This window comes from Pezoporus wallicus, unplaced genomic scaffold, assembly GCF_028554395.1.
Source record: "Pezoporus wallicus isolate ANWC-B61680 ecotype Strahan unplaced genomic scaffold, APGP_CSIRO_Pwel_v1 scaffold_2617, whole genome shotgun sequence".
NCBI lineage: Eukaryota > Metazoa > Chordata > Aves > Psittaciformes > Psittacidae > Pezoporus > Pezoporus wallicus.
Window position 1 is genome coordinate 1,327,855 of NW_026637592.1, and position 576,716 is coordinate 1,904,570.

The following is a 576,716-nucleotide window of genomic DNA, read 5'->3' on the forward strand; positions in this document are numbered from 1 at the left end:
AGAGCCGCTGGGCACCGGGCCACTGTCTACGCTCCTCTAGCAGGCGGAGTACATGACGGTAAATGAACTTCTTTATCGGCTACCATCGCGCTGTTCGCCCGCCGGCCCTGCCGATCAGCCCCGGCGCAGGCTTTCTCTATTAGTAAGCAGATGGGGAACGTAGTTTTAATCGGCTTTGCCGAGGGCTGGAAGGAGCCGCGTGGTGCGGTGGGCAGTGGGGTAGGGGGACGATAGGTACATGGCTAGGGGCTCGGCCGTTGTTCCCGGTCGCCCCTCGGGAGCGGAGGGCAGGGGGTGTCCCTGGAATTGCGCGGTGGGGATGGTGCCGGGCAGCTCCCAGGTAGCGGTGTAAAGCTGAGAGGTAAGCGCTGGGGGCTCCTAAAAGATGTGAGACTCAACCAGCTAGCTCGAAACCGTCAGGAAAGCCGTTCAGAGGTTGAAGTTTCATGCTGTGGTTTGCTGCCTTGCACTGTACTTGTTACCTTAGCGCGCAAATGTGAGTGTTGGCCTCATGATGCCATGGATCTGGGATAAGCTGGGCTGGGCTGTGTGAGCATGTGCAGGCTCGAGCTGGCCTAGTCCCAGCGCCTTTGCTTAGAGAGATGTCTTATCCAGCGAAAGTGTGCTGGCTGAAATTTGGAATCGGGATTCAAGCCCTAGTGGGGCATTGCTTTTGTTGGTGGAAAAGGGCACGTTCCTCCCATGGACTGTCTGTCTTCTGTGGTTTGCAGATACCTGCTGTCACCCACGTGTGTTTCGCTGACCAGAAGACATAGATGTCCTTTGTGACTGAGTCCTTGCATGAGCGTTCTGAAGATGAAAACCTACATAAACTCGTAAAGCGTACCACCTGAGAACATTGCTACCGACATGGACATCGTTATTTATTTATGGATGCTTTAATCAGGAGGAGCTTTTTTGTAAACATGAATTGCTGGGCTCTTTCTTTGAGGTGTCGTTTCTTGTTTCATGCTATTGAAATATTAATCTTAACTTATTATGACTCCTTTGTGTTGGTCAGCTCTCAGGGACATTTCCCTAGGCTTGAAAATGTGGGAGCTTTCAAGAACGTGTCAATCATGCCAACAGAAGCCACTTGTGGGCTGCCAGAACGAAGTTCTTTTTGTCATAGCTCAGTAGCTATTGAAAGTATTCTGTCCTGCACCCGGAGGTTTTGTGTTCAGGAATGCCCATACAGGTCATCGCCTTCTTCCTACAAACTGCTTCTTTCAGAAGGCCTTGGTACCTGTATCACAGAGGACAAAAGAGACTTGCATCCAGGGTCCTTCAGCAACGCTTCCAGCTTTATTTTTCATAATCAGAAGGATTGCTTCTCTACTCCCCATTCTCTGAGGCTTGCAGCTTCATTTACGTTAACTGTATGGTTGAAACCTGAGCAAGAAGGTGTAATGTAAGTAGTGTTGAAGGTATTTACTTTCCTGGTGCTCTTAAACCCCAGCTCAACGGTTGTTGTAGTCATGGTTGTTATTAGCAAGATATTTAGAATTTTAAAAGGTACAGTGAGAAATTGTGATGTTTTAAAGCTGTATTTAGTTTGGGGTCTTCGTAAATGTCAAGACAAGTAGGGTCAGTTAAAGTGGCATTGACTCAGATGATAGTCCAGTTGCTCTCAGTGGGGATTATTCATACATAATGTGAATGTCTGTCCTTAAGAATCTAAATTTGCATTTCTAACTCTCATTCCTTCTTCTAAAAGCTGCTAGGAAAAACATGTTGTTAGGGATTTGTGGTGTTGCTGCTTTCGTGATGGAAAAAAGGTTCTAAAACTTTAGGAATCCCTCAACACAAGCTTACTTCTTGAAAACAAACAAGGAAACCTCCCACATCTTCCACAATTAATATATACTTTATTCTGGTTTTTATTTTTTTTTATTTTTTTTAATTTCTAAAATGAAGAGTGATCATATCTTTTCTGGAAGATTTGGTGTATGTTGGTTGAACAAGAGATTCTGTTACTAATTTTAACAAAGGATTCCAGTATTCAAGCTGCTAGTGAAGTTTCACTAGGTGTTTATGAAATAGACGTAGCTAAGCATGCTCCCTCTCTTATGCCTACATATCGTGTTTTCAGCAAATATTGCTTTATAAGCTTCAGTTTGACTGTGCCTTCGTTACTATAATGTAAGACTTGCAAAATCCTGCAAAAGAACTTCTCTTCATCTGCCACAAAATGCAGGGCCTCTTCTTTTTTACTCTGATTGTGCAGATCCTCTTCAAAGTGAAGCACACAAAAAACATAGTATGTTTCGTCAGAGTATGTTCCTTCAAAAACAGAAGGTTTTGAACTTACGCTCATAATTTATTCTTTGAATGAAAGCAATGATATGCTCTGTTGTTGCATTCTTGATACTTATTTTGCATGCTGCCATGGAATAGTATGTCGTCTGGGGGTATGAAATCATCAGAAACAGTAGAAGTGTCTGAATTTATAATGATATATGCAAAATTATAGTCTTTTTAGGCAGGGATAATTAATAAAATCCACCTAGCTGTATGGATTTGGTTATGGTTATGGAAGGGAAATAAATGACATCTGCATAGCAGAAGTGTCTTTAGTTTGAGCTTAAGTTAAATCAGGTCAGCTGAAGGTATGTGTAAAGGTATCTCTGAAGCTTTGACCTAGTGTCTTTTCTAGACAGCATTTTCTATAGAGTGGTTGAATCGTGAATGTCAGGGAGCCCATTCCTGGGCTAGTCTATGCCATGAGTTCATGTCCATACATGTGCAGCGTATCAGTCTTGTTCAGCAGAGCATATGCCTAACTTGAAGCAGAAATATTCTGCTAATTTCCAAGCAAGCTGTTGTAGTGATTTGTTGAAGGAGATATGTGAAACTCTTTTGTCAATGGGATAGACTTTTGCTTGCATGGAGCCTAAAACAATTGTATGTATGTTCTTAGTTTCAAATGATGAAGGGCTGTGCAGAAACCACTACTGATATCTGATTATCCATGGACTAGTGTAAAACATTAGCCTCCAATTGCTACTGTGTTAATAATTACACAATGTACATATTCCTGTTCAGTGGGTTTTATAGATGACTTTAAAATCTAAATGTTTTTATTCAGTTTTTATAATAGACCACTTAATTCTTCCTTGTGAGTTTGCTGCTACTCAACATGTATGAAATGACAATGGTAGAAATGACAGGTAGAACCTGGTCCTGAAAAACTGAACTTGGACAACAGTTATTCCAGTGGTCAAGATGATATGCCACTGTCCACACTCTGTTCACAGAAAGAAGCATGTTAATTTTTGTTTCTTCATGAAAGGAGTACAGAGCTCCAGTGTTGGTGAAATGGTAATTGTGCATGAATAGTCATTGAAGCTTGATTTGGAAGACATCCTACAAAAGAGAAACGGTTTAACAGCAAACTAAGATGTCTTTCCTTTTATTATACTGGTTTAGTGAGTTCTTCAGGTTGGCAAAAGGAGTTTGACTTACCTGATGTCCTACACTTTGCACTTTCTGATGGGGAATTGTCTCTGTTAGATATCATTTGTGAGACCTTTTAAACCCCATTATCACAGCAGAGGGAATTCACAGAGCTTGGACTCATTCTAACAAAGTCTTTGTGCTGCCACCAAAGCACTAGGAAAGTGAACCAGAACCAGCTGTTCACATGACCAGTAGAATATTTGTAAGTTTAACAAGGTATTTTGCTTACTGCAGAGTGCTCTTGAACCAAATACAGCAGATCCATAGTTTTTGGACGTGCTATAATAATGTTTCTTCGTGCTGAATGTTGCATGGTCTGGGTGCTAGAGAGCATTGAGGAAAAAGTGTTGCTCTATAGTATCCCATTGTGCCCTTGTAAAGACTGACATTTCTGTTAGGCATGTGCTCATGTAAGAGAACAGCGTTTTGTTTTTTTCTTTTTTGCAAGAAGCTACTGTGCTGACTGAAGTGAGAGATACTGATGTGAGGATCCAAAGTCTGAAGGCCCTTTAAAGACCATGACATTCCGGGGAAGCAAAGATACGTGGATAATTAAAGGCACCAAGAATTTTCTTCATCAATTTCATAGACTGAGGTTTCTTATGTGAACCTGGGAATTAATGCACTTTCATACAAAGAGAGAGTAAAGTCAGGTCATGTTGCAGTCCTAATGTTCTTCTAAGATGTATAGTATAGATATTTGTAGGTATGCTTTCAAGTCGCCGCATACTGGAAATACTGAAGAAAAACAAAGAGAATGGCGAGAAACCACTGACATTTGTACTCCAGTGTTTAAATTTACTTTCCCTTTAGGCAGTAAGTGTGATAAAAAAGCAGAGCTCTTGTCCCTGAATTTTATTCTTTCCTCATGCTTCCTTTTTTCACTGCACGCACTTATCAGTTAATATAAATGCATTCAGTAAGCCTGTGTGTGGCCTGTAAGTAAGCCTTAGCACAATATAGGAAATGGTATATGATGATAACCCTTTACAATGAAATAGGAGAAGAATATGAGTAGAAGTTTAGCACATATGAGTAATCATTACGGGTAGTTTATACCAATTTAGTGTGAACTGGGCTAACTGGGAGTTAGATGACCAGAAATGAGCTGGGGCCTTTTGCAGGCAGAAGGGTCAGGGGAATGGCCTGACTGTGAAGTGGGCAGTAGATGTAATTTTGTTAATGTCATCTAAAGGACTAAAGTCATGTCCTATTACTTTAGTCAGATGTACTACATTAGGAATTAGACTGAAACGGGGATTTTCCTTAAGATAGTGTAGGTCTGCTTTTGAACCCACAGAGATGTTCTCATTTGCAAGTGGTCCAGTTATTGTATTGGGATTACCAGTGCAGCCATGTTAGATTCTCTAGACTGTTTTTCTCTCTGAAAGTTGACCAAGCAGATTTGCACTGTATGTTTCTCCTTCCTCCAAACCCACCATTATGTAGTCAGGGATTGGTTCTGTGGGGCTGCAGGTTCCCAGAAGCTGGACTTCACAAAGAACTGTGGTTTCTCTCTAAAATCAGGGCTGGAATGGAATATTGTGCTCAGTCACAAGTAACTCTTATGTCCATTTCACCTATGTTAGCCCTAGTTTGGGTTTTTTCTTTTTCTTTTCCTCCCCGCACCTTCCCTTCTCTGTTTTCTGCCTCTTGTTTTGTTTTTTTTTTTTTTCTTTTAGTAGCAAGTCACAGTTCACATTTGTTCTTTCCAGTTTTCAAAGTGATGTACATCAAGGTCACTTCCCTTAAAGTCATGACACCTTTGGGGATAAAAACAATGTGAGGATGCTTGTTTTAGATAACCAAAATAAACAAAAACCTGGATTATCCAATTATTGTTTATCCAGGAACTGGGTAAATCCAGTTCCTAAATATTTTGCTACTTAGCTGAGCCTTCTCTCACATTTATTATCTAACAAAACTACCATGTTTACAACCAAACAAAATGTTGAAAAGGCCAGTCGACAATATATGAAGAAACATGGTTTTAGTAAGGCTTGGAAAACAGAGGTCTGCAAGTTGTTTTGTTGTCAACATATCAGAAGACTGAAATGGTAACAGTTAAGATGAATGAATTTTTCTCTTGCATTTAAGGGTGAATTAGGGAATAATGGCAGTATCAAAGAACAGCCTTTTTGATAATTTTATAAATACATAGTAAGTGAAGATGCTCATCAGTAGATAAGTGTTTTGTTCTTTTGGATTATATCTAAGTAAATCTTGGTCTCATGCAAATTTTATATGCTGCTCTCTTGTGACAGTGCACTAATTTAGTCTGGTGTAACTGTTAAGATATTTGACTTTTCATGGGTCAGTAATTGAGGACTGGGTTTCTCAAGCAGCTGAATTGGGAATGCAGAACTTAATCATTTTTGTTGTACTGATGATGACCTTAATAAAATAGATCACTGTTTCACAAGCATATATAGCCTATGCTTTCTCAGGAGCCTTGACATCATGCTGATTGGATTGGCAAAAATATTTAATCAGCTAGATATGCAGTGTTGGGTTGCTATGAATGGTATTCTTTGTACCTTACATGTTAGCAATGTATTTGGTATTGATGTGAAATCTTTGTGTGTGTGTGTGTGTGTGAGAGAGAGAGAGAGAGAGAGAAAAAAAAACAAACTAACAAGCCTCTTGCTCTGGTTTTCTTAGGTTAGAGAAAGACTTTGTCAAAGCGAGAGTGTAGGGGAAGCTGCTGCCTTACCTGGGCAGATTTGGTGGAAAGATGGAGCACTTATTTCCAGAACATGTAAAAAACAAATGAAGTGTCTCCACAGAATGTACTGCATTGCACAGCTTTGTATGAAAAGCACAGCAGAGACCTGTGCAGTGCTGGCCAGCCACTGTGGTTTCCATCATTGAACCCTAAAGAAAGGAGCCGAAGTGGACCCCTCTTTCACCCCCAGGTGAACTGGGGTTGCATACACTAAATATAAAACCAAATAAAAATAAATCTCAGATTAAGACAGAGAAAATATCTTTGTTAAAGTTATTTTACACTTGGTACATACTGTGACTTTCACTGTCATTGAGCATCTTCTCAAGAGCTGTATTTTTAATGCTTATTTTAATACGTTCTGGTTAACATCACTTTACAGGATAGCACCTTGGCAAGAATGTGTATATGTGTGTTCCTCTGACCTTATGTTATTTTTCTTGGTTATTTCCAAAGGTGTGTAATAGAAAAGGCTATTGATGGGCAGACTGTGTTCAAACTCACAATCTCTGAGAAAGAGGCCATGTTTTATTATCGCACAGTAAATGGTTTGCAGCCACCAATAAAAGTAATGACACTGGGGAGAATTCTTGTGAAGAAATGGATTCATCTTAGTGTACAGGTGAGTAAAATAAAAACCATTTAATATTTGTTGAAATACAACATTTGTGTGAGTGCTATAACTGTATAAATATAAAAAGGTAAATTGGGGGATGTAAATGAGAACTCTTGAGTCTTGGAGATAAGTATCTTGGTTTGGGAACTCATTTTGAGGCCATTGATAATTTAGCACTGAAAATAAATGCTGTACACAGTCTTCTGAACAAACAAGACTGAAAATTCTCACTCTTTAGAACACAAGCATTTGAGGTGAAGAAAAGCTACCTATTTCTAACATTATCAGTATTTGGTCTCTGAGATTATTTCCTTAAAAAAAGGATATCATCCTTATCTGTACATTTTAATGTACTTGTCTTACAGAGGAGTGCATGTAAGTAAAAGTGTATGATTGTGCAGGATCAAGCAAGTGAGGAAGTTAGAGCTATTTTCTCTTACTTTAAACGTCTGATTCAGAATTGTTAAAACACAGTGCTTGTGTTCTAAAAGTCTTCTGTTGACATAACTTTTTAATAAGTGTACAAATATCCACTGAGGATAAATCAAAATTGAGTTTGTTAAAATTTAAACTGTATGTACAAAAAATCAGTAAACAAACACAGAAGAAATTAAAATTCAGTTATTTGCATGTCTTGTAATTCCCAAGAGGCACTCTAGTAAATTCTATTTGTAAGCCAAGTTCAACTAATAATTATAAACCATAATTATCAGGTATTGAAATGTTTATCTTCCTCCTTCCTTCATTTCCTTTATCCATTCTATTAAATTTCATTTGGTTTACAGCACAATCAAGCATAGTTTTGCTGCTTTCTTGAAACTTGCTAAAAGGTATTGACTGTGATTTGGCTTTTTAGTGCTGATCTTGTCACTTGTAAGAAGTATTGAAGCTGACATCTTGATTTTTTTTCAGTTTTCTTTTTTTTTCCAGGATAACAGCATGGTAGTGCAAATAAGAATTTGGCTGTTGGATTACAAGAGTGACCTTAAGTTAGAACTAATGAACTTTACACTTCAAACACTCCAAGGGTGCTATATTGCTGCTGTTGTTGTCAGCTGCATTTTGTACTAGCCTCAGAAACTGCTAAAGCCTGGGATAGCTAAGTGAAGAGTGAAAGGGCTGGATTTAAATACGCACCAGTATCTTGAATTGTATTACAAAGAAACATCAAGCACTCTGTAGAATTTGTTTCTGTGGTGAAATTTGTTCAGTGTATAGCTGGAGTGAAGAAGTGTAGCTTCTAGACCCTTGCAGGGACTGCAGGCTTAATACCTTTCCTAGGTTTCTTAGCTTAGCGTAGAACATTACTTTCTGTGGTTTGTGGTATTTGTAGGATTCAACTTTTAACTATCATTAAGGATTACAGTGGCTACAGCATGATCCATTTAGCACTAGGGCTGGCTATGAGACTTTAGGCAAAGGGTTTAGGGGCTTGTTGGTGTTGGGGTTTTGTGTGGTGTCGGTTTTTGTTATTTTTCTCTCCTTTATTTTGAGCAGCAGTCCAAAAGCATTTTTTTTTCAATGAATGGAGAGAAAAATGGAAAATGAGAAACACCATGCAGAAGTAATATTCATATGGTACTGTTTGTGTCTTCGGATATTAATAATATTTGATGATCATAGATATTTATATCTCATGATGATACATATATTTGAATACAGGTGTTTCCTTAAGCTGATGAAAATCAGCTTCATCTTCTGAAGATAAAGAGCTATGTAGTTTTCTAGGCATGGGCGTGCAGAGGAGAGACCCTTCCCTAGGCTGTACATGGGCTACCTGGAGTAGAGACAACAGAGGGGGGCTGAATGCAGTAATGACCTACTACTGCTTCGAGCTTTTCCAAATAAGTCAGACCACATAGACTTCCATGCTGTTCTGTTCAGGAAAAACTGCTTCTGATAACTGTAAAGGATTAGCAATCTCAGTTCTGTGTCACTGTTGTAGGCATAACCTTTATTTCCTAGCAAAGACAAGCCATAGGACTGAGCTCTGTGGGCACTAAGTTAGGAAAGTTTGCAGTCACCCTACAGCCATACTGGTTTGAAGTAGATAAGGTGTTATCAGTGTAGTTGCTGTATAACCTCCTTCTACAAAACCAGAAAGGGAATTATTGTTGAATGTGAGATGTCATGTCAATATAAATTTGACCAGATGTTCTCCACAGCATATTGGAAAGTGCTTTTCAAAGCCATGCACAATATTGCATGTTTGGTCAACAGGGAGGACGAAAAGCTTTTGGCATGGTGCCTTGTTTTACGCAGTGACTGCAGACCAAATTGCCGATATGTCTAATTTGGAGTGAGTCTGATTCAGGACAGAAGGGCTTTTTTTCTGAATGCTGGCACTTACTAACACAGGTAGCAAACAGGGGTGTCTAATGGGTCCTGCCCCTGAGGAAAAGGCATTACTTGTTGGTTGGCTCACAGAGAATTTATGCATCGTGTTTGTAATTGTGGTTGCGTGATGGATGGGGAGAGCTGGCTGGCGCATCCAGTGGCTGCAACCAAAGAATCGGGAGCTGAGACACGTGAATTTGTGCACTGAGCTGGGGGCAGGCATAACATCCAGGGGAAGACTGGGGGATTTGGGTTTGATAAATGTTCATGGCACATGAGTGAATTTTTGAGTTTGTTTTTCAGCAGGTTGGTTGTAGTTTGTGAAGAGTGTGTGAGTGAGGGATGTAGCTGACCATGAGTGAGCTCTAGCAAGGAGCTAGGGTCCAAATGTATCTCTGAACACAGTTATGCCTAATATGAGACTGATGAGGACCAAAGGTCTCTAAAGCCAAACAGTCAGTAAGAGCTGGGAGCCTCAAATGAGAGTTCCTGTGGTTAGTAAGTGAAACTGAAATATCTGTGCAAAATGCAAGGCAACAGGCACCATGACAAAGGAGTGTGAAAGATTTGTTGCAGATGTGAAACTAAATTTAGAGAGAGCAGAAATATGGTCGGGTGGCAGATATGTTTGGAATTTGGGTGTAAGGGCATATTCAGGAATGACAGAAGTGAATGCTAAATGGTGGAATAGCACCAAATAGCAATTAAATGATAAGAGAGAGGGAAAGGATGGCACAAATTGAAAATAATTTCTTTGAAATAAAATCTAGGGGAAGAGAAGGCTAGTAAATTGAATCTACTGTGGTAATCTAGGAATTTAAATCCTTGGGTTTGGATTTAGATGTGTAATTTGTTAGAGAACTACTACTAAGAACAGTGTCATTGGAGAGACTTATTCTCCAGTTCATAGCTGGGAAATTAAAGTTCTACTAACAGGGCCCAAACATTCCTGTATGTTCTGCATGAAAAATTTTTTCATCAAGTAGTTACTATAGCAGAAATTCTGGAAATCAGTTTTGTCAAGTGATGAGGGCATTATTAGAGAAGTGGGTGTCAGTGTTGAGTATTTATAACTAAAGCCAGATTGGGGGGGGGGGGAGGTTTAGAAAGAACAAACAAATGGGCCTATTTTTATTAAAAAAGGTGAACTGCAGAGCCCAGAGATTGAATGGGAAAAAGATCTGAGGTTGTTAAAAATAACAGAATTAAGAGGAATCTGTGCCCTTAAAGGAAAAGATTGGAGATGTGTTGCCCAGGCTTATTCACTCAGAATAAGTGCCTTTGCAGTTAGAGATGGCAGAGTCTGCAGGCGCTGGGGAATAGGGAGACAAATTCACGGAGAATGCTATATACGAACAGAAATAAAGCTGGAAAGATGCCAAGCTGAATTAGCCATAGTAATGACTGTCAAATAGTAAAAACTTCTTACTTTTTTTTTTGTGTAAGAAGGCAAGACTTGGGTACAGTGAAGTTGTGCTTGAGATTAAGGATGATTTGAGTAAGGTCCCCGAAATACACACTTTGTTTTCAATAGTGATAACAGCCACAGAGCAAAACCAAGCCAGGTAACAGAAATGTATGTAAATAGAAGTGCACATAAAGGGGTAGAAACATGAATGTGCAAGCTTATTGTGTACATGCTGATGCAACTAGATAGTCTTTGTCCAAAAAATTCTGAAAGAACTGGTACATAAAATCCTTTGACAATGAGATATTTTATGCAAATCTCCCAGGTCAGGGGCAGACCTATGATGCTTACATTGAATGTCATGGATTGATGCTGGCCATCAGCCAGGCAGCCGGGTCCCCCTTGCCCAGAGAGAGAATAGCAATAGCAAAAGTGAGAATACAAATTCAGAATGCAACATCATACAGGGTGTTGTGAAGAAATTTAACTCCATCCCAGCCAGAGCCTGTACAAAGAGAAAGGAAAAATGATCTTGGCAATGCAGGCCTATTTTTCTTGACACAGTGGCATATGAGGATTTGAAAAAGATCTTTGAAGGAATAAAGATGTGGTGCTAAGTGAAAAGGGGGATAAAATGCAGTGTGGATTTACTAGGGATGGCTCATCACTGTCTAACCTCTTAGCTTTTTTTTAATTAAAGAACTGATTTTCAGACAAAGTAAGTGTATCAGATTTCTTCTACCTGGAGTCCAGTTTAGCATTGATGTGACAATCCATGGAAGTTGTAGAGTCAAAGGTTATGCTCTTGGGGAGGGTTGGCAAGAGATACTGCTCAAAGGAACTGACATAATCCTGAGAAGGGGGCAGGCAAAAAAGCAATTGAATTCCTTGGGAATTAGTCTTTGGACCAGCCTTGTGTTATATTTTCATTAATGATCTTGGCAGAAATATTAAGGGTGTAGTAGCTGGTAGCATAATGTGGAGAGATATCAGGATGAGGAACAGAAAGATGTCATACAGGAAGAATGGCATGACCGAAAGGACTAGGGTAACCGGCATGAAATGAAATTTGGTATTACAAAATGCAAGGTAATGAACTTGAAATCCCTCCCAAAATGTCTTGCTAAGTAGTTAATCATTAGAAAACTGCTGAAGTAGTAGTCCCAGCTGGTGATGATGAGTTACTAGCATGATGTGGCTACAACAAAGGCATGTGTTGGGGAAATGTATCAGAAGAGGTGTTCCCAATAGTGAGAGAAAAGCATCATGGATGCTGCTCCAGACTCAGGTGAAGTTTCATGCAAAATGTCAGGTAAAACTTCCATCATTCACTTTTAAGTAATGTGATACAAAGTCTATAAAGACAATGAAAGGCTTTATGGAGGCCTTATGGAAGATGATTTGGGGAACCTTCTGTTAGGAATTGACTGTAGTGATGAGTGGGAAGTCACAGTTTTCTTCTCTAAATCTGTTGGAGGTAAACAGCAGGCAGACAATAGGCCTGTTTAAGTTGGAAAATGAGTCTGTTCTATTGCAGCAGTGTTTCTGAAAAAGCATTCTGATCAGAATAGTGGGCATAAGAAAATGGTGGGGTTTTTTTGGTGGTTTTAAATATTAATTCAGTAACTTTCATAAAAAAGATAACGTGCATCCCAAAAGAAGATGAGAATTCATATCAGTTATGTTGATGAGCTGTGGTTTTTTCTTTTCCTTCCCTTTTCCTGCAGTGTTACTGTAACCACTGCTGCCAGCAGGATGTTGGATGTAAGTCACTAATAGTCTTGGAATGTACTTGGAAAAAAATACTTGAGCCTAGATGGCATCAGTCTAAGAGTAGCTTCATACTTTTTAATAGTTTATGCAGCCTTCTTAATATGCAGATAGCTGTTGGCTAGCCATTTGTTCTTTATACCAAATAAACATTTGAGAAACATCATCGTCGAAAAGTTCTGCTAAGGTACATTAAAGTGGATTTGAAACAAAAGTGAATTTTAACCATTTTTTTTTGTTCTCTTTGATCAGTATGACTCATTTTTTTTCTCCAGGTCTTGTCTGGCTTTATTTTCCACTGCTTATGATTTGCAACTGAACTTATATTTTCATTTTCAAATGGTTTGTGTTTTGTTTTTGGGGTTTCCTTAAGGCCATAAATTGTGGATACTGCTTCCTTGAAATTACTGCCACTATTCTAGTTGATTTTAGTTGGTGAGGATCAAGTCCTTCAGATTTCTGAAAGTTTTAGGGTCCTTCTGTGTGTCTGATCTTGATTTATGGCTATTTATCACTGCATATTCTTAGCTATATATTAGCAAAAACTCTGATTGAAGGTTCAGAATGGAGTAAAGGCTATATAGCCTTAAAAGAATCTGATATGCACTGAACCTCAGGAAAACTGTCAAAAACTGGTGGTTTTGAGAGCATAGCAATGCATGATTAAGGCCAATTGTGCCTGCATAAGGATATAATATCAGATTTGCACCACTTAGTAACAGCGGCATCATTATGTGTTTCCTTTTTCAGAATCACTGTTAAGGGTCTCTCACTTTCCCTTTGATACTTCAGAATTTCTTTAACCAGTTAAGAAGAGTGGAATTTAAACCTGAATTTTCAGATACAGCCAAGGCTGCTGAAACAGGAGGTTCTTTGGGAACATGTCAGATTGATGTTTTTGTTTCATATTTAGTGTCTCTAATTATAAAAGTAATTTTTTGTACTGGCCTTTATTTTGCCTGATCATATCTATGTAACTCTGCCATGTTTTGGCAGACTATAGCACATTAAAAGCTTTAGAAAGTATGTTTAAAATCTAGATGCAGAGAGGTAACCATGACTGAATTACTCTCCTGGGAGGAAAATGCTCTTAGAGTGCCTATTGAAATCAGCATTATCATTTCAATACATGTCAAATATGAGTAATTTCCTAGTTCAGGCAAAATTTCTTTATAAATCTTTAAATCTTCCAGTTCTTTCAAGAAAAGGTTAAAGTACTTATGATTTAATGAGACCGCTTTACATCATAACTGTTTGACTATCAAGAGAAAACTTGTCCTTTCCAATTTGTAAAATCGTTTTATTTTGTGCACAAGTTTTTGAATAGTTTTAGGTTTGTATTAAAAGCAAAGAACCTGAGACTTAAAACCAGAGAAGAAAACATTTATTCTACACACTCTGTGTATGTATTATTAAATATGAGATGTTTTAAACTGTCTATACCCTGAGTTTAGTAAGAACATGAGAAAGCAAGGAAGCATTTTAATTTAAATCACTGTTTGAAGTAATCACTTAGTAGTTTTGTCAGTCTCGGGAAGGGAGGGGAGAGCTTGCATTAATTCTAAATGTTTAGAGCTTCTTGTCTACTAATTACAATAGTGTGTTGAAAATATTTAGGAGGATGCAGCCTGTCCATATGGTTGGTGCTCATGCGCCTAACAGACAGCAGAAATAAAACACATGTTACAGTCTGTAATGTATCTGAATGTCTGTTTAGAGAACTGTTTGGAGAAACAGTGGGCATAGCTCTTTTGGCAACTGCTTCATCATTTAATCTGCTGTGGTTGCAAGCCTTTGAGATACTGCTGCTGAACTTTGAGTAGTTTGATACTAGTAACTTGCCTCTTCTTCTGGCTCATAGGTATTAGGATGTCAACTGTGTTGATTTAAAAGCTCTTTGTTGTTATGACTTCAGCTTCCTGGGAAAATGGGATATGTCCTAGATGCCTTTATCTTCTCTTCAATTATACTATCTCTTAAATTACTTCCTTTTTTTTTTTTCCCCCGAATATGAGTTCAGGCAAGTTCTTGCATATTTGGAGATTTAGCTGCCTGGGAACACAAGACAAGGAACTTCATTTGGGCCAAGATTTTAATTTCAGAGAATGCCAAAAATACAGAATGCCAGAAATACAGAATGCCATCTTCACTAAACTTCAGGAAATTGTGAATGTTTTTTTCAATTGCAAACACAAATCCCACTGAAGATTGCCCAGACTCTATAATATATATGGTAAGAATGGAATTGTTTGTATGACCAGTGTTGGGAGGAGGTAGTATGGAATGGTTTGCAGAAGCTGTGCTTGATTTGTCTGGAGAGTTTCAGGTGAGATTTGAAATCTATCAAGTTTCAATTTGTTTTGCAAGCAGTTTGCTTCCTTACACAAAAATAGGTGGTAGCAAATTAAATTGTATTTTTAATAATTGAAGCACAATGTTAAAAATTATTTGCTTTCTTTCTTTCTCCTAGTCTCAAATGTTTGAATATCCTGCAGTTCTAAAGGTTGTATTTTTGGCATTTGGTGCATTTTTCGTGGTGTTTTTTTTAATTAAATTTTTATTTTTTAAATAAAAATGAGTAGAGATGAACAATTGTATGTGCTACTCTAGAATTGTGTGTGTGTGTGTTTAGTTAGGAAATAACTTTGAGACTTCCTAAGCATGCTGTAACTTTTTTATTGACAATAGCCATGAATCAAACTTCTAGTGACAATTGTAATATGCAATACATCGTATATTTGATGTATTTTATTATTTTTTATAATTTATTTATAAATCTATTTATATATAATTTATTATTTAGATATATATCTATTCAGATAGTTGTCTCTGTTCTGAATTGGCCTGGTTTTCCACATGCTGTTTCTTCAGTTGGGTGCAGAATTATGCAGCATTGCTTGTTTGACCCTTGCTGGTACTGGTAGCATTTCAAAAAATGGCACTGGCTTTGACCTTCTGCTTCCTGAATTACAGCCAAAATATTTTTCTCTTGAGCCTCTGCTCTCTCCTTTCCAGTGGTATTTAGGGGTACCCTTGCTATTGACTGTGACTGTAGGTGACCTTGTATGCGAGGTTCATTGTTGTTGCACCTGTAGGCAAATCAGCATGTGATATTCAGTGGTAGCATAGATCAGACTATCAATATTGGTCTGAATCCGACATTTCAGAGCAGCAAGCTTCTATTTCTTTCCACTGAATTTCTTACCCTGAAGATTTATCCTCTGTACTCCCTTGTCTTTCTAGCTTGTTGACCATGTCCCATGGGACTTTTGTGGTTCTTGGAGTCAGGAGTGGTCAAAAGAAAAAGTCTTTCATCTCTCTAAGCTTCTTTAGGTGGCCTGCTTGAGTCTTGATAGTAGATAATTCTGTTTTTCATGTTGTTACTTACTTGTGCCTTATGCACATACCTCTTGTCTGTATAAAGCAGCTTGTTGAATCCTTAATGCTTGTCTCCTTTCATGTTACTATAGCAGTCATCAGATCTTGGATCTGATCTGTTCTGTGACTTGGGGAAAAGAGAGTCATCATGCAGCAAGCAAGAAAGCAGTTGTTCTCCATGTATTTTAAGATCTGATGACTAGGTTCCTCTTCTATTTTGTTGTTTGGAACTTGTAGCACAAAGATCACTTGTGAAAACCTTTACATGTAAAAAGAACAGAGATTGATTAAAATAGAGCACATCTGTTTTGTTAATTACTTCATTTTTTAACAGAACCTGTATTTGCAATTTTGAGCTCTCGGGTTCTGCCAGTCCCCTGCCCAGATGTTTGCTCTATCCTGAGGCATCAGACTGATAGAGCTCCACTGACACAAGCAATAAAAAATATTTTTCATTGATACAGTGCTGCTTAGGATAGAAAGTGGCAGAGCTGTAGTTAATCAGTTTAATATTATTTGATATTACTGAAATACTGGTGAGGTGCTCACCAACAAAAGCTCAAATCAAAATAGCCCATCAGTAATTGGAATGCATGTTCTGTAACATGAAGGATCACTAAATCTCTGATTCAACTGTTTATTTTGGAAACCATGTTAACTTTTAAAAGTACTAATTCTTTAGGAATACAGACCATTTCAAAACCTCCCTCTTTTTGCATTGATCTTTCTTTGTTGGCCTGGTTTATCAGATAATTGACAGTGTGGGTTACAGCACTCAGTTTTTAACACTGTGCTAAAAACTACCCCTGCCCCTCTGTCCAAAAAATTAACATTCCTATTTTGGATCTTTCTGCTTGCTGTTACTTGCATCTTTGCATCAAAGCAGCTTCATTCATGAAATAACTATTAGTTTTTCTCAAGCTTGTAAACTTACCTTGTGCATTGGCCTGCATTCCACTTGCTTTCTGATTTCACTGTCAAATTCATATTAATATGTGGCTTGTTCCTGAGCAGAGTTAACTGCTTCAGGAGCACTCCAGGGTTCCTTCCCCCCTACTCTTTTTTTATTTTTTTAGATTTATGTTGTCCTTTAGGGAAGTCAAGCTGAACTAGTGGATCTATGGACAAATAGACTCGGATTGAAGGGAAACCATTTCCTGCTGAGAAGGGATTAATGTTGTAGGAGATTGTGGAAAAGAAAGGTAAAGGAGGTCAAAGGGAAAAGCTAAGTATCTTATATACAAATGCTAGGAGCATATGTAATAAGACTGCTGAATTGGAGTGACATGTTTTCAAGGATAAGAAAAATATTATTGGAATAAAAGGGACAAGAAGGAAAATGAAGGGGGATTTAAAATGCCAAGATACACAGTTTTAGAGAAGGGAGAGCTGATATAAAGCTGGAAGAGATGTAACAATATTGCTGAGGGATGATACTCAATCTGGAGTAGGAAACACTCCTGCTCTCCTGCCCCCTATTTTTTCTTTTCTTTCTTTTTTTTTTTACCTAAGTTAAGTTTAGTGGTTTGCATACAAGGTGAGGACAATTTAGCGTGGTTGTGATTCTTGGGTGTTGCACTAGACTTGCAGGTGGTCAGAAAAAAAGCTCAAGCAATAAAAATCTTTAAGACATAAAATAAGGTTCCCTGAGAAAACCAGAACTTTGAATTTTGAGGAATTGAGGAGGAGACAGTAGGAAGAGTGTTAGAGATCAGTGAGGATATTGACTGTGTTAAAACTACAAATGAAAGCATGTTTCCACTGTCGCTGTAAAGTTGTTGCTTTTATACTGTTATTGAAACAGTATATGAATATTGTCACTGTTATCGTGGAAAGATTGCAAATATATATCTGTATATGGAAATAAGTTAAAAATCAAATGATCATAAAATGATGAAATTTGAAATGGTTGTGGAGTAAGGGTATGTGCTAGATGGAAGAAGCAGTAAAGTTATTGATTTTAGTAAAGTTAACTTTGAAGGAAAGCAAAATTCTCCTGGGATTTTTGCCTGCAATCCTGTGATGAATGGAAATCCACTCCACACAAGTAGAGAGTACATAGTGTATAAAACACGTAGAGATGCTGCAATTAAAATTCATCCCAGTTAAGTCAAGAAAAGGAAAGGCTGATATGGGCCTGAGGCAAAAAAAGGAAAGGCAAAGAGACATCTTGCCCCTCCTGACCTTATGCTTTTTCATTCCCCTTCACTGTTCTTTGCCATTTCTTCTACTGTCCCTTTATCCTCTCCAGCCCTTGTGTTTTAAGACAGTTCTGTCTCTGTGGTCCCCTGATGAGGTTTCTTCCTCAGGTCTGTCTTTTGTACACTGGCTTTTTCAGAGCATGGCCATAGCTGTTCAGAGTGCTCATAACGTGTGTGTGTGTCTCTCCCCTTTCCCCCTGCCCCCAACCACTTACACTGTGCTTCCCATAAACACAATTGCAAGCTGAATATAGTCGACATATTTCCTCTTTGCCAGCTTCCTTTATCTGTTTGTGGCTCTGGGATGATGGTGAGGGACAGAGTGAGGCAGCAGGAGCTGAAGAGGGCAGGCAAGTGGGTATATAACAACTCATGTAGACAATGGGGCTAAATGAAAGTATTTTGAAAAAGACACTGTGCTGTACTGGAGCATTTACCGTTGAAATGGCAGGAGTTCTCAGAAGAAAGGGTCAAACAAGCACGTAAGTGGTTGTAGGTTCTGTTCCTTTCTTTTGTGAAAGTTAGAACACAAATCGGCTCTTATTTTGGTACCCAATATGCAAGACACATGTCCAGCATCCCACATACGCGCAATTGAGACATCTTGTTTCAAGGCATAAAGATCAGCTGTAAGGATGAACGTATAGGTAACATATTTGAGGTCTTGGCCTCGGCAGGTGTGAAGTGCCATTGCTGAAGCTGAAGGCAGTTTATAGTGGCTGAAGATCTGGCCCTTAACTAAGGCAAACAGTTTAAACACATTTTGATCTGGCATTTTATTTCTAAAAGGAGAACAGAGATGATAATGGTATAAGTGGATTTCAGAGAGAGATTTAATGGGACAGTGATGAAAGATCGAGTGGTCTTTTTCTGTCAGTCAATCTCTGTTCTCTTTGTTTCTTATTTTTTTTTTAAGTCACAGTGATTTGTTAACTGCAGAAACTGGCAGTAGGCAGAGAGGATGACCGTGTGGTCTTATGCCATCCAGCTGATGACCAGTTTCTGCAGATGGTATGAGGGATCACGAAGTTAAGTTCCATGTGTATTGTGATGATAGTTGCATCTATATTTAAAGCTTTCTGTCAGTGAAGCACTCATGGTGTTGTCAGATGTCTATTGGACTGTATGAGCTGCAACTTCTTGCAATTGAATGTCAATAAGACCAAAGCTATTCTGGTTGATTCATAGCACCAGCTTAAGCATATTCACTTGCACAGATTACATTTGACAGATAGTTACCTTCAGCTGAACTCTGTGGTTAGAAGCTTTGGTATACTCTTGACAGTGAGCTTAGGGCTGATGCCTTATGTTTATTTCATATCCTGTTTTTGCCTTCCTAATACTGCATGTGTATGTCTACATTTAAATAAATTCAAAGCTGAAGTACTAGTCAGTCCACTTGTTATCTTTGGACAGAATGTTGTGAGGAGTCAATTTCAGTATTTAAAGAATGGTGGGGTTTTTTTTTCCTATTTAGGCAGTTTTAATTTCAAAAGCTGTCTAATTGAGGATTTTCTTTTATTAGGAACTCTTGGAAAAGCATCTGTCAAAGTCTAGCAAGTGTAAAAGAAAAAAGTAGAGGATAAAACCAACGATGAAAAAGTATTATTCCTTTTGGAATGTTTTCCTGCTAGTCTACTAGTTTGCTGGCCTGCAGGAATATATTCAACACAGATATTCTTACCCTGTTATATTAGAGAAAGTTAAAATTCTCTGGATTCTGCAACAAGATTGTGCATGGTGTCATCAAATGTGTGTGTGTATCCCCTGTAAATCTTGTAAAGAAAGGCATTTTTCAAGGCCTTTTGTAATGGTCCTACAATAGTCTGGGGTTGCAATACAGTTTAATTTGTTGATGAGGTTAGCTGATCCTGCTTATGGTGAATTTACATATATTGAAACTTTATTTGGAGCATACTGAAGAAGAATTAAACTTTCAAATTATTTCACGCCATTTCCTTGTGCAGGCTCCTAGTCAGCTTAAAGCAGCATCCTTATTTTGAAGAGAAACTCAGTAATTTAGCAACAAATAGCTTGTGCATATACTGTTTCCACTCAGAACTTCAGTTCCTGGTTTTAAAGGCCAAAGGTGATTTTCCTATAGAGTTTAAAGAGATGATAAAAGAGGGATTTTTGAGTTTTTACTTCTTTCAGGGAAGAGTAGGAGTGCAGCATCCTTGAATTTTGATATAAATGAGCGAAAAATAAAATACTTGATAAATGAAAACATTTTTGGTTGGGCATTTTAGCTAGACTGGCATGCTCTGGTAAGAGGGCAGATTGATTTTATTGTTGGCTATGGTTAGATAATGAATCTCAGCCTAGAACCATGTTGTCACAACTTCCTTCTAAAAATGACAGAATGCTTGGAAATAAAGGAATCTTCCCTAACTATGAATACTAACTTCAACACTTTCTTTCTTAAAATCATCTTAATGAAATCCCTTACCATACTGTTACTTAAATCAGTGGTTGCAATGAATGGCCCCAGGCCCTCTCTGTTTTATTGCTGTAAAATGAGGCCTGAGAACCAAAGGTACATGAAAAGCATCACACTGAAACCTGAAGAGATGCAAGGGTTGCAGTTTGCCTCTATCTTCTTGTGCTCTTTTCCTTCAAGCCTGCAGCCAAGTTGCTTCAAAGGCTTGGGATACAGAGGGGTGAGTAACTGTTTGCTAAGAGGTGCACATTTCTTATAGATGAAATAATTTTTTGTAAATGTAGTATAGGATTTGAATATGGAATTTAGACATGTGAATAACATCATTTAAAAATAGCAGGTAAAATAAATTTTATTGTGTGAGCATCTCCTGCGTTTGTTATAAGATAATGGGCAAACAATCTGACGTGGAAGATTTTAAATACCTGTAATGGCTCTATAAGGTAGTACTCCTTTTCTCCTATACTTGGTAAGAAAGAGAAATGCATTTGAAACCAAGACAGGGTTCTGGCTGAAGCGGCACCAAGCTCACTGGCAAACCCATCAGGCAGTTCTTTTACTGGTATAGAAGCTGCCATTTGTCTGTCATGTGTTAACGCAGATAAATTATCTGAGCTGGCTTATCCTCGTGGATATTATTTTTCAATTTCCACTCCCCTCATTCCCCCTGTCCCTATTAACATTGTTATTAACATCTTTTTGGTCTGTTTGAGAACAAGATCCCAGACAAATTCTTCCTGACATATTCTTGTTCTCAGATGTTTGCTACATAAATTCATTATCTCTTGCCAAGCTTTAGATCTGCCAAGTTTCCTCTGTGTTGTCTCAATTTTCCCTCCAAATAAAAGCCATTAAAATGCAAAGAGCAAAAGACTACAAATGAGCTCTATTTATCTTAGGGGTGTAAGCTTTGTCTCTGGGGGAAAATAATAAAGAGTGAGCACAGGAGATTTTGATGTATGTAAGACACCTGCCCAAGCGTCCCTTAGCAATACTGCCATCACTGTCAAAATGTACTTATACTACAGAAATGTATGCTAGTGCTTATTCCTGAATTATCCATTCAGCTAAGGTTGTAAATTTAGGTTAGGCTACATGTGGTATGGTGTAAGGAGAGATAAGTAATATAAGACTGTATGAGCAGGCTGTGTATTGGTGCTGCGTAATGTGTGGAGTATGAGGTGGTTGAGTATGGAGTGGAGTCTTGATGAATCTACAGAGGTTAAGTGTGGAAGCTACTGCACCTGTATAGCAGGTGGCTGACAGAGAGATTACCTGAAGGCTTTGGAGAGGTAAGGAGATTGGGATAAACCATTTTTGTTCCTTCTTTGTATTAGTGTTTGAGAAAAGTAGTCCTTGGAGGCATGGAATCTGCTCCCACCTGTATTCAATGCAATTTTGTGTGGTTCTCCTAAAGCTGAATGTAGTAGACTAAAGAGGAAGAATAAAAATTAGTAGAATAATGCAAAATAAGATGAATAAAGTAGAACTGGGGAGATTAATAAAGGAGCCTTTGAGATGGATTTTCAGGATGGGTAAATTGCGCAGTTTATTCGGTGAGGGAAGGTGCTGAATTGCGGCAGAAAGTTGTCTGCCATTTCTGCTGCATCAATTTAGGGCTACATACACACACAGCTTTTTAAAAACATGTAAAATGCAGCACTGTGGAGTTGGGGTGCTAGCTTTGCTTAAATCACATCTGAAAGTAAACTTTATCCAATTTTTTTCCTGCAAAAATTCCATTCATCAGCTTTCTGTTGCTTAAGTCCATTTCACTGACCTTTCCTCTTCACTGAAATTCACTTACAAAATATTAAAGATCTGTGGAAGCCTTTGTAACTGCAGCTTCAGCAAGGTTTGCAATTATGCAAGGAAATACTGAAATGCATACCTATGTGCATCTCATCTCTTTGATATGCAAGACCCCTTTACTGGATCTTTTATTAACTGTTCCGCTTCTGTTTCACACCTGCTTTCACAGTGTAGAGATATGAACCTGCATTTACCCCCGTGGTCGAATATGCCGTATATCTTTATATGAGTACCCAAAAAGAGTTTATTTAGACAGGTTGAAGGTGAACAGGATTTTTATGCTCAAGTTTCTGATTAGACCATTAAAGCAGAATCACTAATTCCCCTCCTTCCATCTATTGTCTCCCCTCATCTGTTGTCATCAGTGACCACTGTTGATTTGTTGACTCTATTAAAGTATTCAAGGAAGCCACAGGCCTGTCATTTTGGTCATAACCTTAATCTGTCTTCTCACCTTGGGAGAAAATGTGTTAATACACTCTCTGTTTTTATAGAATGAACTCATTGAAAAATTTCCTGGTACAATACATTTAGAAGAAGAAAACCCACTCTTGGTTATTTTAACAGATAGGAAGCAAAGTTTTGGTAGCAACTTTTCTAAGAACCATAGCAAATTCAGTGATAGTAAACAATTGTAATGATACCCTGTGTAGTAATTTTTGAGCTGGGTGAGTCACCACTTCTCCTGGCTTCTTGTAATTTCTGATTCCTCATTTTTTCTAAATGATTAAGTAAATAATTTATACAAACTCCTGCTTTCATGTACACCTCTGTGTAACTTTGTGGATTCTGGAGTTACTTTAGCTTTTACAGTGACTAAGGAGAGGGGTCACTTCTGTCAGTTTGCTGAGCTGGAAAATAAATGGAACATTTTTTCCCCCCCCTTTTTTTGTGTCTTACAAGTGAATGGTATAGCTACCTAATTGCTCTTCATAAAGCACTTAAATTCTTCATATTGTGTATCACATTACTTCTTATCACAAGTATCTTATCAGTTTATCAGAAATAAGTTTCTTGCTCTGTAAATAGAGATATTTTTTTTTTTAAAGGGTAGACTAATACAGACTTGTCTAAGTTTTCTTGCAGTTTCTTTTTTGTTCACTTATTTGGATGAGAATTTGCTTGTTTTCCCATATTTGAGAAGCAGGCTTTACGTTTCTGTTTGTATTCAGTTTTTAAATTTAGCTTTCATTTACAGCTATCTAAAGATGAATTTTTAACTGAAAAATTAGGTGTCTGATACAAACCATAGATCCCTAAACTGCTTCATCTTAATGAAAACAGTGGTTCCATTGCATGTGTATTCCAATTCCTAGTATTTATTTGAATAGGAAGTTTTGGTCCTTGTCCTTCTTTTATATGTCAGTCATTCCTGCCCCTGCCATCTGAGGCTTTCTTTGATGGTATAAATAGCCTTAAGATCTGAAGTTACAGTTGAACTGTTTGCCATAACGAAGTTGGCTGGATAACTAACTAGGCCAACATTGGTATCATTTGGCCTGAATGACTGGAAAAAAAGTTCTTTATTTCATTTTTGGTGCCAGCGTTCTCTCTGTTGTGAAACTCCTCATTTATGGCCTGCAAATCTGGGGAGAAATCCCTCTGCTTTCTTCCTGTCTTGCCAGCTGCTGTGATCTAGTTATTAGAACAAGAGGTGATGAGAGGAAACTTTAAGATTCAACTGTTATGGTTACTAGAAGCTATAATGAATAAGAGTTAAAAAGAATGTATAGTTAACCAGTAGAAGAGATTAATGTTGTCTTGAAATAACTCCCTTTAATTTATCAGTAATATTTTAATAATTCTTCCCTGTGCCATTAAATATTGTGATAGGAAAGACAACCTAAAGGAAAAGATTGTGCTAAAAACCAGGTATATCTTTGAAACATATAGTAATTATAAATTCTAAAAAATTTGGGGAAGAGACTACTGCTTCTGTTGGTTGTGTCCATTAGTGCAGTGGAGTTTTGATCTCTTGTTAGTCATCTTAAGCTCTGCTGTGCTATATTTAGCTATCATTTATTATTTTTTTAATGGAACATAAAGGGTTCTTTTGCATGTCTATTTTATTTATTAGAAATCATTCTGCACAGGGTATCTGGGTAATATTAATATTAGAGCTTATTTTTGATGGAAAAATCTTGATGTAAAAAGATCATGGTCTCCATTTATTTTGGCTGAGAATTCAATTCTACATGGAGGAGACTGAAGTTGTCTCAGTTGTCTATATATATATATATATGTAACAGGACATTTTGATGACAGGATGATTAAGAAGCGTGAAGAAAAAGTGTATGTTGCTTAAATATGAAAGATATCACACATAATATATGTGTCTGCTATTAGCTGAAAGGCAAAACTTTGTAGATTGGGGTCTCAGAATTCCCCCAAATTGACTTTGGCTTGGAAAATGCCATTGTAGCTCAAAAAAGGGAGTCAGTATACCTGTGTCTTTTACTTGATACCCAAAATGTGTCCTGCCTCTGTAGTAATGAAGAAAAATATTACTCTATTTTTTTGAAAAGCATATTGATAGTTTTTTAAATTAAAATACTGAATATTTTTATTATATCTCTTATACAGCTTATTTATACCCGTTTTAACTATTTATGCATTTAGTATACAACTGTATGTTATAACTATAGATAACAGTGCAGTTCAAATTTTAAAAAAAGAAAACCCCATGGTATTCTTAAATCAATCTATACAGTGGGTGCCTTTGGGGAAGTACACGTTTGCATTCAAAGAGCAGCTATACAAAATCATACAGAAGAAATCTATGGAAAGGTATTAAATATGTAGAAACCATGGATAGCTGATGCAGTCTGTGAACTGAAAGTGGTTTGAGTTCAAAGAGTATTTGGGAGCAGTATCATACATGCTTACCATGCTCCTATATGCTCCCCTGCTTCTGCTTTTTTGCCATAGTTAGTCCCTTAGTCTTAGCAAGTACAACTGTTCTGAAGTGTGGTATTTGGTTATACTGCTTTTTTGCCACACAGATTACTGTGATATAGTGGAAAATTCTGCTAGCAGTTAATACATTAATAACATGAAAATACTGACTTTTGTTTACACGACAGCTCTTCCTGATCCAAACCAAGTGACAAACCTGTGTTAGGTTTTATTGTTACGTTTTCATAAGGAGGGTCTGAGTAGCACAGATGTTTAGGTGAGAAAAGAAACAGTTGTGATGCCTTTTCTGTCCCTATTTCATTTTATAAGCAGGAGCTTGTGTTCAGTGTGTCCTCCATTCTGCACTACAGTGACCCATAGGGCAGGGAATTTTTCCTAGGTAGAAAGTGATTTGATTTGCTATTGCTGGCTCTGATGGGCCATTTGGTTGTGACAGAGGACTATAAGGACTTAATTAGGGATGCGCTGAAAGAACTAGTCTATCAGCCCATTGGCCCAGCACTTCTCATCTTTGTAACTCTTCTGGATCATAACAAGAATGCTATTAAAGGAAAGATGATGGGTATCTTTCACCATCTCAGTTCAGCATCAAATGGATTTTCCATTGCTTGGAATTGGTATCAGGCTCTGCATTGGCAAAGGCTAATGTAGTTGCAGAGTGAATTTATCTTGCTAACTAATCCTTGCCACCTCCCTGTGAGGTGATTTGCTAAGTATCTGCCAGATGGGTAAGTAGGGAGGGAGGGATGGTTTCAGAGCTGGGATTAGAGTGCTGATGTCCCAGGCTTCTGGTCTTGTGTTCTGCACAACTATGAGGCCAGCCTTTTAAGCCCATCTTCTGTTACTGTCATGGGGCAAATTCCTATTGAATGTTATTGATAAAGACAACAGGGGAATAATCCTGTTGTCTTAGTCAGGAGTGGAATTCATCTTTTATTTCTGTAGTATTGTATGCAATTTAATGTTAATGGTCAGGAGACCTTAAATAACCACATCAAACAGCCGATTCAGCGCCAGCCTTCCTTTTTATTTAGCTTAGTCTAAACTGACACCAAACTTTGAGACATTCCTCTTTTTCCACTGTGGAGAACCACTGGGATTTTTTTTTCCTACCACACATGGTTTCCCTCCTACATTTTCCTCCCATGTCAGATATTCATACCCCCTTTAATAACCAGCAGGGGGATCGTTACATTGAGCTACTGCCAAATGCATAATGACTGCTGCCTTTGCCTTACACAGTCACTGCACTACTGATATCCAATTCAGCATTGTAAAGTGCTTAGGGCTACCTTGGGGATGTGCTATATTAAACCCAACTATTCTAAATCCTATTTAATACAAAGAGATTGGTGGTGGTGGGGAGATTTAAAATTGTCGTTAGTCACCTATTTTCAACCAGTAAAAATACCTGGTCACTTAGAGCCCAATTCTGTCACTCTTCAGTCAGAAATAGTCCCACTGATATTTGGTGGGGGGTGGTGGTGGTGCATGAAGGCAAGTGCTGTGCTTCCCACTGGGGAAATCAGGTCCCTATACAAGCTGCAGCTGAGATAGTAAGCTTGCAAGGAGCTGATGGGGGTGAATGTTCCCGTTTCTGAATTCCACTTACAGATATTTTACAACTGAAAACAGGAGAGTGGGAGCATGCTTCATATCTGACTGAAAATAAAGGTACTCCTAAACTTGTAAAAGACAACGTTTTTATTTGAATGATATGACAGAGCTGCCACAGGAGTGTTACCTGCTATAAAGAAAGCTTAAGAATTATTACCTTTATTAGACCAGTGACACTGAGCTTTAGCCATACATTTCTAACTTCTGTCCCTCTACAGAGACAATTTTCTTTTCTTAAATAAACTGTCATGCTAGTGTTAATATATTGTTGGCTCCCTCATACTCCGAGAATACTGCTGATATAAAACATGTATATGTTAGATTGGTAATAGTATCTTTAGTGTAGCTGACTAGAACAAATGTGTTTCCCTCATGGCTGTGCTAATGTGATAAAGGAAAATTGGCTGTTCATCAGCTTTTGGCTGGGTAAAGACAGTAGAGATGGAACCACATTCTTTTTTATGCATTAATACCACTGAGAACTTTTCACTAGTTATATTTCATGTGCGGGCATGTTGTGCAAAGATGTTGTAAAACATGAGATAATGCTACAAATAACGAAGTGGGAAAGCCTGTATCTTTTATGATGATAACAGTCAAACACCAAATGACAGTAACAGGCTGTAAAAAATGAGATGCAGAGAAAAAATGCAATGTAACCACCATATACATGTGTACTTAGGCTCTTGCAAATAGGGCATCAGATGTTTAGAGGGCTTTGAATTAAAATTAAATAAAAAACTTTTGTATTTAGGTCACTGATGTGTCAAGACAAAAGATAATTTAAAATGAAGAGATGTATTTTGAGCGGTGAAACTCATATGCGATAATTTTGTGAACAAATCTCAAGGCTTAGTAATTATGATAATAGCCTTCAAATTTCCATCAGTGGAAGGGCAATAAATATTCCTGTCTAAATTTGGGAAATATTGACTGAATCTGGAAACAGCAATAAAGCTCAGCATCCATTTGTGTGTTTGAGAGTGCAGTTTAAGGAGAAAAATCCATCCATAGAATTTTGTGTGAAGCCTAAATAAAAAACAATCCAAACCAACCCCTCCATCTCATTTCATATTTCCTTTCTTAAAATACTGATAGACTCCTGTTGCCGAAGGCACTGATGCTGATCATCTGAGCTCAGATTTATAGATAATTGTGTCTGTTTATCTTGGTCTGAAATTTGAAGGACTTTATTGGTGGAATAGCACTGTGAGTGCATATATTGTGCTTTTCAACTGGTGTTTTTTCAGGTTCTGGTTCTCCTCTTTGCAACAAATTATTTGGGCTTGTAAACCTTCTGTTTGTCCTCACATAGATATTGTTCTTATGGAAGCAATTATTCTAGGTTTATTTTGTTTTGATTAGCATAGATATCAAGACAAGCTAAAGTGCTCTAGTTTTATTTGGTCCTCTGTAGACACAATTCACCAGACATCCATATCTACAAAATGAAAATAACACTCTAAATTTGCAACAACAAAACGATGTTTCAAAACCTGAAAGCTACCAAGCTCTGATGTGAAATAAGCCTTATGCAAATGAACTGTTGCTAAAAATCAAGGAATTTCAGTTTTGCAAATAAATCACTTTCTGAAATAAGTGAGATTAAGGTTATTCTGTAAAACAGTTCAACAGAGTTCAAAAGTTTGGGGTAAGCTGAACTTAGTTTCTGTACTGAACTTCATTAATGTGAAGCTGGCTATAGCCACCAGAAGCCTCCAATTTTTTTGTGTGCCTGTATTCTTTTAAATGAGGGTATTTATTTTCATAAAAGGGAAGGCAGAAAGGCATTCCCATATTATTAAGCTTTTTCTAAGTGTATGTAACCTAAACATGAGGATTTTTAATAAAAAAATTAAAAAAAAGCACTATGTAAAAGCTCAGCATCTTGTAAGTTTGTGGAGCCAGGAGAATGCCATGACGTATTTTTATGAACATTAGCTCAAATTTAAAAGGAATTGGCAGGGAAGGGAGCACTTGCAGAAAAGGGCACCCTGGGGTACTGGCTGAGTGCATATTCGTAGTCAAGGGTTTCCTTGATGTAAGGGAATTACTGACTGGGTGTAAAGCAGATGTAGCCAGTTCCTATGCTGTTCCCTTCAGCCCTTGTAGAAAGAAACATGCTGGATTTAGGGAGGCATTTTGGAGGGGTGTTAGAGGCCTGGCTGAAACGTGATTCATTTGGTTGTCCTGTATATGGTATGTGAGACCCTCGAGGCCTGTTTGAAGTGATGTGTATGAGAAAAGCTCTGACAGCTGTAACATGTGCCTATGGCCTGAAGCTGCAACCAGCCTTGTACCTTGTGAAGCACAGCCACCCTTCTTCTTTCTTCCCCTGCCCCTCCAGATTACTGTACTAGTTTTTTCTTTCATCTAATCACTGCAGAAATTTTATAATCCATGCATTTCAGTGATGATCTTACTAACTGGATTGCTAATGGATGGACAGAATAGAGGCAACTACTTCTGGTAGGCACCAAAAGTAAAGATACACAGCAAGCAGGTTCATGTGTTGAACAGTTAAACAGTGACAGACATAGCATGTAATCAAAGTGATTGCTTAATTGAAGCATGTGTTTGCCCCTTTGCGTTGATTCTACAGGTGTATCACAACAGAATAAGTTTCTTCTTGAATGGCTGGGAAGATGACAATACACCATTTGATTCAAGGATTCTTGTAGGAACAGTAGCAGATACTGGTGCTGATGGTACACTGCAAATTGGACAAAGCTTCACAGGTAAATCTTGTAGCATTTTAGTGGAATGCACTGAAATATTCAATGAGGTGTGCACAATGTGGTTAGGAAATGTGTGAATCATTTCAAATTAAGTATATGCTGAGAAGTAGTATCTTCCTGCAGGAGTAAATTCCTAGCATACAATTAGCTTTCTTAAAAGATTGTCTCGTAAGATAGATGTTTGGTAGATAATCCTGTAGGATCATAATTTATGTGTTACTGAATAGGTAGATTTTCTTCAAAATGTGGGTAGGTAGGGGGACACATTCCATTAAATGACAAAGCATAGTTTTTCTGAGTAAATATATGAAAATATTTCAGAATGGGATTGTGCATGGCCACTATACTGCACTCCTCTCCTGAGCAGAGCTGAAGTTTCTGGCTGTTCATGTTGTTCAGTTCTATCCAATGCTCACATAAACTAGTAGCAGAATGAGGATCCCTCAGCCTCTGGTGATGCCTGATAACGTTACTCTTAATCTACATTTAGAATTTTATATGTACTGCAGCATGACAGGATCATTGTAGAACAGCTGGGGGATATTTTGTTGTTTTACACAAATTCTTGGTTCTGCAGATGTAAGAATACTGACTCTTGCTCTTCAGGAATGTTTTGATTTGAAGCTAACTCCTAACTATATGTCACTTAAACAACTTTCTTGAGCTCTTGGGCAAGAGAGTCATTCTGCGCCCCATTTCTTAAGGCCTGTATTTGGAAGTGTTCTTTGTGATTTTGATTCTGAGTGCTGGATAGCTAGTAAATGTATAAATGGAATATCTTTAAATGCTTTTTATCTTTATTGTATAAATTGATAGGTACAGTAGTACCTACTGTATCTCTTCTCTAATTAGAGGTGGCACATGGACTGGCTCATTACTTCTGTCTAATGAGCCAATCCTTGTGCCACCTCTCTAATCAAAAAAGAGATAGGTACAAAATATTCTTATAAAGTTATTATAAATCATTCTTTTTATAAAAAAATTAAGTCACTGCCCTCTATGGTTTTGTCCGAGTCCAAGATGGTTTCATTCAGGTGGGGTAATTGTGCAAGAGAGATTTCTGAATTCTGAATTAAAGGTGCTCTCATGCAGTGCAAAGCTGCCTTCTGCTCAGTAGATTACTTATTTATAGTATATTTTCTTAGGTTTAGAGCAATTTGTTGGAAGAATGCAAGATTTTCGATTTTACCCAGTGGCACTTACAAACAGGTAAAGAACTTTCATTTCTGGAAAAAAAACAAACCAAGAGTGTGGGGAGAGGGAAGAATAAATTACAGTATGCTTATTTCCCAAAGTGTAGTGCTTTTCAGATGTCTCCTTTAGATGATAGCTTATGATGATGTAGTTTACTGAACCTCATTTCAAAGATGCCTTTTAATCTGAAAAATCTTGAGTTAAAATAAATTCAACAATTTAATGTATTTTGCTTTTGAAGTTTTGCTTAAATATAACTTATATACGTAGTACATATGTACTGGAACTCCACACTCAGTAATCTGTGCACTTCTCTGTGTTATTGTTGTCCTTGTTACAGTCTTAGTGTTTGTGCAGAGAGTAGACCCAGTTGCTAAATTTCAATGCTTATGAAATTCTGAAATTCTGAAAGTCTAAGTGTTACTTCAGCATATTTCTGACATAATAGTGTGTGCTGGGTGAGACTTGCCAAGCTTTACCAAAGCCCCATGTAAACTGTAGGGTGAAGAAGGGAGCGCAGCCAGTTCAGTTTAGACCACTCAAACACCAGTAATCCAAATGAAGAGAACAGGCACTTCAAATAGCATGCTGGCTTTGTGTCTGTGAGCCTGGCTACTGTGCTTCAGCAGTTCCTTTGCTCTGTTTTCAGCTTCCTCATGGTATCAGTCATCTGTGTCAGGTATTCCTGGTGCTTCCCTCATCCCATGCACTCACCCCTACCCCGAAGTGCTGTTGTCTTAACTGTTTATTGCTTTCTATGTTAGATTGTCACCGTAAGCCGCCAATGACTTGGCCAGCTCAGCTGCACATAGCCCTGGGCAATTGCTTTGACTTGCTCTGTTCCTGAGGCCAAATTGTGGTTGCCACTGCAATTTCTGTTGCCCTCCAGCCTCCCATCCTAGCGCATTACAAAGAAATGTTACCTTTGTTATCCAGCTCATGCTGGATTAATCTACTCAATTCAAGCTGGCCAGAAGTAGTCAGGTCCTATTTGTCTGTGTGGTGCTTCTGGGTAGGCTACGTGCAATGACACTCGTGACTGCAGACCTTGAGGCTACTTAATGATATTCTTTCGATAAGATGCAGAACAGTTTCCTGAGAGTTCAGCTGTCTGCAGGACATTAGGATGAACTGAGCTCCTGTGAATTTGAAGTATTAATAAGAATCTGAATTCCAAGACATAAGAAAATCATGTTGGTTGTATCCTTTCAGAGCAGCGCTTGTCAAATCCTTTGAACTATAATTTAGTTCACTGAAATGAACAAAGCTTAGCAATTGAAAAATAAGGTATTTTACAAAGTGTTGTGATCTACTGATGTATTTGTAGGTGTAGTTTTGTGTCCACAAATAACTTGGTCCAAAATGTTTATCTGGGATAAACTTGTGAACTAAAGTAGTGCCTGCATATCGAAGTCTATGGCTATCTAAAAAGTCCTGTAACTTTGGGTTTTGTGGAATTTGCAATGGAGGCTAGCTAGTGATTCAGTTGATAAGTATACAAAAATTATGTTCTTACTGATAAAGTAGGAAAATGAGAAAAGAGCTTTTTAATCTAAAAATTCAGTATCTTCTAGGTGCACAAAATCCTTTTACACCATAAAAGTTTAGGTTGTCCACGTTGTTCATATATCTATCTGCTTGCCTGCGTACATAATAGCTATATATCTATTACAGTTGCTGATATCAGAAAGAAGTGAAGTGAGTCAGTAGCTTTGACATGCTCCTACAGACTGAGGACAGCTAAAAAAAGTGGCCATTTGTATTAAAGTTAGTTAAAAGTGGAAATACCTGTCTGGTTTTCTGAGGTGCAATGTGATATTGCTCAAGATGATCTTTTTTTTTTTTTGGTGCAGATGTTCAACTCATCTGTGGTTAATGGCAATATGCCAGTGGTATGGTATGCTTAAGAACAGTGTCCAGATCACTGCATCCTACCTAGCTTTAGACATCCCAACAAAGAGCTTATTTCCCTTGGCTCCATGAGATGAAACCATGCATTTAGGGTTCCTAAGCTGAATTTTGTTTAATCTGAGCCTAGAGGCACAAAGTGGCACTTGTCCTTTTTCATCATGTATGTAATTATTTTTTTTTTTTTAATGTGCTCTGACAGAGACATTTTGGAAGTATTCTCTGGAAAATTTCCTCACCTGCATACCCAATCTGAGTGCCGCTGTCCTGGAAGTCATCCTCGGGTACACCCATTGATACAGAGGTACTGCATCCCTAATGGTGCAGATGATACCACTAATGACAGAGTGCTGAGGTTGGATTCAGAAGCTCATCCTCTGTATTACATCAATGATGATGACATTGGGACCACCTGGATTTCATCTGTGTTTGCTAATACTGCAGATCTGGATCATGGTGTTTCAATCACAATAGATTTACAAAATGGACAGTATCAGGTAATGAGAAGATTACGTTTGGTGTTTATTAAATCAGAATGAGGAAAAGACTTTTGTAGGCATTTCATTACAAATTTAAGGAAATTAAAACATTGTGCTTTAAGATGTTATTCTTAGAGGCCCAGGAAGAAAGCCTCCTTTATCAGCATGAAACAATGCAAAAGGCAACATAATGAATTGTATTTTTTGTCATTCTCTTTTGATGTGCCTGGGCTGTTGTAAAAAAAACAGTAATCTAGAATACATATAAAAGACTCTGATCTTTGGTTTTAATCAGGAATATGTGGACTGAAATATAGATTCTACTGTCTGTGAAGTGGTAAAGCAGACTATAGTGCCACATTGGAAAAAAAAAAAAGAAAAAAGGTTATATTCTCATTGTTTTACACCTCAGCCATTAACATCAGTTTATAAGTTTGTTTTCTTCTAGGTATTCTATATTATACTGCAGTTCTTTAGCCCACACCCAGAAGCAATAAGAATTGAAAGGAAAAAGAGAGATGATCTAAACTGGGAAGTCTGGCAGTATTTTGCTAAAAATTGCAGTATTTTTGGAGTGGATAACAATGGATCTCTGGAAAAACCAGACTCTGTCAACTGTCTCCAGCTTTCTAGGTATGAGTGGGTATTATCTGCGTAATACAGATGCTCTGAATGGGTAACATCCTGGCACAGTTCATTTCTATGTCCCAATGAGATAGAATCTTTTAATTTGGTATATTATTATGGGCTGCTGAGTATATAATAGATCCCAAAATATCACCAAAAGGTCATCTGTCATTTTAATCAGATTTCAGCTATTGAGGAATGTGACACAATTGATTCCTCTGTTATTTTTGAGCTAGATTTTTGAAATTTTGCATGTTTGTGTTTTGGGGAGGCTTTTGTCAGCAGAATGATAGAACATTGAGATAAAGAGTGGAGGAAGGTGCTGGTAGACTGTTTTAAACTAGTGAATGCGAAAATACACCTGATCTCTGAGAGTGCAACTTGTTCTGAAACTTAGAAGAGAGGCCAGATTTAAGTACAAAATCCTATCAGCTTTACCACTAACCATGCAAACTGTATAACAAATGGGTTGAAATTGTTTCTTGGCGCTTTCTAATATTTCTAAGCAAGAACCAAAATAAAATCAGGGAAAGGGGGTTGAGGGTGAGAACAATCATTGACTTTTAGGAACATGTTGCAAGCCTTTTTACTAGACAGCATGTGCAAATTTAAAAATATAACATATACAATGACCGCACCACCCAAGTCTTGGAAGGCACACACAGGGACTGTGAGAATGAAGACCTTGGGCCCACTGTAGGAGAGGATCTGGTTCAAAACCATCTTAAAAATCTGAACGTGCACAAGTCCATGGGTCCTGATGAAATCCATCCGCGGGTCCTGAAGGAGCTGGTGAATGAATTTGCTAAGCCATTGTCCATCATATTTGAGAAATCATGGCAGTCAGGTGAAGTTCCCGATGACTGGAAAACGGGAAATATAACCCCCATTTTCAAGAAGGGGAAAAGGGATGACCCAGGGAACTACAGACCAGTCAGTCTCACCTCTGTGCCTGGCAAAATCTTGGAGCAGATTCTCCTGGAAGGCATGCTAAGGCACATGAAAAACAACAAGGTGCTTGGTGACAGCCAGTATGGCTTCACTAAGGGGAAGTCCTGCCTGAGCAATTTGGTGGCCTTCAGTGATGGGACTACAGAACATGGACATGGACTACAGAACATCGACATGGACAGTGGGATTGAGTGGATATAAGGAAGAAGTTCTTTACTGTAAGGGTGGTGAGGCACTGGAATGGGTTGCCCAGGAAAGTTGTGAATGCTCCATCCCTGGCAGTGTTCAGGGCCAGGCTGGACAGGGCCTTGGGTGACATGGTTTAGTGTGAGGTGTCCCTGCCCGTGGCAGGGGGGTTGGAACTGGATGATCTTAAGGTCCTTTCCAACCCTAACTATTCTATAATTCTATGAAATATGTATAAATATATATATTAAATGTAGTGTATAAGAGAAGTTAAAATATCTTTTTACACACACACACATGCAAGTATGTACATGTGTATATTTGAATCTATACTACAACATAAATTCAAATGCACTATCTCTTATCTGAATTCAGATGCCAGTCAATATTAGGCTTGTTTAGTACTTGGCTGGAAATCAGTGAGGAAATAGAGTATCAGGTGCTGTAGGCATTTTGCTTTTATTGTTGTTTCACTTTTGCTGCCTTCCTAAGACTTTTCAAGTGTCAGCATCTTTGTTCTCTGGGTGTTCAGTATTCTGAGGAGAGAAACAGGATATCATCTGAGTTACACCAATTTTCAGCAAAGGACTTTGAGCTTTATTGCTGATCCTTGGAGCAGAGGGTAGAGGAGAATGAGAAATCTTTAAGTAAGCCAAACATCTGTGGATAGATAATCCAAAGGAAGTTGTTGTGGTTTAAACCCAGATGGTAACTAAGTACCAGCAGCCACTTGCTCACCCTGGGTGCCATCAGCCTTATGGTCCTTCTTGTGCTTCCGTATCAAGATGATGTAATTTGCCTGCCATTTATACCTGTCTTTAACATTTCCACTGCACCTCTACATGTCATGGAAGGAAAATACTTCATTTAACTTTCTGGATGGGAAGAGAGGACAGTATTGCCCAGAAAAATATACAGGTACATTCCACTGAGATTATTGTGAAGCACTAACCTGGATAGGGGCACAGTACCTTCAAAGGTTCTTCATGAAGACAGAGGATTATGACTCAACAGACCCGGTCTATCTATGAATCTCATCTTTCAAAGTTCAGAGACTTTTTGAATGTTGTATGTCAGGTGATACCATGGGATATTATTTTTAATGATCTCAATAGATATGCAAATAAGCAGGCATTCTCCTCTCTTGTAGAAGCAAGTTCTACTTGTAGCTAAACTCTATAAATAGTATTAACATGAGATAAATATAGTAATAATAGAATAGTAAATATACCAACATGAGATGATTCGTACCAAATTGTGCAAATGAGCAGTTCATATATACGTGTTTACTTAGCCTTTGCTTGAATTCTTAGGACTGTCTTTCCCTGTCTTGGGCTTAAATATACAATTTCACTCCCAATCCTACCACTTTCAATTGAATTCTCTTGCACTTGACTTCACTGGAAGCTAGTGTGTGTTCCCAAGTGCTCACTCATCAAATAAGAGGGTGCAGTCTAGTGACTCTGGAATTCAAAATATAATTGTTTATGTTTTTTTTTTTATGTGGTTAGCGGGTATGTAATTAACAACATGGGCATATTAGTTATGTTAGTTATCTGAATGATTCCTCATGTAGTTCAAGCATAGTTCATGTTTCTCAAAGACACTGTGTTAAACTTATCAAAAACATAGTGCAGATGACATTCTATCAGTCAAAATTTATTAATATTTTGAAGTCACCCTTTAGAGGTTTTTCCTCTCAATTGGAAACTCAGGGTACAGAGAAAAGCATGGAACTTTGGGGAAAACTAGATGTATAGAAGACTTTTTTTTTTTTTTTTTGCCGTGCTTGAATTCTGGTGACTGGGAATCCACTGACATGAGAATTTTCCCTGGAAACAACAACAAAAAAAAAGTACAGTTAAGTGGAGACCCTCTTTGAGAGAAAGTATATTAGGAGATAAAGTTTGTAAGATGTGTGATATTTTGATTTTCATTTGTCTTTTTCTCTATTTAAACAGCTTTACACCATATTCCCGTGGCAATCTCACTTTTAGTGTTCTTACCCCGGAACCAAATCGCCGGCCTGGTTACAATGATTTTTACAATACTCCATCTCTCCAAGAGTTTGTGAAAGCTACACAAGTGAGAATTCATCTCCATGGCCAGTATCATACTAATGAGTCTTGGGTAGATTTCAGGCATAGGTACTACGGAATTAATGAGATTACAGTCAGCGGAAGGTAGGTGTTATGGAACTCTTCCCCCACCCATCGCTGCCTCTAACTATTACAGCTATGCAAAGTATATAATGACCTGCCTAAAATTTAATGAAGTTGTTCTGCTTTTACATGTATGAATGAGAAGGGAATTTGGTCTGAAGCAGTGCATAAGTTTGAAATTGTTGATGTACTGCTTCTTAAAAAAACATTTGCTCAGATGTTATTTTAAAATTAATTATACTTATTACACAAATCTGTCAAAAGCAGTGCTTTCCTTGGAGTTACCAGTGCCTCTAAGCAAAAGCTTCTGATAGAAACCATGGCCTGTGCTTTTCTTCAGTAGCTCTTCCAAGTTTCCTGATAGATTTCCAGACCTGGCAATTTGTACAGCCTTAATGCAGAGCTCATTCTTTGTTTTAGCTGTAGTTTTCCTCTTAAAACGGGGCAGCTGTCAGTAAAAGTGTTACATTATCTGTGACTGACAACTTTATTGTATGTGATAAGTGTTCTGTCTTGTGAAAGGACTAATTATGCCCTGTAAATACTATGCAAATTGGGCAATGAAATAGTTTCCAAGAAGCATATGGTGCAGATTTTTGCAAATAAGCATTATTCCTGAAATTATTTTGGTAGTCCTCATTTTAAGAGAATACACCCTATTAAGGGAACCCATTAGGTCATGTTTACCTTAAAAATTTTCTATACTACTACTATGTTTTGATTATTGATTTACATGTGTATGATAATGCTTTTACTAAAATAGCTACAATTTCAGTGACTATGTAACAGCAAAATGATTTCAGCTGTAGTTTGCTAAGCTATGCCGTGCCTTCAGAAGAGCAGCTCTTCAGGTAGAGTGGTATGATTACTGACCGTTAACTAATGCTTTATAAAGATTTTATTTTAGTAACAAATGGACATTTAAACTGAGATCAAAATGGGTTAAAGTAGAAAATTATGCTTGATATGGCTAAGATTTCTTGAAGAAAAAAACAACTATAGCCACACTGTAACACTTAATATTGATGAAGAATTGCCATTTAACAAATTTAGATATTGTTATATACTGAAATATAGTTTACATATTATATGAGGTAACTATCTCTACTACATGCTGGGTTTTATTTTCTTGAAAAATAACTGTTGATACTTAAAAGTATGTTGAGTAATCTTTTGTAGGCTACTGCATTTAGGAACATTCTCTTTCTGTTTGATAGAATCATAGAATAGTTAGGTTGGAAAGGACCTTAACATCGTCTATTTCCAGGCCCCCTGCCATGGGCAAGAACACCTCATACTAGACTGTGTCACCCAAAACTCCATCCAACCTGGCCTTGAACACTGCCAGGGATGGAGTTTATTTGTTCTTAATAAAGAACCAGACTATGCAATACACAAAATTATCTTTGTGAGCGTGTTATATATTGTTGGACAAATGTATTTCCATAATATAATTTTTTCTTCATTACCTATTTGTCTTTCAGGTGTAACTGCCATGGCCATGCTGATAATTGCGACTCAGCTGTGGAACCATACAGATGCCTGTGCATCAAGGAAAGCTATACAGAAGGAAATAATGTTAGTCTCTCCTTTGTCTATTTACATCACCTATTAACTGCCTCAGAATTGGGGTTTTAGTCCTGGGGAAGAGTGTGTGTGAACGTGTGTTAGTGTTGTCCTATCTTTTATAGGGAGACTTTCTGTAATGGGATTTGTATTAAGTAAGGAAACAGAAATGTTGTCCCCTCCACCAAGTGCCATTCTACCACACACCATTAGGAGTGCTGAGTGAGTTAAGGAATTTGATTTCTTGTTAGAGGATTAGGCCATTTTCAAGCATTAGATGCAAACTTAAATTTAGACTGTCAGCATCTCATAAAAGTTATGGCTCTACCAGCTGTAGCAAGTAGCAGTTTACAGAGTGCTATTTTTACTCTACTTTTAGTCTGGTCCTAAGAACTCCAGACCCATTTAGTAGATGGAGCACTGTAGGCACAGTCCTGGAGTTCAGCTTGCAATTTAGAAAGGAAACAGTTCAAGTGGTCCAATACAGCTCTGTGATGTGAACCAAAGCAAAGTAAATGCAGAAAATTTGGAGTTTTGTTCAAAACTACATGCCTAATCCAAGGTAAAACACTTAACAGATACCTGGAACATCTGTAGATACCTGGGACATCTGTAGATTGCAGTCTCCGAGTTCAGCTAAGAATGAGATCTTTTAATGCAGTTATTTTACTAACTATGTCTAAGATAAGAAGAGTTAAAATATTTTGAACTTGATTTTGAATGTCTCTTGCATAGTTGAGAAAATACTGAGACGTGCCCATACATACGTATGCATATGTATAGACATGCCATACACATGTAAACTGCATACAGTTTAGTGAAAGCAAAATCACAATTTACGAGTTAAGGAAAAGAAGTCGAAGTTAAGAAAGAGTGAGCTACGTCAAAGGAGTGAGTCCTACAATCCCACTGAATGCTAGATTTCCATCATGAATACATATTGTATCCCCTGCTACATTTATGCCTTTTGGAAACAGGCTTTCTAAAAATTAAGCAGGGGCTATGGAACAGCCACAGCAGTAGCAAAAAAAAAATCTCACATAAAAAGCCCTGAAGAAGTATGTGCTAGAACAGAACAAGAAATGTTAATCTGAGAGCATTTGATTTTGTGCTTGTGATCATGTGAAGGATCTTTGTAGAATTTCATAGGGCATCTAAGTATTTTAAGCACACGTGTAGGATCCACAGACTAAATGGGATTTGAACAAAAATTGGAAGTTTTTAGATTGGTCAGATTAGAAAAAAGATTCAAACTGACAATGTCCCTTTAATTAGAACACATGTTGTGAAATGTTACTTTGTAGGGATTAATTATAAATATTTAATAAGATCTGGAAGTTCACCAAGCACTCTTGCAAGACTTCTGCTACCTTGTGAAAACAAACCAAATACATTTTATGATTTTAACAATGCATCTGCCTTATCAGATAATTTGTGTCCCTGTTAATGGGTTGTCCCAGTGAGTGTCACATTTTTGATTTGGCATGTATGCATTGTAACTATAACTGAAATGCTTGAATTGACTATATTTATTCAGAGCACAATAAGGATGTTGTTTAATTATTTTGCTCATTCTTTAATGATGATGTCAGTATCTGCTAAATAGGAAAGAAAATAGAAGTAGTAACAAAATAGAAGTAATATTTGCAAATATATCACTAACTACTTTGAATTTTATCAAAGATTTATATTGCCTCACCATTGTCACAGGGAAGAACTTCTTCCTTATATCTAACCTGAACTTTGCCTGTTTCAGTTTGAACCCATCACCCCTTGTTCTATCACTACAGTCCCTGATAAAGAGAACGCGTCTCTGTCATTTGCAATGATAGAACTCTGTCTTACAGACTTATACATGTGTTTCTTAGGCTTCCACCCCAGTGAATTAGGCAGCTGCTATTATTATTATTACTATTACTAGTAATTCAATTAACAATGAAGTAAGTTTCCAAATATAAACTCTTGTTGTTTGTTTTGGTTTTGAGATGAAATTGCACTGTCTGCAGTCTTTTTTTTTTTACTTCTGTCCTTTTCCAGTCAGTAAGTCACCACAACTGAGGAGGTTTTATTGTTTTGAGTTATTTTGTGTGGATTCTTTAAACAGAGGTCCCTTGACAAGCTCTTACATATGGCAGAGTAAGTCCTTGTCACATTTACACATAATGCAACTAAAATTACTATCTTGAATTTATCTGACATATACACCTGGATAGCTGTTGCTCAGCAAAGCAATACCAGAAACTGAAAACTTACATAATCCATTACAAATTGAAATCTTAGTTTAGTTATTGGCATCACCATGTTACGAAATTTGACATACCAAATGATATTTCTCTATATTATTTTTTTCTGAGTTCTATTTTGATGAAGAAATATGTTGTAATGAAATGTGATACGATAGGAAGAAGGGAATGCTTAAGAATGACTTGCTGAGGGGCCACATTAAGAATCCTCAGAGCTTTTTCTTTCATGAAAAGAAGCGCTTAGCTTCTTCATTTAAAATTGTTCTGTAAATGCGTGTGTCCTGCTTTGGGATTACAGCCTCAGAGCCTCCTTTAAATTGGTCATGCAGAACTTAATAGAGAGAGGCAAAATATACAGGAAGAATTGTAGAAATAATAATAGAAAATTGAATTTAACATAAAGCAACTCTGATAAATGCTTCAGGGGGTATGAATGGAAGTGAGAGGGTGACTCGATACAGTAAGGACTTCTTGTCTTCAGAATTTTCCATGCAAATAATTGATGGTCTTAAACATATGCTGTCTGAAGACTGGATAGGGCATTGTTGATTTACCAAGAATTAGGCTTTTTATGTTGTTTACAGAAGAATCTATCTAAACCTTAGTTAAAGGTCAATCTGTATCATCGTGTTAGATGTTGGAATTAATGATACGTAGTACCTGAGGAGCTGTAAATATTGACTATAGTAAGTGGTCACTCAACTAACAGAAACTTCTAGCTTGCAGAAGCAAGCTAGCGAAAAATGCACTTTTTGGTAAGCTCTGTGCCATAATTTGTATATGCAGAGGACATGCCTGGGAGGAAGATGGTTACATCAGAATAAAAAGAAAGGAAATCAAGCAGGCAGATGGTTGACTTGTGTGTTAGGAAACAGCAAGCCAAGAGGCACATAGTGCAATTGTCTCATCTGTCTGATAATTTTAGCTAACTTTGACATGTCTGTGGAAGTTATGGGTTTGTCTATGAATCCATCCCTGGAAAACTGGTGTAATTTCACAGTTCAAAGAAGGTGTTGCAGTCTCAGATATGTTGTGATTTGCTGCACAGGTAATGACATGCTGAAGGAATGTGAAGTGGTCATTCTGCCTTTTGACCTGAAGTTTCTAAGTTTTACTGAAGAGTAGGCAGATGGCAACTAGCATTATGGTTGTATTGTTACCTCTTGGACATCAAGAAGGCTGTTCCTGTCTGAAAATTATTTTCAGGGGCTTATCCTCTGTGCAGGATATTTATTTCTTTTCATGTGAAAAAAACAGAGATATCTGGTCTGGTGCTTCAGAGTTGTTGGAAGTACCTGTCACACATCGTATCACTACATATATTTATTGCATTTCTATGATTTTTCATGTATTCCGTATAAATGGCCAAGTGATTAGCCAGTTTGTGGCAATATTCTGCTTCTTTTACCCCACTAAATCTATTATTAAAAAATTAGAAAAATTCCCATGTAGCAGCTTCCTCAGAGAAGTGAAATTAACACTATAGTAACTAGTAACTGTCTACAGCACTCCCTTCTCATAGAATCATAGAATAGTTAGGGTTGGAAAGAACCTTGAGATCATCTAGTTCCAGCACCCCTGCCATGGGCAGGGATGCCTCACATTAGACCTTGTCACCCAAGGCTCTGTCTAACCTGGCCTTGAGCACTGCCAGGGTTGGAGCATTTGCCACTTCTTTTGGCAACCTGTGCCAGTGCCTCACCACCCACACAGTAAAGAACTTCCTTGTTGTATCTAACCTGAACTTGCTGTGTTTCAGTTTAAACCCATAACCCCTTGTCTTATCGCTGCAGCCCCTGATGAAGAGTCCCTCTCCAGCATCCTTGTAGGCCCCCTTCAATTAAATATCCTTAGCAAGTTAGAGTGTTGGTAAAATAGAACACATACTGAACTCATCAGCTGCAATACTGTCGAGGTTTAAACCCAGTCAGGTAACTCGTTCACTCACTCCCCCCCTTCTTTCCCTCCCCCTACTCCCGGAGGGACGGAGAGGAGAATCAAAAGAATGCAACTCCCACAGGTTGAGATAAGAACAGTTTAGTAACTAAGGTATAACACAAATCACTACTGCTACCACCAATGATAATAATGATAAAGGAAATAACAAGGGAAGAGAATACAACACCTCACCACCAGCTGACCGATAACTCGCCCCCCCAGCCCCGACCAATACCTCCTCCAACCCTGCAGTCTCCCAGCCCTTCCGGCTAACTCCCAGTTACATCCTGGCCATGACGTGCTGTGGTATGGAATACCTCTTTGGTCAGTTTGGGTCAGGTGTCCTGTCTCTGCTTCCTCCTGGCTTCCCCTCCTCCCTGGCAGAGCATGAGGCTCACAAAGTCCTTGGCCAAACCAAAACATCGCTATCAGTTCTGTTCCCAGGCCGAAAGTCAAAACACTGCACTGCACCAGCTACCAAGAAGGAGAAACATGACTGTTACTGCTGAACCCAGGACAAATACATACCTTCACCCCCTCTTTTATTTTACAGAAGTCCTACAAGGTTGGAGTCTACATGTGGATTAGATGAAGTGGATGCTTGATTTGAAAATAGCTTTGAATTTTAATCCTGGAGAATTTAACTGTGAATTAATTTAGTGAGCAGCCTGATTGTCAGAATTAGTGTGGTTGCATAGGGTTTAATTTTGTAGGACTTGCTATGGCTTCAAGTAATTTCACCTAAAAAAAGCATAAATAAAAGAGGAACTGAATGAAAGTATATTTCATACCACCTGACAACATCTTTGCCAGTGTTTGAGATCTCAGTTGCATTCCATTGCCAGTTGAATCTGGCATTCAGATGGCAGATCTTATTCTCTTTGCCAGTCAGGTTCTTTGTCAGTTACTTTACTGTTGCAAAGCAGCAGAGGTATGTTTTCTTAGCATACTACTTGACATATGGTATTTGTAAACCACCTGCAGTGTCTGTGCTTGGCTTCTAAAATCATGCTTCATCCTTTTAAGGTACATAGGGTATTATGATGGAACCCCATAAGACACTCTTCATTTCTATTCTGTTTTTCTTAATCAGTTGGAGTCACTTAGAATGTTCTAGGGTTGGGTTTTTTTTTGTTTGTTTGTTTGTTTGTTTTTTCATAATGAGACCTGGCTTTCGAGTTTAAAAACTTTTTGGTCTTTGGGGAGTTCACAATAAACAGATATGGTTCAAATCTCTGCTAACAGGTAGTCTTGATAGATAGTCAAATGCTGTAGGGAGGGTACTGAGGAAAAGCCATGGGAATATTAAGGTGACTGCCTTCAGAGCAGGGCTAAGCTACGCTGGAATAGCTACTGCCTAGAAGCCACATTTATTTGGCTAATGAAGCTAAATGGGGTGAATGCATACTGTCCATTTGGATACAGACTGGGATCTTGTAGGAAGGGAAAAATAATATGTGATTAACTGTCCTATTATAGTCAACACACAGGGCAGCATAAACAAACATGGTTGGGTGATGCACGTATGGGAGCCTTGCGAAGGCAAGGCAGCATTCCAGAATGCCTAAGAAAGTGGCATTCTGATCTTGATACCACTTCAGCAGATTGTAAAATCTGTGTACTGTTAGTAACATAAGCAGTACATTATACATATGCTTCTGTAAGTATTATAGATGTGTATATGCACTAGTTATTGCAGATGAACTTTGACAGGTGGGAGATTGAACTCCTACACAGGTTAGGAAAAGAAGGAATAAATTCTATATAAGAGAACAACATAGGAAAAAAGGATGAAACCCAGAGGCAAGCAGTGGGATATTTTAAAAGTGTTGAACTAGAAGGTTCTAGTTATTACAAGTCTTAAAGTATTGTTAGTGTTGCCTTCTGAAGTATTTCTTCAAGTATTTGTTGACTGTTTCTTCAGAGGCACTGTCCTCAGCATTCTTGGGCACTAATAGGGAACTTGGCACATACAGGCTTAGGCTGAAGTCACTGGTGAACTTTCCTTAAGTGTGCTGGATACAGGAATTTTGAGGAGGTAAGCTTTTAAAAATAATTATAGTAAAAAAAATAATAAATATCTTGAGTTAATTATTGGAAGTAAGGCTTTAGCTGTAATTTCAGACTAAGGAATTGGTCCTAGATGAGCTAGGTATTTTGACCATCCTGCTCCATGTAAGGTTTCTCAGGAAACTGGTATCACAGAAGGTGAGTGGTTCAGATACTGTGTATCAAGAGGACATGTTTGGTATTGTCCATAGGGAAAATCATATCTTTAACATCTTTTCTGAAGGGCCTAGATGTAACTGAGAATAAGGACATCTACATGTTTGTGAGTTTTACAGTTGTGGAGGAAGGCTTGTTTGTCAAGAATTAATGTTCTTTATCAATCTGTTGCTAGCCCTCAGATTTGTCAAAGGCTTTTGGGAAATCTACCTGTTTTACATATGGTAGCCAAGAATTGAAGCTGAATCTCTTAATACCTTTGAAAATCTCAACAATTTGCTTTGGACAAAAGCAAAGTTTACATTCGATCAATGAAGAACTCAAGATTGCCATCTGTACGTCATCCTGCTACCAAAAGTGCAAGTTAAACGCACCAGGTCTTGAAGTTAAATGCAATTCTTAGCTTAATAAAGGTGTGACAAACTCAGCAGGATGAGGTGGATGGAGGTCCAGCACGTTTTGACTGCATACAATTGGAAATTCAGGGCTGGCAGGTTGGTAGCTATTTCTCTACTGTTTGCTTTTCAAGGAGGACATAATTCCCTAGATATGCTGCAAAGAGGGAGCTGCATGAGTGGGATAGTTTGGCTGGGAGCTAGGGTTTCTTTCTTGCACTTCCCAAGTTGCACAATACCTGAATGAACCCCATTGTCTCATGTTGCTGGTGCTGTGTAATGCTGATTTTCATCAAGGTACAGGCAAAGGGAATGACTAGAGAGAGGAAGGATGGTTGTGAATGAAGGAAGGACATGAATAAGCTCTTAAGCTTTTTTTCTGAATTCAGTTTCACATACTACCCACAGTTGATGCTTTTCTGGTGTCAGCTGGGAGTGAAGAGCTTAGAAACTTCTGTATAGTTTCATAATTGTCAGCATATAGGTGATGTAGGCACACTGGGCCTAAATAATTGTAATAGTGCTTGGAATAATAGCCATGAAGAAAGATAAGCACACTTCTGGAACTTAAGAAGAAAGAAATTGCCCAAATACTTTACAGAAGCAACTTATTTTAAGCATTTGAATTCCTTCTGGAAGATGGAAGTGACAACTGGAATATATTTTGTTTCTGAGATCCAGCAAGGCACCACTATTTTGGTAATCGAGTTTCAGTAATGCCACTTAAAAACAATCTAAACAAACATGTCTCCAGTGCCAACATGTACTTTTTGAGCCAATTCCATAAAAACTAAATAATAAAAAGAGAATGTAACTGTCAAAAATGCTATCCATTCATGAAGAAATCCAGTTTGTTTTTAGTTCCTGATGAACAAATACACACACTAAATTTCCTTCTTGAAGTTTTATAGAGTGTATTATGAAGCGAAAATTATTCCAACTTCACATTCTTTATGAAGCTCTCCTTAGCAGGTAATATTGTGAGTTCATCCAAGTAAAAGATGAGGTCCTGCCGTGCTCCTCCACTACTTAAAAATATTTTTACTGGTTTGGATTTAAGCTAATGAAGTACTTGAATGTCATTAATCTTTGTATCTAATAAAATGAAGAAAACAAGATAATTTTGTTTAGGTGTCTCTTTAACCACTGGACCTTGTATGCTATTATTCATCGGTGTAATTTAAAATATAACTTGACAGACCTGAATATGTATAGAGGTTTGTGGGCTTTGGTTAAAACTTCCTTCTTGAAAATTTTATGAGATAAAATGCACATTTAGCAGTGCTGATGTTTTAGATGCTCTGTGCAGCATCGCATATTTGGCCGTAGGAAGTCTTCTGTTTCACTCACAAGGTCAAATGGTAATTGCACAAACTACAGTTGCTACAATAGTACAAACTACAATAACAAACATTGTTTAAAATGCATCCAAATGGATGCATTAGTCAAATATGTCTTCTGTGCCTCAAACACAGTAGGTGCCATTTTGCATCTTCGGAGGTTTAACTATATCTGAATCTCAGCATGTTTGCTTGTGTCAAATACCTAAATACTTAAAATTTAATTCTTCTGCCTACTGTCCTTGATTTTAATCTGTTGTTAAATTAACTTTAACTAAAAATAGATTGTTCTGTTATTTCTCTATACACTTTCTCACTTGTCTAAACCTCAGTATCTGTAATATTTAAATGGGGGAAAACAGAACAAAACGTGATTAGAGAGAGAGTATAATAGTGTGCTTGGAAGGTAAAGAAATAGGTTGTTTTGTTTTGTTCTTTTCCAGTGTGACCGCTGTTTGCCGTTATACAACGACAAACCTTTTCGTCCAGGTGACCAAGTTCATGCCTATAATTGCAGACCTTGTCAATGCTACAGCCATGCACTAAGCTGCCACTATGACTTAGCAATGGACCCTTTTCCTCAGGAACACTACAGAGGCAGTGGTGGAGTGTGTGATAACTGTCAACATAACACTGCTGGTGAGTCACACAAGAGAGAATGGCCGGTTTATTTTAAGTCACTTTTTGGCTAAGTCTTGTGTCAGCTGAAATTAATAATGCTCAGTGGCTCATATTGCAATAAATTCTCCTATATGTGTATTTTTAAACTATCCAGATTGTGCAGTAATTACAGTGATGTCAGTTCTTAAGCAAGAGGAAAATACAGCTAGAAACTGATCCAATCTTGTGTAAGATCTTTTATTCAAAAGGCATTCTAATAAAGAATTAGAATGTAAGGTTTCAAAGCTGTTCCTATTACATGTGCTGGGGTGTTTCAATACAGAATGGCATCTTTCTATTTCATAACATCCTAAAAATGTTCTTGAATTTTACTGTAATGTCAGTTGCTTCCTCATTGAATAAAGTTTTCTATTCCACGTAAGTAGCATATTTGAATAGTTTTTAACAGTTCTATTTTGGTTTTCTTGGCTTTGTCTAGTAAAGAAAAAAAAAAGAAAAGTTTCAGGTTCAGTGATAATTTTTCCAAAAAATGTATAGGCATTTGCATGGCATAGCTTTTATATAAGTGTGGTATTATACAACAGATGGAAGTTTAATGGAGTAAAACGTAGTTTGTAACAGGTTCATTGTTTCATATGCTCTGGATCACTAAATTGGCAGGTAGAGATGAAAGGTGCATTAAAATGGACGTCCAGAAAATTATAGAATTCTCTCAAAGGAATAGTCTTTAATTTTGAATTATACAGCTAATTTTAATGAATTGGAAGTCATAATACAAGACCTTTCTTTCATGCAGGAAGGAACTGTGAGCTGTGCAAGGATTTCCATTACAGACAAGCAGGTGCAGATCTTTCAGCCACTGATGTTTGCAAACCCTGTGACTGTTATGCAACAGGCACCAAAAATAAGAGCCTTCAGTGTGATAGTGTAAGTAATCTCAATACAGAAAAGTGACAATGCATTTTAATCAGTTGGGTAGGCAGCAGTAAGTTTTTACGGTGTACTTAGATGGTAACTACTTTAACAAAAATGCTTAAGTTCAGCCTTTCCAAAATTATAATTGACTTACATCAGAGTCTGAAAGCTGAGAAAATAGAGAGCCATTTTAAATATATTGTTGAAGAGTTCTTCACCAGTGTCAGCAACAGACAGAAAAGATGCTGTATGAATTTTCAGAAATAAATAGTAATTTTTGGGTACCAACAGGTACCTGTGCATGTCTTGATACTGTCGTAAAATTAATAACTGATTTTCAGTATTCAGGCAATAAGCTGAGCCTGAAATTGAGCTAAAATTAAGTTAGCTTTCTCTCTCATAAGACAAGGACTGATCTCTTTTTTAATGCATAAAGTCCATTGAAAAAGAAAAAGAAACCCACAAAGTGGTGTTGAAAAGGCCTTCAGCTAGGCTTTTTAAACCTGTAGACCTTATTGACATACAAAATGTATAGTCTGATAATAAATTTCTCTGTAACTTTCAAAACATGCATGTTGAGAAAAAGCAGGAAAAGTGACTGAAGCCTTAAACATATATTAAAGGTATCCTGCTGTTCATGTTCTATTCACGCGTGTCTTGTCCATTGCCAAAATCCACTTTTGCTCAGAATAGGGAAGAATATGCATCTTTAAAAATACTTTAAAGGTGGAACTTGTTCTACAGGGAATTGAGATAGAACGTCTTCCGCTTGTTGCTGCATTTGTCATCTCTTCTTTTTTTCCAGACTTTTTTCATAAAACAGTCTTTAGCATTTTTTATATGATGTCTCTCATTACTGATTTTATTTAACAGTAAGGACCCTGTTGTATTTTCATCCTTGGTTCTACAGTGGTAAAAGCACATGCTCAGTTTGACTGAGTTCACCTTCACGGGATTCATGCATTGGTGCATATGCTGAATGATATACAGATTTAGCACAATGTGGGATTTAAGTTAATCCCCTATAGTACAAATCTAAATTGATTTAGAATTTTTTGTCTTCTGAATATGATACTTTTTGCCAGCATCACAGAAATAGGGAAAAAAAGCCTAACCCAACCCCAAACTTCAAAACCACAAGTAACATGTTATGACTATTTTTTCAAGACATAGGAAAAAATACAAGCAAATGCTGATTTTGTGTCCATGCTGTGTGGTGAAATGTTGACCTAAACCAGCTTTAGCTGTTGGGGAATATAATGAGGGGAATAGTAGTTTACAGAAATCACTGCTTCATGGTGAAATACACAAGAACATTGATGAATCTTGACTATGAAAGTATGGAATAGGAAAAAATTGGGGAGACTCTATTGCTCAATAAAGCATCAGTTGACGGCTTCAGTAGAAGCAGAGCAGGACGAAATGATTAAGAGGCATTAAAGAATAGATTAATAAGGCTGGGGACTAAACACTGAAAGGAATTACATGGAATAGAAAGGTATCATTGAAGGAACTGCTTCCAAATTTGACCTGTGGAAGAGAAAATCATAAGGAATAAGGACCCTACTCATGAAAATTGTCATATCGCAATGATAATTTTGAAGGAAATATAGCAAATATGTCATAGAATACACTTCTACTGCATAGCTTAACATTTTCTGCAGTTCATCAACATTTTTCTTTTCAGAGTGCCAGCTGTGTTACTAAGTTCCAAGAGGTATAGAGTTCCAAGATGCATTCATTGTACCACAACTCAATCTATTAAATCACATAGAATATTTTCTCATCAAATGAAATATTATTAATGTAGATAGTTTACGGGATAGGTAGAGGAGCTTACTGTAACATGCTTACTCCCATCTCAGTTCTTCGGACTGGTCATGAAAACTTTCTGCCTGTTCTGTTCACCTGTTTCACTCTACTGTTGATGAGAAATGCATCTAGGTCTGTAGGATTTCTCCCTTGCATAGGTTCTCGGTTCTCATACATCTGTAGATTATGCTCACTTACAGATCAGTGTGTAACTTCATTTGTATTTTAAAGTGAAAGCCAACATAGTGGCCTTCTATGATGGGGCTACAGGGGTAGAGCAGTTGATGTCACCTACCTGGACTTGTGCAAAGCGTTCGACACTGTCCCACACAACATCCTTGTCTCTAAATTGGAGACATCAATTTGATAGATGGACCACTCGGTGCATGAAGAACTGGCTGGATGGCCACACGCAAAGAGTTGTGGTCAGTGGCTCACTGTCCAGCTGGAGACCAGTAATGAGTGGTGTCCCTCAGGGACTGGTGTTGGGACTGGTCTTGTTCAACATCTTTGTCGCTGACATGGACAGTGGGATTGAGTGCACCCTCAACAAGTTTGCCAATGACACCAAGCTGTGTGGTTCGGTTGATACCCTGGAGGGAAGGAATGACATCCAGAGGGACCCTGACAGGCTTGTGAGGTGGGCTGATGCCAGCCTTATGAAGTTTAACCATGACAAGTGCAAGGTCCTACAGCTGGGTTGGAGCAATCCCAGGCACAGCTACAGGTTGGGCAGAGAAGAGATTCAGAGCAGCCCTGCGAAGAAGGACTTCGGGGTGTTGGTTGATGAGAAAATGAACATGAGCTGGCCGCAGTGTGCCCTTGCAGCCCAGAAAGCCAAACATATCCTGGGCTGCATCAAAAGGAGCGTGACCAGCAGGTCGAAGGAAGTGATCCTGCCCCTCTACTCTGCTCTCATGAGACCTCACTTGGAGTATTGTGTGCAGTTCTGGTGTCCTCAACATAAAAAGGCCATGGAACTGTTGGAACAAGTCCAGAGAAGGGCCATGAGGATGATCAGGGGACTGGAGCACCTCCCATATGAAGACAGGCTGAGAAAGTTAGGGTTGTTCAGCCTGGAGAAGAGAAGGCTGCGTGGGGACCTCATAACTGGAAGGCTGCTATCTGAAGGGGGCCTATAGGGATGCTGGGGAGGGACTCTTCATTAGGGACGGTAGTGATAGGACAATGGGTAAGGGGTTAAAACTTAAAGAGGGGAAGTTTAGGTTGGATATAAGGAAGAAGTTCTTTACTGTAAGGGTGGTGAGGCACTGGAATGGGTTGCCCAGGGAAGTTGTGAATGCTCCATCACTGGCTGTATTCAGGGCCAGGCTGGACAGAGCCTTGGGTGACATGGTTTAGTGTGAGGTGTCCCTTCCTCATGGCAGGGGGGTTGGAACTGGATGATCTTAAGGTCCTTTCCAACCCTAACTATTCTATGATTCTATGATTCTATATTAAACCCCTTCAAACTTACAACTTTGTAGCATGTAGTGATAACTGGGTTTAAAGAGTGGTGTAGCAGTGCATCCACGAGGAGTTAATTAGACCTTTTTTCAAAGACAGAAATTTTTCCCTTGAGACTGGTGGGTACAAGAGTAAGATTTGCAGCAGCCACTGTCCACTTCTATGCTGGTTATTACCATCTAATCAGTGTATAAAAAGGACACGTTGGTTACATTCTCTTTGAGAACATTTGTCATAAAAATATTTCTATCAGAATGATCAGATGAATTATTTGAGGTGCCTGAGCTTTATGAGAGTGAAAGAAGCATTGTCTGCCTTCTTCCCTTCTCCCTAACCATTCACACATGAGAAAATTCTTGCCAGAATACTGCTGATGTGATCATTCTTGCTTGTATAGAGAGATGGAGATTTATTTCTTCTGGCCCTTACTGCACAATCCTTGACTCATTTTCCTGTGCTGCTTTTTACCCAGACTGCTCTACAAATATTTATATATTCAGTAAGGTACAGCAGTTTGTAGTCCTTCCATGATTCTATTATAATATGCCATATATACTGCTGTGAAAGTAAAAAAAAAAACAATACTCTTTTCCCAGGACTTGTTCCAGGCAAAGCTAGAAGTATTGCTATTGCTTTTGCATAGTCTTCGGAAGTGCCATTCAGGTGTCAGTGAGTTTAGGCATCTTTCTTTACTCAGCTTTTGCTGATTTAAAAAATTTATTCTTACCATGAAAATAAATCATTGAATAGCTAGGGCTGGAAAGAACCTTAAGCTCATCCAGTTCCAACCCCCTGCCATGGGCAGGGACATTTCCCACTAGGGCAGGTTGCTCCAAGCTCCATCCAACCTGGCCTTGAACACTTCCAGGGATGGAGAATTTGCCACTTCCTTGGGCAACCTCTGCCAGTGTCTTGCCACTCTCACAGTAAAGAATTTCTTCCTTATACTCCTTATATATATTCCTTATATTCCTATATATATATTATGTATATTCCTTATATTCCTTATATATCCAGCAAAGAAGCTGTATTTTACTGCAGAGAATATTTTCCAGAGTTGCAAAGACTGAATTGCCTTTTGTCAAGGTGGTAGCTGTATTGTCTAGTGTTGCAAGAAAACTCATTCAAAGGCATGAAGATGAACAAAATGTTAGTTACTCTTTTCTCTGTGGAGTCAAATGAAAACAGATTCCAGTGCTACCAAGTAAGCTTTTGAACAGGTTTCAGATTAGATCTTTCTGTACATCCCTAAATATTGCTCTTTTGAATTTCTTAATGTTCCCGTCAATTTTGAATGTTTGGTTTATTTTTTTATAGACAGTGAAAAAGCTAGCCAATACCTATTGTATATGAAACCAAAGTAGAATATTTCTGATAATTTTACTTCTGAGTTGATAAATTCTTTGATCTAAAATTGGAGTGAGCATTACCCTGTTCTCATTTTTCCACCTACACAGTTTTCAACCTGTGTATTGTGGTTGAAGGCAAATAAATAACTAGAATGTGTATTACAAGGGAAAGAACATAGGAAAAGCAGTTAATTATGGGCATTTCAGTCAACAGTTGCATTCTTCAAATAAAATAAGGAATATAAAAGATGCAAATGTATCAATGAAGAGCTCATGTGAATAGTGGACTCCATAAAATCAAATTATAAAACACTGTGTATTCTGAATCCTGGAATTCCCTTTGTGTAAGGGCTTTAATCTTATTGCTAAAATGAAGGAAAATGGGCTTTTTTACATTAAATAATTTTATGGCTTTATTCCTGAAGGATTTTGGACCATGGAAATGCTAGTTTTCTGTGATAGTTTGTCAGTTATTTTGGGGATTTGGTCCAATCCCACTTTTTGGAGTGCCATGGACAGAGGGTAAACACCTCATTTCACATTTTGTGTGGAAGTAGCAGAAAGTTACTGACTTCTGAAAGTCATCATATGCAATGACACGAAGAGATAGCAGGGGAGTGAAAAGGAATTTCATTATTGCTGCTTATTCAATTTTCAGTTCCCAAAGCTGATAGAGCAAGAATACTCTCAGGTATTTGGTGGTCAGACCATTAACCTATGTATGTGAGCCAGCACACCATACAGTTCTCATTTCCTAAACTGAACGAAGGAAAAGTCCTCAGCCCCCTTGCTCCCTCCTCCTACTTGCTGAGATTGCAGTCAGCTGGATTCTGGAGTCCTTGCCAGATTTGCATCCAGGAAGGTAGTGAGAAGTATATAATTAGCATTTATATCAAAAAGGCAGAGCATTGAGATTGGTACCAATCACTTTCAAAGCCAGCAATGACAGCATGAACAGAAAGAATTTCATGTAGGACCTAAACAGACCGGTAGGTCTTAACATGTAAATTTTAGGGCATCACCAGCTAGTCAAGGAAAGGTGCTTCTGTCCTTAGTTGAAATTAGTAATGACTGTCAGCTGCAAAAGTTTTTGTCATGTGTTTTGGGCTTCAAAACCAGAAGTTAACTTTGGTAAAAGAAACTTAGGAAGTGTCAGTATTAGGTGTTTTTTTTAGTAACATCAAGCCACATCTTAGTTTTAGTCACCAGAATTGGAGAGACTTTCTGATTGGTTCTGGCAATATGTTTCTTCTATCACAGACACCAGAGCACAGCTATTGGAAATTATAGGGATGTTCCAGGAGAAAAAGATGCTTTTAAGTTTCTGAAAAGCTTAGGTCAAATAGTTTTTTTTTTTTTCTTTTTCCCAGGAAATTCCATTTTACACTTTAGAAATACATATGGTCAGCAAGATTTTAAGTAGTCAGAAGGTATGTTTCTGAGACCATGATATTTATGTGTTGAATATCTACTAGATAGGCTCTATGGCTATATAGTTTACTGTCTCTTAAACAATAATTAGAACAATTCTTTGGAATATGTTGCCCTTTTTCCGGTACTTAAATCTCTTCTTAAATCCTTATATCAGTTTAGTAACTGGACATAGGGAGGGTTCCTGAGCAAGCTCCCTTTTTAATTTGAGATTTTAAATGTGGTGAGTTTGAGTATCCCTCAATTAAAAAGTGGTATCTTTATAGTCTAAAGCAGTGTGAACTGCTTGGGACATCCAACACTCAGAAATGTCAAGTACTCTGCTTCCAGATTAAGTCCAGTGATGCTGTAGCTGTGATTTGTGCAGGAGGAAATTGCTTGCATACTTTTTATAACTGTTTGCATTCAAGGATATGGGACTAAAGTGTATTTCATACGTGAATTATAGATCACACAAGGGATATAGTCCAGTTTAGCATCCGTGATTTTCTGTATCAAATAACAGTTGTAATTATGATGTCCCAAGATACACCACCACTTGGTAGTAATGCTTGGACAGACTCATTTTTGTGGTGAACAATCTAGACAAATATTTTCCATAAGTGATTTAGTACCAAGGCAGTTATGTTAATAGGCTGTTACTGGCTGCTTACTTTTTGGGTCAGAACTAGGCCTCTTGGGCATAAACGGTGAGAGTACAGGTAGCTTTCTGCTCTTCTATAACCAGCATAATTAAAGGCTTATTTCCTTAAATGACAGATAGCACTTGGATAGGGGGGAGGAGGGGAAATTTCAGTAATATCTCCTGTGCAAACTGGTGAAATGCTAGTTAAAAAGCTTTAAATATTAATTGCTACCAGTGCCCTCAATGTTACCATTGTTTCTAGAATAAGCTATATTTATAGAAATAATAATAGCAATAATGACAGCTACTTTGCTTCATAATTCACTTAGGTTTTTCTGTAGTTGTAGAAAAAGTTTGTTCTACTATTTTGATGTAGATTTCCACATTGTAACTTGTGGTACACCTATTTCTGCAGTGTTACAAACATTTAACAGCTTCTTTGTAATAGTAGCCATTGTCAAGCATTTCACAGTGCTTCTGGATTATTTTGGTGCTTCTCTGTGGGTACAGAGAACTTAAAGATATTATTTTTCTTTATTTCCCATTTTTAAGCCAAACTTTCCCCAAATCAAGCCCAATCATTAGTTTCTTTCCTAAATTCATGCAGTAACCTATTTTTGTATGAACTTGAGATCACACATGTAACTAATTTTGCTTTTCTCTTTTTGCTAAAATCCCGGTATCATACTGTTTGTGTGTAATCTGCAGAGGGCCACTGTCACTTCCAGGTTATTTTCCATGTTATTGTTTCTTGACAAGTTTTCTTTATTTCACATTTGATGTCTCCTTGCTATGTGTTGTATTTCCAGCTTCTGCATTTACTTCAGCTTTACTGATTGTAGACTATTCGCACTAATGATGTTGAAAATCCTCCAACTGAGGGTGATCCCAGCACACCCTGGCCCCAGGCAGGGTGTGGTCTCATGGCATTGACACATGGCCAAGTGCTCATAACAAGACCCACTGACAACCCCAAACAAAATAAAGTGATAAATCAGGTCCTCAGGTCCGGGGTCCATACAGGGGGTCCAGTCTGGAGCCAGCAGGCGATGAGGCTGAAGACATGGCTGCAGCCTGAGTCGAAGACATCCTTCCAGGGGGACAGGCACAACTGCACCATAGCCCAGCTTAGGTGCGGATGCCCAGACTAGCTCCTGGATGCCCAGATCTGTAGCTCCTGGGCTATATGCAGAAAGGGTGAGTGGAGGCCCCAAGTGGGGCTGCTCAGGGCCATTAAGGCTGGTTGCTGCCCCTCAGGGTGCTGGCTGAGCCTCCAGAGCTGAGGTGATCTATGAGGTTTGTAAGCATGTTCTCTCTTCTATCTTCAGTGTGCTGAAGCATCCAGGACAATCAATTACAGAACTCTACAAAACCTTCCCAGTTTTACAAGTACTTTTATTTTTTCCATCCTCCATCTACTATTTTTATCTGGAGCGTATTTCTCAACTGTTTCTCTAAAATACTGCACAGCTACTTGAAGTGTATGCAATAATATGGTGTGCATTAGAGTGGCATATTTTCCTTAGCTAATATTCATGTGTTTTGCAATGCCATGCTTACTGTAGAAGTCAGGGTTAAAAACTGAGTTATACTGAATTTGTTGTTCTGTATTTTGAATATTTTTCTGTATTTAATAGATATCTTTCGTCTTCAGACACTGTATTGATAGAAAATGGCTGAAGAAACAGAATGGAAAGGTTTCAAGTCACTTACAGCTAAAACAAAACCAAAATAGTCATTTGTGAATCTAGAGGCTCCTTTTTATCTTGTCTATAGAATGCTATAGAATGTCTTTTTTGTGCCTGACTGTTTTTCCTTGTAGAAAGTCTTGTGACTTTGAAATCGGTAGTATGGAAGAATGTGTCCTGGTTTAAAACCAGTCAGGCAGCTCCTTCACTCACTCCCCCCCTTCTTGCCCTCCCCCTACTCCCAGAGGGACAGAGAGAAAAGAATGCAACTCCCACAGGTTGAGATAAGAACAGTTTAGTAACTAAGGTGTAACAAATCACTACTGCTACCACCAATGATAATAATGAAAGGAAATAACAAGGGAAGAAAATACAACACCTCACCACCAGCCAACCGCTAACTCGTCCCCACAGCCTGACCAAGCATCGACAGATACCTCTTCCAACACCACAGTCCCTAGCCCTTCCAGGTAACTCTCAGTTACATCCTGGGCATGACGTGCTGTGGTATGGAATACCTCTTTGGTTAGTTTGGGTCAGGTGTCCTGTCTCTGCTTCCTCCTGGCTTCCCCTCCTCCCTGGCAGAGCATGAGGCTCACAAAGTCCTTGGTCAGACTAAAACATCGGTGTTATCAGCTCTGTTCCCAGGCCGAAAATCAAACCACAGCACTGCAACAGCTACCAAGAAGGACAAAAATGACTGCTACTGCTGAACCCAGGACAGTGTCCACCCCTTATTCCATACCATTCGTGTCATGCTCAGATCCCACATTTTCAATATACCATCGCTCTTACATATATATATATATGACATATATATATATATCCACCTACACACACAGACAAAGAGGTCATTTCTTAGTGCATGGACTAATCCCTGTAAACCTGCTGAGTCCATTTGGTCCATGATGTTGGGCTCCATCTCTTGTAACAGTCTTTTAGAGCAGGAGAGGCTGTGTGTAGTGTTAACACTCATGAATAACCTGGGCATCCATTGTTATGTCCACCCCTTGAGCATGAGTCCATCTCTATGTTGCATCTCTGCTCTGTTGGCCTTAAGTGGCATGGGTCCACCAGGCTCAAAATAATTCACTGTCCCCTTCAGCAGTTTCTGCAGCTTGTTGCTGGGGACTCCACACAGCTGCCTTCCATCTCTGACGCTTCCAAAGCACTGGAGGGGCCCAGTGGACTAGATACTTGCCCATACTGTCCCACACACCCTGCCACTCATGACTGTCCAGACTTGGGGAAAACCTCTTGGTCCTCCTATATTGTCGTCTAACCTCAGACAAGACCCAAACCCGACTCTGCTTAACTTCTGAGATCAGACAAAATGGTGGTGGGTAGAACACAGTCTGTGTGTGTGCCAACATGCTGATCCCCATCACAATCAGCAGGCAGGTCCCAAGGATACCCAAAGGCCATTCAAAACCTTCAGAACTCTCAAACGATGCTGCTGTACTTGTCACTGGGGCTGGTGTAGCTGCTGTGCTTGCCGGCTCTCCCACCACCAGCTTCTCTTTTCCTGAGTCCAGCTCTTCCTCCTCTGCCTTGCTGGGAAATGCTGCGTGGTCTCCTGCGTCCTCCTGGGGCTCGGCGGGCGGCTGCCGGGGAATGCTCTCGGCCCTCGTGGGGTTGGGCTCGGCCGCGGGGCTCGGCTGCGGAGCTCGGCTCCTCCGCGGGGCTCGGCTCGTCCGCCGCCTTCTCCCGCTTCTCGGCGGCCGCCTCCTTCCTCTCCTCGACCGCCCCGACCTCCTCCACCGGCAGCCGCTCCCTGCCGGCCTCCGGCCCCGCTCCCGCCGCCGGTTGCTCTCCGGGGCCCCTCTCCCGGGCCGGTTCGGCTGCCGCCGGCTCCCGGGGCCGCTCCACCTCGGCTCCCCGCAGCCTCACGAAGATGGAGAGTAGGGCGAGGGCCAGGATGGTGAAGAGCAGCCGGACGGCCAGGTACAAGTCCACGGCCACGTCCGTCCCGCCCTGCTGCTGGAGCCCGCCCGTATTACAAGCCATTGCCATAAAGCACAGTGAGACAAGAACCTTAGCCCAGGCCCCACACTTGATAAACACTAACACAGCAAATACCGGCTCTAAGTAATGTACTGCATTCTGAAACTGTGAGATCAAGAGGAACAACTCTGAGAACCAGTAAATCAGCGTTGTGAGGAGTGACTATTAATCCGGTCAGATCTGTCGTTATCTCAACCCTTCGTGCCCTGTGCCCTACGTTAGGCATCAAAAAAGAGCTGTTGTGGTTTAAAACCAGTCAGGCACCTCATTCACTCACTTCCCCCCCATTCTTGACCTCCCCCTACTCCCAGAGGGACAGAGAGGAGAATCAAAAAGAATGCAACTCCCACGGCTTGAGATAAGAACAGTTTAGTAACTAAGGTATAACACAGATCACTACTGCTACCACCAATGATAATAATGATAAAGGAAATAACAAGGGAAGAGAATACAACACCTCACCACCAGCCAACCGATAACTTGCCCCCCCCCAAGCCTGACCAAGCACTGACCGATACCTCATCCAACCCTGCAGTCCCATGCCCAGTTACATCCTGGGCATGACATGCTGTGGTATGGAATACTTCTTTGGTCAGTTTGGGTCAGGTGTCCTGCCTCTGCTTCCTCCTGGCTTCCCCTACTCCCTGGCAGAGCATGAGGCTCACAAAGTCCTTGGTCAGACTAAAACATCATTGTTATCAGCTCTGTTCCCAGGCCGAAAGTCAAAACACAGCACTGCACCAGCTACCAAGGACAAAAGTGGCTGCTACTGCTGAACCCAGGACAGGATGTCAGTGGATTATTTACAGTTCCTCTAGTCTAGTGCATAGAAACTTCTTTTCAGATCTATTAAGAAAGAATATGATAAGCCTCCCCCTCTAACAAAAACTTTTAATTTCCTATACTTTCCTCAAACTACCATGAAAGACTTTCCCTCTTCTTAGACTCAGGAAATCACTTGCCGCTTGTATTGGTTACAGATGGAAAACTGTTTTTTCCATGATGGCAAGGTAGGAAGAAATTTATACAGGAAGATCTCCAACTGGTTTCATTGGCTGGTTTCTGGAGAAAAAAAAATGCATGCTTCAGTAAAGAGCATCAAGAGAAAATTTGGGGACATGTATTTTCTGCAACTGAATTGGATGGAAATTACTGTTTATAATAGCTTGACAGTTGAAATTCTGCTGAAGATGATGTTGCTCTTTGTTTCTCTTAGCACTCAGTAATCTGCATAGTTCACTTGTTGCATAAAAAAGTGGCTATTAAGCTGCTCATGTTTGGACTTGGGTTTCCATCTGTTTAGGATCAGAATAGCTATACTGACTGAAATGAGACTTTCATCTAGCACAGTATCATAGAATTACAGACTGGTTTGTTTTGGAAGGCACCTTAAGGCTCATCCAGTTCCAACCCCCTGCCATGGGCAGGGACACCTTCCACTAGAGAAGGTTGCTCCAAGCCCTGTCCAAGTTGGCCCTGAACACTACCAGGGATGGGGCGGCCACAGCTCTGATAGCCTCTCTGATAGTTACCAGTAGCTGGTGTTAAGAACCTTTATTCTTCTGTGCTACTACACTTCTCTAGATTGTTTTGGGACTACCTGAGCCAAACACAGGGATTTCATTTGAGTTGTCATGTTTGGTGTCCACGTACAGAATTAATCTAACTTATTAGTTAATGCATTTCAAAAAGATAGTGTATTTTTCTATATATGTTCAAGGCGTACAGAAAAAGTGCTTTTTCATTCTTTTAAATTAGCTTTCTGATAACTTCTTGGGTGTGTTCTCCTTCTTATGAGAAACAATGAGTATTCGTTGTATAAGCCATTCATGACTTTATAGACTTGCATTCCCTACATTTCAGTCATCTCTTTATAAACTGAAGTCTTTGCACACCCCCCACCCCCCCACCCCCCAGTCTTTGTCATGTGTATCTTTGCTTATTCCACTCACTCTGTGACCTATTTTATTTTAGAGAGGGTAACCAGATATACAAAGTGTGCAAAATGTTGAGATACACAATGTATTTTTATGACAGAATGACATTTTCTGTGTAATTTTCAGTTCCTTTCCTATTAATTCCAGTATTCCTGTTGCTTTTTTAACTGCTATAGAGATTTCAGATGATTTTTAGAGGGAATGGAGAAACCTTTACAGCTCCTTTCTTGAGCTAATTTTGGACTCAGCACCATCTGTCTAGAGTCAGCATTAGTTTTCCCCAGGTGTTAAGTTTGTACTTCTTGTTGTAGAAATCAAATTGATTTTTGATGATCCATTTGCTTCAATATATGTGATATTTCCAGATGTTACTGACTTAAAGAAACGAAGTTGAATCATGAAGCATGGTTTTTCTTTTCAAATAAAGTACCAATCTTTTCCAGTGTATTAAACTAATTTCTATTAATTTGCTCTATACAGAAAAAGGCTACCACTAGCCTGTAGATCTCAGAAGCTTCCTTACAGCCTTTTAAGGAGATTGATGAATCTTCTGTCATTTAATTCTTCTTTTACTGAGGTTGATCTAAGCAATTAATAACTCAGTAATTTTACATTCCAGTTCATATGGAACTCTTGACTCAGGAACAGACACTTTTTAACAGATGAGTTTTTGCTAAAATCTTTTCTTTTTGATATTTTGGTTTGAAACCAGTCTTGAAAAGCATTCCTAACACAGAATGGTAACATCTGTTGCATGGTGAACAGCTGTGAAATACTTCCTTTGTAATTCCTGTTGTGTTTCTGTCTGTCCTGAATTCTACACAGAATCATAGAAGCATTAGTTAGCCATCTCCTCCAGCTCAAAACAAGATTGTTGTCAGAGCTAGATTCACTCAGTCATGATTTTGTTTGGATGAGCCTTGATACCTCTGGGGATGGAGATTCCCCATAACCTCTGGCAACCTGTTATTAGTGAAAAGTTCTGATTTCCAATCTATATCTGCTTAGCACACCACTTAGTTATTGCCCTCACTGATTTTCTGGTAGTCTTCCTTTATTTCTAATTTATTTCTTAAGCATGTTGCTCATTAAAAGCTGATTTTTATATTGTGTTATTCTGGTTTTAAGATTTTGTGGTGGTTATCCTCTCTTAACTTCCCGAATTTGACCAGATTTCCAGTTTTTGTAATGCTTTTCTTCATGTGGTAGCTTTGGGGTAGCTTTAAAGTCTTTTGGGGTATAAGGTATTTGTTGAGTGCTAATGAGGTATCTGATACTTGGTCTTGAGTAACCTGAGTATGCGATGATCGCTAACACAAAATGTTTCTTTTGCAGTTAGGTATTAAACAGGGTATTTTTCTTCATTTAGGATTAAACTCAAGAGCGGCTTTTCACATGTGAGTTCTTCAAGGAATGGCTGTGATGCATGATTGGGTCTCTTATAGCAAATTAAATATTAGGGTCAAATCCAGACTAAAAGGGAACAACTTGAAAATCCTTGTTGCTGTGTTTTCTGCTACCATGGTCCCTTAACTCTTACCTTTTTTGTGCTTTCTGTTGTCTTGCTTTTTAAGTGGTGTATTCCTGCTTTTTTTAATATCTCCCTCTTCCTTAAAAATGTGGCTTATATATCAGTAATAGATCTTTGTTAGAATATTGAAGAGGTTTTGGTGGACTACAGTGCCTTTTATGAGGAAGGGGTGGGAATACATGCTTCTCTGACTTCAGAGTTCTCTGCACTGAGTTTACTGTAAGATGTTGAAATGCTCTATTTTATCTTGTGTTAATAAAGCTTCATTGCAGATGGGAAGGTGTGATGCTAACATTCAAGTGTACCTTTCAAGTAGCTTTGTCTCTAATGCTACAGGACTCCCCTGTTGTTTTAGGTTTGCTGTACTCATAGGTTTAAGATGAGAAAGACAACTGTTAAGAGACATTTTTGTTCTGGTAGCTAGTTAAAAGCAAAGTGTATTGAGCTACAGCTTTTGATGTTATGGATGAATTAGTTTTGAATCACCGTACTCTTTCATATTTGTAAATATTTGCACTGAAAGAAATATACTGACCTAAAGAAAAGTAATAATTTGTTTGCTGCCATCTCTGTGTTCCCCAGAACACCTAAGTTAGAAAAGTTAGGTTTCATACCTTGATTATGAATCCTAAACCTTTTGCCAATTCACATCTGCTGCATCTTGTGTTGTTTTGACTGTGTTCTCAGCTATGTTATATATTGGCTTATGTCTTCCATTTGTTTCCCTGTCTCTGTACCATTGCCATTTCCCTCTTTCACTGTGGTCAGTTTTCCCACCATATTTGCAAGTGACCAGTATAAAGATTGGTTGGTTTGTTTATATTTCTCTCCCCCCCACACCCCTGGCTTTCAGAGGTTTGAAATTGAAATAGCTTTTAGGGAGTCCTTTAATCTTGCACAGAATATGGGACAAACACTCCCAGATTATGGCCCTAGCATAAGAAAGGATGCCTCAGCCCCTTCCAAATAGCAATGCTACCCATTTAGGGAATAGGACAACACCTTTATATCCCATCACTCAAGTGGAACACTTGGATCCCAGCTGAACTGAGAAAAGAGGGAGAGAGTTTCAGATACTGAGCTGTTGGGTCACATCCTGCTGTAAAGGAAGAGAAAATTTGTTTTGGATGAGATCAGAAAGGAAATCTTTCACCTTTGCTTCATTCTGACTTAACTAACGTTTGCACTGAAATAAATATATATATGGTCCAAATAAAGAAAATTCAAAGCTTAACTGTTGAAAATGATGGTGTCTTGCAGTAACAGTGATGGAAAAAGTACTGTTTGTTTTCATAGAAATCACAATTTATACAATGCAATTTTGTAATTATTGTTTGCACTTTCTCTGTCCGGATGATAAATATGGCCACATTGTTGACTCAGTTCTTTTTTTCCTTCTGTTTTGAATGAACACGACTTTAAAGCTGTATTAAAAAAAAGTTATAGTCTCCTTAATATCTCTTTTTTTCTCTCTCAACACAAATGTAAAAAAGGTATGTGTTACACAGGCTTATTTTTTTTCTGTACCATTTAAAGTTTTCTCCTCCCCAACTCAGACTCCCATTCTTGTTGCTAATGAATGTATCATCTGAAAATAGGTATGTTCACCATTCTATAATATTTTGTATCTTTCTAGATTGGAGGCCAGTGTAATTGTAAGAGACATGTGACTGGCAGACAATGCAATCAGTGCCAGGAAGGATTCTACAATCTACAACAGGCAAACCCTGATGGCTGCAGTCCCTGTAACTGTAATACCTCTGGGACAGTCAATGGAGATATTACCTGTCACCAAAATTCAGGCCAGTGCAAGTGCAAAGCAAATGTTATTGGTATGTGCAGTGCAAGAGCTTGGAGCCATTTTTCTTGTTTTCTCTGCAAATAAACCACTTGATTTCTAAATGAAAAGTACAGTAAACTTCTTTGCTGAAGGCAGATTATAAAAATGAATGAAATTAACTGTTGAAAAATTATTAATTTAATAATTCTATCAAACTACAGCTTGAAGCTTAGTTTAATCAACCCTTTAGAAGTTTCTTTATGGCACAGCTACATTAGCTTACATAGCTCCATACTAATAAGTCACAGAAATAATGTAATTTGCTTACTGCATAGATGTTTCTTTTAGGAAATTAACACTTTTTTTCCAAATGATTCATACTTAATGAGTTCTAAGCAAATCGTTTCCATGCTCATTTTCTTAATAGACCAAAATAAATGGATTTTTTTTTTTTCCCCCTCAAAATATTCTGTGCTACAGGGTCCTTTGTGATAAATCTATCAATTTTTTTTTCTATTATATTTCTTTGAACTGTTCCTATGAAATGCAAACTAAGTCAACATAATTCCACAAATCATGTACATAGCCTGGGTTAGTTATCAAGGGCCACATAATTTTAATTTTGTAATTCAATGCCAATCTGATTATAATAAAATGCTACCTTCTCTGTTATTTATCATTTTTTTTTTTCACAAGACGGGCTTTTTTGTTTGTTACTCCCACAGGTATTTTTCAGAAATTAGATTTGATTATAGCAATTTATTACTTCCAGCATATTTGAGGGGAGCCACAGCCACATAAGGACAAAATTTATCAAGTGCCCAAAATACACAGTATATATAATACACTTTGAAATGTTGATGTATGGGAATATTATGCAAGGAGAATTTCCTGATAAAGTGAGCCTTGCATGGTAACTGTGCATGTCTCAGACTATACATGCCTCAAAAAAATAGATCTTATTTTGCTTTGTTATTAACACAGTTAGTAATCTATTTTTTCTTGGGCCAAGCAGGCTTGTGGGTTGTATTAACAGTGTTTAAGTACATCTTAATTTATAACTCACTGACTTGTATTGACTTATTTGTAATATTGTTTCTTCCTTCTTCTGATTTCTAAAAGCAAATGCAAAATAACTCTAAACAGACATAAGCCTGAATAGTTTCTGTCCTCTTTCGCATGGAATGCCAAGTGCCTATTCTTTTCATACATTAAAAGTGTGCTAAGAGTAAAAAATAACCTCCATGTGTCTTAAACACACTCTCTACATTCAATAAAAATTCAGAGCATTCTTATTTGGATATTCTTTGTCCCCATTTCATGTTTGTGTCTGTGAAAACCTTTCTCGACTCAGGGGAAGTTTGATTTACAAGAAATTAACAATCTGGTTCTCATCTATTTGATTGTCTACATGTAATTTTAAATATTTTCTACCTTTGAAAACAATAAGAATTATTTTTATTTCCACTGAAATAGTAATAAAAAGTATAAATCTATGCTTTCTGCAAATTTGTCGCTGTGGTGGAGGCTGTAGTTATGCAAGTGTTTGTTCGCAGGATAAAGACCTAATTCATTCCAGGGTACATTCTCTCTAGTTTTCTAAACCACTCGTAAACAAGCTTCTGTATATTGGAATGTGTGCCGCAAACTTCAATAAAAACCTTTCCTCTTTGGATTTCTAAATTGGTTTTTAGAGCAATCTGTCTATTGCCATTTTATCTATTTAAACACACACAATAACAGGAAAATGCAACTATGGAGTGCAGTGTTATGAAACTTGAACTGTTAAGAGTTAACACAACTGTTAAATCTTACTAATGATTCTATCACCAGTAAAATACATTAGCACCAATAATTTTGTTAAAGTAGGTCATTCATCTAGAATAAAAAGGTAGAAGAATGTGAATTAAATGCCAAGCGTGCTAACTCCCCTGTACTTGTTAACATTGAATGTGATGCCCTGTAGGCCTTCCTCCGTATCGTTAGGAATAGATTACCTGTCAGGAATATGTATGGCATATTCAAATAAGCACTGCGCATATTTTTAAAACTGATATGATATGAATCCATGTAGACCAATTTTAATAGTTCAAAATGAGTCATAATTCTTGTTAACAATACAGTTATTTTTAAAATTTGCAGCAATAGTGGTCCTTTTTTATTTTCCTTATTGAAATTAAATGATATGCCTTAGGTGAGTCATTCATCACTGTTAAGGAACTTGTCTTCTGTTGGAGTTTTTTGAGTTTTTATCCATATATATAATGCATTTCCTACCATTTTTAGTTTTATTTTTCGACATACAAGTTGCCAGATGTATTCTTGTATGGTTTTGTATTTTTTCAAATAGTAGCAATGCTTTGGTAGAACATTGTATTTGTATTTTTCTGTATGCAACAATTAAGTGATGGCTTCATAGTGAAGGATTTTCCCATTACAAGGGAAAATACATAGCTGTGAATTTGCATGCTTCTTGTAACAATCTGGTTTGCTTTCTTGTAATGTACGCTTTATAAACTAAAACACAAATACCATCACTTGGGGCAGGGATTAGGCAAGTGATAACTTTGAAAGCAAAGCTAATAAAACTACAGGATGAAGCATGATGAAAACAGTTTAGATTTTAATGTGCTGCGGGAGTTAGCTAAATCATATGTTTAGATAAAAATATTTAATTTTAGATTATGGAAAACATTTTCTGCTTTCAGGATGGGCTAACAATGAACACTAACATAAGTGTAACCAATATTAAAACTGGACTTCAGTGTTAAGTAAATCGTTCATTGTAATTAGTCTAACTTGTGTTGTCCTGGAGTGTATTTAATGTTTTTAATGTAGCATATAAATCTATTATCTGTGCAGATTGAGAGCCTGGTGTAATTCCCTGTGCATTGCATTGCTATGGTATAGGGTGAACACATAAGCATTGATCGTGCAACAGGCGCTGTTCTGGGAGACAAAGAGATTAGTTATGGTTTGTCTTAGAAGTGTTACAAATAATTTCTTGCAGGAGTATCTTAAATTGTATTGAGAAGGTGGCAGAAAAGCATCTCTTCTGAACCAAATTAGAAAAGTAAACAGATTTTGGGGCTGCCACTGTTACACAATTGATTTGTACAGCCCTGTCATTCCTGTTAATTATGCTGGGGAAGAGTATGAAGACTTTTCTTTATCTTATTTTTCCCAAATGAAAGCATACTTATCCCTTTTTAAAAATGGAAATTAATAGCTTTTCAGGTTTTTTTCGTATTAATGCTTTTTCTTTTTCCAGGTCTCAGGTGTGATAGTTGTAACTTTGGATTTAAAGCTCTCAGATATTCTAATGAAGATGGATGTGAGCTTTGTTGGTGCAACAGCCACGGCTCAGTGAACCAATTCTGCAACCCTGTCTCTGGGCAGTGCAATTGTAAAGAACGAGTGAAAGGACTTCACTGTGACACCTGCATGGACAACTTCTATGGGCTTGATGTAACTGGTTGTAAGGCTTGTGAATGTAATGTTGCAGGGTCATTTTCTGGAGCCGTGTGTGATGCAAAGACAGGACAATGTGCATGTAAACCAAATATTGGAGGAAGGCAGTGCAATGAATGCCTTGATGGCTACTACAAAGTACAAGAAAATGATTCCTTTATTTGTCTGCCGTGTAACTGTGATAAGACAGGTACAGTAATTGGCTCTCTGCTTTGTGACAAATCAACAGGACAGTGTCCTTGCAAAGCTGGTGTAACTGGCCTTCAGTGCAGTCAGTGCATGCTTCATATGTACAACCTGAGCATGAGCAACCTCCTTGGCTGCCAGCGTTGTGACTGTGATGCTCTGGGCACATTGGCAGGAACAGTTTGTGACCACATTTCTGGACAGTGTGCCTGTTTGCCTCAGCATCAAGGGAGAAGATGTAATGAGTGTAAACCAGGTAAGGAAATTAGAAGACAATCTACTTGATGTAATAAGTTTTACTGTCTTGGATATCATGATAGTCCCTAGATTTTTTAATATGTGTTTTGACAGCTTCATGTTTGACATGTCTCTGACTTATGTTATTAATTATTTTTCCATTTATTTCTAACTGAGCGAGAAGGAATTACTAATGTTCTGATAGCCATCAGGTATTTATTCTGTTCCCAGGGGTTGTATAATCTGTGTTATTACTGCAGTTTCAACATACCCAAAATAAGGTTAGGTTAGTTCTTCTAGATACAGAGAAAATACAAATAGTCATGGCCTGTTCACTGAAGAAGTGGTAAACTGGTGTAGGCTGATGCAGCTCTCCGCATAACAAAAGCCCTGCATTTGGAAGGCAGAATGCAAGTCCTTCAGGAAGGGCACTTCGTGCAGAAAGCTGAGCATGGCAGGAGGCACAGAGATGGTTGCTTAATCTTGGATGAGGTGGCAGACATGTTACAAGCATTCACTTGCCTTTTTCTGTTGAGGATGTGCTGGCTTTCGCAAGGACTACTTAAGAGTTTGGCCCTACAAGTAGATGATTCTGCAGTTGCCAAGTATCAGTTAATTGTTTTGTACCATATTACTATAAACAGATTAAATGTTCATTATAGCATTGGGAAGCTCTGTAGTTACATTTTAATGTTTTTGTTTTGAAAAGTTGGCAGGTAAAGTGAAACTATAGGTAATATTAAATTATTAGTAATATTAGTAATAATATTCAACTGATAGATTTAGTTCAGTTAAATACATACGCAATTTATTAAAGTAGCAGGTCACATTAAAAGGTACATTACAGCTCCATTGGTTTTAATATGCCATTCAATAATTTGAACAGAGGTTAAAAAAGCTGCTTAACCTCCATTAAGTATTTTTAAAAATCCTTTCATTTATTTTAGGTACACATACTAATAAATAAGGCAGTATTCTGTTTTTCTTAGTTCCTCCTCCAGTGCTATTTGACCTGCTAACCCTCTACAGCAGCCACTTAATCAGAGATCGGCAGAGGAGTGATGTCAAGGCTTCCCGAGTCACTGACCGCCCTTGTCCTTGAGAAAGAAAGGCCAGGGTTTATGCAGAGCTAAATGCTTTAAAAAGGTTTAATTGATAGTGCAAACAGACTGGTTTGTCGTGAAGCTTACATGGCACTCAAAGGAATACTTCCAGAATAGTTCCTGTTAAAAAAAAGAAAAAAATAAAATAATATTTCTAAGTAGTAAGTATAAGCATGTATGTGCTGAAAACTGATCTGTCTTTTGCAGGTGAAAATATAATTCCTTAGCTTTGTAAAAGCATTGTGTTGTTCTTAGTGTAACACAGCAAATTCTCACTGACATCTTAGTGTTGATTCCAATGTGAGCTCATTTAGGCACATAATATATATAACTTTTATATAAATGTTTTTTGTTAGTATATTCCAGAGGAGAGTTTTCTATAAAACAGGATAAGTATAATATAACCTGCTAGTAATACTGGCATGAAGTTGTAGAAGCATGGAAGAGTTTCATTTTTTTCAAGTACTCTAAACATATCATAGAATCATAGTGTCATAGAATCATAATATCATAAAATGGTTAGGGTTGGAAAGGATCTTAAGATCATCTAGTTGTCCTGCCTTGGGACAAAGTTAAGTAAACATACTCTAAATATGTAGCAAACACAACCTAACTAAAAGTACACACATTAATTACACGTGAATTAATTATCTAAAACTGGCAGCCCTAAAAACATACCAAGGACCTCAGTAATGTGCTATTGTGGCTTATCTTCTGTGTGATTTGCTAAAATATGAGGTTTCCAAAAGTTACCAAAATCTTACGGCAGGAGGATTTGCCAATGGAGAAAAAGTCAAACTGGATGTAACTGGGAAGTTATTTTATCATGAGATTTTATTAAACCAAACCAAGAAAACAAGACAAAGCACAAGAGCGCTCTCCAGAGCACTCAGCAATGTGTTTCACCTCTTGATGTGTTTCACGTTTGTGTCCATTGACTTGTTATCTTCCTCTTTGTTCTTATACAAGTAACGGTTTTGGTAATTTTCCTTATATTTAATTTGGTTTTTACACTAACTGTGTATGCAAAGAGAGGAACACTTTATTCTAACGTTAAACCAAATGAAAAGTCAGTTTTACCTTGTACATAAACTTGCTTTTGAGATGTCCTAGGTTGCAGTGGTAGAAACTGGATCTTTCCAGCCCCTATATAGTTGTGGACAGTTTGTCCCTGCCTCACTCCAAATGGGATTTGTGTCATACAAATATTATTTGACACAGGTCTGGGATCCTATTATGAGAGCAGTAAAGCTGTAAACACAGCCCCCCCCCCCCCCCCCCCCAAAAAAAAAAAAAAAAAAAGAAAAAAAAAGGCATTTATTTGGTAGACTCTTTACTCAGTGACCAGTGCTTTTCATGGAGTGGTACACGGTATGGAAGAGCTGTAAACCAGCCTGTAAGATGTGTGCCTGGGTACCAACACTGCATTTTTGTGTAGGAACTATCTATCTGTCTTTCTTCTTGGCCAGAAAAATGTGAGGTATCAGTGCAGGTAGCTGTGCATTTCGAAGGCATGGTATGGTTAAGAAATGGTCATTATTGCCATAGCTGGTAAGCATGTCAAAATGCAAAGGAGTTGTTAGTGTGTTCTTTTTCCATGAGCTATACAGTGGGATAACTAGTGCAATAAGAAGAGGAAGCTGAATGCTTTGCTATGACTTTCATTCTTCCTTTTGAAGAGCATGTTTGATTGACAAATGTGATCAGTTACGGTTGATTTGGGAAAAAAAATGTGAAGAAAGAATAAGCATAATGCTAGTTATATACGTAGATCTTGAAGAGATTTGCAGTGGCTGTCTTAAAATTGGAAATTGACTCTATTATACAACAGTGGATCATTCATAAAGCAGCTTTTATGAGCCCTTCTAACCTTGCTGTAAATTAAGCTTACATTAAGTTCTTTCTTACTCTTTCCTGCCAAATTCTAGGTGGTGGAAGTAAATAATAATAATGGTTATGACAAACAGTATGTATTTTTAGTCCTGTGTCTCTTCTCTTTTTTGCTTCTGTTTAATCGTGTTAATTTACTTATTAATTAGTTGGGGGAATGACTTTCTCTGATTTTGCTATATGTCACTTTAACTTCCACTCTTACTTGCTTCTTATAGAGAAAAAAAACCCTTATAATTTGTGATATTATCCAGAAACTTAAACTTTTAGAGCATTTCTAAAAGATTATTACCAAAACCTATCATACCAAATCCTTCACTGCTCTACGGTGATTTAGGTAGCATATTAGGAAAGCCAGGATGTTTAACATTAAGGTATAGATTCTTTATAATTATGAATTTCACTGCTATGACAAAAATATGTATATATGCTATAGTGATCTATCCTGCTCAGCTAAAATTAATTTATTTTCTAGAGATGTGCTTATTTCCAACTGTAGTATTTTCTTAGACATTAATTTTATTCAGAATTTCAACTGGACCTGGATCTGTTTTAGGCTAAGTGCTTATCATTTACTGCAACTATAAACTGGGTCCTGAAGAAGTGCTTTGACCTTCTGCAGGAGTCCAGGCTTAAACTTGTTTCCTATCTTCCTGTTACGTTGAGTGGAGTCATTAATTGTGCTCAAGAGTGACATTGCTGGGAAATGGTCTCTTCTAGTTATGCACAGGATGGGCACTGTAGTGCTCAGACAACTGCAGTATGAGATAATACATGCTGCCTCACTAATAACTTCAAGCTATTCAGTCTCTGTGGTGGCTCAGTCCGGGGCCCCCCTGGAATAAAGTGCCAACAGCATGTTTTTTTATGATGCGAATGTATGTTAGCTGGAGACTGATATCACTTCCCTGTCCACTTGAGATTTATCTCACTGAGGACCAGAGGCTAAACTTGAACAAAGATTTGAGCAGTAAAATTCTAATGCTTTCAGTTTGTTTAGTTCCTTTGTTATTTGAATATGAGCTCACAGTGCAACACTGCTGCAGAGACAGAGAATACCACCCTAGGGGTGTATATATAAAGCTATCTCTTGTAAGACAAAATAAATAATAAGGCCTTGGGTGATATGTTGCAATACAATTTCGGGCTCTTTATTGTAAAGCAGGACATCAGGAAGTTATTGGACAGCAAAAGTATTCAAGTAACTGACTAAGGAGATACTGATTGAACTTTATCTGGAGAGAGAAGGAAAGTGTGTGAGGAGTCTGTGTTGCAAATACTGCATATTTGAGTAATGTGGAGAGTCTTCTATTGAAGTTGTGCAATAATAATTAGTAGTAGCCAGCTGATGGAAAATCCTATCAATCTTAGGATTGGTGGTCAAAGATACCTACTTGCTAGTGCCAGTTAATGCTGTGTCACCACCACCATTTGCAGATCTGTCATATGTTGCCACATTTTCAATGAACTGTAGCACTCAAAAGCAAAAAAAAAAAAAAAAGCAGAGCAATTTGTGTGAAAAAACTCAGTTTAATATCTATTAATAATTGCATAAAACCAGAAAATAATTTTGGAAAATGTTGTTTCTTAGTGGTGGTCTTACTCAAATTGTCTTCTAATCAGACATAGAAATAATTAAGAATGGAGTAAGTAAAATAGAAAAATAGATTATGGTGGTACAGTGTCATTAAAAGCATGTGTGTAAAACCTCTGTTGTTTGGAATTTCAGGTGAGGCTGTGAATAATGGGTAAGTTCTTCAACGACCAGATTAGAGATGTATAAGCTCTATCTAACAGTATTTATCAGTAATGTGTTGGAGACTTGCATAGATAAAGATTGCTTGTGAGGGCAACAGGATGAAAGATAGTGTGGCGGACGCATACCAAATATACTGTGGAGAAGGTGAACACTCCAGTTTATAATTGGAAACGATACAGGAGCAGAATAGGGTTCAGAATGAAAGCTTTTTAATAGTAGAGAAGTAACTTTTTTCATCAATTCATTAGTATCTGAAAAATTGGTTGTGTAGGTTGTAAGTTCTGTGTTGAGGAGGAGGAAAATATAAATTTTACGTAGACCTGGGAATGCTTACCTAATGTATTTTTCCTAAAGAATCATTATGTTTCAGGGATTAAGCCAGCCACTGGTTCAGAAAGATTAAGAGATTGTATTTTAAGAAAATATGGGCATTTAGTGTGTTTTGCTGCTGGCCATTTTCAGAGATGAGATCCCAGACTCGAAGGGACAAATGTCTGTTCTCATATGTTATTTTTTATGTTTCTACTGCTTGTGGTGCATTCCTTATTACTTCTTACATCCTTGGCTCTTTACTTTCCCCACAGACACGTTAATGTATTCCCCCTATTTTGCATTTGCTCTGTTTAAAATAAAGTCTGAAGAGAGAGAATAAAAAAATCACAGCTGGCAACTGAAACATGAATAATAGCTTTACAAAGTGCCAATGAGAAGAGTTGGAAGCTCAGCTGTGCAGGAGGACTGTATTGCTTTATTTGAGTTGATGTGTGTGTTACGTAAGGTTTGATTCTGTTATTTCATCCCCTACTATGCACATATTCATAATAATCTTAGTGCATTCACTTTTTGTATAATTTCTCACAACCCCCTTTCTTTCCAGGTTTTTATTTTTCTTCATCCAGTGTCACTGGCTGTCTGCCATGCCTGTGCCACACAGCTGGTTCAGTGAATCAGGTCTGTGATAAACTAACTGGCCAGTGCATTTGCCAAGATGCTTCTGTAACAGGACAGACATGTGAGCGTTGCAAAGAACTGTATTTTGGATTTGACTCTGTCACAGGGAGGTGAGTGTTTCTTTGTTAAAGAGGTGCATATAGCATCCTCAGTACCTTTTTCTCATAGCTCATTGGAAAGTTTATTGACAATAAGAAGGTGTGCTCCAGTTACATTAATCCTTCTCTGAATTCATCTGTGCACTCTGATTTACATGTGATACTTTACACAACCTGTACTCCCAGGAGCTGAAGGAAATGGAAGTTTTGCCACAGCTTGAAGCAGAAATAACATGAAAGCTGTATAATGCTAATGCTATCTAATGTCATAATTATTTGGTAACTCTCTACATTTCACCTCTATCTTCAATAAGATGTGATGGTTTCTGAGGTGTTACTCATTGACTATTAAAACACAGGTAATGTGCCATTCTTATAACCAGTGAATGCTTTTAAAGATCTCAGATATTTTAATGGGGAAAAAGAGGTAGAAATAAAAAATACAGATATCCCTGTCTTTCCAGATTTTGTTTAGCAGCAGCAGTAGAAATACAGCACCTGTCCTCTTAAAAATCTGTTTTTCTGAAGCAGTGTTTTCTTTTTCAGCATTTAGTTATCTGCCACAGGGTAAATTGTTTATCTAATGTAGCCTGGGGGAGGGGGAGTCTGGGTACGCTGAAATTTTATGGATATATTCCCTGGAATGTAAGGGGAAAACATATCTGTAGGTAGTGCATTTTTATTCCAACTGTTGCTCAATCTTTCTTTTCCAGGATCATCATCTTGCTTATCCACACAATCTCAATTTCCTTTTAAATATTGTCCTGAAAGATTGAGCAGCTGTAATGTTAATTGTATTTTAATGCAGTCTGAGTGTTAAATTATATTTAGTATTTTTGCCTTTAAAAACCATAACCAAACAAAACCACAGGCAGAAGCAACATCTATACAATGTGTACAACATTCTCCTTCCCTGAGCTCCTTTTGCCCCAGCTAGTGTGGGGCAGACATGCTTTTAGGCAGGTATTGTAAGTGTTGTCTTGCATATATTTGACATTATTTTGCAGGTTTTTCACTTTAACTTTTATGTTACTAGCACTTATTTGGAGATTTTTGGAATTAATTTTTTACTGTTGTGGGTCACAGAGGCATCTGCTAATGGCTATAAAGTAATCTGTGGGAATAAGGACTTCCTATTTTCACTTCCTGTCACTTCTAATGGTGAGGAATAAAATGTGTGTAATACTAAAGCTCCCTTTTAAATATATTTTCCTTATTGTTAATGATCACTTTTTTCTTAGGTACTTGAAAGAGAAGTTTTTTTAGGAGATAATGGAGAGGTTTGTGTCTATGTTAAGCAATAGCTTTCCTCAACTAGATATTTGCCTTCAATTACCTGCATTTTGAGCTGTCTTCTGAAACTCAAACTGTGGATATAACTAGAATTACCTAGATCCAGATCTGGTTGTAAAGATAGAAAGTTTTTACAGTTGTGGAACTTGAATCAGAGTTGGCTTTAATGCTTTAATACTACTTAATCCTCATGACAGGATTGAAGACTTGCTCTGGTAGTAAATTAACATAATTAACTTGTGTTGCATATGCTTGGCTTCCTTTTGGTTATCATCTACTTGCAGTGTACCTCATTCCTTGGGCAGAAACGTTTGCCCACTGAAAATGATAATCAAAGTCTATTTGTTAATCTATTTTAATCCATTTATTTAACTGTTAATATCTTCTTAAAAGAGTAATATGCTTTTTCTTTCTCCATAAAGTTGCAAAGTCATTTAAACCATCCTTGCTCTAAGTGTCTTCTACAGATGTGGTTACAGAAAGAAAAGGATATGAGCTATCTGTAGTGGCAAAGGCGTTATCTGCCTTAGCACAATAGCAGAAAAGAAGCAAAAGTTGTGATACACAGACCATGGGGCTTTAAAATTCTCCCACCCTAAGGAATGTAAATGTGAGGTGATTTATTTTGTGGTATTTTTGAGATAACACAGGAACTCCACGTTTTAATGCATTTCAGCTTATGAAGCAGGAAAATTTCTTCAGCAATTAAAGAATTAGTTCTTGCAGAAGTGTGAACAGATCTGTAATGGTTGTAGGCATTGGTACACATTTGAAGTGCTTTACCTCTGTATTGTTTACTATAATGAACTGGTCGATGAACATCACAAATTGTTTATCTATATATATATATCTTGACAGATTACTGTTTATGAAATCCATTTAGCAAGTGAGGTTTTCCCATAAGGATGAAAAATGAAGATTTTAAACAGATTGCTGGAGAGGCTCTAACTGCACCTAGAGAGTCAATGTAATAAAGGTTTCTCTATATTAATATTACAAAACCCATTTATCCTCACAAAATCAATATTGCAATTCATCTTGAAGAGACATTTCTCTTTCCATGTTTTAAAAGTCTGTTTTCCTTGATTATATATAATTCTGTTTTAATAGAACTCAAATCTATTTGATAGAACTCAAGCCTATTTGACTCGGACAATCTTGAAGAAGTCCCATTTAGTAATAATTCTGAAAATATTTCTTACATGATTCAAAGTTTAAAAGAATTAGTTATTTCTTTTTTTAAGATCCTTAATTGGCTAAATCCTTAATCCAGACTGCAAAGTATGAACTGTGCATAGCAACAGATCTGGTTCTGGTGTTCTGCAGTTTAAGAAAATGATGCATGTGATTACACAACCATAATGTGTAATCCTGCTGAGCTGAATATGGTGACATGCATGCTGCTATGTACAGGATCTGGAGCCCAGTTCAGTGTAGGTGGACGTAAGGACCCTACACTTACCGTAGAATTTCTGCAGCAAGCAGAAAGCAGCAGCCCCACCCTGCCAGGCACTGAAAACTATTACTGTGGCTGTACGTGTGTGTGAGTTTGATTGTCTCATGAGTGAATGATAATGAAAACTGGAATACTCAGGGGACCCTTATTCCGAAGAGGTGAGGTAATATACAGAAGCAGTAAGAGCAGGTTGTCTTTTACTATGTATCTATTGAGACGCTTTTGTTAACTACCCCCCCCATGCATTAAATTATCATCACACAATGAAATTATGAAATAATAAAGTGCTCTCTCACTGAGCAAATAATCCTGTCTTTGTTTTTTCTGTAACTAAACTGTTTCTTTTTTTCAGTCATAACGTTTATATAGTCTAAATAAAATCTCTCTTTGAAGGGGGATTTGAATGCCCTATCTACAGATGAAAAGACTTACTACAGTTTGAAAAAATTGCCCTTTTCTCCTGACTGTAAAAGAGAGCAAACTACAATATAGTGTTTTCCAAGACAGAATGTATTTTATTTATTCCCAAAAGGATATTAGTCCATAAAACAAATTTGCAGCTTATTTTGGAGCTTTAGCTTTTACCAGCCTTTTTAAGGGTGTTGAATGATTCCCCAGGAGATCACACCGCACGAGGTGCTGTGGAGTAAAGGAACTCTAATACAGAGAGCTCTGTGATGGGCAGAAAATGTATGTGAAAATTTTCTTAAACCTGTTTAAAAATCTGTCACATTTAGTGTCTATTTCAGTGATTATTGACCTGAATTTTAGTGTCCTAATGTGAAAACAGTTTCAACCCTCCTTTGCCTTAAAAAGCCATTAACCATAACTGAACTCACTTTTATCTCTGCCTTCATATAGAGAAGAGTTAGATTAAGGTGATAGTGATGACTGTGAAAACAGCAATGTGACTTGTGTAAAGGCATCACCGCTTAGTTCCTTAGATCTGATGAAACTGGACAAGGAAAGATTAGACAAGTAAAAATAACAAGTTTTTTTAAGTCTTAGGGTTAGGAGAGCAAAGGGAACATGGCATGACTCTCTCCCTCTTGTGCTTCTTCAAGGTCTTTTTGCTGTTTCATCATCTTGTGTCCTAGCATCTGGAGTAAGTTAAGATTCTCTCAAGGCTGACGCTGCTTATGCCTGAGAATTGGACTTTTCCAACTCAGGGCAAGGAAAATGAAGTGTAGATATCCCCGTATGTTTTAGCTGCACCATACAGTCTCAGGTTTTCCCCAGTCCATGTTATTTCAAAACTATCCTTAATGTGCAGCAATTGAAATATAATGCAATTAGGATCTAAAGCGCAAAGTTTTATTTGCCATTGTTGACTTTCTGTTATGGCAAATAACAGCAGTCTGTTTTGCAGTAGGTAGCATAACAATGTTTGCAGTAAGGAAAAAATTGCGTAACTTCTGAGATGCTCTGAGCCTTTGAATAGTTGCATAATCTGATATTAGTATCCCTGCTATAAATGAATGTCAGTGGGGAAAATAGTATATCAAATGAAAACCAAGGTGATCACGAGAGAAGTTAATTGTGTGTTAAATTTTATTCTGTCATTGAGATGTCAATGTTTATTTTTTTAGAATGCAGGCAGCATTTTGGTAAGATTTACTTTTTTTCACCAGACTAACCGGTTTTCTCCTGTGTCTCAAGCTCCTGAACTGTTGATGATTCTTTAATTATGTTACCCAAGGATCCTTTAAACCAAACCCTACTGTGCTTAACTGCAGTGTTAATGTGTTTTGATCATTTTCTTGCTTTGTTTTTGTTTGTAGATGTCAGCACTGTAATTGTCATCCTGCAGGAGCCATTAGTGGAACTTGTCATCTTGTTACTGGACAGTGTTTTTGTAAACAATTTGTAACTGGCTTGAAATGTGACAACTGTGTTCCGGATGCTAGTAATTTGGATGTCCACAACTTATTTGGCTGCAGTAAGAGTAAGTGGATGTTAGGTCTTAAAGGCATGTCTTTCAGATTAGTGTTTTGTTTTTGTTGATTTACTGAGTTTTAAATTAGGTCAGCCTAATGTTATCTGTTCTCTGAAGTTTGGGTGATTTTCACTGTGAGTACCTCAGGAGTGTTTTCTAGAGAGAGATGCACAGAATGCTTCCTGTCATACACACAGCTTATGCTTGCAGTCCTACCTGGTGAGAAATAATGGCCCATAGTTCCCTTGCACTTCCCACTATGTTCTTTGGAGTGACCAATGCAGAGTTCACCTTTTAGTCACACAAATGCAATACTATTTGTACAACTTCCAGCTTAGCCCACTTTCCTGCCATTAACAGGAAGCAGGAGATCTGCTTTCAGGTGGTCTGAAGAACAGAAGGTCTGTTCAAGACCTGCTCCTTGTGATTAATTCAGAATCTGCTCAGTGCAATGTAGCCTTTCCCCGCTGGAGGCTGCTTTTTCAGTTGCTTTGGGAAAATATGCAGTGTGGTTTAAGAGAGTGTCATAAATCTGCATGTGTGAGGTGGGCCTAATGCTATGCTGAGGGTCATATCAAGAATTGTAAAGAAACACATTGCAATGGAATATCTGCATTTCTGTCCTTGCAGTGAGTCTGGATCTGAAGAGAGAGCGCAGTTTCAGCCTTTGTGTCATAATTAGTCAGAATTAAATGTTCAGATTTACTCAGCAGTGCAAAGCTGGCAGGGATTTTAAAGGAGAGGAAAAATATATATAGTAAGAAAATTGAATTATCAAGTTGTCTTCAGGTCGATGTTCAGAAACAGGCTTTGAGGACATCATACCATGCAATGTAAATGAGGTGTTCTTCAGATGCTAAGTAGTTATTTCTGTCAGCAGGCCTAATTAGTAATGGCCACACCGATCCTACTGTGAGACTTAGGTAGCCATGTATAATGCAACAACAGGGTTAGACATTCCCAAGTAATCTCTGAAGTATGTTTCTAGATCCTCCTTCAACAGATTATTTTTTATGCGTATTCTGTGTAGGTATTTGTGTGACATTCATCATTGTGATGTGCACTCTATTGACTTGCAAGCATGTACATACACACACAAAGAGTTTACAAGGACAGACAGCTTCAGTCTGGAATAGAATCCCTTTGATTTCAATTTGTATTTCACTGAAAATCAGTTTAAATTCCAAATAATATGCATTGTGGAATGCACAGTGCCAGAAATGCGATAGAAGGAAGAGACTGATTTGTTTCCAAAGATACTTATTTTTTTTAAGTGGTCAGATACAGTTTGGTTTTGTTTTTCCCCATACTCTTCTGTAGAAAGTATAGTATCTATTCATTGTGCAGATAGTCGATTGGCTTGTTGTTTCTTTAAAAAATGTAGGATGTTTCAATTGAATATATAATAATACATGGCGTTTTTATGATGCTTTCATCTTGAAAGTGCTTTGCAAACATAAACCAACCTACTTATTTATGTTGGGATATACATTGGATAAAGGTCAATGGCAATTCAACTATAAAATTGATTAATAATAATATGACACAGATAAATAATACCATAGATAGTAGTTGAAAAAAATACATCAGGCATTATTTGAAATGACAAGCAGAGTCCTCTTCTGGACATAAGTGATATCGCAATTGCAGTCCTTTGGTTGTTCATACCAAAATATTTTAACTTGTTGCACAGATATACAGCTTTTCCTGGCTTGGTAGTTATAGCTGTTTTCATTGCAGAATAGTATTTTGTTGACTCAGACCATTACTCATTATAAGTCTTTGCAGAGGGAAGCAAACATAAGTTGCTGTCACCGTTCAACTGACATTCTTTTAGGAAAAGATCTGGTTTTGGTTTTTTTTTGTTTTTTTTCTGCCTAACAATATCTTGGATGTTCCATTAAAAAAACATGAAATAAAATACTTTGCTTACACATCCACAGTGCAGACCAGCAGACACATAGGAGTAATATGCAGTAGTATGAGACTGAGAATGAAGAAGGAAGGTTATGCTGATAAATTTCTGTGATTGCTCAGGTCTTGTGAGCATGTATTGCATGGAGAGAAACTTTCCAAAATGTAAAAGGGATTTAGGAGCATTTATCTCTTCTGGATTCTTTACTCTTGTATATGCTTTACTCCTGTAGGTACTTAAGCGTACATTCACTTCCTAACTCAGCTGAACAAAACCCCTCTAGACTGGCAGCAAAGCAACCTCTGCTTTCTAGTGGGAGATGGTGACTGTTCTGTTGAATGCAATGAATTCTAGAAATATATTCTGCTGTGTCTTGGCTGAGAGACTGCAGTAGAAGCAGGGCTTTTCATTATCTTACTCTAAATAAAAAACTTCAACTCACTTTTTAGGTTTGTATTAAGACCCTGTATGTTTAAAAAGCCACTGATGTTGGCCTAAGTCTCCACATCCATCACTTGTGTGGCTTGAGGTGCTCATGTTGTTTTCTGTCTGCAACTTCACTCTTTGCTTCTTGTCTGCTATTAGCTGGGCCAAACAGATTTTGATAATTAACTTTTGGCAAATAGTGTGTATTAAGCAAATATCCATGTTATGAGGATGATGATAGTTTATAAACAGGAGAGAAGATGAATGAAACCCACATGTTTCTAATGTTGATATTTTTGTGTATGTGAGGAAGAAAACATAAGGAAGAAATGCTCATGTATGCAGGAATGTAAGAATGCTTGCATATGTATGAATGTAAGGAAGAAAAGCTTATTGGGTGGTTCTGGATCCAGCTCCTGGTAGCTTACTTTACATGCTGATTTCTGTGCTGCCCTATTCTCATTCTCAGACCAAAATGTTTTCCTCTAAATCCACACTATAGAATCATAAATTCATTTAGGTTGGAAAAGATCTTTAAGATCATTGAGTCCACCCATAAAACAGTCCACCCATAAAACGTGCATGTCCTTGTATATGTGTATATTTATGCATGTAAAGTTTAATTACTGAATGATAGCCATTATCTTAGACTGGACCATGATCATACAGTTGGAATATGAAAGAGACACAGGAAAGGCTTTGCTCTTTCTGAAAATGTGAGACTTTTGGCTTGTGAGACAGAGGTTTGTTTTTCTTTTCACTGATACCAGAGCAATTAAGTAGCACATTTTCCAAAGTTAATGGAGGTGATAGCAGAGTAGTATTTTGGTAAATAAGAACCTGAAGCTGGTTTCTTAAAATGTTAGCTACCTTGCTGTCATTGATTTAAATTTCACTGGAAACAAATGGGAGTGAATTGTCTAAATAACTTCAAAAATTTGCCTCATTTTTTTTTGTCATTTGATTAAGCAGGCTTAGTGTAGCACTTCAGTAAAATCTGTAGTTAGTTGGACTTTCCATTTCTATTTTATTAGATGAAGTTATTCCTGGCCTGTGAGAAAATGGAATGAATCCTCTAAAACAATAAATTACATGTTTATATTTGAAATATAGACTTCAATAATGTGACCAGATAGACATGTTCCCATTCTATAGAGGTCTTGAAATATATTAAAAAGAAAAAAAGTTTTTGGAAAACTGTGTTGTACTTGCTTTGGGGGGAGAAGGATTAAGTTTATCTGTCATTTGTTGAAATGTGTAAATTTGATGTTGTTGTGGTTCAAATCCAGCTGTTATCTAAGTGTAGAATGCAGCTGCTTGCTCACTCTCCCCTCCCTGAGTAGGACTAGGAGGCGAATCAAGGTAAAACCCCATGGGTTGAGTTAAAAAAGTTTAACTGAAATAAAATAAAATATAACAGTAACAATATAAAAATAATAATAATAGGAAATAGAAAAAGGAATGACCACACACTCTACCCCTCCAAAAAAAACCCAAAACAACCCTGAAGAAAACCAAACCAGCATACCTGGTAATTTATTATACAGTGGGGCCTCGTCAATATGTTACCTCCTCCTCTGGTGACGTTCTGAAGTCTTTGCCTTGTGGCCAGTCCATGATCACTTCCAAGATTCCTGGATGACTGGGATTTCCTGTTTGAGCCTGTTGTGTGATTAATGCATCACACTTACTCCACGTAGCATCAGTTACATGTGTAGAGGAGATTCTCCCTTTGAACCTCCAGCCCAGCATGGGCAACAGGGATGCCAGGAGGAGCTGTGCTTCAGTGCCAATCACTTCTGAAGCAGCTCAGACCTCTTCATAGGCTGCCAGTATCTCTTTCTGTGATTTGTGATTACCTTCATTTTTACGTCCTTCTTTTTCTGGTGTGGTGTTTTCTTTTTTTTTTTTTTTTTTAGCTCCATTCCAACAACCTCCTCCCACAGGAGAAGTTCTCAATTCCTCTGTCATCAGTCTTTTGTGGAGTCCCCCTGACTCACCAAATTCTAACAGGCTTACCTACCATCTGTATAGGGATGAGGCTGAAATTTATACAACTGAAGACTACTACCCTTACAGTAAGTATTTATAGTAACACATCAAAGAATTTGTGGATTTGTGTGCACATAGCTATGTATATGTGCATTTTTTCCTAAAGATTTCTCATTTGTTATTATTATTCTATGTTTTTGAATGCATAGTTTTTTTTTTCCCTTAGTGAGTTCCTGTTCTGTGTTATTAATTTTCCTTGAAAGAAATTAATACCCCAGTCTAAAATATGGCAAACTGAGTGATCCAAAATGGCTTACATTTTTTTACTTTTTTAATCTGAAACACTTTAGAATTGACTCACCAGAAGCATTCTCTCCAAATTTCTCCAGAATCTAATAGAAGCATAAAGTCCCAGATAAAGAATTAGAGTGAATGGAAGAGACCATAATGTGCTTAAACTCTTTTTTTTTTTCATCCTCACAGTTTTAAACTGTTAACAGATTAGGAAAGTGCCTCTAAGTTTTAGCACCTTCTGTTAAGTGGAGCTCCTGATTTGCCTCCAGCAGCACCACATCTGTCATGCTGAGGCTTGCAAAGGGATCCTCAGAAGGCAGTCCTCAAGGATTCAACACTGTCCTAGCTGGAAAGGCATTTTGTGCTACTATTGATCCTCTTATCAAAGTGTTTTGTTTTGGTTTTGTTGTTTTTTTGGTTTGGGTTTTTTTTTCTTTTCCCTTTTTTAAGGCTATAGATGTGCTTTAATGGTACTAAGGTTTGATTTCTGTTGTAGCAGCTTCTTTAGCTTGTTGCATTTTCATCTCAATGCAGCATTAGTATTTTTCGGAAGTTGAGTCTTTCTAATTATCGGCATTTACCCTGGAGGGAAATCAAAAAGACCTTTTATTCAGTGGGAACACAGATCCTTGGAATGCACCTTGTATTTTTACAATTTGGTGCATCCTGCTGTGTTACAGTTGATTACTCTGTGCCTTATGCTGTGAATTTGGACACTGCTGTGTATACCGTGAAGAAAGGTATGCGACCCGTGTAAGCACGGAATTAAGTGAGGGGAGAGAAATAAACGTTCAAAGAAATTTGGAGGGGTGATAGAAAACATTCCAATTCCACAATTTGGTTTCAAAGCTTAACTTTAATAAAAATAAGAATTAACGTTGTAGAGCGTAAAAATGTCTGATTGTGTTTAGCTGGCCAACAAGCCATTAATATGTTTCTGTTTAACAAAACTTTGTACAAACATAGATTTTGTTTCAAAAGACATTTCTGATACTTCCTGGCAATCCCCCTACTTAATGATGTGAAGTCATCTGCTGGCATTTGAATATCGAGAATATGTTGCTTATCCTGTAAGAACTTTCAATAAGGTTTCTTAACTTGGTATAGTGTGGAATTTGGAAGGCTTATAATTCACTACTGACTGAACCTTCTCATGTTCATGGTGCTGGTTACTTTTCTGGCAGATGATACCAGCATTCTGGGTGATCTGCCTCTTCTCATGTCTGTATTTGAAAAGTAACATGCTTGCAGTCAACATTAGACCTGGGGCCTTTGAGTCTGGGTTGGCCTTAATCCATAGAGTCCTGGCCCATTACAGAGGCTCTTTCTGGGGGATGGGTTGGTTGTAGAGCATGTAGAGGTGGTATTGGTGCAGTTGTCTCTCCAGTAGGTGTGAATTCTGGAGTTGGTAGCTGGGTAGGCAGGCAGTTATAGAGCTGGTTCTAGGGAACCTCATGGTTCTAGATCAAGGCTGCTGGTTCTGAGGCAGGGAGGTCCTAGAATCTAGTTCAGGGAGTGCTCCTGTTTCATCATGTCACAAGGAATTCTGATACTTGCAGGTGCTGATAGCAGCCTCACTGGGTTTTTTTCTTTCTTATTTTCTTCTCTTTTCCTTTAAGTTGAAGGCATATAGGATGGGAATCTGATCATCCCATAAAGTGTAGCTCTCCCAGGTTTCTGTAGCACTGACTCACGCTGCCTCTGTGGCCATTCTTTTCTCTGGCCATAAAAGAGGGAACTGGACACGTGTCAGGCTCTTACTTGCCTTTATAGCAACTGCTGGTCACGCTCCTGCTCCCAGGGTTCTGGCCAGCCTGTCCAAGACTTAATACTCGTCGCATTGGCTTTGGTACCCACGTGTGTGCCCAGAAGCACTTCAGCCGGGGCAGCTGTGTCAATGCAGCTATAGCTACAAAGCTATCTAGAGTAATGGAAAGTAGGGGGTGAAGAAGGTAAAGTAAACCTTGGATATACATTTTTAATAATTATTTCATATTTTGTCCAAGATCAGATGCTTTAAAATGAACTATTAAGCACCATTTTAGAAGTGAAAGCACAGAAAGATGAAATATTTGGTCTTACAGTACAAAATGAATAAAAAACAAAGATACAAAACCTGTCAGAATGATTTTGTTCGATTTTTTCTAAATCAGACCCTCTAAGCTGGTGGTGATTTACATTTGAAAGAATTATTTCAAGAGAGGAATAAGAGGATGATTGTATTAATCTTGCTCATGATTGAAGCATGAACTAGGAGAAATTCAGTGGAAAAATAATTTCTTTAGTGATGCCAATATGCTGTGGAAGATAATAAATGGAAAAAGGGTGGGGAGCTTCCCTGTTTAAAAAAAAAAAAAGAAGAATTGAGAAGTTACTATGTTCATAATGATCTCAAGAAGATCATAGAACTAGATGATCTTAAGGTCTTTCCAACCCTAACCATTCTGTGATTTTATGCAAGGAGACATAGCTTACTTCTTGGTTTAGGGCTGCATATTAGGTATGCATATAGGTATGCATATTAGGATTATTTTTAATGTGTTACTCATACAATTTTCTTCTCTCCTGTTTGCTTTAGGTGTTCAGACCTTCACTGATACCATGTTGTCTCCATACACCTTCTATTCTTATTACATCCACGTCAACAATGTTCATGGTTTTACAAGAAGTGTCTCAGTGACATACAGAACAAAATCTGGGATACCTGTGGGAAGCTTGCATTTAAATCCCTTCTTTCCTGTTAATGACCACTCTGTTTTACTTCACTGGACAAGCCTCTCCAATTCCTCTGGGCCCATAGAGAAATACATTTTGACATGTACTGGATTTGTTGATCTCCAACCTTGCGGTCAGTATGAAGGCTTAGAAACTTCAGCAATTATTGGGAATCTCATTCCATTTACAAAGTATGTCTTTTCTGTGCAAGCTTGTACTAGTGGAGGCTGCTTAAAGAGCCAGCCAGTAACAGTAATTACTGCACAAGCTCCTCCAGAAGGGCTGCACCCCCCACTGATAGAAACCATCAGCTCTACAGAACTGGCTGTGGAATGGTCACCACCTGAGAAACCAAATGGTAAGATGTTGTATTTACTTCCGTAAGTCAAAGATTTTTGCAAAGAAAAATGAGCATTTTCTCAAATCTGATTAGGATCTCCTTATCCATGCGACATCAACTGAGAATGAAGTGAGGCATTGTCTTTATTTGCCTGTCTGCCACTAAATATATCCTCAGAGTCTGTTTTGTTTGTTTGGCATCCAGAGCTCCAACTGACTGTGTTTGGTCCAGGATTTAGCTCTTTGTCATGTTTAACCCCAGCTGGCAACTAAACACCACCCAGCTGCTCACTCATACCCCACCCCAGTGGGGTGGGGGAGAGATTCAGAAGGGTAAAAGTGAGAAAACCTCTGGGTTGAAATAAAGACAGTTTAACCAGTAAAGCAAAAGCTGCACATGCAAGCAAAGCAAAACAAAGAATTCATTCACCATTTCCCATAGTTAGGCAGATACTGGGCCACGTCCAGGAAATCAGGGCTCCATCGCATGTAGCGGTTACTTAGGAAGACAAACACCGTCATCACTCCAAAAGCCCCCTCTTCCTCCTTTCCCCAGCTTTATATGCTAAGCATGACACCATATGGTGTGGGATATCCCTTGGGTCAGTTGGGGTCAGCTATCCCAGCTCTGTCCCCTCGTAACTCCTTGTACAACCCAGCTTACTTGCTGATAGGGTGGTGTGAGAAGCAGAAAGGGCCTTGACCCTCTGTAAGTGCTGCTCAGCAGTAACTAAAACATCCTTGTGATCCGTTTCTAGCACAAATCCAAACAAACCACAACCCTGTACTAGCTACAATGAAGAAAATTATCTTTACCCCAGCCAAAACCAGCACAACCTTAGTGGCATCTGCTGCAGCAAAAATCACATTTATAATAAAACCTTTACAGAAAAATTAATTTTTTCCTAATTTGCCAGATTGCCTAGTTCAGACAGATGTGGTGATATTATCTGAGAAAGAATAAATAAGCAGATAACAGTTATGCAAAAAACCGCCTCTAAGAATTAGCAGAGAAGTCTGGTTTTAAAACCATCCGTCATGTGTGGTAACTAATTCTATTACCAGTATAACTTTGTTAAGAGATTAGGCGATTGCCAAGATTTGCTGGTCTAACTTGTGTAATAATATTTTAGGGTTTTGAAAATAAGAACACAGCTGTTGTAGGATACCTTTGTGATGCCACAGATTTGACTGGTAAACACTTTATCTTTCAGTATATGTGCAGTTGAGTTTTGGGAACTTCCGCTTACATGCAGAGGTATTTGTGCATGCGAAAACAAACATTTTGGTCTGCTCACAGAATGGGCATCTGTTTGTGGGGAGTTCAGCTTTCTCTTGAACATCTCATTTGCCAGCTATTACCAGATCAGGCAGGAAGAATGCCTGCATGAGAGTGCCTTTATGTATTTAGGGGGGCAGTTCCTACCATGCAGGTCACGATATTTGCTGTAGCACATATTCTTTATAGTTTACCCCACAGACATGTGCATGTAGTTGCCATCACAGGCAGATTTAAGCAATATTATCATAGTTCTCTTGATGTCTGGTCTGGTTGGAGTTCCTGGCCTTCCCAAACAACCTCTCCAGTTCTGTACATGAATAGTCCCAAATATATATGTTATATGGTAATTACCTTTCTCCTGGCTATGTTTCTTGTCATTTCCATTGGGGAAATCTCCAGTCAGCTTTCTTGTGGTCTACTCCTACAGCTAAACTGTTTCCATGGTCCATCCTAGATCATGTATCACTTCAGACCACAATACAAATTGTTTTATTTCCAAAGTGGTGAGACCTTCCTGTGTATGTAATAAGTTTATGTTGATGGAAAACTGACACAGACACATCTTCTATCCAGTAGTATGTTCTGTTAAATTGTTACTCAAAAATTCCTTATCCACATTGTCTATCAAAAAATCAGTAATTATCCCTTTCAAAATCAAAGGCCTGCAGCAATTTGCAGTAACATTTGATCTGAAGTTTAAGTCCTGAGGGTGAGGGTCATAGAACTCATCCTGTAATCCAGCCAGTTGTTTTCAAATCACAAAATTGCATGGAAGGGAAAAGCAATAGTTTAATGAAAGAAATGCCAGAGTTATTTGGATCAAAATAGCAGAAATAAGGAAAGCTTCTAATGCTATATTTTCTCCCATGTTGATTGATAGATTCTTATCTACTGGTGTTGGTATTTTAGTAGAAATTGTTTAAGTATGTAAACTTTTTCTCTCTAGGCATAATTATAAGATACGAACTTTACATGAGAAAAAGGTTAAAGCCGGCTGGGAACTTTCTCCCTCTTGAAATTCGTATTTTTCAAAGCAGTGGATGGTTCAGTCCTCAACCAGTTATGGAGTCTCCTAATGAAAACGCTCTGGCTCCACCACAGACCACTACCACAGTCACTGATCTGGAGCCATTCACAGAGTATGAATTTTCTGTGCTAGCAGTAAACATGGCAGGTAGCATATCTTCAGACTGGATATCAGGACAAACAGGAGAGGCTGGTAAGTTTCGGCTTAATTTGATTGGTACAAATAAAAGGAAAAACTAAACTAACTAGAATGCATTCTTTTTTTTTCTTTTCAATAAAACGTGTCTGATGATGATTCAAATAAGGTCAAATTTTCAGTTTTAAACTAAAGATAGGTCAGATTATCTCAGAACTTAGTATGTTAAGCAAAAAAAAAAAAGTTTCTGTTTTTTACCATAAGATCATATTGTTGAAGAAAATAATCCCTGTTAATTAAATGAAAACTACAAGATTGCAAAATCTACCAAGCAGTGTTTGAATTCTTGACTGTTTTCCCACTTGCTATTTATATGTTCTTTAAAGAGAAAATATAAAAAAAGACTGGTTTGGTCACAATTTGTAGGTTGTCAATTTTGTCACAAATGTAGAAACAATTGGCTTGAATAAGGAAAGTTGTCCAAGAGGGTACATATATTCAGAAAGGGGGTTCTAATGAATTTTCCTCAACTGAGGCTTTGATTATAAAGCAGTTTTTTGGAATAACTTGAGCACGTTACCTTTTCAGGAGTATACTGCTTGAAACTTTTAATATACTACTATGGAGTCAAGTGTCACAATAAGGACTGTTTTTCCCCTGGAGTTTAGCCAGTTCTCAGTGGCTCTTATTATAACCTTTTCATTGAGATTTTCAAAAGGGCTTGGCACTTGATGTATTTGAAAGATCAGTTTTTGATGTCAATGTTTTCATAAGAAATCTAAGGCTGGTTTTAGGCTGTTAGAGCCTGAGTTTTGCAGTTAAACACCCCTGCTACTATCACTGATGCTTTTGCTTGCTGTTAGCTTGAAAATCATGCCCTCAGTCACTTGCTCCTGCAAAACAGCAAGCTAAACTAATTCCCATTTCAAAATGAGTCTTTGTGCTTCCCTGTGCTTAAATACTATATGTTGTAAAAGTGTTAAATTGTATTTGGGAAGAGGTCCATTAGTGCAGTTGTTTGTACATAGCAGAAGTGCTATGAGTTGGTATCCTATTATTGCAGAGTAATCAGGTGGGGATTTAACTACAGTGCAAACAATCCTTTTACAGATTTACTGTGGAAGACAGGGGAACTGTTTTGTAAGAAGTGAGAGACATGTTAATTTCAAGCTGGCCTAGCAAACAAAATTGCTTTTAAGATGCTGAAGTATTGAACGCTTTTTGCTTTTATCAGTTTTTTCCCAGGTTGCATAAAGTTTTTCTTCAAGACCTTTACATTCATTTGTTCTTTCTTACCTGCTGCAGGGGTTAGGACTTTAGTGTTGATTAGTATTTCTTTGAAGACATAAGCAGAGTTTTATTCTGCATTGATTGCTAGAGTAGAAAACAGGAGAATGATAGGTGAGGTACTTTTTATATGCTATCAAAAGATGAAAATTTCAGTTAGACTTGAACAGAAAGCTAAAGAAAAAAATAAGACTTTCAGGAATGGTGTTTTATAATTACAATGAGAAAGCTTTCATTATGCACATTGGTCACTTCTTTTATCAGTTTTACTATATTACCTTTATTTCAGCCCCAGTGTTCATGCCATCTCCATCAGTGTTCCCTCTTTCACCATATTCCCTCAATGTGTCATGGGAAAAACCTGAAGATAATTTAGCAAGAGGAGAAGTGATGGGATACAGCATCAACTTGATGACTGAACAAAGATTCTTGCCACCGTTTTCTCAGGTATTCTTGTTAGTTACATTAAGATTTTCCTAACTAGTAATAGTAAATTGATAAAGCCTGATGTCCTTCTTGATGTTGTGATGAATTGTTTCCCTGATTTGCTGTGTATCCTCTGATCTAATTTTTTCGCCTATCAGTTTATCCAGAGTGTTCTCTAATTTTATACATTCATTTTGGGTGTTAAATTGTATTCCTGAGTTGGCTTGTTTGCAATAGTGAGTGAGATTCAAAATTATGAGGATGAGATCAAGCAACATTTAAACTGCCTTGATCTTTTCATGTTCACATTCTGTATTACTGCTATGTTTGCTGATATGCTTAAAGCCATGTTGTATTGTAGGAATCTACATTTTCATTAAGAAGGTGCCTGCCTGGCTTCCTGGATAATGGACAAGTCTTTGAAGTGGGGAAACCAACTTTATAAAGTCTAAATATGTAACTAAAATACAATTGTAGTTTTCTGGTGACTGGGTTTGGCAAACAAATACCATGGTAATAGTAGCAAGCTCAAAGCTTAGGAATTAGCCAAGAAACATGATAGGTATTCAGAATGTGGGAGTGGATCTGGTACTGTATTTCTTGTTTCAGAGATGAATTTGTCTTTCAGTAGTACCACAGATGGGTCTCAGTTTATTTGTCTGTCAAGTGGGGATACTATTGCTCCTGGGGCTTTTGTAACAACAAATAAATGTAAATTGCTTCTGGTCACAGGCTTGCAAGATTTTTTCATTTAAATAAACAACTGATAAAGAAGGTATCTAAAATACAACAGTTTATTCAGTTCCACTCTCTGATAGCTTCAAATGTCTGTAAGTATCAGTTATTCTCCTCCCTTCTAATGCCTGCTAATCGTGTCACTCATTCAATGGTGGTCAGATTTCACCGCTTAATAGTGTCGTTTTTGTCATCTGGATTGTAGCTGTGCTGTTTGTAGTGATAGCTGTACCACCATGCAGTTTTATGAGGTAATAACTTTGTTTCCTCATTTATCCACTCAGGAACTATCTTATTACCTCATTAAACAGTGTGGTGGGAAGTATTATCACCTAAATCCTAGCTTGTTCAGATTCTCCCAAATAATCATCTCCCTCAACTGGTCTTTGCAGGCTTTTTCACATCCAAATGAAGCAATCTGCAAATTCAAAGTTTCTTACTAGTTAACATGTCATCAAATAATAGGGATAAAAATATTATTAACCAGCTGTTGTCTTCCAATCTGTTTGCTTTGTAGGTGTTGCATGTAGCTGAGGCTCATGAGCTATCCTATGTAGTGATGGGATTAAAACCTTACAGGACATACAACTTTACTGTTACTCTCTGCAATCAAGTTGGTTGTGTAGCCAGTGAGCCAGGCATGGGGCAAACCTTAGCAGCTGGTAAGGAAACAATCTGCACCAAAGTGCAAAACTGACACACAGTTTACTAAGTAATATCATTAAGATGATCTTAGTTTGATGTGCAGTGACAGGGGTAGGTGTTGTATTAATACAAAGTGACTTGCATAATTATTATTTATTTATTTATCTTGACAGGTTAAAACCAAAATGTTTTAAATGAAAATTGAAGGTATGCTATTATAGCAATAGAATTTGTGTACAGCTCTCTCAATTGCAGGTTATGTATATGTGTGTTTTTGTCACTTGCTGAGAGCTGATGACTTAACATTGTGGTTTCCTTTGTATAGGCTTTAAAACACATCAATTATTTTCACGATATTAGCATTTTTAGTTAAGCAATTAATGGCCTTGTCATATGGATGTTGTGATGATGATCTTTGAAATTACCTTTTTTAATGTAGTTTGGTCTCCTGTAGGAAAAAATCTGAAAGTTTCTTCAGTGCAGAATGTTTTCCTAGGCTCCCAGGGCTGTATTTGAGTTGTCTGAATTCCATCAAAGCTACTCTGTGTAATCAATGAAAAGCTGTAGGAGCTTCCAGATAGGGAATGAGGAGTTGCCCAAAACAAGTAAATAGGAAGCTTTACATACATGAACTGAAGTGGAATTTAAGCTTTTGAAGTAATACCTCTAGTCTGTCCTCTCTTCTTCATCTATTTAATTGCCTATCCATTTGTCATAGGTGATTTGTTCCTTGATTCCATCATACTGTCTTTGTGTTTCAGTGAGCAAAGATTGTTCTATCAGTCTTCTCTCTTGCTGAACTGCTGATTTCAAAACTTATTTTGTTTCCTTATGCTGCTGTTACTTGAAGTTTCACTCTACACAGCCTCCTACTTGTATGAGCATGACTTTATCGATACCACGCAGCTGTGCAGGGAAGAGCATTCCAGTCTGTGCTGATAACCATGGAAACAAATATGGCCTAAATGCACATGTTATTACTACAAATGATCCAACTTTGCATTTATACATGTATTAAAAGACTCAGAAACAATAGCTTGGTTATGCATGACAGCTTGTTTATGACCATCTCCTCCCTGGTTGTGTTAATACTTAGAGACCTATCACATTAGAGAAGACAAGAGAATGCAAAATAGAATAACAACCCAATTTATTACTTGTGTCACAGTGTAGCATTTTTCTGCTTACTGTTGTAAAGCCTTGAAAGCAAAGGATCAGTCCTGTAGTGGGTTCCTTTTATGTTTTTAAAGCATGTTAATGCAATGTCTTGAATTCTGACAAACCAAAGGGTAAACCACATAAATTTTGCATGTGACTTTATATTCCACCATTCACATTTTCCATTTCTGAAGAAAAGTGTTTAATAATTTACATCTTTCCATGTGTGTGTGTGCGTGTTCCATTTTGTAAAGTTCTGTAAAACTGTGTTTCCAGACACAATTTAAAAGAAACACTACTTAGGTGGTGACTTTTAGATCAAAGGGAGTTCAAACTTGGAGCAATGTTAGGAGAAACAGGTCTGTGTCATTTGAAAAAATAGATTATTAAGTCTTAGTCCATTAATAACCTTTTTTTTGTCATTAAATGGCACAAAATGAAATTAAATTTGCCTTTCTAGGACTGTTGAGTTCTGTTTCATGAAGGAATGTCTCCCTGCCACAGAGAGAGCCTCCCTGGCTGGATGCCAGTCCTCTTGCATGCCCTGGCAAAAGGAACGTTTTGGTGGAAGTCTTGACTGAAATGTGCTCCTTGCATCATAACGCAGTCCAGGAGCTTTGAATTGTGTTCCACGTTGAGCTAAAGGTTATACTAAATTTAGACTAGTATCTCTCCTCTCATCCCGAGGAGAATAATGGAAAACCATCTCCACACTTTCCATGTGTGGAGTATACTGATTTATCACATGGAGCATTTGAAATGATTGGGTACCTCAATGACTTTACATTTGCCATGTCTTGATGACTTTAAATTTGCAATTGGAATTGCAAATGCGTTTTAAAATTTGCCACTAAAACTCAAAGTAATTTTTAAGTTTTGTTGATAACCATTAGGCTCATCTGAAGACTAGCTAGAAAAAAAAGATACTTTTTAAAATAAATCCTTTTTTTTGGCAACGTGTTTTTTTTATACAGCGTAAGACAGCAAATAAAAACAAAGGCAGAAACAAGGGCATGAAATCGTTACAAACAAAAATGCTGAGGAAGAAAGTAAGAGGTTTTGAGAAAGGATTTAAAAGACAGAGAAGAGACTTCTGGAGTCAGCAGCAGAATGTAGGGATAAGACCTAAGGAAGCAGAACCATCAGAAATAGTCTGCTGATCTTTCAATGAAAAGTGTTTTGGACTATAACTTAAAATTGTTTAAAATAATCCAGAAGCAAACATAAAGAACTCCTATCTAACCTGGTCCAGTATAGGCATCCATACCAGGGATGTGCCATCTCACCAATATATACACTCACAATAGTTTTAAATGGTAATAAAAGAAGACAATAAAACCAGTAAGGAGAGAAGCAAACAAAATAAAATTATTAAGAATTGTTTTATAAAAAAGCTCAGTGAAAGCTGTCACAAATGCATATGAAACCAGGAAAAAAACAGGTTTGATCAATAATTTGAACAGGTATGCCTGATGTGTGACCAGTTCCAGGAATGGTAAAGAATGTTGGAAATCAGTGTCACATGGTAATGCAGTGTTGGGATGAAAGATCAAAGCAAGCATGTCAAGGTAATGGAAGAAGAGAATTAACCCATCTCTGTTACTCAAAGGGACTGGACAGAAAGAGATCCTCAATTTGGTATGTTCAGATACAAATACACAAATAGCTGGCTTTTTAAAGACTCAATTGTTTCATAATTTTTTCATCAGTGTTTTAAATGTTAAATTAAGAGGATGTGCTTTCCACAATTCTTGTGGTATTTTAAATACTCTTTTTGCACTGCAATATTGTGCACATACAATTGAAAACCTTGGCTGGCTGATGAGGAAAAGGTTAGATTTTAATACTTGGAAATCCAATTTGAGTTTGATTTTTTTTTGTGTGTCTTTGCTATCCCATGATCATCAAATGGAACTGCATGTATGTAACTGAAAGCAATTCTGGACAGTAAATATCTTTTTCACCTCAACACCTAGAGAACATTTTACTTTATTCCATTCTCCAGGTTCTGCTGAGTTCAAATTCCTGTATATTTTTGAGAATGGCATTCAGCCTGTCCTTCTAATAAGGTCCTAGGCTATTGGTTTTATTTTCCAAAGTGCTTTTTGCTCTGTGGTTTTATCTCATGTAGGATTCTGAGCTGGTACCTTGGATCTACAGAGCTATACCTGATGGTACCAGTGAAAGACCGAGCTTCTTAAAAGTGATATTTTTGTGACAATGTGTTTGTATTAAATTATGAATTACTTGCATTGTTTTTTGCAGCGCCTCTCAAGACAAAACATACATGTTTTCCAAATTTTTCAGTCAGGCAGAGAAATGTGTTCCCAGCAATTTCTGACATTGCAGCAGGATGGAATTAGCCACATGTGCGCTTAGATTAGTATAGTTACCTATACTACCTCTCTCAAATCAGATAGTCTAATGGTGCCTTAAAAAATCTATACAGCTCTGTTTCATTACTTACTGTGCGACTGAGCTGATTTCTTATAATTAAGTTCATTTTTGCCCATCTAATTTTTTTTTAAACTTAATTTAAAAACATTTTTTAAGACACATGAAAGTATGGCTTTGTGATTGCTGCCATGTACCCCAGCATGTTGTATTCCTGATCCTTTGGTTTTGATGGCAATTACAGAGTTCAGAAGCTAATTTGTAGAAGATACTCTTCCATCACCAGCTGCATCTGGCTTCTTGGCAGACTTCTCAAGCAGTTGTATTGGTGACTTTGGAGTTGCTTCTGGGTTTGCTGGGGTAATGATGTTGATGGGCTTTCTGGGCTGTCTTATACTCCTTGATATCATTTTCTTTTTCATTTCCCTTTTAATCTGAGTAATTTGTCCATTTTTTCCATTCACAAGTAAGGTCCAGTGCAAGCCTTTTCCAAAAGCCTCAATCCATTTGTCATGGCAATACAGAATTTGTTTGTCTGTCATAGAGCGCTTTTCTACAAAATGCTATGCCTCAATTTTAAAATCTCAGATACCCATTAAACAGGTAGGAAGTAATGTATATTTTCCTTTGTTACAGAAGAGGAATAAGAGGGCCATTTGCTGCTGGCCTGGAAACACAGATTGTTTTCCACGCATGTACATAAATCTCTTCATTGTGAATAAGACCCAAAGTGATTAAACAAGCACTCTTAATATGTTAATTTATAATTTTAATTACAACAATCTTGTATATATATAGTCATTAGTGAATACTAATATAAATATTTTTCTACCTTTTTATTCATAATGCATAAACCAATCATCCAGTTACTTCTCGGCAGTTGCCTGTTTCCGTTTCGTAATACAATCTTTGTTCTTAGTTATGAATGCATTTTGTTCATTCCTGTCTTGAATAATCCCTCATTAAGCTAGTCACTTTCTGCTCCATGCTAAAAGGAAAAATTATCATGCAAATGTGGCATGCCATATTATAAAGCACATTACCAAACACTTTTGTTGCTGTCCTTCAATTAGTTTCCCTTCTTTGAATTTAATTTCATTTGTTGTTAAACTACTGACTTGATGTATGGACTCATGAATTTGAGGCTGCTGCCAAGAATGTAGCAGGGAAAAAAAATCAAAGCTTCTTCAGAGAGCTGAGGCAAAGCTGAAATGAATTTGCTTCACCTTTGACAAGAACACTTGAGCAGCATTGGAATCCTCTGATGATTCAGCTTGGCTAATTATCCAATTATTTATTTCAAGAATAAAGACGCTGTTTTACAATTAGGAAAATGTAAAGTAATTTGAGAAATTTCATAATGACAGATGACTTAAGTAACTTGTGAGATAAATAGTATCTGCTTAAACTTGTCTTGCCAAGTGTTCAAGCTGTATTTAAACTGCTCTTTGAGTTTCAGGAAATTAATAGAGACTCGAAAGTTATTTGTTTCTTCTACCCCTACCAATCACATATTCTACTTCAGAAAATAGCTGTTTGTTCTTTTCTCTCTGTGTCAAATTTGCAAGGTTTTTAAGCTATGTTTAAGTTGCATTCCTCTTGATTAAAAGCTTTTGGTTCAAAGCAATACTTTTTAATTGCCTAATAATATAAGTCAGTTCTTCAGAAAGAATCGTGCATTTAGGAGTTCATTTGCAATATAACTGAAAAATTCATTGCATGGCAGTAAAACAATTTACTGTTAATTACAAGGAGAAGAATTTGCTGTACCATGCTCACAGATTGCCATGAATCATGCAGCACTCCTAGAGATTTATAACAGATGTGTAAGTGGGATGAATTAGCAGGGTTTAATAACAGAGACACAAATCATGCAGACTTCAAGGAGCTTTAATTGATATACTAGAATGTGACGGGCATGAATCACTCAGCCATTCAACAGCACTGTAACATATGGTCAGCTCAATATGCTGCATCTTAAATCGGGTGGTGAGTCGTTGGTTGTCCCATATGGTGGAAGCAATATATTTTTCATGATTTTTTAAAAATGCGTGTATTACATCTATTCCTAAAGAAATGTGATTGTAACACAGCCATGTTACTAAATTTTCTTTTGATATCCAGTATGGGTGGGTTTATTTCTTTCTTGGGGAAGAGTCTGAAATGGATTTCTTCTAGAAAGCCAAAATATTGTCAGAAAATTTTATTTCTTGACTCACTTACTGTTGAAATGACTGGTACTACTGTGAAATGCAGAGAAAGAAAAGATCATACCAGAAATGCTATGGCAACCTCATGGTCCTTTGGACTAGTAACTTGTAGGAAAAAAGAAAGGGATGGTACCAGTAGTGAGGCAAGATATTTACCTGCAAGGTAAACTCCAAGATGTAAAAAAGTTAAGTTTTGTTCTGGAATTTGCCACATTCTTCCGTTTTAATTTGTACGTATGCATTTTGAATTTGACTGAACAATAATGAACTGTATACTTTTTGTTACTGTTAGCTTCCTGAACTATTCAGAATGGCTAATTGAAGGCTTCTACGGAAGGCTGGACAAATACCTACCTACAGTATGCTGAGCAGTAGTTATTCAGATGTATGTAAGCCTGTTAAATTTAGCCACAGTGTAAACATGTTATTCCTGGGACAAGAATCTGGCAGAGTATGGGAAAGCTTTAGCAGTTGTATTAGTAAACCTGACAGACTTGAGAAAGGAGTATTGTATCCTTAGAACTGCACCTGCCAGAATTTAATGTCAACAATTAAAATTTATTTTGATCCTTACCTAGTGTTTATTACTGTTTGTATACACAACAGACCTTACTAATACAGAGATGCACTATTAGATGGAATTACCATCTGTTCAGAGTAAAATGCTGGCATCTGCCTTTGAGCCTAAAACTAAAATGATATTATTTCAAACAAAACAAAATTAACTGCTCTTTACTTACCAACTTCATTTTTGTGTACATGTGTGTGCATAAGCACATGGGAAAGGCTTATTTGTAATGACCTGTGTAGCAACATCTATATTTAGATATATGACTTCAGCATAAGTTGTATGGACCATCTGTCTTTATTGGTCTTTTTTGTGCCCTCTGCTACACAATGGTATGCAGCAATCATGGGCTTTTAAATACTGTTTTAGCTTTATAATATATTAAATACGTATTATATAGCAAGACATTAAAGCTACATAATTAAAATACACAAAATGTGACTTTGAATTCACTAAAATATAGTATGCTCATTGTTTTGACAGATGTGTCTTAACAGAACATGACTAAAAAAAATTAAAAAGATAAAATTAGTCGATTCATCATTCAGAAAGTAGCTACAGGTACCACAGTGACACCTTTAGGAAAATATATACCGTATTTTTTAGTCTTGAATATTTTTAATTTCAGCATTTAGTACCCTGCTGGGCTGGTACCACAGATTTATTTTCAATCCTGTCTGTTCCTGTGCAGAGTTTGGTTTTCAGTTTTGTTTTGTTTTCTGTCTTACCTGCGCAACCTATTATGTACAGTCTTCTGTTGTCTTGATGATCAAGAATTCTCAAGCATCAACGAGACTGTAGTTTAAATACTACTGTTACAGCAAGGATGTTACTTTCTGAAAGGGTAGGCTTCTGTTCCATATATCACAAAATAATAAATTGTGTCATGCCAGTGTTTAATGCGTATACACAGTGCATTAACAGTAACTGTAGTACATTTATTTGTGCTAGAGGAGACTTGAAAATGATTAAAAAATCAATATGTCCCTGTCATGGAAGCAAGTGTTACGATGCATTTAAGTAGTTAATTGCATAAGCCCCATAAAAGCTTCAGATTTGGATATCAGAGATGCAATAATTATGGTCCAAGTAACTGCCATTTATTAATACTAAACTTTAAAGGAAGATATAGTTATTGTCATGACTGTTAGTTACCTGTATGCCTTTCAGAACTAATAAATTTTAACATTTCTGTTTTACCAGCAGTAAGCTAAACTGGAGGGCTCAACCTCTTCTGTTTGCATTTAAAATGCCAGGTGTGCTTGTTCGCTCAAAGGTGAAGTTTTGATTGTTAAGCCATGTTTTCTAGTGCAATAATACTACAATTCATTAGTGCTATGCCCTACATGTGGAGGAAAGCTTGTGACCTCATGTGACATTGCTTCAATTTTGACACAGTAAATTTCTACCATACCGTGAGATACTGATTAGATTGTGAAGTCATAAATGATGCGTAAGCAGGAATTTAGAGTGCGTTTGTGCCATTGGCAGTTTCCCAGTCCTCCCACTCCCTGCTTTCTACAAGAAGAATATTTTACGAAGTTAGGAAGGGGCAAGAAAAGTGAAGAGAGGAGAAAAAAAAAAAAAAAGCAGTAACATGCTACAGACAAATAGTAAAAAATAAAACCATGCTAATAATATTGGAGATGCAAAAATGTTTAAAAGCGCATTATTAATTCATTCAAAATGAACCCATTTCTCCTTTTCTAAGGAATTCGAGCTACATACAATGCTGTGCTGTGGAGTAATATGTCAGATTTTGAAGGCCTGTATTTTAATAGAGGTTTTATTATTGTAGAAAGGCATTTATTGCTCTTTGCTGTGTCATTATGGGAACAAGTAATTTCTACAAGTTGTCAATGTGTTTCACTTCCTGGGTACAAAGTTTCTGTTAAATCCTTTTTTATCAGGGAAAGAAGGGGAAATTAAAAAAAAAAGCAGGATAAGATGAATATAGATTCTATAGGTACTAGAATCTTCTTGTACTTCATCAGGCAATGTCTTCTCTTGTTTCACTGATTGTCCATTTTTTTCCCACCTGTATGGCCATCATGCCATTACCCAAACAAGTCATGCTGCTCTTCTGTGGTTTACTGCATGGTATTTTAAATAAACTTTTATTCAAAACTCAGCTATAGATTGACAAAGGTCATCAGAATGTTTAAAAGAATGTCAAAGTGTTGGTTTTAATGGTGGGAGTTTCATTGTAATAACATAAAACTATCAACGCCAATACCTTCGTAGAAGCAACTTTGTATGGAGTCTTACTGTGCACCAGTGTTGGTGGAAAAAAGTTAGAGGTGACTGTTTTCTTGATCTGAATAATTATCTGAACATATGCTAATGCCTTGTGTGCACACCATGAGGAAAGCAACCTGGTGGGCATCCAGTATTGTGGACAGTTAGCTGTTCTGCTTCTGTTGATGAGGATGAGTTTAGTGATGGAAAACTTGCGCTGTCATGTACCGTACTGCTGAGATATAATAAGAGTTAATTAACTGTTAAGATTTGCCTTTGGTCTTTCATTCAGATCCACTGCTGAAAGTCGTACACATACATGCATACAGTGAAAATGACATGAGAGGCTAAGCAAGGAAGGAATATACTTTTGATGAAGTTGGTGACTCAGATTCTTAAGGGTTACGGAAAAAAAGGAATATTTTAGATATAGTACTAGAGACCTTTATCCAAAGCCTGAAGAAACAAATAAGGTATTTCTTGTGGAATTACAAGTAAATTCTTATTAAGAATGTTAGGGTGTTTGTTTTGTTTTCCCCCTGATTAAGCTTCAATGGATATCTGCCTTTATTCTTCAGATGATCAGCAACTGAAGCAGGATGGTTTGCAAAAAATATGTGACTAAATAATTTTCCAAGTATTCTGGACAATGATATTTAGATAATTGTGTTTTTCTTTTTTTTCTTTTTGTGCATAGCTCCAAGAAAACTAAGTGCCCCTCGTGTTGAAGGAATAAATAGCACAATGGTGAAGATAAACTGGAATGAACCTGAAGAACTTAATGGACCTTCTCCTGTCTACCAGGTGGAAAGGATGGATGCATCTTTAGCTACATGGAGTGCAGAAGTAATGAAAGGGATTCGTTTCCCAGGAAATGGATATTACAGATTTGCCAGTTCCACTCTCCCTGCTAATACTTATTTTACAGGTAAATGAGTTTAAATGACTTAAAAAATATAGCAGTTGTACTCTGCATTTGTTTTACCATTCATCTTCTGTATAATTTTCATGGTAAAATCAGTAGTTTATAATTTATGAGCATGTGATTGTTGGTGATGTATGAGCTATTTTGATTCTCAAAAAGCCTGTGGAAAATGTTATTGGACATGTGGGATTTGTATTCCCTTGCCTTTGGACAGAGATGTACATGATGGTGAATGTTGCTGCATACTTGACTCTTAAATATGAGGTGGATTTTATTAATTCTTTTGGGATAACAACTTTTTGATTAATTTGCTGTGAATACTAAGGCATGTTTTCTTTGGTATCTTTTTGAGGATTCCTGAGGTTGTATACACCCAAAAAGCACTCTCTTCCATGTTCAGAACATTTTCATTGTGGTTCTGTTTGTTTTGTCAAGGAAAGGAAAAAGCCTGCCAATCTGACAGAAGTCTTTTGTTTCTGGGCCTTTGCATACTCTCTCCTCTCTCTTTTGATTAGTTAGTTAATTTTGAAGTAGGAGTTTTTCAGATCAAAGCAGAGTGATTATCCTGTTTTGTGATTCTCATCATTTGCCGAGGTCTTCATTTCTGGGATAAAACAAAGATATACACAGTATATTTTTTGGGAAAATGGACTTGGTTGCATGTTTGCGATGAAGACTTCTGTAAGTGAAATGTTGTATTGGTGTGCGTGAACTATGAGTGTTTAAAAGAAGAAATTGCGGATCAGAAGGTTGAAAGAAAAACAAAATCAAGGGGAAATCCTAAGCAAGTCTAGGCAACAGAGAGGGCAAGCATTAGATGGCATACTCATGGTGTGAAGGCCATGCCACAATGTAGTACAGCTTAACCTGGTTCTAAGCTTTGCTTGTTAAGACAGATAAGGGCTGCAAAAACCACACAGCATTGTAGACATGCAGAAGAACACTGAAGATTTGAAATGCACTCAGCTCACATCTCTTGTTTTCAGAGTCGCCACAGATAATTCTGGCCAGAATATGTGATCACACATATCTTGATATTTGTAAATATGTGTGCAAATTCAGGTTTTGTTTAAAAAACAAACAAAGAAATCACCTTCTTCCCAAAGATCATTCAGTGAATCTGATTTAAAAAAAAACAAAGTAGATCACTTCCATTTTTTTTCTTCCTAGGTGCTTACTTAAATTATTGTCAAATAGTAACAAGTGATAATGTGTTAGCTAAATATTGGCACTGGTTGACTTTAAAAAACCTGTCTCTGTGTAGGAATCTATAGGAGCAGCTACTGGGCTCCTTTCCTCATCCAAAGTGCTTGATGATTTTCCTGACATCAGAGTTTGCACCCTATGCATGCAGCTGTGTACATTTTTGACACAAAAGTATGCCATCTTGTATATGTCAGTGTCGTGGTTTAAACCCAGTCAGGCAATTCGTTCGATCACTTCCCCCACTTTCTTGCCCTCCCCCTGCTCCCGGAGGGACAGAGAGGAGAATCGAAAAGAATGCAACTCCCACAGGTTGGGATAAGAACAGTTTAGTAACTAAGGTATAACACAAATCACTACTGCTACCACCAATGATAATAATGATAAAGGAAATAACAAGGGAAGAGAATACAACACCTCAGCACCAGCCGACCGATAACTCGCCCCCCTCAGCCTGACCAAGCACCGACCCATACCTCCTCCAACCTTGCAGTCTCCCAGCCCTTCTGGCTAACTCCCAGTTACATCCTGGGCATGACGTGCTGTGGTATGGAATACCTCTTTGGTCAGTTTGGGTCAGGTGTCCTGTCTCTGCTTCCTCCTGGCTTCCCCCCCCTGGCAGAGCATGAGGCTCACAAAGTCCTTGGCCAAACCAAAACATCATTGTTATCAGCTCTGTTCCCAGGCTGAAAGTCAAAACACAGCACTGCATCAGCTACCAAGAAGGGGAAAAATGACTGCTACTGCTGAACCCAGGACAGTCAGTCAGCAGACAGATACTTCTTAGTGTGCCTGGGATCTCCCACTGCTAATACAGAAAAAGATAGATCAGTTTATTCACTGCTAATAAATGCAGTTGTCCTCACTACCTTTCTGGCTGGTCTTACACTCTGAGGTGCAGGTAATAGGGGCAGATGTATTATCTGGAAAATATTCCAAATTCATATTTTTCTATTAAAATAAAAAGTAAGTTAGGCAATAAATACTGGCTACACTAAGCAACATCCTTCTGTCTGTAACAAAACCTCTAGCTGCACAGGAATATGTGCTCTAAGTACACAGTAGATGAGAGGAAGTCAGGTAATGAACAGGATTGTTTCTGCCAGAACAGTCCACATGCAACTTCTCAGCTTTTCAAACTGTGAAGTGTTTTAGGCATCTGTAATGTCATTTCCCAAAAAAGTCAGACTTGATTTTTTGTACTTATTTACATCTCTTGAAGTTTTTAGATACAACAGCATTCATTATATCTATCAAAATACCACCAGGCAAAGGAACTGTTAGTGTTCTTGTTTTAGTTAAGGAACTCATCCATTTCCCATTACTCTCTGAAGGCTGGGATATGCAGGTGTTTATCTTCATATCTTCCTCATGAGACAGAAAAGTGCTATCATTCTGATTTAGTAGGAAGCAGAAGTTCTGATTCTAGTTAACAAAGATTTTATACTTAAAAGACCCTCTAGAAATGCCTAGAAGATTTTACATTTATTTATTTCTTGTGGGTTTGCTTTATCAGTTCAGCTTGTGTGGTGTGGCTGTTGGTCTGGAATCAGAATGCTGCAGTAACACTGTTCTGTTTGTCCTTTTGGTTCTCTAGTGATCAAGAGAAGTACTGTCTATTTTATAGAGGGTATAGACAGGCAGTCTTGCAGTTCAAAGAACTGTAAATAGCCAAGTGTCTGAATAGCTTTAAAATTCAATTTATAATTATTATTTCTTTAATGACTGAGTCTAATGGCTAGGTCCAGAAAAGCCTAAGGAAGAAGGTAATGGGTGTGATGTCATATAATCTGGCTTTCACCACTACTAAATGGGTGAGAACAGCTTGCTGTGCAGGAAAGTTAGGGTTTTCATGTACTTTCTAGCAGAGGTTTACCAAGGCTTACAAATGAGATCCTTCAAGATCACTGAATAAAATCCATGGAAAATGGCATGCTGAACTGGTGATGTGTGTGTGAGAATATTAACAAGCCGACGTATATATTTATGAAAATAGAGTTTTTCCTCAATTCCTTTTTGCTCCTTGGTCGAGGGTTAGGACTTGATGTGCCTGAATGGTTGAAACAAAAATTGATGTATGAATTCTGACCTGTGTAAACGAGCTCTGCTTAGGCTGAAGTTTGGTTCTAATTTGAGGCACTACCTTATATTCAGGATTCATAACTTGTAAATACCTCCTAAGGGTTAGGCAGCTTTAGCTTTTTGTTTTATAGAGTAGGGGATCACATTTGTCTCTGAAAACATAACTCCATGAGAATGCCGGTGTTTTCACCGGCTATATTTGTGGATACTATGCCTTCAGATAGAAACAGTGCCACTGTTTATCCTTTGTAGAAAATCTTGCCAAAAAAGCTGTGGAATAGTTTTACTTGCTTCCTAGAGTAAGTATACTGGATCAATCTCCTGAGGACAGATAAAGGGAAGTTTCATTTTTAAGTTTTACTAGCAAATACATGCTCAGTTCTTTCAAAAGGGAGCTTCTGGGCACAAAGAGCAACTAGTTGAAAACTGAACCCTGAATGTCTCTGGGATATGATGACATCTAAGCTAGGAGGTTCAGGTCAGCAATTCAGTTGTCTAACGTGATCATGAGTTACACAAATTGCTTTTTGAAACTTTCTTCTGATTGATCCATTGCCAGACAGAAAGTCTGTGGCAGAGCTGATGGTATAGGGCCTATTATAAAGAATGCAGTCTTTATAACTGCAATCAGTTGGACCCATGAATGAAGAAGAAAGCTCCTTAATGCAACTCTATGAAGATCTAGTTGGGCTCCATGAACACAGGCTCAGTGTATCTGTAGGGGTATGTAAAAACTGCTCACTTTGCAGAAAGTGAGCTATAATGTTTCAATGGCTACAAAAGAAAGAAACTGCAGAGTAACAAAATATTTGTGTGGAAGGTTATGTGCCTTTTGACCTCTCAAAATAAAACTACTTTTCAAATATAACATTGAACAAAAATTGACAATTCTGTGGCATTGTAGTAGGTTTTGTAAATGTTAGTTCTGTAAAGTGGAGCAAAACAAATCCTCCACGCATGCTTTATGTATTGTTTAAAATGCAGTTTGAGCTTGATGTCCCATCTGAGAAGGGAGGCCTTTACTTAGTGATAAAATAATAATTTTTTTCAGGTGGATGAAAGATTCTTTGTGACATTTTCAAGTTGGTTGAATTAGCTATTACTATTTTGACATGACTCTTCTTGGATGCTACTTGTTTGAAAGAAAATTATTCACGTAATATTGATCAAAATGCAGCGCACTCTGGAGCAACTTGTGTGTTTGGCCTTGCTTTGAATCCAAGTTTTCTGAAATAAGATACTACACTGAAATATAAGTGAGTCTTGCCTGGAATATGTAATCTTTGCCAGCCTCTACATTATGTGAATTCAGCTATATAATAATTAGGCAATAACTGTATGAGGTAAGATGATCATATATTCAGCTTTACAAGTGTTTTTACAATGACATTTTAGAGTCATCTTAAAAATGTGTACTTTAAAAAAAAAACAACTATCTGTGCTAGTGTTTTTACTGCCAATTTCTGACTCAGATACACACATATTTCTCAGAGTGGAGAATCTTTCCCGTAATGCTGTTTCTTAATGAGTTTGCCGTGGAACACTGCACAGGCGTCGTCTACATCTGTTTTGAGCAGAAGTGCTGTGGTCATTCTGTGTTGGATCTTCCCATAGATCTTCATCATAGTGAACTCTCTTTGCAGTAATGTAAGACAAATTCTACTCCGTATGAGCAAACATTTAGTTGATAGAAGGCACAAATATTTTCATTAGCCTATGGAACCAAATTAGCAGGCCTTTCCCAGGCATCCCAACAAAAATTTATGGAATGCATTACTATCAGATACCAAGAAAATGAGCATGACTGGAGGTCTAAAAATAAAGTAAGAGGAAATGTGAAAAAAATGGCATAGCTTGGAAAACTAAGGACTAACAGAAGACATGATAATGGTGTTAAATTATATAAAACTGTGTAGTTTGAAAGAAGAGAATGAACTTTTCTCCATGTCTACTGTGAGGAAAAGCAGCAATACACTCATAACAGGCTTAACATATAGCAAGATAGATTGTCTTCTCACAAGATTCAAGCTAGTTAAGCAAAGGAATACAGTGTTCTGAGAAAAAAAAAAGTCTGGCACTGGAGATTTTAAAGACTAGTTGGATGAGCATTTGTCGGGAATAACCTAGGTAAAATTGATTCTACTTTGGAATAAGTGGATTGATTTTGTGATCTCCAAGAATGTTTTCCAAACATATGTCCTATATGAGCTCAGATTAACCCAGTGAAACTAAGGAAAACCGATCATTTCAACAAATAACTTTTAGAAGGAGTGAGCTACCTTTTTTTTTGTTGGGAACTTCATGTAGAGTTCTGATTGACAGTTTTTCTACAGAGGGAAGGTTGCATGAGTTGAGCAAGTTCTGCTTCTGTTTTATTTTTTCTCTTCTACGTATTTTCCAGAATTTCTTTTTATGACTGTGCGTAAGGTTTGAGATGGTTAGAAATGAGGTTTCATCATTCACATCAGAATAATATTTTAGTTTGGAAGAGAAGTCACCTAGTCCCACTTTCTGCTCATACCGAGTCCAGCTGATCTGTTTAGGCCTTTGTCTACTTGAGTTTTATCTTCATATGTAGTCAAGTGTATTTCCAGTTGCTGCTCCAGTTTCCAGTCTGACCAGCCTTTTAGTAATCTTTTTCTCCTTATAGCTATACAAAAGTTTCTGTATTTGAACTTGTGTCAATTGCCTCTTAATGTGTCTGTAGTTTCTCTAATCTATATGCACAACTTTACAGCAAATGCTATTAAATTTGTTTGCTTCAGCCTTACCCTAAAATGATGAAGAGAACTGGAACAGGAAAGAAATCTGACCTTTTGCTTAGTTAGGCTTTATGTATTCTTTTTCTCCCTGCTGGCAATTTTTTTCTATTACATGGCTTTTTAAGAATCATTCTTTATTTTCTTACACTTGAGAAGTAACCTAAGAAGGTAAACAAGATTTTCTGAGGACAAAACTGTTACAAAAGAAATTCTTTGATTCTGATTCTTTGATTCTGCCAAGCTTTCTAATACTGACAGAGAAAGGAAAAGAGTGCATTTGTTTAGCTGACTTGGAGAACACACTTTATCTCATGGAACTTTGGTTAGCGCCACTAATTTTCATTAAATCATATCCTAAAGAGCTCTTGGACAGCTCTTTTTTTATTGTGTCCTTTCTGTCTAGATTGTTGCCACAGGGCTTCTTAGGAATTCTTTTAATTTTTATGCTGACTTCTTACATTTTCTCCTCTTGTCATCACAAAAGAACAATTTGAACCCATGTCTTCATCTTCTGTGAAAGAAAGATAAAAATCTTCTATGCCACTGTCAAGTGGCTGGCTTCAACATGAAGGAATCATCCTTTTTTTTTCTGCCTGAGATCTGTTTGCACAGACATTTTAGGTAGAATTTTGTCCTACTACTTAAAATGAATTCACAGTTTCATCTTGAAAAGCACATTCCTTTCTTCTTTCCTTCTGAATCCCAAGAAGCCTAAAGATAGGAAGCAACAGAGAGCTGTATATAGTGAGAAAGGAGTGATCCAGCACAACAAAGTCAACTGTGCTGCTTTATGAACAAAACAACTTAAAACATTTTTGAACATGCACAACAGGGACTTAGGCAGCAAATAAGCCGAGCTGATACTGACCTTGTCACTGTTACAGGGGTATTACTTTCACTAAGATGAGCTGATTCTATTAGGCATTGAAATACTTCCTATCAATATCAGGTATCTACTTTTCTGATTTTTTTTTTAATTGTAGAAAAGATTCTTTGTAGCCATATATGGGGGGGGGGGGGGGGGCGGAATACAACTCCCCCCCTTCTTTATTATTTTTCATAATTGCCTCTTGCACTTTAATAGGCCAGCTGTGCAGCACAAGCTTTGGCATGCAATTGTAATTTTTTTTGCATCTCCTTGGCTTTAGTGCCAAAGTCCAGTTTTGCCAGTGTTGTGTGACATTCTGTGCTGCATGGTTAAAAATAATATTTTTCTGCTTGTGCATGGAAATGTTCAGAGCATGTAGTAGTCCCAGCTGTGGAAGTTGTAAAAGCAGTAGCTTTCCTGTTTTTATATCAAGCTGCCAATGGAAGATTTCAGTTCACATCTTCTTTAGAAATGGGACATGGATTATTTTATACAATCCATGCCATTTTTTAACTGGAGCACCTCTCCTATGGAGACAGGCTGAGTGAGCTGGGTTTATTCAGCCTGGAGAAGTCTTAAGGGAGACCTTAGAGCAGCTTCCAGTGCCTCAAGGGGCCTACAGGAAATCTGGAGAGGAACTTTTTACAAAGACCTGTAAGTACAAGACAAGGCAGAATGGTTTAATCTGACAGAGGGGAGAGTTACGTTAGACATTAGGAAGAAATTCTTTGCTGTGAAGGTGATGAGACATCGTCACAGGTTGCCCAGAGAAGCTGTGGCTGTCCCATCCCTGGAAGACATTAAATTTGACTCGTACAGAGCCTTTACATTATTCCTGCTTTTAAAGATACAAATTCTTTCCTGTATGTAACTACTGAATTATGTATTGACTAAAAGTGTGTGAAGTGTCATGCATTGATTATGATTGCATTGTGAACTTGATCAGGAATTTTTCATAATAATAATATAAGGAAGCTTTTCACCTTCTAACTGATTTTCAGGGAGATGAAATTAAGACCTTTTTGAAGTATGACTGTCCTTATCAATTACTGGCAGGATAGAAAAATTAAAGGATTAAAAATTTAAGTGTTTAACACACGAATCTTAATGATTCAGTATTTAAGGTCTAAAATCAATCAGATCATAGACTGAATAATTCCATTATGACAAAAATATCATTCAGGTTTAGACTGTGGTAATTTGGAAAAAAAAAAAAGGCTGTACTAGTACATACGGGAAAAATTAAGATTGCAAAATTATGCACATGGAATTTAGGAAATAGAGTTGAAATAAGCAGCATGAATTTAATTCAACATTGTTATTTTTTTTTTCTATGTGTGTATTATGATGGCATGCAATCAATAGATTAAAAACGAGCTTATCCATAGGTTCTGTGTATGGTACGGGCGAGTTACTGCCTTTTAAAAATTGTTACTGTTCTGTATATGGCTTGGCATCTCTTTTGTGTATGTAACTAATTCTTAGGTAAATACAAGTTGATTTGTTTTTCCTGTGCTATTTTCATTGGAGTGTCTGAATACTTTGTTGGTATTCAGTTTTACAACACTTACTTACTGATTTCTTTTTATGAATAGGGACTTTGGGTAAAGAAAAAGGGATTGAATACTAATTTTGTGTGCTCAGTTTTACATAGGTAGGACCTGAGATTTCAGAGTAGTTCCTATGTTTAGAGCTTCCACCAACCTCTGTTCAATTAGGAGCACTTAACACTTCCATAGATCTCTGTGGGGTGTTTAAAAGCGAGCACTCAAGTAAGTGAAGAGTGCATAACACTTGAATAACTGAAAAGTTTGACTTATTGTATTTGCCTCACACTGCATAAGAACTTTGTGGCAGAGGCAGGGACATATTTCTCCAGAGTGACATTGAACTGCTCTAGCTATGAAATTGCCCATTCACTTTTCATACTCCCCTTCCTCTTTTGTTAAAAGCCCGCAGAACTCTACATCAAGTAAGACAGGCTTCTGTGCAGAAAATCCTGATTTGCTACATGAATTCTGTTTTAGTTGCTGAACATCATAAAATCCTTCAGGCACATATGGGAAATGTGTGTTTGTATAATTGCAGACTATATCATTATTCATCCTCTATTTGTATATGCACTGGGTTTTTTTTGAAGACAACTTTGGTTTTGCATTTCCTAAACTTTGGAAGTTTACTTTTATACATGTAATTCAGTCTCAGTAGTTAGTCTGAAGAGTAATTAAAAAAAAAGCCAATGTCATAGGAGAATCCCAGGCACATCCATCATGTGGAACATTGCTGACTAATACAGATGTCAATGGGTAAAAATCTTCAATATTCATGAAATCTCTTTCTGATCTGAACTATTAGAGACACTGCTGTACAAGATGATCATCTGTATGTGAAGGATAGAGTGTATGCTTTTTCACTGTGTTCTGTGTTTACTAGCAATATATGTTTTTCAACAGGATCTGTAAGGAGAGTTTTTACTGTAGTGGTTATAGGTTCTCCTGTTTTTCTGTTTAAGGCATCCCTTTGTTTTTCCACTTCATTCACTTTTTCAAGATTTTCCTGTTTTGATGCTATCTGCAATTTGTTTCTTGCTCCTCCCCCGCCTCTTGTTTTTTCTCCTGGTTTGACAATTATAATGTCCTTCAACATTCTTCTTCTGTGCTCTTTGACGTATTGTCATCTTTTTCTTCATATTGCCAGGCACCAAGTGGTAGAAAGCTAAGAAGCCAAGAGAAAGATTTTTCATCTTCCATTCTAGTGTCTAGCACGCCATGAGAATTTGGTGACTGGGACCAGTTTAATGAAAGAGCCTCCTTAGCCACTACATTTCTAAGATGCAAAAACTCTATGCAAAATATAATTTTTCATTGAGAATTTCACTGCCATTTTCTAGCTAACCATCAAAAAGCTGTTTTGTGACATTGATTAATTTAGACTCCCATCTTTTTTACGTCAGGATAACCACACTCTTAACACATTCCTATCTCTCGTCTATATGAAGACAGAACCAAAACACTTAAAATCTTTTGTTATTTTAGATTATAACTGATGGAAATTAATTCTTCAAAGTAATAAAATATTTGGCATGAAGCAAACAGAAAGGATTTTCTTTAGTTAAGAGAGAATATTTTAGAAAACTTTAATGCAACAGTGGTGCCAAAGGCCTGGGAGGTAAATCTAGCAGTAAGTGCTGGTGCCATTCAGATTTGCAGACCTTGGGGAGGAGGTGCCATCTGCATCTGCATGTCAGTGATTTATTTAATAAATGCATTTTCTTAAAGTACATTGAACTTGCAGCATTGTAATTTGACTAAATCTTTTTTAGTTATTTTGTGTATGTACCAAATTGTTTTTCAAGTTCCTTCTCCAGAATGAGATGGGATTACACTTTTTCCAGAGTCCCTGTCTTTTCCTCAGTCTGTTCATACCTCTTATGAAATCCGTTGGGCTTGATAGATTATCCCTAACCTTAAATAGCAGTGCAGTATAGCGACTGAGAGTCAGAAAGCCGCTGTTGGCATAATTTAGAATGAAAATGCAAACCTGCCCAGTTATGTGGTTCTGGTATAAGGACCATTTAATATGGTGACAGAAATGTCATATTCTAAGTTACTGGAGGATTCATTGATACTGATAGTGAATTGTTTCATGACTTTATTTTTTCTTTAATTTAAAGAAATTCCAGATAATTATATGCTACACTGTAGAAAAATCTCAAAAAGTAACTGTACTCTCTGTATACCTGAAACGAGATTTGATCAAAAATGGTTAGATCTGTGCTTGCTTACTTAAGATCTGTAATACCTTAAGATTAATTGGGAGCATAAGTGGAGAAGCTGACAACCTGGAACCTTGGCTTCTTAAAATTGCTGACCCAGTTGCTGCTAAGCCCTATGCTGACATGTTAATATATCGCTTTAAACTGGTAATCACCACCATTTTGTTGTAAGCTAGAGTTGGTCCATTGGGTGAAGGAAGCTGTAAGTTTAATTTAAATAATTATTGACCTATTATGACCTTTTCATTTCACTTGTACTGCTCCTCTCAAGGTAAGCAATTATGTTTTTATAGTGGTGGATGATAATCAATGCACAGGAGCTACCTTTATTGATTTAAGTGAGGCCTTTGATCTGGTAATCACCAACTATTGCTATCTAGGCTGGCTTTAACTAGATTGGATATTACTACAGTTATTTGGTTTTTAAATATGCAGAATTTAGAATTGTATTAAGACATTACAGGCAAAGTAAAAAATCTTACGGAAATCCATAAGATTCCACTTCATATCTTCTTTAGAAATTGGAAACATTTTGTGCAATCTATGCTGTTTTTTAACTGGAACACCTCTTCGATGGAGACAGGATGAGAGAGCTGGGCTTGTTCAGCCTGAAGGAGAGAAGGCTTCAGGGAGACCTTATAACAATCTTCCAATTCCTAAAGGGGGACAACGAGAAACCTGGAGAGGGACATTTTGCAGGCACATGTGATGACAGGGCAAGGGGGAATAGCTTTAACCTGCCAGAGGGGAGATTGAGATGAGCTCTTAGGTAGAAGTTCTTCCCTGTGAGGGTGATGAGGCTCTGGCACAGGGTGCCCAGAGAAGCTGTGGCTGCCCCATCCCTGGTAGTGTTCAAGGCCAGGCTGGACAAGGCATGGAGAAACCTGGTCTGGTGGAAGGTGTCCCTGCCCATGACAGGGAGTTGGGACTGGATGGGCCTTAAGATCCCTTCCAACACAAAGCAGTATTGACTAATTTTAGGTTGACAACCTTATTCTTTTTAATTGTTATTTTATATCAAGAAGACATTCCTTTTTGGGTCAGTTTTACTTAGTGGGGAAAGCCTGGTTTTTCTTTATTTTTCTAATTTGCTACCTATATTAGAGACTTCTTGGGGGAAGGTTTAATTCCTTGGTCTTTTCTTAAGTCTGTTTTATTCAGAATTGCAAACTTCTGCTCTTCCATTTGAAGGTGGAAACTGAAATTTTTGTTCTTAATTCTTTTTTTTTATCCAATGTGCACTTTTTGCACATGGATTTTTTGCCCTTTTTTTTTTAAACCAATATTCGTATCAATGTATTAGGTAAGAATAGCAATTGAAATATTGGACCTCTGTCACAGGTTGTAGGTGGTACTTGAGTATCTTCCAAAGTACAGTCATACTCAACTAGTTTGTTCTCTCTTTTTTTCTCCCTCCTCATGTCCCTACTTCTTCTGTACTTCTTCCCTAACTTTCTTCTCTGGACATGTTTTTCTCGTTTATTTTGGAAAGCCAAACTAGATATGGGTTTAAACTATCTTGTAGAAAATTTGTGATCATTTTGATCTGTCCCTCTAATGAGTTCCAGGGCCTCTATCCTTCTTCAAAAAGGCAGTTCAGTCTTGCTCTGGTGAGCCTTGAACCTAACAGCAGTTGTTCAGTGAGGTCACCAACATAATGAGAAGAGCAAGCTTGAGAGATCTTGAACCACTTCCATGGATGGCCATGAAGATCAGTATTGGGACCTTACATTTGGGACCTAATATTTGATGGCAAATGGGACAATGCACTTGGGGCAGAGTGTAAATAAAACTACTGCATTGAGGACATTCTGGATTTTTATTTATTTTGTTATGTAAGCTAAAATACTGCATCTTGTTCTTGCTTACGTTCATGAAGGTGTGAGTTGTTCTGACCAGGTGTTATGCAGTGGCATAATCTCCTTCCTAGTCATGGGTGGAAGAAGGCAGGTGGTTGTGTGCTGCTGTCTCTGCCTGCCTGTGTTGAAATGACTGGAACTTGATGTTTTGAACTGTGTTCATGAAGTAATTGGTGCTAGAGTAGGACAGATAATTGAGCACAGTAACGTTCTTTGCAGTCTCCACATTTTGTGATTTCATTACCTGCAAGACCCATAAAACTGTTTGAAATCATTTGCTCTTTGTTTGCCTATTGGAAAGGCATTTTATTATTTCATTTCATTTATGCTCTGTTTTGGGTTCACGACCCATTCTTTCTTTGTAATTTAATAACTCTTCTGTCAGCATTCTATATTTTTACCTTGTTTCATATTGCTTGTAGGTTTAACTGTGCAAGCAGGCAGTGCTATAGTTAGCTTAGTCCCAGCCTTGTTGTTCAGTCATGCACACTTGTTTTTCAGTCTGTTGGTCAAAGGCTAAACAAAATGGTAAGTAAGGGCTGGGACTCACCAGCAGGCTTGAAAGCTTTTCTGTAAGTCTTACTATGATCCCATTTTAGGACTGCAGGTGTTCAGAGTGGCAGATATATAAGCGTGTGTATGAATCTTTCTGTCTCTAAATGCCTGTAGTAGGAGCTGTATTTCCAATACAGTGTTTTATTTTACAATAATGTAGGTACTAAAGTAAATAGAATCTATGTCTCCCAACATGGCTAAAAAATAAACATAAAAATGACTTGACACTGGGAAAGGTAATCCTATACTTAGTAAAATTATGGGAATTTTGTTCTCCTCTTTGAAAAAAAAGAAAAATATTAGATTCCTTGGAACTGTAATAAGGCTTAAAGTCATAAAAGACATTTACTTGCCTTTTGTGCTGCAATTAAGGGTTTTTCTTTTCCTCTCTGGGGAACTTGCCAGACAGAGGTCTCTTTCCCCATCAGGAGAATTCTCCGCAGCATCCCTCTATGTTATTCCACATTCTTTGGGAGTACTCTGCCAAAGCCAAAAAAAAAAAAGGAAAAGCTTTAAATGTTTTCCTTATAGCAATAACTTCTGGTGTTTTGCTGTAAATCTTGTCTCAGAGCCTTTCTGTATTAATCCTTTTTGTATTAAATAGCTATGTGGGCAAAATATTAATTCATTTTACCCAGTTATGCTATAAATATGAATTATGCTAAAACTATGAAGCAACATACTCTCCTGAACAACCCTAACCCCTTGACCTTGACCTTCCTTGACCCCTATGGTATATCCCATGGTGTTTTTCAGATTACAGGATGGGGTTGAGATAAAAGCTCTGTCATCTGCTTTTAGTATATCACTGGGTATATGATAGGTATTTAATATTGATGATAAGAAAAACAGGCTGCCATGTTTCAGATTAAGCCTATTGAACCAGGTCATATCCTGGATATATGTGCTCTTAGGACTATAATCACTGATCTGAATTTCTGACTGCCCACAAAAGTTCACCCAGCTCTCATGGGTTACCAGTTTATTAACTGTTCACTAGTACACATTGTAGATGGCATGTGCAAGAGTCTTTGTCACTGTGCCCCAAGGCTAAGGCACTCTGCCTGAAGATATTAGATCAGTCAGTTTTATCTGTGTTTAGAAAACTGTCATTTCTATTTTCTCAAGTCTTCCAGGTAGCCAGAGTGAGTTCTTTAAGACGTTTTCCTTTTTTTTTAACAAGGGACTCATGGGATATTAATTATCTAAAGTTATTTTAGACATTTACATTACATTGCAAATATTTTTAAACTGATCATATACAGTGTGCAAGGAAAAGAGAAAGCATAAGCAGAAGAAAAATCTCTTGGTCCGTCAGGTAAATTTTCAGTACAATGTATGAGCATTTAGCCGCACAAGTCCTATTAATGTTAATGGTCCCAAGCTTTCTTTTATTCATTGCAGCACTGATTGCACTTGGTCAGCTCTTTATCAGTTTGAAATATTGACAGTAGGAGGAGGCGTTCCCTTAGCCAGGCCTGACTATTACAGTGCTCTTTTAACTTGGTCATCCTGCAAATGTTCCTATAAATGGATTTGTTTCAGCAGATCCAAAATATATCAACCAGATCATCTTACCCTGGTGCTAGCCACTTTGCATTGGCTCCAGTTTGCAAAAGCATTGATTTTAAACATTGATCTTTACTAATGAAGCACTCTATGGTTTTGCACTATCCTATTTATTAAAGTAACTTGTTTCCTGTGCTGCTGCTGAAGTCTTACCTTTACCTTAATGAGAAGTCATTACTTGTTTGCTGTTATTGTTATGATTTAGATTAAAAACACAAAGCTATTCCCTGAAAATATGTTGGCAGCAATAACTCAAGTTTCCAGAATTCCTGATGTACAGCTTTACTTTTCCTTTAGTGGTTTGAATGTCTACTTCAAAATTCTTTCAGTGCTTTCTGCAAATGATATTGTGCTTACTATAGTGATTGCAGAAGGGTTTTTTCTTTCTTGGTCCTATTCTTAGAGTACTTTGTTTGGTTTATTTGTTGCAAATTGCCAGAAAAACAGGGTTTTTGGGGGGATTATTTGTTCTGCTCTCTGAATATTTTTTTTTGTGAGCATTCACAACTTCCTTGGGCAACCTGTTCCAGTGCCTCACCACCCTCACAGTAAAGAGCTTCCTTATATCCAGCCTAAATCTCCACTATTTATGTTTTCAACCCATTACCCTTTGTCCTATCACTGTAGTCCCTGATGAAGAGTACCTCTCCGGCATTCTTGGAGGCCCCCTTCAGATAATTGAAGGCTGCTAAATTCATCCCAACCATGAAAGTTTTGGCACTATTCAGAGTAAGTTCCTTTACAAACAATTTGCAGATTTAATTCTTGTGTTTTGGAGGGTTTGTTCAGAGTAAGTGTATTGTAAAAACACTGCCTGTGTACTCTAGCTGCAAAATTTAGGTGTTTCTCTCACTTCTTTTCCTTCTTGAGGATGCTTTAATCTTTCTTCCTTTTTTTTTTCTTTTTCTTTTTTTTCTGAGATTGTTTGAATTCACTCGTCAAAATATGCCTATTTGAGCTACTTCTAAAACCATGTTGGATTGTTAATTTTTCCTTAAAAAAAAAAGATATTCCTGTGTAAACTTGGTCATGCTACTGAGTTGCATGTGCTAAGGGGAAAAAAGGAGCTGAATAGGAATCCTGGAGAAATCAAAGACTGCATGATTGGTTTTATGCCAGACCTTCTGCCTTTCACGTAGGCAGGAAAGGGCCAGGTAAATGTCAGAGATGGAAATCAGGGCATCGCAGTACTGCAGAACTGCCAAGTGACCACCAACTGCAGCCAGCCTGATAAATGACCAATGGCCAAGGCTGCTGTAAGACAGAAATGCCTGGTTCTTCTGGCTTTGTAAGCCACCGACTGAAATCTTCCTACACCTAAGACCCTCAAGACTCCTACTGCATGTCATGGGAGGAAATATGTTACTAGTTCACAAGCAGTCCCTCACAAGAGGTCTTATTCTGGGACAGGGCTGAGCTGGATATAAAGGTTTCAGGGGGAGTCAGCATTGATAGTCCCATGCTTCCTTTCTACAACAGCTTGGAATCTGGATTAATGCAGTCCCTGTGCCCAAAAGCTCTGCTCTCAGCTGCTTGATGCAGCAGCTTTGTTCCTGCTGACATAGCTGAGAGCCTCATGCTGTTCAGAGCCATTGGCCTTCCTCTAAGGCTATGGCATTTTACACTAGACATGCCTTGCTACTGCAATTACACAGTTCACCCTGCTAGTAACAAATCAAAGTTTAGATTGACTATTTCTGTACAGGCTTTTTTCTTTTTATTTTTTGTTTAGTATTTCTAAGTGCATGTATAAATAAGATTTTTGTGTTTTTAAGGATGAGTTGAATGATTTTTTTTTTTTTCCACTTACATTGCCCTAGCATTGCAACCAAAACTTTATAATCAGGGTGAGTTAAATAAGCTGGCTGCCACCTGAGTCCTTGGGTAACACAGAGGACAGGTAAAAAAGGTGACTTGGAGACACTCTTACAGCACATGGGCAAGGACTGTTGCTTTTTCGTGTTGTTTTTTTGAATATGGGAGTCTTTATGAATCATGATAATGGTAGAGATACAAATATGGAAATAAAAGAATATAAAGTTTTCATCTTCTTAGTGATGTTGTATGGCAAATCACCCACTTTTTGATTGAATCTATTACAATATTGTAATCAATCATATTTTCTGTGTGGCAGGAAGTCTCGTACTTTGAGAGAAAGGGAGAGAATGAAATGAAATGAAATGAATGAAAAGAGAATTAAACTATTATCAGTGAATTTTGTAGAAGAGGAGGAGAAATCCCTGCCCATGGCGGGGGGAGGAGGGGCTTGGGTTGGAACTGGATGATCTTAAGGTCCTTTCCAACCCAAACCATTATATAATTCTATGAAATTTTCTGGCTACCACCATTCAGAATTAGCCAGTTGTGTATTCTGTAATCACTCATATTTTAGGCAATAATGTAAAAAATCAACACAATGGCAGGCTACAGCCAAGTGATATTTAATTCAGGAATCCCATAAGAAATTAGAATCCTGAAAAGATGACACAGGATCACTCAATAAATGCCTGGAAATATCACAATATATAGAGGTTAAATGACATCCTGCTATCTGAAAGTAATTAAAGAAAGTATTTTTAAGTATTGGCCTTATCTCTTTTTGTTTAGGTTAATAAAATTAGTTGAATGTTAAATCTTTCCTTTCTCTTTTGTATTAGGAACAAAAAGTTGACAATATCTGCCCTAACGAGTTTGCAGCCGAAGTGTAAGACAGGATCGACTACACATGCACAGACAGCAGTGAAGGGACATTTTATGCAAGTTATTTTTTGTAATCCTTGTGTTTTGGCGGTTTAATTAATTCCTTGTTAGTGTTGCAGTTTAACTTACACTGGGTAAAAGGAGTGAAGGTAATATTTAGTAAACATTATGTGTTATACCCAATTATTTCCTGTCATTATATTTTTCTATATTCCTCACTTTGTTTGCCTCAAGTTGAATCTTTGTTTAAGTTGCCCTTCTTTTAAGCCCGCAGACTGAGTTACATGACTATTCGTACCGTTGAATGTCTTTATACTTATTTCTGAATCACCTTTTCTTCTGGTTGCCACCAAAGGATGTAGTTCAGAATTATACTTAGTTTCCCCCAAGTATTTTTTAGAGTCATGAGAAAATCATGAACTCCTTATCATTCATGGAAAAGCACTAAAACACCAACAGATACTACTGCTTGTGCTGCTTTGTGTATCTGTAAACCTACTACTGGACTCACAGTGAAAATCTCAGCTCAGATCCTCAGCTGAGGAGCAGCTAAGCACATCTGGGTACAAGGAAGATGTTACCTCTGTGTGCCACTACTACCGGCATTGTTACGTACCATCCCAGTCACCCAGGTAGGTGGCTGCACACAGGGCTTAATATCTGGCTCTGTCACCTGTGAGGTGTATTGATCACATTAGCTGTATTACTTGATGTGCTACAGGAGTTTTTCCAAGTGCTACAGGAGTTTTTCCAAGTCCACCACATACCAGTGAACTGCTTTCTTAAAAAACAGAGAAAAGGAATGGTTTGAGTTGTATTTATCACTCTGGAAGTATTTCATGGTGTGTGATTATCCAGCTGATAAATGAATGTGATTTCATTACCATGCTAGTTTTGCTTTATGCTTCTGTGTGTGCTCAACTCCTACAGTGAATGCAGGGGTTTGATTCTTACGAATAAACCAGGCTACAAATCAATGGATTTGTGAATGGATTAAAAGCAGCCTTGAGGAGAAGGATTTGGGGGTGTTGGTTAGCAGGAAGCTCAGCACAACCCAGCAGATGCGCTTGCAGCCCATAAAGCCAACATATCCTGGGCTGTATCAAAAGAACCTAAATCTCCCCTCTTTCAGTTTAAAACCATTCTCCCTTGTCCTGTCACTATATGCCCTTGTAAAAGGCCCCTTTGTGGCTTTTTGTAGTCCCTTTAGGCACTGGGAGCTGCTCTAAGGTCTCACCTTAAGAAGCTTCTCTTCAGGCTGAACCAGCCCAGCTCTCTCAACCTGTCTTCAGAGCAGAGCTGCTTCAGCCCTCGCAGCATCTCCAGGGCCTCCTCTGGACTTGCTCAAACAGCTCCACGTCCCTCTTGCTCCAGAGCTGGATGCAGGGGTGCAGGGGGGTTCACTAGAGCAGAGGGGGAGAATCACCTCCCTCTACCTGCTGGTCACAGTGCTGGGCATGCAGCTGAGGATGTGGTTGGCTTTCTGGGTTACAATGACCATTACATCAAAATCCTTTCGAGAACTTTGTTCCTGCAAAGAAAACCAGTTTTAGGCTTCCCTGGAAAAAGTCATTATGTCAAAAACCAGTCAGGAGAATACTGCCAGAAATATTACTAGATGAAAGTGTTGTCTATTCCTCTCAGTTAATTCTTAATTTGCCAGTTTTGTTGCAGTTTATTGGTCTACCTTAAAACCCTGCATTTGTTTGGATCTGCTGTTGGATTTTTTTTTTTTTTTTTTTTTTGCAGTTCTACCATAACTAGCATTTGTTGCTGAGTTTGTAACTTGAAACTATGCTTTTTGCTGAGTGTTTGGTCTGTGATGTTGTATTTCTGTCTAAAGGTTTTTTTTTTTCCCTCCTTGTTAGATTTCCATTTTTGTCCTGTAGTATTCCTCAATACACTTATTAGCTTATTTTAGTTATTCTTCTGTTCCATATGTACATTGTCTAATCAATAACCTTCACTCGCTTCAGAATTTCCGCCTTATTGTGCTTCCAGCTTCTGTGATGCAGTGTGATAGAATTCTTCCTTGGCTAGTGCGCTGTTGTTTAAATTTGCTGTGTTTCAGATCATTACACTGACTTTAATTTTGATGTATTTGCATTTCACTCAGTTTTAGTCATAGTCCTTTTCCTTGATAAGTTAAATTACTCTTTTTGCAGTGTTACATTTGTACTACTGCTGGAAATACTAACTAAGGCTTATAATTGAAGTGCTATTTACAACTACTGACCTCCAGCTTGTTTCTGATTTCACTGTGATGTTGACCTTTTATAGATTGCACCCTTGTAAATCTTTGAAGTGATTCTTCTTGTCATCATATTTCTAGTAATTATGATTTGCATTGCATTAACACATAGAAGCCTCTCCCACCTTTTTTTTTTTTTTTTTTTGCATAAGATGACCTTTTTTTATGCACTAATTCACATATGGGTAACAGAATACAGTTCTTTTGCTAAAGGATTTATCCTGGAATGAAGATGAATGCTCACATCTATTCATACTTTAAATGCTATAGTTTGAATTAATGAAATTACTGAGAGAGGATTCCTGATCCTAGAAACTATTATCTTCCTTTTCTAACAAAGTCAGTCTGTTGAACTTCTTTCTAGCCTATGCAAATATAAATAAATAAAGATTACAGATATTATTTGAGGGATGCTGTATCTGAGTAAAATTCTCTCAAATTTTGTTCAAGTTGGGCACTAGCATCAAATAAAGGATAACTTGAGAGTATTGGGCTGGTGTTTCCTCTTTGTTCATATTTCACTTCAATATAAAGAGCAATACAGAAACAAACCTGGAGATGATGCTTACTCTAAGCAGAACTTAACTCCCAGAGTTTCAAGTTTACACTTATTTCTGCTCTGTAAAAAATAACACTGATTGGATGGATGCTTGTTATATGTTTACCCTATGTACACAAGTGGAAGAGAGTGAATTCTGTTCCTAGACTTGCTTAATAAATTAATTTGAGCCAGTGTATTACTTTCTTTAATGATTGTATTCCTTTAGTCTGTGTAGACAACTGGATGTTGACTCTAATGGCAGAGGAATGCTAGCAGATAATGGTATCATCTGAATCTCAGTGTTAGGTTTCACCCCTATATGCGTTTTTCTGAGGTCTTCATTTATTTGCTTAGATAACTCTAGGTAGGCAGACTGCCCAGGTCCTTTTGGGTCTTGCTGAGCTCTCAGATACTTCTTATGTCAGTGTTTTGTGGATTGTCCTAATTATGTTTCTCTTCTCACTAAGAGAAAGTAAAGTGCCTGTGAAAAGGTACATTGTTGCTTTGAATTTCTTCCCTTTTACTTTCCTTGAATGCTGTCTCGTTGTTTGTGTGTTGGAAAGCTGCTCTGCTCATCATCTGCCTTTCCTAGACAACCTCAAATGATTGTATTCTGTCTTCTTCCTTGCGCACTAAGTGCAGCAATCCAGTCTTTTTCACTTTTTCTTCATAGTCAAGTATTCTCATGCCATGATTAATCTTGCTTTTAGCAGTTTTTTTAATTTTTGTTTTATTACTTCGTATAAAATCTTTAATGTCTAACATGGTTTATTTATTTTGTTCTGTGGTGTAAGAACTAATTGGACAGGTTTGGAATGGCCCAGTTAATTCTAAACTGCAACTATTGATGGGCAAAGTAATACTAATACAGGCCGCTTTTAAGAAAAGTCTTGTGACATTTTGCATAATATGCAGTATTTGAGAAGGATAAATCAATACCCTTTTTTGGATGTATTAGTGTTTCTAAAATGTCAGTAAATACCTAGCGTCCAGGCAATTTTTATGAATGCATGTGGGCATTTTGCTGATTTTTATATATATTTTAAGTCTATGGAGAACAAAACAGTCATGAATTTTTCAGACATTACAGAACCTTACACAAGATTCTGTCCACCGTTCTTCAGGAAGGAATATGGAGGCAGGGGGTTTAAATGATGGCTCTTGGGAGACATACCTCCATCACTGGCTGAGTACTGACTGCTGATTTTGAATCTAGTGATTTAATCACTAGGTATTACACTATTTCTGAAAAAAAGCATCACTCTAAGTAAAGGGATCAAGTGCTACTAATACATCAAATCTTATCAAATGACTTTAAACTTAGCTTTCTTTTCACCAAGGTTTGCTGTAAATCTTTCTTACAAGGGAGTAGAAGGACTTGTGCCCTTGCTAAAAGGAGAAAATTGATTTACAGTATTCATATGGTTACCAGCAGTTTCCTATGAGTATGCAATAATGAATTGGAATATTCTATAGCTTTTACCCCTGTGTAACACTTTGGGAGACCTTAAACACTGGAATGTGTTACAGAAGTCCATTTGTTAGAAACTTATAAATGTGTGTCTTCTGATTAGAATAACAGCATAACAAATCTTGTAGTGTGTGCAATATTCTTATTCTTCAAATACTCTAATTGATTGTTCATTGGGCTCAGTCAGCCAAAAGTGGAGAGAAACTTTGTACAGACATCATTAGTTTTTCTCCATTTAAAGATTAATCATGAAGAGCTCTGGCTCTTTAATTCCGTAATTTGTATATTTAATGGGCTGCTGCAGAATCTATGACAGTAATTAGCATAGCCTGAAAACTCATTAATACGCAACAACATGATTAATGCAGCATTAATGCAAACATGACTGAAGTTATTTGGGTTATGTAGTAAGAAGATTAAAGCTAAAATGTCCTGTTTGTTTTAACAGTAGTGGGTATAATGGGGTAGCAAGCAAAATAAGAAAAAACAGGTATCAAATTTGTTGCTTAATGTAAAAGAACTACTCAGTTCCTACCAAGAGGATTTGGGCTTTTGCCCAATAGTTGGTTTCCACCAGAGGTGTTATATATTTCCCTTTCATTGTGTCGTTCTGAATAAAGTTAAACCTTTTCAAAATAAGGGGGTTTTGTACAGTATTATTTAAAAAACAAGAGTTTCAGCTTCTGCTGGCTTTACTATCATCACAAGAGAAAAGGGGCCGCTGACCTGCAATTGGATACTCAAGTTATAGTTTGGTATAAGTTTGGGATTTTTTTCTTTGTGTGTTTGCATGTATAAATATACATGTGTATGTGCATATGTATAAGGCCAGTCCCACACGACATCCTTGTCTCTAAATTGGAGGGACACCAATTTGATGGATGGACCACTTGGTGGAAAAAGAGCTGGCTGGATGGCCACATGCAAAGAGTTGTGGTCAGTGGCTCAATGTCCAGCTGGAGGCCAGTAATGAGTGGTGTTCCTCAGGGATTGGTGTTGGGACTGGTCTTGTTCAACATCTTTGTCAGTGACATGGACAGTGGGATTGAGTGTGCCCTCAGCAAGTTTGCTGATGACACCAACCTGTGTGGTTCGGTTGATACGCTGGAGGGAAGGAATGCCATCCAGAGGGACCTTGACACACTTGTGAGGTGGGCTGATGCCAACCTCATGAAGTTTAACCATGCCAAGTGCAAGGTCCTACAGCTGGGTTGGAGCAATCCCAGGCACATCTACAGGTTGGGCAGAGAAGAGATTCAGAGCAGCCCTGTGGAGAAGGACTTGGGGGTGTTGGTTGATGAGAAAATGAACATGAGCCGGCTGCAGTGTGCCCTTGCAGCCCAGAAAGCCAACCGTATCCTGGGCTGCATCAAAAGGAGCGTGACCAGCAGGTTGAAGGAAGTGATCCTGCCCCTTTACTCTGCTCTCGTGAGACCTCACTTCGAGTATTGTGTCCTCAACATAAAAAGGCCATGGAACTGTTGGAACAAGTCCCGAAGAGGGCCACAAGGATGATCAGGGGACTGGAGCACCTCCCGTATGAAGATAAGCTGAGAAAGTTGGGACTGTTCAGCCTGGAGAAGAGAAGGCTGCATGGAGACCTCATAGCAGCCTTCCAGTATCTGAACGGGGCCTATAGGGATGCTGGGGAGGGACTCTTCATTAGGGACTGTAGTGATAGGACAAGGGGTAACAGGTTAAAACTTAAACAGGGGAAGTTTAGATTGGATATAAGGAGGAAATTCTTTCCTGTTAGGGTGCTGAGGCACTGGAATGGGTTGCCCAGGGAGGTTGTGAATGCTCCATCCCTGGCACTGTTCAAGGTTGAACAAGACCTTGGGTGATATGGTTTATTGTGAGGTGTCCCTGCCTCATGGCAGGGGGGTTGGAACTTGATGATCTTAAGGTCCTTTCCAACCCTAACTATTCTATGATTCTATGATTCTATGATATGTATGTCCTTATACATATGTACAAGTATATATTTTATATTTCTACTAAAAAACTAAAGCAACTTAAAAATGGACAGCATTTACTTCATCAATGGAATTGCTAACCCTGTAACATCGGTGATGATGAACTTCGAAAGTATTTTCAAACACATTAAGGTATAGTCAAAGATGGAGCCTGTTCCTGTACCAAAGGCAACAAAAGATGTTGGACAGATTTGAGAAGCATGCTTTCCAGCTTCTTCTCTCAATAGAATCCAGAAAGCTATAGAACACCACAAAGTATGAAGAACTTGTATTCAGCAGAGGATATTCTTAAGTATGTCCAGGCAAGTGTCCTCCGAGTTCCTTCTTTTCTTCTAATTCTGCTGTCTGTTACATGAAACTGCTTCAAATACTGATCCATTTTTGTGAAGTCTCCCTTCTTTTTTTTTTTTTTAAAGGTGCATTTCCTATTAAATAAATTTTAAAATGTGTTTTAGCTACTGTAATGACATGTAGCATACAGAATCACTCTCACAGAGAGAACAACTAAATATTAATTCAATGAAAGTAGATAGTACTGAGACTTTTAGTCCCCATCTGAAAAAGAAAAAAAAAGATTTATAATTTCTGTGGGGAAATGTACTTTGATTAGACAAAAGTATTTGTACATAGTCTTAATATTAAGTAAGTGCTTAAGAGTTGTCATCCTGAAGGTGCTGCTGAGAGCCCAATACTCTTGTCAAAGTTCTGTAGACAGTTTCTATTCATTTTAGTATGCATTAAGTGAAAATAAAGGCTTTAGTAAGGGTAAAGACATGGCTTTCTTTGCCAACAAGTTTCTGTTAATTTGATTGGAATGTACAATTATATAGTTATTTACACCATTTCATATAATGATGTAAGTAGAAAGCAGATGCAAATCATGTTTGTTCGATTCTGGGAGAAATTGCACAGAAAATGAATGTGCTTCACAGATTATGCAAAATTCATTTCTAATAATGCTTTGTGATTTTCTAGATATTAGGCAGGTTTTTCCAGTTGCAATGTACACTGTTTTCTGTTTAGGATTTTCTGATTCCACAAAGAAATTGTCCCCAGTGTGCTAGGGTATCTAGTTATTATTCTTTCTTATTAATCTTATGCATATGGGTTGGGATTTTATGTATTGATGCAAATAAAAATAGTATTATTATTCCTGAGTGCATGAAGGTTGGAAATATATTTATGTAGCTGTTCTTGATGCTTTTTGGACGGATTTGTTCATGTGGTTATACCTAGGTTTTGGTGAAGGGGCATGGGACTTCTGAGGCTTGTGGCAACTGCTATGTATTTAATGAGTCTAATAACTTTTATTTGCTGGCTATTTTGAATTGGACTCTTAATATCCAGTTGTAAAGAATGGTACTTTACAGATATTTTAGCTGAGTGTATGGGTCAAAGAGATCAGTTTTAAGTAGGTCACTGCTGAAATCTCTCAGATTTTATTGCAAAAGATGTCTTTGATTACCTTGCCTCTCTGAATCTCTCTTGCCTTCTCTCCTCAGCTCCTCTTCCCCAAAAATTCAAAAAGTTGAAAAACATTGTTTGAGTGCTGTAAATGGTTTTGTATTTTGCAATGCCCATTAAAAATTTAAATTGAAATTCAGTTTAATTGGAAAGCAAAACCTCTTTTCTGTGAGTGAGTAGTTTGAATCAAACAAAATCTAAAGTTTTTATTCTGCAGGAAGAAATGTTTAGCATTAATCAGAAGTGAATTTTATTGCTTTAGTAATTATAAATTATTAGTATATGTTATGCTAATCTGGGAGCTGCTCTAATTTATTAATATTTTCCCCCAACTACCAACTGCCTTTTCTAAACTCAGAATAATCCTGTATGCTCTCTGAACTTTCTTTAGGCAAAAACTACAGCCAGCCTCTCAAGAGCACATTTTATGCCTGTTAAGTACTTCTGTGCAGATCTTGTAAGCCCCATTGAATTGTGATAGTAGAACCTGGACCCAGATGTGAATCTGAGTCTGAATCTGAAATGTTGCTGAAGTTCTCAGACTTGCTAAATGTACATGACAGAGGCAAAGAGGTGCTCCATTTACTTTTCTGTACTAGGTAAAAAACTGGATTCTAACTCATCTGACATTATAGTAATAGAATATCTTTTCACTTTTAATATCAGCATTCTACTAAAAGGAACTCTTAAAACTGTGTGCCCTTGCAGGGTAACAGGCTGATACTGCTCAGTTGAATGCCTTTAGAATGCCTGCATTGGTCACTCACATCCCTATTTCTCTACTAAACTGTCTGTGCCATCTTTGAAAGTAGGAGAAAAATCTAATCACCATCTACTACTGCATAAGTTGAAACTGTGGATCCTGACAGGTCAGTCTTCCTTAACGCACTTTGGGATACTTTAAAACATTAATACTCATAGTAGTATTAATACTAATAGTAGTAATTTATTTTACTTATCCTTTTATTACTCTCTATTCTTTTTTCTTTTATGTTCAGTGTACGGACTGCTTGTATTATGTTTTGTACAATGCCATTACAATTAAAAAAATTCAATTACAGAAATTGAAGTAATTTTATTATTTATAATTAAATTAATTGTGACACCTGTTCAACTACAGCTATAATTTGAAATGGAATTAAAGATTTTATTTCTATGGCGTACATGAATGTTTAATTTCCAGTAGAATTTCTTGTTGGTTTTTACTCCAGGAATTATAGCCAGCTCCTTACACACCAATCATTTTTGTCGCATAAACAGTCTTGTTAGGTGAATTCTTTAGTTGCAGTTCATGATCAGCTGATTAAAAGTACATTCCTTCTATATGCCCCACAGATGGTCATGCTGCCCATCCAAGATTTGGTAGCCTCAGTATTGCGGCTGAGATGCAGTTTCTGTGTATGAAAAATTGCAGAAGTAATTGTAATATCACTATTTCATTTATGTTTCTATTTATCTGTCATATTTAACATTGAAGTTAAGGCTTTAGACATCCATACTGAAATAATAGACAGCAGTCTTTGAGAAAATTTCTTGCAAAATACCCTCCTTTCTTGAATGGGATTTCTAGCTATGTTTGTTCCGACTATGAGGTCCAACTTGGGACTTGAGAAATCTTTTCAGATTATTTTTTTCTTATTTAGTATGTTCCTGTGAAAAATACTAATTTCACAAGTTTTATCTTCCAATGAAAACATTATCTATGGGAATATGTTTGCTTAATATTTGGTTTCTCCATTGCATTCACTTCTAGAAATACAAGAAAACATTAATACTGAAAGTACTTATCTATGAACTTCTTTATCTCATGAGAAACTCCAGAGATACCTGAACTTAAAGGGGCAGAGTTTTTTTCTGAGTTAGGTAATACATGACATATGAATTCAGAAGAATTTACTGTATGGGCTATGACTGAAAACAATGGCTGCTTTTGGCAGCTCTACAGGCAGGAATTCAGGTTTGTAAGCCTTTTCAATATCCATAGAAGGAAGTAAGTTCCTGCATAACATTTAAAATGTTTGCAGTTACTTCAGTATTACTGTTATGAGCCATTTAATTTATATTTTGTAAAGCAACATTATAAAATATTGCTGCTTTTGCAGAAACTCAGTTATGGGGGGTTGGAACTACATGATCTAAAGGTCTTTTCAAGCCCTATCTATTCTATCAGTCTATGTTTGTGTTTGTCTTTCTGAAGTAGGTGTGAGGTGGGATCCTCTGGTTCTCAGAAATGTCTTTTGGCAGCTTGATAAAAACACTGGCAGCTTGTTAAACTAACTGTGCTCTCCATGGCTGGGTTTAGAGGCTACCAGTCTCAACCTCTACAGAAGATGTTGCAGGTAGAGATACCTCAGAGCTCTAAGTACAGCAATAGTGGTTATTTCTGAGCCAGGCAAAGCTATGCTTTTCCTGAAGTATGAACACTGTTGAACTTTCACTTGCTGGGTGTTACCTGTGTACACGTGCTTTTTGCAGGTATTTTAATAGCATGACTGATTTTCACTGCCCAGAGAATATATTTCATATCTGTGAGTGTATCATGTGATCTGCATGAAAACATTTATGTAACAAATGGGGTCAAAGGATATTTCTTATGGGCATAGGTAATGAAAAAGTGTGATCTAATAGGAATGGGCATCAGAATTATGATTTCTTATTTTTTTAGAATATAGATTCTGTCTGCAAGAAAAGGTTTTGTCACTTACTATGTTCTGCCTTACAGGGTAGTGCAAATACATGTGAAAAAACTGAATACTTTGAAGTTGGGCAAACCTCAATAAATTACTCTGTTCTGTAAACATCATTTTACACAGAAACATGATGAAGTGTCTTGTATAGGTAGATGTTGCTATTGCTGCCTTTTCATTTCCCTTTCCAAGTATGCTTTTTCCCTACATATGGTTTTGTAACTTTCTTGTTTCTGTAAGGTGATATTTCAGAAGACAGCTTAAGAGAAAGGTGATATAGTCATAAAAAAAAAGGTGGTTATCTGAAACTTGTTTATTCATCATTATGCTACTTGAAATGGGATAGTTTCTTTATGAATTGTTTCATTAATTTGTTCTCAGTTACTGAGGAAGTTTATACACTGGACAACAGTATTGCAGTAGTTAAAAGCTGTTTAGCTTGTTTTGATATATCTGTGGTATCTTTTTGGGGAAAAAAAATAATTTAATGAACATAGTAGTTTTTCCTTGTGTGTCATTTGAATGACATTTCATATGCTGAGACAATATTTTATCAGAAGTCAAAAGGGGGACTATTAATAATGATCTGGAAAGTTCTTAATTAAGCTTAGTTCATCCATTATTCCTTGGGGAATTTCCAATTTTTGTTAAAACCTCTTGTTTTCCAGGCATTCTTTGTGCACTTAGATACGTGAATTTGTAAAAGAATGTGTATATAAATGTTTCTATCTTTTGGAACCAAACCCCCACTATTCTTCTGAGAAATCCTTTCATACAGGACCCTCATTCCTACTTTACCAGTAGAAATATTAAGTGGCAGGTGAAAATCCACACGTAAAATATCAAATATTAGAACAGTATGCTGAATTCTATTTTTCTTAAGAAGGAAGTTACTAAACAGTGTAAGTCTCAACTACATATATTTTTCTACAGGATGGTAAGGGCTCTGAAATCACAGGTATTTTTCTCAAGGGCTGATTAAATCTGGCGTAGTACAATTTCTCCTGTAATGATTAGCAAGGGTTTTAGGTGAGGAAAAGTCTGACGGTTTTGCTTTGCCATGTTACTGCTATTTGTAAACCAACATTTTGTTTGTAATTTTTATTAGAATGCATGAGAACCACTTTTGGCATGAATCATCTATTTGCTTTTTCTTGCCAGGTATTAAAGTGAAATTTAGAACCCAGGAACCTGATGGTTTGATTTTTTTCTCCGCATCACCCGGGAATCAGGAAGAATATATTGCCCTTCAGCTGAGGAGTGGGCGTCCTTACTTTCTTTTTGATCCACAGGTACAACAAAGACAGAATCCTATAAAATTAGCTTATATTTTTTTCCAGTACTTCTTTACATTGTTATCCTTTCTGGTTTTTTTTCTTGGTTTTTATTTGATACAAGTTAATTTGCCTTTCAGAGCCCTTGGGTCACTGGAGATTTTTGGGAGCGAAACACTGAAACACTAAAGCCTTGCTCATTTTTTGCCACAGTTCATGACTTCATTTTTTCCTTTCCTTTCTATGGGTTCAGGTTTTCTGTCAGTACCACCAAACACCACCTAACAGCCTGAAGTACCAAGATTGCAAAGGTGGATAAATCTAAGTTTTGAATTAGCAAATAGGGGTTATATATATTTAATTATTTTTAAGCCTCCCATCTTGAGACTTTGTCATTTCCTGCCAAAATCAGTATGTTGACATTAATGTGATACATATTGCCTCTCCCTTCTAGTAATAATGACCATAGAAAAGACATAAATAAAGAGGGAAATATTATCAAATAATTAAAAGTAAAAAATAAGGCCACATGCCCTGCATTTCTGTTTGAGTATTTTCTGTTTGCTCTGCACCCCAAGCTCAGATCTCCACATGGAATAGAAAAGCATTACAGGCTCACTTATATTTCATAAATATGCAAGAAACTAAGTGATTAAGTAGTTATTTGATTTCCTAATGATACTGTCAGAATGCGGTATCATATATCTCCATATATGTGCATCCTTTCTGTAAGGTTGCTTCTGCCTCAGTGTTGTTGAAAGGCCTGGTTGCTCTATCAGCTATACCTTCTGTCACACCTCAATTATGTGATTGGCATTGTGTCCACTGCTGTGGAGGGGGTTGAACAGAAATGCTTAATGGTATAAGCTGGTGGGGATTTACTGATTTGATGATCCACTGTTAACCTGTGCTTCATGAGCTCTGCCATGGTCCAGGCACTGAGGTTCCACGACCATGTGGAGGTGTTGTGCAGCAGTGAAGACCACCTTCAGCTCTGGAGAATCTGTAAAGGAGGCATGGTGCTGCACAGAGGCTACTGGGTATTTGATCCCTATGCTAGAAAACGTTAAATGTGCTTCTGATCCCAAGATATAACTTTCTATTATTTCCACTGGATTTACACATAGGCTTTATCTTTTCCTTGCTGCAAGCTGAATCAATATGTACTTCAAATTTTTGGGACTATGCTTAACAAAGTCATTAATGTTGCCCTCATCTGCATTTTAATAGGTCTCTCTTCTCTTTTACACTTATACCTTCACTTAGCTACAAAGGAATTTTTACTTCCTTTGCAAGGTCTTAGTGTAATAGTTTGATTTATTTTTATTTAGTTGTTTGTTTTAATGGAAATAGATATCTTTTAACTAGGATTTTAGTGCTTCAAATAGTATTCCTAGCCCTCCTGCAGATTTGCTCCTTCAGAAGTACCTGTATGTCAGCTAGATTGGACTCATTCCCCAGGAGATGTTGCATTTGTTTGGATTTAGGGGGTGGGGAGGAGGTTGGACAGATGGGAGAGTGGCTGCTTTGGGGGTTTTACTTTTTGTTTCTTCATTCTGCCCTTTTTGTTTCCGTTTTTTTACCTTTTAACTGTAAAAAGTGTACATCTTGTCCATATTCAGTTCCTAGATCACCTCAGTTCAGCTAATATTGCAATAATTGCTATCTTGAATTTTAAGAAATTGTTTATGAATATATCTTTGTTTATCTTTGTTTCACTTGAATCAGACAACTCTGTCCCATGCTGATTTTTAGGATCATCGCTTCCATGTTGTTCCCTCTTATGAAGTCTAAAATCACCTATATTAGTGTTTCAGTGACTGTTCATAGAAATTAAAATGACATTCAAGACATCCAGGTATAGTGTAGGTCTTAACATTTACTTACTATCTATCTTGAAAGCTAATGCTTTCTAATTCCTCATTAATAATGTGGAAGAGATTCCTGTGCATTCTCAGATACAGAAGTAATGTACTGTGGCCCACATCAATGTATTTCTTGTAGTATCCTTTTCAAAAATTTTTACCTGTGAAAAATTCAGTTACCAAAATTTTTCAGTTCTCCATATCCTTAATATTCTGTGCTACCTTACTACCTGTACCTTTGTTTCTATGTTTGTTTGCTTCTTTTGCCATTATTTGCAATTTGCTGTAATATTATGTATCATGTACTGTAACAGCATTTCTTAATCTTTAGTTTGGGCATCAGTTTGCATTCATGTGCAAATGCTTTAATTACTACTGACATCATGTGGTTTCTTAACCAAGTTAGATTCATTGCTTTCTCTAATCATGTTTATGGCGTATATAATAAGCATTTATGGCCCTGCCTTTGTGCTTTCTCTTAAAAATTGCAAACATTCCTTCTGATGACAGTTGTGTCTCTGCTGCTTTTTATCTATACCAGTGCGGTGTACTCCCTTCCAGCTGTGTCCTGTCACAGGTTAATTAGTTTTACCCTTAGTCCCTTTTAAGATTCTGGTATGTATCTTTGCTCATCATCAGCAGCAAATTTTCTCTTTGTTGTATCTGCTCTGGAGATAGTCCTGCCAAGTCTTCTTAGTGAGGAGTCTTCAGCTGCCTAACTTCTTCCTTCTTGAAGTGTTAGTTTCACATCCTTTCCTTCCTGTCCATTCATACTTCTCTCAACTTTACATGCACCACCATTCATCTATCTATCTGTTGACTGACCATCTCTTTTGTCACTCATTTGTGTCGTCAAGCTGCTCTTTTTTCCTTCCTAATTGTTTTACTGTCATTCTTTACTGGTTGCTACTCATGGTCCACGAATCATGAGTTTTTTTGCTAACAGATGTCTTCCTCAGTCTTGTCTGTAGAATTAAAGTGTTCCGCAGACCTTCCTCCAAACTCATTGTGCCTGCAAACCTTCAGCTATCTGTGGCTTTTCTTCACATCATAATGCCTTTACATCCATCCCTAAATTACGCAGTCAACTCTAGCTAAATCTATAGTTCTTTTGGTGTCTACAGGTCATTTGTTCTTTTTTTCCAGGAAAGCACTCAATGTTTTATACAAAGTGAAATCACTAACACTGAAAATTTAAGGCCAATCTGGAGCACCTATTTGCTTAGTAATTATAACAATCCTATTAAAACTTATTGGGATTCTTCTCACAAAATGAAGGGAATTGAATCCAGCTTTTCTATTGTTGAAGATGATCCATTTTCTAATATAGCAAATTTTTGCTATAAAGAAAATTCCATTTTCTTTATAGCAAAAAGGAGGAACATCGAATATTTTTCTTAATGCCTTTGGTTTGGGCAGAGGTTAAAATAGCAGGCACAGTCTGAGGGTCAGCTGTAACACCTCCCCCCTTCCCCCCGCCCCCGAAAAAAAAGAAGGAGATGGAGAATACATAGCTATGAATCCCAGATATACCTTGCTGCTTGGCATTGGCAAAACTTCAGTACTTGTTCACCTCCTCAGTGGTAGGAGTTTGAGCATTGAAAGAACTTGACTGGGAGTAGTGTAGTTACTGCCACCTAGACAGCGTCTTTGTGATGCTTCTGTGTATTTTCATGAATGCAGATTTAATCATGAAGAGACACAGATTCATATTTGCTTCATTATTGCTAAGAACTACTAAAAGTTAAGACTTACTGTATGCCTTGGCAAACTTACTCAGATTTGGTTCCCTATGTGTAATTTTCAAAATGCATAACAAGCCATTTCACAACAGGATATTTGAATGTGATCACAGAGCAACTGGGTTAAAATGGATAAAATGTCATACAGAGGCCTCCAATGCAGTGCATACTGAACCCTAAACACCACTTTTTTCTGTCAAGTTTTTTGCCCCCTGAAATAAAGCCTGGGTTAGCCCATATGGTTGTGTGGTCCCAGATTGAATTGGTTACAAATAAATGTGGTTTCTGATGTAAAAAAAAACCCACCCTGTTAATGGTCTAGATTGCTCTTAAACATAATATGAAGAACCACTTATTCAGGCACCTGATCTTTAGAATGCAGCATCGTTTGTAACAATTTTATCGCTAACTAAGTGCACTTTGATGAGACAGCATTTAATAAAATGCTCATTAATTTCATCATTGGCAAGGGTATGCTAAGAAGTAAGCCAGTTTCTTATGTCACGCCCAATTAGCATCCCACGCTAGTAATCCCATTAGTATTGTTGAATTCACTAATGGAAAAACTAATGGGCATGCTACCAGGGCACATTAATTGGGCATGACACCAGTTCTGGTTTTAATTATTAAACTACGATAATGAAATGTGTGTTTGTAAAATATTAAAATGTTGAAATAGGAGAGAAGACAATAAAAAATAGTATATGAAAAAGTGCACATTGGTATGTAAGGATATATAGCTTTGTATTGTTACCATGGGACAGAGGACTGCTGTACAAACTGCCTCAGTACCAAGATGTTGGAAATGTGCTGTAAATATTCATGGGGAATTATTTTTCTGTAATCATGTATGTATGTACACATCATATATACTTTTATATATATGATATGCAGTGACAGTCCCCAAGTCAAAATATACTCTAAAATATATGCGGTGTTCATAAATCTATATTCTGACAAGCATTTTCTAATAGATGCACATCACTAAAGCCAGGATACTAAATTTTAACAGGAAGTTTTTAGTATTAATCAGAGTAGGTACATTTGCTTATCAACAGGTTTCCTTCATGTGCCTGAATCCTTGGGCCAGAAAGAGCTAGAACAACTGGGGGAAAAAAAATCCTGAACTGTGTGATTTGCTACTGCAAAATAACATCTTAGACACCCAAATATAAGAAAACTCAGATTTTTCTTTTATATGTTTTTTGGAAATAGAGTGTTTTTTTGTTGTTTGATTTCTTTTTTTTTTTTAAGCCATAAAGTACCTGCAGAGGTTGTGATTCTTTAATATTGTGTAGTGCCTATGAAAAGAAATGTTTTTCCATTCTGTGGTTGCCTGCTACATAGGACAGTTCTGTTTTGTGAATTTGACAGTGATTCAGAATGTGATTCAGAATTTGAGTTTCCTGGCCATTCAAGTATGGTATAAAGTCCTGAGACAATATTACAGGAATTGTTGGGAAGTTAGAAGATTATTTGGATATAAATCTCAGGAAAATTCTTGAAGTACATTAGTTTTATTTTTATTCCATCATTATATGATTTTACATGGTATCGTGGTAGTTTACCATCTTGAGATTTGGTTTGGCAGAGGCATATGTTCTATTACTCTTACTCAGCTATTCAGAAAAGATTTATCTCTATTTTATTATGGATGTCTCTAAATTCACTGCTCATATCTTTTTTTTATTGTTGATGTATTAAAAAGAGTTAAAAATTGTAGGTGAATTTAAAAACATTTTTACAAGCATCCCTTGTACAGTGAAAATATCCTCAATAATTCACTTCTTCTTTTTTTTTAATCTGGATCTCTTGACATGACCTTTTCCTTCATAAAGGTATTATACTCTCTAACCTAAATATTGAAGTTCTTTTGAGACCAGGTTAACAGGGACAGAACTTACATCTTTATACTGTCCTATATTCACCTCTTTTTGGGGTCCCTTGCTGTTGACAGGAGCTGCAGACAACAATCCTGATACGCAGTTGCTTTCTGTGGATCCTACATTGAATTGTGGCAATCAAACTTCACAACCATAGCAATTCATGAAGTAGTTAAACAGGGACTTAATTTAAAAATTAAATAAAAAAAGAACTGTGTGACATGACCTTCAATAATTTGTGTCTCATCATTTTCTTTGTCAGGGAAGCCACACAGGTTTTCTATTTTTAATAGAAAGTGGATCCTTGATCTCTCATCTATTATTTGAGAAGGTTAATTTAGTGGGGAAATCAGTCCTAAACTTCATTCAGTGTTCCAAAACAAGTTAAAGAGAGGACTTCTATCCTTATTTTTGGATCTTCTATGCCACAGAATGTTGTAAAGTGTAATGAAAAATCTTCACAATATTCTTAATCAGATTCTTCTCTTAATAAAAAGGGGTCTGCGGTAGCAGTCACTCCAACTAATGATGGTGGAAAAGAGTACAATGATAACAGTTGGCACCAAATAATTGCTACAAGAATTCAAGCACTGGGAAACATCACAGTGGATGGGCAGTACACAGGTAATCGATGCAGTTTCATTTTGCTTTGTAGTTTTGGTATTACTTAGGATATTGCTCACTTGCTTACTTTTCCACTACCCGTGTTCCTACATACAGCAAAAAATTCATTCACTATTTCTTAACAAAATTACTATTGTTTTGTGTGTGCACCTGAGGTATCTATCTGATGTGAATCTTTGATAATTTAATAGTAAGTAGGAGGATTTTGCCTTTTTGTGCTTTTAGATCTGTGATTTTGTTAACATGCTTTTGTAAAACAGGGCTATAAATATTCCTGGATATGTATGGGAAAGTATTAGAATATTAGTCTCTTATCAAATATCAGTATTGTGATACTGAGTTGAAAATCATTTGAAAGCACTCAAGAATAATGACCTGTTTTTTTCAGGTTTTTCCTTAGCAACTAGTGGCAGCACCATGATTGGAGAGAACACAGGAGTTTTTGTTGGAGGACTTCCACAGGGTTATACTATTGTGAGAAAAGATGTAGGTGAGTATGGTTGTGGTATAACAAATCCTACACAGTGGCACTGACTTAGCTGCTTTTCCAGCGCTGTAGGCTGTATCAACATTGTGTCAGAAACATGAGGACGGTAATTAATTTGCATAATTATTTACATAATTGTTTTAATCAAAAATATGTCTGTACAGTTTCTTGAATTTTATCTTTTGGGATATCTTTATAGCTGATTTCATTATCAATAAAGAAGTACATGAGGTCCATGTCCATTTTAATGAATTTTATATACAGAACTGGTGTGCGTGTGAAACTTATGGGTATGTTTTACATTCTAGGTTCCCAAATTCTTTTTAGAAATACATGTACAAATCGGTTTTATTAGCTTAAGCACAGGGTTATACATCCCACCATCCCATCTAGATGCCGGGATGGATTTTTTGGTTTGAGTTTGAATCCTTCAGGGATTATTGCATTGAAATCAGTGGTGTATGAATACATTTGTATTCTACAGCTGTATTCATGAGCTGGATTATAGCTGGCTTTGAGAAGAATCAATAAACATATGTTCTCATATATAAACTTGGTGTATGTGCCAAGTGTATATTCTACCAGCAGATAGCACAGAGGTGACTGCATACAAAACCAGTATACAATCAGCTGTTCTTACTTGATTCATATGCAGGTCTTCATTTTTGTTTTTTGGATTTGAGTTTCTTTTTACATAATTAACTAAAAGCCAAATTGTTTATTAAGTTTGTGTTCCCGTCACTGATAAAGACATGAAATCTAGCTGATGACTTGATGTGAGGTACACAGAGAGTTCAACTCTCTCTTTCCTTCTTTATGTGACCTTACTAAAACCAAAAATACATGTATGTCTTCTTCTAAAACTTTGGTTCATAAAGTAATCCAGGATGCCTCCCTCAAAAAACAGCTACATAATCAAAATGAGATTGACTAAAAATACCATTTAAGAGAAGGCCATCTATAAAAGCTGCTTCATATTTTTGTCCTCATTAAAGAAAAAGTTAGCAGCCATAAATCACTGTTATTTTTATCCAAACAAGGAAAGAAAAACTTCCTGAGGAAGCTTCTAAACTTCTTGAGGAAGCTTCTGCTTTAGCTTTTGTACTTTAGCTTTAGCACTGTTTCTTTCTATACAGAAGATGCATGCCTTTCTTCAGAATTATGGTTTTGTTTAAAGAGGGTAAATCTGCAAACTTGATTTGGAATTTTCATGGAGTAGATTTACGCAGTTGATTTGTAAAGTATCTGTATGCAAAGTCTCACAAAGTTTAATCTTTTCCAGCTACATAGGAGTAGCTGCTGTCTTTAGTGACTAGACCCATCCAGAAGTCTGGAGTTAGCTTGGAGACCAGCTTTATGAAGTCATTGATGGCTCTTTATCAATGCACACATGGGCATATATGATAGGGTGAGGATGTATAAAGCATACAATTTAATCCCTGTGTTTAGTTGCAGGCTTAAACCGATTATTTTCCTTTTTTGCAGGGATGAAAATGATAGTCCAGAAAGGATTTGTGGGGTGTCTCAGTGACATATACTTGAAAAAAGTGCACACTCCCTATGAAAACTGGGAATCTTTGAACTGGGAGGATGCTGAAGAGCAGAACAATGTTTGTCATATTTGGGAAGGATGCCCCGTCGTTCTCTTAGAAGGAGCACATTTTCTCGGCAAAGGTAGTTTGCTGTACTGCTGCACTAACCAAGTATGGTTTTGAGGTATAAAAGATGATCATATCAAAAGTGTTGCAGTGATCTGCTTTTCAAAACAGTTTTAGTTATATAGGATTATTTTTGAATGCTTTAAAATTTGGCTTCTGGGTTTAGCAAAGGCTACCACAAGAAAGAGGAATTGAAATCACAAATAGGTGCTGTAATGAAGATTTGATATGCATGTAAAAGGTAAATTTTCACTTTTGAAGAGGGCCTAAAAAAATGCCAGGTAGCAAAATGTGGGACATTGCACCAGTTGTTTGTTGCAATATGTTATGGATAACTGTCCTTTACAAAACTGGGTGATAAAGTTGTAAACTTTAATCTTGAAACCTGAATTCTTTATGTCAAAGTAGAAAATAGCACCTAGACTTTTGCTTTTGGTTTCTTGAACCTATTTATTTTATGTATTTGATTAACGTAGGCATGTGTTCACTTTCTTTCAAGGGTTCCTGGAACTGCATTCAGGTGTTTTCAGTGGTGGACTGGAATTTGAGATCTCATTCAAATTTAGAACAGATCAACTGAATGGATTGCTTCTGTTTGTTTACAATAAAGATGGCCCAGATTATCTTGCAGTAAGTTCAGAAATACAAATATACTATATTCAGGTATGACTTGTGAGTGTTGACCATTGAGATGAACAGGAATAGTTTAGGTTAGATAAAAGGAAAAAGTTCTTTACTGTGAGGGTGATGTGAGGTGCTGAAATGGGTTGCCCGAGGAAGTTGTGAATGCTCCGTCCCTGGCAATGTTCAAGGCCAGGTTGAATGGAGTCTTCAGAGACATGGTTTAATGCGAGTTGTCCCTGCCCATGACAGGGGGGTTGAAACTAGTTTCCAACTCTAACTATTCTATGATTCTATGTCCAGCATGTAAAGAAATTTCAAACAATAAGTTATTTTTGTGTTTTACTTGTTTTGGAATGCTGTGCACAGCAAAGTGTAAAGGGAGCAAAAAGACTCCAACAAATGCTCAGAATAAATTACCTGTGTTATTTATAACTAAGAAAGATACCAGTATATGAAGAGCAGAATTATTCTCTTTATTTATTCTCAATTATTCTCTTGCTGCATTATAAGGGATTAGAAAAAAAAACAAACAAAAATATGTATTAAAAGGTTTCACTTCATTCCTGGGAAAGTATAGAATTACCCAATTTCCCAGTTTTCATACTAGAACAAAATCAATTAAATTGTGGATCAAAAAGTTAATGACAGAAATTGTCTGGTATCCAGAAATTGTTTGGTATCCTAATAAATCTTTCTCTTTAAGTATATGTATTTTTTATAATTGATAGGTTTTCTTTATTTTGATTTGAAACATATAGAGAGAAATTAGTGGTCCAACTTAATCCCACTTCATCCCTATCACTAGAGAGAAAGCTGTAGAGGTATTAGGCAAAGTTGTAAGATAATGCCAATGAACATTTTTTTTTGTTTCTGTTGAATAAGACTGGTTTATGCTCAGAAGTACTCGTGCTTTCATCTTTTCCATGATTTTGTTTAAGTTTGAATGTGTTTGTTGCAGTTTTTCAAATGTTTCTGTTAGTTAAATGGCTCTGGATTTTCATCTTTTTCTTCTCCCAAGAGAAGAAAATGAATATAATTAAACTGTGGTCACCATTGCATAGTGCAACTTGGAACTACCTAGTGGGTATTACAGAGGATTACGTTGAAAGTAATATCTCTTTTCAGTTGGTCCAAGAAGCAATCATTTGCATTCAGATTTCTGAGGGTATTACTCTTTTTGCCCCACTCTGCCCTTTCTGGTTGTTTATTGAATTTCATTTATTTAGTTATTATTATGCAGCTGTTTTGCTAATGGCAGTCATGTTTTATTGCATGGCATTATATCTAATGTGCCTTTTCTTTTAAACTTCTGATCTAAAATGTATAAATATATTTTTCTCCTCTTCAAGTCAACTATAACTTATTCTATCTTTACTTTTTTTGTACTGACTTCTCCAACAGTTTCTTTTTTCTTGGGTTTTGTGTTCTGCTAGACCTGATTGCCCCATTTTTTGAAGCAGCCTTAGTTAAAAATTATAATGAGTTCCAATAGCAAGTCTTGCGAATTACATGTTATCACTTTAGTTTTGCCATCAAGTAATGACCAAGGTCATAAAATAATAGCAAAAGATGCTATGCCTACACTACTGTCCCATCCTACAAAGACTTCTGTGAGTGTAATTCACAGTACAGGGGCAGTATTTATGTGAACCATATTCACAGGGACAAACATGGGGTTTGGGTTCTTCTGGAGATTCTTGCCGTGTGTAATCCTTTTTTCCTTTTTCTTGCTCGATGAAAGACTAACAGAAATAGAAGAAAATAGCTTCTTGATTATGAAGGATAAAGGGGACTCACTAAATCAAAAGAGGAGTCAAAACTATGAAGTAGTTAGACAAAACACTTTCCATCTCTACTCATGCTTCCAGATTTTTGGCAGTTTTATATTTAGGTTATTCTTTTAGCACTGAAAACTGTGATTAGATAATTTTCTTAGCATTTGTTCGAAGTCAAGTAAAACTTTCTTTAATCTCACTTTACTCCTGACCTCAACATCTCCAAAGCCTTAAGATGAGGAATTCTAGAGACAATGAGTATATGCATGTTTTTCCAACCCTTGCAGCTTTGTGCTCTGCAAATACATAATGATGACTGAAGGTTTTACCATACACTTGAGCTCACAAAAAAAGGTTAATAGAAAGTGAAAATGAGGTGTGTAGCATGTTGCGCATGAGCTACAATGTCTTTGTTAGGAGCCTTTGTCAGGAGACATTAGAAGCTATACCACCTATCCTGAGTGCCAGTGTAACGTGGTATTCCCTGATCCTGCCCTTTGCATAGGTCGCAGCTCTCTTATTAGCTTTATAGTTTTGGAATGACTGTAGCTAGGCAAATGGCTGGTCTGCTACCAAAGAGCAAAAGACTCTTATCTTGCCTTCTGTGCAAGACAAAAATTAGTCCTAAAAAGCTGATGTGTGTAAAGTTCACTTCTTCTGTGACTTCCATGCCCTGACAATAACTCAAGCCAGAGAATTCAAACTGATTCTTTTTGCATCCAGGAACAATAATTATAAGCAAGCTGTGACCAGATAAGCTAGTTGGAATCACTAGCTCTCACTCTGACATGTGTTTCCTCATGACCTTATGTCATTGAAAGAGGGTAATGTGACTGCTGATAGAGTTTACATTACTGATTTTGATGCTGACCACTTCAACAGCAATGAAAGCCTAAGCACTGCTAATCTCATGTGACAGTGGCAGCAGGTCCCAAGACATGGTAACTTCTGCAAAGCTACACAGTAAGAAAAGAGTCCTGCAGGAACCTTTTCAAAGGAATTACACTTTAGAATAGCTGTAGGAAGCAGCTTGACTAGTGCCCAAGGTCAAAGTGTTGCCTGTGGTGGAAATAAGGAGGGGTGTGAAATAAGTGTTTTGGGAACTCAAAGTGGAAATCTTTTTATTAGCAAAGGTGTGGCATACTCATGTGAGACTTGTGAAGGTGATATTCCTGTTAGTCACCAGTGATTTCTTTCTGGTGTCAGGAAGAAATTCCCATTTCCTGTCCATTATCGTAACTGATTCGAAGGAGGCTATTGGGGGGTTTGTGTTCAGGCCACTGACCTGTGGCTAGCACGTCTGAACTTGGCTAGTACCAGTACACAACATCTTGCCTTTGTCATTTCAAGGGTGCATTGCTGACCAGTCTTCAATTTGTAATCTGTCTTGACTCTCAGTCCTTTTTCTTCAAAGCTGCTTTCTATGTCTAGAATACCAGTGGCAGCCCCTTTGTTATCGACATCAAACATGCTGAGAATGCACCCTATCCTAATGCCCAGGTAATTAATAAAATCTTTAATCAGAATCAATCTCTATGTCAATCTCAGAATGATGCCACAAGCTTCCAGTGGGCCTCTAGAAGCTGTTCTTGCCCCTCATGTCTTCCAGATTCAGGCTAAGCTTTGGCTTTCCTAATTCCAACCTTACATGCTTAGGTATATGAAAATATGAATTGAGTGCATAGATATCAGTATTAATAAAATTTTGCAGCAGTGTTTAATATTTGTACCCCAAATTCTGAAAAGCAAATATGCTTTTAAGCATTAAACTGAGAGCCTGCGCAGGTTTAGAGCTGCGATAGACCTCTCTTGTTCTGTTGAGAGATGGTTAACTCAGAAGGGAAATATAACCCCCATTTTCAAGAAGGGGAAAATGGATGAGCCGGGGAATTACAGACCAGTCAGTTTTACCCCTGTGCCTGGCAAAATCTTGGAGCAGATTCTCCTGAAAGGCATGCTAAGGCACATGAAAATCAAGGTGCTTGGTGACAGCCAGCATGGCTTCACTAAGGGGAAATCCTGCCTGACCAATTTGGTGGCCTTCTATGATGGGGCTACAGAACTGATGGGCAAGGGCAGAGCAGTTGATGTCATCTACCTGGACTTGTGCAAAGCGTTCAGCACTGTCCCACACAACATCCTTGTCTCTAAATTGGAGAGACATCAATTTGATGGATGGACCACTCGGTGGATAAAGAACTGGCTGGATGGCCGACACAAAAAGTTGTGGTCAATGGCTCAATGTCCAGCTGGAGACCAGTAATGAGTGGTGTCCCTCAGGGATCGGTGCTGGGACTGGTCTTGTTTAACGTCTTTGTCTCTGACATGGACAGTGGGATTGAGTGCGCCCTCAGCAAGTTTGCTGATGACACCAAGCTGTGTGGTTTGGTTGATACGCTGGAGGGAAAGAATGACATCCAGAGGGACCTTGACACACTTGTGAAGTGGGCTGATGCCAGCCTTATGAGGTTTAACCATGCCAAGTGCAAGGTCCTACAGCTGGGTTGGAGCAATCCCAGGCACATCTACAGGTTGGGCAGAGAAGAGATTCAGAGCAGCCCTGCGGAGAAGGACTTGGGGGTGCTGGTCGATGAGAAAATGAGCCGGCTGCAGTGTGCGCTTGCAGCCCAGAAAGCCAACCGTATCCTGGGCTGCATCTAAAGGAGTGTGACCAGCAGGTCGAAGGAGGTGATCCTGCCCCTCTACTCTGCTCTTGTGAGACCTCACCTGGAGTATTGTGTGCAGTTCTGGTGTCCTCAACATAAAAAGGCCATGGAACTGTTGGAACAAGTCCAGAGGAGGGCTAGGAGGATGATGAGGGTCTTGGAGCACCTCCCATATGAAGATAGGCTGAGAAAGTTGGGGCTGTTCAGCCTGGAGAAGAGAAGGTTGTGTGGAGACCTCATAGCAGCCTTCCAGCATCTGAAGGGGGACTATAGGGATGTTGGGGAGGGACTCTTCATTAGGGACTGTAGTGATAGGACAAGGGGTAATGGGTTAAAACTTAAGCAGGGGAAGTTTAAATTGGATATAAGGAGGAAATTCTTTCCTGTGAGGGTGCTGAGGCACTGGAATGGGCTGCCCAGGGAGGTTGTGAATGCTCCATTCCTGGCAGTGTTCAAGACCAGGTTGAACAAGGCCTTGGGTGATATGGTTTAGTATGAGGTGTCCCTGCCTCATGGCAGGGGGGTTGGAACTTGATGATCTTAAGGTCCTTTCCAACCCTAACTATTCTATGATTCTGTGTCTGGCAGAATAAGATAATCTTCACACATTTTTTATTTAAAATAATAATATATTTTCCAAGATTAAAAATGTTATCCAAGGCAAACAATTTATCTGTTGTTTTTCTGAAGTATGCTCAATACCAGGAAGAATCCTAGATCTATGCAGGATTTTGTTTTTTTCTTTTTAACTTCACCATGCAGAGCAGTTAAAACATTGGTCCACTATCTTTAGCTGCACTTGGCCATTCTAAATGTCAGTCCATGTCAACACAAAAAGCACGAGCATCATTCACTGCCTGCTTTAAGACTATGCCAAGATGAGTAAATTGCAAGAAGGATGTGCTGAGTAGTGACCCTCTGTTAAACACCCTGCCCTCTCTCCAGCTTCCAGGTCTGGCAGACTTGCTGGCATATTACTGTAGTCACGCTGCTGAAATGCTTCCTTCACACCAGCACAGTGTGCTTCGTATTAATTCTCATCAGGGAAGAAAAACAGTCCAATGGACTGCTTTGTCAAGCTATACTCATCAGCACTGATGCCATATCGGTCCCTTCACTTGTATTATATAGTCCTTGGCTATGAAGAGCTCTGAACTCATGGAAATAGGAAATGTTGTGGTCCAAAAGAAACAAATAAACAAAATCCCTCTGTCTTGTGAGCTATCAGCCAGTGCGCCCTCTGAAGTAGGACCTGTATTGCCACTGGCACCTCAAGTACTGAGGTCATTCTTTAGATGGGGTCTCTGTTAAAGAAATATTGCAATATTAATATTAATAGTAACCTAACTATGTCAGTTTGTCAATACTGGTGATAAGCATTTATATTAAATCTGTAATTTTATAATAAGATTTTGGCATGGGAACAGTAATGCTTTTTTCTGTGAATGTATCTGTATTTTTCAAAACCCAGTTCATCACTTAAGTATACAGTCCTCTATACATGCCAATTTACAGTCTCAGCCTACTTGTATTCCATTCAGTCAGGATAAAGAGTCTTGCAGTAAAGCTTTGGAGACTTCTGCAGTGAAAAATTTAAGTAAAATGTATTTCTATTAGAGAATTAGAACATTAATCTCAAAGAGCGCACACAAAAGCAATTATTTTCTTACCAGATTTAGAAGAAGAAGGATGTATGGATGTAAGAATCAGTGTATTCTGGAAACTTTTGAAATTGAGTTTACCAGCCAATTAAAAAGACCTTAATCAGGTCTGACATTTCATCTCCTTATTATCTTGTTGCATTCTTCTAAAAAATAAATTGACAGATAAAATACTGTTTTCTCATTCTCTAAAAAGCAAAGCAATCCTGGTTGATTGTCTTTTCTTTTTACTTAGTGCCATACTTGAGAAAGAACATATATTCCTACTTTCTGAATTAATCGATACACGATATTAAGCATCTTTTGTGTAAACAATTTTATGGTGATTTATGCTATCCAGAGCTTAAAAAATTGTTGTTCATTGATTTTGTTTATTGACTGCCTTTCTTTCTTTTTAAATAGCTCTATCTGTTGTTGCTGTGTATGTGATGTCTCCTTAAAAATCTTTTTTCTGTTTTAAAATGCACAGATCGAACTGAAAAGTGGAATGTTAAACATCTTTTTAAAAACTGGCATTGTCTTTACACAAGTGGATCTCTGGTTAGGACTGTCTTACTGTGATGGGAAATGGAACAAAGTCACTGTGAGCAAGGAGGGCTCTGTAGTTTCAGCAAGTGTGAATGAACTGAGAGAGCAGATGCTTGAACCCCATGTTCAGGAGCTGAATGTAAACTCACCTGTCTATGTAGGAGGAATCCCACCTGAGATTCAGAATTTTTATAAGGAACTGGCATTAGAACAAGGTAAGATTCTAAGAAGAATGTGTGTTTCTCAAAGCCTGCTGTCACGCGCAAGGTAGACATTCTGCAGGTTACAGTGTAAATTCATGAATGTGTGACATGGATATTTCCTCCCACCCACTGCTGCTTTATCTACCAATTATTTCTACCCATCTAGCTTCACTTAGTCCTGATTCTTTTGTAATGCTATAAAAGATCTTCCAACCCAGTGATCTCTGAAGCAATCTAACTCAGGAGAGGAACTGATGAGTAGCAAATGGTAATCTGAGATGCCCAACCAGAAAGAAGGTCTCAAGTCTTCATCGGAGAAAACTAGTCCAGATAAACTTGTTTCATTTGATCAACTTGTGCCACTCATAGATCTGAAATAGAAAACCAATGGAAAACAGTAAACAGCTTAAATCACTCTAATGAGGCTGGATGCAGTGACATGGAACAATACATGATAGCTTATTAGTGCTTTTTAGGTAATACTGATTCTGGTCTAAAAAAAAATTAAATCAAGTGAGTATAAACCCTGGAATTTGGATTTTGGCTACGTTGGTGTTTTCCTTGTTATCAGGAGGACAGGAAACAGTCATGTTTTTAGCCATCACTGTGATCCTTCTGTTCTGCAACAGGTCAGATTTCTAGGGAAAAGAGAGAAGTATTAATTACAGCCTGACACTAATGGCCTCCAAAAAGGATACTGTATTAAACGTTGTAAAAAAACGTCTGTTACACTATCTGTTTAAAGTTTGGGTTTGTTTTTTCATTACTTATGAAACTATTCATCAGTTATGGCATTTTTTTCAGATATTTTGGGCAAATAAGTAGCAGTCAGAGAGAGATTAGTGGGGAATCTAGTAAGTGGCTTTGAATGCATGAACTCATATTGAATGCATGCATTCAAGTAAGCTCTGCAGGGCTGCATTGAAACCATGTGTTTTCCCAGCTATTCCATAGAATAGTTTGAATCAAATCCTGCACTGGCCTTCACAGACAGCTCAAAAAAAAGGTGTTTTAAGTATTTCTTCAGCTGCAGGTATCACATATATCATAATTTGCCTCCAGGTTCTGTGTGCATAATATTTATGGCCCAAAAGAGCTAGCCAGTCACACCCTGTCAGTGTTGCCCTGTAGCAGATGGTGTAGCCTCGTGAATGGATACGTTCACAACTCCTGCAGCAAAGAGATCTGTGAACAAAGAATCTAGGGCAAAATAACATCTAAAGTGAATGCCTGAAGTGCATATTTAGGCACATCAATAAACATTACTTTTTTTTCACCAAGCCTCCTAAGCACGCAACAAATAAGATGGTGGATGCAAATTTATAGCAGAGCATCTGAAGATAAAAACATTCCTGTTTGTTCCTAAATACAGATTTAGATGAGCAAGATCAGGCATTACATCTTTGGAACATACTTTTATTTAGGACTACAATGATGTAATTGTATGCTAACAGAATATAGAGACCTTTCCAGCTTAATAAATAATTATAAAAGGTTTTCTCAATGGTTGCTTGGTAGTTAATTTTGAATAAAGGAATATTGTTTTGCTCACAGCAAATAAGGGATAAATATCCTTCTCCTACCACCCCATCACTTGGCTGGCATCAGTCAGAAATCTTCAAATAGTGATAAACGCAGCTAAAAAGATAGATAGTAAAATTAATGTATTAAAATAGATTGTACACCACGCATCTCATAGTAGATTAGACAACTGCTCATTTTGTCAAATGATTAAGTTGCCTGTACATATTGGGATTAGTTCTGCTACAGACTGCCTAAGAAGCTGAGCAGATTGCTGTCGAGTAGGAGTTGAGTTTAAATTAGGATATATTCATTTTAAGGCGCAGTTTGTGTAAATCCCTAGTGTTATGGAGAGAGAGGATGATTGAAAATGGGTGTCCACCTTCAATGCCCTTTTTACATGAACTGTGTATGGATATTGTCAGATCAGGAGAAGTAAAAATACTACTCTGATCTGCCATCTTGTAGTAGTAAAGGTAGTAAAAAATACAGAAGATTAATATGGTGCTTTCACAAAGGAAGAAATGAGCACTGATCTGTGAGAGGCTGATTTGTAATTTGCAAAGTTAATTCTTCCATGAGTTGAAATCTTCAATTTGGTTACTGTTCACTTTTTTTTATGCTGAACACCAAGCACTGTACTCAGATTTGCGAACTATTTTGTATCAATTTATTAATTCTTTTGTAAATTAAGTCATAGAGCTATATAGACATTTTAACAACTGCACGCTGTTTTTTATGGTGGTGTTTTTACTACAAATAACTAATTTAACATGTGTTTAATCCCACATGTCCTTGGTCATCGTGCTTGTAGTAAACATGGGTAAAAGCCCTTCCCAAATCTTCACTCGTGAGGCCAAGCCATCAATGTTGATGGGAATGCTACACTCACAGAGAAGAATATATACTGTATTTATATATAGAAAGAAATATAAAATGAAGTTACTTTTTCTTGAAAATGAATAGTTTGAGGTTATGTTTCAGGAGTATATTTTTAAACAGCATACCAGTTATATCCCCATGCGGAAGATCTTCTGCGATGTCCTGAAGTTAATGACGTATTCAATCTAGATATTCTTCTCAGTTTGTGGAAGCATGTACATTAGCAAAATATTAGCAAGCAGCAGAAAGCTGATTTTCAAATTCAGAATCACTTTTAAGGTAATAATTTTGAAAAGGGAAGTGACAGAAAGGAGAAAACTATTTTCTTGTGGGGTGGCAATGATAGTAATGGAAGTATAGTTCTGTAAGGTAGGAACACAACACTAGAATACCAGGGATTTTTACCAGCTTAGTATTGTGAAAGTGGGGACAGAATTTCATCTTGGAAGTCAACATATTCACATTACAGTCTTTAATGTTGAAAATACAGAATTTAAAGGAACAAAAGTGATTCCTAATTAATGATGGAAGCTCTTTATGTGTTACTAATCTCTTACTGTTTGCTAGGTTTCGGTGGTTGCATGAAGGATGTTAAATTTACACGAGGTGCTGTCGTTAACTTGGCATCTGTGTCCAGCAGTGCTGTCAGAGTCAATCTGGATGGATGCCTATCAACTGACAGTGCTGTTAACTGCAGGGGAAATGACTCCATCCTAGTATACCAAGGGAAAGAGCAGAGTATTTATGAGAGTGGTCTAAAGCCATTTACAGGTAACACATTGGTTCCTTGAATAAAATACATCATTTTTATTTCATTCTGTATTAATATATTACCATGTCCAATGTTTTTTTGTCTTTTTCTTTTTCCTTTTTTTCTTTATTCTCCTCTATACTTCTCTATATTTTTTTGAAGAATACCTTTATAGGGTGGTTGCCTCAAATGAAGGAGGAACATTACCTAGTGCATGGACCCGTGTTCGTACAAGGGAATCAGGTAAATATAATTTTAAGGCTTACTTATTCCCATTTTTCATTAGTTATCTAGTATCATGTTAGAGAAAATTCCACCACAACAATTTTGGGTAAGTTGCATAGTGTTTCTGAAGGAGCAAAACTGCTTAATGCTTTAATAGGCACCAGATTACTATCTTCAGCTATAAAATGTTCAGGCAAGTATTTTCCACACAGAATTCAAGGTCTTTTCCAAGTATATGTTAGATTATATAATTATGTGAGAGCAAAGAATATGAAAGGATTGAACTACATTAACTGAGAACAGCCATGCACATATGTCTGTCTGTTCACATGTGCACATACAACCTTATGGTACACGAGTCTGCAGGAGTAAGTAAATCTGTGTTTTCCTATGTATAATTAGCGATACAAAATCAAATGTAGAGAAGAGAGATACTGCAGTAGCAGGCACAAGCTGTGGAAGATAAGAGGCCATATAGTTGCTAGGGAGAAGAGGATCTTGTGAAAGCTTTTCATTACATTACCTGCACATAGGTGTGCTGCTCAGTGCTTATGAATGAGGATTCTTTTAACGCAATCTGTTCCATAGATTGTGTGTGAAAATGTGGCAACATGTACTACAAAAGCAGCATGTGACTTCTGGACAAAGTTTCAGAATAAGAACATGATACCTGCTGAGCCTTAAATATATTTTATGAAGAAAATTTCAAAGACCTTTCCTCTTCTGTTCAGTGTTTTTGTAAACCTTGTTGAGCCAACAAGTTTTAGCAGATTTACAGTTCTGCATATTTTATTTAACCAACTTTCCCTTTCCTGTAAAGTGAAGCCTAATTTCATTCCATCAATGCAGAGAATTCTTATGATGCAGGATATTCAATGGATGATCTTGAAAAATGGTACAATACCTGCATAAATATTGGACTTGCAAATGCATTCTTATGCAACTTACTGCCATTATTTTGTGTAGCATCCAGAAGAGAGAAAAAAGTCATGCGTATTTTCATATCAACTATTTGACAACTGTAAGGTTTACCATAAATCTATGTTTGCAAGCTGACCACAGCACTGAGCAGTCCATGTTCCCTGAGGTTGGAGAATAATTACGCTATTTAATTATTTTTGAGTTGGTTTTGTTATGTCCCTTATGAGAAGACCATCTGCTATACAGTACCTTACTTTGCTCTGTGATGCACTTTGGAACTAATAAAATCAATATACTACTGAAGCATTCCTGGAGTGTCACATCCTTACTTTACACAAAAATAGCAATTTACAGGTATTTTTGTACTTTCCATTCTGTTACCCTTATAAGAAACAAGACTGTATTCATATTTAATGAAGCTAAACAATAAAAGTACTAAAAAAAAGAGGTTATTGAGAAAAGCAAATGATCAGCAGCAGGGCTAGGGAGACCACATGCATTTACAGCAAACCCATCACCTGTAGGGTTCCTTGGGCCTTTCCTCTGCACCCCTTGTGCATCATCTGTGATGAAGTTGTTACTGGCCAGGCCTTTACTTGGTTTAGTAATATCTAATAAATAGTTAAAGGTTATTGGAAGTTAGATGACTTTTTTGCTTGTTTGGGGCTTTTTTTATTGGCAACTGTATGCACATATGGCAGGGGGTTGGAACTAGATGATCTTAAGGTCCTTTCCAACCCTAACTGTTCTATGATTCTATGAGCTTGGCTTTCCAGTTCTTTTAAGTATCTTCATTTTTCTTCTTTTCTCTTTTTCTTTTTAATAAATACAAATTCCTGCTTTACTCTGACACAATTGGGAGTATGAAAAGAAATGGAAAATCTTACATTTTTTTAAGTACTTTTGTAAATGAGAATGCACATCTGTATAAATGATTCTTAGTTGTGGCATTCTGTGGCTTAGATAGCCAACAAGTAACTCAAACCTTTCTCTCTTGCAGTAGTCTTGCTTCATTCAGTTGTATGATTATAATGCCTGAACTTGTTAGCTACATACAGTTCACCTCCTCTCTTTGTGAGTGATGCTTAAATTTGTTTGATACATTAAATGTTTTTGGAAAATTGCAACAAGAGAAGTAGGAACGTTATGTAGATGGAGTTTTGATGGTTTTGAAATATAGCTTAAACTCAAGATGTGCAGTCATATTAAATCAATGCTGAAAAGTTACAACTCTAATAAATTGTATTTATGCTAATGGTTGAGTCTGATTTACTGCAGCCATTAAAAGTGAAGAATAGGGGCAATAGTCTCCTTAGAACTGCCTTTTTTCTGTATTTTCTATTTTATCCTTCTGCAGTTCCACAAAATGTGCCAAGTCCCTCAAGAGTTCACAGTATAAATGGTTACAGCATTGAGGTCACCTGGGACAAACCGGCTGGGGTCATAGGTGTAATTGAGAAGTACATTTTGAAAGCATACGAAGAAGATGGTCCCAGTGTACCCATCACTAGTGCTGAGCTTGCTGACACTAGTATGCTCACAGGTAAATGTTAACTGCCATATTTTAGACACATCTAGTAATACAGGATGCTTATATCTCCTTTTGTTGAGCTGTAAATTATTACTTCTATGGTTTTGTGTATGCACAGTATAGGTAACATATGGAAGAGTACTGTTTGTCTCAGCATCCACATACATAGCAGTGCACTGTCTTTAAAGAATAATAAAGGTTAAGATACAACAGAAATAGTAAAAAGCAATTTTACTGGAGGTATGCCTTCCTAACCTATTGGGGGAAATGCTTTCCTGTTTATTTTGATTTTTTTTCTTCCTTCTTGTTACGTAAATTCACACACATAAATTCACAAATTACCAGTTCACCTGAATTAACTCTAAACGTGGGTCCCAAACTATTTGCCCTGATGCGTGAAAGCACTTGCCTGATTGTGATCATGTTAACCTAACTGATTTCAGTTGGATCTAGCATGCATTTATGCTTTGGTTAATACCACTGGGAGGTGGGTTATTACAGAATGGGTTTATGGTCACTGTTGAGCTGTGGGTTGTAAGCTATAGGAACCGTTGAACACAAGATGTTTCCTGGGGTCTAGTTTTCCTTACTCCTAGCTGGCAGATGTTTTTAGGAAGAAATGCTGGACTCTTTGATATGTAGAGAGCATTTTGTGACCTCGCTTCCTGTCAGCGTAAGGTGGATCTGGCTTTCTGCTCTCTATTAACAGACTGCATTTGCTGGCTGCTACAAGTTTGCCTGGGAAGGAAACACATTACAGACAACAGTCTGTATTATGTTATATGATGACTGAGTGGGCAATAGTACAAAATTTTTCTTTCTTTGGAACAGACTGTGACCAGTAGATTTGTTTATATGCTATCTTAAATTAATTGTGTCATTCTTGACAATTTAAAAATTGCTAACAACATAATGCTCAAAGATGATGCTTTGGTTTGGCTGGACAATGGAACAATCTTAGAAAGTGTCTTAACCCTCAGGCAAGATATTATTGCTGCTTTCCTGAAGCCCAAGTAATATGTGCTCAGTTTTTGTTATGTAAGTTTATATGTTTTGTGTTGGTTTTCTGTCATAATATATGTATAAACTTTCACGAGCAAAATGCATGTGCTCTGTTTTCTTCATTTAGAAATCTGTAGACTGTAATGTGCCTACAATAAGAAAAGTGCACAGACTTTCTATTCTTACTGTGATTTCTTTGATGAACTTGTTGATTTGAATACTCTTTGTCTATTCTGTAAAGCAATACAAATTGTCTTAGTAGAAATTAAAGACCAAGCATATAGATTAGGTAGCTTTTTAACAGATGATGGTCAGAACCAACCTTTTGTTTAACTTTGGTGGTATTGTGCCAAGATAGTGTGTGAGGGTTATGAAAAGGTCTATACTAGGCTCAACAGGTAAGAGGTTATCTGCATGGAGCTTTCAGGATGCAGAAGAATGTCAGATTCCCTGACAGGTAGCTGTTGAATACTGCAAAATAAAATTACCCTAAGAACTTAAGAATGGCTGTATTTAACCACTGACCTCTCCGGCAATGTCAGATTGTAGACACTTGGAAAGAAAATGTAAGAAATATGCTAAGCATAGACTGAGTCTTCTTGTTAATACAAATTCAACTGGGAGTTTGTGAAACTTCTGAGCTGAAAGTTGCATCTGGACCATCATGCTTAATGGTCTGTGGTAGAATTGTCTTTCTTTTATTTTTAATAAATTTATGCTTTTGGCTTCTGCAACTTGCTGTGTCAGTAAGTTTTACAATTCAGTTTTGTGTGTGTGGAAGCAGTGCTTCCTTTTGTTATTTATAACTGCTGCCCAACAGTTTGGTTATGTATTTTCCAGTTTTGGCATTGTAAGAAATATGTAATTTATGTCCTCATATTGAGATTAGAGCTGGGACAAGTGAGAAATCAAATCACTGCTTTTGAAATTATTTTGCCTTCATCCCACTGATTTCAGTGAAGCCTACACACATGGGGTAGCCTCTGGACATAGAGAAATGGTTGCCCACAGATGTGAGGCTGCCAGGTAAAGGTGTGTCTTTTGCTGCTGAATTATCTTTCCTTGTAAATCAAAAGCCAATATAAAGACAAAACCCCACCAAAAGATCTGTCTTTGCTTTGGGTTTGTTGAGAAAGTAAATTTTTCTTATTTTTCTCCCTAATTTGAAGGGAATTTCTTTAGAAATTCTTTTGTTTAATTCCATGAGAAGATACTGCAGTAACCCCAACAGCCAGGCTTGCTAATGCAACAGCAGAGGGGAAAGCACCATCGGCTGTCCTGTTTTTGTCAAATTCAGAAGAGCCTGTTGTGCCTTTGTCAGGAAGAAAACCTGAACTAAATATTAAAGGTAAAGTGGGTCTGTAAATAAGCATAATCTCACAGCCTCAAATGCCTATTTCTGACTCCTCAGAAACAAAAGTCCTTCAAAATATGACCCTTGTAGTCTTCAGAATGTCTTCTTTCACTTTCATCCAGAAAAGAATATTCAACAAATGTAAATCCTTAAAAATCCTTAAAATCATACTGGTGAGCCAGGAGTCTATTTCATGGGGTTCAGGATCTGTATTCTGGGATGAGAGTACAAAGAATATAAATCTTTGGGATCCAAGGAATACTGTGTTAGCCTGTCTTGCCTTCAGAGAAACATGTAATAACATTGATAGACTTTGAATATACCAGTTACATTCAGCAGAGCAATAAAAGAAGTACAGGGTCATCACATCAAATAATTTTTTTCCTAAAGGCTGGGCTGCTTTACTCTGCATTCCACTGCATTCCACATGCCATCAGAATTTGGAATAGAAATAAGAATCAGTATTTAAACAAATGAAAGGAACGTTAGAACACACTGTTTCAGTGCAGTTTGTGAGCAGCTTTTGCTTCTGCTTTCCTTTAGAATCCAGAATATCAGAAACTCACTGGGATTGGTAGGGTTAGAAGGGACCTCTTGAGATCATCTAGTCCATCTCCTTAGCTCAAGCAAGATCAGGTGGAGCAGGTTTCCCAGGACCATGTCCAGTTGAGTTTTGAGTATCTCCACAGACAGAGATATTCCTCTGTGGGATGGCTCATTTTATTGTGTTTATTGTGTTCTGGTGGAATTTCATGTATTTCAGTTTCTGCCTACTGAGTCTTGTTTTATCAGTAGAAGCTACTGAGAAGAGTCTATCTGCATCTTCTTTGTTCCCACCCATCAGGTACTTGTACAGATTGATAGATCACCCTGAGCCTTCTCTTTTCTGAGCTGATCAGTGCCAGCTTTCTCAGCCTCTCCTCATAAAATACATGCTCCAATCCCTTTATCATCTTAATGGTCCTTTTGCATTTTCCACAAAGTTGCAGAGGGTGCACATTTCCCCCATCATCAAGGTCATTAATGAAGACGTTGAACAGTTTTTGCCCTGGTATCAACCCCTGGGGTACATCACAGCTGTCTTGCCTCTAACTGGATTTTGTGCTACTAATCAGTATCCTCTGATGCTTCTCTTGTCAAGCTCATAAGAGAAAAACACTTTATAAATCAGAAAGAATTTCACTGTAGAATTCACGAGATCAACCAGCCTCTAAATTTTACCAATTCCTAATTATGAGCAGTGAAGAACACTTGTGGAACCTGTAAATTATATTTCAATAAGATATTCTGAAAAAGAATCCACATACATTTGGTATTCCTCTTATGGATTTTTCTTTCAGTTTTGTATGGGTTTTGCAGTGTGTCCTGCCTGTGTCATTGCTGCATTAGCCAAGTTGTGGCTGCACAAGCGATGATGAGAAAATTGTTGTCAGCATCTTCCCTTCTGAATGCCCACAGCCGCTGTTCCCTCCTTGCCTTGACACGTGTTTATAATTACTTTTCACCTTTTAGGCTTTTATGTTTGGCAGATGAATATCTCAGGCAAAGTTAATTTAATGTGGTTAATCAAAGCGGCTCGGCTGCGTCTCAGCTTTGAAAGCGCTCTAGTCTAGCTAGGGAGCCTCTCAGAAGTGGAAATGAGGCATCCTGCCAAGTGGCTGCCAGTCCCAGGCTTACCAGTGGGGCCATCGGGCCATGGGTTGCTTGAGCCAGGGAAGCAAGGCCGGGAAGGGTGAGCCTAAAATGAGAACCTGATGTCTGTGGTGGCCCTTGGAAAATGTTGTTTTCTTCAGGGTACTTTGCTCTACATGGGGCCTGTAAGCCATTTCCTGCCATGTGCCCATAGTGACATGGTTTAGTGGTAGACTTGGTAGGCCTGGGGTAAAGGTTGGATTTGATGATCATAAAGGTCTTTTCCAATCTAGTTGATTCTATGATTCTATGAAACTACTAATGAATTACTTGGATATTACTTTCATACACCTGAAACTACTTGAAAGCTCTTGGTTTGTGCAAATATTTTATGCTCAAAACACTCCTATGCTGCAGTTAAAAAGATTTTTATAAATTTGTAGAAAATAACTGCAAACCAACTAATGTAAATATATGTAGGGCCAGAGCACTAGGAGGGCTCCCAAATCCTTACTCAATTTGAGACAAATTTCTACTGTTCTAAATCTTTTCTTGTAGGTACAAAGAGTCACAGCATACTAAACAGGTCTGGCATAGAATCATAGAATGTTTGGGTTGAAAAAGACCTTAAGATCATCTAGTTCCAACCCCTGACATGGGAAGCGACACATTTACTCACAACTAAAATCTGACAAAATGTTTAGAGTAATAAAAGCTGAAACTTTGTATTGAAAATACGGTTTTCAAGAGTTGCTTCATCAGCTTGAACCACTCTTAAATACAAGAATGGTTGTCATTTTCGGGTAAGTTATTTCTCTATGTCATCATTTAGTAGAAATAACCTTTGGTCAGAAGCACAGATAAATGACAGAAAACACCTAAGTATTTCCCATAGCCAGAGAGTATATGTTTTACAGTGCCATGCCACTTTTTGAGAGACGTGGAGGCTGTATGCAGCCTTACCACGTGAAAGCATGTCAAGTACTGAGACCCATGTAATGATTAGGGTTGCTATGCTTGTTGACCTGTTTTCTCCCTTTGTATGTCTTGAGGAGATTTGGTCTCTTCATCTCTCTCATCCATTGGTATGCACATCTCTCTTGGTGGGAGGAGCTGAAGGAATATGCCAAAAGCTGCACCTCAGCTGTTATTGCAACATAGGGCAGCCAATAGATCCGTCTATGCCCATTAGGTTTCTGTGAGTTGTCAGGTGGTGCTTGAGTTCCTAATAACCCTAAATCAGAATGGCAAGATGTAGGATCTTATTTCCTTTCAGTTAGTTGGCTTTAGCAGACTAGCAGAGTATTTTACAATATATGCATTCTAAACCAAATTATATTAATATTCTGCAGTATTAAGTTTCTAACTTGATTGAGGTTAGGCCTAAATGAATGTTTACAGTCCAATGCTATTGTATAAATTTATTACTATGAAATGTAAATTATCTGACTAGATAAACCTGAACATTTTATCAAAATTACATCAACTCTTAGCTGCATACCAAAACTTTTATTAATACAAGGAAATCAACTTCTTAATGTTTATGAGGGGTTATTAATTTTTTTAATAGATTAAAATTAATCTCAAAAGAATTGCAAAAAAGTCTTTCTTTCTTTCTCCCTCTGCAAAATCCTAAAATGAATCATCCTGTGGAACAATGGCAAAGTTATCTGAAAGGATCAAGAGTAACATAGTGTTAGATATTGCAGAACCTATACTCTCTATGGTTAATTAACTCCTGCTGCAAAACTGGACTGTTGGGCTAAGCTTTCCTTCAAATTACAGCAGCCAGAGAGATGCCCCATGCTAAGGGGAGTGTGATGTTCCTTTGAAACACTGTAACCCAAACTCTGCCTTCAAGGCCAGTGGTGCTTGCCTTAGATGGTTTGGTGTCAAACTTTCCCTTGCAGAAAAAAAGGCTCTTTCATGCCACAGAAATCCCGTAACTAAAGGAAGTATTTTGTTTCTTTTCTCTTATAGCCAAAGGGTTGGAACAGGTGCCTTCCCATTCAATAATTCTTTAAAATTTTGCAACTCATTCTAAATTTAAGATAGAAAATGCTTTAAAAATGCAGATGTATGCGACAGATTGAGGTACTCAGGCTTTCAGTCCAGAAATGCATATGCAGAAGATGTACTTAAACAGTCTTTGCTACAATCTGTCAAAAACACAAAGTCAGTTGAGGACTTCCTTTTCTGGTCAGTGGACTGTGATTAAGTGTATTGTGGCAATGATGCATCTCGACACACAAGTGACTTTGTTGGACAGATGCTGTATGACCTCTGGCATTCAAGTTAGTTAAATAGTCTTTAGATTTGGGGAGGGGAGATTTGGTGAATTATTTTAAAGAGCTTAAACAAGAATTAAGGCAAATCATTTCAATTGCAGTATGTGTATTTCAAAATAGGTCCTGATGAAGTGAAGTGTTAGGAAACAATGAAAAACTCTGGCAAGGAAAAGTCCCTTTGGCAAGACATACACTCAGCTTGTGAAACAAATGGTATTTGTGAGGGTAAGCTGTGTGGTTGACTTTGGGAATCTTAAAATTCAGTAGCAGAGCTGTTTTCAGGCTGTATATAAAGCACTGCCTGGATTTGATGAATATTGGCTTTCAGAATTGTCTACTTCCACTCTCTTGGGTGTGTGCATTTTTCTGTGGAAGTGAGGAAAAGAACTTTAGTACTTGTGTTACCTCTGTAAGTTTAAATAGCTTTTTTTTGTGTGAGTTGTGTCTGTGGATGAGTAGGCTTAATTTTTGTTTTTATGGAATAGTTCCTTCAGTAAATGTATTCTAAAAAGCTCACCTCAATTTATATTTATTTAATCAATTCATTATGCAGAGTGAAAGCTCTGTAAGTTACCATAAGCAAGTGTGTCTTTTTGTCTCTGACGACTCGGTGGTGTTTTGAAGGAACTTTCTGACAACTCAGGATGACAGATTGGAACAGTGAAGCAGCTGCTTTCATGAAAGTCTTTTAACTGGATGAGGAAATTGCTAAAATACTGTAATTGCATTTGAATCTAATTTTCATTTCTTGTGAACAGAATATTTAGCCCTCATACCTTAGCGGTAAAGCTTGTTTCTTCCTTGGTGAGAAGTGCTACTTTTCTATTAAAAATCTGCCAGAATACTGTAGAATCTGGCTGAGCTATCTAAATATAGGAGACCTGCCTTCTAGATGTACTGAACAAAAGAAACATCTGTTTTATGGAGAAGGGCAAGGAAGAAGCTGGATATTTCATCTTCTCATATACTGTATGCATTAGAATGATGAATGGAATGGATATAAAGACACAACTGACTTGTCCACATATCCATTTTATAGTAAATTCATTGTTGACCCTTTTCTACTGTCCATGTCGATATTTTTATCCTTTATCTACAAGAATGAACCAGCGTTTTCTCCCTGACACAACTCTAAACCTAACTTTAAGTACTGCAAATAATTAAAGATCATTTAAATAAAAGTATAGAAAATTGAATACTAGTTTTGCATATAAAGTGGGCTTAATGTTCTAGGTGTGATTCCAGATCACTGTTTTAGACTGTTAACTTTACATTCATATTTAACAAATGACATTATTCAGTTTCATGGGGTCACTGTGTCAAAATGTCTGTGTTAGAACTTTAATTTATTTCCAAAGGTTCTTGGAGTGGGCAGATAGGAGTGGTGTGTTAGAATGATTTACCATCTCTGATTCCCCATGTGGATTTTAAGGCTTGGAACACAGTCTATGATGTAAATTTTAAGTCTAGATGAATTCAGCTTCTCTGTAGTGTCAGGGTGAATGAATGGGGCTCATATCCCAAATGTGGGAGGCTGACCGTTTTCTTAAATATTGATGATGCCTCTAATTCTATCTCCTGATCAAAGTGACAATTTATCTAGCTCTCTCCTGTTAACTCTAACAGAACACATGGAAGTGTGGTTATGACCAAATTTTCCTTTGCTAGCATCCCACCTTAGAAAGTCTGATGCACTCTTCTCTGGTCAGCAATTATTGGGTATAGACAAGAGATACCAGTCTGAGTGTTATAATTGAGGAGTTAGGTAAAGTTTTTTAAAGCTGTCAACCAACTTAATTGAATCATAGGCTGTTTTTTACTGCAAAATTTATTTTGCTGTGCTGCAAATGAATTCACGTGTATCAGTGGCAATCTTTGCTATGGGACTGCTGACTTTGTACACCAAGACAGTCAGGCACCGAGTGTAAATTTCAGCGACTGGCTAAAAGTGCAGAGGAAATGAGTGGGTAATGAGAGGAGAGCAGCCAGTTCTTTAATTGAATTAAAAGCTGGGTGACACCAATGCAGACACCTGTCCAATTACAGACAGACCAAGGTGTTTACCGTTGCTGTACAAGCGATTTGAAGATGACAGAAATCTTTCCGCCCACAGATTAACATAATGAAGGAGAACAGATTACAGTGGATGCTGGCCAAACAGATAGGTTGGCAGCTGAGGAAAAAGTAGTTTGCTGAAGTATGTAAATAAAATCTGTGCACTTTTCTTATAGCCTACCTATGCAGCACATCTGTTTCTTCATTGCAAGAAAATAGTGCAAGAGTACCTGTGAAGGAAAAAAACATTAATTGGGAAATGGCAAATTATTTTTTTAAGTTGTTGTCTTTGAATAATTTTTTTAAACATAAACCTTGTGTTACAAAAAGGATTTATTTGTTGCTTTGTTGGGGTTTTGTTGTTTCATATTCTTGCTGCCCTCCACAAACCTATAAAGCAGGTGCTTTATATAAAGCCCTTCTACTTTGTCAGAAGTAAACCAAACAGCCTAATCCAAACCTTCCACAGCTATGGGTATCTTTCTGGATATGTGCTACTGCAACTCTCAGTGCCTGAAGCTGTTGGTGACCCCACGGAATATCTTCCATCAGGAAATGCAAGGAGCATTAATTCACTGCTTCATGAGACTGATGCTACAATTTTAAGTGCTAAATGTACAAATAAAACTGAATTGCTTCCTAAAGCACCGTAGAGTGAATAAAGAGATATTGCTTACACTATACCGTGCTCCTCTTGACTGAGAACTTGCAAATGTCACAGGATTTGGTTTCTGCATGTGTTTATTTGCTGAAGGTTATTTCAGTAGTACCTCTTATACTTTTGCGTGTTTAACCCTCTATGATCTGGAAATAAGTGTTTTGTACTAAGTCTTAGGCAATAAAGATGTTTTTTTCGCTGATGAAATTTCTGTGCTGAAGAATTTACTGTAGACTCCGATACCCTTTATGTGGGGAGAAAGACTTTTTTTAATGAAACCCAAGTTTATGTTGAATTCTATGTAGTAACTGAATGGAGAATAGTAGAAGGGACTAAATTCTTCTACCTGTTTGCGTACACTTAATGCTGACAGGGTTTGCAGTCTTACTGTACTATGGGCTGTTTGGTTAAAAATTGTGGTTCTGTGAGGTACCGTTGGTTTTGCTTTGTGAAATTCCAGCGTTGAACAGTTCTGAAATAACATGGTTTGCTATAAATTTTATTTTTATTAATAAACACTCCATTAATTTTACTAAAAGCTGTGGGAGGCAAGGTTAAAACATGGTTTGAAAAAAACTTGACATGATTTGGCATCTTTTAGTTACTACTGCATCTTAATTCCATATTACTTTAATGTTGGACCTGCTTTGAAATGGAAATTGCTGATGTTTCTGAAAATGACAGGTTTTTTTTCCCATGTAGACCCTCTGTATACTTCAGTTCAAAATCTTGTGTAACTTCCTGAAGTAGTAAGTAGTGATTTGTTACATTTGCTACGACAGAGAGCTGCTCGATGTGTGAGAATCTTCACTAACATAAGCAGGCCAAAAAAAACAAAATATTTTTCTTGTAAACCCTTGGGTATTGTGTCTCCTGAATTATGCTGCTGTAGTAATATAGCAAATATATGGTTTATATGATGCCACTGAAGTAATGGAATACAAGTAGTATGTGTTATACAAAAAAGAGACTTCAGTTTAGGAATGAAAAGGGGGCAACACTGGAGAGAAAGCATTAAAAAATATTTTATTCTGGGAGACGGAAAACTTTGTGAGACAGAGACTAGGAAAAGAAAAAATCGTCTATAGTCATTGTTAAATTAAAATATGCACCTCAGTTTTGAAGTGATATCTGTTATAGTGAGCATAACTAAAGATATTAGTTGCATCATTAAGTATTACAAATAGAATAACATGCTATTTACTTTTAACTTATTTTGCAAAATTTAAGTAGTGGCATAATAGGAATGAAAACTTACAATCTTTTATCTCTTCTGTGTGTAATAGAAAACTTTAATTTTTTTACTTCTGTCTTTGTATTTATATAATCAGCCTGTTCACAGTACGTGCATAGCACCTTGCTTTCTTCTGTTGCAGGCATATTGACAGGTTTGCATCCATTCAAAAACTATGCTGTAACCCTAACTGCTTGCACTTTGGGTGGCTGTACTGAGAGCTTGCATGCATTGAACATTTCCACTCCACAAGAAGGTAAAGTAATTTCAAAGGTCTTGACTTCCACATTTCAGTCATGAATAATAAAACAGGAGAAGAGCTAAATGCTGCAAAGCCATTTGCTGGAAAACCCCAACCTAATCTGATGACAAAGTGCATTGCCAGACCATAATTGCTCCTTTTTTTTTTTTTTTTTTTTGGGGGGGGGGTGGGGTGCAAAAATGAATCAAACTCCATACCCTTTAATGACATGCATCTTTAATAGCTGTAATGCAGATTAATGGGCTTTTTAATTGCTGTTACATTGTTCATGCAGGAGCCTTGTCATTAATATGAAGCATCTGAAAGATTAATGAAAGCTTCCGCATTTTACTATGGCTCAGAAGTAAATCTAGAGACAGTCTGACTAAAAAGAATTGATTGTATGGCACAGTATGAAATTGAGAATCAAATGTTTGATTTCCATAGTTTCTTTTAACTGCTAAACACGAGAAATAGGCAACAATTGTTTCAGTGTGATGAAACCTCCAAATGCCGATTGAATTGTTTATTAATCACTCTTCAGTTTTTCCATATTTTTTTTCCTAAACCCTTATAAATGTTGTTCTGCTCAAACTTAAAGGTTGTAAGTGTAAATGAATGTTTTCCATGCTTGCATTAAGAACTACAGCAGGAAGAAAGAGAAAATACATTACAGTTCTGACTTTAGAGACTAGGCTGAGAAGTAACATGCATCAATTACTGGAGCAAATGCACCCAAAATATCTGTGACGTATCTAACTCTATTCTCAATTAAACATGAAGTTCAAATCTCCTAGTTCTGTCATCCTAACGCAGTGTTTAATCTAGTTAAAATCATCAGTTACTCCAAACTTATACCAGTTGAATAATGAAGAATTTGATGTGTATTTATAGGATAGTAGTTGATTTTCCATAATGCAAAGTAGTTTCCAAAATTCCCTCCTTCCCACAGTTCTTCAGTTTATCTTCTCCTGGAAACTAGATAGTAATGCAGTACCAATGAAACATATCAAATCTTAGCATGAAGTCATGTGGAATACAACCATAATGAAGCAGTGTTGAACTGCTGCCAAAGCAGGTAGTCATGCAAGATGTTGTCCTGACGAGAACAGTCCTCAAGACTGCAGTCTAATAACATTGCCAGGACAGCATTTTGATGCGAACATGTTAGCAACTGCCAGCAGCACCAATCAAATGAAAACTAAATTATCACCTCTTGGAAGTTCTAGATAAACTGAGTTTGTCTAATGGCATTATCCATGAAAGGGTGTAGCCTCTGACAGACAAATAGTTAATAATGGATTCCCATGATGTAAACATGAAATACAGTATGGTGTATTATAGTAACTTAAAAAGAAATTGTTTATGTCTTCTTTTCTCAGCTTAGTCAATGCAGTGGGAATTCTTGCAAGTGTTTGAGAAAAACATCCACTGTCTTCAGATGTGCTGTCACATTGGCAAGGTTTAGGCAAGAAGAGATTTTTCTAATTTTTTTTCCCTGCCAAAGATCAAATAAAGCCATGGGGAACATGTGTTTTTTCCCTCAGGAGAATTGAACAAAAAGTCAATGTGTGGAGTTTCTATTTTTGGGTGCTGTTGTTGCATGCTCTTCGTAACAATAAATTGATGATACAGAAGACAAACACCATATCACACCCTCCAGCTATCCCTGTTTCCCTGTTGAAACATTCATTACTTTATATTGTTTTCACATTGCCAGCCACTGGTAGTTATTGTTTTAAATTGCTAGCACAGAGCTTGTAAATTACAAGAAATTCCTCCCAGAATAAGGCCTGAATTCTTCTCCCCTTGTGATATTCAGTGGGATTGCTTGTGCTTCTAGCATATAACTCATTGGAATGGTGAGAGAACTCAGCTTTTAAATTATTACCCATGGCCAATGTTCAGTATATTATATGCATAAAATTGATGCTAAACAAACATTACTAAGTGCGTTGATTATGAAAAGTGTGAAATAGGGGGTAGTGCATAAGAACATGGCACCTGCATTTGTGGTTATAAAGAACGATCACTTTGTATTTAGGAATAAAAGCATGAAGGAAGAGGAAATAATTTGTATTAAAAAATGGACATTACTAAAATTATGTACCCCTTCCCTTGCTCAGTGTTATCAAGCTGGAAAGGTAAAGCTATATGAGTATAATCATTCTCCTAAAAAGGAAAAGACTATATCCTTGTCTTTCACAGAAGCTTTTGTTTGGCTAGGAAACATTACATGTAATAGGAGGGTTCTCAAAATGCTGGCATGTTGCAAACCAAAAATATCTTCTGAAATTTCAGCTTTACCAAAATTATTCTGGCAGTAGCTGCTCACTGAAATTATTTATTATTTGTGGAAATATGATATCATATAATACAATGTTATACTTTTTTTTCCCCAGCCCCTGAAGATGTGCAATCACCCACAGCAATATCCTTTCCCACGTCCCTGCTGATGACTTGGAGTCCACCCAAAACACCAAATGGTATTATTACACAATATACTTTATATATGAACGGAGTACCAATTTACTTAGGAAATGGAACTAAATATGTTGTAAAAGGTGAGTTCTCTGGTGGGTAGAATGTCAGATGGGTTTCTCATAGTTGCTATGAATAATTAGATGACTGACCCCTTCTTATTTCAGAGGAAAAGTAAAATACTTTTAAAACGGGTTGGATGCACTTTGAACCCTGGTGGGTTCTGTTTTTTAAAGAAACCTTCATAGAACGCTCTGTTGGGACCCTCAGAAATTAATGTTGCAATGCTGTAGCTAAATCTTGTGCTGTATTGTCCTCTTTCACAGAACCTGAGTCATCTTTTTAGTGGTTTTACAACTTTCTGATCTTGTACCGTCTAGCTCTCAAAACAAGTAAACTGTAAGGTGTTGAAGACAAGATATTATGTACACGTTTAGCAGTTTTCCTACTGTCTTCCTTAAATGTTCTTAATTAGAGACACTGAATAGCCCATGTTTAATTAATTTGTTAAGAGCATAAGCTAATAATCCATTTTCTTCTTCTAAGTTATGCAGTGTGTCAATAACCAAGTTATACCAGTACTCTTAAACTACTACATAGAAGCTAAATGCCTGTTATTTGGCAATGCAGTAAAGTACAGTAATCTGACTTCCTATTTTAATGTAATTGGTGAAGTTTAATGGAGTGCCTGAGTGTTTTTAATCAAACATTTTTAAAACACCAAAAACCAAAATAAAAAAAAAAAAAATTGAGCTAGAAGTATCATAGCATAAGCACTACTCTGGACCCATCAGAATTGTATATGGTGGTAGGTACAGGTAAAAATAGTGTTTCATATCAGACAGCTGGGGTTGGGGGAAAAGGGGTACTGAGACCCTACTTTCTTTTTAATGTAAGGCCTTAAAATTCAAAGCCATTTCTGCGCCTTGAGTTAGTATAAAACATAGTTAAAAATTCATATAGTTCAAATTTCTTTGCCTTGCACAGGCCATAAGATACTGGTGTGGTGGGTCAGTTTTGACACTGAAAAATGAATCCAGTTAGAGAACCTCCTGAAGGCTGTTGATGATTGCTGTAATAAATAGTGCACACTTTAAGTCAAACTTTTTCATTCTGTATTCAAAGGTAATGGATTTTTCGTAACCATAGTAACCTTAGTGTATTTCTGGATAAATACACAAGGTATATACATTCTGGTTTTGTTTTTGAATATAAACTACCACATTATGTATTACTAATAATATGAAAAATAGGATATAGGTTAGCGTAATGACAGCTCAAACTAGGGTGCATTTTTCTTCTGGAAAAAAATTAATATTTATCAAAAGCATAGGTTCAATTAATTTCTCCCATATTCCCAGTTTTCTGGTATTCTTGTAGAGCCATTTATCTTCTTTTGCAAGATCTCCATTAATCTGTTATTGCTATACCATAACACTGTTCTTAAGAATCTTGAAGTGTAAATAGTTGTGCTTCCAATCTTATTAAAATCATTACTGAAACTTCATCACAGATAGTTTTACTGATGTGTTCACCTGCAACATGGTTAAAAACTGACCAAGCAATATAATCATTTGAGATGTACACCTTATTTTGTTGGTTCTAGATTCATGTCTGATTGTATTCTGACTGATAGCCAAAACTAATTGAGAGGAGTTGCATCAAGTAACTTTTGTAATTCTTCAAAAATACAAAAGAGGATAACTTAAAAAAGGGCAGGACTTGATTCCTTATATTCTACCTCTAAATCTTAAATGATAACAGAGAATCTTCCTTATTCAAAAGAGATGTCTAGTGGATCAGATTGTATTGCCTTATTCAGTACAACAGAAGAGCCACTCTTGCCTACCCTTTGGATCCATTTTATTCAGCTGCCAGTTTCTCACTCTGACTGAAGGGGAAGGTCAATGTGAGCCAGCAGTCTGGGATTTGGGTCAGTAGAAATCTCAGTCATCCTGAATCGGGTTTATTTAAGATCTTGCTTAGATTTCCATTTATCTTTAATTTGTCATGGTTTTGCTTCATTTTGGAGCCCGAGATTTTCTTCTTTGTAGGCTAGAGGTAAAAAAAAAAAAAGGTATAACTGTTTTTTTGGCAAGGGTTGTGGTTTTACAGTAAAATGTTAGAGCTTTTGGCTTTCCAGTGTTATACATGTCTCTCTCCTAGAGAGGCTTTTAATTTCAGCATTTATGCTAGTGATGTCGGTGACTTATTGCCTCAACATAATACGCTATTGACCCTAAACAGAGATACAAAGTTCATTGTCTCTGACATGTTTCCTGTTCATTCACCAAAATGATTTCCTAATTTAATAACTATACAACTGAATTCCTGACCAGAAGTCTATACCAGAGAGTCATAGATCCTCTGTGGTTTTTGAAGCACTGTGTCTATTGAAATGGGGTTCTTTAAACCTTTTATGAAGGCATCAATTCTGTCTAAAAATTAATGCTTCTCTGACTTTCACTTCAGACCATGGAAAGTAGGTTTAAGCCCATACTAATTAATCTGTAACTGGAGGAGGGATATGTTTCCTCAACACCATAATTGCAAATATATTGTTAACTGACTTTCTGATCCTGACAGTTACTGAGTGCTTGAAATACTCATTGATTTTCATGGAAATTCAAGTATTTGTTTCCTCTGGGGGTTGAGCTGTAATTAAAAAAGAGACCCTTTAAAAGCACATATGGCAAATGTACACTTTACCACATTGAAAAGGGGGACCTATTAGGCATCCATCATCCATTAGTGCCTTTAAATATCTTCCCCTTATCGATAAACTCAGTGTCTGTGTTATAAGCAGTGAAGCACTGAAATGAAGCCATCTCCTGTACCACACCACCTTTGTTAACTGTCTCTTATTTTCTGCATCTCACCTTTAAGCATTTGCCTTATGTGGTACTACTTCCTTGTGCAACCTGGATTCTATTTCACATCCTGAATTCCTGTGGAAGCCTAATGTTGCCAAGGAGTAGAGAAAAGCCAAGAGGAAATACCCAGTCCAGGATCACACATGGAATTTAGGCTGTGTGAATCCTAATATGAATATGCCCCCAAATTCATACTTTCAGTTCCTCTATGTGAGAGTGCAGAAGCTCCTGTAACCAATAGCTGCAGCTTAGGAAAGCAGTTGCAGTAAGGTTCTACTCTCCAAACCTGCATTCCTTACTTCTGTAGAGATGACTAGCAGCTGAGAGGAGATGGAGAAGCTTGTACGCTTACCTTCAAAACTCTTAACAGAGACACACTGAGAGGCTTTTCATATTAGGAAAGTTTGAAGTGATTTTTCCTGGGGAGGTAAAAATATGCTTCTCTCCCCCATCCAAACACTAACAGGCAAAACTGAAGCTTATACTTTGAAATGTGGAGATTTCTTTTCAGGTTTTAACTTTAGGCAGTTATTTTTTCTTTTTTTTTTTTTTCTTTTTTTCTTTAAATTAGTCTGAAAAAGTTTCCATCTGCCGTAGATGAAAGAGAAGACAGGGTGGGTTTTATACTGAAAACTACTACACTGCACTGGCCTGATCTTCCATTAGGCAGGAAGGTGGCCTAATAAATGCAAAGAGTACAGTAAAAGCCTAATAAATGCAAAGAGACAGTAATGACTGAATGTGACCCAAGTACTGAGTTTTGTTTTGGTGGAAACCTTACTGTTGTGAAGAAACTTCAGAAAAAATATTCATCTATCCTTAAGTGCTGAGCATTTGATGGGGAGAGAAAAGGTGTTTGTTACTTAATAAGTTTACAAAGAGAAATAACTTCGTAGATATGTTCAGAAAACAAAAACTATGTAAGTATATCTTTGCACTGAGCTTGGCATTGAGGATGTATGTCTGCATTTTCTGCAGCACTAGGTACTTGACAATGTTAACAAATTGGGTTTGTATAATTTCCCTAGCAGAACCTAATGGTTCTCATCATGAATCTTTAAAAGGAAGATATTCTTATTAAGCCTCACCTGTATGAAACTTTTATTTCCATGCCAACCTGAAAGAAGTGTTTCCAGTTTTTCAGGAAAGAGACCCTGTCAACTGTGTTAGAAGGGCAGATACTCAACTGAGTTAAACAAGTGTAGAGTTATCCTAAATTGCTTGCCCGAGAGTTTAAAAAACCTGTGACATACTGCTTTGCACCAAATTTCATGCCCAAGAGTTTAAAAAAACTGTGACGTACTGCTTTGCACCAGGTTTCTGGGCAAAATATTAAGGAGAGCCTTGGAAAAAGTGAGAAAGAGATGTCCTCACTGTTTTGTCTAAAAGCATGAACTAGCTTCGGCTTAGTCAAATTGTTATTTGACCTGAGCATGGGAAGGCTGATCCTCTGAAACCAGGATAAAATGGGAGCCTTGTTTTTCTGGGGGTAAGAGGCAGATGTTTGACATCTGTGCAAACAGAGCTTAGCATATCTGATCTTAAAAAATGGGAGAACTCTAAATTAGTACCTGTATTTTTAATTTATGTTGCTCTAAACCAGCACACACTATGCACAGCTATGAACAATTATTACATTTTAGTGAAAAATCAGCAAAGTTTTTGTCCTTTTTATCCCTCTGACTACTACTGCTTGTTTTAAATGATAGATCATGATAATAAAAGTAAAATTCATCATCATATCTGTATAATACTAATTGCCCAGTGAAATAACTTGAACAAGAAATTATATTACAGGGCAATTGTGATATCATGTATCACTGCAAGAACCTGAATCACTAAGAAGAAAATACTTGTTCTCTAAGGTTTAAGGTGTAGGTTTTATGGTTACATTTCATATAGTTTTTTTTAGGTTTAGCTACATTTAAAAACATCAATTTCCAGCCCTAAGGATTTGCTTTCCTCTGGTTTAGTTCCTGCTCAAAGATGACAGACAGCTTTTGCCTTAAAGGAAAAAAAAACAAAAAAAATCTGTAGACCTCTGGTATGAGTTTATTGCCCAGCTTCCAGGTTGCAGTGAATCACATGTAAATACCAAATGAACCAGTCTGTTCACTAGAGTGTTTTGAAAAGAGCTGTTTGCTATCCAATACAATGTTAGTGCTAGATTTATGTATATTATTGCTCTTAATGTCAGAATTCCTCATCTTTTTGTGAAACAGACTTCTTTAACACCATTATGAGCATTGAAAAGTTAGTATTCACCTCTTAGCAGTTAGAATTGGCTATCCAAAACATCTTGCACGTGACTCAAAGAGATATGCCCTGGTGTCTCTTTGTAATTTTAGAGTCTTGCAATACCATGATGCAATTCCATGCCCACCCCTTATATTTGTCTTAGAGACATATTCAGCTGATAATGCATATGGGAAACGACACGTTTCCCAGGGTGGCACATAAAGAGCACCTGCTGCTCCAGGCTTTATTCTGGCCTGGGTATGCATTTAAGTAAAGATAAATTGGTGCACCTAGCACTAGGGGGCAGAGTACACCTGTCTTAGAGGAGAAGCTGCCTTCCTCTACAAGTTGTAGGTGTATTAGAAAGCACGTTTGATACACCTGAATAGGCAACACTGACATTGCCAGTGACTGGTACTATCGTAATTAATCCCACATATCCAGAATGCACATTCAGCAGGCACAAAACCAAAGGGCAAATGGGCGTCTGAGTCTGGCATTCCTGTATTTCAGCTTCAGACAGAAATATATGGTACACTCATTGACTTAATAATACAGATCTGGGGAATTTAGAAGGGTGGGGTGTTGGGGTAAGGGTAAAAGCATTATGTTTATTTGTAGCAGCTCTGTTGTATCATTTTCTGTTGCAGTGCATTAGAGCAGTGTTAAATAAAATCTGCTTATTTAAAATCCTTTTAAATAGTGTTTAAATATTTCCTGCTGATACAATCTGCTAAAGTAGTTATCCTTGCTGCAGATTTCAGTTAACCTTGTCACAGATATTAAGCCTGAAGCTGCACAGACTTTTAGGGAGCTTGATTATAGAGCAAAACCTAATGGTGTCATTATAAAACCACAGCTGGACAAGCTTCTGGAGTCCTTGTCCTTTGATCAGATTTGGGTAACACAGCAAGCCAGGAGAGAACTCACGCTAACCCTGCTGGAATTGCTGAGCTCTCAGGTTGCTTGAGTACTCCTTTCTAAAAATTAAAATGGAACAGAAATTGTAACATGAGAGTGATTAGTGCTTTCCAATCTTCTCTATGTACCAACGCAAACTGGGACAAATTGCTTCTCCAAAGCTAATAGCTACAGAACAGGGAGAGTCCTTTTTTTCATGCCTCCTTTCCCTTCTGACAGCATAGGAAGTATTTTGGCTCTCAGCTCTGTTTTTAAACAAGAGAAGAAAACAAATTAATCTCCAGGCTTTATCTAAATTCCATGACAAGAATTCAACCCACTAGCAAATGTAAAACTCCCAGATTATTTTGTCCTGTGATCTTCCTTCAAACTTAGTTGTCAGAATCAGATATGTATAGGCCTCTAGTTCTTTATTTGCTCCTTCACAGATTGGTGATCAGACTTAAAGATGCTGAGATCTCTTCAAAGGCAGCATGTACTGTGGAGGACAGATTTAAATCAAGTATTTATTGAGTTCAGTTTGTAAAATTTAAGTGCAGCCTTTCTTCTTTTTTTGTTGGTGTTTTTTCACTGCCATGTGGATTTGCAGGTCTTCTCCAAGCAGCAGATTCTCATTTTACGACTTTCTGAGACTGGTTTGTTGTGATGTTGCCTGTATGGGCCAGTTTGAGCAAGAGAGGTTCAATCTTCTGCATTTTGTCTACTTTCCCCTCGGATTTCTGAAACGTGTCATCTGTTTCTCTGCATTTTGTCTTTTATCAGTTAGAACTCCATATAGGGCCCTACTAAGTGCTATAGTTTCTCTTTGTGAGCAGTTGTAACATGGTGACCACTCTTTGCTATTAGACATTAAGAGGTCTCCTTAGATTTATAAGTGGAATATGTTTTCCTGGCCATGTGCTCATAGCCTGCAATACTTTTTGTGGGATCTTGTTTTCAATTGTATGTCTGGTAATTGTGGTTGCCTGAACCTAGCAAGGCAAAGTGATGGGGTCTGTTCTGATTTAAATTTTGCTGACAGAGGGATTCATGAAATGCTAAGTAAATGATTTATGCTTAGTTTCATGTAATGCTGAATTCATGTATATAAGTGCCTCTTGCACAGACTGACTAAGGCCGTCTTCTGTGGTGCTTGTGCCCTGCTTCTGTTTGAATCTCTAGATATCCATTCATAGGGGTAAACCTCACTTAGCTCTAACTTAACAGGCTTTAAGGGATTGTGGCAGTCTTCTTGATATTGCGGGCTGCATAATGAAGCTTCTCTCTGAGATTTCTGCCCTGGAAAACACACTCATATTTCTCCTTGCTAGTTTAGGACCACTTGGTCTCCTGAGCTGCCAAACACTTGATGTAATATCTAATTTAAGATAGATATGTTCTTCCATGCTGCTGTTATAAATTGCGTTGGTTTATCAGCTGTGATAATTATTCTGAGTAGTACATGGATTCCTGTTTGGCTTGTACTAGACATAGACACTTCTGTCTATACCAAATGTGTCCCAACCTTTCTTTAACGCTAGCGGAATAGTAATAGCTGGTGACAATATACAGGCAGGTAACACCACAGTAATACTTCTTGAGGGCTCCCAAACAGGGATTCCCCTTTTCCTTGATTTTATTAAATATATGGCCAGGGGGGTGTTGAGTCATTAACTGCTACTTAAATACTTCCAGCATTTTACTTATTGAAAAACCAGAAAGCTGTAATGACAAAAACTTATGAAAAGGGGAATTCTTGATGTTTGCATATGTTTCAGGCTTTTTATCTCAATAAATCTGAGCAACTTCCTTACAATTTGCATTTCTAAAAAGCTTCACCAGTTAATGTCTTTTTCTGTTACTTTAAGTCCAGACCTTCCTGAGTATTCTCCATCTTCCAGAAGTCTTGAGTGTGAGCAATACAAGCCTGAGTGTTAAAAGCCACAGAATATTTGGATATAAGTTTGGTTTGTTTTTTTTTTAATTGATGGTTTGTATGATTGGAGGAGAATTCCCAAAATGTGCTTCCCTGTCCTCCTAAGTTAGGTGAAAACAGGGCAAAGCATAAATAATGTCACAAAAAGCATGAAAGGCATTCTAGGATACTTTCTTTCCTGTTGAAACTCTGCCAGAAATCTAACCTAGGTTTCTACACTGGTTGCCTGAATTGTTTACATAAAGTTTAATAGCCTTTTAGTTAGTACTGAATTCCATCATGCTTTCCACTATCCTTCCATGAAATATTGTATTTTTATGGCAATCTATTTCTGATTGAAGCATTTTACATAAATTGTAGTTGGACTTTGAAAGCTTCTAGGGGTTTCCTTTTTTCTCTTTTCTTTCCCATAATTTTTATTGTATAAATAGAGACACATTAAAGTGATGTGTTGCTAAGAAATTAACTAGTGCATGGGAACAGATATTTAAATGGACATAAAACTGAATTGGTAAGAATAATATCAGATTAATGTGCTTTAAGTAAGGCTTAGACTCATGGTCTTTAAATGAATGGAAAGGTAGACAATAAACATTGCTGTTGTTTCTCTGATGGTTTCTTTGGATATGCCGTGGTCCTTTATTATAGAGGCACATTTTAGTCACATTTACAGTAAGCATGTTTTGTTTTCTTTTTCTGTGGGTCTGGGTATGTTTGTGGCTACATGCAAATAAGCATCTGGATTTCTAATGTAAAAGAATAGTGCTGTTAAATCATTTTGGTAAGGAGCAGTGATGCACAAAGCCTGTACATGAAAGAGAATAAGTCATCAGGTGGGAAATAGTGAATTTTTACCCTGATAATATGTATGTTATATGATAATACACTGCCTATTTTATGTATCTGGAAACATATCATTAGCAATTTGTTTTAAAGTTTTTCTAGTTAGTATAAATCTAATTAGTATAAATAAAAATTCAGAGTTGGAATTGGTGCTGAAGAGAGAGTAGTAGCAGCTAAATCAGCTCTGCCAGCAGCTGAATTTCGCATTTGTGTTAGAACAGTGAGTAAATAGCTTTGCATCCCCTCTGTTAGTGGAGGTGACTAGAGAATCTGCCTTACTAAAAGCTTCTGGGTCCTCACTGCTTACCTTTTCAGGATAGTTGACTATGCTGGGTAAGTTCGTACAAACAATGCACAAGTGGTGAGAATGTCCACAGTGTATTCTAGGAGAAATGTAGAAAATTAAGGAAATTATCAGTAGTGGAAAGTAACCCATGTTGGTATAGTGTGTGAATAGCTTCCTCTTATTGAATTTTGTTCTGATTACTGTTAGCTTTCTGATTAAGGAATAATAATTTAATCCAATTCACATGAATGTTCACATGTTCTCATAAGCTGGCACGCTAGCATTTTCATCAGCTCAAGGGTAAGAATCCTCTCCTACATATCAAATAATTGTGGTGGCTTTTTCTATTCTTAAAAGTTAGGGGAAAAGTATTATTTTCCTTTTAACTTATGTGTTTTGAATTTGTGAGCTATGGCTCTTGGGATTTTATAGCATTGTTGCAATGTCACTTAACAGTTTTTAAGGTGTTAGATTGTACTGGGAATTAAAATGCATGCATAATTAAAGTCTTTTTCCTAAGTTTACAGGTAGAGATGAAGTGCGTAGAAAGCTAGTCAAGGAAAACTCAAAGTTTTCCTTGATACACTTAAGAAACATTAAGATCAAATGCATAAATAAATAGATAAATAAATGTTATCGGAAGAAGACAGGTACAAGTTTCAGCTTAACTTAGAAAAGCAGTTGCATGACAGATATTGAGGAAAAGTAAATAATTGGTGGTTAGGACTAGAACATAATTTAAAATATTTGCACACAAGCAAAGAAAAATCCATGGAACTAAATTTGACCTAAGTGTAAACTAAACTCAGTTCAAAACAGTTGAGAGAAATTACAAGATGACTTCTTCCACCAAAGAGCCTGCCCCTGTTGATGCTTCTTTGGAGTTACAGGAATCAATACTGTAGTGCTCCAGCCAAAGAACCAAAAAATACTAAAGCAATTTATACTAAGATCATTCCTTATTCCTACATGTTATCACCTGGTAGCAGAGTGCTTCTTAGGAGTAGAACTGCCGTGGGGGAAAGCCACAGGCTCTGCAAAATCTGTGGCCTTCATGTGCTGTCATACAAATTGTGGTCACAGCAGGTATTAGTTTACAGGCTTCAGCAGAGAAGCTGAGGACATGAATGTACAAGGAGATTAGCCTACTCTTCCAGGAGATACAACTGGAGGAGCAGTACATCATGTTAAGTCTGAAGTGTAAGGAAGTTTCGGTTGCAAGTTCTGTGTTCACTTGACAAATTAGGTAGAGGACTTGAGTTTTCTCTGGCACCTTCTGAAAGCACTGCCATTTAACATCTGCTTCTTCCAGTCATGTCCCTGAGTATAACAAGAAAATGCAGAAAGAGGACACCAATACTGTGACATAAAGCAGATACATTAGTAGACATTGTTGGGAATGTATAATGTCTTTTGCTTTTCTACAGGAAAGAAAAAGTATGATTATAAAATCTAAACAGTCTAGCTGGAAAGGAAGGAAAAAGAATTGTGGAGCAGTGGGACTGAAAAATATACTGTGTTCTACATATGTGAGAGTGGAGGCGGGGGGAGAGGGTTGGCATGAAATACGAAAGCCTCTTAAGGGTTCGCCACTTGTGAATTATGCATCTTGCTCTCACTAGTAGGTGTAAATGCATAATTCTAATCTGTTCTTATGACTTATTTATAACATGAAGTATAATGTAAATACTGTGCCTCCTTTGTAGAAGCTTAACATGCTGGTTAAAGTATGAAGATATTTCAGGGAGCCTACACAGACAACTTTCTTGGCATAGCCCTCTGTTGCCAGTTAAAGAGCATAGACTTCAAACAATAAATTAAAATAGCTATACCCCCTATTAACAGGAGGAATACAGACAGGATGTAAGAAATCAGGATCAACAGATAATAAGAAAAGCATTCATCTTGAAATAAACTACTCTGCATTATTATTATTTATGATAGTTACTGTTATTAATAAAGTACATGTGGAATAGAGAAAAAGCCTGCAACACCCACTGAATTTATGAGTCTGGGGACAAATGCATGCTCTTTCCTTTATATCACTGGCACTGATCGATCTCTATTTTTCCCTTATGATGGTTTATGCCATTATAACTGTTTGGTGGCTCCTTACTACTGAGTTATGGTTGCAAAGCACTTCACGAATGAGAACAAGCCTCTGAACATTACATCCCAATCTGCACATCCTATAGATACGCCATCATACAGGGCAGCTGACTGCACCACCTGTGATCTGTGTACCCACAAACATGATTTATTCCTGTAATCCCAGTTAAATGCATCACATCAGATTGTGGCAGTTATATTAACTGATGACATTACTGATGCTACATGACATAAGTGGGTAGTACAACATGTCAGGTTGAAAAAAATTTGTGCTTTTCAGGGTTTTTTAAGTTTGGGTTTGTTTTTGTTATTTGGTTGGTTTGGTTTTGGGTTTTTTGGTTTTTTTTTGTGGTTTTATTTTTTTGTTTGTTTGTTTTTCTTTTCTTTAGAGTAAGATATATAAATAGCACGTAAACTTTTTTCTTTTTAAAAAGGGAGGGAGGGGGATCCCAAATATTTCCCCCAACCACTTGTTGTCCATATTAATGACTTAATATCTATCTAATTGTTCTGGTAAGGACAGAGGAAACTAGATAGAAGTACAGTCTATTTCACTATGCTGCTAATTCTATGGGCAGCTCAAAACCAGCTCAGCTTTTATAGTCTTACAACAGATTTAACTTGCTATAAATTGTCTTGTTTAGGAACAGTGCTCAGAAGCTGAATACTCCCATTATAGCTGTTCCAGCACCATAGTAATGTTTTAGCAAAACCCTTTATTCTCTGACTATAATTCAGATATACAGAGCTGTTCCTTCCGGTCCTGGAAAAGTGATAGTATCTCTTCTTCAGAAACTCTTAAACCACATGTTGCCTTGCCCTGATAGTGAGAGTTGTTCTCTAATAATCTTGCATTCATGGGTCTATACAGAATGGTGGAACTAGTTACCCATAGTGGCTGTAAAAATACATATATAGCTCAATAAAGCTCATAACCTATAAAACATTAATCTGTAATCTCTACTTGATATCAGTTCAAGCAACCATTGTCATATTTTTCTTTTGGCTCCAAATTAGATTAATTATTCTGAAAATCCCACTTTTTAAATTTACTGGATGTCCTTTTCTCCCTGTATTACTGAAAGGGAGCTCATGGGAACACAAGGTCCTAATTGCTTTCCTATGTAGGACTTAGTATCTTATATACCTGCCTGGTGTGTCATCTTCTTTGTTTCCTTTATACAGGTTGGTTTTTTAGCGTCTCTTCCTAAAAGAGTGTTTGTAAGCCTGTGCTTTCTCACTGCCATTTTCCAGCCAAACTTTATTTCTGTATTTTGTAATATATGCTATTCCAGATGAGACTGCACTATTGATTTATATAAAATGATAGTATTAGTTGCTGTATTACTTACCATATATTCTTATATAACTTAATATCCTACTGGCTTCTCTTACTACAGCTGCATATTTGCATGTGTTCTTCAGCAGCCTGTAAAAGTGGCAGTCAGGCACTTCTGACCTGAACTGATAGCTCAGCAACAGATATAAACTGGATCTGAATTCTGTTTCTCCCACTGCAGCAAGATTGGAATTACTTGGGAATACAGGATGTACTTCTGTTAGAGAGCCAAGGGATTCTTGGTCATACTAATGTGAATTCAGAGCAGTTCCATTTTTATAGCAGCAGGTATCTGTGATTCAAATTTGCAAAGTAGTTGCCTAGTGAAAATATATTTTTCCAGTTGTGAACATAAAGCTGAAGTAATACAGAGGTAAAAATGTTCAAAACACTTCCCCCCCCTTCCCCTTTTCACAGTTTTGGGCTCAACATTGACTGAGAGATGATGATTCTTATGACTTATACTAATAACTCCCCTCTATTTAAGCTGATAGCAATACAGTGGCTGGATTGGAAGCATTCATTAATGGAAATCTTCTTTTAAATCTTAAAAGAGGGCCGTGTCATGCCATATTACATGTAAAGGAATGACAAAGAGTAAAACAAACTAAGATAGTGATATTGGTATGACCATTATTACTGCTCTTCAGGGGCCTGGTAAGAATTTATGTGATATGTCCTCTTTCTGCTTTCTCCCCCTTTGACCTTCAAATTCACTTTATTTGTCCAGCTGTTATAGTTGAAGTAAATAGGGAGACAATGAATGATTTTAATTCTAGCAAACAAAAATGTAACTTGAAAGATCATTAGATTCAGTTGATGCTGAATATTTGCACTGACTGGCTGTATATTGTTTTGACAACAAGAAAAGCCTTTAAAAACATTCTTAGGACACCTGTATATTTTTCTGATGGTGACTAATGATGATGGGACATGGTAGAAAATCAGGGATGTCAGGGGAAGGAAGATTCCAAGGATCTTCATGCATGTACAATGATTCTTCTGTGGTCAGTGACATGGGATGTCTTTACACATGGAATCAAGTAGATTAATTGATGGTAAAGTATTAAGAGAAGTTTAAATGTCCTTCTCTGATGCTTCCCGTCATTTTTTTCTAAACAGTGTGGTGTGTGATACTCCACATGATTTGAGTTTTCTTCATTTGAGCACCTTTAGGACTTCAAGTGAGTGGAGGGCAAGGACACCCTGGAAAAGCATAGAATCATAGGATTGTTAAGGTTGGAAGAGACTTTAAAGCTTATCCAGTTCCAACCCTCTGCCACAGGCAGGGACACCTCACACTAGAGCAGGTTGCTCCAAGCCTCATTCAACCTGGCCTTGAACACTGCCAGGGATGGGGCAGCCACAGCTTCTCTGGGCACCGTGTGCCAGGGCCTTTCCACCCTCACAGGGAAGGATCTCTTCTTAATATATAATCTAAATCTCCCCTCTGTCAGTTTAAAGCTATTCCCCCTTGTCCTGTCACTACAGGCCCTTGTCAAAAACCCCTCTTTCTTGTAGGTACCCTATAGGTATTGGAAGACTTAGAAGGTCTCCGCAGAGCCTTCTCCAGGCTGAACAAGCCCACCTCTCTCAGTCTACATTCATAGCAGAGGTGCTCCAGCCCTCTGCACATCTTCATGTATTCATTCAAGTATTCATTCAAGTATTCATTCAAGTATTCATTTGGGCAGGTCCAGCTCCCTATTATGTAAAGTACTTACAGTAGCTATCTCAGGGACATGCTTTAAAACAAAAGACTGGTATTGTTGTATTCCAACTTTTGCAATAGGAAAGGAATAATATGCATGTTTAATTAAAAAGATATGTACCTTGCTAGGGTAAGATTTAAATTAGTAGTTTTACCACCCCCCCCCCCCCCCCCCCCCCAGCAAAAAATGAAACACAATAATCAGGAATAGATGCTAATTCAGCCTTGTGAATTGTTCAGGATGGAACATAACATTTGAGGGATGAATTTGTGCTCGAAGTAGTACAAGAGTTTGGGCTGATAAAATGTCAGAAAGGTTTTCCGTGCAACAGTTAATGGTTCTAAGAGACACTTGGTTCCAAGAGACACTGTTATAAATGTGAAAACAAATAGACTTCATAATCTTTGCTGTTAAGACATAATTATAGCTAAAAGCATTAAAGTACTTTGGAACTACTACTTTTCCAAAGGTGGAACTGCAGTACTGTATTTCTACCACATGCATGTAATGTCTTCATTAATTATTTGAAATGCTGGCAAACTGAAGTTTTCAAAGAGCCTTTCTGCTGTGGTTTAAGCCCAGCTGGTAACTCAGAACCATGCAGCCGCTCACTCACTTCCTCCCTTCCACTCCCCCCCTCCCCCCCCCCCCACTGAAAAGTGCTTGATTGGAGTAAACATTACTTAGCAACTACTAAAAACATTGGTGTTATCAGTGTTGTTCTCAGACTGAAGTTGGAAACACAGCACTGCACCAGCTGCTAAGAAGGAGAAAAATGACTATCACAGCTGAAACCAGGACACTTTACACCTTTGTTTCAAAGGTTTTTTATTCTTGAATATATCTTTTTTACACAGTCCAACATAGGACTGTCATGTTTTTGCTGCTCCCATATGACACACGGCTATACTCTTTAATTCCTCAGAAGGGGGCCTGGAAGTTACACCTTTCCTGAATTCTTCTGAAGCGTATAAATCTCAAATGAAATGAGGATTTACTGCTTTATGAGTAATTTGGAAAAAATTCAGCAATATTTACTGCTGAGGGAAGAGCTTATAAAACTCATCAGTATTTCTTGGACAGCTAGAAGCAAAGTTGGTTTGTCCAATATGCCATTGTGTCAAAGACTTTGCTGGTTAGGTAACAGAACAACAGCTTATGGTGCTTCCTGGAAATCATTATTTGTGACCCTGAGTTTATTTATCTGTATTTCTTGCCCTTGTTTTTAGTGGCTTCAAAAAAATTCTCTTAATTGTCATTTTGGAACATTCATAATTATCAATTAATATCCAGCAGAATTTGCTGTTTCTTCAATTCATTGGCCAGTTCCACATGTGAAAGGCCGTTCACTGCTTGTTGGTACAATTAGGTATATGAGCACACTGTTTCCCGGGGCTTGTTTGAGTTGCCTGAAGTAGGCAAGTGGTGTCATTTGTGATGCCGTTTTTTCCTGAAATATTGAGTGATGAGTGGGATGGCATGGGATTCACAAGAATTCTATGAAGATGGAGCATTAATATAATGCTTTCCAGAGAAGATTGTACATTAGCACTGGTTCTTCTAGAGTCAATATAATTAAGTGATTGGTGGTTTATAAATACAGAAAGCAGCATGTACTCTACTAAAAGTTATATATGAATTGTTGCTTGCTTTCAGAAAATGTCGGGAGGGAAAGAACCACTAATGGTATCTGATGGAGTAAGCCTGATAATATGATCTTGGCACTTACTTTATGAATTTGATTTTATTTTTTGATAGTGTATAAAGATCAGATAGGGATATTCTTGTATTTGGTGATGCAGATTTATGGTCCCAAAGGGTTTGCCTTCTAATTAAAAATTAAGTTACTCTGAGGTAATTTAACAAACTATGAGAAAGAAGATGAGAGAACAGAATAAGGGTGTGAGTAATGAGCTGAAGTAGTCGTACAGTCTACCTACAATAATAATGTGGTGATTGGAATTCTTTGGAAGTGTTTCATCTTTATACTCTCTCAGCAGGTTTTCTTTGTTGTGCTGCTAACAACCCCTTGCTGCTGTATTATTTTCCTTTGAATATAGCTGTGGGATAGCTATTGTCTCAATTATTTTACTAAGAGAAACTATGTAGGGTTCCTTACACAAGTCACATTTCAGCTGAGTGCTCACCAAGACAGGACATTGCCATTTCTGGTCCTTACAGTCAATGCCTGAAACTAGGGAGAGTGGAAATAGGGTGGAAGAGAAATAGGAAAGAAGGGTATGTGACTCTTGCTGTAAATGTGAATACAAAATGCTGCATGTTACAGATAAATGAAAACATTATAGACATTAATACTGTACTACTTTTTAACTGTGGTGTGCTCTGACATCTTGATAGTAAACTGAAGTTCCTAAATCTCTGATTTTGGGCTTGGGTTTTTTTTTACTCTAGTAACAATGTTTTTCTTCTCTATCTTAGAAACATCTCTCAAATTCCATGCTAAAAGTAGCACTGTAGTGTTGCATATTATCTTTCAATGACTACCCATTAAATTTGATCAAAGCAAAGTGAGTGTTCTTATTGACCATGCAAACAGAGTCATTCTTTATTCTTTCTGTCTCATGCATCGATTGTGTTATAAGACCTTATGCTGGTGGTTATTAGAAACTAGATATACACCAAGCACTGTAGTTAGATTTATCATGATATTTAAGATAGTTGCTTTGGTTAGTGTGGCAAGTTCTACATATACCACATATATAATAAATGTAGCGGTATGCGAATTTCGATGTTAATGATAGACACTATAGTTAGCATTTCTCTTGCTGATATGTGAGTTAGAATTTAGTTTGTTTGTATCGCCCCCAGGGTCAAAGAGATGGAAAGACAGGTTGGGCCCTTCCCCTTCTCCTCCCCTGCCCTTCTTCTTCCTCCCCTCCACCTCTATCTTTGGGGAAAGGAAATAATGGGTTTTAAACAGGTATGTGGTGATTTAGTTTAGCTTTATTTTGTTCTGGTTTTGATTTTTTCTGGCTACCTGCTACCTTAATAGAATGATTTGAGGGAATCTTGTGCCCTTTAGGAAGTCTCTTTTTTTTTGTTTACTCTTTAGTGCTCTTTGCCCTTCTGAATCCAGAAATGAGTACAAGACCAAATCCCAAATTTAGGCTTTTCTCATAATTTTTAAGTTTATATTTGTTTTGATAAGAAGTGATTTAGAAGAGTAGTTATTGTAAAATCGCAATAAAAAGCATTTGAAATTATTTTAAAGTAATGCAAGAGACCCGGAATTATGGAATACACAGGAATATAGCTTGATCAAGCGAATGTGTAAAAAAGCTTTCAGCTTTTGCTGTGAGTTAAAAAGAAAATAACTGTCTGCTTATTGGGTTGATTCTGTAAATCGAGATCAATTAAATTCTTCCAGCAACAGCATGAAATCAATCGTAAAATAACAAATAAACACATAACATAACTCATACCCTATATTGTAAATGATGGTTTGTTTGACATTAATCACTGGGGTGCATTTTCCTGTAACACATTTCTGGATAATGCTTGTGGATCCATTTCTAATGTGTTTGAGAGGGATCTGTTTATCATGTCCACAATTGCTGTATTTGATCTTATGCAAATCATGCAATCAAGCAAATGGAAAGCAAGGCATTGTTGCTAGAGGACCTTGACAAATGGTGTCTTTGTAGTTTTAAGAACCTCCTCCCTTATTGTTCAGATTTATGTTTGTATCTGTAGTTTTTGAATTCACTGATCCATTTTGAAACCCTTTGAACTTTAAATAGGAAAATATCTGCCAAATCAGATTGTGACAAATAACTGCAGTAATTATAATATGATTTCTGTTGTTCAGTTTGTCAGTTTCTGGTTCTAACCTTTTAGAAATACTACTTACACTGTATTCATGGACACATCCAAACCTTGATGAAGTCTATGGATTTTCCTTGACTGCAAAGCTCATGCTTTGAGTGGCATTGCTATGTCTCTAATTACTGTGTTTACTTCTACTGCTCCCACTAACAGTTTTTCTTTTTAGACTTTATCCCAGCTAAATCTTTAGATTCCATTGAAGCATTCTATTCAACATTTATTAATCAAAATACATTAGCAGTATTAAAAATCAAGAAAAGGAATACACATCTTTGATCCTGTTGTTTTTTCCATTCCAGGCACTGTGATGCACATAGTAACTTGCAGTCACTTATTTTTTTCAGGGAGGGAAATGAAACATATTCCATTCTCTTCATCTGTGACAAAGTTCCTCCCTCTTCAAATTTGACTAGATATTTCCAGAAACTCTTACGCATGCAAGTAGTCTCACCAGCTACTGTGTGCATCAACTCTGGGTTTCAGTACAAGCTACCTATTTTAAAAAACAGTTCCTTAAAGGAGAGAAAAATACTGCTCTCCAACCGCTATCACAAATCTGTGTACAAGGAAAACAGTGTTCGCCACAAATAAATGGAAAAAGATAGATCCACTTCTTTTTCTCTTCTCCCTTCCCCTGTGTTTTATTTGCCCTGCTAAGTGAAGCCACACAATGTAGTTTCATTTCAGAGAAGAATGTGTGCTCATTATTTACAAGGATATGAATTAAATAGCTGCATGGATTGCTTTCAGCTGTTCCTTTTATGATTGCTAAAAGTAAAATCCTTCTTATCACTTGCTTGCCCACCCGGAACATGGAATATCTCATACTTGTGTCACAGACTTCCATCTCCATTTGTACTTTCTGTGACTTCTCAGATGGCAGCTGCAAAGAAGAAGGTGTACACTAATGAGGGCAATACCGTCGGTACAGTGTGTGGAGTTTACTTTCTCCTCTTGCTGAGCCAGCTTGAGCACCTGCTCTGGAGTGTGCTTTCCCCCTCTCACCCGCATAAGCACTGCTTAACCCTGGTAGAATCAGACCCATTATGTTGATTAAACATGTCACTGTGTTACAGGCATTCACTTGATGATTTTTTTTATATTTTTTTTAACTCACACTTTGCCATGTGCTCTATAGTGCAACGCCACTGAATGATACTGCCTTTTCAGTAGTACCAGTTCATTCTCTCCTCACACACAGTGGAGTAAATCAGAAGGAATTCCATTCCAGCAGGGGCTGGGGACATTATATGAGGAGAAAACTAACAAGAAAGAACTTGGGTCTATACCATTTCTGCTTTAGTGATGTTTTTGTCATCGATCTCTTAATTTGTGCTCATCAGTATTTTTACACAAAATGATAACGATATTATTTGGCTGTGAGGTCTCCTGCATTTGTTGTGTCTTGAGAAACCCACAACTTTTCTGGCATACTAAAATGTCTATCTATAACGTCTTCATTTTACTTGTATACCTTAATACTGTTGCCAAAAGCTCAATTAGAAATTCCTTCTTAAAGGATTTGCTCATTAAAATTCTGTGATTTGTATTTTAATATAAAAAATAAAAGAAAAAGGTTAGACAATTATGTCTGCATTACTTTCCCACTATAATTTTTCTGACAAACATTCCTTTATTGGTATAGGGAAGAATATATGAGGCTGAAGAGCTTTTAGAATATTTATTCAGCAAAGTTGCTACGTTTTAGTCACCATTTTCTGTTGTAATTGGAATAGCTTCATAAAAAATTACCATTTAATAGTTGTATTGCTATAGCATTAGACAGGTTGTCTTTAGTGAAATAAGTATTACAAATGTTTGTCATTCGTGCAGCTGAAGACAGGCAAAGAAAGAACTGACCGGTATGAGTGGTGGCAACAATGAATTTCCTTTGTGTTCATGCTTATAATGAAATCTGCATGAAGTGAATCCTTGTATGTATTATTGCTTGACGTTCATTTACCATACGTCATGTTTTTAAACAAAATGCAACCTGGCTGTGTTAATGAACCTGTACTTGTTTTTCCATTAATTTGATTTGATTTAATCATCTTAAAGGTGTTCATTTGCCACTGTAGAGAATTGATGTAGTACATAGCACCTGAGAGGCTAACATCTTTCTTTTTCTTTGGGTGGTGTGCATTTAAGTGTAAATGTACTGTGCAATGAGGTCATCTCAACCAACGCCTGTCCCATAGACCTGTTAATAGTTAAAATTTGCAGTTATTTGCTATTAAACAGCAAATATTCACTCATCTGGGATAAACGTGAAACGTCTAAGACATACAGGTCTCTCTTCCTCTTGATTTTGTGAATTCACTACCCTCCAATAGTTATAAAAAAACAAGGTAAAATTAATATACAAAGTAAACTAATATTCCTTATTTCCCCCTAGATTTAGCTGTTTTTACGCCGCACCAGTTTCTGCTCAGTGCATGCACATTCGCTGGCTGTACAAACAGTTCCCAGGTCACCTTGTTTACAGCACAGCTACCACCGTCTCATGTAGATGCCCCAGTCCTGACGGTTTTGGATCCTAGAACAATATATGTACAGTAAGTAATGATTTCTTCTTTCCTGACAACACAATAGTACATCAGTTTATTCAAGAATTCTAGTGAGTTCAATCAGGGGAAGGGTTTGTGACATAAAATTAAATTTATTATGATTAAATGCATAGAAGTGATTAGTTTAGTGGTTCTGTGAACCTTCTGATTATCACTTGCCAACTTAATTTCCATTTTGTCTTTACGCAATCAGTATAACCTACATATGGGCATAGCCTCTGAAAAACTTCAGTGCAGGATATGTTCTGGTGCTATGCCTGTTTTGTAGCCCCTGCTTTGTGTGTTACTGTAGTCATTTACCTATTAAGTACAAATACTATATTAGAGGTATGCCTTTGACTTATTTTCATGGTTACACAACTATGTTTTCAAATTCTTACAAAAACCCCACAAAGTCCCCTAAACAAAGCATTAAATTTTTCACTGTGGTCTGAATCTTTGCTGGTCTTAATCATGTTTTGCTTTTATTTGCAGATGGAAAGAACCAGTAGCAGCAAATGGAATCCTAGATCGCTATATGATTTATATTGCCAAAAATGAGCAGAATTTCACAAAGTGGAATGTAATCTATAACAGCACAGAACTTTTTCTGGATTTTACTATTCATCAGCTTTTCCCGGGTACTGAATACCTCATAAAACTAGCTGTAAGTTTTAAAGATGTGTAGTAGAGGTGTAAAGTAGTGAAAATTACTCTGATGTGGTTAACATCTTGAATACTTAATGGTTCATGCATCCACTTTGCTTTAACATCTTTCTGAAACCAAGGTGGATGAGCCATCCTGAATAACAAGTGTTTTGTTTCAGAACTGACCCTCAAGAAACATGTATATAATTTAAACACAGAGTTTTTTCAAGGATTAACTGAGAATTTACCAGAAGTATATGAAAGACTTAAAAACTTATATTCAGTAGTTTCTTGTATTTGATTAGTCTTTCACATTTTGTACCATGATAATTTGCTATTTCTTCATAAAATCTGTATGTAGAAAGAAACAGCAGAAAGGAAAAGAGTTCAGTATAAAACAGCAGTTTGTTTATTTAAAACAATATAAAAGTCTTTCGTGTTTTCATTACGTATCTTTCTTACTAGTTTTATTTTATGATGAAATAGAAGAATTTCAGCTCAGTAACAAACTTGAAAATATGTGTATAAAAGCACTGGATTGTCCCTTGTTTTAAGCACACTGTTCATTTTATAACAATACCTATATAAGGATATTTGCTTTGATAAATGCCATAGAAAAATATTCTGCTCTTGATTATGAATAAATTTACATTTATGTAGACTGGGTATGCATTCATTTTTTTCTTAGCATGCTCTTGAATGTTCTAAATATTATACCACAAAAAATAAGCTATCTTCAGGTGATGATAAGGAGATGACTTGAACTTGAAAAAGCAAGGATATTCAGTCTAATTAAAGCTTAGATTCATGTTGAAATTAATTCATTTGTGCCTAGATATTTTGGCATAGTAAATTGTATAGCATATAAAATAGCACCGGGTCCAAAACTAGGGCAGTACTACAACAGGCATTTTATGCCTTTTAGCATAAAAATGGGACTATCAAAAGAATTTGTGCTGTCCTTCACTGTGAGACAGCCCTTCCATTCTTCTGCCCAGCTCCTGGGGGGGGGTGGTACAAGTTGAGAGGATCAGGGGAGAATTAACAGCTAGGATCTGGAGAGCAACTGGGAGTGCTTCTTTTGGTGGCTCTGCCTTGGAACATGGTTAAAACAGGTGTTGTGTGGCCTTTGTTTTTACTTCATCTTGTACAGCTTTTCCATAAGTTACTGAATACACTTTGAGGAATCTTTGATGTTTATATTTTTATTTCCTATTTGATTGGTGGTTTTGATTTGTTTTTTAATATTTTCATTGCATCAGTGGTAACCTGAAGGTAAGAAAAGATAATGTCTTCTGGTGATGGAGATAACCAGATTTACCTGGACAAAATGCAATCATCTGTGATAGGCAGGTTACAAGACCTAAATGTCCTTGCAGCTCTAAAAATGGCAAGTCTAAAAGCGCATGGATGCCCGTTATCTCTGAGGTGTGATAGCTTTCTTAAAACATTTGAATCCATTGTATTTAGAACTTGTCAGACTACTTTGACAAGAATGTCATGTTAGGGATTTACAAGTTACAAAGTTTCAGTGTGTACAAATGTCAACATCAAATGTAGCAAAACCATATCACGCACACACACCTGGAAAAAAATTGAATATTTAGTGTTTCACATATAATTTAATAGGAATTACAATAAAACTTTTAAAGTAAAGACAACAATAGAATACCTTCAGCACTGGGAATTAATGCTTGCTTTCTTTGGTTAGAATAAAACAGTTTTATCAGCTTGAACCTTTTTCTTTCTCTTGTTTCACAGGTAATACTAATTTTGTTTTGTATCCATTCAAAAGCTGGCTTTGGTTTACATGAGAAATTTTAAGTTGAGTCATCAAAAGTTGCTGCTTTGAACACAGGAATTGGGATCCTCATTGGCAGAACTGTCAGCACCTCACAGGCTGCTGGCTTTAGCTTTTGTATGACAGGTTAATATAAGTACACTAAGTTAACAAAATGTCTTTGTATGTTCTTACCACTTTTTACAATTTATTCCTGCCATTTAATATGTAGCAGTTGTACTCATAACTAGTGCAACAACTTTTGCAAGCAAATTGACTGCTTCTTTCTAAAAGTCAACTGAGAAGTCTTAAAGTCATGTTTCCATGGATCAGTGCAAAGGAACTTGTTTTTGCTCTGTTCATGCTCTAAGATGCATGAGTGTGAGCCAGGCCAGTTTGAAAGCAAATGAAAAGCTGCAAGGCTGCCTTTAGTAGCCGGGGTGGCACACCCATTTATATGATTTGGGTGTTACTGTGATTCAGCTGTTAAGCTAGTATCTCCTCATGGCTGTGTTTTGTGTCTAAGCCGGCTCTGGTGCTAACAGGAGGATCGCTGTGTGGTGTCTTGTTATATGGTTTGTATCTGTCTTTTGGCTGTCTTGATGCCTAGGTATTTTTGCAAAATTTGCCTCAAATCTGTTTCTTGGTGAAGTTTAGTATGGCATAGTGGGGCTCTATCTAGGTGTGGGATTTCATGGCTTTAAGCATTACTGGATGTGATAGTCTCAGCAATGCCCAGTCTGTTTGGATACACTGATCTAAAAACCCACTGTTTAAAATGTAGATGAGTTTTCTTTCACTGGTTTTTATTAGAAGAATCAGACGCTTCATTCCCCAGCAAGTTTCAGGGGTACACAAATTGAGTTTCACGAAATTCAAGAAATAAATAAATGGGAAGGCTGCTGTTACTGAGACCTTGAATGAAAAAGGGCTCCACTGCTGAGGAAAGCTCAGTGGAACTTGTTTAACAAGGTAATAAGGAGCATGCAAGGAAGAGGTCTTCCAGAGCTGGTGTTTTCAGTTTCTTCATTAAGCCAATAGAAGTGAAATAATTTGAAGAATAGTTTGCATTTTCTGGAAGGATAATGTTCTTACATATTTTCCTAAACAAAATGCTAACAATTATCTGAGCATTGCCTGACTATTTTAAACACTATCATGTTTAAAGTAAATGCCATTTTCAGATGTTTCCAAAACTGAGGTTGCATTCTTTCATCTTTATTAGATAGCCCAGACTGAACACAATCTGTAGTTGTGTTGGGAGTATAATTTCCAGTGACATTAACACAATCTTGGTATATAAAATAGTCTCTCATTTACAAACAGTTGTTACTTTTACCCATGGGTAAATAATTAGCATACACTTTTGGAGCAGGGTAGGAAAGATGTTGACTGGTCTCTGATTTGAAACACACTGGAAAATGGGCAATTCAAGCTAATCCTTCCAAATAAAATATACTAGCTTAAAAGAAACATTTCTGGAGATCTGGGCAATGTTATATTTTCTTTATGTGCAGGGCACACACTTCAGCACATAAGCAACTCCTAAAAAAGAGATGATTCCATAAGTTTTAATTAGAAGTATGTCTGAATCTGGATCTTTGTTGAGTTCAGGTTTTGATTTATTTTATTTCTAAACAAACAATAAGCTAAGGAATCTTTAAATCCAGTACAGAGTTTCTATATTCTTGTTCAGGTTTGTTTTTTTTTTTTTTAACTTCTGTAAGAACTCCTGTCTCTTTTCACTCATCTTAGTGCAAGTAATTGGAAAACCAGTACATGTAGACACCGTAGCTGTGGAGTCTTATGTGTAAAAATGTAAAACTTTAAAAGCTTGTTGTGAGGCGATATGCACATTTATTTTTTGCACATTGTATTTTTTCTTAATCAAGCAAAATATAAAACTAGTGTAATCCATCTTTCTTGTCTGGTAACTGAAATACAAATGATTTGACTTTATGATTCATAAACATGTAGCAATAACTGTTACATACTGATTTATAATAGTGTTTTTTCATTCTTTTAATTGCACTTGCACATAACTGTGTGCTTTCATGAAGGGCAGAACTGTCTGAATGGCATGTTTTTCTCAATGACTATTCATCAAGATGATTTCAGTGCATTGAGAGTTGGTCAGTATATTCTTTATCTGGAACTTGTGTCAATTTGATCAGTTTTGCACTGTAAATGATACCTTTTGTATTCCTTTTTTTTTTTTTTTTTACTGTTATTACAAAAGCAGTGGAAAACTAGTTGTAATTATGACTCACACTTAAATGCAAACTACTGCAAGTCAGACATTAGTATAATGTTTCAGCTACATTCTACCTAAAATCTAAATATCATATGTAGCGCATCTTGTTGCTTAAAAAGAAGTAAACAAATCCATGCTAAGAAAAGAATCTTCACACACTTAATTTAAATGTGTAAAAATTCTAAAACTTCACAGAAAAGCATTTCTAAAATCACTGGCAATACATTAAAATATGTTTATTTGTTTTGATTCATATTTTAAGGCTTGCACTGCAGGTGGATGTTCAATAAGCGAAGCTAGCACAGCTATAACAGATGAGAGTACACCAGAAGGTGTTCCTGCTCCAAAAGCCCAGTCATACTCATCTGACTCCTTTAACATCTCATGGACTAAGCCTGAGTATCCGAATGGTAAGTGAACTCTTCTAGCCTCAAGTTAAAAAGATGATTAGTAAAGGTAAATTAATATTCTAAATGGCAGCTTATATGTGGTGCTTAATTTTTAATGATCATTTTAGCACATAAAATACCTGAGATAGTATCTTGTCTGCAGCTAAGAAATTGTGGGGTTTCAGCCTATCGCATGGTTTTAGTGGCTCAAAAGTGCTCCCTTTTGATAGTTTGTGTGTATTGCATCTCATTGTTTAACGTTTTCCAGGAGAACTGAGCTGAGGAATAGGCATTCTTGGAGAATATCAGTCTAGGATGTTGAATTCACCTTCCAATAAAATATTAATTTCTTTTACATTAATTGATAAGTAATATTAGATTTGTGTTATACGCAGTTCTTTTGAAGGTGTACATTTCCCTGGCTGTGGAAGCTAAATAATATACTTTCTTTAGTTTAGAAATGATTTCCACTGTGAAATATACGTGTGTATAAACCTTTTGGGAAGATTTTACATTTCTAACACTACTGCACAGTATCATGTGGTGTTGGAATTCACCTTGATTTTATTATCCTGTATGTAACAGTTTAAAGCACAACAGAGGATGTTATATAGACAGAAAATCACTGAGAAAATCACTGAATTTAAAGCAACAGATTTTTTTTTATTAGCTTATCATATTCATATATATAAATTATTTCTTACAGTGGTTTTACGTGAGTTTAATTTTTCCCCTGCAAGTTCTTCCCCACCTTCAACTGTTTGGCGCAGCACATCCTACTTGTAAAACTTCACTACAAGGCACTTTAAATAATCCCCCCAAAATTGCTAATTATAAAAGGTACATATATGTAATATTCTGTAAGGTCTTACGTTGCTTTTAGAAAGAAATAAGAGTATGTTGCCTGTTGTTAAATAATGTAGTGGATAATTTGTGATTCTTTATGTAGGAGTCATGTTGGAAGTTTTTGCCTCCTAGCACTTTAAAAACCCTCTAACCCTGTATCTAAAATTCCATATGTGGCAAAAACTTAGAGGAAGACAAAGAGGAAGAAAAAAGGGGAGGGGTAAAGGATGTGGATGCAGGGAGTGAGAAAGGAAGGCAGAAAGATCATATATGTGGTTTAGTGGCTAAAATCTGAATAATTTTACATGTAATAGTTCATGTCATGAACTGATCCTACTACCCCTTCTTTACTGTGGGGAAAAAATCCAAGTAGTTTAGACAGTGGCTTAACTATTCAAATAAATATATATACATACATTTGTTTATACATGCATTTCAACGACACAGAAGATAAAGACCTATAGTTTGATAACTGAATTTCCACAAGCTCCATTAAAACAACTAAAACTTGGGAATACATGCCTACATTTGCACATTGTTTCTTATTGCTAATACAATATTTACTACGTACAGCTTAGCTCTCCTTTGAAATACAACAAATAGGTTATTAGGAAACAGCTGAGGGTGTTAGTACACCCTCAACGAAAAATAACTGGGCTGCAGTTTTGGCTGAATGTAAGGCTAATTTGTATTATTTTGTGGGAAAAAAAAAATATTTCATTTCATAGAAAAACGTGAAACAATACACTTAATTCTTTGTTAAAAGTTGCTTCAGGAATGTTATTTATGTACCAGGTAGAGAAAAAAGACATTTGGAAGATGATACACTGAATGTATTTGTAATATGCACATTTTCTTTTGTCTTATTTTTAAACCAGCAATAAAATGGTTGGTGGTGCATGGCACAGAGTTATGCCACTTCACAGCAGAGCCCTCTATTTCTGTCACATAAATATCACATATGTGGATAGTGTAATATAAGCGATATTGACCATTTAGTTGAGCGTAAGATATGGAGAGGCTTGTGAAATGATTACTAGATGATCTTTAAGTTCCCTTCCGAACCTAACCATTCTATGATTATGTGAAATGACATGCAGCATCAGATACTCTGTTTTGAGCCTCCACTATTCTAGTGGTCTCAATAAAGAATAATATATTCTTTATAACATACGTATTACAGTCTTACCATATAGTCATAGATAAAATTATGTCTTGATCTGAACTGTATCTTCCAAGGCTATATGGAATTTGTGTGGGAAATATTAGGTATAGTAATTAGTTATTCAGTGAACTAATCCAGTACTTGTTCCTGAAAATGCTTGTGCTTCTGAGAGAAGATTTGTGCTTGTAGTCAGTAAAATCTACATAGATAAAAGTACATTGTCCTAAGATTTGACTTCTAGATTGTACCTGAAGAGTAAAATGGTTGTAGTACTTTAGATTCAAAGCCTCTTTTCATCTTTAATGTTTGGAATATCATTGACAGATTATATGGTCTTACCCAGGGAAGGAAGAGGAGGAAGAAAAAGGGAAGAGTGTGGAGTTTTTTTCAGTTTAAGCTTTATTTGGTTTGTTGGTTTTCTTTAAGTGAAACATAATTGTACTATAGTCAATAGAAATCTTGTCTTAAATGAAACCAAGATTTTATCTAGCTACCTAGACTTAATAATTATGAAGAAACTGCATCTTTTCATGGTGACTATGTTGCTCATAAAGTCTTGTGCTTAACACGAAAATGTGCTATACTTTGCAGTACTTCATGGACGGTAAACTTCAGGCATATCTATAGAGACTTTAAAAAGTAGGTAATATTTGGGCAGACTTTGAACTTTTTCTCAGTATGCTTCGGAAACATAGAGTGGTGAAATAGAGAGGCTATGTTATTTATCCCTGGCCGAAAATAATTATCAGCTAACTCAGAAAAATGGCTTCCCATCTCAAAGTCAAAGTCAAACTATGAGCTCTTTTGTTCTGAAATGTACTTAGTTCTTTCTTTTCATTCTGTAATCTTCTCCATCAGAGAAAAAAAAGCTCACAGTGTTGACCAGCTGCTCCTCAGAGTGTGAATGCTGCAAGGTGCTGTGGCTTTAGGAACACTTTAAAATACTTGTCCAGTTAATGAACACTTAGTTACAGTAGGGATCCCATAGAGGCATGTATGGCACCCATGTTAATATCAGATGATCACATTATGATTCGTGCTGTTACCAGAAATATCAAAGGAATTAATAATGATATGTTGATTCCTGTAAAGGGTTATTGCTACTGAGATAGATACTAAAAGTATTTCAGGGGGGTTTGGTTGGTTGGTTAGTTGGTTGGTTGTTTTTTTTCCTGTAAGACACATCTTTAATGCCAGTGTTCACATTTTTACTATGAGATAAATATGTTTGTTAATATATATATGTATATATTATATATCTATGCACACACACACACACACACACACATATATATGTACCATATATAGATACATGATGTTCTGATGCAAATTATATATGTATAATTTGTTTATTTGATGTAGGGCAAATGTCAACCATTAATACCCTTGCTTTACAAGCAACTAGACACAGAACCCCAAGGGACTTTTGCTTTAGGAAGCCTTTCAAACGTGGTAGGATTGATAATGTGAGATTTACCAGGACTTCCTCCCACACACAGATCTCTGGTATCTGCCTTGAGTTTAGCCTCTCGCTTTTCTAGAATTGAGGAATCTGTGAATCACGTCACCATACGCAGCTCTGCATTGTTTTGTCATATATAACTTTTGAAGTATAACTCTTCAATAGCTCTTCAGCTGAAACAGTTGCGTGTACATTTTTATTTTGGGGAAAATCTTTTCTCAGTTTCAAACAGTATCTTCCTCAGTTTAGTTTCAAACAATTCAGTTTAAAGGGAAGGAAAGGTGAATTGTGCTATATTTTTACAATACAAAGACGTTTTCTATAATGGGAAGATCAGAAGGCATCCTCTGAAATGAATTCACTTCTAATGCACCCTATAGCTTAGTATATCTTGGCCTTAAGATTTACATATAGCTTTTAAAAATGGAGAATATTCAGAAGGGAAAAAGATGGAGGAATAGCCCTGGAAAAAAAAAAAAAAAAGATACCCTTTTGCAATCTCAACTTCCAAAATCTAAGCCAATCTATAAAATTTAGTCTTTAGTTTATTCAGTTCTAAACACTGTGTATATACAGTCTGTACAGGATTCATGCTATCCTGTCATGCACCTTTGGAAGAACAGATTTAGGTTTTCTCATAAGTGAGATAAGCAATCATCTGCAATTTTTGAGTTAGTCTTAGCCCATTGCACCAGGACCATTCTCTCGTCTATCTAAAAGTCTTGCTAATATTTGTTTTGATTTTGAAAATGTATTTTCTTTCTTTAGTTTGAATATGTAAGTAATCGTTTACTTCAGGACTTTTTCTACAGCATACTTAGAAGGAAACAGCAATCAATATTTTTTTTATATGTGGTTTTGTTTAGAAAAGTGGGTAAAAATGTTTTGAAACAGGACCCTTCCACCCATCAGTTCCTGATCTATTGTAGTTATAGCACTGGTCTAAGTTGTCCTTCTATGCTTCAATTATAATGTAGATCACAATCCTTTTTTCTAAGTCCAAAGTTGTTAAGATGTTAGATGGTTTTGTTTGTTTCTCTGCTTCTTGTGTAGACAAGCAGAATAGGCTGTGAAACACAATTGTCTCAGTTTTCCTGATTCCAAGGTGATGTTAGCTGCTATTCAGAAACAAATTTGTTAAGGGATGGTCTTTGAAACAGTGCAGTTGTTTTCAAAAGGTGCAATCCACTTGCAGGGTTTTCGACAGTAAAAGATGGGAGGATGTGTTTCTTTAAAGTGTTGTATACACGGTGTTGCTAAACACTTGCTTCACTATAAACTGTTTGTACTGCTACTACTACCACTCTAATGTCTGTAGAGTTACTTTTCTTCTAAGCTCTGTAGCTGTTTAGATATTGAGTGCTATCACATTGTTTTATAGGTATTATTACTAGCTATGGATTGTATATGGATGGTGTTCTGATGCAAAATTCGTCACAGCTAAGTTGTTATGCTCATGGACTTGCTCCTTGGAGTCTGCATTCCTTCAGAGTCCAGGCATGTACTGCAAAAGGTTGTGCTTTGGGTCCATTGGTGAGTACCTTAATTTGCATTCTGGGAGCATAGTAAATGTCAGATGACAGTAAATATCGGAGTAAATGGTTATGATTCACTCTGGTCAGTACTAACCCGTCTGGCAAAATGTGACATTTTAAAAAAAACAACCACCCTGCTTAAGAGCTGCTAAGGATTTGATAGGTCATTGTTGGGCACCATTCCAAAGCAGAACAGGGAAAGAAAGGCAAAATTTGAGACTGAAACACACATTGTTGACATTAAAAAGAGTTAATATGTTTGAAAGGTGCAGATGTGCTTTAGCCAGATTTATAAGGACATATCTAAAGAAAGAGTTACTATTCCAGTAATGGGCAAATTTCTAGCTGCCTGACTGAAAGGATGGAAGTTAATTTGAGAATTGCAGAAGCCAGGAGTGGCAACAGGAGCAAGGAAAATATAGTTATTCATAAATACCTAATGAATGCAAGTATGTGATCAGAATATTGTACTGACATATTTTAACAGTCTTGTACAAAAACCTATTTTGTTCAGGATTTGAGAAAAAAGAAGTATTATATTTGACATGTGAAAAACAAGCCTTCTGAGGCCTTTCTATTTTTTTTTAAGGTTTTTAGACACCTAGCTGAACTGATAAATCCATTATGATTTCATAGTACTGTAGCTGATGAATAGCTGGAATAATACCTACTATGCATGATTTTGTTTTCCAGCATAACTGATCTATATTTTTTTCTTTAATTCAGCTTTATGTGTGTGCTTTTCATTTTTCTAACAAGAAAAGGAAAAAAAAGGGAAAAAGCAGGTTATGGAGGTTTTTTTCATGTTGTTCTGTTTATTTTTTTTGTCATAATTTGTAATATCACTATATTGTGCTCTGGAAAGAACTTCCAGGTTTTATTTTTATGATATAATTTCTTAGTCACCTTTTCAGTATTCTTTCCAAGATTGCTTTCTCTCAAATGCTGGTAACATCATCTATCTGTAGAAGAAGGCTAGACTTTATAGCCATTAAACATTTTATAGTTTGCTTTACTTTGAAAGATATTTACTCTTAAAAGCTTGAATGGCTTTTTTGCCAGTTTTTCTTGTACATTTTATACAACTTCACATGTACCCCCAAACCAAACCTTGTTTTAAGGTATTCAATGTGCAATAACCTAATCTATTTTATTGGTAGCGATGTTTAAGACAAGTAGTTACCAGATTTGCATACAGATGAAATACGTATGTTTTCAGTACTTCTGTCTTATCAAATAGACATCAAAAGGACAGAACAGAACATCAGTAGTTAAGGTTTTAAAAAGTATTTTTAGTAGACTTTTTATATATCTCCACTGAAGTGAAGACTTGTAACTTGACTTTTCAAACGGTTCAAAGTAGGGGTCACTTGTATCTGATACTCATCTGCATCCCATGATTAGTAGGCAAAATGTTTTCCAACGCTAGTGATCCATTTCTAATGACAGGAATTGAAGTACAACATCTTTATTTAGGATCACTTAAGTGTTGCATCTTCATTAGATTTCTTGAAAGATTTTTGTATCAAGTACAAAATAAATCCAATACCTAAAAAAAAAAAAAAAAAAAAAAAGAAAACCCACATGTTTTGTCTTTAAATAGTCAAGGAAACATCTTCCAGCAGTAAACTGATATGCTTCCAGCTATTTTTGTTGCTGATCCTGTGCTTAATGTGCCCTAATTGATGAATGAGTGCTATGTGACTATCCTAAATATGGGATTGCTCCATCTTATGTTTCTGAAGGTAGCTCTGAAGATCTTAAATCAGTTATGAGATCATTAGCAGCTAGTGTGTTTCAGTATTAGATAGTTCGTGTTTAGTTTATTTTTGTCAGTGAACGATTCAAGTGAGATGCAGGTTCGTAACATGTAAATCAAGAAATGCTAATTTTTAATCTCTTTCTAGTAAAGCCAAGATAATGTTTTTGTGTCTGTTGTAATTGGTGGTTTTTTTTGCTTTTAAAAACGGAAATATAAACATGTATTATGAAGAAATAGTGTAACCTCTAATAAATTGTTTCGAGGAATTCAGGAGATCTGAAAATCTGCTGGTTTTGAAATGTGTTAGCTCTTGAAAATAACCTTGTAAATAAATGTAAACGGGCAACACTGAATGTTTGTCACCTCAACCCACTGCTAATAAACCTAAGTTTCAGGTCTTTAGCTTATGTGCACACTAGTACTCGTTTTTTTCAGTTCAGATGGTTGACTGTGTTTTCCCAGTATTATTAGTATTCCTGTTGTGTTATTGTGTTATTTATATGATAGCAGAGTATTTTTTAAGTTATTAATAAACACATCTGACACATCTGACAATATCACAGAATTGTGTATAAAGTAATGCTTAGAAAAAGAAATATGAAACAGGTTTTCTGTGCCTTGTGTTCATATCCAGAATGTGCATTTTAACACAAAGGAGTATTGTTAAAATACACTGCAGAGATGTATCTGTGGAGTATAATGCATTTAATTCTATTAATATTTCTTGTACTAAAAAGAATAGCAGGTCATAAAGGGCTAGACACACAATACAGCTGTTGCAGCTGTTTAGGATGTAGTACATATTGCTATAAGTTCATACTGTTTTAGGAATATTTTAATTCTTTTCAGTACAAAAATTGCTTAGAATTCATTTCTCATGTTTCTGTTGTGGTGAGATCAGAGTACCTGCATTTAGAAGCACAACTAACTTCACAGGAAATTATTTAACTTAGAAAGCACGCTTTAGTGCAGTTCTTCCATAAGAATGTTTTTGACTGAAATATCCGAAGAATCAGTGTAGCACTGATCCAAACTGGTAAGAAGCAGTTGTTTATTTTAAGCATGTACACTACTCTGTTGACTTTACTGCAGCTGCTCAGCTTTCTCAAATATAATAGTATGTGAATATAGAAGCACATGTAGAGATAGTGATGTGCTTCAGCAATATAGCCTGGCACTTGTTAACAATAAGCTTTCAAAAGTGTACATGCTAAAAATTAAAACATTTACGTTTCAAGGACAGAGCAAGTATGTTTGGTTGTTTTGATGGCAGGTGTGGCACATGAAAAATAACATTTATTATCATTCCCATGAGCTTGTATTTGTGAGGCACTTAGAACGGTGTGAAACCATCTTCTACCTTAGAAAATACCAGATAAATCATGTATGAAAAACAAACTTGTTGCCATAAATAAAGGTTTAGCAAATTATTTTGTTCCATAGCAGTATTCACTACAAGTCATGAAATTTCAGTGCTAAATTTCTATAATATTGAATGAGTATTTATATTAAAAAGTTATAATATTTTATTTTCTCTTAAAGGCCTACTTTTTATTGGAAATTGAATCTGTTAAGTCAAATTAAAAGATAATTCAGGGAGCAACAAATACTCTCCAAAGAATATTTTTTTCTCTATCAAATATCTGTAATAATTTGCTACAGCATTTTAATGCATTTTCCTTACAGTTGTCTTTTAAAATATAGAAACTAAAAAAAATCTGTGGTTTTCTATTTCTGCTTCCTCCGCTAGTGCTAAGCTTATTCACCCACATGAGGTGCAATGGTGTTTTTAAGAAACTAATTATTCTTTCCCAGTTTCTTGTTCCCTGTTCCTTACAGGGGTCTCTGTATAAAGTATGTTAGCTGCTGGACAGCTTCAAGCAAATGCAGATGAAATGAAAGTAAAATGCTTCAAAATTAAGACATTTACAGTGTTTTTTCCTGAGAAATAACTTTTCTTTTTATCTCGCATTTCTCATTCCTTCTCTCTTTATAAACCATGGCAATAAACCTTGATCTTATGGTTGAACTTACAGGTAGAAGCTTGGACCATGGAAGCTTCCCCGCAGGGAACAATTGATGTGTTTGCTACTGTTAATGGATCCAAAGAAGTTCAATTAAAATGGCTTTCCCCAAATAATCCTAATGGAAAATTGGCTTACACAGTCCTTGTCACTGGTCTCTTCTATGATGATCAAGGTAATATTTTTTTTCCTTTGTAATAAGTGTAATCATTTCATTGATATTCCATTTAATTTTTTCCTTAATTCCTTCAGCACTATGTATTTCCTGCTTGTTTTGTCGCTCCATTGATTATTTTAGAATTATCAATTTTATTCTTTAAGAACAGCTGCTTTGATTTATGGTGCTTTACATTTGTACAAGCACATAAATTGCCAAATAAAGATAAGCCTCCTGCATTCATTTGCTCTCTAGATATACACATAGAGCCTTATCTCACAACCTTAACTCAGATAAGGAAGCTAGACTCACCAAATTTCAGGTTGTTTGCATATATAAGTGGGAGGCATTCATGAGAGTTGTTCATAATATAGTTGATCATGGGTATATTTGAAATTCATGTAAGCAGTCATAAAGAAGCAAGGCTTACAAACAGCCAGGTACATAAAAAATTATTCAGTGAAATTAGACACTTATTTCTAAAAAGAAGAAAGGATATGTGACTCTATTTCTGTATAAGAGACTCAACATCCAAATCAAAAGTTATCTGTTGAATCTTACTGTATTGTGGGCTGCTGTTTCATTTCCGCTAGTTGTTCTGTGGGTTGGACTTTTTGTTTCTTTCTTGTGTGTTGTAAACCTGAACATAGCAATGTGGTCTTGGTGCAAATGTTGCCGAATCAGAGCAGGTAGAGTTAGACAGGGGTGTTAGCCGTGTGTAAAGGGCTATATAACTCACTAAAGAATGTAAAGAGACATGTTTTCCAAATGTGTTACACAAAGCGTGTATTTTTCAATTGCAAGTAAAATGCTGTCCTCTAGTTATTATAAAGATGTAAAAGACTTGGGCAGTGAGTAAAAATGAATGTTCACAAAAATGCATGTGTTTAATATGTCAGTTTGAGCTATTAAGCATGCTCTAAGCTATAATAAATAATAAAATATTGTACACAAATAATATTCATGAATTATACCTAACAATATTGTCATTAATTTTTAGTGCACTTTAAATAGCATGGTTGACATCAGGCAACTCTACAAATGTTTTCATATAAATATAATACAAAATTTGTTTGAAAATAATGTTTGGCTGACATTTAATCCTTCTATGTACTGTATACAAATTTAATCAGTCTTGTATATGCAGACACATAATTGAATCAATGATGGCTTCATAACTTGCTTCTTTTTTCGGCTCAGAATGACAAAGGTTTGTTGTTGCCAGTATTGGTGCTAAAGAGAACATACACACTGTAATTGCTGTCCTCTACAAGGCAGTATATAAATTAATTTGTTTCTGTGCTGTTTGGAGAAACGCAACCGTTGAAGAATGTAATGTGTGGTAGGCAGTCTGGGCTGACCCCTCACAAAGGCTCTTGTGTTCCCTTTTTTATGCAATGAAGGCTTTGATGTATTCTGCTGTGAAGCACTTGTGTAAGATTAGGAGGAGAAGGAGTGATGATCAATTTGAAAAAGAGGAGCAACATTTTGGCTGGACCCCTGACAGCACAGCCATTTCCGCCAAGGCAGCAGGGTGAATAATGCAAAAGCCATATTCCCCTTGTGTTTAATCTTACATTGTTTTTGCAGAGAAAATTTCTGCTTCCTTTCTAAGTCGTGTCATCCTTGGTTGTCATCCCGTCTCTCAAACCATCAAAACGGTATTAAATGTTGCAAAGCTGTGCAGCTAGAGAACTTTCAAAAGTCAGAACCATTTACAGAGCAGCCCTTGTAGAAAATATATTCTGTTCTCGGCAGAATTTTCCTTCAGTTCTTTCCACTGAGAAGTTTACTGATTTCTCCCAGTGGAATCTACTGGAATTTATCGGTTCATGGTTGGCAGTCACAGATTAAGGTAAATGTCGATTCGTAATGACCCTCTACATGTTAGTATTGCAGTAAAGCTGGGCTTTTATGTCAAAGATATCGGAGAGGGAGCTATTACACATGACAGGGGTGATCAAGGGACTCCAGACCAAGGCAAGCATTATTAAATATTGACTAGTTCTGTGATTTATGTAGAGCTGGAGGAAAAAAGTGACTTTTTAACCATTATATATTCTTCAGCAACGAAAACCATCCATTTATCTCCTGCTGGTAATAAAGAACAGAGTGCCTGCATATTTTAGTAGAGGGAAAACCTGGCCTTATTAATGAGATGGACTCTTTCATGATAACATTTTGGTTTGCTAATTGCCAAAAGCAAAACAGGCAAATTGGAAGCAATTAAAAGAGTTGACTTAAAGTGTCTGCTATGTTAGTTCAAGTCAGGAGAGAGGGGTGGTGGTGAAAGAATTGTTGGGGAATGGAACCCAAAAAATTTCATTATGTTTGTTCACTGTAGCTGAAACTTTGCAATGCTAAATAAGTAAAGAGTGTTTCACCCCAGAAGTAGAACTCTAGCACTTGACATTTATGCTGGCTGTTTTGGGGGTTATGCAGGAAGAAAATTAAGCATTAATTCATCAAACTTATATAAGACATCATCTGTTCAGTATATTTACACAAAGCTTATTGAATTGTCTGATGGCTAATTGGTATTTTCTTGGCATAATGAACAACTGTATTACATCCTTTGCTGCAACGTCTGTTAAAGAGGCAGGGATTAAAATATAAAAATTGGAGGTGGAATTCACCTAAAAGGGCTGTATACAGACATTAAAATAGTTACACCCATCTCTTGAACTGGTGGCCCCCTCAGCAGTAGGTTAAGCTGTCAGTTTGGGAAGCTCAGGAAGCAGATTTTGGATCTTGGATCTGAAATGTCATGTAAGTAAGTTTTGAAGATTGTTGCCAAACAAGAGTTTGCTGCAGTAACCACAATGATGCTTTGCAATTTCTGTGTATACAGCTCTCAATTGAAAAATCTTCATTTACATTCACTATTATTAATAAAACCTCAAGATTGTGGTAGGAATATGAATCTTTAATAGGTGAACATATAATTTCCCTAGCAGTGCAGTCACCTTCTCTTTTGAAGACGTTTAACTCTGTTCTGTTGCAAAGCACTTCAAATATTATTAGATGTCACAATAACGTCGTTATGAAGGAAGGTGAGATAGGGGAGATTTTGCTTGACTGTCTGTCTGGCCCAGTCATTCCAGCTATGACCTGTGTTTATTTGGAAGTAGGGATGCTAAATTGCATGATGCCAAAAACTGCTTTAAAAAAATCCCATCAAAGTATTATGAAAGAAAAATATCACAGATTTTGGCAGTACTTATATAAAAATTTAGTATTTATTTACTTAGTTGGATAACTCTTTCTAACCAAAGTAGAATTAGAGGGAAATGAAGCTAAAGGAACCTGAATAAATGCCTAAGCATGTCAGGGCATATCGCAGAGGTAGCAATAGTTTGACAATATGAGGGTTATTGTGTTTGATCAAAGCATTGCATTCATTTTCTCTCTTTTTCAACTGTAGCTTATCTGCATTGGAGCTGGAAGGTCTACATTCAAACCTAGCATATCTCCTTGGCTTTTTTTTTCCCCTCTTTCCTTTTAAGTGAGAGATGTTACACCTCTGATGGATGGACTCATGAGATAGCACTTTAAAAAGTGTGTGAAATCTTTCTGTATAAGTAGAACCCCTGGACAGGGCAAAGGCTACCACTATGAAAAAGTGGGGATTTTGTACTGCATGTTGTAATTCTATATTTTTACACTGCCGTCCCTAATGTATATTATGAAACTCTGCTTGATGTGTTGTTATCTTATCAGTTTCCTGCTATAGCATATATTATGTTGAGATAGCAGGTTGATGACATGGAAAGTGTTTAAATAACATATAACTTAACACTTTCTCTGTCATGAACTTGTTAGTCACTTCAGGAACACCAGCCAATCTCATGCTTCAATATTCTATAGAGGTCCACAGGCTTGGCTTCTTTTTCACTCTGTTCCAAATCTTTCAAATTTCACATATGTGAAATATATCTCTGTCTGACTCTTCATATTTTATATACACTGTTTTTTTTTACCAAATGCCATTCATTGTATTTGTTTAAGATACCATATAACTGTCCATCCAGCTGTTTTTTAGACAAATGCATACCTCATAGGAATTAAAAATGAATAGTCTTGGAGCTTACCTCCTAGGAATTAAAAATAAATAGTCTTGGAGCTTATTTATTATTTCCTTATTATAGTGATCTGTATTTCATTCTAGACTCTTTTCTAATGAGGCCTGATCATCTTAAATAATTTTCAAAAGAAGTAAAGTTGGTATTTTAGGGTTTCTTGGGGGGTAGGGAATATTTATCATCTTACAGTAAAAACAGCAATACATCAGTAAAGACTACATTGTAATACATAAAAGCAAGAGAGAGTGTTCAAATTGTCCAGAATTCTTCAAATTCCTGACTTTTGAATCCAAGATAAATGTTACATAATGCATGGGAGACTTCAACCTACCAGATGTTTGCTGGAAGTACAACATGGCAGAGAGGAAACAGTCCAGGAAGTTCTTGCAAGGTGTGGAAGATAGCTTCCTAACCCGGGTGGTGAGTGAGCCAACTAGGGGAGATGCCTGGTTAGATGTGCTGTTCACAAATAGAGAAAGACTGGTGGGTGATGTGTTGTGGTGTGATGTGGAGGCTGTCTTGGGCAAAGTGATCATGAAATGGTTGAATTTGCAATCTTTGGAGAAGTCAGGAGAAAGGTCAGCAAAACCTTAGGCTTCCAGAGAGCTGACTTTCGCCTGCTTAGGACACTGATTGATGGACTCCCTTGGGAAACAGGACAAAGGGGCCCAGGAAGGCTGGTCACACTTCAGGAATAAAATCTTCAAGGCACAGGAGCAGACATTCCCTACGTGCCAAAAAACAAATCGGTGGGGAAGAGACCTGCCTGGCTGAACAGGGAGATAGTGCTGGAACTCAGAAAAAAAGAGAATCTATCACCTGTGGAAGAAGGGACTATTGCCTGGTGAGGAGTACAGGGATGTTGTAGAGAGAAAGTTAGAAAGGCGAAGCCACAGCTGGAACTAAATCTGGCCTCTGCCATAAAAGATAATAAAAAATTCTTTTACAAATATATGAGCAATAAAAGGAAGGACAAAGAAGAACCTCCATCCTTTACTGGATGCCAGGGGAAGCCTAGTGACCAAGGATGGGGAAAAGGCTGAGGTACTTAATGCCACCTTTGCCTCAGGCTTTAATAGTCAGACCAGCATCCTCCAAGTGCTCAGTCGCCTGAGCTGGATGACAGAGATAAGGAGCTGATTTAAATGCCTGTAATCCAGGATGAAGTGGTTAGTGACCTCCTGCTCCACTTCGACACACACAAGTCTATGGGGCCAGATGGGTTCCACACAAGAGGGCTGAAGGCACTGACAGAGGAGCTCGCCAAGCCACTCCATCACTTATCAGCAGTCCTTTGAAAGTACTTGTTAAAATACAGGAAGGAGCTTTGTTGAGTCTGTTTCACCATTCTGATCCACATATGCACGTTTTCCAAAAGAGTATTTGTTCCCAGCAAACTGCATATAGGGATCAAATATGATTTTAGAAACTGAGGGCTCTGTCCCGGTTCTGCAGTGCTCAGGCAACATGTTTTTTCCTGCAAAGGCAAGTTGCTCTGCCTCAAGTCATTTAAATCCTGGTTTATCTGTGGAAGAAGCCTTAAAGAGGAATTTGTTTTGCAAATGGTTAAGCCAGGGCGTGAAAAACTTGTATTACCAGACCACAAACAGCTTTTCTCTCTTAAAGCAGAATTGAAGTTCTTATAATTATCTGATATTCTTCCAGTTCTCAGAGGACTTGAGGGGGATAGAAAGGTGACAGAACCAGACCTATTTCCTTCAAGTAGTTTCCTCATTCAGCCCCATTTACCCTCAGGGTGCTTTAGATTATGTACAGGGTCCTTTTTAATTGCATCTGGATATCTGAAATTAAGTTCTTGTACAGGAAGAATCAGGTATTGCCTCTTTTCCAGAGCAGATAGTTGGAGGAAATTCTTATCTTCCTACCTGTGTCAGATGACTGCATTAGCACAAAACCCGAATCCAAATCTGTAGTCCCCTGGATGTTGTGGTGCATTTGAATGCAAGTTTGACATAAAGAGAATCCTTAATTAACTATATGCCCTTAGGGAGTTTCACAACACGAAGTTGCAGGCTTGTACTCAGAACTCTTTGTTGCTCATGAATGTAGAAGGCAGTGTAAGTTATTTTTAGTTTGGTTTGTTTTTTTTTTTACTTGTAGCTTCTGTTGTTGACGTATCATCCCACCCACTGTTCTTACTTTTCAGCAGTGTAGTTCATCTGTTATTTTTTGTAAAGGGAAAACTATTCGTCTGGTAACTGCTTATTTAGAGATGCTGTACCAGAAAGCTTCCTTGCAGCCTACTCATTCTCTTGGCAAACTGCAGAATGCTGTCAGCAGAAGGCAACATTTTCTAGTAAAAACAAAAAAACCCAGCTGCTACATCTATAAACAAGTTGTCTTTTGCATATATACATTAGAATGTTGTTCATCTAAGCTTTTTAGTTTAATATTTACGATCTCTGTAAATAAATAGATGGAAACACAGATCATCTATTAATTTGGCTTCTATTAGAAGGTTCGTCTTACAATTGTGATTGAGCACAGTGCTTTCAGTACACTCTTCAATCAGAATTCAAATATGTTAAGCATCAAGCTAGCGCATACAAGCAATGCCTGCTGGCGGAAGACATGCCACCTGCATATGCCAGCAGAAGTGGGGAGAGGAATACTGAAGCACCTTAAAGTTCCTAGCCCATTTTGTGTTGAAGGGTAGAGAATGGAGAATGAAAATTCTGTGAGATGTTTTTTCAAAGCTGCAGAAGAAGGGGTGTTTTACATTTAGATCTGACAATTTAAAAAGAACAATTTTTGACAATTAAACATGTTTCAGAAATTACTAAAACATTTCTGAGAGACTTGTTGGGCCAATTTTCATAATAAATTCCTTTTAGACATGGTAGTATGTATAATTACCTCAAAATACAAATATCCAAGCATAGATTTGAATTTACAGTTGCTTCAACTGAATATGCAGTACCTGACAATGGGTACAAGTTCAAATGTGCTTTAATATTAGCAAGAAAAATTCTCTTTCAAAAATGGCAGTATAGTCGTTCCATAGATGAAATCAAAGCATATGATTTATTTTCAAGACAAGCTATTTCTTAAGAAGGGCTAATTTTTTCCTATTGTTGAGTAGTTCTTAAGCCTTTTCTCTTATGCAGCTGAACATTCAAGAAGCTGGTACCAAAGAAATATGAACACTTTTTCCATAGGAGGTAAATATCAGGACTGTGTTTTCTTCCTGCCTTTAGTCACTTACCAAAGATGTTTATAATGTGATGTGTTCCTCTGCCAGGGACAGACCATTATCTATTAAGGACAGGAAAAGTCATCCCAGCTTCACTCCAGTAGTTTAGGATTGTGCAGTAGCCTTAAGCATTCTCCAACCTGAAGTCCCTAGCAGTAATCCTTGTTTATTTTTTTTAATACACTAGGCACACAAAATTTGGCATTACTAATAAGAAAAATGATCCTTTCTTCAAGAAGCTGGCCTAAGGAGAGTAGAGAGCCTTGATTTTAAAAGAAGGGTCCAAAAGGGCCATTCAAAAGGATTTCAAATATGAGAAATCATGGACATATTAATGATGTTGGTCATTTACCAGTTACCTTTGTAATATATAAAGAAATATTTAATGCATTTCAGTTTGTTGTACACTACCTAAGGTACATTAGTGCCTTAATATTACTGATACTACTGACCCTGAAGCTGCTGAGGTAGTGTTTTCTAGAGCCTCTCTGGAAATATTTTCTGTTATAATTCTCAACCTCTTATTCTTGGATTATTTTTCTTCTGGCCTTGCACCTGAAAACCCCAATACTGTTGTTACAGAGGATCTTCATGGGAGCCACTGTGACACTGTGAGAACTGCCTCTCACCACAACATCTTTACTTTCCAAAACCTAGTACACAACAAAGTTGATAATACAGATTTAAATGCTTGATATGTATTATCCATTAATACACATACACAGATGTTTAGTGAACAGTGTGCAATGCTTGCACTGTGTTCACATACTCCACACAGCACACATGGCATCATAAATGGGAACAACAGGGAGCTTGAGCAGTTCCCAATGGAAAGTATATAGTGGCAGAGAGACAGCATGGCAAGAGTCATCCCCACTGTGAGCAACAGCATTGGCATATTCATCATGGTCACCTGCACCAGAGAGATCCCCTCCCTGCTCCCAAAGTAAGGTGGTTTTGTGGAAACCCTTAGCTGCTTTTCGAAGTCAAGTTTTTATCTTTTCAGTTTTCATATTTTATCCCATTCCTCACCCATTTAATGTGTCTGTCTCCTTAGTTTTAGCTACCAACCTCAGTAATAAAACTCAATAATCCTTAAAGGTATTTGAAGGGGGGGGGGGGGAGGGGTGGGAAGAGGACGGGTGATCCATTTTTGAACAGTCGTATTTTAGAGAAGGACTTAGAAGCATTTTGGCACTCAGTAATATGCCATTTAAAGTTTTATTTGAATGGCTAGAAAACTCAGTTTTGCATGCACTTTTGGATGATTATTTGAACTATCATGATCTCCTTCAGTACCAGATATGCTTTTCTTGGTTGACAGTCTCTCTCCATTTTCTACGTTGGACGGTTTCTTTGTTGAAGACTAGCATCAGACTGCAGATAGTGTTTTAATTGATCTTCTGCATCTCTGTTCACATAGTTACATTTTTGTTACATATACACTGGTGTGTTTTTATATTGTACTGTGTGATAGTTTTGATGTTACAAAGCAGAATGTAAGGCTGAACCCTATTTCTGTGAGGAATGTATAATCAGTTCTTTAGAGGCTGAAATTCCTAGTGACTGCCAATAGCAGGATAGTCTCTAAGACTATTCCTGCTCCCTTGGAATGGTCTAGGGAATAACAGCAATCTTCTGGAGATGGCACTGGTAAACAGTATTGAGTAAAAAGGAATTTGCCAATCAGTTCTCCTATGAAAACGGTCTTTTAGTTAATGAATGTCTTCCAGAGTTTTTAACCCATCCAAAGGCTGAGGAGGCTGCACTGACAGTCCTTAGGTATCTAAGGTAAATCCTAAAGGCAGAAAACAATTTATGGCCTTGGACACAAAATGATTAGTATCAACAATATAAATACATGACATGCAAATATATGTAATCTGACTATAGAGCTTGCACAGATGAAGAAATTGCATTTGGGTTCTTGTCTGTTGGTTTTGAACAAATATGCTTCTCTAGAGACTAACGTAAACACCACGTGTGTTCTCAGGTAGAGAAAGCACAATGAAAATTGGAATTTGACAGGCTTTAATGAAGGTTTTATTTGAACTGTACTAGGGGAGATCAAATAGATTTTGACTAGGTAACTTTCTAGTGTTGTACCAGAAAGATCAAGATACTATGACTGATCATCCTCTATAAAAGATGATTGTGTGCAGTTGATAAGGGTCGTTTGTGTTACTCTACCAGGTTTTAACCTAAATAGGCTAGAGGGAGCTGCTCTATAAATAAATACAACACTCACCTGTGTGATTCTGTGGTTCTTTCAATCTACAAGTGCATTTATGATGCCTCATGTAAGGTGACTGGAAAACCCAAAATAATGCCTTATGTCAAATAAAAATCCTAGATCAAGTCTAGAGCTTCATTCCTTCCAGAGTATTACAACTAAGTGTAATGGTATTTGACAGTATTGAATTTTTTTATATGACTTCTTTCCGCTAACTCAGCATTTTGAAAAAAAATGAAGTGTTCTCCCTTTGTGATTGAAAGGGTTAAATAGTACCAATTCATTGCCACCCACAAAAGGATTTATTTTGTTCTCATAAATCAGTTTTATTTCACATTTTTATTATTCCCTTGGGTCAGCTGGTCCAATTGAAATCAATACAAGTGCAAGTGACACAATCAATCTAGATATTTGATTATGGATTTGAGACTCCCAGTTCTGCTTTGTATGTTTAGCTAGTCTCTTTCTGATAGTGTCCCTGGAGAATGGAAAATTCTTATTGGCATCCATGAATTATGGGCATAGATTCAGAAACCAGATACTGTGATAATCTCTATTTATGTACTACTGCAGCTAGGGAATGTTCTACTCATGGAAAAACAAACTTGAAGATTTTTAAAGCTAATTGTTTATGCCTTTTTTTCTTAAGTGTGTAAAATCGCTTGTGAAACAAACTTTATAAAATCTTATCTATCATTTGTCTATAAAACTCCTCAAACAAAATGGATGAAATCAATAATTATATGCTCAGTCATCAACTTACCAGCACAAGTACACCTAACATTTCTTCTATTTGATGCTTTCTGATCATTGCCAGACAATGTGATGTTATGTCACTTGGGTATTCATGCTGGCATAAGAGTACTTGCTGACTGGAAGCCTGTGAGAAATCCCCATAAGTTGGTTCTACTCATAGAATGCTTTGCTGAGTTGTGTGGCCTCACTCTGTTTTTCATTTCTTTAGGTCATGGACTGAGTTCTTGTAGTGTGTTGCTGCAACACTTGAAGTGCAGTGTTCAGAGGGGTCCAGGACTTGATGCCCCTTGGTACTGTTGCAGCAAAGTGAGTTAAAATACTGCTTAATATATTTAGAGCAGGGGTTTAACACTACACTGAATACCATGTTTTAACTGGAAGGTCTAAATGAGGCAGATTCAATGAGCAAGGCTCATTGTACATTTTTTATTTTTATGAAAATTCTGTACATCTCAAGACAAAATGTACCAAATTTACAACTGTGAAAAAGCACAGAAGGTTACTTCGCCTGTTTTAAAGTGAGGGAAACTGAGCTGTCAAAGAAACAACTGGAGTAGTACAGTGAGAATGTGCATCTCTGAGCTTTCAGATTTTTGCTGTATGTGGCTATAGTATGTTGCCATCATGTTCTTTAATTATTTTCTGGTTTTCAGTCTTAAAGCTAAAGGCTGATTTAATTACCAGGGAAAGAAGTGAAGTTTTTCAATGATGGTAATGTGAACTGTTCCTTATTGACAGTAATATTAATATTTTGGATTCATAGTTTTTGAGTTTGCTTCAGTGCTTTTAAATTACCCATCTTGCCTCATACAGCAACTCTCTCTAGCCCATGAGAATGAAGGGTTCCTGCGATAAGAGAATCTTTAAGTCTTTGACTCAGTCTGATGGACTGAGAGCAGAGGAGGAAATAGTGCTTCAGGAGACTGAGCTGCAGAATTGTCGTTGTACTCATCTGAAAGAACAAACACCAAAAGCAAAGCCCTGAAACAGAACAAAACCACTACAAAGTACAACCCTCCTGCCCCAAACACTGTTGGAAAGAGTGTTTTTGCCTCAAAGCACAGAAACCACTTCCCAAGATCAGTATAGCAATTGAGATGACAATTGGAGAACAGTTCCTTATTACAGTTCTTAGGAAAAAAGTCACCGGTAATGATAAGGAAAGATTTTCAGCCATGTTTTATTGGGATAATTGAACTAATGGAAGCTCATGTTGTTTCTTTTGAATGCTGCTCTGGAAAGAGTGGGAAAGGGAGAGAGGGAGAGAAGAAAAATCTTAGCTGGGAGGGAAGGAGTAGCTTATGTGGAAGTTAACAAAGCTGAAGAATAGGTAAGAAAAGAAGGCAGAAAGCAGCCCAGGGACAGAAACTGGGGGACAATGAGGGTGGGGTATGGGGAAAAGGAGTGAAAAAGTGAACTCTTGTTTCATTTTTATTTTGCTCTTCTGACATTAACTTCTGTGGCTAATGTTTAACCTCTGTATGCTTACACACGTATAAAGCAGGCATAACAATAATTGTGTTTGTGCTAGTTTACTAAGTAATCTTTGTTTAATTCTTTAGATTCTTATATGTACTTGTCGTTGATGTGAATTTTTGCTACCTTTATTCTTTCTGTAGTATTCTAAAGTAGTAATAGTTCTGTTTCTACCTGTCTGAATATTATGGAGCAACATGCTTTTTAATGTAAAAGATGTTATCAGGGCCTGTATATACATAATGGAAGCACTATAGATTGGTAATATTATTTTAGAGCGTGGCACAGAGCCTTACAGTCACTCAAAAAATACCTTTGGCATGTAGTAGCACATAATATGTAGTGTACTTTTGTGATAGAACTCTTGGCGTTATCTTGAAATAGTGATAGTAAAAGAAAATGATAGCTCATTAAACATTTGTGATGATAAGACTCAAGTGTTTAATGCTTTTTTACCTTTTTTACCTGTTTTTACCTTTTAGGTGTAAATTTCTCCGCATTTCACAAACTACAGTCCTGTAATATTGTTTAAATTCAGACAAATCTGGGGGCAAGACATCAGTCAGCCAATTTTTAGGACACCTCAGATATAAAGAGGTAGAAATCTATTTTACTATGGTGGCTCAGTTTTTGAAGTGCCATAGGAATACCAATAGAGAAGTATAAGGAAGTTCTGTATGACAGCTAGCTTTTCATGATTAGGTAAAGAAAAGCCCACAGTAATATTTTTCACAAGCACAGCCTCCTTGCTGCCTGAAGTCAAAAGTATAGTTCTGTCAGTGGGTTTGTGATACTGACACATTAGACTGCTTATGTTTAAATTTATTACTTAATAGTCACAAATGCGGTGGTAGTAATAGAAGCATTTGGTATTTGCCTACATATATGAAACATACAGTTTTTCTGCTTGATATGTAAAAAAGAAACATCTTTCCTTAAAACCCATCAAGACAGAGTACCTTTGAATGTGTCAAATTCTGGGGAAAAATGCCTAGTTTTTGAATGTGAGATGAATGTGTTTAGCTTGTATGATTTCTTTTCCCCATTGCAGTCTTTGTCATGAAAATAGTTCCATGTTGTACCATTTCCCGCACTCCTGACAACCTTTGTCACATGAATAAGATATCAGAACACTAATGACTAATATACAGGATTCTGTGTCTGCTGATACTATACTGTACTTCTGTGACCTTTTCAATATTATGTATTCTGATTGGCTGTCCATTTCACCTCTTTCCCACAAGTTAATAAGGCTGTAAAAAGGAGAGGACTTGAAATCACCAGCCAGTCAAATTACAGAATATTGAAAAGGTCAGAGCAGTATAGCACACATGAAAAAATTAGGGAATATATGAGGCATTAAAATTCTTGTGACAATGATTATAACAAGAATGGAAAAGGGATACCTGTTTCTGTTATTTCAATCTAGTGAACCCCATAGGATGATGAGCCCAGGACAGCAGTAATTTGCGCACCACCAACCCACAGGAGCTTTATTCACCTGTTTACAGGTGTAGTAACAGGAATGCACAGCTGCTTGGGAGCCCCTTTCAGAGGGTCCACCCGAAACCATAGTGAACCTTCAAACACAAATATTCATCAGCTAGAGTGCTGTGTGAATCTTAGCACTTTTAAACAATGTATATTCGTATATCTTTTTTTGCATGAGCATGTTATATTACTTGACTTTGTTTCAGGTATGCTTGTTTTTTAAGTATGGATATGGGTGTTCTTTAGCTGTAATTTCTTCATTTGGATGTTTTCCTGAAACACTGAGATGCTTTGATCTGGTATAAACTACGAATAAACTGGTGTTTCTCAAATACCAGACCTAGACAAAGAGATCCCTCAGAAACACCGGGGGAAATAAGGATTCTAGGTGCAGAAATACTGAAAGATGCATGGGGCAGCCTTTTACGTCTGCAAAGGCTTTAGTCTTTTTTTGTGAGGTTATAGGAGACAGTGGCTCTGAGCATCTTTCCATCTGAACTTATCTTTTGCTGCTGGAGTATCTCAGTCTTGAAGGACATGGTAAGCCAGTTCTGGGAGTCTGATTTCTGCTTCCTTAGGTTGTTAGGTTAAGTCCTGGTTAGATTGCTCACATTAGCTGTGTCTTGAGGGGATCTTGGTTGTTGGAGTGCTAGTGACTGTTCATGGCAGGAGTTACAAGAAAGAAATGTGCAGGAGCAAGGAGGTATGCTGGTAGAAACTACTTTTCTGAAGCAAAACAATGCCTCTGAGTGTCTGAGGCAGCTGCTGTTTAGATCTGTGGCAGAATTGCTGGTAGTTTGCAGTGGGACCTATGAGTGGGATGGAGAGGAAAACACATATGAAAAATGGAAGAGAGGTTTCGTGGACTTCTCTCACAAATAGGGTCCACACTGAAGCAGTCTAGGCAGGAATGACACAGAGTGATACAACAGGGTTATTGCTGTATCACTTTCTGTCAGGCTGAACCTGTGTGTCTGCATTTTCCAGCCCACTGGAAGCAAAGTTCAGGCAGTGAGAAGTGGCAAAGCTTCATATTGCATCTCATCCCATCAGACCTGCATTTTAAAAAAGTTCCTCTAATACTATACATGCCAGTAGCAGTAAGTTACTTGGCTGGGAACTGGGATAAAATCCCTTTTGTCTGTGTAAAATTCAAGTTAGGAAACTTGTGAGTACTCCTCAGCTTTTTATTAGAAGCAATGAAACATTTTGAACTGATATGTTGTCTATCTCATTGTGAATTTGCAAGTTCATTTTTGACCTGAATAAAATGGTTATGTAATTACATACTTCTCCTAATTATTGAGTAATTATATACTTCTTATAATTGCCAAGTAATCACTCTGCTATAACTAGAATGTAATGTTACAACTAATTGTATAATTACTGTATATTAATGTTGTTATTCAGGCAACTTGGAATAGAGTGTTATCCTTTTAATTCTTTTCCTGTTACTCAAAACTGTATTTTTGAAAAGACGATATAGTTAGCCACTGGAAGAAAGACTAATAGTGAAATAAAAATATCAGCAGAGGAAGTACACACTTTCATTCTGGGCTCAGGTGGATAAGAGTAAATATTAACATGTTAAGACTGTACCGTTGATAGAAAAAGTTTAATTTTCTCAGGAGTTGAGCACATAAATTGCTGTTAGGGACTCTTTTATGCTTGAGGTTTGTATTGATCTCATGTGCCTTGATCTGTCAACACCGGATTTTTAATCTTTCCTTCGCATTATAGGTGAAACATTTAAGAAATACACCTCTTTTCACAGCCAGCCAAGTCCTTAAGGACCTTCAGAATCTATGTCAGTTGACCATTTCTAATGGCTTTCTTGTTGTTAACAAAACAATGGGTGCACATGTTGTTGGGTGTGCTTCACAAATAATGTGTCATGGTCTGCCTGGAGGTGCACAGAAAAACTGTGATAATGGGGAAAATGTGCTTTGCTGGATTGTTTCTACTCACAAATCTCACATAGGGACAGTTTCACAAATGTGCAGAAGGAGGGTTTGATATACAATTTAAGAGCTAAGATCAGGTAATGCAGAGACATGTTTATATTGTTGGCTGGGGACATAAGAGTAATCCTAGACAAAATAACTCTGCTTCTGCAGAATTGGTATGTCTGTATGTGGAATGTGTAAAACATGGTGGTTGTTCTTGCATGATAAGAAGCTTTGCCTCCATTGATGTTTATAAAATGGAGTCTCTCAGGCTAATGTAAAATTCAGTGAAAACCAGAAAAAATCCATCAGTTTTCATGATGTCATTCTACATTCACACTACTGTTGTTGTTCAGGCAATCTGGTAGTATGGCATGGTGTAATCCAAGTAGAATTTGAGCAACGAGAAACTAGACTACAAGGCAGATTTATAAAGCTATCCCCCTCCCCAAAACCTCAGAAAGTAAATTTTCCATCTTCCACAAGAAGAATAAGTGAAAACACCCTTTATGCATCAATATGAGCATCACAATAATGGAATAGCTTGATCCTGTACCATAAGTGAATCACAGTTTTTTTATAGGAATCCTTAAATTAGAAGAAAGTCCAGGTCACTCACCCATGGTAAAATGTAATTTAAGCATGACTGAAATATACTGCATATGCACGTTAGTGCACTTCATAGAAATATGGACTATTTGAAAAACTGTTTCAGATTTAAAAGTATTTCTGTTTTAATAGTTCATTTGAAACTTGCAGAAGAATGAGTAAACCCAATGAATTTCAGCTAAAAAATAATTAAAAGAGAGTTTATAAGGTGGGGTTTTTTTTAAGTCTTATTTAGATTTTGTAGAGGACTCAGATGTGAATATTTAATCTTCTGCCCATGACAATGCCTTAATTAATTTAAGATATTATTAATAGTTATATTCTGTTTAATCTTATCCTCATACCAGTGGTCTCAGACTTGTGTGATTCTGTTGTTGTTTGTAATGCAAAATTTCCATCAGTTTCAATGTGAGAGCTCTCCATGGCATGGTGGATAATAGTAATAATATTAGCCATTAATAGAGCATTTAATATGTTCAAAATATTGGGTAATCTTGCAGCTTTATTCTCAGATGCATGAGTGAAATCTTCATCAAGTCAAAAAAGGTTGTTACTTGACATACATTTTACTATTATTATTTTCCAGTCTTACTGATCAGTATTTTGGAAAGGTTTTTGTTGTGGTGCTTATTTTTGTAGGGTAAAATATTGTCTTATCTTGAGTTTGAGATCTTCAGAGTTGTAAAGGACATGTTGTTTGCTGTGGTGTCCTCTGTTAATGTCAGCTGATAACTGAATACTTCACATCCTTGTTTTATCATTGAGAGGATTGCAGGCCATGCTGGAAAGTATGTGTGTCTTACTGAAGATGACTAATTCTTATGTAAGCAATTAGCTTGTAACTCCTAAGGTAAGCAATTTTCTAGTGAATTCAACAGGTTTTACTAGTCATTCTTAGGCATAAGAGTTAACCTTAATGTTTTGAATTTGTAATTATCACAAACTGTTCTAAATATGAGTAATTTCTGAAATCTGACTTCTGTTTGCAGTATATAGCAGTCAGCTTTGCAATTTTATGGTTGATTAATTTAGTTTCCAAGAAGTTTTACAAGTACCATAAACTGTTGGCAAAAGAAGGAGAAATTGGTGAATAATATGCTTTCTTCCAAATAGGACTTTTTATTTTGGCATTTATGGTATCAATGGCAACTTTTAATTTAACTACAAATAAGACTTAGTTCATAAAGACAATGAATTGTAGCAGTTACAAGGTCTAATATTTTTTCTCCCTGTACCCCTTCTTTTTCCCTAACAGTTGATGCTAATTATTCTATTGTAAATGGTACTCGGATGTTATTCAGCAGCAACAAATCCCATGTATGGGTGCCCATTAAAGGACTGATTCCGTTTTCTAACTACACAGTACAAGTGAATGCTTCCAACCGCCAGGGCAGCTTGATAAGTGATGCTATAACAGTAGTCATGCCTCCAGGAGGTAAGTATGAAAAAGTGCTTTTTCTCTGCATGTAACAATTACCAAATAATCTGCTGAGCAAAACATTTATGTATTATTGCAAGTGAAGAATGGAATTTCAGAAGAATATGCTTTTATTAGTAGTTCTTAGTAACAAAATTGTTCTTTTCACCTTCTAGTTTGTCACATTCTTAGTTTAAGAGCTAGAGAATGAAAACAGGTAGTTGTATTGTTAACATGTAGTGTAGGTCAGAAGCGCACTATATGCTTCATTCCTTTTGCTGTGAATGGTGCTGTATTCTATCATGGATGGCTAATCTAGTCTAAGAATATAGAAAAGGTCACCTGCATTTTGTAATATGTTTTAGAGCAAAAGTTGCAAGTGCTGACAAAGATCTCTTATTGGATAGATTTAGATCATTTATTTAATAATAAAAGCCATTGGTAAAATATCAAGCCAGAATCCACTAAATGGTGTAGCTGTAAGTCAATTACAATGTGCTGATTTACAGTGAATGAGGAGCCAAGCCACTTTGGATGTTATCTTCATTAAAATTTCAAATAAAAAAGGCTTGAGCAGGTACTCCCTAAACACTGTGCACGATTTATTTTCATTTGTAATCTTTTTTATGAAAGCTTAAATTTATAAGTGATGCATATGTGTTCCTTTTGCATTCTCTTTTCATGGACATCCTAGTGAGTTAGTTTTTGTTGAATAAATGCCAGTGGAAACAATGAATTTGAGGCAATTTTGAATTCTAATGTGAGAGCTCAACTTGATCTTGAGAGTTGTAGCTGCAGCTGATCATCAGGAATAGTGTAGATTGATAGAACGTTTGAAAGTAAAATAAAGAAAAAAGGCAAAGGAAAACAAACAAACAAACAAAATCCCATAAACCTTACATCTTAAAAATACACTTGGAACTGTTTGTTTTTAGATAGATGGGTTGACTTTGGGGCCAAACCAATAGAACAGCTTCTGAGAAGTGAACAAATAAAATGCAGTCTGTATGACACATTACTGAGGAATACAGAAAAGGTAAATTCCCAGAAGATTTTATGCTTTTCTAATCTGATTGCCAAATTACACCTAATATTAACAAATATACATTTTCATATAACAATAAAACTGTTTTACTGCTTTCTTAACACAGAGGAGTTAGATGCTGACATTTCTGATCCCAGTGTCATACTTCAGTTTTGCATGCAGAAATAGCAAAATTTGGTAGTGAAAATTTTACCAAAGGAGAAGGTAAGGGATCTTTATAGATGGGCAAGGATGTGTACAAGTTTATGACAGCCGTTAAGATACACTTTCTTTCATCATTAGATTGTTGTTGATTACAACTAGAAAACTTATAGCTTTGAAATTATCTTCTTTATGACCTTGTGGTAGTTTAAAAGCAATACCTCATTGATTAAATAGGTTTTAGTTCACGCTTCCTTTTAGTTAATGATCTGAAAACATATTATCCTGATTTACACATAAAATCATGCTGAAAAGCATGTGGCATTCAGTAGGATATGTGTGTTTAGTAGAATTAAATTAGCAGTGAGAGTTATTAACGAAATCTTCCATACTATTATCCAGTGGACTGTGATCTGTAGTGAAATGAATAATAAGTGAAGCAGTGCATATGAGAGTACTCTCACTATATGTGTGCACACATGTAGACACACACACATGTATATCTAGGCAAATGTATATTTACCATGATGTTTATGATGATGACTTTTTGGATTACATACAATTCCATTGCATGCTAAATTATGAGTGTAGTGGTAACTTTACACTGGGCTGTATTCAGTGCCTTCACTTACAAACACTTTGTAAATCATTAAACAAAATCTAGATGCTAGTAAAACCAGAAGGAATTTTATTTTCTGTGGAGTATGCTTTATGAAGCTTGTTGGAAGACTGTGTAAGAGAGCGAGTGATAGAGGACAAAAGAGTATTGCATTCTGAAATTATTGCAGGTCACAATTATGATCCAATTTTTTTTTCAACATGCATTTCTTTAGTTTCATTTTGTTTTTACTTCAGAGGCATTGCACATGATAGAAAGCACACCGTATCTTTAACGTTACCTGATTGAATACACCTTCATTTCTCATCAAGCTGATTTGCCACACTTAAAGTCAATGCTTTTTAAAAAAAGTCTCAGAAATAAGGAATTTATTTTATCTTAGCTCTTGAGTAAAATTGCAGTGCAGGTTCAAGTGTTCTTGGAAAGATGAAAAAAAAACCCCACAACAAACTGAATCCTAATGTTAATCCATAAATATGAAGCTTTCTTTTCACCCTTACCCTGTAGTGGTCTGGAGTTACTAATGGGGTTAGGATTTCAACTCTTAATAAGACTTGGTGCATTAGTGTTTTGTATGCATGGAATTCAGCATTTAGTTTAATAAGTGGTTGACATTGGTGGTGTCCCTTAATTTGCTTAAATCTAATTGGCTCTTTTATCAGTCAAACCTGTATGGATTGGCAATTGATCAGAAAGGGTCAGCCATGACTGTGCATGTACTTAAATGCTGGAACCACCAGTTAAAGTCACTGTTTCATAATAAGAAGCTGAAACCATGAGAACAAATTATCTTCAGAGTCAGAAGGCAAAAGAAAGCATAGAAGTTTTTCAGGATGTTCAAGTTCAGAACAAAGGCATTATGGAGTATATAAATTTTAAATACTCTGCTTTTTTTGCCTCAAGACTTCAATCTTTTTTTCCAGATGAACTGAAATCTCTGAAACTGTTACATCAAAGAACTGCATAGAAAGCTAAAAGGGATGGAAGAAGCTTAAAAGGGCATAGTTTAAAATGATTAGTGACAGATTTCATACCACATAGAAAGAAGTTAATATTTTTTTAGTTTTATATTTTTTCCAAAAAGAATAAATTTGTTCTATTTATCTTGTCCTAAACTGCTTTGGGAGGAGTTGAAAAAAATAACATACTACCTCATGCTTCACATTAATTTGAGGTTGCCAGCCAGTAAAAAATCTGGAGAATAAATTGTTTTAGAAATAATTGAATTAGGTAAATGAATTGAAATGATACAGGGGATGTAAACCTGCAGAAATCTGGGAAAAAAATCTATATTGAATTCTTGGTTATATATTTTCCTTCTTAGTGAGTGCTATTTCTGGTGTAGTGGCACATAGAAGACCCTGTTAATTTAGGATTTCTTTGTAATAAGAGATGGTAAGCTAGCTGCAGACAAACTGCAGTCACTACAGTTAATAGCTTATACTCCAGTTAAGTCTATTTGTTCACTTCCTTCAACTGCAAGAGCCCTAATATATAAGGGAATAAGAAGTGTGAGTGGAAAGAAAGAAGATAGATTATGTTGGAAAAAGTAGATGTAAAAGAGGTAGCTGAGAGAGACAAGCTGCATATCAGATGGGAAGCAGGAATGTGGAGGCTCAATCACCACCTCTAAAGAACATAAAAGGACTAGATTCCCAAGTAATGACAAGAGATATGAGGCTTGCTGTGGATGGGAAATCTGTATCCCATTGCAGAGTTGTCTTTGTGTAGTTGCTTCTGTTGGGGATTTCAAACCGTTTACCTGGTGCTGACTTAGCTATAGAAAAATCTCCAAGAACTGATATATATTTCCTTTGTAAAGCACAAAAGGGAAGAAACTCTGGAAGAAAATATTTGCCTAAGCAGTGAAGGGTCTCTTTAATCTCTGTCATAATTTATGGAATATGTTTGTTTCTATGCTCTGTCTGTGATTTGCACAACATAGGAATGTCTAGTAAAAATGTCAGATTTTGCCTTGGATTCTTAAGAACCTTCCCTTTGCTGGTCCCTTGTTTCTATATGGGATGCTGCATGGCTCTGACTACAAGCCTGGGCTAGTTTCCAGCAGCAAAAAGTGAGCCTACTTATTTGTGGCTGTCGATGTTTGTACAACATCTACAGAGGATGGAGTCCTGCAACCAGAGGATTTTAGCCACTGTTAGTTTAGGCAGCAACACCTTTGGGACTAGATATTGAACCTGATTGTAGAATCATTGCTCGAATGATGCAAACAATCACATCATACAACTTATATTCACATGTAAAAGTGGTCATGAAAGTTGATCACCGAAGCCAATAGGCCTCCTTAGATGAATGAATATTCAGTAAACAACAAATGGATGCTGTTAGGCCAGAATTATTTAGGAAGAAAAATCAAACCAGAATATGCTTGAGTTTTTCCCTGTGAGACAGGTTTGGTTTTCCATGATGCTCAGTATCACACTAAAAGTCACACTGTAAAACTTGTTTTGAGAGAATTTACTTCAAATTTCAGGTGTTTCTGAGACATTTTTTTAATTTATTCTTGCCTTCTTCCTGTCTGTCTTTTTCCTATAGGCTTAGACTAAAACTCAGCACAATTCTTTATGTTCTATGTCTTCTGTTTCTTTTCCATTTTTCTTTTCCATTCTCTTATGTCACTTCTTGTAAAGTTAGGTTAGTAAAAAAGGGATTTAAAAATGGATAAAAATAAATGAAACTTGGAAGAAAAATAAAAGAAAAGCTTCTCACATCAATCTGTTATATTCGTTGCAAAAAGATATTTAAAACAATTCTGAATTCTCAACAATTTTCGTGATACCTGTATAACTTCAGATTCATATAATCTCTGATTTTGATGAAGAACAGGAAATTTTAAGCAAAATTATGAACAAGTTGTCAGGAGTGAGGTGAGGAGTGTTAACAGAAAGTTCTTCATGAAAAATTGTGACCATATCTTTTCTAGAGGTAGTTTAAGGAGAGACAGCAGGATAGACTAGGGAGAGGAACAGCTTTCCTACATCTCTCGTTAATGACCTAGCTAATTAAAGAGTGTCAGCAGCAAGCTGTGTAAATTGGCCATTTCAGTTCTTTTTGTCCACAAAGATGATATAAGAGGAGGACTGCAAAACTGTGTGTGGAAAACTGGGAGTTGTTCTAATGAAGCAATAATTCTTCTCTAACCTCTGCAATATTGAATTGATTGTCATTTTCATTAGTTCTACTTTCCTCTTCTATTCCCCTCTCCCAGTCTGTTCAGCACATCTTTAAGCTCATACTGAGCCTATTCTTGGTTTTGTGTGGCAAAAGAAGAGAGAAGTAAGTCTCATTCCTGAAAGGTTGTGTCTTCAGACTCCAGCAACAAGAGGCACAGAGGTGTCCACTTTCCTGAATTGCAGCGAGTTGGGGCTCAGCCTAACTCCACAGATCATAAAGGACTGTCTCAAGGTTGCTTTAAATTGGGCCTTAGTATAAGTCCCTACTCATAAAACTGGGGAGTTCCAGAAGACAATGACACTTCAGCTATGATTGCTTCCTTCCCTTTGTCCCTGCACCCTGTCTTTTTGGGGCTAGGCAGATCTCCCAGAGCTAGAGCTATGCTGTTTCCATGCCCGCAACGTACGTCACCTGTATCAGCTCTTAGGTTGCTGTCTGTCTTCTGGAGCTTCATGAAACAGCAAGAAGATCAAAACTGCAATTTTAGTTGCCTTGAAGAACATTGATTTTTTTTTTTTTTCTTGATTGGAGAGTGCCAGATGAGAAAGGAAGAACAGCTTGAAATAGCCAAATAATCATCTATAAGCTGGCAATTAACCTCAATGTGGAGGTCTCACTCCACGTCTTTCCAAAATCTTAGGCTTATCATGAGGTCCAGGCTGTACTTAAAATCTCTTGGAAGAAATCTGTGGTAGAGAATTCATGCTGGAAACTACAGCTTGATTGTACTACTAAAAACCAGAAGACTATATAGTAGTGGGGAATTTAGCAGCAGATAATTATTTAAAATTATGACCTACCAGCATATAAATCTATTTCAGAGCAATTTCAGTTGTACATATAAAAGGACACAATTTAGATGAAGTTTGAAGTTTTTATATAATCTTAACCTTATTCATGGTAGGGATTTTTTTTTTAATTCTTTGTAAATCTGAACCAGTTCAGTACTCCAATTAAATTCAACATTCTTTATGTGACAAATTAGATGGTTCTGTTGAAGGAATTCTACAGTAAAATGACATTGAAATTCCTAGTGAAAACATACAGAAGACATTTGAAAAATCACACCATGATTTTTTTCTTTATAACTGTTTTCCAGATATATGCAAGAATTGGATTACTTTTTATGTTACTTTGCTGTGGTGATTTGCACTGCTTTTCTAAAAAGCTCAATTTATTATATTTATTTTTGACAACTCCTGCCCCTGTAGTTTCCAGAATAAAATGGCATTTTCATTAACTGTCATCAAGGCAACTGTCTGTGGTTTAGTGGCTGTTTTTCAGTTGTTTTTTTTTTTGTTTTGGTCTTTAGTTTTCTGCACTTGAAGCATCTAGACTATGGAAGTCAGCCTTCTTATCATAAAGCATTTTTCCTCCATATAATTAATTATTTGTTCTGGTGGCATTTTATGTTTGATTTTTTCCTAGTAAAATGCTCCTTATTATGCATCATCCCTCATGTTGTCTTTGGGGTAGTTGACTGAGTACCTAAGGAGAAATATACTTCTCTATAAAGACCAAAAGGGAGAGAAAAGGGAAGTTGAGTGAGAATCAGTCATTAGAGTCACAATTTCTCCTCTGGTACCTATATAATGCACAGTTGTCATATGCTACCCTCTTTCTTACAACAAAGCTGACTGTATATGTCTACAGTCCTCAGTGATTCCTGACATTTGACACGCTTTCTTCACTGTGTTTTTCTTTCTGAAAAGAAAGTGTGCAGATGCACACATGCAAATATGTATGCGATTAGTGTATAAATGTTCATGCATGCATGCTGGATTTTTTTGTCTTTTTTTTTTCTGTGGACTTGTATGTAGGTCTTATTCACTCTTCTGACAAAGAAATACTGTGCTCTTCAATTAATTCCAGGTTAGTAAAATAAGAGAGAAAGGGAATTCATGTATTCCATGTTATGGTGGGATACATCCAGTACTGAATTATGTTAATTCTTACTGCTTTTTATACTGACGTACTTACTTTATGATTTTTACAAATCTTTACTAATTCAGCCTTCCAGTAGGCTTCTAAAGTGACTGTGGTTTGTTATTCCTATTTTACATATAGACAGAAAGACAGGCATTGTCTTGGCAAGGGAAAGTAAAAAAGATTTTTATGTTCAGCCTCATGCTGAGAAGTGTAATATACGTGCCAGAAAGTCTGTCAGCCTTCCTTCTTGTCCCTCAGCTTAGACCTGGGGATTGCCTCTTCATGAAGAACGTGACCATAATTAAATGCAATCATTGTATATATAGTAAATACATGAATTTAGGTTGGCTGCTTTTAGATTATCTAAACGGCTCTAACAGAACATGAAGAAAGAAATGAAGTTGAATGAGTAAAGAGATGGCATTCCGTAAAGAAAGAATACTTCTCTATTCTGTTTTAACTTTTACCAAAATTGTGAGTGCTCTTACATCCTAAGAAGCTTGTCTGAGAGGGTTATGCTTAAGAAATTGGTAGTGCTGTCCAAAAAATTCGACAGAAAGCTCCTGATGGTTGTAATCTGAATTAATCAGCTGTAAATTTTCTGTGATGAAGATTTAGCCCTTTCAGTGTTTAAAAATGAACAAAGGAGAGGAGATTTTCCCTTCTTCGTTACCTTTTGTCAAAAGATTGAAGAAAATCTGTATTGTAGAGAATAAATGTTGCCAAAGTATTTCTTTCACCTCAACATAGGGTGAATTGTATGTGCAGACTGGAGTAAATGTTTTGACACATCTCGTGGCATATAAGGCAAAACACAAACAGCCTGGCTTGGGTTTGAATGAAACGTAATGTTGTTACTAAGGCTTTTAATCAATTAGGATGCCCAATTTTGAACAATAAGAGAGTAGCCAAGGCCTTTTCAGTAAAAATACTTGGGAACAGGTTATTTATTCATTGTTGTATATTGACACACTTCCACCATTTGCAGTGAATTTGTGTGTTCTTCACCATTATCAAAGGAAATGAAGCCAAGAGTTAATTCATATAAATGGTTTGTTAAGAGTATCTAGAACATCCTATGTCAATGGGTTGAGTATAAAAGGTTGTGACCCTTTTCCCCTTCTATCAGATAACTCAGTTGTGGATTTCACACAATTATTTCCATGTGTGAATAGGCTTGTCTGAATTGCTTTTTATTCACCTTAAATATTAAAAATTTTGCTTCAGTGGGTAACACCAGATCATATTTCTGTCAATTGAAATGCTATTTTTAGTGGGGGACCAATCCATTAAAAGTTAGGGATTTTTGCCACAGTTAGGTGGAACAGAGGTGTCACCTTTCCTATTCTGTCACAGCTCATCTCAGAGCACTGGCCAAAAGAGAGGGATCTGGATTATTCGTTCTAAAATGACTAACAAACATTCTCATCTCCCACTTGCCAGGCAGTGTGCTAATTTTTCGGTTCATAAGCAAGGGAGGCAGACTACTGCCCATCTTTCCTGTTGAAACTACTACAAGGGAGAGGGGAAAAACAGTCTTACCGGGGGAGAAGACAGAGGAGATGCTATGGTAACCCAGGGCTAAAGGCACTTTTCAGGTTGGGGTGAAGCAATGTATATGTCAGCAGCAATGGGGGCAAGAGGAGCAGGTACTGAGTCCTGGGCATTTGTGGATCAGTGCTGATACTCAGCATGAGCATCAGAACATGATCCTATTGCTACTTTCTAATACAGCTTAAGTTATTGGTACTGCAGCTGTTGAACTAGAATGTAACATGAACTGACAGCCATAGCATTGCGGTTGGCAATTGTGAGAAGTGATAAGAATTCTTGTTTACTCTGTAAATGTGATAGTTCAGATTTGTCAGGCTCGGCCTCATGTGTTACATTAAGAGAACAGCATACAGTGTTTTGTTGTTATTTTCCTAATTACAGTAGTTTTATTTCCAGAACTAAATTTTTGATTCTGCTTTTTGCCATTGTGCAGATTACCTCCCTGAGATTTTTGCATGTTGATCAATGGCAGGATTTGGTAATATAGGAAAAAGCACTTCATACCATTAATGATGACAGATACAATTAAATGAACTCTCTGCCATCTCCTTTGATGTACACAGATTTTCCCCATTAATATTGATGGACTTCAGAGTCACAAGCACGTATTGGGAGGGGAGCAAGCCCTTGAATGTTGTATTTTGCTCTTTGTGGAGCTGCCTATATCACTTTGTCTAAATGTAAGGAAAGCTGCTGACAGTTTTTGTATATTAAATTATAACTGAAAACTAAATCAAGGATCAAAGATGCTCTTTGGGAGACATCACTTTACTGGTAGGAAAAATCATTACCTTTTTTTTAACAGTCTCACGTATTTGTACTGTATGCCTTGGAAATACCATTCCCTACAGTTTCTGAATCTTGATGTTTAATTTAACATAAAGGTCTTTGAGCAGCAGAAGGGGAGGGGGGCTTCTGCTAGTAAAGGCTCGTAGAAGGAAATTGAAATGTACATGTTTTTTCTCATTTATCAAACAAGTGCGAAAATCTAAACTGACATTTTATATCAAATGAATTATGAACTGTGTACTTTGTACCTAAGGGAACAACTACTTAATTAGACTTTTGTTAAAAAGAGAGAGAGAGGGAAAAAATAAGCTTTTAATAAAATATACAGTCATTTTTTGTATTTGTCTGAACCTGACACATGCTGTACTTTACAGAAGAAAACCAGAGTATAGGCTACTTCAAAGGCTGTATTCTTTGAATGCCTTACAGTGAATTGGGAAGCAGGTTAAGATAGCACACAAACCAGAGTTTCTACTTAATAAGTATTGTTGCTTTGATATTTTTTGTTTTCAGCCTTGTTCACTTTCAATGAACAGGAAAATATAATATGTTTTTTAATAGCTTGAAGATTGAAGTGGAGTAGTGAATGACGATTATTATTATTTTTAAACTTCTGTTTGTAAGAATATGGTTGACACTGAAAAATACTTCCAGGGAGCAAAGTTTTAGAAGGCACTTGATTGAACTGTAAGAGGTAAATTTTCAAGGAATTATATACTCAGTATTTTAAAGGCATGACTTCCACTGTCTTTAGATGAACAACACTTCTTGCAAGCAAAGAGGAGACTCCCAGTCTGTAAAGTTAGAGTTTGCAAAATTGGTAAGATTTTGAACCTTCCAAATTTCTGAATTTCAGTGGTAATATGTTTATTTCAGTGCTTTGGCATAGAAGACACTTTGATATTGTTGTAATAAGAGTCTACACATTAGAGAAACTGGGAAATGAGAAGATAAAATTCCATGGTGTCTTTGACAACATATTCCCTAGTACACTCCTATGGCACTTTTGGAGAGATGAACAAAATAGTTAAGAACTAGTTGCTTTTCTCATATCGTATATTTCATAAAGATATATTTAGTAAGATTAGGTAAGTCAGAATATACAAAAGCTTTCAGAAACTCTACAAGTGTCTTGCAGAAAACAGTGGTGTATGAACAATTGTGGGAATATCATACTATGAATGTATCACAAAATCTGAACCACAATGAGACCAGCTATGTTTGTAGCTTTAATATTATTTCCTATCAGTACCATTAGGAGACTAAAACCAAAACTGGAATGAGATGTACTAATGATGGCACATCTCAGCTGAGATACCCAGATGTACTCACAACCAAGGAGGCAGTGCCTTGGTCTTTGCAAGTTTGCAGTAATGATAAAGTCATCTGATCCTTTAATGTGAATCTCCTGTGAAAAATGGTTTATTTATTATTCTAGACAATGGGTATTTCTATTTAGAAGTAAGGTGATAATTTTTCTTTATTTGTATCTTATATTTACTTTTATTATTCAACGATACTGATTTTCTAGGTGTTCTGTTTATACATCATAATATTTAGAATCATAGAATCATAGAATAGTTAGGGTTGGAGAGGACCTTAAGATCATCCAGTTCCAACCCCCCAGCCATGGGCAGGGTCACCTCACACTAAACCATGCCACCCAAGGCTCTGTCCAACCTGGCCGTGAACTCCACCAGCAATGGAGCATTCACAACTTCCCTGGACAACCCATTCCAGTGCCTCACCACCCTTACTGTAAAGAACTTCTTCATAATTTCCAATCTAAACTTCCCCTGTTTAAGTTTTAACCCGTTACCCCTTGTCCTATCACTACAGTCCCTAATGAAGAGTCCCTCCCCAGTATCCCTATAGCCCCCCTTCAGATGCTGGAAGGCTGCTATGAGGTCTCCATGTATCAAAACAACACATAAATGCCACTAGAAATGTGGCAGTGTAAACGCACATTCCTGTTACAGAAAGGGAAGGAAAAGAGGTGGCAGCTTGAGGCGGTTCAGTGGTTTCACAAAGCCACAATAGACAGCTGGTCCCCTCCAAACATGCTGGAGAGTCAGAATTCCTGGTTGTGTTGTCTGTGGAGGAGATGAGAGGGATGGGGACAATAGGTGAATGTGAGAAGAACCATTTCCTTCTTCCTCAACACCTGCTTCTCATTTTCCCTATAAAAAGACATCTTTTTGGTTACTTCCTATGGCATAAAGAAGTTAATTAGCAGCTGTGAATTAAATCCAGCTCTGTGTTTCCTAGATTGCTAGGAGCAGAAACTTTGAGGAAACTTCTTTTCCTTCTCTTTCTGCAAATAAAGGAAAGAATTTGAGGGGAAAAGTGTCTCTTACAGTTTTGTTTGTTTCATGGCCAAAAGGTAGCCCATTGACCTGGATCCTGCAGGTACCTGTAGGACATTCAAAGTTAATAAGACTGCACCATCCACTGTGCATAGTGGCTCCCTAACAACAGCTTATCTGTCATCTTGTCAGGTATGTTTTCTATTTATGGAAATTTTCAAGCTTGGATTGCATCAGAAATGGCAATATTCCACAGGAAAAAAAGAAATGGATTAAAAATAACTGCAAGTAATTTTGTTGCAGATCTACTTTATTTGCAAACCTGCGTTGTTCTCCAGTCTGTAGATTTAGGGGTATATAAAGTGGTTCTGTCAAAATGCACATCAGCTGGCAACTTCAGTTTTCTGCCAGAAGGCTACACTGTTCTGTGACTAAGTACTGTCGCATTTATACTGCAGGAGTGCGCACAATGCATTGAACCAGGAGACTTCTTATTTAACGAGACCATTCACATCTTTCTAACACCTCACTTTCTTTAGCATTCAGTTAGGTTTCTGTAAGTTTATTTCACAACACGTGGAGTTATAACAAGAATCAGTTGCAGAAACCATGTTCTCTTGTTCAGGTGGAATGATGCTTTCTGGTTTGGAATATCCTATGTTATCCTTTTGCTTTTGGTCATAGAATGAAACAATATTAAAAATTAATTTTCACAAGCTTATGTTTCAGACAGAGGCTTAGGCTTCTGGTAACTTCACCACCTCCTTGCCTTTTCCCTTTTCTTTTTCTTTCTTCATCTTACATGATGTTAGAATCCCTTTAATTGAAACATTAGGCTGAAAAGGAGTTCATGAAATCATTTTGTGTATCTTCTTTCCTCAAAGCCATAAGTTGTCTCATTTCTGGAAAAACATTTGGTTTCTCTGATGAAGATTTGAAATCCTTCTTGCAACATTTTAATCCCATTACTGTATGTTCTGTTTTCCAGGACACAGAGATTCTCTCTTTGCAAGACTTCTGTGAAGTTGAAGATTTTTACATCCATCCCTTTGCTCAACTATTATTCTTAAAGCTACATGGTTTAAACTTTCTTCCCTGGTCTTTTCCCAACCATTAGTGATGTAATTTGCTTTATTGATGTGTTTGCTTTTGGGAAGCCCCCATTTCCATAGCTATATAAGAACTGTCTAGTTTCAAACACAAAGTAAAAGGATTAAAAGCCAGCTTCCAGCTCTTTGAAATTTTGCCATCAACATTAAGAAAGAAGGTTCAGTTTAGTCAAGTGTCTCCTTGCCAGCAGTCTATGAGACTCTAACCAGAGATGATTCCACCAATGTGGACGCTAGCATACCGCATGCATGCCTCTGATCATAGCTCTCTGCCTGCAGATATCATATCTAAGGGAAGCTGTAAGATTTTGATGGTAATGTCAAATTAATTCACCTTCCTTCTTTCAAAACAAACAAAGAAGTCCTTAATTAATCTAAAGCTGCTCAAGAAGGAAACTGGAGCTTCTGCATGAAGATAGACAGGATCTTGTTTCCCCTGCTCTTGCTATGTTTGTTCCCCTAAGTTAAAAAAAAAAAAAAAAAGGGAGATCTGATAGTTTCTCTAAGCTATGGCACAGAGATATTTAATTTTCCAGTAGCCAGAGTCACAATTAACCCACAGGAGCTGTTTCTTTAATTGCAGTTTCTGCCTGAGTTTGTAAAACCAATACTTACATTTTTTCCTCATAGTGCTTTTTCTTCAATTAATTTTGTGATATGAGAGTTATTGGCTAGACATTCTTTTAAACAGCCTGATAAATAATTAGTTTTACTGGGTAGTTATAAATTCCATCCACTGTCTTTATTACAGGTATTAAAATCATTAATCATTGAGCTAATTGCTTATTGGCATTCTTTTGTAGCTTTGAGAGTGTAGCAAAGTTCTTGCTGAGCAGCATGGATAAACTTCTAACTAGCATGAGGAAGGAAGGTAGGTTACTCCTTATATAAAGGAAAAGGAGACAAATCTATAAATGTTTTCGTATGGTTGACCTCAGTAAAATAAAACACTTAGGAAAGGGACATCTGTTACGCATAGTTGAGACCCATATCTGGACTGTAGATGTTGAGGTTGTATATGAAGAAAAGTTTATTAAATGGAGAGGGAGGTCTGACTGTTTTTCATTAGAGCAGTATTAATGAGATATAAGTAAGAAAGCTCTGGGATTTTGAAAGGCAGTCGTCTTAAACTTCAGGTCTGTAAAGCCCTGCTAAAGTTGTGCTCTGCAGCTTGGTATACCAAATAGCGCAAGTGGAGGAAAAAAAAGCAGTTAGAGCTTATACTTACAATCCAGCTAAAGGTAAAATTTTGATCCAGATAAAGATGAAAATTTAGAATTTTCAAATTTCTGAATTTAATTTCTGCAAGTGATCTTGTGCCTTAGAAGTACAAGTAAAATTAAAGATTAACGCTGTGAAAAGTGAAAAGATTTGCAGAGCCGCTCCTTTTCAAGTGAAATTAAGATCATAGCAGAGTTTATATGAATAAAACAGGTTAGATAGTGAAGAGAGAACAAAATTATTTCTGTACCCTATTTATGTTATACTTCTTAAAAAAGTCACTAACAGGAACAGGTTTGGATTTACTGGAAAGTTTAGTCTTTAAGGTACTCTTTTGCATCTCTACTTTCTTGTTCTGATAGTGCAGCTTCCTTTCTTCCCAAACCCCATTTGTCAGAGAGGAGCAAGCAAGAAGGCCACCATGGACCTTACCACGTTGTATGTTCCAAAGTGTGTAGATGTATGTTGAACAAGGGGTGCATTGTCTTATTACTATTAGATGGAGATATATCTCTGACAGAAAACATGTAACAATGAAATTAGAAAATAATAAAGAAAAATCCAAGAATAGTCTATACATTGTTTAGGCATTAAGTTAGGTGGAAAACAGCATGGTTGAACATATATATTAAATGAAAAATTATGAACAACTGTGTATATTCATTATACACTGAGTAGGAAAGATAACTGGGAAAATAGAGTTAAAATCCAAACCAGAGTAAACCTCAATGAACCTGTGAAGATAAGGAATAAAAAAAAGCAGTCTTCTGCTTTGCCAGTAGATAAGGGTTTATAACTAGCATGCCCTTCTCAGGATGACGTATGGCCTAGCACCATGGCCTGTCTTACAGTTAAATGAAACAAAAACACATGCCCATGTTGAAAACTATGAAGAGTTCAATGACTGGAATTATTTGGACCAAGCAAGCAACTTGGTAACAGGCATAGCTGGGAAAATCTGAAGAAACAAATGTCAACGTGCAGAACGCATTGCCCTAAAAAAAACTGTAAAGAGATGATCTCAGTATGGGCACCTAAAATAGAAAATGAATCGGGAGTATCTAAACAAAGACTGTAATGAAACAAATGAGGCTTGTGAACTGAACCTGGAAAAGAATGACTGAATGAAACATTCATCTAAAGGCAGTTTGACTGAAACTTTCCTTGCTGTTTTGCCACAAACTGTGGAGAGCCTATTTTCCTCCTCTGTAGTTAAATACCTGCAGTTACTGTTTGCATCCTCGTGTATGAAAAGTATTTTAATAAGATACAAATGTATCATTTGTGCTAAATGTTTTACATATGCAGATGTGTCAAATTGTATAGTCGCATTTACATAGCCCATCTGCAGATATCACAGATGCAGCAGGGCTGGTATATCTGATAGCTGTTAAAAGTGGTGTCACTTCATTTCAAAGCTGGTATGAGTTTACATCTGTTTGATAGATATCAGATTGCACTCTACTGTGCTTTCTTCCGCTTATTACAGATTACAAGTGCAGGTATTTTTATAACTAAATAATACTTTATTGTCCTAATGGTAGTTAACTTTTAATAGTCCTACTCAAAGCATACTACTTTCAGAAAATTTATATTTCAGATGGTGACAGGCTGAGAGAGCTGGGCTTGTTCAGCCTGGAGAACCGAAGGCTCTGGGGAGATCTTAGAGCAGCTTCCAGTACCTAAAGGGTGTCTACAACAAATGTGGAGAGGAACTTGTTACAAGGGCCTGTAGGGACAGGACAAGGGGGAATGGCTTTAACCTGCCAGAGAGGAGACTGAGATGACCTCTTAGGCAGAAGTTCTTCCCTATGAGGGTGGTGAGGTGTTGGCACAGGTTACCCAGAGAAGCTGTGGCTGCCCCATCCCTGGCAGTGTTCAAGGCCAGGTTGGACGGGGCTCGGAGCATCCTGCTCTAGTGCGAGGTGTTCCTGCCTGTGGCACGGGGTTGGAACTGGATGAGCTTCAAAGTCCTTTCCAACTCTAACCATTCTATGATTCTATATATCCCTATGATAAATATAATGAATACTTCTCAACCATAGGCTTCCAACATGAAGTAAACATTTAAGCACAGTTGCTTAACACGATGCTTGCTGTCCTAAAATAAACAAATACTTACAAAGGCAACTACTACTACATATGTGATTTAAGATAAAGAAATTGAGAAGTGAATTTGAAACACTTTTCAAATACTGCTTAGCATATTAGTGGCCAAGCAGGGATCAGATCTTTCTTGACTCGTCTGCATACATGTGAGTATCTGGAACATACTGTATGATTCTCAGTTTGAAGCAGTCTTCAGGTTTTATTATTTTGAGGTGCTGTTTATAAATTCTTTCATTAGAATTAACATCTGATTTAATATTTTATTCTACCTTTGTAGTGTCCTCTTATAAAGTGTGGCTTTCCACCCTGGTAAGTGAGGATTTACTGGGCTAGATGTTGATTCAGTAGGCTGCAAGTGGAGTGGTTGCCCCATGAGGGTCATATTAATGCTTGAGGTGAGCTTTTTGAGCAACATTGCATCTTAAAGACAATATATCAAGCTGATAGATACATGGTTCTTCTGTCGAGAAATTCGCAGTAGAATTATTGCTGGTTGCCAGTTATTACTTTAGTAGTAAGGAGTCTCTCGGGATTATGCATTGGATAAAGAGGGTTAAGCTAAGGGAAATCTTACACTAAAGACCTTGGTGATGAGGAATGTTTGAAATAGTCAAAAGGATGTTTTGTGTGCAATATATAATTACCATTGGGGAGGGGGGTCTCCGTAGTTTTGATAATCAAAGCATTATTAGTTTAATAGAGGGCCTTTCTCGTTATGACTAAGCAGAAACTTGACTACTTATTTGTCATGCCATCCTGTTCCTTTGGAAGCACAGAGCTGAGGACCTTCTCCACAAGCTACAGGAAGTATCTTTCAGATTAAAGAAATCTGCTGTATATTCTAACGTGTTGGTTTGAAAGTAGTGGGCTTAGCTTGTTCTACAGGTCAGTCGACTTTCACAGAAGAGATTTGTCCAAATTCTACTCTTCCCTATGCTGTGCTTTTGTTGGTAGAAGAGATTTGAACATTTAGCTGAGATTACCTACACCATTAAAATAACATCGGCACTGTGAATTGTTATTGACATTTAGACAGCTACATCTTTGTTTTTTGATGAACATTCCTGTATCGCTATAATAACCACCGCTATACATACATAAAGCTTAGTCAGAGCTTTTACTTTGTAGATCTCAGAGAGCTTTACAAAAAAGGATAAGTATTATTATCTCCATTTAACAGATTGAGAAATGAAAGACAAAGGTGATGTGTCCTGACAGAACTGGAAATAAATTTAACACTTTTGCCTCCTCAGTGACTTGCTCACACTGTCTCCTCAGTAACAGTGTGAACTTTGGCTTCCTGGCCAAATTACAGTTCAGCTAATAGGTTAATTTTTAGATGTAGCTTTTTTTCTTGTGGAATATCTGTGTGCACTTAAACAATTGATGCATTTTAAGCTACAGTTTTAAATGATGTAGTACCCTACTTTGAAGGGATATTGAGTCTATTAGTGTCAACTTTTGTAAACACCTTAAAACCCTCTAATAAAAGTTTTTACATTACTTCTGCCATCTTTCTTGTGCTGGCTGAGTTTGCTTACTAGCAAGTTCAGGAATCACTTTATAAAGGGACACCAAAATAGTTCATAGTTATCTGCAAGTATTGTACTTTACATCCATAAGGTTTAAACCCCTATATTGCATAACTCCACAACATTAGTTATATTGCTGCTAAGCACAATTGAGGTAAATATATGTCCACCATTTTACTCTGAGAGTAAAATTTAATTCTCACACAGAGCCATTTGTTGTGCAGATGTTTGGTTTTGGTGGCTCAGCTGGAGGGATGTTGGGGGCTATACAAGTTAAATCAGCTATCTTCCCTCTGAGCTGAGGTGCTCACAAGCTCTTGAAGCTGTTGGCAAGAGATTTGCAGACCATGAATTACCTCAATCTCAAACATCTATATGTTATAGTTTGGAGCTGAAGAACTTTCAAGTTCTACAGTCATAAGTATGTATAATCAAAGTGTCAGAAGCTTGCTCACATATCTCTGTACATATATTTCAGTGTAAATAAACAGTTGTATATGGCTGATGACTTTTTTTGAGCCAATGCCATCCTTACATCTGTTTCAGGAAGAGAATAATTCAGTGTGTCACAAAGTCTGTTTCTTCTTAGTAACCATAGCTTATACTGGTGGCAAATGAAAATCATCAAACTCACTGTAAAATACTGTTCAATCATCTTACAGCTTAATGCCTTGAGGCTTACAACTGCACCTTAAGTTACAGATCTGTGAGACTGTTTTTTCCAATAGAGAGAAGGGGATAAACAACAGCAACAAATCAATTTCTTTTGGAAAGACCAAAGAAAGAAAGAAATGGTATCTACTGGACTGTGAAAAGCAAAATTATTATACAAGAGTTTAAATGACAAAGGCAGTAATTTTCTAGTGTTTTAACTCTGGAAAAGAACTACAGACACGGATTATATATGAAAGTTCCAGGTGTGTTTATATACTGAAAGTTTCTTCAACGGATTGTTTCCTTCATAAAGAAAAAACAAAGCCGTAAACTTATGGGTGCAAATTAGCATAACTCTTTTCACTTCATGCAGTGAAATTTGCAGCAGTTAAAGGTCATTGGTGGCATCATTACTGGCATATTTTGATCTGCAGTTCCTGGTCTTCATAAAAATTAATTTCCTTAACAAAACAGTGGGCTAGAGACTGAGACTTAAGCGAATCTTAGTTTCTACCTAAATACCTTTTTTTCCCTTAAATTTTCTGCTGTTTTCTTTTAAAATTCTTTCTAATTTATAAGGGTGAAAAGGTATCTGAATGATGAGAGTCTGATCAGTTTTACTTTTGCTGGGTAATATTTCTGTTAGTATTTCTTTAGCTTCTCATGGTGGTAGAGCTGTGCACAAGAAGTAGATAATATCTGAACAGGTGGTAAAGAATATTTTGCTTCTGTATTACTTTATTGTTTGGAGGTTTGCTGTTAGCAAAATGATATTCATGTAACTGTACTGGAAAGGAGAAAATGAAGAAATAGCATTGTTCAGTAGTGAAAATGTTAAACTAAATGGACCATGTTAACATTGCTGTTGATCCCGAGGAACAGTTTTTCCAGTATATGGAGCATTTTGTTTCCACCCAGCATATGCTCTCCATGGTTTTCTCTGCTCTAATTCGTCTATGTTTTTCAACAGCTCCAGATGGCATGATGCCTCCAAGGCTTTCATCTGCCACTCCGACCAGTCTTCAGGTTGTCTGGTCTACACCAGTTCGCAACAACGCCCCAGGCGCGCCCAGATACCAACTCCAGATGCAGAGGAGACATTCTGCTGGTGACATTTTAGAGTACGCAGACCATAGCAAGGCCACCATCAACTGCTGAGCAAGAAAAGTCCTGTTATCTTGAATATGGCTCACCTTTAGGGTGGCCGGTTTTGTTATGAGACATATAATGTTTTAGTCTTCCTTTAGGTGCTGAGATGTTTAATGATGTAACTGCTGCTTTTCTTTGCAGTTTGCTTTCCAGCCCTACTGCTTCCTTACAGCACTGGGTCACAGACCTTCAGCCATACACTGAGTATGAGATGAGAGTGGTTGCCTCCAATGGTTATGGCAATGCTTATAGCAACTGGACGTCACTGACTACAGCAGAGGACAGTAAGCAGTCCCATCTTATTTAACTCACTTTAGCAGAAAATATAAATAGCAGTTCAGATGTCATTGCACAAAATTTCTTTTGGTTATCTAGTTTTCACAGTTAAAGAGCAGTAATGTGTTTCCTTCGTGAATATTAACTTGCAATAATAACTCTTACGGGATCAAGTATCTGTTGTCTTAGATTTTCATAAAACATGAATATTTAAATATGTGTTTGTGAAGTACTACCTTGTTTCTTCATGTAATATCCTTCCATTCATATGAGTTCATATATAGTTAGTTTAAGATACACCAGTAAGTACAGCTTTGTAAGTGGTACTCCTGCATATTCAGGGACTTGATTCTGATTTCAGTCACATCACAGAAAATAAGTTGAATTTAATAGCATATGACAGTTGTCTTATCTCTGTGCTGAGAATACCTAAGCTATACCACAGCTGAACAGAACTTTGCATTCCCAGTGATCTTTGTTAATTCAAGTGGTGATCTACTGGTCTGCAATTGATTTTGTCATTGCCAGTCCCATCACTTCCTTCATTAATAGTTCTACGTTCTGCTGATTCACTCCACATAATTTGTTCAACAGTCCCTTGATTTACCAAGCAGGTATCAGCATACAGGTATAGCCACTTAGTTGGCAGGCTAGGATTTTACAGCAGATACAATACATAAGCAGAAATACATGACAAAACTTGAGGTTGTTGTACATTATACAAAATACATGATGATATCTAATAGCATACTTTTTGAAAAAAGAAGTTGTTTAAAAATATATTATTTGCCTTTCTTTAAATCAGTAATGGATGACCACATTGTACCAAATTTTAGAAGAATTAAGTATTTTCTAAAGTGATTTTACCTGTTACATCTTTTTTAACTTGTTTATCTTGTTAAGTGAGTCATTCTGAGCAGGAAAGGGGGAGGGGGTGGGAAGGGGGAGGAGAGGCAGGAATCAAGATAATTTTACTACTGTGTTGCTTTCTCTGCCTTCACACCCAAGTGCTTTGTGGTCTTACTCTATTTTACCCCAATATGAGATTTGCATTTCAGATCACAAATTTAACCTGATGCTCATATGTTGTTGTTGTAGCAAATATTCAGTGCTGGTAACTCAACTTCATTTTAGTCCCTTCTCTAAATGGGTAGCTCTTTATCTTGAGAAAACACCCATAATAAAACGTTTGTTCCCATAATTGTAAAACATTTTCCTTTGAAGCTAAGCAAATAATTCACAACAGAAATTTATCTGATAAATCCATTTATGCACCAAAGGTATAAAGGCTTCTATGAATATGTTACCTATAAGTAGCTCTGAACTTGGTCTTTACATACCAGAGTATAGGTTATCCACCTGTGAAACAGGTTATCTGCCTGTGAAAATCCTTCATTGATACTCAATTCCTTTATTGTACTTGCTAGTTACCAATAGTGGATACAATATTATTAAACTTCTCTGCATTCATGGTCTAAATACAACCAGTCTCCTATGACTATTTAATTGAAATTGCAATGATTATTTAGCTCTGGTCAGATAGTCCAAGGCCAGGTTGGACAGAGCTTTGGGTTTGGGCAATGTGGTCTAGGGTGAGGCATCCCTGCCCATGGCAGGGTGTTGGAACTAGATGATCTTAAGGTCCTTGCCAACCCTAACTATTCTATGATTCTATGATAGTGTTGTTTCTTCTCAGACAGGAGGAGCTCAGGAGTGCATTTAAAAGGCATAATTTGTTAGTATATCAAAAAACTATTTGTTATGCAAAATAGTAGGTGTATAATGTTAAAATTCCCTTTTTGGGTGTTAGCGCAGGAAGCCTACACAGATTGCTCATTCCTATGTAGTCTACATATGTCTACATATATGTAGTCCACATGTATGTAAAAGTTACCTGCTACATAGAACTTGGGTGGTCTTTGTGGACTTTGCTACCCTCTGCAAAACCTAACTGCAGTAATGCCTTAAGTTATTATGGAAGGCAGATGTTGCCAAAGGAAACTCAAAAACAAGAAAAGAAAAATACAATGCCTCTGCCAGTGTTTACACAATTAAGATATTTTGAGATGAACAAACAACTCACCTCTTCAACTGTGATGCTTAGCTTAAAACAAACTTCTGTAGTTCAGCTATAAACTGAACTACAGTTTAGAGTAGTTCATAAACTGTATGAACTACTCCAAGGGGAAAATTATTTTCCTTAAAATGGCCACTTCAATTTGCATTGGTACTGCTAAAGAATACATGCTGATGTGTCCTCAGTATCCAGCAGGCTTTGGAATTTAAAAAACACCCATCCAACTTTCAGGGATGATAAAGGACTCTGGTTTTGGTGTCATTGTGGAGGGTTGCCATCTGTGAAAGGATATTCAACTCAATTGCTTAACACTGAATGATTGTGATTAGGTATAAGCAGTATTTCTGTCAAGGTTTCAGTATGTTTCCTATAAAACTGCCTATACTGACAGCTTGTTGCAGAAGTACACTTAATTCCTGGCCCTTCTAACCAATAGACTTTGACTTTTTAATATACAATTTGACAGTAGAAATTTCCCATATCTCTTCCTTTTTGAAGAATATGTATGTACACATGTTCTTACTGAATTTTGTCCAGTAAATATGTCCTTTTTGTTTCAGCAAAGCATTTATTATATATCTGTAGGAATAAAATATGTGTGTATGTGCACATACACCTGAGAGCAATGGATGTAAATCAACACATCCACTGTTAAAGTCAATAGAGATCTACTAATATAACCTCATGATTTTCCAGTATATCTGCATATTACATTTTAATTATGATAATTATTTAGTAAACTAGGAGGATATTAGGAATTATTAAAGAAAAATCAACATATAGAAAAATGTTATAAAAATCTGTTGCATCTGCCAATAAAATGTCTTAATATGCAGATTAGTAGGTCTGAGATATTTTCTAATGCATGAGAAAATGCTGTAAATAATTTTCAAGTATTTTGATCTGCATAGTATGGCACTAGTAAGTGATTCCATGCATTTTTTAAAGCCTAATCTGTCCTTGCCAGATAACAGTAAGTACATATCCTATGTATATTTTAAAACCTGCTAACTATGCGTTAATCAAAGGTGTTTGTTCCAGTGATCTTGGTCAGTATAGTATCAGACTAGTTAATGCCAAACAAATAGAAACAGATTTATAGAGTCCCACCTATCTCTAAATATGTCTCTCAGTATGTGAAGGGGTTCATATGGACTGCATGTCATTGCATGAACAGTTTAATGACTTCTGAGTTCTGTGATCTGATGTGATAAAAGATTCGTGTGGTCCCCTATGCCCAGAGCTGCACAATTTAGGATTGTCTTCTGTTTACAGTTGTTAGCATATGAAAATGCAACATTTTGATAACATGCACAGTTTCATTGTCCGTGTTCCTGAAAAGAGTGAAGGAATCAAGAATACAAGGCACAGAATTTCTATTCTGCTTAATGAGAGTTTCCCAGCAAGTGAGGTATTTCTCATTAGCTTTAAAGGGCAGTAGTCCACGTACATGTCTCAGTATATAAAATATAGATTCTCCTAAATGCATCCATGAGTGTACAGCTTCTTGCACCCCCAGTCTGTACAATAAATAAACAAATATGTAGTTCTAGTCAGGGAATTAAAAAAGATTAAGGATAATTTTGTGCCTTCATTTTAAGTTGAGTCTGAACTTTTGAAACAGGTGAGCAAAATAGCCTGCTATAAAAGATAATTTCATTTGCCAAAATAAAACTACCTTCTAGTATTAATAATGTAATGAAATGGTTTGAAATATGAACTAAGAATCTTAAGGAAAAAGATGCCCACATTCCCATGTTCAGTAGTTATTTCTATAAATTACATCCATGTAAAAAGCTTTATGATTTTATTTTCATCATTGTCAGACTGTACTGTGGAGCTGTCATACTTTGCAGTCTTCCCTTCAGTGACAATCACATTGACAACATGTTATACTCCACATTGATTTTACAGTTAAGAAGCTGATTGTGATATATAGGGATTTTAAGAATTCAGCTGAGAGGCTGACTTTTGCCTTTTATCATTCCATTAAGATTTTATAACCATCTTTTTCATGTCATTTCATCCATGAATTCTTACTTTAGAAAGTGATAGCTACTGCTGCGAGCATAACTTTTCTCATGTTCACAGCTTTTTATTATATTAGCAAACTATCCCAATTACAGTTAATACTCATGTTTTACATAATTGTGGTGACCCTTTCAACCAAGCAGTATCGTGCTAGTTGACTTCTGTATAGAATTAGATGACTCTGCTTGCCATTGAAAAAAAAAGCAACACCGAATGAGTGCTGGGGACCAGGATTTAATGCTTTCCCATCCAGTGGGGCCAATTAAGCTTCTCTCAATCGTCTTGTTTGAACTCAGAGTCTTAAAAATCTCTCTTTTAAAAGGGCAGCAGGGAATGCGTAGGTAGCTGTGCTAGCTACCAAAATATGCTTTTCTGAGGGGAGGGGGAAGGACTAGGGGGACTGAAAGTTTAAGTTTGACAGCTCCTCCCATACATTACAGATTGTCCTTAAAGAATACTTCTATACTCTGAGTGTGTGTGTGGAGGTGAAGCAGAGGTTCAACTAATTGCCATGAATGTTTCACCTGTAATGCCAGCAACTTATTCAGTAGGAATAAAAAGGCTTGTCCTTCCCTTCACAACAAACTGCTTAATTATTGTGGGGTTTGTTTTGGTTTGATTTGTTTTTCTCCCCCTGCAGAAGCTCATAGTATTATACCTTATTTATGAGGTATAATTAGATAAAATGCAAGTTTGTGGCTCAGTGGTAAATCTTTCCATTTCCCACCTGCATTAAACTAGAATTTGAAGCAGTTTATTTTCAGTCTTCAATTCCATAGCAAATTTTCCTCTTCCCCCTTCACCCCAGCAAAATTTTCAGTTTGCAGAATATACATATGATTCAGGTTTACACCTCTCCATCTTTCAGTGAAGTCTAAATAATGGACTAAATTTTATTCCAGCTTATGACCTAATTGATTTTGCCCAAGAGTACATGCAAATAGAATTGAATTGCTCTTTACAACAGATCATCCTTTATACTTGTAAATGCTGAGATCTAAATTAATCCTAGAGTGCACAAGCATTAGATATGGAGCTCCATCCTTATTATTGCTATGTGAGTAGAACAGGATATGTGATATGGATGGGTTTTATGGAGTTGCTTTGTGATGCATCATATAATGAAAGAAAAAACACTGTTACTTTTTCAGATTTAAAAGCTAAAATGTAAATTTTATTGCTATCCCAATTTTACATCACTGTTTCCACTGGTATCAGTGAAACAGTCCTGATTTACCTCTCTCTGTATGTAAGAGGAGAACCAGGACTTCTGACTGCTTCAGCTGTTATTCTAAAGGAGCCTCTCATGGTGCTGGATTTATTTGTTTTATAGGTTTTCTTGTTTTCCTCTCTCTTTCTCTTTTCACTTAAAAATTATCAGGAATTATTTAACTTCCAGTGAAGTAAATTATTCTTCCTATAGAGATAAGAGTGATAATGTTCCTTGTGGTTTGGACAGCCTACTGCTTCACTAGGAATTAAACAGTGATGTTGTTGACCAGTGTGGAATTCAGCATATGCTGTGTCGTGTCCTGTGTCTTAGAAAACTCACAATCACTAATGAATTTTAAATTTTCAACCCTTAGCTTTTGAAACTTAGTCCCCCCCCCAAAAAAAAAAAAAAATCCCCAAACCTAAAGCTATTTTAAAGTATTACTAAATCCAAGTATATATCTTTTAAAGATTTCAATAAAATGTAATGTTCACAGAAAAATCTCATAAATGTCAAAATTGCTATTGGCAGAGTAGGAGGGAATATAGTAATTTCTTGATCTGCTGTAGCAATTTATAGATTTCAGGATGTGTTTTCTAAGAATGCTAAATGTTCTGGAATTACAGCTGTTACTGATCAGTGATTGAGCCAGATTTGTGTTATTGCACCATGTTCCTGCTTGTACCTAGAGAGCAGTAAAGCCTCAATATAATAAAAAGCACCTGCATTTTAAATGAAATTTCAATTGAAAAACTTAACAGCCCTTCAAATTGCAGAATTTAACGCAGCCCAGTAAAGCTTAAATAACACTTTGCCTCCACAGGCTGAGGGTTTTGCATTCAAGGTGACTTGATTGTGTCGTGTGTTGAAATTATTTACAATTAAGGAATTCCTCTGGAGAGCTGCAGAGTATTTGCTGTTCCACAACTCCTATGCAGGCATATGGTCGGTCTTTTTCAGTATTCATGGAAGCTCCTGAACCTTTATGATAATTGAATCAGTTAGAGTGCTGAGTGGAGCAAGCATAAAACCTGTTAACCTAAAGGTCAGATCTGTGCATTGTTTATTTATCAGTAGGTGAAAGAGCTAAATCGGCAGCTTCTGTCACAGTTTAAGTAAAAAATCACCTAGAATATTAACAGGGAGTAGATAAATTGCAAAAAATGGATTAGAATTATAACCAGAATGAAGTAAAATATTGAATATATAATGAGAAATGCAGCAGGGGCTTACTGAGCTGTAACATATGCAGCTTTATTATGCTTGTGCTGCTAGTTGCAGTTAGTAGCTAGTGCTCTAGAAAAATCTCAGCAAAGGCTAGAACTGCAGATCTACGTTGATACTTTGCCGAACACTTTCTCCACAAGCTAACAGCATCAATAGGACACTTTTGAGACACAGGAGGAAAGAAGATGTGGAGGAGGAGGGAGGAAGGTTGAGTGAGGGGAAGGTATGCTTAAAGAGCAGCTTGACTTTGAGAAGAAAGCCATATTCATCCCTTGAATAGCTGGGCCTACAATTTCTGAAGAAATAGTCTGTTTAGTAGATTTTAGCACCTTTCGATAACTACTGCTTGCTACTGCTGACTTTTACAAATCACAGAGTTTAAATAATTTTCCTTTTCTCTCTTTTTTTTTTTTTTTTTCTATTATAGAACCTGGACCTTTGGATCCACCACTTCTATTGAATGTTACAGCAAGGACAGCGAGCATCACCTGGCAGCATCCTTTAAAGCCAAATGGCATTATCACTCATTATAATATTTACCAAAATGGCAAACTGCATGCTACAGTGCTAGGAACTAGATCCAATTGCACTGTAGAAGGCTTGCATCCTCACGCTGTGTATGTGTTTCAGGTAGAAGGATGCACTTCTAAAGGATGCTCTCTTTCACCCAAGACCCCAGAAATACAGACTCTTCCAACTGCACCTGAGGATATTCCTGCTCCAGAGCTGTATTCAGATACCCCATCTTCTGTGGTCATATCTTGGCAACCACCTGTTTACCCAAATGGTTTGGTGGAAAACGTTACAGTAGAAAGGAGGGTGAAAGGAACAGAACAAATATCAACTGTGGTGACTCTCCCTCTCAGTCAGTCCATGAGTTACATTGACCAGAGTACTGCTCTGAGCCCTTGGCAAAAATTTGAATACAGAGTGCTGATGAGCACCCTTCACGGAGGCACAAACAGCAGTGCCTGGTCGGAAGTTACCACTAAACCATCCAGACCTGCTGGTGTTCAGCCACCTGATGCAGAAGTGTTGGGACCAGATTCAGTTAAGGTGGGAATAATTCTCATTGGCTTATGGCTGTAACATGTTTTCCTTGTAGCAATTGTGTATTTAAGAGAGAGGTCTACTGGCTGAGCCAACAGATTTCTTTGCTGCAGGGGTAGCTGAAAAATTAGTGCTTGTCTTTTGACTCAAAAGCATTAGATTCATTTTTTCCCTTTACACCAGTCTCTGGCACTATACTTCAGTTCATTTTCTTCCTTACGCACCTGACATGTTTTCAATATTTAACTTGAATGCTTGCTTTTAACTCCCTAATCAGATCAGAAAATGACTTACTATCTTCTCCAGGATGTGAAGACTTCATTAAAATGCTAAGAAGTAAAAAAAGGTTTTTTAATGTAATTGAATCTTGTCGATAATTATCAGCTTTACTGAAAATAGCTAATGAAGAAAAAAAATAGCATTGTGGTTCTCCTGGTTTATGAAAGAAGAGTCTTACAGGACTACCTAGGAAGTTTTCAATTATTCACATAGTTCTGTTGGGAATGAGCTCTAGAGGACAGGATAACTACCATTGTTTTGGCTTGCATACAAACTTCATTCAAGGGAAATTAATGTAACCAAACAAGAGGGATTTTTGTAGCTTAGAAGCCTCTTTTGTGTAAATACACACATGCTTCCATGAACTCAGTCTTGTACTACTGCCAAAAGTATTGGTACAGTAGCTTGCTCACCAGAGCACGAAACAAAGGACATTTGCATAAGATTGAAGTTCATCTGTTGGTTGGTTTTTTTTTGGTAAGCATTGTATTTTCAAAAAATGAACAGAGTTGTGTTACCAATGCAGTCTAAATAGTTTGAGGGTATGAATTTAAGCAGTAAAACAATGCTTATTGTTTTGCTTTGTTCACATGGAATTTTAAGCTATGAATAAACCCTACTCACCATTAGACAAAAATAAACCTTAAGCTTTTAAAATGATAAATTATTATAATTATGTATAATATTAATATTATAATTATAAACTCCTTTTAATATCTAAGGAGTTGCATGTTATCACCATATTAATATCAAATGAGTTCAGTATGAAGACAATGGTTGCTGTAAGAATTAATAATGATCGACCACTAGTAATTGTGATGATTTACCAGACTGCTTATTGAAGATTTGGGTGATCCACTTCCAGGACTCTGCCCTCTGTAGATATATCCTAATATCCACTACAATTTATAGTAAAGCATTTTTCATGGATTTACCAGAAGCAGCAATGCTGAGTAAACAGTAGCCCTAGCTCAGTGGCACACATGTCCACATTTTATTGCGTGAGCTTTTACACACTGGCTTCAACTCCGAGCACAAAGAAGTCACTGCAACCTTTAATGCTTCAGTTAATGTGATAAGGGCATAACAATTTTATATCTTACCCATTTTTTTTTTCTCTGAGTGCAGCCAACACCTAGTTCTGATTTTAAAAGCCTGTGAGTTTTCAGAGGTCGTATCATTCTTTACCGCATGTCTTGTCTTGAAATCAGAAGTGTGTGCTTAGTTTCAATTTTATTGTCTTTTGCTCAGCTCCAACATTAAGTAAATCTACCAATACTGAAAGTGAGTTTGATGATTTATTTCTTTTGAAACCTGAAATCAGGCTGTGCAGTCTTCACTCTGCAATAATTTAATTACAATACAACAATTCTTTTTAAATGTTTTCCTTTCCTGCCAAAGAGTTCAAATGCTCCTTTTTCCTCCTTCTTCCCCAGTTTATCATTAGCATTCAAAGTTCTTTAAAGCCCTTTAATGTCTACTGTGTATGACCTTCTGTATGAGCGGTGGTCATATTTTGTGTCACTGCTGCTCTTGTAGTCTCATACTTGGGTTTTTTCCACATGGAGAGACATATTTGTTTGGTGTGTTAAGATTAATTTGTCAAAGATGCTGAAGTCTGGATGTTTTTATTTCCATGACTCAGTTTTGCTATTCATTTTTCTTTATTTTAAATATTTAGGTTAAAATGTTCAATGTAATCGAAGGTGGCAGCATCTAATTGAGAAAAGTGACTTACATATATTCCTTTCCAAATATGCTCTCTTCTGAGTACCTGTCCTCAGCAAAATTCTCTCTGTCAGTGTACAGAGTATTGGTATCCTTTGCTGATATGGATATAAATTCTTCTACTTTATCTAGCTTTTTTTACTTAGAGTTGTTTAATATAAGAGTCATCATAACTGGGAGAGACTTGTGAATACTTGGTACGGTTCCTGTGCAGAGGGTATTCCATGGCAGAGACATTACTTTCCTTCTGATTTATAAGATCCTAACACTTCTTAAAAATCTTAAAATTTCTCTTGATTGTCCAGGACAGCAAGAGATTTTTTTTCCTCTTTTATAATTACTATTATTTTTAATAGTATTATTATTATTAATTATCTCTTCCAAAAATTAAGGTAAAGTTATAGGTGCAGAGAAGAGCTCATTGCACTTCATCACTGAAGATATTACAGATAAGGCTTGCTGCACCCAGCCAGCCATTTTCTCCTCTTCTGTTTGTTCGCTGTGTTTTCATCTTCCTTATTGGTCTTATGTCTGTCAGTGGGATGAGCTCACTAGTGGTAGTATTCTTCTTTTCTTGTCAATCTTATGGCAAGTTCACATCAGAGCGGTAAGACTCTGAGACAACCCAGGGACTGTGCTGTGGTGCTGAGGCTGTTTTGTGGCCACAGTGAATGTACTAGGAGAATAGGTAGCACCTATTTTCAAATTATTTGGTTTTTTTTTCTCTGCTCTTTCAAAGTAGGCTGTAGATCTGAATAGCTGCTCTGAAAACCCCTTGTGTCCCTGCACCCCAGATGTATGCTAGTTGCAAAGGTACAATGACTAAAATGTAAAGTATTGTGCAAGGATTGCCACTTAGTGGTTGAAAGGTTACTTGTCTGGAAATAGGATGAATCTGTTTTGGAATTGCTTTGTGTTGGTGTCTTTAAACCCTGATGAGAGCCCCAGAAAAGCAGAATTTCCCTCCTGAGCAGATCACCTACAAAGGGTTCAGATCAATTTGTGCAATCTTCTTGTGCTGTACATTGCTCTTATTCAGTGTCTATGGTTGTAACTCTTAAACAGAGAATGGAAACCAAGCCATCTCTTTGGGAAGGAGATTTTAATTGCCTCTTGCCCTAGAGAGAGCTGTCCTTCCAGGTTAGAGTGGAAAGTATTGGAAAGGCACTGTGGGAAAGATTAGTGAAGGGCTCCTTTACCAAGCCACGGTTGCAAATCAATAGAGGCTTTCAGCTGTCATTGCAACCAATCCCTAAACCATGAGCACAAATATTTACTTCTACTGAAAACGGAGGGAATTTACAAAAAAAGATAAACGTATTTCCATTCCTTTACTTAGTCATAGAATCAATATAAATGATTTGAGAATGTGAAGAATTCAAAGTGCTCCAGGATAGTACTCACTTGGATATACAGCTTATTTTCATAGACCAGGGCTTATACTCTGCAAGGAGGAAAATATCAGCACAGCAGGTCACTCTTGGCAAAGCCACTTCTGATGTGCATGTGCTTAACATTTAATCAAGATGGACCGATATCTCTCCATAACATTTAGCTTGCTTTCTTTTGTATGACAGGAAGTGTAAAGCTGTCAATAATTTTTAAAGTATCCATTCCTCTGACACCTGCATAATATTTTTTTAATATTTGCTGAATTGATAACGTTCATGGTAACGGAGTATACGGTGCAATAAACTGCTTTTGTGGCTGATTAAGTGCCAAAGTGAAGTGGAGAAATTCAGCAGCTGCAAAAGCCTTTTATTTAGTATATGCCAATGCCATGAACATTATTCCTGTTACACAAGATTTGCTATAACCTAATGTACAGAAGTATAAAAGAAATTGTTTCATTTTCTTGTGAGGGTTGCAATTGCTCTGCTGCTTCAATCCCACACTTCACACTGATATGACATACAGGAATGTAGCTAGGTTGAGTGGCTTGAGAGAGAGGCTGGTTTATACAGTAAATAATTACTTAAAGGAGTTCTTTATGTAGGAAAAGCATTATGTGGCTGGGAGTGCTGAACCAAATTCACTGTACTGTGCAAATTCTCCAACTTTGGCCTTTTAACTTTCAATAGGAAGACTTCCCTTTTGCTGCTGTGGTTTTCACTTGAGGGCTTTGGCCTGGGGATGGCAGCTGTAGTCTTGATTATTGGCTTAACTGAGGACTTGCTGACACATATTTGCTGCTATTGTTCTCCCTTGCTGACCAGTGCCACCAACTGGACCACTGACAAGAAGCTCTAGCCATTTCCTGTCATTCTTTGTGTAACCTTCATCTCCAGATGTAAGTTGCATGAGCTGTAGGTAATCCTGGTGTTTCTGTCAAGGGGAAAGGAAATTTTTGGTGCTCAGATAGGTTAGAAGAGACTGATTTCATCTTGGTTGGATGAACTAAGTACCTCATTGACACATAGTTCTCGTGCCATGCTAATCCTTGATGGTAACGTTAGTTATAGAAATTTACTGCAATTTAATTAGATAAAAAATCATGATGATTTAATTGACTTCTCTCTTAATATATGTTATATATGTTGCTGTCTAGAAATGAAGGGCTGTAGTGATCCTGAAGCACCAAATCATCATTCTTCTGATTAATTTTTTTTTTCATATTGATTTAAATCATGTCATTGATTTTTCCATGGGTTATTTCTTTTCCATAAGTATTTCCTCATGATTTCTCTGACTGAGGGAGGATTGTAGACTTTTTAATTCCATTGTTATTTGTGTTTTTATTGCCCTCAGAGATGATAATTGATTTACAGTTCAGCTGCATTCATTTCTTTGTATAGAAGAACCTGCAGCAGGGAAAGCTAGTATTGCACCTTACAGACTGAACAATGTCATCAGACCTTCAAGAGTTTCAGTCTGCACTCTTTCATTGCAGAAGATTATCATTTACTGGTATAGAACAATAAAATTTTCTTGTAGCGTTTCTCAAATTTGACTACTAAATTGCATGTGTAAGTGAGTGACCACAGATAAATAAGGCTCTATTTTATAGTTTTATTCTGTTCTTCATTAGCCCTGAAGCTGGATAGTGAACTGCTAAATGCCTGTTGTTCTGTAAATAGGCTGGGACTAAAATACATGGGAGAAAGATTTCAGCTGTATGGAATGGATACCACTAACTTATTTAAAGCCATACACCCTCTAGTTACAATTTGAATATCATCCAGGAAAAGGAAGGTGTTTTCTTTATTCATTTGGAATTACAGTTCTCGACACATCTTCTGGGGTTGTTTCTTGTCATACCTGTTAAAGTTTGCTGTCTTGTGAGGTTGCTTCTGATTACAGAACATAGGATGCAATGGTAGTAACTCCATGGTCACTGAAGTCAGTGACTAACAGAGAGGCTATCCTTCAGCGGTTACCTCTGCAGACCACTGTGTGTGAAGACCCCTCCTTCCTTCCAGGTTAACTTCGCTGTTACTGTTTCATTCTCAAAGTGCTTCAGACTGCAGTTGCCCAAGAACATGATTTTGAGAATACAAACAACATACCTAGGCATGGTACGCTAAAGGCAAGCGGAGTAAACTCACACAGGCTTCATGCTGGGGAGAAAAAAGGAGTTTAGATTTTATTCACCACACTTCCAGTTTTATGCAGGTACACCTGGTGCACTGGGGAAATGGTTTAGGAGCGATCAATCCTTGTGTGAAGACTGCCCTGTAATACTGCTAAGGTCAGTGAGACCTTGGTTTATTTGCCACGTAAGTGCTGCTCGAGTGAGTTAGAATACTCCAGCACCCATAGGAACAACTTTAACTTGCACACTAGAGGTTTTCCATGTTTTAGGACTGTGATTTCTTGCACAGCTTGCTCATTTGGTGCAGTTCACATAGTGGGGTGTACTATCAGCATCAGTGGGGGTTTGATATAGCTTGAATGCTTTGTTGTAGGTGTTCAGGGTCATAAATGAATGCTGTGTCTGGTTTTGCACCTCTCAAGCAAAGTGCTGCTAGAAGTTTTTGTAGTAGCAATCCATTATTGCAAACTTGATCATGCCATTGTGTGGTAGTGCTTTCTGAGGCTGGAGGTAATTCATGTGCGAAGTGTATGAGAAATAATTGCAGCAGCCTCTGTCAGGATTTGCTTTTCTGGTGTGACACTGTCTCTTGACTGAATCCTGCTGTAATTTCTGTGAAGACAGATAAGAATTCATGAGGCAATTCGTCTCCCAACTACCTTTGCGGAGGCTAGGGATTGGCAGAGGACTATAGTCCAGTGGCTGGAATGTAGAATTAGGGTACCAGGTTTTGTCTTCTGTTTTGCTTATTTCTGATACATGATTTAGTCTGGGATTTAGTCTTTTCATCTGTAAAACAGAAATAATAATACTTACAATTTGAGACTTACAGTGTGCTTTGAGACCAACAGTGAAAAGCTCACAGTAATGTATTTATTGCATTCTGTTTGTAGGTGTTACAAGCAATAGATAGGAGAAATGACAATAAAATAAAGCCAAACATACTGATTTAAAATCAGACTGGTGAAATCAGGCCTGAACTGGTAGAAAGTTACTCATGTGCCAATTTTTCACAGAAAACTCCAAGGTTATAACTGTTAATAGGGGGAAAATGGCTAATTTTTGTCTCTTTAAATTTTGTGGTGGAGAAAATAAGGTCCTTTGATCTTTAAATGAAAGCTTCCAGAGTCATTACATTGAATCAGTTAATCTCTCCCAGTAGCTACCTTATTCTGTCTTCCTCATGGGCATCCTCTTTCATGGTCTCAGTGCTGAGCTTCAAATCAATGAACAAACTGTTACTGCTTCCAACACAGCCTGGCTAGTGAGCTTTCCTGCTTTCATGCATTGCCAAGCTCTTACCTCAAACCTTGGCACATTAAAATGGAGAAGAGGCCCAGTAGTGCCATGTGTGTGTCAACCAGGCTTTCTCCATCATCTTGTTTTACACTGTATGGGTCAGGCAGTCTCTCACCTCTTGACAAGAGAGGTCTGTCAGATACTGCATGTCCTATCATTCCCAAGTGACATATGTAGTTCAAAGCAGGTCATGTGCACAGCAGTGACTGTGAGTATCTTTGGTCATCCCCTTATTTAGTTTTAAAAAATACTAAGCAAAGAGATAAGTGATCTACATATCTGTTCATGAGACAGGAATTGCACTTGCTGCATAAAACTCAGAAGCTGAGGTTCTGGAGCAGTGTCTGTTCAGCTCATGTTATTTATGTTCTTTTATGTGGAACTGTAACAGTATACAATGAATCTTATGCAAGTTCTATTTGAGTATCTTTGTGGGTTTAGGCATAGAAGTTAGGTGCTTAATCTGTGATGTAAGTGAAAAATAACTCCTCCTATCTTCCAGGAAATAAGACAAGATCTGGGACAAGGAGAACATTTTTTAGACAATTTTCTCTTCTAAAAGTGTCGTGCTAGGCGTTTTCTCAAGCATTTGACATACAGTTCTTTATTAGAAGTCATCTTGCATTAAGCAACAAGAGGGCATTTCTTTTCACTGATAATGACAGATTTGATGATTTTGCTGTAGTGTGTTGGACCTTAAAGTCTTCTGTACTTCTTCCAGCAACTTCAAAGATACATCCCTGAGAATAAAAGCACACAAATCATCCTCTTTCTGTGACATATATGTACAATACACCCAGTGTGTGCTGTATGGTAGCAACAAGAAGCGCTGGGATTGGAAAGCTTACTGGCCCCGATGCTTCCTACTTAGACATGGTTTAATCAAGCACTGTACAAGGAATAATTAAAACATCCCTGAGTTACCAACACTGTTTCCAGCACAAATCCAAAACACAGCCCCATACCAGCTACTATGAAGAAAATTAACTCTACAGCAGCCAAAACCAGCACATACTTGCACTTGAACCATTTTGTGTTCTCTGTGCTAATCATCCATTGTTCTCTACTTCCTAAGCTTATGGCTAGATCACATGAACTACTTCAGAATGAGAGTTTTGCTCAATATCTGTGAGAATGGTGCAAAATTGATTCCTACCTTCTGTGAAATTTTGCTTTGCTTTATCAATAGTATTTTACTTATTTGTTTGATCTTGATTTGAGGTCAGAAGTGACAGAAACCTGAATACAGGATTTGATAATTAGCCAGAGCTAAGCCTTTCCTATTTGTGCTGTCTTTACTCAAGATCAGCCTGTTCCTAACTCTCTGTTTAATAGTATTCCAGATTCTGTTATCAAAATCCTTCAGCTTTCTCCAGTACTTTGCTGCCAGGTTTCTTATAAGTCTGAAGACCTAAGAGGTCCTTCTATACCTCAGATATAACATTTCCTAATCCCCAAGGGTCCTTTAAAAATCATTTTATAAATCAGGCTTCTCTGTTTCCACAGCCACGTGTAATTGTGCATATACCTTTTTAAAGATACTTAACTTTGGAGGCTGAAGAGAATTAAGAAAAAAGCTCAACTTAACTGAAACTGAAGTTATCTTGGTATTACTATTTAACACTCGAGTATTATCTTTGTTAATTTTATTCTGCACATACCTTCATCTGTCTTTTTTCCATTTCTGTGTTATTTGAAATGTTAGATTCAATCCTTAATTATCCCATGCCTGTGAGGAAAAGAGACAATTGTTATAGATGAGTTGGTCAATTACAAGGGGAACAGTCCTAGGGATGAGCAAAGCAAAGCTAGTATACTTCCTACACTGGGACTCCTAGGAAATCCTAGAGAAGGATTGATAGATGCTCTTATACCTTTATGAAATTTTGAGGTTCTTAATGTAGTTACATATCCTCGTGTCAGTCTCAAGTCCCGTCTGTCATGATACTGTGGCAAAAAACCTTAAAACAGAATTCTGAACCTCCTTGTACTTTATGGTACAGTGGTTCAATGTGATTGTTCACTGGAGATGGTAAGAATAAATATGTAGTAAAAGAGAACTAAAAAAACCCAAACTTTAACAAAAACCCACATAACCACAGTCTAATAAAAGTCAAACCTCAGTAAGGACAGCAGTATGTGTGTTTGTGTATGTGTATATAAACATGAATTCCGTATGCAAGTTCCAATTTTTTTATGATAAAGTTTTCTGAGCATAGTTTTATAGTTCTAAAAATGGAAAATTGTGCCTGTTTTGTGTCTGATACCTACCAGTGTAATTTTTTACTGAAAAATAGAAGGGAATTTCATCATATAAGGAGCACAGACAAATCTTATTTCTCATCGTAGCTAATATAGTTACATATGGCTGAAAATTGTGCAAACACAAAGTATGATTTCTTTTTACTCTGCCACTCATACATGGTAATACCCTCTAAGAAAAATTGCAATTAGTTATACTTATCGTAACTAGTGTGCTTTTGCTACTGCATTTGAACATCTCAGAATTGTGAGTGAAGCTAAATACTGGTGAAGCTAAATAGCAGGTTTTTCAATGGCTACAACTGTTACTGCAACCCTCTCTAAAATTAAAGGAGGCTAGATTTCTAACTGATGTACCTTCAAACATAAAATCTCTGTAAGGTCATACACAAAGTCTGTTTTGCTGAAGAAGGAAAAGCACATCTTCAAGTCCCACTCATGTCCCTTTGTATCATGTTGTGTCTATATATCTGCATTCTGGCTGTAAGAAATAAGCTATTTTAATTTTTTTTTTCCCCCCTTTTTTCCCACTATCAGGTCTCATGGAAACCTCCTCTAATACAGAATGGGGAAATCCTTAACTATGAAATTCGCATGCCAGATCCACGAATTGTCATTCCTGGGAACATTTCATCAACGTTAAGTCATTTGGTGACTAATCTTATACCCTATACAAACTATTCAGTCACTGTAATAGCTTGCTCTGGAGGTGATGGCTTTCTAGGAGGCTGCACAGAGAGTTTGCCTACAAATGTGGCTACACCTTCGACAATTCCTCAAGGGGTCAGTCCATTGTCTGTGACTCCTGTCAGCGAATCCTTCATTGCCATTTCTTGGCAACCACCACTAAGGCCAAATGGTCCTCATCTGAGGTATGCTCTTAGTTGCAACTGAGATCATGATTTTCTTACCCTTACCTAAATCTGACTCAGAAAATTTTGAGTGTGCAAACTTTATGATGTGATAGTTAATTTTTGATTTCTTGAAGTTCCTCGTTAGGGTTCAGGAGTCAATGAATAGACTCATGGAAAGTGGGTATGTCTAGAGGCAGATAGTAGTGTGAGCTTTGAATTGTTTTGAATTTACAGAGTTGGGATTATTTAAGTGTGCTGTCTGTACAGGAAGGCTCTGTTTCTTTCAAATCAGTGCTGTAACATTTGCAAGGTCGTAACTGTTTTGGGCTGCAGCATCAGCCACTTTTTGGTGACAAGTTCAGGCAACATTGCACCAACAAAATTACAAGTATGGGATCTCTGTGAACATAAGTATTTACCACATCCAGTATTCAATACTCTATATAGGTTATTCCACATAAAGTGACCATTTGGAAGTGTGATAACATGGAATAATCTTCAAAATTTAACTGTTTAATAAATCACAAATTAGAGAGTGTGTGGGTAAAATGGAAGCTAAAATGCCACAAGTCTGGGGGCAAAGCAGAAAATGGCAAAGGCAAGGGAGTTCTGGGTACAGCAGACTGAATGTCACCACAGGAACCATGGAAAGGCATCTCCTCTGAGACTTGTCTGGAATGCTGTGATGACATCAACAGATTGCTTGAATCTGTTGACTTCTCAGTGTGTGTGTGAGCAAATATCTACATTAAACATATATCTGAACGCATGAAGATTTATAAAGCCAAATGTATTTTTATATATACATGATTCAAAATGTCAAACAAATCTTTCATTCTAGAAGTTTAACATATTGTGAAGCATTGTGCATGGAATTATATCCCTGTGCTCCATATGCTCTGGTTAGTAGCTCTCTTCTAGATGCACTGATGGGTTCAATAATTATCGTATAATGCTGTTTCAGTTGCATATGTTATTACAGCACAGTAGCTTGACTCTTTCTTCAGGCTTAATTAGGGCACACTGCAACTGAATGAAATGAGGATTGCTCTCTAGTAAAATTTGAAGTTTTTGAAAAGCAATCCCTGTTATTCTGGGGTTAACAACATGACCATTTTACCATAGATTATTGAAGTAATTCAGCACAACCTACAGCTACAGACTTCATTTCCTTCATGGTGTGCCATGCTGTCCTCAACAAGAACAACCACTGAAGCAGCTGCTCTGTACAGCATGATGGAGCAAGAAGTCTGCAGCAAACAGAGTAGCAACAGCAGCTGCCAGTGGGGGTGATTTACACATGATCACCATTCAGTGTTTCTCGTGACTTGTCTATGGAATATATTGGACAGAATATGACAGGATCGTTCCTAATAAAACTGCAAAGGTCTGTCTTTGGGCTCTTTTGACACTGATGAACAACTCGTGGGAACTTCTTCTTGGGATAGGTCATTTGAATGATTTGGTAGAGTTGGAGTTTAATTAGTTTTTACTGTTTAATTTTTGAGGTAGTACTCCTAACTTCCACAGTAATTTTGTTTGGCATCACTTAGGTCAATGAAACAATGCCTGTTTGTTCCTGTTGATCATTCCCCAGACTGAAGGGACAGCTTCTTGGTTGATTTCCGGTTTTGAAGCAATGCAAAATTACTGTATGCAGTAACTATTAAATACCCTCTTAATTCAGAGTCTCAAATCTGGAATAGTATTGTCCAACATTTCCTCATCTGATTGGAGATGATCTTAACATAAAAAAGATAAATGTCGACTTAACAGATAAAGCCAGTGGTCAGAAAAATCATTGGAATGGCAAGGCAACACACTCCAAAGCATTCTGCAGAATGCTTGAACACAGAAGGAAACATTTTCACAAATAAGTGCTTAAAATGAGAGTCTTTAAGATCTTCCTTAGAATCCATATACTTTTGGCTGGAATTGAACAGTAGCACTGTTCCAAAATGGAGGGGTGGGGAAGAGATGATCCACAGCAGCACTTCAGAGAATCACATTGTGTATTTAAGTGAATAGACATGCATATGACCTATTTTGCTGGGCATCAGTGGAAACAGTGTTGTAATGGTAGTTTAATTAAAACCACAGCTCACCATTGAAAGCAACTTGAGGCTGGTTCTGTAACTGATAGGAAGAGTACAAACATTTGGTGTCATACAAAGAAAATGCCACCATCAAACTGAAACAAAAAACCTGTTTTAAAAGTCTTGTGAAATATAATTAAGAAGAAGAATCCTAAATATTTTTGAACAAAGCTATATAATATTCTTTCCTTTAGAATATAGTTTTATATGTAATCCCTAGAATGATTAGGACATGCAAAATATATTAGTTTGTGCAAGCATTAAGTGCTTTGTAAATTCCGTAATGGTTTTATATGAAAGATAATGAAAAGTGAGTAGGCAGAATGGGCAGAAGGCATGTTTTCCAAATCAGGCAATCTCATGGTTGACCTGATGAAAGATGGGCTTTAGCTGACCTGCTGTTTGGAACAGAGACAGGAATGCAGCTTCAGATACTAATTAAAACAAGGATGAAACAGTTTGGTGTTTCAAGCTCACATCACGAGTGTCAACCCAAACACAAAGGTGCCTTGCTAAGGTCTACAGATGGATCGAACAGTTAACTCATTCTATGCCTGTTTGCCACCCATAATTTACACTGTGGTTATTTGCAAACATGTTAAACACAAATTCACACTTAAGTTGCTATTGCCAGTAAAATAATAATAACAATGCTATATGTTTTGGCACATTTGCAAGAAAGAGACATTGTCGTTTCAGATTCTGGAGCTGTCTGTGCATATCAGATGGCATCAGTCAAGTCTGCATGAGACTTGACTGTTACTGGGCTGCTTGGGCTTGATCTTCATAGCATCTGTAAATCATTAAATGCACTAATTTTTTTCAAATGGAAATGCTTAATTTTCCATTTGCAAAGTAGTTTAAGTAATTGAATTTTTTAAATCATGAAACATTAAAAAGAATGTTTATCTCAGAAAGTTTACAGCTGTAAAAACAATATGATGTGTGCCTTTAAAAAAATCTGTGTGTTTTTTTTTTTTTTTGTGTAATAACATTAGTTGAGATAATCCCAGTGTTCTGCTTGTCTTTTGTGTTAGATATGAGCTCCTGAGACGTAAAATCCAGCAACCACTTGCATCAAATCCCCCTGAAGATTTAAATCTGTGGCACAATATTTACTCAGGAACTCAGTGCTTTTACGAAGATAAGGGTCTTAGCAGGTGAGATTACAAAAACTATAAAAACAAACGCTGGCATTTTGTATAGTGTATGTTTAATAGTTCAATGTATTTCTCGTGTCTTTATGTAGTGACATATTAATTATGTAATGAAATATTTTTTGTCATCATCTTTGGTATTAATCATTCTCATATGCAGGCATTTATTATTAGTCTGTCATTCTTAACTCATATTGTTTTGCTCTGAAAAAAAAATGAAAATAGAGATCTTGTGAAATTTTAACATTGATATGCTCATGCAGTCAAACCATTTAGATTCATGTGTCCATACGCTCTAGATTTGTGTGTTGGCAAAGTCATATCAGAGGCAGAATGGCTGTTTGAGAAGTCCTAGCTGGAAAACATTTGAAACTTGTTTCAGCATTGTTTTTCTTATCTGGCTTTAAAAGTGCAGATTAAAAATTATTTTAATATCTCCAAAGTCAAGAAGAGTATTCATCACACTCTCAGCAGGTCTAATTTAAGGGCAGCTTTGTGTTAGCTTCATGATAGTTAAATGCAGAGTGTTGAGAGTGGGGAAATGGAGGGTGAGTTCTGTTTCTCAGTACGAAACAGACCCACTGTGTTGTATAGAGCAAGACAGTTGCTCTTGATCAACCTTAGTTTCTTGCATCTCAAAGTCAAGGCTACCACGCATGAAGCAAGCAAATGCACATATTAAGAACCTGTAATAGGAATGTCAACATGGATTCTACACTGTTTGAGAAACATTCATGGATGGTCTCAGGAAGTGTGTGTTCTCTGTGCTTTGGTGTGGTTTATGAGGACTGCGGTCAATCATTACCCTTCAAATATCTACTTGTTATGATAAAAGCTGTGTGAGCATCCCTGCTGAGCAGAATATGAACCAGCAGAATATGGCCTCTAATTGTGACTGTTATATAGACTGAACCAAGCCAAGGGCTACTGCTTCTGGTTTTCCACTACCTACTTGGTGAAAGTCACTGCTCATTTTCATCCATTGCAATAGCTGACATGCAATTGCCCGATCCTGCCCAATTCTTTCAGCCACGTTTAAGTTTTGCATACAGTTTCCTTTAGTTTTAGTTTAGCTCATTTCAGCAGCACTGATGTGTGCAGCAGTTATGTTAGCAGTTTAGAGAGGGCAATAAATTCTGAAAGGGCCTTAGTGACAAGTCATTAGGCACAATGACCTTTTTGGTTGAATGAGCTATGACCAAAAAAGTGTGCCTAACCCTTGGACACACCTGAACACTTCTTTTGTGGAGGGTTCTGCAACCTGCAGTTGTGTTTTTGCAGTCAACAACTTGGGATGCATTTGTGGGTGGAGGGAAGGTACTGCAGAGATACTCAACCTTTGTTTTTCACAGAAAGAAAACCTGTATATCAGTGTCTATTTTTATTTGTATCATACTTTAGGCATGTTTCAGAATTACTGAGATTTTATTATATTCCTGACAGAAGTCTATGTTTGCAATGACTTTTTTTCAGATGGCATCTTCATTTCTAGTAGACTAAAGCCAAACTTATTTTAATCTTTGAAAATATGAATAAAAAATGAATCTTAAAGTCTCATCATTAAATTGCAGAGCTAGATACTGTGCATTTTTGCTACAGTGTCCAGGAAAATACTGTATGTTTGCAAGCAACCAAAAATAATAAGTGGAAAATAAGGTGTTTTTATATATATATATATATATATATATATATCATCACCATTCTACCATGCTTATAGTGACAGTTGGAGCCAATTAGCTTCCATTAGCTGGCTTTATTCTTGGTGAGACTGTTATAGCTTAGCTTTTTTGAAAATCACTCTTGATCATTGCATAATATGGGGTTATACAGTAAAGCAGTTAAAAGAAAAAGTAGAAGTAAATATACACTATGACTTTCCTTTTATGGTGAGATATCTAAATAGTAAGCATTTGCTGCGTGTTCCTTAATGTAGATGTTTATCCCAAAGTACTGCAGCCTCAGTGAATCTTTGATGATTCTGTATTTGCATGGTTTTGTGTGAGGGTTTTTATGATGAAATTATATGTTAGATTGTGAAATCCCACTTAATATACATTAATATGCCTCTTGGTATAAAGAAGAAATTATGGAGTGACAGTCACTTTATTTACTAAATATATATAAAGTATTTAATAAATCTATTAACTATACACAGCTCAGATGAAAATGACTTTATTAAATGAGTTTACATTCTTAAGGCACTTTTTTAATGATGTTTAGTTGTGGGAGAGTCCTGGCTGTGTGGTGAATCCCTTTTGAAAATGAGACTCTGCAAGTTAAAATCAATGGGTTTCCCAAAAGAGGAAAAAAGCCTCATTTGATTAAATTCTGATCCAAATTTTGGCAGGTTGCCACTGCTGTAATTACATATTGAACTGAGCTATAATCTCTCAGCACCTCAGAAGCTACAGCTAGGAAGAAGTGAAATAATGTGTTTTATTTTTGTTACCATGCTAACCACGCTGAATTATTGCAGAAAAATAGAACCCTTTTGTAGAGTCTTCATTGGTGCAGACCATTGCAGCTGAATTTTTCAGACCAGGGCAGGGCAAGAAACAGCAAAAGTTTGGCACAGGGAAAGGTTCACAGCAAATGTTTTCTACATCTCTATCTTTTGTTCCGTTTAATTATTGTTTAAATGTCTCAGGTACACAACATACGAGTACAAGCTCATAGTGCACAACAAGGTAGGATATACATCAAGCGAAGAAGTGATAGCTACTACATTAGCAGGATTACCAGAGAAAGGAAGCATCCTCATTGCACGTGCTGTTAATCATACTGCTGTAGAAGTGGAATGGTCAAAACCAAGTAAGTGTGCTTAGTATTTATTCCAGTAACTAGATGTTAACATGCCATCACTTATGTTACTCTTCCTTGCTCTCATATGAAACACAGTCCTTGTCTTGATTTATAATATACCTAAGTGTCCTTGAAAGGAGAAAGAAGAAATGGGGAAAAAAATCTGCACATTTTGCTATTTCTCAGTCATGTTCATATTTATTATATGCCATTTCTGCAGAATGAGAATAGTGGGAGTGAAGAAATAGTTAGTGCAAACTCATGAGAAATCTCTAAAGCAGTACACACAATCCTATTGTATTTGTGGTGGTTTTCATCTCTTCGTATAAAAATTTATATTCCTTCAGGATGAGAAGATCCCCTTTCTCTCTCATTTTGCTCTGTTCCTTAAAATGAATTTAGTCAATTACGCTAGTTACTTTGCTAATGCAGCAACAGGGAAGCTCTTCATGACTTAAGTGCAAATGATTTTATAAGGACTGGGTGCTGAATTGCAGCAAATATAGTCTCCTTATTTTATAATTGCATGCCTACAGTAAGCATTCTTACAAAAACTGATTGTAATAGATCTGAAGCAGGTCACTGAAGTTTCGTTACCTTAGTAATCTAAACCCCTGAACTTCTAGATGTAGGTAATGCAATCTGGTTTTATTTTCATTCATACCTTAGAAATTTCTTCCATGTGTGTTTGTCAATGCAAAGGTTAAACACTAAGATGAGGCCATTTATTATTTAAGTTCGTCTGGATGATCAGGTAGTGAGGTGGACTGTGAACTGGCTGAGGGAGAGAAGCCAGAGAGTTGTAGTCTATGGGGCTGAGTCTAGTTGGAGGCCTGTAACTAGTGGAGTGCCTCAAGGGTCAGTACTGGGACCGGTATTATTTAATATATTCATCAATGATTTAGATGAGGGAATTGAGTGTACTATCAGCAAGTTTGCTGATGACACTAAGCTGGGAGGAGTGGCTGACACGCCAGAAGGCTGTGCTGCCATCCAGCGAGACCTGGACAGGCTGGAGAGTTGGGCAGGGAATAACTTGATGAAATATAACAAGGGAAAGTGTAGAGTCCTGCATCTGGGCAGGAACAACCCCAGGTTCCAGTATAGGTTGGGGAATGACCTGTTAGAGAGCAGTGTAGGGAAGAGGGACCTGGGGGTCCTAGTGGACGACAGGATGACCATGAGCCAACACTGTGCCCTTGTGGCTAAGAAGGCCAATGGCATCCTGGGGTGTATTAGAAGGGGGGTGGTTAGTAGGTCGAGAGAGGTCCTCCTTCCCCTCTACTCTGCCCTGGTGAGACCGCATCTGGAATATTGTGTCCAGTTCTGGGCCCCTCAGTTCAAGAAGGACAGGGAGCTGCTGGAGAGAGTCCAGTGCAGGGCAACAAAGATGATTAAGGGAGTGGAGCATCTCCCTTATGAGGAAAGACTGAGGGAGCTGGGTCTCTATAGTTTGGAGGAGACTGAGGGGTGACCTTATTAGTGTATATAAATATATAAAGGGGGAGTGTCACGAGGATGGAGCCAGGCTCTACTCAGTGGCAAACAATGACAGGACAAGGGGTAATGGGTACAAACTGGAACACAAGAGGTTCCACTTAAACTTGAGAAGAAACTTCTTCTCAGTGAGGGTGACGGAACACTGGAACAGGCTGCCCAGGGAGGTTGTGGAGTCTCCTTCCCTGGAGACATTCAAAACCCACCTGGACACATTCCTGTGTAACCTTATCTAGGTGTTCCTGCTCTGGCAGGGGGATTGAACTAGATGATCTTTCCAGGTCCCTTCCAATCTCTAGCATACTGTGATACTGTGATACCTTATGTATTGTATTACTTCTCATGTAATGCAATAAGCATTGTAATGCAATAAGCATTGTAATTATTTTATATACCCATGTTTCATTTTTGTTATCAATAGTAATTTTCAAATGGCTTTCTTATTTTCTCTGAGAACTTGGGAGTCCTTAATGTAAGTTGCCTTGCTATCTTTCTTTTTTCTGGAAAACCTACTGAAGTATTTAGGTCTTGTATCTGCACCACTTAAAAATAACATATTCTTGATTAAAAATTTCCATGACAAAACTGTGTATTATTATATCTGAAAAGTCTAAATGCTTTTGGCTTTTATAAATGCTCTTTCCCAGCCAGCTGAATGCTGTTCAGTGGTGCAGTGTGCCATCTAAAGCAATATGTATTAATGCTTAAAGGTTTTGTCTTAATTATTCTTTTAATCTTGATGTCTACTGGAAAAGCAGTTGCATTTGATCAGATCCAAACTGTCTGGCAAAGTACAGATCAGATAACAGACTACATCTGGGTTACTAAAATGAAGAAGCAAGGCTTGACTGGAATCTTTGTTTATCCACCATCTCAGACCAGTGAATGTCCTTCCCTGTGTAGCCAGAAAATTGTAGTATTTGTAGTATTTTCTTTTCTCTGGGGGAGCTAGTGCTGGGCAAAACACATTTTAGGAAGAAACATGAGGAGCTGTTTTTTTCTCCTGTAAATATAATGCTTCTGAGTATATTGCAGCTTTACACATAGATGATACTATCATGCTTGTTCTGAAATAACACATATACTGTGTCCAGTTCTAGGTTCCCCAGGACAAGAGAGACATGGAGCTCCTGGAGCAAGTCCAGTGAAGGGCTACTAGAATGATTAAGGGTCTGGAGCATCTCTCCTGTGAGGAAAGGTTGAGGGAGCTGGGTCTGTTCAGCCTAAAGAAGAGAAGGCTTGGTGCAGGGGGGGGACAGATCAAAGTATATAAGTATCTGAAGAGAGGATGTCAAGAGGATGAGGCCAGACTCTTCTTGGTCATGCCAGGTGATAAGACAAGAGACAATGGATGTAAACTAAACCACAGGAAATTCCACCTGCCCATGAGGAGGAACTTTACTGTGAGCATGACTGAGCATTAGAATAGGTGCCCAGAGAGGTTGTGGAGTCTCCTTCCCTGAAGATATTCAAGAGCCATCAGGATACAATCCTGAGCAATGTGCTGTAGGTGACCCTGCTTGAGCAAGGTTGGACTAGATGACCTCCAGTGGTCTCTTCCAACCTCATCCATTCTGTAACGTGTGGGTTTTGATTTTCACTATGGCCAAAAGGCCATCCGTATGAAGTTGAATGTAGCTATAATTTAAGGCATAGGCACTTGCCCCTTATTCATAGTTAGAGGAAAATCTCATTTGCTTTCTTCCTTCTATCTGGCTGAAGTTATCCTCTCGCAGTGGCAAGCGTCACAGTACTGCTAGCAGTGGGTTTCACCTATTAATTTGTTTACTTCACAGATTCCATTGTCATCAAGGGGATTTCTAAGAAAGGAAGCTTTCTCCAGTATTAGAATGATTTTAATGATTTTGACAAGTTTGAAAGAGCATCACTTCTTATAAGGGTGAAATTGAAGGCACTTGATGGAATCTGTGCCTTTTTTTTTTTTTTAAAGGGGGTCTGCATGAAATTTGTTTTTTACTTCATAGTAAATGTTGCTGATAACAACCTTGCTGACTGAAGATTTCCCAGTTGATTTCCCAATGTTTTTCCTTTCTTAGCACTACAAGATTTGCAAGGAGATGTTGCATATTACACCCTCTTCTTGAATTCTACTGATGATGGAAGATCTCTAAAGATCCAGGCTGATGTAAACTTTACAGTCATAGGTGATTTGCAGCCCAACACGGAGTATGAGATATATTTTGAAGTTTTTAATGGGGCCCACAGCATCAACAGTGACGTTGTGCATGTGACTACCTCAGATGGAGGTTGGTTAGCCATGACTATGGCTTGGTTTAAAATCTGAGAATTAAATTGATTGATTTTTGTTAGGATTGAGGTCAGTCATCCTTCAATTATAAAATTTACAGTGTAAAAGAAGTAAAGGCTAAAATGCTTAAGTGCTGGTTGTCGTCAGATCAATAAATAGTCCCACTGAGACAGAAGCAAAAGCTCTAATAGCAGATACTAACCCAGTTTTTTCTCATCTTCTCCCACATATTCCTATCTGTGTGCACTAAGTTTGGAACTGAGTTCATATCAATAAATGATGGAACTTAGAAACAATTAATGGGGGTTTTAAAAGATTTGCTCTGTGAAGTGATGTGCTTTTGACATGACAGTCATACACAGGGCCTTTCCTGAGTCACCAGAAACTCTAGGTGTAAGTTCAGCCTCTAAGAAAATTCTTTATGAGTCATTTCTATGCCAGTGGGCAAATGTGGGGTGGGGGGAGGTTAAGGATAAAATAAAAAGTAAAAACTTGTGCATCAGAAATGTGTTTAGAATGTTCTTTCTAATCTTTTTTTGCTTTATAAAGTCTCATTATAAACATTATAATATCATTACCTCAGAAGCAAGTGTTCCAGGTCATTAGCAAAGCACTTTAAGTGAGAATTCCATTTCTTTTCTGATGCCAAAGGTCAGCACCTTTTGTTTATAAAATAGAATTGATAGTAATGGCAATTTTTCAACTTGTTCATATGATAAAAAAAGGATTTTGCATGGTTCTTTCTGACATGCTTAGAAAACTATGTAATTTCATTCTAAGGGAGGTGTTGTGGGGGTTTTTTTTTTAAGTGTTAGACTTCATCATTACCTATAGTAATCAACATTCACCGCCATTTACATAATGACAGTATTGCATATTGCTTCATATTGCTTCAGCTATAAGGCTGATAATGTCATGCTCCAGCAGGCATAAAGTATTTTGGTGTTAGGTTATTCTTTAAAAGCAAAATTCTTCTTTTTCCTTTTTGTCTCTTTCCTCTTTTTTTTTTCTTTCCGCTTTTTTTTTAAGAATTGCAATTGGGGCAGACATAAAAAATACTATTTGTATGTTGGAAGTGCAGATGGGTGAATAATTTATCATCATATCTCACTGGTCACATACTGCTGATGATTGACACTATGCTGCTGTATAAAGCATTTTGCCATCAGCTCTCATTGTTTCTAACTGAGAGTATAATAAGTCAATTTACAGAAGACTACAGACTGTGATAACTTCATCAGAGGCAAGCAGATAAGCAGTGAACCCTTTGCTAAACCTAACTACTAATCTGCATTTGGTTAAACAAGTGCTTTTTCAGAGACAGCTGGAGTTTATTCTGTTTCTTCTTTCATTTCTAGAGCCTGAGGGCATGTTCCCTCCAGAGGTTGTCATCATCAACAGTACAGCTGTACATGTCATCTGGACATCACCTTCAAACCCAAATGGTGTGGTCACAGAGTACTCTATCTATGTGAATAATAAGCAGTACAAGACTGGAATGAATGAGCCGGGCTCCCTCCTTTTAGCAGATTTGTCTCCATTCACTGTCTATGATATACAGGTTAGAATGTCTTTTCTGAGTTATGTAATATACTTCAGGTTTACATAAAATATGTGTATTCCCAAGCAGAATACTGTTTCATGAATTTCTTTACATAGATGGGCATATATTTGCACTGATGTTTGTGTGCAGATACATACAAGGCATAGATGTGTTTTCAGTATATTTTAGGTGTGTGTACACAAAGAAAAATACAAATTTCCATTATCTTTTTTAAACCATCAAAACTCCATTTACTTTCCCCTAAATGATCTGTGCTACATGAGCAAAGCTCCAACATATATTACAAAAGAGGCAAAGATTCTACTCCTACTCATTAAAAGAAAATTACAATTGTTTTAAAAACATCAGGCATGCATAATATATCAGCACAGAGAAATAATGATGTTGCGTTTGTCATCCTTTTATCATTTATTTTCTCCTTATCCTTCTAAGGAGTAAGTGCAGCTAATCTCTGAAATCACAGTAGTACTTTTTATGCTGTTAAAAAGTACAGTATTTTTTCCTTTGCTTTTCCCTTTTTCTATCTTTGCCTCTCTATTCATATATCTAACAAAAGGCAAAATACTCTGTGCAGATTAATAGAAAAAAAACTTTCTATCCCTAAATTATATTAATATATTCGAGAAATGTAGTTTGACACTTAATTGTAAATATGCCTATTTAATTCAGGTTTCGTTTGCATTATATATGAGAAAACTTAGTAGTACCACACATACTTCATTCTGAAACTGCGCATCCCATTACCACATAAATACGTATCACAGACAGGCACACCATAACAGATTTCTGTGTTCCAGCCCCTCTGAAACAGCAAACCTCCATCCATGAATACACATATGACTTGCTGAATGCCACTTGGAAACACATTTGTCTTTTCTCAATAACAATGCAAATCCAATGCACTGCCTCACTTATAGACCCTCTATATTAATTTACCATGGCCACCTTCTGTTGCTTGAGATGTTAATTATTCTTCTCTTCTGCTTTCCAAGTCTTTATACTGGGCTTTATGTTTGCATCAGTGTAATAAGTAAAACCAAAATAAACTGGGGTTTGGGTTTATTTTCTTTTGATTCTTTTTCTTGTTCTAGAAGCTATGTTACTTTCAATGCATATGTGCCTCACTGGTAATCTTTCTGCATTATCTTTCATACTTTGTGCTCTATTATTTTGAGTAACTTATCTGTTAACAATACAAACAAGGTTACCACCCTTCACTAGCTATTTCACTTTGCCTCTACTTAGTTTAATCCTGAGAATTGAAGGAATAAAGTTTTAGTTCTCTGGCATTTTTAATAACAAAGTGTATGATTCCTGTTTGCATTTTGCACTTTTAATTTTCCAGAATAGACATGAAGGAATAGAAAATATGAAGGAAAAGTTATATTTATGTCAGAATATATGGTAGGCATAATAAACTTACTCAAGGCCCCAAATCAAAGTAACTTTTTTTATTATTATGTGCCAGATTCTACATATACATGCAGAAAAACAAATTCACTGCAATTCTGTTGGTGCTAATAGACACCAGCAATTGGTGCCAGAGGGCTGCATGTACCCTTGTTTTGAAAATGGTGTGATACAGTGTGATACAGTGCAGTATACTGCAAAGCTGCATTGTTTTTCTGGCTGTATGGAATCTGTCAAATGGAAAAGAATAAAGTTGTGGGTGAAGAGAGAAGTCTAAACTGTAGCAGAGCTAAATAATTTCTGCAGCTGAGTATGTAAAACTCATGTTCTTCTTCATCAGATTGAAGTCTGCACAATGTATGCCTGTGCGAGGACTAATGGGACCCAGATAACAACTGTGGAAGATGAGCCAAAGCAGCTGTCAGCACCCATTATTCACGTAATTGGCTCAAGGTACTATGCTATAGGTGTTTTTCATATATCAGAGGAATTTGTAGCGGGAACAGGGACCAGGATTCCAGGTTGTCTTTTCTCAATTGAGTAAGGTGCATAAAAGAATTATGAATACATTTTGCAAAAAAAACATTCATAGCTGTTATTTTTGGTTTTAGAATTCTTGGCCAAAAGAGTAATGGAAGAAATCTCACCCTTGGTTGATTGTACATACCCATTTGGGTGTCACTATGCTGTGATAATAAATAAAGCATAAATGGCAGTAGTTAAGAGAAGTGCAGGGGAATGAAAATTATCACATTTTGCTGTCAGTTAAGAAGAGGAAGATTAATGCGCAGGGAGCAATGCAATGCTGATAACGGAAACTTAGAATAATTGTGGGTAAAAAAACTCACCTATCACAACAGTAAGTATTAATAAACTATCTTAAAAGTCATGCATATCTATGTCTCCTTGAACCACTGTTTGCAATCTGCCTATTCACTACATCCACAGGCATTGGCAAGCTTCTAAATTGTAGAGGGAGGTTCAGATTTGCAGTCCTTAGAAGCAGCCAAATGGTAACATATACAGTGATTCTTTGGTAGTTAATATCTTCCAAATGCAGACTAAAACTAAGCTCTATAATGCATTTTTCAGAATTACCCCAACAATAAAACAGTTTGCCTCCCCTGTTTATGACGTTGTTCATGTGATTTTATTTCATTTCTGGTAGAGTATGCCCATTAGCAGTGTTTCTTTTCTAGAAAGGATTTTTTTTTTTTTTTTAAATTAAACAACAAAAATCTAGCATCTGAGACTTCAGAAATGGCCAGCAAATGGACTTGCTTCTTCAGTCTCTTAAGGACTTTGGTTTGCTGTTCATCATGACTATATTTAGCTTAAATTCAGCATTTATCTCTGTATAAGGATGAAATTAAGATTGCTATTTTTCTGTCACACATACAGATATAGTCAAAGCTTGTTTGATTGATACGAACTCAGTTCAGGATCTCATCTTTTGCCCTTGGCTTTAACTTCTGTATGCCTTTTTCTGTATTGTCTGTCCTGCAAATACTTATGTGTGTTTCTGCTATTATGTATAGACTAAATATGTCATAACCCATGAATGCAAAAGGATCAAAAGTGCCTTCCTACTTTATAATCTGCTCAGCCAGAAACAGACTCTGTTTCTACACTGCCTTTTCCTACATGTCATATTATCATCAGCTGTTCTTATATCCCAAAAGAATACTAACTACTGATCGATTGCCAGGACATGTCTGGCCGTGGCCTACATGTGCCCTGGGTAGTTCATTTATTTGCCACGGTGGATTTGCTAGAGTGGAATTTAATCAATAGCTAATTCATTAATTCTGGTCCTCGAGTATGTAGGGATTGTGCAGTATAAAAATGACTGGCTGGCTTCAGCTTAGATTGAAATATGGCAAACACTACAGCTGACAGTTTCAGCAGGTGCTGGGTTGAATACGAATTTTGTTTATTTATCCTCCATATAAGAAAAAGCTGGGGCAAAAAAACAGTTTGTGTAGACAAGAGAACATTTTAACACATATCTATCATCAGACAGAGGGGCATTTCTAGAGTATAGACTCGTGGGATACCTAAGATATAATACAGGCTGTGCAGTTTGTCTTTAATTGGAATCATGGTGGGTTTTCCCTCCTCTGAATCAGTTTGGGGGGGCTGTATTACTGATGAGAATGCTATAAGATAATGTCTTTGCAGCATTCACAAATAATTGTTTTAAACTTTGCCTTAAGGTGCTGCATGACAGAAATTATAATTTCATCCACCGATTTAGAAGTCTTTCTAATAGCAGCTCCATCCACACTGTTCAATGAAAGTTATACCACCAGAGCCATTATAAATATCTTACTTTTCCACCCGTTACAGTTAATAACTCAGCTTCAGGCTGAAACTTGGCACAAAAGGTCACAGCCCTGGAATGGTTATCTTGTAATGCCAAACTTCAATGAGAAAACAGTATGGAACCCAATCCTGAAGTCCTAAATCAGGTTCTGGTTTGTTATGTTTCTTGTCTGGGTTTTGAGGTTTTTTTTGTGGGAGGTGGACAGGTTGCATTGGCCATGTTTAGGTAGAAAAAAAAAACCTATTGAAATTAAATATGCTTTGGGGCTTTTTCTTCTTTTTTTTAGTTAGAACACCAGGGTTTGTCTCTATGGAGAAATATATTTTATTCACAGTTTGGAACAGTCTCTGAGTACTTCCTGTATGTGGATGCTAATTTACAGTTTGGGTAGTGGATTCAGTTCTCATGGTATGTTGGAAAATAGTTTGTTCATTCTTCTTTCTCTTTTTCCTTGTAATACAGCATGCCTAGGGTTTTTTCTAACGACAGTATTTAGTAGCAGCTTTGTTCCTTTCAGAAAAGTGAAGCACAATGCAGATGAGCCCTGCAGCAGTTCTGTTCAGTGCTTAATTAATTAAAAGTTTGATGGCTCCAAAAAAAGCCATAAACTAGGGAAAATCCTTCATAGCCTCATGCAGAAGAAGTGGGTTCTTTATGCACTTTGAGGGGAACCAAAAACTCTGGTGAGGGTGTAATAGAAAATGCAAAGAAGCTCAAGCCATGGGAGAAAAGCTAGGTGAGTTCTTTGGTTTGATGCTCAGTATCATGGGGCTTAAGAAGTTTTCTGTATGAGCCGGAGGAATTATTTCAAATTATCATGTTAGTGAGAATGATTTTAGAACAAATGGGTAAAACATATAGCAGTAAATTGTTGGGATGATGATAGTTGCTCAGGAGTTCTAAAGGAGCTCAAATATGAAAATGTCAAACTACTGTGCTGTGTAAAATACCCTTTACATTGGTCTTGGTACTGGAGGAATGGAAGAGGAAACAATGTCGTGTAGGTTTCTCCAAGGGGGTCTGAGGAACTAAAGACATGTAAGTGATTTTTCATACTGGTAAAATGGGCAGAAAGTAAAAAAGCTGTAAGAGTAAGGGTTTCATAGCTATGTGAATGAACATGAAATGCTGGGGAATATTGTTCTGGATCCTAGTCTAGCTGATGCATAACAAACTTACATATGCTTAGTTTCACAAAACTTTCCCTAAAGTGCTCAAGACAATGTTCCCATGGAGGACAACCCAGTCACTTTCCCTGCTTAATAATGGGGAAAACAAAGCATAGAAAGATTTCTCTAAGGCATTTGTAGCAACAGCAGAACTGTAATGCAATTTATCAGACTTTCTGCAGTGTGTCATACCACCTCTCTAATTATGTTAGCACTGCAGTCCATGATACAGCAGATAGTTAACTCTTGTGCAGTAATGCTGAAGCAGTTGCTCAGTATATGGGTTGTCTCCTGATGAGTAAAGTATTTTATCTGCTGGTCTTTAATAGCAGCAGTGTTCCCTCTCTTAAGAGTGTCAGGTGAATGTTGTGATTTTTCTGTGATATTTTTTAATTCCAGCTCATGAAGTAAAGTCAGTGAATCTTAGGTTTGCTGTGTCTCTAAGAATTTAACACTTTCACGTGACGAGACTAACACAACATTCATTCTCAAGACCCAGAAGTGAGGCCTTGTTATATTTTAATCTTTGTAATTAAACCTTGACTACTGTGTTGAGGAAAAAAGTAACAAAGAGTTCTTTTCATGATTCATGGACAGTTGAAGCTGGTGATACTTGAAGCAGGCAAAAGCCAGAGTTTTATTTTCAAGGTCTGGTTTGCCAAAAGGTATCTGATGTGACATCAAAACTCTGAAATATTGATATTTTTCATGGATAAAAAAAATTACCTCTAAATGTTGGAATGAATTATCGTTGCATGCTGGAGCCATAGGATTTCAGTTTACTCTGTTGCAACAGAAGCAAATACACCTTTGTGGTTCCATTTTAAATTTGTCTTTATTTCCTGGAAGTGCGGCAGTGCCTCATGGACTTCATAGTGTAAAGCAGTTTGTTTGTGGTTCAGATGCCTTTTCTGGGGAGCTCTACTTAATTATTTTCACCACATTGACAGCAGTCACTCAGCATTTGAACTGTCAGAAGTTACACACACTTGAAGTGAAGTTCTCTCTGGGCAGGAAAGGATTATACTCCACACGTCAGGTTTTCTACACTCATCTATGCCTAGAATTTTTAAGTCTACATCTGTAGTTCAGGCTGTGGGCACTTCCCAGTATAAACACAGTTTGCCATGTGTGGGAAACATCAGAAGGTGTAGACATAACTGAAGCATTCCTAAGACTGTGAAGGAGCTTGCTTATCTGTGGGTTGCTACTGGAAGATGATGCTGAGTTTTACCCTTTCGGTGGTACTGATCAGTGAACTCCCATGCCATGTAGTTTTCTTGTGCAGCTATAGCATTGCACAATACTAGGCTGTGTCCACCCCAAATGTGTGTCTATAAATTGAATAATAAAAAGGTGATTGCTTGTTAAGAAGAAAAAAAATACATGCTGAGTACTGCAGAAAAGGCAAAATGTTCAAATCATTGCATCAAAACATAAGCCTAATTTGAAATTATCTTAGAGAGAAGTATGACTTGCAAAACTGTAAAAACTAGCAGTACTTTGCAAATATACCCTTGAGGTTCTGAATGAAACTTGCAAAAACCAAATAATTAAGAAATATGACTGGGAATGCTTTCTTTGTCCTGTGATTTATACTGTGTAAAGACCAGGAGAGAGTTACAATGGAATTTTTAAAGGTTGAAGTAGTACCTTTCTTTTCCTTTTCTTTTTATCTTTATATTTTCCTGCTTTTATATTTTAAGTTAGGTCCTATCGCATTATTTAAATGTATACATATGTGTATGTGTGTGTGTGTGAATGTGTGTTCATGAGCATGTGGTGAGTATGCATGAGTATGTGGTGAATACAAAATAGCCATGCACAGAATAGGGAATTAAATCTGTGGTTCAGATGAAGACCTTGGAATGAAAATGGTGACTCTGTAAATTACCTATGAAGTTATTCCCTCATAGGTGACATTAATTCCTGTTCTGCAAAGACTTTTTGTGGTGTGTATTTTTCTATTTGTACCTCAAGGAAGTGAAATAATGGTTCAGTTATTTTTATTCTGTTAAGATGTCAAAGTTTATCTCAGCAGCTGCTGTTTCACTGTAACATTTTCATTTTAAATTAATGCTAATTTATGATGTCACTGGCATTCTGACAGTGGCAGTGTAATTGGGACATGGAGATTAAGAGGTAGTTGAAGTATATATTATGCAATGTTGTTGGTCCTCATGCTGCTCTGCACATAGCATTCGGATTGCCTTCTTTCTAACCAAAGAAAGCTGTAATGAAAGAAATTTGTGTCTTACTCAACATTCCAGAGTGATTATGCAAGAAATGAAGTTTTCATTTGAAATACCAATGTAAACTCTGTACATTCTGAAAAAAAAAGCAAATTTCTGTTTTGAATGTCCTTTTTGCCTTTTTTTGTTATAATTGCAATATTAAGTGAGATTTTGGAGCAAATACCTGCAGATTATTTTAGTACTAAGAGGCATGCTATGATTCTTCTCTTAAGATACTTTCTTCCTTAAACTGATGGTGGTCTGATATCAAACCTGAAATCGACAGCAAAATTTTGGTTTATAGACAGTCTTTTGTGGACTGCTGTAGTCATGGTTTTGCACTCTTAGAAGTCTTGAGCCTTCTCAAGTGGGATAAACACTTGCATTTTTTACTTCTAATTTTATGTCAATGGCAATATCTAAGCACTGAAGAGAAGTAGTGCTTACTGATGCTGTGATGAGTTCTTTTCATTCTGAATTGAAGAATGCATTTCAAAGTAACATACGCATTTTATATAATGTTTTTGAAGGCAGGGAAAAGGCAAGATGAATACAACTCTCCTCTAAATGGTGACTGATCACAAGCTGCACTAGCAGCAGCTCAGAGGGCAGGGAGTGGTCTTTTGCCCTCCAGCTGCTCTTCCTTCACCAGGTTCATGTTTGAATTGCCCTGACAATACTTCATGTACACGTTTGCTATAGCAAAGAGTAAAATGCTAGTTTATTGCACATAAGTTTCCAGAAGTATGAATGAGATGTCCTTTAAATAACAACCTTTAAGGATTTTGATTGCATGTGTGATTTGGTTTCCCAAAACTTTTACACCATTTGGTTATTAAAACAGCTGTGAAATTCACCATCCAAAGGAATATTTTGGGCACTTTGAAATATTACCCTCTGTGTGAAATAATATAAAATGGAACTACTATATGCTAATCCTTTAATATAAATATCCATAGAAACATAAATGCTTTCAATCATTTAACAAATGTTAATTTTCTGCTTATTGTAGATCTCTTCAAATCAACTGGGCATCACCAGAGCAGCCAAATGGCATTATCCTGGGATATGAACTCTTACGTAAAGCATGGCAGAGGTGTACCCCATCAAAGACTCCAAAGAGCAGCAAAAGTAATAGAATGTGCATCTCGTTAGAATGTAAAAAGCATGAAAATATCTGTGGAAAAGTTTGTTATCATCCAGAGCTGAAGGTACATGTATATTCTTAAGTTAGCAATGTAAAGAAACATTATACTTTTAGGAAGAAGCATATAAACCAAGCCTCTAGTTATCAGAGGAAGGGAAGTAGAGGATTCTGCTTCTTTTGCTATTTTAAAGTCAAGGCTCTGATACATATCTTGAAACTTTTTTGAAAGAAATAAAAGTGTTTGAGCTTGGTACAGGGATATCAGTGCAGAAATCTCCAGCAGCATATGTGAGTCCACTGATGACAAGCAATTCTGTTATCTTAAGCCTGTGCGTGAGTGTTTCAGAAGAAAGGAATTGGTTAGCATTTATGAAGATGTTTTGCATTAGCATGTTGGTTTGGACCAATAGTGCAGATCTGAAATGAATTTCCAGATTGTTTTCGTTTATTACATGCTGGTGCAGGGTAGAATTGGTTTTAATACATGTGAACTAAATCACTTGCACAAGAAGCTAAGCCAAAACCCGTGTTTCAAAACCCCTTCAAATATAGAATCATAGAATCATAGAATAGTTAGGGTTGGAAAGGACCTTAAGATCATCTAGTTCCAACCCCCCTGCCATGGGCAGGGACACCTCACACTAAACCATATCACCCAAGGCCTCGTCCAACCTGGTCTTGAACACTGCCAGGGATGGAGCATTCACAGCCTCCCTGGGCAACCCATTCCTCACCACCCTAACAGGAAAGAATTTCCTCCTTATATCCAATCTAAACTTCTCCTGTTTAAGTTTTAACCCATTACCCTATGTCCTATCACTACAGTCCCTAATGAGTCCCAGCATCCCTATAGGCCCCCTTCAGATACTGGAAGGCTGCTATGAGGTCTCCATGCAACCTTCTCTTCTCCAGGCTGAACAGCCCCAACTTTCTCAGCCTGTCTTCATATGGGAGGTACTCCGGTCCCTTGATCATCCTCGTGGCCCTCCTCTGGACTTGTTCCAACAGTTCCACGTCCATTTTATGTTGAGGACACCAGAACTGCACAGAATTCTCCAGGTGAGGTCTCACCAGAGCAGAGTAAAGGGGCAGGATCACCTCCTTGGACCTGCTGGTGATGCTTCTTTTGATGCAGCTCAGGATACGGTTGGCTTTCTGGACTGAGAGCACAGACTGCCAGCTCATGTTCATTTCCTCATTGACCAACACCCCCAAGTCCTTTTCCACAGGGCTGCTCTGAATCTCTTCTCTGCCCAACCTGTAGCTGTGCCTGGGATTGCTCTGACCCAGCTGTAGGACCTTGCACTTGGCATGGTTAAACTTCATAAGGCTGGCATCAGCCCACCTCACAAGCGTGTCGAGGTCCCTCTGGATGGCATTCCTTCCCTCCAGTGTATCAACCGAAAGACACAGCTTGGTGTCATCGATAAACTTGCTGAGGGCGCACTCAATCCCACTGTCCATGTCAGCAGCAAAGATGTTAAACAAGACTGGTGCCAACACCAATCCCTGAAGGACACCACTCATTACTGGTCTCCAGCCGGACATTGAGCCATTGACCACAAGTCTTTGCATGCTGCCATCCAGCCAGTTCTTTATCCACCAAGTGGTCCATCCATCAAATTGATGTCCCTCCAATTTAGAGACAAGGATGTTGTGTGGGACAGTGTTGAACGCTTTGCACAAGTCCAGGTAGGTGACATAAACCTCTCTGCCCCTGTCCATCAGCTCCGTAGCCCCATCATAAAAGGCCACCAAATTGGTCAGGCAGGATTTCCCCTTAGTGAAGCCATGCTGGCTGTCACCAAGCACCTTGTTGATTTTCATGTGCCTTAGCATGCCTTCCAGGAGAATCTGCTCCAAAATTTGCAGGCACAGAGGTGAGACTGACTGGTCTGTAGTTCCCTGGGTCATCCATTTTCCCCTTCTTGAAAATGGGGGTTATATTTCCCTTTTTCCAGTCATTGGGAACTTCACCTGACTGCCATGATTTCTCAAATATGATGGCCAGTGGCTTCGCAACTTCATTTGCCAGCTCCTTGAGGACCCGCAGATGGATTTCATAAGGTCCCATGGACTTGTGCACGTTCAAATTTTTAAGATGGTCTCGAACCAGAGCCTCTCCTACAGTGGGCCTAAGGTCTTCATTCTCACATCCCTGCATCTGCCTTCCAAGACTTGGGTGGTGTGGTCAAAGCCTTTGCCAGTGAAGACTGAGGCAAAGAAGTCATTCAGAACCTCAGCCTTCTCCAAATCCTGTGTAGCTAGCTCTCCCGAGAGCTTCCTGAGGGGGCTCACATTCTCCCTAGTCTGTTTTTTTTTGCTATGTACCTGTAGAATCCCTTCCTGTTATCCTTAACATCCCTAGCCAAGTTTAATTCTAACTGGGCCTTAGCTTTCCTAACCTGGTCCCTAGCTTCCCGGACAACATCCCTGTACTCTTCCCAGGCTGCCTGTCCTTGCTTCCACTTATTATAAGCCTCTTTTTTCCCTCTAAGTTTCCTCAGCAGCTCCTTATCCATCCAAGGAGGTCTCCTGGCTCTCCTGCTGCACTTCCTTCTAGTTGGGATGCAACACTCCTGAGCTTGTAGCAAGTGATTTTTGAGTATGAACCAAGAGTCTTGGGCCCCCTTGCCCTCTAGGGCTATATCCCATGGAACCTTACTTAGCACGTTCCTGAAGAGACCAAAGTCTGCTCTTTTGAAGTCCAGGGCAGTTGGAGCTTGCTGCACTCTCTTCTCACTGTCCTGAGGATCTCAAATTCCACCATCTCGTGATCGCTGCATCCAAGGCTTCCCTGGAGCATCACATTTCCAAAGAGCTCTTCCCTGTTGGTGAGCACGAGGTCAAGCATGGCACCTCTCCTTGTCAGCTCCTCTATTACTTGCAGAAGGAAGTTGTCTTCCACGCAGTCGAGGAACCTCCTGGATTGCTTGTGCTCTAGCTCTAGAAGGAAAACTTTGTGTTCCCAACCAGCCTGTGCACTAGCTGACTTTACAAGGTTGCATCTGAATTTTTTTCCCTTTGCAAAGCTTTGTTCCATGTGTGTAATGCAGATGTGGATCCCAAGGAATTAAGCTGTATCTGATTCAACGTAAATCTCACAAGCCACGCGTAACGGGAGTTTGAGTAGTGGGACTTCGGTGCCAATCTGTCGAATCCACTGATCCAATCCCATTGTGACAAATTGCATAGTGGGTATATATGTATTTAGATCTTAACTCAGCTGGCAAATCTCTATATGTAGTTTTGCATCCCCCTTGGAACAATCAGTTTTGCTCAGCTGTGTGTCATGGGTCACACACTGTAAACTACTAGAAGAGATTATTTGCCAGCTTAAGTATTCAGGTATCTGTGGAGAGCATAATGGTAGTTCATGTGGCTCCTTTGGCCGAAGATGATTGAATTGGACCTCTTAGAGGCCGTAGGAAATTTTCCAGGTGTATGCAGTATTTCAAAACACCAGTAAAAACTATAAAGCTCCTCACTGTGTGAGGAATCAATCCTCAAAGCCTGCATGGCCCACAGCAGTTATTAACATGACTTGGTGTTGGTCCCACCCCCTCCTTGGCTAAATGGTTAATAACCATATTCTCCAGTACAGAAAATCTATTTAGATTCAGCTACAAGTAGGTGGCTGTTACATGACAATGAGAAGCAGCTCTGAATGGAATTCATTGTGATTTGTCAGATATATTTTTAAATTATGTCTATTTTCATGTTATTCTTCATATGAGTTCCTGTTTAGGACTAGGATCAATAGTGTAGTAGGAATCTGTAATGGTTTTTGTTGAAAAATGTGGTAGAAAACTCTTAGTTCGAAAGTAAGCTTTAATGTAATGGAATGGTGTCCTTATTTGTCAAACGCATCATCACATGTTCTGTGACTAAAGTAAACAATATTTATTCACAAGATTCCCTGTCAGACAAGACAGTAATTAAGGGAGCAAGTTATTTGAGGGGTCCAGATTAAAATATAAATCTTCCAGCCAACACAGCTTTAGCTTTGGAGTTCCCTTGAAAGCAATACTATGCCGAACATACATATTTCTGAAACCTTGCAAGTCAAGTATGGGCATTCCTTTGTTCTAAAACATAAATTTACTTATTTTATGGTTTTGGCATGGTAGATTTCTAATAGATCTGTGAATGTTTATAAGTTAAATTTGTATTATATTAATTTTAGAAGTTTTCTTCTCCGTTTTTGTTTTTTCAGCCTTTGTGCATTTATGGTCTCTTGAGCTTGGAGAGTGTCCACTTATTTTTATATCTGTCTGACTTTCTGATTTTTTCTAATTAATTTTGCATTATTTTGTTATAATGGTCTCCCTGTATTCTCACAGTCTGCGGTTAGGAGTGGATGCTATTTGCTAAGTAGTGGCTATATCAAAAATGACCAGACAGTCCACAGGAAAATGAGGCACTCATACATAAAATGACATGGTTCGCTACATGTGTTCACACTAGTCATCCAAAATGCCTGTAAGAGATATCTACAGAGCTCCTGACACATCCATGTTTCTCTTAAACTGGAATCTGTGACAGGTACAGCATAAGGCCTTATGTGGCAGATCTCTGTCACACAGTTATAGAATTCACTGCCAGCCTATGCCAGCATTTATGGTATTAGAACAGGCTTCCCAGGGAAGCTGTGGAATCACTGTCCCTGGAAGTGTTCACACAACATGTAGACAAGGCCCTTAGTGCCATGTTTTAGTGTGGACTTGCCAGTGCTGGGGAGCAGTTGGACTTAATGATCTTGAAGGTAACACAGCTATAGCAGAAAGTGCTGAACAGCCTGTGTGTAACGTTGCACTGGTGTATGTGTGCTGCATTTGGGATCCAGGTTACTATCTCTGCATCACACTGTGCTGGGTAAATAAACTAACTTGATCAGAGCTGTCTTGGGAATCTGTAAAGCAACAAATGACCTTTTCACTACAAAGGATATGTGTGCATGCACATTCATGGGATCATGTGGGCCTGATATTAAGCCTAACGTAGACCAAAAAAAAGATTCCTGCTATCCTAAATAATCTTTGCATCAGATCCCTACCTTTTTTCCTAGTTTTATCTAGCTTTCTGCTTCAGCATTTGAAATTGCTGTTATTTTAACTGAAGCTAGCAGTGCTATGCCTGGTATTCTTACCCTGGTATTTGTAATCAGACATGGAGTTCTGTATCTATAGAACTGTATCCTAATCTGTAACATGAAGCTATAATTCTTGAGTGCAGAAGGAATTTAGAAAGGGTTTTTTTGTGTCCAGTTTTGGAGGAAAGCTGAGAATACACTGTCATGTTTAATTTTGTCAGGTGCCATATCCTGACAGTAACAGACCTGTTCTGCTTGGGTGTTTCCAAGCTGGCAAAAGTGACAGTCTATTCCTAGGTGTTTTTAGTAAGGTGTGAGCCATAACTCTACCCATATTTGATGTCTCAAAACAGACATCAGCTTATAGAGCTCATACCATGAGGGCTACAGAGATGCACATCAATTAACAAGGGAATGTGCCCTAGCTTCACCTACCAGGGACCATTATATCAGTAGCGATGGGGAAAGCATTCCTGTGTTACCCATGTAGCTCTTAAGATGTCCTTCTGCTGTTACTGGCATCCTGAGGTGAAAATAATGAGACAGGTACAGTAAAAGAAGTAATTAAAACAGTGCCATAAAGGCCAATAATTTCTCTGCACAACAGATCATGAGTATGAACATCCACAGTTAAAAGGGTCCTGACTAAAGTGCTAATACAGCTTCAGCTCTTTTTATTTTCAGTAGCAACAAACTGTATAAATCTGCAGTTAATGAGCTAATCAAATATAACTCTGACCTTACTAGGAAGTACAGGCTTAACTCTTTACTCATTGTAATTAACATGTACCATTTGTTAAAAACACCAGCAGGACTCTTCCCTTTAAGGAGAGAAGGAATAAAATAGTGGACTGATAGCTACCCTCAAAAGCACAATTTTCAGGAGTGAAAACTAACATATCTTGACATTCGTGGAAGATATTCCGTCAATATTTCTGAAAATTTACTATTAATGCTAGCAATATTTTGCAAATTCTTCCAAGTTCCTTCAGGCTTAAAAAACCTTTAAAAAGTTCACACTTCATGTACAGTGTGTGTTGTAACACACCTGAAAGGTAGAAAATGAAACTCATTTTAGTAGGGTAATATATAGTGATTTGTAACAGAATAACAATAATTTCTGCTTATGCATTTTAAGATCTAAGGGTGTTACAATTACCAAAGAAGAACAGCAGTTTGAGAAGAGAAATGGGTCAGTAAGTATACTTGGAAAAAGGGTGTTTGCATAGACTCAAAGATAATTTAAATAAAAAAGAATGAGCCTTGCTAATTTAAAATATACCCTCTCACATGAGAGCATGATGGATCAATCATTACTCTGGTGTTTGCTCCACAGGCAGAAATTTTTAATGAACTCCTGTAGCTAATAGGAATTCCTTAGAGTGTTTTGTGAATTGCTATTCCACAAAGTGGCTCTGGCAGCAAGCGTTTGACAAGAAGGATAAACATGGCTGCCTAGCACATCTGTTTAGTTGAGTAAATCAGTCCTAGCTCAACTGGCATGTGTCCACAGGGCCAGGTAATATCCTTTAGTGAAGTCTTCAGCAAGCAGAGGGATTGGTGATGACACACTTTTAATTAAAAGAGAATGGTATAGGTAAGTTTGGTGTATTTTTTAAAATTGTTAAAATATTGTGTAATCGTGCCTGCCAGATTTGATATCTTGTTACTCTGTGCTAGTGTCATGGCTGACTGGTCCAATACCTGGGAATAAGCCTTCCTTTATGCCCAGCCCTTTCCAGTCCCTGTGCTCCTGGGCCAGACTCCCTCTATGGGCTTGGATGGGAGGAGAACTACAGGGCTGAGTTGTGAGTAACTCAGTCTAACAATATTTTTCAGGGCTCCCATGACAGCTAAGGACGAACATCTTGTATCATCTCCATAGACAGTAAAGATCTTCTGGTTAGCAAGCATATGTCAAGCTTTCAACCCTCTGTACAAATGTGAGATCTCCAACCTGCCTAAAATGATGTCACTGTATCTGATTGCTACAAGGCTTCTACTTTCATCTATATAGTAACACCACCCAGTTGGGACTGTCACTTGTAGATCTAAGAGGATGAGATAGTCATAACCTTTTGCCACTGTAACTTTCAATCCATCTGCTTTTCTTCTTTGTCTGTTACATAATTTCAGCATTACTTGAATGCATTTTATTTTATGGATTCATGATGCAGGATCCTTGGGCTGAATATCAATGCAAATAGAAACTAACCATCTTTAGAGGACTGCTAAAAAAGTGTTATTTAACAATTTACAGCTGTCTACAGAGGATGGTGTGGAGCTACATAGTAAATAATACCACCAACTACATCAATTGGTAGTGCCAGATGAGAGTCTGAATGTGTTTTAGAGCTAACTGGAGCCCTTTTTGTAAGTCTTCTACAGTGTCTTGAGAAATACCAAGGAACTTAAATAATTTTTAACAAAGAAAAGTGGCACCTGCTGCCATTGTAAAAAGCCTGGGTGTTCAGCTGGCAATTTTTTGAGGGAATTCAGGAGGGAAAGGAGAGACATCAGTAATAATGCAATCTTACCAATAATGACCCAAACAGAATGATTTAGAGTTAGTACTAAAATGGCATTCCCAGTGTCTGCGTGAAATACACCCAGCAGCTATTTCTACTGAGGATTCATAAGAGAAGCAGCATTTCTTAAACCTGGGAACACCGCATGGAAAGTAAAGTGGTTGCTCAAGCCTTTCAGCCTGGATAATGCCAAAGATGTTTGAGCTTCTTTAGCTGAAAGATGGAAAGATGTGAATTTTGGGTGATGTGCATCACTGAAAAGGAGGAAACAGCACAAGCATGACAAATGCAAGCCATGAAAAGAAGAAAAATTGGGCTAGACAGATCATAGAGGGAAACACAGTCCCAAGGGGCACACAAATTGGGACCAAGAATGTGTGAGGAACATGGATTTGGCCTTAGATACAGGCAGGTACAGCATTTACTGGCTCTGGTGTCATCTCAAGCTCAGGATTCAGCAAAAAGGACAGGACAGAGGCCATTTTTTTACAAATGCCAAGAATTGTTGCTAAATGTGATCTACTCTGAGGACAGTGGCACAAACTACCATATTTTGATATTTTTAAGAATGCCTTTAAATGACTTGGAAATACAGAGAAACTAGGTAACCATCTAAGTTGCTTTGGAGCCAAGTGTAAGTGAAGAAAAACTCAGCCTGAAGTGCGTGCCAGTCATAAAAAGATATCCAAATGGTAGGAAGCAGAGAAGAGATGTAAAGCAGGGTTTTATTTGACATCTTAACTAATGATCTGGAAGAAAGAACAGTAAGTTAATTGAATTCATAGATTGGATTATATTACCAGTGACAAGGTGGACAGCAAAATAATATAATAAGGTCTGCAGAGACTCAAAATTCCTGAACAGAAAATGACTAAATTCAGCTACGTTGATAGTCTAAAACAGATGCTGAATGAGAATGTGTGCTGGAAAAGCAGAAAGCTGTGTGGCGATTCAAAGCGTATAAGGTTATAAAACCTGAAAACATAATGAGAAAACAAGAACACCTTCTGTCCTATCTCACGTTAACTTTGGGTTCTATATTTTTTTAATGTATCTAAATTCTAACTTCAGAACTTAACCTGATATCTCCAAAGGTGATTGCGTAAAGGCCATTCAAAAGTGAATAAAACAAAGCATCATCTTTCTGAAGTCAGAAAAAATCTGTTTCTGATTTAAGAGAAGTATGAATATTTTATCTATAGGCATGTATTTGCGTTAACATTGTAAATGTAATACAAGTTAGCTGTCTCGAGCGTAGTGATAGATATTTTTAAATGTTTTTTGTCGGCTGGTAATTAAAATACCTGGGGAAACAAAAGGTCCTTCAAGAGGAACACTTTCTTTTGTTGCTGCTAGAATAACCTGATTTGGAATGTGGTTCAAGTCAGTGGTGGAAGTGCACTGTGTCACAAGAGGACAAAGGAGCAGCTCTTCTCTAACATATGTGCTGTCCTGACAACTGCCTTCTTTGTCTAGCTGCAGGAGGCATCCTCCTGGCTAGTACAATTTGCCCTGAGTGTAGGTTCTGAGTTTAGAGTTTTTACAATGATTTCCCAGCTGTTCTCTATGATTTGCTGTGTACACAGCATGCCATTCCATCGACACAGGAGTAAGTGTACAAATAATTTTTTGATTATTCAGGCGTATCATTTTCTTGACAGCACCTCAAAAGAAGCCCACAGTTAAAAGGCCTTTTCAAAGTTCATTTCCATGTAATTTTTTATTTTTTTTAAAAAGAGCCCTTATGTAAATACTGATCTCTTGAGATCACATTGTCTGAGGAACTGTGGTCATAAATAAGTGATCATGTGCTATCAGAAGAAAAATCCAGTTAATTTTATGTGAAAGAAAAACCAAGAACTCCTCATATTGGGGAATACTATTTTGAGTTTTAAGGGTTTCAGGTGACATGTTTTACAATAAATAAATAAGTAAATAAGAATTGGGAATAAAAGAAAAGGGTAGGGTGATGGTAAATTATATCTGCATATTGCAATCTACTCCACATTGAGAGACTCAAACAGCCTGCAAGGCAAATGAAGATGATTCATATTAATGGACTATTTTATTAAGGTGCAGTATGATTGAAGGCCACAAAATAGCAGCATTCTGTCAGATACACACTAGTTTATTGAAGTCTGATAATGCTGGAGGGCACAGAATTTTAGCCAAGTTGCATTTATTTGACTGCAGTCATATTAGTGTCCATATTAGGATGTTGTACACATTTTTGTATACGTTGTTTTGCCAGAGACCATTGTTCTGTTTAAGAGATATTGCCTTACAGCTATTTTTTTTTTTTACTACTTCTAGGTATGCTGTAATGGGATTCTGCACGACAATAAACCTGGCTTCCAATGCTGTGAGGACAAGTACATTCCATTTATTCTTAATTCACCAGGGGTTTGCTGTGGTGGTCAGGTACATGCTGTGCAACCAAAACATCTGTGCTGTGGTGGTTATTACACTAAGGTATCAGTAGGTAAGAGACAACTCCTTTCCAGTGCTTGAAAGAAACAAAACAGCAAAGTTGATGTGTCTGTTAAACCAAGGGGAATGAAAACATAGCAATAAATGAGATTTATCAAGATTCCTAGGTGTCTTTGAGACTTGTGTTCAATGGGATAAGCAGAGAAAATTGCACTGACTTTGTCTTCTAAACATCGTATGCTCTATTTATACAAGAAAGACTTAACTGATGAAACCTGGTGATTTGGTAATTTCTCAGAGAACTAATTTATCCCAACTATACTTAATTGCAGTAAGTGATGCATAATGGGGAGGGCAGTTCTGCTTAACAGGAACACCATCATGGAATTTAGTGGTGCAGTTTAGTTCTCTGCTTGGCTTGACTTGACCCCATGTGATTTTCCCTAGCCATTTCTTTTGTGAAACAGTTGTTTGGAATATTATGGATTACATCACTTCTACTTCTTTCTGCATTGTCTACTCTTTGTTTCTAGCAGTGTTACAGATCAAATTATACATCCCACATATATTATCTTGGATGGAAATTTATCCTTTCCATAAGGCTGATCATACATTTATGCTCAGAACTGTTTGGGAAGTTTGCCAAAACTCTTTCTGTCCTATTGTCTAGTGTTCAGTTTTCCAGTTTGTTGAAGGCTTTTTGACATGGAGAGGGGAGGAAAAGGGGGAGGAGAACCCTTTCAGGGGGCAGTGTTCAGAGCATATATCTCTTTGTAGGCAATTGTGAGGTCAGGAACTAAAACGCCTCCATTATTCATGCACTGGCACACATTCCCTCAGCTCAGAAATATTTGAATTTTTGCCAACACATTCAGCACATCCCAAGTTCTGATCCTTGGAAAACTAATTCATATATCACAATTTTAGAATACCTTCCATGATGTCACCAGAAAAATGCTATCACATGGAAGAACCAGAAAAGAGAATTCTGCTGGCCTCATTAATCTCAATGTACTGAAATGGAGAGATTATACTGTGACCTCTGTCCCCATCCAGTGGTCTGTGTTAACTAGCTCAATGTTGTTTACATCAAGAAAGAAAAGCACAGGGAAACAAAATGTCTTATGTCTGAAAATACTTCTTGTTCAGTCAGCAGCCCACAGGCATGAATAACACGGAATGTTTGAACATGATTTTAAACTCTTTCTTTTTCTTGCCACATTCTCTTTTTCCATACTCTAAAGGGCAGGAACATGAACAATGTTGGTCACTTTTTTCTTTTTTATTTTTATAAATATGCTAATAACTGCAAGCTAAATGTTAATGTAGGTCACTTTTTGATAAGGATAACAATTAACTGGTAAGACTGCACGGTAGCTTTCAGAGAGAGAACGTTTTCAAGCCTAGCTTGGAATGGATCCCATTTTGAGAGGTTAATGAGAAGGTTACTGATCCTTTGTGTCTTATATCTAATAGTTCTTTAAAAAAAAAGGTTTAACTTCCAGTAGATGTGAGCTACATTCTGTGTTTTAATACTTTCTCTGTTTAGAAACTAAATTAGATTCTGAAGAATGCAGGAAAATATGCTGAAGTATCTAAATAGATTATATATATTATACTCTAAAAAATTGGTCTCATCTCTTTTTGTTTATTATGGACTTTATTTGATAAAGTTATTTATACAGGAAACTCTCTAAGCATACATATTTCCCAGATGTTGTTTGACCAGCTTGATAGCTGTAGATGTACTGAAGCACACTGGGCTGAAGGCATGAAGATTACAAATTAGGAAGGCAGAAATCTCAGTTTCTGAAACAGTAGCGCACAAAGAAGTGCAAATATCCATTCCAGAATTAAAATGGGAGGAGAGCTTCTTAAAGCACAGCAGAACAAATAATGCTACTACCACCCAGGCACCTCTTTGGCAAGGAACATAGGGGGGAAGTAAGGCAGCGTCCTCCCTCAGCTGTTACACTTGTACCACATGTTTATTCTCAACAAAAGCTGCATTGGGTTTAGGGATGGCTCTCTGTCTGTAATCCCCAGCCTTTCAGATCAAAAAAGACTTCAGATATTACTTTTGATGAGAAAAATTAGTTTTAAACATCAAACACATTTATTAACAATCAGGAATGAAAATACTTTAATCACCTCTGTTACCCATCTTCAACAGCAGAAAAAAAGCCTTACTCCTTCCAACTGACTTTTGAGCCACAGAAAGCATTGCAACACAGAAAGGTAATAGGAAATTGTAGCTTTAAGAACACTGGACCAGCTCAAGTGCAGACACTAGTAAATGAAAATTATTGCCATTTACCATAGTTTTTGTTTTTGTTTTATAGCAAAATCTACTTCCTTCATACCTCACAGTTTATCTCTATCCAGCCTAGCCCACCCCACCTATAGTGTTCGCATTATTGGCATATCCTAAAGCCTTTTCACAGTATCACACAGTATCACAGTATGCTAGAGATTGGAAGGGACCTGGAAAGATCATCTAGTCCAATCCCCCTGCCAGGGCAGGAACACCTAGATAATGTTACACAGGAATGTGTCCAGGCGGGTTTTGAATGTCTCCAGGGAAGGAGACTCCACAACCTCCCTGGGCAGCCTGTTCCAGTGTTCCGTCACCCTCACTGAGAAGTTTCTTCTCAAGTTTATGTGGAACCTCTTGTGTTCCAGTTTGTACCCATTACCCCTTGTCCTGTCATTGTTTGCCACTGAGTAGAGCCTGGCTCCATCCTCGTGACACTCCCCCTTTATATATTTATATACACTAATAAGGTCACCCCTCAGTCTCCTCCAAACTATAGAGACCCAGCTCCCTCAGTCTTTCCTCATAAGGGAGATGCTCCACTCCCTTAATCATCTTAGTTGCCCTGCACTGGACTCTCTCCAGCAGCTCCCTGTCCTTCTTGAACTGAGGGGCCCAGAACTGGACACAATATTCCAGATGCAGTCTCACCAGGGCAGAGTAGAGGGGAAGGAGGACCTCTCTCGACCTACTAACCACCCCCCTTCTAATACACCCCAGGATGCCATTGGCCTTCTTGGCCACAAGGGCACAGTGTTGGCTCATGGTCATCCTGTCGTCCACTGGGACCCCCAGGTCCCTCTCCCCTACACTGCTCTCTAACAGGTCGCTTCCCGACCTATACTGGAACCTGGGGTTGTTCCTGCCCAGATGCAGGACTCTACACTTTCCCTTGTTATATTTCATCAAGTTACTCCCTGCCCAACTCTCCAGCCTGTCCAGGTCTCTCTGGATGGCAGCACAGCCTTCTGGCGTGTCAGCCACTCCTCCCAGCTTAGTGTCATCAGCAAACTTGCTGATAGTACACTCAATTCCCTCATCTAAATCATTGATGAATATATTAAATAATACCGGTCCCAGTACTGACCCTTGAGGCACTCCACTAGTTACAGGCCTCCAACTAGACTCAGCCCCATAGACTACAACACTCTGGCTTCTCTCCTTCAGCCAGTTCGCAGTCCACCTCACTACCTGATCATCCAGACCACACTTCCTCAATTTAGCTGTGAGGATGCTGTGGGAGACTCTGTCAAATGCTTTGCTGAAGTCAAGGTAGACTACATCCACCGCTCTGCCATCATCCATCCACCGTGTTATTTCCTCATAAGATTTCCTCATACTGCTTCAGTAGCAGCCAAGCCCACTGATTGTGATGGTGGTTTCTAATTTTCAAAGTGAGTTTAATCCTTAAGTTCTTTGGGAGAGGTGCCATGCTTGACCTTGTGCTCACAACAGGGAAGGGCTGGTCGGAAATGTGATGTTCCAGGGCAGCCTTGTTTGGAGCAATCATGAGATGGTCGAGTTCGAGATCCTCAGGACAGTGAGAAGAGCGTGCAGCAAGCTCACTGCCCTGGACTTCGAAACAGCAGACTTTGGCCTCTTCAGGAGCCTGCTTAGTAAGGTTCCATGGGTAATAGCCCTAGAGGGCAAGGGGACCCAAGACTCTTGGTTCATACTAAAAGATCACCTGCTACAAGCTCAGGAGTGTTGCATCCCAACTAGAAGGAAGTGCAGCAGGAGGGCCAGGAGACCACCTTGGATGGATAAGGAGCTGCTGAGGAAACTTAGAGGGAAAAAAGAGGCTTATAAGTGGAAATAAGGACAGGCGGCCTGGGAAGAATACAGGGATGTTGTCCGGGAAGCTAGGGACCAGGTTAGGAAAACTAAGGCCCAGTTAGAATTAAACTTGACTAGGGATCTGAAAGATAACAGGAAAGGATTCTATAGGTATGTAGAGAATAAAGGACAGACTAGGGACAACATGAGCCCTCCTGGAAGCTATGAGGAAAACTGGCTACACAGGATTTGGAGAAGGCTGAGGTTCTGAATGACTTCTTTGCCACAGTCTTCACTGGCAAAGGCTCTGACCACACCACCCAAGTCTTGGAAGGCAGATGCAGGGATGTGAGAATGAAGACCTTAGGCCCATTGTAAGAGAGGATCTGGTTCAAGACCATCTTAAGAACCTGAAAGTGCACAAGTCCATGGGTCCTGATGAAATCCATCCGCGGGTCCTGAAGGAGCTGGCGAATGAAGTGACTAAGCCACTGGCCATCATATTTGAGAAATCATGGCAGTCAGGTGAAGTTCCCGATGACTGGAAAAAGGGAAATATAACCCCCATTTTCAAGAAGGGGAAAAGGGATGACCCAGGGAACTACAGACCAGTCAATCTCACCTCTGTGCCTGGCAAATTTTGGAGCAGATTCTCCTGGAAGGCATGCTAAGAGACATGAAAATCAGCAAGGTGCTTGGTGACAGCCAGCATGGCTTCACTAAGGGGAAATCCTGCCTGACCAATTTGGTGGCCTTCTGTGATGGGGCTACGGAGCTGATGGACAGGGGCAGAGAGGTTTATGTCACCTACCTGGACTTGTGCAAAGCGTTCAACACTGTCCCACACAACATCCTTGTCTCTAAATTGGAGGGACATCAATTTGATGGATGGACCACTTGGTGGATAAAGAACTGGCTGGATGGCAGCATGCAAAGACTTGTGGTCAATGGCTCAATGTCCGGCTGGAGACCAGTAATGAGTGGTGTCCTTCAGGGATTGGTGTTGGCACCAGTCTTGTTTAACATATTTGTCTATGTCATGGACAGTGGGATGGAGTGCACCCTCAGCAAGTTTGACACCAAACTGTGGTTGGGTTGATATGGTGGGAGGAAGGAATGCCATCCAGAGGGACCTTGACACACTTGTGAGGTGGGCTGATGCCAGCCTTATGAAGTTTAACCATGCCAAGTGCAAGGTCCTACAGCTGGGTCGGAGCAATCCCAGGCACAGCTGTAGGTTGGGCAGAGAAGAGATTCAGAGCAGCCCTGCAGAGAAGGACTTGGGGGTGTTGGTCAATGAGAAAAAGAACATGAGCCAGCTTCAGTGTGTGCTCTCAGCCCAGAAAGCCAACCGTATCCTGGGCTGCATCAAAAAGAGTGTGGTCAGCAAGGTCCAAGGAGGTGATCCTGCCCCTCTGCTCTGCTCTTCTGAGACCTCACCTGGAGTACTGTGTGCAGTTCTGGTGTCCTCAACATGAAAAGGGCATGGAACTGTTGGAACAAGTCCAGTGGAGGCCCACGAGGATGAGACAGGCTGAGAAAGTTGGGGCTGTTCAGCCTGGAGAAGAGAAGGCTGCGTGGAGACCTCATAGCAGCCTTCCAGTATCTGAAGGGGGCCTATAGGGATGCTGGGGAGGGACTCTTCATTAGGGACTGTAGTGACAGGACAAGGAGTAACGGGATCAAACTTAAACAAGGGAAGTTTAGATTGGATATAAGGAGGGAGTTCTTTACTGAAAGGGTGGTGATGCACTGGAATGGGTTGCCCAGGGAGGTTGTGAATGCTCCATCCCTGGCGGTGTTCAAGGCCAGGTTGGACAGAGCCTTGGTGATATGGTTTAGTGTGAGGTGTCCCTGCCCATGGCAGGGGGGTTGGAACTGGATGATCTTAAGGTCCTTTCTAACCCTAATTATTCTATGATTTTGGAGGAGGCAAGGAAATTTTTTGCTGAGAAGTAGGCTGACTGTTCTACTAACCATAGCAAGAACAAACTCTCTTTATTATGTAGCTGCCTCCAATTAAAGGTTTTCAGTTGTACAATTATCATATGTACAGAAAGTATTTTTGTTGCTCTCTCAGTTTGTCTTTGTCATGCTTGCATTTGGGTATCATACAGTCTTGGCCCTTAATTCATGAATGTGTGTTCTTTAGTTATTATTACACATTATTATAATACTTTCACAGCATTCTGATGTAATGAGTGATTCCCTCAAGTGGAATATTTTGTACATGAAGCTACCAGTGTGTGAAATCAAACTTGTTGCTATCAGAGGAAAGCCTCTCAGGGATTTGAAGAGCAATAAATGCATAAAGTCTTTAATTGTATTCTTAAATTGACAGGCGAAGTATGTTGCCCTAATGAAGAGCAAAACAGAGTTTCAGTTGGAGTTGGTGACTCTTGTTGCCAGGGAATGCCTTACTCCATATCAGGCAATCAAATCTGCTGTGGTGGAACCCTCCATGACAGTTTCAATCAGCAGTGCTGTGGTGGAGAAGTCATAAGCACAGATTTGGTCTGTTGTGGTGATGAAGAAAAAGGTACTGCACACAGACCTGTCACAGGTATGTGATAAGTTTTCAAGAAAGTCAGTCTTCATCTTTCTAAATCTCTTCTGTCATCAACCATTCAGCAGTAACACACTCAGATTTAAGGTGTGTGTGCCAATTTGTTGAAATGATGTTGGATTTTACTCACCTGTTCTGATAGACTGCAAAATGGTGAGCTTTCAATAACCCTTCTTCACCTTCATCCAAAGGCTGCAGGGATGGAGACACCAGAAAAATTTGAAAGGAATACATGATCTTTCATTATACCAGTCAGAAAATAGGAACAGTCTCCTCTCAGTGAGTAGAGCAGAGGTTTGACTTAGCCGCCTTGTGTGCTGCCATGCATTCTAGTTTAGGAATTTTCCATTCACTCTGGAGATGTGGGGTCAGTCACCTAGAAACTGAAGATTGCTATGCTTGGTGGTCTATGTCCCTTCACTTGTGCATCTACATAGGGGTAAACTATTGCAGTTGAAAATTAACAAAACTTAATCCCTAGCACTAGATACGTGCTCATAATGGTGTATCCCATTAATCTCCTGCATACCACTGGAAATTAATCCATCATTCAGAGGTACAATCTGAACCCTACTTCCTCATAAAGCACTCTGTGACTAGCTGGTGACAGAGATTGGAGGTATTATTACAAACCCTATTCAGGTCTTTTCATGTATCTTTTCTTTCCACAGTTATTAGACAAATTATATATCATCAGCCTTAGGCTTTCTCAGCCTGACAAAAAGGCTTCAGAAACAATTGCAGTCTCAAAGGGGAGCCTTATTTCAAAACACAGAAATAATGCAGGTTTAGTACCCAGTTCTGCTTGGTGTACAAAGAAGAGTGATGCAGTGCTTTAGCCATATGCCAGTTTGAACCTCTAGTTATACAACTAAAAATCTTTATATATAGCTAAGAATCCAGATCTGAAGGCTGAACTCCTCATTTCCCCAAAAATGAGCTTTATCTTCAGTTTTCTTTTTTTACATTTACTGGATCCTTCAGCTGATGTGGTATTAGAAGTGTTTTAGTTCTGAATAGAGTGCCAGGAAAGGCTGATGAGAAGATACACTGCAACACATTCTGGGGTCTGTCTACTATCCTTCCCTTCCAGTGGTGACTCATGGATTGAACAGCACTGCTTGCATAATTTTAACTCACCCTTTAACTCACCCTTTCTGTGATCCCTAATTGTGCCTGATCTCACAGGCTCACAACCTCAGCTCTGAACAAGGCCCTCTTGCATAGCCACGCATTGTGTGGCTGCCACGAGAAGGGGCTGGCTCATAAAACATCTCTTTATGTACTTTATTACTTAAACTCTTTTATTTGCCTGCAGGAGCCCTTTAACAAAATCACATTGAATTGACTTTCTCATACCAAATCAAATCTCCCTGGTCCCAGTTCAGTTGTCTTTGTCAATATGTATTTTATAAATGGAGTGAATTAACAGATGCTGTTGGAACAGAACTGCTGGGGTAGCGTTTATGTTTTTACTACTCTCTCTGGGCAGATGAGTTGTGTAGGAGTCTAATACAGGTATCTTGGGATGAAAGTTATGTTCTTCATTTCAGTATATATATATTTAACATTTTTTCTTAAATAAATATATTTAGAAAACCTTTCTATTCCTCTTTTTAAAATGTGTTTAACCTATAGCTCTCTATCATTTACACCATTCTTCATGAGAATGGGTCAAGATGACATTTTTTTGGCTATTATAGAAGAAAACTGCTTTTTTATCACTTACAGGTTTTCTGTGAGGACTTTATGCTTTTAGCCAGCGTACAGCTGAACACAAATACAGGTTTGAAAGGTGAATTAGTGCCATAGTTGAAATGAGATGGTATTCTTTTGCATTAAGCATAGAATAGATTATGGTTCCTTATTATTTGGTATACATCATGCTCAATATGTTTTTCTTAATTTCTTAGAGTAATTCAGCCTTGCTAAATGCATCATGAAAATACACAAGCCAGGCACAAAAATCTACCGGCTCCCTATCCCTATTATTATAATGATTATAATGGAAAAAAATACTCTCACATTAAAACATAATTTACTTATCATTAGCAAATATATAAGTAGAATTTTGCAAGAATATGGTAGCTGGAAATCTGATCTCAATGCCTAGAAAGGGAAGAGGTAGCAGGGTGGCTTTATGCAAAAGCTAAAGAGCTTCTGAAACTCATTTTGGTAGTTGGCAGTGAATGCCATGTTGAAAATATAATGACCATTTAAAGCTTTTTGGGGGAAGTTTTAATTCCTTGAAAAAAGTCATACAGGAAAAACATGAATCACTAAACGTGCAAACCTTGTGCTCACCCTTATTTTGTTGCACAACCAGTTTGAAAGCAACATGCGTCTGCCCAATGTTTTTTTAAGGGCTTGAATCATAGAACTTTTTCTTGTGCCATTATATACCTCTTTTCAGAGTCTGTGCTGCAAAAAGAGATGTCTTGTTCATCTCACATTACTCTTTTAATTGCCAGTTTCTTAGGTTCTTTTTCACCCCTTGTTGGCCTATTTTAGTGGGGTGACCATAGAGACATCTACTGGCAAAGGCTGGCAGTGATACCATTGTATAAGCACATTCCGAGCCCCATGGCTGCGCTGTGATTGTCAGAGTTGTCCATTTCTGTCTATAAAAGATAATGTCAGCTAAAACCACTCTTGGATTTTCTCTAAAGAAAAAATAAAATAAAGCTAGTAAAATGCCACAATACTGACATCCCAGACTTATGCTTTATACTGTTGTGGTTCCTGATCTGTAATAGTTGCAATACCCATGTGTAAGCCAAGGATTTTTGGAGTAGTTTGCAGTGTACACTGGCTCTATATTTTGCTGATCCTCTAGTCTGGCTCCAAAGGCTAAGCCTTTTAATACTCATTTTTTCCTTTTTGAAAGCATTGGTTTTGCAGATTTACTAAATTAGTAATTCATCACTCAGCTCTGTTTGTAAATTTTTTCAGTTGCTGGGGATGAGCATGAAATAATTGTTGACAGAAATCACTGTTAGCAGGAAGTGTCTTTTCCAGCCCATGGATTTTCTTTTTGCTGTAATGCATTATGTGCCTATGAAACATAAACATATAGAACACGACAGACACATTCCAGCTGATTTATAAACAAACCATTTGTATTTTGGTATTTTGCTGAATTCAGCAAGGGTTTGTAGGAATTTCTGGATCCTTAAGCAAATTGAATAAAGTGATTTTTAGAAGGCAAATCAATCCAATATTACATGGTCTTATTTTGGGGTTGTGGTTTTTTTGTTTTTTGAGCATATTTAAAATTGTACATTTGAGGTGTCAAGGTTTAGGAGTCAAGTGCTACATGTGATAAATTAAGCAAAGGTCAGAGGCTATGCAATGCAGTTTCAGAAGATTGTCTACCTCTGCCTTTGCAGCTCATTCATGCTGAAGTGATGCACTATGGGAATTACTACCAAACTCTGCTCTGCAACATCTGCTCTCCCTAAGTGAGTTAGTGCACGTCAGACATCTTTATGTCAGAATATTGCAGTGATGGATGCAGTCTTCAGAAAATGCTGCATAAAAATCTGGTGTGCTGTTCTGGCCATTAAGTGAAATTACTATTTAAATTAATGGCGCTGTCACAGTTTATCTGTGCAAGGAATGAACGCTGATTAGGGTATTAAGTAATTAGCAATTTATCACACTGGAACAAGGTTGATAATAATTAAAGAAGTAATGGTTTACCAAAGAAACTAGAAAGGGAGTCACTTCTTGTTATGTGAGTGAAATCTTGGCTGAAAAAATTAATTCAGTTAAACAAAGATGAGGTTTTCTGGGAAAGAATACAGCTTTGTTTCAGTAGGAAAACAGTTCGTTATCAACATTTTAGTTTGCCTGTCAAAAGTCTCTTGGGGTGGAGTTGCTTATTAGTATTGAATTGAGTCATTTGCTGCATTAATTCGCTACTTAAAATTGGTAGAATCCTAGGACAATTTGGAATAAGGGTATGATGAGGAGGAAGTATTTACCTCTTGGAGAGCTGGTGATTATGGTTTGATTGCTGTGAATAGAACCAGCCCTGAAAAAAGGGAAGGTATGTAAGTAATATCACCATTTTCGGTCATTACAATGAAATGCTGTGAATGCTTTAGCAGGATCGAACTCTTAAGAGTAGCTTTCAGTATGTATGACTTCCTAAGAGAGATTTGCTGCAATAAATGGCAATGAGACAAGTGGCCACTTTTGCATGTGTTTTAAAGGCCTACATACTACAGAAAAACTATGTCAAAGACAAACTACATTATAGATGTAACATTATATTACAGCCCTGGTTCTTCGTGTGATATCTTTCTAGCTGAATTAGAAACAACGCTGATTTTGTTGCCAGTTATAGAGGTGTTTGTAGCATTTGGTTCACAATTAAAATGTACCCCATTCTTTAAATGGTGTGGGGTTCAACACCAGTATTTCACAGGTGCAGAGTGATTCATGTGAATACATCTATTTTTTATATATATAAATGATCAGCTTTTAATTTTATGATAAAATTATTAAAAATGCAAATTATATTTAGATATTAACTTCTCACAGAACAGTTCTCTGTATTTGCTGTGATATTTGGCAAGTCACCCATTCGGTTCTATGTACCTGGTATGAACCCCCACTTTAAAATATAAAGTAAGACATGAAACATTCTGGAATGCTCAGATGCACTACTGGAAGACTGCCCAGGTGAGGGGGGATGAATGAGACCTGACTAGAAAGTACATGGAGAAGCTTTCCCATTTTCCACATTTCTAAAGGAAATTTTCACCAACAGTCTGTCTTCGCCGTGTTGTGCACAGCACCTTGCTATGGTATTTCATAGCACAGGTTCTTCCAGAAGTTCACTAATGGTGTACGTTGATGGTAGGGGATCCCTGTTTATTCTTCTAATTCTTGATTGTTTTCAGTAGGTCTGGAAGTCAGGACACTTGCTTCAGTCACCTCACGTTCGAATTTAATCTCGCTTTAGCTAAATCTGCGTAATTCCAGCTGCTGATGGTTTTATGCCAACCTGTATTTCATCCTGAGCTTTCTCCTTTCTTATCTATTTATTTATTTACTTACATTTCATATTCAGATATATTTTTTTGTTTATTCATTTCAGGGATGTTCTGCTGTGGGCAGGAATACGTGAATAAATCAGATACCATATGCTGCTCAGGTTCCAGTGGTGAGTCCCTAGCGCATGTTAGAAAGAATGAGCAAGTGCCAGTAAAATGCTGTGAAACTGAACTTATTCCAAAGAGCGAAGAATGCTGTAATGGAGTTGGATATAATCCTTTGAAATATGTTTGCTCTGACAAGATTTCAGCTGGAATGGTGATGAAGGTAATTGATAGAAAATCTCTCGGTACCTCTGATTTCACAATGGAAAGAGAAATACACTGTTCATAACTATTTTTCTAAAATAGGAATATAAAAAATCTTGTGTGCATTATTCATTTTCACATTACATCCATATTAATACCGAATGAGTTCACCGTGATTGATGTTATTGCAATGAATTCTAAAGGAATTAATAATGATTAGCTGCCTCTGTGAAGTGTTGCCCAGCACTTCAGATTAGTACAGCAGCTAAAAGCTGGCATGCTAACAAGATTGACATGTATAGCCAGTTTCTGTTCTGTGACCACTGCTCCTGATGATGTTCCTTAAGTGGAAATTAAAATTGAAGTGGCCAGTTCTGAAGTATAAAAATGCTATTATAGTTCAACTTTGGCAGGCAGTATTACTATAAATAAAATAGTATTATATAAATAAAAATAAAACAATTTATATTTTCTTGATGGACTTAATCCTGATCCTATAGAAAACCACTACAATTTTGGCATAAATTTCAGCAGTAGTGGGACAGGTCCCTATATAACTTTTAGCAGCAATGAGGATACTATGTTTTTGATACCTTTTGTGCCTAATGAATTTTATAGTTTATTTTCACTCTTTTTTTCACATCTGAGTAAAACAAGCACTATAAAGGTTAATTCCACATCTTCTGAGAGTGGCCAGTGATTATAGATTTTGGCATGAGACAATCTGGCCAAACTTTCAAAGCTGTAAAACCTTGCAAATACAATAGAAATCTTCAAGAGTCAGCACCCTGCTGTTATACCTACGCTGTAAAAATATTTTTAACTGTTATTACAATTTTTGTTTAAGAAAATGAACATTTCAAAGGATGGAAACCCTGGGTTTGTAGATATTTATTCTTCTTTTATTATTCTTCTATTATTATTTCATGTAGAGACAGGGAAAAAGTGGGTGATAGAGAAAGAAAGAGAGAGAGTTGGATATTTTGAATTGTGCAATATGGAAATCAGGTAGGTCCTGTAAAAGTAAAAAGAAAGCCAGACCTCATCCTGCCACATACAGGTGTTTCTGTATCATTTTCATTCATCTGCTAAGTTAATACAGAAATATTTCTTCCATCCTCTCCTTTTCATGTCAATGTTTTCATGTCATTTCATTTTCAGACTGAATAATTTTCTAGAGAAGATCCAAGTGTTGTGATGAGTCAGCTACAGTTCGCACATGCACTGTATTAGTAGTTCATGGAAGGCAAGAATAGGTTAATGAATTCTGGTAGATAACATGCAAGAGCCATGCCTTAGGTCTAACATATAAACAAAGGCAACACTTTGTATTTCACTTACCTCAGTGGAAAAGAGATTGCAGTGCTAGCTTTCCGATGTTTGTAAATTTACCAGCACTAGAAGGACTGATATTCTGAGGTATAATCTGAAGCTACTTTATATGTGAATCCAGTCCATCTATATCATACATCCTATATTGATATTTATTACAATGTAATTTTTGTGAAAGTGCCAAGTTTGGGAAATTAAATTAGCTGAAGTTCATAATCAGCTATAAACCTAATTTCTAAGGTAAATTAATAAAGCATTACATAGAATCTGTTTGGTTTGCCTTCAAAAGTTTGGGGTCTCATGGACAGAAATATTTGTAGCAAATATTGCAGTACATTTCTTCCTGCAACAACCTATATTTTATGAGAATTATTGCTCTCTATCTTATGGTTTGGCAAAAATACTATTTCATTAATTTTAACGGAAACTAGTGACTGTTCAGTGTGTATTTCTGTTTCTGTGAACTGTTCTTTATGGGTTAAATTTTATATCTGCTTCAACATTTGCAGAGGTCCTCTTACTGCAGCAAAACTGCTGTTTAGGAGGAATGTGGTAGAAGACATGATTTATATAGCCCATGGATAGAGTCCTCTGCCTTGAAAGCTGCCAAGGAATTGCATAGAGCCCTCTTGTGTACTTGGCAAGCTGCATGAGAGGCTGGGAATTAGCTACTGATTTGCCACAGGATATTGGCTTTGCAGGAGCAGAATGTTCAAAATCTTGGATAAAATCCTGTTCTCACTTGATTCTAGACTCTTCTGTGTTCAACAAACCCAGCCACTGAGAATTCCAGTGGTTAAAATTTGTGATGTATTCATCCAAGAACCCTACAAAAAAATGTTTCTTTTAGACAGGATTATAAAAGCACTAATGAGCAAAGAGGGCAGACAGACCAAAGGCTGAAAAAGTTTCCCATACACTAGAAATAACTGTATCTTGTGTAAAGGCAGAGAAATACTAATGGAAGCATTTCTAAGGAAAGAAAGATGCAGTATACACATTAACACTGAATGTGCATTTATTAGGTAAAAGAAGAATGCAAGGGTAATATTCTTTGCCCTTTATCTATGGAGGCAACAGCACATTGTGGCAAGTGTGACTTTGATCCCAGCAAGAATATCTGTGTGTGGATAAAAGATTCACAGAGTGCTACAGAGAAGGAGATAAAGGAAGGTGTGTGTCCAGCTGAAGAGGAGACTGTCTACACAGGAAGCCCAAAGCAGTATTCATTTACAGGTAATGAAAAGTGGCGTATCAGATTGGTGATTTACTAGTCTGTTTAATTCACTCTGAAGAAAAAGATGTCCTGAATGCTATCAGGTATTCTAATTAAATGTGAAGCAATTGTGGTGAAGTAGCATTCTTTAAGAATTGATCTGTGAATCAGGACAGGATCTTCAGGGAAAAATATATGAGTAGTAAGTTTGATGAATACCTAAGGTCTAAACCTGCTTCCACAAAAGTTGATAGAAGCATTGCTAGATCAGAAAATGGCCCTGACTAAAGGAGGAACTTCCATATCTGTCTTTAAACACAGAGGTAGTCCCATAGCCCCAGGTTAAAAAAAAAAAAAGAAGATTATTTTGTATTTGGTAAGACTGAGATGATCCATGTGTTACTTTCTTTTCCCAGACCTGAACCTCGAACCTTTTATCACATATGAGTACAGGGTGGCTGCTTGGAATAGCTATGGAAGAGGTTTCAGTGAAATCAGCAGAGCTCTCACTAATCAAGATGTGCCACAGGGTGTAAGTCCACCAAAATGGGCCAAAGTGGATAACCGGGAAGACATGATACTGCTAAACTGGGAGGAACCACTTCAACCAAATGGTATTGATACATGTTAAAACCAGAGTAGGTTCTGTTTGACTGACAAGAGTTCCAAAATCACAAAATGTTTCTTAGTTAATCACTGTCACTGGCATGTACATGTTCCTAAAATTGTGCAAAAATAATTTCCTTTAGGTTGAGTTTATTTTCATTGCGAGTAAGAGTAGAGTCTACCTTCACAGAAGGCGATTTAGTATGTTTCTAAGGAGTGTACAGAAGTCTCCTTTGAGAACAGCAAATGTGATCATAAAATTACAATCATGTTACAAAATATTTGGGGGCTTGGAGTTGGGGGTGGTGATACACATGTTTCTTTCAGGAAAAAATGGTTATGATTTTCAAATAGTGAGAAAACTTGGAAGACCTCTCAATCAAAAAATTGGGATCTTATGAGATGGTCAGGTAGGATGGAGTGTTGAGTGACATGGTTTAGCACAAGGTGTCTCTGCCCTGGCAAGGGAAGGGGAGCTGGAGATAGATGGATTTAAGGTCCTTTCCAACCCTAACTATTCTATGATTCTATGTTGATGTAGAGGTTGAGGAAAGTAGCTGGTAAAGACATTAGCCACTTGAGCAGGATGATTATTACAGTGGTCACCTAGATATTTGGTTTAATATCTTATGTGTGCAGAGTATAGTAGTATACCATCACATGGGATTTCTCAGCTGACAAAAGGGAACATGTTCTTTCTGCAATAGGTCTTATTCTTCACTACATCATTCTCCGAAATGGAATCGAACACTTCAGAGGAACAGAAATGAGCTTCACAGACACAAGTGGTGTCCAGCCATACCAAGAATACTCATACCAGCTGCGAGCCTGCACTGTTGCTGGCTGCACAGACAGCAGCAAGGTTAGTGAATTGGTCTTTATGGAACTGGTGCCAGAATTTAATCAGCCAGTGTGCTAACATAAAAATGCTTTTGGAAAGGTGTAATTTGAAGACGTGCTGATTATTGAGTAAGTGAATAACATCAATAATCTTATTTGGATTCATCTACTGATGTGTGATTATTTGGAACCTAAGGTTGACACAAGCAAGCAGCAGAAGAAAGCAGTGTCTCAGTCTCCTGGCAAAGCTGAAATTGCACTGTAGGAACTGATGTTTGTTGAAAAAAAAGCTGTACATGATAGAATAGAGTAAGGAGTTTTTTAATTTAAGCCTTTCTCTCAGGCTTAAAATTAAATTTTTGCTTCTTACTAGGAGGTCTATAGCCTCTTCTTCCTTGCTGTTTTTAGTTTATGTGCTTTAGCTCTTAGTCTATCAATTTGTTCAACAACCTGATTTTGGGCATCTTTGCACTATATTACCCTTCACTGACTTTCCGTGTCTACACTTGCCTTGGACTTTATGCTTCCTACACTTCCTTTGCCTGCCTCTGCTTCAGTTTGGAACAGACACAGTCTCTTCCTTCCTTTTGTCACTGTTTTATTGCCTGCTGTATCAGTTTAATTCATAGATGCCTTTCACCACCATTACTATTTAACCAGCTCTACTTTCTATTCTACAAAGTACCTGCCATCAGGAAAAAAATATTTCTTAAGCAAGTGACCTCTTTTTCACAGTAATATACTTGCCTCCATGACAATGGATTTTTAGGACTGCAAGGGGTCTATTGTCTGTGAGGCAGAGGCGAGGAATAATGACTGTGCTTTGTAATTATAATATATATGGGATATTATATATATGTGGGATTTTCCAGGTGTTTAAGTGTTTCTCTTATTTGTGCAAGTCTCAGGCAAAGTATAAGAAAAGAAACACTGATACAGAGGGATGGAGATAGGCGCGTAGTCCTCTATGTGCATGCAGAGCTGTGGTCTGGAAGCTCTATAGGCACAGTTGCAGCAACCGTGGGCCTGAGCTAATATATCCTGCTTATTTCACTTCCCTGTAATTAAGAATCTTACTGTTGCAAACACTGAAGTCTGCAAGTAGGGACTGATTAAAACAAATGCACTAAGACAATATATTATAGAGGGCACTTTTTATATTTACAGCGTAATATAAATACTTTATGGCTGTAATAACAGAAAAAGAAAAGTGATTCTCAAAGAGAAAAAAGTCTGACACTTATTAAACCAGTGTAATTTGGAAATGCTTCTGTAGGAGATGGTAGAGGTGTGTCAATAGAAAATTAGATTTTCCTTTTCCTCCTATTCTTTTTTTTTTTTTTTTTAAGAGAGATTAACAAGTGTGAAGTTATTCTGTCTTTCAGAATCTTTGGTTTCCTTCCAAAAATATGGACTTGCAAATAACTACAATAGAGTTCAGATTGCGTGGGATAAATGGAGGCTCAGCCCCATGTTTACTGGTGCTTAAAGTAGATGAAATCAGGCAGTTAAAATGCAGAGACACTGACAAAGCATATGGAAGAGAGTTATCAAGAGTTTTGAAGCAACACAGTTTTTGTTGTTTCACCCTGTGCTACGTGCTGCAGCTAAAACACAGTGAACCTGTTGTGATAAATTGTAGGCATAGGCTTATGTAATGTATTCAAGGTCAGAGTTCATTGTGAAAAAGGAGGAAAACAGTAACTAGTTCTCCAGGCCCTTGGTAATGATATGCCAGCCCAAACAACATTTTAAAACAAAAGTGACATTCTCATTGATTATGGTATCTAGTGTACTATTACATTAAGTTGCTGTTTAATTCATATGTCTTCAGGTAGTTGCAGTCACTGTCCAAGGAGTCCCAGAGAGCGTTCAGCCACCAGACATCAGTGCTTTGAACTCAACAGCACTACATTTAAGCTGGATTGCACCCAAGAAACCAAATGGTATCATCAAAGAGTACCAGATCAGTCAAGTAGGGAAAGGTCTGATATACACTGATGCTGCAAGCAGAATGCAGCACACAGTATCAGGTAAGGAGGCAAGTGCTCTGGCAGGCTAATGTCCTGTCCTTAGATATAAGACAGTATTAATATACTAAAAATGCTGCTTGTCTGAGGCTTTTAAATTGCCAGTACTAGGCACAGTTTAGGAAGCTTTATCATGACTTACCTTAAATTTGGCTTTTTTTTTGCAATCTTTATATATATATATATATATAGAGGGAGAGAGAGAGAGAGAGCAGTGTATAGCAGTGTAGGAACAGTACTTTATGCCTGAGATAATAAAAAGGAAAAGAAGACAGAAAGGAAAAGATCCTGGATTCTGTTTATAATCTTGTATATAGCTTAGAGCCATTTTCTAAGTACTTGGTGAAATTTCACCAGTGTGTGTGTGTATCTGAAAGACATTTTAGTCGAGGCGTTTTGCGGAAAGGTTTAATTTAGTCCTCAAATGTATTATTTTCACTAATCCAATTCTGATTTATATTTGAACGTTACACTGAAACAACATTATTAGAAATGTTTCTGTTGAGCACAAAGCATTCTGAGCTGTCATTTTTCACTCTGACCTCAGGCTGCTCATCATATTTTTGTTTTTATGATTTTTAGGAATTCATAAATACATTATTTTTTCCTTTCCTTCCCACCCCACCCCTTCCACCCCACCTCCGATTAGGAAACTTAGAGATTTGTATATTATCCACATCATATGATAGCCACCCAAAGAACAGAAGTTGACTTAGGGCACTTAAAACCTGTCAGGCATATATGGCACTCTCAGCCACCTCTCAAAGCACGAGTCCTGAGTGGATCCCTTAGTGCTTTAAAAAGCATCATCCTTGCTGTAGTCACTCACAGAGGAATAAAGGTTTGCTGTTCCTTTTTGACAGTATCATGCTTAAGTGTGAAATTCATCATCAGAATATTATTCCTGTGTCTGTATTCAGTGCTTCTGGACATGAGATATTAACTGTATGCCAGTTGGTGGTAGGTGTTTTAGAATTGCTGTTATAAATTTATACTTGTAAAGAACACCTACCAACAAGGAATGATCTATCAAACCCATTGAAAAACACTTCTTGTGATCCCACTTCCTCCCCAAAAGGCAGTTATACCTCCAGAATAATTGAGATTTTAATACAAATGAAACCACCTTCTGAGAAGCAAGACTCATTTTAACTTTTGTGTGCCTGTTCCATTAAGCCACTGTCCAATGCTGCCATGTTAAGATAGGAGTGAAAAAAGTGATCGTTCTTCCTGACAGTCTTAATCAAATCTTGTGCTGTTTTCTACAGGAGCTTACTTGGATAATAATGTGGAATTTGTGGCAGTGATTTAGCAATGTGGATAATTGTTGCTCCTTATATTAAAAGAATAAGATAAACCAATCAAATTTAATTCATACATAACCTCAAATGTTTGAACTGTCTTTTTCCCTGTGGATGTATGTTTCGATTTTCTCATCTTCCTTTTCTACCTTCTCTCTCCCATCCTCCCAAAACTGTCTGCTTTTCCCTGAGCAACAGTTGAACATTAATGAAGCTGTAGCATTAGTATTTCTTGAGACTTTGAATCTAGGGTCTTGCAAATAACAGACACCTTGCCACCGCACCATTGTCTTGCTGCTTATTTTTAATTACATCAAAGCTTTGGAAACATGATCCCACAAATGCTTTGTGGGAATAGCGGTGAATGTGCTCATCATGTGAAATCCATAAATTGCTTATAATCCTCTCAAGATGTTAAAAAAAACATTAAGTAATTGAAGACAGGAAGTTCTCAGTTAATTATTTAGAGGTGTTATCAATGCTTTAAGCAAACTGAAGCATTTTGTGCTATCTCACTGAGTTGAATGCCACTGGGACCTAGGGCAGCAGCCATCATCTTCTCATATTCTCTAATGCAAACAGCACATGGCAGCTTGTCAATAAAAGACCTTTTTATATCATTTATTACTGAACACTTCCACTACCCTGTACAGAACAATTTGGATGACAGTTATGGCATTGTTTCACTTTGTGTTACTACTACTTTACAAATGGGCCTGCTAATGCTTTAGTAGTAGGGCCAGGCAGAGGGTAAGACTGAGGAAATTAGGGAAATTGTAAAAGAAAGCTAAGAGTGCCCTCTTCAGCAGAAGCAGGTGGATATATAGCAAAGATTTTCCTCAGCTCCCCTTTTTTAATACATTAAAAATAATAGCTCAATTAAGAAGCTTTATTGAGAATTTGTAGGATCAATCATCTCTAGGTAAAAGCTGAGCAAGACCATTGATGTTTATCTTAGTAAAACAAGCACTATTAACAAATACTTTATGACTGAATGGTTTGAAATTCTTTCATCTGAACATATTCTCCATTTCAGGTAGTAAAAATAATGAGATACAGAAATATAGTCACCGGTCAACTCTATCTCCATGCAGCACTGATTTCATTAGTAATATTTATCTAAAGGAAACTCTTAGGGGTGGAGGGATTGTGTGAGGCTGTGGTCAGCAATCTGACATCCTCCTAAGTAAAATTCCCACTGTGAGACCCAGGAGCATTATTCTGGGAAGTGATTACTGACATTGGTGGAGCCATACCCACAAATGGAGACAAACAGTATTAGAAGGAATTGATTTGACTAATAGAACAATGCATTCTTGAAAAAAAAAAAAACAAACACTCTTTCACAGCCTTTTGGCAAATGACAGTTGCTGCAGTAACAAAATAGACTGCTCAATTAAAAAAAAAAATCAAAAAAAACCACCATAAACCCACAATAATAGACCACAAAAGAAAAGAAGTATCCTCTAGTGAACAATCAAGCAGAGAAATTGGAAAAGCAAAATGCTGTTTATGTTTCGAGATTATCTTACTTGTTATTTTTATTATTAATCACCTACGTAGATTTGCACAGAGCTTTCCAAAGCATGCATAAGACAAGGCATTTAATGCAAAGCTTTAACAATCTAGATAAAAATATGCTGCGACTGCTCTGTGTATGACAAGAGGTTTCAGGTATCAGAATTTCACCAATAAATTCAGTGAAACCATGTGCTCTTTTTTAATGCCCATTTTCCTCTTTAAAATGTAGTTGTAAATGAGTATTGCTTTATTATGCATGTTTCCTTTAAAAGTGAACATGACTCCCTTTAGGGGAATTCAAGTAATTTGTTGCCACAGTTATCTTTTCTATCCTGAAATGTTAAATACTTGGCTTTCCTCCATGCCTTTGCCTCTCTCTAGTCTGCAACTGTCATTTTCTCCCTTCTTACTTTTATACACAGTGTTCAGATGATTTTTCTTCTCTTCCAGTTCATGATTAGGTTGCAGCCAGGGCTGTCCCTCTGGGTCATCTCTTTATCTTCTCTCCTTCATGTCTTGTTCAGTAGTTAAGTAGCCTGCATTCTCAAGCAGCCTGCATGTCTTCCATTCAGTATTTTACCTTTCTATGTAATTGTTTCTCATTCTTTCTATTTGTTCATAATATACTCTAATTAAAATATCTGCTTACTGGCTATGAACAAGTATTTGTTTATAAACAAGGATCTTGTCCAGACTTTCTTTTTTGCCACAGAATTGCATTGTTCTTGAAGTAATTACAATTAAGCACATGAGCTACATCAAAAGTACCTTAAGGTCACAAAGCCATGCACTTAAAAATCAACTTATATTAAACATTTGAATTGACCTGTATAATCTTAGTCCAGCCTCTTTCACACAAGCAGTCAGCATTAAACAGTAATGTGATTATTTGTACGTAGAGTTATTGTCTCATTCAGTCCACAAGCTGTGCCTCTTCTGGGTAGGAATGAAATGGAAAAAAAACCCAAAACAATTCAAAACCAAACAAAACACTCCTGTATGTAGGACTGCTGCCTCACCTTTTGCTATGCTTGGTAAGTTTATTCCTTCTGGAAATCTCAGTGTAAATGGACCTATGTCTGCGTCTGCCCAGAGCTAAATTTCCTTTCCTTTCTCCTCCTTCAGGGAGGCACATGGTCTTAAGGTCTTCCAACCCTAATTATTCTATTGTTCTACGATTTTATGATTTTATGAAGGAGGCAGCTGGGATGGTGCAAACCCAGAGGGATAGAATGTGGATCACGGAGGGGCTGGAGACATTGGCTGTCAGAAGGAAGAAAGGAGAAGGGGCAGTGTGCTGGGAGGATGGCCAAGTGGCAGCACACAGGGCAGTGTGTTAACCTATTAGCTCTCTGTCGAGCTGCTGCCTGGCTCCCTGGGGCCATCCCCACTCTTGCCTATGGTCCAGAACCCATTTCAGCTCATCTTGGAGATGTGCTGGTGTCCACACAGCTCTGCCCTGCCCAGCTTTGGGAGGATATCCTGGCCAGCACCATTCTTAGGGAAGCGCCTGGACTGAGGCTGCCATGGTCCCCAACTGGGAAGCCTCATGAATCCTGTGGGATGCCAGATTAGAAGGCTACAAACAAGCGGACAGTGGCAGAGCATGGAGGAGAGGCCACCCCTGGATCAAGGAAGTTTGCTACTGTTGTCCAAGGCATTCATATCTGCTCAGGCTGTGGTACTGAGGAAGGCACATCTTGTCTTGTCCATTTTCTGGACATCCTGCCTTGAAACCTGGGGCCTGAATTTCCTGAGCTCTTGGGGCTGTAGATGAAGGCACCAGTTGTGCTCAAATGGATGAAGTTTTGCATGAGACCAGGTACTCTTGACAGCCAAGTCTCAGGCATCTCAAATTGCCTCCTGGCAGGTCCAGGGAGGTATTTGTTTCTCCGTGTCTTTGAGTCAGCATCGTGTTTCTGAGAGAGAAATTTTTTGTCCTTTCTTTTTTATTGTTATTCTTCTGGTACTTTATGAAGCCGTTTGCAAGTTTCAGCTTGTGGTGTTAGTAAAGCAACTGTATGCTCTACAACATCCTAATGCTGGGATTTCCTAGTTTGAGAATTCAGTTTTGAAACCCTAACATTTTCACAGGCTTTGTATATAATTTGCTTCTTGCTGCTGTTTTTCCCTTTTGTATTCAGGAAGAGGAATGTTTTTCTAATGTATTATGAAGTGTTAACAAGAGGATCCCTGAAAACATTCAAGAAAGAGAGATTTCAGTCCCTGTGCCTTGTAATGTAATTTTTAACATCAACTTTGAGCAACACCCAAAAAAGTAGCATAGCAAAGACTCTGTAGCCTGGGGAGGAGCAAGATCTGTGTGGCAGTTTGATCAGCAGTTAAAGCTGAGCTCTGAGGCATCCAAGATAGGCTCACAGGGGTCTTAAGTGTAAGAAACTTCTAACGGGTGTGCAGAAATGGCTATTTTGAAGCTTAGTATCTTAGCCAATTTTTTGGTGAGGAGTCCTAAAATCAAATTCTAAAGCTATGGGCAACTTGATTTCAAACCTGAAGTCACTAACACAGAGCACAAGGGTGCCTGAAAATTTCCAAGGAAAGGTCAAAGTAATATATTCTCTTTTAGTCTCATTGGAGTATGTGCAGCATAGAAGTTTTGAGCTGCAAATAATCATTTTGAAGAAACTACAAGCAACTGGAATTAGAATCTTGTAGTGGGGAGGGCTTGGTTGTCAGTCGTTCTTCTAAACTGCTTTATAACATCTATAGTACAATCTTGTAACAAATAGGAAAAACGGGAAAAAATTAACAAATAGAAGTTGGGAAGGGGACAGGAACACAAAAAAAAACCCCACCACAACACCTGAGAGACTGGGTAAATTTTCAGATGGTAATCTGGGCTGAAATCTGTACTGTTGTTACTATGCTGCAAGTGCCATCTAACTTATCTGAAGTTAATTCCAGTACATGTATATGAGGGGCATCCTTAGATCCATTGCAGCATAGTCATATGTTCAAACTAATATTTTTGTGAGGTCTTTTAAACTAGCAGAGGATATACGTATATAAAATTAACAAGAATACACCATTTCAGTATTATTCAGATGTAACATAAGAATGGTTCACATTTTCTTTGCCAAAAATATTAAATGTTAACTTTAAGTCTGGTAACTTTCTATGTAGTGACACAGTTCTTGGTGTGCCCAATGTCACTATCTCAGTCTAATCTGTTTGCTCTTTCTAGGTCTGCAGCCATACACTAATTACAGCTTCATGCTTACTGCATGCACATCTGCTGGGTGTGCTTCTAGCCAACCACTTTCAGGTCAGACTTTGCAAGCTGCTCCTCATGGTAAGGGACAAGTGCATTCTTATAGAGACGGTCATGTGGGTTTGTATTTTCTGATGGTTTAACAAGGTGCAAAAATCCACTTTCACCCATCAAGCTATTGTGTATAAATTTACACAAGAGAAAATCCGTCTCTCTTGGAGTTTTTATATCTTAACACACTCTTTATACTGACTGTCTGGCGTGGCATTTCTACTTTCTTTTTGAGATTATTTCCCTAAATTCCTCTTTAAGTTATCAAGGTAGAATTATTAGATGCATATTTTTTTAAGCACAAATAAATATGCAGAGACAACTGGGCATATAAAGACTGCAGCCTTTGGCCTTGTTCTCCATTAAGCTGTACCTTGACCTATTGGTTGCATTTGATATAGGGTAAATGCAGAAAGTGTGTTAAATTCTGTCTCTGCAATGTTTTATGCTTTCCTTACATTTCTGAAAGCAGCAGCACTAACTGTGGGAAAGGGAAAAAAAACAAACCCTTTATGTTTCTGTCAAATTAAAATAGTGTCACTGTGATGTTAATAGGGGTATGGCCAAAGCCTCATCATATCATAGTCAGCTCAACAGAAGTGGAGATCTACTGGAGTGAACCAAAGAAACCAAACGGACTCATTACTGTGTATCGATTATTTCGTGATGGAGAACAGATTTTCCTGTGTGGCAGTACAGACTTAAATTTCACTGATATTAACCTGCAGCCGAACAGGAGGTAAGGCATGTTAAAGAGCTCTGGTAATGGGTGAAAGGAGTTCAAAATATATGTATGTGTGTTTGTGAAATGTACAAGAGATAAGTCACTCTTTTAACAGGAGAAAAATGTCTTACAACATTACTTAATTACTGGGAAAATTTTTAGGGCACATTTAGGAGGCTTCCAAGTGTTGGAAAGCTTTAATCAAAGGACTTTCCTTTCCTTTCCTTTTCTGAGAATAGGCCGTTCTGATTCAAAGAGGGAGAGGCTTTTTTTTCCTCATGAATGGTTGGTTGGTGGTGGCTACTTGTTTTTTTCCCTTCATGGAATAGATTTAGAAAAACTTCTTTTTTTTTTTTTTTAGAGTCTTTATAGGGTAGTCTCTTTAAATTGGTGAAAATAGAAATGTTCTATTACTGTTAATGCCTAAAGCTTCTAACCATAGTGTTTACTGATCTTTTTGTGTTTGTGCAGATATGTTTACCAGTTGGAAGCCAGCACCTGGGGTGGCAGCAACACTAGTGATAAATATGTTATACAAACACCAGTAGGAACACCAGAGAAAATTCATGTCCCATATAATGTCACAGTAATTGATGCATATTCCATATTTCTAGCTTGGGATGTGCCAGGTAAAAATGTATTTTTATGTAGTAATTTGTAGCAAAACGAAAGTATGGGAAAGTTAGTCTACTCAGGCAGGCAGCTGAATCTTTCAGATACTTTTATTCTTCATATTTAGTTTTAATGCTTGTGTGATTTAAATAACCAGTATCTAAAGCTGCTGTTTCCTAGACACATTTTAATAATATTGACCTATATACTTGACATGGGTGTTGTGAGGATTAGCTGATCAAAAATCATATGTTCATTTGATCTTGTAAACTATCATTGAGTACAAGTATTAACGACAAAAAGGAAAAGCCACAATTACATTGAAAATAAATTTTCTCTTCTGTTCAGACTAACCTGAGTTATCAACAGGGAAACCTGCCAGATTGTAGGGTTGGTGTTGTCTTGATAGCTACCTTGGCAATTAAAATGAGCAGTTGTCCTGCAGATATGCACCGTTGAGTTCCTTTAACGAAAGATGTCAGAGTGTGACATGGAGATCTTGTGCTAGCTTTGACTTGATTAAGTACATTTTATTCACCTGAGCACCATAGTTTTCTGTGGACATGTTACCTTACTGGTGGGTGGGTCAGCAAAGGCCTTCTTCTCCTGAATATCCCCAGGTTGTCTTGGCCTGCTGCAGATGTAGGCCAAGAAGGAATAACTGAATAATAGTATCTTTTTATATAAGGGGCTGTGCTCTGTGTCATTAATATAGATCATAGCTTCAGTGATTGGTGTACTTTACTGATGTTATAAAAACGACATGCTATAGTTATTGAGGGATAATGAGAGCATTGTAAATGAACAACTTTCTGTCTAGTGTACTTCATCTCCAGCAAGGTGTTCTCCACTTTCTCCATGTTGGGTTTCTTTACCTAAAATGAGGTCAGGTGTTTGAATATTGCAAGAACAATACGTTTTATCAATGAACTCAAGGAAGTTTTTAATGTCTCTTCTTCCAGTCACAGTAGAGTCAATTGACATTAAAAATAAAGTCACCTAGAAAAAATATTTTGCCTTCAAGGCTGGGATCTCAAGTTATATGGCAGTGCTTAGCAGCATTCACCCTACCCATTTAAGCAATGATTAATAAATCTATAATACCCTGAGCTGTCAATCTTTTAGTTTTCAGACACACAAAATCCATTATAGAAATGCTATAATATATGAGAAAGATTAAAATCTTAAATTAAACTTTTCCCCCTACTGCCTGAAAGGATTTAGAACCCAGCAGAAGGGAGGTGAATTCAAATGGCATATAATCTACGGTTGACTTTACTGGAAAGTGACTCATGCTGCATGATTGTTTTGATAATAAATATAATTTAAGGTACAAAATATTCAGCAACATTATAAATAAATTTAGAACATAGGAATGTACTGGAATAGCACAGGCTTGTGAAAAGTGTATTATTTCCCAGAAATGCTTGTCCTTGTTGTTCTAGACCTTTTCTTTTCCATCTGCTCAAATTCCTGTTACTCGTAGTGGGTTACAAACCTGCAAGGAGAATCAGGCTCCATGTAGTACATTTGGTTATGTTGTAAATAAGGCTGTGCAGACACAGTTTGTGTATTCCTGAAACCACACAATTAGAGGGGTAAGGAGGAGGCTGGACATTACAGCCTTGTAGAGGATGCAGGGTTGATGTATTCAAATGGCTGCAGGAATCATTCTGCTCAATCAGGGGAAGGCATATGTATTTGTTCTCAGGTACTGGGATGCCCCTTGAACTGTTATCTCACTTTCATGGATATTTGGTGACTCAGTCCCTTCCTCTCTGCCTTCTTGTTCTGGGGCCAATTATTTAAGTATGAATAAGGGATTGGTTTTCATACAGTGCCCTGCTGAGTAGACAGGAAGGCAAAACTGTTCCTTTTATTATAGCACCTCAGAGCCACTGGCTGATCGTACAGGAATGGGGAGTATTAGCAGCAGATTATGTTACTAAAAGAATACTAAATACTACTAATGCTACAAACCAACCCTGTGTGCAGAAGCATAGATATATACAGAAGCTAGAGAATTGATTCGTGACCCTTCATATCCCAGTCTAACACTCATTCTTAGATCTTTGTACTCTTAGTGCTTTTTTTCCCCAAGAGGAAGACTGCAGGGGATGCAGGTTCTGATCTTGTGGAACGGCTTACATCCCACTAAGAGGTCCTATGGATGCAGATATCTGGGGCCACATACATCCCCAGCTTGGTAGGATTAGGCTGGACCCTACAACTTTTTATCCTTATTTATATCATTGTGCATGGAATAACTGTGTTTTCCTGATATATTTCTTAATGTGTATGAATCCATATTTCAAAATAAGCTATATTGAGATAATAAAGGTTTCCCTTACAAACCCAGAATGCAGCATTTGTTATAAGGATTGTCAGGCTTGGCAGTCACTCCTGAATGAGACATTTGTTTTAATTGAAAGTGTCTCCATGCAAAAAAGTGCTTTTTATTAACCAGTTTTGATGAGATGGTAGTTGGTCATACTGTCTTCCTGTCTGTGGATATCAGGGATGCTTTAGCATTCTATCTTATCTGCTGTAATAAATTTGTATCAAATAATCACCTTCAGGATTAATTATGGGCATCATATTACACAGACCTTCCTTTTGGATGGCTTTAATTATAATGTTTCAACTTCTGTAATTTATCTAAACCTTATGACTTTATGGATATGTAGCATTTCAAAACTCCTGACTTAGCTAAATAGCAAGGTGTCCAAGTAGTGGTAAAAGTGACAGATTTGGAGAAAATATTTGACACACCTCACTCACTATGGAAAATAGGACTTTATTTTCTGAAATAGGCATCCCATTATCTTGTGTTGCATCGCCTCAGTGCACAGACCTCAAAGGTACGGTACATTTCACTGATATGCTACAGAAGGATATGTTACAATTATTATGGAATGACTAGTGCCATGGGTAGAGGCAGAAAAGCTGAATGGGAAAAAAGGGCCCCACCACATAATTCTCCCAAGGCATATCCATAAATGTTATTGATAGGTAGGCAGGTAGCCATCCTGCATTTCAAATCATTGACAACCCCTCTGGTCCTCACTGGGGGCTTGATTCTGCTAGATAACTCCAGTTGCTGGTGATGATACCATGAAGTCTGTACATGCTCAAAAGAGGATCCTGCCCTCTGCTCTTATGTTACTTCCTTCATGTGTTAAGGATGGTCGGAATAAAATGTCTTCTTTCATCATGTTGTAACACTCTTCTTCATCCACCTTTGGTTTGCTTATCAATTAGAATGAAAGTTCTGTAAAGTGTCTGGATTCTTACTTTATTCATGGTATCAAATTTGGTATTTGAATGATATTTATTTGTCTCTTTAGCTTCTCCAGCTAAGCTGGTTTCTCCTTTGTTGGTGGTCTCTCAAATTGTTCTGACTTTTGCTAAGCCAATGTTACATTTCCTCATTTTTGTTTTCTTATATAAATTATTGTTTGCTCCACAACACTGTAGGGCAAGCTTTTCAAGCTCAATGTCCAGAGTTCTGCATCTTGAAACAAATCAGCATCTGTAGCTACTAATATCTTCAGAGTCTTGCTGGGAATACTTGATACAACCAGAATGAGATAGCTGGATATTTGAAGCTTAAAGTAAACAATGTCAGGAAGCCAAATAGATTTTTTCAGTTTGTGAAGTTTAATATTAAAATATAACTTTACTCTTACTTGTTTTTAAATAAAAGATATTACATTATTCTTTTAATGTTCATTTACTATAGGTGAATGAGTTCAACTATATTGCTCTAATTGTGATTGAGCTTCACATCATATTAAACAAAGTTTCAACAATAGACTTCAAACAGATTTTTTGTTACCAGTCTGTAAAACAGACTGTGGATTTTTTTACCCAATTCTAAGCATCTTGTGCTGCAAATTCTATTTTGACCTAGCCTAGTTTTGAAGTACACAGAGCCATCAAACCTCATTTGCAGAGTTTTGCACAGAATTGGCCATTAAACATTATCCAGATATGCCCACAAAACCCCAAAGTTTAGTTTGATTGACTTGTCCCGTTGCAAAATGTGCACCTGCTGTGAAATGCAGTCACAGGGAAAAAATAGTGGAATAATTTAACTTTTGTATTTGTAAAGGTAATCAGGGTTTTTCTGATTACATCTTAACTTCATAAATGTTAAATAACCTATCAGCATCTGCTTGTTGTAAATTATGAAAAAGAGTATTGCTGGGAATATTAACCAACTAAACCCTTGCTCTTTAGCGAACATGAAAATGTGTTATGGCACATTGTCATTGTGCTCATGGTAACTTCGACACCAAATAACATAACTGCCATTTGCACTTAGGGTAAATTGGTTCATTTGTGCTTTTACTGATCCTTTTATTCTGACATAAATTTATGAACTCTGGAATTAACCAAGTCATGTGGTTTCCCAGCTGAGTTTAACAAACATGCACATTTCGTTTCCCTCAGTCATCAGAGCACATCAGGTAGTAGTTTCAGACTGGCTGCAGATGCTGAAGGCTATTGTGGAAGAAAGAGGTTTTTTACCAGATTGTGTGTTGTATAAGTGTGTATTTTTTCTCTTTCAGATTACAAAGAGATCCTTTGATCCAAGCATTTGATTAATTACATCAAATTGCAGAAGAATTTCCATTGGATATTGGAATTTTTCAGGATGTTTACTTGATTTTATTTACAATTTCCTGTTCACTTGTTGAAAATGTTTTTCCTCCTGAGCATATTCATTCTTGGTATAATTCCTAACACATTGCAACATTCATCAGGATTTTAAGATTTTAGGTGTTTGGTTGGGTTTGGTTTGGTTGGGGTTATTTTTCATTTCTGCTGAGATATGGACTGAATGTTGGACATGGATAGGTCAATCATTTTGAAATAAGTGTCCTCTGCAGCATATTGATGGCTGGGTTCAGCTGTCCTTGTTTGTATTTAGTCTTCCTTGGGAAATTAAGCATTCTGAATAGTTTCAATTTCAAAGGTTTCTGGTGAATTTTGCCTAGAAAATCATTGATCAGATGCACAAAAGTTAATTATGTGTCATTTTAATAAGGTAGCAAGGTTTTCTAGCTGGAATATTTGGTCTGTTGTCAGGACTGGAGAAGAAGGGGACCCTAACTAGGAGATTTAAACAAGGTTTCTATTTGATGTGCTGTTTACCACATCAAGCTCTTACTTTCAGATCTTCTGTGATGTCCTTTACAGGCACTCCAATTACAGCAAAACAACAACAAAAGGTAGTTTAGACGTAATAATATTTAACTTTAACTACTAGTATCATTACACAATGCATACTTAAATGCACTCTTCCAAGGCATTTTATCTTCCATATATCACAGACAAAAAATAGCCTTTGTTTTTTTGCAGAAGCTATCTACTTCAAGATCAACTCCCAGAGTTTTAGTCTGTAACGTCCTGTATGACTTTAAAAGTCATGTTTCTGCTGATCTATTCTTAATGATTAGATCTTGGTGATTTTCTTGAACTTTTTGCATTGAAAAAGGAAAATTTTGCAGTGGGATTTTTACACTTTCTGTCTCCTTTTCTCTTCACCTCTTCCAATGACTAGTATCAACACCTTTGTTTTCTTCCTGTAAGATGAGCAGTTGAATAAGATTGAAGTCATGCCACTTCAGGGCTTTTTCTTTTCAGGTCTTTTTAGTGTAATGGCATTTTGTTTGTTTACCATCTAGAAAGGCAGCAGCATCTTATTTCTTTGGGATTTTTATGTCTTCTTTCTCTTCTAAGAATTGTGAAAACATGGCATTTCAAAGACTTTTCTGATCTTCCAAAGTACAGTGGTTATTTATAGTACCACAAATAAACTTGAAATCTCTCTGATTTCTTAAAAACCTATTTTTCTTTAGTTACATAATCACATATATAATTAGCTAAAGAAAAAGACATGTAAAAGATGCACAACAGTGGGAAAAAAAAGTTGTCTTTGTAGCTTGAATTATTACATTCAATATAGCAAGTATCAATATAGGTACTTTATTAGAGAAGGACCAAAACCACAATTAGGAATGGAAATATTCTTGAGATCTAGACAAGTTTCAGACCTTCATAGGCATCTGATTCTTGGTGGAATCACAAAGACATCTCTGTGACAGCTAAAGTAGGTGCTGTATGGAAGCAAAATGTGCTCTTAATCATCAGATACATCTTGACTCATTTCAGAAAGGTACCTTCTCTGCTTTATTCTTTCTTAAGATTGTGCCTTATGTGACTGCAGAATGGAAGAAACACACTTAACAGACACTCTTCTTTGGCTGTTCTCCTGAAAAAATAGAAATTGACAGCTTTGGAAGAGGAATGATGGTGAAAATGTCTGAATTACAACAAAATATTTAAAATTGAGGGGTTTTTTTCTTCAACAAAAACTAACCGGTTCTTATATCATAGAATCATAGAATAGTTAGGGTTGAAAAGGACCTTTAGATCATCTAGTTCCAACCCCCCTGCCATGGGCAGGGACACCTCACACTAAACCATATCACCCAAGGCTTCGTCCAACCTGGCCTTGAACACTGCCAGGGACGGAGCATTCACAACCTCCCTTGGCAACCCATTCCAGTGCTTCACCACCCTAACAGGAAAGAATTTCCTCCTTATGTCCAATCTAAACTTCCCCTGTTTAAGTTTTAACCCGTTCAAGCTAGTGTATTGTTCTTCACTGGTAAAGCAGGCTAAAAACTCACACTCAGCTACCACTGCTGGGCTGAAAAGGGATATCCTGGATGGCTGCAATTCACTTTTTTGATCATGTGCCTCTCTATTCAAGCAGCAGTGCTTAGTAGCTGTTGCCTCTCCAAAATAAAGAAATAAAAGCTACCTGGATCCCAGTTGTAAGGTCATTCTTCCTGGTAGTAGCAATTGCAACACAAGCACTGACAGAACTGAATTGAGATTTTTAAGTAAGAACTGTAATGTCTGCCTTCCAGTTGTGATCTGCAGCTGGATCTGTTTCAGTTTATATTCAAATGGCTGTAGTTTCAGAAAGAGGTAGTAGGTAAAACCTCCAGAGGGGGCTTAAATTTAAAATTGCGCGTGATCAGTGCTTCTTTGAAGTTGTCCTGCGCTACTGTTTGTATTTCAGATAATCACTGATTGTTTTCTGTGTCACAACAGGGATATTCATAACCAATGTGCCTTTGGAATACAACATCTTACTAAATGCAAGCAGTCCCACTCTACTAGTGAAGCCAGTAGGTCGTGCACATTTTGCTCTTGTCCATGGCCTGGATCCCTACACCCTGTATGAGATAAGAATACAAGCATGCCAGAATGGTAAGATGATTTTCAAAGTCCCACCTCTGTGACTGGGAAAGGAATAGAGATTTTTTCAGATAAATTCAACTCATCAAAACAGATAAAATCTTATTCCTACATTGGAGTCCAGTGTTTACCTAGTATAAAGAAAGCCTAGCACTGAATGAAGCGTAAAATATTTCTTCACATTATATCATGAATATTTTAAATGGAGATTTAAAAAATTTATTTTATGTAATATGTGCCATTTTATTAAAAGTTCTTCACAAATAGCTTTGCAATTCTTCGAAATTTGCATACAGAACAAAATCAGTTCTGTAACTGTTCACAAGCAAGAAGTGGTAATCATAAAGACAGGAGAGAAGAGCCCAAATATTACAAAATTAATTGCCTTTACTGGAGATCTTCAAAATCCTATTGAAATAAGTCTCCCTAAAATGACACTTTGGAACCAGTTCTCTCCTCACCTGTGCTGGTGAAAATCAGGAGTAAATAGTCAGTGAAACCACAGTAATTTAAATGAGTTTTTAATAGTGAAATGAGGCATCGTTTCATTGGAGATTCATTACTTGACATTTGTTTGCTTTTACTGTACACTTTGTTGAGGAATAAGTCTCATTGCTAAGCAAACTTCTGGTTTTGTAGGTGGGTGTGGAGTGGGTGGCCAAACATACGCAAGAACTTCTGAAGCACCTCCTAGAGAGCTGAGCCCACCTATCGTTAAAGCAATGGGATCTGCACTCATAGAAGTGAAATGGGGACCACCTAAGAAACCAAACGGCATTATTACTAACTACTTTATTCACAGGTAAATACTTTCATCACCTCAGATTCTTAGTCTCATTGAACTATTAATTTCTTTATTCCTTGATATACTAGGAGGTGAAAAAGAAGTGTAGAAGTACATGATAAAGTGTGTATCACCTTTAAAATGCTAAAGTAAAATCCTGATATATGGATGGACAAGTTGAGAATAAGAGCTGAGGCAAGAATCATCTTCCTGATCAACAAATGACAAAAAGCAGGTGAAAATATATTTTCAAAAGTCCAAAGGAACAGAAAATATTATAAGATAGACACTCTCACTGTGTTTACCCCAGCTGCTAGATGCATTCTTCAGTCCTCTCTGATGGACAGTTGAGAATGTTGAAATGGAGACAGGAGTAATTCACCATTTCTGAGGTTTTTAAAAGCAAAAAAAAGTATCTAGGTTCCTAATACAGATCAGTTTTCCAAGATAAATTATGTTCCTGTTTGTATGTAATTTGGAGTGTGATAACATTGTATCTATTTATGTTGCTTAGTGTTTGCATTCAGCTGCCCTGTTTAGGTGGTTGATTGACTTATCCTCACTCCCTATCAGGAGCTTCATAAGCTGTGTGTGAAGTTTTTTCTATATAGATTGCTATGTTTAAGGAAGTATCAAAGTAGCAAAACACCGATGACTGCTGTGCCCTTTGACCTTTTTTATAAAAGCTCCTGAATAGCTTCAGAAAGGCAGAGAATATAAAACTTAAGCCATGTATTGAAGAGGAACTGAAACTCTGAAGTTCCTGGTTTTCCAGCTCTAAATATGTGTGGCAGACACATGCTGGGATGAACCTAGAGTTTGGGATATTTTATTATATTAGAGCTGTGACTGAGAAGACAGGGAATTGAATTACCTTTTGAAATCAGCAGTGATAATTAATATAAATTCACTTTGCCTTAAAAACATTAGGAGTCTCTAAAAATTCCTGCTGTCTTGAAATATCTTTTATTTGCTCTTTTTTAATTATCTGATCAAAAAAACCCAAGTCCTTCCCCTGTATGAAGAGGAATGAAGTATATGTTATAGCCCAAGACATGTCTTCACTCTGTTGGTTTTGTAAGTAAAGCTGATGATTACAGCTGCTATTCCATGGCAACCATAGAAAGGAAAAAAAAAAATATAATGCAGAAGGCCTGCTTCAGTGAAAAATACTGTAAATTGAATTTGACAGCATTTGATGGCATTTGATTATTCTAGTCACAACCAAACAATGATATAAAGAGTAATATGAAACAGAATGTGTTACTGCCTAGCAGACTCAAAAGCAATAAACCTTCCTCCAGTGTGACACAATCACTTCACAATCATAATTGTAGCCTGTTTGATACCTCTGAGTACAGCAGAAGGGCACTGACTGACATAGATACATTTTGTTTTTTATTTAAAGTGAAATGAAAATGGCGCACTGGGGCTCCAGATACAATCGGTATATTCAGCTACATAGGCATGAATCACTTGGCAGTTATTTCAGCTGAAGTTTAAATGTGCCTAGACAACAACAATATCAAATCTTTCTCAGATAGCCGCAAAAAAAATCAGAAATGGGATGTAAGCACATAGTTCTTTTTCATTTTGTAGCCCCACATAGCCTTACATTGTTATAGCAGCAAGACTGCAGTATTTCCGTGGGAGGTTATGGCATGTAATTTCTTATTCATCATGTCCCTCTTCCTTCCTGTGTCACCACCAAAATAAATTCATTTAACACAAAACCTGGAATGCTTGGGGAGCTAGTGTGTGTGCAGATCTTTCCATTAAAATGGCAGGACTTGTGCTTTCCTCTAGAATCATAAAAGCACTTGGAATTTTGCACACATTTTGTTAGACACCAGAAAAATTATTAGTTTATGATGAAAGAGATGGTGACATTTCATTTCGGATCCATATAGCAGTTTCCAATACAGATCTGAAGCTTTTAAACTTTTCTAGCAAGGGACCAGATCTTGCTAGAGACTGTGAATGAGAAAAGATCTGGTTCATGAGATAATCACCTAATCTACTTCTCTTCCCGTTCCATTACCAGAGTCTGCAAAAATAATAGTACAGAAATAGGTGATGTATTTCTTGCTGTATTTTAATAACACAGAGGTTACATCAGCTAATGGAACTGCTCTCTGTTGGCCACCAGCATGCACTGTGTAGGATGCGCATGAGATGACTCTGAAAGAAATATTGCCTGTAAAATTACATGTAACTTTGGTTCATATTTTGCTTAAGGGAGTGTCTGAATTTCTGCCGAAGTTTCTACCTCATGCTCAGTAAGATTGTATTACTTAATATATTAAGATTATATGCAGGTATGTGATATGTGAGATTGTAATGTTGCTCTCATTAGCTGAGCAACCCTTATGGTGAAAATGTAGCTGAAAAATTAACAGGCAATTTTAGACAGAGGCCAAGTCTCAGTGGCTGTTGACTGGTGTGACTTGCAGTGTAGAGGCTTCTAGACTGACTCTTTCTGATTAATTAATTGCTTATCCTTCTACTCTTACCCATGAGCTGCACCCAAGCCAGCTTGCAAGGCGCATGTGTTAGTAGGTGGTTTAATATAAGAATCCTTATGGATGAGTATTGTCATTTTACTATAAGAACTTCATGAGGGTTTTATTTATACCTGTAATTGATATAATACCTAATCAAAATTAGCATGTTGCACACAATAATCTCAAATTTTGTTCACTTTTACACAAAAGCCTGTAAAAAAAAAAAACAACAAAAACCCTAAAAGAAAGAAAAACATCCAAACTACGTTAGTAGAGATTTGTTGAATCTCAGTGGTAAGGGAGGCAGCTTTGTTTAATTGGATGTGAAATTGTAAAGGGGGAGCATTGTTGATGTTGCATTATTCCCCCCACATTTGATGGTATGATTCCCAAATCATTTGAATTTTACCTCAAGACTTCTCAGCTCTTTTAGTAATAACTCACTCCCACTCTGGTAAGGAAAACAGCAAGCACTGCTAAGCATTTGGTTTTGTTGCATGCTGAAAGGAAAACATGTGAAGAATGATTCTCAATTGACCTGTAAGACCTCAGGGGTTCACTGAGTCTCTTTCCGCATAAGAAAGCTGAGGGGTGCATGCTGCAGTTAGTGTTGCTGCAGTTCTCTGCACACAGCTCTACAGTTATCTGTCACAAAGAAGATTATATTCTCCACTTTGTCATCTGGCTCAGATTGGCAGTGGGGCAAGGAGAATTTACCCTTATAAAAATAACTATTTCTAAGCATCTTTCAAATGAATGTAAGCAGCAAATCAGACTATGCAGATTAAGAGACCGCTTCCAGCTCTCGAAAATGTTATTCTCCTTTGCAGCTCATTGTACATAAGAAACACTTCCAGTTAAATGAGCAGTTGCATCTTAAATCTTAAAATGGTTGAAATTATTACAGACTGTTCAACCACTTCTGTTCAAAGTTTATTCATACATGAAGATATTCTGGTTTTTAGCACTACAGATGGAACCATTTACATAACCATAAGTTTCATTCATTAAATATTCAGTAGTAATAAGATCTAAATACTTAACCAGACTACATTGTACTGCTTTGCTTGTGGATGAGCTTACAGTTGGTGGCATATTTGATCTTTAAGTGTGAAAAAACTGTTTATCACAGTCTCAAAAATTTATCAAACATAAGTCTGTGTATTCTTTTAAGTGCCATACTGCTCGGTCAGACAAGATGTATTAAATGTGACATTGCACTAAACTACTGTCTTTTCACTAATTGATTGATAGAGAATTTTTTTAGGCATGTTTTTGAGTACAGAGGGAAGAGGGTATACTTTTAGGCACAGAAGAAAGGTATAGTAATGACTCATCTTTCAGAATTATGTGTCTTGCATAAAATCAACGAACAGCATCTAAGGGAGATTTATACATAAGGCTTAATATGCCATTGCATATTAAGCAATGGGGAGGTGTACTAAAAATAGGAGATGGAGTTTTGGGATCAATGGGAAATTTTGAACCTCAAACCTTCCAGACATTTTGTTGCAGTAGAGAGAATTGCTAGGGAATCTTTCCTGCCTGTTCTACCTGCCTTTCTTCACCCAGTTCTGCCTACTTATATTAACACATCTTATGATTGGCCTATTTCACTATACTAGCAACACTGTACCTCAAAACTTCCCTTTTGTTTTTTAAACCACACTTCAATCCTTTTAAAATAAGCAGTGTCCATATGACCTGTTTATCTCAGAGTTTAGCAAAAATTCCTTAGCTTCATATAAGAAAATAATGTATTTACACATGCCTCATATATCATATACACAAAGAATGAATAAACAGCTGTGTACACACATGCATTCATTGCATTCGTTATATTTTCCATGTAAATACCTGGGAATAGACTATTGCAAGAAGCTAAGATTATCAGTTTAAAAAAAGAATTTGTTGCATTTTACGTTTTTAAACTAATTCCTGGGTTGCTCTAACAAAATAAAAGCTGACAGAATTCTGTGAAATAGGTTTTCTCTTGCCAGAGAAATGTTCTTTAGTGTCTGTGTGTGTGTGTGTAGTGATGATGACACCCAGTAGGCAGACAAACCAATTTGACTTCTGCAAATTTGCCCTACTTGCAGGAAAAGTGGCAGATAATGTAATTCGGTTTTTTGATTTTGGCATGGAGGGTGAACATGCTTTTACGTTCTGCAAAGGCCAAGGTTTCTATGAAGAGTAGGGGAACTGCTTAAATTCATGTGCAGTACAGCACAGCCGTCACTGAGATTTATCACAGTGTTTAAATGTAACCAACTTAATTTCACACAAACATTTTTATGCCAAGTGAGACAATTGATTTGATAACTCTGTTTTGAAGATGAGTGCTTGCCTTATTACAACTGTTGTAAATTATATACTAGAAATGGGCTGAGGATCATCTGTAATCTCCCCTGATATTCTGAATATTACCATGTCCAACACAAGAGATCTCTAGTGGGAATGCTATATATAAATTTATATGTGCATATATATGTGTGTGTGTACATGAATACATATATGTATTTATGTATACACATACAAAATAAAAAAACATTGTGCCAAAAGCCTGTACAGTAATTGTCCTCATATATCTTAATTTTGCATTTTTAAACATAAACAGCAATGAAAAAAAATATGTAGTTTCTGACAAAAAGCACTACTTGTGATATTTTAACAAGTTTTTGTGGTGGAACTGCAGATTCTGCTAAGTTTATGTACAAGAGATTACTTATCCCATTCACAAGAACAATATTTGTTGTGAGCAAACCAGAACTTAAAAGTGCACTGCTTTGACTTTGAGGGCATGATAGAATATTTATCCCTTGTTCACTTGGTAACATTTGATTTTCAGAAATGCTGAAAATGTGCACCCATATTAGAATTCAAATCATTGCTTAGCAACTACATATGGATTGAAAATTTCATGCTCTAAGTTCTGAATGTCTCATATCTGGTGTGTTCTGTCCTAAAAGGGCAATGTGCTATTGTACTTTTACGCTGCTAATACAGACTGTAACAACACTCTTGTTTCACATGTTTTATTCTGCTAGGTAAAGGAGAATGATTAAATGATTACCTCAAAAGTCTCTTCTTCACTACTCAGCACCTAACATAAGTTTCAGAAAAACACTTTTAAGATGCAGTGATAGGCAGTTCCTTGTGTGTGTAATGTATAGGAGTAAGTTCTTTACTTTTCTGAGGTAAAGGTTGAACTTAGAACTTCAGGATCTAATATCATGGGACTGTTGAAGTTCTTTTCAATTTTGAACACAGTGTCTTTATTTTCAGACGTCCTGTGGGCAGTCAAGAAGAGCTGCTTTTGTTCATCTGGACTGAAGGACCTTTGGAATTCATTGATGCATCGGATGCTCTACAACCTTTTACCCTCTATGAATATCGTGTCAGAGCTCAAAATGCTGTGGGGTCAGTGGAGAGCCTGTGGGCTTCAACCCAAACTCTGGAGGATTCCCCATTGGGCATGGGAGCCCCTTGGGCACAAGCAACCAGTGCATACTCAGTGTGGTTGAACTGGACCCAGCCTATCTCTCCCAATGGAGTTATATCTCTGTATCGAGTAGTCTACCAAGAAAAACACAGTGATCCAACGTTTAGCAGCCCAGCTGTTACAGCACTAACCGTAGCGGTAAGAATTAGACCACAAAACCAGGTTTAAGTTGTTTTTCCTCTGCTTTGATCTCTGTGGTATTTTAAAATCTTATTCAACACTGATTGGAAAAGTGGGGGTTCAAATTTCCAGTAGTTTTGTTGGTTTAAACTTTGTGTTTGGTGCAATGCAGACTGAAATATTTCACATTAATATCTAATTCCTTGTAAAGGCAAGTAGATTACTCAAAAGCATAGATGGATCATGTTTGGAGGAACGAAGCACATGCACCTAACTTCACAGTCTTACTCTGAAAGCTTTTTATCTGACTGTTGAAATAGCTGCACAGGATATGCACAAAGAACAACAAAAACAGTCCTTCTTGTATATGATAGTTTTGTAATTCAGTTGGAATCACAAAGTAAATGAGTTCATTAGTAATTACACTGTTCATATATGCAGTGCATTTGCATGTTCCACTCATAATTCATCAGTAATAAAAACAGAACTACTTTTACTTTAATTGCATGTAGTTATGTTAGAATGTTACATTGCACTGCCAACATGTCTTTCCCTTCAAGGGAGTTTTCAAACACGAATGTCTGTAAATATTACATTTCAATTCAGTATGTGGAGGGGTAGACTCAGGAAAGGGCATCTTGCTTTTTGAACTGACTGACAATGTTATGTAAATCAGTGACAGAATTGGTTATGGTTTGTGCAGTTACCCCTGCTTTTCTCATCTATATATTACATTCTAGTCTTTCTCTAGAATGACAGCTTATAGATAGTTGAACTGAACTGCTTATATTAGTGATAGCTGTTGTGCTTGGTTGTTTCTGACAGTAAGTTTTAGAAAATGTTTAGGAAGGTTGTAATAAAGTTGTGTTTCCTCAGCAGTGCCACCTCCTTTTCATAAACCTAGAATTTTACCTAAGTGATATTCCTAGCTGTGTTTGTATTGAGTAACACCAGAAATCCCCTAAATTCTGAAGTACCCCAATTATAAAGTATCTGTTTGATATTCGAGTAGGATCCTAAAAGGCTTTCTGTGGAATACCTAAAAGTAACTCCCTCAGAAAAATCTCGACGTGACAAGGTGGGAGGTTTCCAGCTCAGTAATGTCAACATGCTCTTGTGATCATATGGTTCCAAAGCAGTTTTGTGTCTACCTTCTTGGAAGCCTGAAGGGATTAAGTTTGTAATGCATCTTTTTCTGAAAGAGAAAGAAGTTTCTGAATTGAATGATAGGAATATATACTTCTGGCTTCTGAAGTAGTTGCATTTGCACTGCTAGGTTTTAAAAAGTAGATTGGGATTTTAAATTCATTGAACTTCAGTAGCATTTTGGTATTCAGCTCCCTTGTTTAAAAAAATATAATTGTTATGGGACACCTAGGATTTCAAACCCAGTGGAATGACAGAACTTCTCCTAACACTCTGCTTGAGCTGCATGCAGTGTGTTGCTGAGCATTGGAATTGACCTGGCTGGTCATGCATTGCAATGTCTTCTAAGCATGCCAACAACAACAGAAAATGTCCAAGATGGTTGTATTGTGGGTAATAAAACCTACCAAAATGGTCTTTTAAATGATGCTGCCACAGTGTGTTTCTTTAACAACATCAGTTAAAAGCCTTTTAAATTAACAAGATATTATTTACAGAATTAGTATTTTCCTGGCTCCAAAATCCTCTATTTTCCCCAAACACTATCTTGAATCAAAATGACATTCTGGCAGTGTATGGACAGCTGTTCTAGTAAGCATTGCAGCAAAGCGGCCTTGCATGTTTTTTCTACTGTCCTTTGTCATGAACATTTATTGATTATTATTTTTTATACCCTTTTTTATTTTAAAATATTATACTTCCTTTTTGGGAGAAATGTTTCTGCACAGCTTTTCCATCTGTTGCACTCACTTTAAGTTGCTGCAACTACATTAACTCAGTAGAGTTGCTGCTGATTTATGCCAAGTAACTGAGGTCAGAATCCTAACTCTTCTGAATATAGCAGAACAGCTAAAGCTTTGAATCAAAGTTATTGACATAAAGTGCACAAAGTCCTGTTATCAAAGATGTCTTCAGGAGGTCAGGTCAATTATCCCAGCAGGCAAAAACCTGGATACCAACTTTCAAAGTTATAACCCCTTAAAAATATAATTTTATCATGATATACCCTTTACTGTAGCTTTGTGAATGAGACACTTTAGTTAAAATGTAATTTTCTTAAAGGAACTAGCATTCCAATGATTAAATTTCTGCACCTTTAAAATACAGCTTTCAGGGGTACTAGGATAAATCATTTAATTTTCTAAAGCATCTCTATTGAAGCTCTCTTGTGGGATATGCCATTAGTCATTTTCTCACACAAACATTCATGTTACAAGCAAGAGTTAAAAGTATTAAGTGAGCAATGAGTTCAGTCCATTATTTAATCTGTTGGATTCCATCCTTATCCTTATCCCTTCATATTATTCCAGAAAAAAAAAAAAAAAGCACTGCTAGAATCACAGAAGCTGATCCCACCCTTCTTCTTGTCATTTGCATCCTGGTTGCCTGCCACAGGACATAAAGCTTGACCAAAACTCAATGTAGAAATACAATACTTGTGACACTGCAGGATACAAATGAAACTCTCACTAATGTCCCTGAAGGGTGTTCTAATTTGACAGCTTCATTTCCATCCATTGCCAGAGCCAAATGAGAAGCATCTTCTGGGTTTTCAAACTATTTGACAGACTTACCCACTCTACCTTCCCAAACTGCATCTATTCACTCCCCAGTTAAGGTGCATTAAGCTGTATTTAAATTAATGTACCAAAGGTATGGCTGTCTGTACCTTCAGGTTATTGCTGACCCCTTGAAATTTTATGCTGCCTATGGAGATAAAGATGAGAATTCAGTTCTAAGAGCAAAAGCGGCTGCCGCTCAAACAGAAGGAGGATCTCCCTGCACCATTAGAAGCAACTGAAGTACATGTGAGCCATTTTGATGCTTTGCAGTTAAAGAGCAGTGTCACCCGTTTCACTAGCATGTTTGGCCAGGACTGTAGTGACAGATGTTAAACTGACATTCTGGCTTATTTGCAGAATAAAAACATGTCAAGAATGGTTACAGCAGTACAAGTTTCTCCCACAATGTCTTCCCAGTTCATTTTAACCCTCTAAAGCAAGAATGATATTTAATCTCTTATTGACAATATAAGGCAGATGTGTTTATAGGGGAATGGACTGATAGTAAGTTCTCATTTACAGAAATCAGCATGAAGCAACTAGATTGTCACTTTACACTTCTCAGTCCTGTGCACATAGGGCTTAAGCTTGTGAACACAGAACCCAGAGCCGATTTCTTTATAAAGCCACTACCTGCCAAATGGCATCAAAGCATAACAGCTCTTTAACTGCTGTATTCCAAATATTGCTGTGAGGTAAAACTGTGGGTAAGTTTAGACTTTTTCTTAATCAATGTGTTGTGGATGTGTAATGCTGTTTCTGCCATGACAATTATGTCAAGTGTTTTGTTGTTTAGCAAGAGCAGGAGAATTCAAAGCCAAAAAGATGAGTAGAAAATGTCAGAATATGTGATTGGAGAATTAAAAACAGCCAGAGATGAGGGTTATAAAGAAAAGAATCCGCCTGCTATGGGTAGTGACCTCCGTAATTATCGTGTAGAATCGAGGCCTCAGTGTGGCAAATCAACCTCAGTGGAGTGTATATGAAAGTACAACGTGCTTATCAGAAATAACCTTAAATGGCCAGTACTGCCATATACACATGCTTCCTATGCAGGATTTTACAGCTATCTGGCATCTTGCATCCAGAGTTAGTTCCTTCCTAATATTCACATTCAGAAATAGTACATCTGTGTGTGATCCTTCATTTCTCTTTCCTCATATAGACCAGTAAACATATGGCAGCATTACAGATGAGATACCACATAGTTACAAACTGTATTGTAAACATTATTCAGTAGTGCAGTATTCAGGACTCTACATGACAACTTCCTTATAAAAAAAAAAAAAAAAGGATGAAGACTGTAGGAAAAACATGCCAAAGAGAAGGACCAGTAAAACTTTTTTGTTCATGCCTGGGAAATGGACTTCACTTGATGAAAAGATGATAGTAAATGGAGGAATCCCTGCACATGCCATAAATTCAGAATATGAGCTACTTAGTGAAGAATGAAAGCTGTAAACTGCAGTGGAGGGCAAAAGTTAATTAGGCTACTGTGCTGCTGTTGGTGAGTGAAAAGTAGCCACAACCAGAAACAAGATGGTGCTCAGCAGTGCCCTAATACAACCAAAAGATCATCTCCTTAGCTCTGCAAGGGCTTATGGGTTAGGGGGAAATCATACACAGATGACCAATTTTTTTATGGTTCACAGCTGATCAAAGTGAAATTCAGCAGCTGTTCAGGACAAGTGACCACTCTAACGGCTGTAATATAACCTTCTAAATAGAGAGGGAATTGCATGAGAGCAAGAGGTTAGCTGTGATTATCGGCAGGTGAGTGCTTTATTGAAGTTGAAAGACCATTAACATTGATGGAGTAATTATTTCAACTTGAAAGTAATTACCTTGATGGGTGATAACTTCTCCAGTGTTCCAAGATTTGATTGGACCAAACAATTGTGAACTCTTGAAGCCTAGAAAAATATTACAACAATACTGCAATGTTTAAATTACTGAAACCACTGTCAGAGTATTTTAATTATGCCTAACAGTGAAAAGGTTTTAACTTACAACTGGTGACCTCTCATGTATAGAGACATTTGCTTTCTCATTCCAATGAAATGACCCACACCTACTATATGTGCTGTATGTGATGGGTTTGCAAATGAATCATCTGATTTAAATGCAGGTTTTAAGATTCCAAGCCTTGTTAGCACAGTTTCAGGAAGGGCTTGTACTGGAATCACTGTAATTGTTTTAATTGCCAGGAAAGCCCAGCTAGACCTGTTAAGCTTATGCAGGATTAATACAGGACAAATGCTCCTTCACATTGAAGGCTGCTAAGACAAAAAATAGAGTGTGTGAGGCAATCTGTATCTCACAGATTCTGTTGTTTCCATGCTGCTGCAGAATATGTTGGATTTGGCACTACAGCTCTGTTAAGATAAGCATTTGGATTGGCACTACTGATGCTCCTCCAGCAACTGATTAAGTGCTTCTGTAAGCCCCACCTATCAAGACAGACATGCAGAACTGCATAATTACAACAGAAAGGATGAAATGGATTGTTGCACAACTGTGATAATTTTGAAGTACTGTGGTAATAGAACTGGATCAGAACGGTAAGAGAGAGAGAGGCTTCAACTCTTCTATTTAAACCATCTTTGCTGTAACCAAGGCCACTTCAGTGTCTCCTGGATGCTGCTGGCAGCCACAGAAACATAGTTTTAGACTGATGGAATTGTGCCAAGAAACAAACAATCCTTGTGGGTTAGGATGTGGTGTAGCAGAGAAAAGTTTATCTGGTGTCTGTGAGGTCTTAATATGTTGTCAGGCAACTGGTGACTTAAATTAGTGAAGGTTACAGCAAAGGAGTTTATTTTGCCACATTTTCTCCTGAATATTTTCTCCCTAATTCTGTGTGCAACACAAAGTTGACTTTGCCCTTTGATACAGTTTTGGGCTGGTGGAAGTAAAAACACTGATAGGGTTATGTCTGACCATGCCTAACCACACACCCTAGATTGACTAGATCAGAGCGCCTGGATCAATAGGTAATTTTTTCTACAAATGAATTAGTTGACTATTTGGAAATAGAGAGACCTCTGAGAGAGGTCCTCCTTCCCCTCTACTCTGCCCTGGTGAGACCGCATCTGGAATATTGTGTCCAGTTCTGGGCCCCTCAGTTCAAGAAGGACAGGGAGCTGCTGGAGAGAGTCCAGTGCAGGGCAACAAAGATGATTAAGGGAGTGGAGCATCTCCCTTATGAGGAAAGACTGAGGGAGCTGGGTCTCTATAGTTTGGAGGAGAGGAGACTGAGGGGTGACCTTATAAGTGTCTATAAATATATAAAGGGGGAGTGTCACGAGGATGGAGCCAGGCTCTACTCAGTGGCAAACAATGACAGGACAAGGGGTAATGGGTACAAACTGGAACACAAGAGGTTCCACTTAAACTTGAGAAGAAACTTCTTCTCAGTGAGGGTGACGGAACACTGGAACAGGCTGCCCAGGGAGGTTGTGGAGTCTCCTTCCCTGGAGACATTCAAAACTCGCCTGGACACATTCCTGTGTAACATTATCTAGGTGTTCCTGCTCCGGCAGGGGGATTGGACTAGATGATCTTTCGAGGTCCCTTCCAATCTCTAGTATACTGTGTGATACTGTGTGTGTGTGAAAGATCCAGTGTATTTTATCCTTGGGTTCTCCTTGTGCAAGATCCAGTTTTCACCCACTCCACAGGTCTTTCTTTATTTGATGAGCAAAACACATATAGAATTAGGTCTTTTGAGGGATATTTACAATATTTGACTTCAAGCATCTAACCTGGTTAGGAGCATGAATATAGACCATAGAAATTTATAGACCATGAAAGCTCCAGAATAGCTAAGGCATAAGCATTTACCATCCTTGGGCTGTAATTGTTCATACAGGACTGCTTTCCTCTAGTGCATTTGTGTGCTACTACTGGTATGTGTCAGACAAAAGAATGCGGTTGGTTTTAAGATGATTAATCAGCCGGTCTTTCCTAACGCACACAATAGGATGAGGTAGGTTGGTAGATTCAAAAGGTGGTACCCTCTGACAGAAAGATGGTGGTGGAAGTGGTAATCTTTTCAGTTTGTGCACATAAGAGAATAGGTGACCATATGGCAAAGCCTAAGGGCAGATGCCTAAAATGAGATCCTCCTTGTGCTGTTTCTCTATGTATGTTTTTATTTATTCTTTATATATATGCTTCTCTCTACAGCTTTTTCTGCAAGTCTTGCATTTCAGTTGACAATAAGATTAAACTAATTGGGCTCTGTAGAAAAATATCTTTGACAGCATTTTTAGAAACAAAATCAACAAAACAGAAACCCCCACAAAACTTCCCTTCATTAAGTATACCTTGCTAGGAAAATAAAATGAGAGGAATGTTCTTCCCTTTGTGCCATGTTGTGTGTGGCTGTACTAAATCTGCTTTAAAACCAAGGTTTTGGTAAGCTACAGATGCTTTTTCATGTATAAGTAGGAAGAGGCAGAAATTTGTTGGATAATATGTACAGCTGTTTTTCAAATTAGGTATCTGTTTTAAAATGCTTAATTAGATTTGACTAGATTTTAATTCATGTTTAACCAGCATGCTTAAGTGAACATATCAGGCAACTCCAAGAGAATGGTCTTTGTTGTTAAAGTCATAGGGCAGCTCCCCAAAATCCCCAGGGTCATACCCAACAGCTACAGATACAGGAATTCTTCATCTGATATTTAGAAAGGCCACTCCTAACCCCCCCATTTTATCCCCCTGCCTCACTTCCCTCCATATAGAAGGTCTTTTATTCTAATTGTCTGAGAAGTGTTATCTCATATGCTTATATTTCATAGGGTATTTTAACACGCATTGGGTCATTTTAGTAAACAGAGAATCCTACCTCTCCCCTTATGGGAACTGGTAATATAACTTAGAGCCTCGTACCGCTGGGGACTCCATTTGAATCTAATCCAAGTCTACAGCCACCAATGTCATTCTCATCAAACAGCCATGGGGTGTCCTATGCAAAATAAGTTTAGTATTCTCAGCTGACCTCCTGTCCTTTCTCTTTACTGCTCCCTTTTGAATCCATTCCCATCATTCAGCTTCACAGCCTCATTCAGGCACATCTCCCCTATGCTTGTTGCAGTCTCCCTTTTTTTGCCTGTCAAATGACCTCTCTCTCTCCTCCTTTCAGACTTTACAAAAAGCACTGGAATGCATGTATAATCTTGCCACACTCTTTTGGTTTTTTAGGGGGCAAGACCCTAATTCCTGCACATTGCTAAAGATGAGGTTATTGACAGAAAGCTCTTTGGGAGTGGAAATGGGTGTCTGTTAATTTGCAGCACTATATTTTTGAGTCTAGAATAGCAATTGTGGTGAATAGGAGCCAGATGGCTCCTGTATCTAGAAAGCAGAATGGCAGTGTATTTTTTATGGACTTAAATGTTTCTTTTTGACAGGAAGGTAATATTAAGTTTTGTGTTATAGGTGCCTGCCAGGTAAGCGTGTTTCTGAGTTTTGTTTTGTGTTAAAGTAATTACTAATGTCATGCCTGGATACTTTTGCCCACTAAAGCCTTGTTCTGTGGTGGGGTCTTTGTTGTTGCCTTTCTTTCCTTTTTTTTAATGATGGTTACTGATCTCTTGCTGAGCTGAGATTTCAGTTTTATGCCAGATAGTTTGATTAATGGGTTGGTTTCTGTAAGTGGACTGAATGGGGATAGGAAGCACAAGCTGCTCATGCCACCAACCCTAACTCCGTCAAGACGCATAGCTCATTATGAAACAGTTATCAAGTATACATGAAAAATTAATTGGGCTCAGTTTGATTCTGAAAAGGATCAGCTTTCTACTTGGCGGTCCCCCCAATCTTTCCAGATGTTGCACGCTAGCCCCTCGAGAAGCAGCGAGGGGAGATGTATTAATACATTGTATTGATTAGATCAAGACCCCTGACAGTTATTTGTAGAGATACCATCTGGCTGCTGTTTGAATTCCTTCACCAAAAACAGGACGTGACATGTTATTAATCTCAACTCTCTAAGTATAGACAGTTGCCTTTTCTGCTAAACCGCATTTTACCATTCCGTAGGAGATGGAGGCAGACCTGAAGGGTGCTGAAATTAAGGTTATTACACAAATTGAGCCATATGGTCCAAATATTTCAGCAAGAAAATTGCCAGGCAATAAAAATTGCTCCTGCCTTCCTAATGGTGTAAATTACAGTTTAACCATGGCTCTAATGATGTCCTTCTGCCGCGCTTAACTACTGTTACATGAAGGACATTGTTTTAAAAATATAAAAAGCAAGTAAATGCCAGCAGCATGTTTTACAATCTGTTAGTGTGTCATTAAGAACACTGTCAGAATTACATAAACATAATGGCAGGCAACCTAGCATACAAAAGAAGGAATATGGAAATAAAAAGTGTCTTGAAAACTCCTTTAGCTCTGTAATGTCAAGAGCCCTTTCCCTTCTGGAACTTTTCCAGGATGGGAAAACGTGGCTGCTTATTATTTATTCCAGTTCTCACACAGCATGTGATAGAGATCTGAAAGCAGAAAAAAACCTGACTATTCCAATGCATTTTGAACAGGTGACAGTGGAGAGGTATAAATTTATTACCACATTATGCTGTAACTGTATATAAAGTTAACTGGGTATGAAAAAGGAATCCAAAATGGGGCTCTCTTTTCAAACTGAAGCATTGTTTTTATTCTTTTGGATCATAATGGGACTTTCTGTAGTTTTTCAGACTGTTTGGAGAATTGCAGAGTATTAAAATAATTCCAAAGCTCCAAAGCTCTGTGAATTCTGCTAACAAAGTCAGCAACTCTAAAAAATAATTCAAAATAGGTGTAACGTATTTGTTATTAAAACCAAAATTAAAGTACTTATCCAGTCAGCAGATGCATAACTGACTGATTCTGGTGATTCATCATACAATGTGGAAATTAAATTGTAAATAAATGAAGTGAATAATTAGCCAATGAGATTTCATTTCTAAAACACTCATGCAATTATTCAGTTTGTAAAGGAAAAACTCTGAGACAGCCATACCAAGAGGAAAAAAAATCACCTAAGTTTATAATCAATGCAATTTGGAATATTGAGTTTGACCACTTCTACTTTAAACCATGTGCAGATTTTAATAGTTTATATATATGACAGACCTTTTGGTGAAATAACCTAACCTAGCACAGCCATGTTACCAGAGGAGGTGCACTTGGAATGGTCTGTACCAGTTTTGTGGTAGTGGTTGCTGGAAATCAAGGAGTGCTGCACCCCACCTCAGTTCCCTTCGACCTCAGTGCTGGGTCTGCTGAGGAGCAGGAAGTGCTACTTCCCTTGCCTATGCATTTATTGAAGACAGAAACTTCCACAGCATAGCAAGTTCCAGCTGGATCTTCCTTCTGGTTGAAATGCATTTGGGCAATGTTGAAAACACAACTAGGCGATGTCACACAGATGAACAGAAGAAGGAACTTTGCGAGTTTGCTGAGTGGGTTAGCTGGTTGGTGAATGAGCTGACAGGCAGCTCTTGTATTTGTCTTCAAATACAGCACAGTTTCTGAGTAGTGTGAAGGTCTCATTCATGTGTGGAAGAGGGGAAAGATGAGAGGGGACATTTACTCTTGATAAATTTAAATTTAGCCCAAATCAGACAGCTAATCAGATTCAGTATAGTTCAAAACAGTCTTTGTACCTGTTCTTCCTGCTTCTCAGTAGCAGTGTGATCACAAATGAAAGTACCAAAACATAAATAATTTATGGTTGGTTGGTTCATTGGTTTCCAAAGAAACCAAAGGCAGGAAGTAGTAGACTGTTTAGAAGATGCTAGTATGAAAATTTGTTATGTGCAATTTGTGGGGGTAGGAATCTGTATTAGGAGGAAACAAAGTCCAATTGATGAGTTTATCCTGTCACAGACTACAGGTATTTCCCTCAGCAGCTTAAACTTTTTATCTGACTGAAGTTACAGAAATGCTTGGAACATGGGATCTGGAGCATCTAAGTGTTTTGTACTTACATGCACCTGTAATGGATGGATTTTATTGCTTAACTGTTTACCTGTTAAAACTGCATTGTATTTTTAAATCTGTTTCTTTAGCATTCATTAAACAAAATCTCTACAGTCTTTAAAGACAGAGAGATTGGTACAGATGACCCCCACCACAGGCATCTGATATAGGCTGGAAGGTATGGAAAGGATATGCTCACTGAACTGCATTATGAGTGCCAAAAATACTGTGAACATGGAGAGAAGATTTGTACCCATGAAGTGGAGGGCTTGCTGAAAGAACCCCTTGCAAATTGCTACCAGATTCAGAGGATTTTCTCTTAACTGTATTAGCAGGTGCCATGTTGCAACCTTTAGGGCATCAAACATCTCTTACACCTCTGGCAACTGCAGGCTGCTTTACTCCCTCCACCAGAATTGTGTAAACTGTTTCTTCCTCCTTTCGTTTCCCTTCACTAGCCTTCCTTTGTAAAAGCACATTTAGAGACTATGATGAGTGATATAGGGAGCAGGAATGAATTCCCATCCTGAAGGTCTAGTAGAAAATAACTTTTGCCATCTTCAGATCTTTGTTAGGAACTTGTTTCTAATTGCAAATATTCTGTGGGTCCTGCAGTCCTTACAACAGGCAGGACTCCACTTCAGTCAGGTAATGTCCTTTAAAGGTCTTACATTACTGGAGGCTATGTAGTTACGCAGGCAAAGACTTAGGAGACAAACATGTCCACTTAGGGCAACCTATGACTAGTGCAAGAGTAGCTGCACAGTATCCTTCCCTAAACTCTTTGACTTTGGAGCTATAGGATGTCTTTTTTAAACTAATCCATGGCTGCTCCACCTTTCTTCTGTATGTAGCCTTCAGCATGTAGGTGCCCACAGCACCCCAACATAGACATAATGTTACTGCTGTGGTATGGTCCATCTGAATGAGGCCCCTGGACTGTGTGCTGTCTGTATGCCAAAAGGCCTCCTAGGATTTATATATTCAGGACTGAACAGCCCCAGAATCTATTTAACCTACTGGGTATATCACAAATCATTATTCATTTTGCTTTTGAATTTTGCTTCAGATGTTCTTCCAAGTCTGTTTCATGCAGGTCTGAATGCATCAAGTCTTTTTCCCAAAGAGATCACAGTTCCTAGCCTGAGCCAAATGCTCCATGCAGTGTGGAGATGTTACTCTAGTGCCTGCAAGAAAAAGCACCAAGTTTGCAGTTGTTACAAGATCAGAATTGCAAATACAGGTTTAATAAAGCAAGAGTGTGAGGGAAGTGGACTCCTTGCACTGAAAAATTGTCTCTGTTTTTGCTATAAAGAAAACTTTTCTCTACACAAACACAATGAATGAAACTTTGCAGAGCTTATATATTTCAACAGGCTTTAAAAAAAGAATTAATGAGAATTCTGGAAGACATCTTTTCCCAGATGAAGTGAAGTATAACTCTTGTCATTATGGTATCATTAAATTATTTTTTATTGTTTTCTCTTCAGGGTTTAAGGCAGATGATAATTTAGATTTTCTCTAATGCTCGTCTATGCTAGAAATGCTAGACCCATGATGTACCAATAGATCATGAGATTTATGCTGTAGTTGTAGCTTAAGACAGTGAAATATTTAAGTGCTGTGCTTAATGTTACTGGACAGTCCTGGCCTAAAAGGACTAAATAGAGATCCTGAGAACAAATGAGATAAAAACATCACCTTTTCCACAGGTAACACAATAGTTTGAGCTCTAGTTGTTTTGCTGTTAAATACAATGCCTCCTTTGAGGACAACTAGAGCTGAGAACATGTGGCTTGTAAAATATGACATTTCTGAGACAAAAATTGCACCAATTCTTTAGCATATGCATTTTTAAGCTTTCTTGTCCTGCATAAAAGCACCACAGCCCTTTCAATTGCTTTGTAAACAAATATCTCTAATGATAATTGATTTGAGAGTTTTAATGGAGATTTTAAACCACACTGACTTTAGTAACATCACCTCATTGCCGACATGTTGACCTATGCAGGTGTCAGGGACGTTTGCATCAATATTATGGATCAGCTAAACCCAAACCCTGTTCTGGTTGAAAACTGTCTACATGCACCATTTAGTTTCGTTCTTCTACTCATGAAGACCCTGATCCAGGATCCTTGAAAAGACAAAAGGAAGCTTCCAATGATTTTGCAGCGTTTTGAAACTGCTGCTGTTTAACTTCTGATGCTTCTAATAGTTTTCTGTTTCACCTTAGAAAAAAAGGAGGACTTCAGCTGTATGGTCTGTTGCTTTGTGGTGGCTGAAAATGTTCTCACGGGCTTCTTGAGTCTTCAGGAGTTGAGTTCACTTGAGTCTTAAGTGAGTTTAAGCAAAAGTCACAGCTCCGAATTCTAAGAACTTACTTCAGATGGTCAGTGCAGGCTGGGCTGTCTGTCTTGAGAGAGGGTGAGGCTTCTCCAATGGGCTGTTCAAAACAGAAGTTAAACATAAACATTTGACTTCCCTTTTGGAAGAACCTCCCTTCCTCTGCACAGAAAATAACAGAGACACTAGCTAAGCAAGTTTTGTGTCAGAATGTAGGAGCTCTGACTGTTTCCCATAATGTCTATATTCATCTTGAATACATTTACAAGTCTGGCCCAAAATGACTAATTTGTAGTAATTTCTTTTTGAATTGCTCATTTATAACATGCATACATGCAGCTGATCAATAAATGAGACAGTGAAACTAGTGGATTTACAGTTTAATATGTTGGAGTCAATAATGTGCTGTAGAGACATTTTCAATTCTGACATCATCACCGTTTTTTTTGTGCTAAGCTCAACTATATACCTGCTGACTTAGTGGTCTGTTTTAATTTACCAAATTACTTAAAAATCCAAGGAAAATACAGAATCTGAACTAAATTTGTTAAGCTTCAGCTTTCAAGTAATATTTAAGCATTGACATCTTTCATCTCTTCCCTAACTACTGCATCTTGCTCATGCAAGTTGCAAGCAGATCAGACCTTCTTCTCCTCTGGCAGCAGCCTTTCACTAAGAAGCCCAAGCCACACTAGAAAGGACTAATGAATGTGTAGCCACATGAAAAGACATGATTAAATACTCTGGCTTATTTATGCATTAATCTTTAAAAGTGAAACTAGCTAGCTGCTTTTCCTGTTCACACTGCAGCAGATTTAGCTGTCTACTTTTCTGTGTACGTATATGAATCTAGTGTGTTGGTCTGACAGCATAGAAAATGGGAATGAGCATTCTGCAGACACAACTTCACATATGCTGTGTCAGGGTGAGTTTCTTCCCAATGGTGTCCCTGAAGAGGCTTAAGCTAGAGCGAATTATATCCATATGGTCCTAGGAGGATCTGAAAGTTCATCCATCCACCAGGTTCACTTGGTTTCAAGACATTAATTCTTCAGTATAAACTTAATCAGACCTCATTATTTTCATCTACAGTGAAGTCCATAACAGCTGCAATGGGAAAACAAGATTTTTGTTCCTTCTACCAGCATGGGCCATAGGGACTTTTCAGGCTACTTGTTGACGGTTTCCAGTAGTTGCTATGATAAGCAGGGGCAGGGATCCCCTGTAGCAATCCCCTACTCCAAACGTGGGGAACAACCCACAGGTTCTGGGAGGAAGGTCTCAGATCTCTGCTGAACTTGTCAGGATTTTGATGAGGAGCTGTGCTTTGCTGAGGAATATGGTCTTATCAATATCCTCTGCTAATGTTCAGAAGATAGGCTGAACTTTCTTTCAGCTACAAAAGAGAGAGTCTTTATTTGGAGAACAAGTATTCTTGTAGGGAGTGTAAAGCTTTAAGGGAAGAAACACCTGATGAAGGCAAGACATTCAAGAGGTAGGGGTTTATATACTTCTTGTTTAGGCTTAAAGATGACAGTTTAAGTTAGACTAAACTTTGGCCTTTATAATGTAGCATAAGTTGTTTGTGCTTACCTTTTAATATCCCTCAGAAGTGATTATACACACAGCAGACAAAGTTTGAATGAAAAGCTGGGACTGTTCAGTACAGGGCAGGGGAAAAGGATTAAAACAGTAGGAAGTAAAAATATTTTAGTCTCCTTTCAGATGTTGCTTTTATTTCCCATTGTGTTGGCAGAAAACAGGGATTTAAAACTGTAAATTGCCTTGAAGCTGTTATCTTCCTCTGCTTAGCAGCAGATACAACTGGGGTTTTTTGCATGTGCTGGGCAAGAGAGAAAAGGACTCAGAATAATTGAGAATAAAGTAAGCTTGCACTGAACAATGACATGACACATTTATTGTACCTGTATAAAATGGGAGCTGAAATAATAATGAGTTTCCTGAAGCTGCACACAGTAACACAGAGGGATATCCTGAGACTTAATTAATTAATGTTTGTAACATGATGCGAGATCCAGTGGTGAAAAGTCATATATAACTGCAAAGTCTTAATTTTATGGAACAAAACTGACATTAAGTGGCATTTTCAAAGAAACTGATGCGGGAATTCACCTGCAATCTATGTTAAGATTCAGATTGTCCTTGTACAAGGCCCATACAGATTTGCTTCAAACTCTTTTTTTTTCTCTTTACATTTCTCTTTCCCCGTTTTATGGCTGTGGAGCTGTACGATGGCAAAAATTGAAAATAGTTGCTTTTATAGGGGAAAACTAAGGGGTTTTCCCCCTCTGTTTTCACCAAAACAACAGCCAAACTGTCTTTTTCAGATTCGACAGAAAACAGAAACCTTCAGGTCATTTTAAGATCAGGTTGGAGAAGTTTTATAGCATTCAGAGCCACTTTTCTTCACGATTTGAAAGGAGATGAAGAAGGCAGTTTATGGCAGAGATATATGGAGTCACAGATGTCATAGAGGAACAGTGTGAATGCTTGAAAAACATAACTTCAAATTAAACCAAAAGCCAAAACATTTGATAATGCAAGGGCATGTTCTTTCTACAGCAGAGCAAAACTGATTGCTATAAAATACCTTGAGAGGTTCAGGTATATAAATAATACATTTTTATGGATGACAAGTAACCCCAATTTCATTACATTGGTTTAAAATGACAGAAGCCCTTCTCTAAAACATCTGCCAATCCAGACATAACTAGAAAAAGAAATAAAACCTATTTGAGTCAAAGAAGAAACCGACCGCATGGCAGTCCAGATTTTTTGTTCTAACAAAAGCATCTAACTTCATTCTGGCCATCAGCTGATATGTTAAATGGTAAATACAGTTTATGGCGTTAGGAAAAATTTAACATTAACCCCCTAAAGCTTCATAGTAAGGAGTGTACCCCCTACCATTTGCAGGTTTGAATCCTTAGGCTCTAGCGGCTGTTTTACATCAGTAGTGTCTTTTCTTTCATTTGCCATGCTGATAGACAACATAGAACAATGTTGTCCATGACAAAAACACTGCTCCTAAATGTTAACAAATAGTGGATGGAAAGTTGCTGCTCAGCAGGAGCACTACATGTGGTACTTATTTTAAATATATTCCTGGAGTTCAGCTTTATGAGTGCACTAGTTGTAATGTAGAGATCCAAACCTCAGCCAGTTTGTGTGCTTATCTTTCCTAGCTTTTTACCTTTCCTGAAGACACGTTTCTATCCCCTTTTATAAAGCTCCACCTGAGGGATCATTCATTCCAATTCTTCCTGTGACCAAGGCAGACTCAACAAATTGCAAGTGCTGCAATGCTTTGCTGAGTTTATGCAGATCCCAGATTATTCAGTGTGTGAATTTGCAACACCACAAAAACCTCCCAGCTCAATCCTAATGGGTTTGCTATTGTTTTGATATGATGCTGGGTTTAATATACCATAAAGTATTTGCTGATGCATCTGCTCTATCCTCTCACTCCCATCAGCTCTCCCCAAAGCATGTGAATGTTTTCCCTGAACTTTGTTTTTGCTCAGTTCAAATCTGCCATCCTTACTTAACCTGAATGATACTTTTTGGTTTCTCCTAGATATGAAGAGCTAGACTAACTTTCTCTTCAAAATAAGACAGGCAGAATCTGAAGCAAAAACTGAATGCTATTTATTTCAGATACAGTCCCATTAGGTGTCTAGTTTATAAAGAGGGCTGCTTCTTTCCTTCAGCATCACTTTCTCATGCAAAGAAATTATAAACATGGTTTAAAGTGGAAAAATGGGGGGGGGGGGGGAAAGAAGGTGGAAAACTATGGGTTATTATACAGTAGGTCTTGTGAGTATTGTTAGAAATAAAATATTAATGTTAGGAAAACATGTTGACATTGTCCTCTAGATGGTGTCTGTAGTGGAACGTTATGTCATTGATATTTTGGTTTATTTGATCTCTTTAGACATGCAGAAAAACCCTTTTTGGATTTCAATATTTCTTAGGACAAATGAGACAAATACAGATTTGAATACAATTTTGAGAAAGTGTCATTCAGTAATGTTTGATGTATTTTAAATCATCATGAAAGGAGAAGAGAGGAGGCTCAAAAGTGCGACACTGTTGGCAGTTTGAAAGTGCACTGCTACCCGAAGACCGACACCTTTACTGAATGCAGCTTGCTAAATGTACTTAATTTCATTTTAATCTGCAAAGCATCCCAGTTTTCTTTGTGACTGATTCAGCTACATGCAATTCGCAGTTCCTTACGTGCTCTGTCAGAAAGGAGGGAAATGAATTGCAGTGTAATAGTTCTGTATCAGGTATTAATTGTTGATGTTTGCAGAAAGTTTTAAACTTGGATTACTGTTGTTTCTAAAGGTTTCTCCCTGGTATAGTCCACAGGCTAGTGTAGAACTAGTCACACAACTGATGATTCAGTTATGTGCTGTACAAAACAGGGTTCTTATTAAAAGTAGCTGCTTTTTCTCTTAGGAAAGGACAGGAACACGGAGTCACAGAGAGTAGATGACTGTGATGTTGATGTCAAAGCTACCATTTGTTTTAGAAATAAATTACATGAACATTCTTAAAGTTGAAAACCAAAAAATTTTATTTAATACGCCAGATCCAAGATAATTTTTATGGTATATATATAATAAAAAAAGTATCACCAGTGTGGTACATCTTACTCCTATTGAAGAAGGTCTGTTGGTAAAATTATATAATAATGATCGTAAATGAAAAGCACATGTTGAAAGGCAATTTTTAAATTCTAAAATGAAATTCAAAGTTCTTAAAATGCAAAATTTGAAGAGTGAAATTTTTTTAAGAAATACAAATTTTACACAATTGGAAGGAAAATAAATAATTTAATAAATAATAAATTTCTGGTAAAAATGGAAATTCTGGTCACCCCTAGGCAAGATAATTTTGGGTAAAATGATGATTCAGAGAAAACTCCAGGAACAAACTCACCAACAAAGTTTTCAAGTTGACAAGCAGGTATTCTTTATTGCGGCACCAGGAGACACAGGGGATAGCTCCTCCTAACGTGTGTCCCTGAATTGCTAAACATCCTTATTCATTCACTAAGCATACATATTCATTACGTACATACATGCGTATTCATGAGGCTACTTATGTATAATATCATTCTTCTAGAAAGTTTCCCCACATGCGTACAAAAATGTGGTGCTGGTCTCTGGGGGTCGTTTACTTCTTCCAACAATCTTCATCACTTCTGGCAGCCTTTGAAGCACGAGCAGTAGACGTTTATACCAGCTTAATTGGTTTGTTAACACCACAGACACAGCAATCATCCTGTCCTTCTACTTATCAATGAAGAACACTTTGGTCCCTGTTTGCCTCACCTTTGAGATTTTTCAGTGCTAACATGGGAATAATTTATATTCCAATCCACACTGCTACAGGAGGGGACTCAAATTACTCATGTATCCGTAAGTTATATCTTTGTGAACTTGAACATAAGGTTTTAGAAATACAGTAGAATAGATTTTTTAAATGAAAAAGACACAGTGTGCATGATATAAGCCCAAGAAGGTAAACAACCTAAAGGACAAGTTAGGGATTGCTTCTGAATATGAACTTAATGCACATTTTAGGGTGAAAGCAGGAGCTAAGAAATAGCGAACATCAGCGTTAAGTTGGAAGTGCTCCCAGTGCTTTGCAGAAATGTAAAGAATTTGGCTTCATTGGGGAACTGGATAAGAGGATAACAACAAAGGTGAGGATAAACTGAGTTTCTTAGTAAAACCCCAAGCATTTAGTGACACTTCTGTCATTTGTGGAAGAATCTGTTTGACTTCCTTGATGGAGAGTTTGAAAATTGGCATTGGAAGATGGCTGGACTTAACATTCTCAGTGCCAGGAGATCATAGTTTTCTCCTTCCTTGCTCAGGGAGAATTCAGCATCTCTGCCTCTGTAGACAAGGGAAAGTCGTACTGAATTGTCTTCCCATCATTTGTTATGAAAGCACAAGTTTGAATCCCTGCATTGCTACTACTACTAGCAGTGTGGTAGTGTCTGATGGCATTGAGGTTAAAGACTCACAGAAAGAATGAGCCAGCTACCTGCCAAATAAACATTACTGTACGAAGAGAAGGTAGGGAGAGAGAAGAAACCAAAGCCTAACCTCAACATGACTGCTGATGACTTGTTGAGTTTTGATGATTACCCCTGAAGAAAGAGCAGATATTCAAGGTCCCTTTTGGGCACCTTTTCTGTGGGTCAGAGATCTTCTGATGTATCTGTCACATTTTGACCTCATGCCCTGAGACCTGAGAAGCTGGGTAAGCTGCCCTGCCTTGGAAAAAAAAAGGGGAAAAGCCCAGAGCAACACCACTGGAAAGTGCTGCTTCATCAGATCAATAGATTCAAAGATGACTAGGTTGTGTAGTTGTATGCAGTTTAAACATTTGTGCAAGGAGTCTGCTTGTGCAGAGTATTATTGACAGCTACAGATCAATGCTAATTTTTTATCATTTTCAACCTACAAAGGCCTCTTGACCCTCTTCCCACCTTAGGGGCACTTCAAGTAGTCAAAAGCAATCACAATAGGTGGTGTAAAATCATCAAACATTGAAGACTGCACGGCCTTGCCGATGCCTAGGTGGAAGGCCAAGAGGCAGGGAGGAAGGCAGTCAGGCACCTTGTATTATGGATGCTGCTGCCGTTGAATGGCATGAAAGACTATGTTAATTTGTTTCCATTTCCAGGTTTTGAGTGATTTCTGTGCTCATGAATTAAAAAACAAACAAACAAAAAATGCAATCTGAAGCAAATCTTTACCAATACATTATTCATGATTTCTGTTCTCTTGTTTTGAAAAAATGTGTTAAAACAAGATTTTTACTTTAAATAACTTTTATCCTAATTTACAGTTTGAAGAGTTGAATTAGATGAGGAGTGTATTTGTTGCTGTTAACAGCTTGTGCTGCCACTGGAAGCATTTTACACAGGAGACACAAAGGTCCTCCTTGGAGTAGTGGTGGTGCTGCCAGGGCTGCACAAGGGAAAAGGACTGGCCCTTTCTGTAGTGTTTGCATAGAAAGGATGGGCCTTAAACATAAGTGTTTGCTGTATTATTCCTAATTTAATGACTGAATAGGTGGGAATGCTTTGCAGTAGGAGACAGAGAAAGGAGGGCATGGGCTTGCTGTCCATTGGATTTCATGGTCAGACAGTCTACGAACATCTTAATGTTCATATTACAGTTTTATTTTTTGGTTTGCTTTTAGTGGTGAATGAGATCCAGACTGTTAGCAGTGTATAAACGTGGGATATATGAGTTCATGGCTTTGTAGACAAAGACTGAGAGACTATTCCAGATGATTTTGATTCTGCTCCTGTTCAAGGCTATGTTGTTGTCCGCTGAGAATAAGGTTGTGCTATCCTATGCAAGGTAGATTTTGCTATCCTGAATTGACCATTCCAGCAAGACAGTATTTCTAGGCTGAAAGTGGAATAGGAAGTCATAAAGTAATGCTTAAAATGAAGCACTGAGGCTGCAATCCATCCTCTTTTCAGCATCAGCTTTTGAGCTGAGCAAATTCACAAATGGCAATGGCAGCAGTGCAGAGGGAGAAACCGTGGCTCTCTATTCTGGGAGTAAATCCATTCAGCTTACTTCAAAACCAAATGGAAGAAAAAAATACATGTAAACCATTTGCTCTTCAAGAAGTACCTGTGGGAACCAGGAATAAAAGTCAAAGTCATCCCTGGAAGGAATGGGTTAGCAGCCTCCAGAGAACATGATGAACTGCAGGCAAGGAAATCCCTCCATCCTTGTTTCATTTCAAATTGTGGTGAGGATTGTAAATAATTAAATCTTGGGGTTTAGTGGGAAAATAGAAGGTGATGGAAACTATGCTGGTTTTCTGATCAAGAAAATCAAGTGCTTTGTAGCCTTGCTGTCACAAAAGCCCACCCTGATGATGCAGCTGATTAGAAAGCAGAGCCATTGTTTTTTTATGATGTTAGAATGCATTTGTACCTTCGGAGAGCCTCTGTGTAGCAGTTGATGGGCAGTAATTTAATGTTGTGTGCTCTCTTCCTCCTATCCCTACCCCCAAACTGTGGATGTAAATTTTAGGCTTTTAAAAGTTCTGTTTTGAAAACCTAATAGATAACTGTCCTCATAAAAGCTATTAATACAGACTACATCCAATTGTAAAGCTAATTTTAATCATGTTTTGTGCCAACATAATTTCTGATGCCAGATTTTTATGCTAAGCATGAACTTCAATTTGAGCTCTGTTCTTTAACCTGCAGTTCATAATTTTACATTCAGCTGTATAGGGTTTTTTGGCTATGGCAGTTTGAACACTTCCACTTTCAAGGTTCTAAGCCATAAATGTTTATGAAAAGAATCTGTAATGAGATCAGTTTTGTTATTTTTTTAATGGCTGCCTTGAGTATGTTGGATGACTGAGCACACATTGTTAATCATTAAGTACTTGTGTTACAAAAAGTGTTTGATAGTATTGCCATCTAGGGGCTGAACTAAATTCTCCATACTGAAATAAACTGTAATTGAACAGGTGCTGCTATTGACAATATACATATGTTTTTGCTTTATAGCCCACATGCGTTCCATGTTTCTTATGACAAAAGATATCTCTAAATGTCCCAGAGCAGCCAGAGCTTTTTCGTATATAATCTATTCGAGGTGATTGCTATTTGCATTTGAGCTTATGCTTTTTTGGCAGTGATGACTGGGAATTCCTAACAAAGAATTACACTTTTTTGCATTATTAATCTTGCTAGTGTTTGTCCTGTTTAACAGAAAAAGGAATCATTTATCAGAAAAGTATGTTTATAATCTGCACTTGTGGCATCTTCAGATTTAATATTCATAGTGGTCATTCAAATGCTGTGCAATATTTATCTAAAAGACTAACTCGTGAGGAAATAACTATTTAAATATTTATGCTCTTAACTTTTAATATTTAAAAAATAAATTAATATTTCTATAAAATTTGTTTCTGAGTCTGATAGCTTAAATGTTTAAATATTAAACAATTGGAAGTGTTAGCATTTAACAACTTAATATGACTTACTGAAACAGGGAAATAGACTTGAGCTGTTGCTGCAGGAACCTGAATTCCTGCACTCCCTTTCTTGAGATCTATATAATTAATGCAAAAGCGTCATTAAACCTGAAATTAAATATAACGGTGATCAGCTGAACTCCTTTCTTCTTCACTCCTCCAATGAGACAAATATGAACAGTCTCCTTCTGAAACGTGTTATTCCTGTTCTTTGCTGTACATGGTGTCTGTCATGGAAGTGATAATAGTAAATAACAGTACACTTGCATCGCCTTCTTGTCTGGATTGGAATTTGATATAAGGCTCGTTTTGCCTCATATCCGAGTAGTTTCAGGTCTGTGTCAGACGCTATTTGGGGTTACCTGGATAAATCAGGCATGAGCTGCGGTTGAAGTGCCCCCTTCTGGCCATAGCTGATGTCCCTCGGTCTGCATCCCCACGCATGCCCTTGTCCTGGGATGTGGACTGGCATAGTGAAAGCGCCCTGTCAGAGCCTGGTGGGATACATGGATAGCCGTGCTCCTCCAGACTCTTCCCTAGCACCCAGGAGGGTCTTACCCACTTTGCTTTCACCCCCATCAGTAGTGTGGCTGCTTCCTCCAACCTGGAGAAACAGGAAGGGTGCTTTGTAAGGCAGCGGGTGGCCACACAATCGTCTTGCCTCATGACTCTATCTCATCTGACATCTTTACAAGGCAGGAACATAGGAACCATCTTATTCCCTCCCTCTCCCCTCCTTAAAAAGAAAGGGGCTTGTTTCCAGTAAGGAAATGAAACTGTGCTCTTGGAAACACTGTTGTCTATCCAGATTACAAGGCTCTAAGTAGCTAGAACAAGACAGCATGCCTGTCAAATGTCATGCCTAGAAATAAGATGTGTAAGGATTCTTTAGGGGCAGGAATCACTCATATATCACAGGTTTATACACTGTATACTTCAGAGTACCGGGCACTCCCATCCTCACTAAGCAGCACTTGGACACGTGCTGAATGGAACTGTAAGTTATTTGCTAGCTGAGATTTGAACTCCCCAGGAGTCAGCTGCAAAGGCTCTACCATAATAACAGATAATTTTTAAAAGCCTAAGAGTTCATTTTTGAGGTTCAGTTATGAAAACCCACCATAAAATAAAATAAAATATAAATAAATAAATAAATAAAATCCCAGTAATCAGGTGGGGTATTCTGCAAGGCGGTCAGAAGCAACACAGAGCTGAGACTTTATTTTCCAAGTGGCATGAACCACAGATGCTGTGACTTTTTTAACTAACTCAAACATCTGTATTCTTACTTCAGGGAACAAAGCATCAGGCTCATTTATTTGGATTGAAACCTTTCACAACATATCATGTTCACGTCGTAGCTGTAAACAATGCCGGGCAGGTTTCAAGCCCCTGGACATCTGTACGCACGTTGGAAGCTTCACCTGGTGGCCTGAGCAACTTCACTGTGGAAAAGAAAGAAAATGGCAGGGCTTTATTGCTCAAATGGTCAGAGCCCTCCCAACCCAATGGTGTGATTAAGGTAATCTTCATCTTGACACTCTACTTGATCAGAAAAGAGAAGGGAAATGCTGGATATCAAATTAAAACATTTTGTGCTGAAAAGGACTCAAATCCAAATCATTATACTTTAAGGCAGAAGTCCTATGTAAGCACAAGGTCCTCTGTGAGCGCTCTCTGCTTGTGATTATATTAAATATTATCATTCGTGTGCTACCCCATGACTGTGAGCCAGATTGTTCATTTAATGTATAGAAAGCTACGCATGAGATCTTGGCATCCATCAGACATGCACTGAAATGGATTTCTAGAAAATCTGGGTTTGACAGAATGTTGTTCTGAAATCTGGGACTTCTTTTAGCTCAGTGGTTTCAACTGAATGTAAACATTTACCTGCAAGATTTGCAACTAGAGGGGTTCATTCTGAGGGTCTTAAGAGAGTTTCTCTAGAGTTAGGCTGCAGGAAGCTTTGTGCTGGCCCATGAGAGCCTCACAATGAAACTTAGTGACAAACAAATATAACGAAAACTCTCACTAAGTGATTTATTACTGCGTCCAAAATGAAACATCATGAAAACAGGATCAAAACATTCCTTTTGTATCAGTGATCTGGCTGTGTGCTGAGTGTCACTAGGAAGGAAGGGAGTTTCTGAATCACTGGTTAATAGTTCTTATCCTATTGCAAAGGTTAAGGTGTCTCATCTACTAGTTATTGACTAAAAATTGTTGATTTATATATTTTTTTCCCTTTTATCTTGCTTTCTGTCCCTTATTCCCTCCCTGCCTTTTTATTTTTAACCTTTTTCTTTCTTTTTTTCACCAGACCTACAACATTTTCAGTGATGACAATCTGGAGTACAGTGGTTTATCTCGCCAGTTCCTCTTCAGGCGCCTTGAGCCCTATACCCTCTATACCCTCATGCTGGAGGCTTGCAACACAGCAGGCTGCACCCGTTCTCCACCCCAGCCCATCCGAACAGATGAAGCACCTCCAGCTTCTCAGATGGCACCTGTAATCCAGGCTGTGAACGCTACCAACATTGAACTGAGCTGGTTGCAGCCAATTAATCCAAATGGGAAAATAATTCGTTATGAAGTTATTCACAAATGCACAAAAGAAAATGCTGCAGGGTACAGAGCAACAACAGAAGAAGATGAAATTGTTTTCACAGAATATAACACTGAAAGTAAGACATTTATATATAATGATAAAGGTTTACAGCCATGGACAAGGTATGAATATAAAATACGCACCTGGAATGCAGCAGGCTACACTGACAGCTCCTGGACAGCAGCAAAGACTAGTCAAACTGCCCCAAAAGGTCTTGCTGCCCCCAGGTTATCCTTGGCATCAGTTAACCCCCATAAAGTGCTCATCTCATGGGCCTCCCCAGCACAGCCCAATGGTATTCTTCAGTCATACAGGCTGCTGAAGAATGATGTTCTCTATCCTTTCAGCTTTGATGCTGCTACTTTCAACTACACGGATGAAGACTTACTGCCCTATTCAATGTACAGCTACATGATAATTGCCTGTACAATGGGAGGCTGCTCTACCAGTGAAGCAGCTACAATACAGACACTGGAAGCAGCTCCTGCCTTAGTGGACCCACCATCTCTGCAGGCTGTCAGTGCCACTCAGATAAATGCATCTTGGGCACCTCCCCAAATACAAAATGGAGATATCACCAAGTATGTATTGAAATTAAGCAATGAGGAATATTATCCTGGCAGAAGCTTGCACATGTTGGTTTCTAATCTGCAGCCTTACACGCAGTATGATTTTGCATTGGTTGCCTGTACCGCAGGGGGCTGCACATCCAGTGTATCCCAGTCAGTGATGACAATGGAGGCCCCACCACTAAATATGGAAGCTCCCAGGCTGCTTGTCATGGGCTCAGAGTCAATTGAAATAGCATGGAAACTTCCAGCTAACCCCAATGGTAAAATTACAAGCTATGACCTAAGGAGGGATGGTGTACTTGTTTACTCAGGTCTGGAAACTCGGTACCTTGATTTCACCCTACTGCCAGGCATGGAGTACAGTTACACTGTCACTGCAAATAACAGTCAAGGGAGTGTGACCAGCCCATCAGCTCAGATAAAAACCAACCCCTCTGCTCCATCTGGGATGTTGCCTCCTAGGTTGCAGCCATGGTCTTCAAAGGAGATTTTGGTGGCCTGGGATCCTCCCATCAAAGTAAATGGTGACATTAGAAATTACACGATCTCAATCCACAAGCCTGCTGAAACAGGCAAGAAAACTTTTGACTTAAATGCATCTGATGTTTCCTTTCTGAGGCGTTCATACATAGTGACAGAGCTACAACCATACAGTAGGTAAGTCTGGAAGACCTTGGTTGTTGAATAAATGCTGTAGGGTGATTCAGTGGACTGGCAGGCAGCTCAACCATCTCGTTTAAACAGATAGTCAGGACAATGGGGTATTGTTTCCTAAAAAGCACATAATAAAACCAGGATTTTTCTTTCAATTTATTGTAACACCAACTATATATCATCTTGATGAAGTGCATAGAGTTGACTTAGATTGTAATTAATACGAGGGGTAATACTCTGTTACAGACTCCGAAACCTGCAATCTTGTACTTGTGTATCTTGCAAGATGTCTTCATTCAAGAGCAAATAGGGCTTTAGCTGACAAAGTTCAGGATGGGGAGACCAAAGGCCTGTTGCTAGCCCATTCACAGTGTAGCTGAGCTAAGATTAATGGAGTGACACCGTGACTCTTGCTCCCTTGAGCTGAAAACAAGCAGCTTGTGCTTAAGTGAAAGCTAAACCTTAAAAGAAGGTACTGGACTCTGCTACAGAAGGAACACAGTGTATACTGAAGTATATCTTTCTATCATCTTCCACACTCATTCTTGACTATTTACCTGACTTTTCCTTATATATTTGTGTAGGCATAATTTGTGTGTTGCATGGTTGATAAGTCTGTGTACTATTTACATATAACTAATCTAAATCCAAAGAGCGAAGTATAATAAAGATCTATAGCTCTTGAATTATACCAAAATAATCTCCTCCAATGAATCATCATTTTGATTAATATAAAAATCAAAATCATTTTGATCACAACTCCTGCAAATGATAACTCTGCTCTGAGAAAAATAAGCAAGCAAATGAAAAACAATGTTTTTCATCCTACTTGATTTCACATGAAATCAAGAAAAGTTTTCTTGTTTTTTGCTAACCAAGGCACAGCCTATAATCTGTTCATTCATACAATTTATTTTCTTATTAAAATGCCAAAGATCAAGAGAAATTAAGAAATCTTTTAGATCTCACACACATCCTACATTTGTATTTGCAGTGTTTTAATCACATCGTTCCTGATTTATGTTCCCAAAGGTATGAAGTACAGCTCCAAGCTTGCACAGAGCTGGGTTGTGCCTCCAGTGAGTGGGCATCGGTTCAGACGCTGGAGGCACCCCCAGCACTGCAGCCTGCCCCTCTCATAGAAGTACAGACCACAGCTGGGGGCTTCCAGATGACTTCTTCGATACTGTGGACTGGCCCACAGCAGCCAAATGGGAAGATTTTATACTATGAACTGTACAGAAGGCGAACAACTCAAGCCCACATAAATTTAGACCTCGCACTTGTTTACAATGGTTCTTCAAACTCCTTCAAAGATGACAAGTTGCTGCCTTACACGGAATATGAATATCAGGTGGGAACTGAAGCCATTTAGCAGCCCTGATTATGATTTCAGTACACTTTGAGAACCTTACTTTACACTTACAATGAACACATGCATCTCATTTCTAATGTTAATAGTATTGAGAAACCTGAATGATTGTTTTTAATGTCTTTTAAACAGTTGAGAAGCTGAAAATAATTTTATGCAAGCAATACATTAATTTAGCATTCATTTTCCTTTAGCTTATCGTAAGTGCCTGTATTTCTTGTATGTTAAATGTTTGTGTACTTTCCAGAGCTTTATGTGAGTAGTGTGAAATTCTGGTTCTTCAAAGGCAGCTTCATTTCATTAGTTTGTCTTTCTTTTTCCATCCTCCCCCAATCTAATATGAATTCATTTTTAATTTATTATCTAAAGAAGTTTACATCAAGAGGGACTGGAGTTGTTTTCTCTTTCAATCAGATGTTAGGATGACAAGCAGTTTTTGTGAGTGGTTCAAAAGTGAGTTTGCTGTTGGTGGTTGGTATTACTTCTCATGCACACTGGTATTTTTACTGTTGTTTTTCTTATGAGGCTAATGTAAACCAAGGAGATCAGTTCTGCCATTCTTTTGCCTGCAATTGCTTCTTATGTCAAAGTTACGTGTTTTATCACCACTTTTATATCATACAGTACTATGTACAAATATTAAGATTTCAAGTTCTTTCTCCCAGCTTTCTATAATGCCTCTGTAGGGCCCATCTGTTGGCCACACCAGTGTGAAGTCTGGTCTCCATTTACTGTAGTTTCCTTACACCCCAACTATCGTTAGACCAGATCTTGCTACTTTAGACATGATCTATGAAGAATGTGAATACAAGCGCAGATAGGATTGAGGAGATAGCAAGCATTTCAGCAGACCTAAGGTCTTCTTATTAGTTAAGAATCTTTCTTAAATAAAGAAAAGCATCCCAAGTTTGAAGTTGTAGGCTGTGAGATTGTATATTGGCTGGGTGATATTCTAACCAACTTCCAGTTATCTCAGTCAGAAGCTGTGGTTTTTGGGAGCTAATACCACAGAGACTTTCTGGAGCAAAAGTTTGTAACTAGATTTTGACTAGATTCCTGTGGTTTATCATGCTGTATTCAAGACCACTTTTAATCTTGGTTCTATTCCATATCTGGGCTGAGTTGTTGATGGGCACCCTAAATAATTTGGGTTTTTTTTTGGTTTGGTTTGTTTTTTCCTGGTGGCTATTTATTTCACCATGAGAGGTTTTTGCAGGCATGTGCTTGTCTTCTTATGTCACTTGCAGCAGCCCTCTGGGATCTATTGTGAACCACTCCATTGTTGACAATTTATATTGCCTGTGAGACAAGTTATTTGTAAGTATAGGGCTTGGCTTTTGCTATTATGCTGATGAAACCCAGATTTATATTTCACTTACACTGGATATTGATTCTGCTGTCTCTGTGTCTGAGGCTTGTTTGCAGGACATAAAACTTTAAATGCAACTGAATTTCCTCCAGCAGAATGCAGATGAAATCCCAGTGCTGTGATGGGACTCTCTCCAACGTTTTTGGAGATACTGAGATTTAGTTCAATGAACCCTGATCTGTGGATCTGAAGACAGGATTTTGGAGTTTAGGTGTTTTGAGGGTTTCTTTTTTTTTTTTTTCTGGAAACTTCAGCTGAATATTTGGGGCTTGTAAGATGAGATGCAAAAGTTGCACTTTTGGAAATAATGAAGTGACTTTGGAAGCTCATGCTGGTCAAAGGAACTATGCCCCCTAAATACTGAGGTCAGCATTCTTCAAGGAAGCACTTTTATTCTTTAAGGGCCAGACTCTTAAACCAGCAGCTGCTAGGTTTCAGTGGGTTTTTAAGGTGCTTACTGTCCCATACTCAGAGATAATTACTTAGATCTTTGTCTTTTCATAGATTTAGATATTTGCATTTTCTAGAGCATCTGGCCTTTTGGGTATTTGCTGGAATGCTGCCTGAGATCCTCAGCTGTATTGAACAGATGCAATTGCATGATTTCCTGAAAAAAAAACCCTGACTTTATAATTCATGTGTTTGTGAGTGTAATCTTCTGATTTCTGGAATATATTTGAAACAGTGTAGGCCCTCCTCAGGAATTATTGAGGATGGTATAGCAACCTATAGAGACAGACCTGTTTTTTCAGCTAAGGAAAGGCACCTTTGAACAGCAGCTTGTGGCAGTTAGTGCTGTTCGGCAAAGCAGAGGACTCAGAGTACAGTGTGATTTCCAGCCAAGTGCAGTGTCACTCCCCCACAATTGTGCTTAATGGCGTACTTTAGGTAGCTTCTTTAGGTTAATGGCTTAATGTCTTCCTGGTCTAGGACACATCCTTATTTCCATTTGGCAGGCACAGAATATGTAAAAGAAAGAAAAAAAGTAGGATTGTCCCTTTTCAGAAAGTTTTATGGCTTCCTGCAAGGGTTTATTCTCTGGGAGGACTATCTGGTGCATCAAGACAGCCGCTGTGGGAGGCACAGCATCCCTCTTGCTTGTAAAGCATGCTTCTCACACACCAGTTACTGCAGCCAAGTGAAGGGTCTAGGAAATATCCCAAAATATACCAGGAAAAATATGTTTTAAGTCTTCTATATTGGACTCTCAAGGAGAAAATTAGTCATATTCTGGCTTTGGAGAGAGAAAATAGGTGCAAAGTCATGAAAATTAAGGAAGGATCAACTACATGGAGCGCAGAATATGCCAGCACTCTTGGTCACTTTTCAGAGATGACAAGAATGACACTTGGTTTATCAGCCTGTCTGTGAAATCACTGGTGAGCTCCAGTTTGTGCTTCTTAGGTACTGACAAACAGCCCAGTGACTTCTGCAACTTAAAACAGAGAGAAACTGGTTTTCTGACTGACCAGTTATAGCTAGTCACCCGTTTGTAAGATCCCTCATATCTGGCTCCTTTTCATCATTTCAATTCACCGTTTCTTCTTGTGGCCCTGACAGAAAAATGCACTACAAACTAGTGACATAAAATAAAATGTAGTTCTTTTTTGCACTCCCTGCTTGTTATCCCCTCTTCATCTTTTTTGGAAGAATGTTTTCTCCTGCAAGATTTGTAAGCTCCCTGCTTCCAAGTAAAGGGAGATTCCCATACTACACCTGCATTAGGCTGCTGAGCTTGACCTCAGATTCTGAAAAGTAAAGCAGACAGAACCACATTGTTTCTCTGATATAATGACAATACCCACTCTAAATACCCTTTTGCAGAAGGAGATTCTTCGTTTTTCCTAGTAGAGGATACACAGTAGGGAGAAGGGCCTTTGAAACCATGTGATTTTGTTCATTAAGCCCCACTTCAGGCACTATACTTCTGTTGTGAATACCATCCTAAATTCAGGTGCATAAATGTTGCAAACACCCAACATTAAACAAATATCAAAGAAGAAAACTTGATTTTTTTGTTCATCTAACTCAATATGAATGGATTTGTTGGCTTCCAAAATTACTTGTGAGACTGCTGCAGCGCCACTCTTACAAGGCCCTTCTTGATACATTGTGTTTCTGACATATTCAAAACCATGGCAAGCTATCCTTTAAAAAGACATTAGTGTGTATACCAGGGGAAAATACTCTCCAGGGCTGTGGATGACTTGATATGATTTCCCTGATTGTATCTTTTTATTTATGAGGCATAATTTCTGACTGCTGAAAAGAAAACTGAAATGAGTGATGACTAACTACAGCCAGAGTAATAAATCAGAAGAAGAGAAAGAAGTGGTGATTCTGATCGAATCTATTGAATTAGCTGCTGCCCTTAGCCATTATAGGTATTGGAAATACCTTTTAATATCTGCTTATCTCTCTCATGGGAACTTGGTAACTATCTCATATACCCATAGGAACAAATTATTTAATTTTGTACATTTAGAGTTAAACCTGTTTACATCTTTTATTAATTACTGATGTTATACTATGTTATATGAAATGAGCTTCCTTTAGAATTTGCACATTTTGCTTAAGCCCCAAAGTGTTTGCCTATTGTATTTCACTTTCCCAGAATGGGTTTAGTAGTTTTATTATGAGCATTTGATCAGTGGAGATGAATAGCAATGTTAAGATGCTCAAATTATCTCAGTGCGACAAGCCTGGACCTAAAATCTATCCTCTTATAGGTTTATGTCCTCCCTAAGGATGCTAATAATGTTGAGGAGGGAAAAGTATGAATCTGAGGACAGGCAATCAGAAAGCACACATTTGTTTACTACCTTTTTGTACCTGTGGCCGTGAGTAGACATGATACTTTCTTCCCTTTGCCTTTTTGCTCTGTCCCCCATAGACTGCAACCACTTCTGAAACTTTCTACTTTGCTAATACCTGCCTGACACTGATGTGAATACATTATCCTAATACTGAATGCTAGGTTTCAGTGGACAAGCTTTGTGCTCTGAGCTGTGCTGATGTTGCATAAATAACTCCAAATTACTTGTGCTGCAGGCCAGTCATTTCTGATGAGAAGGAAAACTTGTGAAGGGTGCTTCAACTGATGGCAAGAGGGAACTGCTCTGGTTTCTTCTAATTTTAACCAGCCAAGGTTGTGGTCTCTTCAATTTTCTTGCAGACTGCTGGTTGATCACATCTGAGAGTTGGGTTCTGCATTTCTTAACTTACCCATGTCATATCTTATATACCCCTAAAATGTCTTGCTATCCTGGAAAAGAATTGAACTGTTAAAACTGCATGTAGGGTTAGAAACTGAACAAATCTGAGTCAAGAAATCCAAAGCAAAGTCTCAAAGTAATGCTAGGTCTTTGCATCCTCCATGAAATAACTAAAAAGAAGAGAGTGGTACAGTTTCCTCTGCTACTGTTTGTCTCTCCTGACATGTGCCAAGTAGTGTGCCAAGCATCCTTCTAGCAAAGACCAGCACTGACATAGGTGTGCGCAGCCCATGGGTGCCCTAAGGTCAGAGACCAAAGTCAATACATGACTCCTACACACAGGAGTAAGGACTTACGTGAAAGGCTTTGCTCTGACCTTGAGGTTCCCCAAAACCTATGGCAGTACTTAACTGCCCTACAGCTCTTAGCAGTGCTCAAAGCCAAAGGTAGGTATTGATTGATGAATAAGACAGTCCACCCTTCTGCCTTGCCTTTATTTTGGCAGCTTCATCAGCCCTTTTTCATCATGGCAAGGCCATAGTGCCCACCATCATTTTTCTTCTCCTGGTGGCTTTCCTCTGCTGCAGTGTTGAAGGAGCTGTGGAATCCTATACTTAGCTGTTTCCCTCAGTTCCCATTAGTACCTCTTGCATGAAATAAATACCTTCACATACTATCTCAATTTGATAAAAGAAAATGTCTTTTTTAGTTAAAACATAACTTCGTCAGTGAGAATCTGGGTTTCAAGAGCGTTAAGCATATGAACCTGTGTGGCTCAGGGATGGAGTAAGTCATGTAATAGGCTTCTTCCTGACAGCAGCGTGTACAATACCATAATATGTTTTAATCCATGCCTGCGGGCTGTTGTGCTTTTGTTTCCCCTTGTGGGAGGAGTTTTTGGTCAGCTTTACTAAGCTGGACCAGGCTGGGCTTCCTGTGATGAGGCTGTGGCCATCTTCTCAGCACTCCCTTTCTTACTCCTCATAAGTTTTTCCCCCTCTTCCTGCGCCACTGAACCTTGAGGTTATCCTGTGCTCATTTTGAGAGATGGCTGATTTTCCAGGAGCAGATTCCTGGTTTGTTCCAGGAGCAGAGATCTGTGAAAGCTCATTTGTGATGGAAAAACCTCCAGGCCTAGTTGCCTGTAACTTGGATTCTTCAGTCCTCTGAATATATGGAGAAGTTACCCTCCCATCCTCTCTGGCTCCACTTCAGAGTGCATCCTGGGCCTGGGGCCAGCAGATCAATAAAGCATTTAAATAATAACTGATATAGCTGATTTCAGGACCCTCTTCTGGCTTGCTTGGGACAGTGCAGCCATTAACAGCAGCACATCTTTAGGCAGGGTGCTTAAGCCATGCACCATGATGTCAGAATTAATGCTTTTGGAGGCAGTATATTCAGAAAGTCAAGTTATAAGAAACTTTTGTTGGCTTTCTTTGGACTGCGTTTTGCCATTCAATCCATCCCTGAGATGTGTGATTGCTTCTTGTGTGTGCTCTTTTCTTCTTACCTTACAAGCAGGAGGTACAAGCTGCCTATGAAGCTGTTTACATTTCCATATGACTGCAGTTAGATATTGGTTTTGGTGATGATTGTACCACAATTTAGAAGGCATTTCTGTGAACCCAAAAAGCTTTTTACAAAAGCCCAAATGTGACATTTCAGTTAACCAGGCAATAGCATTCATCTGTGACCATTTTGTGGTGATTTTTTGAGGGACCATAACTAAACCTCTGATTTTAACAGTTACTCCTCACTGTGGCTTCTGTTGCCATGCTCTCCTATTTCTTCATGCAAAGAAAGGGCTAAACATCAGTATTTCCATTTGCAGTCAGTTCTGGGCCATTTACTGCTCTGTCTCCAAACACTGACCAGGATTTACTTAGATGGCAGTTCTCAAAGGGAAGTATTTTTATACCCATACATTCTTTTACAGATGGTTGAGCAGAAGCAGAAGGAGTTGAGGTAATCCAGCTTAGGCCAACGTAAATACAGAGTTTAGATGCTCAGAATTTGCCTTTCTGTCAAGCCCACACACATGCAGCCATGACCTTGGTCTTTTTTCAGGAGAGATAGGCAGGTGGCGCCTGGGGAAGGGCCACAGCCTCAGCTCACCCCTACATCCCTAAGGAAGGGCAGGGCTGGGAAACCACGTCTGCTCCCGCTTCTTGTACTCTTCCCAGTCAACATTGATTTCCTTGTGTTCATGTGGAACAGCCCCAGAGGGAGCACCAGGAGCACCCCAAGTACAAGAATGAGTCATTCCATGCCCACTTGGGCATTCCCACTCTGGAGGGTGGCAGGCTTGACTACCTCCACTGGAACGTGTGATTGAACCTACATTACCTGCCTCCTGGAGGAGTCATTTAATCACTTATGGAGGAGGATAAGCATCCCCTTTTCCTGTGTTCAAATACAGTGTTTTGAAAGACAGAGCCCTTGTTTGCTGAAATAAGGCTTATTTTCTGTAAGATAAAGTATAAGCACTGGTGATAGGAGAGGAATTCATGGGGGAACGGTTGGATATCTCCATCCAACCCCCAGTGAGGCATCTGCTTCCTGAGTGAGTTGCATCTCTCTCCCCTCCAAATTTCTTAGGGGGCCCCATTCTGAGGCCGAATTCCCGTGCTACACCAGAAGCCTTTGTTGTAAGCCATTGCCTTCGGTTTTGCTGTGGACATCTTACTTGCAGCTCAGGTCCAACACTGTTACACTCCATGCTCATTAAGGTCTAGATATAACTAACTGGAGCATTGGAGCTCAGGTCAGTGCTGAGTCAATGCCAGAGCTGCTTCCATATGTAGCTTATTCTTTCCACAAAGAAATATGCCCCTTGAAATGAATGGCTGTGGGTATATCTTTGTAGCAGCTGCAACTGAACTGAGGTAGAAGGTTTGACCTGCTGCAGTAAAATGAACAGAGTTTGTCTTTATGAAAAGTTCACAAGGTAGATATATTACTGATTTCACTGAAAATTAAAATCTTTTGCCCTCGCAGGGCATCATCTATATTTAAGTAGTGTTTCACTGGATGGTGCTGCTGGAATCAGGCAGGAACTTTGGGTTTGTAATTGGCAGAACCACAGTATTAAAAGGCACTGTGGTGCTTTTTGGCCTTTTTGCTTCCCCAGGCTCCCTGTGAAGCTTCCTGTGGTCTTGGAACTTTACACTGCAAGTTGGAAGGACTCCATGGACAGTTTTGAAGTTCTTTTATTTCTAAACCTCCTGTTTTTTGTTAAGGCATAGTCCCAAGACCTCTGCCCAGAGTAAATCACATAAGAATGTGTTTTACTGTAGTTAGTTCTGCTCAACATGAAAGCTTACTAAGGAATACTTATACTAAAAATCACTCAGACAGTCCTCTTGTATTGCCATTTAGATCTATCATTCTGATTGATCACTATGTGGTTGGCTAATATTGAGCCTAATTTAACCCTATATACTCATGCATCCATCTATTCTGTCCATTGTACCTGACATCCTACAAATTACTTACTCATGCAAATAGCGACCTAAGGCAACCTTTTATGATATTCGTGTTTAATTATACAAATGCTTTTTGATAAATAAGATTATACATCCTTCCATATGTTTACTCACTCCTTGATGAAAGCAAAATTTAATTTTCATGCAGATTTGTTGGAGAGTGTGTTTAATAAGTGCTGAGTGTTATGTAGTCTGCAGATCACTCTGGTTTTGGGTAGCTGACAAAATCAGTAGGCATAGTTCATACAGACATACAGGGTTTAATCAGGCCTTATTCAAGCTGCTCAATTTTGAACTCTTGGAACTGAAGCTGTTGCCTTTGTGCTCATGCAATAAGCAAATGTTGTAAAAGTAAATCAGAGGTGCTGATTTAAGTATACATTTCAGTGGGCTTTATTTATATTGCAGGTTACTGAAAATGTTGCCAGGTGACTGATACTTTAATGATTGTAAGAGAGGGATGTTCCTGTAAAACTTTCCAGTTTTAAAGAGTAACCGGAGTTTGGCTTGTGTGACTCAGTCGAGGTGGAGATAACTTAAGTGTCACACAATGTCAGGCTGAATTCACTAGGGTTGCTTGCATACATGAAGAAAGTGTTTAGAAGGGAGAAATAGGCAGGACTGGATATCAGTATTTTTGTTCAGATGTCCTTCTTTGAAAACACTTGTGCTGTCGATCACAGCTTCTCAAGGAGTCCTGTACGCATGGTGGCAACATGGAGATCAGGTATGAAGACACATGAGCGCACACTGTCTGAGACATGAAATCTGCTTCTTTTCCCTAAACGTAGCAGTGGCAAATGTTCTGCTCTTCTGTTAGAGAGTCACTGGGTCAACACTGGTGCTGGGTGGCAGTCAAGGGACGTTCTGTATAGGAGTCATTGCGCTGTGTCTTTTTCATCATTGGCAGCATCCTTGACTAACCATGGATGTTTTGTAGGCTTAAGTGCTTAACAGTGTCTCTGGTTGTGTGTCCCAAAGGTCTGGGCAGTGAACTCAGCAGGACGGACACCCAGCGGCTGGTCCCGCTGCCGCACGGGCCCTGCACCTCCAGAGGGTCTGGGAGCTCCCGTCTTTGACACAGTGGCATCCACAGTGGCTGTGGTGAACATCAGGCCCCCTCTCAAGCCAAATGGGGTTGTCAGTATCTATAGGCTGTTTTCTAATAATACCAGAGGGACTGATGTGGTGGTGAGTATTGTTAACGCCGCTTCTCTTCTTCCATCTGAGCTTGTATTTTCTAGCTTTGACAATTTTGTCCTCAAAAGCTGCTGCTGTTGATTACAGTCTGTCTTCCTCTCATTAATGCTCTGCAATGCTCTTGTCTGGCTAAAGTACCACCAGTGCTTTCATTAATCTAAACTTGCTTCTCAAGGAACTAACCTCACCATTAAATGCTTCTGACATGGTAATGTGCTGTGACAGTGTGATGGAAATCAGAATTATTTTTCAGGGGTACTGTCCAAAGGAAATACTTCCAAGACAGGTCCCACCAGTCTAAATGGTGCAGGTGGTAACTGCAGGATTAGAAAATGATTGTGTGCTTTGGATTTGAAGTTGAGAAGAAAGTGCTGTACATGAGCTTCCCTTAAAATTGTTCTTGTTGAGAAGTATTTCATAGTAAAGCACTGAAGAATAGTGCAAGTAGCCAAGCAACTTTTTCTATGTTTGGTGTCTCAGCCTAGACACTATTAGGTGTCCAGAAATCACAGTCTTAGCTTAGGAAACCTGCAGGGCTTCATTAGAATTATAAAATAGGGAGATGTGGGGAAAGGTTAGGACTGTGGAAGGTGCCCGGAACAGTTACCACCAAATCAGTTCAAAATACTTACTTGAATACTTTTTTTACATAACACTGTTTTGTAAAAGTAGGCAAACATTTGTATAGAATTGTTTCCCTTATCCCACCCAGCTCAGCTTGGAAGTGCTAGGGACTCCTTACCATGTGATCAGTGCTGTCTGTGAGCTTAAGCTGCCTACCAATTGAACGTTATGCATTCATTCCACCCAATGCAATTGGCTGTGTCTGATTCAGCCAGTTCACCTGGTTGGTGCCTCCATTTCCATCCCTTCCAAGCTGCCATGCTGCTGGCTTGGCTCTGGCTTTGTGCCAGAGTGCTTCCCTTTGCTTGCTTGACTCTTTCCTTCCTATTTTTTGCTGCACTCTGCTAAATCCCATGCTGCCAAATGGGAGCAGATGTTGCCCCTCACTGGTGTTTTCTACATCCTTTTATTTCTTTGGCTTAAGGAACTATACTTGCAAATGATCCCAGCAGTGATGTGAAGTGGCAGCTCTTGTGAGCAGTTTCAGAGTGAGGGCACCATTTCCTTTGCCAGAAGTGCCAGGTCTCCCTTGTTGGGTGTAGGAGAGTTTCCTAACAAACAGGCTTGCCCAGCACCATGGACATTTGAATGCACAGTAGCATTATTTTGGCCCTCAACTTAGATGTACCTATCAGAAAGCACATTCTCTTGTCTGTGAGTAAATTGATGCACTGGGCACATTCATGTCACTCTGCCCAATCCTGTACTGATGCTGAGGAAGCTCGTGAGATATGGACGAGTATTTGCTAGCACATTTATCACGGAGCTGTTTTATACATTAAGTTCTTTTTTGCTTCAATACCACATATCCCAAATTTTCTCCTTAAAGTTTCTGTTTCTCTGTTCCTGTGAATGATATTTGAAAGCTGACATACAGTCATCACAGCTCAACTCAAGAAATCTGTGAGGCCGCTGATGGCATGGTCTTTCCCTTAGAACAGTGCCCTTTAACTTCATAACGGGAGAAAAATGAATGCAGAGTTCCCAGTACACAACAGCTGCATTAATGTCAGACTTAAAGGACATGCAGAACCTCGTGCCCATCTTCTTCTGGAGTTAATTCACCTCCATAACTCTTTATTTAGTACTTGTGGTGCTTGAAGAGTGACAAGTCCCCTCTTCATTTTACAGCTGTCAGAAGGGACTGCCACCCAGCAAACAATACATGGGTTAAAGCCTTTTACCACCTACTCCATTGGTGTGGAGGCCTGCACGTGTTTCAATTGTTGCAGCAAAGGGCCCATGGCCCAAATCACAACACAGCCGGCTCCACCCTCAGAACAGCCTCCACCACAGATCCGCACCGTGTCCTCCAGGAATGCCTCTTTCCAGTGGAGTGCACCTCAGTCACCCAATGGCATTGTCACCAGGTAGGAGACAAACCCACCCAGCCAAGCTTAGCACATCAGCTAGAGGTGGTGGCAAAACAATCTGAGCTGGAATTGCCATGTAGCCATGCTCCTCCTTCTCCGTGTTGGCGGTGGTATTGCCTGTGGCCTGAATACTGTCTAGGAGGTGTTTGCTATTGTCCTGAGCAGGATATTGGGTGAGGATGAAGGTGAAGAGGATGAGCTGTTGTGAGCGGAGGTAATAGTCTGCAGTTGCAGAGCCAAAATGTTGTGAGAAAAACTGGCAGCAAAGAGGCATCTGCATCCTGTAGTGACTTAGGCACTGATTTGCTGAAGTGAGCAGCAAGGCAACTGCCATCAGGTTTTCAGTGTGCATATGACTTGCTTACAACCATGATTGCTCAGAGATATCTTACAGCTGGGGCCAAAATCTCCAAGAGAAAAACTAGAATCTCTTCTCCAGTAGCCAGACACAGAATCATAGAATCATAGAATAGTTGGCATCATCCTAATGGATGAAATGTATTATTGGTTGTCATTTATTTAGGCTCTTCGTTAATCAAAATCTCAACTTTCTTCACAGCTATGAGCTCCATGTGTATATGGCTTGTCCCTTGAACCTACAGCCAGCAGTGAAGGCTTGCAGTCCTGGCCCAACTGAGGTGAAGTATACAGGGAAAGGACAGAGTGCCAACGTGTCCAACCTGGAGCCTTACACAACTTACAACCTGCGAGTCGTGTCTTACAACTCTGTTGGCAGCAGCGCCTCAGAATGGATTGGTTTCACTACAGAAAAGGAGCGTGAGTATGAAAAATGGTTCACTGAGAAGTGCCCGCTTCTGATGCATGGGGCTGCATAGCACCAAAATACAGCCTGACTCCTGACCCTAACTCCTCCGCTCCTCTGAAAGATGATGTCCCAGAAACCTGTTCTTCTGTGTCCCTGGGCACTGTGCCTCTGCTGCATATTCGTTGAAATTCTGCTCTGAGCTTGATTGCTCATTCCTTCAAAAACACTTCTTTACTCATCATCTGATGTCACGTCCTCTATCTCGGGAGACTGGAATCCTTTTCTTTTACTGAAAATGGGCAGAAAAGCTGCAGAACAAAAAAAAACGTTCAAGTATTACCAGAAGGGTGATAACATGGTGGTAGATACACTACCATAAATAATCCCTGGGAAAAGGGGAGATGAAAAAGACTTGGTGATTCTTCTTAGGAACAATCTTCCTGTCCTAATTCATGCTACGCTTCTGCCAGGGCTCCTTGGATGTCATCTGAATTTTTGGATCCTTGTTGACACTGAACTAAGAATTCATTGCTATCATCTATATGACCACAACAGGCAGTACTTTAAGACCATGTGGTGGTTTGCATGGAAATTAAACATGCAGGACCTGTGCCTAGAGGCAGAATAGATTTTGCCATTAGAACTGAATCTGTAGTAATATCTGCTACATTGATAGCTGAAAATTTCAGTTGAGGCAGCCCCAGATTTTCTTTAATATCACCACAGAAAGAAAAAAAAGTCCTTATCTCTAAAACTGTGTTTTATTAAACTGCATGTCAATGGACTTTTAAATGGAGCAAATTCATAAGGAACTGCTGAGACATAAAGGGTTTGAAAGCCATTTTTAAACCCCTACCCACTGGGTCCACAGCCCTCCTTTCAATTTTGCTTTTCTTGCCTTGCTGACCTCTTCACACCAGGCCTCCTGAGTCACTCTGAATGTCTACTTCCTCATGCCTGGAAGGCTTTCTTTAGTGACAGTGGGCAGTTAGCAGCAAAGTGCAGCTTTCTTATGAGCAATCCAGCACATACTGGGCACAAAGCCACAAGAAAGGACCACGGCAAATGTAAATGAAGCCTTTTGTTAACAAGCTGTTGAGTCCAACTCTGATGAACTCTTCCTCCCTGTAGTGAGTTCTGGGTTTCTATACTCTCTGCCTGCCATCTGCCCTTGTTTTTCTGGAACCCCATGGTTTCATGTATGTACATGTGTTAAAGACTACCATGGGTAATTTTTTGGAGCTTACAAAAAGAGTCACAGAATGGTTTGGGTTGGAAGGGACCTTAAAGCTCATGCAGTTCCAACCCCCTGCCATGGGCAGGGACACCTTCCACTAGACCAGGATGCTCCAAGCCCCATTCAAGGTGCCAGGGATGGAGTATCTACCACTTCTTTGGGCAGCCTGATCCATCACCTTACCTCTCTCATAGTAAAGAACTTCCTTGTATCTAACCTGAACTTCACCTATTTCAGTTTGAACCCATCACCCCTTGTCCTATCACTACAGTCCCTGATGAAGAGTCTTCTCCAGCATCCTTTCCTTAACAGTTCAGTTCCCACAGCCCTGCATACTGCAGCTGAGCTCACAAAACCTCCTGTGTCTCCCTATCCCACACCTTTAGCTAGAATTTAATGTATTCAGTTTTGGTGTCTGTACCACATGCACAAATGAAAAGGAAGTTCTAAGTCTTTAATTTAAGAATATATTTCTGCTTTCTCAGTGGAGAGTCTGGCATGCTACAGCAGCTTTCTCTTTTCTCCTTGTATCTTTTCTACTCATACATGTGTACTTGAGAGAGAGGGAGCGACAGAGAGCTTGTATCATGCAGCATCTCCTCTGTGCTAACTCAGTCGTGCCTGTTGGCTAGAAATGAACTTTTTTCCTTCCTTTGCAGCACCTCGGTACATGGCTCCATTCTCTATTGTCAGCAATTTATCCACCATCCACATAGACTGGAGCCGCACTTTCGTATTGAATGGCCGCCTGAAGGAGTACGCTTTGGTTGAGAGCGGGCAGCGCATCTACAGTGGCTTTGACACGGAGCTGTATTTACCAAGGACGTCTGACAAAAGTCAGGTTCAATTTCCTGCAGCTTCCTCCCTGTGAAAGGCCATTGAGCTGAATTAATAGTATTGTATGCTGAACTTAACTTAAAGAAAAACCTTCCATAAGCCATCCCAAGCTTAAGAGCACAGGAGTGTTCTACACACACTCTGAAGTGCATCTAAGCAGACGCTTGAAACAAAAAGCCTTGGAGCTAAGCTTCCTCTTAAATATTGTACCTCCCCCTCTACTTGACCCTGGTGAGACCACATCTGGAGCACTATGTCCAGTGCTGGGTTCCTCAGTACAAGAGAGACAAGGAGCTGCTGCAGAGAGTCCAGCAAAGGTCACAGAGATGCTCAGGGGTCTGGAGCATCTCTCTTAGGAGAGATTGTGGGAGCTGGGCCTGTTTAGTCTAGAGAACAACAGACTGAGAAGGGATCTCATCAATGCAGATCAGTATCTCAAAGGCAGGTGCCAGGAGGATGGTGCCAGACTCTTTTCAGTGATGCCCAGCAACAGGATGAGGAGCAATGGCCATAAACTAAAACGAAGAAGTTGCACCTCAGCATGAGGAAGAGCTTTACATTGAGAGTGGTGGAGCCCTAGGACAGGCTGCCCAGGGGGTTTGTGGAGTCTGCCTCTCTGGAGGCATCCCAAACCCACCATGGACATGTTTCTGTGTGACCTGCCCTCTTGACAGGGTGTTGGATTGGATAATCTCCAGAGGTCCCTTCCAACCCTAATGATTCTGTGATTCTGTAACTGTGTGACACTGCTCTGGCTCATTGCGAGGGTCAAGCTTGTCCAAATCCTGGAGATGTGTTGGAATTCCACCCTTCAGGACCACACTCTGGAAAATGCATGGAAATCTTCAGCTTCAGAAAAGACTGAAGCCTGAATTTCCATTTGAATAAAATTAAGTCAGTAGCTTTTGGAATCAGGCATGTTTTGAAATGCAGTTTGTCTCTGGGCATTTGCAGTCTTTCTTTAAGATACAAGGAAATTGTCAACAGAGGAAAAACAAATAGGAAATGTTTTCTGTCTTAAAGCATTGGGTTTTTTGTATGTCAAAGGATTTTGAAATGTATTTTTTACCTTCCCAATTGCTGCAATGATGCTAATACTTATTTTTTACTCAAAGGTTCTTAACATAAAATGTTCTATCAATCAGCCATGAATGGAGTATGAGGGATTTAGGGCAAAACAATGAATGAATTGAAAGTTACCAGTTGCATGTCATTGGAAGAGGGAGGTTTGGATGGTGGAAGAGGAACAACGTCATAGTGGTTACTCCCTATGGTTTGCCATGGTTCATAGTTTAGAAGTTCAATACACACATACAAGGGATGATGAGACCCTGATCAGGCCTGATCCTCATTTTCTGACCTTTTTGTTCAGCCTTGTTGTTCCAAGTGACCTGCATCACTGATGAAGGGAGCGCCATGACACCAGTCATCAAGTACAGTGCAGGAGATGGAGCTGGTAAATATGTGAAGAAATCATCCCCCACCTATTCATTGTATGTCTTTGTGGTACAAAGTCAGTATGTAGGGCATGCCAGGCAGGATGGCACCTCATCACAGGATCAGGGGATTCCTTAGTGCCTTACATTATGAGTGATGTAGGTAATGTGCTTTTTTTGCCATGGATGTATTTCTGTTCCTTTACATCATGAACAGCTTCAGATCCTCACTCCACATATGTAATATTTTCCTGCTATTTTTACATCAATATATATCTTCAAAATGAAGTGCTGAATAGAATCTGCTTTCTTACAGGTTTTATTTCCCAATTAAGTTTATCTTGCATTCTAATCTTGTCCTCCAACTTTCTTCCTCAGTTTGACAAGGAAAATACATATTCTCTCTCCTCCCTGCATCCCACCTGCCCCATCAAGAAGCATCTTGCCTGCTTCTTTCATATGACCAACCTCCAGGCTCTGGAATTTCATCTGAGATGTGTTCTCCTAACCAGTTATATTGTCAGGACCCAGTTTATAACACTTGCTCTTTACCGTCTGCCCATGAGGCCTTTGCCTGTTTCGTGGAAACAAGGGAATATGGTGTGGTGACATGTCAGTCATTTGTTGTCCATTGAGTAGTTGACACCTAATGGTAAAAAGTTTCAGGTTTTTTAACTCCTTAGTTTTCTGGGAAGCAAAGCTAAGCTCTAACCATTTCTAACTAACTGACATACTGGTTTTAATTAATTTATCTTTTGAGTTTCATCATCTTCAGCTTCTTCAAATAGATGGGTCTTGTCTTTGCAATTATTCTTTACACTGCATTTCCCTCATATACCTTTCATGTTCTCACTCCATCCTCCTACAGAATTTCAGCAAGCTGCTGTAAAGGCATTATAAAATGTTGCCCATTGCTCTACATCCATCATATTCCTTTGGTTTTTATTGCTGCTTGTACCCAGAGTCTACCACAAACTCAATTAGCACCACAGGCAACCTGCGGAGGAGGCTTTGCAAGCGACGGTGATGGAAATCTCTTAGCAAAGAGTCTGGATACACATGTGGGATTACAGACAACCAGGAAATCCTGTCACTGAGATTTCTTATGCTTGTATGTGAGCAAAGCCAACAAAGGGGCTATTTTTTCTCTAACAGGTGGGGGAAGGAGGAATAAAGTGTTTCAGGTTGTTTGTATTAATTCATTACTCATTTCAGTTAAGTCCTCCTCCCTCTCTCTTTTTGAAAGGCCTTCCACTACACAGTGCTGGAGAGAATGTCCTCTTGTCTGTACCACTCTGAAATCACCAAATCTGTTTCCACTCTTCAAGGTTACTTGGAGAGCCCTTTTTTTCCCCTCACAATTCACCCTCACCACCTCCTTTCTCCAGAGTTGCTGATGCAGTGGTGATTTCCAGCCTAAGCAGCAATACCAGAACTTTAAGTAGGGTCTCTTGAGGGTAGTCAGCTTTTTATTATAGGCCGCTAGCATATTGAACCATTATGCCACCTTGAATATAAGTGCAAGAAAGCACGTGACGACAAAATCACTTAAACTTCTGCCTAATTTATTAGCAAGGAAAGGGATAGCATATTGTTAAATGCTTTCTGAAATAACATTCTCTTTCTCCCCTAATCCCTCTTTCTTTTTACAGGCCTGATCTTGACAACACCTGGAGAGAAGGACAAAACCGAGTCCAAACGTGCGAAGTTCTACAACGAGCTGTGGTTTGCAGTGCTGATGGTAGTTCTAGGTTTGATCCTCTTGGCTATTCTCCTCTCCTTAATTCTTCAAAGGAAAGTCCACAAGCAGCCCCATGCACGAGACAGGCCTCCCTTAGTTCCACTCCAGAAAAGAACATCACCAATGAGTGTGTATTCATCAGGTGAAAACCACCCGGTACGTTTGGTAAATGCAATGTTGAGTATACAGTATTGTGATATACTTTCATCCGCCATCCCCAAAAAACACACACAGAGCATTTCTTCCTCCTTCCCCTGCTTTGTCGCACTCTTGGTTACCAAGTGAAAGCTGCTCAGTGTAGGAAATGTGTGTACCTATGCGTGCATAGAAAGCCAACCTACAGGTCAAAAAAGAAGCCTTATGGTGCCTGGTCTGCAGATCCTGAAATGCTTCTGATGCCTAAGACAAACTTTGGATCTGGAGTCACAGAGATGCAAAGCCAGCGATGCCACCTTATGTTAGCTGACATCTGCAATAGAGCTCAAAAAGCCTTGGCATACTGTGAGGAGGTAGGTGATAAATGTGGTTTTCAGTGGAACCTTTCATGTATCCCCAACTAACCAGCATCAATCTGACAGTCTTTGTCAGATACCCATGAAATGTGCTAAGGACCCTCTCTAAATGTGTGAGTCCACCAGAGAGGTGGGAGGAGGACTGTAATAAAGAGGAAGGATTTGTATCATTTTTATTAAGACAAGTTATAGTTCAGTAAAAAAGGGGATAAAGAACATGTTCCACCATGTAGCAGAGTAGCAGTGCTATCCTACCAAACAGGAATATGGCAATTGTTACAAGGCTCAGAGTGGGAGCAGCACTGCTTTCTATTTCCATTGCTTCTTCCCAGGCACAGCCTGTGAGATGATTTTTCTTGTCACTTCTCAGCTTCTCTCTTCTGTGAGCGCCATCAAGCAGGGTAGTGACTCCTGCATTCTTCACACATTCTGTTCCTTTTTGTCTCAGTGACAAGAAGCTGCATCCGTGCCTCAATGACGGAGCTCTTGGAAACAATGGAATTTCCAGTGTGCCCCTTGTCCTGGCAAAGGCTAAGAGCTTAAGAAACTTGTTGTTTGGTCTCATGGTTTTGATTCCTTTTCCTCTACTGTCTGTCACGCTGTGTTGTTCCCCTTGACTTCAAAATGCTTTTGCTGTTGGTATGCCTGCACAATTACTTTCCATGTTTCTGCCTCTTCCTTTTTTTTTTTTTTTTTCCAGAAGCTCATGGACTTAATAGAATGGACTTAATAGATTCTACAGTACATCAATTGGAGGATTTAATCTGAGAAGTTAGGATAGAGTTCCTGTTAAGTGGCAAAATGACTTGAGTTCTGTTCTGTCAGTGGCATGCAGCAAGCAGTGCTGGCTGTCCATGCGGCTCTTGATGCCCCAGTGAACATTACATAGTGCCTCATCTTTGCCAGTTCCCGTATTCCTCCCCATCCTGCTACCTTGCTCCCCTTCACAAAGCTGCAGCTACTTCACACCCTCTGTAAAGAACAGAGTGCACCTGCACAGCACCTTGCCCTGCCCTAATGCTTTTCCTTCCTCTGTTTAATCTCAGTTTGAGACCATTGCCAACACATCTGATTCATCAAGCAGTGTCACTCTCAAGAGTTACACAATGCACTTTGAGGTAGAGTCATTAGCTTGCAGAGCTGCAAGGTGTGTGATGTCCTGGATGACATAAAGAGCATGCACAAAGGCATCTGACACTGCATGTGTCTCCTGGTGGGTGAAACTAGTCACGATGCCTGAAAGGAAGAAGTCTGCTAACATACCTTGCTGTGTCTTCTAACTGTGCATGTTTTTTGAAGCATGGGGCTCTCTGTTCTCTTCTACTCTTGCCTTCGTTCTGTTCAGATGAAGTGTTTGAGACCGTGCTGTATTGTTTTTGATATATCAGCTTGTATTTTCCTCCTAGGGACTGGCTGATACAAAAATTCCAGGAGCTGGTGGTTCTCCCAGCAACCACAGCATCCACATTGCATCAGGGGCAAGGAGACGAAGCCAGAGCCAGCTCAATCGCACCTATTCCCAAGCCTCCCTGCACCGTAGTGTCAGCCAGCTACTCAGCCTCTATGACAAGAAGTCTTTTGCTGAAGATCCACCTTGGGATGCCATTATTCACAATCATCACACTACCAGTCGGGGCTTGGTAAGGAAAAGGACTCCTGTTTCCTCTGTGGTGCTGTTGTGCATAGTGATGTGCCTGTTTCACTGGAATCCTGAAAATGTCTAAATATCAAAAGCTGCTGGAGATACAGCCAGAAGGACATGGTCAGACATTACATCCCCAAAATGCTTCCTGCCTCACTGTTCTCTTCTGGAGCCACAGGTGCTCTTAAATGATGTGAGGGGGCCACATGCATCTGTCTACTGTTTCCACTGAATTGGTAACATCATGGCTACCAGGGATATGCACCTTGAAGAATTCCTATTTGGTTAACTCACAGGCTTTTCTCTCCCTGCATTTCAGTAAATGCATATGTGTGAGGAGGGATGCCTTAGCATCCTCCACACATCCTGTGCCAAAAGCAGGCGCTTCCTGTGCCAGCAGCAGAAGCTTCTAGTTCTAGGTTCCTTGAGCTATGACCTTGGACTCAATTGCTGACAAGACCTGCTTTGTCCTCTGCTCCGTCACAATGCAGACACTGTGTGAATGCTAAGATCTTTTGGCATTCATGACAAACGACTTAAGACTCTGCCTATAGGGGACTAGGAGGAGGTTGAGTGGCAGAGTATCTGTCCTTTAATATAGGAGAGGACAGGATTGGCCAGTGTCACTAGCATGGACCTGAACACACAGATACTATGAGTTATGATTCTCAAGGACAGCAGCAACCTCCCTTCCTCTTTGTCAGCAAGAAAAAAAGGCTTTTTAACTTCTATCCTCCTTGGCTTCCACCTTTCCCTGAGCAAAGGTGTGGGAAGGAGCTCAGGGCCAGACACATTTGTTCCCAGAAAGAGCTGCTTAAGGCTCCTAAAAGAGGGACATGTGAGGTAGTAAAAAGTTACAAGGAGTAAGCAGTGATCAAGTGGATCTTGTCAAAAATACAGAGTGAACTGCACAGTCTGCACAAAATCCAGTGAGCTTCCCTGGTCTTTTACCTACAGTACACCAAGGAGCTAGAAGGGCTGGAATATCCAGGCATGCCACAGTACAGGGGTGGTGGTACCAAGGAAGCTGATAAGGCTTAAGTAAGAATATAGCAATACTTAGCTCTAGGTAAACCCCTGAGTACAGATTAACCTTCAGCTGCACTCTGCATCTCATGGACTGCCTTATTCAGTGGTATGACTCAGCCTAGAGTCATTTTCTGAGCTACCAGTCACATCCTCATGATCTAATTCCTTGGAATTAACAGCCCATCCAGGGTGTAGCTCTATAGGAGCTCCATAGCCAAAGGAACAGCTTCCTGATGCTGAGAAACTCTTGCTCTACCTGCTTATCTTGTGCTAACACCATGATTTGGTTTAGTCTGCAAATACACATGCTGCAATGCTTTCACTCACTTCTCCCCTTTAAGACATTCAGTAGCTTAGGACTGTCAGCAAGTTTTGTTCACCCCTTTGCCCACCTTGCAAATGAATATATTGAATGGCTGAAGTGGCCTAGGACACGTATCTGCAGTAACACTGCTGGCAACCATCTCTTTATGCTATGGAAACAGTTTCTTCCAACTTTTTGCTTCCAACTCTTTCCCTGGCTCAAAGCATTAGCATGAGTGCAGTTGGAAGAAGCTCAGGCCCTCCTTTAGAAGCTTGAAGAACAAAATCTTACCTAAATCACAGGAGATGTGGCTGTTATACAAGACATCAAATGGAAAGATGAAAAGAAAAATACATATCTGCAAGTTCCCATCACACTACAACAAACACTATTTACCATTTATCATCTGATCCATGCAGTAATTGATTTTTTAACTTACTGCTTACTATGAAAAACCTAGCTGGTTTGGATTCAGGTGCCTGAATGCTGTAGGTTCTTACCTCATGCCAGGAGGAATGGCAAAACATTGAAAGGTAGAAATGCACTTATTTATCTGACTTTCAGAAGCGTTTTTTAGGGGATGAGAAGAAAGAAATGAAGGAATCTCCTTTAGTTTGGCTTACATACCTCTTCTTTTCTCCCTCCTAACAGTATGTAGATGAAGAAGATCTTGTCAATGTCATCAAAGGCTTCAGCACAGTCACCAAGGAGCACACCACATTCACCGACACCCACCTCTGAAGAACACAGCCACCTTCTTTAGAAAATGGAAAGTGGGTAACTTGCCAAAAGCAGCCTGCATGGCCTTCGGGGAGGGGATAGGACTGCTGTTTCCCCACCCTGTGCCCACTATGGGAATAAGTAGAACTATTTGTTGAGAGGGTGTGAGAAGTGGGGTAAGTTGGTCTTTTTATTTCCACCATGTTTTTAAATGTATAGTAAAAACTGTGTGTTAGCACAGACACCTCATACATGTAAAAGAACAGCTTCAACATCCCTAAGTCACACAGTGGTAGAAGGCTGCGAACATGAGGCTCTTACCTTTGTCTCTCACCCAACTTTCACAGTTGAGGAAGGCTGTGGGGGTACCATGATTGGTATAAGGAAGTCTTTTACCATTCCAAAACCCAAAAGGGGCCTTCATGGCAGGATAGCCATGGCTCTTCCTGGCCTGACAAAGCTGTACCACAAAATTGTGTTCATGCACAGGTGAATAAACAGCAAATAAAGGAATTCGTATGGAGTTGCTTTTATGTTCTCTCCCTTGCCCTTCCCCAGCCTCTCAGCTAAAAGTTAAAAAAAGCCACTCATTCATGCTTAAATCTAAGCATGCTTTTGCCAGAGATGGAAATCCTCCTAACCCACCCTCTATTCAACACTTGCTATCACAGCCTTCCCTTTTGCTTACGTATTACTTATTTACATGCAATAAAATTTGTTCACCACCCCCAGTAAACCAGAAGCAAACAGCAAGCAGCCAGTGCAAGACTGATAGGAAATAGCATGTCAAGGCACTTGTAATTGAGAGTTATTATACCATGACAATAAACCTACTCCCATATTCATCTCTGTCCTTTTTCCAGTGAACGTGAAAAGAAGCCCCCAAGAGACTGCCAGTTCTGTGTATTTCACCATGTGTATTTTTATGCATCCTCTCAGTCACAATCAGAAAAACCCATCATCTGATACGACGTTTTCAGAAAGCACAAGCAACACTCCTCTGGCAATTTATTTGGACTAAGAGGCAAAATCATATGCTGTTTTGAATAGCTTCCTCCTTAACCTGCAGAAAGCATTTCAGACAGCATGATTCAGAGCAAGGATCCCATTCATAAAACAGCAGCAGCTCTGCAAAACAACATGTGGCTGCATCTAAAAGGGATCTTCCACTAAGCACCCACAGGTTCCTTTAGCACCCTCCCTTCCCCCAAAACAGAAATAACCACAACAGATCACATGCCTGACAACGTTTAAGCAAGAATGCACAATAGTTTGGACCAAGTACCGTACTACATTTTGGAGCATTACATAAAGCCACACACTGATGCGCACAACTCTTCAAAGGTTTGGCAGCAGCCACGTACTTTCTTACAATCTTACAATTTTCATTCTGGGTATCAGAACAAAGTCCCATTCAAGAAACAACCCACAACATATAATGTTATTCCTGCTGCCAACCAGAGGGCACCTGCACCTTATCTTTGCTACCAGTCCCATTTTCACAGGCCATAGTCTTGGCAGGATGAGTCGTTCTTACGGTAGCGTGGGGAAGCAGCCATCTTCGTAGGTGATGGAGAAGCTGCCCCAGGTAATTCAGGCCCACTTTCAGCAAGGACTGGTGCAGAGGCCAGGTGAGGCACCTTCTTCCTTCCCAGGAAGCCAGCTCCTTCAAACCCCATTTTCTTTTTGCTTTCTACTTTGGCTTCACTCTCCTCTTCTGGTCCTCTTCTTTTGAGATCCAGAGAACTCTCTGGGAGATGGTGAACCTCTGTACTGCAATACCCACCTGCATCCGTCCCACCTGTGCTTCGCACTTCAAGTGTGGTGGTCAGGACTGCTTTCTTCTCAGCTATGCTGCCCTCCACTGTTGCCTTCCTGGCCTCTGGCTGGCTGGAATTCCCATTTGCAGCAGCTGTCTTTTCTGTTGGGCTTTTGCTGGTTAAGTTAAAAGCTTGGAAGTCCCGGTAACTGTGGAAGCTCTCTGTCCGCCTTGCTCTTGCCAGCAGGGGACTTTCTCTGTATGGCCGCACAGAACCATACGTGGCTGCTTCAGGGATTGTTTCATGGTGCTGCAATTGGAGGCTTCAGAAAGAGAAACAACCAAGGATGAAAACAGCAGATGTTAGGCTGAGAACAGGAGTCAGTTATTACACACACCCTGCTCCCACCCACCACTGCAACTCCCACTACAATAGCAATATACTCATCACAACTCCCATACAAGGGCTTCCAGATCACTTGGGATTCTCATGGGATTCTTTACGTATAAACTACACATAGACACCTCGATTTTTGTTGGTTAAGACACTGAGGGCATGGATTCAGGGGCTCAGCTACAGCATTCAAGTCACCAAACCCCTCTTTGCCTACCTAAAGGTAAAACTTTGGTGTCCACAGCCAGCGCCACCCTTGGTGACTTACCTAGAATTAGATTCCCGCAACCGGTTTGGCTGAACAACTGAGGTAGCAGGGCTGATGTTAGGTGTGGCACAGCGAGATGTACTCAAGTCACACTGGTCAAGCAATTTGAGCAGTTCTTCCTCTGTGGGGCCGCCAGCATCTGAAAGAGACAGCTCTTAGTGCCCAAGTCCATTTCCTGTAGTCACTTACATGTGGACAGAAAAAGAACCACACCGCAGTCCTGGCAGAACATGACTTACCCTTGTCTTCACTCTTATTAACCATGTCCATCGCTGTGGTCAGGTCCCACATCTGGATGCTGCCATTTGAATGTCCAGTGAAGAGGTAACGGCGTGGCCGGGAGCCCATTCTGCTGGATCCTTCACATTCTCGCACAGTAAATGAGGAGATAGTAGTACAGTCAACTGCCTGGATCTCACAGATCCTACAGGAAAAGAAACCCCAAGTTACCAAAACAGCTGCAGGGTCTGGCCAGTGAAGTCAGGACTGGTTTAAGTTTCTGAGAAAGCACTGAAATTGCCATCAGAAAAGGACCTTTCTTCCAGACAAAATTCCTTCTCCTGCATGACTGGCATGCTGCTTAGCTGCAAACCTTCCCCCACAATGTATCTGCAGTCTTACTACTTGTTTATTAGGGAACCCCCACTTGTTCTATGTCCATTTTCAATCTGCAATGATTAGAAACCTAAGGCTTTCAAGATTGACAGCAAGTAGTCCCTTCGTATGCTAAACACTCTAGGAAACCAACCTGCAGAAACAGCACATTTAACCATATAAAAGGTATGCAAAAAACTCCAAGGATGATAAATCCAATGTTATCTATAGAGATAACTTTTGTCTTACGACAACTGCAGTATTACTTGACATGGCAGATCTCAGTTGCTTTTCTCCCCATTATTTTAGAAGCTTATGTGGGGAGTAAGATGAAAAGGACTCCCAAAACTAAGTTGCTAAGCCAGACTCCACAACAGAACCTCACACATTCTCGGTGATTTGTTTTACTGGCTCCTTGCATTGAGCTTTTTACAGGAGTAATCTGCCCTCAATTAAGATGCCAATAGTGTAAAGCCATAAACATTTTCACCCAGACTCAAAGTTACTAGGCAAGAAACACAATAGTAATAAGTGGCACAGAACTGAGAAGCACCATCTTTACTGATCTCTTGCCATCTTCCTAGCCTGACAGGAAAAAAAGCAACTTGGCAACATTTCTCACTACACTGGCAGCAACATAGTAGAATATTACAAAACCAAGTCCTAGTAAATAATTATATACCTGACCTTTCTAGGTCAGTTTCTCAGTTTTAAAGGTTCTGCAAAGCCAAGTGGAAAGGAAGAGAGAAACTGCTTCCCTGTCTACCTATGTGAGTAGCAAAATCCCTGCCACCAGCAACTTCAGCATTAGTTCTGTAATGTAACGTTAACATGTACCATAACTGAGTTACATATTCTGTAGAGGCACATTAATGCTTGCTTAGTGAGCTCAGGTTATAATAGATCGTTAAGTACAGTTCTGTTACTAACACACAGACTAGAGTTCAGCCAAACCTGTCAAGCACGTTAGAAGCTTGCCAAGTGCAACTGCACACATCCCCAAGGGATGGGAGACCCCCACCACCACTTGAACAGTTCTGCTCCTTTACGAGTTAAAACCCTAATCACAGAGGTACCTTTTCCCAGTTGAAGAGAGCCTTACAAACAGTTTATTAGTGATGGGAACAACTTTTTGGATAAAAACCTGTTGATCATCACGTTCACCAAAGGGTCCTAGAGAGAAAAGAAAGATGATTTTGTTTCAATTCCCTCACTCTCTTCTCCGTGCATTCCTGAAGACCCAAACTCATACTAGTATGACCACTGCAATTTTATAGCACCACAACTAGGGAACCAAAGATGACTAATATCTAGAACAAGTTACCCAATGGTTACAAACCTCTACAAATACAAATATGTTTTGTTCTTTTGTTTTAAAGGTCACCCATTCTTAAATTTTCTGCATGTTCCTAGAGGAATTATGGTATCAGTGCAAACCCTAGATTTCTTGCCATAGTACTGACCTCACCCTGTGTTCATTGGGCATCCTCGTCATCAAAGGTTTATTTGCAAGACTCAGAACACAAAGAAATCCAGACTACCTGTGTACCTGTATTTACTGACATGCATTCCTTCAGTGGCTTGCTATAGCAATATCCTAGCCTCATTTATCTCTGCAGTTTCAAGGCTTCACTAAAATTTGTCACAACTTCAAATTCATTTCAGTATTTCTCACATGTGCCACTTAATCCTGACTGAACAGTGAAATGGCATTTGCAGCAGAAATGGCATTTGCAGCAGACTGAAACCCTTACTATGCTCATCTGCTTTAATACAGTCTCCTGTGTTTTCAGTCATTCTCTAAACCAAAAGTGAAATGCTACATCAGTTTGCTCAAGGAAAAGGTATAGTATCTGTTTGAAAGTTTTTCTTTCCCTTTTCGCACCTGCTGAGTAAGTCCTTTAAGTGTACTCATGCTATACAGCCTGAACAATGAGTATTTTCAGGTGAATCTTACAGATTCCTTCCATGGTTTCAAGGGGAGAGCAATATATAACAGCTCACACACATCAACGGACTTGCGTGTTACAGGGGAGAAGGTCTGTTTAAACCCCCATGAGACCAGTGAATGTATAGGCTCAGCACAGCTCATTCAAGAGACATCCTACCAATGTCATTTCCAGAACAGTAACTGCCATGACTCTCTGCTTCCTCCAGGGATAGGATTTTGAATGATGCAAGAGGTGTTGAGCCTGGCTGAGTTGAGATCATGCCCCGGAATCGAGTCACAGTCCATGTCCGTACATGGTTGTTATCAGCACAAACTAGAAAGGAAAAAAATAGACAGTAACAAGGGATGACAAAACTTTTGAGATCAATTCTAATTATTTCTTTATGATAGCTTTTCAAGACTGAGCAATCAAGCAGAATTTAGGCAATATCAGGCTATACAGCACCTCCAGACATGCAAAATGGATCACATTATCTAGCAATCCACAAATTGTTACTGATCTCCTGAAGTTCAAGAAAAACTGAAGCAGGCAGAACACAACATTAAGGTCTGACTGAGTCAGCACCAGTAGCCTACAGCATGCTTCCACCTTGTTAGCGCAGATACTAGAACAAGACATGTCATGAGAGCAGCCTGGCAGCAGAATCCTCATTACACAGCAACGCTCTTCTAGTTCATTCATTAGTTATTCAGTTTCTACATACAGATGTGCCCTTTACTGGCATGGAAAGTTTAGCACCAAATTACAGGGCAACAGATGAGCTCTAGGCTGTTTGTTTGGGGTATAGCTGGATACTATGGTTCCTGTTCCTTTTTTGAAGATATAGGGATAGCAGCAGAAAGTAAATCTGTTATCTGGTTGATGGATTCTGGGTGAAACAGATTCTTACAGAGGGAGGAGTGATTGTTTCTTCCCTGAAAGCAAGACACTTTCCTGAGTCTAAGACAGGACAAATAGGATAGCACAAGAAACACTGGGAGACAGCTGAGAAAAGAAGAAACCCTTTGAAGCCACAGGAAAGCTTTTTCTAGGGCCCAAGAGGAGATGGTGCACATTTTGCTGCAACCCAGAAAGCTCCTGAAAGGCTGTTAAAAGAAGAAAAGTCCTAAAGGACCTGCCCACAACAGTAAGACTTGACAGGAATACATTTGTTTACAACCCCTTTTATTTCCACAAATGGCAGCCTTGGAATAAGACACAAACAAAAGTGCGAGTTGTTCCAGTATCTGGGCAAATAAAACCTGTGCCTTTTACCTGCTAAATGCTCTGAAGAATGCTTACTTTAACAAAGAGGATCCAAGCCAATCTAACCCCTTCCCTCTCCCCCCCAAATCTGTCCAACTAATTTCTATCATATGTGGGAGCAATGCAAGTTATTAAGCAATGCATAAAAATGCTTCATTGCTCAAGAGGAGGAGAGACCCACCAATACACATTTGTGCACAGAAAAGAAGATTACCTGAAACAAGGTGCTTCTCTGAAAGCATGATCTTCGTAACGGGACTTCGATGAACTGTGAAGGTCTGAAAGAGCTGAGGCCCAGACCCAACTGTTTCAGGGTGCTGTACAATCACTCTCACAGCTCCAGAGCTGGTGCCATATGCAATCTCAATCCAATTGCCACTTACACCTAAAGCAAGCAAGAACACAGTTGCTTCCCTGAGGGATAAAAGCTTGTCTTACTAGGGCCAGGGAATGAGGCAGTAGAAAACAGTATTTCCAAGCTTCCACAGTAAGGTAGATACTTATTTTAAATACAGTTTACCCATTACTATACTTATTACTTGTTCAGCCTGGAGGAGGCTCTGGGGAGACCTTCTGTTTCCCAGTACCTAAAAGGGGCCTACAAGAAATATGCAGGGAGAGGGACTCTTTGCAAGGAGGAGAATTGCTTTAAGCTCACAGAAGGGAGATTTAGATTAGACATTAAGAAAAAATTCTTCACTATGAGGCACTGGCACAGGGTGCCAGAGAACCTGTGGCTCCCCCATCCCTGGCAGCGTTCAAGGCAAGAACGGACAAGGCTCTGAGCAACCTGGTCTAGTGGAAAGTCTCCCTGCTTGTGGCAGGGAGCTGGAACTGGATGAGCTTTAAAGGTCCCTTCCAACCCAAACCAGTCTTTGATTCTATGTTTATTTTCCCATGAACAGAGAAGACATTTTGCCACTAAAAAACCTCAACATTTGTTTATTGCCATGCTACACTCTTCAACAGTTTCTTAACAACACTTTCTCTCCCATTCTTTCCTCCTTCCTGGAAGTGAAAGACAAGATTGGTAAGTCATAATGCACTCCTCACAGTGATATGGTCAATACATGCCACACACCTTTTCTGACATAATGGGAAGCAAATGGGAAAGCAAGGCAAGAGCAAGGACTACAGTTAAAAGGTCACTGGTATCAGTACAGTTATGTTTTTCCTGGTTTGCTGCACTGTGCTTACAGAAGGGCCTATAGACACAAGAGCTAAGTATCATTCAGCTGCATATGGAAATGGGGTTTAATTTTATTGGTTGTAAGTTTAACCTTGCTGTTGGGTCTCGTTGTCCCCCCCCAGTTCACCACAAACTATTTCAGTGAATACAATTCATAAAGCGCAAAAGGCTTAAACCCAGAAAAGGTACACTACCATTAATATGGGATGCTACTACATTATATGTTAATGTATAATGCATGAGGTACAAGCATACACACACACAAGTACAGGTACCTATTTACAGTTAGTAGTGTTCATCATTCATTTGAAGATGATTAATTGAAGAAGAATTTACTGTTTATGTCAAGGGCTTTAGCCCTGCTATGCTGCAACAGAAAACGTCCATTTAGAAAACAAAAACCCCTCATCTGTAACAGACTCTCACTGAAGAGAAAGTGATAAAATACCAACTTGTTTTAGGTGTGAGGTAGACACTAAGCGCTGTTATAGCATCATTGGAGGGATCGTGGTACAATTCTGTCACCAGAAGATCATTGTCTTTCATTCGCAGTGGGAACTTCTGCATGTCTGTGAGGAAAAGACATCTGTTTATTACTCTGAATAGAGTTGTTCTGATGCAACTTAGACCAACTAAAGAGTTAAGAATCAAACTCCTCCAAATAAGCTTCACAGTACCACCTCCTCCTATTTATTCTTGCCTTTTCTCATTTCTTACCTATATAGTATATAGAGCCATTGTTACAGCCCAGCAGCAGGAAAGATCCAGCAGTATCATAGCTTGTGATAGGAACAACATCCTGAACCTAGTGCAAATGGAAACAAACAAACAAAAAAAAGACATTTTTGATATACTTTGTTGAAGAACACCTGAGTTTGGTCCCGGTCTGAAGCTCACACATGCAATGGCATTCTGAAGTGCTGCTGGTAGACAGCATTCCTTTCCCAAACCAGATCTTAAGTCACAGAGCTCAGCAGACAAGTCAGCACAACTGCTCCATATGAAGGCCAAAAACTTAAGAGCATTGCAGCTAAACCACACCTTCAAAAAAGGATTTCTTTACCAATATGCAAAATGAGTGTACTTCACACTTTGTCCTGTCCCTTCTTCCCTTTCTGACAACTGCTTAAGAGGTTGATGAGCAAAGGAACTACATGTGACCTCTTGAAGCATTCCTCTACCCCCAGTACTTATATTCCTCTGTCAGCCCCTATGGAGATCTCAGCCCCTAGCAGATATATAATGAGAGGGGAAAAATTCTTATCCCATTTCAATGTCCCACTTCTGATACACATCCACACCAAATGAACTGGAAGGCAGCCCTGTCGTATTTTACTTACTGGTCTGCAGCTTAAGGTGGGGGATTCAGAATGCCTGGTCTTTGTCCTCTAGGATCAAAAGGAATGCTTATTACCTCAGATGGGATGGAGATCTCTAGCAAAGAAAAAGTTTAGCTTATCCTAGGTCTGATTCCCTATCTCAAGCAATTCTTTCTTTTTTGCTTCAGCTCTGAGGAAGAAAAAGCCAAAAGCTTTTTTATGCAGAGCACTGAAACATGGTCGAAGTCATAGCACTGTTCTGTACTTCGTTTGTTTCAGTCAGTTCACTTAATGGACACTGACTACTTAAGTTCTCATTTCTCTTTGACCAGCAGCATCTTTCCAATTACCTCAGAGACATACAAAATCATCTGCAAAATAACTAAAATGAATCTGTTGGATAAAAGCAAAATAAACCAACCAAAGAAGCTTCCCCACATCCCAGAGAGCTCACACACTAAGTCAGTACTCATTCCTAACCGAAGGGTAGTCTGTAAAACCCTTAAAACATATTCTAAAGTTGAAACATGAATACAGCTTCAATATAAATATGGGAAGATAGGAAGGTAGGGGCACTCTCCCTGTTTTCTTTGTTTAAAGAACCTCACCTCTCTCACTTATGTTCACACATAATTCAGCATAGATCTAATGCTAAAAATAAACTGTTACTGTTCTTTGGTTCTGTGAATCAAAGGTATACAGCAGCTCTCCCATCTGCTACAAGTTTACAAAACAGAGGCAAAGGCAATCCATCAAAAGTTTACAACTTTAGTCATAACCTTGCAGAGGAGGCAACTGCAAGGAGAGGTCTGAGCAAGAGAATCCCCAGTACTGCTGACAGCAGAGATCAACTGACTGGGTCAGAAAGATTGTACAAAACAAGGAGAGATCTATCTTCTGCACCAGACAGGGACACACCAGAGGCAATTCAAGAGTTGCACTTACCAAGAAGTGAACTTTCATTAGGAAACAGAGCAACACTATACAACAGTCATGGGTAAAATATGCCCAGTGGGGCACTGGCATATTCTGTTTCTCAAAACTTCTCTCACTGCAGCAAGTATGATTACATCCTAGATCTGAGAGCTATGGGCAACTTATGGAAAGCAGTTACACAAATACCATGTATTCTCATGAGGAATTTGAGATGGTACAACCCTGCCACGTAGGTCTTTATAGAGTTTTTTCAAGAGGAATGTGTTCTAAAGGGAGATGAAGACGTATAAGAAGATGCGAGGTTTTTATTCCTTACTACCAAAAGAGCTTGAGATATAGAAAGCACCTTCAAACTGGCTGGATTTAGGCATGCTTTGTTTAGCTTGGGTATCAGAAAGCAAACAAACTTGGGCTTAGGACATCCTGGCATATAAGCCTCTCAAAGATTTTCTATTCTTCAATAGGAAACACTTTCACCAAAAGGTCAGTCAAACTGAGGAACTACGAATGTGATCAGAAAGATTGCTGTGGCTCCTCTGGAAACAAAGATGATGAATGGGACACAATTTTTTATTCTTTATTACTTGCTCCTTTAGAAAATGTCAGATGCCAGTTTGTCACGTAGCATTAAGTTGTCTCAACAGAAGATTTTGCAAGGTATCAATATTGCTTTTCAAGAACACACTAGCATGTCTGCTGCAGAAGCAGTGCTATCTCATACTTCTTATCTGTTATTTGTTCGCAGGAGTGTCACTTAAAGGCTGAATGGGAACTTACCAAACAGTGCAGCAGCCTCAGGTCAGTTCTGCCTCTTGAGATTTGCAAGGCAATTTAGGGATCTTACTGCATCTAGGTTTTGTGCCACAGACATACACCCAGCTGTGTTACAAGCTTTGTTATTCATATGAATGCTCCACTGTTTTCTCAGACTCATACAGACTCCAAGGATCTATTTAACATGCATTCTAACAACAGGAATAAAGTCAGAAGCATCAACATGCAAGACAAATATCTTTACAGCATATCCAAGTACATTTCTGCTGAAGAGTCTCTCTGTGTAAAACAACTTTTAAGATCCCTTAAATATATCATAGAATCATAGAATAGTTAGGGTTGGAAAGGACCTTAAGATCATCTAGTTCCAATCCCCCTGCCACAGGCAGGGACACCTCACACTAAACCATGCCACCCAAGGCTTCATCCAACCTGGCCTTGAACACTGTCAGGGATGGAGCATTCACAACCTCCCTGGGCAACCCATTCCAGTGCCTCACCACCCTCACAGTAAAGAATTTCTTCCTTATATCCAATCTAAACTTCCCCTGTTTAAGTTTTAATCCGTTACCCCTTGTCCTGTCACTACAGTCCCTAATGAAAAGTCCATCTCCAGCATCCCTATAGGCCCCCTTCAGATACTGGAAGGCTGCTATGAGGTCTCCACACAACCTTCTCTTCTCCAGGCTGAACAGCCCCAACTTTGTCAGCCTATCTTCATAGAGGAGGTGCTCCAGTCCCCTGAGCATCCTCGTAACCCTCCTCTGGACTTGTTCCAACAGTTCCATGTCCTTTTTATGTTGAGGACACCAGAACTGCACACAGTACTCCAAGTGAGGTCTCAAAAGCGCAGAGCAGAGGGGCAGGATCACCTCCTTGGACCTTGCTGGCCACACTCCTGTTGGTGCAGCCCAGGATATGTTTGGCTTTCTGGGCTGAGAGTGCACACTGAAGCTGGCTCATGTTCATTTTCTCATTGACCAGCACCCCCAAGTCTTTCTCCACAGGGCTGCTCTGAGTCTCTTCTCTGCCCAACCTGTAGCTGTGCCTGGGATTGCTCCGACCCAGGTGTAGGAGCACTTGGCATGGTTAAACTTCGTAAGGTTAGCATTGGCCCACCTCACAAGCGTGTCAAGGTCCCTCTGGATGGCATTCCTTACCTCCAGCATATCAACCGAACCACACAGCTTGGTGTCATGGGCAAACTTGCTGAGGGCACACTCAATCCCACTGTCCATGTCACCAAAGATGTTGAACAAGACCGGTCCCAACACCGACCCCTGAGGGACACCACTCATTACTGGTCTCCAGCTGGACATTGAGCCATTGACCACAACTCTTTGTGTGTGGCCATCCGGCCAGTTTTTTATCCACCGAGTGATCCACCTATCAAATTGATGTCTCTCCAACTTAGAGACAAGGATGTCATGTGGGACAGTGTCGAACGCTTTGCACAAGTCCAGGTAGATGACATCAACTGCTCTACCCCTGTCCATCAGTTAAAATGTTTAAGTATGTTTAAATATATATACATTTGACATTTATTACTCTAAATCACACCACATCCTTTTACCTGAAAGCCTAAAAAGCATGCTTTTTACCACCAAACAATTCAAAATTCTACTCACAGGCACACACTTATATATGAAGGTTGCAAACTCTGTGACACAAGTCAGGGCTGAAAACCCTGTGACAAGCATTTCACACATGCTTTTAGATTGCTGGATTCTCTTTTTACTAGAAGAAATACCAGCTTATTGAAAGTGACTGAAACAGAAAAAGGAACTGAACACACCTGCCAATGCTGAGTCACAGCGTTCCACACTCCCACTTTCCCTGTATGGCTTGTAGCCACCAACTGGTTGCCAATGAAGAAGAGAGCATCTACAGGGACTCCAAGACTGAACACTCCTATAAGAAAAAAAACCAAACAAACAGAGTCTTTGAAGCGTATCTAAAATAAAGAGAAAAAACAGTAACAATGGAACCTCTTTCATTATTGTCATGTCACATTTCTTGCAGTAGCAAGAAAAGAACAGCCAAAACTGGGTTTGCAGTGTACTAAGAGAGGTACTATTCAAGCAGCAAACCGGGTTCCATTAAGCTGAATAGCAGCATGATGTCACCTCTTCTGATGCAATCATTGCCATCAAGTCCTCAAAGGGCTTTATATATTCTAAGGACATTAAAATATAAATAACAATCAAAAATTCTGTTCCAGTAAGAAGGACTTTTTGTTGTTGTTTTCATTGAATCTATTAAGAGTCATTTAAGAAGCAGTAATTTCATGGGTTTCATTAGCCAAATTTGTACTGGATTAGTTTGCAGTTACCTTTTAAAGTATTACAAGTTTTCTCTTTTGAAGTCCAATCAAACAGCCGTAGTCTGAAAACAAATTTTAGAAACTAAATACAGCTACAAGGTTTAATCAGTAATCTTGGAAAAAACTGAACTACCCCAGTGTGACACTAGTTGAATACATTCAAATTTCTCTTTTTAGCAGAAATACTTGAACCTGTAAAACTAAGCAGCCTACAAAAGCCTGTGTCTTTCTTTCTTTCCTTCTCTTTTCATCTACACATCTTTCAGTTTGGTTACAGTCCATGAGTAGAGAGTACAGGCTATTAAAAACTGAAGCCATATAGGGAACCAGTTTCACCAGTCATCACATACTACTCAAAATCTGGAAGATAAGACTTACCAGCAAATGCTGGCTTTCCAAAGAAAGCAAATGTGGCATCAAGAACACTGCACTTAAAAATCACAACACAGAAGAATGTGACAGGTATTGATGACTATGGTTATAGTAGACCTTAATATCTGTCCTCTCTTTAGAGCCTTCTAGTCTCATCATAGATCAAATACGAATACTTTTAATGCAAACTTGGACAGCAAAATACATTTGGTAGGATTTATTGCACAGTGTGTTTGAAAATTACAGCAAACTACAAAACTCTGAGATAATTTCCGAGTTTGCCAGCTATGAAATCCAGCAAAACAACCCTGTAAGTAACTCAGTTTGTAAGTAATTCCAGGCTAAGTTTTACTGCCTAGTAAGCACAAAAGTCAGTACTATTGGGGATATATAGTAAGTACAAAAGTCTATACTACTGGGGATACATAACACTATCAAGTGTCCAGCTTCACTAGTAAGTTTTCTATTCCATACTACTCACTCTACATACTTATATTACTTCTCACTAATATACTTTAACTGCAGCAGCCAGATGTCTTCAGAAGAAGAGTACCCAACAGCTAGAATATTTCCCAACATTGTTTTGGGCAAATTCAAATGAACAGAGTGCCATTCCCAACCAAGAACAGCCCTCTGTTACACGCTGAGAAGGAATTTCAGGAAGCTCAACATATATTTATCTTTAATTGGGATGCTAAACTGCTTTCCATGGCACAGCACAATCATTCAATGCAGATGAGATTCAGCTGTACAGGACATGTGAAAAAGGCAGTAATAAAAAATCCACAGAAACAACTAGAATTGATTACTCCAGAGAATCAAGGAAGACAGCTTGAATAGTCTGGAGGAATTTGAAGGGTCAGTCCTGCTTAGGCTCAACAATATGAGACCCATTCCCAGGGGAGACAATGCTATATGTAATGACAGGCTCTTGTCTTAAGGGTCCCTCTCAGTAAGGTACTGCTTACAGCAGCAACCCAGCAGCAGTGCCTTATGTAAATAATATTGAAAGTAAAGAGAGCACTCTGGCAGAGCCCTATCACAAAGCTGCCAGCCCACAGAGTTTTCTGAGGATGGCATCACCAGGCCCCAACAACTGGAACAAGTAATTTCTTTCCCAAGATGATAGCAATGCACTATATCGCTAACACTAAGCAGGACTGCAAGCATCTGCCTCCACAAGGAAACAAGACAACTCTATTCAAGTTATTACTAATAAGCACAAACATATTTTAGGGTTTTTTAACCCAAGCAGCATGACCTATTATCCAAAAGAGGAACAGTACATTTTGGTCAATGTTAGTCAGACTAAAGATTCAGACCTGGAGGCACTTTCTCTCTGTTCCCCTCTGCCCCAAGTGGGATTTCCTTTGTTTCACAAAAATCACTTCAATGCAGCACAGCCTGTTTAGCAAAAGTGCTTCCTCCAGTTTTGCTGCCATGTTCAGTCGAAGTCCGAGTTATCAGAAATTTATGGTACTGGCATATTCTAGTTTTTATTAGAAGCCCACTTATGGCTTTTGTGTCTCTTTGCACTTCATTTCCAAATATCTGAGATGCTGCTTCACATATCTTATTGCAAATGCCAAGGTAACATAAGCAGCTAATCAAACCAGAAAGTACAGGAGAAACGTAACAGCACAGTGCTTAAAGCAATGCTCATCTTTTTGACTTTAATTAATGACTGCATGAATTCTCATGGAGTTATGTATGGAGATACATCTAATAAATTAACTCAGCAGTAAATTTCAAAGCAAAGTGTCCAAATAAGGAGATTGCTGTCATACTTGGTTAGCAGTATCTACTGCCCAAGGAAAAACATTACTGGCATAGTAGTGGTTATTCAAACACCAAGAATTAGGCTACAGGGAGTTCCTAATACCACTCCCTTCACTACCTCCCAAATTTGACCTCTATTTGAACAAGAGTCAGACAAGCCATCAGATGAATACCAAAGAACATTTACTTCTGAAATATCTTCCTGCTATTTTTTTAGCCTCCCTAATCGTGTGTCCTTTAGTGCCAAGGTGTACAAGCAGTTATTCCTGTATGCTTAGGGCAGTAGAGTGCTTTTTCTATACTGTAATTATAAAAAGATTTTCACCTTCCATTTATGAACTACATTGGACAGAGAACTGAAATCTTTCCATCATCCCCATGTAAAAATGTAGCTTTGATATGACGAAGGAAAGAAAAGAACAGAATTTCTCAATATCTGTAACTTTTCATATCAGAAGCTTCAGTTCCTTTGCTCTATGGCCTAGATTCTAATACAAGTCCAGGCAAAAGTTCTACTCTTAATTTGCATCCTTACACAAAAACCTCAAACTGAACAGTAAGTGTTAGTACCTGTTCAGTAAGCAGACTGCTTTTTTATTGTCCACCTTTTAAAGACAGGATTCCTCTAGCATGACAGAGAAGAAAGTTAATATGCTGTAACAGTATAAGCATGCTCTGTCACTTTGTGAAAACGTCCACAGGACACTGCAGATCATACGTACCTCAAAATAAGGTCACAGACTTCTTCCTTGTTAAACATACACAGACAAAAATAAAAAGCCCACGCTATTATAGTTACCAATTTCGCTGCCACTACCACCATCTTGAATGCTCCACAAGATTATGCTACTCTCTGAGGCAACTGCAACCATCTTATCCTTGTCTCCATGAGGTCCTCCAACCACCTTAGCATTGAGAGCCACTCGCTCAATTGTCCAGTCCAGATAGGGACTCGTGAAGACCTGCTGCCACCCAGATGACTCTTTGATTCTAGAGAGGCAAAGGAGGGAACAGAGGGTTAGAGATTCAGAAACAGGTAACTCAGTCTACACCTGAACCAATATGGCTGGCTGGCTGCTCCAGTCTTACAGGCCAAGCCACAAAACTTGAAATTCCAGTTAAGCACTAGAGTCTACAAAAGCTGCCTTTTTTTTTTCCTCCCTTGAAGTTTGACTCTGCATATCATTTCAGTGCTTTGCAGCTACCGAACCCCTGTACTGGGCTTTTTCTTCATATAAGCACATCTGATATATAAGTTATAAGACCAAACCAAAAGTTTGGGCTAAACAAATGCCAGAGGCTCAGCTTAAGACTTCAGAAAAAATCTCTATTAAGTTGCCTCTGGAAATTATGCATCACATAAGACACCCAATCATGTTCGAGCATAAAGCTGTGCTAAGTTGCATTTTCTGTTTATGGCATACTGTAAACAGATAATACTGAACTGACCATAAGCTTTATTTTTAGAGAATCATTTCCCTGTGCATTTTAAAGACTTACCTAACACCAGAAAAACAATTTATCTGCTTTAATTTCAGGCAATAATTTAGATACTTTGCAACTCAGCTAAAGCACACTAAACCTCAGCAGTCAAATTATATAAATGTGAGCATGGAAAGCAGAAACATTATCTGGTATTTTTTTACCATTGGTCCTAGTCTTTTAACTTCAGCACTGCATCTTGCCTGGAGCTGAAGAACCACAGAGAGTGAGATTCACATGAGTGAATCTTTCACTTAAAGGGAAACAGAGATAAAAATCATAAGGAGGGGACAATGATTTCAAATCATTGCCTCTTTCTCCAGTCAGACGATATTACACATAACTGAAAGCAAGAACATTGAAGAGAGCAAGAGAAGCCACATCTAGTGGCAAACCAAACTGCAGTGGTGAATACAGCAGACAAGTTAGATGTGACTTAAGTTACAAAGTTTAAGCAAATAAATTAGTATCATATATAGTTAAAAAGGCAGAAAACTATAGCTTCAGCTCGGCAGTAACTAGAAAGAAGCTACTCACATCACACTCTTTACTCTCCCTTCTGTTTCTGAACCACAAAACAGCAGTGTTTGTTTGGCTTTTAGGAAGAGCTCTTGTTAAAGATTACTTTCCATTGAAAAGACAGCCACCAGTTAAATCAGGCTTTTCAGATGTGAACTAAAATTAGCTTCTGCAATATGAAGGTGTTACTTATCTTCACCTGATGTTAAAAAATAGCCAGTTTGCTTACAAGACATTTAGACACTTTCCAGCCACCCAGGTGAAGTAGCAAGTGCTTAACTGCTAAGATGAAGTTTAAGACAAGGTATGTCACTTATGCAGCAAAAATCCCTTCACTGTTTCAAGTTCTTTGATAGCCTAACTTCACAGAATGTCTTCAAACCGAAACAGCAGGAAGAACTCTTTTAAGAGATCTTTCATTTGAAAACCTGCTTTAAAATGGGCTTTGGAGTCCATTACTTTTGCAACAGCATCAAAATCAACATGAAAGCAGCAAAAGTTGAGTTCCTATCAAGCAGCTGATCTGCACCAGTAAAAGCAGCAACTCAAGATTTATAGGGCCAAACTGAATGCAAGTGATCTCCTGTTATTTCAGACTAAAGCAATCTTTTTGCTTTGCTTATAGAAATTGAGGTTTTTTGTTTGGGGTTTTTTGTTTCAGATTCCTAGAACCTGACAAACTACTATATTCATACCTGTAGCAAACAGCAAAATGGGCATAGGCAGCTACTATCCAGTTGTGATGGCCAGCTACTATAAGAACTTTCCGTGGGTCCACAGGGAATCCTAAAAACAACAACAAAGCTGAAATCAGTCAAGTGATGGGTATTAGAAGATGTTTCTGCTCATCTGTAACAAGATAGAGCTCTCTCCTAGGCAGGCAACAGAAACTTGGTGAATGCGCTTTCTCAAGAAAGATTTTCACCTAGATTCTAGTTAGCAGTATTACTCAGAATTCTTACAACTATTACAATTCTTCTACAGAAGTTCTTATACATTTCATCTCAGCCATTACAATCCAGAGTGTCCAGAACAGTGAAAAGGCAAATATATGCCTCAGTTTTAAAGCCTACCAAACTGGTAAAAATCTGAGGACTGTTGAAACACTGCTGTATTTTGTAAACGTTGTAGGCAAATACTTGGTGCAACCCTGCATTATTGTTATAGACTGTTAATTGAGATTTCCAGCATCTGAGAATACCTACAGCTCCTCCATCTACTATGTAGGGGGAGCATGCCTGTTTCTAAGCTGTAACTAAATTTGGTGTGGCAGAAGTGTCGGATGGCACTGGAAATCAGTGATTATGGTACTTCCCCAAGTTAGCTCTCAACCTTGATACACTAAAGAGCTAATACCTAAAGACTGCATCTTCCCTCTCATTTTCCCCATGACTGCCCTCTTCCAAACCTGCAGCAACTCACAAAGAAGGATCAGCAATACATACCCAAGGCTTATTTTTCTATTACCTGGATAGAAATTCACCTTTTAACATACTCTAGATCACAGAATCATAGAATAGTTACAGTTGGAAAAGACCTTAAAATCATCTAGTTCCCAGCCATGGGCAGGGACACTTTGCACTAAACCATGTCACCTAAGGCTCTGTCCAACCTGGCACTGAACACCACCAGGGACGGAGCATTCACAACTTCCTTGGGCAACCTGTGCCAGCACCTCATCACCCTCACAGTAAAGAACTTTTTCCTTATATCTGAGCTAAACTTCCCCTGTTTAAATTTGAACCCATTACCCTTTGAGCTATCACTACAGTCCCTAATGAACACTGCAACAATTTACAGGGTTATAGCAGAGGATGACAACTCAAGCAGAATCATTTTGCCTCCAAAGTCAAAACTGGAAGATGATAGAATTCAACCTTATCTTATTTATAGTTTTATATATTTTATATGGAATATACTCTATATAGTTAAACGACTGAAGACTACCTTTACACTAAAATCTCAACTCTTGCAGGGCAAGAGAGAGGCACCAGGAACAAGAAAGAGGCACCAGGAACAAGAAAGAAATGCAAAAGAAGGACGTCCTGAACAAAAACCCATGAGATATTGGTCCATCTGTTTTTTATCATGGCTTTAGTACAGTGAAAGGTATTTGTCTAAGGGGCCTGCATGAAGAACTTTGATTTGCCTTTCACTTAGCCTCATACCTTGAGTGTACAGCAGTGAACCTTAAATACTACATAGGTTTGCCTTAATCACAATTTAGATTAAGGCAAACATAGAATAACAGACTGAAACCAGAAACAGCCACTCAACTTTTATTACCCACTGACAATCACCTTTTCAATTTGTTTTGGGTTCAGAACTGACATTCCTCACCTAGCCTGACTGTACCTTCGCCAGTACCATCAAGTGTAGGTTGGACACCACCACGACCATGAATCTCACTCTCAGAGCAGTTTTGACCAATTCTATCATCAGATGGTAGCCTGGCAGCATTATTTATTTTACGGTTGGGAATGCCTGTAAAAGAAAAGAGATGTTTGGTTCCACTCCATAAAGTTTAGTAATATAACAGATATTCATTCACTTTCAAAATACAGGATTAATAATCATGCACTTTGATCTAAAGCCTATTTTAAGTACCCATATTGTCAAGGAAAGCTCCTTTGTGGCAATCTGTCACCTAGACTTAGGGCACATAAAGTAACTGTACCTTAGAATCACAGAATCATGAAATCATAGAATAGTTAGGGTTGGAAAGAACCTTAAGATCATCTAGTTCCAACCCTCCGCCATGGGCAGGGACACCTTGCAATAAACCATGTCACCCAAGACTCCCTCCAACCTGGCCTTGAACACTGCCAGGGATGGAGCATTCACAACTTTCTTGGGCAACCCATTCCAGTGCCTCACCATCCTCACAGTAAAGAACTTCTTTATATCTAACCTGAACTTCCCCTGTTTAAGTTTGAACCCATTAACCCTTGTCCTGTCACTACAGTCCCTAATGAAGAGTCCCTGCCCACCATCCTTGTAGCCTCCTTCAGAAAGAAGAAAGCACTCCATGCTGATAACCTACTTGAAGAATCTCTATACTAGTCCACTATCAAACACAGCCTGCTTCATATTAACATGGCACAACACCTTGCCCAATACTCTAAATATACCATTACATAAAGAATACATATAAAAGCCGTGGGTTTGAATCAGAACTATGTTCAATTCAACCACACATCTTATTCTTTCCATGGGACAGCCTTCTCTAGATAGCTTGACACCCGGAGTAACTACCTCAGCCAACTGCCCCCATAAACTAAAGCAGTAAGTGACTGCAAGCAACATCAGATGATTAACTCAAAAATACCTGGAGGAGGCAGGTAGCCATGAAAAAGGACACTGCCACAAGATGAGCGTTCCAGTTCTTCACATAATAGCAATCTTCTCACTAAGGAGAAAAACCAGGTATGAGCACAGCTTTGACTTCCTAGGAAACATTATTTCAATTAACCTTCTCTGTCAGTAAGTTTGATAATCTTCAGGGTCATGACTGCCCAGAACTTGCAAGTGAGTCATTTCTACAATAATAAAGATGAGATGACCTCAGATTAAAAAAATAAGTTACCTAAAGGAGTGATTCCATAGAATTCAGCTTCATGCCTGAGAACATTAATACTTACTCCCCTAGGAAATAAAAAAAACAAAACAACACAAGGACAAGGTAAATACTTAAGAGTTTAAATACTAGCATATTAAGTAGGTATTACACAATGTGAACACCAAGCTACCTAGCAGTTTAAAGAATTACCACCAAATGCATTCAACATGTTGATGTGTGAGATTTCAAAGTGATCTCAGTATTACCTTTTGTTAAAGTAAGGATACAGAAGCAATAAAGAAATACATTGCCACAAGTGGTTTAAAGTTTAGGTTGGATATAACAAGAAAGTTCTTTACCGTAAGAGTGATGAGGCACTGGAATGGGTTGCCCAAAGAAGTTGTGAATAATCCATCCCTGGCACTGTTCAAGGCCAGGCTGGATGGAAACGTGGGTGACATGCTTTAGTGCGAGGTGTCCCTGCCCATGGCAGGGGGATTGGACCTAGATGATCTTAAGGCCCTTTCCAACCCTAACCATTCTATGATTCTATGAATCCACTAACAAAATATAACGCTACCATTTCTGCCTCCACCATGCCACATATATACTTCAGACGTGGTCCCAGATCTAGGAGGGTGCAGAGTCATACACTGGGCACCCACCTAGATAAGTAAAACTGAACAATCCTCACTCAAAAAGGTTTTCTACTAACACATCTGATCAAATTAGTTTTCACTTGAAATAAGGAGAACTTCTTACCTTAAGTCTAACTCCTTTGTACGAAGAAAATTTAGAATGGGCGCAAATGCTGCTGGATCACGATCAATAAATATCTGCAAGGAAAAACTGCTGTGCTTTAGCATTACTATGGAGCAACAATCAACTGAAATGCTTTTTTATGCTGAGCATGAGAAATAGAAATTGAGGATGTGGCAGACAAACATAACCCAAAGCTTCTGGGCCTCTCCTTTCCTCTCATTATCCTTCTACCACCCACCAGTTCAATATTCTTATAAGACATACATACAAACACTGATGCAAATAGACGGCACTTAATAAGCATGTTCTTTAAGTTCTATACTCTCCACAAAGGTCAACAGGCACCCTCACTGAAACAGCCATTTTTCTATATATATTTGCCAATTAAAGCTGCATTTCAATCTCAGGATTAATCTACTACATATGCAATATCTATCTTATGAAAATTACACTTCTCTGCAGTACACCAATAAGTAGTTTTTCTGTCTAAATACAGTTGCTGTCTCTGCATTGTAGACAATGCAGAATGAGCACAAAATTGCACATTGTCCCAGTTTCATTTATCTTGGAATGAAGAGGAGAATCAAGAAAAAAAATTAGAGATGTCACTAATTTTCATGAGAGTTTAGACTGACTCAGGCAGTGTAATTCCTGTTAGATTAGAACCTACAATGATTATTATTTAGGAGAGAACCTAACTGAAAGCATAATATTAAATTAGTAACTTATCAGTAGGTTTACTACTCACAGCACCAGTTTCATCCTTCAGCGTTGAAATTCTTCCACTCAGCAAACTGAAACACAGGAAAGCTTCATTAGACATCTCTCAGAAATGTACTAATAGAAATACAGGAGAGCAATACTCTCAGTCCCTTTACTTTCTTTGTGAATTTTCACCTGTATTTTGGTAAAACAATAAAAGCTACTGAAGTAAAAAGCAAGAGTAAACTATCAATTCTGCAAGGATTTGCTGGGCAAGAATGGGGTGGATGAGTTTTGACACAATTTTCCTTCAAAGTTTCTCTCCCATGAGATTAAAGTACTTTTGCTCCAGATCTACAGAAAACACAACAACCAAACATTGTTTTACAGATAAGAAGCAAACTAAGTAATGTCAACAGTTTTATTTTAAGATTCCATCTCAGTCTGGACAATTACCTCTGAGATATGCCAGTCATGGATAACTTTCAGAACAAACTCCTTAGTATACTTTGTGTTGAGAGACTGAGGAATAGCATGGAACTTCCTCCTCGTGCCTTTTCTTCCATGCTTCAAAGAAGGTGACACCTCCCTGGCACTCCATTTATCCTAACATTTCAGTGAAACAGGAGCAGGTAATGCCATCTCTCTCTGTCAGCTACTGGCTTTTGTTGGGAAGGATGTCTAGAGTACAAAAATTAAACGTAAGGAAGCAAAATTGCCTGCCTTTTACATGCCAGTATTTCTTTTATATGTTTCAGATTAACTGTGATGATAGAGGTCCAGCAACTACAGCACAAAATTACTAGCATACAAGCAGTAAGCAGCACAACCTACACAAGCAGCAATGGTAGTGACGTAAAAGTTAGCAGAAAGATGTTCAATAATTCAACAGCTCCTGCGTTGTGGGAGGTACTCTGTATCGTGTACCCAGGGTACAGCAATAATTCAAAAAAACATTACAGGCAGTGCTACTGTGTACAGTGAGTAAGATCACAAGTGGTAACATAGTAATAGAAACAGTGGCATCTCCCTTTCTTGGAAACTTATTTCCATAACACTACGTCTAAAAAGTGACAGCTTTTCAGCACATATAAGCTGCCATAGCATCATTCAAGACAGAAGATGCTTTTTGGATAACAGCTTACTTCAAATGAATCTGCCCCATTGCTTGAGGAGGGAGAAAAGCATTAATGAATAAAGACATCATTAACAGCATAAAGTGACACTATTAACAACATAAATAAATAAATACATATATGAGAAGATATGTACTTTTTTAAATGACTATTAATTTGTGTTTCTTTAATGTGAATATCTATTACAAATACCTGGAAAAAAAGGAGTCTGGAATCCACATCAGTGTTTGTCTTGAAGTGCTGAACCTAGGAAACCAAAGTTAACAATTTTACAATCAGCTGTAAAATTGGAAGGAAGTCTATTTTATCTTTTATTTGTCCTACAAAGCTGATATCAAACACATCTGGGAAGACTGAGATCATTTAAATGTCTGCACAAAGTCAAACAAGTTGCAGATTGTTTGCACAGACTGTCCGTAAGCATGAAGCACAACTGTCCAGAAACCCCCAAAGCGTCATTCTTTATAGGTTTGTAATACACTGTCCCCAAAATTCTACATTTTTGGGTTCTCATACTCTAGAGATTTTCATCAAGCATTTAACTTGACAAACAACCAAGCCCCCCCCCCCCCAAAAAAAAAGCAAGCAACCACACAAAAAGCAGACACTAAAATAAAAGTTAATGGATAGCGTGCTATGTTTTTAACTAACTGCACGGTACTCTTACTTAGAACTAAAGGGGTGCTACGCTGTGCATGGCAAAAGACCACAATGAGCTTCAAGTCAGTATTTTACAGTAACTTCAATTATTTGCCATTTGCTATTTAGGCCCTCCAAGGGGGGGCCAACAGCAATAAGAGTTAAAAGAAAGCATTTACTCTGAATCATGAAATAATGCATAGTATTACTTACAATGCCAGACAGTATTTTACATAGTAACTACCTATGAACTGTTCTATACTTCTGGTTTTGATTTAACATGAAGAAATACAACTGGATTGACAGCTTGGACAAGGATTTCATACTCCACATCAGCTGACTGTATATATCCTCTTATTAGTAGCACGACTAAGAAACTTTCGGTATCCTCTCCATTAATGGGGAATCAAAAAAGGCAATGCAAAAGTAAAATTCTGCAACTTTCCACACAGTCCAGGAATGTACTACAAAGTATTTTTTGTTTCCACTGCTAAACAAAAAGCATTAATTTATACCCCCAGGGGAAACACAAAGGCTGCATGGAACTACCATTCTGCATAAAATCTGGATTGTGTAGCTGCTCAACAGAAAATCTCCAGTATCGGCATTCTAAGCACAAACAAGCAAAGTCTTTCCTAAAAACATTAAAAATAAAGAGAACCAAAACAGTTTGCTATATAAATGGAAAGTGGCTTCTAAGTATATCTGCATTTTTGTACAGCTTTTATCAGCTGTCATACAGACCACTACCCTTCTCTAAGATTAAGGGATGATTATGCTACAGTGTGTGCATAATAGAAAACAATGAGTCACACGTATTTTATCCAAGATTAATCCAGACACCACATGTAACTATGGGGATGGATGCACCATCCCCAGTTAGTCCTTTTAAAGGTCTTCACAAGCTGAATATTTTTATTGCCTGATACTTCTACAAGTTTCAGTTGTAAACAACATTGAATGATAAATGCTTAAATTAATTCTGAAGCAATAAAGCCCCCCGAGACCCTGAAGACGCTCAGGATCTCTGAACAAATGTTTGAGGACTCCATGGTACTTCTCAGTAGACTATAGCACAGTTTCTGACCTGCACACATGCTTGCATTTAGGCACATAGGTGACAGTCAGCTATTTAGAGGTGTCAAGATTTGCTGGTGTTCTGACACCAGCTAGAGCTGGGTTCAACTCTAGCATTTTCTAAGTCAAATAAAGTAGCAAAATATTTGTGACTAGATGTTCCAGAATAACAAGGCCCAAATAAGGCGGACAGAAAAAAGGAGCCATCAGTGGATTCCACATTCATCTCCTTGCAATCTGATCAGTGAGTTTAGATAGCACGAGTATTTTCTGTGATTTGCACTATGGGATCAGTTTAGCAATACATCATACTAACCTATACTTTAGAACTTTTAATGCATACACATTAATCTATGTAAACAAGAAGACAGAGCCCTTCTTTCCAGGGTACAGAAATAAGCTTAGCTAGCAACATTTTCATGTATAAGTGCATCCACAGATTCATGCAGCTAACATGCAGTGGTCAGATGGACACTGTAGGAGGACAACCAGGTAAACCCACTGGAATACTCTCAAATACCCTTAAGCAGGTGGCCTCCACTGAAAAAAAATACAGGTAACTGGGAACAGACACAAACAGGCAAAACAGCCGTTTTCATAGCCTGTTGGGGTTTTAGAGTTATAAGCAGAGGGAGATAAAAGGTCAAGAGAACTTACTAAATTTGTTACAGTAATTTCTGTGAATGTTAACTTGCAAGAGGTTTTCTGCTGCCAGAAAAGGAATCCACTGAGCTGAGACCAGAAACCACTGGAGCAACAGCATACAACAGAGAAGCTCTGGCAGTCCCAGGGGGCAGTGGGAACCTAGTGTCAGAACATGCAAAACTGGCATCTCTGTACTCGATGCTCCAAAGTATAACTGCTGTCAGAGGGGAGCTCCGATTTCCTCTTCTCATACAACTCCACAAACAAAACTAAGAGTTTCAGGTTTCTAGTATGGGTAACAAGAACTAATGCACAGTTTACCTATTCCTTACATCCAAATGATGTCTGCTGCCTAGAACACAGACATTCAACTAGAAATAAAATATACACAATCGTTAGCTTGCCTTATTCTTCATACTTCTGTGTAGACAAGCCCTCTGAGGAGGTTTATTTCTTCCCCGATTCAGATCTTACTTATGAAATCGAAGCATCTTTTTGATTCCACTTGTAGCAAAAACCTAAAAGGTGAACTGGCCTATAATTTTAGAGACAGAGTTCACTGATGAACCTTATTCAGTGTAACATGAAATCTGGCCCAAGCCAACATCAAAGTTATCCTGAAAGCATCCCTGTAGGAGAGTTTTGACTATGGAAGTGTCGTGGTTTAAACTTAGTCAGCCATGCAGCCACTCTCTCACTCCCCTCTCTTCCTCCCCCGCTTCCCGGAGGGATGGGGAGGAGAATCGAAATAATGTAACTCCCATGGGTTGAGATAAGAACAGTCCAGCAACTAAGGCATAACACACACCAGTACTGCTACCACCAATAATAATAATGATAAGGGAAATAACAAGGGAAGAGAATACAACCGCTCACCACTTGATTGATACCCAGCCCAACCAAGCAGTGATCTAACCCTTCTGGGTAACTGGCCCCAGTTTATATAGTGGGCATGATGTGCTGTGGTACGGAATACCCCTTTGGTTAGTTTGGGTCAGGTGTCCTGTCTCGGCTTCCTGCCAGCTTCCCCTCCTCCCTGGCAGAGCATGAGACTCAGAATGTCCTTGGTCAGATTAAACATTACTGAGCAGCAACTAAAAACATCAGTGTTACCAGTGTTGTTCCCAGGCTGAAAGTCAAAAACACAGCACTTGCACCAGTTACTAAGGAGAAAAATGACTGCTACTGCTGAACCCAGGACAGGAAGTGACAAGCAGTCAATCTGGGCTGAATGAGGTTCTTAATGTCTCCTTATAACAAAGGAATTCTGCACCAATTTTATGGCACCATCCTTTAGGAAGGCTGCAACATACAATTCAGTTATAAGAACAAGATCCTCTTCTGGGATAGTAGTAGTTGCTTCTAATACTAATAGCTGTGCCTAAGACTCATAAAGACACATTACTTCAGTTCCCACCATCTACGGTGATCATGCCTGAGCATAGAAACATCTACACTATCACACAGATTCTGACCTACAATTCTCTATCTCAGCCTGCCAAAATGCCATCTTATAAACTTTCAGTGTCCGTTCAATTACAAATCTTTACTCTGATTGACAGCAGCGGTATTATATCTACCTTTTTAACACCTTAGCATCTGAGGCTGCAAGGCAGACCAATGCCTAGAAAGCTATGGCAAAGCAAACCTCTCTGTCCTCTACTCCTGAAGCAGCAGCATACAAAGTCGAGTGTCCTCCTGGAGCACGTCTCTAAAAACCCCAGACCCTGCAATACAGACACCACACAGGGCTGTCAACGCCTCCCGTATCTGCCTCCAACTGTCCCAGCTCCCGTGCAAAAGCTTTATCCATGCGCTTCCCGAAGCAGCAGCCGCGGTGGGCCGATTCTAGGCGAGCCGGCTCTGCCGTGCTCGCCCTTGCTCCGATACCCTCCGGTACAAGCTGGCACCACCCGCCGGCAGGCCCTGGGGTCGGTCCCGCTCGGCCTGCCCTGTACACCCGCTCACCTGGTACCCCCCACATTGAGCTGGATGATCTCCCCGCTCCCGGCGCCAGCGAACCCTCCGCCATTCCCCGCCATCTTCTCCACCGCCTGCTCCAGCCGGGGCCCGCCGCCGCCTCCCGGAACCTCGGGATCGAGAGAAAGTGAAGGCGGCGGCGGCGGCGGGGAAGGAAGACAAGGGGGCTCAGCCAGCGGGCCCGCGCTGGTATCTGCGGCCGCAGGCGGCCAGGGAAGGGGCGGTGTCCGGCCAGTCTGCGGCCCTGGGGGCTTCCCGCCGCTCAGGCCCAGCCAGGCCGCACACACTGCGCGGTCCGACCGGACAACGCCATAGCAACGCCACAGCAGTTGGAGCTGGACGAAGAGGAGGAGGAGGAGGAGGAGGAGGAGAGAGGGGCCGGCGTTCGCCAAAAAGCGTAGAAACGTTCGCGGAACGAGGGCGGCTGCGCACAATCGGGAACTTCCCTCAGCCTGGAGTGGGTCAATGCTCTACTCGGGACAAAGGAGGCGCCGGGCAGAGGTGGTGGAGCCGGGCAGGTGATCGGAGTGGGATGGGTGTTACGGGCCGCGCCACAGCCATCCCGGAGGTGCCCCGGAACCTTGAGCGTTCAAAGGTCGGGTAAATGCCGATTCCCTGCAAGACAGACGTAGAAAATGCTGTGGAAACTTAAGGAGAAAGCAACAGAGAACGGTGTGGACGTCGGAGCCGTTGCTAACCAAATTGTGCACCGATTAAAGGGAGAAAATAGCAGACAAGACAAATCGGAGCTCGCAATTTGAGGAAGGAATCTATCACATCAAATAAAGGGAAATTGAGGAAGAAATAAATGACAGTGACAGTGTGGGTAGCAGAGGAAGTAGTAAAATTGTGGTTTAAAGTTGTGAGGGTAGGCTTGATAATGAATTCCTACACTCAAGTAAGCAACTATAAGCCTCAAATTTTAATGTATTTTAAGTGAGATTTGTCTACACTGTATTTAAATTTCATGTTGTTTTTTTTTTTTCTGTGGAGACACAATGGATAAAGTTGAAGCATGCTGAGAAAGCACTGTGAGAATCCCTGGATTAGCCTAGGTATAAACTGCTTGAACCTACATGGCCACTTCCTCACTCACATACCTTGGAAGTTCAAGTTTTATTCCTCATATCATAGAGCCTAGCTGAGCAAAGTTATGAAGTACTGGGAGAAGCGACTTCATTATCAAAAGGCACAGACACTATCACAGCTATGTTAGGCTTACTGCCTAACCAGCACAGTTTAGCTGGTGTTAAGCTTAAGGAGGGAGCTATGAACATTTCTGTAATGTGTTCTGAATATGTTTGTGCAGATGCTTCTATGATGTGTTTTGCCCTACAGGAGCTGAATGTGTCACCAAGACCTAGACCTTCATGCTTGGTAGTATGGCTGTAGACTGGGTTTCTTCCTGGGCTCAAAAGCGTTGCTTTCAGATTTTGGTTGAGTTGGCATCTTCTTTCCCAGAGTATGTAATAGCAAATAAGAAATGTTCAGGTGTGCTATCAGGCAGAGAAGGAAATTGAACTTCCTATGCCCTGGAGGAGTCCTCTATTAAAGTATTTGGTAAGAAAGTGGGACAGGATATTTCTAGTATTTGGAAGGAAGACTGACACTCCCTAGTTAAACCTGTCAGCTTGTAAAATAGAAACATTATCAGAGAGGGTCTGAGGCTGTGGGTCATGCTTGGAAACCATACCCTTCAACCTGCCACTGTGGAGGGACTTTTTGGAAGACTTGCACTTACCCTTGGTGCCATTTTAAGTGGCTGCTTGTTCAGGCAGCTGACTGAAAGATCACATTTCTGCATGCCTAATTCAGTCATATTTGAGAAGGAGTCTAATAGCTTAGGTAGTCAAGGACTATAAATTGCACAATGACTGGCCATGTGTCTTAAAGAAATGGCACTGTAAACATCACACATAAAAATGCTTCTGGGGCCCAACTTGCTTAGAACACTAAAAAATATGTCTTAGGCCCCTAAGTCCTATTTGCCTCACAATACCCTGAAAGTTAAGGTTAATAAAGCATAAACAGCATTGGCATTTGTCATTCTATTCACAAAATTCAGTGCAGGGAGAAGAGAATCAGCTGTGCCTTGATGCAATCTCTGGTAGCTGCAGTCATTAAATACTTCCACTAGATGTCTCTATTGATTTTAAAATCAAATTCCAAAATGTAATTCCTGTTCAGCCTAGCCATTTAAGGCATTTTCTCAAAACCCATTCCTCTTGATGTTGCAATTAAAGTACATGATTTGCAATCACTCCGGAAAAAATCCCAAACTCATTTCAAAGCACACATAACTTCAGTGTTATACAATATTAATATACAAAGCAATTTTATGTTTCTACAATCTTTTTATTAATTCATAAAATATAATAATAATTTGAGCTACAAAAGTACAAGAAAACGATGTTTCTTACCACTTTTTTCCACTTGGGTATGAGTACAGTTTCTTTGTGGAGCATCCTGTTTTCTGGCCAAGAAGCTTAATTCTTCCACTCAAAAAGGAGGCAAATGCTGCTCTATAAATTGTATTCAGAGACACCTCCCAATGGCATGATTGCCCTTAAGCTACTTAAAATACAGGTCTAGGGAGGAACTGCTGCTGTTTGGCATATTTGCCAGGTACCTGTTTCGCTAAGTCATTACCTGAGTAACAGTTTGGCTCCCCAGGGAACCAAAGGAAATTAGGCAACAAATTCATTCTCTGCCTTCTAATCAGATCCATAGTGTGGGAGATTTTGCACCACCCTGGACAGGCTCCTTTCTGATCTCTTAACATCAATGCTAAATGCAGTGCAGCAGTCTGTGCAATGGTGCAGAGTGGATGGGCGCTAATTCCTGAGATGTATTTTTAGCTGTTTATATAAAGACCAAATTTTTTTTTTTTTTTTTATAGCATAAAATCATAGAATCATAGAATGGTTTGGATTGGAAAGGACCTTAAGTGTGGCCATCCTCACACTTAAGATCATCTAGTTCCGAGCCCCTGCCATGGGGTGGATTCGAGCTAAACCATGTCACCCAAGACTCCCTCCAACCTGGCCTTGAACACTGCCAGGGATGGAGCATTCACAACTTCCTTGGGCAACCCATTCCAGTGCCTCACCACCCTCATGGTAAAGAACTTCTTCCTTATATCTAGCCTGAACTTGCCCTGTTTAAGTTTGAACCCATTGCCCCTTGTCCTGTCAATACAGTCCCTAATGAAGAGTCCCTCTCCAGCATCCCTGTAGCCCTGTTCAGATACTGCAAGGCTGCTCTGAGGTCTCCACACAGGTTCTCTTCTCCAGGCTGAACAGCCCCAGTGTCCTAAGCCTGTCTTTATACGGGAGGTGCTCCAGCCCCCTGATCATCCTCGTGACCCTCCTCTGGACTTGCTCCAACAGTTCCATGTCCTTCGTATGTTGAGGGCACTAGAACTGTACACAATACTCCAGGTGAGGTCTCACAAAAGCATCTGGGTTGGAAAATCAAATTATTTGGAAGTGAAGACACATTTAATTTTGGTGATGATATAATGTGTTGATTATTACTGTCTAGGTTTGTATTATGAAATAAAACTTTGCATATTTGAGGAGGGGGGAACACCTCTTTTTTTTTTTTTTAAACCATTTACTCACAAAACATGAGAACTTTATGACAGGGATCTTGTCTCCTTATCTTTCTGTAAACTGTCATCTTGATTGCTGATGTTATACAGTAATTATGCCACATTAAAAATAGTCTACCATCCGCTCTAGAGGGAGGAGCCTTGGAGTCTCACCAATATAGTCACTCTGGGAAATGATACTCTGAGTCATTAGGAACAATAGTTTTTCCCCAGTGTTGCTTACAGTTACTTCTCTTGAAGGATTTAAAGACTGAAGGTGTTCAGTTAATAGCTGGAGTCCAGTAAAGAGCAGTAGAATAACTTTAAATAGGCTACAGGGGAGAGAGGCAGCTCTTGGGACTAGGTGGAGTATGTTTCTTCATTCATGAACATATGGTTGTTCCTTGCGAATTGGGAAACAACCTTGCTTTTCAGCTACAGATGCAGTGCTGCACAATGGGTAGCTACCAAAGATGTTCACTTTGCTCAGAGCAGCTCCACCCCACAGCCAAATAAAAGCGATATTGGCAGAAGTGTCTATAAACACTTGTTTCTTTCCCCCTTCTTTAAATGGAATGAAAGGACAAAAGCACATAAACACACACGAAAATCTAACAGCTGTCCTTTTGAGAAGTTCCTCCTCTTCCCAATGTTCCAAGCAAATTTAATATAAGTATTGAATTAATTACAACCTAATAATTCTCAGTATATCCTGGCAGAGCTGGGTGAGACAAGAAACGGCTCAAGCACAGTAAATATGTGTGTTATTTCCCTAGTACATGTTGTGTCCACAACGTGGGGCTGTTTGCTAGGACATGTCTATTATGAAAGGCCAGGGCAGGGTTCTTTTCGTTCATGAGAGTGGAAGAATGCCAGTGCTGCAGACTCCAGTTTCATTTGTATGCATTTGTTTTCGTCATTGAAGTCATTCAGAAAAGCTGTCTACGTCTTATGTATCAAGTCAGATTCTATTTATAAGCTGGATGTAGCCAGTAACCAACTATCTCCCTGAAGACCTCGATCTACCCTAGACAAACAGGGTTAGATCATAGTAAGGTAGCACAGCTTCATTTATGTTTGACTGTTGTGTGCGCAAGCACTGCTATGTAGCAGGCTGAAGGTCCAATAAATAGTTGTATCTCCTGACAGGTATGAAGTCATAAAGGCACAGGTTGTAACACAGACATTTACTATATATAAAGTAAAAGACAACGCTGTGTTATTTTCACACCTTGCCAGAACCCTTTCTTCTTATCACAGAAGCAATTAATATTGCATCTTCTTTCTTTTCATATTACAGTCATAGTGCTTGTCTTGGGAAAGGAAAGACAATGTTCATTTTTCCCTATTACACACACTCAAAATCTTAAAACCTTATTAATGAAAAATACCCTGATTTTGAATTAAACTAAAATTACTAGACAAAAATACTGACTATGGACGATATTTCATTGTACAGATCTCCAGCCACAGCTCAGAGACCGTTACTGTCATTTCATATTTCTATTAATTAGTGTTCTATCATTACTTTGTATAATGTTTTTCATCTTGTCATCAAATATTAGAAATGTGAAAGACTTCCTAGGGCGTATGGGCTGGGGATGAAGAGGGAGTAATTTAGAGATGTTGGAAAGAACGGGATGTGAGAGAACAGTGGAAGTCACATTTTGGATAGAGCATAGGACTTCCTATCAAAAGGTCCTTCGTTTAAGTCTGTATTAAAAATGAGTGAGAGACCTTTCCAACTTCAGTAATAGTGATAAGAATACAAGGACATAAATAAGCAGGTAGAATCATAGAATCATAGAATCATAGAATGGTTTGAGTTGGAAAGGACCTTAAGATTATCCAGTTCCCACCCCCTGCCATGGACACCTCACACCAGACCATGTTGCCCAAGGCTCTGTCAAACCTGACCTTAAAACACCACCAGGGATGGAACATTCACGACTTCTTTGGGCAGACTGTTTCAGTAAAGAACAATAAAGAACTCACAGTAAAGAACTTTTTTCTTATATCTAACCTGAACTTCCCTTGTCCAAGTTTGAACCTGTCATCCCTGGTCCTAGAAGAAGAATATTCTTGTTTACAGTATGTGAACAAGGCAAACCTAAGTAAATGCATCTGAAATGCAACAATTAAAAAAAAAATCATTTTTACTCAATGTGTTGTGATTTACACAGGATTAGCCATGCGTATGCATAATTACCCATAGCTACAGTACATGGTTCGTGGAAGCAGAATGCCACCTCATGGTGCTAAGAAACATGTAATTTTGTTGCTTAATAATTTACTGCTGAAGGATTTCTGAATTGTTCTATGCTAATTTTCTCCAATTGGACATTGGTGAAGGAAGTCATTGAACTGGCTTAGAAGGGGCTGACTTTTAAGCGGTGGGTACCTCACTGTCACTGAAGTTGTGAAAATATCTGAAAATGCATATATTCAGGCACACAAATTAAGTAGTCATTTTCAAAAATCATTTTGTCCAGTATCCTTTAGAAGTCCTTTGAGTCAGAGTTCTAGCTATATTCTAGCTATAGATCTTTTGAGCCCATGTTGCCAGAGACATGCTATATCATTACAGATTAAGTAGCTGATTGATGGTGACTTCTGAGTCACACAAAAGGATAATAAGCCATTTCTTTAATAAAGAGTGTTTAATGAATGGTGCTTCTACTTATCCCCTTCTCATTTTAAATAGATACCTTAGCTTTATATCTCTGATTTCCTACATTTCCAGAAAAATACTTAATATATTCGACCATACATACCACTTTAGCAATCATTGGCTTTTCTGATTTTCCTTAGCTGTTAGTTTAATAACACAAGATGTGAAAAGCCAGTCAGATAAAACGCCAAAGCAGCTTACTGGGAGTGAAATACCAGCACCGCAGTTTCACTCCAGGCTTCTTCATAGAGCTGTGTTGCCTTAATGGAATTTAGTAGTCTATTCCCATTTAAATGGAATTGTTACCTCGTATACGAAAGAATTTATTTCAAAATGCAGTAATATAATAATATATACATGATATATATAAAAACAGCTAGGGATGCTGTTTCTGTTTTGTAAATATTCAAATTGATTAAATGGGCACTTTGTTAATATATTACAGTATTTAATCTTCAGAAACATTCTGTTAAAGTTTGTTACATTTCTTCAGTCTTGCACCTCTGTGTTTCTTCATTTTGCCCTTGTTACCTTATTTGTCAGACCTATTTATCTCCACCTTGTACCCATTCAGTACCAGTACCCTTATCAGAAGTCGTTCAGCGACTAGCTTCAAACCATTTGCTTGCATTTCCACACACAAATGTTCAAGTTATGGTTTCCTGTGGCCACGAGGTTGTGATTCCAGAGAAGGAATCTGGTTTCCAACTAAGGAAATAACCCTTTCCCATTCAGGGCCACAGAGTTGAATTGAGAGCCTAAACTGAAGTGGTACTATTTAATCTCATATGGACTTAATGCCACGCTTACACTAGGTTTGTTTACAGCACAGCACAGGCCTTTCTAAAGGCCCCAACACCTCCTGGTAGTTCATCCTGCTAATGACAATGTGGTCATTGCCAGGTGCTTCTTTATATCCAAATGACCACAATTATACAACTAAATGTATCTTCTTAACCCTTGGCACTTACTGGATGTCTTATACCTGGAAGCACAACTGTACTTTATTCCTATGTAAAGTAAATGTATATTTACATATTCCTATGTAAAGTAAATTCCTGGTTTTATTCTCCATGTCTTATTTCTGTGGTCTTCCTTTTCTTTCAGTTGCATAATTTAGTGGCTTCAGGGTTTTTTTTCCCTTTTTCAGTGAAGCCCAAGGAAGTGCATAGCAATGGGGCTATGGCTATTGTTAAGGGAAAACATCACCAAAAAAGTTCACAGGCACTGGTATAATTTTCCTGTTACTCACTTCTAGTGCAGGAATATGAAATAGAGCATCATGGCATGGCATCACATGGTAACAACTGTATGTAATGATCTGATACTTTTAATGTCAAGTATTTCTATTGCCTGCTGCCTATAGAATGTGATCTGAGTGACCTCTTTGCATTATGGTTTTCCTGTCCTTGCAGAATTAAAGGCATATAATTTTTCATCCTTTGTATGCATACAGATATAAGTAACACACTCAGGTCAATTACTTTTCTATATAGTATATGCAATATAATTTTTACGTTACCTTTTGTTTCATGAGAAAAGGCTGAACTTGACAGCCATTTAAAAAAAACATTAATTTCATTAACAACGTTTTTGTGATGATGGATCAAGTGACAGCTCCTTACTGTGCTGAAGTTTCATAAGAAACTTAAAGGGTAATTGTTTTAAACAAAAACCACAATAGATTAAAACCTTTAAAGGAATTTATATAACACCCCCCCCCCCCCAACTAGTATTTTTCAATATTGAAATATACTGCTGAAGGAAAAGTAGAAAATGCCTAGAAATATTTAAATGCTGTATACAAAAGTTACTTGCACTGAATCTTGTAACCTTATAGCTGTAGTTTTTGCTACCATGAACAATATACTTGGTGTTTTAGAGCATACTGTTAGAAATAGAAAGGATACATGCGTAAGAGCAAAAATGATAATGACTTTATACCGATCAAAAGATAACCCCATTTTCATACACTGTAGGATGAAAATAAGCAGCATTTATGATCCATCTGAATGGGTATGGGGAGAGCGGTTAAATATTCAGCTGGAAGCCAGATGCCACTGTAGTGGGTCATTTTCTTAAGTCCCTATTAAAATCAAATCTGATTGAAAGAAGAAGCTCTGCAAATTTCAAATGCATTTTCTGGAAGGCTGGGAAGCAAAAGAATTGAAGTCAAGAGGGTGATAAAAGAGGATGCGGGCAGCTGAGTGCACTTTTCTTTAATCTGTTTAGATACACGAAAAATAGCCCAAGGCTGAATAACGGCTTTGCTTAACTTCTGTCCCAATTTTTTTTTTTTTTTGGGGGGGGGGGGTTGGCCATTTCTAGCATAAACTACATCCTTTTTCATGTATTTCACACTAAATAATAAATTATTAATGCTATTTTTTCTGCTTTTTAAAAAGGAGAAAATGTCCTCATTAAAGCATTGTATAGGACTCAACAAAATTATTGCTTGTTGGATTTCCAAAAGTACTACATATGTTCCAGCTAAATTTAGATTTAACTTTTCAGGCATCTATCCTGTTTACATACACTATACATTCATATACTATACATACACTTTCTAGTATATGTATAGATAAATATTACCAAACTTGTAACATTGCTCCTTATCTTAAGTATTCATCAGGTGCCTTTAATGATTCACCTAAATATATTGCAGGTAGCAAGCAATACTGTGGAGATCACACTTGCTTGTCTCTCTGATGCTTTCAATAAAGACCCTTCCAATGCAAACAGAGATGTCTAATTACAGCTAACCTAGAGCATTTTTGTTGTACAGATAAACATTTCTTCAAAGTCAGACAGAAGGTGAGATCCTTTCCTGATCGTAATGATTAGTAAATGAAAAAGTACTGTAAAATAAATTACACTGCACCAGGCTTGATCTGCAGTTTAGGGCAAACCTTAAACTCAAAGAACTCTAATTCACTCAGTTTAAGTTTCCTTCCTCTCTTCCTTTTGTACTGAAAATAGGGCAAACCTTAAACTCAAAGAACTCTAATTCACTCAGTTTAAGTTTCCTTCCTCTCTTCCTTTTGTACTGAAAATTAGCTATGATTCTGTGTAAAACATCAGCAAAACTTCAGAGCAGCCTCCCTTTTTTAGTTCTTGTGGTAGCCAGCATGGAGCAAAATGCTTCTCCCTGAGGAGGTGTCGAGACACAAGTCTCTTCTTCCAGTTTACTCACTACTAAGAAAAATTACTTGCTTTGACTTCCAAATGTGGCCAGAGATTATAGGCTTATATTAGGAATAATCAGGAATTTGGGCCATCAGTGCCACAGTGAAAGAAAAGCAAGCAGTTTAAGGTATTCCCTGAGAAATAATGATTCCAACCCCCTGCCATGGGCAGGGACACCTCACACTAAACTCTGTCACCCAAGGCTCTGTCCAGCCTGACCTTGAATACTGCCAAGCATGGTGCATTTACCACTACCATTACCAGTGCCTCACCACCTTCACAGTAAAGAACTTGTTCCTTATAGCTAACCTGAACTTTCCCTGTTTCAGTTTGAACCCATCATCTCTTATCCAGGCTGAACAGCCCCAACTTTCTCAGCCTGTCTTCATATGGGAGGTGCTCCAGTCCCCTGAGCATCCTTGTGGCCTCCTCTGAACTTGCTCACAGTATCACAGTATCACAGTATGCTAGAGATTGGAAGGGACCTCGAAAGATCATCTAGTCCAAGCCCCCTGCCGGGGCAGGAACACCTAGATAATGTTACACAGGAATGTGTCCAGGCGGGTTTTGAATGTCTCCAGGGAAGGAGACTCCACAACCTCCCTGGGCAGCCTGTTCCAGTGTTCCGTCACCCTCCCTGAGAAGAAGTTTCTTCTCAAGTTTAAGTGGAACCTCTTGTGTTCCAGTTTGTACCCATTACCCCTTGTCCTATCATTGTTTGCCACTGAGTAGAGTCTGGCTCCATCCTCGTGACACTCCCCCTTTATATATTTATAGACACTTATAAGGTCACCCCTCAGTCTCCTCCAAACTATAGAGACCCAGCTCCCTCAGTCTTTCCTCATAAGGGAGATGCTCCACCCCCTTAATCATCTTTGTTGCCCTGCGCTGGACTCTCTCCAGCAGCTCCCTGTCCTTCTTGAACTGAGGGGCCCAGAACTGGACACAATATTCCAGATGCGGTCTCACCAGGGCAGAGTAGAGGGGAAGGAGGACCTCTCTCGACCTACTAACCACCGCCCTTCTAATACACCCCAGGATGCCATTGGCCTTCTTAGCCACAAGGGCACAGTGTTGGCTTATGGTCATCCTGTCGTCCACTAGGACCCCCAGGTCCCTCTCCCCTACACTGCTCTCTAACAGGTCGTTTCCCAACCTATACTGGAACCTGGGGTTGTTCCTGCCCAGATGCAGGACTCTGCACTTTCCCTTGTTATATTTCATCAAGTTATTCCCTGCCCAACTCTCCAGCCTGTCCAGGTCTCGCTGGATGGCAGCACAGCCTTCTGTCACCAGGGCACCCATCCCGTTCATCAGTGGGCCTACATTGCCTCTGGTGTTAGTTTTGTTGGGCCTTAACTTTCCTGACCTGGTGTCATGGTTTAAGCCCAGTTGGCAACTCAGCCACACAGCTGCTTGCTCCACCCCCCCCTTGCTCCACACCCCCCCCCGAGCGATGGGGAGAATCGAAAGAATATAACTCCCACGGGCTGAGATAAGAGCAGTCCAGTAACTGAGGTATAACAAAAACTATTACTGCTGCCACCAATGATAATAATAAGGGAAATAACAAGGGAAGAGAATACAACCGCTCACCACCTGCTAACCGATACCCAGCTCGACTGAGCAGTGATCTAACCCTTCTGGGTAACTGGCCCCAGTTTGTATACTGGGCATGATGTGCTGTGGTATGGAATACCCCTTTGGTTAGTTTGGGTCAGGTGTCCTGTCTTGACTTCCTTCCGGCTTCCTCTCCTCGCTGGCAGAGCATGAGACTCAGAATGTCCTTGGTCAGAGTAAGCATTACTGAGCAGCAACTAAAAACATCAGTGTTACCAGTGTAGTTCCTAGGCTGAAAGTCAAAACCACAGCACTGCACCAGTTACTAAGAAGGAGAAAAATGACTGCTACTGCTGAACCCAGGACATCTGTTCCCTAGCTTCCCTGACAACATCCCTGTATTCTTCCCAGGCTGCCTGTCCTTGATTCCACCTTTTATAAGCTTCTTTTTCCCCCACTAAGTTTCCTCTGCAGCTCCTTATCCACCTATGGAGGTCTCCTGGTCCTTCTGCTACACTTCCTTCTTGTTGGTGCCCATAAGTACCCCAACACTAGTTGACTCTTTTATTTGCTTTCATTTTTATTCACTTTTATTAGAGTTTCATTCAGGCTTATTCAGTTTTATTCATTTTAATTCACTTTTTAATCACTATTCACCTTTTATTGACTTTTCACTCAGTTTTCTTCCAATTTGGTTTAGTCACTTTTAGTAACATTTTTTTTTCCTAGATATCCCATAGCGACCCAGAGCAACCCCTGGACATCCCATAGATCCCCCGCCCCCAGATCCCTTATAGGACCCCAAGCCTCATGGACTCCCTATAGACATTTCATAAGGTCCCAGAGCGACTCGTAGACACCCCACAGCAACACTTAGCGACTCGTGGACACACCATAGTGACCTACAGAAACCCACAGACACCCCACAGTGACCCACAGACACCCAGAGCAAAAAAAAAAAAAACCATGATTTTGGGTCTGCGATGGTTGGGGCGGGAGGGAGAATACCCCCCCCCCCCCCCCAAAACTCGGTATAGCAGATAGAAGGGTGCGCGGGGGGAGCGCTAGCCGCTGCCATTATGTGGCCAGAGTGCGGTACTGCAGGTGGTTGTGATGAGCGGGATGCGCTGTGACGCCTGGCGCTGCTCCCTGCTGCCGTCCTGTGGTCAGAACTCAGTACTGCAGGTGGTTGTGATTGCGGGGTGCGGGTGGCTCCGGGAGCCCCTCTCTGCTGCTGTCCTATGGCCATTTTTCGGTACTGCAGGTGCTGGTGATAAGTCCACCTTTTCGGCCGGGACGACAAAGAGATAAGACACCAGATCCAAACTAGCCAAGGGGTATTCCATACCACAGCACGACATGCCCAGTATATCAACTGGGGGGGGTTATCCGGGAGGTCCTTAATTCATGCTGCATCTTCATTCACAACCTCTTAATCTTTTAGGAGGTTGCACCTGGATGTGTTTTCAGCATCTTTCGTTATTATGTTTTATTGTATCCTCTGAATCAGCTGTGGACTGGAAATAAACCAAACTCAGTAAGTTTCAGATAATCCATTGCAATCCAGCCTGCAATTTTGTACAGTAGCTTGAAATACGTAAGACCTTCTCTCATACTCTTCAGTTCACTTCTCACAGCTGAGCCAAGGTAAATTGGCAAAGTATAAATGAAATGACAGCAGAAAACATTGCCAGAGAGATAGAAGAACAGCACTGCAGAAAGTACGATTTGTTTCCAAGTTCACTATCCAGCAGTTACAAAGATGCCTCATATGGAAAACGCACTTATTTTATGTTACTATTTCCTTTTCTGGAAGGCTTCAGTTTTTTTCTCTGTTGCTTTGTTGCTCTGTGCTGCCTCTCGCTGCTTCTGGGCTTTTTTTTTGTCAGACTATGTCCAAAGAAAACACCAGTCCAGGAGGTGATCCTGCCCCTCTGCTCTGCTCTCATGAGACATCACTTGCGGCACTGTGTGCAGTTCTGGTTTCCTCATCATAAGAAGGACGTAGGGCTGTTGGAGCAAGTCCAGAGGAGGCCATGAGGATGATCAGGGGGCTGGAGCACCTCCCATATGAACACAAGCTGAGAAAGTTTGGGCTGTTCAGCCTGGAGAAGAGAAGCTGCGTGGAGACCTCAGAGCAGCTTCCAGTGTCTGAACGGGGCTACAAGGATGCTGGAGAGGGACTCTTCATCAGGGACTGTAGCGATAGGACAAAGGGTAATGGGTTCAAACTGAAACAGGGGAAATTCAGGTTAGACTTAAGTAAGAAGTTCTTTACTGTGAGGACAGTGGGGCACTGGAATGGGTTGCCCAAGGAAGTTGGACAGAGCCTTGGGTGACATGGTCTACTGTGAGATGTCCCTGCCCATGGCAGGGGGTTGGAACTAGATGATCTTCAGATCCTTTCCAACCCTAACTGTTCTATGATTCTAAGATTTAAGACAATTACCCACAGCAGCATACACTGACAGCAAGAGCTGTGGAAATAGCTGCACTCACTGGAAGGATCACTTTGCAGATTGCCACACTATTTCAGTAACTTGCAAAACATATCAGTATGTGAAATGCTGGGGTCCATTCTTCTCTCTGTCTTTCAAGTGCACATAGACTACCAAATTTGAACCTTTGGATTATTAATAATAGCTTTGCATCAGTAATGATTCTGTTCGTGTTTAAGTGCTACTTTGTCTTTATAGATAGTTCGCCATCCTTAATTCATACACATACAGCAGAAAGTACTTCGCTGACATTTGGTCCACACGGAGCTGCAGTGATGCAACTTACATCCTCTACCATTAAAGAGTTTGTATCATAGAATCATAGAATGGTTTGGATTGGAAAGGACCTTAAGATCATCCAGTTCCAATCCCCCTGCCATGGGCAGGGACACCTCACACTAAACCATGTCACCCAAGACTGAAGATCTTTCTACATTAAAGATTGTTGTACTTGAGAAAGTTCATTCCTCTTTCCTCTGATGTCTTTGTTTAAGGGATCATTAAGTTAACAGCTTTACTTCTATGTAAAGTCTGTACAATAAGAAAAGGGGCTGAGCAAGACTTTACGAAGACAACTCTTCCATGAATTAACTCCAATCTGCAGTACATTCATTTTAATCTTACACAGGAGGATACAGTCACTGGTCCCACTCATCCCTGCAGAGGACTACACACAATCCCCAAACATCTACACTTTAGTTCCTCTAGAATCAATGGATAAAGAACTGGAGATGCATATCTGAGGGCAGAAATTGGACCACAGCCATTAGTCAAAAATGGTGTTTACTGAAGATTTAGATCTTACCTAAACGTCGTATGAGATTAATGCTGCCAAACACAAGACATGCTTTTGTGAGCCTGGGAAGACATTTTTCAGGGGTGTAAGACTGCTTCTGATGTGTTATGCTGCTGTGTGCACCAGTCCTTTGAATCATTTGCATGTATGAGGAATGGGTGCCTGAAGTGGGACACAAAAGTACAGCTCTGTTTATTAGGACAAGCTGAGATATAAATTAAAACTGAGCAAACCACTATTCCCGAGAAACTGGATTTACAAGGCCAGGTCTCATTTGATACCAACTTTCATCATCCTCCTCCTCCTTATGGTTGACAACTGCACCCAAGTATATCCTTTTTTATAAAAACACACAGGTAATTCCCCAAAAATTTCTCAAATGAAAAGGGTTTAACAAAAAATAAATATCAAAATAAATTACAGTACCATGACAGTAACATTTTGGCTTCTTTAGTGTGACCACTATCAGGACAATATAGTAGCACATGGTAACAACCGATCCTACAGTCTTGAGTTTCGGTAAGTCTGAGATAGGGATTTGGGGGACGGATTGCTCTTCTCAGTAGTAGTAGACCTTGGGTATTACTATTAAAAGAAATGCTTTTCCTGTGTGAATTAGTAGTGATTAAGTGCAGATTTCCATTGGTGGTCACCAGGTAACTCAGAAATGGTAATTGCTTTGTAACTCTGGTTGTTCATTGGTAAAATCTGTGCTCAAGTTTCAGTGTTACATTTGTATCTCAGACAGAGATTCTCTGAGGCAAGAGAGAGGAGCTTGGGTTTATTAGCCTGCTTACAGAATTCAGCTCAGTAGAGAACATGAGATGGCACAAACCACCTCATGGCAGACCAGAGCTCTGCCTACACCTACTTGCCCCTTGAGCAGAACCAGACCATGGCTCCAAACACCGAATTAGAGATGCTCCAACACACCACAGGGCACTGCACCTTCACAGCCTGCCCCTCCTCTGCCCCTTCCCGCTCCTCTTCCGTCCCACTCCTCCCTGCGGGAGCAGGACCAGTATCCTCACCCATCCACCAGGCACTGTTGGCACAGGGCAGAATCGGGGCAGCCCGGAAAGCATTACCAGCGGACATGGGAGTGCAAAGAGTGTGACAGGAGAAATCAATGTGTACGAACAGCTACACCTGTACTCTCAGAATTCCTCACCCCCACTCACCAGCAAGCAGTAAGGGTCTTCACATGCCGTGGAGGAAGAATGCATAGTGACCACAGGAACCAGGAAAGGTTGAATGTGGCTGAAAACTTTCAGTGCATTAAATTATTTGTCCTTCTTGTTCATATCAGATCTCTTCCAGTGATCTGTAACTTATAGTAGCAGTTTTGTTGAGGGACGATTCAGCATATAGCAGTAAAGCAGTACTAGCCTTAGGTTCCAGATGTTTCCTGGTTCTGTATAAACCACTCACGATCTGTCAGTGTCTCTGACATTGTGTCTGTCCATTGCTGTGAATAATTGAGTGTAGTGACAGGGACTGGAACTTTATTAGTAGTTAAAATGCTTATCAAGTCAAGCAATGGAGGGAGGAGGAGCCTCTCTGTACACATTCCTTTTCTCTGGGGCAATCATCAGAGCAGTCATCCTCTTTACAGGGACAGTGAAGTATAAGAAGGTTATTAAACAGGACTGTACTAAAGCAGATTTTGACAGAAAATGGGGTTCTTCACAGGAAACTTCATTAAAAGGACATCTGGAGGAGTTGGGGCTGAAAGACAACGTACTGCAAAAATAGATGGCCCCCATCTCCTCTGGGCATCAAGCAGGGATTTCATCTGCCATGACCCCTCTGTGAAGCTTTGTCTCTTGTGAGTCAAGATGAGATAGCAGATTGAGATGAGTACTGTACTGCAGCATGAGCCTGCACTGGTGACAAGGATGAGGTCATAAATCATAATGCCCAGCAATGGCATTCCCAAACACACTGGTTTGGTCTTAGCACCAGTATTTTAGTCTGGTATTTCCCAAGCCCAGATGGCAAGTTGGTAACACTGAGAATGAAGATCACCTCTTTCTGTCCTTTCCAACCTCAGCATCTAAACAAGATGGCCATCACTCGAATAACAGAGAAATAAAGTCTGCAAAGATCATGCCTTATTCCTGTGCAAAACAAATGTCTAAAATGCATCTCTCTGATCCTATTTGGTGTAGCTCCTATCCTGTACTGAAGCAGAAGTGATTTAACTGACTTTCTGATGTGTATGAACTGATAAATTGACTGCTTTTGTGTCTGTTCAGTACCATCCTGTTGAATCACCCAGTTCAGAGTGTGATTGCATTTTGCTGTTAACAAGAAATATCTACTCTCAGTGTCAATAAAACTTCTGTCACAAACAATAGTACAATCACCAGTATCTTATACTGCTTCTGGTAAGTTAAACATTTACCTTATGACAGCAATAGGGAATACAGAATCATGGAATGGTTTGGGGTGGAAGGGAACTTAAAGCTCATCCAGTTCCAAGCTCCTGATCTCCTTCCAGTTTTAGACTGGCACACTTCCCAGTACAAAGTAGATCCCAGTACAAACTGGGCCCCTGAAAACCCTTTCCATTATAGACTGGGGATTGTCCCACTACATATGGAATCCGTTAAGCTCACCCACTACAGCATGGGCACACTCCCAGTACAAACTGGAGCCCTTTGTAGCCTTCCAGCACAAGTTGGTTCCCCAGGTACTCTCCCAGTAAAGAACAGACACATTCTCAATACAAATTGGATCCCCTGACCCCTCCCAGTAACAGAGGGAGGCCTATTCCAATACAAACTAGATCCATTTAAGACCACACAGTACAGACTTGGCCTGATCCTGGGGTCCTCTAGCTATATTTTGGGGGACCCTGAGGCTATTTTGGGTCCCCAAAGGGAATCTGGGGGTTCTTGGGGTATTCTGGGGTCCCTGAGCTTGGGGCTCCTCAGGGGTTAAAAGGATCTGGATCAAAAGGATCAGGGGAGTCCCCAAGGGTTAATTTAGGGGTTCCTGAGGACCACTTTTGGGGTTCTTTAGCTTTATTTTGGAGTCAGAAGGATTTGGGGGCTCCTTGGGGGCCATTTTGGGGTCCCTGAGTGCTATTTTTAGTCCCCAAACTGTTTTTTGAGCCATTCTGTGTCTGTGAGCCTCATTTTGGGGGTCTCTCTGGAGGGAATTTGGGGGCCCCTGAGACTTCTTTGGGGTCTACCATGGTGCTGGAGAGGTTCCTTTGGGGTTTTGGTGCCGCGGGGGACGATCCTGGGGACCCTGAGCTGTATTTTGGGGTCTCTGTGGGCCATTTTTGGTCTCCTGAAGTGTGTTTTGGGGTCCGTGCAAAAGAGTTTTGGGCCCCAGGGGGGATTTTGATGCATCTCATGGGATTATTTTCACGTCAGAAGGATTTTGGGGTCCCTGAGGCTCATTTTTGAGTCTCTGGAGGCCATTTTGACTACTTCTGGGGCCATTTTGGGGTGCTGTAAGCCATTTAAGAATCTCTAGGGGGGGAGTTTTGGAAGGCCCCACAGCCCTGTTTGGGGATCTCTGGGGAGTTTGGGTTTCCTGTGGAGTTTTAGGGTTGCTGGGGGCCTGTCTGGGGGCGTTGAGCTGTTCTGGGGGGTCTGTGAGGGGTATTATCATAGAATAGTTAGGGTTGGAAAGGACCTTAAGATCATCCAGTTCTAATCCCCTGAAAACAGGGACATCTCGCACGAGATCATGTCACCCAAGGCTCTGTCCGACCTGGTCTTGAACACTGCCAGGGATGGGGCATTTACCACTTCTCTGGGCAACCTGAGGGTGCTTGGTGCCATTTTTGGTCCCCAAAGGGCATTCTGGAGGCCCTGGGGGGATTTGGGGATCCATGGGCTGTATTTTGGCGTTCCCCAGGGGTTATTTTGGCATCAAAAGGATTTGGGGGATCCCTGGGTGTAAATTTTGGGGTCCCTAAGGCCAATCTGGGGGGGTCCCTGAGGGGTATATTGGGGTCCCTGGGCCATTTTGGGTCCCCAAAGGGCATTTTAGGAGTACTTGAGCTGGCATTTGGAGGTCCCTGGTCTATATTTTGGGGACCCAGGGACTATACTGGGGTCAAAAAGATGGGGGGAGTCTTTAAGGGTAAACGTTGGGGTTCCCTATTGCCCGTTTTGGAGTCTTCGGGAGCCTTTTTTCACTTGAACTGCACACACATTGTGTGTGTAACCCCCCAAACTAATGTGTCCGTAGGAAACAGTTCTTAGTCCTTTTTCCCATCACCTCTCCCTCCAGGGAAGTCTCCCATAAGCTTGTGGGTGGAGAGAAGGGCAGGAATTCTCTTACCCGTTAGCATCTCAGGCAAAACACTCAATGACAATCAAGGAGCTTTATTATCACAGGCAAAACACTCAATGACAATCAAGGAGCTTTGTTGTCAGATCGAAGTGGCACCTTCCCCTCCTCGCTGAGAGGATCACCGTGCACCCTGAACCGATACACGCAGGTGTAGTCCGGGTGGCCCCAGTTGCTCAGCACTTGCAGCAGGATGTAATTCACAAACCCGGAGAGCTCGTTCTGAAAGGAAGAGAAGAGATGAGTTGTCTTTTGCTCTCTGGCATTCAACTACTGACGTAGTGCTGCAGCAATGGACTTGTTCAACACCTGACTGCCCTGGGAGGGTTGTGGCCGAGACATTCTTCCACTGCTCTACCTCATTTGGCCAAAAGAACAGGAAAGGAAATTTCAGGAATCTACCTGAAATTGTACTGACTCGATTGGCAATCACTTCTAGCCTACTTTGGGGCACATGCTTCCCCTGTCAGAAGACCCAGTGGTGTCCCTATCATGTCTCATTGCCTTCTCTAGAAAGCCATGGCACAGAATGGCCTCGCTGTCTAGCTGGCCTCGATACCAGAAACAACAGCATCCTCAGAAAGCCCCGTATTTCTAGTCTTTAACGAGCAGGCCAGTAGCAGTGTCTTCCGAGTGGATGTGGCCACCTGTAGGCACTTGGAGTCCAGACAGCCAAGCTGATTTCAGCTTCAGCACCGGTGGTTGTCAGCACTGAAGCTTAAAACCAAAAGTGAAGCAGAATGCATTCCAGGCATATGCCATTAGGAGATTAAAGCAGAAGGAGGGACAGCATGGCACATGGCATTCTCCGGGAGAATGCTGCCTCGAGCCCTTTGGCACGGAAGCTTCTCCCCAGCAAAGTGCAGCTCTCCTCTCCTCCCCTCTGCTCTCCTCCCCTCTCTGTTCTCCTCCCTCTTTGTCCCCGTACCTTTAGCCGAAAGGTCTGGGTGGGATTCAGTGGTGCCAGGAAAACAAACTGTCCCAGGAACTGCTCCTCCTTTTCTTCCGTCACCCCCTAGAGAAAGATGGGGTGGAGAAAACATGAGTGCCCTGGTCCACCATGGGAAGACTTAACTTCTGTTGGTGAAGTCCTGATTCATTTCATCTGCATAGTCCAAGGAAGATAATCACAAGGAAAAGACGAGAAGCTGAAGCTAGCCAGCATGCTGCCACACTTGCCTACTTAACGAGTGTAGGCTGTCAGAAAAGGAGCAGACATTCCCAGGGTAACGATCCCTGAGGATCACCAATGCTCACTGGCGTTGGGAGCCAAGAAGTTCCAAGGGGCAGACACTGTGCCAGCTCATTTTCCCTGTGGCTCCTGGGGCACACAGAGTCTTGGCCCAGAAGCTTCCGTTTGTGTGCTATATTGGATAAAAGAGGAATCCAGTGGAAAGGGAGCAACTCCAAGGAGCCTGTTTCTTCTGCAAGGCAAGAGGGAGCCGCAGGCCTCTGGGTTCTGACCCGTCTTCACCCCCTGCTTAGAAATGCTGAGCAACCCTCTGCCCCCAACTCAGAGAAATCACTTACGTAGACAGCAAAGTCCTTTGGAGCACTGGACATACTGTCTCCATGGAGCTCTGGCCCTGAGACATGGTCCATGGTGACTGCTCTGGGAATGACTGGCACAGAGAGCTTGATGAGGACGTGTCCCTGACTTCCGTGGAAGGGCCAGCAGTTTCCTAGATGATTTTCCTTCTGAAAGGAGAAGAAGAAAGTACGTTCCCGTGGAGAAGAGTGCCCCGGCTTTCGTTTCTGCCATGAGCATCATGGAGTAAGAACTGATCTGGCCCATCAGCTCTGCTCCAAACAGCATCCAATGCCTTGGGTCAGACCCTGCCAGTACCAAACGGAGCAGCCGTTGTGAGAATCCACATGTTACAAGACCCCTTCAGCACTGCAGAAGCACTGTGAAGGCAGGCAGCTGGGTGTGTTCCCACGATCAGTGCCAAGGAGGGCTTGCCAACACAGAGTGGGGCCCTCCAGCAGTGCAGGCTCTCAGCCATGCTGACAGTTTGCACAGGGACGAGGAAGACAAAGGCTGCAGGACCAAGCCTGCCTGCTAGAAGCTCAAACGGAGGACCTGAGGCAGTCTGGGAGAGGAAATACTCAGCAGGGGGACAGTGAGTGGGTCCATACAAGAATGTGACAGGAAAAGAAAGCTTTGAGGAGCAAAGATAAGGGTAAAGGCAGCTCTCAGCAGCATGTGCGCATCCCCCCCACCCCCCCTTTTGCTTTTTTTTCCTGCTTCTTGGTGCTCCTACCTCAAGAATAAGCTCAGGAGATCTCACATAATCCACCAGTGGCAGGGAATACAAGATGACTTTTTCTGCCCTATTCCGGAAGGATGGACTTGTGCATTCGGGAATGACAGCAGCCCCTGGAAATTAAAACATGAGCACGATCATTGAGCAGTGTCAGGAGGAATATTGCACTGTTCACTTGAGAAATGCTTTTAAGTAGTCCTCCATCTCCTGCAGTGAGATTCCCCTCTTTCTTCCTGGCGTGACCCCTCTGGAACACAGAGCAGGGACTCATCAGGCTGTGGTAATGTCAGCTGCAACGTCAGCTAGGCTTTCTGCTCTTCAGATGGAGTCCAGCCGCTTCCAGAGTCCGTCAATGGGTACATTTTTAGGGCACGCTGTGGCCCTTGACTTCTTGCCCTTTCTCTCCTACCGCTGAGCCTGTTCCAGGGCCCATCTCGTCAGTGGGCACAGGAAGCACTTTGGAACGAGTCTGTGTACAATGGCACAGCACCTGATGATCTGAGGGCGTAATCAGTCACTGGGACTTGGCTTTCTTCCAGCTTCTCCAAGACTTGATTGATGACCTCTTGAACAGCCTGGGGAAGAGAACAAAGGCAAGCGCCTGTTAGCAGGGAAAGGAATGGGACAATCATCTCCCCTGCAAGGCCAGCCAAGGGTTAGGGGGATGAGGTTCAACTCAGCTGTGAGGAACGCCCAGATTGCCTGGAAACCTCCCAGGCTTGCTCTACTCTGAGGAAGGTGTAAGTAAAGCAACTGTAACTCCCATCACGGCGCTCTCTTCCCCCATACAGAAGTGTGGAGCAAGAGGAAAGGAAGCGTGGTCACGCACAGCACTTGTTCCAGCCACGCCAGCCTTTTGGCTAGCCAGGACAGGGAACTGTAGAAGGATAAAGTCTGGAGGGAGGAAAGAAACCTCTGAGGAGAGCCTTCTGCAGCATGCCCTTCCTGATCCAGAAAAGCCTGGGAGCTTAGACTGCTTCAGGGCTTCATGGAGAGCACGCTCGGTGACATCCTTTATGCTCCAATGCAGGTGATAAAACTCTTCCTGGAGCTTCTGGAGCTGTTCTTTGAGGGTCTGGGCTCTGCTCAGTTCTTCTCCTATGTCGTTCCCTGCTGGCCTAGAAAAGCAAGAAACAGAGACTGTAACTGTTGTGGCTGGCCTCTGGAACACCACGGGCGTGCGAGCAAGGTTAAGAAGCCTGGCTCTGAATGACTGGCAGGGCAGGCATGTCTTAAGCAGGTGGGAGAGGTAGTTCCAAAGTGCTTAGAGTTTCAGGCTGAGCAGCAGCTTCCTGGCTGCCCGGGAACATTTGGGGAAACTGAGGAACACCTCCAGTGTGCCCAAAGACGCCACGCTCCCTATTACATGTGCCAATGTCTTATCAAAGCCAGGCAAGAGCAGATCTGAAGGGCAGCAGGTGGTATTCCCTATAGAAAATACTAACTAGAACAGCTCAGACATAAACAAGGAAAGCTGCAAGACACACAGAGGGCAAGGGAAAGGTGGCTGCTGCTGCCAGATGGTTCTTCTCCACACCATCTCTCTCCCCTGCTTTGCTGTAAACAGCCCAGGCCAAGCAAAAGGGTGACAGATGGGTGGCCCCAGTCCTCTAGTGGATGTGGGGAGCTATAGGTGACCGTTTGACAGACAGGAAGAAAGGGCAACGGGAGAAGGTCAGGAAGCTGTGCTAGGTGAAGTCTCTGTGAGGCAGGACAGAAACAATGTCCTGGTGAGGCCCAGGGGCAGAGCTCCTCTAAATCACCATCGAGTCAAGAGGAAATAATCTGTACCTCCGAGCCTTCTGGTCCCATCCAGAGAGGTGGAAACACTCCTGGAACAACAGTGAAGGGAACAGTCATCACAAACGGCAACAGAGCAGTGCTTTGCTGGAACCTATGCAGGCCCAAGTCTGCCTAATAATTCTTTTTATCGGCTGTGTGCAGTGCCACGGGCTGTGGAGACACTGATATTCGGTCCAGCTGACCTTCACCTGAATGACCTGCCAGGATGCCAACTGTCCCCAGCCCTAGCCACAGTGTTTTACTGAGTGGTACTTTATGTCCTGGTAGAACCAGTCTCGATCTGAAGAAACCTGAACGTCACCTGCTGTTGGGGATGCCGAATGTAGGAGGAGATGAAGGCCTGGCATCCTGCTGCAGCCCTCCAGAGGCCTTCTTCACCCAGCAGTCCCACGTGGTGAACACCTGTTAGACACACACCAAAACTCTCCTTACACTTAGAACTTGGTCTAAGGCTGGGTTACGCCTCGGCTCCCCTTTCCCTGGCTCTCCCAGGTGCCATAGTTGTTTCTCCTCTTGTAGTCTTTGAAAAAGGTTGTGAAAGAGGGCTCCACAGTACACAGATATTCCTTCCCACGGAACATGCTCCTTGTCCCGCAGAAGCTTTTCAGCTCCCGGGGGCAGGGGAGGTTAGCCGCTGCCCCTCCATCGCCTTAAGAGAAGTGGCTGAGCCCTTCCGTGCCTCCGCACCCATTCCTCTGAAGCGTGGGGGACTGGCACACCTCTCTCGGTTCTTCCTACTCTTTGCTGGGCTACTCTGGTCAGAGCGCATGGAGCCCTATCTCCTAAAGCACAGTCCTCAGCTCCGAGTTCCACCGAGACTCACCGAACAAGAGCAGACTCATGAGCAGCAGCAGCACCACTGTCTTCAGAGCCTTCGTTTGCCTACGGAGCAGCAAAGAGGAAAAGGATGGTGAAGCTGGTGGCACCCATGCAGTTCAGCAGCAGACCTGAGAGCAGCAGTAGGGACGGCAGGTCTTGAACCTAGCATTCCTGGAGTGAGGATTGCCTTGGTCCTGCATAAGCTGAGTTGTCACCAACAGCACCAGCGGGGTATTTGGTACAACAGCAGCTGGCACTGTTGGGTTAGTGACGAAGGGCTCTGGATTAACTCGGGAATAGAAGAAGGACTTGCAACAAAAGCTGCGACCACAATTCATGTCCGTGGCGGTAGAGAGGCTTCAGCCTATCCCCCGACAGTTCGAGAGCTCACAAGGCAGGAGGGGTTTTGTATCTCCCCTTCAGCAGCATTTCTTTAGCAGCCAGGCTATCACTGGCCCTTTTCTTTGCATAAATGCAGGCAAATGCAGACTGGGTGAAGATGGAGGGAGGGATGAATGTAAAAGCATGCTGGTAATCCATGTGGAACTAAGGAAATACCAAGGAAACATCTTGGTGGCTAGTCCAATGTGCCACGAAGCCTGATCTGCCCAGAGACAGCACACACCGCTCTGGAAGATGGAAGGTCCTCCTGCTTGTTCTAACAGGCTCACAGCATGCACTTCATTAAAAATAAACAGTCCTCTTATGGTCTTCCAAGAAGCAGGAAAGCTCAGGGTCGTAACCCATTCTGCAGAGGGTTCAAACATACCCTTTCAGAACTTGGCTCCACCATGACTTTCTCTCTTTATGCACTGAGGTGCAGGCAACAGGCATCTTGCTAGCTCAGTAGCAAGCCAACCACTGTGGTGTCTGTTTCCTCAAGAGCTGCAGTCTCTTGACATCTGATCTTCCACCCTGCTGTGTCTGCCTCAACACCAGCAGTGCTTTGTGACATCAGCGGCAGCAGGCAACGTCACGACAGGAAGGCAGCACTGTGTTTTGAGGCAAAGTCCAACATGAGGGGGAGCAGGTTTTGCTCCTCTGCACGAGGGGAAACATCCTCCAAAACCAGACCGTATCCTCCCATCAGAGGTGGCAGCGTTCCTACTTTGCACCTGGACAGCAAGGACCTCTGGCTCTGTACCCTGAGCATGCTTTACGATACCCAAACTCTGGGTAGTAACTGCTACAGAGCTGCACAATGACAACATTACCATCATTGTCACGGGGCCTCAGTTCACAGCAGCTACAAGGGCCCTTTGGAAAGGCTCCCAGGACATGTTGCTTTCTCTGAAGAGGACCTGCTGCTGACCTGTGCCCAGTGTTAGCAGCAGAGCCCTCCGGCCACCGATGTTTCTGTGCCACCGCAGCACCACGGCCCTGACTCCATCAATAAAGCTGAAACGATCACACCAAGGGTGTGTGTTTCCCTGGTGCCCCTGTGCGCTGCCTGCAGGTGCCCTGGTGTCGTGTCCCATGGGTGGGTGCTTCTGTCTGCTGGGGGGCATTTGTCCCCAGCAGCCACCTTGGTCAAACTGTTACTTTCTTTTACACAAACTTTGATTGTCTTCATGCAACCAAGAAGCCACATGTAATTAAACTATGTTTGGCACAGTTTAGCGGTGAAGGTCTATTGATTCTTAAGATTTTTGTCTTGAGGTAGATTTGAATAGCATTTCAAAAGACTGAGCTTAGGCACTGTGTGCCCAGTGTAATAATCCTGTCAAATTTGTAAGTTAATTCACGGGTTAAGTAAGGCTCTGTTAACCCTGTAACTCTGTGCTTCTTCCATGCAAAGTGGGAAGGTGGTAAAAGATGAACAGACCATCACAGAATTGTAAAATGGGGTCCTAGAAAATGCCTCAAAAAACTCCAGAAGTCCACTCAGCAGTAGTAATGCAGTATCAAGTAATAGTCACACTAACTGGTGCTGACCAACAGTCTCAAGGGCAAGAAATGAGCAGGTTACTGAAGACCTGTGTCTGTGAGTGCGTGGTCATGCGCCCCCTGTCTTCCCACTCCCCACGTAATCATCAGCTCCACAGATCCCAGACTCTGGCTTCTGCCACGTTCTAAACTGACAGCTGATGGCCTGGCTGGCCGTGCTTTGTCTCTGCTCAAAGTGCCACCTCCTACTGAGCGCCTTGCAGTAGTACATAGGAGCGCATCTGCATCCCCATGGGGTCAGTCACTGCAGAGCTGTTCCTCCAGATTACACTTCACCTGTTTCCATCCCTTTGCTTCTTAGAGCAGTCGTGATTGCTTTCCCCAAAATTAACCTGCACCTTTTTAATTTTCAACTGGTTCAACCTGAGGGTCCTTGGTGCCATTTTTGATCCCCAAAGGGCATTCTGGATGCCTTGGGGGGATTTGGGGATCCATGGGCTGTATTTTGACATTCCACAGGTGTTATTTTGGCATCAAAAGGATTCGGGGGATCCCTGTGTGCAAATTTTGGGGACCCTAAGACTCATCTGGGCGGGTCCCTTAGGGGTATATTGGGGTCCCTGGGCCCTTTTGGGTCCCTAAAGGGCATTTTAGGAGTACTTGAGCTGGCAACAGCCACTGCACATCACTGAAACAGCTGCCACCCCATCATCCTCATTAGAGCATAACACTCAGCAGTATCAGAGCAGAGGAAGTAATTGATACTGTTTTGTGTGTCTCCAGCTTCCCAGCGGTTCACTCAGCACTGTGGTATAAGCGTCTACTGCGCATGCTTCAAAGGCTGCCAGAAGTGGTGAAGATTGTTGGAAGAGGTAAATGACCCTCAGAGACCACCACCACAATTTTGTATGCAGGTGGGGAACTTTCTGGAAAATGGTGTAATCCATACGTAGCCTCAAGAATATGTGTGTATGCCCAGTGGCCATATGAGGACGGCTTGCGTAGCCATACGGGGACACATGCTAGGTGAAGCTATCCCCCGTGTCTCCTGGCGCCACAATGAAGAATACCTTGCTTGTCAACTTGAAAACTTCCTGGAGTTTTCTCCAAATCAGTTTAAACCCATTACACCTTGTCCTATCGCTACACATTTATGGTCACATTTATAAATGGCATTACCACAACTTCTGGAATGTTATGGTATTATTTTAAGGTACAATAGAGTATAACATAGATCTGCAATCGTAGGTTTGGCCACATTTGTTTTTTTTTTTTTCATGCTTCTGTAATGCGAAGCATTGATATTGACACAAAGTAGGAATGAAGATTACTTTATAGATAACAATATAGCTGCACCTAGCTGTTGCAGAATGACTCTAAGAGCAGGATCATAGAGCCCTGGAGGACTGTGCGAGCAAGGCAGGGGGTGGCCCCCACAGGTAACTGGAGACCGGACATGGGAGGAGAATGTGGAGGAAGCTGTGTGGGGCTAACCAATACTGTTGTGCCAAGGAGGAGTGGCTGAATACCACTCCTATATATATGTGAACTGCGTCACAAATAAAGTAGAAGTTTGCTTATCACCCATATTGGGTTGGCCTTTCTGCTTCTCCTCACCGCTTACAAATGGCACCCGACCTTTTCTCCCCCTCCATCAGAAGGTGCCGCGGAGGAGGTGTAACCCCCTGCTTCCCCACCACCCCAGTTCCGAAAGTAGGGACTTTGAAAAGGACAGAGAAAGTATATTAGAAGGGATACGTATGATAAAAGTCGAGGAATCCGAAAGAAAGAGGGCGGTGCCTCGGCGCCGGATCGATTGCGGCGCCACTGTGAAGCCCGCAGTAGAAAATAGGGATCATGCGCGAGCGGGAGATTTAAAGGAACCGCGAGCCTTTCCAACCCACTATGCCCTAGAGTGAAAAAAAATTTAACTCAGTCACGGAGGAGCCAGGTCTGCAGATGGCCACATACCGAACGAGAGGCATCTGATAAGAAAGACACAGCTGCGAGCAGCGGAGACCCCGAGTTCAGCGCAGGATCAGCCCCCGAATCCCCTGAATCCGAGCCAGATTTATATCCTCTGCTTCCAGACCCTGACTCTTCGTCTCCCGGGTCGGTCTGCTCAGACTTACTGGCCCTGGAGACGCTCAGCTGTAACAATGGGTAACCAAAGATGCGAACATCACTGGGGAATTTTCTGCAATGGGCATCTTTGCAGATCCTGTGTTTACTACACAGCAGGGGGCTAAAGAGTGGGAAGCTCTTGATCTCAAAATAGTTAAGGAGGCCTGACAAACAGTGACCACGTATGCGTTAAAATCCTCTTATACTCAAGCTGTATACGTTATGATTTTTTCCTTGCAATTGACAGGGGGAGCCCATACAGTTTCTCTGTGATACTCATGTACTAGAAGTTGGTAAATATAAGTATGTCCAGGTTTCTATCAACCCTTGGAGACCTCTGTAGATACTGCTGGCCACTTCTTCCAGCACAGGCAGGCTACCTGTGTCGGAATGAGTGTGCATTTTGGTCAGTATAAAAGCCCAAGCCTCATACGATGTGGGGGAGGCAGAGCCTCTGCGGGGACGCCCGCTAAGGTTGAGCCTGCCACCTCGCACTGCAATGATGCTTCTCGGAGCTGGTTTGCTGTTAGTCTCCACAGGGTCCTTGTGCCACGTTCTGCACGTGGGACTGTAGTGGGAAAAAAAAAGGGGGGGGGGGGAGAGAGTAATGATGTTACATTTAACTTTAACCTGTCTAACCTGTCTACTTCTGAAGAACTGATAACCTGGGGGAGGGGGTATATTTGTGTCCTCCTGCCTACAGGTCCATGGTGAATGCCTGCAAAGTTTGTCAAGCCTTCCCATGAGCTGGACAGACGAATGGAAAAACCTGATGCCTCAGCTACAGGAGCTGACCCTGATTACCCCAAGCAGAATGAGATAGAGGAAGAGAAAGAACAAATAACTGCAAAACATCACTTGGGGGCAACTGAAAAGTAACATCCTGAATATGTGTGCTTGTAAAGTAGCTATTATTAGAGGTTGTGATTTTGTGTATAAAACCACCTGTATTTACTAGCTAGTTGCTAGTAAGAAACTGCACCTTGTATTGTATAGATTGGTCACTTGTAAAAGAGTTGTTAGAGTATGGAAATTTGCAGTAGCTGCTAGAAAATGCTAAGGCAAAAGCTAGAAAAATTTTAATACAATGGTAGTGTTATAAAGCAGGTGATGGAACAAATTAAGAGGGGGGAGAATTCCACTGGTAAGAAATTTCTTTGGGTGGTCCCTCGCTGTCATCAGCATCTTCAACTGCTGCTGCACCCTGTAATAGTTACTCTGCTAATGTAAATGTGTGTGTGCCTTGCTGTAGTAGCGACTTGTCACTGGATAAAGCAGGTGAAACTGTGCCTTGACAGCAAGGTGCAAGGACTGAGGCTGACCAAATGCCTGCTACCACAATCAAGGGCAAGACTGGGTTGGCTTCTGTGTTTGCCACCAAGAAGAACCTTTAGCTCCGCTGCTGGCTGCAACCCAGCAGCAGGCGTGGAGCGGTGGGGACACACGTCATGCCAGACCTTGATGTGAAGGAACAGAGAGCTATACAGCCTGTTACCGGAGAGCCATACAGCAGAAAAAAAGGGCAGGACCAGGCAGTCTCTGGTTGGCATATGTTGGAGACATAATCTAGCCCAGATCCCCTGCTCAAGTAGGGTCACCCAAACCATATATAGAACATAAAGGGGGAAGATGCGGAGACAGTGTTCTCACGGGAGAATGCATAACTGGTACATAAACTTTGAATAGTCCTGAAAGATACAGCAAGGCCATGAGAGGCCTGAAGAAGCTTAAGCAAGCAAGATAAGAGGCTGGAATTCACCAAGTTAATGAGAACTGTGGACTGTTGGCAAGCTTTCAAGGTTGAGTTCTCACACCTGTGTTTAACCAATTATATGTTAGTCACTAAGGGTCTTCAAAACATGTATCCAATCATAATATGCCAAATCACTGTAAGTGCTTCAGCCGGGCCTTGACTCAACTAAGCAGACTGGGTTGCTGAGTTGCTAAGCAAATCCTACATCGAAGGCAATTTCTGATTTGTTTTAACGTTGACTCTGTAAGACATGCAACACTGCAGAAGCTTTTGTTGTTGGAACAGGGACATGGATGTGAAAAGTTTGTTGGAATGTGTTGTATGAGTCTCTGATTATGCTAATTCGATGCACGCACAGCTGAGAACCCTGGCTCAGCTTACCCAGCAATAGTAAATGAGCAATATCCTAAGAATAACTAGATGGTTGTCTTCACGCGGCATTACAGGTTGAGTCAAACACTGTTTAAAAGTATTGCACTTATGTATCATTGATTGGGTTAATCATCGTAGCTATTAGACATGTTTATAGTTGTGTGATAAAACAGGTGAACAGAATAACCCATAGTGCCTTGCTTGTAGTAAAGATGAACATCTCCACAAAGTCTGAACTTTCTATTGGTGCCATCTTGATTAAGAGGAAAGATATTCTGAGTTAATTCTAGGATTCTGAACTAATGCTATGATTCTATGGAATGTTTCCATGTGCTGCCCTCTGAGCAGCGGGTGTTCTCTGTCCTTCACTCAGCTGCTCTTCCTTTTGACTGTGCATTAGTGGCTGTATTCAAAACAATATTAGTACATTTCAGAGGGTTTTTTAAAACATCATTCTTTTCTTTTGCCTTTAGGTAAGCAATTCATTTTTTTGTAAGGCTCTGATTACAAGGGTTAAAAGAGGGAAAGATGAAAACTAAAAAAAAAAAAGCAATAGGGAAGCTTCACTTGGTACCAGTTGTAAGTTTGCAAAACATGGCTTTAGCCAACACCAGTTTGAAAACATTGCTTGCTTTATGGATCTATTTGAATCACGGTGTTACGTAAACATCTAGCTTTGCTTAAGCTGCTGCCAGGAATCACAGAATCACAGAATCCTAAGGGTTGGAAGGAACCTCAAAAGATCATCTAGTCCAACCCTCCTGCAAGAGCAGGGTAACCTAGAGTACATCACACAGGAACTTGTCCAGGCAGGCCTTGAATATCTCCAACGTAGGAGACTCCACAACCCCCCTAGGCAACCTGTTCCAGTGATCTGTCACTCTCACAGTAAAGAAATTTTTCCTGATGTTCACATGGAACCTCCTATACTCCAGTTTACACCCATTGCCCCTTGTCCTATCACTGGACATCACTGAAAAAACCTAGCTCCATCATCCTGACACTCAGCCTTTACATATTTGTAAACATTGATGAGGTCACCCCTCAGTCTCCTCCAAGCTAAAGAGTCCCAGCTCCCTCAGCCTCTCCTCATAAGAGAGATGTTCCATTCCCTTAATCATCTTTGTAGCTCTGCGCTGGATTCTTTCAAGCAATTCCCTGTCCTTCTTGAACTGTGGGATCCAGAACTGGGCACAATATTCCAGATGCGGCCTCACCAAGGCAGAGTAGAGGGGGAGGAGAACCTCTCTTGACCTACTAATCACACCCTTTCTAATGCACCCTAGGATGCCATTGGCCTTCTTGGCCACAAGGGCACATTGCTGGCTCATGGTCATCCTCCTATCCACCAGGACCCCCAGGTCCCTTTCCCCTTCACTACTGTCCAGCAGGTCAGCCCCCAACCTGTACTGGTACATGGGGTTGTTCTTCCCCAGATGCAAGACTCTACACTTGCCCTTGTTGAATTTCATCAAGTTCCTCTCTGCCCAACTCTCCAGCCTGTCCAGGTCTCGCTGAATGGCAACACAGCCTTCTGGTGTGTCAGCCACTCCTCCCAGTTCAGTATCATTAGCAAACTTGCTGAGGGTACATTCAGTTCCCTCATCCAGGTCATTGATGAAAATATTAAACAGCACTGGTCCCAGCACCGACCCCTGAGGGACTCCACTAGTCACAGACCTCCAGCTAGATTCTGCCCCATTGACCACAACTCTCTGCCTTCTTCCTTCCAACCAGTTCTTGATCCACCTCACTACCTGATCATCAAGCCCACACTTCCTTAGCTTATCTATGAGGATGCTGTGGGAGACAGTATCAAATGCCTTACTGAAATCAAGAAAAAACACATCTACCACTCTACCATCATCCATCCACCTGGTTACTTGCTCATAGAAGGCTATAAGGTTGGTCAACCATGACTTCCCCTTGGTAAAGCCATGTTGGCTGCTCTTAATGACCCCCTCATCCTTGATATGCCTAGAGATGGTGTCAAGAATAAGGTGTTCCATCACCTTTCCAGGGATGGAGGTAAGGCTGACCAGTCTATAATTACCCAGGTCCTCCTCCTTTCCCTTCTTATAGACCAGCGTGACATTTGCCATCCTCCAATCCTCAGGCACCTCTCCTGTTTCCCACGACTTACCAAAGATGATGGAGAGTGGCTCAGCAATGACCTCCGCCAGCTCCCTCAGCACCTGCGGGTGTATTCCATCCGGACCCATTGATTTATAGATGTCCAGATTACTTAACTGATCCCTAACCCAATCCTCATCTACCAAAGCAAACTCCTCCTTTATCCTGACTCCTCCTGGGGCTATAGGAATCTGGGTCCCCTGGGGAGAGTCTGCAGGAGTAAAGACAGAGGCAAAGAAGGCATTCAACACCTCTGCCTTCTTTATATCCTCTGTCTCCAGGGCACCCACCTCATTCAGCAGTGGGCCTATACTGCTTCTTGTGTTAGTTTTATTCGTTATGTATTTGAAGAAGCCCTTTCTATTGTCCTTGACCCGACTTGCCAGATTAAGTTCCAAGGAGGCCTTAGCTGTCCTAATTGCTTCCCTACATCTTCTAACAGCTGTCCTATATTCCTCCCAAGTGGCCAGCCCCTCCTTCCATAATCCATAGATTCTCTTTTTCCGTACGAGTTTGCCCAGCAGTTCCTTGTTTAACCATGCTGGTCTCCTGGCTCCCCTACTTGACTTCCTACTCATTGGGACACTCTGATCCTGAGCTTTGAAGAAGTGGTCCTTGAATGCTGATCAACTATCTTGAGCCCCTTTACCACCTAGTACTCTTTGCCATGATACTTCCCTTAGCAATTGATTGAAGAGGCCAAAGTTTGCCCTTCAGAAATCCAGAAATGTGGCCTTGCTAGGTATTCTATTCCTCCCACACAAGATCCTAAACTCCACCATCTCATGGTCACTGCAGCCCAGGCTGCCATTGACCGTCACTACTTCAACCAGACCCTCCTTGTTGGTGAGTACCAGATCCAGCAGCACTCTTCTCCTAGTTGGTTCGTCCACCATTTGCATTAATAAGTTATCATCAATGCACTGGAGGAACCTCCTAGACTGTGAATGACTGGCTGTGTAAGTCTTACAGCAAATATCGGGGTAGTTAAAATCCCCCATAAGGACCAAGGCATGTAGTCGTGAAGCTGCTTTCAATTGCCTGTAGAAAGCCTCATCAACTCCTTCGTCCTGATCAGGAGGTCTATAATAGGCCCCCATAACTGTGCCACCCGTACCAGCCTGTCCCTTAATTCGCACCCACAGACTTTCCACTTGGTCCTCATCTGCCCCTGGACAGAACTCAATACATTCTAGTCACTCTTTCACATAAAGAGCAACTCCACCACCTCGCTTTGCTGATGTATCTTTCCTAAAAAGGACATAGCCATCCATAACCACGTTCCAGTCATGTGAGCTGTCCCACCATGTCTCTGTAATTGCCACCAGGTCATAACCTTTAGACCGCACACAGACTTCTCCTGTTTATTCCCCATGCTGCGTGCATTGGTGTACAGGCATTTCAGGGAGCGAGCTGAGCACGCTAGTGGCACCCTTGGAAGGCGGGAGGCCTTCTGGTCTTCATTCATACTAGAACATTGCCCCACTAGTTCAAACCCAGCTACAACCCCCTCGCACTTTGAATCTAACCTAGAGCTCTGTGAGTGAGCTCTGCTAACTCTTGCCCAGGTACCCTTTTTCCCCTGCAGGACAGGGTTTAAACATCTACCCTTTCCCTCAAATGAAACAATAGATTGAGAGTTCTCCCTAGTCTGCCATTCTTCAAGCCCTAGCATGTTTCTCTTGGGCTTGTCCCCAACAGGCCCAGTTATCTCCCCTTCCTACCTAGTTTAAAGCCCTGTCAATGAGCCCTGCTAACTCCTGCCCCAGAAACCTTCTCCCCCTCTGGGACTGATGTATCCCACCTGCCACCAGCAAACCAGGTGTCTCATATAGCAGCCTGTGATTGAAAAACCCAAACCCCTGCCTTTGGCACCAGTGCCGTAGCCATACATTAATCTGCAGTCTCTTCCTATTTATCTCTTCACCTTTGCTTGTAACAGGTATGGAGGCAAACACCACTTGCGCTCCAGACCCTCTAACCAGCCGTCCCAGGGCCCTGAAGTCTCTCTTCATTGCCCTTGCCCTGCTTGTAATAATTTCATCACTGCCAACCTGAAAAACCAGCAGCGGATAGTAGTCAGAGGGCTGCACCAGATCAGAGAGATTCCTTTTAACATCTCCAATCCGAGCCCCAGGTAGGCAGCAGACTTCCCTGTGGGGTGGATCAGGTCAACAAATGGGCCCTTCTGTTCCCCTCAGAAGGGAGCCACCCACCACAATTACTCTTCTTTTCTTCTTGGTTGAGGAAGTTCTAAGGCATGGGTGTGAGTGACAAGCCCTAGGTGACTCACTAGATGGATCTCCATTTACCTGGCCCTGTAGTTCCAAGACCTCATACCTGTTACTCGAGGGCAACTGGGAGGAACGAAGGGATTGTGAGGGTTTTCGCTTACCTCTCTGGAAGAGGGACCTCCCTCCATACTTCCTTGTCCCTTAAGTTTACTCCTTCTATCTGATGGTAGGAGGGAAGGGGATCTATCACTTGTTCAACCACTGCCCTCTGCCCTTGCCTTAGGGGGTGGCTCCACCAATCAATTTCACTTTCACACTCTCTGATAGCTCTCAACCTTTCTACCTCCTCCCTCAGTTCAACCACCTGCTTTAGCAGGTCATCTGCTTGCTGACACCGCACACAAGCCGTGTCACTGGCTCTCTCCGATACAAGTGCCAGGCTCAGGCATTCACTGCAGCCAGAGACCTGCACGGCCGCATGTCTGCAGAAAGGCTCAGTCTGGGTACCCAAGTTATTCCTAACTACAGGTTTTGATCGAGTGGTGACCATGATCTATCTGGTCCATCGGTCCGTCTACGTCTCTTTGCACAAGCAAGCAGTCTTTCCTTCCTCCTGTGCTCCAGTCGAGTCCTCTTGATCAGGCAGTCACCCCACTCGCCTGCCCGCGCAAACTGCCTCGACGCGCTCCGTGGGCAGGTTTTTAACCGCTCACAGCTGCAGCCGAGCCTCCTGGCTCCGCCCCCGGTGAGTCAGCTGCTCGCGAGAGCTGAGCTGCCGTCTCCTGGGCAGGTCCTGTTGAGGACAGTAAGTGTTGAGGAAGTATGTGTTAGGGCCAGAAATATCTGTTGTGAAGCACTGAGAGTTGATTTGTACTCACGTGCAGTTTGATAGGAGATGGAATGTTGCTGAGAGGTTTTGGTACCAGCAGTTCTTCAGAATGCCCGCCAGTCTCTCTTGTGGCTGCAAACTAGCCCTATTGCTCTTAATAGCAAAGAGGCTGCGATGAAGGAGAAGAGGAGCAATGGTCACATGGGTGTTCACTTACCTCTGGAGTAAGTCTGGAGGTAATTTCACCCCTTCTAATTTGAGACTTTTCCCTTTAATCTTCTTACTGTAGAACACCCTGTCCCTCTTTTATGTCTCTTTCCTCTAAGCTCCAGAAATGATGACTTGTGAAGCCTCCTCTCTGCTGAGGGATTCTGCCCTTGAACTCTGTAGTCCTGCTCCAGATCCTCTACAATTTCACTTTCTTATGTAAAACCAATTCTCCTCTCACTCTCAAAACTCCCCAGGCCTGAACATTTCCATTTCTCTGTGCCCCTCCAGTTAGCTCACAAGCACCCTCATGTTTTCTTTGGCCTTCTGCCCCTTCCTTTAGCTCCTGCAGCAAATGAAGCATGCTCATGCTCTACGCTCTATAGCTGAGGTTGCTGCTCTAGCAGGGATGTGAAAATAACCCCGAACACAGAATAAGCTCATTAAAAAATACTCCTGGGTGAGTATTCCGAATTTCAAAAATTCCACACTTTTTACCTCATTATAACAGCAGTTCATTAGTGTTGATCTATGTGTGTAGTACAATTTTCATGAGGATTATGAGAAACTAAATGTCCTGGAATTAACCTAGTTTTTCATCTTTTAGATGATAGATATGTGCCATTTAGCCATTTTACTTTTTTTTTTTTTCTTTGACCAAAAGCTGTGCTGGCTTTGTTTTTGTTTTAGTTTGTTTTTTTTTTTTTTCTTCATTTAGCAGTTTAGCATTGAATACTGCAAGTAGTCAGTTTTATGTTTCCCACATGTAGTTGTCAATACCATGAAATGGGGAATGGGAAAACAGTTCTAAAGAGAAAGAGGTCAGTGAGGTACAGGAGGTATGAAAACAGCAGCAGAGATTTGATTTCAGGTTTCATATAATCAGAGAATCACAGAATGATTTGGGTTGGAAAGGACCTTGAGATCATCCAGTTCCAACCCCTGACATGGGCAGGGACACCTTGCACTAAACCATGTCACGCAAGACTGTCCAACCTGGCCTTGAATGCTGCCAGGGATGGAGCACTCACAGCTTCCTTGGGCAACCCATTGCAGTGCCTCACCACCCTCACAGTAAAGAACTTCTTCCTTAAGTCTAACCTGACCTTCCCCTGTTTCAGTTTGGACCCATTACCCTTTGTCCTATCACTGCAGTCCCTTCCCAGCATTCTAGCAGCCCTCTTCAGTTTCTGACTCGTATCTATCTCTGCAGGAGATACTGGTTTAGAAGGAGAATGGGATAGAGGTGATTTGGCTTTTTTGCTTGTAAAGCTTCTTCCCCTGGACCCTGTCCGGGTGGGTTGTGTTCGGGAGCAAGTCTGTGTTTCCGTGATCTGGCGCCACTAGGTGTCACTACTGATGCACAGTTCCCTAGTCATGCTCGAGCGCTTTTCTGCTTGGATATATAGGATCTTACGCGACAGTCATCTGGGTTTGAGCTGCCGTTGCATGCAGGATGTTCTGTTTGCATTAAGGGGCAGTCTATCTGTGGACAGAGTCAGAGATCCACTCTCTCTGATGCCACCATTAGGACCTTGCATAGGTTTCCGGTTAGCTTGATTTTATATTAGAGGTTTAAATATGTCTCCTCTGGGGCAGAGAGGGGTTACCTTATTGCTGGTCTGTTCTGGGCATCTGTCTAAAAAAGGGTGGACCTTGTGTTTGTTTCCCCTAGAATCACAGAATTATAGAATGGTTTGGGTTGGAAAGGACCTTAAGATCACCCAGTTCTACCCCCCTCCCTACACCCTAGATCATGGTCCCTCACTGTAGACAATGTCTCCCAAGCCCTGTTCAGCCCTGCCTTGAACACTGCCAGGGATGGGGCATTTACCACCTCTTGGGCACCCTGTGCCAGCGCTTCACCACCCTCACAGGGAAGAACTTCTTCCTTATATCTAACCTGAACTTCCCCTGTTTCAGTTTGAACCCATTACCCCTTGTCCCATTGCTACAGTCCTTGATGAAGACTCCCTCCCCAGCATCCTTGTAGCCCCCTTCAGACACTGAAAGCTGCTTTGAGGTCTCCACACAGCTTTTCTTCTCCAGGCTGAATAGCCCCAATGTTCTCAGCCTGTTTCCTATGAAACTGATACAGTTGGGGTGGTGAAGAGTTTGCATAGACTTCCAGAAGAAAGCTTTGTTTATTTTATTTTGGAATAAACTGAAAGTAACTTTGGTGGCACTAATGTACTTGAGCTGTAATGGCACAACAGAGTCATATAAACAGATAGCCCTTAGGTGAGTTTCACTAGAGGTGATCCTCGGATTGACTCCAGCCTGTAAACACTTGATGATTACTTGGAGACACACCACTGTCAGGAGTCCTGTGTGCTAGCTGAGGTACAGCTACATGTGAGAGGATGCTTACAGGGAGACAGCAGAGTGCTGAGCCTCTTGTGCCAGCTCCAGCAGGGAAATGCAACTACAGCTTGATGCACAAAACTGGCCTCTGAGCTCTCCACCTCTTGGACAGCATGCTGTGGAGGGAAGGGCTGGAGCTGCTTTAACTTGGATCTCATCAGGGATTCCCCGGTGGATTTTCTCTGGCAGCCTTAATCTGTTGCATCTTTTGAGTTGAAACACTGGATCAGTGGCAGTTTCACAAGAAGGCAGAGCTATTTAAATGCCTCTCGTCCTTTACCTCCTGTGCCACGATTTGCAGCCTGTTCCCTCCACGCCACTTTAGTGAAGCTTCCAGTGAATGCTTGTGAAGTAGTTATTAAGGATTTGGTGCAGTACATTGTGTTGTGAGGGCTTGTTTTTGTTAAATTCCTCCTACTTCTGTCTGCCCAAAATAGGACACAGTGATTTTGCTCAATATTTTGGTTTTAAGTGATCTGACTCTTTTTCTGACAGATTTAGAAGTCAAGTTAATCTCAGCACCATCTCAGGAAAACATGCAAAAGTTCAGACTGACACAGATAACTTTTACGGCTTTTACTGATTAATAGCTCAGTAACAGTATACTTGTTTAAACATCATTTTGAACAGGTTTCCTGTTTTTAAGTGCCTTTATAACAGGAGTATTGATGATCAGGTGCTGTTAACTTGTAAATTGAAGGTAAAATTTGTGACAGTTTTGGGCAGAAACTGATGCAAATTGAAAACAAGCTCCTAAAGAAATCTGGTTCCATGTTACTACTTCAATTACTGTTTATTTTACAAGCCTAATCTCAAACTATCTAAAATCCCCTGTTGCAGAAAATAGGAACTGTTCTCCTTGCAGTTGAGGGTGCTATACATGTGTCTGTATGATTTCTACTGATTTTAGGAACACAGTGTGTGTATCTACCTGAAATGCCTAAAATCTACAGAACGATTTTAGCTTCAATATTTTATCTTGCATATAAAGTCAGAAAAATATCAACCCATATAAATCCCAGTCTAATCTTTGGGGCCTAAACATATGTTTAAAGCATTTGTGTGCAACTGTGTATCCGTGCTCACCTGAACGGGAAGGATCTTCATAACATGCTGTCATGACAGAGCCAGAAAATAGAAATATGAACACAATAAAATGATCTGAATGACAGTTTACCCAAAGTGAAAAATATATAATATAAAAATATATGCGCTGGCCTAAGGTAATTTCATTTGTTTTAAATAAATTAGAGGCCTAATGTTGATATTTGTTTCTGCTGAGTAAAATGTGTTTCAATGAAACAAAAAGCACTGTAAACCCAACCACAGTGACTGGATAATTTAGTTTCTGCCTTAGTGATAACAGCTTTCATGAATATGATTGGATGTAATTACTGTGTTTTGTTCCAAGTATAATGTGCACATCCCTTAGTCATTAACTACACTATTCTAATTAAAAAGTAGTTACTATTCACAGACTGCTGCTAGACAAAGTTGTGTGGGTTGTAAAATTCACAATGCTAAATCTGTGGCAAGAGATTAAAGATAATAGCTGTTAGCCAGTATTTTAACAGGATTCTTGGAGACTTTCAAGATATGTATACATATCTCTCAATTTTCTCTATATATGTGTGTATAGACACATCTGGATGTACATACACACATGTGCATACTCATGCTTATCCACAGTCCAGCTTTTTAAAAATCTTTGTCAAAAATATTGTATATATTATATCTAAAATACTCTATTTTAAACTATGTTTTATATATGGTTCTATATACATGCATATACACAGACACATTTGTGTATGTATATCAAGTTTGAGTATTAACGTGTTGGTATCGGTAACTATAGGTAAGCCCTATTATTTACGTATAATTATTATTTATTATTATACTTAATATTACCTGTATAGGTAATACAGGTTGTATCTGTGATGTTTGGTTTAAGTGATGTTCCCCTATTTTTATTCTAAGATCACTGTACGCTAGCTTCTCTTGCTTGCATAGCAAGAAAAAGGGCTCTTGGAAAAGGACTTCACAAGTTATTTCAGTGAACTGTGTGTTGCGTAACTATTCCTCTAAGTCACACTTTTCCTGAAGTATTTGTTCTATGCAGGTGCGCTTTCCATACCTGATTACACAAAGGGTATAATAAATAGCATAACAAGAGGTATAACGAATCTTATACTTAAAAGAGATCAAAGCCAGCCAGACCATGCAGTCCTTTGGAAAACTTGACTAGCTGTCTTGTAAATAAAAGTGCTTCTAAAGCAGAAGGTATTCAACTACTGTATTTATACAAGCCTTGATTGGCAGTTCAGTTATTAACCTCATAAAAGCACTGCAGCGTAAACTAGTAAGAATGTTTATTCTAGCACGTCTATCTGAAAGAAAATGAAAACCAAGATATAGTAGCATATTCTTAATTCTTTTTATTTATTTTAGGTCTGTGTAGCATAAAGGAACGTTTTTTCAAGTCAGTGAACTTAAACTATTTTGCTTACTGTTCTGGGATTTAGGTATTTTCTAGTTCCTAACAAAGCAAATGTTAGATTTATTGAAGGTGCAAAGTCACCACATTCATGATTCTTCTTACCCTGTCAAAGTCTTTTTCGTTTCATGTAGGGTAAAAATGAAATCTGACTTGTTTTTTTAACTAGCTTGATGTGGTTCTAGAAGAGTTGTCTCCTCTTGTCACTAAATATGTGTCCTGTATGACCGTGTAACAACCATGATTCCCTGGTTGTTATCTACTATCTGGTTGTTGATGTCATCTACCTGGACTTGTGCAAAGCGTTCGACACTGTCCCACATGACATCCTTGTCTCTAAATTGGAGAGACATCAATTTGATGGATGGACCACTCGGTGGATAAAGAACTGGCTGGATGGCTGCACGCAAAGAGCTGTGGTCAATGGCTCAATGTCCAGCTGGAGACCAGTAACGAGTGGTGTCCCTCAGGGATCGGTGTTGGGACCAGTCTTGTTTAACATCTTTGTCAGTGACATGGACAGTGGGATTGAGTGCACTTTCAGCAAGTTTGCCGATGGCACCAAGCTGTGTGGTTCAGTTGATACGCTGGAGGGAAGGAATGCCATCCAGAGGGACCTTGACACACTTGTGAGGTGGGCTGATGCCAACCTTATGAGGTTTAACCATGCCAAGTGCAAGATCCTACAGCTGGGTCAGAGCAATCCCAGGCACAGCTACAGGTTGGGCAGAGAAGAGATTCAGAGCAGCCCTGCAGAGAAGGACTTGGGGGTGTTGGTCAATGAGAAAATGAACATGAGCCAGCTGCAGTGCACTTGCAGCCCAGAAAGCCAGCTGATTCCTGGGCTGTATCAAAAGCAGTGTGTCGAAGGAGGTGATCCTGCCCCTCTACTCTGCTCTTGTGAGACCTCACCTGGAGTATTGTGTGCAGTTCTGGTGTCCTCAACATAAAAAGGACATGGAACTCTTGGAACAAGTCCAGAGGAGGGCCACAAGGATGATCAGGGGACTGGAGCACCTCCCGTATGAAGACAGGCTGAGGAAGTTGGGGCTGTTCAGCCTGGAGAAGAGAAGGCTGCATGGAGACCTCATAGTATCTGAAGGGGGCCTATAGGGATGCTGGAGAGGGACTCTTCATTAGAGACTGTAGTGACAGGACAAGGGGTAATGGGTTAAAACTTAAACAGAGGAAGTTTAGGTTGGATATAAGAAGGAAATTCTTTCCTGTTAGGGTGGTGAGGCACTGGAATAGGTTGCCCAGGGAGGTTGTGAATGCTCCATCCCTGACAGTGTTCAAGGCCAGGTTGGAGGAGGCCTTGGGTGATATGATTTAGCGTAAATTGTCCCTGTCTGTGGCAGGGGGGTTGGAGCTAGATGATCTTAAGGTCCTTTCCAACCCTAACGATTATATGATTCTATGATCCAGACAAGCTGCTAATCAACAGCTTTCACAAATCTGTACTATCTCTGAAATAAGCAAAGTTTTAAGTAGTTATTTTTATTTCTCATCAAGCCAGTACTTTTAATACTTGTGTGCATTGTGGCAAAAATAACGCTTTGTGCTGAACTGAAAGTTAAGTTACCAGCTTACTAAACACTGAGTAAATCTCAAGAATCTGTTGTTCTTAGCAGGAGCTATTGCTTAACTGAAATAGACCTTGATAGCCAGCAAATACAGGAAGACAAGAAAAACACTGATCTGTTAAGAAGACAAGGTTAAAACTATGGAGTGGAATCATAGAAACTGTAAAGGGATCTCTCGCTCTTGTTTCCTTTATTCGCATTCAAAGCATGACCCTTAGCAACACTAGATTGGGTCAGCAGTGGCTCTGGATGAGTTAAAAACCTTCAAAGATGGAGATTTCACAAGCAGTCTGAATAACATGTTCCAATGCTTCTTTCTCCTTTTTAACTCTTGCCTGAATTTAAAACTCCCAAATTTGTATTTGTCACAAATTTTGATTTGTGACCACTAGTCTTTTCTATAGCATCTGCAACTACTGCAAAAAGTTTAGCTCTCTAATCTTTGATTTCTTCAAGTGGTTATAGGCTGCTATTGGATCTTCCCTGGACTTCCTGTCAGACAGAACAAGCCTGGCTCTCACAGGACATGTACACTAGACCTTTTCCTACAGCTGTTTCTTGGTCCCTCTCCTGTTTCTTCTAATCTCTTCTGAAACCAAAATGGATGGAGGATTCCATGAACAGCTTCACTGTGCCCAGCACAGAAGGCTGCCAGATCAAGGAACTTCCTTTGATCCGCATTCGTCCTAATGAACTGTTGACGCGGGAGTCACGGACAACGCAGAGACGATCAATGTGATCAAGCGATTGCCAAATTCATTACAAAGCCTTAACTTCTTATATACTATTTCTTACCTGCAGTTACAGTGATTTGGCATATTATGATTGGATACATGTCTTGAAGACCCTTAGTGACTAACATATAATTGGTTAAGCACAGGTATGAGAACTTGACCTCGGAAGCTTGCCAACAGTTCTCATTAACTCAGTGAATTCCAGCTTCTTCTTATCTTGCTTGCTTAAGCTTCTTCGGGCCTCTCATGGCCTTGCTGTATCTTTCAGGATTATTCAGAGTTTATGTACCAATTATGCATTCTCCCATGAGAACACTGTCTCCACAATGAACATAATCCAGTGCATAATTTGCCCTGTTTGCAGTGAGGATGTGCCATTATCTCATACTGAGCTTGGCATCCACTGTAGCCCACAGGTTCTTTTCCCTGGGGATGTAACTGAGCTGTGGGTTTTCAGCCTGTGTTGAGGATGCTCAAAGTTATCCAGCCCAGATGCAAAGTTTTGTGTTCTCTTTGTTGATCTGCATGAGGTTTCTTATGGGCCAAGCCTCAAGTTTCTCAAGGTCTGTCTAGACTGAACTTCTGCTGTTTGATGTTTCATCTACTCTTCCTCGTTCAGTGCTGTCAACAGGCCTGCAGGAGGGTGCTTTCTGAATCACCAGCCAAGCTGTTGATAAAACTATTGAGGAATGAAGGGTCACCAGAATTGACCTTCGGAGTATTCCACTGGTTACCAGCCAACAACCAAACACTGAACCACTGATAGCCTTTGGGCCTGCTGGTCCAGCCCAAATACTTTATTCATCTAATCTCAGCTTCCAAATGAGAAAGCTGAGTGAAGCTGAGCCCGCTTGAGTACAGCATTTTCTAATACATTTTCAAGTTTGGTTTTCTTTCCTTAATAAAAATGTAGCTTAACTTTTTATTTATTTTCCCCTAAGAAATAAGAAAGAACAGATTCATGAATGATTTTAAAATTACAAGAATTGTTTTATCTATTGTCACAGATATGTTTGAGTTCCACCTATTGAATGCTCACATGACTTTTACATCTTCTGTTTCCTCAGACTGCATTGCAGAATGTTGTTTTCTGCTTTCTACTGGGTTCTGTGCCTCACAGCAAGCCCGTGGGTTTTGTGGCTGTGAAGGAAGCATATGAGAACTAGATCTCCCAGCTGGAGCTGCCCGACTTTTCACTTTGAAATTTCGTGTAAAAAATTGCAGATTTCAGACATTTCATTTGTTGAGAGAACGTTTGGGAGACAGAACTTTTATTTTCTTTGTCTATAAATATTTTCACCCTTCTTGGATAAGGTCTGGACTACATTGGCATGATGTCGTTGCTAACAGTTTTGCGCATTGCACCTCATTCCATTTTTATCTTTTTCCCTTATATGTAACTGTTCTATTTTTCAAGTTTATTTTTCCCTACATTCCCTATATTCTTGAGGCCAGAATAAAGGTCTGTAGCTTTCTGAGTCATTCTCCCTACTGGCGCTTTTGAATAATTTAAAACATTACATATTAGATGATCTTAAGGTCCTTTGCAACCCTAACTATTCTATGGTTCTATGATACTGGCTTCCCTGGTTGTATAGCGTTACACTGTCTTGCTATATTCTGAAATCCAAGATAAGAAATTATGAGTTGAATGTGGTAAATGCTTGAGTTACTCGTTCAGTCAGGATAATTTCTCAGAACCTTTATTACTGTTAGTTGTCCTGTCATGAAATGCAGCTGCCCTATTATTTACTGCTGTTTAAGGAGCAAAAAGTTCATGTAATTCTTAAAACATATCTGAGGTAGCTTTGGTCTGGACCACAGACTCCAGATAAAACATATCATATATTTTGTTTATTGGTCTTTTTGTATAGTTGAAGGAACTGTGCAAACTTCCCATTTCTTTTTAGTTTCTGGTTCTGAAATATATCATTATAAGGAAGTACACATCATGTATTTTGAGGCTGGATCTGACTATTCAACAAGTGGTAGGGGTGAGGGAAAGAATATGAATGGGCAATTAAAAGCCAGTCTAGTTACCTTGCAACTTTCATTTTTTTTTCGTGTTTTCTTCATAGTTTAATGCAGGCAAAAGAAGCAAAGATGTGAAATGTGGATTCTCTTTATGAACCTGTCACTTTGAATGATGGTTTTGCCAAATTCAGTCCGTGTTTGGGTTTTTCTGTTTGTTATTTTGGCAGCAATTGTCCTTCAGTATAAGAAGCAAATTGAGTTCTGTTTCTGCATTTCCGCTCTTTGACATAAAGGATCATCTGACACATTAAGGCTAATGATTCCAAGGTAAAGTTTGGTATAGGAAGAGTAGATTTTACAGGAGACAATTAAAAGATATTTCATGAAAACTGCATTCTTGGTCTTGATCTCTCTAAACGTGTCTCTATTGATTATTTCACATTCTAGTTCTATTTGTCCTTTTTAAAACCAATAGTCTTATTTTTATCCATGTCACAGATGTTACCATGTCTTTGTCATCTGACCGCAGATGTTAGCAATGTTTGTGCTTAAAAAGAGCACCAGGGACACCCGCTGCCCTCAGAAGATTAGTTGTCTCTGAATCTCACTTATACTCGAACATATTTACTGTAAGTTTTTCTTTCATATGCCAGTTACTAAAAGCAGCACACAAGGTTATAAAGCCTTCAGTTTTTCTGACAAATACATGAAAGAAGGGAAGCAGGTAATCTTTGACATATGTTGCAGTAAAGTGAGATGTATGCCCGTGTCACAGCAGAATTCTAATCTCCTGGAGTAGTCTCTTAACTGTACAGCACAGCTTCGAAAAGAACACTGCAGCTTTATCCACGGCTTTATTCTTAAATGTATCTTATTTTAAATGCAGTTAAATAATTCAGACACTTGTTATGCATAAGGATGCAATGTTTATTTAGGAAGACAATAGTTACATAAGCACGGATTCTAACCCTTGCATTATGCAGTATCAGGCAAACATAATGTAGAATGACTGGAGATGTCAGTTTTCGGCGGCATTTATGAATTTGATTCTAGAAGTTTGATGAATGTCTTCACAAACAAAGCAGATGAAATGAGAACTTGCAAGTGCGTTGACCTTTAGTTTACTTTAAACTAGGTTCTACTCTGAAAAGTGATGAAGCCAAAGACCCATGAGCTAAATGAATGGAAGAACTACTGACAGTTAATGGTATAATCAGGGGTTCTGTTTAAAATTATTGCAGAGAAAAGTAAAACTGGTTTTTGCATATTTCCTAAAGAAGCACTGTCAACACTAGAAACTCTAGGCTTGTTCATGCTTAAAGTAGACTTTTCCTTCAAGTTTTATGGATGTACAGACTGCTTTCAGTTGTGGGGGTTTTGTTGTTTGCTTTTTTTTACTACTACAACTAGTAGTTGATTTGGGTGACTTCTCTGTGATTCACTGTTGTCTTCCAAATACTGTTAGAAATTAAATTCTGATTCTCTTCTTCGCAGCATAGCATGCTGTTAGAATAACTTCTTGATGATTTGTGTGAACTCTGTATTCTGTGAAATATCTTTCTTGCCATCATCACAACCTTCTTTTCTTCTGAAATAGAATCAGTAGCGGATGAAACTGGCATGCAGTGCATGCAAACAATAGTTAGGAGTGGTGGCTGTAGCTTCAGTCTGTATGGCATGGTAAAGATCATACCTCTGTATCACTATTTCTGTTAATGGAGCATCCTTTCAAGTGGGGAAACCTGAGGAAAAACAAGAAAGAAACTCACATATGTCTTCCTTTCGACATAAACAGTCATTGCTGGTCTTTCTTGTGAGAAGTGCTAAATGTGATTCCCGTCTATAGCCATCAAAATGGAACCTTCTGTGCATGGGTTGTACTCTAGTCATCTGGCTTTTCTTGAGAATTGCATGCACGTGAAGAATGGGGTTGATTGAAGAAAGGGGTTGATTGAAGAACCGGGTTGTAAATGAGTAACTTCAAGGGCATTAGGCTTTGTTAACGACTATAGAGATAAGGAAAAGGCTAAGATAAGCATTGCCCAAGAATTGGCCAGAACCAGCCTGGTGGTTACTCACGTGACAAGGATCCTAAAACGAAGTGGTGAAGGAGTGTTACAATGTTTTATGATGTAATGTATAAATAACTCAATGAATATGTATGTAATCTAATGAATATGTATGTTTAAGGACAATATAATCACAGCCTGGTTGATGCTCGGGAGAGACATGCTAGGAGGAGCTATCCCCCATGTCTCCAGGCACCACAATAAAGAATACCTGCTCGTCAACTTAAACGTTGTTGGCGAGTTCCTGGAAATTTCTCTGAGTCACATGTGACAAGGCATTTTACATTGCTAACTTGCAAAGTATCTGAGGTGTAAATGTTGCATCTTCCTATTTATGCACCACAGCATTCTGCATGTATACCCTTTAACAAATTGTTTTTACCAGTGAATTTAGGAGGCTATGTTTATCTCTCGGTCTTCAACATCAACGTCATTTTAATTATATACTTCAATGACATTTTACACTGGGGAGAGGGATTTTATTGTAAGCATCACCAGCCCACTGATAACTTCTCTGTTTCATTACTGTACTTCCTGTTTCAGTAAATAACCTTCCACTAGTCCACTCTTTAGCTGCCAGTAATCCCTTCCGAGCTGCTCCAAGTTCTCGTTTTCCTCCTGTTATTTCATATCCTAAATAATATACTCAAATTCGAATTAGTTGAGCCTTCGATTTAGATTAGATACCCGCTATCCGTTTATCCCTAGGGAGTTTCACAATTCTACAGTCTGTTGAACACATTCTTTCTCAGTTTCCGTAGCAATTAACAGGTTGTCAACATACTGTAGTAAAGTGCCTGTCTGGGTGGGTGCTTCCCAAGATTCTAATTCTCCTGCCAATTGATTTCCGAAAATAGTGGGACTGTTTTTAAATCCCTGAGGTAACACCGTCCAAGTGACATGTGTCCTTCTTCCTGTTTCAGGGTTTTCCCATTCGAAAGCAAACAAATTTTAACTTTCTTTGGCCAGGGGCAGACAGAAAATGCATACTTTACGTCCAGAAAGGTAAACCACTTCCGATTATTATTCAATTTAGTCAATAAGGTGTATGAATTAGCTACTACTGGATGAATATTCTCCACAATTTTGTTGATTGCTCTGAGATCTTGAACTAAACTGTAACTTTTCCCATTGGATTTCTTTATGGGCAGAATAGGAGTATTATATTCCGATTCACATTCAATTAATAATCCATATTTTTAAAATGTATCAATGATTTCTCTGATTCCCTTCTGATCCTCCAAATTTAAGGGATATAGTTTTATTCTAATTGGGCAGGCCCCCCTTTTATTTCTACTTTAATAGGCAAAGCATTTTTTGCCTTACTCCTGGATATACCTGGTTAAAGACTTCTTCTTCTGTTTCAGGAAGGTTCTCATGAATTTTCTGTTGGATTAAAGATAAGCTCAGAATTTTAATCAACTGATCATCTTTTACCTTCAATTCCATTTCTCATTCTTTAAATGTTATTATTGCCTCCAAATGTTTTAATAAGTCTCGTTCCAATAAGGATTTAGGTGAATTTGGCATATATAAGAATTTATGCACACCAATCTGTTTATCCAATTTATATTTTAGTGTTCTCAGAAAGAATACTTTTCTCCTGGCGGCCAGTAGCTCCCACAACTGTAACAAATTCTTTTCCAACCGGAGTAAAATTCTGATTTAGTACCGAATAAGTTGCCCCTGTATCTATCATAGAATTCTGTCTCCTTTTTTCGTTCCCCTAGCTTTAATTTAACCAGTGGATCCGCTAGGGTAGATTTCCCAGGGCCCCATCAATCTAACTAGTTCAGTCACTGGTGCTTCCTGCTGTTTCCGTTGAGGACAGTCTCGCTTCCGGTGTCCAAATTCCTTGCATTTTAGACACTGATTAGGTTCTACATTGGGAGAAATATTTTCTCTCTCTCCTTTATTGAACATTCCTCCTCTGCCTCTAACTGCTATTCCTCTTCCGAGCTCTGCTTCCCCCACAGGTCCCTGTGTGCCCTAAAGCAGCTACTGTAGCAGTTATTATCATTCTTCCTACCTTTTTCTCTTCTATCTGTTCCCGATGTCTATAAACTTTCCATGCCTCATCTACTAATTTTTCTATATTTCGACTGTCAGGTATTGATAATTTCTGAAGCTTTCTTATAATATCTTCTGTTGTCTGTCCTAGAAATAAGTTAGCGATTTGTAATTTCCCTTTGGTAGAAGAAAGGTCCAAGGTAGTATATTTTCTCATTGCTTCTCTTAATTTGTCTAGGAATTCGGTCGGTGTTTCTTTTGGTCCTTGTTTTATTTCAAATAGAACCAACCCATTTATGGCTTTTGGTATCGCATTTTCTAAGCCAAATTTAATCAGATTTTCATATCTCTTTAAAGCAGCATAATCTGCTGGATCATCACAGTCCCAGTCTGATATAGTCAGAGGAACATGTTCTTCCATTCTTTCTGCTAATGCACCAGTGATTATTTGGGCATTAACCTGAGAACAAGCTGGCTTTATCACCAGTTGCATAATGTACGTAATATTAAGTCTATATCTCTCCAGTCAGGATCCTGACTTTTGACAATCAATTTAAATTGTTTTGCTACTCCTATCAGTTCGTTTCAGTAGTTTTCTGTAATCTGTTTCCAAGCATCTAAGTCTCCCCTTGAAAAATTTACTCTTATTCTGGTTCGTCCCTCCGGTCCCATTGTTTCCCTTTAAAGGTGCCTGTGTCACGGGTCCTGTTTTACTACGGACACGAGCAGCAATCGGGGGACCTTTAAATACTTTTCTGCTATTATCATTACTGTTCATTCCTTCCTCCTCATCAGAATCAGGAGGACTTGCAGCAGAGGCTGGATTTATTGGATCTTGCAGGTTTTGTGTCGCAAATCTCGGGGAGACGTAATCTTCTATCCTGTCTTCCTCCCTTTTTCTCAATTTCAGACACATTTCACCTATGTCACATCCTGAACAACATCTTTCTAATTTGGGTTTCAGTCTTTTTCTATCTTCTTCTAAGGTTAGAATCAGAGGAAACAGGATTAGCAACAGAAATTCAAACTGGTATTTTGACTGCAACTGATTACTGCAGGATGCTAATTTAACTTTTCTTCATTCCCACAGAATGACAGAAAGGGAGGTTTTCTCTGTTTCCAAGTTGTTATCCTTTTCTTCTCAAGCAATTGGAGGTTGTAACCAATACTTTGAACAGGTAAGATGGTATGTGAGAAAGCTTTGAAATATAAAGTGCAATGAAAAGGTTAAACTGAGTTGTGTCACATATACCTTAATGCTGTTCTTTTTATCAGTGCTTCTTGAAACATTCAGTTCTACTACTGTCTCTTTGCTAAGGCTTTTTTCCTGTAACTTTTGCACACTGCAGTAAGTCTCTGGAGTATGAAACTACTGTTGAGTAATTAGTAGTTGCTGTGCTTGTAGGGTCAGATGTCAACATCTATTTTTGAGGGAAAGACAGAAAACCGGGTGTTTGATTGTCTCATGTTAAACAATGAGTCTTCCTATCATCTCTAAGCGATACAGGGTCATAGGCCTCATATAACCCTAAATGAACACTTTACATCCTGTGACACACTGACTCTGGGGAAGGTCCTTCATCTCTTTAAGGACTCCACAAATGGCGTCTGCAAGCTCCAATCTGATCCATGCAGATGACACTGTTTGGGGTGATGTTGATGCTGTTATCCCCAGGTTCATGAACTATTTAAGTAAATCAGTGCTGGCTTTGTTTTTTTCTTAAAATGCTATGGTATGAACTGTGAGAATTCAGATGCCGATTTATGGCCGAGGTTCAGCTGCCTGTTTAATGGGCCTGAGATTGATACTTGGGAGCAAGAGTTTCACCAGTCATTGAATGTTCTGCAGTCTCTCCACTGAGAACAGAGGATGTATATGTACCATTCAGCAGTCTAAAATACACATTTACTTTTCTTTGTAGCTCATCTTTTTGTAACTCCACTTTCTAACTTTCTTCATTGCTAGGGAAATATTATCCATGCTGGTTTTTAATATTCTTTAAAAAGCAGAAATCAGCCCACCATTATTAGGAATAAAGGAGGCTTGGGTTAATACAGGAAAGTGGGAGCCAGCACATCTTTAAGTGCCTTCATACAGGGGTCCCCAGTTGTGCCATGGGAGAACTGGATGCCCTGTTTGATCCCAGCAGGGTTTGCGCTTTCTTGCAATGATCAGCGTAGCATACCTCCTTGAACCAGAAATGCAGAAGGGTACTGTGTATGGACAAGGCTCAAGACTAGCATGAAGGAGGATGACTTTTTCACCAAATGCTTCTTATCACTTTCCAGAGTAGCTGACGAGTTGAAAATCCATCCAGGCCTGCTCCTTCTGCTTTTAATCTGGGGGGGCCTGTATCCATCTCTGATGGATGGCACTAAAGGCTCAGCCTGGCACTGTTTGTCCAATTTTTTATAAAGTAAGGTGATTTGTGGTGGTTTTTAATGTGATGAGAGTTCTTTCCTGAATCTTGGGATTTTTATTTTTTTTTTTTATAAAATGCCTTTTAAAGGTTCTCTTCAGCTTTAATTCTTCAAGAAGGAGCTTATATTCATTGGTCACACTTTCCTCTGTTATTAATGCTTGTTTTGGGAGATTAGGAAATTCAGATCATGCAAGCCAGTGTAGGACTTATTTGTCAGTCTTCATCTGCAAATGCTATACAGCGTGATTGTTGCCACAGAGGGTAGATGGAAACACATGGGCTTGCAAGATGTGCTGCATAAGCTTCTGACAGGTTTTTCAGTCCTGCAGAATGATTTTTCTAACGCAAAATGTAATCAGTAATATACAGATTTGTATCCATCCATATATGTACATATATAACTAGATAATGATACAGATACAGCCTATATCTAATATATTTCTATACGAAATAAGGTGACTTTTCATGTTTATACAGTGTAACTTTCATTTATGTGGTGGTTACATCAAGATATTCAGGAGATATTTTTGCTGTTCTATACTGCTCTGGTCTGGGATGGGGAGCCTGATAAGGGAACAGGGCTGTGGTGTGTGAGGAGAAATGAGCATGATCAGTATTTGAGAGGAAATCTTGTTATCTGTGTGAAAGCTTCATGGGGTGATACAAAGATAGGGTGAGAAAGTTCTGTACTTAATGTTGGTCCTTTAGGAGTGAAACAAGATAAATTTGTGGTTATCCGAATATCTTCCAGTTTTTATTGTAAACTACTGTCTATGTCATAAAACAATAATAGCTCTGCTTATTCTGCACAGCAGATGTGATGTATCTCATGCTTCTTGTGATGTTTTTCTGAATGCTCAAGAATAAGTAATAACTTACCACTTAAAGGCAAAAAACTATAGTATGAGGTTTTAAATGCACTGTATTTAGAATTCAAGAAATGCTTGGTTTTCCTGCCCTTTTGGAATATTAATTGCTTTTTTGAGGAAATATTTCAAACTGTATTTGTTGGTTACATCATTGCTTAGCTCTGGTTTTATGCCTTTGTTAATACACCAGAGGATGCTTATTTATCTCTAACTTCCATTTTACAATACAGTGTTTCAGCATAGTTTGTGATATCAGAAATAGATTAACTTTTGGTCACAGCTTTTGAGTTTTGTCTTTATATCATGATCACTACTTTTGGTGAGGTACATACAGCAGCAGCAGAACTCTTCACACTTACTTAGGTTATTCTCTTGAGGTTATTTAAATTCATTCAGAACATGTGGGGAGAAAACCCCAATTAAATCTTTAAAAGAAAAACCTGAACCATTTAAGAGACCTGTATCATTGCACCTCCCCTCCTTTAACTGCGCTCCAGAAGAGGCATGGGGTGGTAGGGAAAGATGATTTCTGTGTTTCCTGTCCACTCATGTTGGAAGCAAGTTCTGTGGATACAGTATGAGACTAGAATTGTTGTCTATTTCAGACATTGAATTGTAGGTGGGTGTACAGACATGCATTTTCTGACAGGTTACTTAGCAAGGCATTGGCATTCTTTTATGGTGGCCAGGGGACAATACCAAGGATTCTATAGGGGGAAATATATTTGTTTATGATCCAGCTCAGTGTGCTGTTACTGGCTGTATGTCTGTGTACAGCTCTTATGCCATTGTTCTGTGAGTACCATGGTTGTTTTCACTTTATTCTGACTGCATTAGTTGGAATATAAAGGGGTGGTCTACCTGGGTAAGATAAATACGTTGCTATTTTCACTTCTATTTCCTTTCCTATTTTGCATCCTACAGGAGCAGATGAACTAAATTAAAACTCTCTCCTGTTCATTTTGTTGGTCTTTAGAAGGTGGTAATGAAGGCTATTGTGAAGTAACCCCTTAGAGAGGAGCAAAGAGGAGTTCTGGTGCCATCTGTGCATCAAGGCGTATGTTAACTGTGCCTTTTAATCGCTCAATGTAGTATTGTATTATATAACATCTATGTAGACATATAATTACAAGGTAGCCCAATGCAATTATAACATTTAATTGCCACATTTTTACTATCAGATTTTTACATTATTATTGCTGTACCACTGTCAAGGAAAGACACTGCTTAGGTGGCAGGGAGAGAGGAAGGGTGAATATAACCCATAACTGATGTTCAGACAGCAGGCTCAGGCCACAATGAAGTGGCGTTCATTTGTTGCTCTGAGAGAATGAACAGAATACTTACTGTATTTGCAAGTAAATCATTCATTCTCTTAACCAAACTGGGTTTAGCAGGAAGAATTCAAATTGAGCTTTTGCAGAGTTTCGCTTGAGTCTAAGTGGAATTTTCCATCTAGAGGGAGTAGAGATGTGGTTGCTCTGACCGTGCTGAGATGAATTGCACAATATGAGTAGAATTAAATGCTGCAAGGACAAATCTCGGTAGCTGTGCGCATATTTGTTACTCCCAGTTGAACTAGGGCTTTTGATTACCTATCTGCAGTTCTATTAGAAGTTATTTTTGTCCCTTTCCACCTGCAGATGTTTCATTTGGAACACTTCACAACTTATTACCTCTCTTTTTAAGAGCCTGATAGCTCTGCTTTAATGGTTCCTTTCTAAGATGAAGGAATGTACAGAATGTTTTTGATTAAGAAGGCAGGTAATCGGGAGGTAATGTTTTAAGTATGAAACAAAAATATAACCTCCCCCTGCCCCTGTCAAGCACCTGTAATCTCTTCAGAATGATCTCAGTTTGAGTTACCTTCTGTCCTCTTGTACCATGGCATTGACAGAGTGTTAGTTTAGTATTAAATGTTCTGGGCTGAATGCTCTTAAGGAGTCAAATGGGTATTGCTGTATTTATTGACTTGGATACTTTTCAATAGTTGAAGTCTAGCTCTAGGAGTGTGAGTTTTTAGTCTTTTATGGAGTTTTAAAGAAATTAGCTTTAAAATGTCAAAGAATAGAAGGTTTTTTTTTAAACCCTTTGGATGTTTGTGCCTTGTCTTCCACTTGACAGAATTGTTTTTAATTCTCAGTGAAATTGTCCTTTTAAAACTTTGTCAATTAGACAGTTTTCAAAGCAGTGTTGCTTCTAGGTCTTTTATGTTGTAAGTCATTGAAAAAACTCACTGAGGACAATTTAAATAGACAAGTGAAAATTTTTTCCATGAAACGAACACAGTTATGAAATAGACACTATTGTGCAGGATTTTGTAACTTGCATCTTTCTGTAAAATTGAGGAGCTAAATTCCCAAATCCCTGAGGCTGTTTTTTAGCTGGAGACTAGGGTAGGTGGTAGTGGGAAGCACCAGTCCTTTACAGCTGTTCTGTTCCCCCTTCTGCCCTCCTCCATGCACCACCCTCAACTAATAAAGGGCTATTTCGTTTCTGCACTCAGATGAGCTTGTAATTAATATACAAGGATAATTACTGTGACAGTTAATGACAGACACTAAGATGCCAGGAAAATAGAATTGTTTGTAGGGGGACAAAGTTATCTATGGGATGGACTGTTGTCAAACTGCCCTTTTACTGTATCTCTGAAAGAGATAAGTCTGCATCAGCTGTAAGCAAACTGACAACTCAAGTGCTATTGTAGTAGCTGTGATAGGAAACTACTAGATAGCTGTGAGTGGTGTGAGATGTCAGGAGTGTGCTGCATGAGCACTTTCCCGGGTGATGGTGATGTGCAGGATCCCTCGCAAGCACTGGCACAGCATCCCAGCAGGTTTCTGTGAATTGCATCCTTGCACAGCACTGTGGGCTCTGTTGGCTGTGGGTCCAGAGTGACATTCCTTCACTAAACTTTGTTTTCTTGGGCTTTCTGAAGGGGTTACACCACATTTGATTTCAAAAGATCTGTTACCATAGGGATTTGGTAGACTTGTTTGGATGCGTTAGATGACTCAAGGCCAGGTTGGATGGGGCTTTGGGCAACCTGGTCTGTTTGGAGGTGTCCCTGCCTATGCCAGGTGGGGTTGAAACTGGATGGTCTTTAAGGTCCCTTCCAACCCAAACCACTGATCTGATGATTCTTATGTTTCTTAGCAGAGAATTACATTTGTGAGTCTGACCCTCTGTAAGAAGTGATGCAAGCTGTTGGCCCCAATTTTTTTTAAACCTGGGGTGAAAAGCAAAAGAAAACCCTAGGGTCCGTGATTCCACATGAGTCTTTAGGCCACATATATGATGTGGTACTCTTGGATTTATTCAGTGGGTAAATACACTAAGTTTTGTTGACTTTTAGTTAAATCTTTTTAAAATCTAACAGATGCCAATCTAGACTAATCCCATGTAATGAAGCAACCGCATGATGTTACATTCTACTGCATCCTCCAAATATGGTTTTCCATTGCCATCTGTACTTAATATATTTACACTTTTGTTCTGTCATTTGCCATTGACTGATTTATCTCTGATTCTTTCATGCTTTCCTACTAAGATGCAAGATACCATTCTGATGCAGCTTTGCCTGTTTTTTTTTCTCTCCCCATTATTTTTCCACTTATGTTCCACAAATCCCTTTCATATTCCTTTCGGTCTTCACTGCTTGTTTTACTCAGTACAGAGAAGAGGGAAATATTATTGTCATAGTTCACATCTTTGGCTTTTGAATGACAGTGTAATAGAAATAAGTGAGATTGAGCCAGGTTTTATTCTAGCTTCTTAGGAGGTGGAGCATCTGACCATGGATTCTGGTGCTCTCTTATTATTTTATAAACCTGTAGCAGACTGCTTCTTAAGGAAGCATCTTAAGGAAAAAGCCTCAAGTATAGTGGTATTAATATTCTAGAAGGTGGTGTGTATTTAGATATTCACTGATCAATAACGTTGCTTGCATGCAGGTTGCTCTTTTGTAAAGGTTAGTCTTACGCCTATTAGTTTTGTTGCTCTGTGTGTTTAGTTATGTTAAATTGCATCCAGTCTGTTAGGTGCCTGGTCCTGTTCTGTTGTAGCCCTGTGACAAATCTTGTATAGGCTTCATGGGAATCGGGTCTTGAGATAAGATGGAGTCAGAAGGAAACAGAATACAAATGTGAAATCAGAAGTGTCTGTGAAATCTTAAAATAAGTTTAAAATCTTACACTGTCTAAAGAGCACAAGAGACAGGGAAGTGAGGGAGTTCTGGTATCAAGATATCTTTAGTTTGGGAAGAGTTTGATTGAAGTCAGTCATATATACCTGGTTAAAATTGCTGTTTATAGAAGTTGTTTAAATACAGTTTTCCTTATGCTTGTTTTGTTTCACACATACAATCGCATCTGTGGGTTTGGTATATCACCCTGTATCTGACTTGAAAACAGCCGTGGGACTTTCTGTTTGCTAACCACCGTTACTATTGGTAAAAGGCCAAACAAGATAGCTGAATGGTTGTGCTAAGTGTACTTCCCCTGCTCTTCTCCTCTTTTTCCTTAGTTTTAGTGTGACATGGCACCAGTAGGAGAATTAATGTTAAAACTTGCCCATTTTCAATTGTCATTTCTGGGAATCTGATAGCAGGGATCTGATAAGCAAAGAGCTTTGGTGGGAATGCCTGTTCATGTTAGATTAAAAGAAATACATATTTTTTCAGCATTTTTGTATTAAAATAGCTGTTCTTGATTAGAACATTTATAAAAGCATCACCCTGGGTTTCCATATCTCACACACATCAGTCTTTGGTCTCTGGTTTTTGCCTTGGTCTCTTCCCCTCCTCCTTCCTAAATCTAATGTCTGATCAGTATAACTGCTTAGTATTATAATGTCTGCAATAATTTATTATTTAGAATCCCTGTGATACTAGGAGCAGGCTCTGACCCATTAGAATGCCCTGTCCTTGCTGAGGAAGCTTATGGGGCTGACCAGTTAACTCCAATACAAAGACAGATAGCCTTTTGATTATAGTCAGAGATCCCAAAATATATGAGCTGGCATAGGCATTTGGAAAGAGAAACAATGTACACACCTAAAACATAGATTGGTATTCTTACTGTATTTTGTAGTGTTACATCTATTTTGACATCTAACATGGAATTTTTGCATGCCTGGGGAGGAGGAGGGAGAGAGGGAAAGGAATGCGTTTCTCCTCTGAGCATAACTCCTCTCTTGTGAGGGAAGATTGGCTTGGAATTCTCCACTGCTACTTAAAGTCTGTTCTCTGTGCAGTCCTGATTACATAGTGATTGGTACTTACGTGTAAAAATATTTATTAGTAAGAAGTTTTTCAGACTTTTTTTTAGCATTTTTAAATAAGAAATGGTAAACAGTTTGTCAACTATATGATCTTAAGATTCTTTCCAACCCTAACTATTCCATGATTCTATGATTTTTACCATGTTAAGTTCAATTTGTAGTGCTAGAGAAGACTGCTCAAGACCTTCTGATCATCTAAAAATCATTGTACATCTTGTATGTTCTATGCTGTTTTCTTCAGGCTTTTCTCTTAAACCATGGGCAGATGTTACAACCTCCTGGTATTCCTTATTGGTTTCTTATTCCACCTTTACTATGTTCATCAATCTGTTTACTTCTCATTGAGGCAGATTATAATCCAAAGCAAGTTAGGAAGTGTTCTCAAACTGGAGGGTGCTGTCAAATTCATGGGAAATAAAAGATGATTTCTAACAGGAAGTTCTTTATGAGCACTAGGAATAACTTTCTCCATTACTGCAGACTCCTGAAAACAACAGATGGCTGGGAACCTCTGTTAAAATTTTATGTGTACTGCTTCTTATTTGAAATGTGATGGGGTGCTCAACTGTCAACATATGATTGGTAATTGTGTTATTCCTATATGTGAAAGTAACCAGACAGTAAGTATTTTGCTGGTCAAGGTAAGTAGCCAAATAGCAATTTTTAGCTTGTTCTGCTAAAGTAGTTGCAGGAAGGAACATGAAAATGGGTAGAAATAGTGCATTAGCTATGCAGAGGGTGGTAGGTATGTCAAGGGAAATCACGTATAATGGTATTTTTTAAAGCCAATATTATTTAAAAAGAGCAGTCTGAGTTTGGTAATTGTCAATATTGGGAAGGCTTCTTGGCAACGGGCTAGCTATTTTTGGTGACATGGCTGAAAGGAAAGCATCTTTGAGACCTCAGATTGTCTGCTTGTTTGTATGGATCTAATAAAACATTTTGAAAGTAGCTCTTGTTGCATTCTTGCTTACAATCAGCTGAAGCTTTCAAAATGTTCACAAGGTGCTGAGACTTGATTTATGCATTCAACTTTTCCTCCATAGAGCTCAAAATAATGATACAGTTGCTAAAACAGAGTAGTTTGTCTACCTTCTTTGTTGTGTTTTTCCTTAAGTGTTTTGGTAGTAGTGGTGTGTGTTTCTTTTCATTATTGAGTTGAAATATGGTTGTGAATGAGAATTTTTCTTTTACATTACCTTATTAAGAGCAGTTAGAGGTAGAGGTTAGCGACCTAGAGGTAATATTTGAGATTTCTTGATGGGAATGCAAGAAAAGAAATACTAATCCAGCTGTGTCAGCATGTTTTATTGCAAATCTCCATTTGAAGAGAACATATTTTGGTTAGTCTGAAGTTTAGACACAGTATTAGTAACAGTTTTCATAGGCACACAGATTGGAGATTTTAGTTTGTTGGCTGACTGAACCCTAACAGTTGAAGTTTCTGGTGTTAATTTAGCTTGGTATCAGTTAGCCACTTTTTACAACAACCTAGGTCTTGGTGATGAGAAGAGAGAAATATCTCAAATTTCTTCCTATAAAGACCTTGGAAAAATAGGGAGAAACAACTCCTGGCATAGCTTGTGGACAGCTTTAATAAATAAAAAAGTCTGTGTACTTCGCCTACATAGTTCCTGCAGTGTTTACCACTACACTGATTCATTAAGTGCTTGTGTGCTTTGTGCCCTTACAAAACCCTAATATTTTATCTTATTTGCTCAAGTTGGAAGAAGAAAATACTTAACACAATGTATCAAGAAACCAGAAGTTTGGGCAGCTATTAACTTCCCTTTAATGGAAGAAGATGCGAATTTAGAGGCTTGGTATTGCATAAGTAACCTTAAATCAAACTTGATCTCTTTCTGTGCATGGCTGTGTTCAGACATTTTCTGGATGACATTTGCTTGTTGATTGTAGATCTAAAAGGCGCTGGCAAACTGTTGATATCTTTGTAATGTTTTTCTGCTTGTGAGAGATACTGAGATGCTGTATCAAAACTCAGGTTATTCCTGTTTTTTTCCTTGACTTCATAGACTGTACAATGCTATTGAATCTTAATAAACAAACACTTTTGAATAGAAACGGAAATACTCTTCTCTGTGATCCTCATCTATGTTTTTCCCCAATGTAATTTTGTGGTTTTAATTCTTGCTTTAGAAGTGATAACATGACTTGAACTATATAGCTGCATGGTTGAGGAAAGAGAAAACCTCTTTCTCACACAATTTACTGTGTGTGTACAGAATCAGACAGAAACTTATTACAATTTTTTCTTTCCAGTGCATTTATTAGGACCTTGTGGCATAACTGCTCCAGGGTTTAAAGGATACCATCTACTTGATTTTTATATATTCTTTTATTTTTAATAAGTTGTATCTTTTAAAAACCCGAGAGGCTGTTAAAATGCTTTAACTAGAAGGCAGTGTTGGTTTGTTTGAATGGAAAGTGTGCCTCTCCTGCCTCATGCTGTCCTCTTCTCATAAGCTCTTTTACGCTGGAGGGATACTTGGTTTGACTTATAAGATCAGCGGTCCCTTCTACAGAATGTTCCCTTCCTTGTTGTTCAGCTTGCTCTCCTGTTGTTTCAGTTGTTTTCAGGGCTGCTGTTCTCGATTCCTTCTTCCAGCATTTGGTGAAGCAACAGGTGTGAATGTATTTCAGCTGAAAACAAAACTGTGATGCTGCGAGGTAGGACTGCAGGAAGTGTGCTGTTAAAAAGCAGTGACATAATCCAGTAAACCTGGGAATAGGTATTCTTTTCCTTGTTAATCCTGCTTCTAGCGACTGTAGGTATTACTTAATTTGATGGGGATATTTTGAGATACAGGCATGATTTTTCCATTGAGTTGTACTAATTTGTTTCTATGACCTTCATGTAAAAAGTAACCCTTATTTGCTTCGTTACCTTGGGTAATATAAGGTCCGTTGAGGGGGAGTAATAAAGGGAGAAATATAAGCATGAAGGAAACACCTGTACTTCTTTTTCCCTCTTTTTTTTTTTTTTGTTAAGTGCAAGATATTTTTATTTACAGCCAGTGTTCGGTTGTTGTAGCCAGGGTAATAAATCAGGAACTTTGATGTGTGCAGAAGAGTATGGAGTCTTTGAGCCTCAGGAGAGGTGGTCATAAATTCTGTGGGTCAGGAGGGTTGTTCAAGATCTAAGTGTTAAAGCTGGAACGGGGCAGTGGAAACGCATTGAATCTACAGTTACACAGATTGAAACCTTCTCAGACTTATGGACTGTTGGTTCTTGATCACGGGCTGTTATAAGTAAACATGTTTACATCCAATACCTCATGCACCTAGGTAAACAGTACTGAGTTCAATGTGGAATACTACTTCAACAGTTGTTAATAGCCTTCCAGATTTAATAAAAGTGTGTCACACGATGACTTTGCTTGTTGCTACCTTAAGATGTAGTAAAATTATTTTTGCATACTGCATGTTTTTACATGTGACAACATTTTAGATATTTCTTTGATTTTAAAGTCTATTTTATGCATAATCTGCATGTAAAGTGTCACAAACTGAAAGCACTCCTCCCCCTTTGGGAAGTTTCAAAGAAAAGGGAACCTGTTTTAAATACAGGTTTGCACACACATACATGCTGCTCCAAGAGATGCAAGGCTCCATTGCTTGTCCTTGCCTGCAGAGAAGATGAGAACATGAAGCTTGCAACAGATTTTAGTCACATTGTTGGCAGATGAAGAAGCTCAGGGTCTGGATGGTGAAGTGGCCAAGGTTGGAGCTCCTGCTCCTTTCTGCCAATGTCCTGGCAAGGCAACTGCCACCACATAGATGAAACTAATCTTAGCGGTGGCAATGTGTTAAACTGCTGCAGGAGGAATAACCACAAGAGTTTGATAGCTTTAAAGTATTTCTTAAGCTGCTAGATTTTTTTGCTGCTGGTACAGAATTACAGGTAAGAGATTATATCCAAGTGGACCCAGTAAAAATCAGTCCCACCTGCTCTTAATCAAAGGTGCTGTTACAGGTTATGGCAAAAAGGGTGGATATTTTGACATTCTTCTGGCAAACTTTGGGAATGAAACTAAGCGCCTTCAAAGCATGAGAGATGTACACGCAAGTGCTTTCAGGGTATGCAGAAGTTCAGGGGTAAGTCGCTAGTGGTGCCTTGGCATGATATTTTGCATGTGTATGAGAAAGGAGGAATGTGCTTGAAATGTTCTCAGTGCTGTTTCCACTAAGATGCCAGTTCCTGTGACTACACATCACCCTATGCAGCAATCAATAGTGTGAGAATCAATGTACAGCTGGTGTTCAGTACAGTGGCAGGACAGTGGCGGGGTTGGCCTTTTAGGCGAGGAGTAGCTGTGGGTTTGCGTTTTCCTCAGGTGCAGAAAGTTGCAGAACTGGGTTTCCTGGGGGCTGGGTGCCTTCTTCACCCACTGGGCACCGTGTGTTTGCTCAGGGGGAGGAGGAGGCTGTTGCTTTTACATATGTTCTAAAAAACAGTGGGACATAGGGCCTCAAATTCCAGTAGATGCCATGTTATGTACCTGTGGGAGCATCTGCTAAAGAGCATGGAGTTTAATTGTTACAAACTCAAAATACATTTGAATAAGATTGCTTTATAGTAACATAAGCGTCAATAAGGGTGGAACAGGACCACATACTTACCTGCTTCATGGCATAACTGCATCTTTTTTCTTTATGTAAATACAGGCACTTCAGAAGGGACAAAAAGCCTCCAACATGGCTCTAGTATGACTTACATTTCTGGGCAAATACTCTCTTACTACTGAGAAGAAAGACTGAACATTTGATCCGAGGAGTGTGGATTAGTTTTCATTGCATTACCTTTTGGTTGTTTTCTTCTTTGCTTGTGGCTTTGTAAGCCAGAGCAGTAGACTGCAGCCAGAAGATAAAAATTGGGTATTTCTCACATGTAGGGCACTCTCCTGTGTATCATTCACTGACTTGTCAGGTTAGACACTTGTTCCATTGGTAAATGAAGTACCATATACAGTTCTCTCCTGTCTGGCGAGGCTTCCAGACTCCACCAGTCCTTACATACAACAGAATAATATTCATGGAATGCTTCTGGAAATAAGTTTTTGGGGGTTGTTTGGTGATCTTGGTTTGTTTACAGTGGGATTTTTTGTTGTATTTGTTTTTGGTCATACTTCACAGCCAGGTAACACCCACTGAGTTGTGCTGAATGTTCATACATTGAATCATAGAATCATAGAATAGTTAGGGTTGGAAAGGACCTTAAGATTATCTAGTTCCAATTCCCCCTGCCATGGGCAGGGACACCTCACACTAAACCATACCACCCAAGGCTTCGTCCAACCTGGCCTTGAACAATGCCAGGGATAGAGCATTCACAACCTTCCTGGGCAGCCCATTCCAGTGCCTCACCACCCTAACAGGAAAGAACTTCTTCCTTATATCCAATCTAAGCTTCCCCTATTTAAATTTTAACCCATTACCCCTTGTCCTGTCACTGCAGTCCCTAATGAACAGTCCATCTCCAGCATCCCTATAGGCCCCCTTCAGATACTGGAAGGCTGCTATGAGGTCTCCACGCAACCTTCTCTTCTCCAGGCTGAACAGCCCCACCTTTCTCAGCTTATCTTCATACGGGAGGTGCTCCAGTCCCCTGAGCATCCTCATGGCCCTCCTCTGGACTTTTTCCAAGAGTTCCATGTCCTTTTTATGTTGAGGACACCAGAACTGCACACAATATTCCAGGTGAGGTCTCATGAGAGCAGAGTAGAGGGGCACTCAATCCCACTGTCCATGTAACCGACAAAGATGTTAAACAAGACCGGTCCCAACACTGATGCCTGAGGGACACCACTCATTACTGGTCTCCAGCTGGACATTGAGCCATTGACCTCAACTCTTTGCATGCGGCCATCCAGCCAGTTCTTTATCCCCCGAGTGGTCCACCTATCAAACTGATATCTCTCCAATTTAGAGACAAGGATGCCATGTGGGACAGTGTCGAACACTTCGCACAAGTCCAAGTAGATGACATCAACTACTCTGCCCCTGTCCATCAGTTCTGTAGACCCATCATAGAAAACCACCAAATTGTTTGGGCAGGATTTCCCCTTAGTGAAGCCATGCTGGCTGTCACCAAGCACCTTGTTGTTTTTCATGTCTCTTAGCATGCCTTCCAGGAGAATCTGCTCCAAGATTTTTCCAGGCACAGAGGTGAGACTGACTGGTCTGTAGTTCCCTGCATCATCCCTTTTCCCCTTCTTGAAAATGGGGGTTATAGTTCCCTTTTTCCAGTCATTGGGAACTTCACCTCACTGCCATGATTTTTCAAATATGATGGTCAGTGGCTTAGCAACTTCATTAGCCAGCTCCTTCAGGACCCGCGGATGGATCTCATCAGGTCCAAAGGACTTGTGCACTTTCAGGTTCTTAAGATGGTCTTGAACCAGATCCTCTCTTACAATGGGCCTAAGGTCTTCATTCTCACAGTCCCTGCATCTGCCTTCCAAGACTTGGGTGATGTGGTCAGAGCATTTGCCAGTGAAGACTGAGGCAAAAAAGTAATTCAGAACCTCAGCCTTCTCCAAATCCTGTGTAGCCAGTTCTTCCGATAGCTTCCGGAGGGGGCCTACGTTGTCCCTAGTCTGTTTTTTATTCGCTACGTACCTATAGAATCCCTTCCTGTTATCCTTAACATCCCTAGCCAAGTTTAATTCTAACTGGGCCTTAGCTTTCCTAACCTGGTCCCTAGCTTCTCAGACAACATCCCTGTATTCTTCCCAGGCCGCCTGTCCTTGCTTCCACCTTTTATAAACCTCTTTTTTCCTTTGAATTTTTCTCAGCAATTTTTCTACATTGGCAAAGCATGTATGAGGACTGCTTTTGAATCAGTTCTATCAGATGATAAATATGGAATGCACATTTTAACTGTCACTAGTAAGTATCAACATTAACATTTCATATAATGTTTCATCCCTGGAGATTAAAGTGCTTTGAGAGAAAATATCTGTATCTAAATGTATGTACAGAGAGATCTGTTTGACTTGCCTAAAATCACAAAACAAATCTGAGGCAAAACTAAAGTTCAAGCACCAATAGCATTGTAGATACTGAGACTTGCTACTTATCTACATATTTATATATTTCTTCGTTGCTTTTTCATCAACACCAGCAGCTTCCTGGAAGTTCGCAGTACAAGTTGGGATAAATTTTATACTGTTTTCTTCTGAAAACCTTGCTTGTTTTTCAAGAGCAGCCCTCCAACCAAGCCATATTGCATGTGATCAGCTGTGTTAGTCTGCCTTAGTTTGTAAGCTATCTAGGTATACTTTCCCATTGTAAAACGTGTGGAACTGAGGTGGGTGTGGGGTTGTTTTTTAGTGTATCTTTTCCAGCATACTATTTCCCTTTAAAATCGTGACCTTACAGGAAACCTAGGACAGGGAAATGAGTGAAGTCTCTCTAGAGCTGTTACTGTCACCTTTACGTGTAAATGGTTTCAGACAATTGAATCTAGATTTGGATCACAATTGGTTACAATGAAGGTTGTCTTCTGCTCTGAAAAGCAGTCCTTGCACATATATTCATGCAAGTGCTTAGACCTGTAAGCTACATCTGTGTTGGAAGTAAGAGACTGCAGTCATCAAACTACCTGTGCAGCCCTAGTGTGTCACGGAACTCTTGAAGCATTAGGAAAAGAGGATTATTCCAAAAGAGAGAGTTAAGTGTTTTCTCAGTCCAAAATTATTATAACCCTGGTCGTGAGGGTATGGTCTGGCTGTAGTGTATTAAGTCATAGAATCATAGAATAGTTAGGGTTGGAAAGGGCCTTAGGATTGCCCAGTTCCAGCCCGCTGCCAGGGGCAGGGACACCTCGCACTAAACCATGTCACCCAAGACTCCATCCAACTTGACCTTGAACAGTGCCAGGGATGGAGCATTCACACAACACTGCCTTCCCTTCCACTTGGAAGGAAAAAAAAAAAAAGGAGGAAAAAAACCAATGGAGGGTTGGTTTTACATGGGGCATAGGGAGTTTTCTTCTCATAACTTGTGAGGCAGGAGATATTCTCAGGTCTTCAACATGATTTTCCAGCAGTTTTGTACAGTGACTGGGACCTGCAGCTGCAATTGGTGCAGTTACACCAGGGAGAGACAGTGCTGTCGGAGTATGACGTTGCTCAAAAATGTCAGTTATAACACAACAATTCAATGATGTTTGATTTCTTGCCTTGGTCTTGGGCTTTGCTTTTATGACTTGTGGATCAGGACTGCCTGTAGTCTTCCTTTAATACTTAATCAAATTGAGTATATGACTGAGATGCTGAACTATCTGTTGCTAGTTAAACATACAGAACACTCAAATAATATTGTAGGGTTATAAAAATGTGCAAAAGGGGAGGCAGAGGTGTTTGTTTTACCTCTAAAACACTAATGCCTGGTAGTTCAACATGTAGTTAGGGCAAATATCTCCTTTAAATAGTATGAAGAGCAAAACGCTGTCACTTTTTGGTGTTGTTGGATGCAGTTTGCTTTTCATCAAAGCTGCTGCTAAGGTTCATTGAACTGTTACAGGACTATTTGTTAAAGCAGTTTCTCTGAAGGCTTACTCAGAGACAATGATCTGTCAGCATTCAAAACTCTTTGCACTGCATTTCCATGAGACTGTAGAGAATTTATCTTCCTCTTTGATATAAAACCAAAACAAAAATTGCTACGAAAAAAGGTGAGCCTTTACCAGAATCTTACGAAGATGGAATTCAGTAATTTCTCTATTTGTTTGGTCACATTAGGCAGAAGCTGATTAAGTTCAGTGCCTGATTTTTAATCTCGGTGTTCATACGCTGTCAAGTCTTGAACAAGAAAGCTAGAAGTACTCAAAGCTTATGTGGCAGTGCCAAACACAATGAAGCTTGAAGGTGTATGTCAGGATTTTTTCAGAGTTACATAATCGCTTCATCTGTTGCAAGCCAAATATTAGTTTTTAGAAAGATTATTCAGATAGACTTCAGCATGCAGTGCTTGCCCTAGCATGGCCCGGTTTGCACTGTGCTGAATTGGCCAAGGAGTGTTTTGACAGTGAATGCAAGTGTGTTGTGTTTGACTTCAGGCCTTTACATTATGTGGAAACATGGCTTTTCCTCCCCACTGTGATAACTGTGGCTCAATTTATGTGCGAATTGGAATGTGCATGAGGATAAAATAATCTTATGGTTTATATGTTTTGCATAAGAATTGTTTTTGTGCATTATCTAGGAGGAATGCTGCTGTTTGCAACTCTTACACAACTGATGATACTCTTCAAGGAGCAGTTCTGCATCAGAAGTAAATGCGCTGACTTAAATAAGAGAAAAATCTTTTTATATGCTTAGTGTTTCCTTTGAGTGCAGTTTGTGCTCTCTCCATAATCCCAGCGGACACTGGGAGCTGGGGGAGAGAGTCAAGTTTGTAATCCACAGGAAAATGCAGAAATCTTCAGCAGGCTGTCTTGAATCATGAAATATTTCTGGCTTCTTTTAAGACCTAGTTTTTTTAGGGTTTTTAGCTGAAATGAAGAACTCCTCTAGAGGTTTATGTGTAGAGAACTCTGGAAGTGTATCAAAATTTATAACTAAGGCAGCCTTGTCTAATTCCATGCCCTTGCAGGAAGTCTGAGTGTCTTGAGGAGAACACTTGTTAAAGTCAAGAGTTAATCAAAAACCTCCAAACATTAGTAAAGCTCAAGGTTCACTTAAATTTAGAATTCATAGAAAGAGATCATATGGAAATGAGCCCTAAGTAGAAAAAAGAATTATGGGGACCTGGTAGTTCTTCAGAGAAATGATAACTCCAGAAGCAGGAATTAACCTAACACAAAACAGACAGATAGAAAGTGCAATAACACAACCAGCTTGGACAAATGAGTTCTTTACTGAAAACAAAGCAAGAAGAAACATACTGAAGCAAGACAGTGCAGAGAGGAAACTGGAAGAGACAAGGCAGAAATTTGCAGTACCTTTCAAGAGAGTTCTATATAAATATGTCTTGGAAAATTGAATCCATTGATAGCTGATGTCTCAACTAGTTGTCTCCATTAGTTCACTAACACAGTCAAATCGGAGCTTAAATGCTGGAGACCGCTTTCTAGCATTAAGGATGTGTTAATGCTCAGCAGTTACAAACAGTAGATCTGCTGTCACATATATAAGATTTGCCTGGGCCTGAGAGATGGGCAGATGATCACTCGAGATTCCTGCCCGTCTTCCCTTTATTTTCTTTAATGATGCTTTGATCCTGCCAGTGACTGGGAGGTCACTTCATGAAGCTTGTGCAGAATTTTTCTTTCCATCATTCTGCACTTATTTAATTCTTGTTTGTCCAGATTTGTGGGTATAACTTTCATAGCTTTTATTGTTATAGGTCATCTTTTAGTGAGAGGTGTCCCTGCTCATGGCAGGGGGTTTGGAACCGGATGATCTTAGGGTCCTTTCCAACCCTAACTAGTCTATGATTCTATGATCTTGTGTGAACCACCAAAACTGACGTAAATGGCTCAAATTAGTTTTTAAGATTGTTATTGCAAATAACGGAGTAAATATTATAAATATTAATTTTACTTGGATTGGAAAGAACTGATTGAAACTTTGAATAGTTTTTATACAATTTAGGTAACACGTTCCTACACTTACTCTTTACTTTTACTGAACAGAGTCCAAGAAGGTGAGCTTCTGGGCATGCTACAGAAAGAAAGCTTGACCTTACTAGTAAAGACTGAGATAAAGCCAACATTCAGTCCCTCAGCCTTACCTCAGCCAGATTCATCTCCAAGTGGACTTGGCTTGCCTGACTGCATCTCTGCATCCTTGGGCAGTTTCTCTGTTTTCCTCCCAGGTTACCTGTCCTTATTCCACCTTCTGTATACTCACTTTCTATGTCTGCATTTTGTCACGAGATCCTTGTTTATCCATGCAGGCTTTCTAGCATGTTTGCCTGACTTGTAGCTTGTTGGGATGGGCTGCTCTTGAGCTGGGAGAGAGTGGTGCTTCAATATTAACAAGCTTTCTTGGACTGCTGTCCCTCCAGGGTCTTATACTACAGGACTCTTCCAAGCAGATCAAGGAAGTGGCCAAAATCTGCTCTCATGAATTCCAGGGTTGCGATCTTGCTTTTTGCTCTGCTCTCTCTCTGCTCCTGAACTCTAACCATCTTATGGTCACTGCAGCCAAGGTTGCCTTTGACCTTTGCATCCTCAATTCCTTATTCGTAAGTATGAGGTCCAGGAAATCACCTCTCCTTATTGGGCTTCTCTATTACTTTTGTCAGAAAGGTGTCATCAGCACTCTCCAGGAACCCCCTCTATAGCTTATACTGTATGATCCTCCACTGCAGCACTCTAAACATGTCAGCTATCCTATCTTGTCTCCGTCATCCCAGCAAGATCACAGCCTTGCATCTGCACATAGACCTCTTTATTCTTCTAATTCTTTAACTCCTTCCTTTCAGTGTTTTAAGAGAAGTTACATAGACCCTAAGTATGATTTGCCCAGAAAACAAGGCAGCACCTTTAATTCATCTGGTTGTAGGTTATTTATAATGATTAAAAAAAAACCCTCCCAGATGCATGAGCTTTCAGATTGGTTTGCCAAGGAAAGATGTTAGACTTCAGCTTTTGTTTATAGCTTGTGAGAATCAGTTAACATGATTGATGCTGGGTTTCAAAGGTTGTGTGACGCACATAGACCTAATTCTTCTTAGTACAGTTGAATATCAGCAGTATGACTCAAGCTTTCAGTTATAGTTCTGCACTCATTAGTTTCCAGAAATCTCTTTCACATTTGTGCACTTGAAAAATCTTTAATGAGGGTGTGTATACCCTTGTATACTGTTCTTATAGAGAACAATTCACTGGACGGCTGAATGGAGGAGACGTAATTACTATTACTATTAAGGTTACTTTCTTTTTCAAATGAAAGAATCTGCACATTAACTGGGTCAATGTCTGTGTGTTAGCAGTTTGATCTTCTTCCCATTTCCTTTGGCAAGCCTGCAATTACGTACTTTTTAGAACATACAGGATCAGATGAATGGAAGTTATTCAAAGAGACATTGAGTTTTCATCTGATTTCTCTTTGCCTTGTTTTGGGTGCTTCTGGAATGTTGAAGGTGCTAGCCTGCTTCCTAGAGATTTAGTATGGATTTATAACTAAATGCTGACAGTGTCTATTTCGGGATTGAGGTCTAGACTGAGATTCACTATGCAGTCCTTTCTTTTTGGAGAGCATTTTACATTCCCTTTACAGTATCACAGTGTGCTAGCGATTGGAAGGGACCTCGAAAGATCATCTAGTCCAATCCCCCTGCCGGAGCAGGAACACCTAGATAATGTTACACAGGAATGTGTCCAGGCGGGTTTTGAATGTCTCCAGGGAAGGAGACTCCACAACCTCCCTGGGCAGCCTGTTCCAGTGTTCCGTCACCCTCACTGAGAAGAAGTTTCTTCTCAAGTTTAAGTGGAACCTCTTGTGTTCCAGTTTGTACCCATTACCCCTTGTCCTATCATTGTTTGTCACTGAATAGAGCCTGGCTCCATCCTCGTGACACTCCCCCTTTATATATTTATATACACTAATAAGGTCACCCCTCAGTCTCCTCCAAACTATAGAGACCCAGCTCCCTCAGTCTTTCCTCATAAGGGAGATGCTCCACCCCCTTAATCATCTTTGTTGCCCTGCGCTGGACTCTCTCCAGCAGCTCCCTGTCCTTCTTGAACTGAGGGGCCCAGAACTGGACACAATATTCCAGATGCGGTCTCACCAGGGCAGAGTAGAGGGGAAGGAGGACCTCTCTCGACCTACTAACTACCCCCTTCTAATACACCCCAGGATGCCATTGGCCTTCTTGGCCACAAGGGCACAGTGTTGGCTCATGGTCATCCTGTCGTCCACTAGGACCCCCAGGTCCCTCTCCCCTACACTGCTCTCTAACAGGTCGTTCCCCAACCTATACTGGAACCTGGGGTTGTTCCTGCCCAGATGCAGGACTCTGCACTTTCCCTTGTTATATTTCATCAAGTTATTCCCTGCCCAACTCTCCAGCCTGTCCAGGTCTCACTGGATGGCAGCACAGCCTTCTGGCGTGTCAGCCACTCCTCCCAGCTTAGTGTCATCAGCAAAATTGCTGATAGTACACTCAATTCCCTCATCTAAATCGTTGATGAATATATTAAATAATACCAGTCCCAGTACTGACCCTTGAGGCACTCCGCTAGTTACAGGCCTCCAACTAGATTCAGCCCCATAGACTACAACCAATTTTGGGCATAGATTTGGAGAATGGAGGATTCAGTGACTTCACCCTCATCGTTGCTGCTCGTGTATGAAGAGAGAGAACTCCATGACTTTGTTTAAATGCACATACTGCCTCCATTTGCTGCCTCCACTGGGAGGTGGATTGTACTGTACAAGATCAAGCTTTTTGTAGAAGTTCCCAGCTGCACTTATCATGGAGGAAGGATTTCTGGTTGGAAGCTGCTTTGTTCATGAAGCTTATTTACATTTTTGGTGGTAATTTGTACAAGCAATCAAACAAATGCATAGAATAAGATCAAACCCCTCTGCTGGCCTGTTTTGTCCTTGTGCAGGTAGACGCTTCTTGTCATGGCTGGTTTTGGTCACAGCTGTAAGTCAAAGTCAGAGAAATACTGCTTGGTCTGCTGTGGTCTGTTGGAAGATTAAGCTCCATTCTTCCATCTTCTCAACTGAGGTCTGGCTGGCAGCTTCGCTTCTCACTGCAGTCTTCCCACTTATTGCTACCACTTTGTCACTCTGACTGATTTACCCTGAAATTGGTTCCCTAAGCACGTGCCACTGTTGTGCATCACAGGAGATGAAAAATGTCTCCTTCTGCCTGGGGGGTGTGTGTGACCTGTTGTTAAAGAAATTCAAAGTATAAGTGGCAAGAGACAAATAAAAGAGAGAGACTTTGTTATGCTTTGATGCCGGCTTAAAAATTAATGACGATAAAAATGGAAATTCACTTATTTAATGTTGTTTCAAGTGTAAGCCATAAGAAGGCAGTCATTCTTTACAAAGTTTTAATTTCCATATTCAACTTTTTTCCATGCTTTGAATTTTCCCATAGAATCCTGTATTTTCAGTTAGATGAACTATTACCAACAGTAGCCTGATTCAAAGGAGTGTATTGGGATTTTGTTTTGAGTTTTTGTTTTGGGGCTTTTAATGCTCACTAAGTAAAAGAGTTTTGTTTGCTATTGTCCTGGGTTCAGCTTGAACCATGACAGGTATCTAAAGGCAAAGGCTTGTGCAAGGAATGTTGATTTGAGTTCTTGAACCTTTTTTTGTTCTGCATTTGAAACCAGCAGCACTGTCACATTCTCTCAAATCTAGAGAACAGACTGAGTCACACCAACTTAGTTGCATATGAGAAAAATTAAACTTAGAACCATAGAATAGAATCATAGAATAGTTAGGGTTGGAAAGGACCTTAAGATCATCTAGTTCCAATCCTGCTGCCAGTGGCAGAGACACCTCATGCTAAACCATGTCACCCAAGGCTCTGTCCAACCTGGCCTTGAACACTGCCAGGGATGGAGCATTCACAGCTTCCTTGGGCAACCCATTCCAGTGCATCATCCCCCTCACAGAGAAGAACTCCTTCCTTATGTCTCACCTGAATTTCCCCTGTTTCATTTTTAACCTGTTACCCCTTGTCCTATCACTACAGTCCCTGATGAAGAGTCCTTCTACAGCATCCTTGTAGCCCCCTTCAGATACTGGAAGGCTGCTATGAGGTCTCCACGCAGCCTTCTCTTCTCCAGGCTGAACAGCCCCAACTTTCTCAGCCTGTCTTCATATGGGAGGTGCTCCAGCTCCTGATCATCCTCATGGCCTCCTCTGGACTTGCTCCAACAGCTCCATGTTCTTCTTATGTTGAGGACACCAGAACTGCACAAAGTACTCCAAGGGAGGTCTCACAGGAGATAGAGGGCTTCATAACTCTTTACATTAACATTAATTTTAAAGGTTAAATTTCCTACTGACCTCACTGGGACAAGAAATGAGCAGTTTCTATTTTTCAGCAGCATCTTGTGGAGTTAGACTCCATCTTTCTGAAAATACAATTAAATAATCTAGAGTCCTTGTATTAAAAATTAATAATGCAATTAAAAATCTTGCATGGTTGCATGGCAGGTATTTTTCCATCTGTACAGGGTTCTTATGAACATGTTTTACTGTTTATGTTTCTTCTTTGTGGAGTTTATTAAATACAGTGAGACTTGTGCAATGGTAGAATGTCAAGTTATCAACTCTGGATATGCTGATGTTTTAAATATTAATGGAAAGCTGGAAGAAGTGATTTATATATGGAAGAATCTATTTAAAGGATGATCAGAGATTTCATTAAAGCAGCATGAAAACCAGGACAAGAACATAACCTGAGAATAGCCATACTGGGTCATGCAGAGATTTGTCCCAGGGATCATGCTGCTTCCAGCAAGGACTGAGAGCAACTGAAGAAATATCTGTATATGCTGCCTTAGCTTAGAGTACTCCTGAGCAGGAGGTGTATGGATGTGACTTTGTTGAAGATAAAAACTAAGTACATAGTTGTACTGATGAAAGGAAGCAGTTTATGATGAAAACGTCAATATGATAGGTAGTTTAAGTATCTGGAAGAGTTGTATTAAGATAGATTGTTGATTAAAGCACAGCCTGCTTAATGAGTGTGGATGCTTTATTCCTCCCTTTGAGTGGAGGAGTATTTAAGTTGCTACAAAAGAAGGTCAAGCTTCAGGTATTTGAGATTATAATCACTCTCATGTTTTATGAGTTTAATGCTGGGACACTTAGAGGAATAAGGACAATAAATGTGAGCATTTGGAAGCAAAGCAGAGCAGAATGATGCATGAAGGCAGCTAGCAAGCAGTCTTAGGGCTTTCAATATTATAGGACACAATAGGTAATAAAAATCCACAGACTCCAGCGGCCAGGGTGTGAGAATATGACAGCTGGAGACACATCCAGCAAATACATCTTGAAGGTTGTTCTTGGCTACTGGTCTTTGGGGTTGAGTAAAACAGAGGTTTACTACTCATTAACTTGACCTAAAAACCCTAAATGTGAATTACCAGCAGAGATTTCAGCGACCATATTTTTTTCCTGTTTTATTTTAAAGACAAAGAATTTCTAGGATCTGAGGGAATGAATGGGGAAGTAGCCTATTGTTTATATGGCTTTATTCAGTACCACAGAAACATTGGCTATGGTGAATGGCATCTTATTTGTCTTGGCAGTAAAATTTGAAGTGTAGTGGTTCAACTCAATGTCGCAAATAAGTGTTAACACTATCTACAGATCAAAGAAAAAACTTGCTGTAATTAAATATTTTCCAATGGTACTTCCTTCCGTTTCTTTTCTAAGCTCAGGTTTTAGTGGTCAAGATAAGCCTTACTTTTAAGATTAGTATAAAGAGAAAAGGAATCTTGATGTCAAGGAAAACATATTCACTTACAGGTAGCTGGCAATAACAGAACAGTTTTCTCATTTGTTCATGTTGTAAATTCATATTAACTGTTAGATAAGGTTATGCTGATAAAAGAAGGCAGAAAGCATTTGAGAAGAAGGTTTATATTTATGAATGCAATAGAAATGCAACTGAGTTCCAGGAAAGGGAGGAGGCAGCATCTGAAAGAAAACCGTTGATGAGATTGGGCCAGAGGTTTTCTTCCAGATGCTTTTTAAAAAACAAACACCTCTCAAAGAAAAATCCCTGTTCCAAATCATTGACTGGGCAGATATGCCAGTTGCACATTGCTTGGAAGTTGCTTTCACTGTAATTAATAATGCTCCCAAATCATGTGTCTGACTTTTGCTGGCATGTCCTGTAGATTTAGACAGTTCTTACAACTCTCTTAGATCTTTTCATTTAGTTTCTGTATCATTAGAATTCCTTCCTACAGACACTAAGGGTGTGCAGAGATGCTGTTGTTGTAAACCTTATGCTCACATCTTTGAAGTTTAAGAATCCAAGCACAACTACAGGCTGAGCGAAGAATGATTGAGAGAAGGACTTGGCGGTGTTAGTTGATGAGAAGCTCAACATGAGCTGAGAGTGTGTGCTCACAGGCCAAGAAAACCACCGCTTTCCTGGGTTGCATCAAAAGCGTGGCCAGCAGGTTAAAGGAGGTGATTCTCCCCCTCTGCTCTGCTCTGGTGAGACTCCCCCTGCAGTCCTGCCTCCAGCTCTGGGGCCCCCCAACACAAGAGGATGTGGAGCTGTTGAAGTGTGTGCAGAGGAGGCCACAGAGATGATCAGGGGCCAGAGCACCTCTCCTGTGAAGACAGGCTGAGGGAGTTGGGCTTGTTCAGCCGCTTGCTCAGCCTGGAGAAGAGAAGGCTCCAGGAGACCTTATAACAGTCTTCCAGTAGCTAAAGGAGGCCTAGAAGTAATCTGGGGAGGAACTTTTTACAAGGACATGTAGGGATAGGACAAGGGGGAATGGCTTTTAATGGGAAGAGGAAAGATTTATATTATACATTAGGAAGAAATTCTTCTCTGAGGGTGGTGGAACAGGTTGCCCAGAGAGGTTGTGGATGCCCCAACCCTAGAAGTGTTCAAGGCTAGGTTGGACGGGGCTTTGAGCAACCTGGTCTAGTGGAAGGTGTCTCTGTCCATGGCAAGGGGGTTGGAACTGGGTGACCTTTAAAGTCCCTTCCAACCCAAACCATTCTATGTTTTTATGATTAAAAGAAATTGTGGTTTTACTACAGAATAAGCAATATTCATCAAGTAGTGAAAACAAGGCTACTGCTGGTTTTAATTGAGGGGTAACTGTAATAATGTTATATTATAGTTACATATTAGATAATAATGACTACTCCGGGTTGTGCTGGGGATAGTGCGAGAGGTGCCCCCTCTAAAGTGGAATGGATCACTTAGTGGATGCACTGCTTCCCTCTCTCCCACACCCTAGATTTTGATGCCTGTAACTATGGGTATGGCAAGCAGTTCCTACGCTGGCCTCCCTGGTCCAGTGCATCTATTACCACCCCTTAATGAATAAAGGTTCCTGCAGCCCACAAGGTTAGCAGAGATTGCAGGGTGGCCATGTGTGTGGCCCTTGAGGCCTGGAGTTCAATTATAGCCATAAAGCATCTCTTATGTTCAGCTAGTCTCTCTAGCATCTTGGTTAACTGCAATGATTGAAAACACTATATGCGAATATGGTTATACAGAAGAACTTTTAGTTTTGACAATGGGTAGATTATCTTCTTTTTAGAATCACTGTTGGCATAATGCTCTGCTTTTTACTACTTAAAGCTTCCTGAAGAGATTGAAATTATTTATGCACTGGCTGGTTAACTCGATTTAGACCTCCCAGGACACCACTGGAATTCTTGCGAATTCCACATCTTTTAAATGTTAATTTCTATGCATATTTGTTGCACCTGTTTAGTGTGATGAATCTTTAAGTATCGGTCATGATCAGGCAAGAAAGCATTCCTATCACTGTGTCCCAGGCAGAGGATGTTTTTACAGCTGGGAAGGGAAAAGTTGAAACATGACAAGTGTACTGAGCATATAATATTCTCATAGGTGGTGCAGTGGATTAATTTAGTACTCCACAGAGTTCATTTTTCATCTCCAAAACCATGTTTTCAATCCCACTGCATCGGACTTTGTTTCTCTTCCTTTTGATCCAGCAACTGTGTCTTTAAAACTCGCAGAGCCTAAACAAAGATAATCCTGAATACATTTCCTGGATATACGTTTTAAAATACCCATCCATGGTCAGTTCTGACTGCTTGAGGATGAAAATGTGAGGATGAAAAATACTTACAAACAGTGAGGGCTTTTTACTATGCACTGTGTTTTCGTAAGTTGAGGCTATAGCGAGAAAGGTGGGAAGGTGCCACCTTTTGAAGCTTTCTCAGCCTCTTTACAAAGCAGAAGAATACCCTCTGTGAAAGGAGGAGAAAGCTGGAAAAATCAGCATTTAAAAGAACGCTGGATGAGAGAAGGGAATGAAGAGGGATGAGTGGTTTTAAGTGGGTTACTACTCAGTAAAGACTTACCTATGCTGAGGGCCAGAATGCAATCATCTCAAATAGTGGAACAGAACGTTGAAAGGAGGACGAAGAACCTGGAAATCTAGGAACACGACAAAGAGTAAACACCAAACAAGAAAAAGACACTTCTCCAAGTTTTAACAGTCCATTTCAGAGTGTTAATGAGTCAAATTAGAATTTTTTGAATGAATGCTACAGGTTGGGCAGAGCAATGATTCAGAGCAGCCTGCAGAGAAGGACTTGGAGGTGTTGGTTGATGAGAAACTGAACATGAGTCACCTTACTGTGTGCTTGAGCCCAGAAAGCCCCTGTGGCTGGGCTGCATCAAAAGCAGCTTGAGCAGCAGGTCAAGGGAGGTGATCCTGCCCCTCTGCTCTGCTTTGGTGAGCCCGGCCCTGGAGCACTACATCCAGCTCTGGAGTCCTCAGCACAGGAAAGACATGGACCTGTTGGAGAGGGTCCAGAGAAGGGCCACAGAAATGATTAGAGGAATGGAGGATCTCCCCTGTGAGGAAAGGCTGAGAGAGCTGGGATTGTTCAGCCTGGAGAAGAAAAGATTCTGGAGAGACCTTATTGCTGCCTTAAAAGGGGCCAGTAAGAAAGACGGAGAGACTTTTTAGCAGGGCCTATTGCAACAGGATGAGGTTTGATGGTTTTAAACTAAAAGAGGAGAGATTCAGGATGGATGTGAGGAAAAAAGTTCTTTATGATAAGGGTGATAAAACACTGGCACAGGTTGCCCAGAGAGGTGGTGGATGCATTCTAGGCCAGGCTAGATGTGGTTCTGGGCAAACTGCTCTAGCTGAAGATGTCCTGCTCATTGCAGGGGAGTTGGACTTAGTGACCTTTGAAGAGCCCTTCTAACCCAGAGTATTCAATAATTTCATGATTCTATGTTTGGGAGTGTAGAAACCTCCCACAGAGCTTCAAGCAAGCAAAGTATGACTGAGGCTTCTGAAGGCATGATAAGCAGCAGGTGCTTCTATTCTGCCCTCCCTCATTCCTTCTCAGGGTTGCACCATTGTTATCTCTCCATTTTCCCTGGCACCTTCACTATCAATTCCTGCCTTCCAGCTCTTGTTTAAGGTGCTTACTCTTCCATATCTCTGCTCTGGACTGCATTCTTTCTTAAAGAGTAGCTGCTGTCCTGGTATATGGTTGTTTATTGCAGTAGAGTTATTACTATGGTGTATGACGTGCATGTCAAATATATCTGTATATTGTCTTTTATTCAAAGGTATACATTTCAGATTCAATACATCTTCATATCTCTGATGATTGTCTTAGTCTGATTTTGACAGGAGACCTCTCCAGGTTATAGTAGTTCATTCTGGCCTTTTTTCACTGGGGTAAACAAGCAATGGGTTTTTTTTTTCCCCTTCAAACATACACAGGTATTTTGGTAAATGCAGAAAGGTCTTTGTGTCAGAAGTGGGTGTCTGGGAAAGCTTTAAACTTTGGATATCAGATTTGCCCTTTTTCAGTGAAAATGCACCAACCATAAGATTGAAACTTCTCTGTTGCTATGAGAAATTGCTCGGGAAATCTGCACTTAGGTATTTGGCCTAGATGAAAGATACTAAGCATTTGTAATTAATACTGAGTTTGACTTGAGTGTAGTTGAATTTTCTTAGTTCCTTTTTCCCTTTCCACAGTCCAAATACATGCATTTGTTGAGCTTCATAATATGAAGTTGCTATTCTTCAAGGAAAAAAATAAGGTAGCAAAGGCCACTTAAATCTTCTCTTGTTCCTCACAAAACACTTTGCTAGCAGATACAATGCCTATTACGTACTTTTTTCACATTTGTAAATTGCAAGACATCTTTCAAATATCCTTTTGACTGTTTTGTTTCATTGATGAAACAGACACTACTGGCATTTGAACAGGAAACTGTAGCAACATCAAGAATCACTGTTTTTCAAAGGAAATATAAATGGAGAATTCTTGTGTGTGTTTGACTTGTTTCGTGTCATTCTAGTTCTTTTAACCTCTTGAATCCTTTTGGAATGGAGTCGCTTTTGAGCCCTGAGTGACTCAAGACAAGTAGGACCATGTGCTGAATACCGCCCACTACCAAAAAAAGCCCAAGAAAGACGTAGAGATGGACACAGTAACACTCTAAAAAACTTCACGTATACGTTCTATGATTCTACGATCTTGTTGCCAGATAGTTATTAATGGTCGTCAACTCGTTATGTAACATCTAACAACATGAGAGGCTGAGGGAGCTGGGACTCTTTAGCTTGGAGGAGACTGAGGGGTGACCTCATCAATGTTTACAAATATGTAAAGGCTGAGTGTCAGGATGATGGAGCTAGGTGTTTTTCAGTGATGTCCAGTGATAGGACAAGGGGCAATGAGTGTAAACTGGAGTATAGGAGGTTCCATGTGAACATCAGGAAAAATTTCTTTACTGTGAGAGTGACAGATCACTGGAACAGGTTGCCTAGGGGGGTTGTGGAGTCTCCTACACTGGAGATATTCAAGGCCTGCCTGGACAAGTTCCTGTGTGATGTACTCTAGGTTACCCTGCTCTTGCAGGAGGGTTGGACTAGATGATCTTTTGAGGTCACTTCCAACCCTTAGGATTCTGTGATTCTGTAACAAAAAAACATATGCTGTATGTGTGTATCCTGTGTTGCAGCACAAAACCACAGGCCATAGATAGTCCTGAAGCTTCTCAAAGGGACAGGACTTGGTGTAATCATCTTTCGGGTACTACTCAGAGGAGACTTGTTGAACAGGCAAGATTTCAAACCTCTGTGGTGGTACTATTTGGCATTGTATTGAAATAGACCTTAAAAAGAATGAACTGCGTCAGGTGTTTCCAGCAATAGAAATACTTTGCTTTGTTTGTCCTGGTTTTAGTCAATCATTTCTACTCTCCAATGGCCATATTGTAAGAAATGATTTAAAAATTTATCAAGAGTCTGTCCATCTTAGGAACTGATGAGGTGATTTTCTCATGACTGTAGTTATTTCTCTTGTATTATCGTGCTCTGAGACATTCAAAAACTAAATTACAGTGTCAGGCATCTTCTGTTGTCAGAATGAGGTTCTAAGAGCCAAAATAAGCATCATTTTATGTTAAGTAGTTTAAAAATACACACAAAGAATGGCATCTTGACACTCAGTGATCACTGGGGAGTAAAAAATAATAAATTACATAGGACAACAGGAAGAACAGATTAGAAACTAGGAGTCAGTTGTATATATTTATTGATACAGCCAGTATGTGGATGGGGCTTATAATGGCTTTATCTACATGGGTGATCACTGGGGTTTTATAGAAACAACTCTGTTGAATGGAATTACAGTACTTGCAGTCATACAAGCATAGAACACTTCAGAGATGTCCTTGCATGATGGATGATGCTGTTCAATATCGGTGTCATTTGTCAAGAGCAGAGGGTGATTACTGTCACATGCTCGTCACTGAATTCCCAGAGAAGCTTGATTTGGGTCTTTTTTTTTAGTTAGCCTGATTTTGCTGAAAAAAAAAAAAGGTTATTTTGGGTCACAGGTATTTGTCCAGTGACCAAAGCAGAGAACTGGGTGATAAATCACTAGGTGAAAAGATCACTATATCATCTCTTCTGTCATGGTTTGTGATACAAAACATTCATACTCAGTGTTGTTACTGTACTGTACACAATGTTATCTTTAGGGGATCTCTTCACAGATTTTTGTGATGAAAACCACAATGTCATCAATAAGTATTTGATTTTGATCTTTTAACCTGTTTAACAAAAAGCTTTTACTCTGTTGTCCGTAGCTTGCTATGAGAGCACTCATCCTCCTTGACATTAGGTAAATAAATAGGTGGACTCCCAATTTTTTAGCTGGTTGATAATTTTTAATATATTGTAAGTCCAAAAAAGACTGATGAAGTGAACAGAAAAGGCTTAACAGTGTTTGGAGAGGGAAATGGAACTTGGTTTCAAATATAGTTATCTTATTAACTTGTTAACTCATAGAATTCTGTGGAATTTAAGTAAACTCCTACCTCCATGGATTCAATAATTTCTCACAACATCATCTGGCTAATTTATTTTGTTGTCCTTTTTGACAAATGAAAATACTTTTGCGTTTTGAGTTTAATTGAATCAACCATACTTAATATCGTTCTACGTGCTTTACTGGCGCTTTACTTCTGTAGTAAATTTTACTGCTTAAAAAATGCTGTGTTATGTGGAGATCATTGAATAGAAACCATCAATCCTCAGAAAAAAACTGCTGATGACCAAGATCATGGGTACTCTGTGATCAGGATTTAGGACAAGGTATGGCACAGACACCTCTAGGGCTCTCTAAGATTAGACAGGACGCTGTGATAATGGAGATACACATAAGATCTATCTCATGAGGAGCTATTCTTGTAGCGCCTTTTTGCAGCTAGCTTTATAGCTAATCAGAGTTTATGAGCAAAATAATGGGAGCATACGAGGGGGCAGTGGTGCCTTCCACTAATTCCTATTCTGCCAAATTCAGACTGTGAAGTGACTTAAAACTGCAAGCTCTCACTGGATTTGGGTTTAGCTTATCTTAAAGTAGTAAAGAAAAAGTGTTTAATCTGTTAAGTGAAGAAACTATTGATTTTATTGGGTGCTGTTGCAGCTGCAGCCTCTGGTAAAAGAAAAAAATGACAGGATCGCTGCTTGTGGAGTGGTGGATGGAGATGAGCACAGGCAAGACAAAATTGGTACTGATTGTGAAGGAAAAAACACTGAGGAACCCATTGAGATACTCTAACCACCTTGTGTCTTGTGTTTATTTGCACAAGAGTATCAAGTATGCTGGTAGTTCCTTGCATCACTGGTGCCTTGGCATGTGGTGAAATGGGTGCATTACCTACACGTCACTCTCATTGCCAGTTTTGAGCCTTTCTGTAGGCTTGTGCTCTGCAAACAGCTTGTGCACAGAAGTTCGCATCCAGCTGAGCATCACTAGCCCCAAGCTGAGTATTGCATCAGCTGATGGTCCTCCCCAGGAGTAAAAAGGAGTCAGGTTTGAAATAGGCCTCTGCTAACCTAACTCATGTGACTGAAGGGAGTGGACAGTTTGCTTTCATTAGAAGCCTGGCCTGGGAGTTGAGGTTGTCAAACCATGGCAGGATCATAGAATCATAGAATGGTTTGGATTGGAAAGGACCTTAAGATCATCCAGTTCCAACCCCCTGCCATGGGCAGGGACACCTCACGCTAGACCATATCACCCAAAGCTCTGTCCAGCCTGGCTTTGAACACCGCAGGGATGAACAAGCAGTGGGCATGATAACATCTGCCATTGGCACCACTGTGTGCAGAAGGTTATCTCTGTGCAATTCAGTATCCAAAGCAAGTGGAGGATTAAGCTACAGCAGCTTGAAAATGTTCTTAGGACAGTTTGCAGAGAGAGTGAGGCAGGTGTGCTAATCTGAGATAATAAAATTCAAAGGCAAATATGTGTAAATGTTGGAGAAGGTGGTCTTGAGTAAGAAGATGTGTTGGAAGATCTTGCTTTCTGAAAAACAATCTTTCTGCCATAAGAGCTGTTGCTGTTGACATTCCCTTCTGTCAAAAGAACATCTTGGCCAACTGCATGTGAGTGGAAGAGAAAAAGGAAAAAACAATAATAAAGAACAGATCTTCCTGAACAGCTCTGAAGAGAAGAACCCAAGTGAATGTGTCATTTTCCTTTGGAATGTATCTGTTAGTGGTGAATTCAGAGACAGCATTTGTCTGCTGTGATGTTGCTGACAGTGACCCAAAGTGTGTGAGCTTAGGAGAGGTCAGGGGATATCTGATAGTTTGGAGTTTGGCACTTTCTGTGATACCATAGGGTTTGTGTATGGGGAAAAAAAATTTACATGGCAATGAAGCTTTGTGGCTAATTAGAATCAGAAGGACTATTTGAGCTGTTCTGGGGAGATGCAGTCAGCTGGGTAGTGAGGTGAAACTGTGGGAACAAAAGAAAACTGTACTGCAGGCAGAATTCCAAGGGTTCAAATCAGACATGAAAAATTCAGTAATGTTGTTCTTTGATTATGCAGTTGGCCCTTCCCTTGCCCTTCAGTTTACCTTGGGTAGGGCACTTGCAGTTAAATGGCACTGTGGAAATGACTAGAAACCATTAACTTGTTATTGTAAGCTGACATCATGCTGAGCCTGGTGGGAAGTCAAGTTTATAAATAGCTTGCCCATATGCATAAGGCAGAAATCAGCTGAGTTTCAGCAGTAGCATGATTTGTGTGTTTTCTGTAGTTTAAGTTTCATCATAAATGATCAGAGTTTTGATGAACTTTGTAGTCTCAAAAAATATAGGATACCAAGAGAAAACTTAGGAAGATCAGTGGTCCAAAGCTGAGGAACTGTTTGTATAATGCTGTCTCTTATTTTCTGTGAGTTTTTGGTGGTACAGCCTATATCTTACTGGCACATACGTATTCTTTCAACTGTTTTCTCTGGAGAGCAAAGTGCTCTCAAAAATTATACTTAAAGCATAATTTAGTCATTTTTTTTTTCTCCCCACATAAATTCTCATGCACATGCCTACTATCTATGAACTGGAACTTAAAGGATACGAGTTAAGTCTGTCTCTTGGATGCATCCCATGTATATTTAATCACTTTATCTCTTGTTTTCCTTGTCTGCAAGACTTCTATAATAATTCTTTTGGAAATGGGGGGGTGGGAGGGACAGGACACAGGTCAGGACATGGGCAGGGGAAGACTACAAAAGCTAAGAAGCAATGTGGCATTACATAGGTAAAAGCTTTATTTCTTCATCATTCATGGAAAAGCAGCAAAAGAATATATATTTCAATGAGCCAGTTCCCTCTTCTCTCAGGTGATCTTCCTTGTTGGAGAGCAGCTGTATCCACATCCTCCTGTGCTGAATAGTAGTACTACCTTGACACTAAAATGGCCCCAGGAACCCAAAAATGGGCTTCAGGGGACCTAAAATGGCCTTTAAAGACCTAAAAATACATCTCAGGTATGTAAAAAATTAGCATTAGAGACTCCAAAATGCACTTTGGGGACCCCAAGTTACCCCAGGGACCCCCAAACTCCTTATGACCACAGAATACAGCTCAGGGACCCTCAAAATGGGCCTCAGGGACCCCAAAATCCCAAAGTTTCAATGACCAACTCCACTCTATATCCTGTTAAATTAGAGAAGGAAAATTAAGTATTAACTTTCTGCGCAGAAAGTTCTAAGCATAATGTGCACATCCCTTAGTCATTAACTACACTATTCTAATTAAAAAGTAGTTACTATTCACAGACTGCTGCTAGACAGAGAGAAAGTTGTGTGAGTTGTAAAATTCACAATGCTAAATCTGTGGCAAGAGATTAAAGATAATAGCTGTTAGCCAGTATTTTAACAGGATTCTTGGAGACTTTCAAGATATATATACATATCTCTCAATTTTCTCTATATATGTGTGTATAGACACATCTGGATGTACATACACACATGTGCATACTCATGCTTATCCACAGTCCAGCTTTTTAAAAATCTTTGTCAAAAATATTGTATATATTATATCTAAAATAGATACTCTATTTTAAACTATGTTTTATATATGGTTCTATATACATGCATATACACAGACACATTTGTGTATGTATGTCAAGTTTGAGTATTAACGTGTTGGTATCGGTAACTATAGGTAAGCCCTATTATTTACGTATAATTATTATTTACTATTATGCCTAATATTACCTGTATAGGTAATACAGGTTGTATCTGTGATGTTTGGTTTAAGTGATGTTCCCCTATGTTCATCCTCCTGTCCTGAAGAATAGTAGTTCTTCTGCCCTATAGTACATGAGACTAAAAACACAGGAGGGCTCCTTGGCTGAGAATTGTCTTTTCTCTCATGGTACATACAGCTCAGTGGGAGCCTCTTATTTGAGTTACTTTCTAGATGTTACTGTAATTACATGCACCTTCCTTTGTGCTGTTGTCCTGTATACTTCCTTTGTGAAGCTGAATTATTCAATATTAATGTTTACACTTGGAATTCAGTTTGACCTATCCGGAAGCTAAACCCAGGCGTTAGGTCTGTTGTCTGTTGTCTGGGCATAGTTCCTTCTATTGCATGTTCCAGTTCCATGCTCATTGTTTCAGGGATAATTTTGGCAGAGGAAAACTCTTGTGAGTTCTACGTGCGTTCAGCTGTGTTATGCTGTGATGGAGGAGTTCAGGGTCTAGGCACAAACATGGATGATATGTGATGTAGCTCCTAATGTCCCCATTATTACCAGCAACTACTTGTGTGAGAATTTTATTTAAGGGAAGGCCATTTTACCTATTATTTGCACTTTAAGAGAGGTGCAGCAATCCCTGCCTGGAAAAAGCAATCAATCTTACACTAAGTTCAGCAGGCTTTCTAATGTTGGCTTGCAGAGTGCAATTGGTAATATTGAGTTTCTCAAATGTCATAAAAAGTGACAAAATGCTCATATGGAATGGAGGGGGAAGCTGATCCTCATACAGAGGCATGTACAGTGACAGGTTACGACTGACAGTGTATGAATGGTGAAATGCTTTTGGAAGACGGAATATGACCTTAAAAACTACCACCTTTTTTACCCCCATGGTTTTAGCTACCTGCATTTGGACATTTAATGCAGCAAAATATTCCCCAGACTTTAAAAACACTGAATGTTTCTCTTCTGTTTGAGAGAGAACTGCATATGTATTTTCTCTTCTATGAGCTTTTCTCATCTATGAGCTTAAATTTTCTCTTCTATAAGCTTAAAATTTCTCAACTTTTAGCTGAGAGAAAAAACTTGTTTTCTGAAGCTGCAAGTTTTACTTCATGTTACAATGTGAATTTAGGAAATAAAAACATTAAATCAATATAGCTCCCTTCTACTTATTTTCTCAGCTTGCATCTTCAGGCAGACATTCCTGAGACAGAAGATCACCTCTGCTGAAACCAGCAGAATTTACAGGGTCAAGTAGCAATGTACTGCTCAGCACTCTTTATAAACATGTTTGTAGTAACTGTGTTACAAGTCAGCTTCTTGGTGTAAGCGGGATACCTGTATCCTTTAATATTCTTCCTAATTATAAATATAGCTCAGTAAACAAGGGTGTGTACCTTGGTCTTTTATTTGCATTTTGTCTCTTTCACATGGATGTGCACACAACTGTCTTGTGAGGATGTAGTCCGGGAAAGAATAAGTTCAATTTGTTTCACCACCACCCCCACAAAAAGAAAAAAGGGGAAAAGAACCACAATTTAAAGGAGGGAGAAAGCTTTATCCTTTGAGGTAGCTGGATTAAGACAGTGACAGGTGGGTTTTTATGATGGCAGGGTATAGACTTGGAAGAGAAGGCACAGTTTTTAACAGCTTCCAATACATGGTCTGGTGTGTTCATTTTTCGAGTCTTTCTGGTTTTAGTTACATCCTGCTCGGAAGATGGATAGGTACGTTTGCAGACGGTGGAAGTGCCACCAGCTCCACAGTTGCCTCTTCCATCTCTGGTCAAGATGGCTTGTTTGGAGGATATGTGTGAGACCCTCACTCATTGCCTTTTCTTTAGTGTTGTGTGCTTATTGGGGTTTTCTGTTTTCTCATCAGCCAGTCTGTCTGTAGGCCTTTTGGTTGGGCTTCTCTGCCCATCACATGTGCCTTTAGTTATAAGATGAATGATAGCTTAAAAAGTGTCTTAAATCCTAATGGTGAAAAAGGTTTAATAATTATGAAGTCAGACCTGGTGTCAGGTTTCTGTGCAAATAGGCAAACTGGGTACTTCTAAGAGAAAATTTGCTTGGGCTTGCAAGTCAATATGAAGTTAGCTGGCGACAAACTTCCCATTGCTTTGTTTTCTCCTAGTACAGCATTTGAGTTCATACACAAATTTTAAGGTGGAATTAAATTTCACAAGAAGTAAATTAGGAAGAAAAATCCAATAAAAATGGTATTTCCAAGAACTTTGATCTGTGACATTTCGCATTTGATATCTTGTTTCAGACAAAAGCAGGAGTTTCTCATCAATTTTGAGAACGTTTTTAATAATGTTTTGTGGTGTATATCTATCACAAAGAATCATAGAATTGTAGAATAGTTAGGGTTGGAAAGGACCTTAAGATCATCTAGTTCTAATCCCCCTGCCAGGGGCAGGGACACCTCACACTAAACCATGTCACCCAAGGCTCCATCCAACCCGGCCTTGAACATTGCCAGGGATGGAGCATTCACAACCTTCCTGGGCAACCCATTCCATTGCATCACCACCCTCACAGTAAAGAACTTCTTTATTATATCTCACCTGAACTTCCCTGTTTCAGCTTCAACCCATTACCCCTTGTCCTATCTCTGCAGTCCCAGATGAAGAGTACCTCCCCAGGATCCCTGTAGCCCCCTTCAGATACTGGAAGCTGCTCTGAGGTCTCCACGCAGCCTTCTCTTCTCCAGGCTGAACAGCCGCAGTGTTCTCAGCCTGTCCTCATACAGGAGGTGTTCCAGTCCAGAATAAAGCTACATTGCTATTTTCCAGCACTTTGTACCTTTTCTAAGTTATGGCACATTTATAATTTTCAGCTTATGATACAAGTGATTCTTGCTCAGCTATATAGAGTTAACTAGGATTGTAATTTTATTCATAACTTTTGATGCTTTCCTACCTTATTTTACAACTTCTTAATTCAATCAAAACCTGTTTGCCTGTGTTTTCATTGAAACAACTTGATTCTTTTATAAACCTTGCTTTATAAATTTTGATGCATGTATTTGGAAGAAGGACTTAAAAGTCCTTCTTTCTCATGAATAATAAAACAAAGCTGTGTAATTAGATGATGAAATGTGCTGACAAAACCCAAGCTGAAGTGATGGAAAAATTGAATTATGGATCAGCTGTAGCTTTAAAGGAAGAAAAAAGCGTAATATACAGTTTTCAGAAAAAATGTTTGCAGAGGGAAATATTTTGTCTTCAATTGCTTAATTGTCAGAATGGACAATTGCTGGACACAAAAATAAACTTGAGGAACCAATATTCATAACACAGTAATTACAGCTAACAATCATAGAATTTCTATTGGGCAGAAATAACAATCTGATCTGTTAGTTGTGAAATTACCATCATGCAATCAAAGACTTTGAAGCAAGCAGGTGGTGGGAACAAAGAGCTATGCCTGCTATCATCTGGTATATACAAATGATCCACGACTATGAGAAGAATGTAATAAATACTGTCTTTTCTAACACATTTGTTTGGGGATGGCAAGAGAATTGATCAATATCTGAAATGCTTCTTCAATATATTACCATTTAAATGTGGAAATAAACTCAGGATATTTACTCTCCCACCCCCTAACTCCCCAAACCACCTTGTCTCTGTCTCATCATTAAATACTTCAGGTGAAGGAAAGCCTTAATGTTTGTAATGGAGTTGATCTGTGCACACAGCTGCTAAACCTCAGAGTGGCTGTAAGAATACAAGGTGTTGCCAACACTGTCTGGTATACCACGTTTGTGCACTGTGCTTCTGTACTAACTTATAAACTATTACCCTGCAACTTATAGAGCTGCTTTTGCTTGTGAGTAGCATGAACTGTAGGAACTGTGCTCATGCCATACTTGTTGGTGATAAAATATCACATTTCATTTCCACAAATATGAAATTTTACAGGCCAGGGAGATACCAGAATGTAACCAGGTAGTTATAAACCTTTTAACTTATTTCTGTAAAGATATCTTCTTGGAAAAATGGAGGGAGGTAGTTGAGGCTTTTAGTCATATTGTAGTAATTATTGTAACTTTGAACTTTTTATTGTCCTAATAAAAACACCTTCACCTCTCACAGCAGCTTGACAGTTGTTATTCCATGGTCACAAGAAAATCAACAACTGGGCCTTGCATTTGGAATGCAGATAGAGCTTGGCACTTGTATTTAGCAGAGGAGGAAAATAAAACTTTTTTGCCCCTAAATGATAGAAGAAAAATTCTGTTTGAGAATTCCACTTCTGTTTGAGAATTTCACTTGATCATCCCAAATGAACACTTGGAAAATAGCAGATGTTATGTCTTAGGGCCTGCTTGGGTACAAAGAGAACACTTAAGTTTCTCACGTCATGACAGGAAGACGGAGAACACTCTCAGTGTTGCATCTGAAAGCATGCTGTCTGGCAGGGGATGGATGAGAACAGGACAGACAGATAGGTGTGCTGATTGACCAGCAGGGAACCTAGCCGGCTCTTGCCTTTTTTGCCTCTTCCCTTCCCTGACCTTCTCTACCTTTTCCTTTTTTCTTGAGGCTTCTATAATTGAAGAATAAGGACAAAGCATCAACAGTACCAGAGCACGTACTGGAAAGTGGGAATGACTGGAGAGCAGAACACTGCTTCTTTTCACTGGCATCACTGGGATTTTCTAATCAGGATTTAGTGTCACACCGGAGCTGTCTTGGTGCTTTGCTGTGTTATTCTGCTGTCAGAGGTCCTCTCACGCTGGTGGTTTTACCTGCAGTAGGTTAGGACATGCTGGCTCAGAGTTAGTAGAACCTCATGGATTAGAAGTCTCAGAATGAACAATTGCTGGACACTGTTTCTCATTATGTATCCAAGTATCTGGACTTTGCATGGCTTGCACTAATTTATTAACTCTTGTCCAGGCTGACAAGCAGTCTATTCAGTCCTGCTGGTATATTAGCCTGACTCCTGAACAGCTTGCTCAGGGAAAGAACAGGTTTTGACCATCCAGAAACTCACCATCTTTAATGCAGGGTTCCTTTATCTATATCAAATATTATACACTGGAGTTTCCAAACAAATATGTCAATATATATTATTGATATTATCTCTATCAAATGGTCTCATAAAACTTGCTACCTCTCCATGCAAACATTGCCTAGCTTGTAGTCTTAGGTCATGGAAGCTGCATCAATAAGGTACAAAGAGTGACGTGTCACACATGATGAAAGGGAAGAACTACTGAGGTTAACTTTTACAGATTGGCTGGTTGCCTCCAGTTTTAGCTTACATAAAATAAGGCTTTGAATATAGCATTCAGATATTAAATTAGAATTTCAAATTTAGTTTAGGCTTTATGCAGAAGAAATAATTCCTTTGTGGGGAAAACTTTATATATCTCTAAAATATGAGGGGATCTGATTAGATTATACAAATATTACACTGAAATAATGAAAAGATCAGGGTTTTGTGTAAGTCAAAAGGCATATCAGGTTAAACTGTAATAGTTCAACATTGACTCTGATGAATGCCAATGTTTTTCAAGAGTGAATCAACCTCTTACATCTTCTAATTCTACTGAAACATGGCTCATGTCCTCTGATCCTTATTGTGTAAATAGTGTTGAAAGGATATGGTTCAAATAGAGACTGAAGTGCAGAGAAGTTTTGATCTTGTTTTCAGTACTGAATTCCTACCTGGACTAATTCAAATCTGCAAATGTGACTTATTTAGTATGCACAGTTCTCCCTCTCTCAAGACCTTTTGCTTGAACTATCAAACTACTTAGGTTTCCTATGTATTTAGGAGCAAGGCACTTTGAGAGTTGTTTTCAAAGATGAAGAGATTAAATTCTTCTAGGAAAAAATTTGATAGCTCCCTCATAATTGTGAAACAGATTTTATATTATTGCTCAGAGTTAAATCCCTTCTTGTTCCTGTAAATGTACAGAAGCACAGAATAAAATCAGAAAGGTTAAGGCACCAAATGGTTTTCAATTAGCAGAGAATATATAAGGCAGTAAGAAGAGCTTCTGCATATATATTATTTTCCTTTTCTTCTACCATGTCCATTACTTAAAAGAGACTAAGGGCAAGATACAAAAAGTACAGAGCTAATTGTGGCAACTTTGTGCATTGGTTTTCATTAAGAAGCTTGTTTTGGACAGATACTTACATAAAGCATTTCAAGAGGCAGACAGTTCCACAGGCAAAAAGGCTAAAAAAGAGGATTCAAGGTTGAGAACTCTGGTGACGCTTTCAAATATTTGCAAGCTTGCACTATTGCAAAGCAGTTTGTAAACAATTTAAAGAGATGTTGGTAAGACCATCTTAAACAAATGCTCTAGGTCAATAAAACCATGGTCAGTACAGAGGATTTCAACCAGAAAGAGGATTTTCAACCCTTTCCAGGGTATCCTTTCTCTGCAGAACACCTGCTAACACAAGGAGAGAAGAGTTGACTTCATTTTTCCCATCAAAGGGGCCCCACTGGGATCCCTGTGTTTAGTAAGTACCTCACTAGGAAAAAATCTGGACTGACTGAATGGCATCCGGGGAATAGTTGTTTACAGTGAGGCTCCCCATGTTAGAGAGGGTGAAGTTTTTACAATAAAATAATCATATAAAATAGTAAAATGATTATATTTGAGAAATTTATAAATCAATAGTGAGGTTTTGTATATTAGAAGACGTTGTAACTTTGCCGTTTTGTATCATAGTTACTCTGTAACTGCATGATACAATGGTAGTCTTGGTAGCAAGAGCTAACATAACTGCATATGGTGAGGGGAGTATAGGTGTATGTATTGTAAAACTCTACCCAAGCAGAACCTAAGTTTAAGATAGCCAAAAAGGGCATACCAGAAGCATCCTGGTGAAGATAAGAGAATGCTAACGTCCGGAAGACGATCCGGAAGATGACTGGGAGCTGGCCAAGTAGAGGAAAGGTGAAAAGGACAACCTGAGGAAGACTTCTTACTTCATCTGAGGAAGACTCTTTACTTCATCAGGGCGACCACCAGAGGGGGCGGCGCAAGCGCAGAAGAGGCTGATGTCGTAATAGATTGATGTAGCAATCTTTGATGCATATGTATTAGTCAATGATGTAATCTGTGTTGAATATGTATTAGTTACAAAATTTTTAGTGTATAAATTGTGAACGCGATGTGACGGGAATCGGAACCAGATTTGGGTGCGTACCCCTGGTTCCCGGCACCTCAGTAAAGCACCTCATATAACCATTCCGGTGGTTATGTGTCAGTTCTTATGCTAACACCCACAGAGTGGGAGTGCAGAGGAACACCTTACCTCAAGAGCTTGGATTTTCAGGTTGAAACACTAGGAGAGGTTGCATACAAATAGTTTTGAATCTGCTTTCTTGGCTGTTTTCAGGATTAGGACAGTCAGGGGGTTGTTTTACTGGAGACTGTTTAGATCCTGCCTCAGTGTTCGTATGGATTAAATAGTCTCTTGACATCTCTTCTGTTCTGTTTCCATGCTTATCTGAAACCACTGCAGCTGTTTTTCCACTTGGGTAATTTCACAAGAAATAACCCTGGTGAAATTGTGTCAAGTTAATGCTATGTGGCAGTGTTAGTGTTTCCAAAACAAGCAAACAAACAAAAGAAAATAGAACCTCAGGCGCAAAATGACAGCTGGAATGTGGGAAACCAAGATCTGAGATGTAAGAATCTGTATAGAAAGATTTTTCTTTTCCCAATGTGAAGTGAAGGCCCCAGCTTGATTTGTTTAGTCATAAAGCTGTCACGTCGCAAGGATGAAGTGCTAATACTCTCGCACGTTAAGAGTGTTTCCATGTAAAATGATCATGCACGTATTTTCAGAAAGGGTCTGATAACACCTTTAACGCTTCCTACATTTTGCACATTGCCAGATTGAAGAAATAATGGGGGATGGATTTCTTCTATTTGCATAGAGACCTTGTCATGTGTATCAATGGAACTTAACTTGTGCAGTCAAACAGGATTTTGAATTTGGGGGCTGTAAGGCAAGCCAGAGGGAGAGTTAACAGCCTGTTCCTCCTATTTCACCTTCCAAATTGCATGTGTGTGCAAAACTCCTTAACCCAAACAAGATCTTTCCCATTAGGCTTCAGTACTGCACCATGTAGGTCCTTTCCAACCCTAACTATTGTATGTTTCTATGTTTTTCCACTTAGAAATTTACTCACCTATGTGTTTCTTTTTCACTTGCATGCGAATGGGAAAGGTGGGATGATACAGACATCATCACTTGTGTCAGAAATATGTCATATTCCCCCTCCCACATGCAGAGAGGATGGGCTTAGGGAGTACAGTTGGTGTCAGCTTTTGCATATTGTTCATTTTAATGATTGTCCTTTTAATGATCTTGATTACTATACATCTTTTTTTTAACTCTGTTTTTTCTAATGTGATCCAGTGTGGATCTCTGATAAAAACCTAAGTTCTTTGTGAGCATCAGGAGCAAAATCATAAGTAATTTGGAGAAGGCTTGGGGAAGTCTTCTGCTAGTGTTAACTGGGTTGGGGTAATTGAGATACAGCTAATTTTTGAGAATTACAGAAGTGTCTTCACTCTCCACAGAGTGATGATATAGCAGGTAAAACTTTGTGTAAATGACTGAGACTGGTGAGATGATGCTCATGAATAAAGCATTCTGGACTTGACTTGGGGAAAGAGTGGTCCATTGAGCAGACTTTTTGTTTGTAATATTACACTGATTCTTGGTGGAGCCCAAAAGGGGAGGTGGTGAATATAATAAAAAAGATGCAAAGCGAACCAGAAAACACACTTATATTTGTACATTAATCTGTGTTCTATATTTTAATAGTGTGTAAATCCCGGAGAAGACACAGTAAAAATCAGAAACAGTAAAAAGACTGAAGAGTATAGAATAGTTTTCAGATGGGGAGCAACTAAATAGGGTGAGATTTTTTTTTTAGCCTGGAAAAGAGACAACCGAGGGTGACATGAAAAAAGAATTCAATGCTATGAGTCACATGGCAAGAGGACAGGTATTTACATCCCTTCCAATGCAAGGTGGCAGATTTAAAAGAAGCAAATGAATGTTCATCTGCTCTCTGCCCCATCATAGTGGATTTTTTGGACTTTCTGACTTCACTCAGCATAAGCATTTTTAAGTTTTTAGATCAGAATTGTAATTCATGAAATGAAAAGAAATCCATTGATAACATTAAAAAGAAAACACCATCTACTAGAGAGCTACATGGTGCATGGATCTTAGGCTCTTTCTGAGAAACTCAGGTACATGGTGTAGGTATTTGCATGAAGACATCTATTTTTCTCTTTCATGTATAAAGCCACAGCTGTATGTGCTAACATGAACCCTCCATCAGTAGCATGTCTTTATTTTGTCAGTTTGTTGTAGCTTTCTTTTCATATTCATGCATTCTCGGTTATGCAGTTAATGCTATACATAAAGTTTTTTAAGTGTCTTTCTCCCCAGATAGTAAAGTTTTCTATTCTGAGCATAGAACCATAGAATAGTTAGGGTTGGAGAGGACTTTAAGATCATCTAGTTCCAACCCCCCTGACATGGGCAGGGACACCTTGCATACTGGTTTGCAGCACTAAGTTAAGGTACTGGGCTTTTTTTTTACAGACAGAGCTCTTTTTGCAAGTTTCTGATGTGTTTTGTTTTTTCTTTCCTTTTCTTAGGCTAAAAAAGAAGAAAAACCCCAAAATGTTTGGTAACAAAATTTACTTCAAAATGTGTTTAAAAATTAGGACTACAATAAATCATAAAGCTGAGAAAAACTGCTGGCCTCTGAACTTCCTGCTTGAGATGAATGTGTTCAATGTGTTGTTTAAAACCAAACCAAACAAACAAAATGAATCCAATAGACAACTCAATCAAACAGACTAAAATCAATGGTATTTCCTGGTAGTTTTAGTCTGTCACATGCAGAGTGCAGTTTACCATTTTTATTTGGCTGTGCGGAGCTGTTCTGTGTTGAATGGTGGGTTTGGGGGTTTGATTGTTGTTTTCTCTTCTTCCTATTTTAAAGGAATTTGGGGAGGTTGCTTGGCAACTGAGTTTTGGAACACAGTAAGTCCATCTGTTTTTTTGATGTTGGGAGAGCAAATCAGGAAACAAGAACTTTTTCGTGCCCTAGTTTAGACTTCTTGCTGTGCTTCTGCAGCTGGTCACAGAGGTGAAGAGAAAATAGGTCTCTTCAGGCTGGTGGTGGGCCACTGGCAGTGGCAGTGGTCATTCTTCTTATCTTATATATATTATCTTCGTTCTGTTCAGGGAAAGTGACTGCCACAGAGAAACATTAATGAATCTCCATCTGTTCCTTCTGCCTTTTTCATAAGGAGATAACTTGGCATGTCACCAGGACTGTCGTACAGGGATTGTTTGAAAAGCAGGTATTAGAGGCACTCACTCTTCATCTTAAGTGCATAAAAAAATAAGTTAAAATAACAGGAAAATGGTTTGTGCATTTGGGGAACAGGGAACTTCTTTCCAAACATCACTCTTCAGTCACATTTCTGTGCTAGTTCTGTAAAATTCTTTCAAGTGCACACTTACTTTGGACCGTGGAACAAGCTTCTCTGAGAAACTTGCATAACAAACTTCTGGATTGCTGAAGTAGCTGTTAAAAAGGAGGCTCAATGGTCATGTATCTCTATCTGCAAGAAAGGTTATTGTTCTTCAGCTGTTTGCTGAGCTGGGTAGGAATTTTATGTGTTTGGGTGGTTTTGTGGTTTGTATTTTTTAACCTTTTCAGGGCCAGCATGTAATTTATGGTTCTGTAAGTTCTGAGTAAGGGTGGTGAGGCCCTGCAACAAGTTGTCCAAAGAAGTGGTAAATGCTCCATTTCTGACAAGCCCAGGTCGGACAGAGCCTTGAGTGACATCGTCTAGTGTAGGTGTTCCTGCCCATGGCAGGGCTTGGAACTGGATAATCTTAAGGTCATTTCCAACCCAAACCGTTTTATGATTCCATGATTCTGTGATTCCTTTCATCAGAATGTATTGGTATAGAACAACTCAAGAAACTATTTAGGTTCCCTCTAATATAATAATCTCCCTCCTCCACTCCCCCAACTGATTTTGCTTTAGAGAATAAAATAATGGTTCACATTCCCCAAACTGAATTTCATAAGACATTCACTTTTTCAACTGGTATTTTCTGTCGTGTTGGCAAGATTCTCATCCTAATTGGCCACGGTTGCTTTTTGGAGGCAATGGAATGAAAAATCACTATCTCAAGCTAAGCTTTTGAAACAGTTCAAAGCTGTTTCATATGACTAATAAAAAATAGGTTTTGGCTTAACTGCACACCGAGGACTTAGACTAATTCTAGATGTCTTCTGCTTCATAGATGCAAAAATCTGAAAGAGCAGCCTTTGGAGCTGGTTATTTGTTGCTCAGAAGTCCTGGAAATAACTGTCTTGTTCCATTTGTAGCCTTTGGCATGGCTAAGTATTGGTATTGGAAAATCAGAGAAATCATGTCATTGCACAGCTTTGCTGTAGGACACTGTCTTCCAGTTTTAGTTTGAGCTGTTCCGCCCTGACCTCCTTTCTTTGTTACTGGAGACCACAAAAGGGGGAAAATACTGTGAGGTTCTGCCAGAAGTCAAATAACATGCTCTGCTAGCCCCTAGCCATGTGCTACTTCTTAGCTCAGCACTTGACTGTACTAGGAAAGCTTACTTCTAAGAAAGCTGCTTTCCTAAAGCTAACTTGTGTGGAACAGCCTTTTATAAAACCAAATGGCTTTGCATTTTGCAGATTCACTATTTTGTGTGGAATGGACTGCCTGCCGTGTGTACTCTTCACTTTATAACCCAAGTTTCCCCTGCTCTGCAATGCTCTCTGCTTTGTGGATCAGCCTGTTAAAATACAATTGGGTCCTGATATAAGGGCACAAGATTCAAGCTCACATAACTATATGCAAAAGTTACTCCAGGCTCAGCCTCAAAACATGTTCACTGTCCACTGAGATACTTACTGCTCATTTTCTCCAGGCTGACTCTAGGATGATCCAGCTATAACTGCTCTGAATAAGTGTGAGGAGTGAAGGCAATCATATTTGCATGAAAAAGAGTTTGGGAATGAGCTCTGAGGCCTCGGTGCTTGACAAGCCCTGAGACGATGAGTTGGAACATTGAAGGACAGGAAAGGTAAATAAACGAAGCCTTGGCATTATGGGCCAGGATGTAGTTGCAGTGCGAATCTCAGTTCCAGGCCAGAGGATGTGGGGGCTGTGAGAGGGTCTGCAACATTGTGATGGGACAATTTACCTGGAGAGTTTTACAGAGGCCAATGAGATTGAATGCTGTATGTATGTGCAGGTTGGGAAAGTACCAAACAAGGGGATAAAAAGGGCTTGGTGGTAATAAACAAGGATTTGAGTCTCTGCATTAACTTGAGTCTGTGTCGTGATTTGCCACAAATAAGAGAAATCTCACAGGTATTTTAGAATGCTACAGAATGCATTAACTTGTCAATTGATGTCCACAGCACTCCATCAAGCCTTCACCTCTCCACTTTTGGTGGTGCTACATGAGTGATGACAGGCAGACAACCAGTCTTGGGTCCTGCCTAGAAGAAACCTCATGCAAGGTGCATTTAGGCCATCTGTGTGTAAAGCAGGCACATGGCCTTGCTGTGGTTTCAGGGCTTTGTGGCTCAAAGAGTGTAACCTAATATGCCCTTATTCTTCTCATTGCCCCTTAAGAGAGAGAGAGGTAACTTCTAATGTGAGCAAGCTGTTAAAGCCAAAACAGTGGCACAGGCAGGCCTATCTAGATACTAGTGCAAGATGCCCATAGGCCTTTGCAGCTTTGCAAGCAGCCTCTGTATGATTTTTGGAAGGCGGACATTGTTTAGGAGCTGTGTAAGCGTCAAGGAGAAGCAGACAGGCCAACCCAATATGGGTGATAAGCAACTTCTACCTTATTTGTGACGCAGTTCACACATATATAGGAGTGGTATTCAGCCACTCCTTGGCATAACAGTATTGGTTAGCCCCCACAGCTTCCTTCACATTCTCCTCCCAAGTCCGGTCTCCGGCCACCTGTGGGGGCCACCCCCTGCCTTGCTTGCACAGTCCTCCAGAACTCTATGGTTCTGCTCTTAGAGTCATTCTGGAACAATTCCCCCCTTTTTCTTTGTGCAAGCAAGGCATTATGGGTTATTCTGTTCACCTGTTTTATCACACAACTATAAACAAGTCTAATAGCTACAATGATTAACCTAACAATGATACATAAGTGCAATACTTCAAACAGCAGTGTTTGACTCAACCTGTAATGCCCCATGAAGACAACCTTCTAGTTATTCTTAGAATACTGCTCATTTACTATTGCTGGGTAAACTGAGCCAGGGTTCTCAGCTGTGCATGCATCGAATAAACATAATCAGAGAGACTCATACAACACATTCCATCAAACTCTTCACATCCATGTCCCTGTTCCAACAGCAAAAGGTTCTGCAGTGTTGCATGTCTTACAGAGTCAACATTAAAACAAATCAGAAATTGCCTTCGATGTAGAACTGTCTGCTTAGCAACTCAGCAACCCAGTCTGCTTAGTTAAGCCAAGGCCCCGGCTGAAGCACTTACAGTGATTTGGCATATTATGATTGGATACATGTTTTGAAGACCCTTAGTGACTAACATTTAATTGGTTAAACACAGGTGTGAGAACTCAACCTTGAAAGCTTGCCAACAGTCCACAGTTCTCATTAACTTGGTGAATTCCAGCCTCTTATCTTGCTTGCTTAAGCTTCTTCGGGCCTCTCATGGCCTTGCTGTATCTTTCAGGACTATTCAAAGTTTATGTACCAATTATGCATTCTCCTGTGAGAACACTGTCTCCACATCTCCCCCCTTTTGTTTTATCCAGCAACAAGTCGCTACTACAGCAAGGCACACATTTACATTAGCAGAGTAACTATTACAGGGTGCAGCAGCATGTTGAAGATGCTGATGGCAGTGAGGGACTACCCAAAAAATTTCTTACCAGTGGAATTCTCCCCCCCTCTTAATTTGTTCCATCACCTGCTTTATAACACTACCATTGTATTAAATTTTTTCTAGCTTTTGCCTTAGCATTTTCTAGCAGCTACTGCAAACTTCCATACTCTAACATCTCTTTTACAAGTGACAAATCTATACAATACAAGGTGCAGTTTCTTATTAGCAACTAGCTAGTAAATACAGGTGGTTTTATACACAAAATCACAACCTCTAATATAGCTACTTTACAAGCACACATATTCAGGATGTTACTTTTCAGTTGTCCCCAAGTGATGTTTTGCAGTTATTTGTTCTTTCTCTTCCTCTATCTCATTCTGCTTGGGGTAATCACGGTCAGCTCCTGTAGCTGAGGCATCAGGTTTATCCATTCGTCTGTCCAGCTCATGGCAGGGCTTGACAAACTTTGCAGGCAGTCGCCATGGACCTATAGGCAGGAGGGCACAAATATACCCCCTCCCCCAGGTTATCAGTTCTTCAGAAGTAGACAGGTTAAAGTTAAATGTAACATCATTACTCTCTCTCCCCTCTTCTTTTTTTTTTTTTTTTTTTTTTTTTTTTTTAGTCCATGCAAAAGCCATCATTACTCCCACTACAGTCCCACGTATAGAACAAGGACCCTGTGGAGACTTAACAGCAAACCAGCTCCGAGAAGCATTATTGCAGTGCGAGGTGGCAGGCTCAACCTTAGCAGGCGTCCCCGCAGAGGCTCTGCCTCCCCCACATCGTATGAGGCTTGGGCTTTTATACTGACCAAAATGCACACTCATTCCGACACAGGTGGTCAGCCTGTGCTGGAAGAAGTGGCCAGCAGTATCTACAAAGGTCTCCAAGGGTTGATAGAAACCTGGACATACTTATATTTACCAACTTCTAGTACATGAGTATCACCGAGAAACTGTATGGGCTCCCCCTGTCAGTTGCAAGAAAAAATCATAATATATACAGCTTGAGTATAAGAGGATTTTAACGCATACGCATACGTGGTCCCTGTTTGTCAGGCCTCCTTAACTATTTTGAGATCAAGAGCTTCCCACTCTTTAGCCCCCTGCTGTGTAGTAAACACAGGATATGCAAAGATGCCCAGTGCAGAAAATTCCCCAGTAATGATCGCATCCTTGGTTACCCATTGTTACAACTGAGCGTCTCCAGGGCCAGTGAGTCTGAGCAGACCGACCCGGGAGACAAAGAGTCAGGGTCTGGAAGCAGAGGATACAAATCTGTCTTGGATTCAGGGGATTCGGGGGCTGATCCTGCGCCGAACTCGGGGTCTCCGTTGCTCGCAGCTGTGTCTTTCTTATCAGATGTCTCTCGTTCGGTATGTAGCCATCTGCAGACCTGGCTCCTCCGTGACCGAGTTAAAAATTTTTTCACTCTAGGGCGTAGTGGGTTGGAGAGGCTCGCGGTTCCTTTAAATCTCCCGCTAGCGCATGATCCCTATTTTCTACTGCGTGCTTCACAGTGGCTCCGCAATCGATCCGCCGCCGAGGCACCGCCTTCTTTCTTTCGGATTTCTCGACATTTATCATGCGTATACCTTCTAATATACTTTCTGTGTCCTTTTCAAAGTCCCTACTTTCGGAACTGGGGTGGTGGGGGAGCAGGGGGTTACACCTACTCCGCGGCACCTTCTGATGGAGGGGGAGAAAAGGAAGGGGGGGGGGGTGGGAAACCCTGTGCTCCCGCGAGTGAAGGAGGGGGGGGGGGAACGAGTTGTAATCTTCCCCCGGTTTCAACCGACCGGGGACGTCTGTTCCTAGTTTCTCCGTTGCTACCGCGGCAGTTTTCTTTTCCGCCTTGTCTCTTTTTATACAGTTCATTACTTCCCTCCGTGGTTTACCGAGTTTCTTTGCCTTTTTATAATCATTAAGCACTGAGTCAAATAGTTCATCACCAAACTTTCGCCACTCACTCTCCTCAAATATTGTATTAGGATCTGCAAAAAAAATCTCTTAGCCTTCCCTAGCCACTAGACCTGCTAGCTGCTTTAGAGTCTCAGGCTCAATTCCCCGCTTTTATAAAAAGCACTGTAAAAAGTTCAGGGCTCAGTTCCCCGCTTTTATAAGAAGCACTGTAATAAGTCCAGGGCTACCTCTCAGTCCATTTTCATGGCCAGCCTTTTCCGGATCGTCTTCTTCTGGGTCGTCCTGTAACCTCGGTCTCCGGATCGGCCTCCCGACGCAGCAGTGTCTGGTTCGCCCCAGCGGCGGATTCTTTCGGTTAGTCCAAGCACCCGGGTCCGTCACGCCACCGCAGCAGCATTGCCCGCGCTTCCCGGCCGCTGCCGCCGGCGCCGCTCACTCGCCGTTCCAGGTCCCCGTCGACCGGGGCCCTGTACCCCGGGTCCCCGCTAGTCGGGGCCCTGTATCCCGGGTCCCCGTCGACCGGGGCCCTGTATCCTGGGTCCCCGTTAAACCGGGGGCCTGTATTCCGGGTCCCCGTCGGCCGGGGCCCTGTATCCGGGTCCCCGCTAGTCGGGGCCCTGTAATCCGGGTCCCCGTCGACCGGGGCCCTGTATCCCGGGTCCCCGCTAGTCGGGGCCCTGTAATCTGGGTCCCCGCTAGTCAGGGCCCTGTAATCCGGGTCCCCAGCGACCAGGGCCCTGTAGTCCGCGTCCCTGTTCGGGCGCCATTTGTAAGCGGCGAGGAGAAGCAGACAGGCCAACCCAATATGGGTGATAAGCAACTTCTACCTTATTTGTGATGCAGTTCACACATATATAGGAGTGGTATTCAGCCACTCCTTCTTGGCATAACAGTATTGGTTAGCCCCCACAGCTTCCTCCACATTCTCCTCCCAGGTCCGGTCTCCGGCCACCTGTGGGGGCCACCCCCTGCCTTGCTTGCACAGTCCTCCAGAACTCTATGGTTCTGCTCTTAGAGTCGTTCTGCAACAGAGCTGGAAGGGACTTTTTGTGCATTCAAAACCACAAGAAGGCAACAGCTAAGGAGAATGTAAGATTGTCCTCCTTGGCAGAGGAGTTCTTCCCTTCGGATAGTTCCCTTGCCTCTTATTCTTTCACTGCATCAAGATAAACCTTGTCCTTCTAAGGCCATTTATGGTTTTGGTATCTTCCTGTTTTCTAATTGTTCCACTTTTCCTTTCCTGTCTTTAAAACCTAGACATTGAGAAGTGTGGTTGACAACCTTTGCTCGTTAGTGACCTGTATGAGTTGCACAGCCATTTTCAAACATTGACAATAGTTTTAATGGCTAGGCCTGGCTCTGTGTAAGTGTATTTACTGGGTTTGAAGTTGAAATGTTAACGTTCTGTCAGCTGTACTGGAGCAATAATTCATGTGTGTGCTTTTACACACACACAAAGAAAATCAAGGGAGAATTTTCTTGTCCTGTTCCAGGTGAAAGCAATACTGATATGAACTATTACTACACAGCAGGTGCACAGTGGTAATTTATTAACCTGCACTTTCTGACCCATGAGCTTAATTTAGTCTGGGATGTCTTTGCTTTTGAGAACAGCATCATAGCAGTTATGTAATTGTTCATCAATGTGTTCTTGGAGGCATTCATTTAAATCTTGGGTGCTTTTAGCAGGCTAATTCAAGGTTATGTGGTGCTCCAAGTTCACTCTTCAACCAGTTTTGATAGCGGGATCCTTAATACAACAACAAATTATTTATTTGGGCAGTTGGTGATTGATTGTTTGGAACACTCGATTTGGCTATCAGTAGAGATAAACTTCAGATTGAAATTTAAGATGTACTTTGCATAAGATAAAACATTTTTGGACTGGTTCATAGGTATACTCCTAACTTAAATATGAACATTTGGGGAATATTAAGAATTGAGTAAAGTTCAATGTGTGTTCCCTCCACTAGTGCAACATTCAGAGTAGTCACAAGCCATGTACAATTACAGATTTTGGATGTAAATCTTCACTCCTATCTGAAAACTCTTTCCTATAAATAAAGAGTTTTAGTAGCTTGCCTCTTTATAGCTGAAACCCCTGGTGTTTACTGTGGAAAATTCATTAAATCTGCACATGGGATTATTTGACCTCTCAGTTTTTTATGATGCTGTTAAGGGATCACATGCGATTTTCATTAGGAGAGCAAAAAAGAGAACAGACAAGATTATCTTCTCAACCAGGTGTGCTAAAATGAACACCAACAAAACACAACCTTTCAGTGTCATTCACCAGGGACAGGCGGAGTACAAATTAATTCTTCTTAATAGCTGAAACTCAGAATCCTCTCACTGATATCACAATAGACCAATAATTTGAGTAACTTCTTTTTGAAGCAGTAAATTATCTGCTTCTAACAGGCAAACTAACAGCAATGTAATAGCTTGCTTTTGGTGGTGGTCAAAATCTTACATCACCAGAGCAGCAACTTCCCATTTGGAGAAAATGTGTACTATAATGCAAGGTGAGCTGGTCTTACAAAATGGGAAAGCCAAGGCCACTGTGCATATGGTAATTACTCCAAGGTCTCAACAGCACCAAGTAGGAAAGCAGATGTGCTGTTACAAGATGATTGCATCTCTATGCAGGTGTTCCTGATCTTCCAGGAAGCCAGCATGGATTACTTGGCGGTGTAGGCTTCATTATTATTTCTTTCTAAATGCCTTCCATTAAATGTAGGCCCCTTGGCTGTGATGTTCACTGATGTGCTGGTTTTGTATTACATGGTTGCAAATGCTGTGGACAAGGTTTAATAATTAAATCCATTATTAATGTCTCCTTAAAAAAAACAAGGGGAAGGCCATGCATGTTCATTCAGTGCTATAGATGTGTGGTTTGAGAGAAAATGTATTAAAATATGAAGGCTGCCTTCTAATCAACTCTACCCCAAACCTCTCAGGCTTTAAAATACAGCAGAATTTGAAAGCTAATAACCAAACCAATGGGAGATTTAATTTTTTAATAAGCTGCTCATTGTATGTGTAGGTGTGATTTCCATGACCTTTGTTGCCTCCATGAGTGACAAATGATTATTTTCCGCATCTCTCTGCAGGTAAAATATGGTAAATACAAGGCCATCTTGGCCTGGTTCATCAGAAACCCTCCAAGGATAAAACTCCCTATAGATAGGCCCCCTAAGGATTGCATAAAGTTGACTGTATCAAGACTTATTTGAGCTTTTGACTCACACAAGATGGACTTCTTTGTGCATGTAGAAGCTATTTTAGCCAACACAATTGCACGTCATGTATCAGAAGAATCTGGCCACTAGAAGGAAAGATATGTTGCAGAGATTTGCCATTCTTCGGGAAAGAGTAAAGTGGAAGTCGTCAGCAAGGGAAAGATATACTGTAAACCTAAAAGTAAGCTGCCAGCGTGACAGCCTGAAGAGCTGAGATTATGGAAGACTGGGAAACTCTAAATAGGAAATTGGACAGATCCTATTGCCAAGTATCATCTGGCATTAGGATATGTTGGACTTAATCCAAATCTTTCCCTGTGTTTATGCTGAAGTGAAAGGTGAAATTCCAGTCTTAATTTTATGTAAAATATTGACTCACTACAAATGTTTTTAAAGTTCAGAAATAGGGCAATTTGTGCAAAGGTTTTTGCAACAGCACCCTGTGTAATAGCTAAAGTGTAATGTTTAGGAAACCAATTTATCTGTTGCAAACAGCTTTGATTGCCCAGTCAGTGTCTGTTATCTGTCTCATGTATATAACACATGCAATACATTAACATTACTGTTGTTGTTGGTCTCTAAGTGAGGTGATGCTCTTTTGGAAAAAGAGAAATCATCCAGGAGAAAAAAAGTTGTCATCTTTTAAAGTCATCTGACTTAGTGTCATTGAAATTTGGGTGTTTGAGAAGAGAATAAGAATATGCAAAAGTTGTACATCAAAATTCTTTGGTAGTTGTTCTACATAAAAGTGTGTTGGCATAATCATATATGTAAATCTAAATGGTTATATATGGTGCCTTGTAATGAGTAGAAATGATGTTTTAAACATCATTTAAACAGGCTTTAGTGGTTAGAGGAGCAAGAGGTTGTGTATTTAGTCAGTTTTTTTCCCAGTGTTCTGGAAGAATTTAGATCAAATGTGTGAGCTTTCCCTGTTCTTTGCTCCTTGTTGTTTCCCTTGGAAGAGGAGGTAATTTGCTCTGTGATTCTTTAATGTTGATATTCTTTAAAACAAACAATAATACAAAAGAAGCTGAATTTTAGCCCTTAAGCCATGTGCTCCTGATTGATAGAGTTGAAACTGTGTGTGTGAGTGGGATACAAAGGAGGTCTGTGACCACATAGTGCTGATTTCTTCAATAAATGCCAGTTTGGTTTGCATCAGATCTGCATTCCAAAAGAAGCAAACCAGTGACTACCTTAAATTAAGTATGAGTTAAATATAAAAGGTGAATCAAACTTTAATATTTGCAGAGTTCCGAACTGTGAGAGTCTAGGATTGATTTCATGTTACGTAGCCCTAAGCTGCAAGCAATGATACTTAAAGGTGGTAAAGGCAGAACAGAAATCAAAGCAGTCCCAGTGCTACTGTAGGTACCCAGCTGGAGCAAAACACAGTACTTCTGAATGTGCCCAGTCTGATTTACCTCTACAGAATGGAAATATCTCCTGAAGGGTACCCTTCCTGATTCACCTACTGAGCAGTTCTTTGTTGGAAACAAATAGCTTATTGTTACTCCAGCCATATAATAGTCTACATGTGGTTTTTAACCTGGCTCTCTTCAGTGGCATTTGAGCTGGAGCCTGTGGATTTAAAAGGACTGGTTAGTTCCAGTAACCTTTTTCTCTTTAAAAAAATCCCTGGACTTTTAACAGCTCACAAAAGGTTTCCTCCTGCCTTCGACTTCAATTCTTTTGTATTCACCTATAAGAATTGAAAGTGAAATAACATAGGAGTCTGACTGCCCTATCCCCAATTACTTGCTCAGCATTAATGATGAGAAATCAGCTAGGTTTGGAGGAGTTGTTCTTTCATAAAATCATAGAATGGTTAGAAGGGATCGTTAAGATCATTTAGTGTCAGTCACCTTGTATCTTCTGTGAAGATTCATGATGACCTGGTAGGGACACAGCAGCTGCTCCTGTCATTGTTTTGTTCTCACTGATCTCTATATAAGCATGTTTCTTCTGGGCCTTGTTCTTTCTAAGCAGTAATTGTTTCCATCCCTGCTTGTGCTTCTAGATGTGGCAGGTGCCCTTTACCCTTTTGCCTGGCAGGTCAGGTCTGTGACGAGTCTTACATGCCACTCAGGGCAGGCAGCCTTTGAGCTTTTCTCAGTCAGATGTTTTGAAATATTCTGCACTACTGGTGAAATATAGCTCTTTGGTCACCAGTGAGCTGATTTTTATTCCTACCTGAACAGTTGACCTCCAATTACAGAATCATGAAGGAGTGGTAGAAACTATGGGATCAGTTTCTAAGTGTGGTGGGATTCCTGGAGCAGGCTAGCCATAAATTCTGTATCCAAAGAGAAACAAAAAGCAACAAGATGAACTTTCGAAAACTGTATGTTAATGTACTTGGGCATGGTATGTAGGGTGACCATTGGGTCTTTGGTACCAACTGTTTAACTTTACAGATCTGCTGTTACATCATCTCACTTGCTAATGTAGACAAAGCATTACTTTAATGAGGTACAGATCTCTACGCTGAAATCCCTTGCCTGCTGTTAGTATATATGTATAGTAATATGAATATTGTTTTGATATCCATATTTATATTTCTGTGTGGAAGAGCCTTAAATATGAGATTCCTAGCCACCTCTAGCTCTAACCTGTTCAGAGTCACATACAGTTTATCATCTACAGTGAGGTTATAATGTATTTTTCCCATTGATACTCAGGTTGGAAGGGAAATGAACTAAATTTGGGGTGTTGAACAAAAAAGGGAACACTGCTTCAGATGCTCTCCAGAGATGGAGCTCTCACCCTTTCTACTGCTGTGACTTTCTTGTTTGGAGACAGATTTCCTCAAAGCTTGTTTATGAGAACATCACTTTATTTGGGTATCTGTCTTACAAAAAAGACGTGTCGTACTCTTCATCGTTGAAGTTCTGCACAGATCATCTTAAATACTGTGCAGTGAATCATTTGAAATGTTCAGCATGTGATTTTTGGCTGTCAGGTCTGTTATGCAAATCACAGTTTGATTGTCTTGAAGACAGAGCTTTCTGATACAGTCTGAACAACACTGAAATCTCTTGGATTTGGAAAACTGCATTTCTTGTTATGTCTGCCTCTCACATACAGCTGAGAATTCATGAGCATCATCAGTGCAATGGAGCCAGCCAAGAACAAATGTCTGGCATGTTTTATGCTAGAAAAGCCTCATTACAAAAGCAAAACATGCATATGCTCATACTCACAATGAAGAGGGAAATGCTTAAAAGCTGGCCCAGAATAGTGTCAGTATTGCTGTTGTCACTTCTTCAAGGCACAGTTTGTACACCAGATATCTTTTTTTCAGTGAAATGACTGAATAGTAAGCGGGTCTTCCATTTTTCAAGGGAGCTGAAATGCAGTCTGCCCATTATGTTCCTCATCTTCATTGAAATCTCTCATGGCTACTTCCATTCATTTCATGAGTACTTGTGAGAGATCTCTCATTTTCTTTGTATTCTAATTCCTTGGTTGATATGTTGCTCTGTTTTCTCATGCATTGAGCTCCTTACCTTATGTGTATTTCTTGCTGAGGTTTTCACACAGGCTTGTGAAGAACAACTTGGGCAACAACTGTGGGCCAAAGATACTGAAGGGAGGCATGCTTAGGGTGGATAGAAATTGAGTCTTCCTAAAACAGCTTTCAAAAATAGACTGAATTATCATAGAATCATCATAGAATCAGAGAATAGTTAAGGTTGGAAAGGACCTTAAGACCATCTAGTTCCAATCCCCCTGCCATGGGCAGTGACACCTCACACTAAACCATGTCACCCTAGACTCTGTCCAGCCTGTCCTTGAACACTGCCAGGGATGGAGCATTCACAACTTCCTTGGGCAGCCCATTCCAGTGCTTCACCACTGTCATAGTAAAAAACTTCTTCCTTATATCTAACCTAAACTTCTCCTATTTAACTTTGAACCCATCACTCCTTGTCCTGTTGCTACAGTCCCTAATGAAGAGTCCCTCCCCAGCGTCCCTATAGGCCCCCTTTAGATACTGGAAGGCTGCTCTGAGGTCTCCATGCAGCCTTTTCTCCAGGCTGAACAGCCCCAGTGTTCTCAGCCTGTCTCCATACGGGAGGTGCTCCAGTCCCCTGATCATCCTTGTGCCCTCCTCTGGACTTGCTTCAACAGCTCTATATCCTTTTTGTGTTAAGGACACCAGAACTATCAGTTCTTATTGATATGCAACTCTTCAGGCAGGCTTTTAGCTCTTGTGCTTTAAGGCAAGTGGTAAGAAGCAAGCATGGGCAAGTTTTGGGAAGTTCATTACTACTTCACTGATAAGAAAGTGCCTAAAAAGTCTCTGTTTATGCCAAAGGAGGAAACAACCTTTTCAAAAGAGAGATCCTGGTAGCATGTAGTCTGCTCTATGTTATATGGGTGCCTAATATTTTAGGCTATATATGAAAGCAGAAATAATTTAGGCTTCTTACAGAATTTATTTCTTGAACATAAGAGCAATTTTTCTGGTTAAAAGTTGTCTTTTTTGACAGGACCATAGTCTAACTCTCCATAGGCAAATACAACTTCCGAAGTTCCATGCAAGCATCTCAGACCTTTCATCTTTATGTCGTGATCACATATCTCATTTCAACCTTTTTGTTTTAGTGCAAGTCCCATTGGACTCATCAGAATGGTTTCTGTGTTTTGAAGTGGATTTCCTGTTGGTTCAGATATTAAGTTAGATTTTAAGATATTTTTTTTCATGGCTGAAACATACAGTGATAACAATCTAAAGACAAATGAAGATGTTAACCCAAGTTTACTTTTCTAATTGGAGAGAAAACATCTATCACTTGCAACTTGAAGAGGTACAACAGATAGCAGCTTATTGCCAATCTGCATTATACTCAAAATCCCCAGTTGTGTGGGGGAAAAAATACCCAAGTATGCCTCTGTGGTCATCATCAGAACAGTAAGAGAGCTGTGGCCATTAAAAAGGTGTAGTAGGTACCTTTCATGGGGAATTTTTTCTTTTAGGAACAGTAAGACCTGAAGACTTATTTTTGTTAATACATTTGGTTATACACATACTAATTGCCAGGGCAAGCTGACTCTTCCAATAGTAATGAAATGTAGAAACTGTGATTTGGTGGAATGGATAGAGGATGGGTGTAGCCATTCTGCTAGGGAGACTGTCATTCAGAATGGACCAGGAAGTGTAGTTTAGATAACAAAGCCAAATTGGTATGTATATGCAGCCTAATTGGATCTGTAGTTGATCTCCATTAATTAAGTAAAATAGACACACCAAGCTGGTGTGTTTCACTGCTGTTCCTGAGCATGGACGTTATAAGGATTTAATCTTCAGTAATAGGATTTTTCCTGGGCAAATACTTGTTTTGTGACCAGAGCTGCTTATCTTGATGTCCTTGTGATGCTGAGCACTCACCTGTGAAAGCTGCAAAACCAAGGTAAGTCAAATGTACTGTTCTATAAATCAGATTGAATATCTGTGGGAAAATTTATGAGCTCTGTTGAATCTGGAGAAACAACATGTACTTGTACTTGTGGTATCTACCAAATGCTGGAGCTGCTTTGTTTAAAAGGTCCCTTTATTCTGCCTTCTGTAGATCTAGTCCTGGCGATTGCTGATGAGAAGAATGAGGTGAATGAGGTATGGCCTCCTGTCAAAGCCTGAAGTCATGATCTTGCAGTATTCCTAATCCTAAAACAGTGTAACAGCAAAAAAGATCCCCCCTGGTGTTCCAAAATGTATTTCTGATCCAAGGTTGTAAATACAAACAAAATCCAAACCCCAGAAAGTTGCTACTTTAACCTTTCCTGAAAGCCACAGTGCTGTTCTCTCATGAGATACACATAGAATCATAGAAACATAGAAACATAGAATAGTTAAGGTTGGAAAAGACCTTAAGATCATCCAGTTCCAACCCCCCTGCCACGGGCAGGTACATCTCACACTAAACCATGTCATCCAAGACTCCACCCAACATCTCTAAGAGCTCCTTTAAATTTCTTTCTTTACACTGGTTCTTTATTACTGTGACCTTTTTGAAGAACCAGTAAGAACTATCAGTGGTTTTAATGGTGCAAAGTACAACAATACAAAATATACTGTGGAGAATAAGAAAAACAAATGTATGGAGGAGAGGATACCTTTTCAAGTGTCACTGTGGGTAGGCAGCTTTTGGTCAGCTATAATGAGCTTCCTTGTGGGCCTGTTGTGTTCATTTCATATGAACAAGTGAGTAATTACCTTATCAGGCCAGGAAGGCAATTAAAGAATAGTTCTCTCCTTAAAACTCTTAGTGACCAATTTTAATACTGCATTTAAGACATTGGAACCACTCTTTATTTCAGACAGTTTTGTTTTGGGGCTGCTATTAGTTTTAAAATCAATTCATTTTCTTCTTTTTTTCTTAAACCTTTGGTAGAAGTATTTCCATTTTAATTCCATAGTTGCTATTTCTGATTTCTTGTCATTATAAATTCTATATAAATGATAGATTTCTTGTGACTGCACAATTCAAAGAGTGAAAGTTGTCAGAAAGATGAGTTGGTGATTAACATGTTTGAAATTAACTTTTTCTAATGGGTTGATGCAGAATCTAGCCCTTATAACAGAAGCATAGACATATTGAACATATGTGACATGGTTTCCACTGTACCAGAAGAAGATGGTCAGGGTTATGAGGGACTCTGGGAGATGGGTTTGATCTTTCATGTCCTCTGAAGAGTCATTCCTCTCTTATGGGTCCTACATATCAAAATGTACTGTTCAGTAAATGAAATTTACAGATGAGGTTGTACCACAGGTCTCATTCTGTCAGGTGCTGACCACTGTTTCTGAGTAGGTAAAGTCTGTAGAACCTCTATACCACCCTGTAGAAAGCAGTTTCAATACAACATGTCTCTAGGGATAAGTTTTTTCCTGGCTCTTTAATGTTTATTTTGGGTAAGCTATATCTATCCATCAATAACTCTTAACATTACAATATATACTTATTTCCTTGATGTATACAAAATAAATTTTCTTAAAGGTTGATATGCCATTGGCCTTAGTGATTATCTTTACAATACACTAAAGTCTAGGTGTGTATCATAATAAACAAAAATGACTCCCAAAGCCCTCTTCAACCATATCTGGGCTCATCACCCTTCTTTTTAATCTAGTATGCCTTTTTTGAAGGTAGATCCTCTTTGGAATATTTTTACACTTTTTTAAATCCCCCTCTTCTACCTCCGTTTATCTCCTCTGTGGCAGGAATCATCCCAGTCTTTCTGTATTCTCTCTCTACAAAATCTGTTTTCCTCTGCTTCTGGTTATCCTTGTGACTCACCCTTCCAGTCTATTTCTGTACTTTTTAACTTTTGAATGAACAGCCAGTATTCCAGGTGAGGGCTCCTTGTTTGCTTACCTAGTGGGAATTATATGTCCTTTATCAGTCTCTTCCCTATTTCAGTTATCTTCATGGATTTTTGTCTGTTTTGATTTTTAAACAATTGCTACACATTAGTAAAGGCTTTTGTGGACCTTTCCACAATAGGAAACTTCCCTCTTTCTTTTTAATGCCACTCACTTATGAATAGCCCTTTGAGCCCAAAGGACTGCACTGTGCTGTGGCTCTGTTACTGACTGTAGTGGATTCATTTCGTCCTCAAAGCTCATGTGGACTGCTCCAAACCTGGTTGCTGTAAGGTACAAGTTTTGTGGAAGGAAAGCAATTATTTTTGCAGGCTCTCTTTGCTAAGGGATAGTTCACTAGCATTGTCTTGCTTAAAAGTTTCATTCCTGTATAGGCTTAAAGTTATATATTGCAGGCAGTGTCTACAGAGAGTAGAAACTTAGGAAATGCAGTTTGGAAAACTTGAAGATACATTAGGGACGCTGTTATATATTGCAGGCAGAAGTGAATGAGTAAAGTGATTTTATTAAATAGAACCTGCGTGTCCCATGACACAAGAGAAAGAATAAACTCAGCAGTTAAAAGTGAATGTTTTGAGCCTCACATTTAAATGCTCTGTAAGGAAGGGTGAAGGACAAATTCAAATAAAACTGTTTCTTGATGTGTTTATTCTAAGAGGCCCTAGAAATGCTGTATATGAGTTCCTGGCCATGGGCTGAAACTGATTTTCATCAACAGAAATGGGAATGCAATGTAATGAGCCTGCAACTGGTTAAAATCAGACCACTTCTAATTGATTATGCCTGTCTAAGGGGGCTGCAATCACAAAGAGATTTTCAGAGTACAACACTGCCTAGGCCTTTCCTACATTATTATTTTCTATAAGTGATTGTTTGTCTTCAATTAATAAAATCTGTCTCTTAAATTGCAGGACAGCCCTTAGGGAATTTACTTCACAAGTTCAATTTAAAATGTCTGATAAAGGAAGGCAGGGAGTGATGGCACCAAGAGCACCTTGTCCAGCTGAAGAATTATTGCTGGCCAAATGATGATTATTTATTTTAAGAAAACAAGCAAGAAAAACCCCTCATAGTTATTCTGATTTGTTGGTTTGAATGGAAGTGTTTTCTGATTCATGTCATTGGGAAAATTGAGTTTTCTCTCCTTGAGTCAATAGGCAAAATCTAGAGCTTTTTTCCCAGATCCTGATGTGTCTGTGTGTCTTTTCAGAGACAATAGATCTAGGATTATTTGATGAGCTATTGTCAGTAATAATAATTATTAATAATACCCAATGAATCTGTTCTTGTAGACCTCTTTAATATACTGTGTCCACAGTAACTCTTTTTATAGACTTGTCCAAGTCGCAAATGTCCAGGGCCTTTTCAGTCTAATGGATAGAATAATGCAGTCCTCTTCCAGACAATATTCTGGCACTTGTACCCTGCTAAAAAGCAGTGAAGTTACTCCTCCAGAAGTAAACCAGCACCAGAAGAGCAGGTAGTGTAGGAATAAGGAGTTCCCCAGCTTCACGCTTTAAACATTACTGGAGGAAGCAAGTAACACAATCATAGAATCATAGGATAGTTAGGGTTGGAAAGGACCTTAAGATCATCTAGTTCCAACCCACCAGCCATGGGCAGGAACACCTCACACTAAACCATGTCACCTAAGGCTCTATCCAACCGGGCCTTGAACACTGCCAGGGATGGAGCATTCACAAATTCCTTGGGCAACCCACCCCAGTGCCTCACCACCCTAACAGGAAAGAATTTCCTCCTTATATCCAATCTAAACTTCCCTTCTTAAGTTTTAACCTGTTACCCTATCACTACAGTCCCTAAAGAAGAGTCCCTCTCCAGCATCCTTATAGACCCCCTTCAGATACTGGAAGGCTGCTATGAGGTCTCCACGCAGCCTTCTCTTCTCCAGTCTGAACAGCCCCAACTTTCTCAGCCTGTCTTCATACGGGAGGTGCTCCAGTCCCCTGATCATCCTTGTGGCCCTCCTCTGGACTTGTTCCAAGAGTTCCATGTCCTTTTTATGTTGAGGACACCAGAACTGCACACAATACTCCAGGTGAGGTCTCACGAGAGCAGAGTAGAGGGGCAGGATCACCTCCTTCGACCTGTTGGTCACACTGCTTTTGGTGCAGCCCAGGATATGGTTGGCATTCTGGGCTGCGAGCGTACACTGCAGCTGGCTCATTCTCATTTTCTCATTGACCAACACCCCCAAGTCCTTCTCTGCAGGGCTGCTCTGAATCTCTTCTCTGCCCAACCTGTAGCTGTGCCTGGGATTGCTCCAACCCAGCTGTAGGATCTTGCACTTGGCATGGTTAAACTTCATAAGGTTGGCATCAGCCCACCTCACAAGTGTGTCAAGGTCCCTCTGGATGTCATTCCTTCCCTTCAGCGGATCAACTGAACCACACAGCTTGGTGTCATCAGCAAACTTGCTGAGGGTGCGCTCAATCCCACTGTCCATGTCAGTGACAAAGATGTTAAACAAGACCAGTCTCAACACCAATCCCTGAGGGACACCACTCATTACTGTTCTCCAGCCAGACATTGAGCCATTGACCACAACTCTTTGCATGTGGCCATCCAGCCAGTTCTTTATCCACCGAGTGGTCCACCTATCAAATTGATGTCTCTCCAATTTAGAGACAAGGATGTCATGCAGGACAGTGTCAAATGCTTCGCACAAGTTTAGGTAGATGGCGTCAACTGCTCTACCCCTGTCCACCAGTTCTGTAGCCCCATCATAGAAGGCCACCAAACTGATCAGGCAGGATTTCCCCTTAGCGAAGCCATGCTGGCTGTCACCAACCACCTGCCGGGCCTGTCTTTTCTAAAAAGCCTGTAACTTTCCATTCCAACACTCCAGTCATAGGAGCCATCCTACCATGTTTCTGTGATGTCTATTATGTCATACCCCCGTAGATGTGCACACATCTCTAATTCCTCTTGTTTGTTCCCCATACTACAGGCGTTTGTGTAGAGGCATCTGAGCTGAGCTCCAAATGAATCCAGCTCATTGGCTGGAGTGGCTGAAACGTATCTACATTGCTCCGAGTGTTTATTATATGTGCTGGCAACTGACTGGGAGTGTTGGAATGGAATGATGTCCGCCTCCCCCAACACATCTAGTTTAAGGCTTTCTTGACCAGTTTGGCAAGCCTCCTACCAAAACCACTCGGACCAGCTCCACCAGCCTCCAGTAGACCTGGCCTGCTAAATTGAGTCACATCTTTTAAATACCCAAACTCCTTGCCACTTGTAGGCCTCTTTGGCAGGGAAAATGCCTATGCCCAGGTAAGAACGTGTCCAGCCTTAGATGTGTTTCTAATTTGCAAATTCACAAGTCACGATCAGCAGGAGTTAGAAGGACACCTCTATCAAGCTGTAGAGCTACAGATCCATGTGTGTGTCTGAAGGTATGTGATTTCCTCCCCACTGAGAGATGAACTTCCCAAAAGACACAATACCAAGCTCCAGACAAGCTATGCTGGGGTGCAGTGTTTCAGTAGATACAGTTCTTCTGTTGAATATGTGGACTTTTGACAGACCTGCCATAAACATTCTTGGCTTTCAGATCTTCTCCTGGGGAATCCTGAAGCCAAATGGTGGAAATATTACTGTGGTACTGTGGTGCTGGTGATGCAGGAGCCATAGTGGTGTGCTGTAGTGAAAGCTCAGATCTGGGATGCTTTGTCTCTGTTACAGAGGAATGCCACAAGACAACGTAGTCACATTTGCTTTCTTGCTTATGTCTCAGAACAGTTTTCTGATAGTATTTTATCAGTTCATGAAGTGGAAAATGGATGCAACTTGCTAAAATGTACTTGACTTGCTAAAACATAAAGGTGTATTTTACTCAGTTGTGTTCAAAACAAGAGGCACTTGCTGGTAAAGTGTGTGTGGAGTCCATAAAGCACATCAACATAAGTGAAAGTCGAAAGAAGATGAAAGGAAGATTGCTAAAGGTAATCATTCTGAGTTGTTCTTTTATCTTTTATATATATATATATATATATATATATATATATATGCAGGCTGTCAGTCTCTGGGCTGGTTTGGCTTTTTATCAAGTACAGTGTCTTCAAAATTCAAGATGAGCCTGTGATTTAGGAGAAGCTGCCACTTGCATTTTTCCTTTCTGCATTTGAGATGGAAGAATTTATGCAAGTCCTTGACATTAATGAAACTGCACTGTTGTCATCAATGGGAAGTTACTCAATGTTTAAATCATGAATCCTGCTCATAAATAGATTGTTTTGGTATGAGAATGGAGCAGCAAGTATCCTGCTCTCACTAAGATATTCTTTCCTTGAGTTTTGCAAAACCTGACTTTTATTTTCTTACTGTTTTCCAAACAGCAAAAATTTTTGTAGATGGAGCTGAGTGAAGATGCTTAAATTCTGCTCATGAACAAAACAAACAATACCAAAAAATACTGTGCATGAGATCAGGAACATGGGCAATAATGTACAACTGTCTGCTGTTTTTCTTCTTTGTTTTATGCTCTAAAATATGACCAAATAATTGTGTTTTATATAACAGAGATTGTAAATATAATTATCTTAGTTATATTTTTCCATCTTAATCCAAAGTTATAAAATGTATTGGTAAAAATAGTATGCATTTATCAAACTTCTAGATGTTTTGCAATGAAAGCACTGATAATTTTTAAGTAGGAATCTCTCGTATATTTTGCTTCAATTATGTGATTTGTAGGACTTCTAAGTAGTATTTTAAAGCTGTGCTCACTTTTTTTTTTTATATTGTACTTCCTAGTCTTTCTTATAGTGTAAAGAAGCTCATTGGTAACTAAATCAAGTTTTTCTGCAGGCTAGCTTAAAAAATGATAATGTTTAAATGGTAAAGATTTGACAGGAGTAACTGGCTTAATTATTTTAGCCTTACTTGAACTTTCTTTACCTCAGTCACTGAGAAGTGTGGCCAAACAGTTATTTGAACAAAAGCCCTTGCAGCTTGTCAGTGTATATTTTAGTTAGTTGGTTATTTGGTGTAATTACCTTAGACTTAAGCAATTCCATCTGAACAAATTGAAAGCAACTTGCCTTTGTTATGTTGGAAATGATATAAACTGTGTGCCAGTTTATTGACTGTGGTTCTTGGACAATGTTGTTATTTTGACTCAAGAAAGGTAAAGGTTGAAAACATTTATAGAATCATTGAAATGGCCTATACCTACTAACATTAAATTGGACAAGTCTAAAGGAATTGCAGTTGAGTACCCAATATTATAATTCACTGGAGGCAGGAGAATGAAGATGTTAAGGATAAGATTGTTGGAGGTCCAGGTGGTTGTGAGTTAGAGACAGTAAAATGCTAGAGGCAGATCAAGTGAGGGATGTGCTATGTTAAGGTGGCCTAAAAACAGTGCAAAAGCATGAGACAGAAGGACAAAGCAAATGGAATAAGGATGAAAGGAATAAATAAAAAAAATTTGGGATAAAGGAGGTGCAGGTGTGAAGCACCAATGGGAGGTCAAGGAAATGCTGGAGGCAGAACTTGCAGCACAGACATGGAACAAGGGAAGGAAAAGTATTCAGAAAGGTCTCAGGGACACAGTGAAAGGAGGAGTGTAATCGAGGTAGAATATGATATTGCTGGAATCCTGTGTTGAACAATTAATATAGAAAGGTGTTATAGGAAATAATTTTCACTAGGGAAGGATGAGTTGCTTGTGTTTATTAATGTCAGTAGTTATTATTCTGTCCCCTAGTGAAGACAGAGTCTGCTCATCCTCCTGAAATCTTGTTTCAGGTTCTCTGTAGATTCCAGCATGCACTACTGACTGACTTGCTCTGTCTCCATGGTGTTTTATGGTTTTTCATGAATGCAAATGAAGTTGAAAACTTGGTGCTGTGCCAGGGAGAAGCTGTAAGGAAACAGCAGTCTCAGTATCCAGGTCAAACACCTTTTCTCTTCTCCCCTTTTTTTCCCTTTGAAAACTTGCTGTTATATTACAAAAAGTGCAATGGGATGCTTCTGTCCTCAGCAATGTATCATCTGTGGATTCAGTTAATCACTCCTGTTTGTAGGAGGTAATTGTATCGTGAGTATTGCTGCTTAGTCTCTGATGTTGCAGGTGTTGCAGATGCCTTAAAATCTGCCCTTTACCTGATCATCACCAGTTCTGCATTGTAATAAAATGTGCTTTTCTGTTCTCTTTGATTTTGGTGTTTTTCTTTCCATTTACCAGTGACTTTGCCTAATCCACTTTTAATAAAAAGCGAAAATATAAAAGAAAGTACTTTTCCTTAATATTTGTGTAGGAAAATCTCTTCTTGGCACTGATTACCTTTCAGCCTTCTCTCATATGAAATCTTCAGATATCCTTGGATAGATGGTAGTTTGTGAATGCAAAGGATTTAAACCTCTTCTCACTCCATAAATAATTGTAACTTCTTGCAGGTTTTGGTGAATAATGATGAATATTCAGATTTCTAATGTTCAGGCTACTTTGCCATGCACATTGTACTGCAGAAACAGTAGCATTTTGTTGCTGCTTTTAAAAGTTTTGTCTGACTTTGTGGAGTGTCAGTAAGCTTTCTGATGTTGGTAATAGTTTCTCCCTTTCTCTCCTTTACCTCAATGTAAAGCAATGTTGATGGGAAATAAAAGCACTTCTCTTAGTACATACTCAGAAAGACCTACTTGAACAACTGAGCTACTGCAGTCATGTACTGCTGAAATGCAGCTGAGGAGGTAAGCACGTAGGAAGCTGAGGGGGCGGCAGGGCTCCAAAACTAAAGCTGTTTTTCTTCTCAAACTGAGGCGATTGAACTTGAAACCTTTTCATTCAACTGCTTGGGATTATTTCTGTTGTTAAACTGGTGTTTGCGGAGTCAGGCTGTGCAATAACTAGGACAAAGGCCCAATCCATCTCCAGGGCAACCAGATGGTTCAGAAATTAAGGAATTCTGGCAGTTGGGTACCTATCGTGTGATTCAGACATTAGTGCTCATTTATGCTCTGATGCCAGGATGTAATACCAGTCTGTTTGGAGGGGGTTTAGAAAAGGTAGCAATTAAAATATACAATTTTGCATATTATAAGATGGAAACCATCTGTGTCATCTAGAGGATTCTGCTGTGACATAGGTGCACAGGGATACTGCAGTTTCTTTGATCAAGCTCATTCAAAAAAGCAACTCTAGTGAAAATATGAATGAGAGACCTAATGGAGAGGTAGAATGTCTGAAAATCTTTTTCAGACACCAAATTTCTTGGAAGCTTGTCCAGAATTACTCAGAAAATGCTTCTGCCCCATAAGCTTGGCAGTGTACAACCCTGTCAAGTGTCTGGGTAAATGTCAAACAAATTAAGATGGCTTTGGAAGAATTTGGATATGAAAGGGCAGGACATTTAATTGTAAATAGGAGGGTTAGGGAAATGTCTTCACAGGCAACAAAATAAATCCATATTTGTGTTGTAGCTTCCTGTCATATTCAGCAATTTAATAGTAACATTTGGACAGGCTTTTAGTAGAACTCGATGCTTACTTAATTATAAAAAGCAAAGTTATATGGCAATGAATTGTCTTCTTTCAGATACCGAACAAATCTGTTTACTTTCATCTTTGTATTTACCTTTGATGCATTTTGACATTTTACAAAACCTAAACTGCTAGCATCTCTTAACACCAGCGGCAGTGGTGTTCTTTTCTGTGTTTCTTCATGATTTTCCTTTCCTTGTATTGGAATTCTGTGGGTTACAGCCTTGCAGTACAAGCTGTACAGACATCTGAACAGGGCAAAAATCTTGGTTTCAATACTATAAAATGATGTTAGATATAAGGAGGAAATTCTTCAGTGTGAGGATGGTGAGGCACTGGAATGTGTTGCCCAAGGAAGTTGTGAATGCTCCATCCCAGGCAGTGTTCAAGGCAAGGCTGGATGGAGTCTTGGGTGACACGGTTTAGTGTGAGGTGTCCCTGCCTGTGGCAGGGCGTTTGAACTAGATGATCTTAAGGTCCTTTCCAACCCTAACTATTCTATGATTCTATGATGATGATGGTTGAACTCAAAACATGTGAGGATTTCAGTCAATGTCTATGTGAGAAAATACTATTAATTTGTATTTGGTTTTCTTTCATTTTATGTCACTATTGTCAGCTTTGCTAAAGCCCAAAACCTTCTGGCATCACAGGCAGCAGTAACCTTTTTATTCACTCCAGGAGGTGGCTAAGCACTAAAGGGGGTTTTCTGGTTGTGCTGTGCCATGTGGGCAGGGTGCAGCAGTGTAAATGGCTGAAGTGTCACAGTGCCTGTGCTGATACATAATGTGTTTTTTTATGGGAAGTATGTTGATAGAAAATAAACACAACAGAGGTAAAGGTAAGAGCATATTTTACTTTCATAACAACTAAAACTTAACTAACATAAAGATCTGTAACTGAAAAACTCAGCTTGCAATACCCCCACTGGTGGTCATCAGAAATGATTAAGAGGGGGCTGGTTTTCTTCTAGATATCAAATGATGTCAGAAATAGCTGCTTTTTCTGATATGTCCTTTGCCTTGTTTTCTCAGCACTGAAGTTCAAAGCATATCTCTCAAATTTGCCTCCAAGTTGGTTATCCATCTTCTGCAAAACCATCAACAGGTAAGGGAAACAAAGCTGCTTAACAGTTTTGCAGTTCTGGAGGTTCTGGTGATTGGAGTAATATGGCTTCATTGAGACAGAAGCCCTAAACTTGTGTTTTCTTGTTTCGTTGCACCTTTTCTGGTATTACGTCTTAGTTTTTGAATACACTGCCACGTTCTCAAATTATATGGACATGAGTATCATTAGTGTATTCCTCTCTAGCATCATGGCCTGTATCAGCACCAGTGTGGCGGCAGGGCCAGGGCAGTGATTGTTCCCCTGTGCTGGGCACTGGTGAGGCTGCACCTCGAATCCTATGCTCAGCTCTGGGCCCCTCACTACAAGAGAGACATTGAGGGGCTGGAGCGGGGCCAGAGAAGGGCAATGGAGCTGGTGCAGGGCCTGGAGCACAAGTGTGATGGGGAATGGCTGAGGGACCTGGGGCATTTAGTCTGGAGAAGAGAATGCTCAAGGGGGGGCCTTATCACTCACTACAACTGCCTGACAGGAGGATGGAGCCAGGAGGGGGCTGGTCTCTGCTCCCAAGGAGCAAGGGATGGGACAAGGGCTTAAAGCTGCACCAGGGGAGGTTTTGATTGAGATGAGGAACAATACCTTCACCAAAAGGGTTGTCAAGCTGCCCAGGGAATTCACATTCCCAGGAGGTGTTTTTAAAAGGTGTAGATGAGGCACTTAGGGAGTTGGTTTAGTGGTGCACTTGGCAGTGCTGGCTTAATGATCAGACTACATAATCTTAAAGGTCTTTTCCAATGATTCTATGACTCTGTTTTGACTTGTGTGCTCATTGGTGAGTCTGCTGTGAAGGGACAGAGTGAGAGAATTGCCTGTTGTCCTGGGTTCAGAACACCGCTTTGACTAAAAAACATATCTGCCATTTTAACAACCTTTGACACAGTAAACCAACATTTGAATGGACATCTAAATTAGCCATTTGCTTTGAAAATGGGGTCAGGGGATGGTAGAATCAGAGCCAAGCCTCCATGCTACCTAGAATTGGCAATCTGAGGTTCTTCAGAACTGTGAAACTCTCAGAACTGTGAAACTCTCAGAACTGCTGTAAGAAGATTTTAGTTGTAGTGATATAAACCCAGAATCATTCCCTTAAAGAGATTATGCACATATAAATAGTTCTGATTTTTATGCCTTGTTCTCCATCACTTTGCTTGACCACATACAGTTGAAAATAGAATCTAAAGAAAATTGTGGGTGTGTGAAATGGCATGTCATTCACAAAAGCTCCCATTAAGTATTTCTACAAGAAGAAGAGGGTAAATGCCAATCAGTATGTTCTGGAACACCCCATCTTTTGCCCAGCATGTTGCTTTAGGGTTCAGAAAAAGTCTTTTTGGAAAATTCATTTGCAGATTTCCACCATTCCTGGAGATGCAGCAGAAACTCATCTAGGTGGCAAAGCTGGTCATTGTAGCTAGAAGGGAATAATTATTCTGCCCTAGCTGTGCCAGCATAACATTATTGGGTGTGTTATGTTAGGAAAAGGCAACTTCTTTCTGAAACAATTATACTCTATACTATAACATATAACATAGGGAAGTTATATGAAATACAGAAATGCTTCTTCTGCCTTTGTTGTAAAACCTGAAGCAATTAATTTTGGCCAAGCGGTGAAATACAATTAATTGTCTGGCTAGCCTCGTAATACAAAACTCTGATAGACCTGTTGGTATCGTGCTTGAAGAAAACCTGTGCAGCAATGAAGCACGAACTCCATTGTTCTCTGTGATCACCAGAATGTAGTATCTAACAACTGGCTGACTCTAAAAGGAACCCTCCAGTGGATTCCTTTAATGAGAATGTTAAACAAGAGCTGAAAAGCAGTTGAAAAGTACCCCAGAAACCTGTAAGTACAGCCTCAAGACTTGAGCCAGTCATCCTTAGTGCACACAAACAAAGGTTTGCAAGTGGAGTATGGCTCATGTGATGTAAATTGCCCCCGGGGAGGTGTGTGGAGTCTGCCTTTTTGAGTTTGTCAGATGAATATATCCCTCTTGGCAGCTATCTCCGATTAGTCTTAACTGTGTGCCGATGACTGCTGCATGAATTAAACCTGCCTTGCTTCCAACAGATACTCAGTATGAAGGTGATGGGGTGAGGTGGATATGGGAAAAGTAGGTGACAGGTAGATTTCTGGGAAGTGGGATCATATTGCCAGTTGTCTTCCCAGTGGTTTGCCATTGCATTTCTGCATATTTCAGTGTTTCACTACATTTGTTGTGTTTAGGTGTGGAAACAGAGCTCTGTAACTTCTTCAAATGCATGTAAGAAATAGAATCCTAATTTTTCTCCCTAAATAATGACAGGACACCCTTGCTATGTGGAAACATGTGGTTCTGCTGCTGCAGAATGAAGATTTGGTATTAAGGGATGCTGTTACTGAGGTTATACAAATGGCACAGTCTGATAAAAAGAGCAGTAAAGGAGCAGGAATGCTGAAATTTTCTTTATTTTTAAATATTATTGAATATTTAAGAGACAAAAGTATTTCTCCTCTTATCACAAACTTGTTGCTAACTGTAAAGTGATCTCTTATAAACACATACCATGGAAGATATCAGCAAGTTATGGTGTTTGACACCCCCCTCGCCTTATTTTGTTTTTACTGTTCTTGGTATAATCTGCATATGATTACATGGGTATGTAAAAAAGACAACATCAATATTCAGCTTTATGGCTCTTGCTGTGATGAGTCAACTACCACACAGTTCTACATTCTGAAAGTTCTTTAATACCATCTTTGGTCTAATATAATGCAGTGGAAGAAACTATTGAATCCCATGTCATTAATACAGCCTGCTCACAGAGAGATAGGAATCTGGGAAACAGTGTTCAACTTATTTATTTATTATTAGACCTTGAAATACATTTAGATCCAGATCAACAAAGACAATCCTGAGCATACCCACAATGTGATTTTAAGGATGTCGGCACTTTTGTATGCATGTCCTAGTTTACTCAACTCTAATTTTAAAATAGCCACAAAACTTACATACTCTTTAACTAACAAATGTGCTTTGAGAGTCTCTGCTGATGCCTTCTTTCATATGTTGTGAATATGCTGCCAAGCTCATCTCTCTCTGGTGGTCTATGCTACTCAGTAGTGCCTATGCTTGTTTGCAGCCAGTTCACATTAGTTGGCCATCACCATGTGAAATTCTGCTGGACTGGAGCTAAAGCAGCTCTCTGGTGGGGTAAAAAAAAGACCCCAAAAAACAGAAGAAAAGAAAAGGCAGTAAATGTCTGTTTGCCACTACTGTAGATAGAAATAGCCTGGAATGTGCTCATGTGGCAGATGTGGTTTTGAGCTGGTACTGTTTGGGCACAGTGCTATGATACAGGAGGAGTTAAAAGGAACCCAACACTGGCCTATGGGGGGCATCCTGAAATGCCTCATGATGATACTGTCACTGAAAATAATACAATGCTGCTTTTTCTCTCTGACTCTTTGTTATCTTTTCCCTTCTTCCTTGTAACCCTGTGCCAAGGAATATTGCCCTGTTACTGAATGAGGACTCTGTCCTACCAATTAATACTAAGGTCATGTCAGGGCTCACTGTTGTAACTTATCACTTGGTATAGCAGAAGTGGCCGTAATCGAGGAAATAACATCATAATTGTTTTTTATTTGCTACGTTCCTAATTAGGATAGGGACTCCTTCCCTACCTATACTTATGTTAACTCTTAGTTACACTTGATAGTGCCTTCCTGTTCTTTCACTTGAAACTGCTTTTACTGAAATCAGTGTGTTTTATCTGTGACTGGCAAAGAACACTACTTTTGGAAGGATGATAGAATCCACTTTCTTTCCACCTCCATTTTAAATTATTATGGTTCCTTCCTGTAATCTCTTTTCCCCCCACCCACTAAACTCTTCAAATTTTTTGTGCTTTGCTTTCTAGCTTTTGGGGGAGCAGGATAAAGAGTTTGGCACCTGAGGCTTTCGTTTACAATCAGATTAAAATAAGGTTTCCTCTGACTGTTGTTTGTTACTTCCATTTACCCCCTTTCTTTTTGTGTGCACATGACAGTATGCAATAGTTTTGGGTTTGGGGTTTAGGTATTGCATGGATCGGTGGTGCTCTCTCTCCTGGCAACTATTACATTACATTCAGATATCTACTTGCTTTTTCTCAGTTTTCATGCCATGAAAGTCTGCTCTCTCATCACAGCACTGATTTAAAACATCTAAACTGATACCCTGAAATTCATTACAAGCCATACAACAGCTCTCTTTAAACGTTTTATTTGATAACAGATTGCTGGTTATCTTACATTGACTGACTTTTCATTTCCATTATATGATGACAAATAAGGATAGTGGCCCCGCAGTTTTATCATGAGATCAGAAAGAAGGATGACTCAAGATTAGAAAGAATGGATGTTTAGAAACCCATTTTCCTATGTTCTGTAATTGTTTCAGTTCCATTTCATTGCCATTACCACTCGCTAACGTGAGACAGTAAACAGGCTATAATTTCAGCGTCATTTGTGCATCAAACATGTTGATGTCCTAGTAGCAGTTACATTTCCAGAAATAGGTTACTGTGTGTTTCACCTTTTCCTGCTGTTAATTTTCTGTACAGAGTGGGAATGCTGCTCCCAAAATCTGGAGTACTGGACTTCCCAGCAATTTTGGACTGGACTACTCCCAAAATCCCAAGCACTGGACTTGCCAGCAATTTTGACACTAGCGTCATTATATCCACTCTTCAAAAAATCCTCTTTCCTGCTCTGTACGCAGTGTCTAAGGTAGGAGGATGTAGCTGCTTACAGAAGAACTGTATTTTTGGCATCAGGAATCAACTGAAGTGTTTCATTTATATGTGAGATCCAACAGAATCCCTGATTATAGCCTGATAACTGCCTCTACCTTTCATGCATGATATCAGCTGACATCTGTGAAAGAATAGAGTATGAAAGGGTATATAGTTGTATGTAACAGCTGAATGAAGACTCAATTTGTATTCTGCCTCAGCAGAGTAAGATGTGTGAACTTGGACTGTTGTTAGTAATAACAAGTTGTTTGCATAGATTGTTCATATAGTTGTCATAGGACATTTTTCCTTTGTATACGTATTGCTTGAATAACAGTACAAATGTGAAGCAGTATGACAGTGTCAAATAGGTGTATTCTCAGGTCACTTATAGATTGTGACACTGGAGGCAAATGATCCTATCTATTAGTGTGGTTTCATTTCCAGTAACAGCTCCTATCTTGTGTAATTCTTTCAGATGTTATGTGAGCACCTGGAAGAAAATATTAACTTGGTTTTTGCTATTCCCTTACAGCTTTTAGTGAGGGCAAATTCCCCAGTTTCCTGGGGAAATCCATGCAGTTTTCGCTCACTCAGATTATGACAGCAGTAACCTTGCACAGTCTGGATTGCAGGGTAACACACAAGAACTGTATGAAAATTCCAACCCCCATTCTCATTTAAAAGGAGAAAAGCTCAAAAGACCAAATACTGACCCACAGCAGGGTTTCTGTCCTCACTCTGTCCTACTCTTCACCCCCAAGAAAACCCCTACAAAATCTACTACTGTTAATAGAAGGCAAAGACTCCCACTGTTACCAGTAACATTCATTTTTATATTCTAATTCAAGCAGAGAAGCTTAATTAAATTGTGTAGTATGTGTAAAATCTCAGGGTTAGAAGGGGAAGCTTCTGAGGTTGGCTGGCTCAGTCATTTTCTGACCAGAGCAGGTCAGACAGAATTCTGTCTCACTACAAAGGAGAAAACCCCTTGTTTTCCTTGCTAAAAATACCAACTTAACAGGTAGTTAAGGTTTTCCTAATAACTTGAACAGATTAAACCCCATCTGTAACTCGAGGTATTGTATGGTACACTTTGTTGTTGTTTCCTCATGCATTGAGGTGTAAACTTCTGGGGGATTGTTTTATTCCTTTTAGTATGAGGGAGGGTACAGGAAGTATTGTATTAGGTGTAAAGGTAAAATAGCTGCTTTGAAATCTAATTTAAATTAGTGACCCATGGCTGTGTAAAGTCTAGACCTATTCACAGCAGCATTTCTTATCCAAGAGGGTTATTCCCTACAAGAGAGAAGATCATTTAAGTCAGGGAAATAGGAGTTTTCTTTCACTTCTGATGGTCACTTTACTGAATGTCCTGAAAAATGAACTTGGTGCTAGAACAAAAACTGTGTTGTCATTTTCCTCCATGGCTTTTTTATCTAGAGAAGGGTTACCTTAAGGTATGAGCTTGTCAGTGTTAGTGAAGTTTGAATAAACTCTTTTTTACTATTATAGCTAAGCCGGTGCAATTCTATACAATTCTATGTTAAAAAATACCTTGGTCAGCTTAAATTTAAGCTTAACTAAGCTGAATCAAGCTTAGATGAGCAATTGGATTTGGGAAATTGAGTAAGTCTTTTAAAAGTGCCTGAATGATTTAGCAGCTTTAGATATTCTTGAATGTAATTTAGGCCCTTCAGGAACCTTCTGCTCCATTTATTGTGAAATAGCAGTATTGGATAGGGATGCTCAGGCATTGGAAGCTGTGTGGCTGCAGCTGCGGTGGAGCTTTGTTCAGCAAAAGTCAGGCAAATGGCCCACTCTGAACACCGCCATCCTGGGGCGTGCTGTAAACATCACTGAAAATCAGTTAAATGCTGCTGTTGTTAGTTCCCTTAGTTCTTGAGTAACTGTGAGAAGTGAGAACAGGATTTGGGCTGTAAATGATGGAGCCACTATTGCTGATTTGATCCACTGGCCAAAACTTCAGGTATATTAACCCTGTTCCTTCTGTTTCCATTTCAAATGCTTAAGAAAATAAGCAATAGACAGTGCTCTTGTGCCAGGAGTTTCTGAACAAAAGACAATGAAAAGCTCTCTTGATGGTTGTTCACTTCCCATTTTTTGGTTTGCCAGCAAAAAGTCCCATTATTAGCTGACTGACTCCCCCTTCTGAAGGACATCCTCTTAGGAAGAGGGTGGCACTGTTCTAAAGAGCAGATTTGGTTGAGATTCTTGTGGAAATCTTCATTGCTGAGTATTGACCTGTGTTTTACTGGCCCCATAAAATCTCACCCCTATCTTACTGTAGCAGACTAAATGCATTTAGGTGTCTTTTAGCAACTTTTATTTTGCTTATTGACTACAGATTACTTAAGTTCTTGTTTCTATCCTCTAAATAGCTTCCTCAGGGAACCTAAAGCTGTACAGAAGTTTTCATAGGTATGTGCTGTAGACGATCTACTAAATCACTTGAGTGGAAGATAAGAGATAATGTGTGATACTAATGCAGCACCATGGTCTGGCACTCATCATCAACACCACAGGTGCTAGCAGTAGATCATTGGTGATTGGTGTGATGCCAAAGCTTGTATCCCAAATGTCCTTTACAGCTGATCCATGAAATATTTCAGAACAAGTGACTTGGATTTAATCTGGTACAGTTGCTAAGTGAAGCAGCTAAGAGCTGGGCAAACCTAAAATGCTAAAAATACCTTTGTCATTGATTTTGTTCAGCTGCATGGTAAGAGCATCTCACATAGTGCACAGTGCTTGTTGTCATTTGAAACTCTGTCTTCAAATTATTCCTTAAAGTACACGCAAACTTTGGCTGCACCAAAAGGAGTTTTTCTTCCACGTTTACCATTGAGTAAATATGTTAAATAGACTTCTTAAAATTCTTCAGCATGTTAAGTTAACCCTCTTTTCCCACACCTTTGGTAAGTAAACTTTGTAATTTAACTTACAAAGTGCTAAGTCAGTGCTGTGGGTTTGGAGATGGAAAATAACTGGGGGTTAGGACTTGCACACCTGCGCACCATCGCCTAGTGTTAAATCACTTTGAGTCTCTTGATGAAGCATACAAAGAAGAGATGCTAACAAGCTATTCAGAATCTCCTTTTTATATGACTATTGTGTTCATCCTCTCACCAGACTTGGGGACAGGTTCACCACTTTATGCTCTACTCCTGTGGTGCTCTACTTCCAGTGGGGCAAATGAGAGGGCTGTGGTGAGTAAGGTTACTCTGATGTGGTGATCAGAGATTACTCTGATCCTGGACAAAGATTAATGTGTAGGGTTCAACTTCTCTTATGCACTGGATGACTTACCCTGATGTTCAGGTTAGGCTAATAGACCTCTGAGGCTCCAGACAGCTCTTTTAGTTGTGGCTCTTAAAACCAGCTCTGGCAGCTGCCTGACTTCAAGGAATAAGTGGTAATTACCTGTACATAAACAAGGGAACTGCATGAATACGAACTGGTTTGAGGAGACATTGACTGGAGTCTGTGGCAGGATCATAGGTGATAGATTTCTTTTTCTTGATTTAAGTCAGACTTGTGCATTTTCTTCTCTATTCTGAAATTTGAATTTCTTCTCTACTTAGAGGTTTTGATGGAGGGGTTGCAAAAAACAGAAAGTCAGAACTTGTCTGTAGAAAGAGATGGGCTGAAACTGCTGTCTGGAGCTTTTCCACTAGCCAACCTGAAAATGGAAGTTGGTTCATAGTGCTGTGGATAGTTACAGCTGCATACGGAAGACTGAACATCTTCACTCTAGATACAAAACATTAACTGCTATGGTGGGGAAAGTCGAGAGCTTCCTACAACTGGATCAACTTCAGGTTCATCCTACTGCCCAGCATACGAAACAACAGCGAAGAGCATTGGAAAGAGTATTTAAAAAGTACTTATAGTCATCCATGATTTTCAACCTACCTGGAGGTCTTATAACTTTGGATTCTGTTGGTCAGAAAAATCTCACAGTCAGATCTTGTGATATGCCATGTGTGCTTGGGAATGGTCCAGAAGTTCTCACAGCATCGTCTGGGTTACTAATGGAAAACTGCTGATCATAGTAGCCAAAATATGTTTATGTTCCTTTTGCTGGGGACAAGTGGAGAGAAGGTTAATGAATTTTTATCCCTGGGATCAACTCCAGGATTTCCTCTGCCTGATAACCTCAGTCTTCTTGATAACTGCGTTCTAGTAACTAAATGCACAGCTCACTAAGCAGAACTGGATTTCGAAACCTGCTATGAAAGGAGTCTTTTGAGATGAATGTTCAGATTTAAATGGGAGGTGGCATTTATCCAAATGGCCTTTAAGCAGTGGAAAACAGAAAAGGCACAAAGATGAGAACCCTTCCAGGCAGAAGTAGAAGAGAGTATGACAAAGATGATACAGTCAAAAGGAGAAAACAAACCCCACATCAAAGCAGAGCTGCGCCTGTTGCCAAATGAGATTATTTTCTACAAATTACATTTATTTTCAAAAGATTGTGCATGGAGTCTCTGTAATAACCTATGTTAAAAGCAGTGCTTCTTGCATCCTCAGTGGAGAGGTCTAACATAGTGGCAGCAGTTTGCGCTCTTACATTCAAACACGGTTTAGGACTTTGTATTCAGAGGCACTGTAAGGTGATGACATCTCTTTGATTATATTAGATGAGGCATGTTGAGAACAGGAGGAAAGGTCAAATAGCTGTATGAGTATTCTGGGAGTCCTCTGAAGCGGGTCCTAGCAAGGGAGGCAGTGGGTGTGCTGCCGAGAATGACTACAGTACTCCACCATGAAGTGCACTGGATGATACTGAAAAGTACCGTAAGCCATGGAAGCTGTAAGCCATCACTGATAATGTCCTTATGCTATCTGTAATTGTAGGATCATAAGAAGAGTAGGGTTCACAAAGAAGGACAGCATTCACCTTAAAATGTGAAATGTTCAGCCTTCTGCTTACGGGTCCATACCTCTGGCTGTCTCTTTTGTTCCCTTTTAGTGGAGAATACTTCCTTACACACACGCATTGACACGTGGTAGAGAATATTTACTGTGGCTAGAAGCTATAATTTGGGGGTTTTTACATCTGCTGTAATAGTTCTAAGAAACTAACAATTACAGGTCAGTTGCAAGGATGAAAGAACTGAGGTCTAGGAGTACAAATGAATTCATCTGGTCTTTCTGCTAGGATAAATTCAGTGCTGTTTCAGTGGCAGATTTGACCTATTGCCTAGTTGTATTGTATATTTATGCTAATAGGTATATTCAGGGTCTTAGTAATAGCATTTCTTTTGTATCTGATGTTCTAGTTACATGCCCTAAATATATCTCCTATTAGCATGAAAACTTTTGTAAGATATGATAGGGAAGTAATTGGGGTCTTTTAGATCGCATTTGTAATATGATTATTTCCTGGTTTAATGGTGACTCTTGACTAATGTTTAGCTGTTGTCCTTAAATATAGAGAAAAAGTTGCCTGAAAAACATAGAAAATGGGCTCAAAAAAGAGTTCAGAAAACTCTTTGGTAACTACTATCAATGAATACATTGACTCCCTTTTTTTGTCTTTCTGATGCTAGTTCTTTTCTTTTTAGTCACAAAGCAGCACAGAAGAAGGCTGTTTGCTACCCACAGCTTACCTACTAAACTGTGAGTCCTTGGGTCTGAGTGAAATATTAATGAAGAACCATTTTCTTGGAGCCAAAGAAGCTCCAAGGAGCTCACACACTCCTGCAGATCTTTTTAATGCAGCTTCCTAAGCTGATGAAACTGGGTTTTCTGATATATGCTGTAAAAGTGTTGTCCTCTAGAAAAAGTAAAGAGCAGTGTTAATTATCATGGAAAAAACAGTCTGCAAGCCAGGCCAGTAAACTATGCAAAATCAGCCTCTACAGGAGTAAATGAAACCTGAAGGACTGAACGCATTCTTCTGAAGAGAGCTATTTTGTGTTTTCTGGGAATGAGCTGGAAGTGCAGAAGAGCCAGTGTTTTGGAACAACCGTTCTCTGTTCACAAGAGTGTGAAAGAATGTCAAGGAATGCCAGGTGAAAATTAATTTTCTTATCCACCCTACATGTACTAGTTTTTACAGCTAGGTCATGAAGAGTTGCTGTGGGTTTCTGTTGGTTTGGTTTCTCACTGGCATTCTGCATTCCTAATTGTGGGCATGCTACGGATCAATAGAAGTATTCAGCTTTTTAATCATATCTAGACTTCTGAAATAGGATTTGAACAGATCTAGTCAGAGACATAACAGAGGTTCCATTATAGATGAAGACTGCAGGACCTCACTTACAATCTGTATGACGTTTTGCAACTGTATTCTGCTCTTGTTATACCAAGGTTTAAATAAATTCTTTGAATAAATGGGCTCCAATTTTATTGGTTAAAAAAAATGAAATGAAACAACTTGCGGTAACACTGTTGTAGCTTATCCTTCATCAGGCTGGGCATAAATTGTACCTTATAGCTGAGCAGTTGCTGCAGTTCTCTAGTTTTATTACTACTGCTCCTTCTGTTTCAAAGGTAAAGCTGTCCCACGAGATTTCTTCTTGAAAGACCAATGACTACAGACCTGAGAAATTTAATAGAAGTGATAGTTATTAAAATACATATTTTTAAGCAAGATAGTGTTGTAAAATAGTCAGCCAAAGAAATTTCATTAGTTGATGTTTAATGATTAGAGTTTGGGAAAAGGGAATTGGGGAAGGAAAAACAGTGGAGGGAGTTGCATACAATTTAAAAACAAATAATTGCTTTTTATATGGAGCTCACTTTCTCAGAACATCTGACCAGGAGCTAAACACAATTGAAAAGTGATCTATAGAAGTTGGTGGTAACTTTATGATCATTCATTACCTGGCACAGGTGAAAGCTGGATCAAACAGGGTGCTATTCTAACTGGACTGTGCACAAAAAGGCTTGAGTTACCCATAACTTTTAACTGCTTGTCTCCTCCTCAGATTGCTTAAGATGCAAAAGTCCAAATGAATATGGCCCGGCATCTCTGATGGTTTTGGTATCCTGAATATCAGCTTCATGTACAGTGTAGTCAAGTACTGTATTGTAGTTGGAGAGCCTAGGGTGGGCACACACAGACACACGTGCCGTTCTTTATACAGGCTATGCTGGGATACCTGCCAAGAGCACCTGAGGGTCATTTCCATACTCTTTACTATCTCATAACCCTGAATGCACTAAACTTTAACAATCTGTCTCAGTGTTGCAGACATCTGCTTTATAAACTGATCATATTGAAGATAAACAGATGAAATGTTAACTGAAAAATCTGGATCATACATAGCAAGAATACAAAAATGTATGCTAAGAAGTGCATGTATAATGCTATGGGAAATAATAAATTTACCTTGTAAATGTTTGCTTATGGAAAACTAATCAGTATCTGTGAAGAATGAAAGTATCTGTGTTTCAGCAGCAGAGACTGAACAGATTATCAATAGTGCAAATTTCCTCTGGTTCTGCCCTTTGCATCATAAGATATCACCTGTGCAAGAATGATACTGAAAACCCATGCAGACCCCTATGCAGATTACTTGTCTCATGCAAGACCCACACCCCATCTCAAGGTGTGCTGGTAGGCTATTGATATTGACTGGTAAGGTCACCTTGTGCTGACTGGTGTTTCACCAAGAATGAGGAGATGTTGCAAGCAGGATTTGCACACAGAATTTCATTTGTATGGGTGGGAGTGAGGTAGGGAATATATATGCCTTTTCAAAGTAACTTAAGCCACCAGTTTCTTTTCACATAAGTCAACACTCAGCATTTTTAATGACCAAGATAATACCTACCTGTGCCAGACTCTAAGAGGCGCCCCAGAATGAGGGGGGGGTTGGAATTAGATGATCTTAAGGTTCTTTCCAATCCTAACTATCCTGTTCTATGATTCTGTGAAAGGTGGTGTTATATTACCAATTCCCTGAGCCATAGCCTTCCCACTGATTTGGTTGCTTTAATTCATAGTGTGTTGATGGTGGGGGTAGGAAGCAGTTGTGGGACACAATGGGCTCTACTTCAAAACCTAAGATGTGTAAAACTCAACATCTTTTTTATCCTATAATCAGTTCCAAATGAGCTCTTACAAGAGGAACTTGGAACTGGCTTGGTTGAACAAATTGATTTTTCATGCATGAGAAAGTCAAGCTAAACATTCTTGGGAAGCCTAGAAGTTGAGATGTTGAGAATTAGGCTTTTTATAAAGGGCTTTTGATATGTTAGATTTAGACTGTTGAAATCACCTTAAGGAGCAGAGTATTTATGGCAGTTGCTTATGGTACCAGTGAAATACTACTTTTGCCTGCATTTAATTTTCTTCCCTCACATGGTCTGTGCTGTGTTTATGACCACCTTGTCATTCGAGCAGTGGAAAATGGTTTTATAAATAATTCCCACAGGTGAGATGAAAGTGTTAACAGAAATACTTTATAAAGTTCTTGATTAACTTACACACTTGGCTTGACTATGGTGGAGGTTAGGCTTACAATATCTTGTTACCAGGACTAATAAAACCCATTCATTTTTTCATGTACTATGTTAATTACCCTTTTACTTTCCTTCACGTGAGACACACAAGCTGATTTTGTATTTGTGTTGAAGACCACAGTTATACTTTGTAGACTTCTTGCTGTACTTACAAATTCAGTCCCAAACAAAACCAACCTTCCCTAATTCCAGAATAGTAATACTAGGACTTCAAGACTGTCGATTGTTACCCTTCGGTGCTCAACTTAACCTGCTCTTGCTATAAACAGCAGAAGATAGTACTTACTGAAAGCTCTCTGATTAGTGTGCATGCATTAAAAAGGACAAATAAGAATTAAACTGTGAGAATATCTTTCCTCTTTAATTCAAATTCCCCAAATGTAAATTATTCAAGTAAATCACCACATAGCATCCCATATTCCATCACCACCACTACCTCTCAGAAGCATCAGGAAAACAGGTATGTGCTATGTTATCTGAAGTCTAGTAGCATTAGAATCAAATAAACTGCTAATGAACAAGTCAAGGGTCATTTGGAAAAGATGTTCCCAATATTGATTTCGTTCTCCTCCTGCATAGATTAGTTTTAATTGGGCAAGATCATACTGAGATGGGAAATAGACTCTCAAGGTACCAAAGTACAGAGGACTTGATTCTTTGTAGCCAATGGCTTCATGCTACCCTAACACAAGGCTGGCATGGACCTTGGGCTGAAAATACAGTGGAGTGTAAGGAGAGCCTAGGAATAAAGGGATCTCACATGAAATAGTACTTACATATTCTAACTGAATTCTATTTCTATATGTTATTGTCTATAGAATAACACATCAGTGACTTCACTTCAAATTCATAGAAGTAGTAGAGGCAATACAGGCAGCCATTGCTTTTTAGCTGCTGCCTTTGAAATGTGTCTTCATTTTTGGCATGACCGTCTCTGTGACACTGTGGGAGGCTGTCACAGTGTAAAGGTAAATACTCCAAGTTAGAGGATTTTACCTGAATCTCACGGTTAATGATGAAGGCTCAACTAGTGCCATCCATGGCAAGGTGAAGTAGAACATGGCCTTCATTAAGCAAACTCAGTTGAAGCATGAAGATGGAAAAAATGTTACAGACAGAAAGAGTGTTTATGTTAAAGACATGTCTATGTTAAAGACATAGGCCAATGTGGAGTGTGACTACAAATGGCATTATTTATTTAATATTAATTAATATTTATACAAGAAAAGAAAAGGAAAAAGGTCCCCTGAGCAGTGAAATGAAGGGAGCTTAGGGTTTGTTTTTTCTTTGTTTTTGGTTTGATTTGGTTTTCCCCAAGGATTTGTTTTACAAATAAGTAGATTTTCTCAAGTCTGAAAACTGAAGTTTCAGCCTTTCGCTAGGCAGCACAGCAACAGGGTCTCTTTTCTTTACCCAGCTGGCTAGTGTCGTAGAACAAGACTTAATATTTTGGATTTTTTTATCCTCTTTGTTGGCCTGGATTGAAATTGTACAGCAGTTACAGAGGTTGTGGTGGGAAACATTTGGACAGAAACATGCCTATTGATTTCCTCAGTTTGTTAAAACTGGGACAAAAAACCCTTTGATGTTGTTTATTCTTGTATATTGCCAGTCTCATTGAATAAAGTACACCAGAGCTGTTACGCTGTTCTGTACAGTGTTCCCTTCATCTCTACCTGCCCTCCTACTTGAGCCTCTAATTCTTGCACCTTTTCAACAGATCTTGAATTTACTCCTGTAACTTACTGCTTTCTGATTTTCTGTATCCATCTTCTCCTTATCATTTGTTTTGCCAATTAAATTAATGACGTACACTGTATATTTTTATAAGGAGGGTTGATGATCTGTTGTTAGGGTTGCCTCACACTTTTCATTATAAAATCCTGGTTTTCAGCTACTGATGTTCATCTTTACTAGTTGGTACTGAGGTTTTTCTATAATGTGAAGTTTTTGTATTGTGCTTTTATTTCTTTTCTTCCTTTATTTTTATATAATTTTTTTTAACTTGTTTTTTTTACGTGATCCTACAGAGGAAATTAGGGGGAAATCTGTAGGAGTAAATTATCTCTACATAGGCTACAAAAAAACCCTTGAAGACCTTCTCTTTGAATGCTGTTATAGATGTATGCTTTGAAGAAAGGTATTTTTGGTGAAAATATGTACAAATGTGGCTGAGAAATAGGACTATAAAATGCTATACTTATACATTGCCATCTTCCCCCTGCACTCTTTTTCACATTAAGAATATTTGTAAGATTCCAAATGTTAGGAAATGCAACTTTAATTTAACCTTGTTGTGCTGCATGTATTAAGCAAGGATAAGCTACACTATCACTTTTGGGGTTTTTACAGAAGTTCTTTTATAATTCAATAGATGATCAGATTTGCTCTGATGAAGAACCAGGACCACACAGCATAAGAAACTATGATCTCTAAGAGTACTATACCTGAGCTGCAAAATTGAAAGTGATAATGAGTAAGAACTCAAGGAGGGACATGCCAAAGTCATTTAGTGTTGCTCTTGTGATTTGCATTCTATCCCTGCCTCTCCCAGAGAGCTCTTTAGTGCAGGTAAGCAGGTCACTCTGACCAGAATTACACAGTGGCATTTCTTGCTTTTGAATAGACCTGATTTGCGAAGCACTCCATCTCATGATGCTTTACTGAGAGTCACAAGTTACTTTGCCATTCTGTCTTCCGTGTCTATCTAGAATATTTTGGAATATTCTTTACTAATAAACAAGAAAGGACCAGTTGGTGATGTGAAAGTTGGAGGCAGCCTGGACTCAAGTGATCATGAGATCCATATCATGCTAGAAGGAAATAGGGCAATAAGTAACATTTGCGACTCTGGACTTCAGGAAAGCTAACTTTGGCCTCTTCATGGACCTTCTTGGAAGACTCCCATGGGAATGGGTCCTCAAGAGAAGAGGGGTCCCAGAGAGCTGGTTATTATTCAAGGATCACTTTCTCCAGGCTCAAGAATGATTCATCCCCATGGTCAAGAAATTGAGCAAAAGGGGTAGGAGAGCTGCATGGATGAATAAGAAACTCCTGTCAAAACTCAAAGGTAAGCAGAGCACTGAGGGAGCTGGTGGACATCATTGCTAGGCCACTCTCAACAGGAGAAGTGCCTGAGGACTGGAAGAAAACAAGTGTCACTCCAGTCTTCAAAAAGGGCAAGAAGGAGGACCCTGGGAACTACAGTGCAGTCAGCCTGACCTCAAAGGTGATGGAACACCTCATTCTGGGTGTCATTTCCAAGCATGTGGAAGATAAGAAAGTAATCAGGAGTAGTCAGCATGGAGAAGAGAAGGCTGCGTGGAAACCTCATAGCAGCCTTCTAGTATCTGAAGAGGGGCTATAGGGATGCTGGGAAGGGACTGTTCATTAGGGACTGTAGTGACAGGACAAGAGGTAATGGGGGAAGTTTAGATTAGATATAAGGAAGAAGTTCTTTACTGTTAGGGTGGTGAGGCACTGGTATGGGTTGCCCAAGGAAGCTGTGAATGCTCCATCCCTGGCAGTGTTCCAGGCCAGGTTGGACAGAACCTTGGGTGAGGTGGTTTAGTGTGAGGTGTCCTTGCCCATGGCAGGGGGTTGGAACTAGATGATCTTAAGGTCCCTTCCAACCCAAACCATTCTATGATTCTATGATTCACGAAAGGGTAACTCTTAACTAACAAGGGTGAATTAACCACCTTAACAAGGGTGAATCATGCTTAACTAACTTGATTGCCTTCTACAGTACTGGCTGCATAAACAAGGGGAGGGCAGTGAATGTTGTCTACCTGGACTTCAGCAAGGCTTTTGATACTGTCTCCCATAATATCCTCATAGGCAAGCTAAGGAAGTGCAGGCTGAATGAGTGGATAGTGAGGTGGATTGAGACCTGGCTGAATGGCAGGTCTCAGAGGGTTGAGATCAGTGGCACAGAGTGTAACTGACCTGTAACTAGCTGTGTCCCCCAGGGGTCAGTACTAGGTTTAGTCTCATTTAACTTTCTCATCAGGGACTTCTATGGAGGGATAGAGTGCCTCCTCAGCAGGTTTGCTGACTATACAAAACTGGGAATAATGGCTGGTTCCCCAGAGTGCTGTGCTGTTACTCAGAAGTATCTGGACAGGCTGGAAAGATGGGTAGAGTAGAACCTTTTGAACTTCAGCAAAGGCAAGCGTGGGGTCCTGATGGGTAGAGAAGAACCTTTTGAACTTCAACAAAAGTAAGCGTGGGGTCCTGATGGGTAGAGAAGAACCTTTTGAACTTCAACAAAAGTAAGCGTGGGGTCCTGATGGGTAGAGAAGAACCCTTTGAACTTCAGCAAAAGCAAGCGTGGGGTCCTGATGGGTAGAGAAGAACCCTTTGAACTTCAGCAAAAGCAAGCGTGGGGTCCTGATGGGTAGAGAAGAACCTTTCGAACTTCAGCAAAGGCAAGCGTGGGGTCCTGCATCTAGGGAGGAATAGCCCCATGCACCAGTACAGGCTCGAGTTTGGCCTGATGGAAAGTAGCTCTGCAGAGAAGGACCTTGGGGTCATGATGGACAACAAGTCGTCCATGAGCCAGCAATACACCCTTGTGGCCAATAAGGCCAATGATGTCCTGGGCTGCATTAGGAAGAGCATTGCAGCAGGTCAGGGAAATAATCCTGCTCAGCCCTGGTGAGGCCTAACCTGGAGTACTGTGTCCAGCTCTGGGCTCTCCAGTACAAGAGAGATGTGTACTTATTGGTGACAGAACAGATAGGAAGACTGAGCTGCTGAGGTTCCCAAGTTCCCTTGTGCTGTTCTGCTCAAAATACTTGCATTCAGTAAGTCGCACATAGACCTTGAATAGATGTTTTATAGTAAATTAAAAAGTTTCTTCTCTACTCAAATGTGCTCAATAGCCACGGTTTGCAGGAATCTGTAGCTCTGCATCGTCCCAACCTTCTGAGCAGAGCTGCTGGAAGAAGGATGAGACATACTAAGCTAGTGTTCAGGAGAAAATGTTCAAGAAGGTCTTAAAACCTAAGTGGCCTTCAATTAGTTTAAATTTATGTCTACTTATTAGAAAATTGTCCACTAATCTAAAATTATTCTAAATTTCAGTAATTCAAACATGAAGGGTTTGTTTAGCAGTTGTCACCAGCTGTGGCAAGCATGTACCTAGAACAAGGGTTATAGTACCAAGAAAGTATAGTCGTGCATCAGTACACGTGTAGCCTTTTATGAATGGCTTTGTCTTGCAGAAAATTCCACCCACATACACGTAGTGACTCGGATCAATTGGTTTAATTAAAGATAAAAGAAGAAAGGAGAGAGAACTACTGCACTGAAACTCATAATTCTCTTAGCAAGATTTGCTACTATGGTATTTGTTGAAATCAGTGGCTTTGCAATGGGAAATTTATTTATTTATTGTTAAAGAAATTTATTTATTTCTTGTTAAAGAATTACATTATATAGGAATGTGTAATCACTGTGACTATTCAATTTGTATTCCTAAATGTATTTGAACACCTTACAAGGTATTCTCAGCCCACTCACACAATGTTGGATCATCACATGAATAAAGAAACCATTTATTTTGTAGAATACAATGCCACCAATTAAAGTTGAGAGTGAATGGGCTGAATTAGATTCAGCTCATCCATCAAAGGCTGGCTACTGATAATTTACTTGGCAGTGCTTCGTTTAGCTCTATTAATAACACAATGGCACCATTATGTAAAGGTTATGAGTTGTTATACTCTTGAAAATTAAGAAAGAATACATGAAAAATAATGGTATGTGCTCAGAGTCTGGAAATGGTAAGTGTTACACGGAGTGTCCATAGGAATAATCTATTCATTTGTTTTTTTACTTATCAGCATTTTAATTGCAAGTGAGTAAGCAGAATAGCAGCTTACAGACCTTGATAAGCACACTGTGCTGGATGTGGCTATGACTTCATAGCAGTGAAGGAAAGCCTGCGTTTCTATTGCTGCTTTTAAAAGAACTTTTACATATTTGAGTGTTCTGCTCAAATTATATCAGTTTATATAGCATTAGATAGTGTACAGCCTTCTATATTGCTTACCCACCTCTTCCTTATTCCTTTATCTCTTTAATAACAAAACTTTCACCACCATTCTCCAGATAGTACTCTAAAATTCCAGCTGTGATACAGAGATAAATTGGCCTCCTGTGTTTGTACAGCAGAGCTGTAACATGCATCTCATTCCCATTTGGTTGTCTTCATCAGTGTCAAGCAAAAGGTTCCATGATTGGAATATGCCAGTAACAAGAGTCTTCACTCATATATTTAGCTCTAGTGATACTCATTTTGAAACTGTAATTATTTATCTTCATTATTTACCAATAAATAACTGGAGTTAAAACACACACATTCTCGTTGGTGGTGTTTTAAACAATTAGGTGAGTAATATCTATTGCCTTTTCAAAAGAAAAAGCATGAGTTCTGTGGGTTATACAGTGGGGCATTGTTGTTTTTTTTTTGCTGTTTAAATTAGAAGATGGCTTTGCAGGGGAGGTTCTGCAAAAGCTGTAATGTAAGTACTGAAGTCCAAATGCTCCTTTCCTCTAACTGATCTGTAATGAAAAGCATCATGTACAGGAGGCACGGCTTGCATGGGAAAAGCTTGTGTATGCATATATACAGATGGGAATATAGATTTTTAAAAAGGAAAAAAACAAACCTAACAAACCCAACCTTGTTACTGAGCTGAAAAACATTGTTCTGTTCACATGCCAAAAAAAGGTCTTGAAAGGATGATGAATATATGTGTGCTTTTTGGTTCAAGAAGGAACATTTTCTGCTCAATCCTGAGCTGCAAGTTTCAATCATAGTCAGAGATATTAACTCAGATCTGTTTATAATCAAAGTCAGAGCTGAGGGCAGTATTGCTGCCACTCTACTTGGAGACTGCAACTATTAAGAAATTAGTTTTAATGAGTTTGTTTTGTAATAGTGTTGTGTTTTGACATCGTGTTGTGTGATGTCAGGAACTGCTGCTTTTTTCAAGTCATCCTGAAGAAGCACAGCTATAAAACAGACTCAGGGAAACGGAAAACAGATGAAGTAGTTGTACATCATCGAGGGAATGATATTTCTCGAGAGGATAGAAATTATCTAATTGCCTTTGATTTTAAGAAACACTATAAAAAGGATTCTGTTTATATATTAGATTTTACATTTTGAAAAGTGGAAAGTTTGATGTTTGTAAGTTAAATTGACACAGTGCAATGAACAATCACCCTTTCAAGAGCCATCTGCCAACTCTCCAGGTGCAATAGTCTCCATTTCTGCATTTTCAGTTGCCCTTTTAATCTTAGTGCCCATAAGGGTTATAGCACTGTAACATCATTTGTGGAGATGGAGTGGGTATGAATATATAAAGTAGATATATTATATCTACTGCTAAGGCTTTTCTTCCATCCTGTTGTTTTTTAAGTGTCAAGATACCTGCGTGTTGCCTTGCTGTACAATTGCACAATTCCTGTCTAGCTCAAAATAGAACATTTAAGCAGGTTATTTCAACATCAGTGTCTAACCTTGCTTTTTTTTACCAGCATATGCAGCTCTTGGGTTGGGCCTTTTCTTCTTTAAGTTTGAAGGCATTTTAGGTTTAGTGAAGCATGTGCACACATAAACGTACTATTTTAAGTAAAAGATATATGCACCAAAGCCTCACTAAGTTCTCTGAGATCTGATATGACAAGAATAGGGGCAAACTTAACACCAACAAGAAGAAAGCCTTCAATGCAACAAGAAGTGATTAGTGATTCAGTAGGTGAAATTTTCCATTCGCAAATCTCATATTACACATATTACTGACTGCGGTGCTGTATCTGCCATTACTTGGTTGTGAACCTGATCTCTTGCTTGATGTTCATCATCTTGTTAAGGTGATGTATCAGGAAACCTGAAAGAAATCTCCAGTTCTGTCAAACAATCGCTCAGTGAGATTTTTCGATGTAAAAGTCCATGCTGGTCTCTTAAGCAAGAATACTACCTTGTTTTACCAGGCTGTTATGAGATACTCTATTGACAATGATGTCAATGTTTATACCATGTTTATACCATGTTTATACCTATGGTAAGCAGCACTTTGTGCAGAAAAAGTAAATAATATTGTACAAATTTAGCCTATACCTAGCCTACCTAAAACATTTCCTGTAATTTCACATATACCCTATATGTTCCTCTTGAAAACATCTTGCTGTTGGTACACTGTTCTTTGTGAGGCTTTCTCTCAGGATTGTTATAACTAAGATTCCTTGCAGTTTTACTTCTGTTTGTTCTGGACACGGTATTTATTTACAAAAATAAATAACTGCTCTTTGATCTTCAGATGAACTTTAGCTAACAATTTCCAGCACAAAACCAATTTTACAAAGTGCTTCATTAGGCAAAGAATATGGTCTGCTTTTCTATTTTGCCTGTATTTTATCGTGGCTGTCCTTAAAATCTGTAGATATGCTCTTAGCACATTCTTTCAGTTCCCCATAATATCACCAAGGCTTTAACAGAGAACAATTGTATAGTTGGAGGATGCGTAATAGGCTACTATAAGAAATATTTACATCTGGCATGATCAAAGCTTTGGAGTATATGAATGTGTATGTAGGAGGTCTAATTTTTATGTGGATGGATTCACAAAGACTCCAACTCTGCAGTACTTAACCCCTTTCCCTTCATGAAAATTCCATTCCACAAAATGATAAAGCATGTAATACCCGATTCTTATCTTTTGTTTTTCATTTCAAGGAGCACTATTAATTCTTCTGCTTGTTACTACTTGTTTAAGGTATAGAGAATTCTTTGTATTTCATCTCCTGTACTGGCTTACTTAGTAAGATGCTTATCTTGCTTGTGATGTTTTTGCATGTTGGAATATATATGTGTTTTAGAACCTAAAAATCAGATTATTTTAACACAGTTTTGATAGCCTGTAGAAATGCTGTGGTAGGCACACTACTGTATTGTCAGTGTTTGTAATAGCTACATCTTCAGGTTCAGTTTCTGCTGGTTTAGCTCCTCTGGCAGTAACCATCTGTGAATGACTTCTAGAAATCTGTCATTTGAAAGTTTTTATTCAGTTACTTTAAATAGTTACTTAGATTATGAAGGCTGTTAACACTCAGCTGTTTGAATAATCTCTGTTAGGAGTTTGTTTACATGGCTTTGATGAGGAAGCTTTGGATTATAGCTGACCTGAGCTAGCAGGTTGCTGAACGGGGAGGTCTTGCTTTTCCTTTTGGCCTGTTTCCTTCTCCTCACTGCCCTGTGATCTTCTTTTCCCTGGCTCCCAGCTGTACCAATGCTGGCTGCTGGGTAACCAGCTCAACTTGCCAGCCCAGCAGAGGAGCCCACACGCCAAGCTGTGTGCCAAATTCATCTTCTGCTATTCTGGGCTTTCATTTACCAGGGGATCAGCAGAGGACCTGAGCTGGCTAGAGGAGCCATCAGGAGCCATGGCCTGAGGGGCTACGGGGGAGAGCAAAGCCCCTTTGTGCCTCTGGGGAACTTCCAGCTTGCTTAGACCACTTTCTGAAGTCATAGCTTGAATCATGAACAGAGCATCATGTGTAATGTGTATATGGCTTCTTGAAAACCAGCCCTTTTTTTGCAGGCAAATGGTGATGTGAGCAGTAATTCAACAGTTAATACATCAGTGAAGACATGTACATTTATTTTTAGAAGACATAATCCTTTCGTGGGTATCTTAGAAGATTCTGTATATGCTTACAGCATTCATTGCTGTTGCTTTTAGAGCTGGCGGTCATCAAAGCAATAGAATATTTTCCCTTCCAAAAGTGTTTTTTTGCCTATTAAATCATGGGTATGTATGTAACTTTGCTTGCTGCTATCTGTATTACCTCAGCACACTGAGCTTAGGGAGCTGATATACCTTTTTTTGATACTTTTTCTATCTCCTTGTTGTCCCTGTGGCAATGGTAGTCCACAAATATGACCTTGAACAATTTCAGTATCAAATTTGTGTGAACCAGTATCAAAGTCAGTTAATGTTAGTGTGGTCTGTAAGTAACAGCAGCTGAGGAAGTGATTCAGAAACAAGTAATTCAGAAACAAGTAAGCCATTCTTGCAGCTCTGCAGTAGAGGGATGTGATGGGATGTGATGTGATGGGATAAGATGGAATGGGAAGATGGAAGTGAATATTCTTCATCTGCCAGAATTTGAGCTGTTGTTGAATCCGTGTCAACACCTCAAGTACCAGGACGCCACTGTGCCAGCTTCTCTAGTGCAACCCCCAAGGTAGGCAGGCTCTTACCCACATTTTTGCAGCTGAAGTTTCAAGATTATCAAAGTGATGTTGCTTTGTCTTTCTGTGGTGTCAGTGCCAAAACTGATGCATGAGTTTGGTTGATAGTTAAATGGTGTCTGCAGTTCACAGGTGGGTGGTTGGCAGCTTTTGGGTCAGTAAGAGTGTTCAGGCTCTTTGTGTTTTTCCTGTGTGTGACCTCCTTTGTAGGTTTTACTTCTAAAACACCCCTTCACCATTTTTTTTTTGTGGCAACACAACGATTCACTGCAGGATTGCTGTGCTATGGGACCACAAAACTGACTTCTTTTCTTCTGTGTCACGCTGTTGAAAAACTGCAAGTCAGCAAGTTCAGTCTAAGGAGCACCTCAGCATGACTTGTTCTGCTGCCTCATGCTTTCAGCATGTTCACGTAACAACAAAATTAGAGGCCTCAGTATCATTTCTGGTGCATATCTCAGTAGTCTGGTGTTCCCATTCACAAGGACAATATCACCGCATTTATATTTAAGCAGTCTAAATCTTAGAAGTGAAAAAAGGCCCCAGAAAATGGCATTTTAAAGATCTGCAGTTTTACATATAATCAGTCCTCTGGAACAGCAGCTAACTTCAGGAAGACAGCAGTGAGAAAAAGCATGTTTGGTGTTAACTCTCAGCATCACTAAATTTGCTATATATTCAAATACAAATAAAGTAACACAAGAGATGTTACATAAATATTGACCATCATAGGCACTCAGTAATCATCTGTAAGACTCCAAAGGATCACCAGACTTCAAAAGAGCTGGGTGTAAAATGCTGTATTTTGTAAGCATTTGTAATTGGAACGATAGTTTCAAGCTCAGAAACCCGCCCACCATTTTGATTTCTGCTCTTCCAGCTCTGAGGATTGACAGTATTCCTGAGGTCTCCATGGAACTTGAATGAAACCTTGTTTTCTACCTGAGCTAAAGCGAATCAAAACAGAGAGGACAACCATTGCACCCATTCTTTAGAGCATCACACTGTTCCAAATAGGGCACAGCAACAGAGAAAGCAAGTAAAAAAAAACACCTAAAAACCCCAACAGCTAAAAATAAATGGTGTGAGAATGTCACACTGCAATCCTTCAAGCTCTCCCTCACAAAGCTGAGAGATGTCCTGAAACCATGATAAGTCCTGACATGAAGAAAACAGATTTGAACATTTGATTTTACTGTCTAGCAGAGACAAACTGCGTATGTAACATAATTAGTGTCACCCAGAGATTGACGGCCTGCCTTCCTGTTGCTTGTTCAAGGAGATTTCCATTTACCCTCACCTAACTCCAAGATAAAGAAGGGACCATCTGTTCTTTCTCCTTCACTCCCTTCGTTATTACAGTCCTTTGTTCTCATGGTCTCATACTAATTCATCCTCCCCACTGTCCTCGGTACATTGCTTGGTCTGTCAGATACCATGTACCCACCTTTCTGGCAGTCTGTTTTGTCCTTAGTCGTTTTATTCACTGGCACATGTATTTGCCTAGACCTGGTGCTTTAGTGTACATTACACTGCTGTGCCAATGTCCTCTAGAGAATCTGCAGCTGGTGTGAAGCTTCAGGAAGGTATTACAGAGCAGAAGTTGTGCTGCAGGTGTTGTGAAAGACAGGTCCTGGCTACACTTCTATGCCTCTTTCAAATCAGTAATCGTATTCTTTTGTGAGAAATGGTTAAATACACTCAGACATAAAAAGCAGAGTTTGTATGAATTGTATGAATACATATGTATATATATGTATATGAATATTTGTAGGAATTCTTACCAAATCAATCTGACTCTGTGGTGTTGTCTGCTTGCAAAAGACAGCCTTCAGAAAAATCATGTTCTTACAATACCACTATTTAGAAGACAGAACATTTAGTAAACAGTTGTTCGTTTGCTGGTGACTACGGGCAAGGATAATTTTGCCACAATTCATTTTACAGTAATAGGGATTTTACGGGGGCTTGTTTGTTTGCTCTCCTCATCTGCCCCTCTTTCTGCATCCCCACTGAAAATAAAGACAAACTGCATTAGTGTTACCCGTACCTGTGAATGCTGCTGCTGGGGTTCTTATGCAAACGGGACTTAGGTACTCTGTTATTGAGGGCAGTCCTAGGAACCACACAGTTAAAACAGCATCTCACCAAGTGAGAACAGTGGGGAAGTACAGGGAAGGAAAACGGTGTGGATGGTTCTGGCATGACAGCTAAACCTGTATAGCTATAGCCCTGTGGTATTATTCTAAACAGTGTCTGCCTTTAACAGCTTCTCTAAGTCCGTCTGCATACTTGATCTTTCTTACATATATGTGCGTGTGTGTGTGTGTGTGTATGCTCCAATGGCCTTGGATTTAGCAGTTGTCATCTGTGTGAGCTGCGCCGGCTGGGGAAGGAGATCTGTGCCCATGTGCCTATCCTCTGGAGCGGCTGCTAGGAGACAGCGAGATGGACAAGAGGCTCAGAGACCTCAGCCCGAGGTCATTTTAACAACCAGTTGCTACCTGTTAGGATTCTGTGGCAGGAATATAATGCAATATCTCATCTGATGAAGCCTGATGAGCACTATTCTAGTATTAACTGATTTACAACTTAAAAATAATAACTAGACAAAATAAAATTCAGGGTCAGTATTTAGAATAAAAACTGGAGTTTGGTGTCTGTTTCCTGGCAATATCAGCGTATATTAGAGAGCAATAAGCAAACACTGACATAAAGAGTTACTTAAGGAGTCATTTTTGACAAACATTTTGAGACTGTAACTTGTTGCACCCAGTATCACTGCAGATCATCGAATCATAGAATGGTTTAGGTTGGAAGGGACCTTAAGATCATCTAGTTCCAACCGCCTGCCATGGGCAGGGACACCTCACACTAAACCACATCACCCAAGGCTCTGTCCAACCTGGCCTTGAACACCACCAGGGATGGAGCATTCACAATTTCCTTGGGCAACCCATTGCAGTGCCTCACCACCCTTACAGGGAAGAACTTCATCCATATATCTAAACTGAACTTCCTCTGCTTAAGTTTGAACCCACTGTGGTCACTTGCTTTGAATTTAAACTGCTGCTGTGGGTGCTGGCACAATTGGCATTCAAGAGCAGCGCTTGAACCCACTCCTGGCTTTTCCAAACATCTCACTTACATATTAGGTAGCTTTGTGCTATCTTCCATATGATTGGTTCCAGCTCCTGGGACAGCTTTGCTCACATCAGTCATTGTCTTCAGAAGGATTATTTACGTAAAGAGAAACACTGCCATGCTGGTTCTGTAAACCTTAATGCTGTGTAATACACTGTGCTCTCTGTGTCTTGGAAAGACTGTAAGAATCCCAAAAATGCTGGAAGGTAAACAGGAAGGAGTGGGACTGGCTCCATCTTTGAGAAGTTTGTTGGCAATATGACCCATGAAATATATTATGAACTTTCCTTAAGCCCACGCTTTAGGCATTGCCCTTCTGATGTTTCACTGACTGATAAAATTTTCCTTTTTCATTTAATCCACTCAAAAAGCTCCATTATACAGTACATAACCATACTGCTTACAGAGAGGTCTCTGCGAAATATAAGACAGTTTTACAAGGGAAGGCAAGCACATGTTAAGGATTATTCACTTCTACTGTTTCCCAAGAGTTACACCATAAATGCTTGATTTCTGAAGGTATATTTTTTTTTTTTTTGCAAAGTAGGAACCTTTTTTATTGCATTTTCTCAAACCTGTGAAAAATGATGCATATAATTTTTTACCTTTTTTTCTTTTATTAATGCAAAGAAGCTGTTCAAACAGCTTCTATTATCATTACTCCTCTCTAGATCTTATGTCTTTTATAATTTTCTTGTTATTATCAAGACCATCAGCCATTTTCTCATCACTGTTGGTTTTCTTTTTGTTGAGGAAGATGATGATTTAGCTGTGAATTCCTGGGCAAAGAAGTTGACTGATGTCAGACAACTTAGTAAGCATCTAGCTTACTAAGCTATATACATATATAAGATATATCATATATAAGATATATATAAATTCAAAGCAAGTCACCATAATGGGTTCAAACTTAAGCAGAGGAAGTTCAGGTTAGATATACGGAAGAAATTCTTCCCTGTGAGGGTGGTGAGGCACTGGAATGTGTGCCCAAGGAAGTTGTGAATACTCCATCCCTGGCAGTATTCAAGGGCAGGTTGGACACATATATATCTTATATCCATAACTGACGTAACTTTACCAGATACATATATGTGTGTATATATATTCAAGGTATATAATTGATATATAATTATACATAATATATAATTATATAGACTAGAATTATACGTACAATTGCTACAATTTTTATATATAACCAATGTATATAATACATGTAATTGTATGTATATAGATATATCAATGACTGATCTAACTTTACCAGATCATGGCAAACTTAAATCAACAATGAAGAGTAGCACTGGACCAACCTTGGTCACCTTGGTGCTCCTTCGACACCTTGGAGCACTAACCCTGACGCCAGAGTTTTCCAAAACTACAGAATTCACAAGATTGTCTATTCAAAACAAGAGAATATTGGTCTGCCTTAAAACAACAAATCTGCTGCAGTCTGATGGTACTTTACTGGGTGGGCAGGGAGGCTGAATTCTAATTGTGGGGAATAAGTGATTGCTGTAATGACTCCTGTAAACCTGCAACAACCTGTTCAGTAGTCAAGCTAAACCCACATTCTTTATACCTAAATCCATTGATTTGTGTGTCTGTGTCATATGTGCTGTGGGGAGACTGCTCCTTTGAAATGCATTTGCTAATTTCATTCAGCTGAGCATGGTTTATTATAGCTGCTCTAGGAAGTCAAGCATCTACACCTAGTATTTTACATTCATCCAGGTGCAGGCCACCTGTAGCTGTGTTATGTTTTATTCCACGTTTTTACCTCCTGGATTTTAATATAAAGAAAAAGCGTTGTAGAAAGGTAATTTTTAATGTGATTTTTTATTTGAGTTTGAAGTGTTTCGAAAAGAAAGGACACAAACCTCGGCTCCTTTGCCTATGACAAGTTGTATATTTTACTGCATCTCCTCTGAAGGAGGATTCTCCCTTTTGGTAAAAACCTTGTTTTGCACATGGAAACAGCTTTATTCAGACTTTTGCGTGCCTTTTTTCCTGTAAATCAAATAAATACTTTTATAAAACTGCTCTAAATTGAACAGCATGCTGTTCAAAACAAAGCAGTTTCAAACACCTTGCCCTGCAATCAGTGTTGGAAAGTTAGGTCCTGCTTGACAGCGTAGTGCAGAGATACACCCTGCTGTGTGCACCCTGTCCCCCCCATGCCGCTGCCCCGGCTCAGCCACGAACTCCGACGGGTGATGCCGGTAACGGGCAGCTGTCTCCCACGGCCGGTGCCACCGCGGGAGCGCGGCCGGGAGGTGGTGCTGCAGCACCGCCGCACACACCCCCGCACTCGCGCCAGCGCCTGGGTTAACCTGAGCGGGATCGGGCCCGCCTCCGGGTTAACCTCACCGGGGGAAGGCCTGGGCCAGCACCGCCGGCACTAGCTGGGTGCTGCGTTGCCGCATGGCCTATTGCTTCCTGCTTCTCCAGCTGAGATAAGCTTCTGTACTGGGTTTACTGGGCACCTGGAAACTGCACAAGCCACTGCTGCAGAAATAGATAATTTGGGAGGAACAGTTTAAATGCTTTCTGTAAGTTTCTGGGATTCAGGGCTACTTCTGTAAGTGATTTATCATGAAACTTGGGACCTCAGCAGGAAAAGGGAGATGCTGGAGTCTGAGATGAACAGACAAAGAATCACAGAATAGTTAGGGTTGGAAAGGATTTTAAGATTGTCTAGTTCCAATGCCTGCCATGCACAGGGACATGTCACACTAAACCATGTCACCTAAGACTCCATTCAGCCTGGCCTTGAACACTGCCAGGGACAGAGTATTCACAACCTCCTTGGGCAACCCATTCCAGTGCCTCACCACCCAACTCTGCAAGCTGCACTGTGAGTTAGGCATCTGTTTTTAGCTCCTGGGGAAAGAACAGCCCAGATTATGGCTGGAAGTCACTCTTAAAAACATCCACAACCTACACAATTAATTCCCAGCTCCTAGGCTTGCCACACCTTTCCAGTATTTTTCAACCAGTGTAGCAACAAGTTTATAGTAGAAAACAACCAGAACTTTGATTTGTAGTATCAGAACTGCAGTGTGGCTGTGTGACCCTGCTCAATAAGACTATCAATAAGAACATCGCCCTTTCCATTTTATTGGGTGGAATTTAAAAGTACATGCATATATGTTCAACAACTGGATAAACGCAGAGGGGTAATGGCATAGTAACAGGTCTACAGTGAACACAAAATTTCAGTAACTTTGTGAAGCATTGAGAACTTTGGTTAATCAGTAAACCAAATAAGCCCCCTTTATCTTGAGTTTCGAATGCCACCACAACCTTCATGTCCTGCCTCAGTTTATAGAGAGCAAATAAAACTGTATTGGCGCATATACATTTAACTACGCACCGCTGGTGACCTGAGTTACTATATAACTACTCAATCAAGAGCCTTTAAACCCTAAGCAGCAATCGCAGAAGTTTAGCAAAATCCTTCAATGGATTACTTATCAGCTATGTGTGATCAAATTCGATTTATGGAAGCATTCCCCCAGATGACAATGACACACTGCTCCCTGCATTAGTGTCAGCAGCCTATGCTGTTTCCTCCATTCAGGAGCAGGCAAGATCAACACTGAAGGGGTTGTGTTTCACATCAGGGATGATGAAACAAGGGTGGGGTGATGCGGGGCTGCTGGGAAACTTATTGTCGTTCCCGGTCCCGCTTCCAGGTGCTTCCCCGTCGGGGGGCAGCACTTTGCGCTCGGCTCGGCGTGAATCCATCGCTCCGCGTTCTAGCAGACCCTTGGGAAGGCAGAGCAGGGTCCCGCGGCGCGGGCACTAGGGGGAGGCAGAGCTCCGCTCCGCCGCCCGCTCAGCCGGGGATGGGGGAGGACGGAAACAGACGGGAACGAGGAAGAGGAGGAAGTTGCACTGGTGAGAGGTGGTGTGGCCGAAGTAGCAGGATACAGGAAGAGGCGAGGTTTGGGCTTGTTATTCGCCACCTCTTCGTCTTTCCCGGGTGGATTTTCCATCTTTGTTGCAAATCTCAGCCCGAAAGTCGCGGCCAGGCTTGTTGCTCCGTGGCGGTTCCCAGGGCAGAGCAGCAGCAGGCTCCGGTCGCTGCCTCCGGGGAAAAGGACTGTGTGGGGACGCGGTGAAAGGGAGCCAAATGGAAACATGAGGCCGACGGCGGCGGGGTGGCGAATGAACAGCCGATATGAAGTGTCCTAATACACCTTCCCTTCCCTCCCCCCCCCTCCCCCCCGCAGTTGTTCCCCTTCGCATATGTGCTTTCAAAGCGCAGGGTTCCTCCTTATGTGGTCACGTTTGCACCCTTGGATTTCCATGGCTCAGAAGCGAGAGAGGATCAAAGGCGTCTGCGGGCTTTAGCAGCAATAAAACTTTACACGCCCGTTTTTTCTTTCCCATTTGTCCCGGGACTGAGCAAACGCGGGGGGGGGGGGGGGAGAAGGGAACCGACGACGGCAAAGGTTCAGATCCGCCTCGTCCACCGCCTTCTCCTCCGCATTTGAGCGGCGCCGGCAGCCTGCTCGCTCCCGCCCGGGAATAACCCCGCCAGCACGGGCCTGCCACTTCCACTGCCTTCACCCCCGGCCTCGCGATGACGGGTCGATCGGCGAGAGACAGGCGCAGCGCCGGCTGGTCAAACAGCTGGGGGGGAGGTGCATCCGGGGACGTGGGCGGGCCAGGAGACGACGGGCCCACTCGGTGCGGCGTTAACGCCGCATTGGCTCCGCGCCAGCCTGCCAACGTCCCCCGAACTCCGAACAGAAACAAAACCCCAAATCTTGGCCCCTCTCCCCCCAAAAATACCCAAAAGTAACAGCGACAGGGTCCGGACGCGCAGCCGGAGGCCAGCAGCCGTCCCGCCGGTTGCACCGTGGGAGCTCGGGCCCGACCTTTGTTTCAAACCAGTTACGTGGCAAAAATTTATTTTCGGCGGGGCGGGACGAAGAGGTGTCCCCTCCGCATCGCGCATCGGCCTCCGCTCGGCGGCAGCCTCTACGCGCCCGGGGAGGCATCGCAGACGACTCCCGTCCCCGGAAGGAAGGGGGCTATGGCAGCAGCAATCGTGCCGGTGTCTGGGGAAGGGCACGAAGGGCGCTTAGCAGGGCCGGAGCCCTTTCCTGCCAGTTCCGTGCCGTGCGTGGCCCCCGCTCCGTCCCGTCTTGCTCTCGTTGTGGGCGCACTCAACTCGGGGTCACCGCGGTCTAGCAGAGGGCAGAACTGCTCGGACATGGCTCCAACACAACCCGCCACTGAAACCTCAGCCCCCTACACGACTTGGGCGGTTCCGCCGGGCGGCGCGGAGCCGGCCGGGCGGGGCGGAGAAGAGAACCGCCCCGCGGGCTTTGGCGGTGGCGTTTATATGGAGGCGGCGCGAAAGGCTTCGGAGTTCCCGTAGTCCGCTTGTTGTTGTGTAGTTGTTTTCGCCGTTCTTGGCCCGGCACACGCCGGGAAGAAGACGGGACCATTTCGGATCTCAAGCTAACAGCCACCTCCTGTCTAGTCGTGGCTTTTCCAAACCCTCCAAGGAGAGCGGGATCTTTTGGTCCTTCCTGTATTTCCGACCATTACAGGATCTAGAAATGTCGACGACACTTCTATCTGCCTTCTACGACATTGACTTCTTGTGCAAGGTAGGGAGAAGGAGTGTGATCCCCTAGCGCGACCCTGGCCGGTGCCGCTGTTTGGCGGGCGGTGCTCGGGCTGGGGTTGGACCCGCGCGGGATGGGACTAGACGGGGCGGTTGGCGGGCTCTGCGGGGCGGGCTGCCTCCTGACAACTGCCGGGCTACGGCAGTGCGGGCCCCCCTGCAAGGCGGTCGATGTAAGGCTGCGAGCCCCAGAGCTACGGGGGTTTCTGGGGTGTTTTTTTACTCTGGAGCTGCTCGCCGCCGGCGGTGCGCTGTCGAGAGGAACTTCGTAAAAGTTGCGTGTGCAGTAAAGCCTGCGAAGGGCCTCTTCGCTACTCCGCCCGCCCGGTCCGGTGTCTGCCGCGGGCCCACGTTGGGGCCAGAGGGCGGTGCGACCCCCTCCCCCAGGGTGCTGCGGAGGTCACCGTGCAACCTCTTCTCTCCCCTGCTGTCTTCCTCTCCCTCCCTTTCCCCCGCCCTGGCAGACGGAGAAGTCCCTGACCAACCTCAGCAGCATGCTGGACACGAAGGCCGTGGGGACCCCGGTGACCTCCCCCAGCTCCAGCTTCGCGCCGGGCTTCCTGCGGCGGCACTCCACCAGCAACCTGCCGGCGCTGGCCGGCGGGTCCAAATTCCCCAGTCCTGCCGGCTCCACATCTTCCTCCACATCTTCCTCCTCTTCCTCCTCCTCCTCATTCGGCAGCCTGAAGGAGACGGGCTGCGGCGGAGGTGCCAGCAGCAGCAATCCCACGGCCCTGCTTAACAAGGAGAACAAGTTCCGGGACCGCTCCTTCAGCGAGAATGGCGAGCGCAGCCAGCACCTCATGCAGCAGCTCCAGCAGCAGCAGGCGGTGGCGGCCGGCAAGGGGGGCGGCTCAGGTGGCGGCGGCGGGGCCCCCATCAACTCGACGCGCTACAAGACGGAGCTCTGCCGCCCCTTCGAGGAAAGCGGCGCCTGCAAGTACGGCGAGAAGTGCCAGTTCGCCCACGGCTTCCACGAGCTGCGCAGCCTCACTCGCCACCCCAAATACAAGACCGAGCTCTGCCGTACCTTCCACACAATCGGCTTCTGCCCCTACGGTCCGCGTTGCCACTTCATCCACAACGCCGACGAGCGCCGCCCGGCGCCCGGCGGGGGCACGACCGCCCCTCCTCCCGCTGCCGGCGCGGCAGCGCACCACCACCCTCACCACACTCCTCCGCACCCCGCCGGCAGCACCGGGGACCTCCGCGCGTTTGCCCCTCGCGACCATGCGTTGGGCGGCGGCGGGTTCGGGCACCCGCGCGGCGGGGAGCGGCCTAAGCTGCACCACAGCCTAAGCTTCTCCGGGTTCTCCGCCCATCACCACCACCAACCGCCGCACCCCCACGGCACCGCCCCGCCGCCGCCCGGGGGTCGCCTTGATGCCGCCCTGCTGGAGAGCCCCGGCGGATCGCGCACGCCGCCGCCCTCCGCTTCCGCGTCGTACTGCGAGGAGCTGCTGTCGCCGGCCTGTGCTAACAACGCTTTCGCTTTCTCGGGGCAGGAGCTAGGCAGCCTCATCGCCCCGCTCGCCCTCCACACACAGAACTTCGCTGCGGCCGCCGCAGCTGCCGCCGCCGCCGCCGCCTATTACCGCTGCCAGCAGCAGCCGCCGCCGCCCCCTGCATCGCCGCCTTTCAGCTTCCAGCCCCTTCGCCGCCTCTCTGAGTCGCCCGTGTTCGACGCGCCGCCCAGTCCCCCGGACTCCCTCTCCGACCGGGAGAGCTACTTGAGCGGCTCCCTCAGCTCCGGCTCCCTCAGCGGCTCCGAGTCGCCCAGCCTGGACTCGGGCCGCCGTCTCCCTATCTTCAGCCGGCTCTCCATCTCCGACGACTAAGGGAAAGGAAGTACCGCGGGGGGCCGGCCCCGCGGCTGCCGAGCAAGTAAATTAACTAGCGAAGAAAGTGAATCCTTCTTCTCTTACTCCTTTTTTGTTTTTTTTTATATATCTATCTATATATGTACACCGAGAGCTGAAAAAAGGTAAAAAAAGCGTTTTGCAAAAGGGGCAAATGACACGAACTAAACAAACCTATTTTTATAGAGAGACCTTGGAAGAAGGGGATTTTTTGTTCTTTGGAGACAAGTTCTGATCCGCACCAGCAGCAGCCATTCCATCTGTGTTCAGAAAGAGGAGAGAAGAAAACAAAGATAAAAGAGCATTAGAAAACACACCGCCATAAAGCAACAAACAGTCCGGGGAGCACTGGCCCTGCCTGCCCAGTGCCTCCAAACCTTCGGACACACAAGGTTACAAATTGGTTCCTTTCAATGCAGTTCAGATAAAACACAGAAACATGAAACCTGTAAAACCTGTCAGCTTTTTTTTAAGGAAAAGAGGAAAAAAAATCCCAGCATCCTGCCAAGAATATGCCTTGATAACAACTTTTTTTTTTATATATCTATGTATTATTATTATAACATGCTAAAACCTTCATTCCAAAGTTTAATATTGGTTCCATTGCCACCACTTAGTGGATGTTTGGCTTAGAACAATTTCTGTTGTTGTTGCTTTATTTGGAAGCACTCAACTGAGTTTAGTTGTAATTGTTGGAGAATAACTGCTGATTATTTTTTTGTTTTTAATTTTTTTAGCTGGTTTGAGTTGATTTTGCATGAATGAGTCGTTGCACAACAACTCAAATCTGAAACTATTTAACTTATTTATTATCTTGTGAAAAGTATACATTGGTAATTTGTTCATACTGTATTTATCGGGTATGATGAGAAAAGCAATAGATATATATTCTTTTATTATGTTTAAATTATGATTGCCATTATTAATCGGCAAAATGTGGAGTGTGTTCTTTTCACAGTAATATATGCCTTTTTTTGTAACTTCACTTGGTTATTTTATTGTAAATGAGTAAAATTCTTAATTTAAGAGATTGTAATATTTATTTCATTAATTTCTTTCCTTGTTTACGTAAATCTGAAAGATTGCATGGTTTCTGTATAGAAATCAATCTTGATGCTGTGGAAGTAGTTTGAGGGATTTCTTATGTTTTTTTTTTTTGTAGAATGTAAAATGGTTGTAGCCTGTCTGAGGTGAAAAACAAATGACGGAAAACAAGCCAGCAGCAAAAAGAGGACTGACTTCACAATCAGAGTGGCAAATTGAATCCAGACTTTTTTAATGTAACCAAAAAGTATTTTTTGTTGCCTGACTCCACCAATCACACTGTGATAAGAGTCTCAGTATGTAGCAATAATTGGGGGTTCCAGTGTTAGGATGTCTCACAGTGCCTTCTCAAGGGTCCACGCTTGCCTTAAATCTCTCAACCAAATAAGTATTTTTTTCTTAATGCTTGATATGATTTGAATGTAGGGATGGGTTTTAACTGCAGCAAAATTTTGCCACTCTTGGTAAGAATGGAGGCCATCTTGGATCTGAAACTTCCTATATACCTGAACATATCTTTTTTAAACTGAATTCCAAAACTTTGGCATTTTATTATTTTTCCTTATGTAGAAAGTCAGGAGTTTCCTAAAACTTTCCTGGATGGTGGATGAATGAGTGGTAGCTTAGGTTTTTTTTGTACATAGGTACAGATTGAGCACTATGTACTCTTTTTGGACTACTTTAACAAGTATGTTTTGAATGTAAAGCATAAGTCAACTTGAGTTGTAATATATTTTTCGGGAGTCAGTTCACTACAGATTGTGTGAGACTGTAAACTTTGTACTGTAAATGTTTTGTAGTTCTCCCAATAAAGTCTTTTTGGAAAAAAACAGTAAAAAGAGAAGTAACCCTTCCACTGTTGGAAGGCACTGAGCGTGTCTTTTGAACTAGCACCTCACCCCAACCCTGATCACCAGTGGATTTAGCTACAGATTAACCCAGCATGAGTGCACTCCTGCAGCAATCCCTGGTTAATAAATGCTTCCAGAACTTTCGGGAGTCTGTGTGTTAGCGGTATGCTGGATCCTGCTGTTTAAATTGCTGGGTTTTGCTTCCAAAGGGTGAAGTATGGGCCTTTGTGGCTTAACAGGTGGAGTGGGTAATGGTGTTTATCAGATTGCATTACTTATGGGGATATATGAGTGTGCTTGTTAAGGAAGAGGTGGCAGTTTGGGTAATAAAAAGGCATAATTAAAGTTTAACTTCTGTCCCAAAAAGTTTTGTTCCTCTTGTAGGAATGGGGACTTCTGCCTTGGTGTTCCAATCACCCTGCTGAGGGCGTATCTCTGTTAATTGGGCTGGCATTAAATATGTTAATCAGTTTTCAAGGCTTGGGGTTTAAACATCTTTCTGAGGGTGTATAAGAAAATGCTCAGTGGATTTGGCTCAGTGTGTTCATTAATGCTGGAAGAATTTTAGCTAATACCTCCATGCTCAGGTCCCTTACTCTAGTTAGTTGCTTAAAACTTAAGTCGTGATTTCTACTGGCTTATTTTGTTCTTTTGTCATACTACTGATAAATGTTGTTAACATTATGACATCTCTGCACTGCCTGGACTGCCACAGGGCTTTCTATAAATACGAGGTAGAATGTAATACCAGTGCCACATGTTTGTGTAACGAACCTTAGACTGACTCTCAGTTTAAAATTAAAACAAATGTAACCAGTGTATGACAACACAGCCTGGCTGCAGCAATCACCGTTTCTTTTTTTAATGGCTTGGTCTGACATTCTGTCTCAGTATCATTCCCTTATATTCCCAAACAGATTTCTGAAGGAACTTCTTTCTGGTGCTGCCTGCAGAGTAGCACTGCGCACTGCCAGGTTCTTCCCTGGGCATCCCTGGTGTAGGTACCATGCCTGCAAGAAGGTGTTCACCAGTATTTTGCAGAAGCAGAGAGTAGCTGTTGGTTTGACTGGTGTCTAAGCTGATGTCTTAATTAATTTTGGGGATTTTGAATCTAATTGTTAAATTAAAGCTGTTCATTAGGAGTTTTGGAGCAACCTGATGTGGTGGAAGGTGTCCCTGCCTGTATTGGGGGCTTGGAATTAGTCCCTTGCAACCCAACCCATTCTATGACTTATTTTCAGATTTTCTTTCATCCCTAGGTATGCTTTTTGCTTATCTCCCTTGCCCACCTCTCCCCCTAAGCATGCCCTTTTTTTGCAACAGTAAATAAGGACCTTACTTATTGCTTCACCAGAGCAGTACTGGTTTTCTGTTGGTTGAACAGGATCTTGGTCTGAGTGCCAGGGCTGGCTTTGGTGCTCCTGGCTGGAAGAAGAGCTTTACAGCAGCTGCCCCATGTGAAACAGCTGCACTGGTGTCAGTGCCAGTGTTCTGAGCACTGAAAAGGCTGCCAGGACAGGATGGGTGACAGCCCATGAGTGTCTCCCAGTGGGCTAGTGGCATGCTCTGCACCCTGCTCCAAGTGAATGATGCTCTGAGGCCACCCATCCTGCCCCCTGTGTTGTCTGTATCTGCAAAAGCTAACTGCAAAGCAATCTGTTGCAGCATTATGTGTTCAAGAAACTGGAAGTCCTTGAACTGGGTCGATAAATGTCTGCTTCTCGTGCTGCACAATCAAGTGTTAACCTTTAAACTGGTGATTTATATTGTTGATTTAAGCAAATGCTCTCTTGCTTTCATTTCAGAATTCAAGGAAGCATGTAAAGCTGGTCAGACCATTCGGGAATGTCCTGATACTTTGCAATAAATTAATAAACTGCATAAAAAGAACCTGGTTTTCTTTGAGAACTTTGGGTTGAGAAGGAGCAATAAGGTCTCTGCTATTGCCCATTAGAAATGTGGTATTTCTCTTTATAGTTGGGGCACTGAAAATTAATTTGATGATCTGGAAAATGGGATTTTATTAGTGATTGGTGAGGCCTGAGTCTTGCATGCTTGTTTCAGTTGATAATATGACAGAAATTGGAGCAAAAAAAATCTGTAGGAATAAGGTGCAATGGTACAGACCTTGAAACAGGATTTGATTTAACATGACTAACATGATCATTAGGGGGTTTTCAAAGGTATCGAATCAGCAGTTTGATTTTTTTGGCCTAGTGCTCTTAATTTCTCATTTGTGCTGGGATTCTTGGTTTGCCTTCTTCAGGTAGCGGGGGTGTGCTATTAACTGGTGCTTTTGCTTTCTCTGGGCTTTGGGGGTTTGCTGCTAACCCAAGTTAATTCAGAACCTAAACCTGATTCAGCACACAGATAGATGGATTGACATCACCAAAAATACTCCCAGAAATGTGCCACAGTGCAGCAATGCTGCTGTTTTCGCTGTACCCCAGGGCCAAGCACAGGAGCTGGAATTACAGCACAGTCTGTACACTGGTGAAAGAGGGCCCATCACCACCGGAGGAGCTGGTAGGCTGCCGGATCCTCTCCCTGCTGTATTGCTGATTGCAGAATGAAGGAAACCAAGGTTAAAATACATGGGCAGGGGATGAACCCTTTTTCAGAATCTCACACGTGCAGTGAAGCTCTTAAATTGCTTTGAAAAATAAATTAAGTCTCCTGCTCATGTTTTCATCCCATCCTATCCCATCATTAGGCGGACACCTAATTTTCAAAGAAGGTCCAGGATTTTCGTTTTGGTCATTTTTTTTTTATGGTTGAGATGTACTTTTGATTTGCTAGCATAGCATTAAAGCTAAGGGGTCTGTACTATATAGTTTTAATTGTGTGGTTTGTCTTTTCTTGCTGATCTTGAGTGTAAATCTTGCTTGGAGTTTCAGGCAGTGGTGCTCTGTCATTGGGAAGACAAGAACATGCTGGGTTTTGCTTGTTTAACCTACAGAGCTCTGGAAATGGAAACTTTATTTTCTGACCCTTCAACTTCAACTCAGTTCCCCAGTGGTTTAAGGCAAAGGTACTGGGTTTCCCACATTCTTGCATCTGAAGTATAGATACATTGTCCCTTTTGCCAACCCTGCATCTGGTTGGTACCTGCCCGGAGAGGGACAGGAATATCCTGAATGACCACAGCCAGACCTGCCTGTAAGTATTCATCTGCTCAAGAAGTAAGTGGAGAGTTGGGATGGAAATGATACACTCAAGGTGATGCAGCAGGCTGCCTCCACCAGAAGGGAGCAGTTTGTTGGCTCAGCTTTTCCCCCATCCCTTTCTGACCCACTCTCTGAGCTGGTTTGGGTCACTGATCCAGATAGCAGCTTGCTCCACATGGCCCAGGGTGGGCGCTTGGTCCAGGGCCACTGAAAGGTCCCCTGGCCCCCAGCCAGCTCTGGCACTCATCACATCTACCTAGGGGCTCATGCACTGTGTTAACCAGGCAGAATGGGGGAAAATGGTGTTTTCTGCTGGGGTGGGTCAGCGAGGAGTCTGATGGGTTTCATTGCAGGTAGGGGGAGGAGGAGGATGTAGAGCCCTGCATCCTGGTGAGGAGGCAGGTATGATGGGATGGAGGACAAGGGGACTCCCCACCAAGATGCTAGATTCGCTTATCCCTCCTGTATGGGTTTTGCTCCACATTGTTTCTTCCACAGTTCTTTGAGAAATTCTTGGTATGCCCATTTTAAAACTGCATTTCTATATTCTAATAATTCTATATACAATACAATATATTGTATATTGATTATAAGTGACTCAATGTGGACCTTGAGTATTCCTTGAAAAGATACCGACATTTAAGGGAAGGCTCAAAATCAAAATAGGGCCTAATGAAAGTGAATGAATATGACCATATCCCTGAACAGATATTTTGTCTAGTTTACTAGCTATCAAATAATGATCGTGTGCCAAAGCTCTGTATCTTTGGAGAAGTTCTGAATGTGAAAGGAAACACTTGTTCTCAGCTGGCTTAGATTTAGAAGGTTGTGTCATTTTTGCAGCATATGTACTGAAGGATATTAACTTGTAAGTCTAATTTATTAATATTAAGAATTTAATATTGGAGGGGAGGGTGGAGGATGAAGATTCCTCCCTAAAGGTCTGGAGGGCTTTGTCAAAAGCTTAGTCAAGCAGACACAAGTCATTTCATATTTCCTTTCAGAGAGGGATAGTGTTAATAGAAGCATTTTGGGGTGAACCCCCCCCTCCCCCCAGATTTGCATTCCTGTGGGAAGCAGGCAAAATTACCCTGACAGATCTCCTCTCTGCTGCTGAAGAGGGATAGATGACATCTGAGTAATTCCTATTCTGTACGCTGAGATGGGGTAATTTAACCTTAATTTTTCTACCATGGTTAATAACATAAACTGGGAGCTGGATATGCTGAAATCTAAATACAAGGGTCCTGTATCAATGGATTATTACCTTATCTTCTCTGAATGATGTTCACTTGAATACCTGGAATTATAATAGCCACTCAAGATAAGAAATTGAGGGAAATTCAATAATAGTAAGAGGCCTGGTAACTTACAAGATCTTGATTAGCCTTCAACTGTGCCTAGATTTTGGAGGATTCCCTGTACTGTATGCAAAAGGAGCTGAATAGCTATGTGAAAAACATTCCCTCATTGCAGAGGAGCACAAACAACTGGCTTTTGTGGTTATTAAGTCTTTTGTGTATCCACATATATGCATATATGTGAACTTCCTGACTCTTCCATGGATGACCATTTGTGCTGTGAATGGCAGGTAGCTCTGCCCTGTGCTGGTGGTCTCAGGGCTCTTGATGGCAGTGCAGTGGGAACAGGGGGCATGTGTCAAAGGGAAGGCCTCCTCCTGGGGCAGCAGAGCCCTGCGTGAGTTCATGTGTGCCCTGTGCCTGCAACTGGTTTTGAATGTCATTTAGCTCTGCTGCAGAAGTGGCGCAGACAAGGAGGGTTCCATACAGGGTGCTGTTGTTCTATCCAGGGGGCTGAGCAGCATGCTGTAAATCTTAGATGAATTCAGTGTTAACAAATACCTGATTTTAAAAGTCAGATGAGGAATGCAGTGATTTGCCAATCCAAATGGACGCTAACTCTAAAAAGACAGGAATTTCTTTTCTGCTAGATTAGTACTCTGATCTGGACTCATTTCATGGCCTTATGGCTATAGAGCAAAAGCACGAGCGAGGGCAGACGTTTGTAAGTACTGCAAGGCTCAGACTTCTGCTTTCAGCATCAGTGCAAGTTTAAATTGACTTAACTGCCTGTGAAACCACAGCCTAAGTTCTGTTCTGTGGGTTCTTTTCTACATACATGGTTCGAATCTTAGGATGTATGAAATGATGTCCAGAGGACATGCAGCAAACTGTGTTGAGTTTTTGCAAGCTGAACCTGAACATTTTGCTTCAGTTTGGCTGTGTTGTGTTTGGGGAAGTGTGGCTGGGGAGATGATGGTGAGGAAAGGGAAGCCTGGCAGCCTGGAAAAGCCATCTCCCCTGGAAGTGGTGCAGAGCTCTGGGCTAGTGTCAGTGTGAACATCAAGTCATGACTTCTCCTGTCTACTCGAAATATTTCTTATGGTAAGAAATCTTAAAATGAAATTCAAGATGAGGTTCAGAATTCATAGCAAAAAAGGTGATGCTAAACTGTTTGCTGCAGAAGCATTGCAAAGCAAGAAACAAACATCTCATTTTTGGGGTCTATCTCCAAATTGGTGGAAATCATCCTTAAGGTAATTTCAGAAAAGCAACCCGACTGGTGTGTACAATCTACTGGTGCAAGACTAATGGTGAGAGATTTAGAAGAGGATCTTTTCAAACCATTGGTAAATACCATCTCAAAGAGGTAACATGAGTACCATGGACAATGGTGTATATAATGTACATATGATGGTATGTTTTATGTCCTGAACACCAGTGTGTAGGTATGTGTCATCATATCCTTAAGAAGCCCTTCCTCTCACAGAGGTACAGCCCATAGTCAGAGGACCTCCAGCACTTGCTGAAGAGTGGTGGTAAGCAGCAGAATGGGTCTGTTCTCCCAGCTTCCTTTCACCAGGGTTTGACTTGGAGTATGGCTACGATTCAGTCTGGGACAGTAAAGCCGAGGGGTGCAGGATCCTGCTCAGTCCCTTGCAGGAGATGTGTGAGTGTTCTGTAGCATTTCAGAGACATACTTGTTCCTGGCTTCACTGATTTCAATTGTTTTATTCAGAAATACTCTTTAGCCTTGCAGAGACTGCTCCTCCATGTGATTGACATGGGCAGTCATTACTGTTATTATTTATTCTATTCTATTACTATTTCATTATCAATTGCCTCAGGTGGCAGGGCTCTGGGAGCTCAGCTGGCCAGAGTTCTTACCATGATCTGTGCAGGACTCCCCAGTAAGCCTCTTAAAGTCTGGGAAAGCTGGTAACCTGCCAAGTGCAGGTGGCTGTCCTGCTTAGACCTCTGTTCTCAAAAAAGGAACCATTTGTTCCAGGTGTGATGCTCCTCTTGTGTCAAGCTGTTTCCTGGGCTGTAATGTGGTACTGAAACAGGCACAGGCATATTGAGAAAACAAGCAAAAACATCAGTGAGGTAAAGCTCTTGCAGAAGACTTGAAGGGGGAACGATCTGCCTGGGTTTCTTTGCTTTTTTGTTAAGTAGCACTTTTATAACGTGGAGTCTTTTTACCTTACAACTCTAAGAACTGATTGTAAAGAGCAGTTGTGGCATTCAGAGATACTGAACAGAGAGTGTTATCCAGATGGAAAAGCAAATGGTAAATGTCTTGGAAAAGCTTCCTTGAAATTTTGGGAAATGTACTTACTATAACTCCAGAACTAGTAGTAGAAAAAAGAGTGAGGGTGAAAATCAGCCAGTTAGGATTACTGTAACATAGAAACAGGCAGAACTTAACATTTCATGATTGTTTCAGCGTTACATAAGCAAAGGACAGCATCTTATAAGTTAGAAATCACAGTATGTAAGTAGCCTTTTTGCCTTGGCTGCATTCAGAGAAGTAAATTTGCTGTATGCAACATCCTCTTCCCTTTGTACCACATCCAACATAAAAGAAATAATTCATGAAAGCATTCCATATCCCACAAGCTCTTAGTATAGTTTACTTGTATGATGCAAATGGTCCATCATTTTATGAACTGAACAATTCCTAGGGATTAAAATGTTCCAACAGAACCCAATCTTGTTGAATTTGTTTGTTCTCAGTTCTCCCAATGAGCCAAATTAAGCTCAGGTTGAAATGCTTGTGCTTCAGAATGACTTTTTTTTGGCCTCTTCAGGAGCCTGCTTAGTAAGGTTCCATGGGATAAAGCTCTAGAGGGCAGGTTGATGTTTGAAGATCTCTTGCTCCAAGCTCAGGATTGTTGCGTCCTGACTAGAAGGAAATGTGGCAGGAGGGCCAGGAGACCTCTATGTGTGGATAAGGAGCTACTGAGGAAACGTAGAAGGAAAAAGGAAGCTTTATAAAAGGTGGAAGCGAGGACAAGGAGCCTAGGAAGAATACAGGGATATTGTCCGGGAATCTAGTGACCAGGTCAGGAAAGCTAAGGCCCAGTTAGAATTGAACCTGGCCAGGGATGTGAAAGATAACAGGAAGGGCTTCTATAGGTATGTCACAAACAAAAGACAGACCAGGGACAACGTGGGCCCTATCCAAAAGCTATCAGGAGAACTGGCTACCCTGGATTTGGAGAAGGCTGAGGTTCTTAATGACTTCTTTGCCTCAGTCTTCATTGGCAAATGCTCTGAACACACTGCTCAAGTCTTGGAAGGCAGATGTAGGGACTGCGAGAATCAAGACCTTAGGCCCACTGCAGAAAAGGATCAGGTTTGAGATCATCTTAAGAGCCTGAAGGTGCACAAGTCCATGGGACTTGATTAAATCCATCTGTGCGTCCTAAAGGAGCCACTGTCCACCATATTCGAAAGATCATGGCAGTCAGGTGAAGTTCCCGATGACTGGAAAAAGGGAAATATAACCCACATTTTCAAGAAAGGGAATATGGAAGACCTAGGGAACTACAGACCAGTCAGTCTCATGGAGCAGATTCTCCTGGAAACCATGCTAAGGCACATGAAAAATACGTAAGTATGTGATTTTTACTAGCTCTTTTTGAAGGAATTTTATTAATTCTGAGGAATGGAAGTTTTGATTGATTGTTTTTCTTTTTTTTTTTTAACAATTCCTTGTAGTAATTGGGATGAGAGGGGTGGTCAGGGGAGTGTTGGTGCCTGTCATGATGGAGCTTTCTTATTCTCGCCACCAGTGTTTCATAATATTGTCTACACATTTGTCTTGAATTTATGTTTGAATGATGGTGTGGGAGATGAAGAGTGACCAAAGCTGGGCTGCAGTGGTGGATTTGAGTTTATAGAAAAGTCTTCTCCTTCAGCTTGAAGCCCTCTTGTGAAGGACTCTCTGCATTCACTCAGCACGAGAGGTATGCAGCTGGTATTTGGAGCTAAGAAAAGTAAAAAAGATGAATCCTAATTTATTAGGTAAATATCATGGCCCCTGATAAATACAATTGCTTCAGTGAAATGAGGGGGGAAACCACGTTCAAAGAGTAAGCTCTTGAATAGGGAGAGCTAGGAGTTGTGTTAAAGTTGCTGAGAGCACTGGCAGGGACTTGGACCCAGCTCTGAGAGAGCCCAAACCTTTAAAGTTGAGTGTTTTGTGCCCCCCTGCACCTAGATTGAGTGAAATTAATTTCTATTTACCATGTACCTGGATGGGAGGGTCAGGGTGGGTTGTGCTGAGTTAGGAGCTGGAAGATTCTGGAAATCCTGGAGAAATAATTTGATTCTTGTGAGTAGTTGGTTTGGTTGGTTGTGGTGTTTGTTTGGTTTTTTTTTCCCCAGCTAGATTGGAGCGAATGGGAAAGGCTGGGGAAAGAGTACCTTTCTGTCTAAGGGCAGCCTCTGATTCTGTATGCCCTACCTCCTTTGCCAAGTTTGTCCTTGTTCCCCATTTCTAGTATCATCCCTCTTCTACCTGTGTTCAGAGATTGTCAATCCTGGAAAAAACACCAGTTCTGCCTTGCTGTTGTCCCATTCCTGGCTGTGCAGGTGGTCGCTTGGGAAGCTGTAACTTCTGTGGGCCTGGGAAGAAATTCTGTCTTCTGGGGCAGCACCAAAGCAGAAAGCAATATGGAGAAATGTGCATCATCCCTTCTCTTGCATTCAGTTCATATCCCAGTAGATAGTACAGCCTCTAGCTGCTGCTTCTCATGGCTGGGAATTCTCTGTTCCTGAATATTATTGTTGTCTAGCCAACTCTGATTCAGGCCTGGTTATGGGAGTCATAGGATCATAGAATGGTTGGGGTTGGAAAGGACTTTGTGTTTTCACTGAAGTTGTTGAACATCCAGTTGGCTACTTCTAATCTGCCTCTCTGCATTACAACAAAGCTGCTTTAACAATGTTAAGCTGGCTAATGGCTATAGTATATAGCTATACATTAGATGCCTTGTATCTCCATTCTGTATGTTCTAATTAAAAAAGCTCATCTGAAGGACCAAGTCAGGAGCATTTGTTTTATTTACCTTTTTTTTTCCTCTTTATTTGACTGAAGAACTTCAGAAGTGCACTGACTCTTATTTGCTGCATGTCTTTGTGTGTACATGCCAGACTTAGATTTGGTTGCTAAAAACCAGTGTGCGGTTCCTGCGGTTTGCAGGTCTGGCCTTCCATTTAAAACTTATCAACTTCCTCAACATGTTATTCTTAGCATTAACCTTACATTTTGTCTTGCTGCTGTTCCCTCATGGCAAACACACAGCCCAGCATTAGTCACAGGAACAGCAGATTTTGGTAGTGGGCAAGCTGCTCCCTGTTCCGAGTTGTGCAAAAGTGTTTATTGATCTTGTGGTTGTAGAAATGAAAGGGTAGCCTGTGTTTTAGCTAGTCTGGTGTGTGGTATGTGTGGCAGAATACATTTACATGTGCATGTGTATTTTATTTACTTATAGTTTATATATTCAAATAAATACAGTCGTGTATTTGTTCAATGTATATTTATAAATATATATGCATTTAATGATAGCAACATGAGAATCCTGCTGTTCATTTGGCTTTAATCTGGGCAAATACATCATAATGTGCAAGATACCCATACAGGTAAAATTTCTTGTGTGAGGATAAACACTGAGGCTGCTTAATAATACTTAGACAAGTTAGTCGATTGTGGTAGCCTGTTTCATTATCTGAGCTATCAGCTCTGTTTCCTGAACAGTTTGAGATAAAGTCATTGGAGTTTTTTTTTCCTAATAGAGCACTGCTTCTGCAGTTCTTTTATCCCTCTGTGTGTAGCGTACAACATATATGACAGGTCTATGAATGTGGCAGTTGTGACTGCTTCTTTAAAGTAGTCATCAATATAGTGAGCGATGTTCAGCACTTTGCTGTATTCTACTCTGCTGGCAGAATTGCCAGCAGGTGCTGGGGTACCATTTAAGGTGAACTCGTCTCATTTGTGAATAAGGAGGAAAGAGGTTCTACAGATCCAAGGCAAACTTTCCATGACTGAAAAGTGTTTGTGTGTATTTGCCTTACATACCTTGGATTTTCATAAAGAAGAGAACGGAATTATTTGGGAATTGCTAGTCATCTGGTGCTGCTACATAGCGTTATATCCTTTTGTCCAGATGTCATTTAGAGTGGCAGTTTTGCCGTTCTTGAGATAACTTATTCCTGGGCTAAATGCCTCAAAATGATTGATTTCCTGATCTCCTAATTACTTAACCTGGGGTGTTGGGATTTGCCTGGCATCACACAGCTTTCAAGGAATCTGTTTTCTGTCTTGTTCTGTCTCAGATCAGCACAGTCTGAGGGTTTCAGTCCTGACTTCCTTTGTTCCCTCATCAGTGCGGGAAGCTGAAAACTACTTCATACAAATATGAAGACTTCCTTGATAAGAAGGCTACTTCACATATCAATTTATATCAGGACAGAGTTTTAACAGCAGGGCTTTTTTCCTGTTAGACACCAGGTAGGCTATATCCTGATTTTTTCACTGACCTCTATTGAAAGAAATGACAGTAGTAGGTGTGGGCTTAGACGTAGGTGTGTTTGTATTCGGACAAGCTGCAGTGGTTGTCATGGTTAATATTCAGTTGCTCCTGTGCCATTAATGAGATGGGATGACATGGTAGTGTCTCTTCTATGGCATTTTCTAGATGGATGTGATGGATCCTGTATCTCCTGGCAGGGTTACAATAGTCATCTATTGGACTGAAGTGCTAGACTGAAAACAAGGTTAGTTTAAGAAGACATTACACTGCTTCCCCTCTTCTTCTCCCCTTCCATCCACCCAAAATGACTCATCTCTGGCACCTGAGGCTGGTTATTGTTTCTTATATGTGTAACACTTTGGTCATAATTGGTGCATGGTTTGTCAATAATTATTTACTTAATTATGGAGGGACTTCCAGGTGTTATTGATGCTGATGCTAATCAGCGGTTATTCAGTTAGCGTATGTTTTGGGAGAGTACTCTCTTATTAGGATATACAGATGTCAGCACCAAAAAAAAGGCATTCATGCCTGCCTTTTCTTCACAGCTTTGAGAAGCTGCTGTTAGAGGAAGCCTGACTTTCTGATTGAGTCACATCTGCAGCCTGTGTGCCAGTGCTTGGTTTGGGCTGGGTGGCTCTGGGAGATGCAGGTTACCTGAGGGAAAAGTCTTCCTTTTGTTTTCATTTGGGCTCTTAGAGATGTAAATCCGGCCTTAGCATAAAGGGTGCACTTATCTGTGTTAGAATTGCACCAGAAGTTGCCTTTTGGCCTGTGGCTATGACAGACCTTGCCTGATGCACTGGCTGTGTTAGAAGTGGTCATCCTTTTAAAAAGCAGTGGATATCATTAAATGTGGGAGTGGGAAAACAGTAGCTCATGTTTTCATTTGCTGCCTCAATGTTCCTAATGCGGTTCTGGTGAGGATCTGCACTTGCTCAGGATTTATACCCTGTGCCTTGTCTAGTGGAGAAGATGATGCTGGTAAAACTTGGGTGCTCTCAGTCTAAGCTGCTATATATTTATTTCTGGTTTTTTATCATCTTGCACAGACTTGCCCTTCTTTGTGTTTATTTCTCTTTGGTATAGATGGCTTAGTCTTCCCAGCTAAACCTTGTCAACTGCATTTCCAGGTACAAATAGACAACTGCTGCTAGCGAAGACTGTGCCACAACTCTGATGAGAGAGAGAAAAGATGTGTAGGGAGATAAAGCCTTGTGTAGACCTGTAGTGGCTGCACTCCAATGACAAGGCTGTAGAAGAATCCGTCTAACAGATTCTCTCGCTTCCCTTTCCACCCCCAACCCCCTCAGCCACCTTGGCATTAGTAAATTGGTCTACAGATGCACCCAAGGCAGAAAGTAAGCACAGTCTGTAAAGCCTTGGTAAGAGTCTTTGAAACCTCTGGGGAACAGAGGGCAGGGATCAAGTTGTGTCTTGCACATTTAGGATGTGAAACCATTCTGTTTGTGTCTGAAATGGAAGTGACTCACTGAATTTTGGGCTTTTATTACTGCTGTGTTTAGTGACTGTAGATCTTTGCTTCCTAATGACCTTATGTCCCAGAGATTAAGCCTTCATCATGTTGACAATCTATTAATCTCAATGTTTATCCTCAAAATACATCAAAAGGAATTATGACCTTGGCATAAGAAATGAAAATACATAGGTAAGGGAAGCTATTATTTATTTTTTAAATATTTGCATTCTGTGCATGGCTTCACAAAGTACTTTTTCTAATAAGAATTCATCTTTTCTAACACTCCGGTACCCCACTAATTTGTTCTTAAAATACTCCTTTCTGCACAGCAAGCGTAGTCCTTTGAAGACCACCCAGAACACTTGTACTCAAACTGCAAGTCACATTTAGCGCTTGGGCCTTTTTAAGGTTTCAAATAATATTTTGTCTTCCTTGCTTTTTTTTTTTTTTTTTTTAATTAAAGCTTATATTTTATACATGAGATTTTTGAGGATTAAGAAAGGGAGTGGCTGTTATTCTCCTGTTTGCTAAACCCACAGGGGGTATTTAGCTTGATTTCATTTGATCTTGCATTTGTCTGACAGAGCTTACTCTCATGTCAAGGAGGAACAGATTGCAGCTACAAAATTAATAGATGTATTTGCTCATGTTAAGAGATTGATGAGTGTGCATCCATGTCATGTGTGTAGACATGTCCTCTGTCTTTCCAGGCTGTTTGTAATCTGTGGGTTGTTCCTGCAGCAAAACACTTCCTTTGAATGAATTCTCAAAGAGTCTCTACAGTGTAAATTTAGTTGTAATGTATATACTACTGGAATAAGTTCTTATGCCTGCACCTCGAGGAAGTAGAGGTGAGGTGCAGTAGGTAGTGAAACGATAGTCAGACCAAACCAAACTTGGAGTAGGAGCTCACCTACAGTGAAGATGCCCTGCTCAGCAGCCACATGTCCCTGTCACAGCTCTTCTACCCAGACGTGGCCAGAGATTCAGGAGCTCTTGGGATGCTTGGGTAAGATCTGCTAGGAGAAATACCAGTTTTCCATGTCACTTTGGCCACAGCCATGCAGCTCAGTGGTCGCATGTTCCTTATTTCCTGGGAAAAAGACACCCAAACAAACAAGCCAAATGAATCAGATCAGCCCACAAGGAGTTACGTGATGTGGTGCATAGCCCTGCACTGGGGGGGGACACAGCTCAGAGTGTATGTGTGTGGGAGAAGGCTGCTTAAACTGAAACTGCAAAAATTGTCTGTCAACTCCTCGTGTATCAATTTTGCTGTCTTTTAGCTGGGGTTACCTAATTGTGCAGAGCTTCCTCATTTCTCACTAGAGAAGAATCTTCATCTTAGGGGAAATATGTATTTAGTAGGTGTGTAAATATGAAGGGTCCACAGTCTTGGGGATATTTTTTCTCTTAGAGTACACCTATCTGTGTTGTTTTAATTTCGCTCTTAATAGACAGTTCTGGACTTTTGGAGATGTGTCCTGTGTTATACTTTGAGACTGATTGAATGCTAGAGCCTACTTCACATTTTCTGTCATTTCTTGCTCTCTTTACAATATTTTAGTTGTTTACTAAACTCAGAAGACAAGCAATAACTTGACCTTCCTCCCACAAAGCTGATCTACAGTAAATACCGCTTTGCAACCACCAGTTTGGAACAATAAAAATGATGTTTTCAAAGGCAAAAATTGTACTGCCAAAGCATTCCCTAAAGACTTGGGGCTCAAGGCCTGAAAAGGGTTGTCTGCTACAGCAGCCTCCCTTACTTGTAAAGTGGTTGTTAAAAGCAGCTTCACAAGTTATTTTGGAAATTCATGCTCTGTAGGATTTTTTAAGGGGCTTCTCACCAAATATATGGCACACCAGTGAGAAACTGCTAACAGTGGACAAGAGAAAATCATCTTAGCAGTTGCCTATTGAGCCATCTTGGATTTCCACAGAGGCGAATGAGGAAAACACAGCCTGTTTTCAGTGAAGGAGTTCTGGAAGTGCTGAACAAGAGCAGGACCAAGTGGAAAGCGGAACTGGGTTGCAGAGAGGGAAGGGGAAGTCCATTCTTGCATTGCTAGATGAAAGACCAGCGAGTGTTGAACAGGGGGAGATGTTGGGCTTGGTTTCTGCTGTGTTTTAGTGGTTCAGATGTTGCTGATGTGTGCACAGATCAACTGGAAATGTGGCTGCTGGAGTGGGTGTTGGGTAGCTCAAGGTGTAACCTAGTCCACATCTGTCCTGGGGAGCATTTAGCTACAAAAAGACACATGAGCCACTTCAGTATGCACTTGAGCCCAGAAACCACCCGTGTGCTGGGCTGCATCAAAAAGTGTGTGACCGCAGGTCAAAGGAGGTGATCCTGTCCCTCTACTCTGATCTCATGAGACCTCACTTGAAGTACTGTGTGCAGTTCTGGTATCCTCAACATAAAAAGGACATGGAACTGTTGGAACAAGTCCAGAGGAGGGCACGAGGATGATCAGGGGACTGGAGCACCTCCCGTATGAAGGCAGGCTGAGAACACTGGGGCTGTTCAGCCTGGAGAAGAGAAGGCTGTGTGGAGACCTCATAGCAGCCTTCCAGCATCTGAAGGGGGCCTAAAAGGATGCTGGAGAGAGGCTCTTCATTAGGGACTGCACTGATAGGACAAGGGGTGATGGGTTCAAAGTTAAACAGGAGAAGTTTAGGTTAGATATAAGGAAGAAGTTCTTTACTGTAAGGGTGGTGAGGCGCTGGCACAGGTTGCCCTGTGGTAAAGGCCAGTTTGGACAGAGCCTTGAGTGACACAGTCTAGTGTGTTGTATTTCTGACCATGGTCAGGGGGATTGGGACTGGATGATCTTAAGGTCCTCTCCAACCCAAACCATTCTCTGATTCTGTGCAGCTTTAATATCTGTCATTGTGGGGAAAATGAGAAGAAACTACTATTTTGAAATCTCTCACTTAGTGATGACTGATAAGAGATGTGCATCGCGGGGAAGCTAATGCAGGAGTCAACAGGTGCCTCTTTTGCATTCTGCAGCCAGTCAGGGAAAAAAAATAAGAGAGCACAACAGGTTATTCCAATTTGACATGCAGTGCCTGAGAACAACCACCGACAAGTCCCAATTTATGACCAGCTGCTTTAAAAACTACCACCCAGCTTGGTATTATCCTTCTGCCCTCCGGGAGCTTGGCTGGTGAAAAGAGTTATTGATGGCTGATTTTGGCATTCCTCAGGGCTATGCTCATGGTGAAGTATCTGCCCCAAGTCCTGATTTCAAAGTAAATGATCTCTTGGTCATAAATAAGAAATAGCTTTCTTTAATATATTCCCTTTGTCTATAATCTCAGCTCTTATAAAAATCACTCCTTTTGAAGCTTTCTGCCTGGAGAGTGTGAGTTTGTGCCACAGATTTTAGAAGAGGTGATGCTATGGTTTTTTGCAAATCCAGTTATGCAGTGGAGTGTAATACATGTTTCTGTGCCCTGAGTAGTTACCCATTTAAATCTGATTAGTAGTCTGCATTTTGTGCATCTTTCCCCATTAAACTCCACTTTCCTTGCACTCCAAGAAGGGATCCTTCTCATTCCCAGGCTTCATTATATGTTTTTTTAAGTTGGGCAAAAGCTTTTGAATCGTTGCCGTTGTTTTGCATCAGTGTGCTGTCTGCTTGCTACAGTCCCCTGTCCACAGGACCCCACTGGGCAGGACCAAGGCTGGATGCGCTGTCCTGAATGCACTTGGCTTTTCCTTTCCTGTGGAATTGCTGCCTGAGACGACATCTCTTGGTATGTGCTGCACAGCCAAAACCTACATACCACACAAATGTGCATTGCAGCTTCCCAAGTGCAAGCAGTAAGAATTTAATGCCATTTATCTTAGAGTAAGGACAGCCAAACCTAATAGAGCTGGTTCACGGCCACTGCTCCAGAAAGCTCAGGTCTCCTACAGCTCTCTCATGCATGGCATATTTATCAACCCTGTGCAAATGTTCTGAAACACATCAGGGCAGCTCAAATGATGCCAAGTACCTCACTGTGGCATTTTGTGTAGGTCATGTTATGATAGCTGTAGCAGCCTGGTAGAAGACAAGCTAAAAGCCCCTGATGATGACGGTAACATAAATATGTACTGTAAAAAAGAGGTATTAGCCCTCTGCTTCTTGGCTAATCTGTGCAGCTCTTTTTTGCTATTCCTCTCTTTCATTTTCTAATATTTCTGATGAGTAAGTCTAGAAGCAAGGATTTGTGGACATGTCCTTCTTCCAGAAAGGAGGTATTTCATCTGAGCTATTACTTTATAGGCATGTCAGGTAGTTCAGTCCTCCCACTGCTCCCAGGAGCAGAAACACTATTTCTTTTCCCCCCTCTGTGCAGGTTGTTTACGTAAGAATCAGTGGATCACGACTCAAAGTTTTAATCTCTGTAACCCAGAAAAGAAAACACAGTATTGACAGCTACATGCTTGGAGTTGCATCACTATTAATCACCTGTAGCTACTACCATCTGAAAATCAATTCTGTAGTTATTCATGGCTGGTTTGTGCTGGACAGTGTATAAACACAAGTAAGAGAGAATCCGTTTTTATGAGTTGCAATAGAAACAGACAAGCTACACAAAGCATGGAAGAAAGTAAAACTGTGAAATGCCTTAGCATATACAAGCCCTTCGTGCCTCTCGCTTCTGTAAAATGGAGTAATGGTGTTATCTTCTAACTTTGATTTAGACTGCAACCCCACCACAACAGGGATGACGTTCTAATTGTTGGGTTTTGTTCTTCTGTGCTTCTACCATGTCAAGCATAAGATGCCCTGATTTTGATTAAGAGCTAGGGCTACCCCTGCAAAAAAAACAAAGTGTGTGCTGAGGGGAGTGTATATTTTCAGCTCAAGGATAAGTGTGAGACACAATGGCGCATGATCTGTGTGATGCTGATTGCTACCTCTCATTGCCTCATTTGTTCTGCATTTGCAAATGTGTCCCGCTGCCTTGACCTGTGCTTACACAGACACAGATGGAAGCTACAAGTGCCATTCATACTGCAATAAAATTCAAGGTTTTTGTAAGGAAATATCAGTTCCTGAGCTTGATCCCTAAAATACAGAAGAATTAAGAAAAGCCCTTATAAATTTTCTGCTGCCTTTTTAAACAAAAGTATATTTAAATCACTGCTTTATAGAATTGACCCTTGTGCCTGGTGCATTCTGTGGTTTCGGGGCTTTTTATGCCAAGACTGAAAACATCTGTGTGTAAGAATCTGTTTGAATTTTTCACAAAATAAGCTAATCTGAATCCCTTCCCCACCCAAGCTGATTCTGAAGTTTTACTCATATATATATAGTGCACTATAAAGTGTTCAGGTGACTTCTATCTATAACAAAAACTTCAGTAAGCTTCTTTTGCCAATATTTGAAAACTAAGAAACTTGTCAATAGCAACATCATGTGGCAGCCTGGGCAGGCTAGCATTCAAACAGCCCATAGCCTTGCTAAGTGTGAACTCAATGTGTCATTAAGTTGTGATCCTAGAGGTATGAATACCTGCAGAAGGGGAGGCTGGACCGTAGATGCAGCCCAGAGGAAAGCTGTGGAAAAAACTCTAGCCCTAGAGCACCCTATGCTCCCTGCAGCACTGGGGGGGGATCTTTGTCTGCAGGTTGGAGCTACTGGAAGCAAGGAGGAGGCTGTTCCTTTCCTTCATCAGACCCAGCAGCAAATCCTTTGCTTTAAACCTTGTTTAGTGTCTTGTCCCTTTGCTCTATCTCTTCGTCACGCAGGTCTAGCTGAGAGGGATGAGTAGCTTAACAATGCATTGGTCCCTCATGCAAAACTCCATACACTTGATGGGAATTTTGCCATTAATTTAATAAAAATTAAATTTCTCTACCACATGTGTCTGTAGCCCCTCTGAATAATTGGAGCTATTCATTTACTGCACTGGTGTAAAGAGCCTGTTGTTCAGAATGGGGCAGTGGCTTTCCTATCTCATCTTCGGCAATGGTGATGAGAGAATAATTGTGGTAGCAGTAGACAAAGGTACTTATTTTTGCAGAGATGACTGGCCAGGCTGGGTGTAAACTGAGCTTTGCTTATTCCCTCCCCACCTGGGTTCCTGCTGTGACTGGACTTTTAATTTATTTTGTTAGTTTAAATTTGTAATAAAGATGTGGCTTAATTTCACATGCCTGGAGATCATTAAAGGGCAGCTGCTCTTTGCCACTTCCTTTCAGCAGACAAACGTGGTTTTGTTATTTTTGTATTTGTTTTCCCTCATTGGTTTTGTATTTATCAGTTTTCTCTAATTAAAAAAAAAAAACTAATAGATGAATGGATGCTATTTCTGAAAAGAGAAAGCCCCCAGTACAGATAGTCAGTGTCATTTTGCTGACGGGATGCTTTGCTTTTGAGAAAATCTGGCATTTGAGCTTTTCCTTGGCTTTTGAGAGGAGCCAAATGCATAATTCACTCGGCCTCTGTGTTGCTGTGGCTCCATTTGCAAGAGAATAGCAGGAAAGATGTACAGTGCCTACTTTTTTCTTGCACTTTGGACACAAAAGAAGGGGTGTTGCTTTGATTAATTATAAGCCACTGAGGAGACAGAAGAAGGCAAAATGGAAATTAACTCTCTCCCATCTACTTTCCCTCTTTGCCGTCACTCGTGTATAATGATTTATGACACCCAAAACACTTTCTCTTCAGCACTGGTATTGTGTAAGCTTTCATTGGTGAACTGAGGGCATACCTGGGATTTTGGACATGCATCTTTAGGAATGGAGAAACCTCCCATGGGCTTGAACATTAAATGAATGTGGTGGTTGTTTCTGTGGTGGTACCAGAGGCACCACTTTAGGTGTTAGGTGGTGGAACACCTGCAGTGGATACCTGTGCATGCAATTCTGCAGAAGCAGGTTTTGAAACCTGAGCTGCTGAGTGTGATCTTACCGCAGCTTAGTTGAAAGCCTTGTTTTTCTTGCCTGAGACTCATTCCCTTGCAGCTGCAAGGCTCTAGCTGGTATAAACAGCTATCCCTGAATGCTATTGGCTGTCTGACTTAAGGTTTGAGTTTCTTTTCCCCAGTTCCCAGTCTGACAAAGATTGGAGGATGGTGAAGGTGTATGGCAGAACTAACAGGATGAAAAGCACCTCTTCTTGCTCAGGCGTAAGTTAGGATTGAGGCTGTTGGAGGCTGCATCCCTGTGATCCAAGCTTTTGGGAAGGTGGTTGTAAAGAAGGAGCAATGGGATTCACAGACCTAAAAGCCTCAGATTCCCAGGAGAGAAAAGTAGAGAAATAAGTTTCTTGTGTCCTGTCTTCTAAGAGTGAGGTGGTGCAGAGATCAGTGAGTGGGGAGTGGTGTAAAGTGTGCTAAAATAACACAGGACAGGTGAGAATTACATACAGTATGTGCTGTACCTCTGTATCTCTTGGCTCACAGTAGTGAGGTTGTGGGTTTGATTTTGTTTGGTTGGTGTTTTTTAAGACAAAAAGAGCTCTATAGCTTTATTTTTCCCTGCCCGTATGTCCTGGGTTCAGCAGTAGCAGTCATTTTTCTCCTTCTTGGTAGCTGGTGCAGTGCTGTGTTTTGACTTTCAGCTCGGGAACAGAGCTGATAGCGATGTTTTGGTTTGGCCAAGGACTTTGTGAGCCTCATGCTCTACCAGGGAGGAGGGGAAGCCAGGAGGAAGCAGAGACAGGACACTTGACCCAAACTGACCAAAGAGGTATCCCATACCACAGCACGTCATGGCCAGGATGTAACTGGGAGTTAGCCGGAAGGGCTGGGAGACTGCAGGGTTGGAGGAGGTATTGGTCAGAGCTTGGTCAGGCTGGGGGAGCGAGTTATCGGTCGGCTGGTGGTGAGGTGTTGTATTCTCTTCCCTTGTTATTTCCTTTATCATTATTACTATTGGTGGTAGCAGTAGTGATTTGTGTTATACCTTAGTTACTAAACTGTTCTTATCTCAACCCATGGGAGTTGCATTCTTTTTGATTCTCCTCTCCGTCCCTCCGGGAGTAGGGGGAGGGAAAGAAGGGGGGGAGTGAGTGAACGAGTTACCTGACTGGGTTTAAACCTCGACACCATATTCATCCTGTGACATTACCAGGGATTGTAGACTTCTAATTTTCTCTCCTATACATTTTCCAAGTTCTTTGCCAATATTAAATCTGCTATTTTTGCTACTTGTCCAACAGCAAAGAAAATCAGCTTCACTTCTCTTAGCATATATTTAACCATAAATACTTCCTTGCAGTGTAATGATGACAAGCAATGCATTATCATGAAAATCAAATCACATTAGATACCAGAGATAGTTTCCTGCAAAGGCATATACAATACATTGCAGAATGTGTAAAAGAAGTGACAAGGACACACTGGTAGAGATGTAAAAAAACCCCAAAACCTCACTTCAGTGCATGATATCTGCCGAGGCAGTATTGATACTAATGTCTGCATTTCTGAAAGTCTCTAACTGAAAAGGTAAAATTTGCATCCATTTTAAACACCTGGTATAGGGAGGGACACCTTCTGCTCAGTCCTCACGTCTGTCTCTCTTCTGCACACAAGATGTGTGCAAGAGAGAAACAATGCAAAACTCTGCCTTGACACAAAGGTAAATCTCAGCCTCAACTAGTTCACAAGCTGCCTGATTGGACCTGGTCTGCTTGAGCTGTGCTTTGCAGTGTGAGGACTGTTCAGCCTGGGGCTGCCCAAGCACAAATACCAGACAGGTGGTGAACCTGGGATTTGCAGTAGTGGAAATGGATGGCCATAGGACACTGCAGCTGGTATGACCTGAGTCATGGCTTTACTTTCCTGTTGGACTGGGATGTAAGTAAGGGCACTACACAGTTTAAAGCTAGCAGCCAATGGTAGTGGGGAGGTGCTGTCAAGGCCAGGATCCTTACCACTTCTGTAAGGCTAAATGGTCCCCTTGCAGCATTGGGTTCTGTTCTGTGTCTGCTTTGGCACCACCAGAAGCAGCCCCAGCCTCTCCCTGCCCCAAACGCATCTCCAGCATGTGCCAGCACAGACATACCTGGAAACCAGCTTGGGAAACTGATCGAGATGAAACCAGCTCAACAAATACTGCCCACATGCTTAGCTTTTGATGAGATTTGCTTCCCAGTTCTGGTTTGCTGTGAGGCCTCCCAGTTGGTTGTGCCAGGCTCAGTGTGGGGTGAGCCGCTGGCCAGAGTCAGACTGTTCATTCAGGATCAACATGGACTTACACTGTGCTCAAGATACTTGTGAAACTAGGGTTTAAACTTGCTAAACTGCGTTCTCGTCTTTTGTAGTTAAGTGCTCACTTCTTCAGTATTCAGGGAATCAATCTAAGTGGCTCTCAGCCAGCCAGCGAAGTTCAGCGCAGCCTTAAGCCTACAGGTTTATTAAACACCAATAGAGGGTTTCATTGCCCCAAATCAATTAGAACCACCTAAAAGTTAAAACACAGGGAATTACACTAAAATAAAAATGTTCCTCTAATTTTTTTATGTGGGTTGTTAATTGTTGGTGGACAGAGTGGCAAGAGAAAGTGGTGTGGAGCAGTCCCTCTGAGAGACAGTCATTCTAGTGTCTAGAGGACCTTGACAAGTAAATATAAATATATATATATGTATCTATTTACAAAGTCCGGGTATATTAATGATGGTCCTCTTCCAGTTGTAACTCGGCACTTGCCCTGTTATTTCACACTTTCATGTTTGGGGACTCAGACACACAAATCCAAAAAACCAACAAAATAAAACTGGGCAGTGGACCAAGAATGTGTTAGATCAATGCAGACACCATGAAAAAATAACCAGGACATGCCTTTCTGGCTTTTGATGTAGCCATGGCTGTTGCTGAAACTAACAGATGCAAAACCTAACTGCCAGATATCCAGCATGTGTGCCAATGCTGACAACCCTGCCAGATGCCTGGCAGCTGGTCTTGCCCCACCTCCAGTGGCTCTCTTGTATATAGATTGCCTTTTGAAAAACAACAAAAACTGGTTCTCTGAGCTATCTTATGAGAGCATCTTCCATAAATACAGTAAATATCTTTTTTTTTTTTAAGTCAATAATCTACTGAGCTCATGTTAGAAGGACAAAGGATGCTGAGTCTTGATAATCTTTATCCAGTATAAGTCAAGTTTTTTGGGGTGAAGCTTAGTTGCAGTTCAGAGTGTAAATGATCATTCTGTCCCCTGTAGCAGGAGTTATAGCTAAGCCAACTGGGCAGTTTGGAGAGAATAAAATGTTGAATTTCTATAAACAAAGCTTGTGCTGTTCCAGGCTATGATGCTGAAAGGAAATAAATATTTTTCTACCAAATGTGGTTTTATCTGGCTAGAATAAACAGTTATGACAGGAAATTGGTGCTAAATATATTTATAGTCTTCTCTAGCGTTGATATTCTGGGAAAAAATAACTGAGATAGCTAGAAGAAGTTAAATTCACCTCAATTCTTCACATTGATTT

General features: G+C 39.3%; 4 protein-coding genes across 9 annotated transcripts; 2 read left to right on the forward strand and 2 right to left on the reverse strand.

The window, feature by feature from the left end:
- Positions 1-202: 202 nt before the first annotated feature.
- Positions 203-372,530, forward strand: USH2A (usherin). Of its 4 annotated transcripts, XM_057406464.1 has the most exons (73): positions 203-361; positions 732-1,411; positions 6,641-6,806; positions 29,282-29,417; positions 30,563-30,626; positions 32,722-33,016; positions 33,447-33,631; positions 36,724-36,945; positions 38,409-38,502; positions 47,076-47,271; positions 48,050-48,180; positions 63,649-63,844; positions 67,064-67,705; positions 73,316-73,499; positions 78,018-78,181; positions 82,433-82,591; positions 85,378-85,872; positions 88,082-88,354; positions 89,874-90,031; positions 91,263-91,407; positions 100,656-100,886; positions 129,808-129,938; positions 135,908-136,034; positions 136,423-136,524; positions 138,007-138,195; positions 138,679-138,809; positions 145,375-145,648; positions 148,607-148,810; positions 148,953-149,033; positions 151,294-151,479; positions 161,833-161,946; positions 164,334-164,495; positions 184,890-185,049; positions 185,536-185,707; positions 189,985-190,132; positions 194,966-195,117; positions 198,918-199,080; positions 216,125-216,304; positions 235,460-235,610; positions 235,780-235,922; positions 242,890-243,518; positions 253,150-253,484; positions 256,600-256,722; positions 259,367-259,530; positions 263,076-263,285; positions 264,646-264,848; positions 266,602-266,714; positions 273,003-273,201; positions 283,071-283,239; positions 289,619-289,840; positions 294,951-295,174; positions 297,513-297,723; positions 298,120-298,317; positions 299,017-299,171; positions 300,984-301,182; positions 307,207-307,314; positions 307,840-308,023; positions 308,480-308,637; positions 315,752-315,910; positions 316,538-316,700; positions 322,472-322,826; positions 346,196-346,423; positions 347,225-348,741; positions 349,771-350,092; positions 359,164-359,373; positions 361,138-361,376; positions 361,939-362,156; positions 364,042-364,218; positions 365,592-365,675; positions 367,308-367,552; positions 368,955-369,026; positions 369,315-369,548; positions 371,535-372,530. In XM_057406464.1, exons 2-73 carry the CDS (start codon positions 891-893, stop codon positions 371,622-371,624), a joined length of 15,744 nt encoding a protein of 5,247 aa, XP_057262447.1. In that variant the 5' UTR covers positions 203-361; positions 732-890; the 3' UTR covers positions 371,625-372,530. The 4 variants fall into 4 exon arrangements, 3 of the variants coding, with proteins under 3 accessions (XP_057262447.1, XP_057262448.1, XP_057262449.1); XR_008971850.1 differs by lacking the exon at positions 371,535-372,530 and having other exon boundaries at positions 368,609-369,026; positions 369,315-369,389; XM_057406465.1 differs by lacking the exon at positions 371,535-372,530 and having other exon boundaries at positions 368,609-369,451.
- Positions 372,531-372,594: 64 nt separating this feature from the next.
- Positions 372,595-399,365, reverse strand: KCTD3 (potassium channel tetramerization domain containing 3). Of its 3 annotated transcripts, none has more exons than XM_057406468.1 (18): positions 398,997-399,365; positions 394,860-394,913; positions 393,578-393,623; positions 392,830-392,903; positions 392,095-392,153; positions 391,837-391,917; positions 390,864-390,992; positions 389,204-389,294; positions 387,307-387,497; positions 383,829-383,944; positions 379,722-379,809; positions 379,457-379,573; positions 378,030-378,200; positions 376,727-376,882; positions 375,695-375,791; positions 374,264-374,448; positions 374,025-374,163; positions 372,595-373,685 (listed from the first exon to the last, which is right to left on the reverse strand). In XM_057406468.1, the coding sequence occupies exons 1-18, from the start codon at positions 399,068-399,070 to the stop codon at positions 373,103-373,105; spliced, it is 2,451 nt and encodes an 816-aa protein (XP_057262451.1). In that variant the 5' UTR covers positions 399,071-399,365; the 3' UTR covers positions 372,595-373,102. The 3 variants fall into 3 exon arrangements, with proteins under 3 accessions (XP_057262451.1, XP_057262450.1, XP_057262452.1); XM_057406467.1 differs by having other exon boundaries at positions 390,849-390,992; positions 398,997-399,342; XM_057406469.1 differs by lacking the exon at positions 390,864-390,992.
- Positions 399,366-417,677: 18,312 nt separating this feature from the next.
- Positions 417,678-448,197, reverse strand: LOC130597708 (uncharacterized). The gene is given in 13 exon segments (XM_057406472.1): positions 417,678-417,847; positions 418,554-418,640; positions 419,156-419,323; positions 419,890-420,005; positions 420,383-420,467; positions 420,833-421,010; positions 421,684-421,724; positions 421,997-422,119; positions 422,122-422,215; positions 422,519-422,577; positions 446,598-446,657; positions 447,301-447,428; positions 447,924-448,197. Coding segments are annotated over 13 exon segments (1,569 nt in total). The 3' UTR covers positions 417,678-417,691.
- A 101,603-nt stretch (positions 448,198-549,800) lies between these two features.
- Positions 549,801-551,953, forward strand: ZFP36L2 (ZFP36 ring finger protein like 2). The gene is made up of 2 exons (XM_057406470.1): positions 549,801-550,016; positions 550,498-551,953. The coding sequence occupies exons 1-2, from the start codon at positions 549,966-549,968 to the stop codon at positions 551,869-551,871; spliced, it is 1,425 nt and encodes a 474-aa protein (XP_057262453.1). The 5' UTR covers positions 549,801-549,965; the 3' UTR covers positions 551,872-551,953.
- Positions 551,954-576,716: the final 24,763 nt, after the last annotated feature.

Bases quoted from the DNA above. Each gene is read 5' to 3' on its own strand.
- ZFP36L2 (XM_057406470.1), top strand. From the start codon at position 549,966: ATGTCGACGACACTTCTATCTGCCTTCTACGACATTGACTTCTTGTGC. The intron at 550,017-550,497 runs GTAGGGAGAAGG...CCGCCCTGGCAG, and splicing joins ACATTGACTTCTTGTGCAAG to ACGGAGAAGTCCCTGACCAA.
- KCTD3 (XM_057406467.1), bottom strand. From the start codon at position 399,070: ATGGCGGGGAATGGCGGAGGGTTCGCTGGCGCCGGGAGCGGGGAGATC. The intron at 393,624-394,859 runs GTATTTGTAATA...CCTGTGTTTCAG, and splicing joins CCAGACTCCTTTTTTTCCAG to TTTGCTGAGTGGAAGAATTT. The intron at 373,686-374,024 runs GTAAGTCACCAA...CTCTTTCTGAAG, and splicing joins TTGCGGGAATCTAATTCTAG to CCTCCAATTGCAGCACCATG.
- USH2A (XM_057406464.1), top strand. From the start codon at position 891: ATGGATGCTTTAATCAGGAGGAGCTTTTTTGTAAACATGAATTGCTGG. The intron at 161,947-164,333 runs GTAAAGTAATTT...TTTTTTCCCCAG, and splicing joins CATTTCCACTCCACAAGAAG to CCCCTGAAGATGTGCAATCA. The intron at 195,118-198,917 runs GTGAGTACCTTA...TTGAACTTACAG, and splicing joins GTTGTGCTTTGGGTCCATTG to GTAGAAGCTTGGACCATGGA.